Source organism: Balaenoptera acutorostrata, chromosome 6 (genome assembly GCF_949987535.1).
Source record: "Balaenoptera acutorostrata chromosome 6, mBalAcu1.1, whole genome shotgun sequence".
Classification (NCBI taxonomy): domain Eukaryota; kingdom Metazoa; phylum Chordata; class Mammalia; order Artiodactyla; family Balaenopteridae; genus Balaenoptera; species Balaenoptera acutorostrata.
This window is the reverse complement of record NC_080069.1, coordinates 26,852,963-27,429,678: the sequence shown is the minus strand read 5'-3', so window position 1 is coordinate 27,429,678 and position 576,716 is coordinate 26,852,963. Positions and strand designations below refer to the sequence as shown.

At 39.4% G+C, this 576,716-nt stretch overlaps 2 protein-coding genes, 3 long non-coding RNA genes and 2 pseudogenes across 5 annotated transcripts; 1 reads left to right on the top strand and 6 right to left on the bottom strand.

The window, feature by feature from the left end:
- Positions 1-115,892: 115,892 nt before the first annotated feature.
- LOC130708372 (serine palmitoyltransferase 1-like) lies at positions 115,893-171,070 on the bottom strand (annotated as a pseudogene).
- Positions 171,071-175,463: 4,393 nt separating this feature from the next.
- Positions 175,464-200,674, bottom strand: LOC130708370 (serine palmitoyltransferase 1-like). The gene is made up of 7 exons (XM_057548201.1): positions 199,514-200,674; positions 195,892-195,981; positions 190,157-190,264; positions 187,903-187,998; positions 187,449-187,545; positions 186,293-186,347; positions 175,464-175,625 (listed from the first exon to the last, which is right to left on the bottom strand). Exons 1-7 carry the CDS (start codon positions 199,562-199,564, stop codon positions 175,568-175,570), a joined length of 555 nt encoding a protein of 184 aa, XP_057404184.1. The 5' UTR covers positions 199,565-200,674; the 3' UTR covers positions 175,464-175,567.
- A 27,819-nt stretch (positions 200,675-228,493) lies between these two features.
- On the top strand, positions 228,494-283,256 carry LOC130708369 (serine palmitoyltransferase 1-like; annotated as a pseudogene).
- Positions 283,257-283,620: 364 nt separating this feature from the next.
- LOC130708373 (uncharacterized) lies at positions 283,621-292,698 on the bottom strand. The gene is made up of 2 exons (XR_009008590.1): positions 292,266-292,698; positions 283,621-290,154 (listed from the first exon to the last, which is right to left on the bottom strand). It is a non-coding gene; the product is annotated as an uncharacterized LOC130708373 (long non-coding RNA).
- A 6,908-nt stretch (positions 292,699-299,606) lies between these two features.
- Positions 299,607-543,130, bottom strand: LOC130708403 (serine palmitoyltransferase 1-like). The gene is made up of 7 exons (XM_057548370.1): positions 543,118-543,130; positions 542,637-542,769; positions 529,069-529,198; positions 525,430-525,519; positions 342,267-342,330; positions 338,504-338,577; positions 299,607-299,991 (listed from the first exon to the last, which is right to left on the bottom strand). The coding sequence occupies exons 1-7, from the start codon at positions 543,128-543,130 to the stop codon at positions 299,905-299,907; spliced, it is 591 nt and encodes a 196-aa protein (XP_057404353.1). The 3' UTR covers positions 299,607-299,904.
- On the bottom strand, positions 346,356-465,186 carry LOC130708374 (uncharacterized). Its single transcript, XR_009008591.1, has 3 exons — positions 462,476-465,186; positions 461,252-461,308; positions 346,356-347,001 (listed from the first exon to the last, which is right to left on the bottom strand). It is a non-coding gene; the product is annotated as an uncharacterized LOC130708374 (long non-coding RNA).
- On the bottom strand, positions 420,523-422,921 carry LOC130708376 (uncharacterized). The gene is made up of 3 exons (XR_009008593.1): positions 422,822-422,921; positions 421,750-422,123; positions 420,523-421,631 (listed from the first exon to the last, which is right to left on the bottom strand). It is a non-coding gene; the product is annotated as an uncharacterized LOC130708376 (long non-coding RNA).
- Positions 543,131-576,716: the final 33,586 nt, after the last annotated feature.

Below are 576,716 nucleotides of genomic sequence, written 5' to 3'. Positions count from 1 at the left end.
GGGGATCTTTCTCACATAAAGAGAATTGATTAGTGACAATGACACCACCAGCTCAAAAACAGGAACACTGATGCTGTGAACTAGACACCTAGGTTATTTTGTGAGAAATGCTTCATAGATAATTCTGAATGAATGTTGGCTGTTGTTCTTTGTTGGTTTAAATATAGGTCTTGGCCACTTGTATGCTTATATTGTTTTGGATGTTTTCTTGTATTCAGTTCAATTCAAAATGGGGTTATTTGCGATTGAACAAAATGGGGGATAATTTCACTGTGGGTCTAACATTTGGCTAGGACACAGGTAAGATGAATGTTATGAGAAAGATAGAGTGGAGGCATTGGCTAGGTCCACACTAACTAAGTCTCTAACAGGAAAACTTCTGTGTTTAGTTTGGAGTTTTGTAATGTAGACTCTAATTCCATTGTCCGTCTTGTTTAGGCTGCTTTGGGGGGATGGTGACTGTCTTCTTCCCTGTACTCTGTGTGCTCTCACTACCTGCTGCCTCTGTACACAGACAGGCAGCTGCAATAATGAGGTGTAATAAATCAGGTGCTGAGCTCATGGCAGGAGTTACAAATTATTCAAGACTTTTCACAGGGGAGCTTGGACTAAGACTATCCAGGTAATGCTGCAATCAATCACAGAGTAGAAAAACTGCCTCAGTCTGCCAAGCGAAATCAGAGAAGGCTGTCTCAGAACATTGCCAAGCGACCTTGTGGTGGGTGAAAGCAGCATGAAAATCATAAGGTGATAGGATACTCTTTGGGCTGCCTCTCCTAATGGAAATTTTGAGTGTATTACCTGGACTTTCCCTCTTTTCTAGCAGAAACAATTGTGATAAAATTACCTTGGAAGAACATTGGAAGTTTATTTTTGAGACTAGTCATCTCTTGTTCAATAGTAAGTGAATTTCACTGTGCTTGAAGTATTATAGTCAGTTTGAGTTATAAACAAACGCAAAACACATTGTCTTTAATTAGGAGATTGAAAAACGCCAGTATTTTCTTATTTCTATCCCTCTTGTCAAGGAAACAGAAACTGCACATGGTAATATAAAAATCAGAATTACTCATTTGTTCATGGTCACTTACCTTCAAGTGTCTGAAGGAGGAGGGGAAGTATTGACAGGTGGGTCTCCATGAAAAGTTACATGTTTAAATAAGTTGTTTCAACCTAATTATATAGGATTTGTACTTTTCACTGATGCCTTTAAAATTAATGTCAAATACAAAAAAGTGTTATGTTAATCAGAAGTCCTCAGATGCTGGCCCTAGTAGCAGGGAATAATTTTGGAACAAGGAACATGCTTATTATTATCCTTATTACCTACTTTAGTAATTCACATGGCAAGAGTGCTGTACTTAGCCTGTGTGGTAAAAATGTTATCAATACAGGTGCTGTATAAACATGTTTATTGATAAAGCTAGTATGTTTAGAGTTTAGAGATTTCTATATGAAATTAGGAATATTTACACTGTGAATAGTGAGAAGTGAGAAGAAAGGATCTTTCAGTTGTGAAAATTAGATATTTGGAGTCCTAAATGTTAAGACATTGTTAAATTGATGACTACAACAAGTCTCCATTTCCTGTAGACACACCTCTTTGAAATACATGGCTTTACTGTCCATCTTTTTAAGAGGTAGAGTCTTTTATCCTGCTTATTTACCTAGAATGGCCTTGTGACTGGCTTTGACCAAAAGAATGTGGAGTGAGTAATATTTGTGACAATCTGATCTAGGACTCAAGGGGACTTTTGACTTCCTCTTACCCCATAGAATGTAGTGTGTCTGTGTGAGGAAGCTTGGTAGAGCCTCATAAAGGGTGAGACCACGTGGAGCTGAGATGGGATCTTCCAGCTGAGGTCCCTCTGGATGAATCAGTCCCCAGTTGAACAGCCACATGAATAATCTCAGATGAGACAAGCAAAAGAACTTTTCAAAAGTTCTTTTCAAAAGTTGAGCCTGGCCCAAATAGAATTGTGAGCAAATATAATCCTGTTTTAGCCCCTTCTGGGGTACTTTGTTATGCAGTGATAGATACCTAACACAGTTATTCTAAATGCCAGCATGCAGGGTTAAGTCTAGTAAAAGGACTAAGAATTCATGATCTTGCTCTTTGTTTCTCTTAAATGCTCCATTTAACTAGTTTTCTGTTTTTGATCAACTGTTGTAAGGTACTACATGGTTAGGAAAGCTCAGCATTATCAACTTACAATCAGCTGTTCTTAAGGCATTTTATGTATTAGGCAGTCCCACTCTATGACTCCCATTACCTCCCTGTGTTTAATAATACCTCTCCTTCCAGTCTGGCGTCCTCTCTTTGTAGACAAAAAGACTACAGGGTCTATCGTTTGTTGATCTTTCAGTCTCCGGTTCTCAGTAGAGTGCCTTCCACATGTACTGTTCAGTGGGCGATTATTGATTGATTGGGTACATCTTTGTTGTGCTTCTGCCAGAGTCTGTGGTCTTTGCTGGCAGGTAACTCATTCTCTGACTCCAGGATCCAGATAACTGCCTGGCCCATGGCAGATAATCAATGCATTCTTGGGATTGATGGATGCCTTTTGCTTATTTCTCTAATCTCTGTCAAGGAAAAGTAGAGGAAAGTTATATACAAAAATAAATGATTTTACTTTTGTGAGAGCCAAAAAAGTACAGTGTGAATCCATCACCTTCAATGAATTCCTGGCTCAGACCACTGCATGTTAAATGGTAAAGTAACTGCAAGTACTCTAAGACTTCTGCAGTGAGAAGGGGAGCACCATTTCAGGAACAGATAATTGTAAGTTACCTTTTTTTTTTTTTTTAAATTTATTTTTAATTTATTTATTTAATTTATTTATTCTTGGCTGCACTTGGTCTTCACCGCTGTGTGCAGGCTCTCTCCAGTTGCGGCGAGCGGGGGCCACTCTCCGTTGCGGTGCACGGGCTTCTCATTGCGGTGGCCTGTCCTGTTGCGGAGCATGGGCTCTAGGCGCGTGGGCCCCAGCAGTTGTGGCACTTGGGCTCAGCATTTGTGGCTCGTGGGCTCTAGAGCGCAGGCTCAGTAGTTGTGGTGCACGGGCCCAATTGTGCCGTGGCATGTGGGATCCTCCCGGACCAGGGCCTGAACCCATGTCCCCTGCACTGGCAGGCGGACTCCCAACCACTGTGCCACCAGGGAAGCCCTGTAAGTTACCTTTTAAAATCTCCAGTTGGTGCATATATTTAAAAGTGAAATATGTATTGCTAGTGGGCTCCATCTCACAAAAGTGAGAGCTTCCTGCTCTTCCTGTCAGTGCCTGACAGTTGATGTTTTTCTTAATACTCATCAGTATGCCTTCTGTCCCCTACTAGAATAGGTGACTTTAAGAAGAGGACCTCCACTGTAATGATGATGGACTGGAAGGGTTCTGAAGGAGATGTGAGAACAAGTTGCCTCACTTCCGTTCTGAAAGTGAGCAGAAGCACAGCCAAGTAGTCGGGAAGAGCCAGCAGGGCTCTTGGGTTGTAGGCATTGTCCCATTGTGTTCAGAAAATCCCCTCTGGCTTTGTTGGATATTCCCTGTTAGATTCTTTAAAGTAACAAAACAACCCTCTGTTTTGAGGAAGAGAGGAAAGTGACTGATGTGTGACATATGGACTGCCCACATACTCATTAAGGGTCATATAATGTATGCAGTCAAAACTTTGGAATTAATGAAAAGAATGTTGGTGGTAGAGATTTAGGAAGGATCTAGAAGCAGGTACTCTCTTCAGGGGGTTGCACGTTCTAGTGACCACCTAAAGAGCTAGAACTCATGCACGTGAATCATTAGCATCAGGCCAGTGAAAGAGGATTCTGGGAACAAGCCAGCTCTGAAGATGGAAAAGCATTCCTTTTACCAGATAAGTATGACCCTAGGCCTAAATGAAATACATTTAGATCTCACTTAGATTGTGACATCCAGATGTCTGAATTAGGAAAATTACAAGTTTGCTGGATGTTCCTATTTCAATATGGATTGAGGGGATAAACATCACATGCAAAGATTTTTGGAAAGTACAATTTGATGACCTCAGCATGCAAGGCATAGACCAGAATTCCAAATCTCACAGATGTTTTCTTTTGGCTGATATTAAAAATAGTCCTTCCAAACTTTGTTTTGGTTTGTTCTCACCTTTTGGCTATTGTGAATAGTGTTGCTATTAATATTTATATAGAAGTTTTTACTTACACACCTGTTTGGAATACATACCTACGAGTAGAATTGCAGTAATTCTAAGTTTAATTTTTTTAGGAAATGTCAGACTGTTTTCCATACTGATTGTACCATTTTCTATTCCCACTAGCATTGGACAAGGGTTGTGATTTTTCCGCATCCTTGCCAACAGTTGATATATTCCACTGTTTTGATTATAGCCATCCTAGTGGGTGTAAAGTGGTATCTCATTATGGTTTTGATTTGCATTTCCCTAATGAATAATGATGTGGAGCATCTTTTCATGTGCTTGCTGGCCATTTGTATATCTTCTTTGGAACAGTATCTATTCAAGTGCTTTGCTTATATTATAACTGAATTGTTTGTCTTTTTGTCATTGAGCTGCACGTAGCTTGATATTTCCTGTTCTTGTCCTTTATATGAGTGAGGTGGTGCAGCATGTACTCTCTTGTCATGGGTTCCTTTTGCATAATATTGTGTTTTTGTATTCATCTGTATTATTACACATAGTGGTAGAGCATTTATGCTCGTTGCTGTGTTATTTTCCACTTTACATTTGTAATTTATTCTCCTTTATGTTTTTGATGGACATTTTATAGTTTCCAGTTTTTGGCTACTCCAAATCACACTGCAATAACAATTCTAACGGCTCATAGTGAGCATTTCTGTACATGCCTGTTGGTGCTGGCAGCTGTGGAAGGATTGACTGACAGCAGTTTATACCACAAAGCAATTAGTCTGAGTGATCTGGAGCCTTGGACACAGATGTTATCATGGGTTATTATTTCTAACGGAGTTGTTTCCTTAAAGGAGGACTCATGACACTTAGCAACCACCTCTCTCTCCAGTTGAAAGCATGTTGATGCGTAGGTGTCTGCACCTCCAGGTTATAAGGTTTCTTTTTTTCTTTTTCTTTTTTTTATTGAAGTATTCTTGATTTTCAATATTATATTATCAATAGTTTCAGGTGCACAACATAGTGATTCACTATTTTTATAGATTATACTCCATTTAAAGTTATTATTATAAAATATTGGCTATATTCCCTGTGCTGTACAATAGATACTTGTAGCTTACTTATTTTATACATAGCAGTTTGTGCCTCTTAATCCCCTACCCCATTTTACCCCTCTCTCCTTCTGTCTCCCTATTGGTAACCAGTAGTTTGTTCTCTATAACTGTGAGTCTATTTCTGTTTTGTTGTATTCATCTGTTTGCTTTATTTTTTAGATTCCGTATACAAGTGAGAACATACAGTATTTGTCTTTCTCTGTCTGACTTATTTCACTAAGCACAATACCCTCCAGGTTCATCCATGTTGTTGCAAATGGCAAAATGTCCTTTTTTTAGTGGTTGAGTAATATTCCATTGTATATATATATACCACATATTCTTCATCCTTTCATCTGTTGATGGACACTTAGGTTGCTTCTATATCTTGGCTAATGTAAACAGTGCTGCTATGAACTTTGCGGTGCATGTATCTTTTTGAATTAGTGTTTTTCTTTTCTTTGGATATATACCCAGAAATGGAATAACCGAATCATATAGTAGCTCTATTTTTAGTTTTTTGACGACTCCATTCTGTTTTCCACAGTGGCTCACCAATTTACCCACCACCGTGTATTAAGATTCCCTTTTCTCCACATCCTCACCAACCTCACCAACCAGGTAATAGGGTTTCTCAAGGTCAGAAATAGCCTTATTTTTGTTAGTTCCTCTGTCACAAACAGGATTGTGCCTTCTGTAGATTTAATAGATGCAATGGAGGCGTATGGACTAGATACTTATGGAATATTAATAAAAATGAAAGATCCACATACAAGAAACATCTTAAGACTTGCTAAGACATGGTGTTTTCTTTCTTTTCTGCTTGTCCCTAGAACTTTTGAGTCTGTAATTTCTTGGACTCCTGTATGGAATGCTCTTATATGCAGCTAATCAGCATCTTTAACTCCTGCTCCATGTGGATCCAGAGTGTAGACTTTCTGCAGCAGCCCTCTATGGACATCTTTACACTAGTACTAGACAGCTATTTCTTAACACTTTAGCACTTTAAAAATACTTTAGATTAACAGTGATGAGAGTGGACATCCTTGTCTTGTTCCTGATCTTAGAGGAAATGCTTTCAGTTTTTCACCATTGAAGATGATGTTTGCTGTGGGTTTGTTATATATGGCCTTTATTATGTTGAGGTAGGTTCCCTCTATGCCCACTTTCTGGACAGTTTTTTATCATAAATGGGTGTTGAATTTTGTCCAAAGCTTTTTCTGCATCTATTGAGATGATCATATGAGGTTTTTTTCCTTCAATTTGTTAATAAGGTGTATCACATGGATTGATTTACGTATATTGAAGAACCCATGTATCCCTGGGATAAATACCACTTGATTATGGTGTATGATTCTTTTAATGTGTTGTTGGATTCTCTCTGCTAGGATTTTGTTGAGGATTTTTGCGTCTATATTCATCAGTGACATTGGTCTGTGATTTTCTTTTTATGTGATATCTTTGTCTGGTTTTGGTATCAGGGTGATGGTGGCCTCATAGAATGAGCTTAGGAATGTTCCTTCCTCTGCAATTTTTTGGAAGAGTTTGAGAAGGATAAATGTTAGCTCTTCGCTAAATGTTTGATAGAATTCGCCTGTGAAGCCATCTGGTCCTGGACTTTTGTTTGTTGGAAGATTTTTAATCACAGTTTCAATTTCATTACATGTGATTGGTCTGTTTATATTATCTATTTCTTCCTGGTTCAGTCTTGGAATGTTATACCTTTCTAAGACTTTGTCTATTTCTTCCAGGTTGTCCATTTTATTGGCATACAGTTGCTTGTAGTAGTCTCTTATGATGCTTCGTATTTCTGTGGTGTCTGTTGTAACTTCTCCCTTTTCATTTCTAATTTTATTGATTTGCATCCTCTCCCTCTTTTTCTTGAGGAGTCTGGCTAAAGGTTTATCAATTTTGTTTATCTTCTCAAAGAACTAGCTTTTTAAAACATTGATCTTTGCTATTGTTTTCTTTGTTTCTATTTCATTTATTTCTGCTCTGATCTTTATGATTTCTTTCCTTCTACTAACTTCCATGCTAGCACTGGAAGTCCTATCCACGGCAATCAGAGAAGAAAAAGAAGTTAAAGGAATCCAAGTCAGAAAAGAAGAAGTAAAACTGTCACTGTTTGCAGATGACATGATACTGTACATAGAAAATCCTAAAGATGCCACCAGAAAACTACTAGAACTAATCAATGAATTTGGTAAAGTTGCAGGATACAAAATTAATGCACAGAAATCTCTTGCATTCCTATACAGTAACAACAAAAGATCAGAAAGAGAGATTAAGGAAACACTCCCATTCACCATTGCAACAAAAAGAATAAAATACCTAGGAATAAACCTACCTAAGGAGGTAAAAGACCTGTACTCAGAAAACTATAAGACGCTGATGAAAGAAATCAAAGATGACACAAACAGATGGAGACATATACATGTTCTTGGATTGGAAGAATCAATATTGTGAAGATGACTATACTACCCAAAGCAATCTACAGATTTAGTCCAATCCCTATCAAATTACCAATGGCATTTTTCACAGAACTAGAACAAAAAACCTTAAAATTTGTATGGAGACACAAAAGACCCTAAATAGAAGATGTGGTACATATGTACAATAGAATATTACTCAGCCATAAAAAGGAACAAAATTGGGTCATTTGTAGAGACGTGGATGGACCTAGAGACTGTCATACAGAGTGAAGTCAGAAAGAGAAAAACAAATATCATATAGTAACACATACATGTGGAATCTAGAAAAATGGTACAGATGAACCAATTTACAAGGCAGAAATAGAGACACAGATGTAGAGAACAAATGTATGGATACCAAGGGGGGAAAGTGAGGAGGGGTAATGAATTGGGAGATTGGGATTGACCTATATACACTAATATGTATAAAATAGGTAACTACTGAGAACCTGCTGTATAGCACAGGGAACTCTACTCAATGCTGCGTGGTGACCTAAATGGGACGGAAATCCAAAAAAGAGGGGATATACTTATACGTATAGCTGATTCACTTTTCTGTACAGAAGAAACTAACACAACATTGTAAAGCAACTATACCCTAATAAAAAATACTCTACATTATTTTGTTAGTTATTTCGTAATGACTCTGAAGCAGATAAAATTCTTAAGCGATGAATTTGCCTTTATTTCCTTCAAAGTAAGAAAAAACATCAACATGACTCCTCTTTTCTTATTAGGTTGGAGGATAAAAAATACTTCTTGATTTATAGTTTGAAGGGACAGGGTGTATAATATATATGTCCTTATCATTATCTTTTTATCTTGTATGCCACTAATAAAGAGACCAAACAAGATTTCTTTAGAAGAAAAATATCCGAATGGGAAAATAACATATTTTTGCAAGAAAACTTTTCTTAAAACTCTCACTTGGCCATATGAGTTTGTTTTTTCGGAAGTTCTATTCCTATGACTTTGAAAACATTTCTCTATTCATTATGAACATATGATACATATGAGATATTTAGTCCATTTATGAACTATTCTCTGTCCTGGCTTAATTGTGGTATGTTATAGATAATTTAGTAGATTTATTTGTTAAATGTATGTGCCTCCTGTTCTCAGACACTGCTTAGCACAGTGAAAAAAATGGGGATTTTAGAATTGGACAGACCTAGATCTCTTTATTTGTGGAGTGTCCACTGACAACTTACTTAATCTCCCTGAGTCTTAGCTTCTGCATATTTAAAATAGGAATGATAACATTTGCCATGGAGGGTTGATATGAATTAAATTCCATTAGCAAAAACAGTACAAAGAGCCTACAACATACTAATCAAGGAAGAATTACCTTTCCTTGCAAAAGTGTTCCATGCACACAGGAAAGAAACATGGTACCTAAAAACAAGAAATGCTAAACCCTTAAGGATTTGAAGGAAGCGTTCACAAAGAGAAAGATGAAACATTGCCAGAAATCAAGGGCTGGCTCAGTCAGGATTAATGTGAACATGGGCATTGTTCTTTCTCTGACTGGGTGGTGGTGTGTGTGCAGGTAGGGTCAGTCTGGGCCGGACCTGCAGAGCTGTGTGCACGGTGGGGTTGGCTCTCCTCACTTCGCCCTCAGGAATGGATGCTCCTGGGAGTGGACAGTGGGAGGGGTTCTTAGAAGAAAGAAACCTAGAAGGGTTATATTTCTTTAGAGTGTTTTTAATTGATAAACCCTGCAATGTGCCTTTGGTGACTAGGTTCTCCCATTCTTGGAGGATGAGAGCAGGCAGGAGGAATAGCTGTCCCTCAGGAGACAGAAGGATCCTATTCTCCTTCCTTTTCATCTCACTTGTACAGAGAATCTGTCTTTCTTAGGGGTATACAGAGTAAGAAGACCTTCTAAAAACCAGTCAAGCCAGAGCGACTCCAAGTTTTGGAGAAGTGGCTGACAACTGTGGCAGTTGTAATCAGAGCCTCTCCTGGGAGCCCTGAGACCCACCACTGTCCTGTAACTTCCAATGCAGCTCCTCAGGCTCTTTTCCCAGGAACCAGAGTTCTTGCTCTGCTCACTGACTTGGTGGCCCTGCCTGTGTCATCATACTTTTTTTCTGGGTCCTTCTTCCTTGGTTTTATAAATATAATGCATCCTGAACAACATGTAAATAGTAAAATATGCATCATCAGAAGTTAATTCCAAGCTGTCTTCATTATTTATCCCTTATGTAGTTTGGGAAGGTATTTTAGACTTTTCAAGGTGCTGCTACCTGCTGCCTTGTCCTCTGATGATGAGTTAGGGCCATGGTTTCTGTTTATTACTGGGTCCATTGCATATTCTGAGCCACTGCTCTCCATGTGAGCTATAGCATTGGGAGGAGGTTTCAAGGTGTGTAACATCTGCTGCAGTAGATGCTGGGCAAATCTTGTCGAAGGGGCACAATATGTTTACCTAGTAACTCTCAGACACAGTGAGCCCCGCCTAGAGGTGAGTTCTTTTTCTTTTCTGAGGATGTCTCTGGGATCTCTTCTTTCCATTTTTTTTTTTTTCAAGATTTTTAAATTTTTTTATTTTTTTATTTTTTTATTTTTTTTAATGCTATTCTTGTCTGCTTACATTCTTTTTATGTATGTATGTATGTATGTATGTATGTATGGCTGTGTTGGGTCCTCGTTTCCGTGCGAGGGCTCTCTCCAGCTGTGGCAAGCGGGGGCCACTCTTCACCGCGGTGCGCGGGCCTCTCACCATCGCGGCCTCTCGCTGCCGAGCACAGGCTCCAGATGCGCAGGCTCAGCAGCCGTGGCTCACGGGCCAAGCCGCTCCGCGGCATGTGGGATCCTCGCAGACCAGGGCTCGAACCCGCGTCCCCTGCACTGGCAGGCAGACTCTCAACCACTGCGCCACCAGGGAAGCCCCCTTTCCATTTTTACAAGTAATTCTGCTCTGAAATTGGGAAGGCAATTCAGTTATGTTTCTGGCCATATATTGGGTGTCTTGGGCATTGCTTCAGGCCCTGTGTCCTAACCACTTTACTAGAACGGACCTGGGTGTATTTCTCTAAAAAGTGGCACTTTGTTATGTGACAACCGGAAAAGGTTGGCATGTAAAATTCTTACTTTCTTAGCATAGAATTTCATGTGGTCTATCATGATCCATTTTTTAGTACCCTTACCTTACAGAAAGAAAAGAAAAGATAAGGCAATCAGTGCTGATGTTTCCATTTGCTTCAGTTAAGATTGATGTCAGGAGTAAATCACAGATCCCAGGTCTAAGATCCCTGGAAATCATTCCCTCTAAAGTCTCTGATGGTGAAATCATCACTTACTTTGCTCTCTTCCTGGTAGAACACTTTTGTATGTAATGGAAGTTAAACAGTATTGTTTATCCACTGGCTTCGTGCAGCAAATTGTGTGAAGGTGGTTATGTTATTATAATTGCTGTTTTTGTTTTATACGTTCAGTCATTATTTATTTAGTGCCTCCCATATGTCAGGCACAATTCTTGGCATCAGCTATATAATAATGAACAAAATGGCCCAGGATACCTGCCCTCAGGGAGTTCTGTGATTGGAGGTACTCCAGCTTCATGGAGAAATAAACACAATGCAGAGAGATTATGTAACTTGCACAATCACCACCATTAGCTGGTCAACAAGGTTGGGATTTAAATCTGAGACTTATCTTAAAGCTAAGATTCTATTGATTTGTCTTGAAAGCTGTAAACGATCCAAATAGTGGGCATAAAAAAACACATTCCATGGGGAAAAAGTAGTATAAATATTATTTTAAGTGTAAAAAAAAAGGGAAGAACAAATCCCCACTAAAACGTTTATGATTTATTCCTGACTTCAACCTTAACTGAAACCAGTGAAAACATTGGCACTGATTATGTTTTCTTTTCTTTTAGTAAGGTAAGAGTACCAGGAAAATGGAGGCAGACCTATTTTAGGGAATATGCCAGATAATAGAAGTGGTGGGGACAGGTAAGTGTATGTCAACCACTGAGTGTAATTCACTCATAGAAGAACATTACCCCTCACGGATGAACTGCGAAACCTCACAGGGGGACGGTGAAGCAGAAAGAGCCTGCAGAGGAATTCAAAATACAATCATACCTGCTTAATATGATAGAATTTCCTGAGGGCCAGAAAAAGAAAATCAGTGGGGAAAAAAGTTGTTTTTTCAGGCCCTTGGTAGAAACCAGAGAGTAATTCTCTGGACTTGGGGTATCAGTAGAGAAGTTGAAATAGATCACGAGTTACTTAGTAGGGACATAATGTTATGAATAGGCATATTCTCTGCCCTTCACAGCACTCTGTTTTTCTAGAATAGAGGTGCACTTGGATTAATGACAATTAGGCCATGGTTTTTCTTGTCTCAGTGGTTAATGTCCTGTCGCTTGGGAGGCTGCTTGATACAGTACTCCATTCCCATATCTGTGGGTCTGGAATAGCAGGGGATGGCTTTCTGAGGAGCAAAAAAGTTTTAACAATCAAAGGCTTATAATATTAAAAGGGATGAGATATTTTTTACATTGCCTGCTTTGGTCAGTAAAATGTTTCAGTATTAAGAGGGGAGGGGAATCCTGTTTTCAAAGTGAAAACATAATACATTTCAGTAGAAAAACAAAGGGATAAAAAGAAGATCGTACACTTTCCTTTGGCATTTGGCAAAAATCAGTGAATTGATTTTAATATTCTTAGAAGGTACCTGTTTTGCAGTTTGGCAGTTTCTTAAAAAGCCAAGCAGAAATCCATCATATAAAGCCATCATATAATCCAGCCATTCTGTGCCTAGATATTACCCACGACAAATAAATCATATATCCACACAAAGACTTGTGTATGGATGTCCATAGCAGGTTTATTTGTAACAGCCCAAACCAGTAAATATCCCATATATCCGTCAACAAGTGAATGGAGAAAGAGAGTATGATATATCCCTACAGTAGAATAATACATGACAATAAAAGGAAGTAAACTATTGGTACACACAACAGCATGATTAATCTCAATTATGCTGAGAGAAAGAAGCTAGAAAAAAATACTGTATGAGTCTATGTGTATGAAGTCCTAGAAAATGCAAATAAATCTGTCATTACAAAAAGTAGTTAAATGTTTGCCTGGGGATGGAAGGAATGAGGGGAGTAGGAAGGGGTTGCAGAAGGGCATGAGGAAACTTTTGGGGGTGATGGATGTGTTCACTATCTTAATTAGGCTGATGGCTTCATGGGCACACATATATCAAACCTATGAAACTGTACACTGTAAGTGCAGTTTATTTTATGTTACTTCGACTTCATTAAAGGTTTTAAAACATTTCTGTTTTGAAAATAAGTCTAAAACCATGCTTAAGTTTCATAGTTGCAGTCCAAAAATCCAGTAAAGGAGGCAAAATTGTAATTTAAAAAATATCTCATTTTTCATCATAACATTTCATTTCTCCTTGACAGTAGAAAATAATCTAGTCAATTTCAGATTTCTCAGTTCATTGCAGAAATTTCTCAGTCAACGTAAGGTTTTGCTGTGGGAATCCAAGTTCTTTGTGTATCTGTTTTTATGCAAGGGGCTTACATGCATTATGGAATGGGGAGTTGGTAAGGGGTGGAAAGGAGCCCCTGACCCATGCCTTGCTGGCCTCTGCCATCGATGCCATTTCTATACATTGTTCCTTGGCATAAAGATGTCTAGGTCACCTTGGGCAGTGATACTGGTCAGTCTGAGCACTTGCTCAGTTCCCTCTGAGTCTTCTGGAATTGGCATACGCCTCAACTTTTTGTAATGCCAAGAATGTTGCATTTTGGAGCCTGCCTGCCCTATGCCCTTGCCAAATAGCAGTTACATGTCTCATATTTCATTTGAGGGATGAGCATAAATGGAGAAGGAAATACACACTGATTTGGAGCTCAGTTGTTCTCCCAAGATCCACAAGGCAGAGTACCTCGGGCCATTTTCTTTCTTTTTTTTCTTAATATGATTTGGTTAATTTATTGTTTTCTTTTCTTTATTTTTATTGAAATATAGTTGATTTACATTTTTGTGTTAGTTTCAGGTGTACAGTAAAGTTATTCAGTTATACATATATATAAATATATGTATTCTTTTTTATATTCTCTTCCATTATAGGTTATTACAAGATATTAAGTATAGTTCCCGATGCTATACAGTAGGCCCTTGTTGTTTAACTGTTTTATATATAGTACTGTGTATAAGTTAGTCCCAAACTCCTAATTTGTCCCTCTCCTCCCCTCCCCTTTGGTAACCATAAGTTTGTTTTCTATGTCTGTGAGTCTATTTCTGTTTTATAAATAAGTTCATTTGTATCATTTTTTGTAGATTCCACATATAAGTGATATCATACAATATTTGTCTTTGTCTGGCCTACTTCACTTAGTATGATAATCTCTAGATCCATCCATGTTGCCACAAATAGCGTTATTTCATTCTTTTTTATGGCTGAATAATATTCCATTGTCTGTGTGGGTGTGTGGGGGTGTGGGTGTGTGTGTATATATATATATATATATATATATATACACACACACCCACACCCCCACACACACATCACTTGGGGCCATTTTCTTGATTCTTGGGAACCTCTGTAAAATGCCGGTAACAGCTGCCTCACAGGGTAGAGGTTAGCAGTGAAGATGCTGGAGAAAATACTTGGACTTCAGAGGCGCTCAGCACATGGCTGTTACTTCTCTCCTTCTCACGTAATTATCTGTCAAAGGAACTGTAGCAAAGGTCATGCAGAATCGTGGTGTTAGGATAATCCTGATGTCTTTTTTTCTTAATAATCTGCATCTCATGGCTTTCCTACAGCAACAGTTCATGAAATACTTCAAGATTATTAGAAAAAGAAAAGCTGCTAGAAAAATGCAAGAACATTAATATACTAACAATGCTACTTTAGTTTTATTTTTCCCACACCTACAAGTCTTTTCTTCCTTCTCCTCTTCTCTTCTTCAATGCTTGGTTTGCTCTAGGTTCTGCATGACAATTAAATTATAGCCAAAATTATTATCCCAGTGAGGCTAGAGATGATTTCATTTGTACAGAGCACATTCAAAGAATAAAATAGCTCATAAATGTTCTTTGTGAAAATATTTATACTGAAACTATTAAAACATTGGAGGAGAAAACTATAATCTTGAAGAAATTATACTTCTGTTGGCTGGTGCTAAAGTCACTGTCCTTCTCCACATCACATAATTCAGCTTTCAGAAGTGCTCCACAAAGAAATGGCTGAATGAAGTGTAGAAGTGGTTAATTGTGGGAGATCAAAATTCAGTCTGCCTGTCCTGGCCCTCAGGCTCTGGGGGAGCTGCCTAAAGGCCCCCTACAAGGAACTGCTAGGAAGGCTGGCCATGCACATCCTGGAGAGGTGAAGGATTCGTCTTCACTTGAGCATGTTTTAGGGAGTGACTCTAATCCTGAAACCTCATGGAAACTGCTTCACAATCTATATTTTTTGTTTAATGAATTGATGCCGTATTGACATTTTATCTATAAGACAATGAGAGTCATTTTAGAATAAATTCTTTCACTTCAGGAGATTTCCCACTCCAAAAGGGCTTCTGCTTAATGAGAAACAGAGGAACAAGGTATGTAATAGCTAATATGCTTCATGTAACCACCACTGAACCTGTTAGGTCAGGAAGAGGACTACTTTAAGAATCAGTAGAAGCAAATGTCCATCAACAAAGAAATGGATAAAGAAGATTTGGTGTATATATATATATATATATATATATATATATATATATATACACACACACACACACACACACACACACACACACACACACACACACACACACATGGAATATTACTCAGCCATAAAAAAGAATAATGCCATTTGCAGCAACATGGATGGACCTAGAGATTGTTATACTGAGTGAAGTAAGTCAGAGGAAGACAAGTATCATATGATATCATATGTGGAATTTAAAAAAATGGTACAAATGAACTTATTTACAAAACAGAAATAGAGTCACAGATGTAGAAAACAAACTTATGGTTACCAGGGGGGAAAAAGGGGGGGGAGGGATAAATTGAGAGACTGGGATTGACATATACACACTACTATATATAAAATAGATAACTAATAAGAACTTACTGTATTGCACAGAGAATTCTACTCAATAGTCTGTAATGGCCTATATGGGAAAAGAATCTAAGAAAGAGTGGATATATGTATATATATAACTTATTTCCTTTGCTGTACACCTGAAACTAACGCAACATTGTAACTCAACTAGACTCCAATAAAAATTTAAAAAAAAAGAATAGGTAGAATATTCCATGCAAGGGCCAGGCCGAGCCTCTTCCTTTTTAGTCCACATGCAGGATTTACTTTAAGCATCCCACCTGTGTGTGATCAGCATTTTCTACTGCCCTTTTAAAAAATAATGGCAGGCGTAAATCCCCTCGTGTTTTTTCAGATGCAGACACTGACTTAAGGAGATTGTTGCTCTCTCCATTCCCTGGTGCTTCTACCTTAACTGCATACATACAATGCAGGGATAATGTTTTTGGATTACCTTAAGTTCCACAAAGGCAAGGGTGTGGAGAAAAGAAAAGCCTTGTACACTGTTGGTGGGAATGTAATTTGGTACAGCCATAATGGGAAACAGTATGGAGGTTCCTCGAAAATTTAAAAATAAAACTACCATATGATCCAGCAAAAAAGTGAAGGAAATAGGACTGTCACTGGGAAGCTGAATCAGGATAATTTAGCAGTGATTGGAAATGCTAATATTTTCCAATATTAGCATGTTTAATGTTTTGAGCTATTTCTTTTATGCCCCAAATGTGTATTGTTATTGTTGTAAAACATTTAATCCAGTCCTTAAAAAACTTACTCAATGAACACTTCTTTCTGACCACTCACTACCAATCCTGAGCTGTCAGAGGAAGGGGTGCTCAACAGCCTTAAGGCCTCTCTGAAAAGCCGTGATCCTGTCTCTCCCTGGATGATGGCACGTAGACATAGGAGACCTGTGACTCCCACAAAGCAGACAGCTGGGTAACATATGTGTCTGTGCTTATGCACGGTCCTTAATGGACACAGCCAGACACTAACAAAGGATTAAGGCGTTGATTCTATTTTTTCCAGTATGTACAAAGTTTATAGAAATTATGTTTAAAAAACAACTTGAACTATGAATCATCCCTCCTACATCTTTTTTTTACTTCCTACTAGAATTTGGGCAGTTACTGAATTCCATGTTTATTCAGAGTTTTTAATAAAACAGATTTGCACTGAGGACTGCCGAAAATACAAAAAGGTTACATAAAGCAGAGCGTATCCACTACTTTGTTGTACATGAAAGCAATGGAACAAAACATCAGCTAAGGAGGCAGCTGTGGGATCCATGAGTCATTTGGGTGAAAGATGGTAGTACCCGAGCCAGGAACATTGGAGTAGAAGTAGAGGGGGAGGGTGAAACAGGTGTCGACTTTTCCTCCTCTGCACTCCCAGTATTTATGCCTCCCTTCCACCTTTCCCTACACCACACGCCTGCTGCTCCTGGTCTGTCTTAATTCAATGTCCAAAAATAAGGCCCCAAAGTTAAGCTTTTCATCTGTACTTAGTCCTGGATTTAGAGTAGACTGTTATTTCAACTTAAGCTGATAATCAATTCTTTGTCAATTTCCATAACATAACATATTTTTAAATGGTTTTGAGTCTATCATCTATTTAAAATTCCAGAGAGGAAAGAGTTTTGATTTTTCAAATTATTATAGAGGATTGCACTGCTTTAAAGTTAGATTTGTTTTCCCAATTTATTAGCCACGCTGCACTGGTAGAATTTAAGAATCTTTAAGTGAAAAATAAGATTAGTTGTATCTTTTAACTATTCAGCCTTCTGCTGTGAGCTCTGTGGATAAATGTAAAATGACCCAAGACAGTGCACATGTGTCCAGGCCCGAGGAAGTTTCTCTCAAGGAATCTAATATTGTGCATTTCCTGGCAGTGTTTCAGTTCTTATGGTGGAGCAAGCCTAGAACACAAATGACTAGGAATTGCTGCATATTAGAGAAATAAGCTTTTTCTTCTGATCACTGCTTGCCCGGTGGTCCATCCTCGTGCTCCTCTGCATCTCCTCTCCATGCTGCCCCTGTTTCTTCCACTGAGTGGTTGAGAATCACAGCAAGTCAGTGATGGTCTTTGTGTAAGTCAAGATGGGGCTGTGAGGCAGCTCATTTCCTTATACAGAGCCTTCTCCCTCAAAAGGAAACTGGATGAAGTAGTCAAAATAGTTTCCCATGGTTTCTTGAGCTTGCTTCTAGCTGCAGTGTCTGCTCATTTCCAAGCATGATTTAATACACAGTAGTTTGTTTTAATATCATTACAATGAAGACAGAGAATTCTTTCTTTCTCTCTACACCTGGAATGACATTAACTAGAGTGGAATGCTAGAGTTTATTAAGCCATTTTTATTTCTACTAATAGCCCAGCAATGGCAATCAGCCTGTAAAATGCTGGTTACTTTCAGCATTAAACTTCTGCTGCTTTCAAGTCAGGGATGAAACATCGTGGGGGGAGAAGAGAGAACTGGGGCAGAGACAGAATAAGAAAAGATGATAGGATGAAATGGAACAGCTCTACAAATGAGAATATTTGAGCTTTATATTATAGGGTACATTTGTACTCACGGCTCATAATAATCACAATATTTTCAAGGACATTTCTTTTGCTAAAGGTTCTGTTGTCCAAATGAGCATTTACATATTTTACTTGGTTTTAATGCAGCATTTATTGGGATGTTTCCATATTTTCAAAACCCCAATCTTAAAAATTATTTTTTGGACATCTATACACACACCCTGTAGTGTGTGTGTATGTGTGGTAGGGTATGTGTGTGTAGTATGTGTATGCATGCATGGGTGTATGTGTGTGTAAGTAGGTGTGCATATGTATAAATATGTTCTTGTGTATAAGTAGGTGTTTATGCGTGTAAGTGGAAATGTATGTGTGTATATATCTATGTGTACGTTTCTGTTTGTTTTTGTGTTTACATGTGTATATACATGTGTACATATGTATTTGTGTGTAAGTGGGTGTGTATGTGTGTGGATGTGTGTGTGTGTAATTCTTTTGTGGCATATACATTCAAATGTCACAAATGTGACGCATGTGACAGCGACCACAGGATCAAAGTTTTCATGTTTGTTATATTTTCTGAACACTATAACCTCAACTTTCTGCACCATGTTGCTTGGAAGACATAAAGTGACAAAACGAATGATCTAGTTTGTACATTTGACTAATCCATTTGTTGACAGCTCCTGTTAACGTGGATGTCATTTTTTTCTTGTTCTTATATCAGTCAAGTGGCTTCAGAAAGGTAATTTTTTATTCTAAACACATAGTAACTTGAACAGTATTACAGTTATCAGGTTTGGAAGATATATATCTTCATACCTATGATCACTATTAGTATGCTGAATTCATGTTTTCTTTTACTTCTTTTTGTTGTTATTGTTGGAGGCTTTATGTTAAGTGACACAATCCCTGGAGATAAAAGAGTTTTTACTCCATAGCTGCTGAAGTCAGAACCAAGAAAAAATGTCCTGGACATAGGTTTTGAGCTATGAGAATGTCTTCAGTCTTGTGATGTCTGCTGAAAAGCATTAAATGAATGAATTAGGTTTTTAATCTCACAACTGGCTATTTGGAATGGATGAAACATTCTAACTCACATTTTTATAAACCCAGAAATAATTAGTTGCATCTTCATTTTTTCCATTATTAACTGCATTCTAAAATAAATGCTCTGGAATGGAAAAAACGTGAAATGAGGGACAGCACAGAGTTTTGTGAGCCCTATATATGACGGGGTATGGAGGGTGGGAAGATCTTCTTTCAGATCCAGATTCAAAATGTCCCTTGATAGAAGGTTTCCAGATTATAAGAAAAATTTACCAAATGCCACTGGGTTTATTAATTTTATAGTCTTTCTAAGGACTAGTTTTAGCAATGTTAAAACTATGTATGTTTCTTCTTCATTGATTTCTGCTCTCATCTTTATTTTTTCCTTCTTTCTTTTGCTTTAGCTGTTCTTTTTCTTGCTTACACAGATGGATGCTTAGATTATTGTTTTTAAGAAATTCTTTTCAGATATGCACATTTAAAGCTATTATAAATGTCCCTCTAAGCCATCCCACAAGTCTTTTCTTAAAAAATTATTTATTTATTTATGGCTGTGTTGGGTCTTCGTTTCTGTGCGAGGGCTTTCTCTAGTTGCGGCAAGCGGGGGCCACTCTTCATCGCGGTGCGCGGGCTTCTCACTATCGCAGCCTCTCTTGTTGCGGAGCACAGGCTCCAGACGCGCAGGCTCAGTAGCTGTGGCTCATGGGCCTAGTTGCTCCGTGGCATGTGGGATCTTCCCAGACCAGGGCTCGAACCCGTGTCCCCTGCATTGGAAGGCAGATCCTCAACCACTGCGCCACCAGGGAAGCCCCATCCCACAAGTCTTGATTTTCCATTATTTCATTAGCATTCAGCTCATAATATTTAAAAATATCTCTTGCATTTTATTCTTTGACCATTGGATTATTTAGATTGCTGTTTCACAATTTTCTAACATAAAAATGTTTTTAGTTCCCACTTTGATTATTATTTATTGATTATTATTGATTATTAACTTAATTCCACTGTGGTCATAGAAAGTACTCCATGATTTCATTCCTTTGAAATTGTGGAGGCTTGATTTATGGAACAGCATTTGGCAATTTTCACATATGTTCTATGTACATATATGAAAAGAATATGTATTCTGAAGAATTGGACACAGTTTTCTTCCTAGATGTGTCCATTAGATTCAAATTCTGTCTGATCTATTCATTTAACCTATCCACTAAGCTCCTAATTTCAATTATTACATTTGTAAGTCCTAAAATTCCTACTTAGTTATTTTATGTAGGTTTAGTTCTTGGCTAAATTTCTTAACCATTTCTTCAGCAGACCTGCTTCAGTTATTTTAATTTTATTCTCTGAATGTCAATTGAGTTTTTCATTTTATTGACTATAAATTTTATTTATTTATTTTTTTTTTTAATTTTTTTTTTTTTTTAATTGTATAGCTACTTTATTTATTTATTTATCTATTTTTGGCTGTGTTGGGTCTTCGGTTCGTGCGAGGGCTTTCTCTAGTTGCGGCAAGCGGGGGCCACTCTTCATCGCGGTGCGGGGACCGCTCTTCATCGCGGTGCGCGGGCCTTTCACTATCGCGGCCCCTCCCGTTGCGGGGCACAGGCTCCAGACGCGCAGACTCAGTAGTTGTGGCTCACGGGCCCAGCTGCTCCGTGGCATGTGGGATCTTCCCAGACCAGGGCTCGAACCCGTGTCCCCTGCATTAGCAGGCAGACTCTCAACCACTGCGCCACCAGGGAAGCCCGACTATAAATTTTATTTTGAATTTACTTGTTCTTTTTAATTTGATTTTATTTCTTTGTGATTATCTCTAGACCTTCATTTCTTATTCTGACATATTTAGTCCATTGTCTCATTCATGTTTTACATTTTCACAAATTCTTATTGTTTCAGTTTTCTTGTGGCAGAATTTTATTTTATTTATTTTTTTTAACTATTTGTTCAGATTCTTTTAATTTTTAATTTTTTTAACATCTTTATTGGAGTATAATTGCTTTACAATGGTGTGTTAGTTTCTGCTTTATAACAAAGTGAATCAGCTATACATATACATATATCCCCATATCTCCTCCCTCTTGTGTCTTCCTCCCACCCTCCCTATCCCACCCCTCTAGGTGGTCACAAAGCATCGAGCTGATCTCCCTGTGCTATGCAGCTGCTTCCCACTAGCTATCTATTTCACATTTGGTAGTATATATAAGTCCATGCCACTCTCTCACTTCGTCCCAGCTTACCCTTCCGCCTCCCTGTGTCCTCAAGTCCATTCTCTACGTCTGCGTCTTTATTCCTGTCCTGCCGCTAGGTTCTTCGGAATATTTTTTTTTTTTTTTTAGATTCCATACATATGTGTTAGCATATGGTATTTGTTTTTCTCTTTCTGACTTACTTCACTGTGTATGACAGACTCTAGGTCCATCCACCTCACTACAAATAACTCCATTTCTTTTTTTGGCTGAGTAATATTCCGTTGTATATATGTGCCACATCTTCTTTATCCATTCATCTGTCGATGGACACTTAGGTTGCTTCCATGTCCTGGCTATTGTAAATAGAGCTGCAATGAACATTGTGGTACATGACTCTTTTTGACTTATGGTTCTCTCAGTGTATATGCCAGTAGTGGGATTGCTGGATCATATGGTAGTTCTATTTTTAGTTTTCTAAGGAACCTCCATACTGTTCTCCATAGTGGCTGTATCAATTTACATTCCCACCAACAGTGCAAGAGGGTTCCCTTTTCTCCACACCCTTTCCAGCATTTCTTGTTTGTAGATTTTTTGATGATGGCCATTCTGACTGCTGTGAGGTGATACCTCATTGTAGTTTTGATTTGCATTTCTCTAATGATTAGCAATGTTGAGCATTCTTTCATGTGTTTGTTGGCAATCTGTACATCTTCTTTGGGGAAATGTCTATTTAGGTCTTCTGCCCATTTTTGGATTGGGTTGTTTGGTTTTTTGATATTGAGCTGCATGAACTGCTTGTATATTTTGGAGATTAATCCTTTGTCAGTTGCTTCGTTTGCAAATATTTTCTCCCATTCTGAGCGTTGTCTTTTTGTCTTGTTTATGGTTTCCGTTGCTGTGCAAAAGCTTTGAAGTTCCATTGGGTCCCATTTGCTTATTTTGGTTTTTATTTCCATTTCTCTAGGAGGTGGGTCAAAAAGGATCTTGCTGTGATTTATGTCATAGAGTGTTCCGCCTGTGTTTTCCTCTAAGAGTTTTATAGTGTCTGGCCTTACATTTAGGTCTTTAATCCATTTTGAGTTTAGTTTTGTATATGGTGTTAGGGAGTGTTCTAATTTATTCTTTTACATGTAGCTGTCCAGTTTTCCCAGCTCCACTTACTGAAGAGGCTGTCTTTTCTCTATTGTATATTCTTGCCTCCTTTATCAAAAATAAGGTGGCCATATGGGAGTGGGTTTATCTTTGGCCTTTCTATCCTGTTCCATTGATCTATATTTCTGTTTTTGTGCCAGTACCATACGTTCTTGATTACTGTAGCTTTGTAGTATAGTCTGAAGTCTGGGAGCCTGATTGGAGCCTGATTCCTCCAGCTCCGTTTTTCATTCTCAAGATTGCTTTGGCTATTCAGGGTCTTTTGTGTTTCCATACAAATTGTGAAATTTTTTGTTCTAGTTCTGTGAAAAATGCTATTGGTAGTTTGATAGGGATTACATTGAATCTCTAGATTGCTTTGGGTAATATAGTCATTTTCACAATGTTGATTCTCTCAATCCAAGAACATGGTATATCTCTCCATCTGTTTGTATCATCTTTAATTTTCTGTCATCAGTGTCTTATAGTTTTCTGCATACAGGTCTTTTGTCTCCTTAGGTAGGTTTATTCCTAGGTATTTTATTCTTTTTGTTGCAGCGGTAAACGGGAGTGTTTCCTTAATTTCTCTTTCAGATTTTTCATCATTAGTGTATAGGAATGCAAGAGATTTCTGTGCATTAATTTTCTATCCTGCTACTTTACCAAATTCATTGATTAGCTCTAGTAGTTTTTGGTAGCATCTTTAGGATCCTCTATGTATAGTATCATGACATCTGCCAACAGTGACAGCTTTACTTCTTCTTTTCCTATTTGGATACCTTTTATTACTTTTTCTTCTCTGATTGCTGTCGCTAAAATTTCCAAAACTATGTTGAATAATAGTGGTGAGAGTGGACAACCTTGTCTTGTTCCTGATCTTGGGGAAATGGTTTCAGTTTTTCACCATTGAGAATGCAGTTGGCTGTGGGTTTGTTATATATGGCCTTTATTATGTTGCGGTAAGTTCCCTCTATGCCTACTTTCTGGAGGGTTTTTATCATAAATGGGTGTTGAATTTTGTTGAAAGCTTTTTCTGCATCTATTGAGATGATCATATGTTTTTTCTCCTTCAATTTGTTAATATGGTTTATCACATTGATTGATTTGCATATATTGAAGAATCCTTGCATTCCCGGGATAAACTCCACTTGATCATGGTGTATGATCCTTTTAATGTGCTGTTGGATTCTGTTTGCTAGTTATTTTGTTGAGGATTTTTGCATCTATGTTCATCAGTAATATTGGCCTGTAGTTTTCTTTCTTTGTGACATCTTTGTCTGGTTTTATATCAGGGTGATTGTGGCCTCATAGAATGAGTTTGGGAGTGTTCCTGCCTCTGCTATATTTTGGAAGAGTTTGAGAAGGATAGGGTTTAGCTCTTCTCTAAATGTTTGATAGAATTCGCCTGTGAAGCCATCTGGTCCTGGGCGTTTGTTTGTTGGAAGATTTTTAATCACAGTCTCAATTTCAGTGCTTGTGATTGGTCTGTTTATATTTTCTATTTCTTCCTGGTTCAGTCTCGGAAAGTTGTGCTTTTCTAAGAATTTGCCCATTTCTTCCTGGTTGTCCATTTTACTGCCGTATAGTTGCTTGTAGTAATCTCTCATGATCCTTTGTATTTCTGTAGTCTCAGTTGTTACTTCTCCTTTTTCATTTCTAATTCTATTGATTTGAGTCTTCTCCCTTTTTTTCTTGATGAGTCTGGCTAATGGTTTATCAATTTGTTTGTCTTCTCAAAGAAACAGCTTTTACTTTTATTGATCTTTGCTCTGTTTCCTTCATTTCTTTTTCTTTTATTTCTGATCTGATGTTTACGATTTCTTTCCTTCTGCTAACTTTGGGTTTTTTTGTTCTTTCTCTAATTGCTTTAGGTGTAAGGTTAGGTTGTTTATTTGAGGTGTTTCTTGTTTCTTGAGGTAGGATTGTATTGCTATAAACTTCCCTCTTAGAACTGCTTTTGCTGCATCCCATACGTTTGGGTCATCGTGTTTTCATTGTCATTTGTTTCTAGGTATTTTTTGATTTCTTCAGTGATCTCTTGGTTATTTAGTAGTGTATTGTTTAGCCTCCATGTGTTTGTATTTTTTGCAGATCTTTTCTTGTAATTGATATCTAGTCTCATAGCACTGTGGTCGGAAAAGATACTTGATGATTTCAATTTTCTTAAATTTACCAAGCCTTAATTTGTGACCCAAGATATGATCTATCCTGGAGAATGTTCCATGAGCACTTGAGAAGAAGGTGCATTGTGTTGTTTTTGATGAAATGTCCTATAAATATCAATTAAGTCCATCTTGTTTAATGTATCATTTAAAGCTTGTTTTTCCTTATTTATTTTCATTTTGGATGATCTGTCCATTGGTGAAAGTGGGGTGTTAAAGTCCCCTACTATGATTGTGCTACTGTTGATTTTCCCTTTTATGGCTATTAGCATTTGCCTTATGTATTGTGGTGCTCCTATGTTGGGTGCATAAATATTTACAATTGTTATATCTTCTTCTTGGGTTGATCCCTTGATCATTATGTAGTGTTCTTCTTTGTCTCTTGTAATCATCTTTATTTTAAAGTCTATTTTGTCTGATATGAGACTTGCTACTCCAGCTTTCTTTTGATTTCCATTTGTATGGAATATCTTTTCCCATCCCCCCACTTTCAGTCCATATGTGTCCCTAGGTCTGAAGTGGATCGCTTCAGACAGCATACAAACAGGTCTTGTTTTTGTATCCATTCAGCCAGTCTATGTCTTTTGGTTCGAGCATTTAATCCATTTACATTTAAGGTAGTTATCGATATGTATGTTCTTATTACCATTTTCTTAATTCTTTTGGGTTTGTTATTGTAGTTCTTTTCCTTCTCTTGTGTTTCCTGCCTAGAGAAGTCCCTTTAGCATTTGTTGTAAAGCTGGTATGGTGGTGCTGACTTCTCTTAGCTTTTGCTTGTCTGTAAAGGTTTTAATTTCTCTGTCGAATCTGAATGAGATCCTTGCTGTGTAGAGTAATCTTGGTTGTAGGTTTTTCCCTTTTATCACTTTAAATATCTCCTGCCACTGCCTTCTTGCTTGCAGAGTTTCTGCTGAAAGAGCAGCTGTTAACCTTATGGGGATTCCCTTGTATGTTATTTTTTGTTTTTCTCTTGCTGCTTTTAATATTTTTTCTTTGTATTTAATTTTTGATAGTTTGATTAATATGTGTCTTGGCCTGTTTCTCCTTGTATTTATCCTGTATGGGACTCTCTGCACTTCCTGGACTTGATTAACTATTTCCTTTCCCATATTAGGGAAGTTTTCAACTATAATCTCTTCAAATATTTTCTCAGCCCCTTTCTTTTTCTCTTCTTCTTCTGGGACCCTTATAATTCGAATGTTGGTGCGTTTAATGTTGTCCCAGAGGTCTCTAAGAGTGTCCTCAATTCTTTCCATTCTTTTTATGTTATTCTTCTCTGTGGTAGTTATTTCTGCTATTTCATCTTCCAGGTCACTTATCTGTTCTTCTGCCATTGATTCCTTCTAGGGAATTTTTCATTTCATTTATTGTGTTGTTCATCATTGTTTGTTTGCTCTTTAGTTCTTTTAGGTCCTTGTTAAACATTTCCTGTATTTTCTCCATTCTGTTTCCCAGAGTTTGGATCATCTTTACTATCATTACTCTGAATTATTTTTCAGGTAGACTGCCTATTTCCTCTTCATTTGTTTGGTCGGGTGGGTTTTTACTTTGCTTCTTCAACTTCTATGTGTTTCTCTGTCTTCTCATTTTGCTTAACTTACTGTGTTTGGGCTCTCCTTTTTGCAGGCTGTAGGTTCATAGTTCCCCTTGTTGTTGGTGTCTGCCCCCGTTGGCTAAGGTTGGTTCAGTGGGTTGTGTAGGATTCCTGGTGGAGGGGACTAGTGCCTGTGTTCTGGTGGATGAGGCTGGATCTTGTCTTTCTGGTGGGCAGGACCACGTCCAATGGTGTGTTTTGGCATGTCTATGTCCTTATTATGATTTTAGGCAGCCTCTCTGCTAATGGGTGGGGTTGTGTTCCTGTCTTGCTAGTTGTTTGGCATAGGGTATCAAGCCCTGTAGCTTGCTGGTCATTGAGTGGAGCTGGGTCTTAGCGTTGAGACGGAGATCTCTGGGAGACCTTTCGCTGTTTGATGTTATGTGGAGCTGGGAGGTCTTTGGTGGACCAATGTCCTGAACTCGGCTCTCCCACCCCAGAGGCACTACCCTGACAGCCGGTTGGAGCACCAAGACCCTGTCAGCCACATGGCTGCTGAGCCCCTTTGAGCTGCTGCCTGCTCGCTGCCTCTGGAGGTGTGGGGACATCCCCCTAGATCCTGGTCCTTGTTTAGCAGCTTTGCTTCATGAGCTTTCAGACTCTGAGCATTTTTTTTCCCAAACTGTGTCCCAAAACCACCTGGATTTGGCCTAGGTCCGACTCAGAAACCCCAGAATTTTAATTCTCCTTCCTTCATAGAATCCTTGTGCTGTTTGCATTGTTTTTTTTTTTTTTATTTCAAATTCTTCTTCAGTGCTTTTGATTTGTCTTTATAGAATCTTCTATGATTTATGTCAGTTCTGGGATTTAACTTGACCCTATTAAGTCTAATAAGTTAGTTTTATTCCAGTAATGCAAAGCTAGTTTCGTATTTAAAAATCAGTCAGTATAATCTACTATGGAAACAGTACAAAGAAGAAAGACAGTATGATCCTATCAATTATGCAGAACAATCATTGGAGAATAATCAATACCCAGTCTCTTAGAAAACTAACATCCTCAACCTGATAAAGAACATCTATAAAAATCTCTACAGATAGCATCATACTTAATGACTGATTATTTTCCCTGTAAGATCAGGAATAAGTCTCACTACTGTTTGGGGGGACTTCACAGTGAGGCTATGAATTAAACTATTATGTGCTTCAGCACACAATTAAATTTTGTGTTTAATTTTCAGCAGTATCAGTCTTGTGGCTACAAGAAATAGGAGATGTTTCTTTAGGGATGACGTGGAAGCCATCTGGTTCTCAGACCATCTGAGCTGAGAATTAAAACACCTGAACTTGTTCTTTTTAATATATAAATAATTATACTCGAATTAATTCATCCCACACCACAGTCATCATCATTGCTGTAATGGTCAAGGGCAACAGTCACTTGGGCTCCCAAAGCACATGTTTCAGTTGGTGCATCATCACAATTAACCATGGGTGGTTAGTGTGGATTAATTAAATTTTATGTCATTGCATGCCATGGATTACTAGCATCTCATCTTCCATTAAGCAGGAGCTCAGCACCATGCCAAGCCCAAAAGCATGAGCAAACTAACTCCCAAACCCATCTTTATGGTTTATCTTCTAACACCACTCTCACTATCAAGTTGGACCCAATCAGGAGACAGAAACTACACAGGTGTAAACAGGGGAAATATAAGGAATTATTATACTATGATAGGACAATAACTCTAGAAATGGAAGGAGAACTCTAAAGGGTACCTTAGGGCTTAGGAAGAGGACCCAAGGCAGGCCAAACTTGGAAGGGGAATTTGGACTTTGTTGAATAAGATGTGGTTACAGACCACCACTGGAGAGAAGTTTACTGAATTGCCCAAGCTAGAGCTGGTCCATAGTCACTGAAAAAGCAAGAATAACACTCTGGGTGGGACACACATGAGCAGAAGCTTGTAGGCAGGCATGCAGAGGGAGTTGGGGCACTACCGTAGACACTTTTGGAACTTGGAGTTGGATTGGCCTTGGTCTGCAGAAACCAAGCATACTTACATGTATGGCCCAGGCCAGGGTGGTTCTGGTCCACTGTGTGGAATGAAGATCAAGCTTACACCAGCTTGGTGTGGCTTACCTAGTCGAGAAGTGGGTGCTAGGGAGCCATGGCCTGGGCTGGGGCAGTCCTTTGCTTGCTGGGGCTCCCTGCTCTTCTGCTGTTGCCTGAATCAAGAGTTGGAGAAAAAGTGCCGTGTAAGCCACACCCTGAGGCATGGAGCACTGGAGAAAACTGTATAGTCAGTAGTAAAGAAAAAATCATACTCTCCAAGAGGCTGGTGAATGAGCATAAGGACCCATGAAGGAAAACTTCATATTCCTGCAGTGTCTCTCCAGAGCCCTCTCCTGACAAAACTTAACATCAAGCCAGCTGGCAAGGGGAACATTTAAAATGTCCAACTACCTTGTCTCGGATTAGGCAATTAAATAAGAATTTATAGTAGAGAATCATTAAATTGATAACTGGCACACCACACCTTTTTTACCTTTTACCATTTCTCTCTCTGTCTCTCTGTCTCTCTCTCTCTCTCTCTCTCTCTCTCTCTTTCTCACACACACACACACACACCCCTCATATATGTATTTATGTAAGTATTTGTAGTGTCTAAATGAAAAATTAAAATATATAATTTTCAATAAAATATGCTCAGCCATAAGTATGTTAAAGACATCATGCAGTGGTCAGATGCATTCATCTGTACGGGGAATAACTATGAATGTGGTGTTGAGTGCAGAATGATGCAGGGGTCTTGGCTTAAATATCTCAGGGTCACCGGTGAAGTAATTTTTCCAAAATGCAAACAACCGTTGATAAATTTCAAACAAATAAAGAATTATCATTTGATATAAGTGGCAGTTGCATTCCTGGAAATTTCTACATACATTATACACATGTAAAAATCATCTATAAATACACAAAACAGAGTTGGTACTAGATTCTTGCTGTAGTGTAAGGGCCTGACATTAAGCTTTTGATTGCCGAGGCATCCATTTCAAAAGACATCCTTCTTGAATAAACATATTGCCAGCTATATGACACAGCTACCAGCAAAACAACCAGATAAGGAATTAGGCTGCCCTCACTCATGAATTTCCCCTTTCAGATAGCCCTGCATAACCTAGATAACTGACCACTTGAGTGATCCCATCTCTTCCTCCCTGTGCCCTAATTCCCACTCTTATGCTTTAAATTAGCTAATAAGGAGTGAAGCTGCAAAATTCTAGATATCCCACCCTCTGACCCTAATAAATGCAGAGCCCCAGGTCCCCACTCTCTCCTTCTCAACCCACTACCTTGCTGTGTGGCCCTCAGGCATGCTGTGTATCCTTCAGGACCTGTGAGTAATAAATATTATTTCTCAAAGTTCCCTGATGGTTTTTGCTAAGATGTGTCCTGCAATCATAACAAGAACTACAAGGGCCAGTCTAGCCACAGCAGTGGCCTGAGTGGGGGAACTGTCTTTGGGGCTTGTTATGAGCAGTATGGACCCAGGTGAGTGCCTCAGGTATTTCTAGACAAGAGGATCATTATCAAAAGGCTGGGACAGTCACAACATATGTAAACACAGTGTTTTCACCCATATGAATGTATATTTGGACAATCAGAAGTTGACTGTGATAATTCCATGTGTGACAGGATGTGCAGTATCCCTGACCCTTTCCCACTCAGTGCCTATCACTGGGCCAAACACACATAATTTCATTACTTTTCCAAATGACCCATGGGGTTCAGTCCTCCACAACCCTTGGGAACCACTGCTCTACCTTCTTCATGCCTCTTTGCATTGCACTCCTGCTTTCTTTCAGGTTCCCTTTTGGCACTGAGTGTCTGTCTTCTGACCTATGATGTTTGTACTTCAGAAAGAAGCTTGGTGGTAAAGAGGACGGCTCCCCATTACCACAAATTTTGCTGATAGCACAGGGAAGCATATGTGGATCAGTCTGGCAGCCCTCCTTTCTCTGCATGTCATGACTGAGGAAGATCAGGGCCGTGTTCTGATCCTCACCATTCCTCTATCGCAACCCATTTTTTTCTTCAAAGATGCTGTTAAATCTTTCATTAATGTTGTTTTGCCTGCATACTGTGATTTTGTTTTTTCTTGGCTTTGGAATCAAACTGAACTGAGTTGAAATATGGATGTATGGTTTTCATCAAAAGAAACAGCCAATCCACAATATTGTTTGAGACAAGACTATACCAACACCAATTATTTTCACTACATTGAGAGGGAGAGAGGTTGCTTTCATCTTACAAAGGGTAAACTTTATTTTAGTTTTTATTTTATATTGGAATATAGTTGATTAACAATATTGTGTTAGTTTCAGGTGTACCACAAAGTGATTCAGTTATACATATACATGTATCTATTCTTTTTCAAATTCTTTTCCCATTTAGGTTATTACAGAATATTGAGCAGAATTCCCTGTGCTGTACAGTAGGTCCTTGTTGGTTATCTGTTTTAAATATAGTAGTGTGTACATGTCAATCCCAAATTCCCAGTCTGCCCCCCCCCCCACCACACTTCCCCCACTGGTAACCATAGTTTGCTCTCTAAGTCTGTGAGTCTGTTTCTATTTGGTAAATAAGTTCATTTGTATCATTTTTTTTTTAGATTCTGCATATAAGCGATATCATATGATATTTGTCTTTTTGTCTGACTTACTTCACTTAGGATGATAATCTCCAGGCCCATCCATATTGCTGCAAATGACACTATTTTGTTCCTTTTAATGCCTGAGTAATATTCCATTGTATATATGTACCACATCTTCTTTATCCATTCATCTGTTGTTGGACATATAGGTTACTTCCATGTTTTGGCTATTGTAAACAGTGCTGCAGTGAACATTTTGGGGCATGTATCCTTTCAAACCATGTTTTCCTCTGGATATACGCCCAGGAGTGGGATTGCTGGATCATATGGTAGCTCTATTTTTAGTTTCTTAAGGAACCTCCATACTGTTCTCCATAGTGGCTGTACCAAGTTACATTCCTACCAACAGTGTAGGAGGGCTCCACAAAGGATAGACTTTAACGAGAAGGGACATTTGATTTGGTTACCAAAAATAAGTATGTACATACACACATATATACATTTACCACAGGCTTCCAGTCTGAGTAACATGACTCTCCTAAAAACTGTTTTTTGCTGATGATACTCCAATTTATAATTATGTTTATGCAAATGGTTCCAATGAACTCTAAGACTTTTGTTGACCAAAGAGAGAAAAGAAACACATGTATACTGTACCCAAAGATTAGAACTTCCTGCTTTTTAATTCCTCATGCAGTTTTTAATATTCTTTATGGCTTTCATTCCCAAAGGTAATCAATGATTATGCAGACATGCACATTACACTCCATGGGAGCTGCCCTTTCAGGAACTTGGTTTTGAGCTGTAAAGACTCCCACTATGTCTCCTGAAGGTCATGGTAAGATGTTTAAATCACAAATACAGCCGTGTGATCACTGAATTCTCCTAAGAAGCATCTTTCTTTTGACTTTTACTTATATATGTTTTCTTTTAAGTGTCTCAAAGAAGCCTGAGGCATTGTAGGCCCTTTGGGTACTTTGACTTTTTTGTAAAGTGTTAATGATACTTTATAATAATGACATCAAATGAATTGACATTTGATCACACACACAAAATTTTAACTTAACACTTTTTTATTCATTTACTGGCTTTCAATGGACTTCCAAAACTTCTAGGGACCTATACAGAAAATGACCCTTTAAAATGAAAATATACCACTCTGTGTTTGTCATAAATATGTTATCAAAATATAAGAAAATCTATTAGTGGGGAAAGACAAGTAGAAGAATGTCAAAAAGTTGTGTAGAAAGAGATCATATCTACTACTTTGCTCAGTCATCCACTCTGCATTTTAAGAGAGACATTGAATATTTCTAAAATAAAGTGACCCACATGGTAGACTATCTAGAAACCAAGTCAAGTGATTATTAATTTAAGGAAGTGCATGTGTTTAAAATACAGAATAGAAAATAAAATTAGGGCCAATTTTGAAAATTGCATAATTTTTGGAAGCAAATTTCATCACAATAGTTCTTGTTTTGTAACAATTAGATCAGTCCAAAAGGGAGATAGTGTATTCCTTATTGTATGAATTTAAGAAAAGGCTTTTTCTTTTCCTCCAGGAGTCATAGATGTTGTATTGAATATAAGCTTTAGATGGAACATCAAGCCAATGCCTTTCACGTTTCCTTTTAATGTTTGTGTTCGGTGTTTTTAATCGGGATCAGTACGGAGACTCACTCATGGTAGATCTGCAGTATTTGTTTACTTCTGCTGTGAATTCATGTCATTTATGTTTATTGATGGTTCTTGATTCATGGGATGCTTATTATTTTCATGCAATAAAAAATAGATATTAGGCACTTTATGTATGTTGCATCTGGGTAATTCCCAACTGCATTGTTTATCATCAATGCAAGTGTCACATTGCCTGAGATACCTTCTCCAGCTCTCTCAGTCAGAGCAACTGGATGCCTTCTCTGTTGCCTTTAGAACTTTGGAAAATTCATACATACACAGAGATCTAAAATGCACACACACATCTATACATATAAACATGTATATGTACATGTATATGTATATATATCCACCCACATAAATATTTTACTTTTTCTTTCAATAAGTTTTTTCATATTTGTGTGATTTTTAACAACAGTAACAGAACCCTATGGGGTCAAGTATACCATAGGCAGACTTTAAAGCAGAGTGTGAATATCTTAAAATTAACATATTATAAAGATAGAAAATATAATATGAAAATTGAACAAAGCAACTTGATAATTCCAGAATAAATGCTTAAGAATTATGTGACTTTGATAATACAACTAAATAACACTTTCATATATGTACAATACAGTTTTCTGTTTCTCTAGAACAAAAAAAGGATTACATGGCTTCCAATAAATGTGTCCCTTGGCTCTTTTTTTTTTCGAGTTAAGTTTTATTTGGGGCAAAATGAGGACTGCAGACCGAGAGACAGCAGTTCAGATAGCTCTGAGAAGCTGCTCCGAGGAGGCAAGGCGGGGAGCCAGGTTATATAGAAGTTTTGTAACAAAGGGCAGGTAGTCTGAACATCAAAAGATTATTGTTAATTAAGGAAAACCAGATATCTCAAGTTAAGGAATTGAGGGCTTTTCTATCTGTATCACGTGACTATACGATGCACACCACAACTTTTTGCCAAGCTATCAAATCCGTATTAGGGCTTTGTTTGCTTGCTTGATTGTTTATATATCCATAGCTATTTCCGTGTTCTCGCCAAGTTCCAGCTTGTGTTACACTTACATTTCTTTAAGACTTTAGAATAGTATTACCGTGTCGTCAACAATAACTCAATTTCAGCTTTTCTACTAAAAGCTGAAATTGAGTTATTGTTGACGACACGGTAATACTTTAGAATAATATTTCTGATGGAATCAGGAAAGCTGAAATTGAATTATTGTTGATGACAAGGTAATACCATGCTAAGAAAAGACTAAAGGCACCCTGCATCCTTGATACAAATTAAAAGATAGATCAAATGCCTTCGAAGAGGAAAGTCCACCCTCTTTCTCTGAAATAGACAAGAAGAAATACTATCTACTAAGGAATGTGAAAGAGAGATTTTGATTTGTAATGAATATATCATTTTGGAAGTGTGCTTTGGTATCATTAAGTATTCATTTATTTTCTTACTGATTTACTCAGCCCCCATTATTGTCTGCCATATGCATTACCCCATGTTACGTGCTGAAGTGGAGAGGGGTGATAGCAAAGACGAATTGGGGAAAATGGACATTAACAGTGTACCAAAGAAAACTTAAAGGTCTGCAGAAAATCGTAAGGACATCTGGAAGAGGTGGTCACTTGCTCTGACTTGAGGGAGCTGGAGAAAGCATTTCAGGTGAGGCCATGCACGTCTTGGTCCAAACATTGCAGTGTGACTTCACCAGGTGAAAAGGATAGGTATTCCTAGAAGACACACTAGAAATCACAGAGTGGGGAGAGGAAATCAACAGCAACAAAAATATAACAGTGCATTAGGCAATAATAAAAGTTTTCAAAATGACTAGTCATAGGGTTTGGGAAGAATTGCAAGACAAGGTGACTAACAAAAGAGATAGGACCACACTGTATAAGTTTTTGTTGTTGTTTGCTTCATAATTCCTAAAGAAAATGGCAGAGTCAGCCAGTACAGTAAAATGTAATGTTTACAGCCAAAGAGGTCTCAAGGTAGGGTAAGAAGCAACAGTAGAGCTCTGGTCTGCAGTGTCATGCATTCCAGCTGCCTCTTCTGTGCTTTTTTTCCTTTTGTGCTCTCTGCAAGTCACTTAGTGTTCTTATGTTATCTTCTGTGTTTCCTCTTCTTAAAAACATCCGGCAAAACCAATTCAACCTAAGGTGTAGAGCCCCAGAGTGAGGACCATGCTAAGCCATAAGAAATGACACACAGATTATGGAATCAGGATTATTAAAGAAATACCACTGGGGAGAATTAAGGTCGTGTCTATGCTAATTACCGACATCCAAAGGGATTATGAACTCCTACGTTTTTACTCAGTGGCATTACTTAACACACATTTCTACAGTGAGGCAGGAGGAGAGGTAATCATCCTCAGAGATGTAGTTGTGAACATATTCTTAGTTCTAACACACCACTCCTACTTGTCCTGCTCTCCCAATTCACTTGGCCACATGACTTGTTTTGACACTACAGGCCATTGGGTACCAACCATCACAGATTAGTCTGTAAATATGTTTTCTACTTTAGGTGCCTAATTTCTCATTCATTATTTGCTTTGTTCCCTTCTATGTCCAATCATTCTCCTATCTATTTTCTCTAGTCTCTAAAAACCTTGACAGCAAATTTATGGTAATTATTTGATTTTTATTCATAAATTTAACTTACATATCACAACAAAGTACCTTGCGAGCAGAGTGGAAGGTCATTGCCATAAGGAAGTGGAGGGGCACTAAAAAGAGATTTTGTGGAAACTGTAATGTTTAACCTGGATATACCTATAGGTAAGATTATAAGGTGGCAGAAGAGGGAGTGTCAGGCAAGAAGTTTGGAAACCAGTAGCATTAGGGGTATTTAAGAAAGTCATAACCAGGTGGCTTGAAACTGTCATAAAATGCAATAATCAACCATTGTCACTGGTTGGGTTCTCTGGAAGTAGATGTTGAGGATGGGGTGTGGTGTGCAGAATATTCAAGAAGAATCAACACCCAATGAAAGACAAAAACAAGGATTGCCTCAGGAATAAAAATGATAAAACTTTTAGAAATTATTAGTGTAAGCCACTGTTAATAGATTAAAAGAGACATGATACTTTTGATTATCTCAGTATTTACAGAAAACGACACATGACACCATTTAACATCCTTTCATAGTAACCAGAACAACAATAAACCTCAGCAGACTAGAAATGAAAAGATACTTATTTCAACTTGATAAAGACAAAAATCAAAAAACAAAACAAAATAAACATCATACTGGAAGGTGAAGGGTTTAAACCATTTCTTTTAAAATTGGGAACATGAAAAGAATGCCCACTGTCACTGCTCTATTCAACGTTGTGCTAGGAAGCCTAGCTAAGGTAGTAAGACAAGAAACGAAACTATCATGTATAAGAAATATAAAGGAGGAAACAAAATCATTATTAGCAGTAGATAAAATAGTTGTCAACATGGAAACAAAACTCTAAACAAATTTTTGAATTTCAAAGACAGTTTAGCATGTTTGCAGGATATAAGAATATTACCCTAAAAATCGATTGCAGTTAGATATCACAGCAACAAATTATTAGGAAACATGAAGACATCATTTACAGAAATATATAATGCCCAAGAATAAATCTAAAAGAATATGTGTTTATGTCCTTTATGGAAGAACATTTTCAAATTTTATTGAAAAACATTGGATAAGTCCCAAGACATTATTAAAGGAATATCAATTTTCCTCAAATGTGTCTAAATACAATTCTAATAAAAATCCCAAAGGTGGTACTTACCTAGCTGGCAAGAATATTCCAAAATGTATATGGCAGAAATAGGGCCAAAATAGCCAAGAAAACAATATTTTTAAGATGTTAGTTCAAAACAATTGTGATAAATAAGAACAGAGTTGGGAATGTTACCCCAACTGATTTTGACTTACTATAATCATGTCAGTATGAGACGTGTAAAGATGGATATGTAAATCACTGAAAGAGAATAGAGTCCAGAATTAAATCCACACATAAAGGGATGGTCTGTTGATTTTCAACAAATGTGCCAAAGTGATTCAAAGGGGAAAGACATATTTTCAATAAATGGTGCTAGAGCAATTAGATATACATATTCAATAAAACGATCTTTGACTCTTACCTCAAAGCATATATGAAGATTAACTCAGAATGGATCATAGACCTAAATGGAAGAGCTAAAACTATAAAACTTGTAGAAAAAATATGAGAAGATATTTGTAGTTCTGAGTTTCTATATAGACTCATAAAAATTTTTATTGATATATGGGACACAACATACTAATAAACTAGATTTTGTTACATTTAAAAGCTGTTGCTCTTCAAAATACTCTGTTAAGGAATTAAAAAGACAAGTCACAGACTGAAAGCAAATACTTGTAAAACATATATTGGACATAGGATTTATATTCAGGATATGTAAAGAAGACTTGCAGCTCAGCAATAGAAGAAAAAAATCCAGTAAGGAAATTGGCAAAATATTTGTATAGAAACTTCACCATAGAGGAAATATATAAATAAATGGTAAAATAAGCCTGTTTTTTTTGAGCCTGTAAAATACCAATGGTAATTTTTTTTAATGTCCTGTTTTTTTAATTTTTGAAGTGTGAGTGTGGTGCGAAGGTGTGTCTGGGTGTGAATCTGCACCTGTGCCCTGCAGTGTGAAATGTGAGGAGAGACATGGAGGGGGCGAATGAAGCCCAGGGACTAAGGTCCACTGGAAAGACCAGCAGCCTGGTAGAGGCCATGCAATTTAAGATAAACAATAAGGGAGGGGAAATGGTTGATGACAGAAATAAGGAGGGACTGGGAGAAGTATGAGAATCTATATAACCTGATCACTCAGAAATAGGAACTACGAAATGTCAGTTATGCAAAAAGGGGAACTCTGAATTACCAACTTCAGCCTTGACCAAGGTCTTATTCCTCCTCCCAGAATTAAAATACAGATTTTCTTTCCCTTTAGAGATACCTGAGTAATGGTGGCATAGTGATTGTAAATATATTAAAATATTTTCTAATTTCCCAAAAGTCATTGACAAACTATAGTGACTTCAATAAAAACTAAAAATATCTAAAATAAAAATGGTATAGACAACAATATTTTGCTTCAAAAATTTACTATATTCTTAGTTTTATCATATTTAATTTCCTTATAAAATTGATTAGCCATTTTCAATTTAAAATTTTCTATTATGCATATGTATAAATATATTTTTAATACCATTTCCATGCTTAACTTATTTACATAAATCATGAAAAAATAACTTTTAGTTTGTATAAAGATATAATTTAATATCTGGTGGGAAGAATAGGTATGTAGCTGAAGATCTTTCTTGTGGGTTACATTATGTATGGTCTCTGGATATGAATGTGATCTCCAGAACTTTTTCTGCATTGGATGAATACACCTAAGGACTTGCTTGACCACCTTACATATATGAGTATTTGTAGATACCTAAATGTTTTCTGTTTGAATCAGAATAAATAGAGCTGAATTTGTTTTAGGTTGTAGAATTTCTCCAGCATAAAATGGGGCTAAACTCCTTCAAATCACTTGTTTTTCAACTTGGACATACATGAATAGGCAGGATTATCTATGTATTTCATTTGAAATACACTAAATGCTTCAATCCGATATCAGTGCTTAATTTTCTCTCTGAACATCTGTCTAATTTTATAGTGAACTAGGCTAAAAAAAAGCACAAAAAGGGACTTCCCTGGTGGCGCAGTGGTTAAGAATCTGCCTGCCAATTCAGGGGACGCGGGTTTGAGCCCTGGTCTGGGAAGATCCCACATGCCACGGAGCAACTAAGCCCGTGTGCCACGACTGCTGAGCCCACATGCCACAACTACTGAAGCCCACGCACCTAGAGCCCATGCTCTGCAACAAGAGGAGACACTGCAATGAGAAGCCCGCACACAGCAACGAAGAGTAGCCCCCGCTCGCCGCAACTAGAGAAAGCCTGCACGCAGCAATGAAGACCCAACACAGCCAAAAATAAATAAGTAAATAAGTAAATAAATAAACAAAACAGAAAAATATAAAGAAAAGCCCAAAAGAAGTAATATTTATGAGCGGAAATCCTAATGGGTCATGATTTTCCACCAAAGAGACTAAAATATGTCGTCAGTTTAATACACCACTCAGTAGGAGCACTGTACAATAATTCCACCTCTTCTTCATCTGGGTACAATTTCTGATAACATTATTCACTTGTTCTTTGGATGTAGTAAACTTTTACCTCTTGAAAATTTGCTTCACATTCTCCAGGTCGGAGGATGCATGATGATGAAGAAACGAGTAAGTATTCCTTTACCCAGCTCTGTCCAGGGCTGCTGCAATATTCGATGCACAGACTGTACAATGAAAAGCATGCACAGCCATACACAGCAGCCCGTGCGCACTATCACCCCTGTTTTCTTCCTTCATCTGTGGAAATCTGCAGGAAGCCAAGTGTTGCCATAACTGTAGGCTGTTGCCTCAGCTTCTTTGCTAATCAGAGACCAGAGCACCACCACCAAGCTATAAAGTGGGTGGGGCTGGGCTGTTTCTTTCTGCTCTGTACCCGAGCTGTGGAATTTGGTTCCAAGAAAGGAGCTCTATCATGAAAATAAGCTATTCTTCCAATCATTCAAATGGGAATTTCAAAACTTGGACTTGAAAGGACTTCCAACATATTCTAATCAAGATCTCTTCTCTGTCCAGATCCTCTCTTTTCCTATTTTCAAAGGCAGCAAATAAACATCCTGACCCAAATGTTCCAAATTGCTAAAGAATTCATATGATGGTACTGGATTGACCTCCAAATGAATGTAAGGTGGTGTATTTTCACCACTTGCCATGCTTACACAATAGAATATGTACCCAATGAGATTTTTAGTTGCATATGTCTTGGCCTCTACTGGACTAGTTTGAGCCTTAGAATCTTTTAAAATTCAATAAAGTCTAGAATAAGGACACTCAGAGCATCTCTGCTGTTTTTGCTTTTGCCCACCACCACTTTCTTTGGTGACAACAAGCACTAATAAAGTGTATCTCTCTTTAATATTCATGTGTGTTAGACATGAAAAAAAGAGAAGTGTGTGTAATGTGTGTGATCCTTGTATCTTAAGTAAAAACTCAAATTTATCAGCTAAATATGCATTTTCCTAGCGCCATTTTGCCCATTGAGATGGTATGGATACATTTCTTTAAGCGCACCAATGATAAATGATGAGCAGTGACAATGACTTGAGATCAACTTGTTAGTTGAAGATCTGCCTAGAATGCCTGGGTCAGAGGGCTCTCACACTTTCTCTCAGATCTTTCACCTGCTCTCTGGTGCAGTTCAGGGGCCTTTTCTCCAGCTTGTCCAGCCCTCTGAGCCTGCATCGACTCTCTGCAGGGTGCCATAGACAGAGAGGTAAACCCAGTCCAATCCATGATTTCAAGAGAATTTTAAGAGAAGTAAGCATGCCATGTAATGCGCGCCTTGAAAGAAGTATGTCTCCAATGCCAGAGAAGTTAAAAACAAGAATCTCATTTTCAGGTAGGGCAATAAGAGGAAAGCTGCCTGGAAGAAGTGACATTTAGGCCAACTTTGAAATGTGGGTATTATTTTAATGGGCAGAGAAGCACAGGGGCTCTTGTGACAGAGAGCATGGCATTAACTAATGTGTGGAGGAATGTTTGGGACTAATGTGAGTAGTCCAGTTTGCCAGATGAGTGGAGCAAAATATAAGGCAGGAACCAAGAAAGTTGAGATCTGGAGAACCAAGAAAGTTTAGATCTGAATACAACTTATTGAGGAACAGGGATGTGATGTAACTGGGTTTTAGCAAACTCATCAGAAGGTGGTTTTCATATGGGATGAGTAGTAAGAGGCTAGAGGCGAGAAGGCCTGGTAGGAGGTGAAAGGTGAGAAGGGGATTTATAGGAAGGATGATGCATAGACAGATGGCTCTAAGAGTCTTAACTAATTAATTAATTACTGCTGAGCACTGGGGATATGTGCTGAGCAAAAATTCAGTCTAATACAGTGGGAGAAATTAAATAATCACACATCTGAGCAGAATCACATCTGTGCTGAATACTTGACAGAAGCAATTTGACTCTAGGAGGATTTCAGAACTTGGGGGAGTGATTGGCAATATTATATTTTGAGCCCCAGATAATGTCGCATTAAGGAATTTGGGTTTGTCTTTTAGACTGTGAAAAACCACTGAAAATTTTGGATCAGAAACTAAGATTAAGAAAGCAGCCTTTCTCTTGGTCCATGTGGTCTTCTTTCTAGAGTTGGGATATTACATTATATACACCATGAAATTCTGGAAACAATCAGAGATGGTAAATCCTATATATGCCTCTTCTACCTTGAGTTGATGTCCAGTGGTCATTCAGTCAAATGCTTTTTAAAAGAATACTTCTGTTAAAACTTCAGTAATTCATTCAGAACAGTATAGCAACTCTACTTATGTTATAGTGCCTTGGATAATTAACGGATTCTACCTTTCCAGCATTGTGTTGTTTAATTTTCTGGAGTTACTGTTGGACATATCTGGTTATTTTTTCTCAGGTTGACATAAAGTCAAAATGAAAATAAGTAAGGAGAAGCATAGTGACCTTAAAAACTGTAACTTTAACAAGTACTTCTGTGACTTATGAAACTTCTATCAAGGATTTTTATCTATTATGTTTATCATTTTTTACTGTATAGGTCCAATTTAAACACTTCCTTTAAAATTTATTGCCAAAAAAACTTTCTCTCAATTAACATATATTTGTAGTTTTTTTCCTAAAACTCAGTATTCTCACCTGTTTATCTTAACTTCAAAGAAATTGAGGATCTTTTCTTTATAGTGGTAAAATATGCATAACGTAATATTTATCGTTTTAACTGTTCTGAAGTGTGTAATTCAGTAGCATCAAATAACATTTACAATGTTGTGTAATCATCACCACTATATCTAAAACTTTTTGGTCATCCCCAACAAAAACTTTGTATCAATTAAACAATAATTCCTCTTTCCCCTTTAACTCTATTCTACTTTCTGTCTCTATGAATCACCAAATGATTGTTGTTTTGTATCTGGACAATTTCACTTAGCATAATGTTTTCAAGATACATCCATGTTGCAGCATATATAAAAATTTCACTTCTTTTTATGGCTGAATAATATTCCTTTGTATGTATATATCACAATTTGTTTAGACATTCCTTTGCTCAAGGACACATGTTATTTACACCTTTTGGCTATTGAGAATAACTTGGCTATGAACATTGGTGTACATATATATGTTCAAGTCCCTGCTTTTAATTCTTTTGAATGTATACCTAGGAATGAAACTGTGGGTCATACAGTAGTTTCATGTTTAGTCTTTTGAAAAAACAACAAACTGTTTTCAACAGCAGCTGTACCATTTTACAGTCCCACCAGCAATGAACAAGAGTTCCAATTTCTCTACATCCTTGTCATCACTTGTTTTCTTTTTTTTTTTTTAACCCATCCTAGTAGGTATAAAATGCTATCTCATTGTAGCTGTGATTTGCATTTCCCTAATGACTAATGATATTGAGCACATTTTCATGTGCTTATTAGCCATTTGCATATCTCCTTTGAGAAATGTCTATTCAAGTCCTTTGCCCATTTTTGAATTGGGTTATTTGGTGTTATGGAGTTGTGGGAGCTCTTTATATATTCCGGATATTAATCCCCTATCAGATGTTATTTGCAAATATTTTACCCCATTATTTATTTATATATTTTGATAGTATCCTTTGATGCACAAACATTAATTTGATCAAGTCCAATTTATCATTTGTTTCTTTTGTTACCTGTGCTTTGGTGTCATAGTCATTAAGTCGTTGCCAAATCCAATGTAATGAAGACTTTAAAATTTTTTTCCCTGAGTTTTACAGTTTGAGCTCTTAAATTTAGATCTAAAATTTAGATCTTTGATCCATTTTGAATTGACTTTTGCATTTAATATGAGGTAAGGGTCCAACTTCTTTTGCATGTGGATATCCAGTTTTCCCAGCACCATTTGTTGAAAAGACTTTCTTTTTCCCATTGAATGATCTTGGCACCTTTGTCAAAAATCAATTTACCATATATGTGAGAGTTTATTTCTGAGCTCTCTATTCTATGCCAGTGGTCTATATGTCTGTCCTTATGCCAATACCATTCTGTATTAGTTACTACAGCTTTGCAGTAAGTTTCAAAGTCAGGAAGTATGAGTCTTCCAGTTTTCTTTCTTTTTTTTAGGACTGTTTTAGCTATTTAAGGCCCCCTAAAATTCCATTTTTGTGAAAAGAACTATTGGTATTTTGATAGGGATTACATTGAACCTGTAGCTTGCTTTGGGTGGTATTAACATCATAAAAATATTAAGTCTTCCTAGCCATGAATATAAATATCTTTCCGTTTATTTTTGTCTTCTTTAGTTTCTTATTTAGTTATTCATTTATTTTTTGTCTGCGTTGGGTCTTCGTTGCTGCGAGCGGGCTTTCTCTAGTTGCAGTGAGTGGGGGCTACTCTTTGTTGCAGTGCGCGGGCTTCTCATTGCGGTGGTTTCTCTTGTTGCAGAGCAGGGGCTTGAGGCACGTGGGCTCAGTAGTTGTGGCACGTGGGCTCTAGAATGCAGACTCAGTAGTTGTGGCGCATGGGCTTAGTTGCTCTGCAGCATGTGGGATCTTCCCGGACCAGGGATCAAACCCCTGTCCCCTGCATTGGCAGGCGGATTCTTAATCACTGCGCCACCAGGGAAGTCCCTTCTTCAGTTTCTTTCAGCAATATTTTGTAGTTTTGAGTGTACAACTCTTTCACCTGCTTGGTTAGATTTACTACAAAGTATTTAATTCTTTTAGGTGCTATTATCAGTAGGATTGCTTTCCTAAATTTTTTTTGGCCTTTTTTATTGCTGGTATTTAGAAACACATCTGATTTTTGTGTGTTGATCTTGTACTCTGCAACTTTGCTGAATTTATTAGTTTCTACTTGGTGTATTCTATATACTGGATGGTGTCATCTGCAATAGTTTTAGCTCTTTCTAGTTTGGATGCCTTTTATTCACTTTTCTTTTCTGATAGCTCTGGTTAGAACTTCCAGTAGAATGTTGAATAGCAGCAGTGAAAGTGGGTATTCTTGTTTTTGTTCCTTATCTTAGGTGGACAGTTTTCAGTCCCTTACCATTGATTATAATGTTAGCTGTGGGTTTTTGTAAATATTTTTTAATATGTTGAGGGATTTTCCATTTCCAGACTTCTGGAAGTTTTTTATCATGAAAGTGTTTGATTTTGTCAAATGCCTTTTCTGCATCAATTGGGATAATCATGTGGTTTTTTTCCCTTGTTCTATTAATGTGACACATTACATTGATTAATATTCTTATGTTGAACGACTCTTACATTTCAGGAATAAATGCTGCTTGGTCATGGTAAGTAATGATTTTAAAATGCTATTGGATTCAATTTACTAATATTTTGTTGAGGATTTTTGCATCTATCTTCATAAGGGCTATTGATCTGTGATTTACTTTTCTTGTGGTATTTTTTTTTCTGGCTTTGATATAAATTAATGCTGGACTCATAAAATGAGGTAGGAAGTGTTCCCTCCTTGTCAATGATTTGGAAGAGCTTGAGAAGGATTGATATTAATTCTTCTTTAAATGTTTGGTAGAATTCTTTTGTGAAGCCACCTGGTCCAGGACTTCTCTTTGCTGGTAAGTTTTAGATTAATAATTCAATCTCTTTACCTGTTATAGGTCTGTTGAGATTTTCTATTTCTTTGTGAGTTGGTTTAGGGCATTTGTGTGTTTCAAGAAGTTTGCCCATTTCTCTAATGGTTATCTAATTTGTTGGCTTACAGTTGTTCATAGTATTCTTCTATAATTCCTTTTTGCCTCTATAAGGTTTGTAGTAATACTTCCATTGTTATTCTGATTTTAGTTATTTGTGTCTTCTCTTTTTTATTTTGTCAGTCTAGGTAAAGGTTTGTCAATTTTGCTTATTTTTTCAAAGAACCAATTTTTGGTTTCATTAATATTTTTCTATTGTTTTATTTCTCTATTTTGTTAACTTTGCTCTAAACTTTATTGTTTCTTTCCATCTGCTAGCTTTGAGTTTGGCTTTATTTTCCTTTTCTAGTTCCTTATGGTATGAAGCTGTTGATTTGAGATCTTACATTTTTTTACAATGTAAACATTTACACCTATAGATTTCCCTCTGAGCACTACTTCCACTGCATCCCATAAATTTAGTATGTCGTGTTTTTATTTGTTTCTAAGTATTTTCTAATTTATCTTGTGATGGCTTCTTTAAGAGTATGTTGTTGAGTTTCCACAAATCTGTGAATTTTCCTGTTTTCTTTGTTACTGATTTTTAACTTCGTCCTGTTGTGATTGGAGAAGGCACTTAGTATGATATCTGTCTTTTAATCTATTCAGACTTATTTTGTGGTTTAACATGTGATCTGTCCTGTAGAATGTCCCATGTGCACTTGAAAAAAACCTGTATTCTGCTGTTTTGGGGTAGTGTTCTATATATCTTTTATATCTAGTTGGTTTATTGCATTTTTCAAGTCCTCTATTTTCTTACATCTCTTATGTCTGACTGATCGATCCATTACTGAAAGCAGGGCATTGAAATCACCACTATTATTATAGAGCTCTCTATTTCTCACCTTCTGTTCTATCAATATTTTGCTTCATATATTTTGAGGTATTTTATTAGGTGCATAAATGTTTATAATTTCTATTTTCATTGTGATATCGAACCTTTTTTAATTTAATTTTTTATTGAAGTATAGTTGATTTACAACATTTTATTAGTTTCAGGTGTACACATAGTGATTCAATATTTTTATAGGTTATACTCCATGTAAAGTTATTACAAAATAATGGCTATATTCCCTATGCTGTACAATATATCCTTGTTGCTTGTCTATTTTGTATATAGTAGTTTGTATCTCTTAATCCCATACCCCTATTTTGCCTTTCTCCCCTTCCGTCTCCCCACTGGTAACCACTAGTTTGTTTTCCATATCTGTGAGTCTGTTTCTAATTTGTTATATACCTTTGTTTTATTTTTTCAGATACCACATATGTGATAACATAGAGTATTTGTCTTTTTCTGTCTGACTTATTTCACTAAGCATAGTACTCTGTAGCTAGGTCCATTCACTTTGTTGCAAATGGCAGAATTTTATTCTTTTTTATGGCTGAGTAATATTCAGAGTATATATATACCACATCTTTATCCATTTATCTGTTGATGAATACTTAGATTATTTCTTGAGACTTTTATTAAGATACATCTTCTTTGTCTCTTGTAAACTTTTTAGCGTTAAAGTCTATTTTGTTTGATATTAGTGTAGCCACTCCAGCCCTATTTTCATCATCATTTGTATGAAATATTTTTTCTATCATTTTACGTTCAACCTATTTGTCTTTAGAAGTAATGTGAGTCTCTGATAGAGACCACATAGTTGAATTATAAATACTTATTCATTTTGCCAATCTCTGTATTTTTATTGGAGAGTTTAATCCATTTACACCTAAGGTAGTTACTGATAAGGAGGGATTTACTTCTGCCATTTTTCAGAAAACAAATATGTTTTCTATATGCCTTTAGGTTTTTATGTCCCTCATTTTCTCCATTACTGCTTTATTTTTAGCTAACTTTTTATAGTGAAATATTTCAATTCTCTTCTTAATTCTTTATACGTATATCCTATAGATATTTTCTTGGTGGTTACCATGGGTATTATATTTAATATCCCAAAGTTATAATAATCTAATTTGAATTGATGCCAACTTAACTGCAATAACATAAAAAAGCTCTACTACTATACCACACCACCCTCAGTTTCTGTTATTAATGTCATAGATTACATCATTACACATTTTGTATACAATAAAATAGATTAATAATTTTTATGCATTTGTATTTTAAACCCTTTAGAAAATAAAAGTCAGGCTCAACCAAAATTATAGTAATAGTAGCTTTTACAGTTGCCCATGCATTTACCTTTACCCTAATTTCTTTATATGGCTTCAAGTTACTATCTTCCTTTCATTTCAACCTGAAGCACTCCCTTTAACATTTCTTGGAGGGAAGGTCTGGTGGTAATGACCTCCCTCAGCTTTTTAAAATCTAGGGGGGTCATTTCTCCCTCATTTTTGAAGAGTAGCTTTATTGGATATAAAGTTGCCCATCGACAGTTTTTTTTCCTTTAAGCATATTGAGTATATCAACCCACTGACTTCTGGCCTTCAAGCTTTCCGATGAGAAATTGACAGATAACCTCATTGCGGATCACTTGTATGTGATGAGTCACTTCTCTCTTGCTGCTTTCAAGATTGTCTCTTTGTCTCTGTCTTTCAACATTTTGATTATAATGTATCTCAGTGTGAGTATTTTTGAGTTTATTCTATTTGGAGTTTTTGAGCTTCTTGGATTTGTAGATGCATTTATTGCAATTTCAATCCTTTAAATTTGGGGAGTTTTCAGGCGTTATTCATTTCGTTCCTTTCTCTCTCTCTTCTCCTGATGGCATTCCCACAACGCCTATGTTGGTTCACTTGATGGTGTTTCACAGGTCTCTTAGGCTCTGTTCAATTTTCTTCATTCTTTTTTCTTTCTGTTCCTTAGACTTGATAATTTCAGTTGTTCTTTCTTTATGTTCACTTATTCTTCCACTTGCACAAATCTGCTTTTTAACCCTTTTGAGGTATTTTTCATTTCAGTTATTGTACTTTTCAGCATCAAAATTTCTTTTTGGTTCTATTTGAAAATAATTTAATCTCTTCATTGATATTTTTTAATATATTGTTTTCCTTTGTCCATGTCTTCCTTTAGCTCTTTGAGTGTCTTTAAAAGAGTTGTTTTAAAATCTTTGTCTAGTAATTTTGACATCTATGCTTCCTCAGGTACATTTTCTGTTGCTTTATTTTGCTTCTTTGAATCAGCTATACATTCTTGTTTCTTTGTATGCCTTGTTGTTTTTTTATTGAAAATTGGACTTTTGAATTTGATAACATGGAAACTGGGGAAATCAGATTTTCCCTTTTCCTCAGAGTTTGGTACTTTAAAAAGTTGCTATAAGGTGTCTCTGTATTGGAGTAAAAGCTTAAGATCTTCTGCATGTCTTTTCTGAGCTCCATATTTCCCTAGGTATGCATGGTGGCTTTCTAAATTCCCCCATATACATAGTTGCTTTTGAATATCAAAAACAAACAAACGAACAAAAAGCAAGCAAACAAAAAAACAGGTGGCTCTTTTAAATCTCCTGGAAATTACTTCAGCTGGTGGAAGTTGGAACATTGGTGGCCAGCCTCCATATCCACACTTCAGCAGTGAGAGCAGTAATTCACAGTTAGAACCAAGAACCTACATGTGGATGACAAGGATCTTATTGGCCACCCTAGCTCCAGAGGAAGCTGCTCCAGAAATTTGGGTTACGTTCTTCACAGCTGTCTGGTATGGGGCTGGGGTAGGGGGCTGAGTAGCTGCAACCACCCTAATGGCTGAAATAAACCAAAATTAATGAAAACGTCCTAGCCAAGCTATCCCCTTGAAGTTACAAGTGTTCAAATAAACTCCAAAGTTCCAAAATATCCACCTCTGATAGTTTCTCCTAGTACAGTTGCTGTCCAGGTAGAGAGGTGAATTCTTGGTGCTTCCAACTTCACTATCTTCCCGGACTTCATTCCCTTGAGGTTTAATCTTAATAGTAATGCATGATAACTTTTTAAACTATTTTGGTTTCCCTGTATTGGAGATCCTGATTTTCTCCTCCTTTATTAAATTTAATGTCTATCACCCGTTTATTGGCTACATTAAATATATAACTTTAAGAAACCTAGATATTTTAATTAATCAGAAAATTACAGTGCACTAACATCCTAGTCAATCAAGTGTCTTCACGGCACTATAGTACCACTTTGTGGGGTAACTGAAATCACTTTTCTTTGCTATTACTAACTGTCATGCAGTATGAAATAATTTAAAAAGTATAAAGGTTCTTGAGGAGAGAAATTTACCTATGTTCTTTTTAAAAATCTTTTATTGGAATATAGTTGATTTACAATGTTGTGTTAGTTTCAGGTGTACAGCAAAGGGAATCAGTTATATATATACATGTATCCACTTTTTTTTTTTTTTTAAGATCCTTTTCCCATATAGGCCATTACAGAGTATTGAGTAGCATTCCATGTGCTATACAGCAGGTTCTTATTAGTTATCTCTTTTATATATAATAGTGTGTATATGTCAATACCAGTCTCCCAATTTATTCCTCCCCCCCCCCTTATCCCCTGGTAACCACAAGTTTGTTTTCTACATCTGTGACTCTACTTATATTTTGTAAATAAGCTCATTTGTATCATTTATTTAGATTCCACATGTAAGTGATATCATATGATATTTGTCTTTCTGTGTCTGGCTTACTTCACTCAGTATGACAATCTCTAGGTCCATCCATGTTGTTGCAAATGACATTATTTTGTTCTTTTTTATGGCTGAGTAATATTCCATTGTATATATATATATATCACATCTTCTTTATCCATTCCTTTGTTGATGGACATTTAGGTTGCTTCCATGTCCTGGCTATTGTAAATAATGCTGCAAAAAACATTGGGGTGCACATATCTTTTCAAATTATGGTTTTCTCTGGGTATATGCCCAGGAGGGGGATTGATGGATTATATTGTAGCTCTATTTTTAGTTTTTTAAGGAACGTCCATACTGTTTTCTATAGTGGCTGAACCAGTTTACATTCCTACCAACAGTGTAGGAGGGTTCTGTTTTCTCCACACCCTCTCCAGCATTTATTGTTTGTAGGTTTTTGATGACAGCCATTCTGGCCAGTGCGAGGTGATACCTCATTGTAGTGTGATTTGCATTTCTCTAATAATTAGTGATGTTGAGCATCTTTTTATGTGCTTTTTGGCCATCTGTATGTCTTATTTGGAGAAATGTCTGTTTAGGTCTTCTGCCCATTTTTTGATTGAGTTATTTGTTTTTTTGATATTGAGCTGCATGAGCTGTTTGTATATTTTGGAGATTAATCCCTTGTCAGTTGCTTCATTTGCAAATATTTTCGCCCATTCTGAGGGTTGTCCTTTTGTTTTGTTTATGGTTTCCTTTTCTGTGCAAAAGCTTTTAAGTTTCATTAGGTTCCATTTGTTTATTTTTGTTTTTATTTTCATAACTCTAGGAGGTGAATCGAAAAAGATCTTGCTGCGATTTATGTCAAAAAGTGTTCTGCTTATGTTTTCCTCTAAGGGTTTTATAGTGTCTGGTTTTACATTTAGGTCTTTAATCCATTTTGAGTTTATTTTTGTGTATGGTGTTAGGAAGTGTTGTAATTTCATTCTTTTACATGTAGCTGTCCAGTTTTCCCGACACCACTTATTGAAGAGGCTGTCTTTTCTCCACTGTATATCCTTGCCTTGGATTAGTTGGATTAGACCAAGCCCAGCTACTTATCAACTGCATTATTATTCTCTTCCTTGGGCCTTGGTTAACTCATCCATGGAATTGTGGAGTCACACTAGATATCCTTAAAGTCCCTCTTAAATGCATGTCCTCTGGTCACACACATGTCAGTCCTCTAGTTAAACTTTCTGTGCCACAGATGTTGTTTTGTATAGCATCCTGCAAGTGTTGCCCAACTCTGCTGAGAGGGCTCCAGGCAGACCAGGAGAGTCTGGGTTCATTACAGACATCCCTCTTTGAAAACCAATGTCCGTGGTATTCACCTATCTTTTCTTAGCTAGTTGGATCTTACTTCCATATGTTACTCCTCCTCCTTTAGGTCTTATACTTTCAGCCAATCTTAGACATGGCCATTGAGTTCTAAGGAAAAATTTTCAGAATCCTCATCTCCTGTTTGTTTTCCTCTAGAGCTACATTTGTTCATTAATGTGCCTTTTGTAATGTGGTATTCACCCTGACTGAAGCTACTAAAATAGTCTAATTACTAATCAGTATGTTGAGACTGTTGCTGTGATCCTTCAGTGGTTAGACATGTTCTTCATACTTACTATTTCATACTTACTAGTCAGTATGAATTTTAAAATTAAAGTGCATATTTAATCTAGTATTTATTTTTCCTCTTTTAGTCCTCTTAAAGTATTAATGGTGTCTCTTATAATCAATAATTCTTGTGCTGGAAAAGTAATAAGGTGCTCTGATGTTTGCACAAGTTTCTAATAATGTACCAAAAGATAAAGTATATAAAGTACAACTATCTTGCCATAATCAGTCCTAAGGAATTGGTTTTCATTCTGGAATTATACTTGAATTTCAATTTATTAAACCCACGCCCATTTTTCTCCCCTGTGATACTTATATTTATAATCATATGAGTATTATTTTAGCTATTACAGATCCAGGTAGCTGCTATTTGATGTTGACTCTCCACTTCTGTTCAACTGCTACTGATAGTAGGAGCTCTGTGGTCCCATAGGCCTCATATTTTATTATATTGCTATGGCTGCCTTGCTTGTTATTTCCTCAGCCTCTTCTGCAGAATGAATTCTGTAGGAATTTTTACGTACTTTCAATTTTGAATTTTGTTTAACATAACAGCATGCTTACTTTTAAAAATAAAGGAAGGAGACTGATTGATTTCTACTCTTTGCCATCCTATTTATTTATTTATTTATTTATTTGTGGTCTAGTTGATGTACAATGTTGTGCCAATCTCTGTTGTACAGCAAAGTGACTCAGTTATACACATAGAGACATTTTAAAAAATATTATTTTCCATTATGGTTTATCCCAGGAAATTGGATATAGTTCCCTGTGCTTGGGTATAGTTCCCTGTGCTATACAGTAGGACCTTGTTGTTTATCCATCCTGTATATAATCGTTTGCATCTGCTATAAAATAAAATTCATTTAAAATAAAATTTATTTTCAGCTATAAAATAATTAAGTCATAGGGATGTAATGTACAGCATGGTGACTACAGTTAATAATACTGTACTGCGTATTTGAAAGTTGCTAAGAGAGTAGATCTTAAAAGTTCTCATCAGGACTTCCCTGGTGGTGCAGTGGTTAAGAATCCGCCTGTCAATGCAGGGGACATGGGTTCAAACCCTGGTCCGGGAAGATCCCACATGCCTTGGAGCAACTAAGCCAGTGAGCCACAACTACTGAGCCCGTGTGCCCTAGAGCCCACGTGCTGCAACTACTGAAGCCTGCGCGCTCTAGGGCCCATGTGCCACAACCACTGAGCCCACATGCTGTAACTACTGAAGCCCGCGTGCCTAGAGCCCGTGCTCCACAACAAGGGAAGCCACTGCAATGAGAAGCCCCCGCCTGCCGCAACTAGAGAAAGCCCACATGCAGCAACAAAGACCCAGCACAGCCAAAAGAAAATAAATTTAAAAAAAAAAAGTTCTCATCACAAGAAAAAAATTCTTGTGTATGGTGATGGATGCTAACTAGATCTGTTGTGGTGATCATTTTGCAATATATGTAAATATTGAATCATTATGTTGTATACTTGAAACTAATATAATGTTCTATGTCAATTGTACCTCAATTTAAAAAAAGAAAATTTCAAGTATATATGTAAGTTGGAGAAGAGAAATGGAGGAGTATTTAGAGGTGGATATGGAGGTCAAAAGAGGTATTATGTATTTATTTTTTAAGATGCAAAAAGTATGGTACCATTGTATGCTGATTGTAATGATTAAATAAAATTTTTATTGTTTATCCATGAGGTGGTGTCGTTGAATATCTGGGGCAGTATACTGCCTTGTATCTTTTTGTTGGAGAGAGTAGATAGATTCTGGTGCAAAGTGGAAGGTTTGGTCTCTGAACGGGGCATGGACAGTGAATCCACTGTGTCAGGAGGGAAGGCAGGGTGCATGGACACAATGGCCTGTAGGTGGGCAGATGTGGGGAAAATAGGGAAGTTGCCTTCCAATTGCTTCTGTCTTCTCAGGCCTATGGAAATGTCACATACAAATTGACACTTGCCATCTACCTCTACAAAAATTAAATTATGAGCCGCTGCATCTGCTGACCTTCAACACCCCCTGAAAGGAATTCAGGGTAGAGATCAGAAATGAGGCACTCTGTGCTCTGGAAGAAACTGGCAGAACAGGTCCTTAGACAGTTAGATATTTTCAGGAGATGATTTTATGAGCCCAATTCTTGCATCTCCTCATATTTAGAAAAGCACTAAAAAATTCTTCATGGTGATGTCTGCTCCTCATGACTAGCAGTAACCTTCACGAAACTAGCAGAACCTTCTGCAAAAAATACCTGCTTGATTGCATGTACTCCCCCTTCACCAAAATCACATATATACTGACCTTCCCCACTTCCTCTTTGGAGCACTTTCTCAGAGCTATTTGATATGCTGTTTCCCAGGCTATAGTCCTCATTTTGCCCCAGATAAAACTTAACTCACAACTCTCACGCTGTGCAATTGTTTTTAGTCAGCAGAAGCAAGTCATCAGCTGAGGGTGGTCACTGAGGAGGAGACTTGGAAAGTTTTCAGAAAGAGAAGATGTGAAGTATGAAATAATTTAGGAGCATGAGAGAGTGAACAGACAAAGGAATATGTTAGAATTGTTGGGCAACAATGAGGGCCCTTGTGAAGTTATTGGTCGTGAGTTAAAGTGAGACCAAAACTTAGACATCTTAGAGGAGGTCTGGTCCGGGTCAAACCCTGGTTGTTCCTGTTAGTTAGATTCATCACCTGGACCAGGTCCATTCATTGATGCCTGAGCCCCATGGAGGAGAGGACAAAGAGTTAGACGTGAAAACAAAAAAACTGTCAACAAAAGCTCTGAAATTTTGATACGTCTTTAAATTTTGTAAACCAAAGCAGAAAAGAAGACCATGTCCTCTCTCCTGCCCCTCATCAAGGGGCACCTCAAGGAATCTCCTGCTTTGCCACTGGTGGAATTTTCGGCCACACCAGGTGAGGATGGTAGTGCCTTTGAGGAACTTTATGGAACCTGATGAATGTGGAAGAGCTGGAGGACATCGCAGGTCCCAGGAAGATGTAGAGGATTAATGTGTAAATATCACATGGTAACTAACTAGAATGTTTCATCATCAACTACAAGACCCCTCTGGGAAATCCCAGAAGGGCTTAAATGCACTTAACTCATTACAGGCTTATAGTAGGAAGATTTCTAAACCTGGTCTTCCAAGATTCCTGTTCTCTGATTCTTCATTCAAACACTAATCTGGATACTGCTGTGAAGAGAATTTGCAGTTGTAGTTAAAACTGAATGGATTGATCTTAATACATAGAGTTTATCCAGGTGGACTGGACCCAATGAGGTAAGCACTTTGCGTACAGAGTTTGCTCCATCTGGCAGCAGAAGAGAAGGTCAGAGAGATTTGATGTACAAGGTGACTTGATAGATCATTGCTGGCTTGAAGGCAGAGGAAAACACATGAAAAGGAATGTGGGTGGTCTTAAGATGCTGAGAAAGGACTCTGGGTGACAGCCAGAAAATAAGGGACCTAGCACTTCCAACAGCAAGGAACCGTACTCTAACAACCTAAATGAGCCTAGAGGCAGATGTCTTCCTAGAGCCTCCAGACAAGGAATCTGCCTTGCTAACACCTTCCTCTCAGCCTTATGATACTCTGACCATTGAATCCAGCCTGCTGTAAACTATACGTTAATAAATGGGTGTTATTTGAAGCCACTTAGCTTGTGGTAATCTGTTATGCATCAACAGGAAACGAATACATAGTCCTTTACATTTCGTTTGCTCAGGAGCCAGATGAGTTTCAGAACTGGGTCATTTGTGCCTATGCAGGTGGCACTCAGCCAAGTAAACTGCGGCCATGTGCTATCAAGTTCTCTCTCAAATTCACCAATATACCTGGGAGTTGTGCTGGTCTCCATAGCGGTTCAGTTAACGAGGTCTTTTTCTCAAACTTGGTGGGTTGATTTTGAGCATGATTCAATTGCAAAATTATTGTTTAACATAACTCTATCCATAAATTGTTATTTGTTTATTAACGGAGAGATATTAAAACTTTTTTACAAAGAATAAAAATCTTCACTTTCAGTTTTATGTTTCATTTTTTTGTTCACTTTACTAATTTCGTTCTGAGAGAGGAAGCCTAGTCTTTTTAACAAATGATGCTGGAGAAAACGGATGTCCACAGGCTAAAAAAACTCAACCCAAACTTCACCCCTTTCACACTAATTAACTCAAAAATGGATCACAAAATTAAATATAAAATATAATACTATAAAACTTTTAGAAAAAATCCTGGGAGAAAACCTCTGGGATCTAGGGCTAGGCAAGGAGTTCTTTTTTAAGTACATTTTAATGATATTTTATTTTCCATTGTAGATTGATGTGTACCTTCACTTATTCTGAGAAAAAATAAAATCTATTCAATTTGCCCTTCCAGGTTTATAGACAAATCACATGAATTGATCATATTATAAACCCATAGTTGGTCAACAGTAGAACCATGCAGTGTTTTCCTGAGGAGAAACCTTTCTTTATGTTCATGAAATTTTTGGAGGATTAGGGCTGTAACTAGAGGGTCGGGGTAAGCTGGGGATTCTGCCAGTGGAGGTGAGAGCAGGGAGGGAATTCACCAAACCCAAGGACAGGCAAACCTGTCAGAAACTGCTGGAGAGAGAGGACAGTTACTTGGGATTCAAATCTGCTGATCAACCTTGGTGTGCTATGTTTTGTGGAGCAATAAAAATAGTATTTTCCAGCAAAAACTGGAATAGGTAATGCAAATTTAAGGATGCTAAAACGCACACATATGTATGTGCATATATACATACACAAAACATATATATGTATACATGTATATATCTGTATATATACGTCTGTGTATTTTTTCCAGCTTTATTGAAGTATGATTGACAAATAAAAATTGTATATTTTTAGGTTGTACAATATCATGTTTTGATCTACATACACATTGTGAAAATGATTCCACAATCATTTCACAAAGTGAAATCAGGAAATCATACCATAATCAAGCTAATTTACATATTCATTATTTCCCATAGTTATCTTTTGTGTGCGTGTGTGCCTGTGTGTCTGTGTGTGTGGTGAGAACACTTGAGATCTATTCTTCTAGAAAACTTCAAGTATACAGTACATTATTACTAACTATAGTCACCATGCTGTACATGAAATTTCTAGAACTACTCATCTTATAACTGAAAGTTTGTACTCTCCATATTTGTAATTTAAATTGTTAGGCAATAAATATGCAGGCATATTTTCCTATCCTCTCTCTTACACATCTTTCAAATAATGTTGTGAAACATTTTCAGTTTTTTCAATAATTCAAATATAATTTTCAAACAGTCAAAAAAGCACACGGAGTTGTTTTTCACTACCCTATTTTACATATATTTGTTAGTAAATAAATGGTTCTCCAGACTGTTCAGCATATTAAATGTTAAAGTAAACAAGGGATAATTGCTCCTTATTTTTAGAACAGTAGATTTACAATATATGTAGCTGTTACAAGTCACATATTTAAATTATTTTAAACATCTTCTTTGGTAATAGTTTTTTTTTTTATGACTTTGTGTCAAAATAGAAACAATACCTCGAAGTAAATCTGCTTTTTAATCCATGTTCTGTGAACACCTAAATTTTACAATGAAAAATTTCAAAAGCTGCAAGGATATCCATATTTGAAATATAAAATAAATGATAAATTCAGTAATTGGGAATTTTCTTTGCCCTATTAAACATCAATTTTTAATGCTGTTTTATTCTTACAGATTCTTCTCAAAATATATTGGCTACTTGAGAGATGTCATTACACTCCTGTGATTTATACAGAAGGTAAGTTAGAAAACTTTAATTCTTGTGTCCATTAATTAACAAACTTTTAATAAACACTTTTCATCAGGGACTAGAGTAAGTACTGGCAATGTGGTCAGACATGCTTCACTCCTCTCTCTTGCCTGCAAGGAGCTTTCAGTGTAGTGAGGTGGATGGACCTAGAGTCTGTCATACAGAGTGAAGTAAGTCAGAAAGAGAAAAACAAATACCGTATGCTAACACGTATATATGGAATCTAAGAAAAAAAAAAAAAAAAAGGTCATGAAGAACCTAGGGGCAGGACGGGAATAAAGACACAGACCTACTAGAGAATGGACTTGAGGATATGGGGAGGGGGAAGGGTAAGCTGTGACAAAGTGAGAGAGTGTCATGGACATATATACAATACCAAATGTAAAATAGATAGCTAGTGGGAAGCAGCCACATAGCACAGGGAGATCAGCTCAGTGCTTTGTGACCACATAGAGGGGTGGGATAGGGAGGGTGGGAGGGAGGGAGACACAAGAGGGAAGAGATATGGGAACATATGTATATGTATAACTGATACACTTTGTTATAAAGCAGAAACTAACACACCATTGTAAAGCAATTATACTCCAATAAAGATGTTAAAAAAAAAAAAAAGATATGCAGTGGTTGTCACAGGGGAGAAGTGCAAAGTGGTCTAGGCAACACAGCACAGGGGACCAGTCCTCATTGGGGCAGTAGAGAAGGCTTTCTGCAGTAAGCAGTGTTTAGTGAAAGGGCTGAAGAATGGGGGTGTTCTCCACGGGGTGCCAGAGTTAGCTGGTTAGGATGAGATCATTCCAACGTCTATGTTCTCCAGCCAAACAACCAGGAACATACCTGGGAACCAGTTTAGTCTAGAACAAGTTGGATTTATTACTCATGGCAGTGAGGGAAGACACACACCATGGGGAATCCTGGGGTGTCTCAGTAAGAGGGTGTTAGAAAAGAGCTACTACAAGATTTGGGCTTTAGTTGGGTGACTTGGGAGAGGGTCTAAAAGTGATGGGCCACTTTAAATTGGATGCTGAAAGCCAAGGCAATTCTATAATTCATCTCAATAAATTTTAGCTACAAGAGGGAAGACTATAGTCAAAATAAAGCCATTACTGGAAACAAAGTAGATGTCACTCATTTTAACCAAGAGAATGGAGTGTTTGGTATTTTGGGGGGATGGCACAGTGACTTCTTTTTCTGTACTTAGAAAACAGTTGTGAATTGCCTTCACTTTATCTCACTTCATCATTATCTCAGAGTAATCTTGCTTGGCATTGGTATTCTGTGATACCTTTTGGTATTTATGTCCAGGCTTACCTCTGGATATCATCAGGGCTGTTGTTGTTTTTGCTTTTTTTTTTTTTTTCCTCTCACAAGACAAATGAAGCATGGGGGAAGCATTTAGCTTCAATTGGAAGGCATCATTCTAGAATTTTAGAAATCAATGGAAAAGTACAGGTCTTCTAGCCAAACACATACATCTGTTTGTATGAAGGACAGATTAACAGAGTAAGTGCATTGGTAGCTTGAATTTGTTTTCTAAGATTTGCTTAGCTCCCCTACTCCCATATTTTATACTTGTTATATTTTGATACAGTAAACATTCATAAATGTGAAAACCACCAGTAAGATTTCAGTTCATCCATCTTCCCTTAAATACTTTCTCAGCCTGGGCACGTTGATTCCCTTTGCTTAGGATTTAAATCTCTTATCAGTCCACCTCCCCAACTCTATTCAGTAGGAAACTGGTGAAATGATATCAGAGTGGGATGACATAAAACAAAGAAGACATCCACATGCACAAATAAACTGTATATAAAGTCTGCTCATAATTTGAATACAAAGTGTTTTAATAAAAAAGAATTTAACCACTGCTAAATTATCCATATACTGAGTAAAAGCAAAAATGTTACCCTAATAAAAAGAGTGTAGACATGATAGCCCATGAAGCCATGTGGGATGAAATTAAAAATAGAGTATGTCTCCAGAGATTATCAGGCAACACTTTTTTCAAGTTTGTAATGTATAGTATTTTTTTTACCATTCCTTTTTGTATTGATAAATCAAGCATGTCATATCATATCATATAGTTTGTATTATATGTCATATCATATCATATCAATCAGTATTTTTTACCATTCCTTTGTGTATTGATACATTAATCATGTCATGTCATATTATATATCATTTATTATATATCATATCATGAAATGTTTCATTTGATGGTCATCTATCTGAGAGCAAGTTGCAAGATTTTCACACTTTCACTGAGTGCTTCACTGACATCCAGCTTGACCTTGACAAGTATATCTGACCTTCCCGCTGTGTTAGAGATCAGAGTGTGTGAAATATTGACAACTACTGAAGATTACTGGGTAATGTAGACAGTGTGCAGTGGATCGACCAGTATAGACTCTTAAGTCCATTTTCTACATCTAGTCATGTGTTCAAGTGATTGGTTTTGGCATCAAAACTGAAATACTTCTCTTTCTCAACTTGCTGTTCACACATTATCTTCCAATGGCAAGTGCTGACAACTACAGATGCTGCTTTCACTAAAACTTCATTATTGACTCAACTCCCCTCATCTTAGCTTAAAACCCCTGAATTGGGAGAAAGTGTATCCGATCTGCCTGTGCTTAAGCTGGATCACAGCAGTTGCTTGGCCTAATAGCTGAGACCCTTTCTCAATATGCCAGCTTGTGAGTGTGATCAGTGGTTGTGCACCCTAGGTATATTGATCTGATGTTTAATTTTGTCTAATATTTTTACTCTCCTGCTTACTAGTCAAGTCACTATATCCATAAATTTGACTTAATGAGTCCATTTTTCTTTTCTTTCTTCAGAACTGTTTACCTGATCCAAAACACCTTCCAGTGGATTTTCTATATGTAAAACCTGTTTTTTAAATTAGTAAATAAAACTACTGCCTTCAGAATTTTGCCTCGAAAGCAACAGGATGCTTTCAACAATCTAATGTAAATGCAAACCACTGCATTCTTAACTAAAAGCCATTCTCCTGGGTATGGTGTGTGCTGCTGTTCACCAATCTCTGCTAGATGCTGCCTGAGGTCCCCCTTGCTTCTACACCCTCACACATTCCCCCTGCAGCTCTGATGCTGCTGGAAGGTCCGGAAGTTCCTGCACTGTATTCTAACTGGATCTGTGCTCTTACTACAGACTTGGGGTCCCTACCAATCCACAGCTGCATGGTGTTTGCAGGCCAGTGGGGGGAGAATGGTCCCCTTACGTGTGTTACCTGCCCTCTGCCTACAAGGTGAAACTCAGGGCTGACGGGGTCCCTCTGAGTTTCAGAGTTTGGTGAAACAGATATTCTAGAGTTTCTTCATGGTTCTCCTTCTCCCTGGACAGGCCACACACATGTGCTTTGCCTGACAGAGCCCAGAGCCCATGGCTGTTTTGGATTCTGGTTTGATTCCTTAGAAAAGGCCAGGAATCTGGTTCATGTCAGTGTTCTCCAACATTTCTATCCTTCTCCTACTCAGTAAAAAGTTTTCTGAGCATGAAGATCCAGTGTGTAGATTTATGCATTTGCAAATTAAATGCATGTACTATGGTTCCGTAATTTATATGCAAGACAAAGATTATACAGATATAGGAATTTTAAAAGAATGAGATGAGGAGGAATGCAAATGGAAGTTCTAACATTTTCTTCCTGCATTCTAGCATACTGTCTTGTCCACTCTGACTGGCGGGCTTCCCCATCAAGAAGTCTCTTAGTGAAACTCCATGCCGCTCAGGTGAGGGGGTGTGTGGGGACATGGGGGCAAAGCAGGGATGGTATTTCCAGGAACTGGATTTTGTGTACTTTTGCCTTCAACTCTCGAAATCTGCATGGATGACCTTGAATTGCAGGTGGATTCAAGATTCAGAGAGTTAATGTTTTTCATGATGGAGTTCTATCCAGAGAGGTGGATGTGGATCACACTACATTGCATTGTTTTTCCTGGAAGTTTCTTTCTCTTGTTATTCTTTTCCTTTTAAGCCATGCTATGATGAAAAATAACAGACTGTTATCAAAGAAGGGTAGTATACTCTTAAATACTTTAAGTGGCAAAACGATTTTTTTTTTTTTTTTTTTTTTTTTTTTGCTAAAACAGTAATACGTGCCATAACCTCGTGGTGGTGGAAATAATTTACACTAGGTTTATCATCTGGATGATCTATGAAAAGGATTCTTTCACACAGGTTATATGATGTAGCAGAGGAAGCATTTGGTCTGCGTCAGTTGTGGAAAGCGAGTATCTGTATGGTTTGGGGAATCCCTCTCTGTCTCAGGGTCCCCATTTGTTCATTAGGTGACCAGACTACAGAAGAGGCCACAGTCATTTTTTGGTAATGACTTTCCTTCATCATCCTCCTTCTCCTGTTCCCTCCCCACTCCTGCTCTCCTCCTTCTCCTCTTCTTCTTCCTCACCTAATCTCCTTCATCTAAAGTCCGCAGTTAAGTCCCCAGACAGACAATGAAGGAGGGCTCTAGGGTGTAGGGTGGTGAAAGGCAGGGTCATCTAGGAGTAAATAGAGGGAAGGAGCAGCACCCATCACTTTGGCCAAGTTGTAGTTCCTCCTTCAATTATGGACAAATCTTTTAGGTGGTATCCTGGCCATGGCCAGCAGACCCGAGACCTGCCTGTCCTTCTTGATCTACTCTTTGCAAATCCTTTCATCAGATAGCTTTGGGGGAGTCCTTCCAGTTTTAATAGACTAAAATTTATGTACTTATTTGTGGGGCAAATGTATCTCAGCTGCCTACCTGAAGTCCCCACCTTTTTTCTTCTACTGGGAAAGTTCAAGGAAATGTAATGGTTTTTCCAGAAACTGTTTGTGCCGGTTGTTCTGTTTACCCTCATGTTCCATTCCATGAGGGATGAGAATGGCCATAGAGCCTAATTTATAAACCGCATATCCTATGCATCCCTTATGTAAAATTATTCTAGCCCACAAATCTTAAAAAAAGAATGTTAATGCATCCCATCCAGAGGACCAGCTGAAGCACACACACACACACAAATGCTTAGACCAAAGAGCTGTGTCACTCAAATTTCTTGTTATCAGGATGAGATGAGGCAACTGTGTTTTCCTATGAAAGATGCCAGTATTTCCTAAATCCTCATATATTTTGTTGGGAATTACATTATTTTATAATGCCTCTTACTAGAATTTAGTTTTATCTCAAACACATGGTTCAGAAATATTGGCTTAAACTTCCAAGAAGAGAGTGTCATTTTCATGAATGTGAGATGTTGTAGTTGTGGGTATCTATAGGAAAACAACGAGCTAGTCTAGTTAGTAAATACTATTGATTGGCTATTAGAGGACATCTGTGGCTACTTTCCCAAGTTCTGTGATTCAGTAACATAAGAAAATGTCACAAAGGGAGCACATTTCAAAAAATTAATAGCTATGATTTTGTAAAATATTTTACAGCCTGAATGTTTGTTTTTCTTAATTAAAGAAAATACACAGGGCCCTCACATCAGCTCACTCCTCTCTTTTGAGAGAAAGGACCATGACACTGTTACCCCACAGAGTGACCTGAGAGACTTAACCAGACATAATACTTGACATCTGTACATTATCCAGTTTTTACCATGTAAAGGGCAACAGAATTTATGACCAATGAGAAATTTGTAGTCTCAACTGAGTGCAAAATTTGGAAAGTATTAGGCAGACAGTGAGACCTCTATTATTATTATAATAGAAATGCTGATTAAAGATATACTTTCTTTAACAGATGTTAAAATGCCAATTCCCAAGCGATATGAGGTAATATATATTTCAAGCACCAATTAAGTGACATATTTTCTAAGATTTCAAAATTCTTTTAAGCAATGTATCCTTTTTGTAGCCCTATAATAAATAAATAAAATATAAATTTCCTGAGTCTTGGAAAATGCACATTTCTTATTAATTATATAAAATATGAATTCTTCTAAATGGTTCAGAAGTTTAAGTTATCACAGGTGAACATTAGGATTTTTTCACGTTCTAGAGACATGCATACCATACAACCATCTTGACTGTACTACTGTATTTTAAAAGGAGTAAAATAAACAATATCATTTAATATTAGGCAGTTAAGTACAAATATGCCAGATAATGTAGTAGAGATATTGCCAAAAATCTGTCACATTTGTGAATAAGCTTCTTGTGTCTGATAAGGTGGCTCACTTCATTGAAAAATAAAGCAAACCTCACAAACCTGACACAAGCTATTCTGTGCGAAATCCCACGCCATTTGCACAGCTAGGAAGTAGGGGTTAGATGCCTCTTTGCTGGTTCATTTCACCATGGATCCCACTTGCTGTAGGCCTCTCTACATCATGTTTCCAAAGGAGAGAAGTCACTTTGAGTGCAGGAACTTGTCCCCAGCAAAACAAAGCATGTGACCCCCTGATGCCATTTGACTGAACGATATTTAAAATTGGACAAAGATTTTTCCCTCATTAGATGCTGGCAGAGTTTTACTTCTTTTCAAAGTCTGTCATTCTTTCAACTGTGAGTCAGAGCTCAAGCTAACTAAAACCTGTGAAGGAAAGGATTTTGCGGGTTTTCATGGGGAATCTGTAATTCTTCTTTTTCAGAAGTGGGTGAGTGGGTGTCAGGGTGTCATTTGAGTGGGTGTCAGGCCGCTGTTTGAAGGGTCTCTGTGGTCTCGCTGGGGCGCTGGGCGCCTGTGTGTGGACTGCATGGAACTGTGTGCAGGTCCCTTGCGATTTCTCTTCTCAGCGAGGGCTCTGTATAAGGCTCCTGTGAGAGGTCTCTGTGAAGTCTATGTATTATCTCTGAGAGGTCCCTGTGTGGGGTGAGTGTGGGTCCCCGTGTAGGGTGAGTGTGGGTCCCCGTGCGGAACCAGTGTGGGTCGCCATGTGGAATCAGTGTGGGTTCCCATGTGGGGTGAGTGTGGGTCCCCGTGTGGGGTGAGTGTGGGTCCCCGTGTGGGATGAGTGCAGGTCCCCGTGTGGAACCAGTGTGGGTCGCCATGTGGAATCAGTGTGGGTTCCCATGTGGGGTGAGTGTGGGTCCCCGTGTGGGGTGAGTGTGGGTCCCCGTGTGGGATGAGTGCAGGTCCCTGTGCGGAACCAGTGTGGGTCCCCATGTGGAATCAGTGTGTGTCCCCATGTGGGGTGAGTGTGGGTCCCCGTGTGGGGTGAGTGTGGGTCCCCGTGTGGAGTCAGTGTGGGTCCCCGTGTGGGGTCAGTGTGGGTCCCCCTGTGGGGACTCTTAGTGGGGGGCCCTCCATTGCTGGCCTTTCTGCACCTCACAGAAGGAGAAGGGCAAAGGGACTTGCAGCTTCTTGTTTCTTGCTGCTCTGTCAGTGTCCCTCTGTGTCACTTCTCCCGACAGGTGCCTTGGGCGTCCAGCACCCTCAAACCCAGCACTCACCTCTTGGTGCCCCTGAGAGGACCCGGCAGCAGTCAGGCTCAGGGGCCCCGCTCTGTGCCAGCCTCTGCTGAGCTCTGGAGGTTGTGCTGTGCTCTGGGTCCCAGCCCCTCCCAGGGCCCCTGGCTGTGCCCCCAGTGCGGTGTCGGCCCCGGAGGAGGGGCCCAGAGGTGAGACCTGGCTCCAGGGAGAAAGCACAGCACAAGCAGGCCTGTGGCCGCTCCCCCTCAGCAGGTCCTGGTCCCGCATGTTGGGGTCCTGACAGGCGTAGGGCAGGGCCATTCAAGCTGTCACCTGGATCAGGGGACCCTCCTGGAGCAGGACTCTGCAGCACGGGAGTGACTGTGACACAGAGCCCCGGGTTGCTCTGTGGAATTGCTCCTGTCTCCCTGGTTTCCCGTGTGGACGGGCCGGGGAGGAAAGCTGACGGCACCCTTGTTCTCCGCAGGTCACTTCCAGCCCGCTGGGTGACACATCCTGTCTGCTGGCCTCTTCCCCCTCCAGGCTCTGGGGTGAGCAAGGCTGACAGCAGGTGAGACTTGCTACGACCCCAGCACAATCCCTGAGCCTGTGAAGTCCCACTTGTCCCCTGGGGGCCTCCTTGGGCCACGCGTGTAGGTAAAGGTCACAGACCGCGAGTCTGTCGTGAGCTCCCAGTCCTGTGAAAGTTGATTAAATACATTGTGGGGAAGTGAACCTTCCCTGCTTGGGGGCTCCACGGCCTCTGGGAGCCTGGCCCTCCGTGGAGGAGCTCCAGGGGCCTTCCCTCTGTCTGGGCTCTGGGAGCTGGAGTAGGGGGAGAGTCTGGGCTGGGGCCACCATAAGCCACTGGCCCCTGACTTCTTTTCTCTGGGCCTGTACACGGTGGTGGGACGCCAGGGGCTCCTTGGTCACTGCGCCATTTATGGGCGCCTCTGCCACTTGCCTCCTTCCCCTGCATCCCACCCTAGGGGCACATGACAGACAGTGAGGTGACTGCACACACAGTCACACCCCTGCTCGTTCCCCAGGGGGCGGTGAGCACTGTGAGTAGGGCTGTCCTCTCCTCCGGGGCAGGGGTGGATGGCCCTCGGCGGCCTCCATGCTCGTCACCTCACACCCTCAGACCTGGGAGTGCGCGGTCCTCCTCCTCACCGCTGCTCCAGAGTGTGAGAAGGACAGAGGACGGGTGACGCTCCCGGCCCACCTCAATCCCAGCTCCATCGGGGAGAGAAGGAGCTTCCAGGGCAGGCATCATCTATCCCCACCAAGACATGGGGGCAAGCTTTCTGCCACGTCTGGACTCTGGGCTCCCTCCTTATTCTGACATGTGAACTTGTCTCTGACACTTGCTGGAGCCTGAGGGGAATTTCAGCCTCTGCAGACCCCTCCCCTACAGTCCCACAAGTTCAGGGTAGAGAGAGAGCAGGAGAGGACTGAGCCGGTTCCTGAGAAGGGGGAGGTCTTTAGGTTTAGTTCACCTTGACACGTCCTGAATGCTGTTGCTTGTTTCTGTAATGCTGCTATTATGGAAACTTAAATGCAGTGAGGGAATTGAGGTGAGGATGGGTATTCCATGCTGGGATCAACCTCCCTCCATGGCCCCATCCCATCTGGAAGCCAAAGCAGGCACCTGGGAAGAGTGGACCCTGATCCCTTCCCTTCCCCCCAGCAGGGCACAGACAGAGGCCACCACCTCTCATGAGAAGAAACATTTATTTTGGGAAACAAAAATTGTGGTAGGAAGAAGCCATTAACACATAGACAATGTGTTAACATGAGAAGAAACAGGTTTTCTTTTTATGAACTGCACTTGTTCTTGCACTGCTTTCCTACCGGGAGAGGCATGAGAAGCACGCTCTGGTTGACCAGAGGGAACACAGATGGCGCAGGTGGCCTGAGTCACCTGCCACCCTTGGTCTGTGCTGGCAGGGTCTGACTGGGGACTCCAGTTCCCTGGGTGGGAAGGCCAACTTGTCGCCCCTGCCTCTGGTATGCCTGCTGTTGTTAAGGTAGCTGTGGTCCTTGCGGGTGGCTTGGTGACTGTAGGCTGTATCTTTCAACACTCTTCTCTGTTCTGAAGAGGAGAGAACCCTGTGGTAGTGGGAATGCCCCTCTGCTGGGGCCTGGAGCTGTTCTGGGTGCTGATTTAACTCTGAGGCACAGAGTCCTTGGTGAAGCCCCAGTTTGTCTACTAGGGCCTGTCCAACAGCTGTTCCAATCGCCCGAGGATCAATAGCCCTGCTCTCTACAACAGATTTGCCTTTGATTGGCTCCTGGTGGTGAGCAGTGGCTGATACAGGCTTGCCTTTTTGAAGGGATTCTTCTGTTCTTTTGCCTTTTTTATTGCGGCTAAGATACTGCAGAAAGCGCCTTGTCCATTTTTTGCTTTCTGGTGAAAGCTCTCTCTTCTCTGGCGAGAGCTGGGGGTGTTTGCTCCCAAGGGACTCTCCTCTTTCCCTGACCTGAGAAGCGTGGCTCATCCCACTTGCTTGAGAAGCCTTTAGTGCTGAAGACCTTTCTTCATACTCTCCCGGTTTGGGCCTCCAATCGTCCTCCCTCTCATCAGTTGGGGCAAACATCTTGCTCTGGCTGTTCATTTCTTCATCCTCTTCTGGTTTGAGCCCCTCACAGACCTCCCCATCATCAGTTGAGGCAAACTGGCCCTTACACGGGTCCCTAACCTTTGCTTTCCTGGGTTCCTGTTGTCCCTGGTTGCTTCTCGTTTCTTCGTGTTCTCCTGGTTGCAGTCTCCTAACGCTCCTGCACTCCTCAGCTGGGGCAAGCGTCTCGCTCTGGCTTCTTGTTTCTTCATGCTGTCCTGGTTGGGGCTTCGTGAAACCCCTCCACTCCTCAGCTGATGCGAGCACCTCCGTCTGGCCCTTCATTTCTTCATGCTCTTTCGGTTGGGGCCCCTTAAAGTCCCTCCGCTCCTCAGTTGGGGCAGACATCTTGCTCTGGCTGTTCATTTCTTCATCCTCTTCTGGTTTGAGCCTCTCACAGACCACCCCCTCATCAGCTGAGGCAAACTGGCCCTTACACGGGTCCCTAATTTTTGGTTCCCTGGGTTCCTCTTGTCCCTGGCTGCTCCTCATTTCTTCATGCTTTCCAGGTTGGAGCCTCTTAGAGCCCCTCCGCTCCTCGGTTGGGGCAGACATCTCGCTCTGGCTCTTGAATGAGTCCGTACGTGTTGGGTTTCTGAACTCCCGCGGCCCCCGGCTGCTCCGTTCACTCGCGTTGAGGTCACATGGCACCGCCTGGAACGCGGGCGCGTCCTCACTGGCACGTTCCCTCTGGGAACTGGAAAGAGACCTATGAGAAGCCAAGGTGTCTGCAGGAAGGAGCACATCAGCGTGAGAGTCTTGAAGGAGCTCCCCAGTGGCACGGCCTTGAGCCACCTGTGTTTTAAGGCATGGCTCCTTTGGATGTTGGGCAACTGACTTTGTTGTTAGTGACAGGGTTTTCCTAGCGGCTGGAAACCCCAAGACAGTCCCATTCTCCCAGCTTCTGCCCATGAGGTTGACTGTGGGCATCTGATAAGGCAGTCTGCCCTCCTGTCCAGTCAGAGGGGCCTCTGAGGGCCCATAGCTGTCACCAGGTGAAGTCTTTCCCAGGGCCCTCTGGATTTCTGTATGCTCAGGTGAGGGAACAGGGAGGGGACTCACCAGGGTGGGAACTGTTGCTTTTGTTATCACTTTCATTCCCTGATGGGGCTGAGGTTTTCCCAAGAACTTATTAGCAAAGTTGGCTTTTGAGTGTGCCCCAGATTGCCAGGTGGCAGAGGGGGAAAAGGTGGACCTTGGAGAGGACAAGGGTTGAGCCCCACATGGCTTGAGATTTATGGGCTCAAAGGCCTGTTTGGGTAGGCCCCACCTGTGCCTTACCCACCACCTTAGAATATGTGTTTCCAGCATCTGCCGAATGCTTGGACTGAGGAAGGAAAGCATACGGGAGGAGTTTACACAGGGTTTCCAAGACTTCAAGGGTGCTAGATTTCTGATTCCCTCGTGAGGGTGGGGCTTAGGAAAAACACAGTTGGCAGCAAGGCAGGATTCACGCACAATCACAGGGATCAAACCTTGATTAATCTGCGTCGACTTTGTGCTCAAATGGGCTTTCAAGATTTCTTCTAGATGTTTCTTCTCTGGGCTACTGGGTAAACAGTTTCCAGAGTCACTCATCAAGGGCCTCATCAGGTATCTTTCAGACTCCTTTTCAGAGTTTCTTTGCAGAAACTTCCCTGGGAGCCTGGCCCTGGAGGAAGCTTTGGAGATCCTCCTCAGACATGGCCTTAGACCCTTGCCGAAATCCTTCCCTGGTTGAAATTGCATTTGACCCTTCCTATGGGATCTCCTAGGGCGCCTGGACCTTATCTTCTGTGGGTCCAGTCTCCTTTTGCCTGTAAAAGCAGAGGGCTGCCAGGGTCCCTGCTTGCCCTGTGCCTGATAAGTCCTTAAAACTTGGCACTGAGAGGAACTCAATTCCAGAGACAGAGACAGGTGGATACTGAGGCACAGGCCCCTCTTGGTTTGATCTTTGATGAGCCTCTTTTGAAGATGTTGCTTCTGGAGATCAGGGCCAATTAAGTCCTCATGATGAATAGAAACTGACCTTTGGGCCTGAGAGCGCCCCCTCTCTTGGGGAAGGTTGAGACTGAGTTGGCTAAAGCCTTTCTGAGATCTTTTGACCACAGAGGATGAAGGCTTCCCACTTTTCAGTTGCTTCTGCAACAAGGGGCATTTCAGCCATTGAGTTTCAGTTGGGATAAAATATGGTGTCTTGTTCTGAAATGTAGGACAGTCTAGTCCACAGGTACTCATCTGGGGTGGAGAATAAGGTGGTCTGAATGGGAGAGAAGATGGGAGGTAGGGCTGGGCCTGGATCTGAGCCAGAGGTGGGGACTGGCACGGAGGCAAGGTTTGAGTGAAAGGCTGGGGTGGGACCCCCGGGCAGGGCAAGACTGCGGCCTGGGAAGGGCCTAAAGGTATTCTAGGTTGAATTGAAACTGGAAAGCCTTTAGAAACTCCACTGAATAAAACAAAGGGTGCCTGCTGTTGAGTAGAGCTCCTAGTAGCCACCAGGGGCTCGCTGTGCAGAGAGAGGTGACCCCAGTAGAGCTGGGTGTATGTCAGTTCCAAGTGGTCCCTCAAGACCTCGGAGTGTAAGAGCTGCCGAGGACCGGGTAGCTGCTCTGTTTTGTCTTTCCTGTTCCAGAAAGATTGAGGGGTTGTGTTGTCCTGCTCAGCACCCAGTGATTTCCACACATTCCCTAAAGTGTTCAGGTGGTAGTCTGAGCTCATTTGTTCCGAGAATGACCCATCCTTTTCTTTCCCCTTATGAATCTTTAGTTCTTCTTTCATGGTGATTAGAATCTCCAGCACCTTCTGGACTTCAGGGTTGACAAGTGAGGGGCTACCAGTCTCTACCTGCTTGTCTGTGGGCTCTTCCTGGAAGGGGGCCCCTGGTGGCTGGTGGGACAGGTGTTCTTGCCGGGACTCACTCTGTGATGAGGTGGGGAAGAACAAGGCCTTGGTAGTCTTCCACCAGAAGGACAGGAACAAAATGGGATAGCATGCGAGGCCAAGACTCAAGATGGCTGCGATGGTAGATGCCAAAAAAGAGTTACCTGGAGGTGAGCTCTTGGCAACAGTGCCAAGGGTGATTTTCTTCAAGTTGGATTGGTCTTGAGGTTCTTTTGACAGGGTGGAGGCCACAGGTAAAGAACCCTGGGTCAGAGGAGCCAGGGCAGCTGATGGGCACGTGGCAGGAACAGCCTCTTCTGCAGGTTCCCTGCAGGGCGGGTGGGCTCCAGCAGACGCTGCTCTGCACACCTCACCAGGGGGGTCTTGATAGGAGAGCTGATGAGAGCTGCCCTTGTCAGGGAGCCTGCCCAGGTGGCTTGAGGAGACATGAGGCACAAGCTGCAGCCAGGAGCGCCCAGGGCCAGGAGGGCTGGGCAGGCCAGGCAGGGGTGGGCACCTGTGGCCCACGGCCCTCCATGGCCCCCATGCTGACTTCACAGTGCTCCTGCTGTCCCTTACCCCACGGCTTTGGCCGTACCCCACCCTCAGCGCTCCCCCTCCCAGCTCAGCCCCAGGCTGCCTGCAGCCCAGGTGTCACACCATAGGCTTTGGGTGGAAGAAGAACCCAGGAGAGAAGGGGAAAATTCTTTACCTTTGTAGACGTGAAGTCAGGGCCCGAACCTCTTCCAGGCAATCTCTGAAAACTGGAAAAGAGCAGACTGGGTCATGGTGGTGAAGGCAAGGGCTTAGGGGGTCTTACAGGAGGCTAAGTGCTGTGTCCCTTTAAGGGGACACCATTGGGAGATTGGAGCCCGAGCACCAGCGTCCAGGGCCACATGATCCCTGACAGTGATGGCGAAGCTCATGAAAGGGTTTATCATTTACAAAGTACTTCCATATCCATTACCCCTTGCTGCCCTCCCATCCTCCCTGTGGGGGACAATGGGCAGGGGTCACATCACACAGGAATCTGAGCAAAGTTAAACAACTTGTCCACGGTCGGACCTGGAGGTCCCACCTCCCAATCCAGGCGCTATTGGTCCACTGTAGCCCACACACCCCTGCTGGGCCACACCCTTTTCCGGGCCCCTTACTGCTTCATTGTGCACATGGACTCTGGGAAGTATCTGGGTTCTGCTCTCCTTCCCAGGAACCTCCCTGAGGGTTCTGTTTCTTGAGGCACAGGCCCTGCCCCTGGCCTCCTCGGAGCCTGTGGAGTGGGCCCTCAGGGCTGGGAGAGATGGGGCCCAACCCTCGGGCCACACAGGGCTGGATGGCACAACTTACCTTTCAAAGCTCTGTTTTTCATCTTAACCTTGTGTTTCCCCCTCCACTCCGTCTGATGCTGAGAGACAGAAAAAACGAGGACCTGGGACCCAATTCTCACTCTCCCCTCTCTAGACAAGCATCAGACACTCAGTGTCCATACATAATAGGACTTTTTACATTTAACTAACAGAGCTCTGTGGTTTTTCTTTCCTTTCACTCATTTTTAAAGAGGATAAAAATATTTTCTGTTTTCCTTCTCTGTGAAGGACATAAAGAAGGATTTTCAATGTGAGATTCACCCTGGATTTCTTTTGTCACTGTTCCTCTGCTCAAGAAACACACACGTTCTCTGAACTACGGGTTCATCTGAGCTCCAGCAGGTGGGTCTCTGCTTCCCGAGGCCAGGGCCACTCCAACCCCCGCTCTGAGGCTCTCAGGGCCTCAGCACTGCCAGCAGATCAGCCCTCATCCGAGACACGTGTTCACAGCTGGTGATCCATTGCTCATGGGCCTGTCCTCTGGCTGAGATTGAACTCAGTATCCAGTCCTCGACCTCTGGTCACTGTGTGTGAGACTTGCCCTGGAGCCCTCTACCACACCTGGACAACTGGTCTGAGATCTTTGGATACAAATCCTAGTGTTCACTCTATCCCCTGCCCAGGCTGGCTTGCCCTTAGAGGGATGACGTCCTATTCTTAGGAGTAGATGTCCTATTCTTTCCCATTTCAGGAGTCTCTGAAGTTGATTCAGAAAAGTGGAAATAATAATAGAAAAGAAGGGAGAAGCATGTGCTTGTGGGTCTGGCCCAAGGGTTCCTTACCTTCGTGATGTTTCCATGTTTCCTAGGAGGTGGTGAAGATAGATTATTCTGGAGGTAGGAGACTAACAGGAAATAGAGCCCCAGTCCACACAGAAAGCCAAGGATGGTGGCACTCGCCCAGGAAGTGCGACTGGAGTACAGCCAAGTATCAAAAGTGCTTTTCAGAGAAAAGAGAGGATTCTCCATCATCTGAATCACATTGCTGGCTTCAGGCAACTGAGCACAGGATGTGTACTTGGGGACTGATGTCCTAGGCATACATCATAGAGCTGTGGTCTAGTCACAAAGGGCTCTTGAGGGTGGAGGAGGGAGTAATAGAGGAGGAGGCTGGACCACGGCCCCTTCCCACCATCCGCCCCACAGCTCTATCCCTCCACCCTCATGGGTCTTCTAGACCTTAGTCAATTTTCTATTCATTCCACCTGGAAATCACATTTTTCCTGGTTCCTCAGATCTCTTGCGGATTTCGAAAGATTCCCTTTCTCTCCTATTGAATCATTACTTATTTCAGCAGAAGCTGAAGATACAATAGGAAGGCCATTAATATGCATTACACTTTTTGCTTCCCTTTCCAATTTTAGTGATTCTGGAATCATCATTTAATGTTGTGATAATATTCAATTGAGAAAATTAAGTTTTCTGTTTTTTGACAAATAATTTGAGCCCTCAACAAACAAAAGTTTTTTGTTTTTTTTTTTATTAAATCAAGTGGTCTGCGGATTATCCAGTTCATTTGGATAATACCCGCCATAGGTATGGATCTCTTTCTAATTAATGTTGTCTGGAGAGAAAGATGAAAACAGCTTTTTACAATTTAAATGTCATCGGTCTCCTGTCAGAATACGTTTTTATTGTGCTTTATCTTACAAGATGGTACATTTCCCTACTACTTCCTCAGCATCTGTCAGGTATATTAGGAAATGGGTTTTTTCCTCAGGTAATTGCTCAAATCTATAAGATGGTTTTAGGTCTACCCTCTCTGACCTGTTTTGACCTTTAAACCTCTTCGAGTCCTAGATGCACGTTGCATCTCTTTCTAAGATCCTGGGAGGTGTGGCCATTTGAAAAGCCTTCCCTTTTTATCGCCATTGATATTTACTGTTATACCTCTCTGCGAGGGCTGCTTGATGGGGGTGTCACATGAACATTCCCCCTGCTTGTTTTCTGTGCTTTATGGGAGTAATGTGAGCTTTCTGTTTTAGATAATTTACTATGTTCTCCACTGTGGACAAAGCAGGGAGTGAGCATATTGCTGTAAGGCAAAACAGCATGATTGATAAGGTGGGTGTAAAACAAGCCAAGAGTCGTGGTCCTCATGTGTGTAATAGGTTCCATCAAGTGAGGGACAAGTGGAAGTGATGCAAAGAGAGAGAATGGAAATGAAACTAAGAAATAATCTGTCCATTTTTATTTTCTTTAATGTCACCAGCCTGGATGAAAAGACTTCAAAGCACATAGAACCAATGAGTCAAAAATTATATTGTAATTATACATCCATTATTTTCATGTGAGTTCTTAGATCATGTTTTACCAGGTATTTTTCTGAAACATTTTTCTGAATAAATGGAAAGGTGTTCCTGATAGGCAGGAAAGGCAGATATCAACATTTTACAATTGACTTCAGAGATGTAGAGAGCTGGAAAGAGTGTTGTTGGAAATTAATGACTTTTTTCAAACCCTTCCTAAAACTGAGGTTGCAGGACAAGCAACCAACAGGAACTCTAGAGAGTGACAGGCACCTGTAGGGAGAAACAGCAACTTGACATTCATTTACTTAAAACAGACACAGACTGAATGAATTATAAGCCCAGAGATTAAACTAGACAATTTTAACAAATTGAGCAACAAAACAAACAACCAAATACCGGATTATAAACCAAAGAATAAAATAAAGGTCCATGAGTCCATACTTATATAAATAAATCATTGACCAGAAAAATAAATTACAGAAAAATTACAAATAATATATAAAGATATTTAGATATTCCTGCCTCCAAGAAGTGGAGTTTTATTTTGACCATGTATTGGGTTTAGTGTTGGGTTTCTAGCTAACAGAGATTTGAGAGAGAAAAAGAATAACTTTACAGTGAATAAACCTGGCAGGTACCACCTAAGTCTAGTGGTCCTGATAACATCCTCAATTATGTCGTCTTGAAATCATGTACCCTCTGATATGATGCATAAGAAAAGCATTCACCTCTGTACTATGCTTCCCCCAAACCCATAACCCAAGTCTAATCATGAGAAAATATCAGAAAAAAGCAAAATGAGAGATATTCAAACTTGAAAAAGTCATGAAAGTCAAGAAAAGACTGAGAAGCTCTCACAGATTGAGGATGACTAGGCAGATAGATAACTAAATGCAACATGTTCTTATTTGGATCTGGATCAGACAAAGGACATTAATGGAAAGACTTGGTGAAAGTAGAATGAAGTCTGCAGTTTACTTAATAGTGTAGTACCAATGTTAATTTCTTAGTATTAACAACTGTAGTATGGTTATATAAGATGTTAACATTAAGAGAAGCAGTTTCCAGAAGTCATCACTCCTATCCTTACGATAAGGAAAATCTGGAAAAACTGGAAATCAACAATTCTTTCCCATTTCAGGAGTCTCTGTAGGTGATTCAGAAAAGTGGAAATAATAATAGAAAAGAAGGGAGAAGCATGTGCTTGTGGGTCTGGCCCAAGGGTTCCTTACCTTCGTGATGTTTCCATGTTTCCTAGGAGGTGGTGAAGATAGATTATTCTGGAGGTAGGAGACTAACAGGAAATAGAGCCCCAGTCCACACAGAAAGCCAAGGATGGTGGCACTCGCCCAGGAAGTGCGACTGGAGTACAGCCAAGTATCAAAAGTGCTTTTCAGAGAAAAGAGAGGATTCTCCATCATCTGAATCACATTGCTGGCTTCAGGCAACTGAGCACAGGATGTGTACTTGGGGACTGATGTCCTAGGCCTACATCATAGAGCTGTGGTCTGGTCACAAAGGGCTCCTGAGGGTGGGGGAGGGAGTAATAGAGGAGGAGGCTGGACCACGGCCCCTCCCCACCATCCGCCCCACAGCTCTATCCCTTCACCCTCATGGGTCTTCTAGACCTTAGTCAATTTTCTATCCATTCCACCTGGAAATCACATTTTTCCTGGTTCCTCAGATCTCTTGGGGATCTCGGCTTGAACCCACCATTTTCATAGCCTTTGAAACTCTGAAATTCTGCCAGGATTTTGGCTGTTTCCCAATGATTTTAACTCTCAGAATCTCCTTTGTTCACAATTCCATCGTTTTTTCATCTCGCATATTTACATTTAAGTTGTATCAATACTTTCTCAGCAAATTTCAGTTATACAATACAGTATTATCAGCTCTGGTCACCACGTTGTACATTAGATCCTAAGACTTTCATCTCATACAAAGTTTGTACCCTGTTGCCACCCTCTCCTTATTTCCCCCAACCCTAGCCCTTGGCAAACACTCCTCTGTTTCTATGAGTTTGACTGTTTTCTGTGTGGATTCTGTATATAATTGATAATAGGCAGTATTTGCCTTTCTCTGTCTGGCTTTCACTTAGCATGATGTCCTCTAGATTCATCCACATTGTTGCAAATATGAACACCACTTTTCCCATATAATAAGTTTTTTACTTTCATCAACCCAGAAATAGAACTTTTTTTAGACTTATTTAATTTTGAATATTTAATTTGTTATAGTTTCCATCCACCTTTGCCGACTTCACTCAGAATAATTAACACAAAAATTCAAACTAATGATGATTATTTCAAATTTACAAAACCAAGTATAACAAAAAGATAAGTAATTTAACCTCTAAATGATATGTTTTGTGTTAGTAACATTATATACTTCTGAAGTTAGAAAAGCTTCACAAAAACTGTACACACACACACACACACACACATTTTGACAGACGAATGCAGTATATTCAAATCCAAAAATTAAGCATGTCCTCATTTTCTCTAAATCTTTTGTATATTGTCTTGACCACATTTCTTCTCACTCTGCCCAAAATAGACAGTCTCCATTCTCCAGAGTTTAGAAACATGTGTGGATCACCCAGAAGTCAGAAATGGGTTAGGTGAGCTTAGGTTCTCATCTTTAGAGTAGACACTGGGACTGGAGGACCAAGGCCTGGGTTAAAGTCATCTACAGTAGCCTTTTCTGATATCCCTAGTGTGTTCTACACATATTCTCTTTTTCATAATACACCTTGCCTTCCCCCTCCTACCCTACCCTCTCCAGACCCTGGAGCTTCGAGTCTTGCCTGTACCTTATAGAGAGGGCACTTTGAGTCTTATAGGAAATCCCCTATGACATCATTGGACATCCCTTTTGGCAGGTGGAATTGGGTATTCACTTAGGGATTGTACTTTTTAATCACTAGCTGGTTAATTTTTCTTAATATGTGAAATATTTATTTGGCTATACTGTCATGAATGTACATGTTCAAGAACATGTCTCTAGCATCTACTGTTGCTTTTATTACAGTCTCTTCACCCTTTATGATATTGTCACTGGGGCATGACAGTCCTCAGTGTGAACAACTAGGGCACCTGAGGAGCATGGAGGTCCCTAATTTAGACAACTAGAATCAATGGAGATCATGGTGGGTCCTGATTTCTGCTTCATTTGCAGGGGGACTTATGACTGAAATGTGAGTCTCATCTTGACCTAGAAAATCAGGCTTGGGCATGCAAGGAATCACCTTCCAATATGATTCTGTGAGATAATGGAAAATATATATTGGTCTCTGCCACCAGTGCCTGGCACAGAGCTCCTGAAGCTCTTGTGATTTCCTGGGTGATAGGAGAGTCTTTTTTTTTTTAATTAATTTTTATTGGGTTATAGTTGATTTGCAATGTTGTATTAGCTTCTGCTGTACAGTAAGGTGAATCAGTTATACATAGACATATACACACTCTTTTTTCGATTCTTTTCCCATATAGGTCATTACAGAGTATCGAGTAGAGTTCCCTGTGCTATACAGTAGGTCGTTATTAGTTATCTATTTTATATAAAAGTGTCTTTTTGTGATAGGGATGGGGCAGGCACGTGGCTATGAGCGAGCAACCATCAGCAGTCCCACTCAGCCACTGGTTGGCTTTGCAGTGGGCCCCTCCCCCTCCCCTTCCTCTGTTTAAAAGGAGCCTGAATTCAGACTGGAGGAAGATGGTTCTTTGAGACACTAGTCTACCATCTTCTCAATCTGCTGGCTTTCTGAACAAAGTCATTATTCCTTACCCCAACACCTCGTCTCCTGATGTACTGGCCTGTCGTGCAGCGAGCAGAGTGAGCTTGGGCTTGGTTTCATTTTGCTCTCGTGAGGTGACTCTGGGTGGGCTCCTGGATGGCTCCTGGGTGAGGGCTGGTCACCAGAAAGACCAAGCCATGATGCAGGCTTGACCTTTTTAGCCCCACCCCACTATTCTCTTGAGAAGGGAGAAGGGCTAAAAAGAGAGTTAATGACTGATCACATGCCTACATGAGGAAGTTTCCGTAAAAATCCCTAAAGCACAGGATTTGGAGAGTTTCCAGGTGGGTGAATACATCCACATTCTGGGAGGGTGACACACCCCAACACTGCGGGGACAGAAGCCCCTGAGTTTGCGACCTTCTCAGATATCATCCTATGTATCTCTTCATCTGAATGTTCATCTATATCTTTTCTCATATCCTTCGATAAACTGGTAAATATAAGTATTTCCCTGAATTCTGTGAGCCACTTTGGCCAATTAATGGAACCCGAGGAGGGGGTCTTGGGCATCATTTCCTGAGTACAAATTATTGATTCTCTGAACCCTTTTGTACACATGAGTGCTTAGATATTCACCTTTGTAGGTATTAGACAGTTACACATACAAACACTTACAGATTATGGAAAGATGATTTTTTACTTGATAAAAAGATAATCTTGGTTATACCAAAAGAGGTCTTGTATAAGTTGTTCTTATTACCCTAAGCTAGTATATTTATTTCCAATTTATGCATATTTTGATCAGAGAATAATTTGTTGCATAGTTAACTCTCTTAGTAGTCACCAAAATCATGTTTAATGTCTTCCTCAAGAGATAAGACAACTTTATACTTAACAAGTCAAACAAAGGTCTCTTTCTGGAGCTGGGACTGAAATTCAAGTCTGCTACTTTATTGCCTCTTATCATCAAATGATGTAGGAACAAATTAAGAAAAATATAGAAGAATGTCAAGTAAGATAGTGGGTATACTGTGAGTTATTTTATTTACTTCGTATTTAAAAACACATAACACTTGTGAAGCGTCAGGTATGGTTCCATTTCAAATACTGACCATTTAATAGTTTAATAGTTTATGTGTGACATAAATAATGTATATCTGTGGGATCTAACACAAAAAAAGAGCATCACAAGCATGTCTGAAAATAGAATTGCTCTTAGCAATGTCAGACCATAACTGTGCAGTTTGTCAAGGTGTTCTTACTATGAAATTCCCAGTGTATCACTTTTCACTGAAACTTCTGATGATATGCATTTCAACCCTACTTTGCTGTTTTGATCAAGGTTTTCCTTCTTTCTACACTTTTACAACAGTACTGTAACATCGTAAGCATGATTCAAAGTGTAGTTCTTTAAAAACTTCCTTTAAGAGAATTTTAGAGAATCCTGCAAAGTACATGTCTCCACATGTATCATCCTACTTCTGTCAAACCACTTAGCATTTGCTTGATAGCGGAATCATCTATGGATATGTCTGACTTTTCTCCTAGATAGCAAATTTCTGGAGAGCAGGGACAGTTTTGGGCAGATTCAAGCAACATGGAGAAACCCTGAGATTCTGTGGGCCCAGGCGTCCCTCTTGCATGCAAGGCCTAGGTAGGGTTTGAGCCGGGTGACTTGCCCAAGATCATATGTCTAGTTTGTGGCAGAAATAGGCCTATCACACAGTCCCTTGACTCTTAGTCCTGTATTTTTATACCACACAGCTCAAGCCAACTGTGACCTGATTGTCCTTGTATAATGAAGATGGCCTTCCAATAAGCCAATAAGTAGATATTGGGCACTAAAATATGCCTAACATAGCAGCATGGGACTAAGGAGGAAATAAAAGAAAACTAATAAGAACCATCATGTATTTATTATTATGCCACCAAATAGAATTTTTTAGCCTTCATCCTTATAGTAAAGTACCAGTTTGGGGAAATAGCCCACTACCTTTGCTCATTTATGCACCGCAGATGATATGAATTGTCATTGGATCTGAAGACAATGTATGTGTTGACTTTAGTATCACAGATCTTATCTTCACTGTGCTATATTTTGCTTATGATCTGTTTATGAATTATGCATCTATGTTTATGAGGGAGATTGTGGTTCTTCCTGAAATGAAAGGTTCCTGGTCTTATTAACAGCTATGCCACGACCTCCACCATAGTCTTCCAGTTTGCCTGTTTCTTTGGTCTCAGCATTCTCTGCTACGACACACAATGCTAATGTCTGGATTGCGACGCATGTAAATTCCAGCAAGGTGGAAGGAATGAAAGAGGATGAGAGAAATCTAGCACTGCCAGAAATTAAGAAGTGAAAAATCTTGGGGAAATGGGAATGGACACAAAAACCATTAAAGAGAGTTTATTTCATGAAGACAAGGTTGTTTTCACATTCAAAAAAATCAATCATTATTACACATCATATTTATAGGATAAAGGAGGAAAGTCCAATGATCACCTTAGTAGATGCAGAAAAAGAATTTGGTGTAACCCAGTATGTTAAATGACTTATTTTTCTATTGCATCATATTCTTGACAATCCTAATGTTGTTTCTTGTATTTCACAAACTCTAAAACCTAATCCTGCTCAGTACTTTTCTAGGCTTACATGTATATTTCTTATGAAACCTTTAGGGCATGTGTTTAGAATGTAAATCAATAAGGAAACTCTTCCAGAAAACCTAATCCAACTAGGATAGTGTGTATAGTAGAGAGGAACCCTCGTGTTAAATAAAGACCCCTCCCCTAAAAAATTAAGCAGTATTATATTGGATTATTTCCCTGACCTATGTGATGATTTTTATCTCTGTAATAAAAGAAGCCATAAGTATAGGAAGTGCCTGCTGCTCAGTTATTAAGGTGAATTTCAAAAAGATTCCCTTTCTCTCCTATTGAATCATTACTTATTTCAGCAGAAGCTGAAGATACAATAGGAAGGCCATTAATATGCATTACACTTTTTGCTTCCCTTTCCAATTTTAGTGTTTCTGGAGTCATCCTTTAATGTTGTGATAATATTCAATTGAGAAACTTAAGTTTTCTGTTTTTTGACAAATAATTTGAGCCCTCAACAATCAAAAGTTTTGTTTTTTTTTTTTATTAAATCAAGTGGTCTGCGGATTATCCAGTTCATTTGGATAATACCCGCCATAGGTATGGATCTCTTTCTAATTAATGTTGTCTGGAGAGAAAGATGAAAACAGCTTTTTACAATTTAAATGTCATCGGTCTCCTGTCAGAATACGTTTTTATTGTGCTTTATCTTACAAGATGGTACATTTCCCTACTACTTCCTCAGCATCTGTCAGGTATATTAGGAAATGGGTTTTTCCCTCAGGTAATTGCTCAAATCTATAAGATGGTTTTAGGTCTACTCTCTCTGACCTGTTTTGACCTTTAAACCTCTTCGAGTCCTAGATGCACGTTGCATCTCTTTCTAAGATCCTGGGAGGTGTGGCCATTTGAAAAGCCTTCCCTTTTTATCGCCATTGATATTTACTGTTATACCTCTCTGCGAGGGCTGCTTGATGGGGGTGTCACATGAACATTCCCCCTGCTTGTTTTCTGTGCTTTATGGGAGTAATGTGAGCTTTCTGTTTTAGATAATTTACTATGTTCTCCACTGTGGACAAAGCAGGGAGTGAGCATATTGCTGTAAGGCAAAACAGCATGATTGATAAGGTGGGTGTAAAACAAGCCAAGAGTCGTGGTCCTCATGTGTGTAATAGGTTCCATCAAGTGAGGGACAAGTGGAAGTGATGCAAAGAGAGAGAATGGAAATGAAACTAAGAAATAATCTGTCCATTTTTATTTTCTTTAATGTCACCAGCCTGGATGAAAAGACTTCAAAGCACATAGAACCAATGAGTCAAAAATTATATTGTAATTATACATCCATTATTTTCATGTGAGTTCTTAGATCATGTTTTACCAGGTATTTTTCTGAAACATTTTTCTGAATAAATGGAAAGGTGTTCCTGATAGGCAGGAAAGGCAGATATCAACATTTTACAATTGACTTCAGAGATGTAGAGAGCTGGAAAGAGTGTTGTTGGAAATTAATGACTTTTTTCAAACCCTTCCTAAAACTGAGGTTGCAGGACAAGCAACCAACAGGAACTCTAGAGAGTGACAGGCACCTGCAGGGAGAAACAGCAACTTGACATTCATTTACTTAAAACAGACACAGACTGAATGAATTATAAGCCCAGAGATTAAACTAGACAATTTTAACAAATTGAGCAACAAAACAAACAACCAAATACCGGATTATAAACCAAAGAATAAAATAAATGTCCATGAGTCCATACTTATATAAATAAATCATTGACCAGAAAAATAAATTACAGAAAAATTACAAATAATATATAAAGATATTTAGATATTCCTGCCTCCAAGAAGTGGAGTTTTATTTTGACCATGTATTGGGTTTAGTGTTGGGTTTCTAGCTAACAGAGATTTGAGAGAGAAAAAGAATAACTTTACAGTGAATAAACCTGGCAGGTACCACCTAAGTCTAGTGGTCCTGATAACATCCTCAATTATAAGTCATCTTGAAATCATGTACCCTCTGATATGATGCATAAGAAAAGCATTCACCTCTGTACTATGCTCCCCCCAAACCCATAACCCAAGTCTAATCATGAGAAAATATCAGAAAAAAGCAAAATGAGAGATATTCAAACTTGAAAAAGTCATGAAAATCAAGAAAAGACTGAGAAGCTCTCACAGATTGAGGATGACTAGGCAGATAGATAACTAAATGCAACATGTTCTTATTTGGATCCGGAACAGACAAAGGACATTAATGGAAAGACTTGGTGAAAGTAGAATGAAGTCTGCAGTTTACTTAATAGTGTAGTACCAATGTTAATTTCTTAGTATTAACAACTGTACTATGGTTATATAAGATGTTAACATTAAGAGAAGCAGTTTCCAGAAGTCATCACTCCTATCCTTACGATAAGGAAAATCTGGAAAAACTGGAAATCAGCAAGTTTTCATAGACTCATCAAAGAACTAAAGTTGCAAGGCTAATTGTCACCCCAAAATTTGGAGAGACAGGCACATCCAGAGAGATATAGGAGCCAAGATCTGCTTACCTGCAGCAGGAGCCATAGACTAGCAGGATGACTTAAAAGGTAATTTTGACAAACTGCTGGAAGCCAAGGATGACTAGTTGAGAGGGAGAGAATCCTGGGAGCCAGACTCTTGGAGGGCATTACCTTCAGGAACCCCTGCAGGCTCTCATGGTGAGGATGGAGAGAGGTACCCTGGTGGCTCTGGAGGGGGTGGGGACGAAGGGGTGGCAATGGAGCTTTCTGTGTAGCAGAATCTTACTCTCCAGAGAAAGGACTTGGCCAGAGTGCAATTCTGAAATCTTATCCCAGCTAGAGGAAATAAATTCTCCCCCAATTCAGCCTTCTACATCCTTCCTTTCTCATGTGATGCGGTGTGTTGGGGGAACATGTCAGCAGGGGATAGGGCTTCAAGGAAATGCTGCAGCCAAGGGAAGGCGTAGGGGCAGGGGAAAGAGCCATATCCTTGGGGAGAGTCAGAAACAGTTGTGAAGGCCACACCCTCAAACAGAGTCCCACTAGAGACTGGGATTTACTGCAAGATTATAGAATGTTTTCCCTCCCGCACAGTTCACCATCACACCCGCAGGCCTCCAGGATAGTTAAGAGTAGATCACAGCCAAGAGAACTGCAAGACACAGACTCAAGCTGAGCAACAGTACTTAGGGAAACCCCAAATCAAGATGAGAGACAAGGGACTTCCCTGGTGGTCCAGTGGTTAAGACTGTGTGCTCCCAATTCAGGCGGCCCAGGTTTGATCCCTGGTCAGGGAACCAGATCCTGAATGCCGCAACTAAAACCCGGCTCAGCCAAATAAATAAGTATTAAAAAAAAAAAAAAAAAAAAAAGAGGAGAGACAAAAACAAGGACATTAGAGGAATTTGAAGCCTTTGGCACCTATGTTACCACAAACATTAAAAACAGAGCAACTGACAAAGATCAGAAAATTATATCTACATAAAGGAGGAACTTCCAAGGAGAAATGAATGCTGGTAAAATGAAATCCTTGAGTTTTCTGCTTCTTAATCAATCTAAAAAATAACTTTTATCAGCCCTGGTGGCCTAAAGGATAACATATAACTGTTTTAAGGGACAATAGTAACAATGTGTTAAGGAATTATGGCACATGGATAAGTGAAATTAATGACAGCCACGTCACAAGGATGGGAGAAAAGAATTGGGAATACTATGTTATAAAGTTCCTGCACCCATCAAGTGGTGTAGTGTTATTTCAAGGTGGGATTAGATTATTTTAAAAATGCATATTGTAAACTCTAAGGAAACCATAAAAAATTTAAGGAGTATAACTTACACTCTTAAGTGAGGAGATAAAATGGAAACATTAGGGGAAACTGGGTACAAGGAACAGTCTGTACTATTTTTGCAACTTTGCTGTTATTCTAAAATTATTCCCAAAGTAGTAGTTTAATATGTTCCTTAAGTGTACTTGCTTAATTATGAAACTGTCTCAAATAAATTAATGGTGCATCTCTTGCCCTCAGTTCCTAATTTTTGAAAAGTAAAAAATCCTGGAAAAATTAGCACATTTAAGTCAGTTTCTCCACTCAGTAAGTGTTCCTTATAGCTACTAACATAATTAGGATTTTTACACAAGATCCCTTGCTTTTAAACAGCTGATTTCTCAGGCAACCAAAATTCCTCAGCCAAACTGTGTAACATGATGTGCTCCGGATTTGTACATGAGCCTATTTTCTCTGAGTCCATTCTTTCTTTAAATACCAAACTCATCCAGTATAAATTCCTATTAAAGCAAAGGCCAGCTTGTAAAAATAACGGTTCAATCAACCCACAGATCCCTCTCTGCCTCTGAGCACAGGACTATCTGAACAACTAACCCGAGATTTATAGCCTTCCAAATATTATTCCTCCCCCTCCACCCCTCCACCTCACTTCCAGTATTAATGTCACTCAAAAATCTCAGAGGATCATTTCACATGTTTAACGGCCTCATTTAATTTTTTTTCTTCTTACCAAACATGAACCTGGGTTCCTACAATACCAATTTAGCCAAGTCTCCAGACAAACTTGTTCCCTTTGACAGCTGGCGATACAAATTCTCATTCCAGCTGCTTCCACCAGCGTGCTCAGGTCTTTAAGCCCACCAGGTGGAGGTGGGAAGGTGGAAGGGGTGGACCCAGGCCCCCCACCCAGTCTTAGATTCTGCTTCCTCTGACCTCACTGGAAAGGTTCCTCTGCACCCCTTACAGTGTCTGTTGTGCACTACCGGGTGGAATTGAGGGAGAGAAGGACCGACTGTCAGCTCCCACATTTACTGAACGTGCCTTTTTCTGCAACATGTTTGACGAGCTGGTTGGGACCGCTCTGAGCAGCCAAGCCCCCCCCCCCCCGCTGCCCCGCATCTGCCCCACTGAGGCCACCTACCCCGAATGTCTGCAAGTAACCAAAGGCCCTCCCCAGCGCCCAGAAATCCACAACCCCTAAGAAGACACTCTGTGTTAAATGAAAGTTTGAAGAGATATTTCTTTCCCCTTTGGAGTAACTCATAAAATGTTAGAAAAGAATCTAATCCTTAGTGAATTACATATGAGATTTTATTAGGACCCAAATATTGATATCGAGCATACTGTCTGATTCGAAAATTCTGGGACTACGATGTACATTTTTATTCTGTAACTTTAGGCCTTTGTATGTATTTGAGAATAAGCACTGTGCTTTACCCTCCCGCATGAGAATGCAGAGAGGGGAGAAGGGGCAGAGTCCAGTGGAGGAAGCTGACATCTTCACTCAGCAGGCATGTCCTGAACACCCACTATGCTTCAGATGCCCTTCCAGGAGCCTGGGGGATACATCAACAAAGGGAAGGAGGATCTCTGCCCTCGGGCTGGGAAGCAGACAAAAAACGAACACATCATCAATAGATCAAGTAGATGGTATGTTCAAAGGGAACATACCAAAGACAAAGTGTACAAAATGGGAAGTGGAACCCAGTAAGGGCACCAAGGAGAGATGTGAAGTGAACATAATTCAATTACTGTGGCCGCAATCAGGTATAAGCCAAGGGATGTGCCTCATTGGTCTGTAACAAAATAGAAGTTACGCACAACTAGAGAAAGCCTGCGCGCAGCAATGAAGACCCAATGCAGCCAAAAAAAAAAAGTAAAAAAATAAAATAAAATAACACCAACAGGAAACAATCTGAAAAAATCCTTAAAGTGAGCCACTTTTCATGACAACTGGCCTGGTCTCTCCAACAAGCCAATATCATGCAGATATAAGGGGTTGGGAGGGCTAGTTTAGATAAAAACAGAATGCAATGCTTGGATCGTGGTTCTAAAAACCAACTAGAGCAGAGGTCCCCAACCCCTGGGCCGCAGACGGGTAGTGGTCCACAGCAGGAACCAGTTAGGAACCAGGCTGCACAGCAGGAGGTGAGCGGTTGGCAAGCGAGAGAAGCTTCATCTGCTTCTCCCCATCACTCGCGTTACCGCCTGAACCCCACCCACTGTCCATGGAAAAATTGTCTTCCACGGAACCCATCCCTGGGGCCTAAAAGGTTGGGGACGGCTGAACTATAGGACATGTTTGGGGTGGACAACTGGGGAAATTTGAATATGGACTGAGCATTAGATTATATCTGGAAATGATTCCTTATGAAGTATTCAGGGGTAAAGTGTCATGAAAGCTACAACCTATTTTATAATTGTTCAGAAAAAATACATACATAGCCTTATACTGGGGAGTCATAGCAGAAAAAACAAAATATTATAAGACTTGGGAACATGACAGTACTCTCAAATAGGCTTTGCTATAAATTCCAAAAAGCCTCTTCCTTGATGCTTTGTCTTAGTCAAACTATGTCTTTCCTCTCAAACTAGCACAGTGCTCTGCTCGGAGCAATTGCTCCACTATTTTTTGTTGAATTGAAAATGTTCAAAGACATTAGGCCACCTTTGGGCTAAATATGGCTTCAAAAAAAGAAGGGCTTCTTTTTCTTATAGAACAGGAAGTCTGGAGATAACAGTTGCCGATGTAGGTTCAGCTGCTCTGTGATGTACCCCGAGATCCCGGATCTTTCTGTCTCCCTGCTCCTCCATCCTTGGTGTGATGGATTTCAGATTCACATTTGCTGCCCCCTGTTTGGAGGTGGCTGCGGTGACCTTCAGTGCAAGAAGAAGGGGACACCTCCCATGGGACCTTCACTGACATATCTTTGGCCATAACTGCTCCCATGGCACACTGAGCTGCAAGGGAGTCTGGGAAACAAGTATTAAGCCATTCTTTTTAAATTTTTTATTGAACTATAGTTGAATTACAGTGTTGTGTTAACTACTGCTGTACAGCAAAGTGACTCCGTTTTATAGATATATACATTCTTTTTCATATTCTTTTCTGTTATGGTTTATCACAGGATATTGCATATAGTTCCCTATGTTATATAGTAGGACCTTGTTGTTTATCCAAGTATTAAGCCATTCTAAACTCTCTTAGGGGCAAGCAAAGGAGTTGACTTTATGAATTGGGTTCTGGAGGAGCTAACAAACAAGTTTGCCCTCCAACTCTTTCCTACCCTATCGAAATGTATCTTCTAAGTAGATTTCTTTAGTAGGTATCCATACAGAAATTAAAGGAAAACAAAAATGGAAAAAAACCTAACTTGGAAAAATTACTGCATTTAGTATGGATGGAGCATTAATCCATTCCATAAACATTTCACAAGGCCCTGACTACGTACCAAGCACTGGGCTGAAATCCCTGGAGACAAGGATGACTGAAGGATGTCCCATATCCTTCGGAAGTTTACAGTACAACTGTGGAAACAGGCCTATAAATAGATAGTTACAATATAATGTGGGAAAGGTCCTGTAAAAGAAACACTAAACAGACAGTGACAAACTAGCACGGGGACTCAGAAACGTTTCAGAGAAAATACGGCACAAATGAAGGCCTGGTGGTGAGGATAGCTTGGCACCCCGAGGAGCTGTGAGCGGCTTTATGGACCAGTCTTGTGAGGGCTTGTGTGTGTTCTTCTAAGAACTTTCATTTCTTAGCTTTGCAGAAGATGTGCAAGACGTGGAGTCAAGAGTCTCCTTCTGGTTCTGCTGCTGACTAGCTGTGGGAGATCAAGTTTGAAATTTAACTCAGGGAGTCCCTTTATTTAGCACTGCAATCTTAGAACGGTTCCCATCCTGTAAGAACACTCGTGCTTTGTGTGCTGGTTCTTAACTGCGGAGCTGCCAATGGTGGTTGCAATTGTAGCCATCTGCTAGCACTTGGTAAATTTTTTTTGCAGAACAAGCCAGACATAACTCACTATGGCAAGTTTGTACCTGGAAATCACGGAGATGTGATGGCAGACAAGCGCTGTGGTCTTGGAGGAGTCTCGCCAAACTGTGAAGTGAAACCTGCAGAATTTCCTGTGACAGCACTGACTTCCCAATGCCTAGCAGCACCAAAACCAACAACACCAGGAGGAAAACACTTTAAATCAGGAGATACTGAAATGACTTTGTATCTGCCAAATTAGGAGAGAGAGATTGCACGCTGCCATGGGTGCTCTAATTTCATTTCATTTTTTTTTTTAATAGAAAGCCTTCACCTCTCCTTTTTTGGTCACTTAAGCTTTTCTTGCTGGTGGTTTAAAAATGTCTTTTATTCCATGACATTATAGGAAAGGCTCTTTTGGAGCCATAGTTTAGTTATAAATGACTCTTGCACAACTGTTTTTTATTTCCATTTTGTTTCACTGATTGAGAATGTAAATTGAACTTTAGTGCTATTGTGCTTTGTTCTGCCTCTCTTTGTGGAAATGTGTTCTGAATTAAAGCCCACGAATAAACCAGAGCCGTCCCAAATATTGCCCTTCAGCTTTTGACTAGCCTGAGAGCCAAGAAAAGATAGAGAATGTGGTTTTATGAGCCCCAGATGGCGTAGTGGGTGTCATGATGTCTTTATGCGGAGAGGTCATGGGTTCAGTCTCCATCTGGAGCCGTCTCAGAGCCACTTTGTATCCAGAGGAGTCAAGATGGGATCTTGGGAAGGGGACGCAGTGCCCCCTCTACCTCCCCATGCGACCTTGATCAGGGTCCATCATCTGTGCCTTTGATGTAGAACAAAACGCTATCCTGAATGACTTCCCCACAATCACTGTCTCCACTGACTTTATCTTTGCTAGGACCCCATGTTAGCTTCTTCCCTGTTCATCACTGGGAAACTCACGGCATCCTCTCACTCACTCACTCCTGAAGCAAGTACAAAGGCTTAGAGAACTATTTTTCTGGTCATCCCTATGCTGTGGTCCTTGGAGAAAGAATAATTAAAAGAAAGTTTCTGAGACCATTTTCTGCTTCTCTCCAGAGCAGGCATAAATCCAGACATAGTGATGGCATTTCATTTTGCTTTTGAATAGTACTGGTACAGTAAAGTCATAATTGATTTGTGGCCATGTTATTAATTCATGTACCTTTTTTTTTCATTTTCAATTTAAAATTTTAAAAATTGTGGTAAAGTACACATAACCTAAAATTTACTATCTTAACCATTTTTTAAGTATATGGTTCTGTGGCATTAAGTACATTCACGTTGTTATGCCACTACCATCCCTCCACAGAACTCTTTTTATCTTGTAAAACTGCAACTCTGTCCCCATCAAACACTAACTCTGCATTCATCCCTCTCCCCAAGCCCCTGGCAACCTTAATTCATGTAGTTTTGCTAGACTTTTAGATATAAGCCGTAGGGAAATCATCCTCCCTTTTTCTCCCCCCAGCGTTCTGAGCTTAGCCCAGGAGCAAGGAATCTCTTCTCCTTCACTCCAGTCAGCACAAGGGAAGAGGGGAATTTCTCTGATGGGTGTTTGGGGGAAGCCGAGGGTTTCTGGATCATCCACGACTTTTGGAGGTAACAGGCTCTCCAGATCTGGTCATTGGGCTCTTCTGCCTTCTCAGGGGCTGTGGTGGCTCAGATCTGCCTGTGACTGGATGGGGCTGGGGGAGGATATTAAGAAAAAAAGCCCTTAGAAAGTAAAGGAAAAACTCTTTTCTCCAATCCACTTTAACACTTGTAAAACTGGTATCCTGGTCACTGACTGTCTTATTTGTCAATTAGTTCAGAATTCAGGAGAAGCAAAGAGGGGTATTATTTGCTGCCCCCCAGCAATCTCAACACAAGCTTGAGAACATCATGCATGCCTTCCATTTTAAATTATGAACACATTTTAGTCAATTTGTTGGCATATCTTTGAAGATTCCTTAATTCGACTTTCTGTTCAAGTCATACGCCAGTCTTGGTGATCAAGAGCCAGTTCTCTTATTACTAATAACTGGCACCTTTCCATTTTTCATGAGACTAAATAAATCTTGCCCTTGATTCTCCTGGGGCTGTTCCAGTTGCCCATGAGAGATTCAGCCAGATCACTGATCACAGATCCACGCCAGCGACGGAGAGCGGCCACCCGTGGGACTCGTGATTTGGTGCTCAAGTGGGAGGAAACCATTCTCTCTGTTGCCATTGCTTCTTTTCTTTATATTTTTTTTTATTTTGACCTTATTTTAGTCTTGCAGAAAAGTTGTATAATAGGGCTGAGAGTTCCTGCATACCATCACCCAGGTTCCTGTAACATCTTCCAAACCATGGTGATCAAATCCAGGAAATTAGCGTTGAAAGGTTGCTACTACACAAATTACAGACCTTATTCAAGTCTCACCAGTTTTCCCACTACGTCCCTTCTTTGTTCCAGGATCCCACCTTGCATCTAGTTATCATGGCTCCTTAGTCTCCACGGTTCTGGGACAGTTCCTCAGTCATCTTTGTCCTTCATGGCCTTAACATAGTCTTGAAGAGCACTGGTCAGTTATTTCTATAGAATGCCTCTTGATTTGGGTCTGATGCTTTTTCATGATTAGGTTGAGGTTACACATTTTCAGCAGGAAAACCACCCAAGCGGTGTTGCACCTTTCTTAGTGCAAGGTGCCCTCTCCGGGTTCCTCATGTGGGTCTGTCCGATCCTTGGTGAGGTCACCCTCAGTCCCCTGGGGAAGGTTGTCTGTTGGGGTCCCCACTATGCAGTGTCATTATTGGAGGGGGGGGGATATTTTGAGACAATGCAACTATCCTATTTCTTCTCAAACGTTTCCTCACTAATTTTCACACCCATCGGCGGATCTTGCCTACAACGATTATTATGTCTGTATCCACCTAATGTTGATTTTCTATTTCCCTCGTTCCTTATACCATTGTTAACTGGAATTCACCTGTAAGAAAGAGCTGTTGCTACTTCCCCATTTATCTACTTATTCAAGTTTTTATTTGCACCAGTATGGACTTGCAGATACTTATTTATTCAAAGGGTTAGACTCCATTCTGTACGTGGCTGCTGCATTCGTCATCCCTTGGGTCCAAAATCCGGTGCCTCCCTCCTGGTGTGTGTAACTGATGCAAAACAGTTCTAAAGTCAGAGGTAGCCTTTGTTTTATGCTAGTTACCATTTCAACGGGTGCTCCATGCCAAAGGCACTGGATTTTTTCTAATATCTTAATACAATATCCTGCTAATTAATCTTGACCTAACGATTAAATTTTTAGTCATAAAAAGTTTGTTATTCGTGAGAGGTTTTGCCTGGTTTTTGAGGCAAAATCAAAATAAGTGCTTGACAAAAAAATCAAAAAATCAAATAAGTGCTTGACAAAGTGTAGGGCTCATTAAATGCTAATCATTAATTATGGTTATTGCTCCAATCACTCAGGAACAGTGTCATTATAAATAGGACAATTCATAAAGATGCCAGCAGAAATTCATTCAGAAAAACATTTCTCATTTATACAATGGGGTGAATACCTACTCCACGGAATTAAAATATATTATATATATATATATATATATATATATATAACTATTATTATTATTATTTTGATTTTAAGTGTTATGTGGACCATCTTCAAGCATTTCTTCTTTAAATGTTACTCCCCTACCCCCTAAACTAACTCTATCACTAATCAAGTTACTCGTTGCAAGTATTAATAATAATTGGTTTGTTACCTTTGTGGGGAAGGATCAAGGGTGATTTTTGTCCTTGATGCTTTCCTGAACAATTTAAAGTTTTTATACAATGAACATATATTTATTTCTATCATAATAAAATGTTATTTAAAAGATTTTGTAGTGTAACCCTTAAACCATGCTCAAAATGAACTAGAAATCTCCCTTTGTTGAAGAGACAGGATGTCTTTTCCGTTTTGCTCCTCATATTGAAATGCACAGTTGTTTCCCCCTTGGGCACCCACACTTGTTTGTTTATACATCAGAACGGTGTTAGGGAGATTATTATGTTAGCTTGTAAAATACACACAATTGGATTCATCGTTCTCCTTTTGAAAACAGTACCACCAGGAAAATGTGATCTGTTCAAATTTCCCCAATACAGTAAAGAATTTTAATTTACTTATGTTTCGGCTTTGAGAAATAGGATTGCTTAAACAAACTCCCTCCAGACCTTGGAGTGCTGTGGGCCAAGTATTGGATTAAATTCAACAAGCCCAGGAGTTTCCTTACCTAAGTGTAACCGTATAGGCGAATTAGCATTTGTTCACCAAGCTCTGCTAAAACCTTGAATGGATTTTAACCTAGATGGGTTTAATTCAGAAAACTCTTTCTATAGCAATAAACCTCGAAAGCATTGAAGAAAGCACTTGGAATATAGCTGCCCAGCCTGAATTCCAGTTGAGATGGAATGAACTAAGTGGCTGTAAACAGTGCCCCTGATGGTTCAGGGAAAGGGGGGGGTGGGCAGCGGAGGCCTTGACACTGGGAAGGTCCCCCCAGGGGCCCAAATCCCAGGGCCTCACAACGTCTGGTCATTGAGCAGAGCTCATCCAAGTCCCCAGAGCATTTGTTTGCATAGAGTATCCATTCTGGTTAAAAATCTCCAGGCTGTTTACCTGCTTAATGAAAGTGAATGACCCTGTCCTGGGAGAAGGCTGGTGGGATGGGGCAGGTGGGGAGGGGAGTGATGGAGATACCCCTCACTGAAAAATCAGAATACGCCACTGCAAAAATGCCACTTTGGCATATTGATTATTTTGAGCTTCAAACACTTGAGAAACAGCAGGTGCAGAAAGGGCTCTGGCCTCCTCCTTCTCACCTAAAAGCAGGCCATCAATTTCCAGTGATAAAGTGCTCTCTCCATACTAAGCAGAGAACATTCTTATCACAGAGTCAATACCGAGATGGATCCCCACCAACAAACCTTACTAAAACAACCCTTATCTTCCATTAGTTTCCCCCATATATTTATCTTCCCTCAATTTACTGCCCCTAGAAACATAAACCCCCTTTCCTTTGTCCTGTTTCCACAATCTTTCACTCATTTTTTCATTTCATTTCTGTGAGGCTCCCTCATTTGTATATGACATAAACTTTTTCTCACCTTAATCTGTTTTGTTTTTTTTTTTTTTTGTCAGTTTAATTTGCAGGATCCCAGGAACTGAACATAAGAGTGTGAAAAAATGGATTTTTTTCCCCCTCTCATTACACCACCACTTGACTCTCTTTTATCCACATGAGTAAATCTTGCTCAAGGAGCCCCTGCAGCTCAGGGAAACTGGAGCTCTTTTCATTGTAAAAGTAAAAAGAAGAAAGTTCTGTCTCTTAGGTTTTTGCGGGGAGCTTAAGTTTTAGACTGGTAGCTTGTTTAGTAAATTAACCTTGTTTGGGATGATAAGCCCCTTTGAGAATCTGATGGAAGCTACAGACTCTCTTCCCAGAAGAGCACAGTTGTGTATAATGAGGGTGGGTGGTCCCTCCTTACAGCATCCAAAGGCATTTCTTGCAAACTTATGGGAAATGATCAGGGAACACTGCCTGGGGCGCTGTGGGCTTGGGAGGAGGACTGTAGCTGACACTTCAGGTCTGGGTTCATGGCTCCTTGCACCCTGGTGTAGGTCCCAACCTATAGTTCTTTAGAAACTTGAGATGTCTTTGCAATAGCTAAGGAGTGGTTATCAGTCCTTTTCAAATGATCTCCTGTTTAAACAACATTCTTTTTTTTTTCTTAACTGAATTGTTGCGAGCACTCCTCCCAGTTGATAAAAGAGCAGAAATTGTATCAATAGCTTTATCTTGCTTACCCACTCCAAGATGTCTTGGGCAAGTGTCCTAGTCTCTTTGTTTCTCAGTTTTCTCATACTAAAATTGGGGTAATAATAGTATCTATTGAATAGCATGGTTGTGAGGATTAGACAGGCTAATATGTGTAAAACTCTCAAAACTGCCCCTGGTAGCTGGTAAGTGTTGTCTAAATAGCATTGATTTGATGATCAATGGACTCAATGATTTCTAAGGTTCTTTCTTGCTCTAAAAATCACAAAAGCTACTTCCATATATTAATCTACTACCCTGTTGACATACTTTATTTCACTTAATGCCCCAAACAGTCCTGTGAGTTGGGTTATATCACCTGGTTAGAAAAGAGGAGGCTGAAGTTGAGTAATTTGCCTAAGATCACAAAGGAGTTGGTTCAGTCTCAAAGATGACACAACCAATCTATAAGGGAAAAGAATCTGAAAGGGAATATATATATATATATATATATATACATATATATATGTGTGTATGTATATATGACATATATATATAACTGAATCATTGTGCTATATACCTGAAACTAACACAATATTGTAAATCAACTATACTTCAATTTAAAAAAGGAAGAAATAACTCAGTCTAGAAATGCCTACATACTGGATGATTCTGACTATACCACATTCTGTAAAAGGCAAAACAATGGAGACATTAAAAACATTAGTGGTTGTCATTGAAGGGGGAGAGAGCAAGGGATGAAGAGGCAGAGCTTAGAAGATTTTTAGGGCAGTGAAACTATTCTGTATAATACTATCATGATGAAGATATATCATAATACATTTATCCAAACCCATAAAATGTACAGTTATCAAGAGTGTACTCTCTATCTATCTATCTATCTATATAAAGTGGAATACTACTCAGCCATAAAAAAGGACGAAAAATGCCATTTGCAGCAACATGGATGCAACTAGAGATTATCATATTAAGTGAAGTAAGTCAGAAACAGAAAGACAAATATTATATGATATTACTTATATGTGGAATCTAAAATGTGGCACAAATGAACCTATCTATGAAACAGAAACAGACTCACAGACATAGAGAACAGACTTGTGGTTGCTAAGAGGGAGGGGGCGTGGGGGAGGGATGGATTGGGAGTTTGGGGTTAGTAGATGCAAACTATTATATATAGAATGGATAAACAACAAGGTCCTACTGTATAGCACAGGGAACTATATTTAATAGCCTGGGAAGAGAATATAAAAAAGAATGTATATATGGGTATAACTGAGTCACTTTCCTGTACAGCAGAAATTAACACAATGTTGTAAATCAACTATACTTCGATAAAAAAGATAAATGAAATAAATGAAAAAAAGAATGTACCTTAAGGTAAACTATGGATTTGGGGGTGATTATAATGTGTCAATGTCGGTTCATCCTCAGTAACAAATGTACCATTATGGTGAGTGATGTTGATAAGGGGAAAGGCTATGCATGTGAGGAGGTAGAGGATATATGGGAAATCTCTGTACCTTCTCAATTATGTTATGAACCTAAAACTGCTTTAAAAAACAAAGTCTTTAAAAAAAAAAAGATGACACAGCCAGAATGCAAGCCCTAATCTCCCCAAATTACAGACTGAGAAGTTATTTTCAACATAGAGAATAAGGGATTAGTACCAGAAGACAAAAGGAAATTTACACATCAGTAAGGAAAGAGCAAGGAATTCAAAGTGTATAAAATGAGTGGACAGTTCCTAGAAGAAGAAATCTACATGGCCAATAAATCTGGGATAAATGCTCAGTCTCACTGGCTATCAGCAAATATAAATTAAAATGACAATGAGAAACCATGGGGTACCCACTGGAAGTGCTGGTGAGGACAGAGGGAAATGCGCACTCTCTACTAATCTCTTACTCTTTTAACTTCTCATATTGCTGCTGAAAAGTTCCATGCTACTATTGTTTCTGATTTCTTTGTATGTGTATTAATTAAGCTGCCTTGGGTAGCAAGGAGCTGTAGGGGAGGCAAAACTTTTCCTCTACCCTCTTAGTTTCTGTAGCTGCATTTGCAAATGAAACTGGCAAAAGACAGATTAACAGGAGAAAACGCACACAAATTTTATTTGATGTTCATTTTAATTTTTATGTGTACATGGAGACCTCTACAGAAAAAAAGTAAAGGCCCCAAGGAGTGGTTAGACCTGGGGACTTCTATGTCATTTTAACAAAGTGATAAATTGTGGAGATGCAATTAGATAAAGGAGAGGGGTTTAGGCTTCTAGAGGCAGTAAATTCTGGGGAGGTAAATATACGGGAGAAAGTAGTGAAAGATAAGGATTATTTAGTAAGGTTTTTTAATGCAGACTTAGCACCTCCATCTCCAGCGATAAAGGTGGTTCTTCCCTTCCTGGTAGGGGAGAGGGGTACAGCTTCACGAAGGGAAACTTATGCCCTGTTTTTAGGCAGATAGGGGGAGGCTAGAGAGCCTTTCCTATATCTGCTGCTTCTCAACTGCTTTCAGCTCAAAATAATCCTTATGCCAAAGTGGCATATTTTGGGGTGCATGGTTCTGATTCTCCCCAGAACATAACATCTGTCTAAAAGTAGCATGAGTACACTGATTGCTCCCTTAAAGAGAGGTCTAGAAGGAAGCAATCCCAAGGTTGGATTGGCACCTTCCCATGCTCTTCAAGGCTCCAGGTTCATTCCAGCTCTGTTCCTCCCTCCTCAGTGTGTCAGCAATGGTGCTCCTCATTGGGATAAGACGGCTGCACCAGCTCCACACATCACAGCCCGAGCAACAAGGAGAGTAGCAGTAAGAGTAAACAGTCCCAGTAGATGTCTCCCTGCATTTCCTTGGTTAGGGCTGTGCCACAACACACCCTGTCCAGTAACTGGCCAAGGGGCCCTGGCTGACCATGATTATCCCCCCAGGAGGGTCCATACTGCAGGCTTCTGATCTGGGGACATCCACAGTGTCTGTCACAATAGAAGATCTGTATTTTTTTTCTCTATGGAAGTTTAAGATTATCGATTCTCCCTGGTGTTTTGGGCGGAAGTAGATAACTCTAAGCCCCATATTCTTTAATTCAGCTTCGGCTAGAATATTTGACTGAAGCGGAAGCATTTAATTAAAAAAACCCAAGTGAATGTGAATCCGCTAACATTTAACATTTTATTTTCCTGTTCGTTCTTTCTATACCTTTGGTAATTCGATATTGTTCCTCCTAGAATGATTCTCTAATTTTCTTATATTTTCTATTTTTTCCATCCTTCTTACCCTGATATTCCCTTAACTTTATCTTCCATGCCACCTACTGAACTTAAAAAAAAATTAATTTCGGCTGTTTTTTTGGGGTCTCTGATAATTCTTCTCAATTCACAAATGCAGAATTTTCTCTTCTATTTCTGATGATATCCAACCACGGGAATGTGTGTGTAAATAATTCTTCACCTGATTATGTTTGATTTGTCCATTTGTTTTGGTCCCGCCCACGACGGTGACCCTCATCCATCTGCTTGTATTGAAGAGTCAGGTGCTGAGAAGCCGGCTGAGGGAGTTTGGGGCTAGTGGCCTCCTAGGAGTGAGCCAGTTCTTTCACTCCACATGTCAGTGCTTGGAGGTTTTTTCTCCAAAGAAGGACCCTCAGAGGGGGTGGCCCTGGGCAGCTGAGAGCCTGCCTACCGGAATTCTAGAACGTACTGGACAGACACGCCATCAAGTTACTCCTTGAAGGAAGGGCTTGTTGCCCCTAGCTGTCAGCTCCTTCAGGGTCTGTCTCAGTTGTAGCGAGCTCCTTTCCTTGGGAGCGCAACTCGCCCAGTGACTGATTGGGGTGAAGGCCTGCTGTCGGTGCCTGGAGTTGAACTTGAGCATCAGGCCAGGCCTGCTCACCGTGCAGAGAACAGGGAGAGGCGGCACACCAGGCAGGGCGCTTCCAGGTCCTCCGAAGTCCTAGGTTTAACCCTCTGCTGAAAGTGACCACTGTCCCCTTGGAGACTCGCTAAATGCTGAGTCCTCTTTTGCAAAACCTGTAACAGCAGTCGTAGCAGACGCTGTGGATGCCACATTCTCTCAGAGCTCATGTCTGCCCATCTGTGACACCTACAGCCAGCGCCTGTGGCTGCGGGAGCTTGTGCAGAGTGGGCAAGAATGTGCTGAGCAGCCCTCAGCCAGAGGGGCAGGAGTAGGGCCACTAACCAGCCCTCTGACTCTCCAAGCAGTCAACTGAGAGGTTCCCAGCAGGACTGAGCCCCTGATGTCCACAGCGTGACCCTCTCACTGACATCCGTCCCTGGAGAGATGTCAGTGCCTCCCGCTCCCCTGCAGGTGCTTCCCGGGATCACCTCCCAGATACACTGCTGTCACTTTCATCTTCATTTCAGGGTCTGCTTCTGAGGGAGCCCAAGCTCAGCCACAGTCAGTCAGTAAGACATTCCATCAGCACCAGGCTGGATGCCCTGCGTGACCCGCTTAGTCAGAGCTGAGTTTGAGGCTGGCTGTGGGCGCCCATTCTGATTGGCCGTCAGTTTTGTGCTTCCATTCTGATTGGCCATCGCTGGAATCAGGGCTCTGCCCTAAGTGGGTCGGGTATCTGATTACCTCTGCCTTGTGGAATTGCCCCACACCTCTGGGAAGCAGCTTGTCCCACCTCATTTCATAGAAGGGGAAACTGAGGCTCAAAACGTTGCCTGAGGGCTTCCCTGGTGGCGCAGTGGTTGAGAATCTGCCTGCTAATGCAGGAAACACGGGTTCGAGCCCTGGTCTGGGAAGATCCCACATGCCGCGGAGCAACTAGGCCCGTGAGCCACAACTACTGAGCCTGCGCGTCTGGAGCCTGTGCTCCGCAACAAGAGAGGCCACAATAGTGAGAGGCCCGCGCACCGCGATGAAGAGTGGCCCCCACTTGCCACAACTGGAGAAAGCCATAGCACAAAAACGAAGACCCAACATAGCAATCAATCAGTCAATAAAGAAATCTTAAAAAAAAAAAAAAAAAAAAAAAAAAAAAACGTTGCCTGAGGTCATAGAGCTAAGAAACTGGGAGACCCTTATTGAAATTCTATCTTCCTGAAAAACTCCAGAGTCCTCTGTTCTTAACGTGGAAGAGTCTGCCCTGCCTGTCCAGAAACAGATGAAAAGGGATTCGGAAACAATAGCCCAGGAATATCAATAATGTTCCCAAGACTCTAAACAGCTATTCTCTAACAAATAAATGCGTTTCTCTCACTTTGTGATTTATAAGTTATTTTTTGATACACACACACAAAAAAAAAACCCACAAAAAAACCCCAAACACCATCATTTGAAGGGAAAAAAAATCCCAAATTTAAAAGTAAGTGAGTGGGACACAAAGACTGTTACAGTTCAGTGGAACAAAGGAAAGTCACGTTGGTTAGAAATTAAGGGAGATTCGAGGGCCCTTTGGGAAATTATTGTTTTCCCAGCATTTTATCTTCCAGGGCTATTTTTAGCCCATTTTGGATTGCTGTGTGATAGAGAAAAGTAAAGCAAATGGAGTGAATAGGAGTCAAGAACAGGTCTTGGTGACATCCTGGCTGTAGGACGAGAGGCAAGTTAGTTTCCCTGTCTCTTTTCTCATCTGTAAGTGGGTTTTGGGTGGGTTTAAATGAGTTCAGTTTCTTGGAGAGCTTTGAGATATAATATGACAGATGCTAATAGTCTACACCCTTGGGTGCTTTTAAGCTAAGTCTTGGGGAGAAGAATAAGTGGGATCCAATTGTGTCACCCTGACGTGTGGGTACAAATGAAGATCCGCATTCCATATCTTCTTGGTGCACAATCTCTTCCCAAAATATTTGTTATAAAGCCCTTTCAAATTTGAAAGCTCATCAAAATAACCCATTCATCTTTGAAACATAAACACACTTGGAATTTGGTTTCTATGAAATTATTTAAGAAATGTCTGTGTGACTATTTCTGAAACAACATAAAAGAGGAAGTACAGTTGGTAAACTCTTTAGATGTTAAAGTGTATTTTTTTTATTTTTATTTATTTATTTATTTATTTTAAATTTATTTATTTAATTTATTTATTTATTTATTTTTGGCTGTGCTGGGTCTTCGGTTCGTGCGAGGGCTTTCTCTAGTTGCGGCAAGTGGGGGCCACTCTTCATCGCGGTGCGGGGACCGCTCTTCATCGCGGTGCGCGGGCCTTTCACTATCGCGGCCCCTCCCGTTGCGGGGCACAGGCTCCAGACGCGCAGGCTCAGCAGCTGTGGCTCACGGGCCCAGCCGCTCCGCGGCATGTGGGATCTTCCCAGACCAGGGCTCGAACCCGTGTCTCCTGCATTAGCAGGCAGATTCTCAACCACTGCGCCACCAGGGAAGCCCTAAAGTGTATTTTTTTTCTTTCTTTTTTAACCAGACTCTGATTCTGAAAAATCAACTTTCAAATATAAACATTCCTGAAATCAGAAAACTGTACATATTAGCTGCCGAAAACTGGGTTTAAACCCAATTTTACACCCTCTTGTTTGACTGCAGTCAGGGTGGAGTGAAGGAGACAGTTGGGTTTTGAATTCCTGAACACTGGAGATGGAAAGGGAGTGAAGCCCGTGGGACAAAGTGTGCAGGTAGCCACAAAGCTGCCCACGGACCTCCTGGAGCACAACTGCGTGTTCTTAATGGTAGATTACCTTGGGGTAATTTTCCATTCGTTTAATAAATATTTGCTGAAGAACCTATTTAGTGTCACTTATCCTTCTGAAGGAAGAAGTTAAATATTAATAAAATGCTCCAGGTTTAATTTATCTTTGGCATGAAAGCCATCATTACTAATGAAAGATAATAGGTGACATTCTAAAAGCTTATAAAAACGAGGTACTGAAACAACAAAGTTGAGAATTAATATAAAAGTTTATTTCTAAGTATTCAGAACTCATCTAATCTGTCATATCATCTCGGGGAACAAGGGCTGTCTGCAGTAGCAGTTTTGCAGAGGGGTGGATGCCAGCACCCCACAACCTAATTTAAAATAATCGAGTCCAGATGCCGTTGCCAAAAAAGAGGTTTGCACCATTCACCACTGTGACCTAGATCATATTTCAAAAGTGTCAAATCAAAGTTGTCCCACCAAAGCCTGATTTCTTAATGAATTCCTTATGTATTTCATCTCTTGAATACAAAAAGTGGGGTATCCACTGGGGAGTAAAATTCAGATTGACAAAAATAAAACCTGCGAGTGTGATCCTTTGTGAAACACACCCCACACAGCTGATCCCCTCACTGTAGAATTATTTACTGCTTCATTAAGATGTTTTTATTTAAAAAGCCACATCTGAGAGGCAGCATAATATTCACAGAGAAAAGGAAATATGAGCTGAAGGCAATCTCATTGAAATCTCAACATTAACATCTTTAAAAAACGCTGACATTCTGTCATGTTCATCTGGTGTTACTAAGAGTAAAATTTCAAAAATTTTATCATTTCTGTATCTTAAATACTGGCCTTTTTCTTGAAGAAAGTTTCTAGCTAAGGGGGTGTTTTCGAGTCCTGACTTATTATGCTAAGTATGTCTGAATACTTAAGAGCAAGTTTTCTTCTTTTTGGAAAAGAGAAAAGAATAATGATCCTCGAGGTGATTATATATATACAGAGAGATGGATGGATGGATGGATGGACAGACGGATGGATGGATAGACAGAAATAAGGACATAGTAGTGTCATCCGCTTTTGAACAATAGCAATCTCCTACCTTCAGGCCACCAGTTCATTGTGGTCTTTTCTCAGAAAGATGAAGCCTAAAAGCCCTGAGAAGTACTTGTCCAAGAATTCAGGAAAACAGGGCTCTGTCTTACACATGCCTCCAGGACACTGAAATTAAAGTATGAAAACTCCATTTTTTTCATTCATTCAACCAATAATGATTACAGAGTGCCCACTCTGTACCAAAGCCCAGAAATGGCTCTTGCAGCCATGCAATTTAAATGGTTCATTCCTCTTTCCATATGCAAAATCTTTAATAGCATTTCCAGTTCCAGAACAAGAAAGTGTAGGCTCATTTATCCCTCCTCCACCACCCCCCCCCAAAAAAGCAACTAAATAGCCTGGAAATAATCCAACAGACAAGAATAAAGGATTCTGAAAGCTGGAAAGAAGAGGTGGACTAGTTAGAGACCTCAGGACTTCAGGACTGATGATGTGGTGAGTTCTTTTATCTCCTATATGCCTCATATGGGTGCCAGAGAGGCCTGAAACCTGGAATCACCAATGTGCATAGACAAGCAAACAAACAAACAAACAGACAGACAAGAAAGGCATTGGCCAAAGAACCCAGAAAGGAGAAACCCAACAGAGCCAAAATGGTGGGGGGTGGGGTGGAATGCTAACTCCCACTTCACAAGGGGGCACAGCAGAGGGTGCCACTTGCCTTCAAAGTCACACTGGGCTGACCCAACCCCTTCTCCACCCCTTCTGGGCACTGGTGGGTAGACTGATCCACCGCGGGGCAGCATCAGCACAGCCTGGCATGGCTCCACTCTCCACCCAATGGCATGAGAAGATCCAGGCCCTGTGGTTTCAGTCCCTCCACCTCCCTTGGCTGAACATGGCCTTGCACTCTAGGTGACCCAGGAAAGCAACTTCCACCCCTTCAGGCAACACCTGCAGGGACTGAGCAAGAGCCCCAGAAATGCCAAAGAATGAAGCAGACCAGAATAGAATGTCAAGAGCTCTGAGAACTAAACTGTCACTGGAACTACAGCTCACAAAAATAGGCCAGAACCTAGACATTAAACTTAAAAAGGGTGAGTGTCTAATAAAATAGATTTAAATAGCATTTAAAAGTCTCTTAATAACCAAAATGTGTAGGATACAATAAAAGTTCACTCATCTCCTAATATAATAACCAAAATGTGTAGGATACAATAAAATTTCACTCATTATACCAATAACCAGGAAAACCACACTTTTAATGAGGAAAAAAAAAATCCAATACTAAAATTTAAAAAATGCCAGTACTGAAATGACTATGATGCTGAATTTATTTGATAAGGATTTAAAAATCCTTGTATTTAATAAGAATGCTTCAACAAGCAATTATAAATTCTCTTGAAAAAAATGAAAAAATAGAAAATCTCAGCAAAAAATAGAAATTATCAATACAAAAGACAGCCATATGGAAATTATAGAACTGAAAAATATAATGAATATTAAAAAAAAAAACCTCACGTGGTAGACTCAATAGTAGAGTAAAGATGACAGTGGATAGAATCCATGAACCTGAAGACAGATCAACTGAGTCTATACAGTATGAAAAAAACAAAAATATAGACTGAAAAAAAATGAACGGAGCCTCAGGGATCTATGAAACAGATATGTAACTAAATATTTAAAATATATAACATTCTATCATCAGGGTCCCAGAAGGGAATGAGAAAGAGAGTGTGGCTGAAAAAATACTCAAATAGTTCTTTCATTATATCAAAGAAATAATGCTTAATTACTTCATAAATTTGGCAAGAGACATAAAACTCCAGAGTCAAGAAGCTAAGTGAAACCCAAATAGGATAAACCCAAACAAGTCCAAACTAAGACACATCATCATTAAACTCCTGAAAAACTAAAGACAAAAAACAAACATCTTAAAAACAATCAGAGAGGAATGATGCATTAACTATACAGGAAGACCAAATTAATGACACCGTATTTCTCATCTGAAACCATCAAGCCAGAACTTAGCAGCACAACACCTTTCAAGTGATAAAAGAACTGTCAACCTTGAATTCTATATCTCGCAAAATTATCCTTCAGAAATGAATGGAAAATAAGACTTCTCAGATGAAAGAAAATTAGGAGAATCTGTTGCTATCTGATCTACATCTAAAGATTGGTTAAAGGAAGCTCTCCAAACATAAAAAAAAAATGTTATGGATTGAATTGTGTCCCCCAAAATTCATGTGTTGAAACCCCAATCCTCAATGAGACTGTATTTGGAGATAAGATATTTAAAGATATAATTAAGGTTAAGTGAGGTCATAAGGGTGGGGCGCTAATTCGATAGGGCTAATGTCTTTACCGGAAGAAGAGACACAGGGGCACATGAACATAGAAAAGTCTATGTGAGGACACAGCATAAAGATAGCCATCTATGAGTCAAGGAGAGAGGCTTCAGGAGAAACTAAACCTGACAACACCTTGATCTTGAACTTCCAGGCTCCAGAACTGTGAGAAATAAATTTCTGTTGTTTAAGCTGCCCCACTCTGTGGTATTTGTTACGGCAGCCTGAGCAGACTAAGACAGAAAATGACAGCAGACAAATGATGGGACCTTCAGAGAGGGAAAGAACCCTGGAATGAAGAAATATAGAGGTGAACCCAACAGACTATTCTACACCTCTGAGTTTCTTTCATTATACTTTAAGTTTGAAGCTAAAATCATAGTACCATTTGATATGGTGCTCAATGTATATAGTGGAAAACACTTAAGACAATTATATTTAACAAGTGGGTAGGGTAAAGGGATCTAAATGGAAATAGGGTTTTTATACTTCACTCAAAAGGGTAAAAACCCTGACACCATAGGTGGTGATAAATTACATAGGTAATTTACCTAAAGCAACCACCAATAAAGTTATACAAAGTGGTATATGAAAAAATATTACAAATAAAGAAGAATCTAATGTTAAAAAACGTTCAAGTAACTCACAAGAAAGCAAGAAAAAAATAGAGGAGTGAGAAACAAAGGGACAAATAGAAAACAAATACCAAATGGCAGAACTTAAGCTCTAACACATCAATGATTAATTTAAATAAACCAGTTAAAAGAGATCAATTATTCTTCAGAAGTTGGAAAAAAATTAAAAATAGATAGAGTGAATAATACACATTTATCAATTATATACAGACTAAGAAAATGACTTCACAGATAGCATAGATAAGTAGGAAGTAAAAGGATAGAAAAAGATGTATCATGTAAATAGGAATTAGAAAATAGTAAGAGTGACCATAATAATATCAAATAAAGTAAATTTCAGAGCAAGGAAAATTATTTGGAACAAAAGTGGGCATTGCATAATGATAAAGGATTAATCAACCCACCAGGATGTAGCAATCCTGAGTATGTATGCAGCACCTAGCAGCATTTCAAAATACATGAAGCAAAAACTGATAGAGATGAAAAGAGAAATAGACAAATTCACAATTGTAGTTGGGTATTTCAGTACCCAACTTGCAGTATTTGGTAGCACTACCAGAGATAAAATCATGAAGAATACAGATGAGTGAACAATACCATCAGCCTAGTAGATCTAACTGACATTTATAGAACACTCCACCCAACAATAGCAGAATACTCATTCTATTTAAGTGTTCATGGAACATTCACCATGATGACTATGTCCTAGGTCATATAACAAACCTTAATGAATTTAAAAGAATTGAAATCATAGAGAGTATGTTTTCTGTCCATAACAAAATCAAATCAAGAAGTCAGTAGCTGAACAGGGGAGATCAGCTCAATGCTTTGTGACGACCTAGAGGGGTGGGATAGGGAGGGTGGGAGGGAGGCTCAAGAGGGAGGGGATATGGGGATATATGTATACATATAGCCAATTCACTTTGTTGTACAGCAGAAACTAACAAAACACTGTAAAGCAATTATACTCCACTAAAGATATTTAAAAAAAAAAAAGGCAGTAGATGAAAGACAACAGAAAACTTTCCAAATTCTTGGAAATTAAACAATACACTTCTAAATAATCCATGGGTCAAAGAGGAAGTCTCAAAAGAAATTTAAAAATAAAAATAAAAAAATTGCATAAATGAAATAAAAAATACAACATATCAAAGTTGGTGGGATTCATCTAAAGCTGGGCTGAGAGGGGAGATTTATAGCACTAAATCCTTACATTAGAAAGGAGAAAATATATCAGTAGTCTAAATTCCTAACTCAAAAGACTGGAAATAGAAAAGAAAGGAGAAAACAACAACAAAAAGCAAACAGAAGGAACAAAACAAACAGCAACAACAAAAAAGCAGAAGTCAATGAAAATAAAAACAAGAGAGAAAATTAATGAAACCAAAAACTCATTTGTCAAAAAAAAATCAATAAAATCGGCAAACCTCTTGACAAAAAGAGAGATGACACAAATCACCAATGTCACAAAGGATCCTGCAGCCATTAAAATAATAAGAAACAAATACTACAAGAAACTCAATGCTCATAAATTTGATAACGTAGAAGAAATGGACCAATTCCTTAAAAACCACAAACTACCAAAATTCAGCAATATAAAATAGATACATGAATAGTTCTATAATCATTAAAGAAATAGAATTTGTAATAAAAGCTCCTGAAAAAGAAACCCCCAGGTTTCAGATGTTTTCAAATAGACAATTTCTCCAAACATTTAAAGAATTAATACCAATTTTTACAAATTGCTCCTCTTCCAGTAAAGAGAAGAGGAGAGAACACTTCCCAACTTATTTTATGGTTAATTACAAGATAAACGTGCCCACTACCACTGCCACCATTTAATCTTGTTCTGGAGATCCTGGACAATGCTACAACGAAAGAAAAAGAAATAAGAGGTATAATGAACATCTAACTAGAAAAAAACAAGAGTCAGCAAATGATTCAGTAAGTTTTCAAAATCAACTTATAAAAATCAGTGCTGGAGTCATGCTGGTCATCGTGTGGTTCAGAGTGTGCTTGGAACTTTGAATTATAATGCCAAGACAGTTTCTGAATGTTTCTGCTCTCAACTGCTCATAACTTCTTAATTATTTACTGAACGCATAAAGGAATAAGCCAGAGATAAATTAAAGGGAAGCCCAGAGCCTCAAGCTTCTCCAACATCCATCAAGGAAGCTCAAGAATGTCAACTGAAAAAAAAATTTCATCTTTCTTCTCTTCAAATGTCCAGCTGCAGTCTTAACCAGTGGTATCTAATACAAATATGATGTGTATATCATATATATAATGAATTGTTTTCAGTACCTACAAGAAATGAAAATGGAAAAAAGTGTCCTTTCTAAGGACCGTTTCTGCCTTCCTGAGGAAAACACAGAGGCAGAAAGGATGATGACTGAGTGTCTGAGAAATTGTTCTTGGGACTCAGTGACCTTCGCTGATGTGGCTGTGGACTTCACCCAGGAAGAGTGGACTTTACTGGACTCTTTTCAGAGATGTAATGCTAGAGAACTATAAGAACCTGACCACAGCAGGGTATCAATCATTGAAACCCACTCTGATCTCTTGGTTAGAACAAGAAGAAGATTTGAGGACAGTGGAGAGAAGAGGAGTCCCCCAAGACCCAGCAATTCAGCAGGATAATCCTGGGGGAAAAACATCTGTTGGAATTGAAGCAGTAACATCGAATTGAAAAATGCAGCGAGGAACTTGGAAAGACGAGCTCATCTCTCCCATTGAGACAACAAGCAGGCTTGGTTCCTACTTCAAAGAAACTGAAATAAATCCCACAGCCTCAGCATTCCTCTCCTGTGAGACAACCAAGTGTATGTGCAGACTTCACGTGGGCCCTCTGTGTCACCCCGGAGAGACTCAGAGACAAAGGGAACCAAGACAAACAGGCTAACTTTCCTTGGAAGAAGGGAATAATCAAGTCACAAGTCCAACAGTTTTGGTGATGGAGACGTGGCTTCCTGGAAGAGGCAGAACTGTAGTGGCCAGTCTGGGTGGAAAGACAGAAAAGCATCTGGAATCCAGTTATGAAAACTCTTCCCCTAGACATCTGCCCGTGTTTGGGGCAAGAAGAGGGAACAAGGATCCCTGCTGTCCTACTTCTTAATGACGCTCATCAGTAAGTATATCAGTAGTTATATCAGTTTGCTTTTCCTTAATTGCTCAATCTTATACTACCTTACTTTTTTTTTTTTAATTATTAGCACCTTTAATTATTATTTATTTATTTATTTATTTTTGGTTGTGTTGGGTCTTCGTTTCTGTGCGAGGGCTTCCTCCATCTGCGGCAAGCGGGGGCCACTCCTCATCGCGGTGCGCGGGCCTCTCACCGTCGTGGCCTCCCTTACTGCGGAGCACAGGCTCCAGACGCGCAGGCTCAGCAGTTGTGGCTCACGGGCCCAGTTGCCCCGCGGCATGTGGGATCCCCCCAGACCAGGGCTCGAACCCGCGTCCCCTGCATTAGCAGGCAGATTCTCAACCACTGCGCCACCAGGGAAGCCCTACCATACTTTTTTAATGTCACTTTACACACAGTGGACATTATGTGGAGTTTTAATATACCTAAGTTTTTGCTATCCAATCTTAAAATTCTTTTCTTTTACTTGGAGCATTTACTCTATAATAAATTCCTAATAAATTTGAAAAAAAAGTCAATGCTTTCCTACACCAGCAAAACTGGCCAGTACATACTATAAAAGTAAAATACAAATTACAATAACTAAAAGTATAAAATATCTAGAAATTATCCAAGAATCCAAAAATCCCTCTATGGGAAAACTTAACTCTAATAAAGGAGATTGAAGATCTGAATAAATATTTACAAAGATACCCCATTCTCTTAGATTGGACAATTTAATATTATAAGATGTTGATTCTTCCTAAATTAATCTATGAATGAAATGCAATATCAGAAAATTCCACTTGGATATTTTTTGAGGAACTCAACTAAATTTATTTTAAAACATATATGAAGGAAGAAAAATCTATGAATAGTGAAGTCAATTTTAGAGAAAACAAAGGGTGAGTGTGCCCTGCCAAATATTAAGAAATGTTGAAAGATGATAATTTAATAAAGACAGTGAAATTGGCACAAGAACAGATGAACAGACCAAGGGAACATAATAACTTAAAGACTGATCCTTGTTTGTATGAGACTTAATATAAGATAAACTATAAGAATAAATTAATGGAGAAACAACAGTTTGCTTAGTGAATGATTTGGGAAAACAATCTCACCATGTGAAGAAGAATAAAAATGAAATTTGACCCTTACCTAATCCTGATACAGGGATAGACTTTAGCTGGATTAAAGACCTAAATGTGAAAATAAAGATCTGAAATCAGTGGAGAGCTAAGAGTGTTGAAAAGTCCTTAAACTAAACTTCAAAAGCAAAAACTGTAAGGAAAAAATGTTGATAGCTTTCGTTACATCAAAATGCACGCTTCTGCTCAATGAGACAGCTAAGATATAGAGGACAGATAGAAATGCAATTGCATGAAACTATAAGGGGTTATTACCTGGCATAAACCAGGAACTCCTAGAAGAATGAACAGATGAAAGGTAGTAATTCAAATAGAGAAATGGGGAAAAGATATGTACAAAATATTTTCGAAATAGGAGATCCTAATTAAGGCTGATAAATTAGGAAATAGAGACATAACATTATTTAGATAAATGTTTGGTTCTCCAGAAGAAATAAAGAGAAAAAGGTTTAAGTGGTTGCCTCGTGAGAGTGTGGCTGAAGGTGGGAACATTTGGAGTAGAAATCCTTCAATATAATTTGATTTTTAAATTTAAAAGAAAAAGAACTAATGTCAAATAGCCTCATCCATATCTTTCAAAAAATTAAAGGAAATATCTCACTTAGAGTCATCTAGTCAGTAGTAATTACACTGAAAATGTTGCATAAGAATAAAAATTTTAAGATATAATTTCAAAAATGATGGCAACATACTATTTACAAAATAGAAGGATTCAAATAGGTACACACAAGTGACAAATAAAAAACAGATCTAATAAATCTTATACAGGAATTAAATATATCATATTTTATAAGACTTTTTAGCAGATTACAAGAACACAAAAATACATTGAACAGAAAAAATTATATTGAAAATGAAATAGATATGAAATACAAATGCGAGAGTGCATAAAAATATAAACCAAGAAATCATTTTTGGGGGGGGGGGGATAGGTAATAAAACAACAGTAATTTATTCTCTCACAGTTCTGAAGGCCAGAGTCCAAAATCAAGATGTTGGCAGGTCTGCACTCCCTCCAGAGGCTCTGGGGTAAGATGACCAGCTTGTGACGGCTGTTGGTAATCCTTGGCTTTCCTTGGCTTGTAGCTACATCTCTCTGATCTCTACCTCTGTCTTCACGTCTTCTCATCTCCCCTGTGTCTCTCTTCTGAAGATACTTATCATTGGACTTAGGTACCCCCCCCCCCGCGCCAATTCTCAATACTCCAGAATGATCTCTTCATTTCAAGAACCTTAAATTAGTTACATCTGCAAAGACCCTTTTTCTAAATAAGGTAGCATTCACAGATTCCCGGAATTAGGATGCAGAAGTCTTTTTTTTTTTTAACTAATGAATTTTTAAAATTGAAATTTAGTTGATTTACAATACTGTATTTGTTTCAGGTATACAGCACAGTGATTCGTAAACCAAATAAATCTTCTATGTTTAAAGTACGCTATAGTTTCCAAAGCATTTTCATTTTGAATATGAATTAACATTAACATTAGCTGAACATCACTCCAAACACCTTACTTTGGAGGTAAGTATCAATATATACCTCTTAGATGGATATCTAAGATTCTTAGGATCCTCAGATACATGTAACCAACAGAGAGAGAAGGCACATTGAAAATGTGATTTTGCATAAGAAGCAGTGTGATTTGGTGGATGGGCACATAGTCGCTGGAGCCCAACTACCTGGGTTCTATGTAGATCCTACCTCTTATTGGTTGTGTGATGATGGGCAAGTCACTCCACCTCTCTGTGCCTCAATTTCCTCAACCATAAAATGTGGATGTCAATAATCCCCACCTCACAGGGTTTCCTTGAGGATGAAAAAGTGCTTAGAACACCATCTGGTACATTGTAAGCTTTCAGTTAAGGACCATCGTTTTCCTTGGTCTGATTTCCAACAGACAGAAGGCCAAGGAGGAGCAGAGACAGGTAAGGATAAGGAGAGAAGGAGTCATTGCTGGGTCTGGGCTCTGTACGCTCTTCTGCAATTCTGTCAGATGTTTTAAGCAGAAGTTCATCCATCATTTTTGGAGGTGCTTTACTCCCCCAGGTCCCAGGCAGCTCCCTAAGACTTCCAGGGATCCTGAGAACAGGATGTCTTTTGTCTCTTCTAGAGCCTTCTGTGGGTGGTTGGGGGATGGGTAGCAAACAGTCTAAGGAGAACATTTGCTTTCTTGTCGAGCTTTTACCTGTCTTTCCACCTCGTCCCCTTTTCATTTCATTAGACAGGGAGTTTCACCTTAGCTCATTCTCTTCGTGCTCTGACACCGCACGGCACACATTTGGTTTGAGAATCACCGAGAGGTAGGCAGGACTTGTAAGACTGTGACCATATTACTGATGAGAAAGCCAACTGTCATAAAGTAAAGCTATTTACTCAGGGTTGTACAAGGCTGTAAGGAAGAGCCAACGCCGTGAGTCTGTAACAAGAGCTCATTGCTCTTGTCCTAGAATCTATTCACTCAATGTTTACCGGGTCAATGAGGGTCAGGTTGCACTGATGCAGGGGGCAGAGGGGACAAAGATTAATAAATATAGATCTTCTTTTTAAAAAAAATTTTGTTCTTTGGCTGCACTGTGGAGCATGTGGGATCTTAGTTCCCCGACCAGGGATTGAACCTGTGCCCCCTGCATTGGGAGCGTGGAGTCTTAACCACTGGACCGCCAGGGAAGTCCCTCCCTGTGGATCTTCTAGCATGTTCAGAAGAGGTTTCCATCAGCACAGCTGGTTGGAGCATTTGATCTCATCGGGTAGTTTGTGCCTGAGAGAATTAAGGTCTCCATCAACATGTTTGAAGGCTGTATGGTGCAGATACAACTGTGCCGATTTTAAAATATGATAAGTTGATTCTAACATTCTTCCAGAAGAGAAAAAGTGTGAGAATGTCAAAGAATATTTCGAACAAGAGAAAGATAGGAGACTTGTCCTACCAGATACAAAAACATATTAGAAATCAACAATAGTTGGAAAGTTCTGACATTAGCCAAGGCAAGACAAACGGCTCACCAAGCGGCTATGGATCCATACGAAGAAGTGTTTGAGGGAGAAAGGATGGCCTTTTTATAATTGTGGAGTGGGGACACCTTTTTAGCAAGGCAAAATTTCCAGGCCATAATGGAAGAGACTGGCGGACTTGATAGCATAAAAATTTGAAATAGTTGTAGAGAGAAAGATAACAAAGTCAAGAAAAGAAATTTAAAAAAACTTGTCATATAGATACCTGATAAAACTATTTGTTGGTACCTATCCAAAGAAAGACTTTGCAAACTCTTGGACTCAAGATTCCAATTCTAAAACCCACATCGTAGAAGTCCCCACAGAGGCACATATAGTTACATGTTCCAGGATGTTCATTTCAGCATTGTTTGTCGTAGGAAAAAAATAAGAAACTTAAATGTCTACGAAAAGAAAATTAGTCAAATAAATTGTAACACATCCAAACTACAGAATACTCTTCATAAAGTAAAAGGAATGAAGGCCTGGTATAGAAAAATTCCTAGGTTAAGTCAGAACAAGGAACAAGAACAAGGCTGTTGTTCTGCATTTAAAAAAATCTATTTGAATATAGGTATATATGTAAATAGAAACTGGTCCTGGAGGATCTCCAATGAACTGTGAATAAGAGTTACCCCTGGGAAGGGGAGTGGAATGGGTGGAAATAGGATTTTCAAGTTTTATTCTTCATGCCTCCTTATTGTTCGGATGTTTAATTTGAACATGTAATCACTGTGTAATTTTAAAAATGTAAACAACGAGGAAGCAAGGCTCCTCATCCCCAGGGACGAAGAATAAGGACTTTGCACATCCATCTAAGCTGGGGAGTCAGACGAGCCGGGAGGCCACCCAGCCACTAAGGGACAGAAAACAGATGTGGAGGAACCGTGAGCCACGTGCACTCACCAATCCCCTGGTGCTCAGCTCCAAGCAGAGACTGTGGGTCGACTGCACAGGGCAAATGAGGGTTTTCTCTTCACTTGAGCAAAAGAAATCAAGAATGTGGAAGAGGCAGATGTGACAGCCATAAAATGATGTATCACCCACAGATCTGAAGCCGTGGAAATGGCAACTCAGCCCTGTTCTAACTCAACTCAGCTCAGCAGCAGCAGTGTTAGGATGCGTAGGTAGAGAGACATCTCTGCTATCCCGGTAGGGCACTCAGGCCTGCCTGCATGGAGGCAGCCTGTTGGGAGGTCTGGCCTCCAGACCTCTACTAGTTCTGAGCTTGTGAGCTGAGAAAGGGCCAAGCTGCAAATACAAGTCTTTCTTACCTGCAAGGAGCTGGGAAACCCGACAACACACACTTTCCCTGCCTCTTTCACTTTCACTGGCATCAGAGCCTAAACACGCTGGGAATTTGAACAGAGGTCTCTCTCTTCAGCTCCAGCCCCCAGGGTGGGTGGGACACTCCGTTTCTCAGCTATCAGCCCCCGTGTGGGAGATGGAGGGGTGGGCTTGGAATTAACCGCCAGGAGATCTGGATTGTCAACAGAACATGCAGGAAGCTGGTTCTAAGCCGTGCATGTGAATTAAGGGGACAGAAATACTCCTTCAGTCTTCAGTATTTGGGGTGGCTTCCATAAAGCAGTTGCAGGAAAAATCACGGACCTGGATGCCATGTAAGTCCTAAGCCCTCCTGGAGTGATTTCCTACTGGATCATGTAAGAGGTAAGAGATCTGCACTCCTGTATCGAGTTCTTTTTGCCAATTTGTCTCAATCACATTATTATCATTAATAATAATAATAACACATATTTTGTACTTACTACACATCAGGTGCAATTTAAAGTATTTCCATGTATCGTCTCACCTACCTAATTCTCACAACGGCTCTGTGGGCTGGGGCACGATTACTCTCATTTCACAGATGGAGAAACTGAGGCACAGTCAGTTTAAGCCACTCTCCAGGTTCACACGGATGGCAGGTGGTGATGCTGGTTCTCCTCTAGATGACCTGACTCCAGGGCTTCCTCTGCCCTGTGCATGGAACCCTCGGCAGCCTCCTCAGATGTCACGGGGTCTGTGGACTAAATGAGGGTGAGAGGACAAAGGGGCCCATGGTGACGAGCAGCATGGAGGGTGCCTCCAAGGAAGTTCTTGGAAGCCATTAAGCAGGGGAGGGATGGCGTGGGGCTCAGGGGACAGTCACTCTGAGGATAAGTACCAACAATCGGGGGAATGGAACCCAAGATTTGAAGTTTTCTGGCTTGTGCATTGTCATCAAAATAGGACATTGGTTGGTGTGAGGCCGAACAAAGGGGCCTCCACATCCCCTGCGGGAAAGGTGTGTATGGGTAGTTCTTTCTCAGTGACAGGTCTGTCTGGAGACAAGGAGAATTTTCCAACTTGGCCTGGGAAACACTAAGACAGCAGGAGGATTTAAGATAATTCAAATATAGTCCTTCAGCCCAACTCTCTATTTCACAGAAAGAACTTGTTCAGTGAGGAGTAGGGTCTTGTCCAAGGACTCATGGCTATTGAGTAAATGAGCTACGACCAGACCCTGTTCTGTTTTCGAATTTGCCTTGGGCTGCCTCCTGTTCTGTTCTGGCATACTGTCCTCTGTGCTGACGCCTGCCACCCCCTCCAAGTCATAGACTTCCAAATGTTCATCATGGACAACACAGATAAGAAAGTATTTGATGTAATGACTGGAAGAAAGTCAGTTCATTAGTAGCTATGTTCATTATCAGAGATTCGTACTTGATTCAACGGTTTCTAGTATATTCAGAGAGTTGTGCACTCATCACCACAATCCGGTTTTAGAACACCTCCTGGAAAGGTCCCTGGTGCTGACAGTCTTCATCAGTCAATCTCATTCTCACCCCCAGCCGCAGGCAACCACTAACTTATCTTCTTTTTAGATTGGCTTTCTCTGGACATTGAATATACATGGAATCACATAATTTCATGGTTGTTTTCATCTGGTTTCTTCACTTACCAAAATTCCATTGTATGAATATACCACTTTTTGTTTACTCATTCATCAGTTGGCAGACATTTGACTATCATGAATAATCCTGCTATGACTAGGGCTTCCCTGGTTGCACAGTGGTTAAGAATCTGCCTGCCAATGCAGGGGACACGGGTTCGAGCCCTGGTCGGGGAAGATCACACATGCCGCGGAGCAACTAAGACCATGCGCCACAACTGCTGAACCTGTGCTCTAGAGCCCGCGAGCCACAACTACTGAGCCCACGTGTTACAACTACTGAAGCCCGTGCGCCTAGAGCCCGTGCTCCACAAGAGAAGCCACTGCAATGAGAAGCCTGTGCACTGCAATGAAGAGTAGCCCCCGCTCGCCGCAACTGGAGAAAGCCCGCGCGCAGCAACAAAGACCCAATGCAGCCAAAAATAAATAAATAAAATAAATTTTAAAAAAAATCCTGCTATGAATACTTGTGTACAATTTTTTGCACAAACGTTTGTTATTATTTCTCTTGGAAGTGGATTTGCTGGCCCACATGACAAATTTGTATTAACTTAAGAAACTGCCAAACTTTTCCAAAGTAGTTGTACCATTTTACCTTTCCACCAACAATGTAGTTTCCAATTTTTTCCATATCTTGCCAATATTTGGTGTTATCTTTTTGATTATAGTCATTCTAGTGTGTAATAGTATCTCTTTGTAGTTTTAACTTGCATTTCTCTGATGACTAATGAGGTCGAATACGTTTTCATGAGTTTAGATATTTGAATGTCTCTCTTGATGCAATGTCAAGTCTTTCACCATTTTAAAATTATGCTTTTGGATTTCTTATTTTGGGGTTGTGTTCTTTATACTTATGGATACACATCTTTTATTATATATGATTGGCAAATATTTTCTCACAGTCTGTGACTTGTCTTCATTTCTTTCAAGCTGTCTTTTGAAGAACAAATTAAACAATGAGTTAATGAAGCTTAATTTACCAATTTTTCCTTTTATGGCTTACGCTTTTGGTATTGTATCTATGTTTGCCTAACCAGAGATTTAAAATATCTCCTCCTGTGCTTTCTCTTAGACGTTTTGTAGTTTTAAGCTTTATATTTAGGCCTGTGGTCCACGTGTCCTAACCTGACTCAAAGCCCCACTTTTCCTGAGCTAGAGCCTCCTGTGGACAACAGAAAGGGAGCCATTGTGGGTGGCTTCTTTCTCCCCTGGGGGCAACTGTTGAGTGGAAACCAGCTCAAAAGGTTTCCATGCTGCTCACCCAGCCACTGCCTTTCTAAACAGAGGTCCGTTGATAGAGCACTTCAGAACCCTCTCTCTCTGTTTCTAAAACAGCAATTTGTAACCTGCTTGAGGTTTGAGATGACTGTTGTTTCTCAACATCTTGCTTGCTTCATACAAATTTACTGCTTCCAGTAGATATTTTCTGTGGTGTATATTACCAGATTGTGGTCACTGTATAGCTTTAATATAAAGACTCTATTTTTGGTTCGTGTTGATGTGTTTCAAGGATTGAAGTTAAATAATGTGTGAGCATTAAATAATGTTAATAAAGTTAAATAATGTCCACCATCTTTTCCAGGAACGTCCAATCATTTTTTAAATGTAGCAATAAACAACTAGATTATTGCAATTTTGACTTACAGAGTATTATAAAAGTAGCTGAAAAGTTACAATCCTAATCTGTTTATAAAAATAATAGGTCTGGTATTTTTGTAGTCATAAGCGGCCAAGGGTTAAATCAGTAGGAACCAAGGAAATTTCAGATACTGTACATTGAAGAAAGGCACTAAGAAATTAAATTAATATTTTCCAAAAACCCCCAAGACACAAACACACACACACACACACACACAGAGAATACTACCCTAGGTCTGCAGAATTTAAAATCAAAAGACTATTCTGTTGAATAGATTACATATGCAAAAGACTGATTATCAGGAATGTAGGTTTATTTCATTAAAAAACAAAACAAAACAAAACAGATTCATCCCCCAAAGAGTACTGTATCCTTTAAAGAAGCAGCAATCACAAGGCACATATGTACAAAATACCTCAAGCAAAATAGAAACTAAACATTAAAAAAATATGTTATTTAAAAAGATGTTGAAGACCATTTGTTAATATGAACATATATTATAAAATGACATTTTTAATATAATTTTATTCCTTTCCCTTTAATAAGAGATGGAGTAATAGTGTAATATTTATGTACTACCTTGTGGCACATATCACAAACATTTACACCACCCAACTTGGTTTGCTAAAGAAAAAACAGATAGCTAAAGCACAGCTTAAAAATTTTAATTTTAGTGCTTTCACATCTTTTTTAGATATTTGGAATTCATAAGCTGAAAAGAAATAAAGGTCTCATTTTCTTTAGCTTAGAAAAAAAGCTTGTAGTTATACGTCCCTATACAAAAAAGAATACATTCTAGATATTCTAAAGTATCAAGGACATGATTTCTATTTTGGGATCATCACAATAATCCTCTTCTGAAAAGATTAGAAGTCAACGCATAACGAATGTAAAGGTCAATTATACTAAAATAAAATAGTATTTGATTTAAAATATTGCTCACTTAGGAAGTATAATGACTATTCTCTGGTTAGGGATGCTAAGATTCACTGTTAGAAATGGTGCAACATCAGTATTTAGCGTATATAAAAATTCTAGGATTCAAATATATTATAATGAAAAATTTGTAATAATCACACATAAAGTATTCCTTTATATATTAGCCAATATATACATTGAGCTTCACATGACGAAGACTGAAAAAGATGTGTTTGAATTAGATCTTCAATACATTTTGTATCATATATGCTGAAGTGCCTCTAAGCCTTAACGTTGCAGACAATTTTCTATGAGATATTAAGGAGTGCTCACAATCTTTATCATTAGAAGGGAAAGAAGATACACTGAAGCTCCATTTTTAAACAATGACAACAAAAAAAAGAATATAAAATACTAGTATTAATAAAACGTTTAAATAGTACTAAATAGCACAATTTAAATATCAGTTATATGCTGTCATTAGTTTTTCTCTTAAGAAAATCAGTTCTTGGGCTTTTGGATTTGTTTTCTTTTAAGTACCCAGCATCCTTCTCGTGGTCATACACTGAGTCGATACCCACACCATCTAGTGACGCCCCATCTGGTACCCGCAGGCCCCCTGTGGCTCACTGTGCAGTGACTCAGGCCTGTCTGCGTGTTGCGTGGTGAGAGGACACCAGGCCCCAGACTAAAGCAGCACGGTCTGGGCCACCTTGCTGATTGTGGTCGCAGCTTTCTCCAGTTCCTCTTCTGTTTGTTCCACTGTGACCACAATCCTAATGCTGAGAAATAATAAGGGACACAAAAGATAGTCAAATGAGAGTCTATACCAAGGGTCAGCCTGCCACCTGTTTTCGTGAATGAAGCTCTTCTACTGGAACATGGCCTACTGTCCCTAGCCACTTTCTCACTGCCCCGGTAGGGCTGCGTAGTTGTGGCAGGGACCTGTGTCCTGCAAGCTGGAAGCACTTTACTACCTGCTATTGACAGGAGTTTGCCGTTCCCTGCCTGCACTAGTAGCGATCTAGTCCAGGTAACCTTGCAGTAGGGCTCTGCCCAGGCCGGCAGGGAACTCTGTCCTTTAAATCTACCACTGCAAGCAGTATCAGGCCCAAAGCAGGAAGTCAACGTTTCCCATATTAATGAGCGTGTGGTTGTTCACAAGCGTAATTCAGTAAGTCATACAGAAGTCCTACAATACTTTGATGCGGGGCAGAAATTTTCAAGTTTTCAGGAAACTGAAGACAAGAAATATCAGCCTGACAGGGCACTTCTACCCGGGTCCCTCTCACTCCCCTCTGCAAACATCTGCATCAGCCACTGGACACATACACACTGAGTTGGGCTGTGCCCAGAGTCCTGAGGGCACGAGGGTGGCCCCCGTCCTCATGAAACACAGGATCACAACTTTGGATGGTGTAATTGGAACGGAGAGAGCAGGATCTTTAGGGTGCTTTCGAGCTGCTGCCAGAACAGCCTTCCCGAACCCAGCCCAGGGCCCCACGCCTGCACAGCGCTGACTCTGAGTGCTCTCTGGGTCTCTCCCAGACTCCTCCAGGCTCCCTCTCCATCAAACCCGTGCTCTGGGCTCCCCAGATGCACCTGTAGGTCTCCACACCACTGCAGACCCTGCTGGAAGGCCCGATGCCCACCCCAGCTTGTTTGATACGCTTGATTCTGCAGGCTCGGCTTAAGCGTCTCCTGCTCTAGGAAGCCTCAGTCCCTCCCAGGCCAGAACTAACCATCTAACCATGCCCTCCTCCTCTGTGACCTCCCTGACCTGTGTCATGACCCTGAAACCCTCAAGCTCTGGGTGTCTACCTTCTTGGACTACACTGTTTAAGTGCTTAGGGGACAGAATCAGGTGTTGAATGAACGCCAATTTTAAATCATGAGTCGAGGTGCCTCCCCACTGAGGGCCGCTTGAACCTCTGTAGAGGTTTTCCCCACTGTCACTTTGCTTTTCCTTGGGTGCTTAATACGTGTTTGTCAGATGAAGTACCACACAGCACTTGGGCCAGAGGTGGGATGAGCAGCGCCCCCCAGACTGTGCCACCCCCGCCCCCCGTAAGGACTATCCTGGTGGTGGAAACAGCTGGCCCAGCACACGCTACCGCAGCACAGTGGCAGGTCGTCGCCAATGCGAACCTGGGCTGTCCCAGGTCGTTCTTGGGATCGCAGATGTTTCATTAAGTTAATTACAGAGTCCTGAGGGGATTTTCAATTAAAATGGGAAAACATCTCGTTTAAGAACAGAAACAGGTGATGTTCTATCTTTTAACAATACACATTCTTCCTTATCCTGTGACAGTCTTTCAAAAAATTTCAAAACATAATACATTTCATACAAAGTTTAAAGTAGAAAACAATGACTCAGGTCATAATTTTAAGTCTACCAACCTCGGAGGAGGGAGATACTTCTCTTCTTTCTCCAGGTAGCGTGCCAGAGTTAACGCGATGCCTCTGTCCATGCACTGTATGAGGAAAAGGAATACATTTGCAGCCTGGACTGCAGACACTGGTCATTAAAACAGGAAGGTGCACTGAAATGCTCCTCTCAAGAGTAGTTTTAATTCACCTTTCCAACTATAACTGCTAAAAGACAAAACAAAACACCACAGAATCATCTTATCATCTTGAGAGCACTGCTCTACAGGACTTCCTGCAATGATGGAGGTGTCCATCCTGTGCTGTCCACGACGGCAGCCAGGGGCCCACGTGGCTCTCGGGCACTTGGAGATATGGCTAGTGCAACTGTAACACTGAACTTTGAATCTGACTTAATTTAAACAGCCATAGGTAACTAGTGATTACCACTTTAGGCAAAGCAGAGTTAGGACAAGGGGAAACAGGACCAACAAAGCCCCGGAGGCTAACCAAGAGCTGGACTTAATAACGCCAGCAGAATCATTTCAGAGAGGAATTGCTCACACGTCAAATATCAACAACACCTCTGATTCCCATGTGCTACACTTGGACACAGTGCTACCAAGCACAGAAGAGTCTGGTGTCACATTCTGCACAGCTTTCCAATACATCAGCTACCTGCCAACATTTTTTTTTAAATTAAATAATTACTATCAAAATAAAGCATAAAGTCAGACGAGGGTAATGGTTTATAAGGGTTTCTTCCTTGGGGTGATGAAATGTTTTGAAATCAGATAGTGATGGCTGCACAACCCTGTGAGGATACTAAAAACCACTCAACAGTATACTTTAAAGAGTGAATTTTATGGAACGTGAATCGTATTTTTAAACAAACAAACAAACGAACAACCAGCTAGAGCAAGGGGTGCTGTAAAGGAAAGAACAATCACTGCCAGCGTGTGGCAGTGCAGGTATTTGCCTGAAGAGGGGCCATTCTGTAAGCTGTGAGGCAAGGTTTTCCTCTGCTAGGAAAAGATGGAAAACAACGGCAGGCAATGTCTTTTGCTGATTCTACATTCTGGAAGTGTACTTGGAAAAGTTAACTCCTTCTGCAAACATCTGGACTGGCTCCGTTTCTAGTCCTGTCTAATTAAGAAACAGTATAAACCATAGCTCAGTTTGTAAAAACTGTTTTATCAAGCAAGTCAACAAAAATTTGGCAGAACTGCTCAGTTCTGCAAACCTTAAACAAGAACTACGGTGTCACGATCCTTTTTTCTCTTTCAAATATTGAAAAGAAAAAGCAAAGAGGAACAGGACAAAAGACTTATTAAGATGGAAGCTGCAATGATGCAAAGAAACTCTAAGAGTTTTCCTCCTCCTTCCTACAAATGCAGTTTCCAGATAGTATTCTGTTCCCTTCCCCAGAGCCTGTTCTCTCCTCATTCAACTCTCAAGGTGATTTCCTGAAGACAGCCAATATCCAGTGGGAGCCCACAGATGTAATTTTGGGATCTGTGAATTGTCCAGACTCACTTTTTCTTTTTGTTATGAGGATAACCTATGTAAGAGAAGTATCGAGTCACTTGATTCACATGCCCTTTCTGAGTCTCCCTCTGGAACAGAGCAGCAGTAAGACCTTAGCTGTTGCTACCCAGTGAGAAAAGAACTGAGGTGGATCTGACTGGAACTGACACCCTGGCACCTAGAGAAGGCCCACGTCCCGTGACACAAAGTGTGTAGAGAAGCACCCTGAGGGGGTTCGAGGGGAGGCTCTGGGATAATAACGGCGTCACCACAGACTCCAACACAGGACATGCAGCTTCACAAGGCTGCTCTGGCGGCGGTCAGCATCAGTCACACCACCCGGCAACTCAGTTAGAAAACAAACTCAGCTGTCACATGAAGGTAATGTCATAATTTGACTCTTAACTAGGCTTGTCTGTTCTGCTTATGTTTAATTTCTAAATTTGTTTTGGTATTACATTTGTACAGGAGCTCTAATTAAAAGGATGCTGTACTTCCTTTTATAGCTTATACATTTAAGTAATATGACAATAAAAACACCGAGGCAGTAAAAAAGGTCTGTGGGATGCTTTTCCCCTTTAAAGAGTTTTTTTTCAAGTCTGCAGAGCTGCACCTGAGGAGACATCTGTGACCTTTCCTCACTCAGCAAGGCAAGAGCCACTCCAGCCTGTTCATTCACAATCTGACACGTTTCCTTAATTAGGAATCTCATATTCTGGGTTTGGTTTTATTTTGTTTTTTTAGGACAACTGATTCTGGAAGGCCACAAGTTGCAAGAAGCTCTCCACGAATCAATGATCCACAAGTTGCAAGAAGCTCTCCATGAATCAATGACTGCAGGTACTGTGGTTCACACATCGTCGGGTACAGGTCAGCTGAAGCCAGCGGTGAAGCCAGAGGCTGGCTTAGCACCACAGTCTCCACACTGAGCAGCCACGTGACTGCCTGCTGTGCCACAGCCGGGCAGGGGCACACGGCAGACTTGACCAGCACCACTACCCTGACGCCTGGCAGCACGGACTCGGGGAAGGAGCCTCTGAAAGGAACCGTCAGGACAAGCAGGACAGGGAAGCAGGGTGAAGCCTGTCTTCATTCTCAAATACGTACGCCATGTATTTCAGATTCAAGTACAAGGCAGCACCACCCTCGGTGCTCAGTGCTGCAGGGCCACTTGACCGTTCTTCAGAAGGAGGAAAGTGAGGAGAGAGGACTTGGGTGAACGCAGCTCTACTGAACAGTAAAGGCCAAGGGATCTTCCCTAGTGATGCGTTTCTTAGTTAATAACTAAGGTACACTTAGTAGTAAGACTTTCAGAAGTCAGACATTTAAATCAAGCTCCCAAGTTAGGCATGGTAAAGAAGTGGCTCGTCTTCCTTCCTTTTTGCTTACAAGATTATTTCGACCTGTTTCTGAGCTATGCTGGGTGTTCAGCCCCAGACAGTCAGCTGTCCGGTGTTGTGCGCCATCACCATACAGAATGCCATCCCCACCTACATGTGCGAAAGCCTGGCTTTGTAAATAGGAAGCAACTGGGTTTTCTGGAAGACTAATTATTCAGAGTGGAAGCAAAGCGTATTTTAATACAATGTGGCAAAGAACACAACTTCAATGTGAGCTGAAAATTGACCCAATGGAATAACCTGCAGCCTGTCAGTAGAGACGTGCTACAGACTCCACTGGGCAGGGACAGACGTCAGGAAGGCTGGGCATCAGAACAAGTCCATGTCACCAGAGGGATAACCACAACTTCTGTTGTACCCAATCTCTTAGGGCAAAGAGAGCATTCTTAAAAATGACCTTAAAAATTCCTTGGGTTCAGGGTAGAAGGGTATGAAGAGATTCGCCCGAATAACTGGATACTCACTTGAGTTACTATTTCCTGAAGTAGTTTAACGTCTCTTTCTCGACACCCAGTGCTCTCTTCCAGCTGGAGGTGAAATGCTGGAGAAATGGACTCACCCACCACTTTTAATCCAGAAATGCTGAGGAAGGGAAACACACACACAAGCATAAATCCTCTTCCGAGCTCAGATTTCTCACATATAAATAATTTTACAAAGTCTGCATTAATGAATGTGACAGAAACTTGGGACTTCCATGGGAAACATCATGTGGTGGGATTCCAGATCTGACAAAGGGAGGTAAAAACGCACGCTCTGGGCAGTGCTTCCTAGTCTAGGACACCCTGCAGCACGGCGGGGAAGAGGATTCCCGGTCCCGCAGGACCCTCCGGCTCACATTTCACAGAGAACACGTGCGTCATCCCCAGCCTCCCACCAGACGGTCTACATGCCTCACCCACCTTGGCTGGGGCCACCCCCTCCTCAAGGGGCCCCTTGCAGGCCCACTCAGCCCTGGGCCTCTGCCCTGTCGCTTCCTCTCCTCACCTGCTCTCTCCTGTTCTTGCACGGCTAGCGCCAGACACGCCCGGTCCCAGGTCCAGGGTCACTCCTCTGAGGGCCTCCCTCATCACCCACTTTAGGGAAGTGTCTGCACCATCATTTTCTATTACTTCTGTTTCCTCCATGGATAACATATTATAATTGTTAATGCTGCTTCCTTATTTGCTAAATCTTTAGTTTGTATCTTGTCTTTTATAAACTTCAGGGATGATTTCTGACACTAAAATTTTATATTTTGGTCACCAACAATATATTTAGGTTGTAAAGCTGTCTTCTTGTGTACATGTTTAATTTTAAATTTTTCTTGAATTACGATGATTTTCTTCTCTCTTAGGATTAACAGCACAGAAATCTGCTGTTTCTCAGGAAGGAAGAGAGATTTCTTTAGGGGTGAAAGCCTGTATTTTCAAATGATTATTGCAGTGTTATGAGAACTGTAGGCCATATAATTTAGCCAGGTATGGTTTGATTTCTGACCTATCTCCTAGGACAAAAATAGTGATACATGTCTATTTGAAATTGGGCTAAACATTTTAAATGGCTTTCATTTAGTCTGCTTTACCTGGAAAGATCTGCTTTTCCCTTAGAATGAAATGAGCACAAAAAGCACTTGTTAGCATACTCAATTCTTCAAATATGTTTAGGACTCAACAAGCTTTTACTGAATGACTACCTGTGCCGAGTATCACATGAAGTGAGGAAGCTAAGCTCACCTGCCTTTCACACCACCCTTGAACATCATTAATTTGTGTCTACTTTCTTTAAATATAATGCATCACACTAGGATCTCTCAATAAATCAGATTTGAATCATGGAATCTCAGACTCTAGGGCTTCTGGAATATGGGGAAACCTTATAGATCAGTTGTTTTACTACTGTAGAAACTAAGAAATATGCTTTCAAAACCCATTTCCTAGGTGAATTCTGAATGTGTTAAACTTGTACACAAAGAAGTATTAATTGTTTTAGGTCATGTACTCTCAGGGAGAACTTAAAAAATTACTTTTCAAATTGCATTTCACATGAATTAAATGGCCTGGATTTTCCCTGATACAAACAAGGCACCTACAAACCCAACTGAGCTTACTATTCGATCAAATGGGCTCATCTCACATGTTAGGTGGAGCAAGTTGGTGAGAGAAGGAATGAAACAAAATGCTCTCTTTCTGGCTGCCTGGATGCTGAATGTCGCATTAAAGTTTAACTAAAACCAAACAGACAGAGAATTATAACTTGAGTTCAGAAAGTTAGAAGCTGTATTTCAGAGCCTGTTATACTTAAAAAAATTTTTCTGGAGAGCACATTATTTACCATATTACTTTACCCATTTTACCAAATGGAAATACTAAACACTAGTCTAGGTCCTAGGGATAGAACAATCAACAATTCAGACATGGTCTCCATCATGTGCTTAGTGTGGGGAAAGCGCTGGACATGAATAATTATCTGTTAGAATTTAGGGGCTTTTCAAGATTCCAGCAAGGACCCAAAGTAGCATAGGCCGCTGACTTCCTCTCCCAAATGCAACCTCAGAGATGAGAGAAGCAAATCACTGATTAGAGGAGACCAAAAAAAATTACTTAGAACTGAACACTGAAAATACTTACTGCTTTGAAATGTTTATCTTTAAGCTATTTATTGGAAAATAATAACACCAATAACCTAAATGTAAAAAGCTAAAAAAGAGTAAAAAAACACAATTCAATGAAACAAGGAAGCAGAAAAATAAGGGAAAAAAATCAATCAAAGAAAACAAAATATGAGTAAAAAACAAAACCAAACTTAAAAAAACGTGCTGGGCAAAATCCTGGAAAGATTATCGTAAGAATGAAAACGACAGAAACAGAAAATAAAAAGGGGAAATAATACAGACACAAGAGAGAGAATCACAGACTACACCCAGCCCAAAGGCCCCAAGTCTAGAGAGTCTTACAGAGGAGTCCTGCTCAACTTTGAAGAAACAAATAATCAAGCCTGGTCTTATACAATGGCTTCATAATGCAGGGAAGTGGAAAAACTGCTCAATACTTTATTGAGGCTACCACAACATTGATTTCTAGGTTATGTTAGGTTGTTGTAACAAAAGATTATAGGCTCATTTAAATTATAAATATGGATATAAAAATTCAAAATCCTAACTAACAGTGCAGAAAAATATACTGTAATCAAGGAGGGGTTTACTCAGGAATGCAAGGATGTTTTAACATCAGAAAATACAGTCATCCCTCGGTAGTCACAGGAACACTCTGAGTAAAGTGCAGGAGCAGAGGTGGGTTTCAGTAGTTTCAAGTGTACATGAGAGGTGAGGATGTGGAGAGGGCATAAACAACTCTGGAAAAAGACTGGCTACAAAGAGAAGCAGAGCAATGGGCTAGTTGCTAGAGGGGAGTATGGGGTCACGGGAAAGAAGAATTTAAGACAAGATAGGGCAGAGTGTACTTGAATGCTAATCAAATGACTCAGGAAAGGGGAGAGACTGAAGAGAAAGGAGAGGACACAACCAAAGGCACTCGGTCCTTAAGAAAGGAGAGCTGTGATGGATGGAGGAACGTTTCTTTGGCTATAACACGAGGGAAGACTGGTTCGGATACCCGCAGGTGTACAGGTTTGTGAGGGAAAATGAGGGAGTTCCCAAGTGACAGCATGAGGCAAGGCTGTCAGCTAAAAGCGGGTGGAGTGAGACAGAGGGTTAGGGATTTTGGAGAGAAGAAAAAGTGAGAGAGAGCTGGGAAAAGTAGAGGACTGGACTTAAAAAATAAACACATTAACACTCATAGAATAAAGGGCACCTGAGGTAGGTGTTCATGAATTGACAGTGACTCCAATGTGCTAGGCTGAGCTGGTTTATTAAGATTTCATAAGCTAATGTAACTGGAAACAATAATATCTCTCTACCACAAATCATGCAAGAACTTTTGTTAGGATCATAAGTCAGACCCAGACTTCAATTATTTCTCCCCCTACTTTATCTGGAACATCTGTGACCCGCTTATTTATTAACTGTCCTTTTTAGAAAAGTTTCTAGTTTCCATATCTGGCAATAGGGATAGGACTTCCACGACTGAGAAGGCAGGTTTCAACTTGGAAAGGCAAAAAGAAACCACAGGCAAGGTGAGATCATTTTCTGTAAGATAAGAAATCTGCCTGAAGATGTCACTAGCCTCAATGTTTTTCTCAATTCTAGAGGAATCTTAAAGAACTACTCTTGTGTAGTTAAGACAAAAGTAGACAGAACACTCGTAAGGTTCACTTTGATTTCACTTGTTTCTTTTTCTTGAAGTAACTTAAAAAAATGAGTAATTTTCTAAAAAGCAGCATGGACAGTATGAACCCACTGTCATCTAATTACATCCTTTTACCCGTACAGATGTGTGGGAATTCTCCAGTGTTTATGCTGGTTATTTCTGGTGGCAGCATGTTGTTATTTCTTTTCATCTTTGTTATCTTCTGTACTACTGTAATATTTTGCCAATGAGCTTGTATCATTTTTAGAAAAACAAAGTTATGATTTTTTAAAACAATGACAAAATGGATGCTCTGGTTTCACACACAGAGACAAATTTGAATGAATTGTGTTTTTGGTTTCTTAGTTGCGATTTAGACAAACTGACTCAAGCCTATTAAATGCACTGAAAACCAAAGAGGTGACACTCAAAATTTTTCACAAGTTGTTTAAATGTTGTGCAGATAAACTTTTGAGTTGGTTGAAAATATATAAAACTCACCCTTGTAAAGCTTTATGAATTCGTTTGCACTTTTCCTTCAACACTGCAAAAATACCTGAAGGAAACAAATACATTTGATAGTACACTTGGAAGACTGGATATACTAATCTAAAAATGTTTTTCAAGATCCAGTTCATCAATTTAAAATGCAGCAAATCCTTCTGCCCACTAATAACACACAAATAGACAGCCAGTAACTCCTCTGAAGGGCCCCAACTTTCATCTGTGGCATATACTAGCTGGCACCTGCTCACCCAACTTTCAGCACAATCTGGGATGAAGTTTTCCACAACAAAACAATGGCTCTGTTCTTATTAAGATACTATAAATTATCTGGCCAAGAACAAAAGGGTACAAATATATTAAATGTTTCTGGACCCTAAACAATTTGGGAAAAAAATAGACACTGCAGTCATGTTTATGATCTCTTCTTGATATTTTCACTTTCTTTTAAGGAAAATCCACAAACTGAAAGATCTGAGGAGACAGGAGTGGCAGGGTATCTGACAAGTATATGAATGTGCACACAGAAACACTCACTTTTACTGATTCTCTGAATTAAAACCAATGCTGAATCTTTAGAAATTTATAAAATTTAAAATTACAAATACCAGGCCTGCTTTTCCATTTTCCTTTTAGTCTTTGGTGAGGAGGCACTATCACAGCCCAGAACCACATTTTAAATTGAGTCGACTGCCCATTAAGCAAGCTTTAATAGTTGGTAAACCTGTATGGCCTCAGCACCAACTCATGAATCAAAGGCTGATGGGGAAAACTAGACAACAGTTATAAAATTATAAGTACCAAAAATTAGCATACTTCAGCTAATTTCTCAAAAAAACCCGATAAACTAAATGATGACTGGCCCAGAGCTAGTCCCTCCTTTTTCTGGCATCTCTGCCCACCAAGGGAGCGAGCTTTGCTTTGGCTCTGGCTTCATCTCCAGAAACATGAGAGAAGCTCTAACCCGGAAACCCTGAGGCAGGGACAACTTCTTCACCATCATTTTTCCCATAAATTGCCAGATAATGTAATTCAGAGCCAGAGCTTTGTCTGGGAAATCATTTCCTCCAGCTAATTTCTCCAAAAAGGCAAACCAGCAGCATGGCTAACATGACTTGAAATAGCTTTGATTTCCTGGGTTTAAAGGTTATACCTGGATTTTCTTCCATGATGTTGAGGGCCTCAACTGCAGCAGCAGCTAAGAGGGGAGGTAATGAAGCTGAAAAGCAGTATCCCTGGCCGGAAAGTCGCTGAGAAGAAACAAACAAGTTATAAAACATAAACACTATTTTTGGCTCTGTTTTTCTTTGGCTAAAAAATCTAAAGGCACCAAATCTCTGCACTCCCTACCAAATAGCACGTACAAATGGTGAGGTGCTAAGACCCAGGCATGTACAGAAGTTATGTAACAAAACCAAAACTTTTTTAGAAAGGGAGATAATTTCTAAATGTAAATATTTTGAATGATTCTTTAACAAATCTACTTCTAAATAAAAATTGTGTGAAAAACTAAGTTAGAATGAAATTTTGTAATAGCGGTTACATTTTTAGTTGACCAGTGGAGCAACGGGTTTCAGTTTTTGCTTTTGTTTTTAAAAAGAACCCACCTGATGGTCAATTACGAAAGACCTGCCACAGCAGAAACCCCCAATAGAAGCAAGTGAATTCTCCATGTTGGCACTGATAAGATCAATATCATCAATCTGTCAGAAAAGAGGGACAGTGGGAGTTATTTCTCAATTTAAAGAAAAGGAGGGGGAAAAAAAAAGGCCAATGTCAATCCTAGAGACAAAATTTCAGCACTAATGTCAACATCTGGATTCAAACTACCTCCTTGAAAATAAAGGGTAAGTCATACAAAATCAATTGTTAAAAGGACCGATGTTTCATAGCCCACCTCTGAAGATGTCTCACTTTATACGTTTTTGCCATTCCATCATTCATCGACAATTTATTCACAGTGGAAGAGCTAGATAAAAGATGAAATCTAAAGTTGTTTGATACTAAACATATTCAGAGGTACAAGATAAGATCATTTCCTTGCTAAAACAGTGGTCTCAGCTGTCCTTCTCCATAGAAGGTACTTGAGAGAAATAAAAAGAAATCTATCAGGGTTTTGAGCACTTTGGAACAAGTACTACATTCCATTTACCTTTTCCACCTTTTCAAAAATGAAATCAATTTATCCAAACATGATGGCAATGGGCCATCATGGGCTCTGACCAAAGTGGACCAACTGGGCAGTGGATGAACCTAATGTGCCCACTGGGCTCCTGAGTACCCACGACCTTCTCAACGGCTCAGCACTCCTTTGGTCCTCACCGTCTGCTCCAGCCCCCAGCACCAAGTTCCATCCTGCATACAGTAGCCATTCTGTAATTACTCACTGATGGCCATAATAATGACTGGTCAGATCACATCTGGTGTTTTTCCAAGTGTTCCACAGATCCAACAAGGAAACCTGCGCACTCTTCTTCTTTTTTTTTAACCTTTCATTATGAAAAATTTCAAACATATACAAAAGTATAAAGAATCCCCATCACCAGATTCAATAATTATCAACTTACGGACAATCCTGTTCCACGTATAAGCCCCCTACTGCCCTCTTCATCTCTTTGGAGCAAATCTCAGACCTTACATGTTTTCATCTATAAATATTTCAGTGTGCATTTCTAAAAGATATGCCCTCTTTCAAAAACATTACCACACTTAAAAAATGAAAAATTTCTTAATATCAAATACTGAGTGTTCAAGTATCTCTGTCTCACAAAGCCTGTTTTTCACAGTATTTGTTTGAATTAGGGTCCAAATAAGGTCCATACATTCTGCACTCTTACTCAAGCCATTATAAATACTACCTCTGAGACAACTGCTGGAAGCAGTGAGAAAACGAGAACAGTGAAATTAGATAGTGCTTTTTCCTTCTTTAAAATTTTCATGCCTTAAAAATTGCTCTGGTGTAAATTTTACTTGAATTAATTTCCATTTATCTTAAATTCTTCAGTGCATTTCATTGCCAAATGTCAGTTTGTCTTTGAAGAGTATGCTTCAGTCAACTTGGTGTGATAGTCATTCTGCTCTACATTTTTCTCTAGGTCTGTATGGGTAGAGGGATGCAAATAATCTAAGGTGAGTTTATATTTTATAGTTCAACATTTTAACACAAGCTGCAAAACTTTTATGCACAAGATTTGGAGAAAACCTTCCTTCACATCAACCACACAGCGGTGGGTAAGGGCAGGTTACACAGTGGTCGGTGAGGACAGGTTCTGCAGATGGGCCCACACTGTTCCTCTCCGAGGCTCTAGGAGCAAAACCCACTAAGAGTAGGGCTAGTTGAGGCTCATTTCCTTTCAGCAAGAGAAAACATAAAAAACTCACTCCAGTTGTCTGGGACCTTGAGCGGCTTTGTGAATCCATGCTGGTGGTATTTCTAATATATATATATATATAAATCACCCCCATACACACAAATAACAATACAGAATTTTAAATATTAGAAAGAACATCTTTTCACTGCTATGATACTTTCTAAAGGACAACTTAGAGAATTCTTACTGATTTTAAAGAAAAAATGGAAGGCAAATTTAACTGTTTCTAGAGAAAAAACACTGAAAGCTGGGATCAAATGTTACCGTGTAAACAGAACACAAATTCTATGATTAGCCACTGAGTTCCAAGGGAAGATGGGGACCCTGGTCTGGCTGACCCAATCCTCTGTGGGCTCAGTGAAGTGACAGACACCAAAGCTGCACCCTGCACATCGATGAGGAACACTGTCTTGTGCCCATGAAACCTGCCCAGCAGGATGGAACTGCATGGTTACTATATGAAGGAATGTTCCAAAAAAGCAGAGCTTACATCGATTCCAAAATGTTCAGTGACTCCTCGGCCGTGCTCCCCCAGGACTCCAAACGAAAGGCTTTCCTCCAGAAAGATCCTTGCTTTATATCTGTATTTTAACTTAACCTAAGTGGTAAATAAACACAACTTTAAAATACTGAAAATTCATAAAATTCGTATTTGTGAATCTGCCTACTTGCTAAAATTTATTTGTAACCTCCAAATCAATACTTAGGGCATATGTGCAGGGTGGTGAAAAACTTTGAGTCACCTGAAATGCACCTTCCCAGCTGAGGTAACAGGCTACTGCTTCAGCTTATTTATACTGCAAACAAGTGTCCTTCTCACATTCTGTTTACTGCCACATTTTTCGCATTTTGTGCTTTTCGTTGTGATTCTGTTGTTCACAACGGCCCCCAAGCACAGCGCTGAAGTTCGGCCCAGAGGGCCTCAGCGCAAGAAGGCTGTGATGCGCCTTACGGAAAACATGCGTGTGTCACATAAACTGCACTCAGGCCGGAGTTAGAGCACTGCCGGCTGTGAGTTCAATATGGCTACGTCAACGATGTACACTAAATAAGGTGTCTTTACCCAGAAACACATATAAAACACGGTTATGTATTGAGTAACTGATGAAAACGTGGTGACTAGAGGGTTGCAGAAAACTAACTCTGTATTTGCCCTAGGAGCAAAAGTTCAGTATTTGGTAATTCAGTATTTGCAGCAGGTTTATAGAACATAAATATATATACACACACACACACACACACACACACACACACACACACATACACACATATACACACACACTTTATAGAACTACAATGAATAATGAAAATTAACTGTACTTTAGATGCTCTAAAATGATTCAATTTAACTCAGTAATATAGCCAGCACAATGCCGATTTTTAAAGAAAGAACTGTTAAGACACTATGAGTATAGACATGTAATCTATCTGTTAAATACTGGTCTGATTATACATAAAAACTCCTAGGGAAATGTTGTAAATATTCTTCCCTCAGAGGCACTATTCCAATTTAGATTCATTTTTTTAATCCACAAAAAGTTTTCATTAATATGTTTTTTAATCTTTTTTTTCCCCTTTGTTTTCCGGCTTATAAGAAAGTCCTTTCCCATCTAAGGTTTAGATGCATATTTATCTATATGTTCTTCTAATTATTTCATAATTTTTTTGGTTTATACATTGGGAGGCTGAACATATGTACAGATTTTTCCCCCTAGTGTTTAATTGATTTACCCTTTTATGATATGTATGTGATAAGTTTCACAGTTGAATTAAAATACAGTGATTATCAACCACTAAATTTTTATATATATAACATGAGAAGTTGGGCTCTTAAATCTTTCCATGGCTCATGTAATCTTCTCTTGTGCCAGAATCATAATTTTTTTTTAAAGTTTAATTTATTTATTTATTTATTTATTTATTTATTTATTTATTTATAGCTGTGTTGGGTCTTCGTTTCTGTGCGAGGGCTTTCTCTAGTTGTGGCAAGTGGGGGCCACTCTTCATCGCGGTGCACGGGCCTCTCATTATTGCGGCCTCTCTTGTTGCGGAGCACAGGCTCCAGACGCGCAGGCTCAGTAATTGTGGCTCACAGGCCTAGTTGCTCCGCGGCATGTGGGATCCTCCCAGACCAGGGCTCGAACCCGTGTCCCCTGCATTGGCAGGCAGATTCCCAACCACTGCGCCACCAGGGAAGCCCCAGAACCATAATTTTAATTATTAAATGTTTAATTACTATGATTTTTTCCACTGAAACTATAGAAATAATGCACAGAAATATATAAGATGGGTTGATGTCTCATATCATGCGTCTGATAATTTATTTTTTAACCATCAAGATTTTACAGGCTAGGGCTTCCCTGGTGGCGCAGTGGTTGACAATCTGCCTGCCAATGCAGGGGACACGGGTTTGAGCCCTGGTTTGGGAAGATCCCAAATACCGCGGAGCAACTGGGCCCGTGAGCCACAACTACTGAGCCTGCGCGTCTGGAGCCTGTGCTCCGCAGCAAGAGAGGCCGCAACAGTGAGAGGCCCGCGCACCGCGATGAAGAGTGGTCCCCGCTTGCCACAACTAGAGAAAGCCCTCGCACAGAAATGAAGACCCAACACAGCCAAAAATAAATAAATAAAGAAAGAAAGAAGCTTTCATTTAAAAAAAAAAAGATTTTACAGGCTAATCTTGTGAATCAACATCAAATTGGGAGAGGGGTCCTCACTGGGCTTTTACCTGAATTTTCATTAACAATGAACAAACTAATTTGGGGAGAATTACATCTTTTCAATACTAATTCTTTCCCATCCATTAATAAGAGGTATTATATGACTGAGATAGTTTCTAAAAACCATGTTTTAGAAAATATTTAATAATATTATCCCAGTACTGGAACACAAACAGACAGGTAAAACAAAACAGGAATCCTTTTGTCAAACCCTAATTTGTATACTGTAATTTTACATACTCAGTACTTTAGGTACTTGATCTGTTCCTACACTTTACATTTTGTTTCACTGGCTGTATATTTGCCCATCAGTACTGATTTATTATTGTACTCCTGTAACATACAGTTCTAACATCTTGTGGCCGACTATCTCTCCTACATTATTCTATCAGTCTTTGACACTCACAAAAGGAAGGACAGGAAAACAAATCTCTTTTATTGACATTTAGGATGTATCTAGATTTCCTCAAGAAATAGTGAAAAACTTAAAAAATAAGATATGAAACCTTTATTTTGAATCCCTATTCAATTGATGGACTCAGAGATTCAGATTTTAATGGTCAAATGCAATGGTGGTTTATTACAGGAAAATCAGTGTAATACACCATACTAATAGAATGAAGGATAACCACATGATTAACTCAACTGATGCAGAAAAAGCATCTGACAAACCCCAAACCTCTCATGAGAGAAGCATTCAACAAATAAGAAATAGGAGGGAACTTCCTCAACTTGATAAAGGGCATTTACGGAAAACCCACAGCTAAAATCACACTCAATGGTGATGGCCTGAAAGCTTTCCCTTTAAAGAGCAGGAAGGACACTCACTCTTGTCACTTCTAGTCAACACTGTACTGGAAGTTCTAGCCAGAGCAATCAGGCAAGAAAAAAAAAAGAAAAGCATCCATCCTTGGAAACGAAGAAGCAAAACTAGCTCTATTCACAGATGACATGATCTTACATACAGAATAAGATCCACAAAAATACTGTTTCAGCTAATAAGCAAGTTCAGCAAAAGTTGAATGATGCAAGATCAATACACAAAAGTCATCTGTATTTCTATAATTAGTAGTGAACAATCCAAAAAGGAAATTAAGAAAACAATTCCATCTATAATAGCATCAAAAAGAATAAAATACTTAGCATCAAAAAGAATACAATACTTAGGAATAAATTTAACCAAAGAGGTACCAGACTTTACAGTAAAAGCCACAAACAATACTGAAAGAAATTGAAGAAAACTGAAATAAATGGAAATACATTCCATGTTCATCAATGAGAAGACTCAGTATCATTAAGATGGCAATACTTCCCAGAGCAATCTAAATATTCACTACAATCCCTATAAAAAATCTCAATGCCATTTTTTACAGAAATGGAAAAGCTGATCCTAACATTCAAATGGAATTTCAAGGGACGCCAAATAACCAAAACAATCTTGAAAAAGAACAAAAATGGAGAACTCACGTCTTGATTTCAAAGTTTACCACAAAGCTACATGAATTAAGTAATTAAGCATGGTACTGGCATAAGGCTAGACATATAGACAAATGGAATAGAACTGAGAGTCCAGAAATAAACCCATATACCTACAGTCAACTGATTTCAACAAGGGTGCCAAGACCATTCAATGGGAAAACAATAGTTTCTTCAACAAATGGTACAGGGACAAATGGATAACCACATGCAAAAGAATGAAGTTGAATCCCTCTCTCACAGAATATACAAAAATTAAGTCAAAATGGATCAAGGACCTAAAATAAGAGCTAAAACTATAAAAACCTCAGAAGAAAACATAGGGGTGTATCTTCATACCCTGGATTTGGCAATGTATTTCTTAGATATGACACTAAAAGCACAAGCAACAACAAAAAACTAGATAAATTGGACTTTGCCAAAATTAAAAACTTTTGTGCATCAAAGGACACTATCAAAGAAATGAAAAGACAACCTATAGAATGAGAGAAAATATTTGCAAATCACATACCTGATTAAGGGTCTAGTACCCAGAATACATAAAGAACTTTACAAAAAGACACCCCAGTTTAAAAATGGGCAAAGGACTTCTAGAGGCATTTCTCCAAAGATATACAAATGGCCAACACAAGAAAAGTGGCTCAACATCATTAGTCATTCAAGAAATGCAAATCAGAAATGCAAATATACTTCACACCTACTAGAATGGCAAAAATTAAAAAAAAAAAAAAAGTATACATTGGTAAGGATGTGGAGAAACTGAAACCCTCCTCCATTGCTGGTGGGAATGTAAAATGGTACAAGCCACTGTGGAAAACAGTATGGCAGTTCCCCAATAAGTTAAAAATAGAATTACCACATGATCCAGCAATTACATTGCTAGGCACATACATGAAAGAGTTGAAAACAGGGATTCAAACAAATACTTGTACATGAATGTTCACAGCAGCACTATTCACAAATGCCAAAAGGTGAAGCAATCCAAATATCTGTTAACAAAAAAACCAAAATGTGATATACCCACACAATGGAATATTACTTAGCTTTAAAAAGGAATGAAGCGAAGAGTAGCCCCTGCTTGCCAAAACTAGAGAAAGCCCGCGCACAGCAACGAAGACCCAACGCAGCCAAAAATAAATAAATTTTAAAAAAAAGAAGAAAAAAGGAATGAAGTACTGATAAATGATGCCACAAATTGGATAAACAATGAAAACATTCTAAGTGAGTGAAGCCATAGTCATATATTATATGATTCCATTTATCAGAAATATCCAGAATAGGTAAATCCATATAGACAGAAAGCAGACTGGTGGGGGCTAGGGGCAAGGAAAAATGCGGAGTGATTGCTTAATGGGTACTGGGTCTTCTTTGGGAGTGACAAAAAGGTTTTACAACTAGCTAGTTGATGAGTGCACAACACTGTGCACGTACTAAATGCCACTGAACTCTACACTCTAAAATGGCTAGCTTTATGTTATGTGAATTTCACCTAAAAAAAAAAAAATCTCAATAGTCATGGTTTCTAAAGACAGTGTATTGTATCCCCTTTTAAAAAGCTGAGTTTTACAAAATACATATTATATGATTTCACTTATATGAAATTCTACAAAAAGCAAAACTACAGGAACAGAAAGCAGATCAACGGTGGCTTGCGGCCAGGAATGGGGTACTGATTACAAAGGGGCATGAGGGACTTCTGGAGTGACAGAAATGTTCTATATCTTGACTGTGGTGATGGTGATAGGGGAGTATACATCTGTCAAAACTTATCAAACTGTACTCTTAAAGTGAGTATATTTTATTACGTGTCAACTATACCTCAATAAAGTTGGTTTTATAAAACTCAGTCTTGATTACTCTTTAAAGGTCAGGGTTGGCATTTAATGTTAATCTACTTCTCTAGTATGATCAGAATGTGCTTATGATACATATTAAGCAAAGCAATGAAGACATTATACATTAAAAATGGTCATAAACAAAAGGCCTAACTGCCAAATAGTCTGAATACTAAAATAATAAATAAACATAGTTGCTCACCAATTCTGGAAGAGGGCAAATAGTTCCAGTATTCATATATAACCCCTCGACTACAATGAAACGTCGAGTTACACGAGCCTTGCGAGGATTCTTTAAAAGAAAAAAAAATAGATGTTTTAAATTTCAGTAACTCCAAATACAAAATCTGTTATGTGCTCTCTAGCACTTTCACCCTACAAGATTTATTCACCAAGATAAATCAACAAATAAATAGACTATATTAATTTCAAGCTCAAGGTTTGCGATCCTGTTATTTTGAGATGAAAAACAGTGCTTTCTTCTCTCAGACATGTTTTCAGGTCACACAGTCAACTAGGAGGCCTCACACACAAACACAAACTGTTTAGACACTGAGAATACTAAAACACAAACAAAACCCTCCAAGCCCAGAATGACTGGGAAGGGACCCAAGGGAACTTTCTGGGGGAGATGGGGGCATTTTATGTCATGATGGGGGCCATGATACCTGGGCTACACGGGTATAACCACTGGTCAAAACTGTATAACTAGGACTAATGTATTTCAATGTAAATTTTACCTAAAATAAAAAGAACTCTAATGATGATGATGATAATCATCATCATCACAGAGACTGAGTGGGGAGTTAGGTGACGGTTCAGATGATACAAGAGTGGCAGAATATTGAAAACAAAGCCGGGAGAAGGGTACAGGGGGCTTCACTATACTACTGTTTCCTTTGAATGTGCCAGAAATGTTCCTAATAAAAAGTTTAAAAACAGACAAACCCTGACCTCCCTTACTTACCAAAAAACAGATGAAACCCTTCTCCTTCCTTCCTCCTCACTACTGGTTCAAGTAAAACTGGACTATGACCTCACCCAGTCATGTTCGGAGGTGGTGCAGTGGAGGGACTCTTTCAAGTAACACACACCTTCCCACACCCCACTGACGTCAAATCACTAATAAACCACTCCCACTGCTGAATCTGTAGATGTTTCAGGTACGCTGCACTGAAAAAATTCCACAGAGTTTGCCGCCACCTTTCTACTCAAAGGTTTCTTGCCTCTAAGCTTCTAATGAACAACTAGAAACTCAAATATCAGAGCTATTCTTTAAGGGGTATTTTAGAACCCGCAGCTGTATGTAATACTGAAAAAAGTGTCGGCTGAAGCATGCGAAAGTTTACACCATTCTTGGTCATCTTCACTCCGTCCCTAAGTCAAACCTGAGGCTGCGGGTCTGCTGGGAGGTCACAGCTGAGGACCTGGGGGCATCCCGCCTCTCCCTGCCTTTAAAACACAAAGTATCTTTCTTATGATCTTAAAATACTCAATGAAGGAATATTTTATTTTTGGAATATTCTTGGGAAATGGAAAAGTACAAAAAAGAATTTAACAAATGAGCTCGTTACACCACACACTGGTAACTTTTTCTTGTAAATACATATCTTTGTAAATTACCTTGTTCAAATCAGGATTTTACTGCAATCGTTCTAGGACCTGAGTTTTTAAAATATTATGTTGTGAACATTCTCACATTATTTAATATTATTTAAACCATGATTTTAATGGAGATTTAATATTCCACCTTGTAGATATACCGTAAATTATTTAACTGTTCCCACAGTGCTGGATTTAGGTTGTTTCCTTCATTTTGTTTTTTTACATCACGTGAATACCCTTCGATCTCTGACACCATTTCTGATTCTCTTCTAAAGATAGCACTCCAGAGGGTATAGATATTTAAGAATCCCAGAATATACCTGCCCATTTACCCTCTAGAAAGGCTGTGCCAACTGAAGCTCTCCTCAGAGTTTTTGGAAGGCCCCCTGTACATCAGTGTGGCACTGATTATTACCATAAAAAGTTTTCCCTAATTGGACAGGCAAAAACTCTTACCCTAATTTCTGTAACTGTTAGTGAGGTCAGACTATTTTCTATTTGCTCAGTTATCTGCATTTCCTCTATGAACTGCTGTTTTTACTTATTATCTTTTTTTTTTAAAGAAGGATTAATATGGGATAAGAGAACTCTATAAGAAAAGGAATGAAAAAACATATGAACTCCATTAGTTGGGAAACTGACAAAAAGAGTTTGATCCAAACTCAGATTATTTAACTTACTTTCAAAGGAAATATAAGCATCTAAGTACAAAATATTTAAAAATTTAACATTTATTATTTTTGTGAAAACAAAATTAAAAAAGAATTATTTCTAAAAACCAAAATGTAAAGTAATTTAGAAAGCCTACTCTTGGCAGGAATATGTGGTATAAATTAATTAGTAAAAAGGTAAAAACTATAAAATGGAAATAAATTTTAAGATAACTTTATTTCTTGTTATTCATTAAAAAAAAAGTTCCACAGATTATAAATCTTATACAACACACACACAGAACTTGAATATGTTGTCTTCCAAATTTGTACAATGCTAACTTGGCGAAATAACCCTACAGCAGACTGGTTCATTGGTCACACTTTCTAAGGCAGTGTTTTTCAATACGGTAGCATTCTATTACTGAATCAGAAAAGGGACATCTTTTTACAATCTGTAGAAAGAATTCATTGGTGGAACGGTCTCAATTTTAAGATTTTCCCTATACATTCTTCTAAATTGTATACTTATAAAACACTGTCTGTAGCACACCTAGCATAAAATAGCAGAAGTCTATGCGTATTCACCACACGAATGTGTATAATCATGAAGTGCTGCTCTTAGGCTATCACCTAAACAAAGATGACAGAATCCAAAAGGAATAATTCAAATATCTGGGAAAATGGAAATTAACACAAAATTAAGGATGTGATGAGCATTTTTATCAGTTACTCTAGTAACGGATGAGTTACACTGGGAAAGTCCACTTGAAAGTGGTGTTTGAGACAAAGGATGTGGTGACCAGGTTCCCAGTACACTTCACACACAGTGGTTCCTGCTGCAGAACCACAGACCACAGAACTACCTTCTCTGTTCATCTTGTCAGGGGCAAATAAATGCTAATTCTAACAGTGATGCTTTGAACACGTTTCCTCTGTTCCACTCTCTATCAGAACAACAAGGAGCAAGTTCCACCTGCCTAATTCCCTCCCTGTCCCAAGGGACTACACAGGTGCTTGAGAAGAAGTGTAAATAGGTTGCAACGTAGAAGGAAACCATGCGTGAGGCAGCTGCTTCCCACAGGGAGCAGCTGCTCAGAGATCTGGGATGAGGTTGGGGTAGGGAGAAAGAGTCTTCACTTTGTTCATAAATTCATTAATTAAGATCTGCCGCCATGGTTTCTTCTGGTGAATCGATACATGATTTATTCTGATATGAATAAGCCTATTTTGAATTCACTAGATACATCTTGTTAATGCCCTAATGAGTTCTGTTGTTACTTCTGTAGAGTTGAGTGTACATCCCTCCACCCCCAAAATGCATGCTGTTTTTCTCTCTCTCTTTTAGAAAGCTGCCTAGATAACCTTCCCCCACATTTGCCATATATAATTATGGCAATGATGAGGCAATTACTATCAGGCTTGACTCTCTAATCTGAGGTACATTTAATAAGCAGAAACACCCTTATTTAATGTCCACATGTGATCCACAGGCAAGTTTTCATGACAAATTACCATTTCATTTATAATTTAGCTGGTTAGAAAGTACAAAAGAACTGTGTAATTTTCTTCAAAAGAATCATACCTTTTGATCTTCAATCTCTTGTTCTTTCAATAGTCTCTGCAGGTCATCCATATCATTATGGTTAAATAGCTTAATGTCACTACGTGATGCCTGTAATCCCTTCTGAATAGCAAAGCAGGCAGCTTTATCTCTGCAAGGAAGAAAGACCCACCAAATTGGGGTTTAAAGGGTCTTGTCAACATTCTCAGAAAAGGAATGCTTGCTTTTGTAAGTTGACCAACATCCACTTGTTAAACTGAACATGGCAAATAAATAAAACATGTTTGAACATTAATATATTATTGTTTGCACTTCACTCTGCAAACCTTTCCACATAACTACCATACTGATTCTGTTCTACGAAGCAAACTCTTGCCATATTTTGACCTCTGAGAAATCAGCATGCATCTTACTATATAGATGGCATATTAGTTTATTCAAAGTACTTTTCTCTTTCTGAAAAATAAATGAAATATTGGTGCATCTCACCATCAGTGGCATCTCTGATTTGACAGGCCACCACTCTGCCATTACTTTGCCATCAAAAGGAATACTGGGTTACTGACTCTACATAACCCAGGGGAGAACTCTGAGTCATGCAGATTAATCTTCAGTAAGATCTCCTAAATTGAGTTAATGGGGGGCAGGATATATTTCTTAAATTAAGTGTATTATTTAAAAGTACATGCAACACTTCTACTTCTGAGAAAATAGACATATTTTCCCTATTTTTCTCACTGGGTATAACCAAAAATCCTGGACATCATGTATAAGACAAACATAAGATGATGCTGAAAAATGGAGAGAAAAGGCAGACCAGCGAGGGATCTGAGAAATGACATGAAACAAGTTCCTGGAATTTCCTAACTTGGAACTGATGCAGCTGGCAAACTGGAAATGCCAACAGGCGAGACAGAAAAGCTCTGACAAAAGTCTGCTCTCTGTAGCCAAAGGGACAGGAAAGGGGGCAGCCCAGCAAAGGTCTCTACTGCAGCCAAACCACAGAAAAACCTGGGCCTGTCCCCTCCACACTAGCAAAGGCTGAGAGGGGGACCCAGACTCTAGCCTTCACGACGCCATAACAAGGCTCCCCAATACCCCTGTGGGAGCTGTCAGAGAAGGGAGCCAGAACTTGTATCTCTGTTGGGTAGTAACAAGTGGCTCCCACTGTGGTGTTAGTGAAGACCATGTGGAGAGACCTAACTTCCAATCTCCTGCAGGGAGAGACACTCTCCCCTGCCTATGCTTAGGCTGTGTTAGGGGAGGCTCAGACAAGAGTAGGACTCTCACCAACAACCAGAAGAAATGAAAATAACCCCACCTCAGTGTCAGTGGAGGCCCCGTGGGGACCCTGGACTTGTACTTCCACCTGACAGTAATGAGGCAGCAGTGCCCCCCTGCCCTTGTTGGAAGACTGTCAGAGAAAGCCAATTCAAACAGAAAGTTTAAATAAAGCATAAACTATAACAGCATAATATGAAACTGTTCATGTTTCACTTGTCATACCAATAACCAGAAAATATCAAACAATGAAAAAAAAAGAAAAAAAACAATTAACAAATGCCAGTACTAAGATGACAGAGTTGTCAGGATGATCTGATAATGACTTTAAAACCATCATGATAAAAATGTTTCATGAGTAATTATGAACATGCTTGAAACAAATGAAAAAACAGGAAGCTGCAGCAGAGAAAAGGAAGATACAAAGAAGAATCCTGTGGGGATATTAGAACTAAAAAGCAAAATAGTCAAAAGAAAAAGCATAGTGGATGAATTCAGCAGCAGAATGGAGAGAGGAAAGAATCAGTGAGCTGAAAGATGTAACAGTAGAAATCAAGTCAATGTAAATCGCAGAGAGAAAGTAGACTAGAAAGGAAAGAACAGTCTCAGGGACCTGTGAGACTACAGTAAAATATGCAACATTCAAGTCTGTAGAGTTCTAAAGAACAGAATGAGGGTGGGACTAAAAAGGTACTTAAAGAAATAATGGCTGAAAACCTATAGATTAAAGAAGAGGCGTAAAACTATAGATTAAAGAAGCTGAGCAAAATTCTTGCAGGTAAACCCAAACAAATAAATGCCAATTCAATTATAGTCAAACTTCTGAAAACTAATGACAAAGAAAAAAATCTTGAAATCAGCACAAGAAAAATGACACCTTACATGTAAGAGAAAAGCAATTTGAGTGACAGTAGATTTCTCATCAGAAACCATGAACACCAGAAAAAAGTGTCCCAATGTATTTCAAATGCTGAAAAAAAAAGACCTGGCAACCAAGAATCCAAAACTAGCAAAAATATCCTTTAGGAATGAGGGGGAGAAGACATTCTCAGTTGAAAAAAAAACTAAGAGACTCTGTCCCAAGCTGACTTCCCCTAGAGGAATGGCTAGAGAAAGCTCTCCACATAGAAAAAATAAATAAATAAAAGAATCTTAGATTATCAGGAAGGAAGAAAGAATACTGTAAAAAGTATGAACAAACACACTAGGCTTTTCTTCCCCTCTTGAGTTTTCTAAGTCATTGTGGATGGTTAAAGTAAAAATTATAACACTATCTGATGTGGTTCTCAAAGTGTTTACAGGAAATACTTAAAACAACTGTATTATAAATAAGGAGAGTAAGGGGATGTAAAAGAAGATAAAGGATTCTATAACTGAACTGGTAAAATAACACCAGTAGAATGTGATAACTTATGCGTACATACAACATCATACTTACAGCAATGACTAAAAAACTATACAAAGGGAAACACTTGAAAACAAATAAATAAAATAAATAAGATAAATAAAAATGGAACTCCAAAACTCATTCAATTAACCCTGAGAAAGGCAGGAAAAAGAAAAAAGAAAACAAAAAACAGAGAGAACAAATAAGAAACAAAAAATAAAAATTGGGAGGTTAAGATCCCATATATCAATAATTACATTAAATGTAAATGGCTAAAATATACAATTTAAAGACAGAGTGGCAGAGTGGATTAAACATGCTGCCTATAAGAAATTCACTTCAAATGTAATGAGATGGGTAGTAAGGGAAAGTGTGTGTGTAGGGCGCACTGAGGGCGCACATGTAGTTATATATATATATATATATATATATATATATATATATATATATATATATATATAGTTATATGCTATATATATGTATGTATGTTATATACAATAATATAGGTAGTAAGGGTATACATATATATTACATACAATAAACACATGCAAACATTCAAAAGGGAAAGCAGAGTGCCTATGTTAATATCTGATAAAGTAGACTTTGGAACAAAGAAAATTACCAGAGACAGAGAAGGATGTTATATAATGATAAAAAGACTCAATTAACCAGGAAAACTTATCCTAAATATGCACCAAATAACAGAGCTACAAAAGATAAGACACAAAAACTGATAAAAGTGAAAGAAGAAACTGACAAATTACAACAACTGACAGAACTACCAAACAGAAAATCAGCAAGGATATAGAACTCAATAACACCATCAACTAGGAAGATCTAATTGTCGTTTATAGAACACTCCATTCAGCAGAATATTTTTTTTCTATTTAATGATAATGACAAAAAAAAAATTTCTCTCAAAAGGTAAATAAAGTTTCATATGTAAATTGCTTTTTGTCTCACTAAAACTTTTATATAAGTATACCTTAGGAAGTTGACATGCAAAACTAGCACTCTCTCTTACTGGATTAAAGGATAGAAGTGGCAAATGAACAATTTGTATGTTTTTTCTGGTTTTTAATTTGCATATCAGTGACTTTTAAAAAATAATGATCAGTGTAACATTTGATCATTGAATACTATTATATGAAAAACAGAAATGTATAAAGAAGGAAATTAATCACATGTGTCCTATCATGGAGTGATACCTTCTCACTGGTGTCCTCACGTGGCCTTTTCTCTGTATTTGCCAGAATATTCTTTCTTAAGTGACTATGGAACATATTCCAAGATAGACCACATCATGAGCCATAAAACAAACTGTAACAAATTAAAAATTTCCAAATGCTTGGAAACTAAACAACACACTTCTACATAACTCATGGGTCAAAGAGAAATAAAACACAAAAATGAACTAAACGAAAATGAAAATAAACGTATCAAAATTTGTGGAACACAACTATAGCAGTGATGACAGGGAAATTCATAGCACTAATACATTAGAAATGAGGAAAAGTCTCAAATCAGTAATTGAAGTTCTCACCTCAAGAACCTAGAAAGAGCAAACTAAACTGCAAATGAGCAGAAGGCAGGAAATAATACCAGAAATCAGTAGAAATGAAAACAAAAATACAACGTAGAAAAATCTATGAAACAAGGAGCTGATTCTTTGAAAAGATCAATAAAATTGACAAATCTCTAGCAAAAATGACAAAAAAGAGAGCAGATAGAAATTACCAGTTAGGAAGGAAACAGGGATCTGCAGACATTAGAAGGATAGTACGGGAATATCACAAACAATGCTACACATACAAATTTGACGATTTAGAAGAAATGGACCAACTCCTTGAAAAACACAAACTACTTCAACTCACTCAATATTTGAATAGCCTTACAAGTACTAAGGAAATTAAATTCATAGTAAAAATACTTCCAAAAAAAAAAAAAATCTCGAGGTCCAGCTGTTTTTACTGGAGAACTCTACCAAACATTTAAAGAATTAACAACAGTTTTATACAGTTTCTCCAGAAAATAAAAGAGGGAACACTTTCAAATTGACTTTATGAAGTATTACCCTGATGCCAAGACCAAAGCCTAAAAACAGTAAGTATGGCAGCATCAGGGAAATATAGACTAAAACTACAATGAGATATCTGTACACACCTATGAGTATGGCTAAAAAAAAAAAAAAAAAGCAACAACACCAAATGCTCCTGAGGATGTTGGAGAAACTAGATCACTTATACACTGTTCATGGAAATGTAAAATAATACAGCCACTCTGGAAAAGTTTGGCAATTTCTTAAAAAACTTAACGCACAATACTTTATGACCAGCAACTGCATTCCTTGGCATATACCTCAAAGAAATGAAAACTTATGTTCACAGAAAAAGCTATACATGAATATTTACAGCACCTTTATTTGTAATAGCCCCAAACTAGAAACAACTCTGATATCCTTAATAGGTGAATGGTTCAACAAACTGTGGTGTATCCATACCATGGAATATGACTCAGCAATCAAAAGGCACAAACTCTTGATTCACATAACAACCCTGGAGAATCTCCAAATAATTAATGCTGAATGAGAAAAGCCAATCCTCAAATGTTTTACCTACTGTACGACTCACATGTGTACATTTTTTTTTTTAATCTATTTATTTATTTTTGGCTGTGTTGGGTCTTTGTTGCTGTGCACGGGCTTTCTCTAGTTGGCGGCGAGCGGGGGCTACTCTTCATTGCGGTGCGCAGGCTTCTCATTGCGGTGGCTTCTCTTGTTGCAGAGCACAGGCTCTAGGCATGCGGGCTTCAGTAGTTGTGGCTCGCGGGCTATAGAGCGCAGGCTCAGTAGTTGTGGCGCACGGGCTTAGTTGCTCCGTGGCATGTGGGATCTTCCCGGACCAGGGCTCGAACCCGTGTCCCCCGCATTGGCAGGCGGATTCACAACCACTGCGCCAACAGGGAAGTCCCTGTACAACAATCTTGAAATCATGAAATTACAGAAATGGAGAACAGATTAGTGGTTGCCAGGGGCTAAAGAGTGGGTAGGAAATTTCATGTAATGTCTGAAACATTTATATTAACATATTTCCATACATATTTCCATACAAATACAAATATAAGATTTTTAGAAATTTCATGTAATGTCTGAAACATTTATATTAACATATTTCCATACATATTTCCATACAAATACAAATATAAGATTTTTAGAAATTTCATGTAATGTCTGAAACATTTATATTAACATATTTCCATACATATTTCCATACAAATACAAATATAAGATTTTTAGAAATTTCATGTAATGTCTGAAACATTTATATTAACATATTTCCATACATATTTCCATACAAATACAAATATAAGATTTTTAGAAATTTCATGTAATGTCTGAAACATTTATATTAACATATTTCCATACATATTTCCATACAAATACAAATATAAGATTTTTAGAAATTTCATGTAATGTCTGAAACATTTATATTAACATATTTCCATACATATTTCCATACAATTACAAATATAAGATTTTTAGAAATTTCATGTAATGTCTGAAACATTTATATTAACATATTTCCATACAAATAACCCAATGAAAGTTTAGTATTAGTTGTTTTGTTTGTTTTTTTATACTGCAGGTTCTTATTAGGCATCAGTTTTATACACATCAGTGTACACATGTCAATCCCAATCGCCCAATTCAGCACATCACCATCCCCACCTCATCGCAGTTTTCCCCCCTTGGTGTCCATATGTCCATTCTCTACATCTGTGTCTCAACTTCTGCCCTGCAAACTGGCATACAATAAATGTTTCAAGAATTTTACCTCTTTAAAAAAAAAAAAAAAAAAAAAGAGATATACTTAAAAAAAAAAAAAAAAAAAAAAAAAAAAGAGTGGGTAGGGTAGAAGGGATATGGGTGTGGCAACAAGAGGGATTATCTTGACTTTATCAATGTCAACATCCCACTTTTCAAACTGTATTACAGTTTTGCAAGAGGTGACCATTGGGGAAGACTGGGTAAAGGGCACATAAAATCTCTGTATTATTTCTTCCAAGTGTATGTGAATCCACAATTATCTCAATATAAAACATTTCATTAGAAAAGGGTACACAAAGTAATATACAGACAGAGTGACAAGGAAAGACTTAGGTATATAAACAACCATTGTTCTGAGACCTACTGGCAAAGCATTATCACTGTTTACTAGAAAAGAAAGAAAATAAAACATCGAACATATTGTCTATGCCTAATGAATTTATCAAAAACAATTTGTCAAATAATTTACTAAACACCATTTTTACCTCTAGTGTTCCTACTTTCAAATGAATTTCAGGTGGAATATTTAAAATTATGTATAAGGGAATAATTAAGTTGTCTAATGACTCATTAGAAACTGAAGTTCTAAGACACCAGGCATAAGATTTGAAAGTGAGTTTAGACTAGGTTTCCTAGCAGTGAAAACCAAAAGGACAATATAGTATTTATTATCTGACAAAGGAAGCATACAAGTTCAACTGTAACTGTAAACTTCTTCTGGACTTTAAACTCAAAAAGGAATTTATGGTGGGGGCTTGTATAAAGCGATATTGGCTGACACTGTATTGTAGTTGTCTGCAACTATGCTTTATTAAAAACCTAGAATCACTGTTTAAATCACTGGCTCTCAAATTTGTGATGAGTCTTTATTATTACTGATTTTTTAAACTATGTGCAAGAAATTAATAGAAACATTCATTTTCATGGTCACATTGGGAAACAATTCTACTCAGGCCCAGGCCATGTGCTGGAGTGCTCCCAGGTAACTGTCACAGGGCTGTGGGGAAGAATGGGACACAAGCGTGCTGAAAACCCCCAGGAAGAGCCAGCCCTGCAGCGTGTGCTTGAGCTTGTTGCACTACAGGTGCTCCGACAGTGAGTGAGAAGCAGCAGGATGGTACAGGGACTGAGGTGAGCCGGGCTCTGAAGTCCAGTCACTTGGACCCCTCTTTTGCGCTCCAGCCTCCATTCATTCTCTTACTGAAGGTATTTACTGAGCACCACTAAATGGCACATGCTATCCTAGGCAACAGGCTGGTATGAACTGTTGAAAGTGGTGTAAAAGAGTACAGTGAGCGTGAGGCAAGCTGAGCCAAGAGCAGACGGTGCGGGCGCCCATGAGCACACACGCACACACCTGCATATGTAAGTTAAGGGAGGCTTGAGAAACAGTGATTCTGACAGGCACGTAAATGCCTGCGTGGTCATGGATTCACAAGGATACCAAACTCCTCTGGCTGTAAAATTTTCTCCACATGCAGCAAGGGGTCTTGACCTGGTCTGAGAGCTTGGGGAAGGCTTTCCTGCAGAGGTGGTACATGTGCAGGATGAGCAGGAATTAAGTAGGAGATGAGAGGAGGAACAACGTTCTAGGCGTAGGGACTTAGGGTCTTAGCACGTGCAAAGGCCTTGAGGGGAAACTAGCATATAAGGCTGGTAAGGCTACACAGCATGACCACCTAAGGGGAAATGGTAGAAAATGGGCCTAAAACAGTAGTCTAGAATGTACAAGATCATAATAAGAACTTGGATATTTATTTTAGGAACAATGGAAGCTCTTAAATGGAGTGTCTGGCTATGGTGTCAAAAAGGAAAAGAGGAAACAAAAGTCACTCTGAGACCTAAATGAAGAGAGTCATTTAATTGTCCACTCAAAAGATAACAGAGGCTCGGGCTAGTGGCAGGTGCTCCTGACGGGTATAACCAGCTGCCTGGGCTATGCCAGCCCTCACTCTACTCCTCTCTGCTCTTCCCCTCCACAGTAAAAAGCAACACCATACATTTAGTGCACATGTATGCAAGTGTGTAATTTGTTCCTGGAAAGTTAAGGAAGTCTGCAACTCATGACTTCTATATTCTTAACAAGCCATGAAGCAAGATCAGCAGAGACCAAGAGTTGCAGCGAGGGTACTGAGAAGTGGAGTGACTTTATCAGGTAGTATGAGTGGCTATGTGGGCTACGACCATGGACTCACAAGGACACCACACTGTCGCAGAGCTGCACAGGGAAAACAGAGGGCTGGTCCGCTCCTACATAAGTTTGGTCTTCTCAACATCAATAAATAAAATCATAATGGCAGATAACAAAGTACCGACACCTTAAGGCATCCTTCCAGTGGAGGTCTCACTAGTTCTGCAGAACTACTTGGCTGGGTGACTATATATTTCTTTAAAAATGAAAAAAAAAAAAAATCAATATTATTTTAGGCAGATGACCTCTAACAAAGGAATTCTCTAGGAGGGCCAATATTATTTCCAAAGGAATTCTGTTAAGAAATGTCAGTAAAGATTACTTACACAAACACAATGTCCCCTCTCTTAGAGTAAGCAGGAATAGCACTGGCTATGGTGGCAAATCCATATGAGTATATAATGGCTTCTTCTGTCTTCATAAATTTTGCCAGGCGGTCTTCCAAATCCAAGTGCACATCTAGTTCAAGAGTACAAAGTTAAATGGTTAAACTGTCTCATAATTCTTTTTCTTTGACTAAAGAATAAATAAAATAACATAAGCAGTTTAGCTATTAATACTGTCACCTTGTGGTCAAAATGTAATTGTTCTGAAGTTACAAGTCATACAATATCTACTAAGATAATTCTGGGCCAAAACTGTTTCTATACTCTGTGAGCTGAATCAGCTACTCATTTGTCTATAAATATGTGACTGGGACAGCTCTGACTCTAGGTTTTGCTTTTATATCACTCTAGCAATAAGAATTCAAGGTCCAGTGACCTTGCCTGCTTTAACTTCCCTCAACCAACAATGCCAAGACTTTACCAATGTACGACATTAACTTATTAACGCCGTTTTGCATTTTAGGAGAAGTGACCAAACCAGGCATGAAGACAACTGTCAACCAGCTTTTAAAAGGAAAAGAAAGAAAAAAGAAAAGTAGTTAAGTTAAAAAGAACCCCACATACTCTGCATCAAGAGACAGGAACTTTTTCAGTTGTGGTGGTCACTCCTCTAACAGTTTGTGTCAGCACTTAGTGGTGGCACCTGCCATCACTCTGCAGTACTGAGTTTCTGTCTAAATTTCTTTTGAAGTGTACTGGTGAATTCAAACGTATAGTACAAAGAGAAATATGGTCCTTTTATGGAAGCAGCTTAAGAAGAATGTTGATGTAATTATAGGGATAAACTGTAATTATTAAACTGGTATTTTTTTTTCTCTCTTACATCATCGTTCCATATAGCCTTTCACCTTCCCAGGCTAAGCCATGAGGCTTCACACCCTGGGATGGAGGGACCAGCGATGTCTAAAATAAATAGTGTACCAGCTGGCTGTGAACTAGAAAACTTCCAAGTGTCTTAAAATGAGGCAGAGAAAATTTTTTTAAACTTTCTTTAGCTCTTTTAACTACAGCAGGACCCAAGTCTGGAGAACGAGATCAGAGTTTTACCACATGCTCTGCGCAAAGAGAACTCAGAAGTTGATACAGGAAGGATGCAGCCAGGCCCCTCCAGCCTTGGAGCTTCATGGGAGAAACGAGGAACTCTGAGGAGTAAAGGCAGACTTTCAGAGCCACGGCATGTCCACTGAGGGGAACTCAGAAGTGTAGGCAGTGGCAGGGGGACCCAGACGTTCCCCAGGGAGGGGCGGTGGAGAGGGCTGATGGCCCGGCAGAGCCCTCCGGCTCAGATGTCGAGGACCTGTGGCTGGGAGCCTCGCTCCAGGAGACCCCTTCAGCATCAGCCTTCCCTCCAAGTATGCCCCTCCCTACCAGAGACATTCCTGGTGAGAAGGGGGAGAGGGAAAAGACCTGCAGGACTGAGATATACAAAAGAAACAACTTCACCCAGCCGGATACAAGGCTGGACACTGAGTGGACTAAATATTTCCAACAGAGACCTGGTTAGCTGTTAAGTGTGAGATTTCCACCAACTTCCAGGGAGGAACAAGTGAGTAAGGTCAGCTCAGCAACAGGAATAAACAACTTTTTAGAACATTTGAATAAAGTGTCTAAAATCTGTAAACCCACTCACTGATTTATCAGAGGCAAGTTAATCTTACTGTGATGCTTTTTAACTAGTAAAAGACAAAATTAAGAATTATAAAAGATACAACTTCACAAAGGACTAAATTTTAATAAGTAGTTAAATGAGGGCTGTCCAACAATCTCATTCAATTGTTAATCAAACATTTAGTAAGTATCACATAAAAATACTCTGATAAGCACTGGATCAAAGAGAAATATAGGGTTTCTGCCACTTGACAAAGTGAGACAGCTAAGAGAAGCATCTGGCAGCTGTCAATGGAGAACTCGGAGCCCAGAGGGCAGATACAAGGCTAAGCTGTGCCTTCTCTCCCCTGGTCTGAAGCACTTGGGTCCCTTCTACACTCAGAACTACAACACATTCACAGTGACTTCTGACTAAAGGCGCAGAGGTCCCTCGATTGTGAACCAAAGGCTGCTGGGGTGGGCGCCAGCTACTGAGTGAGAGATGAGACGACACAGAGGGTCCGAACTACACCTCAGTTTGATGGCAAGAGAGGTATAGTGAGGAATTAGAAAATTTAGCAGCAATATCCAAATAATAAAATAAATTGAAGACCACTTCATTTGTAGACTTCTTAAAGGATGATATAGAATTGTGAAAATGAACTATTTATCCCATTCCAATTTATCCCATCAAGTAATGATAAACAACTAGGCATGCTTCTTCCCATTTATAAGTTAAAATGTATACCAACATAGCTTATTGCATAAAAAACACATGAAATACCATTTGATTTCCATTACCAATCAGGTAGTCGTTTTTATAGAAGTGACACTTTCATTAGAGCAACACTAAATAAATATGAGATTTCACAGTAACGTGTAGAAGAATGCATCCCGGTTGATCAAAATGGCACCAAAAGAGTGCTTAGCTCTTCAAGCATCAAATCTGTGACATCAACACCACCAAGTCTGAAGACTTGATCCTGCTCCTGACTGCCCGCCCTTCCACGAGATATGCTGCCAGGGAAGTGTTGCAGGCAAAGTCTGGCAAGAACGAGGAAAGCAGCAAAGCACCAGAGAACCAGCTACATCCATGCAGCTGAGCACGGGCGTGTCTCAGGCATGTCTTCCTTTCCTCTTTGTTAGCGCTCTCTGAGCACCCTGCCCACAGATAGGTCCCCACCACTCTGCTGCCTCTCACTTCTGATGAGACAGGAGGCCAGGTCCCCCATAGGAGGCCTCCTTCAAATTACAATGCTGCCTCTGAACTGGGAATTATCTATCCCAAATCTCAACAATTTAGCTAGCAGATGGACAACCCAAGCCACAGTGAATTGCTCTCATTCAGTATCTCCATTTTAAAAAGGAAAAAACATGCTATGGATACAGACAAACTGTTTTTGCCAACTACAAAAAAGGATTTTAAATCATTCTGTAGCTCTAAATGACTCTCCTCATTGATTAGCAATAAAACAGTAAAACAATCTTGGCTTTGTTTTAGGGCTTTAGAGTTAGCTACCCAGTTGATAAAAATTATGTTAGTATTCTCATTATACATACTCATAGCCATTTTTATGTCATTGCCATAAAGTGGTAAGAAGAATCCCTCTACAATAAATCAATGACTTACTGGTTCTTGCCTAGTCCCAAAAGTTTAAAAAAGATGGGCCTTTCCTCCTCCTATCTAAAGACACTGGGTTTTAGCTGATGTCAGCCTTGCAAAGCAGGTTTTGTGACAGGTAAACACGGACAGTTGCATAACTTCTTTTGATGTCTGATAGCTACTCTGCAAGGAAGAAACTCTTAACCCAAGGGCGGGGGAGGCAGCAAACAGAAAAACTACCAGGGCATGTTCTTTAACTTTGGATGCCTATCTTCTGTGTGTATGATCCATTTCAACAATTAGTGCCACAGATTTGCATGCGTCATTCTCTCATTCACTGTTAGGAACCAATATGGTAGGCAAGAGGCCACGGAGGAAGGTGACCAGAAAGCCTCTGTGTCTTCTCAGCACTTGCTGCCCTTTCTGGCACCTGCTCCCTCACCAGAACGTAACAGATGGGAGGCAAGGCCAGGGCAGGATGCCCCACACCAAACACAAGGCCTGGCCATGGCAGTCATCACAGGGGGTTCAGATCTGGGCTCCCTCATTGCCAGGTGTGAACCAGGGACAGGCCCAAAACTGCTCTGTGCCTCTCAGGTCCTTCCCCTGTCAAATGGTTAACAGTTCTACCTGCCTCAAAGGATTGTTAGGAGAACCGCAAGAGAATGCTTATAAAACACTCAGAACGATGTCTGGCATCAAAAAAGCAACATGCTGGTGTTTGTTCAATTAACTCAATATTTGTAGAATAAAAAAAAGTAATCTTTTAGAAGGAAAAAAGGTACGCTATCTGCTAATTAAGTTATCCAAATCCTGGATATTTAAGGACTATCTTATATTAAAGCCACTTGTTCAAGTTCCTATTTATCAGAATAAAAGGAGGTATTATGGCCTTCTTGATTGTTTTTCAGAGGAAAGACTATGAAATACCCAACTTTAGAACAGTTTAAAAACAACCAACTATATTTTCTCTTAAAATCTCCATATTTTTGTGTTACATACTTTTTTTAAATCCCTTGAGACTTGGACAATTTTCTTAAAAGTACAAATATCACCTATGTATTCATTAGAACATTAAAAACAGTGCTGAATGTTTTCCAGAATGTTTTCACATACGGTATCTTATGTGATTCTTACCAAAATGTTCTAAGTTGTGCAACTAAGATCATTCCCTGACTACACTGCGAAAACTACAATTCCATGACTGGTAGGAAGAAATGGCAGATCTAGGAATTTTATGACCAAATGCCCTTCCTACTAAAACATGCAGTCATGGTCCTACAACAGAGAGAAAATATTTTTTAAAATAAACAAATGAACAATTGTTTACTATTGGCTCTAGAACACAATTACATGCCACTATCTCTCACCATGAAACTATGCCACTAATTGTCTTTTGATTTGGTGTAAGACCAAAGAGTCAAGAAGGCATCATGTATGCAAAGCAGATCCTAGGCACAGGGATAAACCACATGTAAATGAGATCTGAATGCATTACAAACAAAACAATCAGAGAGGTTCAACAAGAGAAACCATCAAAGTGCACAGGGGCCCCATTAGCCTTAGAGGAAAGGAAGGCTCTACAACCTGATAAAATCACTTGACTGATTCTAAACTACACATTAAAACAATAAGATGAGAAGGTGGAAAACTTCGGATCCACACAGTCCTCACAAGACTATTTTAAGAACCTGCTGGGCCTTCAGGAGGCAGGAGAACATTTAGCCTCAGAAACTAGAAGAATTTTAATTCAACTGTCAATTTTCTTTTTCTGTGTTAATCATCTAGTATCATCTAATATGTTACTATGAAATAATAAACAGAAAATGTTTTAATAAGGAAATTTACTTTTCCAATAAGTGATTTTCATTCACTATCTGAAAAGTTGAGAAAAGAGCTAAAAGAGGGAGCATTTTCATCACTGAAAATAGATGCCTGAGTGATATTAGTACTTCCAGGAAAAGAAAAAGCCAAAATCAAAAGCAACCTTTTGGTGGGCCTGGGAAAGAGACCCTAGCCTCACATGTAAGCTACTAAAATGAGAGGAAAGGGAAGTTCACTTCTGCTTTAATGCTCAGTACAAAGGGCAAATGTACCCTAAATATTCAGAATACTTTAATTATAGAGGGTATTTTATTTTTTTTTATTTTTAAAATAAATTTATTTATTTATTTTTGGCTGCGTTGGGTCTTCGTTGTTGTGCGCAGGCTTTCTCTAGTTGTGGCGAGTGGGGGCTACTCTTTGTTGCAGAGCACAGGCTCTAGGCACGCGGGCTTCAGTAGTTGTGGTGCACGGGCTTCAGTAGTCATGGCACACAGGCTTAGTTGCTCCGTGGCATGTGGGATCTTCCTGGACCAGGGCTCGAACCTGTGTCCCCTGCATTAGCAGGCAGATTCTTAACCACTGCGCCACCAGGGAAGTCCCAAGGGTATTTTAGAGATTTAAAATATAGCCTTAGCTGACCTCAAGTAGCTTCTTGAACTTATCTAACACTGAAATTTCAAGGTAATTTAACACAACTACAGTAATTTAAGTGATTAGTTCCAGAATAAGGAAAAACACAGAAAATACCCTGTTGGAAAACCAAGTAAAAATACATACGATATACACATAAAGAAAGGAAAAAAGATGATAAGCAAGCATGGGCAACTGCTGAAAAGGAACAAAACAAGTTTACAGGAAGGACAATGTACTCAAAAAACAATACACATTACTCCAAGCTGTAGGTCTGGTGTCTTATTACAAAACCATCACACTGCCAATTAACCTTCAACCTTTGTCCAGATACCACAGTCTGTTTGAACCTTCAACTACATTAGGATAAGGATGACACAGTGACCAATAATGTAGTTCAGAGTAGCTAATACACAATTACGTGTTCATTATATTGACTCTGGTGGCCCATTCAGACGCTTGAACGATGAAATCCAATTTAAATTTAAAACGCACTTGAACAGCACACCACATGTATGTGGTATGCTACCATTTTTGTAAAACGGGGGGGAAAATGTATGGAAGTGGTTTGCACACACTAAAAAAAGCCTGGAAGAATGAACAAGAAACTACTGATAGCAGCTGGCTTTTTTGGGGGCGGAATGGCAGTGGGGAGAAGACTTCACTATCTCTTTAAATCTTTGAGGTTTATATCATGCATTGAATTATTCCATCAAGAAAATTAATTTAGGATGGATCAAGAGGGTTTTATGAAAAGTGAAATAAGTTGGAGAAAGATAAATAGCATATGATCTCACTAATATGTAGAATCTAAAAAACAAAACAAACAAAATAAAACAAAATGAAAACAGACTCATAGATACACAGAACAAAGGGGTGGTTGCCAGAGGGAAAGGGGATCAGGGGTGGGGAAAATTAGGTGTAGGGGATTAAGAGGTACAAAGCTCCAGTTATAAAATAAATAAGCAATGGTGATGTAACATACAGCATAAGGAATATGGCCAAAAATATTGTAATAACTTTGGGGACAGACAGTTACTAGACTTACCATGGTGATCATTTCATAATGCATGCATGTCAAATCACTATACAGTATACCTGAAACTAACGTAATATTGTATGTCAACTATATTTAAATTAAAAAATTTTTAAATCATTAATTTAACGACCCCCCCAAGTTTAGAGGCACACAGCATCCTATTACACATATTTCAGGTGATCCAAATGAAAAATTGACTGGGCAATTAAAACAACATATTTCCATAGCTCTGGGAAAACTGGTCTTGAAGATTTGAAACTTTTTTTCCACTAAATTTAGCAATAAATCTCTTATCGGTCTTCTCAGATTTAACTCCCGAGCAAGAGCCAAGGCCACACATGCAAATAAAATCTACTAGAAAGAGAGGCTTTCAAGAAAAAATTTCTTTACCCCGCAAGCAGATCATGGAAAGAAAGCCTTGTTGATCAGATTACAACAAACAACCCTGTAAAAAAAATGCCTTTTCTGGTTTTCTAATTCTTATGAAGGAAATAATACCCTACCAATAAAAAGCAGGCAAACAAATCATGTTTGCACTAGGCTAGAGGAAAGAGGGAGCCTCTGATCTGAGCTCTTTTAAGTCTTTGAGCTTGCCATTAATATTGCAAATCAGAATACTTATTTTCTAGTTTTAGGGCTGAAATTAATTAGCTATGTGACCATGAGGAAGTCACTTAACCTCTCTGAGCTTTCTATTCTTCTGACTAGCTGGGATGCTGGAATACAAGATTTTAAAGATCCTTTCCAGCTGTAGGATTCTTGGACACCAACTCCCATCATCTGTTTCCAATAAAAATAATTTAACCACTAAATTAGCTAAGGGATAAAGAAAGGTGCTCCCTTAAATAAAAACATCTTAACTGTTAAAGTGAAAACAACAAAGACCCAGAAATGAAAATAAGTAGAGAAGACAAAAGAGACTTCCCTGGCCCCATTGTCCCTACCCTCTGACATTTTGTAAACCAGAATGTTATTTCCAGTAATACACTCATTTGGAAAATTATTTAACAACATTTTTGAAATTTTCAGAAGCAAAGAACAATATACGTTTAATAAAAAACCACCATAAAAATTCCAGGGTCTTCTTTGATGACTCTGATTTAGGGAGTTCATAGTGTTTGAAATCACACTCTCATCCTAATATGTAGTTAGCCCATCTCCAGGTCATTCACACACAAGGAAATCAATGATCCTTTGTCTTCATTCCAGAAAGAAAAGGGCTACACAGTGTATGACCTGCCCCATCCCCCAAATCCGTTCTCACTTTCCTCCCGGCACGTGGTGGCCGCCCAGCTAGAGCAACTTTCCAGCCCCTCTGCTGGGAGACGTGACCTGGGTTATGTTCTCACCAACAGAATGTGGGCAGAATGATGAGCAACCCCACCCGCCCACCTGAACAGGTACCCATGCCCTGCACGCCTGCTCCCCCATACTCATCACCTGGCTTCGGCCACACAGACAAAGATGGTGCCCTCAGGCCTAGAGCAACGAGACAGGGAGAATCTGGGCTCCTGCACGACTACCAAGAGCAGAGCCACTCACAGCCGGACGCCTCCCCTTACAACTGTCATGCCCGGCAGAAACAGTTTCCTCACACCACTGTCTCCTGGGGCAAATGCAGCAAGAGCTCGGGCTTCGCCCTACTGAGACAGTGTGCCTTAGGTACCTATGGCTCTTCTCCACAGGGACAGTCAGCCCCAGACCAGTGCAGCTCCTACCAATGATCTCAAACACAAAATCTAGAAAGTTCGCCAGCTTATTACCACAACTCATTAAGGATACCTTTTCCAAGGAGTTCTGAAATCAAACTGAATCTTAATTCTTGAAAGCAGGAGTCTGAAAAATATGACAGAAAACATACCAAATGTGCCCTAAAATCCTCTAGGTCCACAAGTTCCCACACCACACTTCTTTAGAGATGCCAAAGCTGCCGCCTTCGTGAAAGTAAAAAAAAAAAAATTAGACTGTAATAATATATCTTCGACAGTTTAAAAATGACATTTCCTATTCTTTAACCCACATAGCTCCCCAGTACCCTGGCTTTCCCTTTCTTAGTACTAAGACCATTCTAACAGGATATAAAGAAAAGAGGGGTGGGAAGACTTAGGTATACGACTTAAAACATGGAAAAGTTATATTAGCTTGATCATTAAAACCTGGTTAACTCAATGCATTCGCACTTTCTGGCATTTGTGGGCATAGGTCTTTCCTCAAAAAATGTTTACTGGCCCACAATCCCAACCGGAGATGAAGCAATTTCCTAGATACATCTCCAACTATTACCTGGGTCTGGTTCATATAGTTCTCTGGTTGTCACCCAACACTAAGCCACATTAGGACACCCTTGCCTCCCTTTGTTGAAAACTAGGTTACAGCTCTGTCACTAAAGAATAAAGAGTAAGTACTTACACAGCCCTTTCTGATATTCTGCATTTGTCTCTTATTTTATGTCCAGATGCTTATGTCAGTCATGTTATCTGTCCACTTCAGCATATGTGCTACTTATCTTGAGCCTAGGGTTATCCAACAGTCCAAGAAAATTGAATGAGGCAAAGTTTATACATTCTTTTCCATTCACCACAATGTTATGGCTTGGAGGGCTGGGGAAAGAGACAAGAGTGGTATACTTCAGCAGTCATTCTTGTTACAGGACACACATTATCAGCTGTCCAGAAGAGGGAAGGCGACAGGACACCCAAGTGTTGCCATTCTACTCTGTTTGCACTCTAGCCTCCTCTCTCTCTTTTTATTCTTAAGAAGTAGAATTAGACAGTAGCATATTAAAAGTCAGACACTCGGTCATCAGCTCTACTCTTAATAGGTCGCCCCGCACTACTCAGATAAAGAAGTGAGCTAGAAGTCCACGGCGCCTAGATTACTGGCACACCGCTGCTTTAGCTCTAAAACTCACTTAAGAAAGAAGCTGCTAAATAAAGTACCTGGAATGAGACACACAGGGAGGAAACATAAAAAGATCAAGATCAAAGGTATGAAGAGGCAGAGCAAGCAACAATCTTACAGTTAAGTGGTTTAAAAATACATGTTACTAGGACGTCCCCGGTGGTCCAGTGGGTAAGACTCTGCGTTCGCGATGCAGCGGGCCTGGGTTTGATCCCTGGTGGGGAACTAGATCACGCATGCACGCTGCAACTAAGAAGTCTGCATGCAGCAACTAAGAAGTCCGCATGCAGCAACTAAGACCCGGCGTAGCCAAAATAAATAAATAAATAAAAATAAATAAATATTAAAAAAAATTACATGTTACCTACAGGAAGCCACCAAAATAAGAAGTAAGCGCTGTTCCCAATTTCTAAAGTTAATGCTGGAATACCATTTAAAAGGAATCCCCCTCATCCAAAAAGGGGGGAAAATAGAGTGGCCAGTTGCATAGGAGAAGCATGGATTGAGTTCAGCTGAGACAAGAGATGGGCTCTTGAGGAGACAACCTATTATGTCCTCTGCTGACAAATACTCTAGCTTTAAGTCATGCTTCAAAAACACTGGCCAAACTATGGGACATGAGCTATTAAAGGGTTGTGAGATCAATTCACTTAGTCACAGCCAGCCTATTTCACCTAAAGTAAACCATAAGAATAGGACGGAATGGAAATGCACCAACAGGGCCAGGGAAAGGACGGTGGCACGGAACTGTTCTACACACGCATTGCTCTGTGCACTGGGCTGCTCTGTAAAATGCACTGTGGTCAGAAAAGACGGGGGAACACCACTCTCACTGGTATGTTTTAACAGAACTGGTTTTCTATGAGAAAAACAACGAAAGATGCTGGGAAACCAGGGAAGGAAAAGAATGACTACTTGAAGTAAATTCACAAAAGCAGATGAACTCACACAAGACTCGGTGAAAAGAACATGGTTGTGGAGTCAGGCAGATCCCATCAGTATTATGGCTACTGACCACTTCAGAAACTCAGGGATGTTACCTGGCCTGCATAAGCCTCAATTACTTCATCTCTCAACTTGTCATTATAAGAGGTGTTCATTACATATTTTCTTCCTTTTTCCTATTGCTTCAAGAGCTTCTTCTCTTTCAAATAATCCACTGTTATTTAGTTTCCCACTTCCCAGGACTTCTTCAGTTTTGTAAGTCCTCCCTGATGTGGAGGTGTTGGCACCCACAAAAAGATGAAAAAACAAAATATCCACATAGACAAGTCTGTACTAACAGTTGCTGCTGTGAAAGTTGAAGCCATTCTACAAAAACTGTGACACACAGAGAAATCAAACTATCAGGAATAAGTACACCCAAAGCCCCTGACCAGAGTCGATAAGCTGCCAGCATGACGTAGGGATGCAGACACCTTGTTTCTGCCTAGCACATGGGGCAGGAAAGGAGAACAGTTTCCATGAGAAGTGGAAGGCTAACACCTGTGCCCCATGCAGGCTTGCAGCAGCAAGCCAGACAGGGCACTTAACACAGGAATACTGGAGCTGAAGACACTTCAAAGTTGCTCACAGAGGCAAATAAAACCGATACAGAAAGACGTCTCCACAGCAAGGCTTCAGAAGAGTCAAAGGAGGGAAAATAAAACCCTTCCCAGCCAAAACCCACAACCACACTATTAGTGAGAGTCAGTAATTACATAAGTGAACTTAGAAATAGGACAATGGTGCTTTACCAGAAAGAAACAAATACTACAGACCCCCATTAACAACAGGTTTGGCACTTGAGGGAGAACAGACAACCGGACGAATGAAAGAATCCAGAACTCAAGAAAACTGTGTATACAGGAACACCTCAGAGATACTGCGGGGTCAGTTCCAGACCACCGCAATGAAGCAAGTATAGCAATCAAGAGAACCACATGAATTTTTTGGTTTCCCAGTGCATGTAAAAGTTATGTTTACTCCATACTGTAGTCTATTAAGTGTACAGCAGCATTATGTCTAAAAAACAATGTACACACCTATGTTTACTCCATACTGTAGTCTATTAAGTGTACAGCAGCATTATGTCTCAAAAACAATGTACACACCTTAATTAAAAAATAATGTATTGGGACTTCCCTGGTGGTGTAGTGGTTAAGAATGCACCTGCCAATGAAGAGGACACAGGTTTGATCCCTGGTCGGGGAAGATCCCACATGCCACAGAACAACTAAGCCCGTGCTCCACAATTACTGAGCCTGCGCTCTAGAGGCTTCGAGCCACAACTACTGAGCCCACGCACCGCAACTACTGAAGCTGCACGCTCTAGGGCCCGTGTGCTGCAACTACTGAGCCCACATGCTGCAACTACTGAAGCCTGTGCGCCTAGAGCCCTCAACAAGAGCAGCCACCACAGCAAGAAGCTTGTGCACCACAACGAAGAGTAGTCCCTGCTTGCCACAACTAGAGAAAGCCCGCGTGCACCATCGAAGGCCCAACGCAGCCAAAAATAAATAAATAAATAATAATTTATTGCATTGGGAGTGGCCAAGATGGCAGACTAGGAAGACCCTGAGCTCACCTCCTCCCATGGGCACACCAAAATTACAATTATTTACAGAGCAGCTATCAATGAGAATGACCTGAAGACTAGCAGACAAGATCTTCCACAACTAAAGATATAAAGAAGGAATCACAATGAGATGGGTAGGCGAGGTGCAGACATGGTATAGTCAAGACCGACACCCGCAGGTAGGTGATCCACAAACGGGAGAATAATTACACTTGCAGAAGCCCTTCCCAAGGAGTGAGGGGTCTGAGCCCGACAAGAGCTTCCCCAGCCTGGATGTCCTGCACCAGGAAGATGAACCCCCAGAACATTTGCGTTTTTTAAAAAAATTTATTATTTATTTACTTATTTTATTTATTTTTTGGCTGCACCGGGTCTTAGTTGAGGCATGCAGGATCTTCATTGAGGCATGCGGGATTTTTCGTTGTGGCACGTGGGCTTCTCTCTAGTTGTGGTGTGCAGGTTTTCTCTTCTCTAGTTGTGGCGTGCAGGCTCTGGGGTGTGTGGGCTCTGTAGTTGTGGCGCAGGGGTTCCAGAGCGCGTGGGCTCTGTAGTTGGCAGCACGTGGGCTCTCTGGTTGAGGCACATGGGCTCGGTGTAGTTGTGGTGCATGGGCTTAGTTGCAACACTGCATGGGGGATCTTAGTTCCCTGACCAGAGATTGAACCCGGGTCCCCTGCACTGTAAGGTGGATTCGTACTGGACCACCAGGGAAGTCCCAAACATTTGGTTTTGAAGGTCAGTGGAGCTTCCTCTAGGGAGAGCCAGAGTGCTGTGGGAAACAGAGACTGCACACAAAATCTCAAACACTCCAGGACCCAGGGCAGAAGAAGTAATATGAAAGGAGCTACTATGAACTACTTCTATGAACTACTTCATGCACTACTTCTATGAACTACTTCATGCCAATGCATTTGAAAACAAAAGAAGAAATGAACAATTACTAAATGGCAGTAACAAAAACTTACTCAAAAAGGAAATATGAACAGCTTTAAAAACTCACTGAAGACATTAAATTCATGATTAAAAATCTATGCTCAACAGAACAAACACAAATAATGTTGCCCGGAAAACTGTAAGACTAATATACGTCTGATACCAAAGCTGGGCCAGCACAGTAAGGGAAAAGAAAAAGACTAAACTCATTTTTCAATACTGATGCTAAAAATACCAAATATTAGCCAAAAAAAAAAAAAATCCAACAATTAATAAAAATTAACCAAATAGTCACGCTTAAATAGGGTTTATCACTGAGTTGTAAGAGTTCTTTTTATATATTTAATATTTTGGATACTAGCCCCTTAACAAATATATGACTTGAAAATATTTTCTTCCATTTTGTGGGGTTTTGTATCATTTCTCTAGTAGTGGACTTTGAAGCACAAATGTTTTTAATTTTAATGAAGTCCAGTTTGTCTATTTCTTCTTTTGCTGCTTGTGCTTTTGTGTCATATCTAAAAATCTCTGGCCAATCCAAGATTATGAAGATTTACTCTTTTGTTTTCTTTCTTCTAAACTAAGAACTTATAGTTTTTGCTCTTAAATTTAAGCCCATGATTAATTTTGAGCTAATTTTTACACATGGTGTGAGGTCAGGGTCCATCATCATTCTTTTACATGTGTATATCCCGTTGTCCCATCACAATCTGTTAAAAAGAGTATTCTTTCCCTACTGAATTGTCTCAGCATTCTGTTGAAAATCAATGGACCATAATTTAAGGTTGTCCACACATTTTTAAGAGTAAGACACTGAAATGCTAATTGCAAGCACTGTGTAAATGGGCTTGGCTTCTTTGTAAATGGTGGGCTTCACTCTATGATAATGAGACACAGACTTGTTTATTCATCTGTGGAGACCCCAAACTCAAAATTTTCTATTTTTATTCTCTTGACTTGGAGTTTCACCAGAGAGGAATCCTCCAGTGAGGTGTATATGAGGAGATAAATCTGGTTGCCAACGTTCTGAAAGCTGAGTTGGAGGAAACGGGATTAGCATCCCATTATTCACTATATACTTGCTTTCTGTTCTAGAATGGCACCCGCCTCCTCACACATTCTTAGGACTTTCAATTGATATTTAGCCTTTCCGGAGAGTAAATCTCCCATCTTTCTGCAAGTCTACAGAGCTGAGATCTGGGGTGAGGATGAGTGGCATGGTTGCTTGCAATTTTTCTCATAAAAATTTATGTATATGCTTAATTAATGTAAAAATCATCGATCAGTACAATTTAATATAGCAATGGATTAGAGGAGAAAAGTCACAACCATCTCAATAAATAAAAAAAAAAAATTAATAAAATTTAACACTGACTTTAAAACTAACAAAAAGTTCCCTTAGCAAACTAGGAAGAGAAAGGAAGGCCTATAACACCATACAGGTTATCCCTTAAAAGCCATCCGGAACAAGATACAGAGGCCCTTGTTACCACTCCTATTCAACACTGCATGGTAGGTATCCTAGCCAATGCAATAACACAGAAACAAGAAGAAAATGATGCCTCATGACAGAAGTGAAAACTCTTTGGAACCCAGAGACGAAGCTATTAAAAGATATGCAATGTTAATTTCCTGGTTGTGATACTGTACTATAGTTAAGCAAGATGTTACCATTGGGGGAAACTGATGAAGGGTATATGAAATCTCTCTGTATTATTTCTTACAACTGCATGTGAATCTACTATTATTTCCAAATAAAAAGTAGGAAAAAAAAAGGTAAGCAAAATCTTTATGAAGAACGTTATGTAACTTCTCTCAGAGACATAAAAGACCTAAGTATACAAGTGACACACAAGGTACGTGGTGAAGAGATTCAGTATTAGCAATATACCAATTCTCTCCAAATTAATCCATAAATTCAATGCATTACTAGTCACAAACCCAAACCCATTTTCTGGTCAAATCTGAGCAGCTAAACCTAAACTCATAGTGAAGAGTCAAGGATAGCCTAGACAATTGTGAAGAACAAGGAGGTGAAGGACTCACTCTAGTCAAGGCCTATTATTAAGCTGTGGTATAAGCGAGGTTCTGGCACAGGGAGAGATAAATATACCAAAAGAATAGAAATAAAGCCAGAAACAGATCCTTTATAAGGGAACTTGACATATGAAAGAAGGGAAATTTCCAATCAGTAGGTAAAAAATGGACTATTCAACTAATAATGTTGGGACAACTACCTGTCATATGGAAAACAGGCAAATTAGACCTTTGTGGTAGGAAGGATTTTATAACCATAACATTAATGATTGGTTAAGTCTGATTTCAGGACAAGTAAAACTTTCATGAGACCAAAGAAATTCGCGAAAGTGAAGAATACAAGCCTCTCTCACATCAGACCAGAAGTAGAAGGACATACTCAGGAGACTATCCTACATCATATTTTTAAATAGAATACTAAACACTTTCATGGCAACAGGCATGCTGTGGCAAAAGTATAAATATAAGCAAAGGAAAAACATCTACCAACTTCAAGATGGTGGTTATCTTGCCTGGGAGGCAAGAGTAAGTGATAGATGGGAAGGGATTTCTTTAGTGATACACTTGACCCCTGAACAACATGGGTTTGAACTGTGCAGGTCCACTTATACACAGATTTTTTCAACAGTAGATACTACTGTACTACATGATCCACAGTTGCTTGAATCCATGGATGTAGAACCACATATCTGGAGGAACTGGGTATCTGGAGGGCTGACTCTAATTTATATGCAGGTTTTTGACTGCCCAGAGGGTCAGGGCCCCTAACCCCCATACTGTTCAAGGGTCAACTGCATTTCTAATGTTTTATTTCTTTTAAAAAATAGATTTAAAGTAAAGAGAGCAAAATGTTAATACCTATTACTTCTGGGTGGTAGATACATATGTGCCTGATATTTTCTGTATACTTAAATTTAAGAAATAAAAATAAAAATAAATAAAACATTGGAAGCCAGGAGGTAGGTAGCATAAGTGAGCTGAAGTTTCATAATTCATATAGTGAAAGTCAACAGGCACTGCCTATCATTAATCAATCAAGAAACAGTAGTGTAAGCATACTGTTAATATCTAGCTATGAAGGTAACCTTCAACAGATCTAAAATCAGAAACAATCCAGGTGGGAAAAAGTAGGAATGCTGTTTTTCATTTTAACTGTCTTCCCATTTGAAATATTACATGTGTGTATTACTTTAAAAAAATATATATATATATTTTTTTAAAAAGGGACAAACTCAGAAACCCAAATTGGAGACTATTAAAAAGCAGTTTCTGATCTCCAGAAATTTCTAAAAATCTTATTTCAGTTAAAAAAGGAATACTATATAAACCACTGTATACTTTGTTGAGTTTACCTACAGGAAACCAAATATAAGCCCTTGACTAGCAAAAACAATTTACCCTGAAACGATGTTGTAGTTGAGAGCAGGATGGTCTTTTGAGACAGGAGGAACAAGAGGTTCTGGTTGCCACTCTTCAATCAATTCTTCCTTTTCCTACAGGAGAAAAGCAGTTAAAATACAGTGCAGTGCTAATTACTGGACAGCAATTCTAGCGGTATCTAAGCTGTTTGTTGTAATGGAACCATCATAATGAACACACTGCTAGACACACACGTCCAGCTGCTGTGCCTGGAAATGACACAGAATCACTATTGAGTTTTGTGCTCTTAACCCCTCACCTCTTTCCTTATCTCAGGCTAAAGGCTCTTTTTCCATGAAGCTTTGTGGCTGACTGGAAATTTCTTAAAAACTGTATTTCTATGTTCAGGATTCTTCACTGTGGGAAGTAGGAAGTATAACTGCTACTGATGATAAAACAAAAAGTCTGTAACACAAAGGTGAGAGGCATGACTGCAGGTAAGGGAGCTCAGCCTCTACTGCAAGATATGACAGACAGCCATGCCTTAAGTTCTTACAGGCATGACTGTCACAGGAAGGGATCAACTAGACTACAAAGCACTGTTTCTACAAGCCATTGGCAAGGATTCAGAAGTAACTGAAATATACCAAAAGACTCTCTTATAATTATTGTAATAGGATTTAGTTGTTTGGAAATTTCTCATAAAAAACCACTTTATTCTTTTTACCTGTTATTTCATGCATTCCAAGTATTTTGACTATTTTGAGTTTCTTGTCCTTCCTTGAACTAGAAAAAATGTAATTTTGAAAATGTAGTCTGGATGTACAGGATGAGATGAGGCACCTGATGAACATGACAGCCACAGTAATTCTTGCCTTACATAGGCCCACTCTCAATACTTCTATTTTCACACTCCTGTTAAATGCTTCTGTGCACTTTTCTCCTAATAGGCAATTCTAGGGCATGGCTAGGAGCATATTCACCTGATGCTCAGGCACTCAAAAATGCTGGCTGAATAAATCAGCCAATAAATTCCTCATCTATTTCTGCCAATGACTGCACAGAACAGCAGCCTGAACAAGCCTGAAGTATGTATCATGCATACTGTCCACTTGCTACCACAGAGACAGATTTGAGAATCAACTCAAGATTGCCTGGTATTCAAGAGTCTCTGCAGGGGACTTCCTTGGTGGTGCAGTGGTTAAGAATCTGCTTGCCAATGCAGGGGATATGGGTTCAAGCCCTGGTCCGGGAAGATTCCACATGCTGCAGAGCAACTAAGCCCGTGCACCACAACTACTGAGGCTGTACCCTATAGCGCGTGAGCCACAGCTACTGAGCCTGCCTGCCACAACTACTGAAGCCCGCACACCTAGAGCCCGTGCTCCGCAACAACGGAAGCCACCATAATGAGAAGCCTGCGCACCTCAACGAAGAGTAGCCCCCGCTCGCTGCAACTAGAGCAAGCCCACGCACAGCAACGAAGACCCAACGCAGCCAAAAATAAAATAAATAAATTAATTAATAATAAAAAAAGAGACTCTGCAGACCTATAAAACTGAGAAGGGCATTTCTTCTTTGCTGCCATAAGTTAAGCTTTAGAAACACTCATATAGTTTTTTTTTTCTTCCACAGCTTTTAGGGTAAGATGTCAGTGATTACTGAATCTTGCTCTAGGTAAGTTCTGCTTTTAGAGGGTTATCCTAAAATTATGTTTCAGTATCCTTCTTTTAAAATGCATATTTGTGTGGACTGACTTGTTTAAACTTAAACTAAGAATATTAGCAATGATCAACCCCTTAAAAAGCTGGGCTAGAAATCTATTCCATGGCCTCACGGTCATTCACGTGGAGTTCCTGAATACCAAGGGAAAAGAGCAGCGACAGGGCTTCTGGCCCGGAGAGCCCGATCCTGCTGCGACACCATCAGAGGTGTGTCCTATGGCACACTCGCCTCACACGGTATTCATAAAACACAGGCGGGGCTGCGGATCTACGGTCAAGTTTAGGGCAGTTCTCCAAACAGCAGTTCAGATAGCCACTGTCATATTAAAGGTTACAAGAAATCATGCAATGAGACACCTCTTTAGTCTTCTTTACCCAGGTTTCCAAAACTTATTTGCCCTAAGAACCATCTGCTGCATATCCCTTATCCCCTAGGGGGGATACTGCCTGACCATCTCATGACAAATATGAATGATCAGGACAGCAGGGGCAGCCAGTGAAACCAGGGAAACAACTGCCACATTGCTGTAATTCCATTCCACTTGCACTTCCTTCTGTGAATGCTCCAGAAAAGAGCTGTGCTCCATCATTGTGCCGCACTCAATGCTGCCTTGTGAACCAAAGTTTCAGGCATTTTTGTGGGAAAACATCTCTCACCGTCTCTGTATCCCTAAGTAGTATTCTGGCACACTGCTACAGAGGCTGGATAAGGAAACAATCCAAGCTACAGAAACCACACTGCAGTCAAAACTGCTCTTCCTCTCACACCTGGGGCACAGTTACTAAGCGTTCCTACCTGCGTGAGAAGGTAGGGGATGCCACAAACCCCTTGGTCCCTCATACTAACAGACTCGAAGTGGGCAGGACTGCAAGTCCTCTCGACACTTCTGCTTCCTAAGGTTTGCCTAGCTTGGGCTGGAGCTGGGTCCCTTACCATACAGAACACATCAAAATTTGATTTGGGGTGGGAAGGTGGAGAGCAGTGGGATGGGGAGGATTCTTTCTAACTCTGAATTTCCTTTATAAAGACTACAGGGAAAACTTTCATTCAGGCTTCAGGAATAGTGGTGCTTTTCCCGAGCAACTCATGTAATCTTTCTTGTATACGGACATTTGAAATGCAGCATGCATCCATGCTTCCCATCCAGCATCTAGTATGTTCCCAGGCTGCTGTTTACTCCTAGCAAAGTATAAAGGCCTGTAACATGGTACTCCTTTGTGTATTCACTTTATCCCTGGCTTCCCCGTATTTTGCTTACCCTGATTTCCTTACATTCCAGAAAATCTTTTAACATTTATAGTTGAGCCACCACAAGTCCTTTTTCGAAAGATGTAGCAACTATAATCATACACCAAATAATAAAATAGAGATTTAACTTCTTACCTTGACTGTAAGATCAGATCGTTCTTGTAACTTGTAAGTTTTAGAGAAAAGAAGTCTGATTATCCAGAGTATTAAAATTCCTTCCAAAATAAGATAATAAGCAGGAGCCTAGGAGTCAGTCAAAAACAGAAGCAAAACAAGAAGTGAAATAAACATTTCCAAAACCTGCACATAAAATTTAATTCACTTGCACATACTGCTCCCATGACCTTTAACCTATTTATTACTTCTTAAAATTTACTTTCAAAGCGCACTTCATTTCTACTCATTCCTTTTCCCATTTCTAACAGAAGGCAATTTCTCCTACATGAAAAATCTCTAAAACTGCAGCGTTAGGAATAAAAACATCTTTAGGAATAAAATTAAGTTTTAAAATTAAATCTGACACAGAATTCCAATAGTCAAACAATATCAACTATCAGATCCTTCAGGTAATTTATATTTTTACTGGTGGGAAATGACTGTAACAAACATTTCACAGCTTCACAAGCCTTCTACAACCCCCACATACCATGGATAAATTGAGAATTATTTGGACACCAGTTTCCATAATTCTCAAAGACTTTTGCACAACTTACTATATTTCCTGTATCCCCAATAGGCCTCTTTAAATTCTCCTTGGAACGTGGCAGAGAAAAAAAGACTTTATAAGTGCTTAAAGAAATAGCAGGTCTCTTTTCTACCACAGTTCCCCGAAAGTATGTAGTGTGTTCCATGTCAACATCCACAAAGGTACTTTAATGACATTATCCACATCAGGTCTTCTTTTCAACTGAACATTTCCAGGATAAAAGCCAGGCTGACTTCTATGTCTTACACAACTAGATACAGTAAGTGCATATAAAAGATTCCAGGTATCAACTAAACCTCCATAAGTCAGTTATCGGGTGCTACATTCCAATAGGTTGTCATTGAAAAGTCATTTAAAAGAGGTATTTATGCAAGAGGGAAGAGATATGTACATGTACAGCTGATTCACTTTGTTATAAAGCAGAAACTAACACACCATTGTAAAGCAATTATACTCCAATAAAGATGTTAAAAAAAAAGAGGTATTTAGAAACGTAACTACAAATTATTTTCAAACATTAGACAAAAAAAAAGCAATGATGATTCACAATAGTTAAAAAAGTTCAGAAGCGGGGACCAGGGAAACTGCTGACTATTTCATAAATAAACTTTCAGGTCATTGGACAAATAACTTTAAAACTACATACATGTTACATATGTATGGGTACACAGCAAGACTCCTCAAATTCTGCATACACTGTGCACAGAAATTAGAAGCAAAACCAGAAATCTAAGACTATTTTTAAAATTTGCTGATCCCTCCTGACTATAATTCATTTAAGAATGAGGACTCGACTAAAAAAATCCTTTTGGTTTTATCAATAATTGGATTATAGTTGACAAACATAAGTCCAAGTCACTAAACATTCCACTCCACAAAGAAATCCTAAGAAAAGTTGAAATGTCTACTGAATTAATAAAAATCACAAATGTGGCTTCTTTTCTTCCCTAGGAAATGTTACATCAAGGAGACCTTCTCTCAAGTCTCACTCATGGTCAATATCAGGGTGTGAGAAGTTACATAGTCAAAGGGCAGTCTTCAAAAAGGCAGCAACAACATATAGTAGAAATTATTCATTTCTAAGAAAGAAATCTTAGATTTTAGTGGTTCTTCTTAGTCACTATAATCTACCTAAGGTTGGACATCACCTAAGCTCTATTTGCTCTCCTAACTGTTTTTTTTCAAAAAGTCCTGATGGGTTTTGCAATAATACATCTTGCATCATCACCCTTACCAGTAAACGCTATATTAAGTTTTAAGAAAATTATCAAAAGAAAACAGATTCACTTTAAGTGAATGTAAGCTCTGTAAGCACAGGGACTTCTACCTGTTCCCTCATTGCACTATTCCTAGCATCTAGATCTCTGCTGTCCAATACTGTAGTCACTAGCATCATTCAACTATTTCAATACACATCTAAATTAAATTAAATGAAAAATTCAGCCCCTCAGTTGCACTAGCCACGTTTCAAGTGCTTAACAGCCATATGTGGTTAGTGGGCTACTGTACTGAACAGCTCAGAGAACACGCAGAAAGTTCCATTGCACAGTGCATGGAAACTCACTAAATGTCAAATGAATGAACATTCTCCAAGACTGACATTTAAATTTCATATTATTTTACCTACTTGAAACAGCTGGCCTTTCAAAAAAGCTCCGAACTGGTCTTTCTTTAAATTTTTACTAAAATAATTTTATCTTTACGAGACAGAAGATGGGACGTAGGCGGGAAGAATGACAAACTATTTCACATACCTAAATCATTCGGCTTCCTTTCTAACCCCACGTCCCAACAAAAACAAAGTCCAACTTATTACAATTCTTTCCTCTATTCCCTGCTCCACAGTTCCGAGAACCTGTCTTCCCTGGGACCTCTCCAGACTGAGATTTTCCACTCTACTTTCATCACTCCGTTTTACCATCAGTCCCAACTCTTGTTTTTGACTAGCCTCTCTCCTGTATCCGGGCAGGACCTGGAGAGGGCTCCGGGCTCGCAGCAGCGCAATACGAGACCCCCGGCTCCGGCTCCCGCCCGTGCCTCCCTACATTCCGCCACTGGGAAATGGGTGCGCCTATGAGCCTTTCCAGCGAGGGACGCCGGGGGTCCGGGCGTAACCGGGCCAGGCCTGCCCAGGCCTCAGACCAAAAATCCACACAAAACGTCCCACCTCCCCAGGGCTGGGTGTGGTCGTGGACCCCTGGGGCCGCCAAGCTCACCTCGTAGAGCGCCTGGACCATCTCCACCAGCACCCACTGCTCCGCCACCGTCGCCATAGTTAGCCGCCAGGGTTTCCTTCCGGAAGGCGGGCCGCAGGCACGTCAGATATTGCGCGGCGCGGTCCAGTGACGTCTACACGCCCGGAAGGCGGGGCTGCCGTGAGTTGGGCCCCGCCTTCTCGCGCCTGCGTACTGGGCGGCCGGTGGCTGCGCTGGCTGAGGAAAGTTTCGGGGTGGAAGGTCAACTTGAGGTCTCGCTTGGGTGCGGGGAGGGGTGGGAAGCGGCAGGCTGGTCCCCGCAGCAGGTGTTCACAACGTGGCCCTTATGTGCCAGACCCCGTGCTAGGCTCTCAGGATGGAGAGATTTTAATGAATGGTCCTCGCGCTTGTTAGGCAGTTGGGTGCAGGGAGTTATTAATGCAATCGCAAACATATTCTTTACTTTTAAATTACATAAGTAATGCAGGAATGCATTATCGTAAAAAAAAATAGACAACTCTTATATAGCACTTACTGTGTATAAAGCCTAGCCTAAGGATTTGCAGGTGTTAAGCCATATAGGAGTTTGGTGTGGAACCTTCAAGAGCCTCTGTATCCCAACGTGGTGTGCACACACACTTCGGTTGGAATTCTTCAATATAACCGGGAGCATAGGGACAATACTGTTCTACAATTGCTTTTCTTCCATTCTTTTTTTGGCTATAAATCTTGTGTTTTTAATCAACGAAGAAGCCTATTGATTGGAATAATTTGTTATGTGTATTTCTCTTTCCGTTTTATTTAAACATTTTCCTATTGGTGAACACTTAGGTTTTTTCTACTTTTTCACCTGTTACAAACAATGCTACAGTAAACATTGATGTGCCCTATTGTCTTTCTGTGCGTGTTGGGGTATATCTGACAAGTTTCCTCAGAGTCGAATTTTACTCAATATGCACGCTAATGTCGATAAATACTGCCATACTGCTCTCCAGAATGGCTCAACCAATTTTAAATGTTTGAAAGTGTATTCACACTCTATCTCATGATGGATATTATCAATCTTTTAAAATTTTTGGCCAATTTAATTTAATGGAGATAAAATGTCTCCACTGAATTTTACTTTCCATGCTGCTGGAAAGTAAAATTATTCATGGTTATTCTTATATGTTTATTGACATTTGTAGTCCGTTTGTGAATCATCAATTCATATTCTTTGCCCAGTTTTCTATTAGTTATTTTTCACTTTCTAATGGATGTATGGAAGTTCTTTATGCATTCTGAATATCTTATATTTTCCTATTTCATATGTGACAATTATTTTTGCCCAATTTCTGTCTAGTTGTTTACATTGTCTTTTGTCATACCTATATTTTAATTTTTATGTAATGTGTCAGTCTGTTCCTTTATTGCCTGTGGGTTTGTATCTTGCTTAGAAAGACCATCTTCACCACACTTAGGTTTTCCTCCCATGCTTCAGTTTGTTGTTCATAGTTAGCTCTTTAATTATTCTGGAAATTATATTTTTGTATGATGAGAGGTATGGGCCTTTATTTTTTCCTAAAGGAATAACCATTTTTCTCAGTGCCATTTATCTGAGTAATCCTGATTTTCCCAAATTCTGTGAAATGGCACCAGCACTATGCACTGCACATGAAGTTGCCACTATGTACCCGATGATGTTGTTGCCCTGGGATCCAGTACCACGCTTGCGCACGCTGCCTCGCCCAGGTGCATTCACTCCCAACAGCCAGCTCCTGCAATTTTCAGAGGCCTACCTTCAGGCTGCCAGAACCCATGTTTCCTACTCTCATGGAGAACTGGAAGGATCTGAGAACATGTTTTCTCAGGCAGCCCTTTACTGGGTGGGTGACTGATGGTTGCTGGGGTGTAAAATATTGGAGCTTCCTGGCCGCACAGAGCAAGACGATTCGAAGGGGTGAACCTCACCATCTCCTCTAGATTGAGTCAAGGGTACTGTGTGCAAATTCTTTGACACACCCATCAAGAGGTAGAGTCTATGTTCTCTTTGCTTGAATCTGGGTGTACCTTGTGACAACTTCTACAGTAGATTGCTGCTGCCATGTGGAGAGATCATGTGGGTACCTCATACACAGGAAAAGAGATGGCGAAGTGACCCCACCTGCTCCAGCCCCCTGCTGTTTGAGTCTTACCAGTCCAGGTGCCAGACACGTAAGGGAAGTTGCCTTCAAGATGACCCTGGCTCTAATCACCCTCTGGTTCAACCACCTGAGAGACTTTGAGTGAAAAATGTCTAGCTAAGCTCAGACAACCCCAAAATTTGTGAGCAAGACAAATGATTGTTATTGTCCTAAGCCACTGCTTTGGGATTGGTTGCTATGTAGAAGTTATCTGCTACAATAGATCACTGGAATGGGTACCCTGTGGAACCTTGCAGGCTTTTGCACTCTTGCATGGTCCCTGTATTATTTTCCTAAGGTTGCCATAACAAATTATCAGAAACTGGGTGGCTTGAAACAACAAAAATTTATTCTCTCACAGTTCTGGAGGCCAGAAGTCCAAAATCAAGTTGTCGACAGGGCTGCACTCCCCCCAAAGACTCTGGGGAATAATCCTTCCTTGTCTCTTCCAGCTTCTGGTGGCTCCTGGCATTCTTTCGCTTGTGACTGCACAACTACAATCTCTGCCTCTGTATTCACATGATCTTCTCTGTCCTATATGTGTCTCTTTACACACACTTGTCATTGGATTTAGGACCCATCCTGATAATCCAGGCTGATGTCATCTCAAGAGCCTTAATTTAATTATATCTGCAAAGAAACTTTTTCCAAATAAGACCATATTCACAGGTTCCAGAGATTATGACATGGACATGTACTTTGGGGGCCCACCATTCATCTCAGCTACAGTCCAATCTCTGGCCCACAATTCACATCTGTCCCACATGCAAAATACATTTGCTCCGTTCCAACATTTCCACAAGTTTCAACCCTCATCTAAATCAGTTCAAAAAGTCCAAAATCTCATCATCTAAGTCATCTAAATCAGATATGAATGAATCTCTAGGTATAACCCATCCAACGACAAAATTCTCCATCTATTGACCTGTAAAGCCAGAAGATCACATACAAAATACAAGGGTGGGACAGGAATAGGATAGACATTTCCATTCCAAAAGGGAGAAAATGCAAGGAATAAAGGAGTCTTCAGTCCCAAGAAAGTTAGCAATCCAGCAGGGCCAGTTTCATTTTGTTTCAAGACCAGAGAATAATTCTCTGTGTTATGAAGCTACATCATCTGGGCACACAGCTCCATAGGCCTCTGCACCTATGGTAGATTGGTAGGTCTCTGCTCCTACACCTCCAGCTTCTACCTCTTGAGTCCATGGCTCTGCCCTTATAGTCATTCTTCGTTTTTCTTGAAGGGGAGCATATGCTTATAGCTAAGAAGCTTTAACAGTCCTTTAGAACTCTGGAAATTCAACAGAATTCTGGAAATTCAACAGCACTCTTTCACTTTGTCCTGTCTCTGTCCCTTCAGGCCAAGCTGACCGTGTTTCTGCTGATACAACATTCTCAGAAACCTTGTGGGTCTCCCATGTACGTCATGAGACTGTGCCATAAACAGAGAGTCCTCCAGAGATCTTGTCTGAATAACCCCGTCTCTACTTCTGGCTCTGCTGAGATGATTGAGTGGATCCATGAGTCACATAGTTAATCTCTTTACAAAAAGTTTGTCCAGCTGCATCCTTGGCCCTCTCTCCAGAGCATACTTTCCCAACAGTGACTCTACTAATTTTTTCATCCTTTGCAATATGGATAACCCAAGAACCTCCCAAGTCATCAAGTGCTGTGTTCTTTTTTGCCTGACAGTTCCTTCCTCAATTTACCTCTTTCCTCTCATACTTTTTGAAGAAACAGCATGAAGGAACCAGACCACACTTTCAACACTTTGCTTAGAAATTTCCTCAGCTAATTATCCAAGTTCATTACTTAAAAGTTCTGCTTTCCACCGTAGCTACAGGACACAATTCAGTTAGGTTCTTTGCCACTGTATCACCACCATTGCCTTTCCTCTAGTTTCTAATAACATGTTCCACATTTCCTTCTGAGCCCTCAACAGAAAGGACTTTAACATCCATATTTACTAACATTCTGGTCATGATGGGATCCCCATTCTCTAAGATGATAGACATTTTCTCTACCATGCTCTTCACTTTCTTCTGAGATCTCACCAGGATTATCCTTAAAGCCCATATTTCTACTTGTAGACTCTTCAAATCTTTTTCTCTCATGCACCTCAAGATTCTTCCAACCTCTATCCATTACCTAATTCCAAAGCCACTTTCATAGTTTTAGGTATTTGTTACAGCAACACTTCACTTCCTAGTACCAAAATCTGTATTAGTTTCCTAGGGCTGTCATAACAAATTACCACGAATGGGGTGGGAGAAAAAAAAGAGAAATTTATTTTCTTATATTCTGAGAGGCCAAAAATCCAAATTCAAGCTGTTTGCAGGGCTGTACTCACTTTGAAGGCTTTAGGGGAGAATGTGTCCTTTCTTCTTCCAGGTTCTGGTGGCTCTATTCATTCCCTGGCTTGTGGCTGCATCACTCTAATTTCTATCTCCATCTTCACATGGTCTTCTCCTCTTTCTCTGTGTATGTCTCCTCTGTGTTTCTTATAAAGATACTGTCACTGGATTTAGGACCCATCTGGATAATCTAGGATGATCTCATCTTAGAATCCTTAATTACAACTGTTACAGCCCTTTTTCCAAATGAGGTGACATTTACAATGCAGGATTAGGATTGGGATAAGACCATGTCTTTGGGGGCCACTATTCAACTTACTACAGCCTCCTTTCTTTTCTGATCCTACCACCAATCTCTCCCACCAGTTTTTCCCGAGAATGCTTCTTAACAAATCATTTTCACACATATCCTTGCCTCGTAGTCTGCTTCTGGAAAACCAAACTTGATAGAGTTTGTATCTGGAGCATCTACTTGATTCCATTAATCTATTTTATTTGTGCCCATTCTGATACAATATTACTTAAAAAAATAAATTACTTATTTTGAAATATTTTCAGGTCCATATGGCGTTGTAAGAAATAAATCAGTGAGATCTCATGTCCCCTTTACCCAGTTTTCTTCAATCAATCATAACATCTTGCAAAACTATGGTACAATATTAAAACCAGAATACTGACATTGATACAGTCAGGATACAGAAGCATTCCCTTGCCACAAGGATCCCTCATTTTGCCTTTTTATGGCTACACCCACTTCCCCTTCTCCCTCCTCAGTCTCTGTCCCCTGACACCCCCTAATCTGTTCTCCATTTCTATAATTTTGCATTTTTAGAATTTTATATAAATGGAATCATACCATAGGGGAAATTTTAAGATTGGCATTGAAATTTCAGCGTAATTCCCTCAGATTCATCCAGGAAGTTGCATGTATCAATCGTGTTTCCCTTTTCATTACTGAGTGGTATTCTGTGATATGGATGTTAGGTCATTGTTAGGCCATTGTTAGCTCTGCTCATTGTTAGGCCATTCACATGTTGAAGGACACTTGAGTAGTTTCCAGTTTTAGAGCTCCTATTAAGATTTGTGTACAGATTTTTGTGTGGACATCAACTTTCATTTCTCTGGGATTCATACCCAGGAGTGAAGTTGGTGGGTCATATGGTAATTTTATGTTTAGTTTTACAAAACCTGCCAAACTATTTTGCAGAGTGCCTGTACCATTTTGCTTTCCCCTCAGCAACATATCAGTGATCTAGTTTCTCTACATCCTCACCAGGTGTTGTCACAATTTTTTACTTTGGCCTTTCTGATAGGTATGTAATTATATCTCACTGTAGTTTTAATTTGCATTTTCCAATTTTCATATGTTTATTTGTTATTAAATAAGGATGAGAGAGGTCTGTATATCAACCTTGGTAAAATGTCTATTTCTGTCTTTTGCCCATTTTCCAACTGGATTTTATGTTAACTGTTCAGTTTTAAGAGTTCTTTGTGTAATCTAGATACTATTCCTTTGCCATTAAGTGGTTTGCACCATGTTTTTTTTTAATTCACTGTAGTTTTGTGGTATTTTGTTCTGGTGAATGTAGCAATTCAGTTGGCTCATTATTTCTTATTCATAACAGTCAGTTCTTCTTTCATGAGGTTACATTTTCTTTTCATTTACTCTTTCAACTGATATTTAACCAGTACCCACTATAAGCCTAAGGAGATAGGGACAAAGAAGTGAACAAAATCTTCAAAGATCTTTTTCTTCCTGGAGCTTATATCCTACTAAGGGAACCAGAAAGAAACAAGACAGACAAGGAAAATATATAGTGTCTTAGATAGTGATAAATGCTAGAGAGAAAGTAATAAAGCAGGGAAGGGGATTATAAATTGTTTGCGAGGTTGATATTTTAGATCAGATGACCAGGGAAGGCTTACTGAGAAGTTAACTTTTGACTTAAATCCTAGTTGCAAATGAAAGAGCTAGCCATGCAGATACCTAGTCAATACTATTGTCTTTTGTGCTACACAGTAAAAAAATTTCTCGGCTCCTATGAACTTTGCAGGTAGTGAGACTAACAGGTGCAAGGCCCTAAGGTTGGAGCATTCTCAGAATGCTCAAGGCAGAATGAGGGGCCAATCTGGCTGGATTGGATTGAGCCAGAGGACAGAAGAGTAGGAGGTGAGGTTAGGAGTGAGGAAGAAGCCTGGTCTTATGGGGATTGTAGGTCGCTCTCAGGACTCTGCCATTTCCCAGATGACATGGGGGCTGTTGGAGGGTTCTGAACAGAAGAGAGACATGCTCTGGCTTGCATTTGCCAGGATTTCTCTGCCAGCTCTTTGAAAATTGATTGATGGGATCATTTTAGAAGCAATGTATCAGCTAGGGTCTAACAAGGAAAAATAAGCCACTTGAGTGGTGAGAAAGCAAACCTGACACTTTGCTCTGAGTCAAGTTTGCCCTGCCTGAATTTCTTTAGCACTTTTAATGGCAGCTGCCACCTAAGTAAATAGCTCTGCTCAGGGGCAACCTCACAACAACCTACGTCTAACAAATATTGCTAGAGGCAGAATAAAGAGGAATCAAAAAAGGAAGAATCATGGGATTCATCACAGAGGAATGAAAATCTTTTGATAATTATTAAGAAGTGTGATATATAAAACAAACACTGATGTGGGTACTTACTCCCCTACTCATCCCCCCAACATTAAAGGGCCCCAAACAAGTCTGCTCTATTTACCTCAGTTTGGAGAAAATGGGATTATTTGAATGGGCTTTATGTAAAATGGTTGTGTCTCTTTTGCCTGATTGTTTTGTGGGAGTGAACTTTGTGTCTCACTGTGGAATGCTTCCCCTGCCTGGTATTGTAAGACAGGCCATATAAATCCACCTTTTGGGCAACGTCGTACGTGAATTGAAGATACTAAAAGAAGTCAATAGGGTTGCCTGATCCCACGTAGTGTAAGGTGGAAACTGGGGGTTGACAGGAGTAGTAGCGGAGGATTTTTATCCCTAGGGTGAACTGGTTTAGGGTTGACTTATGCACTCAGATAGAGGGCCTTTGTTGAATGCCTTGTGCAGATTTTTTAAAGATGTGGTACATAAACCCCGAAATTCTAGAACATAGAAATATTTTGATTTCCATTTTAGTTGTTGGAAATCTCCTTGATATAAAGAAGCAAGTGAAAGAAAATGTAATGGGACCAGCAAGTCAGCCTTTTCATATCATTTAGGCAGCAACCCAGTTCTTTGGGGAAATTGAAAACATTGTCTTGTAATCTCTACCTAATCAGAAATGTAAACACAGCTCATTACTGCCTAAGACTGGGCCCTGTGACCTCAGTCAGGTAGTACCTGAAACCAAAGGGGGGAAAAAGAGGGAAAGAGAGCTTTAAAAAAGTACAACCTGCTGGAAAGACTTCCTTGCCCCAAAATCTAATTCATACTCTCTGTAAAGATTTTTCAAGGACAAATGCAAATCTTAAAAGTCTCTTCCACAAATAGTAAAAAACCTTAGTCTTCTGAGCAGATAAACAGCTTATTCCAACTGTTATTTAGAAACTAGTGAGTTTTATATTGTACTACCTGATTCATGACTAAAGTTTTAAAATGAAGCTATGAGATCACTGGTTGTGTCTGTATGTCTGTGGTGTATGTTGGAGATACGGTATTTTTTTCTACCTCTGATAGTATTATTGAAATTAATTTGTAAAAGAGCTCTGTTTACTTTGCTTAAAAGTGCTTACAAATTAAATATTTTTAAATGTAATAGAAACCAACCCAAATATTTTTCAAGTTCATGTGATCCAGGATTAATCTTTAACAAATAAAAGTAAATTTAAGGTTATCAGTTCAATTAAAATAGGCATGTGTTTAGAGTTGTCAGCATTAAATGTAAAACTTTTATTTAACCTAGGTTTATTAAAAGTCAAGGGGGCTTCCCTGGTGGCGCAGTGGTTGAGAGTCTGCCTGCCAATGCAGGGGACACGGGTTCGAGCCCTGGTCTGGGAAGATCCCACATGCCGCGGAGCAGCTGGGCCCGTGAGCCACAACTACTGAGCCTGCGCGTCTGCAGCCTGTGCTCCGCAACAAGAGAGGCCGCGATAGTGAGAGGCCCGCGCACCGCGATGAAGAGTGGCCCCCGCTTGCCGCAACTAGAGAAAGCCCTCGCACAGAAACGAAGACCCAACACAGCCATAAATAAATAAATAATTCCCAAAAAAATGTATTAAAAGTCAAATAAGTTTATGTTATCTCTGATACAAAATTTGCCAGCAAGAAAAATAGCTTGGGATGTTGATCGACTTTGTCTAATGTGTCCTGAAGTTTTCAAGGGTGATCTAAACATAATTTTGGGGAACAAGTGATGTAGATAAATGTAAGTAAGCTAAATCTTAAAAACAGCTTCCAAAATAATTTGGTAACAAAACTGTACAGTTTTGCTAAGTTAAATTAAATGATGAAAATTCATCGAATGTCTAGATCATTTCCAAATATGATAAATTGCTGAAATATTAATTGCTAAACAAGTATAAATGTACCTACTTTTTGTCTTCTTATTACAGAAAAACTGAATATGTTTAGATTTATTAGAAACACGTCATGTACCACATTGAAAAAAAATTATTATGTTATGAGGAAATGTATGTTTCTAGAAATTATGAAATGTATTCACATGTTTGCCAACCAAAAAATACTGGTATAACAAACAGGTCACAATTGCTCACTCCTTAGTTTTCACTAGAAATTAAGGTTTCTATGGGTTAAGAACTCTAATTAATATAAATAATTAAAATTATTAAAATTAATAAGGAAAACATCTTTATATGTAAGGCGAAAAAAGTATAAGGAATGGAAATGCATTTTCTTAAGGGGAAAACAAGTAATTTTGTCCTAAAAAGAAGTTAAAAAAAAAAGGAGAGAGAGAGAGAAAGGGAAAGCATAAGACAAAATTTGAATATACAAAAGAAAGGTGTTATAGAGGTTTACGGAAAAGAAACCCTGAGAAAAATTTTTGTGCGTGGTTAGGACTGGCTAAGAATAAAATAGAATAAATCTAGAATAAATATAATAAATTTAATTGAGTGAATGAATTTTAATATTAAAACTAAGCTGTTGCAAAACTAGAATTTGAATTTTTCTCTCTGTTAAGTGGACAAAGTTATCTTGCAATATTGATCTGTTTTTGATAGCAGATTGTAAAATTTCTTTACCTTTTAAATAATCTGTTGTAAGTTTCTGTATTTGCCTTTGAAATAGCTTATTGTCACTTCGGTTAAGTGAATAAGTATTCTTTCACAGTGACCTATGATCCTATTTGACCAAGTGTTTTAAACCTTTTGATATCTTTGACAAATTTCCCCAAATCAAATTCTAGATGAAGTCTTTTTGACCTCTAGCTAACTTTGAGGTTTTCAGAGGGCCCCTGAAAAACCTCAAAGAGAGATATTAAACTTATTAGGCTTATTTGGTATGTTAAATTACATGGAAAGCATTGTCAAATGAGTGATAATTTGAGATAAACCTTAGGTTATATTGTATGAATGAATGTTACTAATATAAATGTTATAGAAATTATATAAAATTCTTAAAACTCAGATATGTCCTGGTATAATATCCATCACAATTCTAGTTATTATTTTATAATGTTGTATGTCACAGAAATAACCAAATTTCCTTGTCAATTGCATTATAATAAGATCTTTAACCATACCATTTTAAGTATTTTGTCATTTATAGACAGTTACTGTTTTACTCTCATGCTTTTACAAAAATGCTTCATGTTCAAGAAGATTTATAGAAAGAATTTTTTGACATATATACCTTTCTGATAACTTTCAAATCATATACTTAACTGAGTAAGAAATTACAGAACTCTAATGAAAACCCTGATGGTTTCATAAAACTGCTAACAAAGATCAAGATCAATAAGAATTAATTATACCAAACTGAATGAACTGATGAACATGATCATAAGTTTTATGATTTTTCATCTGAACTATTACAGGCTTTTTAATCTTTGCTTTCCAGATATAAGGAAATCTTTCCTCTTAAGCTGACAATATTATAGCTACTTGGTAAATTATACATTTGTAAGTAGCATTGAAACATTTATCTGTTTTTCTCCCTACCTGATTGCTCCAGAATTTGGAGACTCTTCGTGAGTATTCTTATTTTCATGGCAATATAGTTATTTGTATAAGTTCACTAAGAATATGTTCCCCTTATAACAGGACCCAATTGGAAACTTTGGCTATGGCTTTGGCTGGAAAGTCATATTTGAGAATGTGCATAGAATCAGATACAACCAGACAGCCTTAAGGAACTGAGGCTGACTTTAGGGAGCCATAAAATCCCTTGGAAAGTTAGCCTGGTACCCTGCTAACAGGTTCTCAGTGGCCTTACCAGGTGAGTAAGGAAGGTCACTTCCTGGCAGGCACAAGAATCTCAGAATATTTGGGGGACCTCAAGAAGAGAGGAATTCACCCAAATATATAGGTATTACAGGCAAGTCAGATGGCAAGTCCTTGGTGTGGCTTCATGGCTTCCTGGCCTCCATAGGCTAATAAAAATTTAATCTGGGATTCCTTGTGAAAAGTTCCAGTGAAGCAAATTTAAAATAGTCTTTATGGTCAATCACTATTCTTTCTGGATTTAAGTAATCAGGCTAGGTTTAATGAAACTAAATTTATTTGGCAAACAAATTAAATGTTAATTCAGCTATCTTTGTTAGAAATGAGGATGACTTTAGAGAAAAAAGTTGTTTTTCAGTAGAACTTTAATACACAGTCATGGGTATTAGATTCTAGTTCTGTTAATTGTCTTCAAGGTTTTGCTTTTCTACTCGTTAGCTGGTCTGGATCCTGAATTCTTCTAGTTTGCTCAAATCTTTTACTACAACTTTTCAAACTAATGTTTCCAATTTTTCTCCCACTTTGGACTTGGAATCGTTGAGAACTAAAACTGCCCTTTTCCTGAAGCCCTGTGAACTGAAACTGAACAACTTGAATAAACTTAAGAGAGGTTACCTCAATAGCCCATGTTTAGACCATCTCTGTGCTTATTGCTGTGTAAGGCACTCAGAAAGTTTACCTGAACACCTGATGACATCCTCAGAGACATTTCAAACTGCAAAAGATGCTTCAATCCTGACATCAAGAAACCTTCTGCACTGGCAGCAATCAGAACTCACTCAGACAGTGAGTTTATAACTTGCTCCAATCATTAACCATTGTTTTTCCTTTGTCTCTGTAGAAATGCCTCTTATTAAATACCCAACTTCTCACACCCTATAGGCCTAGCTTTGGGAGCCCACCTGCATCTCTGCTTCCTGAAATGAGTAACTGAACTGATCAGGACTAAGATACTGGTTCAGTGAGATATAAAGCAATCTATCAACTTAACTTCTGGACTGTGAAACTTAAGTTTCAAAAGTGGGACTACAGAGGAGCAAAATTTCTCACCCCAAAATGTTTCTTTGGCATGCAGATTATTTTGAGCTGAAAAAAATCAAAGCCCAAAAGACTCAGGAAGAACCTTTGACCTTCCTCCTAACTGCCTAAAGAATGTAGATAGAGGACCTGTTTCAGGAAGGGAGCTATCACCATAGATAACTATGGTATGAACTGGGTGTGTACACAGGGAGGAACCTAGCAGTGTGTTTTTTAAAATTCCTCTCTGTCTCACTGTCTCTGCAAGGCCAGCAAACATCTGTTTACCAAACAGTTGCTTTTCCATCTCCATGTAAATTGCCTTCCCCCTCTTTGAAGTCCCAAACTGCTACCCCAACATCCTATTTTGTCTTTAGCTGAAGATGATATGTAAGGTGAGGGTTCCTGCCATTTTGGTGAGTTATGCGGTTTTCCTGGGTCTCTCCAATGTATACATGTTATTAAAATTTTCTGTGATTTTCTCCTGTTAATCTGTTTCATGTCAATTTAATTCTTAGACCAGCCAGAAGAACCTAGAAGGGTAGAGAAAAATTTCTTCCTCCTGACAGAGTGAACCTGCAAAACCCTACACACCCCAACCTGGGACCCTAACAAAGGCAGAGCCCCTGATTCTTGCTAGGTTCTCTCTCTCTCTCTCTCTCTCTCTCTCTCTCTCTCCCCCCCGCCCCGCCATCCCTCCCTCCTTCCCTCCCTCCCTCTCCATGACCTCACAGTGTGGCCCTGGAGCTTGCCGTGTACCCTCCAAGACTATTCGATCAAATGGGCTCATCTCACATGTTAGGTGGAGCAAGTTGGTGAGAGAAGGAATGAAACAAAATGCTCTCTTTCTGGCTGCCTGGATGCTGAATGTCGCATTAAAGTTTAACTAAAACCAAACGGACAGAGAATTATAACTTGAGTTCAGAAAGTTAGAAGCTGTGTTTCAGAGCCTGTTATACTTAAAAAAACTCTTCTGGAGAGCACATTATTTACCATATTACTTTACCCATTTTACCAAATGGAAATACTAAACACTGGTCTAGGTCCTAGGGATAGAACAATCAACAATTCAGACGTGGTCTCCATCACGTGCTTAGTGTGGGGAAAGTGCTGGACATGAATAATTATCTGTTATAATTTAGGGGCTCTTCAAGATTCCAGCAAGGACCCAAAGTAGCATAGGCCGCTGACTTCCTCTCCCAAATGCAACCTCAGAGATGAGAGAAGCAAATCACTGATTAGAGGAGACTAAAAAAAATTACTTAGAACTGAACACTGAAAATACTTACTGCCTTTGAAATGTTTATCTTTAAGCTATTTATTGGAAAATAATAACACCAATAACCTAAATGTAAAAAGCTAAAAAAGAGTAAAAAAACACAATTCAATGAAACAAGAAAGCAGAAAAATAAGGGAAAAAAATCAATCAAAGAAAACAAAATATGAGTAACAAACAAAATCAAACTTAAAAAAACGTGCTGGGCAAAATCCTGGAAAGATTATCATAAGAATGAAAACGACAGAAACAGAAAATAAAAAGGGGAAATAATACAGACACAAGAGAGAGAATCACAGACTACACCCAGCCCAAAGGCCCCAAGTCTAGAGAGTCTTACAGAGGAGTCCTGCTCAACTTTGAAGAAACAAATAATCAAGCCTGGTCTTATACAATGGCTTCATAATGCAGGGAAGTGGAAAAATTGCTCAATACTTTATTGAGGCTACCACAACATTGATTCCTAGGTTATATTAGGTTGTTGTAACAAAAGATTATAGGCTCATTTAAATTATAAATATGGATATAAAAATTCAAAATCCTAACTAACAGTGCAGAAAAATATACTGTAATCAAGGAGGGGTTTACTCAGGAAAGCAAGGATGTTTTAACATCAGAAAATACAGTCATCCCTCGGTAGTCACAGGAACACTGGGTAGGGTGCAGGAGTAGAGGTGGGTTTCAGTAGTTTCAAGTGTACATGAGAGGTGAGGATGTGGAGAGGGCATAAACAACTCTGGAAAAAGACTGGCTACAAAGAGAAGCAGAGCAATGGGCTAGTTGCTAGAGGGGAGTATGGGGTCACGGGAAAGAAGAATTTAAGACAAGATAGGGCAGAGTGTACTTGAATGCTAATCAAATGACTCAGGAAAGGGGAGAGACTGAAGAGAAAGGAGAGGAGACAACCAAAGGCACTCGGTCCTTAAGAAAGGAGAGCTGTGATGGATGGAGGAACGTTTCTTTGGCTATAACACGAGGGAAGACTGGTTCGGATACCCGCAGGTGTACAGGTTTGTGAGGGAAAATGAGGGAGTTCCCAAGTGACAGCATGAGGCAAGGCTGTCAGCTAAAAGCGGGTGGAGTGAGACAGAGGGTTAGGGATTTTGGAGAGAAGAAAAAGTGAGAGAGAGCTGGGAAAAGTAGAGGACTGGACTTAAAAAATAAACACATTAACACTCATAGAATAAAGGGCACCTGAGGTAGGTGTTCATGAATTGACAGTGACTCCAATGTGCTAGGCTGAGCTGGTTTATTAAGATTTCATAAGCTAATGTAACTGGAAACAATAATATCTCTCTACCACAAATCATGCAAGAACTTTTGTTAGGATCATAAGTCAGACCCAGACTTCAATTATTTCTCCCCCTACTTTATCTGGAACATCTGTGACCCGCTTATTTATTAACTGTCCTTTTTAGAAAAGTTTCTAGTTTCCATATCTGGCAATAGGGATAGGACTTCCACGACTGAGAAGGCAGGTTTCAACTTGGAAAGGCAAAAAGAAACCACAGGCAAGGTGAGATCATTTTCTGTAAGATAAGAAATCTGCCTGAAGATGTCACTAGCCTCAATGTTTTTCTCAATTCTAGAGGAATCTTAAAGAACTACTCTTGTGTAGTTAAGACAAAAGTAGACAGAACACTCGTAAGGTTCACTTTGATTTCACTTGTTTCTTTTTCTTGAAGTAACTTAAAAAAATGAGTAATCTTCTACAAAGCAGCATGGACAGTATGAACCCACTGTCATCTAATTACATCCTTTTACCCGTACAGATGTGTGGGAATTCTCCAGTGTTTATGCTGGTTATTTCTGGTGGCAGCATGTTGTTATTTCTTTTCATCTTTGTTATCTTCTGTACTACTGTAATATTTTACCAATGAGCTTGTATCATTTTTAGAAAAACAAAGTTATGATTTTTTAAAACAATGACAAAATGGATGCTCTGGCTTCACACACAGAGACAAATTTGAATGAACTGTGTTTTTGGTTTCTTAGTTGCAATTTAGACACACTGACTCAAGCCTATTAAATGCACTGAAAACCAAAGAGGTGACACTCAAAATTTTTCACAAGTTGTTTAAATGTTGTGCAGATAAACTTTTGAGTTGGTTGAAAATATATAAAACTCACCCTTGTAAAGCTTTATGAATTCGTTTGCACTTTTCCTTCAACACTGCAAAAATACCTGAAGGAAACAAATACATTTGATAGTACACTTGGAAGATTGGATATACTAATCTAAAAATGTTTTTCAAGATCCAGTTCATCAATTTAAAATGCAGCAAATCCTTCTGCCCACTAATAACACATAAATAGACAGCCAGTAACTCCTCTGAAGGTCCCCAACTTTCATCTGTGGCATATACTAGCTGGCACCTGCTCACCCAACTTTCAGCAAAATCTGGGATGAAGTTTTCCACAACAAAACAATGGCTCTGTTCTTATTAAGATACTATAAATTATCTGGCCAAGAACAAAAGGGTACAAATATATTAAATATTTCTGGACCCTAAACAATTTGGGAAAAAAATAGACACTGCAGTCATGTTTATGATCTCTTCTTGATATTTTCACTTTCTTTTAAGGAAAATCCACAAACTGAAAGATCTGAGGAGACAGGAGTGGCAGGGTATCTGACAAGTATATGAATGTGCACACAGAAACACTCACTTTTACTGATTCTCTGAATTAAAACCAATGCTGAATCTTTAGAAATTTATAAAATTTAAAATTACAAATACCAGGCCTGCTTTTCCATTTTCCTTTTAGTCTTTGGTGAGGAGGCGCTATCACAGCCCAGAACCACATTTTAAATTGAGTCGACTGCCCATTAAGCAAGCTTTAATAGTTGGTAAACCTGTATGGCCTCAGCACCAACTCATGAATCAAAGGCTGATGGGGAAAACTAGACAACAGTTATAAAATTATAAGTACCAAAAATTAGCATACTTCAGCTAATTTCTCAAAAAAACCCGATAAACTAAATGATGACTGGCCCAGAGCTAGTCCCTCCTTTTTCTGGCATCTCTGCCCACCAAGGGAGCGAGCTTTGCTTTGGCTCTGGCTTCATCTCCAGAAACATGAGAGAAACTCTAACCCGGAAACCCTGAGGCAGGGACAACTTCTTCACCATCATTTTTCCCATAAATTGCCAGATAATGTAATTCAGAGCCAGAGCTTTGTCTGGGAAATCATTTCCTCCAGCTAATTTCTCCAAAAAGGCAAACCAGCAGCATGGCTAACATGACTTGAAATAGCTTTGATTTCCTGGGTTTAAAGGTTATACCTGGATTTTCTTCCATGATGTTGAGGGCCTCAATTGCAGCAGCAGCTAAGAGGGGAGGTAATGAAGCTGAAAAGCAGTATCCCTGGCCGGAAAGTCGCTGAGAAGAAACAAACAAGTTATAAAACATAAACACTATTTTTGGCTCTGTTTTTCTTTGGCTAAAAAATCTAAAGGCACCAAATCTCTGCACTCCCTACCAAATAGCACGTACAAATGGTGAGGTGCTAAGACCCAGGCATGTACAGAAGTTATGTAACAAAACCAAAACTTTTTTAGAAAGGGAGATAATTTCTAAATGTAAATATTTTGAATGATTCTTTAACAAATCTACTTCTAAATAAAAATTGTGTGAAAAACTAAGTTAGAATGAAATTTTGTAATAGCGGTTACATTTTTAGTTGACCAGTGGAGCAACGGGTTTCAGTTTTTGCTTTTGTTTTTAAAAAGAACCCACCTGATGGTCAATTACGAAAGACCTGCCACAGCAGAAACCCCCAATAGAAGCAAGTGAATTCTCCATGTTGGCACTGATAAGATCAATATCATCAATCTGTCAGAAAAGAGGGACAGTGGGAGTTATTTCTCAATTTAAAGAAAAGGAGGGGGAAAAAAAAAGGCCAATGTCAATCCTAGAGACAAAATTTCAGCACTAATGTCAACATCTGGATTCAAACTACCTCCTTGAAAATAAAGGGTAAGTCATACAAAATCAATTGTTAAAAGGACCGATGTTTCATAGCCCACCTCTGAAGATGTCTCACTTTATACGTTTTTGCCATTCCATCATTCATCGACAATTTATTCACAGTGGAAGAGCTAGATAAAAGATGAAATCTAAAGTTGTTTGATACTAAACATATTCAGAGGTACAAGATAAGATCATTTCCTTGCTAAAACAGTGGTCTCAGCTGTCCTTCTCCATAGAAGGTACTTGAGATAAATAAAAAGAAATCTATCAGGGTTTTGAGCACTTTGGAACAACTACTACATTCCATTTACCTTTTCCACCTTTTCAAAAATGAAATCAATTTATCCAAACATGATGGCAATAGGCCATCATGGGCTCTGACCAAAGTGGACCAACTGGGCAGTGGATGAACCTAATGTGCCCTCTGGGCTCCTGAGTAGCCACGACCTTCTCAACGGCTCAGCACTCCTTTGGTCCTCACCGTCTGCTCCAGCCCCCAGCACCAAGTTCCATCCTGCATACAGTAGCCATTCTGTAATTACTCAATGATGGCCATAATAATGACTGGTCAGATCACATCTGGTGTTTTTCCAAGTGTTCCACAGATCCAACAAGGAAACCTGCGCACTCTTCTTCTTTTTTTTTAACCTTTCATTATGAAAAATTTCAAACATATACAAAAGTATAAAGAATCCCCATCACCAGATTCAATAATTATCAACTTACGGACAATCCTGTTCCACGTATAAGCCCCCTACTGCCCTCTTCATTTCTTTGGAGCAAATCTCAGACTTTACATGTTTTCATCTATAAATATTTCAGTGTGCATTTCTAAAAGATATGCCCTCTTTCAAAAACATTACCACACTTAAAAAATGAAAAATTTCTTAATATCAAATACTGAGTGTTCAAGTATCTCTGTCTCACAAAGCCTGTTTTTCACAGTATTTGTTTGAATTAGGGTCCAAATAAAGTCCATACATTCTGCACTCTTACTCAAGCCATTATAAATACTACCTCTGAGACAACTGCTGGAAGCAGTGAGAAAACGAGAACAGTGAAATTAGATAGTGCTTTTTCCTTCTTTAAAATTTTCATGCCTTAAAAATTGCTCTGGTGTAAATTTTACTTGAATTAATTTCCATTTATCTTAAATTCTTCAGTGCATTTCATTGCCAAATGTCAGTTTGTCTTTGAAGAGTATGCTTCAGTCAACTTGGTGTGATAGTCATTCTGCTCTACATTTTTCTCTAGGTCTGTATGGGTAGAGGGATGCAAATAATCTAAGGTGAGTTTATATTTTATAGTTCAACATTTTAACACAAGCTGCAAAACTTTTATGCACAAGATTTGGAGAAAAGCTTCCTTCACATCAACCACACAGCAGTGGGTAAGGGCAGGTTACACAGTGGTCGGTGAGGACAGGTTCTGCAGATGGGCCCACACTGTTCCTCTCCGAGGCTCTAGGAGCAAAACCCACTAAGAGTAGGGCTAGTTGAGGCTCATTTCCTTTCAGCAAGAGAAAACATAAAAAACTCACTCCAGTTGTCTGGGACCTTGAGCGGCTTTGTGAATCCATGCTGGTGGTATTTCTAATATATATATATATATAAATCACCCCCATACACACAAATAACAATACAGAATTTTAAATATTAGAAAGAACATCTTTTCACTGCTATGATACTTTCTAAAGGACAACTTAGAGAATTCTTACTGGTTTTAAAGAAAAAATGGAAGGCAAATTTAACTGTTTCTAGAGAAGAAACACGGAAAGCTGGGATCAAATGTTACCGTGCAAACAGAACACAAATTCTATGATTAGCCACTGAGTTCCAAGGGAAGATGGGGACCCTGGTCTGGCTGACCCAATCCTCTGTGGGCTCAGTGAAGTGACAGACACCAAAGCTGCACCCTGCACATCGATGAGGAACACTGTCTTGTGCCCATGAAACCTGCCCAGCAGGATGGAACTGCATGGTTACTATATGAAGGAATGTTCCAAAAAAGGAGAGCTTACATCGATTCCAAAATGTTCAGTGACTCCTCGGCCATGCTCCCCCAGGACTCCAAACGAAAGGCTTTCCTCCAGAAAGATCCTTGCTTTATATCTGTATTTTAACTTAACCTAAGTGGTAAATAAACACAACTTTAAAATACTGAAAATTCATAAAATTCATATTTGTGAATCTGCCTACTTGCTAAAATTTATTTGTAACCTCCAAATCAATACTTAGGGCATATGTGCAGGGTGGTGAAAAACTTTGAGTCACCTGAAATGCACCTTCCCAGCTGAGTTAACGGGCTACTGCTTCAGCTTATACTGCAAACAAGTGTCCTTCTCACATTCTGTTTACTGCCACATTTTTCGCATTTTGTGCTTTTCCTTGTGATTCTGTTGTTCACAATGGCCCCCAAGCACAGCGCTGAAGTTCGGCCCAGAGGGCCTCAGCGCAAGAAGGCTGTGATGTGCCTTACGGAAAACATGCGTGTGTCACATAAACTGCACTCAGGCCGGAGTTAGAGCACTGCCGGCTGTGAGTTCAATATGGCTACATCAACGGTGTACACTAAATAAGGTGTCTTTACCCAGAAACACATATAAAACACGGTTATGTACTGAGTAACTGATGAAAACGTGGTGACTAGAGGGTTGCAGAAAACTAACTCTGTATTTGCCCTAGGAGCAAAAGTTCAGTATTTGGTAATTCAGTATTTGCAGCAGGTTTATAGAACATAAATATATATACACACACACACACACACACACACACACACACACACACACATACACACATATACACACACACTTTATAGAACTACAATGAATAATGAAAATTAACTGTACTTTAGATGCTCTAAAATGATTCAATTTAACTCAGTAATATAGCCAGCACAATGCCGATTTTTAAAGAAAGAACTGTTAAGACACTATGAGTATAGACATGTAATCTATCTGTTAAATACTGGTCTGATTATACATAAAAACTCCTAGGGAAATGTTGTAAATATTCTTCCCTCAGAGGCACTATTCCAATTTAGATTCATTTTTTTAATCCACAAAAAGTTTTCATTAATATGTTTTTTAATCTTTTTTTTCCCCTTTGTTTTCCGGCTTATAAGAAAGTCCTTTCCCATCTAAGGTTTAGATGCATATTTATCTATATGTTCTTCTAATTATTTCATAATTTTTTTGGTTTATACATTGGGAGGCTGAACATATGTACAGATTTTTCCCCCTAGTGTTTAATTGATTTACCCTTTTATGATATGTATGTGATAAGTTTCACAGTTGAATTAAAATACAGTGATTATCAACCACTAAATTTTTATATATATAACATGAGAAGTTGGGCTCTTAAATCTTTCCATGGCTCATGTAATCTTCTCTTGTGCCAGAATCATAATTTTTTTTTAAAGTTTAATTTATTTATTTATTTATTTATTTATTTATTTATTTATTTATAGCTGTGTTGGGTCTTCGTTTCTGTGCGAGGGCTTTCTCTAGTTGTGGCAAGTGGGGGCCACTCTTCATCGCGGTGCACGGGCCTCTCATTATTGCGGCCTCTCTTGTTGCGGAGCACAGGCTCCAGACGCGCAGGCTCAGTAATTGTGGCTCACAGGCCTAGTTGCTCCGCGGCATGTGGGATCCTCCCAGACCAGGGCTCGAACCCGTGTCCCCTGCATTGGCAGGCAGATTCCCAACCACTGCGCCACCAGGGAAGCCCCAGAACCATAATTTTAATTATTAAATGTTTAATTACTATGATTTTTTCCACTGAAACTATAGAAATAATGCACAGAAATATATAAGATGGGTTGATGTCTCATATCATGCGTCTGATAATTTATTTTTTAACCATCAAGATTTTACAGGCTAGGGCTTCCCTGGTGGCGCAGTGGTTGACAATCTGCCTGCCAATGCAGGGGACACGGGTTTGAGCCCTGGTTTGGGAAGATCCCAAATACCGCGGAGCAACTGGGCCCGTGAGCCACAACTACTGAGCCTGCGCGTCTGGAGCCTGTGCTCCGCAGCAAGAGAGGCCGCAACAGTGAGAGGCCCGCGCACCGCGATGAAGAGTGGTCCCCGCTTGCCACAACTAGAGAAAGCCCTCGCACAGAAATGAAGACCCAACACAGCCAAAAATAAATAAATAAAGAAAGAAAGAAGCTTTCATTTAAAAAAAAAAAGATTTTACAGGCTAATCTTGTGAATCAACATCAAATTGGGAGAGGGGTCCTCACTGGGCTTTTACCTGAATTTTCATTAACAATGAACAAACTAATTTGGGGAGAATTACATCTTTTCAATACTAATTCTTTCCCATCCATTAATAAGAGGTATTATATGACTGAGATAGTTTCTAAAAACCATGTTTTAGAAAATATTTAATAATATTATCCCAGTACTGGAACACAAACAGACAGGTAAAACAAAACAGGAATCCTTTTGTCAAACCCTAATTTGTATACTGTAATTTTACATACTCAGTACTTTAGGTACTTGATCTGTTCCTACACTTTACATTTTGTTTCACTGGCTGTATATTTGCCCATCAGTACTGATTTATTATTGTACTCCTGTAACATACAGTTCTAACATCTTGTGGCCGACTATCTCTCCTACATTATTCTATCAGTCTTTGACACTCACAAAAGGAAGGACAGGAAAACAAATCTCTTTTATTGACATTTAGGATGTATCTAGATTTCCTCAAGAAATAGTGAAAAACTTAAAAAATAAGATATGAAACCTTTATTTTGAATCCCTATTCAATTGATGGACTCAGAGATTCAGATTTTAATGGTCAAATGCAATGGTGGTTTATTACAGGAAAATCAGTGTAATACACCATACTAATAGAATGAAGGATAACCACATGATTAACTCAACTGATGCAGAAAAAGCATCTGACAAACCCCAAACCTCTCATGAGAGAAGCATTCAACAAATAAGAAATAGGAGGGAACTTCCTCAACTTGATAAAGGGCATTTACGGAAAACCCACAGCTAAAATCACACTCAATGGTGATGGCCTGAAAGCTTTCCCTTTAAAGAGCAGGAAGGACACTCACTCTTGTCACTTCTAGTCAACACTGTACTGGAAGTTCTAGCCAGAGCAATCAGGCAAGAAAAAAAAAAGAAAAGCATCCATCCTTGGAAACGAAGAAGCAAAACTAGCTCTATTCACAGATGACATGATCTTACATACAGAATAAGATCCACAAAAATACTGTTTCAGCTAATAAGCAAGTTCAGCAAAAGTTGAATGATGCAAGATCAATACACAAAAGTCATCTGTATTTCTATAATTAGTAGTGAACAATCCAAAAAGGAAATTAAGAAAACAATTCCATCTATAATAGCATCAAAAAGAATAAAATACTTAGCATCAAAAAGAATACAATACTTAGGAATAAATTTAACCAAAGAGGTACCAGACTTTACAGTAAAAGCCACAAACAATACTGAAAGAAATTGAAGAAAACTGAAATAAATGGAAATACATTCCATGTTCATCAATGAGAAGACTCAGTATCATTAAGATGGCAATACTTCCCAGAGCAATCTAAATATTCACTACAATCCCTATAAAAAATCTCAATGCCATTTTTTACAGAAATGGAAAAGCTGATCCTAACATTCAAATGGAATTTCAAGGGACGCCAAATAACCAAAACAATCTTGAAAAAGAACAAAAATGGAGAACTCACGTCTTGATTTCAAAGTTTACCACAAAGCTACATGAATTAAGTAATTAAGCATGGTACTGGCATAAGGCTAGACATATAGACAAATGGAATAGAACTGAGAGTCCAGAAATAAACCCATATACCTACAGTCAACTGATTTCAACAAGGGTGCCAAGACCATTCAATGGGAAAACAATAGTTTCTTCAACAAATGGTACAGGGACAAATGGATAACCACATGCAAAAGAATGAAGTTGAATCCCTCTCTCACAGAATATACAAAAATTAAGTCAAAATGGATCAAGGGCCTAAAATAAGAGCTAAAACTATAAAAACCTCAGAAGAAAACATAGGGGTGTATCTTCATACCCTGGATTTGGCAATGTATTTCTTAGATATGACACTAAAAGCACAAGCAACAACAAAAAACTAGATAAATTGGACTTTGCCAAAATTAAAAACTTTTGTGCATCAAAGGACACTATCAAAGAAATGAAAAGACAACCTATAGAATGAGAGAAAATATTTGCAAATCACATACCTGATTAAGGGTCTAGTACCCAGAATACATAAAGAACTTTACAAAAAGACACCCCAGTTTAAAAATGGGCAAAGGACTTCTAGAGGCATTTCTCCAAAGATATACAAATGGCCAACACAAGAAAAGTGGCTCAACATCATTAGTCATTCAAGAAATGCAAATCAGAAATGCAAATATACTTCACACCTACTAGAATGGCAAAAATTAAAAAAAAAAAAAAGTATACATTGGTAAGGATGTGGAGAAACTGAAACCCTCCTCCATTGCTGGTGGGAATGTAAAATGGTACAAGCCACTGTGGAAAACAGTATGGCAGTTCCTCAGTAAGTTAAAAATAGAATTACCACATGATCCAACAATTACATTGCTAGGCACATACATAAAAGAGTTGAAAACAGGGATTCAAACAAATACTTGTACATGAATGTTCACAGCAGCACTATTCACAAATGCCAAAAGGTGAAGCAATCCAAATATCTGTTAACAAAAAAACCAAAATGTGATACACCCACACAATGGAATATTACTTAGCTTTAAAAAGGAATGAAGCGAAGAGTAGCCCCTGCTTGCCAAAACTAGAGAAAGCCCGCGCACAGCAACGAAGACCCAACGCAGTCAAAAATAAATAAATTTTAAAAAAAAGAAGAAAAAAGGAATGAAGTACTGATAAATGATGCCACAAATTGGATAAACAATGAAAACATTATAAGTGAGTGAAGCCATAGTCATATATTATATGATTCCATTTATCAGAAATATCCAGAATAGGTAAATCCATATAGACAGAAAGCAGACTGGTGGGGGCTAGGGGCAAGGAAAAATGCGAAGTGATTGCTTAATGGGTACTGGGTCTTCTTTGGGAGTGACAAAAAGGTTTTACAACTAGCTAGTTGATGAGTGCACAACGCTGTGCACGTACTAAATGCCACTGAACTCTACACTCTAAAATGGCTAGTTTTATGTTATGTGAATTTCACCTAAAAAAAAAAATCTCAATAGTCATGGTTTCTAAAGACAGTGTATTGTATCCCCTTTTAAAAAGCTGAGTTTTACAAAATACATATTATATGATTTCATTTATATGAAATTCTACAAAAAGCAAAACTACAGGAACAGAAAGCAGATCAACTTGGCTTGCGGCCAGGAATGGGGTACTGATTACAAAGGGGCATGAGGGACTTCTGGTGACAGAAATGTTTTATATCTTGACTATGGTGATGGTGATAGGGGAGTATACATCTGTCAAAACTTATCAAACTGTACTCTTAAAGTGAGTATATTTTATTATGTGTCAATTATACCTCAATAAAGTTGGTTTTATAAAACTCAGTCTTGATTACTCTTTAAAGGTCAGGGTTGGCATTTAATGTTAATCTACTTCCCTAGTATGATCAGAATGTGTTTATGATACCTATTAAGCAAAGCAATGCAGACATTATACATTGAAAATGGTCACAAACAAAAGGCATAACTGCCAAATAGTCTGAATACTGAAATAATAAATAAACATGGTTGCTCACCAATTCTGGAAGAGGGCAAATAGTTCCAGTATTCATATATAACCCCTCGACTACAATGAAACGTCGAGTTACACGAGCCTTGCGAGGATTCTTTAAAAGAAAAAAAAAATAGATGTTTTAAATTTCAGTAACTCCAAATACAAAATCTGTTATATGCTCTCTAGCACTTTCACCCTACAAGATTTATTCACCAAGATAAATCAACAAATAGATAGACTAAATCAATTTCAAGCTCAAGGTTTGAGATCCTGTTATTTTGAGATGAAAAACAGTGCTTTCTTCTCTCAGACATGTTTTCAGGTCACACAGTCAACTAGGAGGCCTCACACACAAACACAAACTGTTTAGACACCGAGAATACTAAAACACAAACAAAACCCTCCAAGCCCAGAATGACTAGGAAGGGACCCAAGGGAACTTTCTGGGGGAGATGGGGACGTTTTATGTCATGATGGGGGCCATGATACCTGGGCTACACAGGTATAACCACTGGTCAAAACTGTATAACTAGGACTAATGTATTTCAATGTAAATTTTACCTAAAATAAAAAGAACTCTAATGATGATGATGATAATCATCATCATCACAGAGACTGAGTGGGGAGTTAGGTGAAGGTTCAGATGATACAAGAGTGGCAGAATATTGAAAACAAAGCCGAGAGAAGGGTACAGGGGGCTTCACTATACTACTGTTTCCTTTGAATGTGCCAGAATTTTTCCTAATAAAAAGTTAAAAAACAGACAAACCCTGACCTCCCTTACTTACCAAAAAACAGATGAAACCCTTCTCCTTCCTGCCTCCTCACTACTGGTTCAAGTAAAACTGGACTATGCCCTCACCCAGTCATGTTCGGGGGTGGTGCAGTGGAGGGACTCTTTCAAGTAACACACACCTTCCCACACCCCACTGACGTCAAATCACTAATAAACCACTCCCACTGCTGAATCTGTAGATGTTTCAGGTATGCTGCACTGAAAAAATTCCACAGAGTTTGCCGCCACCTTTCTACTCAAAGGTTTCTTGCCTCTAAGCTTCTAATGAACAACTAGAAACTCAAATATCAGAGCTATTCTTTAAGGGGTATTTTAGAACCCGCAGCTGTATGTAATACTGAAAAAAGTGTCGGCTGAAGCATGCGAAAGTTTACACCATTCTTGGTCATCTTCACTCCGTCCCTAAGTCAAACCTGAGGCTGCGGGTCTGCTGGGAGGTCACAGCTGAGGACCTGGGGGCATCCCGCCTCTCCCTGCCTTTAAAACACAAAGTATCTTTCTTATGATCTTAAAATACTCAATGAAGGAATATTTTATTTTTGGAATATTCTTGGGAAATGGAAAAGTACAAAAAAGAATTTAACAAATGAGCTCGTTACACCACACACTGGTAACTTTTTCTTGTAAGTACAATTGTTCAAATCAGGATTTTACCGCAATCGTTCTAGGACCTGAGTTTTTAAAATATTATGTTGTGAACATTCTCACATTATTTAATATTATTTAAACCATAATTTTAATGGAGATTTAATATTCCACCTTGCAGATACACCGTAAATTATTTAACTATTCCCACAGTGCTGGATTTAGGTTGTTTCCTTCATTTTTTTTTTTTACATCACGTGAATACCCTTCGATCTCTGACACCATTTCTGATTCTCTTCTAAAGATAGCACTCCGGAGGGTATAGATATTTAAGAATCCCAGAATATACCTGCCCATTTACCCTCTAGAAAGGCTGTGCCAACTGAAGCTCTCCTCAGAGTTTTTGGAAGGCCCTTTGTACATCAGTGTGAAACTGATTATTACCATAAAAAGTTTTCCCTAATTGGACAGACAAAAACTCTTACCCTAATTTCTGTAACTGTTAGTGAGGTCAGACTATTTTCTATTTGCTCAGTTATCTGCATTTCTTCTATGAACTGCTGTTTTTACCTATTATCTTTTTTTTTTAAGAAGGATTAATACGGGATAAGAGAACTCTATAAGAAAAGGAATGAAAAAACATATGAACTCCATTAGTTGGGAAACTGACAAAAAGAGTTTGATCCAAACTCAGATTATTTAACCTACTTTCAAAGGAAATATAAGCATCTAAGTACAAAATATTTAAAAATTTAACATTTATTATTTCTGTGAAAACAAAATTAAAAAAGAATTATTTCTAAAAACCAAAATGTAAAGTAATTTAGAAAGCCTACTCTTGGCAGGAATATGTGGTATAAATTAATTAGTAAAAAGGTAAAAACTATAAAATGGAAATAAATTTTAAGATAACTTTATTTCTTGTTATTCATTAAAATAAAAGTTCCACAGATTATAAATCTTATACAACACACACACAGAACTTGAATATGTTGTCTTCCAAATTTGTACAATGCTAACTTGGCAAAATAACTCTACAGCAGACTGGTTCATTGGTCACACTTTCTAAGGCAGTGTTTTTCAATACGGTAGCATTCTATTACTGAATCAGAAAAGGGACATCTTTTTACAATCTGTAGAAAGAATTCATTGGTGGAACGGTCTCAATTTTAAGATTTTCCCTATACATTCTTCTACATTGTATACTTATAAAACACTGTCTGTAGCACACCTAGCATAAAATAGCAGAAGTCTATGCATATTCATCACAAGAATGTGTATAATCATGAAGTGCTGCTCTTAGGCTATCACCTAAACAAAGATGACAGAATCCAAAAGGAATAATTCAAATATCTGGAAAAATGGAAATTAACACAAAATTAAGGATGTGATGAGCATTTTTATCAGTTACTCTAGTAACGGATGAGTTACACTGGGAAAGTCCACTTGAAAGTGGTGTTTGAGACAAAGGATGTGGTGACCAGGTTCCCAGTACACTTCACACACAGTGGTTCCTGCTGCAGAACCACAGACCACAGAACTACCTTCTCTGTTCATGTTGTCAGGGGCAAATAAATGCTAATTCTAACAGTGATGCTTTGAACACGTTTCCTCTGTTCCACTCTCTATCAGAACAACAAGGAGCAAGTTCCACCTGCCTAATTCCCTCCCTGTCCCAAGGGACTACACAGGTGCTTGAGAAGAAGTGTAAATAGGTTGCAACGTAGAAGGAAACCATGCTTGAGGCAGCTGCTTCCCACAGGGAGCAGCTGCTCAGAGATCTGGGATGAGGTTGGGGTAGGGAGAAAGAGTCTTCACTTTGTTCATAAATTCATTAATTAAGATCTGCCGCCATGGTTTCTTCTGGTGAATTGATACATGATTTATTCTGATATGAATAAGCCTATTTTGAATTCACTAGATACATCTTGTTAATGCCCTAATGAGTTCTGTTGTTACTTCTGTAGAGTTGAGTGTACATCCCTCCACCCCCAAAATGCATGCTGTTTTTCTCTCTCCCTTTTAGAAAGCTGCCTAGATAACCTTCCCCCACATTTGCCATATATAATTATGGCAATGATGAGGCAATTACTATCAGGCTTGACTCTCTAATCTGAGGTACATTTAATAAGCAGAAACACCCTTATTTAATGTCCACATGTGATCCACAGGCAAGTTTTCATGACAAATTACCATTTCATTTATAATTTAGCTGGTTAGAAAGTACAAAAGAACTGTGTAATTTTCTTCAAAAGAATCATACCTTTTGATCTTCAATCTCTTGTTCTTTCAATAGTCGCTGCAGGTCATCCATATCATTATGGTTAAATAGCTTAATGTCACTACGTGATGCCTGTAATCCCTTCTGAATAGCAAAGCAGGCAGCTTTATCTCTGCAAGGAAGAAAGACCCACCAAATTGGGGTTTAAAGGGTCTTGTCAACATTCTCAGAAAAGGAATGCTTGCTTTTGTAAGCTGACCAACATCCACTTGTTAAACTGAACATGGCAAATAAATAAAACATGTTTGAACATTAATATATTATCGTTTGCACTTCACTCTGCAAACCTTTCCACATAACTACCATACTGATTCTGTTCCACGAAGCAAACTCTTGCCATATTTTGACCTCTGAGAAATCAGCATGCATCTTACTATACAGATGGCATATTAGTTTATTCAAAGTACTTTTCTCTTTCTGAAAAATAAATGAAATATTGGTGCATCTCACCATCAGTGGCATCTCTGATTTGACTGGCCACCACTCTGCCATTACTTTGCCATCAAAAGGAATACTGGGTTACTGACTCCACATAACCCAGGGGAGAACTCTGAGTCATGCAGATTAATCTTCAGTAAGATCTCCTAAATTGAGTTAATGGGGGGCAGGATATATTTCTTAAATTAAGTGTATTATTTAAAAGTACATGCAACACTTCTGCTTCTGAGAAAATAGACATATTTTCCCTATTTTTCTCACTGGGTATAACCAAAAATCCTGGACATCATGTATAAGACAAACATAAGATGATGCTGAAAAATGGAGAGAAAAGGCAGACCAGCGAGGGATCTGAGAAATGACATGAAACAAGTTCCTGGAATTTCCTAACTTGGAACTGATGCAGCTGGCAAACTGGAAATGCCAACAGGCGAGACAGAAAAGCTCTGACAAAAGTCTGCTCTCTGTAGCCAAAGGGACAGGAAAGGGGGCAGCCCAGCAAAGGTCTCTACTGCAGCCAAACCACAGAAAAACCTGGGCCTGTCCCCTCCACACTAGCAAAGGCTGAGAGGGGGACCCAGACTCTAGCCTTCACGACGCCATAACAAGGCTCCCCAATACCCCTGTGGGAGCTGTCAGAGAAGGGAGCCAGAACTTGTATCTCTGTTGGGTAGTAACAAGTGGCTCCCACTGTGGTGTTAGTGAAGACCATGTGGAGAGACCTAACTTCCAATCTCCTGCAGGGAGAGACACTCTCCCCTGCCTATGGTTAGGCTGTGTTAGGGGAGGCTCAGACAAGAGTAGGACTCTCACCAACAACCAGAAGAAATGAAAATAACCCCACCTCAGTGTCAGTGGAGGCCCCGTGGGGACCCTGGACTTGTACTTCCACCTGACAGTAATGAGGCAGCAGTGCCCCCCTGCCCTTGTTGGAAGACTGTCAGAGAAAGCCAATTCAAACAGAAAGTTTAAATAAAGCATAAACTATAACAGCATAATATGAAACTGTTCATGTTTCACTTGTCATACCAATAACCAGAAAATATCAAACAATGGAAAAAAAAAAGAAAAAAAACAATTAACAAATGCCAGTACTAAGATGACAGAGTTGTCAGGATGATCTGATAATGACTTTAAAACAGTCATGATAAAAATGTTTCATGAGGGTGAACCAAGATGGCGGAGTAGAAGGACGTGCTCTCACTCCCTCTTGCGAGAGCACCAGAATCACAACTGGCTGCTGGACAATCATTGACAGGAAGACCCTGGACTTCACCAAGGAGGATACCCCACGTCCAAGGACAGAGGAGAAGCCACAGTGAGACGGTAGGAGGGGCGCAATCAGAGTAAAATCAAATCCCATAACTGCTGGGTGGGTGACTCACAGACTGGCGAACACTTATACCACAGAAGTCCACCCACTGGAGTGAAGGTTCTGAGCCCCACGTCAGGCTTCCCAACCTGGGGGTCCGGCAACGGGAGGAGGAATTCCTAGAGAATCAGACTTTGAAGTCTAGTGGGAATTGATTGCAGGACTGTGACAGGACTGGGGGAAACAGAGACCCCACTCTTGGAGGGCACACACAAAGTAATGTGTGCATCGGGACCCAGGGGAAGGAGCAGTGACCCTGGGGGAGACTGAACCAGACGTACCTGCTGGTGTTGGGGGGGTCTCCTGCAGGGGCCAGTGGTGGCTCTGTTTCACCGTGGGGATAAGGACACTGGCAGCAGAGGTCCTGGGAAGTTCTCCTTGGCGTGAGCCCTCCCAGAGTCTGCCATTAACCCCACCAAAGAGCACGGGTAGGCTCCAGTGTTGGGTTGCCTCAGGCAAAACAACCAACAGGGAGGGAACCCAGCCCCACCCATCAACAGTCAAGTGGATTAAGGTTTTACTGAGCTCTGACTGCCACACCAACAGGGAGGGAACCCAGCCCCACCCATCAACAGTCAAGTGGATTAAGGTTTTACTGAGCTCTGACCGCCACAGCAACAGTCAGCTCTACCCACCACCATAGCCTCCCATCAAGCCTCTTAGATAGCCTCAACCACCAGAGGGCAGACAACAGAAGCAAGAAAAACTACAATCCTGCAGCCTGTGGACCAAAAACCACAGTTACAGAAAGACAGAGAAGATGAAAAGGCAGAGGGCTATGTACCAGATGAAGGAACAAGAAAAAACCCCAGAAAAACAACTAAATGAAGTGGAGATAGGCAACCTTCCAGAAAAAGAATTCAGAATAATGATAGTGAAGATGATCCAGGACCTCGGAATAAGAATGGAGGCAAAGATTGAGAAGATGCAAGAAATGATTAACAAAGACCTAGAAGAATTAAAGAACAAACAAACACAGATGACCAATACAATAACTGAAATGAAAAATACACTAGAAGGAATCAATAGCAGAATAACTGAGGCAGAAGAACGGATAAGTGACCTGGAAGACAGAATGGTGGAATTCACTGCTGTGGAACAGACTAAAGAAAAAAGAATGAAAAGAAATGAAGACAGCCTAAGAGACCTCTGCGACAACATTAAACGCAACAACATTCGCATTATAGGGGTCCCAGAAGGAGAAGAGAGAGAGAAAGGACCAGAGAAAATATTTGAAGAGATTATAGTCAAAAACTTCCCTAACATGGGAAAGGAAATAGCCACCCAAGTCCAGGAAGCGCAGAGAGTCCCATACAGAATAAACCCAAGGAGAAACACGCCGAGACACATAGTAATCAAAGTGGCAAAAATTAAAGACAAAGAAAAAGTACTGAAAGCAGCAAGGGAAAAACGACAAATAACATACAAGGGAACTCCCATAAGGTTAACAGCTGATTTCTCAGCAGAAACTCTGCAAGCCAGAAGGGAGTGGCATGATATACTTAAAGTGATGAAAGGGAAGAACCTACAACCAAGATTACTCTACCCAGCAAGGATCTCATTTAGATTTGATGGAGAAATCAAAAGCTTTACAGACAAGCAAAAGCTAAGAGAATTCAGCACCACCAAACCAGCTCTACAACAAATGCTAAAGGAACTTCTCTAAGTGGGAAACACAAGAGAAGAAAAGGACCTACAAAAACAAACCCAAAACAATTAAGAAAATGGTCACAGGAACATACATATCGATAATTACCTTAAACGTGAATGGATTAAATGCCCCAACCAAAAGACATAGACTGGCTGAATGGATACAAAAACAAGACCCATATATATGCTGTCTACAAGAGACCCACTTCAGACCTAGGGACACATACAGACTGAAAGTGAGGGGATGGAAAAAGATATTCCATGCAAATGGAAATCAAAAGAAAGCTGGAGTAGCTATACTCATATCAGATAAAATAGACTTTAAAATAAAGAATGTTACAAGAGACAAGGAAGGACACTACATAATGATCCAGGGATCAATCCAAGAGGAAGATATAACAATTATAAATATATATGCACCCAACATAGGAGCACCTCAATACATAAGGCAACTGCTAACAGCTATAAAAGAGGAAATCGACAGTAACACAATAATAGTGGGGGACTTTAACACCTCACTTACACCAATGGACAGATCATCCAAAATGAAAATAAATAAGGAAACACAAGCTTTAAATGACACAATAGACCAGATAGATTTAATTGATATATATAGGATATTCCATCCAAAAACGGCAGATTACACGTTCTTCTCAAGTGCACACGGAACATTCTCCAGGATAGATCACTCTTGGGTCACAAATCAAGCCTAAGTAAATTTAAGAAAATTGAAATCATATCAAGCATCTTTTCTGACCACAACGCTATGAGATTAGAAATGAATTACAGGGAAAAAAACATAAAAAAGACAAACACATGGAGGCTAAACAATACGTTACTAAATAACCAAGAGATCACTGAAGAAATCAAACAGGAAATAAAAAAATACCTAGAGACAAATGACAATGAAAACACGATGACCCAAAACCTATGGGATGCAGCAAAAGCGGTTCTAAGAGGGAAGTTTATAGCTATACAAGCCTACCTAAAGAAACAAGAAAAATCTCAAGTAAACAATCTAACCTTACACCTAAAGAAACTAGAGAAAGAAGAACAAACAAAACCAAAAGTTAGCAGAAGGAAAGAAATCATAAAGATCAGAGCAGAAATAAATGAAATAGAAACAAAGAAAACAATAGCAAAGATCAATAAAACTAAAAGTTGGTTCTTTGAGAAGATAAACAAAATTGATAAGCCATTAGCCAGACTCATCAAGAAAAAGAGGGAGAGGACTCAAATCAATAAAATCAGAAACGAAAAAGGAGAAGTTACAACAGACACCGCAGAAATACAAAACATCCTAAGAGACTACTACAAGCAACTTTATGCCAATAAAATGGACAACCTGGAAGAAATGGACAAATTCTTAGAAAGGTATAACCTTCCAAGACTGAACCAGGAAGAAACAGAAAATATGAACAGACCAATCACAAGTAATGAAATTGAAACTGTGATTAAAAATCTTCCAACAAACAAAAGTCCAGGACCAGATGGCTTCACAGGTGAATTCTATCAAACATTTAGAGAAGAGCTAACACCCATCCTTCTCAAACTCTTCCAAAAAATTGCAGAAGAAGGAACACTCCCAAACTCATTCTATGAGGCCACCATCACCCTGATACCAAAACCAGACAAAGACACTACAAAAAAAGAAAAATTACAGACCAATATCACTGATGAATATAGATGCAAAAATCCTCAACAAAATACTAGCAAACAGAATCCAACAACACATTAAAAGGATCATACACCACGATCAAGTGGGATTTATCCCAGGGATGCAAGGATTCTTCAATATACGCAAATCAATCAATGTGATACACCATATTAACAAATTGAAGAATAAAAACCATATGATCATCTCAATAGATGCAGAAAAAGCTTTTGACAAAATTCAACACCCATAAAAAAAAAAAAAAAAAGCATTTCCTTTTTAAAAAAATTTTTTTTAATTTTATTGAAGTATAGTTGATTTACAATGTTGTGTTAGTTTCTGCTGCACAGAAAAGTGACTCAGTTATATATATATATATATCCTTTTTCATATTCTTTTCCATTATGGTTTATCACAGGATATTAAATATAGTTCCCTGTGCTATACAGTAGGACCTTATTGCTTATCCTATATATAATAGTTTGCATCTAAAATAGCATTTCCTTTTGTCAAAGCCCAAAGCCCAAAGCCCCTGGTGACTTTAAGTTCACGGTTCTGTTTGTATGACCAGCAGAGTTGAGAATTGCAGTGTGCCTGGGACTTCCCTTTAAACAGCATGCTTCCCACTGCCTAGTACAAAAGCACAACACAGGAGAACAACAAACATTATCAACAGCATTTTTTCTCTTGAGTGTATTCATTTTAGCAGTTCAAATTCATTTTTCAAGTTTCCTATAAGCAGTTTCTCTATTAAATTGGATTCCTCAGAACTCATGTGAACTCTACACTCTTTTTTCCTTCCCTAGTAAATTAGATTTGTTTTGTTTTGTTTTCTTTTGGAAATAGGATTTTGATTAAATTTTGTTTCCTTTGAAAGAATAAAGCAGTGAAAAGAATAAAACACTTTTAAGCAGGTAAAATTCGATTCTTCTCAGGAAGTGGAAAAAAGTTCACCGGCAGAACCCAGGGAAGATCTGGGCTGATTCCAGGCTGGCGTTGGGTTAAGCTGCAGTGCCTGATTCAGGGGCAACCGCACTGGGCAACCGTCCATCTGAGAGATGAAAATCCCTCAACTGCTGCTGGGGTGAGTCTCCTTGGTGGCCCAGATGCATTTCAGGGCCCAGCGCTCACTCCTGGCAGAAGCACTGCCCTGCAGTGGGCCCTGGAGCTGCCTCCAGTTCAGACACGGCCAGCTCACTCAGGGATCACTCAGGGGCCATTCAGGGCTCCCCCATTTGGCTCGATGAACCTTCAAGAGAAGGTAGGCCACTAGAATCATTTTCTACATTCCAAATATTTATCTGATATGATCTTTGAACCCTTTATAAAGATATTCTCTACAGGTGCATAGTAGTAGTATTAAAGATCATCAATTAAGAGAAGACATTTTAATTAAAAACTAATATAGTCATTGGAAAGAATGTTTATATTTTGCTCATTATAGGGAACAGAGATAGAGTTTGCTAAGGACCAAGGACTCCTGGCCCTGGGTCCTCTCAGTGGCTTCAGAACCAGGATGGCCTCTGCCACAGTGTTTCCCAGAGCTGCTCCCATCCATCGACTCCTCCTATTCAGAGAAGCGGAGAAAACCTGTCTATAACAGGTCTCCTAAAAGACAGTGAGGGGTTACGGGGTCCCAGCTCATGCAACTAACTTATTCCTGCCTCTCTGTACCTTGATGGGTAATGGCCGGACCACAGGAAGTATCTGCAACTCCTAGAAAAGAAGGGGATTACAAATTAACACAATGTAAATATAATAAAGTAAAATGTTATCCTAAAACAGAGAGGTGCACAACTGTTTTTCTTTTACAACGTGTCTCTGTCTCTAACTAGCTAGGTGACTTTGAACAAGTCACTTTATCCCCTGTCCTTCCGCCCCTGAGTTGTTCCCTCTGAAAAATGACTGAATTTGAACTTGATGGCTCCTGCATGCCCTTCATGCCCCGCAGTCCCGGGCACTCTGGGCTGCCATGCGGGGATGATGGCTTCTTGGCAGCTGAGGCATCAAGTGAGAGCAGCATGGTGTACCAGGTACTTGCAGCCACAACTTGATTTAATTTAAACTGTATTTCATGAGGTAGATATTAATATCCCCATTACAGATGGGAATACAGAGGTTTAGAGAGAATAAATGATATACCAAGGTTCCTAGAGCTGGTTAAGTGGTAGAGCCTGGATTCAAACCTTGAAAACCCATGCTTTTGGTGGCTCTGCGTTGAGATCCTGCCACTATGCTAGACATTGGAGTAACAACCCCAGGTACACAGCACTTACCAGGAGCCAGACACAGTTCTAAGCACTTTGCATATACTAATTCGCCTAATCCTCACAACGGTCTCATGCCATTTCACAATTGAGGAAACTGGGGCACAGAGAGATTAAACAACTTGCCCAAGGTCACAGAGCTGGTATGTATAGGAGGGATATTCATAAACACAAACGATAACTTAGAACTGGGTTTCTCCTTTAAAATAAAGTATGGAAATACTATTTTTTTACATCTATCTGTAGAATATTGGCACAGAAATTTTTCCAATACCAAATCATCTACCTTTCAAAACTTCCTCCAATACTAAGATTCTGTTCCCCAAGAAACCTAGTCTCAGCGTCACGCCAGGACCCTCAGGTTGGGTATACTATAAAATACATTCGTTTCTAGAACAATTAATTTATCCTTCTTTAAGAGGGCTCTCCTAATTATGTTAATCTGCACTTTAAAAAAAAAATGTGTAACGTAGTTATCCAAAACTTGAAAGATGAATAGGATTCTATAACATTATAAATTGTTTATTTGTAGTATCCTGAACTGCAACTTAATAATTTCACCAAGCATAAAATAAGCTCTTGTTTAAGTAAAATGCTGGACAATCATTGCTTGGACAATCTAAGATCACCCTTTTGAAGTTTTTCAGGATTTAGGATTCAAAATAACATTTTTAAATGACTCAGTGTTTATACAACACCAGCACAGGGAGATGTGGGTGAAGGTGAGAGAGCAAAACACAGTGCTCATATATTTTATAATTATTTATTGAGTATGCACTAGATACTTGTGAATACAGTGATGGAAATATTGTCACAGCTCCTATCTTTGGTCAATGGAGAAGGCAGACATTAATTCATACATACACAACTACATACTTAGGTTTTATTACGTGAACCCAAGAAGTGCAGAGTCCTGAAAAATAAAGAAGTGCAGAGTCCTAAGAGAGCTTATAACTCAGGGAGGGGAGAGCTCCCTGAGAAAGTAATGTTTGAGCTGAGATCTGAAGGATATATATCTCAGATCGTGGTTGAGAGATGAGAGCATCCTAGGTACAGAGTGTGCATTCCAGGTACATGTGCCAAGATGCACAGCAGAGGAAAGGAAGGGCTAGTGGGGATGGGACACAGGAGGAAGGGCGCTTAAGGATGGGGCTTCAGGTAACGGCGTGGCTGGCACAGTGGCACATCCAACTCTACTCCCTCTTTCCCGAAAACAGAACCCCACTTTATTCAGGCAGTGGGCAGAGACCCCTTGATCTCAGGGAAGGCAGGCCCAGCCCCCAGACTCAAAAGATACGTCATAACCGGTTGGCTAATTCTTTGCCTCCTTTCCCGGTGACCGGAGAGGGGTTGGCAAGTGGCCAGTTCTGACCAATAAAGGAAAAATGCAAGAATGCTGGAGGGTTCTTGGGAAAAATTAGATTTCCAAATAAAACCTAAGAGATCAAGAGAAGACATCGTTTTTGCCTTGCCCCTCTTGTCCTGACTGTATGTGACAGTGCGGCACTGTGGTCATCTGGAGTGCATGACAATCTTAACAACACAAAGCCACCGGGTGGAGGATGGCAGAGTGGAAAAGTAGCATCTGGGTCCTTGACATTTCCAAGCCTCTGAGCAAACCCTGGAACTGCCTCCCCCAGGCTCCTTGATATGTAGGATCATTGAAGGCCTTTGTTTAAGTCATTATTGCTCAGGTCCTCTTATTCACAGCCAGATGCAACCAAAACTGATATGTGGGGGAAGACATTTGTTTCAGTGGTCTATTGTTAAGTCATGAACCACCTCAGAACTTGATGGCATAAAGCACCCATTTATTATTATCTCTCACAGTTCTGTAGGTTGACTGTGCCCAGCTGGGCAGTTCTCACTTGAAGTCTTACAGGTGGTTGCCGTCATACAAAAGCTGCAGTCATGTGAAAACTCGACCAGGTTGGATGCCCAAGGTGGCTCACTGACGTGTATGTTGGCTGGGTGCTCAGCTGGGGCTGTCAACCATTGTGCCTATTCATGGCTTTTTCACGCAGCTTTAGCAGCTCACAGTATGGTGGCTGGTTTCCTAGAGGGAGTATTCTAAAAAACAGTGTTCTAGCAGAAACAGTAAAGTTTTTTATGACCCACTTTCAGAAGCCACATGGCATCACTGGTCAAAAGCAAATTGCAGAGCCAACCCAGATTCAAGATGTGAATACCAGGAGGTGTAATTCAGTGGGAGGGTCGTCTTTGAAGACTAGGTGCCATACAGTTGAAGGATTTTAAGTGATGAGTGATGTAGTCAGATGGTTGCTGTATCGAATGGATCGGTGGAAAGGAAGATAAAATCGGGAGACCAGTGAAGTGGCTTTCGAGGATTGTGATTGACTCCAATATCCATTCTGTTCCTCCCATTGTGTATCAGCAAATCATCCCTTCTCTCCTTTACACTGACTGATTCAGGTGTGGACAGATCCAAGTCATGCAGACCAGGGAGACTTGAGCAGAACTCTCAGGGTCTCTTAGAAAATTCGTTCCTTGCCCTTAAGAAAAAACCTCTTGAAACCAGTCTCTCTCTTTGCCTGGACGTGAACATGGAATCATGCAGAACTGATTACCATCAGCTGCTGTCTTATAGCCAGTGAGGAGTACTGGTCTTAAAATTATCTTGATATTGGTCTTACAAAGAAGTTGATACTGTGGGTAGTGGAACAAAGATCTCAGAAGAACCAGAGGCTTCAATAGCTTTGTTGAGCCACAGGACTGGAGTTATCCAGGGATGACCTGAACCTCACTTTTTAAACTTTTCACAAATTATTTGATTGATTGATTATCACTGCATATTTTGCAAGGCTACGGGTATAATTAAAGACATTAGAGCAGGTGTCCAGAAGGACAAGGGATGAGAATGGGAGTGGGGACTGGAGACAAAGTGGGGGGAAATGAATGGATGGATGAATAAAGAGACTACAAGTGATTTATAAACTTAGCAGTCTGAATAACTCAACTTTATACCCCTACAATAATAAAAATAATACTAATGAATTGAGAGCCCTTAAGAAATATTATCGAAGAAAGGGTTGCAGGAATGGATTCAAGGGTGTGTATACAAAACTACCTGTTTGATATACTGCAGGGTAATGGGAGATTTAAGGGATTTTCAGTTAATTTTAATAATATGCCAACAAATCTATATGATTTTAGATCCAAACAGAAATTTTTCTACATCCCACAATAAGATATTTTTCCACTGTTCAATACACATAAATCACTGATAACAGTGACTGACACATAATGCTAAATACGTTAGGTAAAATATTATAAAGAACAATTAAAGATACAACTTGGCTTAATTTTGATTTTTTTCCCATTTAGTACATATACTATATACACATATACATATATACTTACGTATATTATAGCTTAAGAATTCAGATAAAAGCACGAGGTTTATAAAAATAAAAATCTGTCCTGGCCCACCCTTCCCCAGCCCAGATTCCCATTTCCAAAAGGCAACTACTTCTTTGAGTTCCTTCTAAAAATTTCTTTATATTTTTAAGCAGCTTGCTCTTCTTGTATTTATGATGTTTTCATTTTGCTGTTATTCATTAACAACATGTTATAGAAGATGAAGATTCAGGTGTCTTAACATTATCCCTCACACACATTTCAACATTTCACCAACTCCCATCTTCTCAATATAGTTGAACCCATTTTTCAGTTAAGTCCATTCACAGTGTTTCTATTATTAAATGACTTTAAACGTTGTTCACTGTCAAGCCAAATAGTGATTCCTCTCTGTAACATTTTTCTTCTGGGTTTAATTGCCTCTTTTTGTTAATTTTCTTGATGTTGGACCCACTTAGATCCATTCCTTCTGTTCTCCATCCCGTTAATCCAATTTGGCCTAGTCACACTTAGGTCTGCCCACAGCTGTCATCCTGGAATCTCCTTCCCTTCTTTTCTGTGTGAGGTGTCCCATGCCATCTTCTTTCTTGTTTTGCTACTCATTTGGGAGTGGCATATCACCCAGGAGTTTCTTGAGAAAGAGTACCAAGGTGGATCGGTTATTAAGAACTTGTGTGCAGGCATCAGTGCTGTTCTGTTTTCCAGACATGGAGTAACATCACACCTCCTCGCCACATGAGTAGAAGTGGCATGTCACCTTCATGCCACAGCACTAATTGCTAGTGTGAAACTGGCAGTAACACAATGATAGGTGATGTCCAGGATGGTGGCTGTTGTGTTGGCCTGGATCATGAAAAAGGGCAGTGTTGCAGAAACTCCCCTACTCTCAGGTTTACAAAGGGGTGTAGCATAAGCTAGAAATAAACTTGTTATAATAAGCCACAAAGATTTGGGGGATGGCTGTTACTGTAGCATCACCTAACTGATGCTAATTGATATACACTGTATGTCTTCATTCTACTTTTATTATTGAGTAATAGTTAATGATAGACTCCTTTGTTGGAAATCATTTCCTTCAGAAGTTTGAAGGCACTGAGGACTTCCCTGGTGGTGTATTGGTTAAGAATCTGCCTGCCAATGCAGGGGACAGGGGTCCGATCCCTGGTGCGGGAGGATCCCACATGCTGCGGAGCAACTAAGCACATGTGCCCAACTATTGAGCCTGAGCTCTAGAGCCCACGAGCCACAGCTACTGAGACCGCGTGCCACCACTACTGAAGCCTGCATGCCTGGAGCTGGTGCTCCGCAACAAGGGAAGCCACTGAAATAAGAAGCCTGCGCACCGCAAGGAAGAGTAGCCCCTGCTCGCAGCAGTGAAGACCCAACACAGCCAAAAATAAATAAAATTAATTAATTAAAAAAAAAAAGTTTGGGGCTTCCCTGGTGGCGCATTGGTTAAGAATCTGCCTGCCAATGCAGGGAACACGGGTTCGAGCCCTGGTCTGGGAGGATCCCACATGCCTCGGAGCGACTAAGCCCATGAGCCACAACTACTGAGCCTGCGCGTCTGGAGCCTGTGCTCCGCAACAAGAGAGGCCGCGATAGTGAGAGGCCCGCGCACCGCGATGAAGAGTGGCACCCACTTGCCGCAACTGGAGAAAGCCCTCGCACAGAAACGAAGACCCAACACAGCCAAAAATAAGGATAAATAAATAAATTAATTAAAAAAAACAAAAACAAAAAAACAAACAAACAAAAACAGTTTGAAGACATTGGTCTATGCTGTCTGGCTTCTAATATTGCTAATGAGAAGTCTGACCCTATATTTACACTTGATCCTTTTTATATGACCTGTCCTCCTATCCCCCCTTTTAGAAGATTTAGGAGCTTTCTTTATTTTCATTTTTCTTTAACTTTACAATGGTATAAGTAGTTGTGGGACTTCTTATAATCAGTATGTTGGGCACTTGAGGGAGCCTTTCAATCTGGAAACTCATGTCCTTTGGGGAATTTTCTTCTATTATGTCTTAGATTGTTTCCTCTCCATCTTTTCCTATGTGCTGTCTTTCTGGAACTCAAGTATATGAATCTTGCAATTCCTAAACTGTTTCTCTCATCTGTATGTCTTTTGTCCCTAATTTCTATCTCTTTGTTTTTTGGTTATATTTTCTGGGACATTTCTTTAACTTTATCTTTCAATACTTTTAACACATTCTTTCATTTCTGCTTCCATGTTTTTTGTGTGTGTTTTTTTTTAATTTATTTTATTTTTATTTTTATTTTTGGCTGCATTGGGTCTTTGCTCTCTCTAGTTGCAGAGAGCGGGGGCCACTCTTCGTTGTGCGGGCTTCTCATTGCGGTGGCCTCTCCTGCTGCAGAGCACGGGCTCTAGGGGCGCGGGCTCCAGGGGCGCGGGCTTCAGCAGCCACGGCCCGCGGGCTCCAGAGCGCAGGCTCAGCAGTTGTGGCACACGGGCCTAGCTGCTCCGCGGCACGTGGGATCCTCCCGGACCAGGGCTCGAACACATGCACCCCGCATTGGCAGGCGGACTCCCAACCACTGCGCCACCAGGGAAGCCCTGCTTCCATGTTTTTAATTCCCAAGAGCTCTTCCTTATTACCTAGATGTTCCTTTTTATGACATATGGCTCTTGCCTCATGGTTGCATTATATTCTTCTTCTTTCCATGAAACTATATTTTTTCCTTCTTCATTTCACATTAACCCTGTTTCCCCAAGTTCCTTTTTTGTAAAATAAGCTTTTTATTTTACAGTAGTTTTAGATTTACAGAAAAAATTGTGACGATAGTAGAGTTCCTATATAACTCACAACTAGTTCCCCTATAATTAAACAGCTTATACTAGTATGGTGCATTTGTCACAACTGCAAAGCCAGTTGTGCCAAGCTCTTTTTATTCTTTGTTTTGGTGTTTTTCTTTCATGTTAAATTATTTTTTCAACTCTGCGGTGACTCTTGGATGACCATTAATATTTAAGAGTTAGGAAAATCCTGATATATAAAGTAAATGGGATTTTACTGGGCTTTAATAAAACAGTCTTTTCAGTGACTATGGTAAAGTCTGTCACTATATTAACATTCACTTTATTCAGTGTCTGAGTGGGCAGCAGTCCAAGGTAGGAAAAAATTAAAATTTTAGAAAATTTTTTTAAATTTTAGAAATTTTTTCAAATGTGCTGGAAACTAATACCTAATATGACCAAATAGAAGTAATATCTGAGGAAATATGGTTAATAGGGAAAACAGGAGGCCATCTTAAAGTAAATGTAGTTAATATACCCAGAAAGTGGTGCTTTAAGGCAGAGCCTTTATACCTCTTTTCTCCTGTATCTACACTCATTTCCATTTCTATTCCTTACCTCTCTTCTGAACTTCAGATCCAAACATCCACCTGCCTATGGGACATCTCCATGTAGATGTCTAACATTTGCTTTCAAACTTGCTCACCTTCAGTCTTCCCCATCTCAAAAAATGGTAATGCCATTCACTCAGTGATTCAGGCTAAAGACCTTGGAGAATCCTTGATCTACCTTTCTCTCCCATCCCACAGTGGCAAATCTTATCAGTTCTATCTTGAAACTGTCTCTGGTATGATGACTTCTCACCTCATCCAACTCTACCACCAGCGTCTAACTAAGTCAGGGCCTTTGCAGTAGCTCCCCTCATCCTACACCAGCCACACTCTCGTCTTTGGTATTTCTTGAACTCCCAAAATATTTTCTCATCCCTTGGTCTTTCCCCTACCTATAACACTCTTTCACCAAACATTCATAAATTTCATTCCTTTATTAAAAGTTCTGCCCAGGGCTTCCCTGGTGGCGCAGTGGTTGAGAATCTGCCTGCCAATGCAGGAGACACGGGTTCGAGCCCTGGTCTGGGAAGATCCCACATGCCGCGGAGCAACTAGGCCCGTGAGCCACAACTACTGAGCCTGCGCGTCTGGAGCCTGTGCTCCGCAACGAGAGAGGCCGCAAGAATGAAAGGCCCGCGCACCGCGATGAAGAGTGGCCCCCACTTGCCGCAACTAGAGAAAGTCCTCACACAGAAACGAAGACCCAATGCAGTCATAAATAAATAAATAAACCCAAAGTTTAAAAAAAAAAGAAAAAGTTCTGCCCAAACAACAACTCTTTAGAGAGCCTTCCCTGTCCACTTTCTGTAATTCTTTATCTCTATACATACTTTCCCTTTCTTCATAGCATTTCATGACATTAAGCCGTATATTTTGTTGTTTATCTGTTTATTACCTGTCTACCCACTAGAGTGTAAGCACCAAGAGGGCAGGGATGTGACATTTTTTGTGCATTTCTATGCTCCAGTGCCTTAGGAAGTAAATGCTCAATAAATAAATGTTGATGAATTCCACATCTAGAATTTTAAATAATTTACTTCTCTAGAAATTAAAAATGATCACTGAAATTAGATTTTAAATCAATGACCTGATGGGCTGAATAGGCACAACTAAAGACAAAATGGTGGACTAGAATATTGACACCAGGAATTTTACCAAAATGAAGCTTAAGAGGACAAAAATTGGAAATGTTGGAAAAAAAGTTAATCTATACAAAATTTAAATACATACATATAAAGAAAAAGGAGTTCTTTATTGTGGTAAAACATACATACATAACAAAATTTACCATTTTAACCACTTTTAAGTGTATAATTCAGCACCATTAAGCATCCTTTTATGTGCTTAGTGACTATTTGTATACCTTCTTCGGTGAAATATCTGTTCAAATCCTTCGCCCATTTTTTAACTTGGTTGTTTGTTTTGTTGTTTTTGTTCAGTTGCAGGAGTTCTTTATACATTCTGGATATTAATCTCTTATCACTTACGTAGTTTGCAAATATTTTCTCCCATAAATAAAAAACTGTTTTAAAGGTAACATAAATAATGAGGTAGAAATAGTCAAAAAAATTGTTCTAGAACTGAAGAAAGACATAATGCTTCAGCTTGAAAGAAACCACCTAGTACCCAGCAAAATAAATGAAAAATGTTTAACATTACTACATATAATACTTGTGTGTGTTGTGTTAGTCTCAGACTCTTGATAGTGATGCTTATGGTTAGGAATGCCTGAGACACTTGCCCAGGGCCTATATTACAAGCAGCCAGTCCCCACAGACATTTCCCTGACCTGAGCCAATGTTGTGGCTGGTCTGGTCCTTGCAGTACTTATTATGATTGCAGGATGCACTTCAGCAAAAACCATCAGGGAACTTTAAGGAACAAGGTTTATTACTCACAGGTCTTGGAGGGTACACGGCAAGCTCCAGGGCCACACTGTGAGGTCATGGAGAGGGAGGGAGGGAGGGAGGGAGGGAGGGATGGCGGGGCGGGGGGGGGGGGGGGAGAGAGAGAGAGAGAGAGAGAGAGAGAGAGAACGAACCTAGCAAGAATCAGGGGCTCTGCCTTTGTTAGGGTCCCACGTTGGGGTGTGTAGGGTTTTGCAGGTTCACTCTGTCAGGAGGAAGAAATTTTTCTCTACCCTTCTAGGTTCTTCTGGCTGGTCTAAGAATTAAATTGACATGAAACAGATTAACAGGAGAAAATCACACAAAATTTTAATAACATGTATACATTGGAGAGACCCAGGAAAACCGCATAACTCACCAAAATGGCAGGAACCCTCACCTTACATATCATCTTCAGCTAAAGACAAAATAGGATGTTGGGGATAGCAGTTTGGGACTTCAAAGAGGGGGAAGGCAATTTACATGGAGATGGAAAAGCAACTGTTTGGTAAACAGATGTTTGCTGGCCATGCAGAGACAGTGAGACAGAGAGGAATTTTAAAAAACACACTGCTAGGTTCCTCCCTGTGTACACACCCAGTTCATACCATAGTTATCTATGGTGATAGCTCCCTTCCTGAAACAGGTCCTCTATCTACATTCTTTAGGCAGTTAGGAGGAAGGTCAAAGGTTCTTCCTGAGTCTTTTGGGCTTTGATTTTTTTCAGCTCAAAATAATCTGCATGCCAAAGAAACATTTTGGGGTGAGAAATTTTGCTCCTCTGTAGTCCCACTTTTGAAACTTAAGTTTCACAGTCCAGAAGTTAAGTTGATAGATTGCTTTATATCTCACTGAACCAGTATCTCAGTCCTGATCAGTTCAGTTACTCATTTCAGGAAGCAGAGATGCAGGTGGGCTCCCAAAGCTAGGCCTATAGGGTGTGAGAAGTTGGGTATTTAATAAGAGGCATTTCTACAGAGACAAAGGAAAAACAATGGTTAATGATTGGAGCAAGTTATAAACTCACTGTCTGAGTGAGTTCTGATTGCTGCCAGTGCAGAAGGTTTCTTGATGTCAGGATTGAAGCATCTTTTGCAGTTTGAAATGTCTCTGAGGATGTCATCAGGTGTTCAGGTAAACTTTCTGAGTGCCTTACACAGCAATAAGCACAGAGATGGTCTAAACATGGGCTATTGAGGTAACCTCTCTTAAGTTTATTCAAGTTGTTCAGTTTCAGTTCACAGGGCTTCAGGAAAAGGGCAGTTTTAGTTCTCAACGATTCCAAGTCCAAAGTGGGAGAAAAATTGGAAACATTAGTTTGAAAAGTTGTAGTAAAAGATTTGAGTAAACTAGAAGAATTCAGGATCCAGACCAGCTAACGAGTGGAAAAGCAAAACCTTGAAGACAATTAACAGAACTAGAATCTAATACCCATGACTGTGTATTAAAGTTCTACTGAAAAACAACTTTTTTCTCTAAAGTCATCCTCATTTCTAACAAAGATAGCTGAATTAACATTTAATTTGTTTGCCAAATAAATTTAGTTTCATTAAACCTAGCCTGATTACTTAAATCCAGAAAGAATAGTGATTGACCATAAAGACTATTTTAAATTTGCTTCACTGGAACTTTTCACAAGGAATCCCAGATTAAATTTTTATTAGCCTATGGAGGCCAGGAAGCCATGAAGCCACACCAAGGACTTGCCATCTGACTTGCCTGTAATACCTATATATTTGGGTGAATTCCTCTCTTCTTGAGGTCCCCCAAATATTCTGAGATTCTTGTGCCTGCCAGGAAGTGACCTTCCTTACTCACCTGGTAAGGCCACTGAGAACCTGTTAGCAGGGTACCAGGCTAACTTTCCAAGGGATTTTATGGCTCCCTAAAGTCAGCCTCAGTTCCTTAAGGCTGTCTGGTTGTATCTGATTCTATGCACATTCTCAAATATGACTTTCCAGCCAAAGCCATAGCCAAAGTTTCCAATTGGGTCCTGTTATAAGGGGAACAGATTCTTAGTGAACTTATACAAATAACTATATTGCCATGAAAATAAGAATACTCACGAAGAGTCTCCAAATTCTGGAGCAATCAGGTAGGGAGAAAAAAAGATAAATGTTTCAATGCTACTTACAAATGTATAATTTACCAAGTAGCTATAATATTGTCAGCTTAAGAGGAAAGATTTCCTTATATCTGGAAAGCAAAGATTAAAAAGCCTGTAATAGTTCAGATGAAAAATCATAAAACTTATGATCATGTTCATCAGTTCATTCAGTTTGGTATAATTAATTCTTATTGATCTTGATCTTTGTTAGCAGTTTTATGAAACCATCAGGGTTTTCATTAGAGTTCTGTAATTTCTTACTCAGTTAAGTATATGATTTGAAAGTTATCAGACAGGTATATATGTCAAAAAATTCTTTCTATAAATCTTCTTGAACATGAAGCATTTTTGTAAAAGCATGAGAGTAAAACAGTAACTGTCTATAAATGACAAAATACTTAAAATGGTATGGTTAAAGATCTTATTATAATGCAATTGACAAGGAAATTTGGTTATTTCTGTGACATACAACATTATAAAATAATAACTAGAATTGTGATGGATATTATACCAGGACATATCTGAGTTTTAAGAATTTTATATAATTTCTATAACATTTATATTAGTAACATTCATTCATACAATATAACCTAAGGTTTATCTCAAATTATCACTCATTTGACAATGCTTTCCATGTAATTTAACATACCAAATAAGCCTAATAAGTTTAATATCTCTCTTTGAGGTTTTTCAGGGGCGCTCTGAAAACCTCAAAGTTAGCTAGAGGTCAAAAAGACTTCATCTAGAATTTGATTTGGGGAAATTTGTCAAAGATATCAAAAGGTTTAAAACACTTGGTCAAATAGGATCATAGGTCACTGTGAAAGAATACTTATTCACTTAACCGAAGTGACAATAAGATATTTCAGGGGCTTCCCTGGTGGCGCAGTGGTTGAGAATCTGCCTGCTAATGCAGGAGACACGGGTTCGAGCCCTGGTCTGGGAAGATCCCACATGCCACGGAGCAGCTGGGCCCGTGAGCCACAGCTGCTGAGCCTGCGCGTCTGGAGCCTGTGCGCCGCAACGGGAGGGGCCGCGATAGTGAAAGGCCCGCGCACCGCGATGAAGAGTGGCCCCCACTTGCCGCAACTAGAGAAAGCCCTCGCACGAACCGAAGACCCAGCACAGCCAAAAATAAATAAATAAATAAATTAATTAATTAATTAAAAAAAAAAAAAAAGAATTGTTTAAAAAAAAAAAAAAGATATTTCAAAGGCAAATACAGAAACTTACAACAGATTATTTAAAAGGTAAAGAAATTTTACAATCTGCTATCAAAAACAGATCAATATTGCAAGATAACTTTGTCCACTTAACAGAGAGAAAAATTCAAATTCTAGTTTTGAAACAGCTTAGTTTTAATATTAAAATTCATTCACTCAATTAAATTTATTATATTTATTCTAGATTTATTCTATTTTATTCTTAGCCAGTCCTAACCACGCAGAAAAATTTTTCTCAGGGTTTCTTTTCCGTAAACCTCTATAACACCTTTCTTTTGTATATTCAAATTTTGTCTTATGCTTTCCCTTTCTCTCTCTCTCTCCTTTTTTTTTTAACTTCTTTTTAGGACAAAATTACTTGTTTTCCCCTTAAGAAAATGCATTTCCATTCCTTATACTTTTTTCGCCTTACATATAAAGATGTTTTCCTTATTAATTTTAATAATTTTAATTATTTATATTAATTAGAGTTCTTAACCCATAGAAACCTTAATTTCTAGTGAAAACTAAGGAGTGAGCAATTGTGACCTGTTTGTTATACCAGTATTTTTTGGTTGGCAAACATGTGAATACATTTCATAATTTCTAGAAACATACATTTCCTCATAACATAATAATTTTTTTTCAATGTGGTACATGACGTGTTTCTAATAAATCTAAACATATTCAGTTTTTCTGTAATAAGAAGACAAAAAGTAGGTACATTTATACTTGTTTAGCAATTAATATTTCAGCAATTTATCATATTTGGAAATGATCTAGACATTCGATGAATTTTCATCATTTAATTTAACTTAGCAAAACTGTACAGTTTTGTTACCAAATTATTTTGGAAGCTGTTTTTAAGATTTAGCTTACTTACATTTATCTACATCACTTGTTCCCCAAAATTATGTTTAGATCACCCTTGAAAACTTCAGGACACATTAGACAAAGTCGATCAACATCCCAAGCTATTTTTCTTGCTGGCAAATTTTGTATCAGAGATAACATAAACTTATTTGACTTTTAATACATTTTTTTGGGAATTATTTATTTATTTATGGCTGTGTTGGGTCTTCGTTTCTGTGCGAGGGCTTTCTCTAGTTGCGGCAAGCGGGGGCCACTCTTCATCGCGGTGCGCGGGCCTCTCACTATCGCGGCCTCTCTTGTTGCGGAGCACAGGCTGCAGACGCGCAGGCTCAGTAGTTGTGGCTCACGGGCCCAGCTGCTCCGCGGCATGTGGGATCTTCCCAGACCAGGGCTCGAACCCGTGTCCCCTGCATTGGCAGGCAGACTCTCAACCACTGCGCCACCAGGGAAGCCCCCTTGACTTTTAATAAACCTAGGTTGAATAAAAGTTTTACATTTAATGCTGACAACTCTAAACACATGCCTATTTTAATTGAACTGATAACCTTAAATTTACTTTTATTTGTTAAAGATTAATCCTGGATCACATGAACTTGAAAAATATTTGGGTTTGTTTCTATTACATTTAAAAATATTTAATTTGTAAGCACTTTTAAGCAAAGTAAACAGAGCTCTTTTACAAATTAATTTCAATAATACTATCAGAGGTAGAAAAAAATACCGTATCTCCAACATACACCACAGACATACAGACACAACCAGTGATCTCATAGCTTCATTTTAAAACTTCAGTCATGAATCAGGTATTACAATATAAAACTCACTAGTTTATAAATAACAGTTGGAATAAGCTGTTTATCTGCTCAGAAGACTAAGGTTTTTTACTATTTGTGGAAGAGACTTTTAAGATTTGCATTTGTCCTTGAAAAATCTTTACAGAGAGTATGAATTAGATTTTGGGGCAAGGAAGTCTTTCCAGCAGGTTGTACTTTTTTAAAGCTCTCTTTCCCTCTTTTTTCCCCCTTTGGTTTCAGATACTACCTGACTGAGGTCACAGGGCCCAGTCTTAGGCAATAATGAGCTGTGTTTACATTTCTGATTAGGTAGAGATTACAAGACAATGTTTTCAATTTCCCCAAAGAACTGGGTTGCTGCCTAAATGATATGAAAAGGCTGACTTGCTGGTCCCATTACATTTTCTTTCACTTGCTTCTTTATATCAAGGAGATTTCCAACAACTAAAATGGAAATCAAAATATTTCTATGTTCTAGAATTTCGGGGTTTATGTACCACATCTTTAAAAAATCTGCACAAGGCATTCAACAAAGGCCCTCTATCTGAGTGCATAAGTCAACCCTAAACCAGTTCACCCTAGGGATAAAAATCCTCCGCTACTACTCCTGTCAACCCCCAGTTTCCACCTTACACTACGTGGGATCAGGCAACCCTATTGACTTCTTTTATATGTTCAATTCACGTACGACGTTGCCCAAAAGGTGGATTTATATGGCCTGTCTTACAATACCAGGCAGGGGAAGCATTCCACAGTGAGACACAAAGTTCACTCCCACAAAACAATCAGGCAAAAGAGACACAATCATTTTACATAAAGCCCATTCAAATATTCCCATTTTCTCCAAACTGAGGTAAATAGAGCAGACTTGTTTGGGGCCCTTTAATGTTGGGGGGATGAGTAGGGGAGTAAGTACCCACATCAGTGTTTGTTTTATATATCACACTTCTTAATAATTATCAAAAGATTTTCATTCCTCTGTGATGAATCCCATGATTCTTCCTTTTTTGATTCCTCTTTATTCTGCCTCTAGCAATATTTGTTAGACGTAGGTTGTTGTGAGGTTGCCCCTGAGCAGAGCTATTTACTTAGGTGGCAGCTGCCATTAAAAGTGCTAAAGAAATTCAGGCAGGGCAAACTTGACTCAGAGCAAAGTGTCAGGTTTGCTTTCTCACCACTCAAGTGGCTTATTTTTCCTTGTTAGACCCTAGCTGATACATTGCTTCTAAAATGATCCCATCAATCAATTTTCAAAGAGCTGGCAGAGAAATCCTGGCAAATGCAAGCCAGAGCATGTCTCTCTTCTGTTCAGAACCCTCCAACAGCCCCCATGTCATCTGGGAAATGGCAGAGTCCTGAGAGCGACCTACAATCCCCATAAGACCAGGCTTCTTCCTCACTCCTAACCTCACCTCCTACTCTTCTGTCCTCTGGCTCAATCCAATCCAGCCAGATTGGCCCCTCATTCTGCCTTGAGCATTCTGAGAATGCTCCAACCTTAGGGCCTTGCACCTGTTAGTCTCTCTACCTGCAAAGTTCATAGGAGCTGAGAAATTTTTGTAGTGTGTAGCACAAAAGACAATAGTATTGACTAGGTATCTGCATGGCTAGCTCTTTCATTTGCAGCTAGGATTTAAGTCAAAAGTTAACTTCTCAGTAAGCCTTCCCTGGTCATCCGATCTAAAATATCAACCTCGCAAACAATTTATAATCCCCTTCCCTGCTTTATTACTTTCTCTCTAGCATTTATCACTATCTAAGACACTATATATTTTCCTTGTCTGTCTTGTTTCTTTCTGGTTCCCTTAGTAGGATATAAGCTCCAGGAAGAAAAAGATCTTTGAAGATTTTGTTCACTTCTTTGTCCCTATCTCCTTAGGCTTATAGTGGGTACTGGTTAAATATCAGTTGAAAGAGTAAATGAAAAGAAAATGTAACCTCATGAAAGAAGAACTGACTGTTATGAATAAGAAATAATGAGCCAACTGAATTGCTACATTCACCAGAACAAAATACCACAAAACTACAGTGAATTAAAAAAAACATGGTGCAAACCACTTAATGGCAAAGGAATAGTATCTAGATTACACAAAGAACTCTTAAAACTGAACAGTTAACATAAAATCCAGTTGGAAAATGGGCAAAAGACAGAAATAGACATTTTACCAAGGTTGATATACAGACCTCTCTCATCCTTATTTAATAACAAATAAACATATGAAAATTGGAAAATGCAAATTAAAACTACAGTGAGATATAATTACATACCTATCAGAAAGGCCAAAGTAAAAAATTGTGACAACACCTGGTGAGGATGTAGAGAAACTAGATCACTGATATGTTGCTGAGGGGAAAGCAAAATGGTACAGGCACTCTGCAAAATAGTTTGGCAGGTTTTGTAAAACTAAACATAAAATTACCATATGACCCACCAACTTCACTCCTGGGTATGAATCCCAGGGAAATGAAAGTTGATGTCCACACAAAAATCTGTACACAAATCTTAATAGGAGCTCTAAAACTGGAAACTACTCAAGTGTCCTTCAACATGTGAATGGCCTAACAATGAGCAGAGCTAACAATGGCCTAACAATGACCTAACATCCATATCACAGAATACCACTCAGTAATGAAAAGGGAAACACGATTGATACATGCAACTTCCTGGATGAATCTTAGGGAATTACGCTGAAATTTCAATGCCAATCTTAAAATTTCCCCTATGGTATGATTCCATTTATATAAAATTCTAAAAATGCAAAATTATAGAAATGGAGAACAGATTAGGGGGTGTCAGGGGACAGAGACTGAGGAGGGAGAAGGGGAAGTGGGTGTAGCCATAAAAAGGCAAAATGAGGGATCCTTGTGGCAAGGGAATGCTTCTGTATCCTGACTGTATCAATGTCAGTATTCTGGTTTTAATATTGTACCATAGATTTGCAAGATGTTATGATTGAAGAAAACTGGGTAAAGGGGACATGAGATCTCTCTGAGTTATTTCTTACAACGCCATATGGACCTGAAAATATTTCAAAATAAGTAATTTATTTTTTTTAAGTAATATTGTATCAGAATGGGCACAAATAAAATAGATTAATGGAATCAAATAGATGCTCCAGAAACAAACTCTATCAAGTTTGGTTTTCCAGAAGCAGACTACGAGGCAAGGATATGTGTGAAAATGATTTGTTAAGAAGCATTCTCGGGAAAAACTGGTGGGAGAGATTGGTGGTAGGATCAGAAAAGAAAGGAGGCTGTAGTAAGTTGAATAGTGGCCCCCAAAGACATGGTTTTATCCCAATCCTAATCCTACATTGTAAATGTCACCTTATTTGGAAAAAGGGCTGTAACAGTTGTAATTAAGGATTCTAAGATGAGATCATCCTAGATTATCCAGATGGGTCCTAAATCCTGTGACAGTATCTTTATAAGAAACACAGAGGAGACATACACAGAGAAAGAGGAGAAGACCATGTGAAGATGGAGATAGAAATAAGAGTGATGCAGCCACAAGCCAGGGAATGAATAGAGCCACCAGAACCTGGAAGAAGAAAGGACACATTCTCCCCTAAAGCCTTCAAAGTGAGTACAGCCCTGCAAACAGCTTGATTTTGGATTTTTGACCTCTCAGAATATAAGAAAATAAATTTCTCTTTTTTTTTCTCCCACCCCATTCGTGGTAATTTCTTATGACAGCCCTAGGAAACTAATACAGATTTTGGTACTAGGAAGTGAAGTGCTGCTGTAACAAATACCTAAAACCATGGAAGTGGCTTTGGAATTAGGTAATGGATAGAGGTTGGAAGAATTTTGAGGTGCATGAGAGAAAAAGATTTGAAGAGTCTGCAAGTAGAAATATGGGCTTTAAGGATAATCCTGGTGAGATCTCAGAAGAAAGTGAAGAGCATGGTAGAGAAAATGTCTGTCATCTTAGAGAATGGGGATCCCATCATGACCAGAATGTTAGTAAATATGGATGTTAAAGTCCTTTCTGTTGAGGGCTCAGAAGGAAATGTGGAACATGTTATTAGAAACTAGAGGAAAGGCAATGGTGGTGATACAGTGGCAAAGAACCTAACTGAATTGTGTCCTGTAGCTACGGTGGAAAGCAGAACTTTTAAGTAATGAACTTGGATAATTAGCTGAGGAAATTTCTAAGCAAAGTGTTGAAAGTGTGGTCTGGTTCCTTCATGCCGTTTCTTCAAAAATATGAGAGGAAAGAGGTAAATTGAGGAAGGAACTGTCAGGCAAAAAAGAACACAGCACTTGATGACTTGGGAGGTTCTTGGGTTATCCATATTGCAAAGGATGAAAAAATTAGTAGAGTCACTGTTGGGAAAGTATGCTCTGGAGAGAGGGCCAAGGATGCAGCTGGACAAACTTTTTGTAAAGAGATTAACTATGTGACTCATGGATCCACTCAATCATCTCAGCAGAGCCAGAAGTAGAGACGGGGTTATTCAGACAAGATCTCTGGAGGACTCTCTGTTTATGGCACAGTCTCATGACGTACATGGGAGACCCACAAGGTTTCTGAGAATGTTGTATCAGCAGAAACATGGTCAGCTTGGCCTGAAGGGACAGAGACAGGACAAAGTGAAAGAGTGCTGTTGAATTTCCAGAATTCTGTTGAATTTCCAGAGTTCTACAGGGCTGTTAAAGCTTCTTAGCTATAAGCATATGCTCCCCTTCAAGAAAAATGAAGAATGACTATAAGGGCAGAGCCATGGACTCAAGAGGTAGAAGCTGGAGGTGTAGGAGCAGAGACCTACCAATCTACCATAGGTGCAGAGGCCTATGGAGCTGTGTGCCCAGATGATGTAGCTTCATAACACAGAATTATTCTCAGGTCTTGAAACAAAATGAAACTGGCCCTGCTGGATTGCTAACTTTCTTGGGACTGATGACTCCTTTACTCCTTGCATTTTCTCCCTTTTGGAATGGAAATGTCTATCCTATTCCTGTCCCACCCTTGTATTTTGTATGTGACCTTCTGGCTTTACAGGTCAATAGATGGAGGATTTTGCCGTTGGATGGGTTATACCTAGAGATTCATTCATATCTGATTTAGATGACTTAGATGATGAGATTTTGGACTTTTTGAACTGATTTAGATGAGGGTTGAAACTTGTGGAAATGTTGGAACGGAGCAAATGTATTTTGCATGTGGGACAGATGTGAATTGTGGGCCAGAGATTGGACTGTAGCTGAGATGAATGGTGGGCCCCCAAAGTACATGTCCATGTCATAATCTCTGGAACCTGTGAATATGGTCTTATTTGGAAAAAAGTTTCTTTGCAGATATAATTAAATTAAGGCTCTTGAGATGACATCAGCCTGGATTATCAGGATGGGTCCTAAATCCAATGACAAGTGTGTGTAAAGAGACACATATAGGACAGAGAAGATCATGTGAATACAGAGGCAGAGATTGTAGTTGTGCAGTCACAAGCGAAAGAATGCCAGGAGCCACCAGAAGCTGGAAGAGACAAGGAAGGATTATTCCCCAGAGTCTTTGGGGGGAGTGCAGCCCTGTCGACAACTTGATTTTGGACTTCTGGCCTCCAGAACTGTGAGAGAATAAATTTTTGTTGTTTCAAGCCACCCAGTTTCTGATAATTTGTTATGGCAACCTTAGGAAAATAATACAGGGACCATGCAAGAGTGCAAAAGCCTGCAAGGTTCCACAGGGTACCCATTCCAGTGATCTATTGTAGCAGATAACTTCTACATAGCAACCAATCCCAAAGCAGTGGCTTAGGACAATAACAATCATTTGTTTTGCTCACAAATTTTGGGGTTGTCTGAGCTTAGCTAGACATTTTTCACTCAAAGTCTCTCAGGTGGTTGAACCAGAGGGTGATTAGAGCCAGGGGCATCTTGAAGGCAACTTCCCTTACATGTCTGGCACCTGGACTGGTAAGACTCAAACAGCAGGGGGCTGGAGCAGGTGGGGTCACTTCGCCATCTCTTTTCCTGTGTATGAGGTACCCACATGATCTCTCCACATGGCAGCAGCAATCTACTGTAGAAGTTGTCACAAGGTACACCCAGATTCAAGCAAAGAGAACATAGACTCTACCTCTTGATGGGTGTGTCAAAGAATTTGCACACAGTACCCTTGACTCAATCTAGAGGAGATGGTGAGGTTCACCCCTTCGAATTGTCTTGCTCTGTGCGGCCAGGAAGCTCCAATATTTTACACCCCAGCAACCATCAGTCACCCACCCAGTAAAGGGCTGCCTGAGAAAACATGTTCTCAGATCCTTCCAGTTCTCCATGAGAGTAGGAAACATGGGTTCTGGCAGCCTGAAGGTAGGCCTCTGAAAATTGCAGGAGCTGGCTGTTGGGAGTGAATGCACCTGGGCGAGGCAGCGTGCGCAAGCGTGGTACTGGATCCCAGGGCACCAACATCATCGGGTACATAGTGGCAACTTCATGTGCAGTGCATAGTGCTGGTGCCATTTCACAGAATTTGGGAAAATCAGGATTACTCAGATAAATGGCACTGAGAAAAATGGTTATTCCTTTAGGAAAAAATAAAGGCCCATACCTCTCATCATACAAAAATATAATTTCCAGAATAATTAAAGAGCTAACTATGAACAACAAACTGAAGCATGGGAGGAAAACCTAAGTGTGGTGAAGATGGTCTTTCTAAGCAAGATACAAACCCACAGGCAATAAAGGAACAGACTGACACATTACATAAAAATTAAAATATAGGTATGACAAAAGACAATGTAAACAACTAGACAGAAATTGGGCAAAAATAATTGTCACATATGAAATAGGAAAATATAAGATATTCAGAATGCATAAAGAACTTCCATACATCCATTAGAAAGTGAAAAATAACTAATAGAAAACTGGGCAAAGAATATGAATTGATGATTCACAAACGGACTACAAATGTCAATAAACATATAAGAATAACCATGAATAATTTTACTTTCCAGCAGCAGGGAAAGTAAAATTCAGTGGAGACATTTTATCTCCATTAAATTAAATTGGCCAAAAATTTTAAAAGATTGATAATATCCATCATGAGATAGAGTGTGAATACACTTTCAAACATTTAAAATTGGTTGAGCCATTCTGGAGAGCAGTATGGCAGTATTTATCGACATTAGCGTGCATATTGAGTAAAATTCGACTTCGAGGAAACTTGTCAGATATACCCCAACACGCACAGAAAGACAATAGGGCACATCAATGTTTACTGTAGCATTGTTTGTAACAGGTGAAAAAGTAGAAAAAACCTAAGTGTTCACCAATAGGAAAATGTTTAAATAAAACGGAAAGAGAAATACACATAACAAATTATTCCAATCAATAGGCTTCTTCGTTGATTAAAAACACAAGATTTATAGCCAAAAAAAGAATGGAAGAAAAGCAATTGTAGAACAATATTGTCCCTATGCTCCCGGTTATATTGAAGAATTCCAACCGAAGTGTGTGTGCACACCACGTTGGGATACAGAGGCTCTTGAAGGTTCCACACCAAACTCCTATATGGCTTAACACCTGCAAATCCTTAGGCTAGGCTTTATACACAGTAAGTGCTATATAAGAGTTGTCTATTTTTTTTTACGATAATGCATTCCTGCATTACTTATGTAATTTAAAAGTAAAGAATATGTTTGCGATTGCATTAATAGCTCCCTGCACCAAACTGCCTAACAAGCGCGAGGACCATTCATTAAAATCTCTCCATCCTGAGAGCCTAGCACGGGGTCTGGCACATAAGGGCCACGTTGTGAACACCTGCTGCGGGGACCAGCCTGCCGCTTCCCACCCCTCCCCGCACCCAAGCGAGACCTCAAGTTGACCTTCCACCCCGAAACTTTCCTCAGCCAGCGCAGCCACCGGCCGCCCAGTACGCAGGCGCGAGAAGGCGGGGCCCAACTCACGGCAGCCCCGCCTTCCGGGCGTGTAGACATCACTGGACCGCGCCGCGCAATATCTGACGTGCCTGCGGCCCGCCTTCCGGAAGGAAACCCTGGCGGCTAACTATGGCGACGGTGGCGGAGCAGTGGGTGCTGGTGGAGATGGTCCAGGCGCTCTACGAGGTGAGCTTGGCGGCCCCAGGGGTCCACGACCACACCCAGCCCTGGGGAGGTGGGACGTTTTGTGTGGATTTTTGGTCTGAGGCCTGGGCAGGCCTGGCCCGGTTACGCCCGGACCCCCGGCGTCCCTCGCTGGAAAGGCTCATAGGCGCACCCATTTCCCAGTGGCGGAATGTAGGGAGGCACGGGCGGGAGCCGGAGCCGGGGGTCTCGTATTGCGCTGCTGCGAGCGCGGAGCCCTCTCCAGGTCCTGCCCGGATACAGGAGAGAGGCTAGTCAAAAACAAGAGCTGGGACTGATGGTAAAACGGAGTGATGAAAGTAGAGTGGAAAATCTCAGTCTGGAGAGGTCCCAGGGAAGACAAGTTCTCGGAACTGTGGAGCAGGGAATAGAGGAAAGAATTGTAATAAGTTGGACTTTGTTTTTGTTGGGACGTGGGGTTAGAAAGGAAGCCGAATGATTTAGGTATGTGAAATAGTTTGTCATTCTTCCCGCCTACGTCCCATCTTCTGTCTCGTAAAGATAAAATTATTTTAGTAAAAATTTAAAGAAAGACCAGTTCGGAGCTTTTTTGAAAGGCCAGCTGTTTCAAGTAGGTAAAATAATATGAAATTTAAATGTCAGTCTTGGAGAATGTTCATTCATTTGACATTTAGTGAGTTTCCATGCACTGTGCAATGGAACTTTCTGCGTGTTCTCTGAGCTGTTCAGTACAGTAGCCCACTAACCACATATGGCTGTTAAGCACTTGAAACGTGGCTAGTGCAACTGAGGGGCTGAATTTTTCATTTAATTTAATTTAGATGTGTATTGAAATAGTTGAATGATGCTAGTGACTACAGTATTGGACAGCAGAGATCTAGATGCTAGGAATAGTGCAATGAGGGAACCGGTAGAAGTCCCTGTGCTTACAGAGCTTACATTCACTTAAAGTGAATCTGTTTTCTTTTGATAATTTTCTTAAAACTTAATATAGCGTTTACTGGTAAGGGTGATGATGCAAGATGTATTATTGCAAAACCCATCAGGACTTTTTGAAAAAAAACAGTTAGGAGAGCAAATAGAGCTTAGGTGATGTCCAACCTTAGGTAGATTATAGTGACTAAGAAGAACCACTAAAATCTAAGATTTCTTTCTTAGAAATGAATAATTTCTACTATATGTTGTTGCTGCCTTTTTGAAGACTGCCCTTTGACTATGTAACTTCTCATACCCTGATATTGACCATGAGTGAGACTTGAGAGAAGGTCTCCTTGATGTAACATTTCCTAGGGAAGAAAAGAAGCCACATTTGTGATTTTTATTAATTCAGTAGACATTTCAACTTTTCTTAGGATTTCTTTGTGGAGTGGAATGTTTAGTGACTTGGACTTATGTTTGTCAACTATAATCCAATTATTGATAAAACCAAAAGGATTTTTTTAGTCGAGTCCTCATTCTTAAATGAATTATAGTCAGGAGGGATCAGCAAATTTTAAAAATAGTCTTAGATTTCTGGTTTTGCTTCTAATTTCTGTGCACAGTGTATGCAGAATTTGAGGAGTCTTGCTGTGTACCCATACATATGTAACATGTATGTAGTTTTAAAGTTATTTGTCCAATGACCTGAAAGTTTATTTATGAAATAGTCAGCAGTTTCCCTGGTCCCCGCTTCTGAACTTTTTTAACTATTGTGAATCATCATTGCTTTTTTTTTGTCTAATGTTTGAAAATAATTTGTAGTTACGTTTCTAAATACCTCTTTTTTTTTAACATCTTTATTGGAGTATAATTGCTTTACAATGGTGTGTTAGTTTCTGCTTTATAACAAAGTGAATCAGCTGTACATGTACATATCTCTTCCCTCTTGCATAAATACCTCTTTTAAATGACTTTTCAATGACAACCTATTGGAATGTAGCACCCGATAACTGACTTATGGAGGTTTAGTTGATACCTGGAATCTTTTATATGCACTTACTGTATCTAGTTGTGTAAGACATAGAAGTCAGCCTGGCTTTTATCCTGGAAATGTTCAGTTGAAAAGAAGACCTGATGTGGATAATTTCATTAAAGTACCTTTGTGGATGTTGACATGGAACACACTACATACTTTCGGGGAACTGTGGTAGAAAAGAGACCTGCTATTTCTTTAAGCACTTATAAAGTCTTTTTTTCTCTGCCACGTTCCAAGGAGAATTTAAAGAGGCCTATTGGGGATACAGGAAATATAGTAAGTTGTGCAAAAGTCTTTGAGAATTATGGAAACTGGTGTCCAAATAATTCTCAATTTATCCATGGTATGTGGGGGTTGTAGAAGGCTTGTGAAGCTGTGAAATGATTGTTACAGTCATTTCCCACCAGTAAAAATATAAATTACCTGAAGGATCTGATAGTTGATATTGTTTGACTATTGGAATTCTGTGTCAGATTTAATTTTAAAACTTAATTTTATTCCTAAAGATGTTTTTATTCCTAACGCTGCAGTTTTAGAGATTTTTCATGTAGGAGAAATTGCCTTCTGTTAGAAATGGGAAAAGGAATGAGTAGAAATGAAGTGCGCTTTGAAAGTAAATTTTAAGAAGTAATAAATAGGTTAAAGGTCATGGGAGCAGTATGTGCAAGTGAATTAAATTTTATGTGCAGGTTTTGGAAATGTTTATTTCACTTCTTGTTTTGCTTCTGTTTTTGACTGACTCCTAGGCTCCTGCTTATCATCTTATTTTGGAAGGAATTTTAATACTCTGGATAATCAGACTTCTTTTCTCTAAAACTTACAAGTTACAAGAACGATCTGATCTTACAGTCAAGGTAAGAAGTTAAATCTCTATTTTATTATTTGGTGTATGATTATAGTTGCTACATCTTTCGAAAAAGGACTTGTGGTGGCTCAACTATAAATGTTAAAAGATTTTCTGGAATGTAAGGAAATCAGGGTAAGCAAAATACGCGGAAGCCAGAGATAAAGTGAATACACAAAGGAGTACCATGTTACAGGCCTTTATACTTTGCTAGGAGTAAACAGCAGCCTGGGAACGTACTAGATGCTGGACGGGAAGCATGGATGCATGCTGCATTTCAAATGTCCGTATACAAGAAAGATTACATGAGTTGCTCGGGAAAAGCACCACTATTCCTGAAGCCTGAATGAAAGTTTTCCCTGTAGTCTTTATAAAGGAAATTCAGAGTTAGAAAGAATCCTCCCCATCCCACTGCTCTCCACCTTCCCACCCCAAATCAAATTTTGATGTGTTCTGTATGGTAAGGGACCCAGCTCCAGCCCAAGCTAGGCAAACCTTAGGAAGCAGAAGTGTCGAGAGGACTTGCAGTCCTGCCCACTTCGAGTCTGTTAGTATGAGGGACCAAGGGGTTTGTGGCATCCCCTACCTTCTCACGCAGGTAGGAACGCTTAGTAACTGTGCCCCAGGTGTGAGAGGAAGAGCAGTTTTGACTGCAGTGTGGTTTCTGTAGCTTGGATTGTTTCCTTATCCGGCCTCTGTAGCAGTGTGCCAGAATACTACTTAGGGATACAGAGACGGTGAGAGATGTTTTCCCACAAAAATGCCTGAAACTTTGGTTCACAAGGCAGCATTGAGTGCGGCACAATGATGGAGCACAGCTCTCTTCTGGAGCATTCACAGAAGGAAGTGCAAGTGGAATGGAATTACAGCAATGTGGCGATTGTTTCCCTGGTTTCACTGGCTGCCCCTGCTGTCCTGATCATTCATATTTGTCATGAGATGGTCAGGCAGTATCCCCCCTAGGGGACAAGGGATATGCAGCAGATGGTTCTTAGGGCAAATAAGTTTTGGAAACCTGGGTAAAGAAGACTAAAGAGGTGTCTCATTGCATGATTTCTTGTAACCTTTAATATGACAGTGGCTATCTGAACTGCTGTTTGGAGAACTGCCCTAAACTTGACCGTAGATCCGCAGCCCCGCCTGTGTTTTATGAATACCGTGTGAGGCGAGTGTGCCATAGAACACACCTCTGATGGTGTCGCAGCAGGATCGGGCTCTCCGGGCCAGAAGCCCTGTCACTGCTCTTTTCCCTTGGTATTCAGGAACTCCACGTGAATGACCGTGAGGCCATGGAATAGATTTCTAGCCCAGCTTTTTAAGGGGTTGATCATTGCTAATATTCTTAGTTTCAGTTTAAACAAGTCAGTCCACACAAATATGCATTTTAAAAGAAGGATACTGAAACATAATTTTAGGATAACCCTCTAAAAGCAGAACTTACCTAGAGCAAGATTCAGTAATCACTGACATCTTACCCTAAAAGCTGTGGAAGAAAAAAAAACGATATGAGTGTTTCTAAAGCTTAACTTATGGCAGCAAAGAAGAAATGCCCTTCTCAGTTTTATAGGTCTGCAGAGTCTCTTTTTTTATTATTAATTAATTTATTTATTTTATTTTTGGCTGCGTTGGGTCTTCGTTGCTGTGCGTGGGCTTGCTCTAGTTGCAGCGAGCGGGGGCTACTCTTCGTTGAGGTGCGCAGGCTTCTCATTATGGTGGCTTCCGTTGTTGCGGAGCACGGGCTCTAGGTGTGCGGGCTTCAGTAGTTGTGGCAGGCAGGCTCAGTAGCTGTGGCTCACGCGCTATAGGGTACAGCCTCAATAGTTGTGGTGCACGGGCTTAGTTGCTCTGCAGCATGTGGAATCTTCCCGGACCAGGGCTTGAACCCACATCCCCTGCATTGGCAAGCGGATTCTTAACCACGGCACCGCCAAGGAAGTCCCCTGCAGAGACTCTTGAATACCAGGCAATCTTGAGTTGATTCTCAAATCTGTCTCTGTGGTAGCAAGTGGACAGTATGCATGATACATACTTCAGGCTTGTTCAGGCTGCTGTTCTGTGCAGTCATTGGCAGAAATAGATGAGGAATTTATTGGCTGATTTACTCAGCCAGCATTTTTGAGTGCCTGAGCATCAGGTGAATATGCTCCTAGCCATGCCCTAGAATTGCCTATTAGGAGAAAAGTGCACAGAAGCATTTAACAGGAGTGTGAAAATAGAAGTATTGAGAGTGGGCCTATGTAAGGCAAGAATTGCTGTGGCTGTCATGTTCATCAGGTGCCTCATCTCATCCTGTACATCCAGACTACATTTTCAAAATTACATTGTTTTCTAGTTCAAGGAAGGATAAGAAACTCAAAATAGTCAAAATACTTGGAATGCATGAAATAACAGGTAAAAAGAATAAAGTGGTTTTTTATGAGAAATTTCCAAACAACTAAATCCTATTACAATAATTATTATAAGAGAGTCTTTTGGTATATTTCAGTTACTTCTGAATCCTTGCCAATGGCTTGTAGAAACAGTGCTTTGTAGTCTAGTTGATCCCTTCCTGTGACAGTCATGCCTGTAAGAACTTAAGGCATGGCTGTCTGTCATATCTTGCAGTAGAGGCTGAGCTCCCTTACCTGCAGTCATGCCTCTCACCTTTGTGTTATAGAGTTTTTGTTTTATCATCAGTAGCAGTTATACTTCCTGCTTCCCACAGTGAAAAATCCTGAACATAGAAATACAGTTTTTAAGAAATTTCCAGTCAGCCACAAAGCTTCATGGAAAAAGAGTCTTTAGCCTGAGATAAGGAAAGAGGTGAGGGGTTAAGTGCACAAAACTCAATAGTGATTCTGTGTCATTTCCAGGCACAGCAGCTGGACGTGTGTGTCTAGCAGTGTGTTCATTATGATGGTTCCATTACAACGAACAGCTTAGATACCGCTAGAGTTGCTGTCCAGTAATTAGCACTGCACTGTATTTTAACTGCTTTTCTCCTGTAGGAAAAGGAAGAATTGATTGAAGAGTGGCAACCAGAACCTCTTGTTCCTCCTGTCTGAAAAGACCATCCTGCTCTCAACTACAACATCGTTTCAGGGTAAATTGTTTTTGCTAGTCAAGGGCTTATATTTGGTTTCCTGTAGGTAAACTCAACAAAGTATACAGTGGTTTATATAGTATTCCTTTTTTAACTGAAATAAGATTTTTAGAAATTTCTGGAGATCAGAAACTGCTTTTTAATAGTCTCCAATTTGGGTTTCTGAGTTTGTCCCTTTTTAAAAATACATATATATATATTTTAAAGTAATACACACATGTAATATTTCAAATGGGAAGACAGTTAAAATGAAAAACAGCATTCCTACTTTTTCCCACCTGGATTGTTTCTGATTTTAGATCTGTTGAAGGTTAGATTCATAACTAGATATTAGCAGTATGCTTACACTACTGTTTCTTGATTGATTAATGATAGGCAGTGCCTGTTGACTTTCACAGTATGAATTATGAAACTTCAGCTCACTTATGCTACCTACCTCCTGGCTTCCAGTGTTTTATTTATTTTTTTTTTTATTTCTTAAATTTAAGTATACAGAAAATATCAGGCACATATGTATCTACCACCCAGAAGTAATAGGTATTAACATTTTGCTCTCTTTACTTTAAATCTATTTTTTAAAAGAAATAAAACATTAGAAATGCAGTTGACCCTTGAACAGTATGGGGGTTAGGGGCCCTGACCCTCTGGGCAGTCAAAAACCTGCATATAAATCAGAGTCAGCCCTCCAGATACCCAGTTCCTCCAGATATGTGGTTCTACATCCATGGATTCAAGCAACTGTGGATCATGTAGTACAGTAGTATCTACTGTTGAAAAAATCTGTGTATAAGTGGACCTGCACAGTTCAAACCCATGTTGTTCAGGGGTCAAGTGTATCGCTAAAGAAATCCCTTCCCATCTATCACTTACTCTTCCCTCCCAGGCAAGATAACCACCATCTTGAAGTTGATAGATGTTTTTCCTTTGCTTATATTCATACTTTTGCCACAGCATGCCTGTTGCCATGAAAGTGTTTAGTATTCTATTTAAAAATATGTTGTAGGATATTCTCCTGAGTATGTCCTTCTACTTCTGGTCTGATCTGAGAGAGGCTTGTATTCTTCACTTTCGTGAATTTCTTTGGTCTCATGAAAGTTTTACTTGTCCTGAAATCAGACTTACCAATCATTAATGTTATGGTTATAAAATCCTTCCTACCACAAAGGTCTAATTTGCCTGTTTTCCGTATGACAGTTAGTTGTCCCAACATTATTAGTTGAATAGTCCATTTTTTACCTACTGATTGGAAATTTCCCTTCTTTCATATGTCAAGTTCCCTTATAAAGGATCTGTTTCTGGCTTTATTTCTATTCTTTTGGTATATTTATCTCTCCCTGTGCCAAAACCTCGCTTATACCACAGCTTAATAATAGGCCTTGACTAGAGTGAGTCCTTCACCTCCTTGTTCTTCACAATTGTCTAGGCTATCCTTGACTCTTCACTATGAGTTTAGGTTTAGCTGCTCAGATTTGACCAGAAAATGGGTTTGGGTTTGTGACTAGTAATGCATTGAATTTATGGATTAATTTGGAGAGAATTGGTATATTGCTAATACTGAATCTCTTCACCACGTACCTTGTGTGTCACTTGCATACTTAGGTCTTTTATGTCTCTGAGAGAAGTTACATAACGTTCTTCATAAAGATTTTGCTTAACTTTTTTTCCCCTACTTTTTATTTGGAAATAATAGTAGATTCACATGCAGTTGTAAGAAATAATACAGAGAGATTTCATATACCCTTCATCAGTTTCCCCCAATGGTAACATCTTGCTTAACTATAGTACAGTATCACAACCAGGAAATTAACATTGCATATCTTTTAATAGCTTCGTCTCTGGGTTCCAGAGAGTTTTCACTTCTGTCATGAGGCATCATTTTCTTCTTGTTTCTGTGTTATTGCATTTGCTAGGATACCTACCATGCAGTGTTGAATAGGAGTGGTAACAAGGGCCTCTGTATCCTGTTCCGGATGGCTTTTAAGGGATAACCTGTATGGTGTTATAGGCCTTCCTTTCTCTTGCTAGTTTGCTAAGGGAACTTTTTGTTGGTTTTAAAGTCAGTGTTAAATTTTATTAAATTTTTTTTTTATCTATTGAGATGGTTGTGACTTTTCTCCTCTAATTCATTGCTATATTAAATTGTACTGATCGATTTTTTTTACATTAATTAAGCATATACATAAATTTTTATGAGAAAAATTGCAAGCAACCATGCCACTCATCCTCACCCCAGATTTCAGCTCTGTAGACTTGCAGGAAGATGGGAGATTTACTCTCCGGAAAGGCTAAATATCAATTGAAAGTCCTAAGAATGTGTGAGGAGGCGGGTGCCATTCTAGAACAGAAAGCAAGTATATAGTGAATAATGGGATGCTAATCCCGTTTCCTCCAACTCAGCTTTCAGAACGTTGGCAACCAGATTTATCTCCTCATATACACCTCACTGGAGGATTCCTCTCTGGTGAAACTCAAAGTCAAGAGAATAAAAACAGAAAATTTTGAGTTTGGGGTCTCCACAGATGAATAAACAAGTCTGTGTCTCATTATCATAGAGTGAAGCCCACCATTTACAAAGAAGCCAAGCCCACTTACACAGTGCTTGCAATTAGCATTTCAGTGTCTTACTCTTAAAAATGTGTGGACAACCTTAAATTATGGTCCATTGATTTTCAACAGAATGCTGAGACAATTCAGTAGGGAAAGAATACTCTTTTTAACAGATTGTGATGGGACAACGGGATATACACATGTAAAAGAATGATGATGGACCCTGACCTCACACCATGTGTAAAAATTAGCTCAAAATTAATCATGGGCTTAAATTTAAGAGCAAAAACTATAAGTTCTTAGTTTAGAAGAAAGAAAACAAAAGAGTAAATCTTCATAATCTTGGATTGGCCAGAGATTTTTAGATATGACACAAAAGCACAAGCAGCAAAAGAAAAAATAGACAAACTGGACTTCATTAAAATTAAAAACATTTGTGCTTCAAAGTCCACTACTAGAGAAATGATACAAAACCCCACAAAATGGAAGAAAATATTTTCAAGTCATATATTTGTTAAGGGGCTAGTATCCAAAATATTAAATATATAAAAAGAACTCTTACAACTCAGTGATAAACCCTATTTAAGCGTGACTATTTGGTTAATTTTTATTAATTGTTGGATTTTTTTTTTTTTGCTAATATTTGGTATTTTTAGCATCAGTATTGAAAAATGAGTTTAGTCTTTTTCTTTTCCCTTACTGTGCTGGCCCAGCTTTGGTATCAGAGGTATATTAGTCTTATAGTTTTCGTGGCAACACTATTTGTGTTTGTTCTGTTGAGCATAGATTTTTAATCATGAATTTAATGTCTTCAGTGAGTTTTTAAAGCTGTTCATATTTCCTTTTTGAGTAAGTTTTTGTTACTGCCATTTAGTAATTGTTCATTTCTTCTTTTGTTTTCAAATGCATTGGCATGAAGTAGTTCATAGAAGTAGTTCATGAAGTAGTTCATAGTAGCTCCTTTCATATTACTTCTTCTGCCCTGGGTCCTGGAGTGTTTGAGATTTTGTGTGCAGTCTCTGTTTCCCACAGCACTCTGGCTCTCCCTAGAGGAAGCGCCACTGACCTTCAAAACCAAATGTTTGGGACTTCCCTGGTGGTCCAGTACGAATCCACCTTACAGTGCAGGGGACCCGGGTTCAATCTCTGGTCAGGGAACTAAGATCCCCCATGCAGTGTTGCAACTAAGCCCACGCACCACAACTACACTGAGCCCACGCGCCTCAACCAGAGAGCCCACGTGCTGCCAACTACAGAGCCCACGCGCTCTGGAACCCCTGCGCCACAACTACAGAGCCCACACACCCCAGAGCCTGCGCGCCACAACTAGAGAAGAGAAAATCTGCACACCACAACTTGAGAGAAGCCCACGTGCCACAACGAAAAATCCCGCATGCCTCAATGAAGATCCCGCATGCCTCAACTAAGACCTGGTGCAGCCAAAAATAAATAAAATAAGTAAATAAATAATAAATTAAAAAAAAAAACGCAAATGTTCTGGGGGTTCATCTTCCTGGTGCACGACATCCAGGCTGGGGAACCTCTTGTCGGGCTCAGACCCCTCACTCCTTGCGAAGGGCTTCTGCAATTGTAATTATTCTCCCATTTGTGGATCACCTACCTGCGGGTATCGGTCTTGACTATACCATGTCTGCACCTCGCCTACCCATCTCATTGTGATTCCTTCTTTATATCTTTAGTTGTGGAAGATTTTGTCTGCTAGTCTTCAGGTCATTCTTATTTATAGCTGCTCTGTAAATAGTTGTAATTTTGGTGTGCCCATGGGAGGAGGTGAGCTCAGGGTCTTCCTAGTCTGCCATCTTGGCCACTCCCAATGCAATAAATTATTATTTATTTATTTATTTTTGGCTCCGTTGGGCCTTCATTGGCGCATGTGGGCTTTCTCTAGTTGTGGCAAGTAGGGACTACTCTTCGTTGTGGTGCACAGGCTTCTTGCTGTGGTGGCTTCTCTTGTTGAGGGCTCTAGGCGCACAGTCTTCAGTAGTTGCAGCATGTGGGCTCAGTAGTTGCAGCACACGGGCCCTAGAGCGTGCAGCTTCAGTAGTTGCGGTGCGTGGGCTCAGTAGTTGTGGCTCGAAGGCTCTAGAGTGCAGGCTCAGTAGTTGTGGAGCACGGGCTTAGTTGTTCTGTGGCATGCGGGATCTTCCCCGACCAGGGATCAAACCTGTGTCCTCTGCATTGGCAGGTGCATTCTTAACCACTGCGCTACCAGAGAAGTCCCAATAAACTATTTTTTAATTAAGGTGTGTACATTGTGTTTTAGACATAATGCTGCTGTACACTTAATAGACTACAGTATGGAGTAAACATAACTTACATGCACTGGGAAACCAAAAAATTCATGTGGTTCTCTTGATTGCTATACTTGCTTCATTGCGGTGGTCTGGAACCGACCCCGCAGTATCTGTGAGGTGTTCCTGTATACACAATTTTCTTGAGTTCTGGATTCTTTTAGTCGTCCGGTTGTCTGTTCTCCCTCAAGTGCCAAACCTGTTGTTAATGGGGGTCTGTAGTATTAGTTTATTTCTGGTAAAGCACCATTGTCCTATTTCTAAGTTCACTTATGTGATTACTGACTCTCACTAATAGTGTGGTTGTGGGTTTTGGCTGGGAAGGGTTTTATTTTCCCTCCTTTGACTCTTCTGAAGCCTTGTTGTGGAGATGTCTTTCTGTATCGGTTTTATTTGCCTCTGTGAGCAACTTTGAAGTGTCTTCAGCTCCAGTATTCCTGTGTTAAGTGCCCTGTCTGGCTTACTGCTGCAAGCCTGCGTGGGGCACAGGTGCTAGCCTTCCACTTCTCATGGAAACTGTTCTCCTTTCCTGCCCCATGTGCTAGGCAGAAACAAGGTGTCTGCATCCCTACGTCATGCTGGCAGCTTATCGACTCTGGTCAGGGGCTTTGGGTGTACTTATTCCTGATAGTTTGATTTCTCTGTGTGTCACAGTTTTTGTAGAATGGCCTCAACTTTCACAGCAGCAACCGTTAGTACAGACTTGTCTACGTGGATATTTTGTTTTTTCATCTTTTTGTGGGTGCCAACACCTCCACATCAGGGAGGACTTACGAAACTAAAGAAGTCCTGGGAAGTGGGAAACTCAATAACAGTGGATTATTTGAAAGAGAAGAAGCTCTTGAAGCAATAGGAAAAAAGAAGAAAATGTGTAATGAACACCTCTTATAATGACAAGTTGAGAGAGGAAGAAATTGAGGCTTATGCAGGCCAGGTAACATCCCTGAGTTTCTGAAGTGGTCAGTAGCCATAATACTGACGGGACCTGCCTGACTCCACAACCATGTTCTTTTCACCGAGTCTTGTGTGAGTTCATCTGCTTTTGTGAATTTACTTCAAGTAGTCATTCTTTTCCTTCCCTGGTTTCCCAGCATCTTTCGTTATTTTTTTCATAGAAAACCAGTTCTGTTAAAACATACCAGTGAGAGTGGTGTTCCCCCGTCTTTTCTGACCACAGTGCATTTTACAGAGCAGCCCAGTGCACAGAGCAACGCATGTGTAGAACAGTTCCGTGCCACCGTCCTTTCCCTGGCCCTGTTGGTGCATTTCCATTCCATCCTATTCTTATGGTTTACTTTAGGTGAAATAGGCTGGCTGTGACTAAGTGAATTGATCTCACAACCCTTTAATAGCTCATGTCCCATAGTTTGGCCAGTGTTTTTGAAGCATGACTTAAAGCTAGAGTATTTGTCAGCAGAGGACATAATAGGTTGTCTCCTCAAGAGCCCATCTCTTGTCTCAGCTGAACTCAATCCATGCTTCTCCTATGCAACTGGCCACTCTATTTTCCCCCCTTTTTGGATGAGGGGGATTCCTTTTAAATGGTATTCCAGCATTAACTTTAGAAATTGGGAACAGCGCTTACTTATTTTGGTGGCTTCCTGTAGGTAACATGTAATTTTTTTTTAATATTTATTTATTTTTATTTATTTATTTATTTTGGCTACGCCGGGTCTTAGTTGCTGCATGCGGACTTCTTAGTTGCTGCATGCAGACTTCTTAGTTGCAGCGTGCATGCGTGATCTAGTTCCCCACCAGGGATCAAACCCAGGCCCCCTGCATCGCGAACGCAGAGTCTTACCCACTGGACCACCGGGGACGTCCTAGTAACATGTATTTTTAAACCACTTAACTGTAAGATTGTTGCTTGCTCTGCCTCTTCATACCTTTGATCTTGATCTTCTTATGTTTCCTCCCTGTGTGTCTCATTCCAGGTACTTTATTTAGCAGCTTCTTTCTTAAGTGAGTTTTAGAGCTAAAGCAGCGGTGTGCCAGTAATCTAGGCGCCGTGGACTTCTAGCTCACTTCTTTATCTGAGTAGTGCGGGCGACCTATTCAGAGTAGAGCTGATGACCGAGTGTCTGACTTTTAATATGCTACTGTCTAATTCTACTTCTTAAGAATAAAAAGAGAGAGAGGAGGCTAGAGTGCAAACAGAGTAGAATGGCAACACTTGGGTGTCCTGTCGCCTTCCCTCTTCTGGACAGCTGATAATGTGTGTCCTGTAACAAGAATGACTGCTGAAGTATACCACTCTTGTCTCTTTCCCCAGCCCTCCAAGCCATAACATTGTGGTGAATGGAAAAGAATGTATAAACTTTGCCTCATTCAATTTTCTTGGACTGTTGGATAACCCTAGGCTCAAGGTAAGTAGCACATATGCTGAAGTGGACAGATAACATGACTGACATAAGCATCTGGACATAAAATAAGAGACAAATGCAGAATATCAGAAAGGGCTGTGTAAGTACTTACTCTTTACTCTTTAGTGACAGAGCTGTAACCTAGTTTTCAACAAAGGGAGGCAAGGGTGTCCTAATGTGGCTTAGTGTTGGGTGACAACCAGAGAACTATATGAACCAGACCCAGGTAATAGTTGGAGATGTATCTAGGAAATTGCTTCATCTCCGGTTGGGATTGTGGGCCAGTAAACATTTTTTGAGGAAAGACCTATGCCCACAAATGCCAGAAAGTGCGAATGCATTGAGTTAACCAGGTTTTAATGATCAAGCTAATATAACTTTTCCATGTTTTAAGTCGTATACCTAAGTCTTCCCATCCCTCTTTTCTTTATATCCTGTTAGAATGGTCTTAGTACTAAGAAAGGGAAAGCCAGGGTACTGGGGAGCTATGTGGGTTAAAGAATAGGAAATGTCATTTTTAAACTGTCGAAGATATATTATTACAGTCTAATTTTTTTTTTTTTACTTTCACGAAGGCGGCAGCTTTGGCATCTCTAAAGAAGTGTGGTGTGGGAACTTGTGGACCTAGAGGATTTTAGGGCACATTTGGTATGTTTTCTGTCATATTTTTCAGACTCCTGCTTTCAAGAATTAAGATTCAGTTTGATTTCAGAACTCCTTGGAAAAGGTATCCTTAATGAGTTGTGGTAATAAGCTGGCGAACTTTCTAGATTTTGTGTTTGAGATCATTGGTAGGAGCTGCACTGGTCTGGGGCTGACTGTCCCTGTGGAGAAGAGCCATAGGTACCTAAGGCACACTGTCTCAGTAGGGCGAAGCCCGAGCTCTTGCTGCATTTGCCCCAGGAGACAGTGGTGTGAGGAAACTGTTTCTGCCGGGCATGACAGTTGTAAGGGGAGGCGTCCGGCTGTGAGTGGCTCTGCTCTTGGTAGTCGTGCAGGAGCCCAGATTCTCCCTGTCTCGTTGCTCTAGGCCTGAGGGCACCATCTTTGTCTGTGTGGCCGAAGCCAGGTGATGAGTATGGGGGAGCAGGCGTGCAGGGCATGGGTACCTGTTCAGGTGGGCGGGTGGGGTTGCTCATCATTCTGCCCACATTCTGTTGGTGAGAACATAACCCAGGTCACGTCTCCCAGCAGAGGGGCTGGAAAGTTGCTCTAGCTGGGCGGCCACCACGTGCCGGGAGGAAAGTGAGAACGGATTTGGGGGATGGGGCAGGTCATACACTGTGTAGCCCTTTTCTTTCTGGAATGAAGACAAAGGATCATTGATTTCCTTGTGTGTGAATGACCTGGAGATGGGCTAACTACATATTAGGATGAGAGTGTGATTTCAAACACTATGAACTCCCTAAATCAGAGTCATCAAAGAAGACCCTGGAATTTTATGGTGGTTTTTTATTAAACGTATATTGTTCTTTGCTTCTGAAAATTTCAAAAATGTTGTTAAATAATTTTCCAAATGAGTGTATTACTGGAAATAACATTCTGGTTTACAAAATGTCAGAGGGTAGGGACAATGGAGCCAGGGAAGTCTCTTTTGTCTTCTCTACTTATTTTCATTTCTGGGTCTTTGTTGTTTTCACTTTAACAGTTAAGATGTTTTTATTTAAGGGAGCACCTTTCTTTATCCCTTAGCTAATTTAGTGGTTAAATTATTTTTATTGGAAACAGATGATGGGAGTTGGTGTCCAAGAATCCTACAGCTGGAAAGGATCTTTAAAATCTTGTATTCCATCTGCCTGCTAATGCAGGGGACACGGGTTCGAGCCCTGGTCTGGGAAGATCCCACATGCCACGGAGCAGCTGGGCCCGTGAGCCACAACTACTGAGCCTGCGCGTCTGGAGCCTGTGCCCCGCAACGGGAGGGGCTGCGATAGTGAAAGGCCTGCGCACTGCGATGAAGAGCGGTCCCCGCACCGCGATGAAGAGTGGCCCCCACTTGCCGTAACCAGAGAAAGCCCTCGCACGAACCGAAGACCCAACACAGCCAAAAATAAATAAATAAATAAATAAAGTAGCTATAAAATTAATTAAAAAAAAAAAAAAAAAATCTTGTATTCCAGCATCCCAGCTAGTCAGAAGAATAGAAAGCTCAGAGAGGTTAAGTGACTTCCTCATGGTCACATAGCTAATCAATTTCAGCCCTAAAACTAGAAAATAAGTATTCTGATTTGCAATATTAATGGCAAGCTCAAAGACTTAAAAGAGCTCAGATCAGAGGCTCCCTCTTTCCTCTAGCCTAGTGCAAACATGATTTGTTTGCCTGCTTTTTATTGGTAGGGTATTATTTCCTTCATAAGAATTAGAAAACCAGAAAAGGCATTTTTTTTACAGGGTTGTTTGTTGTAATCTGATCAACAAGGCTTTCTTTCCATGATCTGCTTGCGGGGTAAAGAAATTTTTTCTTGAAAGCCTCTCTTTCTAGTAGATTTTATTTGCATGTGTGGCCTTGGCTCTTGCTCGGGAGTTAAATCTGAGAAGACCGATAAGAGATTTATTGCTAAATTTAGTGGAAAAAAAGTTTCAAATCTTCAAGACCAGTTTTCCCAGAGCTATGGAAATATGTTGTTTTAATTGCCCAGTCAATTTTTCATTTGGGTCACCTGAAATACGTGTAATAGGATGCTGTGTGCCTCTAAACTTGGGGAGGGGGGTCGTTAAATTAATGATTTAAAAATTTTTTAAGTTAAATATAGTTGACATACAATATTATGTTAGTTTCAGGTATACTATATAGTGATTTGACATGCATGCATTATGAAATGATCACCATGGTAAGTCTAGTAACTGTCTGTCCCCAAAGTTATTACAATATTTTTGGCCATATTCCTTATGCTGTATGTTACATCACCATTGCTTATTTATTTTATAACTGGAGCTTTGTACCTCTTAATCCCCTACACCTAATTTTCCCCACCCCTGATCCCCTTTCCCTCTGGCAACCACCCCTTTGTTCTGTGTTTCTATGAGTCTGTTTTCATTTTGTTTTATTTTGTTTGTTTTGTTGTTTAGATTCCACATATTAGTGAGATCATATGCTATTTGTCTTTCTCTGTCCAACGTATTTCACTTTTCATAAAACCCTCTTGATCCATCCTAAATTAATTTTCTTGATTGAATAATTCAATCCATGATATAAACCTCAAAGATTTAAAGAGATAGTGAAGTCTTCTCCCCACTGCCATTCCACCCCCAAAAAAGCCAGCTGCTATCAGTAGTTTCTTGTTCATTCTTCCAGGCTTTTTTCAGTGTGTGCAAACCACTTCCATACATTTTCCCCCCCGTTTTACAAAAATGGTAGCATACCACATACGTGTGGTGTGCTGTTCAAGTGCGTTTTAAATTTAAATTGGATTTCATCTTTCAAGTGTCTGAATAGGCCACCAGAGTCAATATAATGAACACATAATTGTGTATTAGGTACTCTGAACTACTTATTGGTCACTGTGTCATCCTTATCCTAATGTAGTAGAAGGTTCAAACAGACTGTGGTATCTGGACAAAGGTTGAAGGTTAATTGGCAGTGTGATGGTTTTGTAATAAGACACCAAACCTACAGCTTGGAGTAATGTGTATTGTTTTTTGAGTACATTGTCCTTCCTGTAAACTTGTTTTGTTCCTTTTCAGCAGTTGCCCATGCTTGCTTATCATCTTTTTTCCTTTCTTTATGTGTATATCGTATGTATTTTTACTTGGTTTTCCAACAGGGTATTTTCTGTGTTTTTCCTTATTCTGGAACTAATCACTTAAATTACTGTAGTTGTGTTAAATTACCTTGAAATTTCAGTGTTAGATAAGTTCAAGAAGCTACTTGAGGTCAGCTAAGGCTATATTTTAAATCTCTAAAATACCCTTGGGACTTCCCTGGTGGCACAGTGGTTAAGAATCCGCCTGCCAATGCAGGGGACACAGGTTCGAGCCCTGGTCCAGGAAGATCCCACATGCCACGGAGCAACCAAGCCTGTGTGCCATGACTACTGAAGCCCGTGCACCACAACTACTGAAGCCCGCGTGCCTAGAGCCTGTGCTCTGCAACAAAGAGTAGCCCCCACTCGCCACAACTAGAGAAAGCCTGCGCACAGCAACGAAGACCCAACACAGCCAAAAATAAATAAATAAATTTATTTTAAAAATAAAAAAAATAAAATACCCTCTATAATTCAATTATTCTGAATATTTAGGGTACGTTTGCCCTTTGTACTGAGCATTAAAGCAGAAGTGAACTTCCCTTTCCTCTCATTTTAGTAGCTTACATGTGAGGCTAGGGTCTCTTTCCCAGGCCCAACCAAAAGGTTGCTTTTGATTTTGGCTTTTTCTTTTCCTGGAAGTACTAATATCACTCAGGCATCTGTTTTCAGTGATGAAAATGCTCCCTCTTTTAGCTCTTTTCTCAACTTTTCAGATAGTGAATGAAAATCACTTATTGGAAAAGTAAATTTCCTTATTAAAACATTTTCTGTTTATTATTTCATAGTAACATAATAGATGATACTAGATGATTAACACAGAAAAAGAAAATTGACAGTTGAATTAAAATTCTTCTAGTTTCTGAGGCTAAATGTTCTCCTGCCTCCTGAAGGCCCAGCAGGTTCTTAAAATAGTCTTGTGAGGACCGTGTGGATCCGAAGTTTTCCACCTTCTCATCTTATTGTTTTAATGTGTAGTTTAGAATCAGTCAAGTGATTTTATCAGGTTGTGGAGCCTTCCTTTCCTCTAAGGCTAATGGGGCCCCTATGCACTTTGATAGTTTCTCTTGTTGAACCTCTCTGATTGTTTTGTTTGTAATGCATTCAGATCTCATTTACATGTGGTTTATCCCTGTGCCTGGGATCTGCTTTGCATACATGATGCCTACTTGACTCTTTGGTCTTAAACTAAATCAAAAGACAATTAGTGGCAGAGTTTCATGGTGAGAGATAGTGGCATGTAATTGTGTTCTAGAGCCAATAGTAAACAATTGTTCATTTGTTTATTTTAAAAAATATTTTCTCTCTGTTGTAGGACCATGACTACATGTTTTAGTAGGAAGGGCATTTGGTCATAAAATTCCTAGATCTGCCACTTCTTCCTACCAGTCATGGAATTGTAGTTTTCGCAGTGTAGGCAGGGAATGATCTTAGTTGCACAACTTAGAACATTTTGGTAAGAATCACATAAGATACCGTATGTGAAAACATTCTGGAAAACATTCAGCACTGTTTTTAATGTTCTAATGAGTACATAGGTGATATTTGTACTTTTAAGAAAATTGTCCAAGTCTCAAGGGATTTAAAAAAAGTATGTAACACAAAAATATGGAGATTTTAAGAGAAAATATAGTTGGTTGTTTTTAAACTGTTCTAAAGTTGGGTATTTCATAGTCTTTCCTCTGAAAAACAATCAAGAAGGCCATAACACCTCCTTTTATTCTGATAAATAGGAACTTGAACAAGTGGCTTTAATATAAGATAGTCCTTAAATATCCAGGATTTGGATAACTTAATTAGCAGATAGCGTACCTTTTTTCCTTCTAAAAGATTACTTTTTTTTATTCTACAAATATTGAGTTAATTGAACAAACACCAGCATGTTGCTTTTTCGATGCCAGACATCGTTCTGAGTGTTTTATAAGCATTCTCTTGCGGTTCTCCTAACAATCCTTTGAGGCAGGTAGAACTGTTAACCATTTGACAGGGGAAGGACCTGAGAGGCACAGAGCAGTTTTGGGCCTGTCCCTGGTTCACACCTGGCAATGAGGGAGCCCAGATCTGAACCCCCTGTGATGACTGCCATGGCCAGGCCTTGTGTTTGGTGTGGGGCATCCTGCCCTGGCCTTGCCTCCCATCTGTTACGTTCTGGTGAGGGAGCAGGTGCCAGAAAGGGCAGCAAGTGCTGAGAAGACACAGAGGCTTTCTGGTCACCTTCCTCCGTGGCCTCTTGCCTACCATATTGGTTCCTAACAGTGAATGAGAGAATGACGCATGCAAATCTGTGGCACTAATTGTTGAAATGGATCATACACACAGAAGATAGGCATCCAAAGTTAAAGAACATGCCCTGGTAGTTTTTCTGTTTGCTGCCTCCCCCGCCCTTGGGTTAAGAGTTTCTTCCTTGCAGAGTAGCTATCAGACATCAAAAGAAGTTATGCAACTGTCCGTGTTTACCTGTCACAAAACCTGCTTTGCAAGGCTGACATCAGCTAAAACCCAGTGTCTTTAGATAGGAGGAGGAAAGGCCCATCTTTTTTAAACTTTTGGGACTAGGCAAGAACCAGTAAGTCATTGATTTATTGTAGAGGGATTCTTCTTACCACTTTATGGCAATGACATAAAAATGGCTATGAGTATGTATAATGAGAATACTAACATAATTTTTATCAACTGGGTAGCTAACTCTAAAGCCCTAAAACAAAGCCAAGATTGTTTTACTGTTTTATTGCTAATCAATGAGGAGAGTCATTTAGAGCTACAGAATGATTTAAAATCCTTTTTTGTAGTTGGCAAAAACAGTTTGTCTGTATCCATAGCATGTTTTTTTCTTTTTAAAATGGAGATACTGAATGAGAGCAATTCACTGTGGCTTGGGTTGTCCATCTGCTAGCTAAATTGTTGAGATTTGGGATAGATAATTCCCAGTTCAGAGGCAGCATTGTAATTTGAAGGAGGCCTCCTATGGGGGACCTGGCCTCCTGTCTCATCAGAAGTGAGAGGCAGCAGAGTGGTGGGGACCTATCTGTGGGCAGGGTGCTCAGAGAGCACTAACAAAGAGGAAAGGAAGACATGCCTGAGACACGCCCGTGCTCAGCTGCATGGACGTAGCTGGTTCTCTGGTGCTTTGCTGCTTTCCTCGTTCTTGCCAGACTTTGCCTGCAACACTTCCCTGGCAGCATATCTCGTGGAAGGGCGGGCAGTCAGGAGCAGGATCAAGTCTTCAGACTTGGTGGTGTTGATGTCACAGATTTGATGCTTGAAGAGCTAAGCACTCTTTTGGTGCCATTTTGATCAACCGGGATGCATTCTTCTACACGTTACTGTGAAATCTCATATTTATTTAGTGTTGCTCTAATGAAAGTGTCACTTCTATAAAAATGACTACCTGATTGGTAATGGAAATCAAATGGTATTTCATGTGTTTTTTATGCAATAAGCTATGTTGGTATACATTTTAACTTATAAATGGGAAGAAGCATGCCTAGTTGTTTATCATTACTTGATGGGATAAATTGGAATGGGATAAATAGTTCATTTTCACAATTCTATATCATCCTTTAAGAAGTCTACAAGTGAAGTGGTCTTCAGTTTATTTTATTATTTGGATATTGCTGCTAAATTTTCTAATTCCTCACTATACCTCTCTTGCCATCAAACTGAGGTGTCGTTCGGACCCTCTGTGTCGTCTCATCTCTCACTCAGTAGCTGGCGCCCACCCCAGCAGCCTTTGGTTCACAATCGAGGGACCTCTGCGCCTTTAGTCGGAAGTCACTGTGAATGTGTTGTAGTTCTGAGTGTAGAAGGGACCCAAGTGCTTCAGACCAGGGGAGTGAAGGCACAGCTTAGCCTTGTATCTGCCCTCTGGGCTCCGAGTTCTCCATTGACAGCTGCCAGATGCTTCTCTTAGCTGTCTCACTTTGTCAAGTGGCAGAAACCCTATATTTCTCTTTGATCCAGTGCTTATCAGAGTATTTTTATGTGATACTTACTAAATGTTTGATTAACAATTGAATGAGATTGTTGGACAGCCCTCATTTAACTACTTATTAAAATTTAGTCCTTTGTGAAGTTGTATCTTTTATAATTCTTAATTTTGTCTTTTACTAGTTAAAAAGCATCACAGTAAGATTAACTTGCCTCTGATAAATCAGTGAGTGGGTTTACAGATTTTAGACACTTTATTCAAATGTTCTAAAAAGTTGTTTATTCCTGTTGCTGAGCTGACCTTACTCACTTGTTCCTCCCTGGAAGTTGGTGGAAATCTCACACTTAACAGCTAACCAGGTCTCTGTTGGAAATATTTAGTCCACTCAGTGTCCAGCCTTGTATCCAGCTGGGTGAAGTTGTTTCTTTTGTATATCTCAGTCCTGCAGGTCTTTTCCCTCTCCCCCTTCTCACCAGGAATGTCTCTGGTAGGGAGGGGCATACTTGGAGGGAAGGCTGATGCTGAAGGGGTCTCCTGGAGCGAGGCTCCCAGCCACAGGTCCTCGACATCTGAGCCGGAGGGCTCTGCCGGGCCATCAGCCCTCTCCACCGCCCCTCACTGGGGAACGTCTGGGTCCCCCTGCCACTGCCTACACTTCTGAGTTCCCCTCAGTGGACATGCCGTGGCTCTGAAAGTCTGCCTTTACTCCTCAGAGTTCCTCGTTTCTCCCATGAAGCTCCAAGGCTGGAGGGGCCTGGCTGCATCCTTCCTGTATCAACTTCTGAGTTCTCTTTGCGCAGAGCATGTGGTAAAACTCTGATCTCGTTCTCCAGACTTGGGTCCTGCTGTAGTTAAAAGAGCTAAAGAAAGTTTAAAAAAATTTTCTCTGCCTCATTTTAAGACACTTGGAAGTTTTCTAGTTCACAGCCAGCTGGTACACTATTTATTTTAGACATCGCTGGTCCCTCCATCCCAGGGTGTGAAGCCTCATGGCTTAGCCTGGGAAGGTGAAAGGCTATATGGAACGATGATGTAAGAGAGAAAAAAAAATACCAGTTTAATAATTACAGTTTATCCCTATAATTACATCAACATTCTTCTTAAGCTGCTTCCATAAAAGGACCATATTTCTCTTTGTACTATACGTTTGAATTCACCAGTACACTTCAAAAGAAATTTAGACAGAAACTCAGTACTGCAGAGTGATGGCAGGTGCCACCACTAAGTGCTGACACAAACTGTTAGAGGAGTGACCACCACAACTGAAAAAGTTCCTGTCTCTTGATGCAGAGTATGTGGGGTTCTTTTTAACTTAACTACTTTTCTTTTTTCTTTCTTTTCCTTTTAAAAGCTGGTTGACAGTTGTCTTCATGCCTGGTTTGGTCACTTCTCCTAAAATGCAAAACGGCGTTAATAAGTTAATGTCGTACATTGGTAAAGTCTTGGCATTGTTGGTTGAGGGAAGTTAAAGCAGGCAAGGTCACTGGACCTTGAATTCTTATTGCTAGAGTGATATAAAAGCAAAACCTAGAGTCAGAGCTGTCCCAGTCACATATTTATAGACAAATGAGTAGCTGATTCAGCTCACAGAGTATAGAAACAGTTTTGGCCCAGAATTATCTTAGTAGATATTGTATGACTTGTAACTTAAGAACAATTACATTTTGACCACAAGGTGACAGTATTAATAGCTAAACTGCTTATGTTATTTTATTTATTCTTTAGTCAAAGAAAAAGAATTATGAGACAGTTTAACCATTTAACTTTGTACTCTTGAACTAGATGTGCACTTGGATTTGGAAGACCGCCTGGCAAAATTTATGAAGACAGAAGAAGCCATTATATACTCATATGGATTTGCCACCATAGCCAGTGCTATTCCTGCTTACTCTAAGAGAGGGGACATTGTGTTTGTGTAAGTAATCTTTACTGACATTTCTTATCAGAATTCCTTTGGAAATAATATTGGCCCTCCTAGAGAATTCCTTTGTTAGAGGTCATCTGCCTAAAATAATATTGATTTTTTTTTTTTTTCATTTTTAAAGAAATATATAGTCACCCGGCCAAGTAGTTCTGCAGAACTAGTGAGACCTCCACTGGAAGGATGCCTTAAGGTGTCGGTACTTTGTTATCTGCCATTATGATTTTATTTATTGATGTTGAGAAGACCAAACTTATGTAGGAGCGGACCAGCCCTCTGTTTTCCCTGTGCAGCTCTGTGACAGTGTGGTGTCCTTGTGAGTCCATGGTCGTAGCCCACATAGCCACTCATACTACCTGATAAAGTCACTCCACTTCTCAGTACCCTCGCTGCAACTCTTGGTCTCTGCTGATCTTGCTTCATGGCTTGTTAAGAATATGGAAGTCATGAGTTGCAGACTTCCTTAACTTTCCAGGAACAAATGACACACTTGCATACATGTGCACTAAATGTATGGTGTTGCTTTTTACTGTGGAGGGGAAGAGCAGAGAGGAGTAGAGTGAGGGCTGGCATAGCCCAGGCAGCTGGTTATACCCGTCAGGAGCACCTGCCACTAGCCCGAGCCTCTGTTATCTTTTGAGTGGACAATTAAATGACTCTCTTCATTTAGGTCTCAGAGTGACTTTTGTTTCCTCTTTTCCTTTTTGACACCATAGCCAGACACTCCATTTAAGAGCTTCCATTGTTCCTAAAATAAATATCCAAGTTCTTATTATGATCTTGTACATTCTAGACTACTGTTTTAGGCCCATTTTCTACCATTTCCCCTTAGGTGGTCATGCTGTGTAGCCTTACCAGCCTTATATGCTAGTTTCCCCTCAAGGCCTTTGCACGTGCTAAGACCCTAAGTCCCTACGCCTAGAACGTTGTTCCTCCTCTCATCTCCTACTTAATTCCTGCTCATCCTGCACATGTACCACCTCTGCAGGAAAGCCTTCCCCAAGCTCTCAGACCAGGTCAAGACCCCTTGCTGCATGTGGAGAAAATTTTACAGCCAGAGGAGTTTGGTATCCTTGTGAATCCATGACCACGCAGGCATTTACGTGCCTGTCAGAATCACTGTTTCTCAAGCCTCCCTTAACTTACATATGCAGGTGTGTGCGTGTGTGCTCATGGGCGCCCGCACCGTCTGCTCTTGGCTCAGCTTGCCTCACGCTCACTGTACTCTTTTACACCACTTTCAACGGTTCATACCAGCCCGTTGCCTAGGATAGCATGTGCCATTTAGTGGTGCTCAGTAAATACCTTCAGTAAGAGAATGAATGGAGGCTGGAGCGCAAAAGAGGGGTCCAAGTGACTGGACTTCAGAGCCCGGCTCACCTCAGTCCCTGTACCATCCTGCTGCTTCTCACTCACTGTCGGAGCACCTGTAGTGCAACAAGCTCAAGCACACGCTGCAGGGCTGGCTCTTCCTGGGGGTTTTCAGCACGCTTGTGTCCCATTCTTCCCCACAGCCCTGTGACAGTTACCTGGGAGCACTCCAGCACATGGCCTGGGCCTGAGTAGAATTGTTTCCCAATGTGACCATGAAAATGAATGTTTCTATTAATTTCTTGCACATAGTTTAAAAAATCAGTAATAATAAAGACTCATCACAAATTTGAGAGCCAGTGATTTAAACAGTGATTCTAGGTTTTTAATAAAGCATAGTTGCAGACAACTACAATACAGTGTCAGCCAATATCGCTTTATACAAGCCCCCACCATAAATTCCTTTTTGAGTTTAAAGTCCAGAAGAAGTTTACAGTTACAGTTGAACTTGTATGCTTCCTTTGTCAGATAATAAATACTATATTGTCCTTTTGGTTTTCACTGCTAGGAAACCTAGTCTAAACTCACTTTCAAATCTTATGCCTGGTGTCTTAGAACTTCAGTTTCTAATGAGTCATTAGACAACTTAATTATTCCCTTATACATAATTTTAAATATTCCACCTGAAATTCATTTGAAAGTAGGAACACTAGAGGTAAAAATGGTGTTTAGTAAATTATTTGACAAATTGTTTTTGATAAATTCATTAGGCATAGACAATATGTTCGATGTTTTATTTTCTTTCTTTTCTAGTAAACAGTGATAATGCTTTGCCAGTAGGTCTCAGAACAATGGTTGTTTATATACCTAAGTCTTTCCTTGTCACTCTGTCTGTATATTACTTTGTGTACCCTTTTCTAATGAAATGTTTTATATTGAGATAATTGTGGATTCACATACACTTGGAAGAAATAATACAGAGATTTTATGTGCCCTTTACCCAGTCTTCCCCAATGGTCACCTCTTGCAAAACTGTAATACAGTTTGAAAAGTGGGATGTTGACATTGATAAAGTCAAGATAATCCCTCTTGTTGCCACACCCATATCCCTTCTACCCTACCCACTCTTTAGCCCCTGGCAACCACTAATCTGTTCTCCATTTCTGTAATTTCATGATTTCAAGATTGTTGTACAGGGACTTCCCTGTTGGCGCAGTGGTTGTGAATCCGCCTGCCAATGCAGGGGACACGGGTTCGAGCCCTGGTCCGGGAAGATCCCACATGCCACGGAGCAACTAAGCCCGTGCGCCACAACTACTGAGCCTGCGCTCTATAGCCCGCGAGCCACAACTACTGAAGCCCGCATGCCTAGAGCCTGTGCTCTGCAACAAGAGAAGCCACCGCAATGAGAAGCCTGCGCACCGCAATGAAGAGTAGCCCCCGCTCGCCGCCAACTAGAGAAAGCCCGTGCACAGCAACAAAGACCCAACACAGCCAAAAATAAATAAATAGATTAAAAAAAAAAATGTACAAATGTGAGTCATACAGTAGGTAAAACATTTGAGGATTGGCTTTTCTCATTCAGCATTAATTATTTGGAGATTCTCCAGGGTTGTTATGTGAATCAAGAGTTTGTGCCTTTTGATTGCTGAGTCATATTCCATGGTATGGATACACCACAGTTTGTTGAACCATTCACCTATTAAGGATATCAGAGTTGTTTCTAGTTTGGGGCTATTACAAATAAAGGTGCTGTAAATATTCATGTATAGCTTTTTCTGTGAACATAAGTTTTCATTTCTTTGAGGTATATGCCAAGGAATGCAGTTGCTGGTCATAAAGTATTGTGCGTTAAGTTTTTTAAGAAATTGCCAAACTTTTCCAGAGTGGCTGTATTATTTTACATTTCCATGAACAGTGTATAAGTGATCTAGTTTCTCCAACATCCTCAGGAGCATTTGGTGTTGTCGCCTTTTTTTTTTTTTTTTTTTTTTTTAGCCATTCTCATAGGTGTGTACAGATATCTCATTGTAGTTTTAGTCTATATTTCCCTGATGCTACCATACTTACTGTTTTTAGGCTTTGGTCTTGGCATCAGGGTAATACTTCATAAAGTCAATTTGAAAGTGTTCCCTCTTTTATTTTCTGGAGAAACTGTATAAAACTGTTGTTAATTCTTTAAATGTTTGGTAGAGTTCTCCAGTAAAAACAGCTGGACCTCGAGATTTTTTTTTTTTTTGGAAGTATTTTTACTATGAATTTAATTTCCTTAGTACTTGTAAGGCTATTCAAATATTGAGTGAGTTGAAGTAGTTTGTGTTTTTCAAGGAGTTGGTCCATTTCTTCTAAATCGTCAAATTTGTATGTGTAGCATTGTTTGTGATATTCCCGTACTATCCTTCTAATGTCTGCAGATCCCTGTTTCCTTCCTAACTGGTAATTTCTGTCTGCTCTCTTTTTTGTCATTTTTGCTAGAGATTTGTCAATTTTATTGATCTTTTCAAAGAATCAGCTCCTTGTTTCATAGATTTTTCTACGTTGTATTTTTGTTTTCATTTCTACTGATTTCTGGTATTATTTCCTGCCTTCTGCTCATTTGCAGTTTAGTTTGCTCTTTCTAGGTTCTTGAGGTGAGAACTTCAATTACTGATTTGAGACTTTTCCTCATTTCTAATGTATTAGTGCTATGAATTTCCCTGTCATCACTGCTATAGTTGTGTTCCACAAATTTTGATGCGTTTATTTTCATTTTCGTTTAGTTCATTTTTGTGTTTTATTTCTCTTTGACCCATGAGTTATGTAGAAGTGTGTTGTTTAGTTTCCAAGCATTTGGAAATTTTTAATTTGTTACAGTTTGTTTTATGGCTCATGATGTGGTCTATCTTGGAATATGTTCCATAGTCACTTAAGAAAGAATATTCTGGCAAATACAGAGAAAAGGCCACGTGAGGACACCAGTGAGAAGGTATCACTCCATGATAGGACACATGTGATTAATTTCCTTCTTTATACATTTCTGTTTTTCATATAATAGTATTCAATGATCAAATGTTACACTGATCATTATTTTTTAAAAGTCACTGATATGCAAATTAAAAACCAGAAAAAACATACAAATTGTTCATTTGCCACTTCTATCCTTTAATCCAGTAAGAGAGAGTGCTAGTTTTGCATGTCAACTTCCTAAGGTATACTTATATAAAAGTTTTAGTGAGACAAAAAGCAATTTACATATGAAACTTTATTTACCTTTTGAGAGAAATTTTTTTTTTGTCATTATCATTAAATAGAAAAAAAATATTCTGCTGAATGGAGTGTTCTATAAACGACAATTAGATCTTCCTAGTTGATGGTGTTATTGAGTTCTATATCCTTGCTGATTTTCTGTTTGGTAGTTCTGTCAGTTGTTGTAATTTGTCAGTTTCTTCTTTCACTTTTATCAGTTTTTGTGTCTTATCTTTTGTAGCTCTGTTATTTGGTGCATATTTAGGATAAGTTTTCCTGGTTCATTGAGTCTTTTTATCATTATATAACATCCTTCTCTGTCTCTGGTAATTTTCTTTGTTCCAAAGTCTACTTTATCAGATATTAACATAGGCACTCTGCTTTCCCTTTTGAATGTTTGCATGTGTTTATTGTATGTAATATATATGTATACCCTTACTACCTATGTTATTGTATATAACATACATACATATATATAGCATATAACTATATATATATATATATATATATATATATAACTACATGTGCGCCCTCAGTGCGCCCTACACACACACTTTCCCTTACTACCCATCTCATTACATTTGAAGTGAATTTCTTATAGGCAGCATGTTTAATCCACTCTGCCACTCTGTCTTTAAATTGTATATTTTAGCCATTTACATTTAATGTAATTATTGATATATGGGATCTTAACCTCCCAATTTTTATTTTTTGTTTCTTATTTGTTCTCTCTGTTTTTGGTTTTCTTTTTTCTTTTTCCTGCCTTTCTCAGGGTTAATTGAATGAGTTTTGGAGTTCCATTTTTATTTATCTTATTTATTTTATTTATTTGTTTTCAAGTGTTTCCCTTTGTATAGTTTTTTAGTCATTGCTGTAAGTATGATGTTGTATGTACGCATAAGTTATCACATTCTACTGGTGTTATTTTACCAGTTCAGTTATAGAATCCTTTATCTTCTTTTACATCCCCTTACTCTCCTTATTTATAATACAGTCGTTTTAAGTATTTCCTGTAAACACTTTGAGAACCACATCAGATAGTGTTATAATTTTTACTTTAACCATCCACAATGACTTAGAAAACTCAAGAGGGGAAGAAAAGCCTAGTGTGTTTGTTCATACTTTTTACAGTATTCTTTCTTCCTTCCTGATAATCTAAGATTCTTTTATTTATTTATTTTTTCTATGTGGAGAGCTTTCTCTAGCCATTCCTCTAGGGGAAGTCAGCTTGGGACAGAGTCTCTTAGTTTTTTTTTCAACTGAGAATGTCTTCTCCCCCTCATTCCTAAAGGATATTTTTGCTAGTTTTGGATTCTTGGTTGCCAGGTCTTTTTTTTTCAGCATTTGAAATACATTGGGACACTTTTTTCTGGTGTTCATGGTTTCTGATGAGAAATCTACTGTCACTCAAATTGCTTTTCTCTTACATGTAAGGTGTCATTTTTCTTGTGCTGATTTCAAGATTTTTTTCTTTGTCATTAGTTTTCAGAAGTTTGACTATAATTGAATTGGCATTTATTTGTTTGGGTTTACCTGCAAGAATTTTGCTCAGCTTCTTTAATCTATAGTTTTACGCCTCTTCTTTAATCTATAGGTTTTCAGCCATTATTTCTTTAAGTACCTTTTTAGTCCCACCCTCATTCTGTTCTTTAGAACTCTACAGACTTGAATGTTGCATATTTTACTGTAGTCTCACAGGTCCCTGAGACTGTTCTTTCCTTTCTAGTCTACTTTCTCTCTGCGATTTACATTGACTTGATTTCTACTGTTACATCTTTCAGCTCACTGATTCTTTCCTCTCTCCATTCTGCTGCTGAATTCATCCACTATGCTTTTTCTTTTGACTATTTTGCTTTTTAGTTCTAATATCCCCACAGGATTCTTCTTTGTATCTTCCTTTTCTCTGCTGCAGCTTCCTGTTTTTTCATTTGTTTCAAGCATGTTCATAATTACTCATGAAACATTTTTATCATGATGGTTTTAAAGTCATTATCAGATCATCCTGACAACTCTGTCATCTTAGTACTGGCATTTGTTAATTGTTTTTTTTCTTTTTTTTTCATTGTTTGATATTTTCTGGTTATTGGTATGACAAGTGAAACATGAACAGTTTCATATTATGCTGTTATAGTTTATGCTTTATTTAAACTTTCTGTTTGAATTGGCTTTCTCTGACAGTCTTCCAACAAGGGCAGGGGGGCACTGCTGCCTCATTACTGTCAGGTGGAAGTACAAGTCCAGGGTCCCCACGGGGACTCCACTGACACTGAGGTGGGGTTATTTTCATTTCTTCTGGTTGTTGGTGAGAGTCCTACTCTTGTCTGAGCCTCCCCTAACACAGCCTAAGCATAGGCAGGGGAGAGTGTCTCTCCCTGCAGGAGGTTGGAAGTTAGGTCTCTCCACATGGTCTTCACTAACACCACAGTGGGAGCCACTTGTTACTACCCAACAGAGATACAAGTTCTGGCTCCCTTCTCTGACAGCTCCCACAGGGGTATTGGGGAGCCTTGTTATGGCCTCGTGAAGGCTAGAGTCTGGGTCCCCCTCTCAGCCTTTGCTAGTGTGGAGGGGACAGGCCCAGGTTTTTCTGTGGTTTGGCTGCAGTAGAGACCTTTGCTGGGCTGCCCCCTTTCCTGTCCCTTTGGCTACAGAGAGCAGACTTTTGTCAGAGCTTTTCTGTCTCGCCTGTTGGCATTTCCAGTTTGCCAGCTGCATCAGTTCCAAGTTAGGAAATTCCAGGAACTTGTTTCATGTCATTTCTCAGATCCCTCGCTGGTCTGCCTTTTCTCTCCATTTTTCAGCATCATCTTATGTTTGTCTTATACATGATGTCCAGGATTTTTGGTTATACCCAGTGAGAAAAATAGGGAAAATATGTCTATTTTCTCAGAAGTAGAAGTGTTGCATGTACTTTTAAATAATACACTTAATTTAAGAAATATATCCTGCCCCCCATTAACTCAATTTAGGAGATCTTACTGAAGATTAATCTGCATGACTCAGAGTTCTCCCCTGGGTTATGTAGAGTCAGTAACCCAGTATTCCTTTTGATGGCAAAGTAATGACAGAGTGGTGGCCTGTCAAATCAGAGATGCCACTGATGGTGAGATGCACCAATATTTCATTTATTTTTCAGAAAGAGAAAAGTACTTTGAATAAACTAATATGCCATCTATATAGTAAGATGCATGCTGATTTCTCAGAGGTCAAAATATGGCAAGAGTTTGCTTCGTAGAACAGAATCAGTATGGTAGTTACGTGGAAAGGTTTGCAGAGTGAAGTGCAAACAATAATATATTAATGTTCAAACATGTTTTATTTATTTGCCATGTTCAGTTTAACAAGTGGATGTTGGTCAGCTTACAAAAGCAAGCATTCCTTTTCTGAGAATGTTGACAAGACCCTTTAAACCCCAATTTGGTGGGTCTTTCTTCCTTGCAGAGATAAAGCTGCCTGCTTTGCTATTCAGAAGGGATTACAGGCATCACGTAGTGACATTAAGCTATTTAACCATAATGATATGGATGACCTGCAGCGACTATTGAAAGAACAAGAGATTGAAGATCAAAAGGTATGATTCTTTTGAAGAAAATTACACAGTTCTTTTGTACTTTCTAACCAGCTAAATTATAAATGAAATGGTAATTTGTCATGAAAACTTGCCTGTGGATCACATGTGGACATTAAATAAGGGTGTTTCTGCTTATTAAATGTACCTCAGATTAGAGAGTCAAGCCTGATAGTAATTGCCTCATCATTGCCATAATTATATATGGCAAATTTGGGGGAAGGTTATCTAGGCAGCTTTCTAAAAGGGAGAGAGAAAAACAGCATGCATTTTGGGGGTGGAGGGATGTACACTCAACTCTACAGAAGTAACAACAGAACTCATTAGGGCATTAACAAGATGTATCTAGTGAATTCAAAATAGGCTTATTCATATCAGAATAAATCATGTATCGATTCACCAGAAGAAACCATGGCGGCAGATCTTAATTAATGAATTTATGAACAAAGTGAAGACTCTTTCTCCCTACCCCAACCTCATCCCAGATCTCTGAGCAGCTGCTCCCTGTGGGAAGCAGCTGCCTCACGCATGGTTTCCTTCTACGTTGCAACCTATTTACACTTCTTCTCAAGCACCTGTGTAGTCCCTTGGGACAGGGAGGGAATTAGGCAGGTGGAACTTGCTCCTTGTTGTTCTGATAGAGAGTGGAACAGAGGAAACGTGTTCAAAGCATCACTGTTAGAATTAGCATTTATTTGCCCCTGACAACATGAACAGAGAAGGTAGTTCTGTGGTCTGTGGTTCTGCAGCAGGAACCACTGTGTGTGAAGTGTACTGGGAACCTGGTCACCACATCCTTTGTCTCAAACACCACTTTCAAGTGGACTTTCCCAGTGTAACTCATCCGTTACTAGAGTAACTGATAAAAATGCTCATCACATCCTTAATTTTGTGTTAATTTCCATCTTCCCAGATATTTGAATTATTCCTTTTGGATTCTGTCATCTTTGTTTAGGTGATAGCCTAAGAGCAGCACTTCATGATTATACACATTCGTGTGGTGAATACGCATAGACTTCTGCTATTTTATGCTAGGTGTGCTACAGACAGTGTTTTATAAGTATACAATTTAGAAGAATGTATAGGGAAAATCTTAAAATTGAGACCGTTCCACCAATGAATTCTTTCTACAGATTGTAAAAAGATGTCCCTTTTCTGATTCAGTAATAGAATGCTACCGTATTGAAAAACACTGCCTTAGAAAGTGTGACCAATGAACCAGTCTGCTGTAGAGTTATTTCGCCAAGTTAGCATTGTACAAATTTGGAAGACAACATATTCAAGTTCTGTGTGTGTGTTGTATAAGATTTATAATCTGTGGAACTTTTATTTTAATGAATAACAAGAAATAAAGTTATCTTAAAATTTATTTCCATTTTATAGTTTTTACCTTTTTACTAATTAATTTATACCACATATTCCTGCCAAGAGTAGGCTTTCTAAATTACTTTACATTTTGGTTTTTAGAAATAATTCTTTTTTAATTTTGTTTTCACAAAAATAATAAATGTTAAATTTTTAAATATTTTGTACTTAGATGCTTATATTTCCTTTGAAAGTAAGTTAAATAATCTGAGTTTGGATCAAACTCTTTTTGTCAGTTTCCCAACTAATGGAGTTCATATGTTTTTTCATTCCTTTTCTTATAGAGTTCTCTTATCCCATATTAATCCTTCTTAAAAAAAAAAAGATAATAAGTAAAAACAGCAGTTCATAGAGGAAATGCAGATAACTGAGCAAATAGAAAATAGTCTGACCTCACTAACAGTTACAGAAATTAGGGTAAGAGTTTTTGCCTGTCCAATTAGGGAAAACTTTTTATGGTAATAATCAGTGCCACACTGATGTACAGGGGGCCTTCCAAAAACTCTGAGGAGAGCTTCAGTTGGCACAGCCTTTCTAGAGGGTAAATGGGCAGGTATATTCTGGGATTCTTAAATATCTATACCCTCTGGAGTGCTATCTTTAGAAGAGAATCAGAAATGGTGTCAGAGATCGAAGGGTATTCACGTGATGTAAAAAAACAAAATGAAGGAAACAACCTAAATCCAGCACTGTGGGAACAGTTAAATAATTTACGGTGTATCTACAAGGTGGAATATTAAATCTCCATTAAAATCATGGTTTAAATAATATTAAATAATGTGAGAATGTTCACAACATAATATTTTAAAAACTCAGGTCCTAGAACGATTGCAGTAAAATCCTGATTTGAACAAGGTAATTTACAAAGATATGTATTTACAAGAAAAAGTTACCAGTGTGTGGTGTAACGAGCTCATTTGTTAAATTCTTTTTTGTACTTTTCCATTTCCCAAGAATATTCCAAAAATAAAATATTCCTTCATTGAGTATTTTAAGATCATAAGAAAGATACTTTGTGTTTTAAAGGCAGGGAGAGGCGGGATGCCCCCAGGTCCTCAGCTGTGACCTCCCAGCAGACCCGCAGCCTCAGGTTTGACTTAGGGACGGAGTGAAGATGACCAAGAATGGTGTAAACTTTCGCATGCTTCAGCCGACACTTTTTTCAGTATTACATACAGCTGCGGGTTCTAAAATACCCCTTAAAGAATAGCTCTGATATTTGAGTTTCTAGTTGTTCATTAGAAGCTTAGAGGCAAGAAACCTTTGAGTAGAAAGGTGGCGGCAAACTCTGTGGAATTTTTTCAGTGCAGCATACCTGAAACATCTACAGATTCAGCAGTGGGAGTGGTTTATTAGTGATTTGACGTCAGTGGGGTGTGGGAAGGTGTGTGTTACTTGAAAGAGTCCCTCCACTGCACCACCTCCGAACATGACTGGGTGAGGTCATAGTCCAGTTTTACTTGAACCAGTAGTGAGGAGGAAGGAAGGAGAAGGGTTTCATCTGTTTTTTGGTAAGTAAGGGAGGTCAGGGTTTGTCTGTTTTTAAACTTTTTATTAGGAACATTTCTGGCACATTCAAAGGAAACAGTAGTATAGTGAAGCCCCCTGTACCCTTCTCCCGGCTTTGTTTTCAATATTCTGCCACTCTTGTATCATCTGAACCGTCACCTAACTCCCCACTCAGTCTCTGTGATGATGATGATTATCATCATCATCATTAGAGTTCTTTTTATTTTAGGTAAAATTTACATTGAAATACATTAGTCCTAGTTATACAGTTTTGACCAGTGGTTATACCCGTGTAGCCCAGGTATCATGGCCCCCATCATGACATAAAATGCCCCCATCTCCCCCAGAAAGTTCCCTTGGGTCCCTTCCCAGTCATTCTGGGCTTGGAGGGTTTTGTTTGTGTTTTAGTATTCTCAGTGTCTAAACAGTTTGTGTTTGTGTGTGAGGCCTCCTAGTTGACTGTGTGACCTGAAAACATGTCTGAGAGAAGAAAGCACTGTTTTTCATCTCAAAATAACAGGATCGCAAACCTTGAGCTTGAAATTAATATAGTCTATCTATTTGTTGATTTATCTTGGTGAATAAATCTTGTAGGGTGAAAGTGCTAGAGAGCACATAACAGATTTTGTATTTGGAGTTACTGAAATTTAAAACATCTATTTTTTTTTCTTTTAAAGAATCCTCGCAAGGCTCGTGTAACTCGACGTTTCATTGTAGTCGAGGGGTTATATATGAATACTGGAACTATTTGCCCTCTTCCAGAATTGGTGAGCAACTATGTTTATTTATTATTTTAGTATTCAGACTATTTGGCAGTTAGGCCTTTTGTTTATGACCATTTTTAATGTATAATGTCTTCATTGCTTTGCTTAATATGTATCATAAGCACATTCTGATCATACTAGAGAAGTAGATTAACATTAAATGCCAACCCTGACCTTTAAAGAGTAATCAAGACTGAGTTTTATAAAACCAACTTTATTGAGGTATAGTTGACACGTAATAAAATATACTCACTTTAAGAGTACAGTTTGATAAGTTTTGACAGATGTATACTCCCCTATCACCATCACCACAGTCAAGATATAGAACATTTCTGTCACTCCAGAAGTCCCTCATGCCCCTTTGTAATCAGTACCCCATTCCTGGCCGCAAGCCACCGTTGATCTGCTTTCTGTTCCTGTAGTTTTGCTTTTTGTAGAATTTCATATAAATGAAATCATATAATATGTATTTTGTAAAACTCAGCTTTTTAAAAGGGGATACAATACACTGTCTTTAGAAACCATGACTATTGAGATTTTTTTTTTTTTAGGTGAAATTCACATAACATAAAACTAGCCATTTTAGAGTGTAGAGTTCAGTGGCATTTAGTACGTGCACAGTGTTGTGCACTCATCAACTAGCTAGTTGTAAAACCTTTTTGTCACTCCCAAAGAAGACCCAGTACCCATTAAGCAATCACTCCGCATTTTTCCTTGCCCCTAGCCCCCACCAGTCTGCTTTCTGTCTATATGGATTTACCTATTCTGGATATTTCTGATAAATGGAATCATATAATATACGACTATGGCTTCACTCACTTAGAATGTTTTCATTGTTTATCCAATTTGTGGCATCATTTATCAGTACTTCATTCCTTTTTTCTTCTTTTTTTAAAAATTTATTTATTTTTGGCTGCGTTGGGTCTTCGTTGCTGTGCGCGGGCTTTCTCTAGTTTTGGCAAGCAGGGGCTACTCTTCGCTTCATTCCTTTTTAAAGCTAAGTAATATTCCATTGTGTGGGTATATCACATTTTGGTTTTTTTGTTAACAGATATTTGGATTGCTTCACCTTTTGGCATTTGTGAATAGTGCTGCTGTGAACATTCATGTACAAGTATTTGTTTGAATCCCTGTTTTCAACTCTTTCATGTATGTGCCTAGCAATGTAATTGCTGGATCATGTGGTAATTCTATTTTTAACTTATTGAGGAACTGCCATACTGTTTTCCACAGTGGCTTGTACCATTTTACATTCCCACCAGCAATGGAGGAGGGTTTCAGTTTCTCCACATCCTTACCAATGTATACTTTTTTTTTTTTTTTAATTTTTGCCATTCTAGTAGGTGTGAAGTATATTTGCATTTCTGATTTGCATTTCTTGAATGACTAATGATGTTGAGCCACTTTTCTTGTGTTGGCCATTTGTATATCTTTGGAGAAATGCCTCTAGAAGTCCTTTGCCCATTTTTAAACTGGGGTGTCTTTTTGTAAAGTTCTTTATGTATTCTGGGTACTAGACCCTTAATCAGGTATGTGATTTGCAAATATTTTCTCTCATTCTATAGGTTGTCTTTTCATTTCTTTGATAGTGTCCTTTGATGCACAAAAGTTTTTAATTTTGGCAAAGTCCAATTTATCTAGTTTTTTGTTGTTGCTTGTGCTTTTAGTGTCATATCTAAGAAATACATTGCCAAATCCAGGGTATGAAGATACACCCCTATGTTTTCTTCTGAGGTTTTTATAGTTTTAGCTCTTATTTTAGGTCCTTGATCCATTTTGACTTAATTTTTGTATATTCTGTGAGAGAGGGATTCAACTTCATTCTTTTGCATGTGGTTATCCATTTGTCCCTTTACCATTTGTTGAAGAAACTATTGTTTTCCCATTGAATGGTCTTGGCACCCTTGTTGAAATCAGTTGACTGTAGGTATATGGGTTTATTTCTGGACTCTCAGTTCTATTCCATTTGTCTATATGTCTAGCCTTATGCCAGTACCATGCTTAATTACTTAATTCATGTAGCTTTGTGGTAAACTTTGAAATCAAGACGTGAGTTCTCCATTTTTGTTCTTTTTCAAGATTGTTTTGGTTATTTGGCGTCCCTTGAAATTCCATTTGAATGTTAGGATCAGCTTTTCCATTTCTGTAAAAAATGGCATTGAGATTTTTTATAGGGATTGTAGTGAATATTTAGATTGCTCTGGGAAGTATTGCCATCTTAATGATACTGAGTCTTCTCATTGATGAACATGGAATGTATTTCCATTTATTTCAGTTTTCTTCAATTTCTTTCAGTATTGTTTGTGGCTTTTACTGTAAAGTCTGGTACCTCTTTGGTTAAATTTATTCCTAAGTATTGTATTCTTTTTGATGCTAAGTATTTTATTCTTTTTGATGCTATTATAGATGGAATTGTTTTCTTAATTTCCTTTTTGGATTGTTCACTACTAATTATAGAAATACAGATGACTTTTGTGTATTGATCTTGCATCATTCAACTTTTGCTGAACTTGTTTATTAGCTGAAACAGTATTTTTGTGGATCTTATTCTGTATATAAGATCATGTCATCTGTGAATAGAGCTAGTTTTGCTTCTTCCTTTCCAAGGATGGATGCTTTTCTTTTTTTTTTCTTGCCTGATTGCTCTGGCTAGAACTTCCAGTACAGTGTTGACTAGAAGTGACAAGAGTGAGTGTCCTTCCTGCTCTTTAAAGGGAAAGCTTTCAGGCCATCACCATTGAGTGTGATTTTAGCTGTGGGTTTTCCATAAATGCCCTTTATCAAGTTGAAGAAGTTCCCTCCTATTTCTTATTTGTTGAATGCTTCTCTCATGAGAGGTTTGGGGTTTGTCAGATGCTTTTTCTGCATCAGTTGAGTTAATCATGTGGTTATCCTTCATTCTATTAGTATGGTGTATTACACTGATTTTCCTGTAATAAACCACCATTGCATTTGACCATTAAAATCTGAATCTCTGAGTCCATCAATTGAATAGGGATTCAAAATAAAGGTTTCATATCTTATTTTTTAAGTTTTTCACTATTTCTTGAGGAAATCTAGATACATCCTAAATGTCAATAAAAGAGATTTGTTTTCCTCTCCTTCCTCTTGTGAGTGTCAAAGACTGATAGAATAATGTAGGGGAGAGATAGTCGGCCACAAGATGTTAGAACTGTATGTTACAGGGGTACAATAATAAATCAGTACTGATGGGCAAATATACAGCCAGTGAAACAAAATGTAAAGTGTAGGAACAGATCAAGTACCTAAAGTACTGAGTATGTAAAATTACAGTATACAAATTAGGGTTTGACAAAAGGATTCCTGTTTTGTTTTACCTGTCTGTTTGTGTTCCAGTACTGTGATAATATTATTAAATATTTTCTAAAACATGGTTTTTAGAGACTATCTCACTCATATAATACCTCTTATTAATGGATGGGAAAGAATTAGTATTGAAAAGATGTAATTCTCCCCAAATTAGTTTGTTCATTGTTAATGAAAATTCAGGTAAAAGCCCAGTGAGGACCCCTCTCCCAATTTGATATTGATTCACAAGATTAGCCTGTAAAATCTTTTTTTTTTTTTTTTTAATGAAAGCTTCTTTATTTATTTATTTATTTATTTTTGGCTGTGTTGGTTCTTCGTTTCTGTGCGAGGGCTTTCTCTAGTTGTGGCAAGCGGGGACCACTCTTCATCGCGGTGTGCGGGCCTCTCAGTGTCGCGGCCTCTCTTGTTGCGGAGCACAGGCTCCAGACGCGCAGGCTCAGTAGTTGTGGCTCACGGGCCCAGTTGCTCCACGGTATTTGGGATCTTCCCAACTCAGGGCTCAAACCCGTGTCCCCTGCATTGGCAGGCAGATTGTCAACCACTGCGCCACCAGGGAAGCCCTAGCCTGTAAAATCTTGATGGTTAAAAAATAAATTATCAGACGCATGATATGAGACATCAACCCATCTTATATATTTCTGTGCATTATTTCTATAGTTTCAGTGGAAAAAATCATAGTAATTAAACATTTAATAATTAAAATTATGATTCTGGCACAAGAGAAGATTACATGAGTCATGGAAAGATTTAAGAGCCCAACTTCTCATGTTATATATATAAAAATTTAGTGGTTGAGGGACATCCCTGGTGGCACAGTGGTTGGGAATCCGCCTGCCAATGCAGGGGACATGGGTTCGAGCCCTGGTCCGGGAAGATCCCACATGCTGCAGAGCAGCTAGGCCAGGGTGCCACAACTACAGCAGCCTGGGCGCCTAGAGCACGTGCTCTGCAGCAAGAGAGGCCACTGCAGTGAGGGGCCTGCACACCGCAATGAGGAATGGCCCCCACTCGCCGCAGCTAGGGAGAGCCCGTGTGCAGCAACGAACACCCAACGCAGCCAAAAGTGATAAATGAATAAATAAATAAATAAATTAATTAATTAAAAAAAATTTAGTGGTTGATAATCACTGTATTTTAATTCAGCTGTGAAACTTATTACATACATATCATAAAGGGGTAAATCAATTAAACACTAGGGGGAAAAAAATCTGTACATATGTTCAGCCTCCCAATGTATAAACCAAAAAATTTATGAAATAATTAGAAGAACATATAGATAAATATGCATCTAAACCTTAGATGGGAAAGGACTTTCTTATAAGCTGGAAAACAAAGGGGAAAAAAAAAGATTAAAAAACATATTAATGAAAACTTTTTCTGGATTAAAAAAATGAATCTAAATTGGAATAGTGCCTCTGAGGGAAGAATATTTACAATATTTCCCTAGGAGTTTTTATGTATAATCAGACCAGTATTTAACAGATAGATTACATGTCTATACTCATAGTGTCTTAACAGTTCCTTCTTTAAAAATTGGCATTGTGCTGTCTATATTACTGAGTTAAATTGAATCATTTTAGAGCATCTAAAGTACAGTTAATTTTCATTATTCATGGTAGTTATGTTCTATAAAGTGTGTGTGTATATGTGTGTATGTGTGTGTGTGTGTGTGTGTGTGTGTATATATATATATATATTTATGTTCTATAAACCTGCTGCAAATACTGAATTACCAAATACTGAACTTTTGCTCCTAGGGCAAATACAGAGTTAGTTTTCTGCAACCCTCTAGTCACCACGTTTTCATCAGTTACTCAATACATAACCTTGTTTTATATGTGTTTCTGGGTAAAGACACCTTATTTAGTGTACACCGTTGACGTAGCCATATTGAACTCCCAGCCGGCAGTGCTCTAACTCCGGCCTGAGTTCAGTTTATGTAACACACGCATGTTTTCCGTAAGGCACATCACAGCCTTCTTGCGCTGAGGCCCTCTGGGCCGAACTTCAGCGCTGTGCTTGGGGGCCGTTGTGAACAACAGAATCACAAGGAAAAGCACAAAATGCGAAAAATGTGGCAGTAAACAGAATGTGAGAAGGACACTTGTTTGCAGTATAAGCTGAAGCAGTAGCCTGTTACCTCAGCTGGGAAGGTGCATTTCAGGTGACTCAAAGTTTTTCACCACCCTGCACATATGCCCTAAGTATTGATTTGGAGGTTACAAATAAATTTTAGCAAGTAGGCAGATTCACAAATACGAATTTTATGAATTTTCAGTATTTTAAAGTTGTGTTTATTTACCACTTAGGTTAAGTTAAAATACAGATATAAAGCAAGGATCTTTCTGGAGGAAAGCCTTTCGTTTGGAGTCCTGGGGGAGCACGGCCGAGGAGTCACTGAACATTTTGGAATCGATGTAAGCTCTGCTTTTTTGGAACATTCCTTCATATAGTAACCATGCAGTTCCATCCTGCTGGGCAGGTTTCATGGGCACAAGACAGTGTTCCTCATCGATGTGCAGGGTGCAGCTTTGGTGTCTGTCACTTCACTGAGCCCACAGAGGATTGGGTCAGCCAGACCAGGGTCCCCATCTTCCCTTGGAACTCAGTGGCTAATCATAGAATTTGTGTTCTGTTTACACGGTAACATTTGATCCGAGCTTTCAGTGTTTCTTCTCTAGAAACAGTTAAATTTGCCTTCCATTTTTTCTTTAAAATCAGTAAGAATTCTCTAAGTTGTCCTTTAGAAAGTATCATAGCAGTGAAAAGATGTTCTTTCTAATATTTAAAATTCTGTATTGTTATTTGTGTGTATGGGGGTGATTTATATATATATATATATATTAGAAATACCACCAGCATGGATTCACAAAGCCGCTCAAGGTCCCAGACAACTGGAGTGAGTTTTTTATGTTTTCTCTTGCTGAAAGGAAATGAGCCTCAACTAGCCCTACTCTTAGTGGGTTTTGCTCCTAGAGCCTCGGAGAGGAACAGTGTGGGCCCATCTGCAGAACCTGTCCTCACCGACCACTGTGTAACCTGCCCTTACCCACCGCTGTGTGGTTGATGTGAAGGAAGCTTTTCTCCAAATCTTGTGCATAAAAGTTTTGCAGCTTGTGTTAAAATGTTGAACTATAAAATATAAACTCACCTTAGATTATTTGCATCCCTCTACCCATACAGACCTAGAGAAAAATGTAGAGCAGAATGACTATCACACCAAGTTGACTGAAGCATACTCTTCAAAGACAAACTGACATTTGGCAATGAAATGCACTGAAGAATTTAAGATAAATGGAAATTAATTCAAGTAAAATTTACACCAGAGCAATTTTTAAGGCATGAAAATTTTAAAGAAGGAAAAAGCACTATCTAATTTCACTGTTCTCGTTTTCTCACTGCTTCCAGCAGTTGTCTCAGAGGTAGTATTTATAATGGCTTGAGTAAGAGTGCAGAATGTATGGACCTTATTTGGACCCTAATTCAAACAAATACTGTGAAAAACAGGCTTTGTGAGACAGAGATACTTGAACACTCAGTATTTGATATTAAGAAATTTTTCATTTTTTAAGTGTGGTAATGTTTTTGAAAGAGGGCATATCTTTTAGAAATGCACACTGAAATATTTATAGATGAAAACATGTAAGGTCTGAGATTTGCTCCAAAGAGATGAAGAGGGCAGTAGGGGGCTTATACGTGGAACAGGATTGTCCGTAAGTTGATAATTATTGAATCTGGTGATGGGGATTCTTTATACTTTTGTATATGTTTGAAATTTTTCATAATGAAAGGTTAAAAAAAAAGAAGAAGAGTGCGCAGGTTTCCTTGTTGGATCTGTGGAACACTTGGAAAAACACCAGATGTGATCTGACCAGTCATTATTATGGCCATCAGTGAGTAATTACAGAATGGCTACTGTATGCAGGATGGAACTTGGTGCTGGGGGCTGGAGCAGACGGTGAGGACCAAAGGAGTGCTGAGCCGTTGAGAAGGTCGTGGGTACTCAGGAGCCCAGTGGGCACATTAGGTTCATCCACTGCCCAGTTGGTCCACTTTGGTCAGAGCCCATGATGGCCCATTGCCATCATGTTTGGATAAATTGATTTCATTTTTGAAAAGGTGGAAAAGGTAAATGGAATGTAGTACTTGTTCCAAAGTGCTCAAAACCCTGATAGATTTCTTTTTATTTCTCTCAAGTACCTTCTATGGAGAAGGACAGCTGAGACCACTGTTTTAGCAAGGAAGTGATCTTATCTTTTACCTCTGAATATGTTTAGTATCAAACAACTTTAGATTTCATCTTTTATCTAGCTCTTCCACTGTGAATAAATTGTCGATGAATGATGGAATGGCAAAAAAGTATAAAGTGAGACATCTTCAGAGGTGGGCTATGAAACATCGGTCCTTTTAACAATTGATTTTGTATGACTTACCCTTTATTTTCAAGGAGGTAGTTTGAATCCAGATGTTGACATTAGTGCTGAAATTTTGTCTCTAGGATTGACATTGGCCTTTTTTTTTCCCCCTCCTTTTCTTTAAATTGAGAAATAACTCCCACTGTCCCTCTTTTCTGACAGATTGATGATATTGATCTTATCAGTGCCAACATGGAGAATTCACTTGCTTCTATTGGGGGTTTCTGCTGTGGCAGGTCTTTCGTAATTGACCATCAGGTGGGTTCTTTTTAAAAACAAAAGCAAAAACTGAAACCCGTTGCTCCACTGGTCAACTAAAAATGTAACCGCTATTACAAAATTTCATTCTAACTTAGTTTTTCACACAATTTTTATTTAGAAGTAGATTTGTTAAAGAATCATTCAAAATATTTACATTTAGAAATTATCTCCCTTTCTAAAAAAGTTTTGGTTTTGTTACATAACTTCTGTACATGCCTGGGTCTTAGCACCTCACCATTTATACGTGCTATTTGGTAGGGAGTGCAGAGATTTGGTGCCTTTAGATTTTTTAGCCAAAGAAAAACAGAGCCAAAAATAGTGTTTATGTTTTATAACTTGTTTGTTTCTTCTCAGCGACTTTCCGGCCAGGGATACTGCTTTTCAGCTTCATTACCTCCCCTCTTAGCTGCTGCTGCAGTTGAGGCCCTCAACATCATGGAAGAAAATCCAGGTATAACCTTTAAACCCAGGAAATCAAAGCTATTTCAAGTCATGTTAGCCATGCTGCTGGTTTGCCTTTTTGGAGAAATTAGCTGGAGGAAATGATTTCCCAGACAAAGCTCTGGCTCTGAATTACATTATCTGGCAATTTATGGGAAAAATGATGGTGAAGAAGTTGTCCCTGCCTCAGGGTTTCCGGGTTAGAGCTTCTCTCATGTTTCTGGAGATGAAGCCAGAGCCAAAGCAAAGCTCGCTCCCTTGGTGGGCAGAGATGCCAGAAAAAGGAGGGACTAGCTCTGGGCCAGTCATCATTTAGTTTATCGGGTTTTTTTGAGAAATTAGCTGAAGTATGCTAATTTTTGGTACTTATAATTTTATAACTGTTGTCTAGTTTTCCCCATCAGCCTTTGATTCATGAGTTGGTGCTGAGGCCATACAGGTTTACCAACTATTAAAGCTTGCTTAATGGGCAGTCGACTCAATTTAAAATGTGGTTCTGGGCTGTGATAGCGCCTCCTCACCAAAGACTAAAAGGAAAATGGAAAAGCAGGCCTGGTATTTGTAATTTTAAATTTTATAAATTTCTAAAGATTCAGCATTGGTTTTAATTCAGAGAATCAGTAAAAGTGAGTGTTTCTGTGTGCACATTCATATACTTGTCAGATACCCTGCCACTCCTGTCTCCTCAGATCTTTCAGTTTGTGGATTTTCCTTAAAAGAAAGTGAAAATATCAAGAAGAGATCATAAACATGACTGCAGTGTCTATTTTTTTCCCAAATTGTTTAGGGTCCAGAAATATTTAATATATTTGTACCCTTTTGTTCTTGGCCAGATAATTTATAGTATCTTAATAAGAACAGAGCCATTGTTTTGTTGTGGAAAACTTCATCCCAGATTTTGCTGAAAGTTGGGTGAGCAGGTGCCAGCTAGTATATGCCACAGATGAAAGTTGGGGACCTTCAGAGGAGTTACTGGCTGTCTATTTGTGTGTTATTAGTGGGCAGAAGGATTTGCTGCATTTTAAATTGATGAACTGGATCTTGAAAAACATTTTTAGATTAGTATATCCAGTCTTCCAAGTGTACTATCAAATGTATTTGTTTCCTTCAGGTATTTTTGCAGTGTTGAAGGAAAAGTGCAAACGAATTCATAAAGCTTTACAAGGGTGAGTTTTATATATTTTCAACCAACTCAAAAGTTTATCTGCACAACATTTAAACAACTTGTGAAAAATTTTGAGTGTCACCTCTTTGGTTTTCAGTGCATTTAATAGGCTTGAGTCAGTTTGTCTAAATCGCAACTAAGAAACCAAAAACACAATTCATTCAAATTTGTCTCTGTGTGTGAAACCAGAGCATCCATTTTGTCATTGTTTTAAAAAATCATAACTTTGTTTTTCTAAAAATGATACAAGCTCATTGGCAAAATATTACAGTAGTACAGAAGATAACAAAGATGAAAAGAAATAACAACATGCTGCCACCAGAAATAACCAGCATAAACACTGGAGAATTCCCACACATCTGTACGGGTAAAAGGATGTAATTAGATGACAGTGGGTTCATACTGTCCATGCTGCTTTTTAGAAAATTACTCATTTTTTTAAGTTACTTCAAGAAAAAGAAACAAGTGAAATCAAAGTGAACCTTACGAGTGTTCTGTCTACTTTTGTCTTAACTACACAAGAGTAGTTCTTTAAGATTCCTCTAGAATTGAGAAAAACATTGAGGCTAGTGACATCTTCAGGCAGATTTCTTATCTTACAGAAAATGATCTCACCTTGCCTGTGGTTTCTTTTTGCCTTTCCAAGTTGAAACCTGCCTTCTCAGTCGTGGAAGTCCTATCCCTATTGCCAGATATGGAAACTAGAAACTTTTCTAAAAAGGACAGTTAATAAATAAGCGGGTCACAGATGTTCCAGATAAAGTAGGGGGAGAAATAATTGAAGTCTGGGTCTGACTTATGATCCTAACAAAAGTTCTTGCATGATTTGTGGTAGAGAGATATTATTGTTTCCAGTTACATTAGCTTATGAAATCTTAATAAACCAGCTCAGCCTAGCACATTGGAGTCACTGTCAATTCATGAACACCTACCTCAGGTGCCCTTTATTCTATGAGTGTTAATGTGTTTATTTTTTAAGTCCAGTCCTCTACTTTTCCCAGCTCTCTCTCACTTTTTCTTCTCTCCAAAATCCCTAACCCTCTGTCTCACTCCACCCGCTTTTAGCTGACAGCCTTGCCTCATGCTGTCACTTGGGAACTCCCTCATTTTCCCTCACAAACCTGTACACCTGCGGGTATCCGAACCAGTCTTCCCTCGTGTTATAGCCAAAGAAACGTTCCTCCATCCATCACAGCTCTCCTTTCTTAAGGACCGAGTGCCTTTGGTTGTGTCCTCTCCTTTCTCTTCAGTCTCTCCCCTTTCCTGAGTCATTTGATTAGCATTCAAGTACACTCTGCCCTATCTTGTCTTAAATTCTTCTTTCCCGTGACCCCATACTCCCCTCTAGCAACTAGCCCATTGCTCTGCTTCTCTTTGTAGCCAGTCTTTTTCCAGAGTTGTTTATGCCCTCTCCACATCCTCACCTCTCATGTACACTTGAAACTACTGAAACCCACCTCTGCTCCTGCACTTTACTCAGAGTGTTCCTGTGACTACCGAGGGATGACTGTATTTTCTGATGTTAAAACATCCTTGCATTCCTGAGTAAACCCCTCCTTGATTACAGTATATTTTTCTGCACTGTTAGTTAGGATTTTGAATTTTTATATCCATATTTATAATTTAAATGAGCCTATAATCTTTTGTTACAACAACCTAACATAACCTAGAAATCAATGTTGTGGTAGCCTCAATAAAGTATTGAGCAGTTTTTCCACTTCCCTGCATTATGAAGCCATTGTATAAGACCAGGCTTGATTATTTGTTTCTTCAAAGTTGAGCAGGACTCCTCTGTAAGACTCTCTAGACTTGGGGCCTTTGGGCTGGGTGTAGTCTGTGATTCTCTCTCTTGTGTCTGTATTATTTCCCCTTTTTATTTTCTGTTTCTGTCGTTTTCATTCTTACGATAATCTTTCCAGGATTTTGCCCAGCACGTTTTTTTAAGTTTGGTTTTGTTTTTTACTCATATTTTGTTTTCTTTGATTGATTTTTTTCCCTTATTTTTCTGCTTCCTTGTTTCATTGAATTGTGTTTTTTTACTCTTTTTTAGCTTTTTACATTTAGGTTATTGGTGTTATTATTTTCCAATAAATAGCTTAAAGATAAACATTTCAAAGCAGTAAGTATTTTCAGTGTTCAGTTCTAAGTAATTTTTTTTGGTCTCCTCTAGTCAGTGATTTGCTTCTCTCATCTCTGAGGTTGCATTTGGGAGAGGAAGTCAGCGGCCTATGCTACTTTGGGTCCTTGCTGGAATCTTGAAAAGCCCCTAAATTCTAACAGATAATTATTCATGTCCAGCGCTTTCCCCACACTAAGCACATGATGGAGACCATGTCTGAATTGTTGATTGTTCTATCCCTAGGACCTAGACTAGTGTTTAGTATTTCCATTTGGTAAAATGGGTAAAGTAATATGGTAAATAATGTGCTCTCCAGAAAAGTTTTTTTAAGTATAACAGGCTCTGAAATACAGCTTCTAACTTTCTGAACTCAAGTTATAATTCTCTGTCCGTTTGGTTTTAGTTAAACTTTAATGCGACATTCAGCATCCAGGCAGCCAGAAAGAGAGCATTTTGTTTCATTCCTTCTCTCACCAACTTGCTCCACCTAACATGTGAGATGAGCCCATTTGATCGAATAGTAAGCTCAGTTGGGCTTGTAGGTGCCTTGTTTATATCAGGGAAAATCCAGGCCATTTAATTCATGTGAAATGCAATTTGAAAAGTAATTTTTTAAGTTCTCCCTGAGAGTACATGACCTAAAACAATTAATACTTCTTTGTGTACAAGTTTAACACATTCAGAATTCACCTAGGAAATGGGTTTTGAAAGCATATTTCTTAGTTTCTACAGTAGTAAAACAACTGATCTATAAGGTTTCCCCATATTCCAGAAGCCCTAGAGTCTGAGATTCCATGATTCAAATCTGATTTATTGAGAGATCCTAGTGTGATGCATTACATTTAAAGAAAGTAGACACAAATTAATGATGTTCAAGGGTGGTGTGAAAGGCAGGTGAGCTTAGCTTCCTCACTTCATGTGATACTCGGCACAGGTAGTCATTCAGTAAAAGCTTGTTGAGTCCTAAACATATTTGAAGAATTGAATATGCTAACAAGTGCTTTTTGTGCTCATTTCATTCTAAGGGAAAAGCAGATCTTTCCAGGTAAAGCAGACTAAATGAAAGCCATTTAAAATGTTTAGCCCAATTTCAAATAGACATGTATCACTATTTTTGTCCTAGGAGATAGGTCAGAAATCAAACCATACCTGGCTAAATTATATGGCCTACAGTTCTCATAACACTGCAATAATCATTTGAAAATACAGGCTTTCACCCCTAAAGAAATCTCTCTTCCTTCCTGAGAAACAGCAGATTTCTGTGCTGTTAATCCTAAGAGAGAAGAAAATCATCGTAATTCAAGAAAAATTTAAAATTAAACATGTACACAAGAAGACAGCTTTACAACCTAAATATATTGTTGGTGACCAAAATATAAAATTTTAGTGTCAGAAATCATCCCTGTAGTTTATAAAAGACAAGATACAAACTAAAGATTTAGCAAATAAGGAAGCAGCATTAACAATTATAATATGTTATCCATGGAGGAAACAGAAGTAATAGAAAATGATGGTGCAGACACTTCCCTAAAGTGGGTGATGAGGGAGGCCCTCAGAGGAGTGACCCTGGACCTGGGACCGGGCGTGTCTGGCGCTAGCCGTGCAAGAACAGGAGAGAGCAGGTGAGGAGAGGAAGCGACAGGGCAGAGGCCCAGGGCTGAGTGGGCCTGCAAGGGGCCCCTTGAGGAGGGGGTGGCCCCAGCCAAGGTGGGTGAGGCATGTAGACCGTCTGGTGGGAGGCTGGGGATGACGCACGTGTTCTCTGTGAAATGTGAGCCGGAGGGTCCTGCGGGACCGGGAATCCTCTTCCCAGCCGTGCTGCAGGGTGTCCTAGACTAGGAAGCACTGCCCAGAGCGTGCGTTTTTACCTCCCTTTGTCAGATCTGGAATCCCACCACATGATGTTTCCCATGGAAGTCCCAAGTTTCTGTCACATTCATTAATGCAGACTTTGTAAAATTATTTATATGTGAGAAATCTGAGCTCGGAAGAGGATTTATGCTTGTGTGTGTGTTTCCCTTCCTCAGCATTTCTGGATTAAAAGTGGTGGGTGAGTCCATTTCTCCAGCATTTCACCTCCAGCTGGAAGAGAGCACTGGGTGTCGAGAAAGAGACGTTAAACTACTTCAGGAAATAGTAACTCAAGTGAGTATCCAGTTATTCGGGCGAATCTCTTCATACCCTTCTACCCTGAACCCAAGGAATTTTTAAGGTCATTTTTAAGAATGCTCTCTTTGCCCTAAGAGATTGGGTACAACAGAAGTTGTGGTTATCCCTCTGGTGACATGGAATTGTTCTGATGCCCAGCCTTCCTGACGTCTGTCCCTGCCCAGTGGAGTCTGTAGCACGTCTCTACTGACAGGCTGCAGGTTATTCCATTGGGTCAATTTTCAGCTCACATTGAAGTTGTGTTCTTTGCCACATTGTATTAAAATACGCTTTGCTTCCACTCTGAATAATTAGTCTTCCAGAAAACCCAGTTGCTTCCTATTTACAAAGCCAGGCTTTCGCACATGTAGGTGGGGATGGCATTCTGTATGGTGATGGCGCACAACACCGGACAGCTGACTGTCTGGGGCTGAACACCCAGCATAGCTCAGAAACAGGTCGAAATAATCTTGTAAGCAAAAAGGAAGGAAGACGAGCCACTTCTTTACCATGCCTAACTTGGGAGCTTGATTTAAATGTCTGACTTCTGAAAGTCTTACTACTAAGTGTACCTTAGTTATTAACTAAGAAACGCATCACTAGGGAAGATCCCTTGGCCTTTACTGTTCAGTAGAGCTGCGATCACCCAAGTCCTCTCTCCTCACTTTCCTCCTTCTGAAGAACGGTCAAGTGGCCCTGCAGCACTGAGCACCGAGGGTGGTGCTGCCTTGTACTTGAATCTGAAATACATGGCGTACGTATTTGAGAATGAAGACAGGCTTCACCCTGCTTCCCTGTCCTGCTTGTCCTGACGGTTCCTTTCAGAGGCTCCTTCCCCGAGTCCGTGCTGCCAGGTGTCAGGGTAGTGGTGCTGGTCAAGTCTGCCGTGTGCCCCTGCCCGGCTGTGGCACAGCAGGCAGTCACGTGGCTGCTCAGTGTGGAGACTGTGGTGCTAAGCCAGCCTCTGGCTTCACCGCTGGCTTCAGCTGACCTGTACCCGACGATGTGTGAACCACAGTACCTGCAGTCATTGATTCATGGAGAGCTTCTTGCAACTTGTGGATCATTGATTCGTGGAGAGCTTCTTGCAACTTGTGGCCTTCCAGAATCAGTTGTCCTAAAAAAACAAAATAAAACCAAACCCAGAATATGAGATTCCTAATTAAGGAAACGTGTCAGATTGTGAATGAACAGGCTGGAGTGGCTCTTGCCTTGCTGAGTGAGGAAAGGTCACAGATGTCTCCTCAGGTGCAGCTCTGCAGACTTGAAAAAAAACTCTTTAAAGGGGAAAAGCATCCCACAGACCTTTTTTACTGCCTCGGTGTTTTTATTGTCATATTACTTAAATGTATAAGCTATAAAAGGAAGTACAGCATCCTTTTAATTAGAGCTCCTGTACAAATGTAATACCAAAACAAATTTAGAAATTAAACATAAGCAGAACAGACAAGCCTAGTTAAGAGTCAAATTATGACATTACCTTCATGTGACAGCTGAGTTTGTTTTCTAACTGAGTTGCCGGGTGGTGTGACTGATGCTGACCGCCGCCAGAGCAGCCTTGTGAAGCTGCATGTCCTGTGTTGGAGTCTGTGGTGACGCCGTTATTATCCCAGAGCCTCCCCTCGAACCCCCTCAGGGTGCTTCTCTACACACTTTGTGTCACGGGACGTGGGCCTTCTCTAGGTGCCAGGGTGTCAGTTCCAGTCAGATCCACCTCAGTTCTTTTCTCACTGGGTAGCAACAGCTAAGGTCTTACTGCTGCTCTGTTCCAGAGGGAGACTCAGAAAGGGCATGTGAATCAAGTGACTCGATACTTCTCTTACATAGGTTATCCTCATAACAAAAAGAAAAAGTGAGTCTGGACAATTCACAGATCCCAAAATTACATCTGTGGGCTCCCACTGGATATTGGCTGTCTTCAGGAAATCACCTTGAGAGTTGAATGAGGAGAGAACAGGCTCTGGGGAAGGGAACAGAATACTATCTGGAAACTGCATTTGTAGGAAGGAGGAGGAAAACTCTTAGAGTTTCTTTGCATCATTGCAGCTTCCATCTTAATAAGTCTTTTGTCCTGTTCCTCTTTGCTTTTTCTTTTCAATATTTGAAAGAGAAAAAAGGATCGTGACACCGTAGTTCTTGTTTAAGGTTTGCAGAACTGAGCAGTTCTGCCAAATTTTTGTTGACTTGCTTGATAAAACAGTTTTTACAAACTGAGCTATGGTTTATACTGTTTCTTAATTAGACAGGACTAGAAACGGAGCCAGTCCAGATGTTTGCAGAAGGAGTTAACTTTTCCAAGTACACTTCCAGAATGTAGAATCAGCAAAAGACATTGCCTGCCGTTGTTTTCCATCTTTTCCTAGCAGAGGAAAACCTTGCCTCACAGCTTACAGAATGGCCCCTCTTCAGGCAAATACCTGCACTGCCACACGCTGGCAGTGATTGTTCTTTCCTTTACAGCACCCCTTGCTCTAGCTGGTTGTTCGTTTGTTTGTTTGTTTAAAAATACGATTCACGTTCCATAAAATTCACTCTTTAAAGTATACTGTTGAGTGGTTTTTAGTATCCTCACAGGGTTGTGCAGCCATCACTATCTGATTTCAAAACATTTCATCACCCCAAGGAAGAAACCCTTATAAACCATTACCCTCGTCTGACTTTATGCTTTATTTTGATAGTAATTATTTAATTAAAAAAAAAATGTTGGCAGGTAGCTGATGTATTGGAAAGCTGTGCAGAATGTGACACCAGACTCTTCTGTGCTTGGTAGCACTGTGTCCAAGTGTAGCACATGGGAATCAGAGGTGTTGTTGATATTTGACGTGTGAGCAATTCCTCTCTGAAATGATTCTGCTGGCGTTATTAAGTCCAGCTCTTGGTTAGCCTCCGGGGCTTTGTTGGTCCTGTTTCCCCTTGTCCTAACTCTGCTTTGCCTAAAGTGGTAATCACTAGTTACCTATGGCTGTTTAAATTAAGTCAGATTCAAAGTTCAGTGTTACAGTTGCACTAGCCATATCTCCAAGTGCCCGAGAGCCATGTGGGCCCCTGGCTGCCGTCGTGGACAGCACAGGATGGACACCTCCATCATTGCAGGAAGTCCTGTAGAGCAGTGCTCTCAAGATGATAAGATGATTCTGTGGTGTTTTGTTTTGTCTTTTAGCAGTTATAGTTGGAAAGGTGAATTAAAACTACTCTTGAGAGGAGCATTTCAGTGCACCTTCCTGTTTTAATGACCAGTGTCTGCAGTCCAGGCTGCAAATGTATTCCTTTTCCTCATACAGTGCATGGACAGAGGCATCGCGTTAACTCTGGCACGCTACCTGGAGAAAGAAGAGAAGTATCTCCCTCCTCCGAGGTTGGTAGACTTAAAATTATGACCTGAGTCATTGTTTTCTACTTTAAACTTTGTATGAAATGTATTATGTTTTGAAATTTTTTGAAAGACTGTCACAGGATAAGGAAGAATGTGTCTTGTTAAAAGATAGAACATCACCTGTTTCTGTTCTTAAACGAGATGTTTTCCCATTTTAATTGAAAATCCCCTCAGGACTCTGTAATTAACTTAATGAAACATCTGCGATCCCAAGAACGACCTGGGACAGCCCAGGTTCGCATTGGCGACGACCGGCCACTGTGCTGCGGTAGCGTGTGCTGGGCCAGCTGTTTCCACCACCAGGATAGTCCTTACGGGGGGGGGGGTGGCACAGTCTGGGGGGCGCTGCTCATCCCACCTCTGGCCCAAGTGCTGTGTGGTACTTCATCTGACAAACACGTATTAAGCACCCAAGGAAAAGCAAAGTGACAGTGGGGAAAACCTCTACAGAGGTTCAAGCGGCCCTCAGTGGGGAGGCACCTCGACTCATGATTTAAAATTGGCGTTCATTCAACACCTGATTCTGTCCCCTAAGCACTTAAACAGTGTAGTCCAAGAAGGTAGACACCCAGAGCTTGAGGGTTTCAGGGTCATGACACAGGTCAGGGAGGTCACAGAGGAGGAGGGCATGGTTAGTTCTGGCCTGGGAGGGACTGAGGCTTCCTAGAGCAGGAGACGCTTAAGCCGAGCCTGCAGAATCAAGCGTATCAAACAAGCTGGGGTGGGCATCGGGCCTTCCAGCAGGGTCTGCAGTGGTGTGGAGACCTACAGGTGCATCTGGGGAGCCCAGAGCACGGGTTTGATGGAGAGGGAGCCTGGAGGAGTCTGGGAGAGACCCAGAGAGCACTCAGAGTCAGCGCTGTGCAGGCGTGGGGCCCTGGGCTGGGTTCTGGAAGGCTGTTCTGGCAGCAGCTCGAAAGCACCCTAAAGATCCTGCTCTCTCCGTTCCAATTACACCATCCAAAGTTGTGATCCTGTGTTTCATGAGGACGGGGGCCACCCTCGTGCCCTCAGGACTCTGGGCACAGCCCAACTCAGTGTGTATGTGTCCAGTGGCTGATGCAGATGTTTGCAGAGGGGAGTGAGAGGGACCCGGGTAGAAGTGCCCTGTCAGGCTGATATTTCTTGTCTTCAGTTTCCTGAAAACTTGAAAATTTCTGCCCCGCATCAAAGTATTGTAGGACTTCTGTATGACTTACTGAATTACGCTTGTGAACAACCACACGCTCATTAATATGGGAAACGTTGACTTCCTGCTTTGGGCCTGATACTGCTTGCAGTGGTAGATTTAAAGGACAGAGTTCCCTGCCGGCCTGGGCAGAGCCCTACTGCAAGGTTACCTGGACTAGATCGCTACTAGTGCAGGCAGGGAACGGCAAACTCCTGTCAATAGCAGGTAGTAAAGTGCTTCCAGCTTGCAGGACACAGGTCCCTGCCACAACTACGCAGCCCTACCGGGGCAGTGAGAAAGTGGCTAGGGACAGTAGGCCATGTTCCAGTAGAAGAGCTTCATTCACGAAAACAGGTGGCAGGCTGACCCTTGGTATAGACTCTCATTTGACTATCTTTTGTGTCCCTTATTATTTCTCAGCATTAGGATTGTGGTCACAGTGGAACAAACAGAAGAGGAACTGGAGAAAGCTGCGACCACAATCAGCAAGGTGGCCCAGACCGTGCTGCTTTAGTCTGGGGCCTGGTGTCCTCTCACCACGCAACACGCAGACAGGCCTGAGTCACTGCACAGTGAGCCACAGGGGGCCTGCGGGTACCAGATGGGGCGTCACTAGATGGTGTGGGTATCGACTCAGTGTATGACCACGAGAAGGATGCTGGGTACTTAAAAGAAAACAAATCCAAAAGCCCAAGAACTGATTTTCTTAAGAGAAAAACTAATGACAGCATATAACTGATATTTAAATTGTGCTATTTAGTACTATTTAAACGTTTTATTAATACTAGTATTTTATATTCTTTTTTTTGTTGTCATTGTTTAAAAATGGAGCTTCAGTGTATCTTCTTTCCCTTCTAATGATAAAGATTGTGAGCACTCCTTAATATCTCATAGAAAATTGTCTGCAACGTTAAGGCTTAGAGGCACTTCAGCATATATGATACAAAATGTATTGAAGATCTAATTCAAACACATCTTTTTCAGTCTTCGTCATGTGAAGCTCAATGTATATATTGGCTAATATATAAAGGAATACTTTATGTGTGATTATTACAAATTTTTCATTATAATATATTTGAATCCTAGAATTTTTATATACGCTAAATACTGATGTTGCACCATTTCTAACAGTGAATCTTAGCATCCCTAACCAGAGAATAGTCATTATACTTCCTAAGTGAGCAATATTTTAAATCAAATACTATTTTATTTTAGTATAATTGACCTTTACATTCGTTATGCGTTGACTTCTAATCTTTTCAGAAGAGGATTATTGTGATGATCCCAAAATAGAAATCATGTCCTTGATACTTTAGAATATCTAGAATGTATTCTTTTTTGTATAGGGACGTATAACTACAAGCTTTTTTTCTAAGCTAAAGAAAATGAGACCTTTATTTCTTTTCAGCTTATGAATTCCAAATATCTAAAAAAGATGTGAAAGCACTAAAATTAAAATTTTTAAGCTGTGCTTTAGCTATCTGTTTTTTCTTTAGCAAACCAAGTTGGGTGGTGTAAATGTTTGTGATATGTGCCACAAGGTAGTACATAAATATTACACTATTACTCCATCTCTTATTAAAGGGAAAGGAATAAAATTATATTAAAAATGTCATTTTATAATATATGTTCATATTAACAAATGGTCTTCAACATCTTTTTAAATAACATATTTTTTTAATGTTTAGTTTCTATTTTGCTTGAGGTATTTTGTACATATGTGCCTTGTGATTGCTGCTGCTTTAAAGGATACAGTACTCTTTGGGGGATGAATCTGTTTTGTTTTGTTTTGTTTTTTAATGAAATAAACCTACATTCCTGATAATCAGTCTTTTGCATATGTAATCTATTCAACAGAATAGTCTTTTGATTTTAAATTCTGCAGACCTAGGGTAGTATTCTCTGTGTGTGTGTGTGTGTGTGTGTGTGTTTGTGTCTTGGGGGTTTTTGGAAAATATTAATTTAATTTCTTAGTGCCTTTCTTCAATGTACAGTATCTGAAATTTCCTTGGTTCCTACTGATTTAACCCTTGGCCGCTTATGACTACAAAAATACCAGACCTATTATTTTTATAAACAGATTAGGATTGTAACTTTTCAGCTACTTTTATAATACTCTGTAAGTCAAAATTGCAATAATCTAGTTGTTTATTGCTACATTTAAAAAATGATTGGACGTTCCTGGAAAAGATGGTGGACATTATTTAACTTTATTAACATTATTTAATGCTCACACATTATTTAACTTCAATCCTTGAAACACATCAACACGAACCAAAAATAGAGTCTTTATATTAAAGCTATACAGTGACCACAATCTGGTAATATACACCACAGAAAATATCTACTGGAAGCAGTAAATTTGTATGAAGCAAGCAAGATGTTGAGAAACAACAGTCATCTCAAACCTCAAGCAGGTTACAAATTGCTGTTTTAGAAACAGAGAGAGAGGGTTCTGAAGTGCTCTATCAACGGACCTCTGTTTAGAAAGGCAGTGGCTGGGTGAGCAGCATGGAAACCTTTTGAGCTGGTTTCCACTCAACAGTTGCCCCCAGGGGAGAAAGAAGCCACCCACAATGGCTCCCTTTCTGTTGTCCACAGGAGGCTCTAGCTCAGGAAAAGTGGGGCTTTGAGTCAGGTTAGGACACGTGGACCACAGGCCTAAATATAAAGCTTAAAACTACAAAACGTCTAAGAGAAAGCACAGGAGGAGATATTTTAAATCTCTGGTTAGGCAAACATAGATACAATACCAAAAGCGTAAGCCATAAAAGGAAAAATTGGTAAATTAAGCTTCATTAACTCATTGTTTAATTTGTTCTTCAAAAGACAGCTTGAAAGAAATGAAGACAAGTCACAGACTGTGAGAAAATATTTGCCAATCATATATAATAAAAGATGTGTATCCATAAGTATAAAGAACACAACCCCAAAATAAGAAATCCAAAAGCATAATTTTAAAATGGTGAAAGACTTGACATTGCATCAAGAGAGACATTCAAATATCTAAACTCATGAAAACGTATTCGACCTCATTAGTCATCAGAGAAATGCAAGTTAAAACTACAAAGAGATACTATTACACACTAGAATGACTATAATCAAAAAGATAACACCAAATATTGGCAAGATATGGAAAAAATTGGAAACTACATTGTTGGTGGAAAGGTAAAATGGTACAACTACTTTGGAAAAGTTTGGCAGTTTCTTAAGTTAATACAAATTTGTCATGTGGGCCAGCAAATCCACTTCCAAGAGAAATAATAACAAACGTTTGTGCAAAAAATTGTACACAAGTATTCATAGCAGGATTTTTTTTTAAATTTATTTTATTTATTTATTTTTGGCTGCATTGGGTCTTTGTTGCTGCGCGCGGGCTTTCTCCAGTTGCGGCGAGTGGGGGCTACTCTTCATTGCAGTGCACAGGCTTCTCATTGCAGTGGCTTCTCTTGTGGAGCACGGGCTCTAGGCGCACGGGCTTCAGTAGTTGTAACACGTGGGCTCAGTAGTTGTGGCTCGCGGGCTCTAGAGCACAGGTTCAGCAGTTGTGGCGCATGGTCTTAGTTGCTCCGCGGCATGTGTGATCTTCCCCGACCAGGGCTCGAACCCGTGTCCCCTGCATTGGCAGGCAGATTCTTAACCACTGTGCAACCAGGGAAGCCCTAGTCATAGCAGGATTATTCATGATAGTCAAATGTCTGCCAACTGATGAATGAGTAAACAAAAAGTGGTATATTCATACAATGGAATTTTGGTAAGTGAAGAAACCAGATGAAAACAACCACGAAATTATGTGATTCCATGTATATTCAATGTCCAGAGAAAGCCAATCTAAAAAGAAGATAAGTTAGTGGTTGCCTGCGGCTGGGGGTGAGAATGAGATTGACTGATGAAGACTGTCAGCACCAGGGACCTTTCCAGGAGGTGTTCTAAAACCGGATTGTGGTGATGAGTGCACAACTCTCTGAATATACTAGAAACCGTTGAATCAAGTACGAATCTCTGATAATGAACATAGCTACTAATGAACTGACTTTCTTCCAGTCATTACATCAAATACTTTCTTATCTGTGTTGTCCATGATGAACATTTGGAAGTCTATGACTTGGAGGGGGTGGCAGGCGTCAGCACAGAGGACAGTATGCCAGAACAGAACAGGAGGCAGCCCAAGGCAAATTCGAAAACAGAACAGGGTCTGGTCGTAGCTCATTTACTCAATAGCCATGAGTCCTTGGACAAGACCCTACTCCTCACTGAACAAGTTCTTTCTGTGAAATAGAGAGTTGGGCTGAAGGACTATATTTGAATTATCTTAAATCCTCCTGCTGTCTTAGTGTTTCCCAGGCCAAGTTGGAAAATTCTCCTTGTCTCCAGACAGACCTGTCACTGAGAAAGAACTACCCATACACACCTTTCCCGCAGGGGATGTGGAGGCCCCTTTGTTCGGCCTCACACCAACCAATGTCCTATTTTGATGACAATGCACAAGCCAGAAAACTTCAAATCTTGGGTTCCATTCCCCCGATTGTTGGTACTTATCCTCAGAGTGACTGTCCCCTGAGCCCCACGCCATCCCTCCCCTGCTTAATGGCTTCCAAGAACTTCCTTGGAGGCACCCTCCATGCTGCTCGTCACCATGGGCCCCTTTGTCCTCTCACCCTCATTTAGTCCACAGACCCCGTGACATCTGAGGAGGCTGCCGAGGGTTCCATGCACAGGGCAGAGGAAGCCCTGGAGTCAGGTCATCTAGAGGAGAACCAGCATCACCACCTGCCATCCGTGTGAACCTGGAGAGTGGCTTAAACTGACTGTGCCTCAGTTTCTCCATCTGTGAAATGAGAGTAATCGTGCCCCAGCCCACAGAGCCGTTGTGAGAATTAGGTAGGTGAGACGATACATGGAAATACTTTAAATTGCACCTGATGTGTAGTAAGTACAAAATATGTGTTATTATTATTATTAATGATAATAATGTGATTGAGACAAATTGGCAAAAAGAACTCGATACAGGAGTGCAGATCTCTTACCTCTTACATGATCCAGTAGGAAATCACTCCAGGAGGGCTTAGGACTTACATGGCATCCAGGTCCGTGATTTTTCCTGCAACTGCTTTATGGAAGCCACCCCAAATACTGAAGACTGAAGGAGTATTTCTGTCCCCTTAATTCACATGCACGGCTTAGAACCAGCTTCCTGCATGTTCTGTTGACAATCCAGATCTCCTGGCGGTTAATTCCAAGCCCACCCCTCCATCTCCCACACGGGGGCTGATAGCTGAGAAACGGAGTGTCCCACCCACCCTGGGGGCTGGAGCTGAAGAGAGAGACCTCTGTTCAAATTCCCAGCGTGTTTAGGCTCTGATGCCAGTGAAAGTGAAAGAGGCAGGGAAAGTGTGTGTTGTCGGGTTTCCCAGCTCCTTGCAGGTAAGAAAGACTTGTATTTGCAGCTTGGCCCTTTCTCAGCTCACAAGCTCAGAACTAGTAGAGGTCTGGAGGCCAGACCTCCCAACAGGCTGCCTCCATGCAGGCAGGCCTGAGTGCCCTACCGGGATAGCAGAGATGTCTCTCTACCTACGCATCCTAACACTGCTGCTGCTGAGCTGAGTTGAGTTAGAACAGGGCTGAGTTGCCATTTCCACGGCTTCAGATCTGTGGGTGATACATCATTTTATGGCTGTCACATCTGCCTCTTCCACATTCTTGATTTCTTTTGTTCAAGTGAAGAGAAAACCCTCATTTGCCCTGTGCAGTCGACCCACAGTCTCTGCTTGGAGCTGAGCACCAGGGGATTGGTGAGTGCACGTGGCTCACGGTTCCTCCACATCTGTTTTCTGTCCCTTAGTGGCTGGGTGGCCTCCCGGCTCGTCTGACTCCCCAGCTTAGATGGATGTGCAAAGTCCTTATTCTTCGTCCCTGGGGATGAGGAGCCTTGCTTCCTCGTTGTTTACATTTTTAAAATTACACAGTGATTACATGTTCAAATTAAACATCCGAACAATAAGGAGGCATGAAGAATAAAACTTGAAAATCCTATTTCCACCCATTCCACTCCCCTTCCCAGGGGTAACTCTTATTCACAGTTCATTGGAGATCCTCCAGGACCAGTTTCTATTTACATATATACCTATATTCAAATAGATTTTTTTAAATGCAGAACAACAGCCTTGTTCTTGTTCCTTGTTCTGACTTAACCTAGGAATTTTTCTATACCAGGCCTTCATTCCTTTTACTTTATGAAGAGTATTCTGTAGTTTGGATGTGTTACAATTTATTTGACTAATTTTCTTTTCGTAGACATTTAAGTTTCTTATTTTTTTCCTACGACAAACAATGCTGAAATGAACATCCTGGAACATGTAACTATATGTGCCTCTGTGGGGACTTCTACGATGTGGGTTTTAGAATTGGAATCTTGAGTCCAAGAGTTTGCAAAGTCTTTCTTTGGATAGGTACCAACAAATAGTTTTATCAGGTATCTATATGACAAGTTTTTTTAAATTTCTTTTCTTGACTTTGTTATCTTTCTCTCTACAACTATTTCAAATTTTTATGCTATCAAGTCCGCCAGTCTCTTCCATTATGGCCTGGAAATTTTGCCTTGCTAAAAAGGTGTCCCCACTCCACAATTATAAAAAGGCCATCCTTTCTCCCTCAAACACTTCTTCGTATGGATCCATAGCCGCTTGGTGAGCCGTTTGTCTTGCCTTGGCTAATGTCAGAACTTTCCAACTATTGTTGATTTCTAATATGTTTTTGTATCTGGTAGGACAAGTCTCCTATCTTTCTCTTGTTCGAAATATTCTTTGACATTCTCACACTTTTTCTCTTCTGGAAGAATGTTAGAATCAACTTATCATATTTTAAAATCGGCACAGTTGTATCTGCACCATACAGCCTTCAAACATGTTGATGGAGACCTTAATTCTCTCAGGCACAAACTACCCGATGAGATCAAATGCTCCAACCAGCTGTGCTGATGGAAACCTCTTCTGAACATGCTAGAAGATCCACAGGGAGGGACTTCCCTGGCGGTCCAGTGGTTAAGACTCCACGCTCCCAATGCAGGGGGCACAGGTTCAATCCCTGGTCGGGGAACTAAGATCCCACATGCTCCACAGTGCAGCCAAAGAACAAAATTTTTTTTAAAAAGAAGATCTATATTTATTAATCTTTGTCCCCTCTGCCCCCTGCATCAGTGCAACCTGACCCTCATTGACCCGGTAAACATTGAGTGAATAGATTCTAGGACAAGAGCAATGAGCTCTTGTTACAGACTCACGGCGTTGGCTCTTCCTTACAGCCTTGTACAACCCTGAGTAAATAGCTTTACTTTATGACAGTTGGCTTTCTCATCAGTAATATGGTCACAGTCTTACAAGTCCTGCCTACCTCTCGGTGATTCTCAAACCAAATGTGTGCCGTGCGGTGTCAGAGCACGAAGAGAATGAGCTAAGGTGAAACTCCCTGTCTAATGAAATGAAAAGGGGACGAGGTGGAAAGACAGGTAAAAGCTCGACAAGAAAGCAAATGTTCTCCTTAGACTGTTTGCTACCCATCCCCCAACCACCCACAGAAGGCTCTAGAAGAGACAAAAGACATCCTGTTCTCAGGATCCCTGGAAGTCTTAGGGAGCTGCCTGGGACCTGGGGGAGTAAAGCACCTCCAAAAATGATGGATGAACTTCTGCTTAAAACATCTGACAGAATTGCAGAAGAGCGTACAGAGCCCAGACCCAGCAATGACTCCTTCTCTCCTTATCCTTACCTGTCTCTGCTCCTCCTTGGCCTTCTGTCTGTTGGAAATCAGACCAAGGAAAACGATGGTCCTTAACTGAAAGCTTACAATGTACCAGATGGTGTTCTAAGCACTTTTTCATCCTCAAGGAAACCCTGTGAGGTGGGGATTATTGACATCCACATTTTATGGTTGAGGAAATTGAGGCACAGAGAGGTGGAGTGACTTGCCCATCATCACACAACCAATAAGAGGTAGGATCTACATAGAACCCAGGTAGTTGGGCTCCAGCGACTATGTGCCCATCCACCAAATCACACTGCTTCTTATGCAAAATCACATTTTCAATGTGCCTTCTCTCTCTGTTGGTTACATGTATCTGAGGATCCTAAGAATCTTAGATATCCATCTAAGAGGTATATATTGATACTTACCTCCAAAGTAAGGTGTTTGGAGTGATGTTCAGCTAATGTTAATGTTAATTCATATTCAAAATGAAAATGCTTTGGAAACTATAGCGTACTTTAAACATAGAAGATTTATTTGGTTTACGAATCACTGTGCTGTATACCTGAAACAAATACAGTATTGTAAATCAACTAAATTTCAATTTTAAAAATTCATTAGTTAAAAAAAAAAAAGACTTCTGCATCCTAATTCCGGGAATCTGTGAATGCTACCTTATTTAGAAAAAGGGTCTTTGCAGATGTAACTAATTTAAGGTTCTTGAAATGAAGAGATCATTCTGGAGTATTGAGAATTGGCGCGGGGGGGGGGGTACCTAAGTCCAATGATAAGTATCTTCAGAAGAGAGACACAGGGGAGATGAGAAGACGTGAAGACAGAGGTAGAGATCAGAGAGATGTAGCTACAAGCCAAGGAAAGCCAAGGATTACCAACAGCCGTCACAAGCTGGTCATCTTACCCCAGAGCCTCTGGAGGGAGTGCAGACCTGCCAACATCTTGATTTTGGACTCTGGCCTTCAGAACTGTGAGAGAATAAATTACTGTTGTTTTATTACCTATCCCCCCCCCCCCAAAAATGATTTCTTGGTTTATATTTTTATGCACTCTCGCATTTGTATTTCATATCTATTTCATTTTCAATATAATTTTTTCTGTTCAATGTATTTTTGTGTTCTTGTAATCTGCTAAAAAGTCTTATAAAATATGATATATTTAATTCCTGTATAAGATTTATTAGATCTGTTTTTTATTTGTCACTTGTGTGTACCTATTTGAATCCTTCTATTTTGTAAATAGTATGTTGCCATCATTTTTGAAATTATATCTTAAAATTTTTATTCTTATGCAACATTTTCAGTGTAATTACTACTGACTAGATGACTCTAAGTGAGATATTTCCTTTAATTTTTTGAAAGATATGGATGAGGCTATTTGACATTAGTTCTTTTTCTTTTAAATTTAAAAATCAAATTATATTGAAGGATTTCTACTCCAAATGTTCCCACCTTCAGCCACACTCTCACGAGGCAACCACTTAAACCTTTTTCTCTTTATTTCTTCTGGAGAACCAAACATTTATCTAAATAATGTTATGTCTCTATTTCCTAATTTATCAGCCTTAATTAGGATCTCCTATTTCGAAAATATTTTGTACATATCTTTTCCCCATTTCTCTATTTGAATTACTACCTTTCATCTGTTCATTCTTCTAGGAGTTCCTGGTTTATGCCAGGTAATAACCCCTTATAGTTTCATGCAATTGCATTTCTATCTGTCCTCTATATCTTAGCTGTCTCATTGAGCAGAAGCGTGCATTTTGATGTAACGAAAGCTATCAACATTTTTTCCTTACAGTTTTTGCTTTTGAAGTTTAGTTTAAGGACTTTTCAACACTCTTAGCTCTCCACTGATTTCAGATCTTTATTTTCACATTTAGGTCTTTAATCCAGCTAAAGTCTATCCCTGTATCAGGATTAGGTAAGGGTCAAATTTCATTTTTATTCTTCTTCACATGGTGAGATTGTTTTCCCAAATCATTCACTAAGCAAACTGTTGTTTCTCCATTAATTTATTCTTATAGTTTATCTTATATTAAGTCTCATACAAACAAGGATCAGTCTTTAAGTTATTATGTTCCCTTGGTCTGTTCATCTGTTCTTGTGCCAATTTCACTGTCTTTATTAAATTATCATCTTTCAACATTTCTTAATATTTGGCAGGGCACACTCACCCTTTGTTTTCTCTAAAATTGACTTCACTATTCATAGATTTTTCTTCCTTCATATATGTTTTAAAATAAATTTAGTTGAGTTCCTCAAAAAATATCCAAGTGGAATTTTCTGATATTGCATTTCATTCATAGATTAATTTAGGAAGAATCAACATCTTATAATATTAAATTGTCCAATCTAAGAGAATGGGGTATCTTTGTAAATATTTATTCAGATCTTCAATCTCCTTTATTAGAGTTAAGTTTTCCCATAGAGGGATTTTTGGATTCTTGGATAATTTCTAGATATTTTATACTTTTAGTTATTGTAATTTGTATTTTACTTTTATAGTATGTACTGGCCAGTTTTGCTGGTGTAGGAAAGCATTGACTTTTTTTTCAAATTTATTAGGAATTTATTATAGAGTAAATGCTCCAAGTAAAAGAAAAGAATTTTAAGATTGGATAGCAAAAACTTAGGTATATTAAAACTCCACATAATGTCCACTGTGTGTAAAGTGACATTAAAAAAGTATGGTAGGGCTTCCCTGGTGGCGCAGTGGTTGAGAATCTGCCTGCTAATGCAGGGGACGCGGGTTCGAGCCCTGGTCTGGGGGGATCCCACATACCGCGGGGCAACTGGGCCCGTGAGCCACAACTGCTGAGCCTGCGCGTCTGGAGCCTGTGCTCCGCAGTAAGGGAGGCCACGACGGTGAGAGGCCCGCGCACCGCGATGAGGAGTGGCCCCCGCTTGCCGCAGATGGAGGAAGCCCTCGCACAGAAACGAAGACCCAACACAACCAAAAATAAATAAATAAATAAATAATAATTAAAGGTGCTAATAATTAAAAAAAAAAAAAGTAAGGTAGTATAAGATTGAGCAATTAAGGAAAAGCAAACTGATATAACTACTGATATACTTACTGATGAGCGTCATTAAGAAGTAGGACAGCAGGGATCCTTGTTCCCTCTTCTTGCCCCAAACACGGGCAGATGTCTAGGGGAAGAGTTTTCATAACTGGATTCCAGATGCTTTTCTGTCTTTCCACCCAGACTGGCCACTACAGTTCTGCCTCTTCCAGGAAGCCACGTCTCCATCACCAAAACTGTTGGACTTGTGACTTGATTATTCCCTTCTTCCAAGGAAAGTTAGCCTGTTTGTCTTGGTTCCCTTTGTCTCTGAGTCTCTCCGGGGTGACACAGAGGGCCCACGTGAAGTCTGCACATACACTTGGTTGTCTCACAGGAGAGGAATGCTGAGGCTGTGGGATTTATTTCAGTTTCTTTGAAGTAGGAACCAAGCCTGCTTGTTGTCTCAATGGGAGAGATGAGCTCGTCTTTCCAAGTTCCTCGCTGCATTTTTCAATTCGATGTTACTGCTTCAATTCCAACAGATGTTTTTCCCCCAGGATTATCCTGCTGAATTGCTGGGTCTTGGGGGACTCCTCTTCTCTCCACTGTCCTCAAATCTTCTTCTTGTTCTAACCAAGAGATCAGAGTGGGTTTCAATGATTGATACCCTGCTGTGGTCAGGTTCTTGTAGTTCTCTAGCATTACATCTCTGAAAAGAGTCCAGTAAAGTCCACTCTTCCTGGGTGAAGTCCACAGCCACATCAGCGAAGGTCACTGAGTCCCAAGAACAATTTCTCAGACACTCAGTCATCATCCTTTCTGCCTCTGTGTTTTCCTCAGGAAGGCAGAAACGGTCCTTAGAAAGGACACTTTTTTCCATTTTCATTTCTTGTAGGTACTGAAAACAATTCATTATATATATGATATACACATCATATTTGTATTAGACACCACTGGTTAAGACTGCAGCTGGACATTTGAAGAGAAGAAAGATGAAATTTTTTTTTCAGTTGACATTCTTGAGCTTCCTTGATGGATGTTGGAGAAGCTTGAGGCTCTGGGCTTCCCTTTAATTTATCTCTGGCTTATTCCTTTATGCGTTCAGTAAATAATTAAGAAGTTATGAGCAGTTGAGAGCAGAAACATTCAGAAACTGTCTTGGCATTATAATTCAAAGTTCCAAGCACACTCTGAACCACACGATGACCAGCATGACTCCAGCACTGATTTTTTTATTTTTATTTTTATTTTTTTTTATTGATTAATTGATTGATTGATTGATTGCTATGTTGGGTCTTCGTTTCTGTGCCAGGGCTTTCTCTAGTTGTGGCAAGCGGGGGCCACTCCTCATCATGGTGCGCGGGCCTCCCACCATCGCGGCCCCTCCCGCTGCGGAGCGCAGGCTCCAGACACGCAGGCCCAGTAATTGTGGCTCACGGGCCCAGCCGCTCCGCGGCATGTGGGATCTTCCCAGACCAGGGCCCGAACCCGTGTCCCCTGCATTAGCAGGCAGATTCTCAACCACTGCGCCACCAGGGAAGCCCCCAGCACTGATTTTTATAAGTTGATTTTGAAAACTTACTGAATCATTTGCTGACTCTTGTTTTTTTCTAGTTAGATGTTCATTATACCTCTTATTTCTTTTTCTTTCGTTGTAGCATTGTCCAGGATCTCCAGAACAAGATTAAATGGTGGCAGTGGTAGTGGGCACGTTTATCTTGTAATTAACCATAAAATAAGTTGGGAAGTGTTCTCTCCTCTTCTCTTTACTGGAAGAGGAGCAATTTGTAAAAATTGGTATTAATTCTTTAAATGTTTGGAGAAATTGTCTATTTGAAAACATCTGAAACCTGGGGGTTTCTTTTTCAGGAGCTTTTATTACAAATTCTATTTCTTTAATGATTATAGAACTATTCATGTATCTATTTTATATTGCTGAATTTTGGTAGTTTGTGGTTTTTAAGGAATTGGTCCATTTCTTCTACGTTATCAAATTTATGAGCATTGAGTTTCTTGTAGTATTTGTTTCTTATTATTTTAATGGCTGCAGGATCCTTTGTGACATTGGTGATTTGTGTCATCTCTCTTTTTGTCAAGAGGTTTGCCGATTTTATTGATTTTTTTTTGACAAATGAGTTTTTGGTTTCATTAATCTTCTCTCTTGTTTTTATTTTCATTGACTTCTGCTTTTTTGTTGTTGCTGTTTGTTTTGTTCCTTCTGTTTGCTTTTTGTTGTTGTTTTCTCCTTTCTTTTCTATTTCCAGTCTTTTGAGTTAGGAATTTAGACTACTGATATATTTTCTCTTTTCTAATGTAAGGATTTAGTGCTATAAATCTCCCCTCTCAGCCCAGCTTTAGATGAATCCCACCAACTTTGATATGTTGTATTTTTTATTTCATTTATGCAATTTTTTTATTTTTATTTTTAAATTTCTTTTGAGACTTCCTCTTTGACCCATGGATTATTTAGAAGTGTATTGTTTAATTTCCAAGAATTTGGAAAGTTTTCTGTTGTCTTTCATCTACTGCCTTTTTTTTTTTTTTTAATATCTTTAGTGGAGTATAATTGCTTTACAGTGTTTTGTTAGTTTCTGCTGTACAACAAAGTGAATTGGCTATATGTATACATATATCCCCATATCCCCTCCCTCTTGAGCCTCCCTCCCACCCTCCCTATCCCACCCCTCTAGGTCGTCACAAAGCATTGAGCTGATCTCCCCTGTTCAGCTACTGACTTCTTGATTTGATTTTGTTATGGACAGAAAACATACTCTCTATGATTTCAATTCTTTTAAATTCATTAAGGTTTGTTATATGACCTAGGACATAGTCATCATGGTGAATGTTCCATGAACACTTAAATAGAATGAGTATTCTGCTATTGTTGGGTGGAGTGTTCTATAAATGTCAGTTAGATCTACTAGGCTGATGGTATTGTTCACTCATCTGTATTCTTCATGATTTTATCTCTGGTAGTGCTACCAAATACTACAAGTTGGGTACTGAAATACCCAACTACAATTGTGAATTTGTCTATTTCTCTTTTCATCTCTATCAGTTTTTGCTTCATGTATTTTGAAATGCTGCTAGGTGCTGCATACATACTCAGGATTGCTACATCCTGGTGGGTTGATTAATCCTTTATCATTATGCAATGCCCACTTTTGTTCCAAATAATTTTCCTTGCTCTGAAATTTACTTTATTTGATATTATTATGGTCACTCTTACTATTTTCTAATTCCTATTTACATGATACATCTTTTTCTATCCTTTTACTTCCTACTTATCTATGCTATCTGTGAAGTCATTTTCTTAGTCTGTATATAATTGATAAATGTGTATTATTCACTCTATCTATTTTTAATTTTTTTCCAACTTCTGAAGAATAATTGATCTCTTTTAACTGGTTTATTTAAATTAATCATTGATGTGTTAGAGCTTAAGTTCTGCCATTTGGTATTTGTTTTCTATTTGTCCCTTTGTTTCTCACTCCTCTATTTTTTTCTTGCTTTCTTGTGAGTTACTTGAACGTTTTTTAACATTAGATTCTTCTTTATTTGTAATATTTTTTCATATACCACTTTGTATAACTTTATTGGTGGTTGCTTTAGGTAAATTACCTATGTAATTTATCACCACCTATGGTGTCAGGGTTTTTACCCTTTTGAGTGAAGTATAAAAACCCTATTTCCATTTAGATCCCTTTACCCTACCCACTTGTTAAATATAATTGTCTTAAGTGTTTTCCACTATATACATTGAGCACCATATCAAATGGTACTATGATTTTAGCTTCAAACTTAAAGTATAATGAAAGAAACTCAGAGGTGTAGAATAGTCTGTTGGGTTCACCTCTATATTTCTTCATTCCAGGGTTCTTTCCCTCTCTGAAGGTCCCATCATTTGTCTGCTGTCATTTTCTGTCTTAGTCTGCTCAGGCTGCCGTAACAAATACCACAGAGTGGGGCGGCTTAAACAACAGAAATTTATTTCTCACAGTTCTGGAGCCTGGAAGTTCAAGATCAAGGTGTTGTCAGGTTTAGTTTCTCCTGAAGCCTCTCTCCTTGACTCATAGATGGCTATCTTTATGCTGTGTCCTCACATAGACTTTTCTATGTTCATGTGCCCCTGTGTCTCTTCTTCCGGTAAAGACATTAGCCCTATCGAATTAGCGCCCCACCCTTATGACCTCACTTAACCTTAATTATATCTTTAAATATCTTATCTCCAAATACAGTCTCATTGAGGATTGGGGTTTCAACACATGAATTTTGGGGGACACAATTCAATCCATAACATTTTTTTTTTATGTTTGGAGAGCTTCCTTTAACCAATCTTTAGATGTAGATCAGATAGCAACAGATTCTCCTAATTTTCTTTCATCTGAGAAGTCTTATTTTCCATTCATTTCTGAAGGATAATTTTGCGAGATATAGAATTCAAGGTTGACAGTTCTTTTATCACTTGAAAGGTGTTGTGCTGCTAAGTTCTGGCTTGATGGTTTCAGATGAGAAATACGGTGTCATTAATTTGGTCTTCCTGTATAGTTAATGCATCATTCCTCTCTGATTGTTTTTAAGATGTTTGTTTTTTGTCTTTAGTTTTTCAGGAGTTTAATGATGATGTGTCTTAGTTTGGACTTGTTTGGGTTTATCCTATTTGGGTTTCACTTAGCTTCTTGACTCTGGAGTTTTATGTCTCTTGCCAAATTTATGAAGTAATTAAGCATTATTTCTTTGATATAATGAAAGAACTATTTGAGTATTTTTTCAGCCACACTCTCTTTCTCATTCCCTTCTGGGACCCTGATGATAGAATGTTATATATTTTAAATATTTAGTTACATATCTGTTTCATAGATCCCTGAGGCTCCGTTCATTTTTTTTCAGTCTATATTTTTGTTTTTTTCATACTGTATAGACTCAGTTGATCTGTCTTCAGGTTCATGGATTCTATCCACTGTCATCTTTACTCTACTATTGAGTCTACCACGTGAGGTTTTTTTTTTTTAATATTCATTATATTTTTCAGTTCTATAATTTCCATATGGCTGTCTTTTGTATTGATAATTTCTATTTTTTGCTGAGATTTTCTATTTTTTCATTTTTTTCAAGAGAATTTATAATTGCTTGTTGAAGCATTCTTATTAAATACAAGGATTTTTAAATCCTTATCAAATAAATTCAGCATCATAGTCATTTCAGTACTGGCATTTTTTAAATTTTAGTATTGGATTTTTTTTTCCTCATTAAAAGTGTGGTTTTCCTGGTTATTGGTATAATGAGTGAAATTTTATTGTATCCTACACATTTTGGTTATTATATTAGGAGATGAGTGAACTTTTATTGTATCCTACACATTTTGGTTATTAAGAGACTTTTAAATGCTATTTAAATCTATTTTATTAGACACTCACCCTTTTTAAGTTTAATGTCTAGGTTCTGGCCTATTTTTGTGAGCTGTAGTTCCAGTGACAGTTTAGTTCTCAGAGCTCTTGACATTCTATTCTGGTCTGCTTCATTCTTTGGCATTTCTGGGGCTCTTGCTCAGTCCCTGCAGGTGTTGCCTGAAGGGGTGGAAGTTGCTTTCCTGGGTCACCTAGAGTGCAAGGCCATGTTCAGCCAAGGGAGGTGGAGGGACTGAAACCACAGGGCCTGGATCTTCTCATGCCATTGGGTGGAGAGTGGAGCCATGCCAGGCTGTGCTGATGCTGCCCCGCGGTGGATCAGTCTACCCACCAGTGCCCAGAAGGGGTGGAGAAGGGGTTGGGTCAGCCCAGTGTGACTTTGAAGGCAAGTGGCACCCTCTGCTGTGCCCCCTTGTGAAGTGGGAGTTAGCATTCCACCCCACCCCCCACCATTTTGGCTCTGTTGGGTTTCTCCTTTCTGGGTTCTTTGGCCAATGCCTTTCTTGTCTGTCTGTTTGTTTGTTTGTTTGCTTGTCTATGCACATTGGTGATTCCAGGTTTCAGGCCTCTCTGGCACCCATATGAGGCATATAGGAGATAAAAGAACTCACCACATCATCAGTCCTGAAGTCCTGAGGTCTCTAACTAGTCCACCTCTTCTTTCCAGCTTTCAGAATCCTTTATTCTTGTCTGTTGGATTATTTCCAGGCTATTTAGTTGCTTTTTTGGGGGGGGGTGGTGGAGGAGGGATAAATGAGCCTACACTTTCTTGTTCTGGAACTGGAAATGCTATTAAAGATTTTGCATATGGAAAGAGGAATGAACCATTTAAATTGCATGGCTGCAAGAGCCATTTCTGGGCTTTGGTACAGAGTGGGCACTCTGTAATCATTATTGGTTGAATGAATGAAAAAAATGGAGTTTTCATACTTTAATTTCAGTGTCCTGGAGGCATGTGTAAGACAGAGCCCTGTTTTCCTGAATTCTTGGACAAGTACTTCTCAGGGCTTTTAGGCTTCATCTTTCTGAGAAAAGACCACAATGAACTGGTGGCCTGAAGGTAGGAGATTGCTATTGTTCAAAAGCGGATGACACTACTATGTCCTTATTTCTGTCTATCCATCCATCCGTCTGTCCAACCATCCATCCATCCATCTCTCTGTATATATATAATCACCTCGAGGATCATTATTCTTTTCTCTTTTCCAAAAAGAAGAAAACTTGCTCTTAAGTATTCAGACATACTTAGCATAATAAGTCAGGACTCGAAAACACCCCCTTAGCTAGAAACTTTCTTCAAGAAAAAGGCCAGTATTTAAGATACAGAAATGATAAAATTTTTGAAATTTTACTCTTAGTAACACCAGATGAACATGACAGAATGTCAGCGTTTTTTAAAGATGTTAATGTTGAGATTTCAATGAGATTGCCTTCAGCTCATATTTCCTTTTCTCTGTGAATATTATGCTGCCTCTCAGATGTGGCTTTTTAAATAAAAACATCTTAATGAAGCAGTAAATAATTCTACAGTGAGGGGATCAGCTGTGTGGGGTGTGTTTCACAAAGGATCACACTCGCAGGTTTTATTTTTGTCAATCTGAATTTTACTCCCCAGTGGATACCCCACTTTTTGTATTCAAGAGATGAAATACATAAGGAATTCATTAAGAAATCAGGCTTTGGTGGGACAACTTTGATTTGACACTTTTGAAATATGATCTAGGTCACAGTGGTGAATGGTGCAAACCTCTTTTTTGGCAACGGCATCTGGACTCGATTATTTTAAATTAGGTTGTGGGGTGCTGGCATCCACCCCTCTGCAAAACTGCTACTGCAGACAGCCCTTGTTCCCCGAGATGATATGACAGATTAGATGAGTTCTGAATACTTAGAAATAAACTTTTATATTAATTCTCAACTTTGTTGTTTCAGTACCCCGTTTTTATAAGCTTTTAGAATGTCACCTATTATCTTTCATTAGTAATGATGGCTTTCATGCCAAAGATAAATTAAACCTGGAGCATTTTATTAATATTTAACTTCTTCCTTCAGAAGGATAAGTGACACTAAATAGGTTCTTCAGCAAATATTTATTAAACGAATGGAAAATTACCCCAAGGTAATCTACCATTAAGAACACGCAGTTGTGCTCCAGGAGGTCCGTGGGCAGCTTTGTGGCTACCTGCACACTTTGTCCCACGGGCTTCACTCCCTTTCCATCTCCAGTGTTCAGGAATTCAAAACCCAACTGTCTCCTTCACTCCACCCTGACTGCAGTCAAACAAGAGGGTGTAAAATTGGGTTTAAACCCAGTTTTCGGCAGCTAATATGTACAGTTTTCTGATTTCAGGAATGTTTATATTTGAAAGTTGATTTTTCAGAATCAGAGTCTGGTTAAAAAAGAAAGAAAAAAATACACTTTAACATCTAAAGAGTTTACCAACTGTACTTCCTCTTTTATGTTGTTTCAGAAATAGTCACACAGACATTTCTTAAATAATTTCATAGAAACCAAATTCCAAGTGTGTTTATGTTTCAAAGATGAATGGGTTATTTTGATGAGCTTTCAAATTTGAAAGGGCTTTATAACAAATATTTTGGGAAGAGATTGTGCACCAAGAAGATATGGAATGCGGATCTTCATTTGTACCCACACGTCAGGGTGACACAATTGGATCCCACTTATTCTTCTCCCCAAGACTTAGCTTAAAAGCACCCAAGGGTGTAGACTATTAGCATCTGTCATATTATATCTCAAAGCTCTCCAAGAAACTGAACTCATTTAAACCCACCCAAAACCCACTTACAGATGAGAAAAGAGACAGGGAAACTAACTTGCCTCTCGTCCTACAGCCAGGATGTCACCAAGACCTGTTCTTGACTCCTATTCACTCCATTTGCTTTACTTTTCTCTATCACACAGCAATCCAAAATGGGCTAAAAATAGCCCTGGAAGATAAAATGCTGGGAAAACAATAATTTCCAAAAGGGCCCTCGAATCTCCCTTAATTTCTAACCAACGTGACTTTCCTTTGTTCCACTGAACTGTAACAGTCTTTGTGTCCCACTCACTTACTTTTAAATTTGGGATTTTTTTTCCCTTCAAATGATGGTGTTTGGGGTTTTTTTGTGGGTTTTTTTTGTGTGTATGTGTATCAAAAAATAACTTATAAATCACAAAGTGAGAGAAACGCATTTATTTGTTAGAGAATAGCTGTTTAGAGTCTTGGGAACATTATTGATATTCCTGGGCTATTGTTTCCGAATCCCTTTTCATCTGTTTCTGGACAGGCAGGGCAGACTCTTCCACGTTAAGAACAGAGGACTCTGGAGTTTTTCAGGAAGATAGAATTTCAATAAGGGTCTCCCAGTTTCTTAGCTCTATGACCTCAGGCAACGTTTTGAGCCTCAGTTTCCCCTTCTATGAAATGAGGTGGGACAAGCTGCTTCCCAGAGGTGTGGGGCAATTCCACAAGGCAGAGGTAATCAGATACCCGACCCACTTAGGGCAGAGCCCTGATTCCAGCGATGGCCAATCAGAATGGAAGCACAAAACTGACGGCCAATCAGAATGGGCGCCCACAGCCAGCCTCAAACTCAGCTCTGACTAAGCGGGTCACGCAGGGCATCCAGCCTGGTGCTGATTGAATGTCTTACTGACTGACTGTGGCTGAGCTTGGGCTCCCTCAGAAGCAGACCCTGAAATGAAGATGAAAGTGACAGCAGTGTATCTGGGAGGTGATCCCGGGAAGCACCTGCAGGGGAGCGGGAGGCACTGACATCTCTCCAGGGACGGATGTCAGTGAGAGGGTCACGCTGTGGACATCAGGGGCTCAGTCCTGCTGGGAACCTCTCAGTTGACTGCTTGGAGAGTCAGAGGGCTGGTTAGTGGCCCTACTCCTGCCCCTCTGGCTGAGGGCTGCTCAGCACATTCTTGCCCACTCTGCACAAGCTCCCGTAGCCACAGGCGCTGGCTGTAGGTGTCACAGATGGGCAGACATGAGCTCTGAGAGAATGTGGCATCCACAGCGTCTGCTACGACTGCTGTTACAGGTTTTGCAAAAGAGGACTCAGCATTTAGCGAGTCTCCAAGGGGACAGTGGTCACTTTCAGCAGAGGGTTAAACCTAGGACTTCGGAGGACCTGGAAGCGCCCTGCCTGGTGTGCCGCCTCTCCCTGTTCTCTGCACGGTGAGCAGGCCTGGCCTGATGCTCAAGTTCAACTCCAGGCACCGACAGCAGGCCTTCACCCCAATCAGTCATTGGGCGAGTTGCGCTCCCAAGGAAAGGAGCTCGCTACAACTGAGACAGACCCTGAAGGAGCTGACAGCTAGGGGCAACAAGCCCTTCCTTCAAGGAGTAACTGGATGGCGTGTCTGTCCAGTACGTTCTAGAATTCTGGCAGGCAGGCTCTCAGCTGCCCAGGGCCACCCCCTCTGAGGGTCCTTCTTTGGAGAAAAAACCTCCAAGCACTGACATGTGGAGTGAAAGAACTGGCTCACTCCTAGGAGGCCACTAGCCCCAAACTCCCTCAGCCGGCTTCTCAGCACCTGACTCTTCAATACAAGCAGATGGATGAGGGTCACCGTCGTGGGCGGGACCAAAACAAATGGACAAATCAAACATAATCAGGTGAAGAATTATTTACACACACATTCCCGTGGTTGGATATCATCAGAAATAGAAGAGAAAATTCTGCATTTGTGAATTGAGAAGAATTATCAGAGACCCCAAAAAAACAGCCGAAATTAATTTTTTTTTAAGTTCAGTAGGTGGCATGGAAGATAAAGTTAAGGGAATATCAGGGTAAGAAGGATGGAAAAAATAGAAAATATAAGAAAATTAGAGAATCATTCTAGGAGGAACAATATCGAATTACCAAAGGTATAGAAAGAACGAACAGGAAAATAAAATGTTAAATGTTAGCGGATTCACATTCCCTTGGGTTTTTTTAATTAAATGCTTCCGCTTCAGTCAAATATTCTAGCCGAAGCTGAATTAAAGAATATTGGGCTTAGAGTTATCTACTTCCGCCCAAAACACCAGGGAGAATCGATAATCTTAAACTTCCATAGAGAAAAAAATACAGATCTTCTATTGTGACAGACACTGTGGATGTCCCCAGATCAGAAGCCTGCAGTATGGACCCTCCTGGGGGGATAATCATGGTCAGCCAGGGCCCCTTGGCCAGTTACTGGACAGGGTGTGTTGTGGCACAGCCCTAACCAAGGAAATGCAGGGAGACATCTACTGGGACTGTTTACTCTTACTGCTACTCTCCTTGTTGCTCGGGCTGTGATGTGTGGAGCTGGTGCAGCCGTCTTATCCCAATGAGGAGCACCATTGCTGACACACTGAGGAGGGAGGAACAGAGCTGGAATGAACCTGGAGCCTTGAAGAGCATGGGAAGGTGCCAATCCAACCTTGGGATTGCTTCCTTCTAGACCTCTCTTTAAGGGAGCAATCAGTGTACTCATGCTACTTTTAGACAGATGTTATGTTCTGGGGAGAATCAGAACCATGCACCCCAAAATATGCCACTTTGGCATAAGGATTATTTTGAGCTGAAAGCAGTTGAGAAGCAGCAGATATAGGAAAGGCTCTCTAGCCTCCCCCTATCTGCCTAAAAACAGGGCATAAGTTTCCCTTCGTGAAGCTGTACCCCTCTCCCCTACCAGGAAGGGAAGAACCACCTTTATCGCTGGAGATGGAGGTGCTAAGTCTGCATTAAAAAACCTTACTAAATAATCCTTATCTTTCACTACTTTCTCCCGTATATTTACCTCCCCAGAATTTACTGCCTCTAGAAGCCTAAACCCCTCTCCTTTATCTAATTGCATCTCCACAATTTATCACTTTGTTAAAATGACATAGAAGTCCCCAGGTCTAACCACTCCTTGGGGCCTTTACTTTTTTTCTGTAGAGGTCTCCATGTACACATAAAAATTAAAATGAACATCAAATAAAATTTGTGTGCGTTTTCTCCTGTTAATCTGTCTTTTGCCAGTTTCATTTGCAAATGCAGCTACAGAAACTAAGAGGGTAGAGGAAAAGTTTTGCCTCCCCTACAGCTCCTTGCTACCCAAGGCAGCTTAATTAATACACATACAAAGAAATCAGAAACAATAGTAGCATGGAACTTTTCAGCAGCAATATGAGAAGTTAAAAGAGTAAGAGATTAGTAGAGAGTGCGCATTTCCCTCTGTCCTCACCAGCACTTCCAGTGGGTACCCCATGGTTTCTCATTGTCATTTTAATTTATATTTGCTGATAGCCAGTGAGACTGAGCATTTATCCCAGATTTATTGGCCATGTAGATTTCTTCTTCTAGGAACTGTCCACTCATTTTATACACTTTGAATTCCTTGCTCTTTCCTTACTGATGTGTAAATTTCCTTTTGTCTTCTGGTACTAATCCCTTATTCTCTATGTTGAAAATAACTTCTCAGTCTGTAATTTGGGGAGATTAGGGCTTGCATTCTGGCTGTGTCATCTTTTTTTTTTTAAAGACTTTGTTTTTTAAAGCAGTTTTAGGTTCATAACATAATTGAGAAGGTACAGAGATTTCCCATATATCCTCTACCTCCTCACATGCATAGCCTTTCCCCTTATCAACATCACTCACCATAATGGTACATTTGTTACTGAGGATGAACCGACATTGACACATTATAATCACCCCCAAATCCATAGTTTACCTTAAGGTACATTCTTTTTTTCATTTATTTCATTTATCTTTTTTATCGAAGTATAGTTGATTTACAACATTGTGTTAATTTCTGCTGTACAGGAAAGTGACTCAGTTATACCCATATATACATTCTTTTTTATATTCTCTTCCCAGGCTATTAAATATAGTTCCCTGTGCTATACAGTAGGACCTTGTTGTTTATCCATTCTATATATAATAGTTTGCATCTACTAACCCCAAACTCCCAATCCATCCCTCCCCCACGCCCCCTCCCTCTTAGCAACCACAAGTCTGTTCTCTATGTCTGTGAGTCTGTTTCTGTTTCATAGATAGGTTCATTTGTGCCACATTTTAGATTCCACATATAAGTAATATCATATAATATTTGTCTTTCTGTTTCTGACTTACTTCACTTAATATGATAATCTCTAGTTGCATCCATGTTGCTGCAAATGGCATTTTTCGTCCTTTTTTATGGCTGAGTAGTATTCCACTTTATATAGATAGATAGATAGATAGAGAGTACACTCTTGATAATTGTACATTTTATGGGTTTGGATAAATGTATTATGATATATCTTCATCATGATAGTATTATACAGAATAGTTTCACTGCCCTAAAAATCTTCTAAGCTCTGCCTCTTCATCCCTTGCTCTCTCCCCCTTCAATGACAACCACTAATGTTTTTAATGTCTCCATTGTTTTGCCTTTTACAGAATGTGGTATAGTCAGAATCATCCAGTATGTAGGCATTTCTAGACTGAGTTATTTCTTCCTTTTTTAAATTGAAGTATAGTTGATTTACAATATTGTGTTAGTTTCAGGTATATAGCACAATGATTCAGTTATATATATATGTCATATATACATACACACATATATATATGTATATATATATATATATATATATATTCCCTTTCAGATTCTTTTCCCTTATAGATTGGTTGTGTCATCTTTGAGACTGAACCAACTCCTTTGTGATCTTAGGCAAATTACTCAACTTCAGCCTCCTCTTTTCTAACCAGGTGATATAACCCAACTCACAGGACTGTTTGGGGCATTAAGTGAAATAAAGTATGTCAACAGGGTAGTAGATTAATATATGGAAGTACCTTTTGTGATTTTTAGAGCAAGAAAGAACCTTAGAAATCATTGAGTCCATTGATCATCAAATCAATGCTATTTAGACAACACTTACCAGCTACCAGGGGCAGTTTTGAGAGTTTTACACATATTAGCCTGTCTAATCCTCACAACCATGCTATTCAATAGATACTATTATTACCCCAATTTTAGTATGAGAAAACTGAGAAACAAAGAGACTAGGACACTTGCCCAAGACATCTTGGAGTGGGTAAGCAAGATAAAGCTATTGATACAATTTCTGCTCTTTTATCAACTGGGAGGAGTGCTCGCAACAATTCAGTTAAGAAAAAAAAAAGAATGTTGTTTAAACAGGAGATCATTTGAAAAGGACTGATAACCACTCCTTAGCTATTGCAAAGACATCTCAAGTTTCTAAAGAACTATAGGTTGGGACCTACACCAGGGTGCAAGGAGCCATGAACCCAGACCTGAAGTGTCAGCTACAGTCCTCCTCCCAAGCCCACAGCGCCCCAGGCAGTGTTCCCTGATCATTTCCCATAAGTTTGCAAGAAATGCCTTTGGATGCTGTAAGGAGGGACCACCCACCCTCATTATACACAACTGTGCTCTTCTGGGAAGAGAGTCTGTAGCTTCCATCAGATTCTCAAAGGGGCTTATCATCCCAAACAAGGTTAATTTACTAAACAAGCTACCAGTCTAAAACTTAAGTTCCCCGCAAAAACCTAAGAGACAGAACTTTCTTCTTTTTACTTTTACAATGAAAAGAGCTCCAGTTTCCCTGAGCTGCAGGGGCTCCTTGAGCAAGATTTACTCATGTGGATAAAAGAGAGTCAAGTGGTGGTGTAATGAGAGGGGGAAAAAAATCCATTTTTTCACACTCTTATGTTCAGTTCCTGGGATCCTGCAAATTAAACTGACAAAAAAAAAAAAACAAAACAGATTAAGGTGAGAAAAAGTTTATGTCATATACAAATGAGGGAGCCTCACAGAAATGAAATGAAAAAATGAGTGAGGGCTTCCCTGGTGGCGCAGTGGTTGAGAATCTGCCTGCTAATGCAGGGGACACGGGTTCGAGCCCTGGCCTGGGAAGATCCCACATGCCGCAGAGCGGCTGGGCCCGTGAGCCACAACTGCTGAGCCTGCGCGTCTGGAGCCTGTGCTCCGCAACGAGAGAGGCCCGCGCATCGCGATGAAGAGTGGCCCCCGCTTGCCACAACTGGAGAAAGCCCTCGCACAGAAACGAAGACCCAACACAGCCAAAATCAATCAATCAATCAAACATACGCATCTGATTCAAGATCCTCATTAAAAAAAAAAAAAAAAAAAAAAAATGAGTGAAAGATTGTGGAAACAGGACAAAGGAAAGGGGGTTTATGTTTCTAGGGGCAGTAAATTGAGGGAAGATAAATATATGGGGGAAACTAATGGAAGATAAGGGTTGTTTTAGTAAGGTTTGTTGGTGGGGATCCATCTCGGTATTGACTCTGTGATAAGAATGTTCTCTGCTTAGTATGGAGAGAGCACTTTATCACTGGAAATTGATGGCCTGCTTTTAGGTGAGAAGGAGGAGGCCAGAGCCCTTTCTGCACCTGCTGTTTCTCAAGTGTTTGAAGCTCAAAATAATCAATATGCCAAAGTGGCATTTTTGCAGTGGCGTATTCTGATTTTTCAGTGAGGGGTATCTCCATCACTCCCCTCCCCACCTGCCCCATCCCACCAGCCTTCTCCCAGGACAGGGTCATTCACTTTCATTAAGCAGGTAAACAGCCTGGAGATTTTTAACCAGAATGGATACTCTATGCAAACAAATGCTCTGGGGACTTGGATGAGCTCTGCTCAATGACCAGACGTTGTGAGGCCCTGGGATTTGGGCCCCTGGGGGGACCTTCCCAGTGTCAAGGCCTCCGCTGCCCACCCCCCCCTTTCCCTGAACCATCAGGGGCACTGTTTACAGCCACTTAGTTCATTCCATCTCAACTGGAATTCAGGCTGGGCAGCTATATTCCAAGTGCTTTCTTCAATGCTTTCGAGGTTTATTGCTATAGAAAGAGTTTTCTGAATTAAACCCATCTAGGTTAAAATCCATTCAAGGTTTTAGCAGAGCTTGGTGAACAAATGCTAATTCGCCTATACGGTTACACTTAGGTAAGGAAACTCCTGGGCTTGTTGAATTTAATCCAATACTTGGCCCACAGCACTCCAAGGTCTGGAGGGAGTTTGTTTAAGCAATCCTATTTCTCAAAGCCTGAAACATAAGTAAATTAAAATTCTTTACTGTATTGGGGAAATTTGAACAGATCACATTTTCCTGGTGGTACTATTTTCAAAAGGAGAACGATGAATCCAATTGTGTGTATTTTACAAGCTAACATAATAATCTCCCTAACACCGTTCTGATGTATAAACAAACAAGTGTGGGTGCCCAAGGGGGAAACAACTGTGCATTTCAATATGAGGAGCAAAACGGAAAAGACATCCTGTCTCTTCAACAAAGGGAGATTTCTAGTTCATTTTGAGCATGGTTTAAGGGTTACACTACAAAATCTTTTAAATAACATTTTATTATGATAGAAATAAATATATGTTCATTGTATAAAAACTTTAAATTGTTCAGGAAAGCATCAAGGACAAAAATCACCCTTGATCCTTCCCCACAAAGGTAACAAACCAATTATTATTAATACTTGCAACGAGTAACTTGATTAGTGATAGAGTTAGTTTAGGGGGTAGGGGAGTAACATTTAAAGAAGAAATGCTTGAAGATGGTCCACATAACACTTAAAATCAAAATAATAATAATAATAGTTATATATATATATATATATATATATATATATATATATATATATATATAATATATTTTAATTCCGTGGAGTAGGTATTCACCCCATTGTATAAATGAGAAATGTTTTTCTGAATGAATTTCTGCTGGCATCTTTATGAATTGTCCTATTTATAATGACACTGTTCCTGAGTGATTGGAGCAATAACCATAATTAATGATTAGCATTTAATGAGCCCTACACTTTGTCAAGCACTTATTTGATTTTTTGATTTTTTGATTTTTTTGTCAAGCACTTATTTTGATTTTGCCTCAAAAACCAGGCAAAACCTCTCACGAATAACAAACTTTTTATGACTAAAAATTTAATCGTTAGGTCAAGATTAATTAGCAGGATATTGTATTAAGATATTAGAAAAAATCCAGTGCCTTTGGCATGGAGCACCCGTTGAAATGGTAACTAGCATAAAACAAAGGCTACCTCTGACTTTAGAACTGTTTTGCATCAGTTACACACACCAGGAGGGAGGCACCGGATTTTGGACCCAAGGGATGACGAATGCAGCAGCCACGTACAGAATGGAGTCTAACCCTTTGAATAAATAAGTATCTGCAAGTCCATACTGGTGCAAATAAAAACTTGAATAAGTAGATAAATGGGGAAGTAGCAACAGCTCTTTCTTACAGGTGAATTCCAGTTAACAATGGTATAAGGAACAAGGGAAATAGAAAATCAACATTAGGTGGATACAGACATAATAATCGTTGTAGGCAAGATCCGCCGATGGGTGTGAAAATTAGTGAGGAAACGTTTGAGAAGAAATAGGATAGTTGCATTGTCTCAAAATATCCCCCCCCCCTCCAATAATGACACTGCATAGTGGGGACCCCAACAGACAACCTTCCCCAGGGGACTGAGGGTGACCTCACCAAGGATCGGACAGACCCACATGAGGAACCCGGAGAGGGCACCTTGCACTAAGAAAGGTGCAACACCGCTTGGGTGGTTTTCCTGCTGAAAATGTGTAACCTCAACCTAATCATGAAAAAGCATCAGACCCAAATCAAGAGGCATTCTATAGAAATAACTGACCAGTGCTCTTCAAGACTATGTTAAGGCCATGAAGGACAAAGATGACTGAGGAACTGTCCCAGAACCGTGGAGACTAAGGAGCCATGATAACTAGATGCAAGGTGGGATCCTGGAACAAAGAAGGGACGTAGTGGGAAAACTGGTGAGACTTGAATAAGGTCTGTAATTTGTGTAGTAGCAACCTTTCAACGCTAATTTCCTGGATTTGATCACCATGGTTTGGAAGATGTTACAGGAACCTGGGTGATGGTATGCAGGAACTCTCAGCCCTATTATACAACTTTTCTGCAAGACTAAAATAAGGTCAAAATAAAAAAAAATATAAAGAAAAGAAGCAATGGCAACAGAGAGAATGGTTTCCTCCCACTTGAGCACCAAATCACGAGTCCCACGGGTGGCCGCTCTCCGTCGCTGGCGTGGATCTGTGATCAGTGATCTGGCTGAATCTCTCATGGGCAACTGGAACAGCCCCAGGAGAATCAAGGGTAAGATTTATTTAGTCTCATGAAAAATGGAAAGGTGCCAGTTATTAGTAATAAGAGAACTGGCTCTTGATCACCAAGACTGGCGTATGACTTGAACAGAAAGTCGAATTAAGGAATCTTCAAAGATATGCCAACAAATTGACTAAAATGTGTTCATAATTTAAAATGGAAGGCATGCATGATGTTCTCAAGCTTGTGTTGAGATTGCTGGGGGGCAGCAAATAATACCCCTCTTTGCTTCTCCTGAATTCTGAACTAATTGACAAATAAGACAGTCAGTGACCAGGATACCAGTTTTACAAGTGTTAAAGTGGATTGGAGAAAAGAGTTTTTCCTTTACTTTCTAAGGGCTTTTTTTCTTAATATCCTCCCCCAGCCCCATCCAGTCACAGGCAGATCTGAGCCACCACAGCCCCTGAGAAGGCAGAAGAGCCCAATGACCAGATCTGGAGAGCCTGTTACCTCCAAAAGTCGTGGATGATCCAGAAACCCTCGGCTTCCCCCAAACACCCATCAGAGAAATTCCCCTCTTCCCTTGTGCTGACTGGAGTGAAGGAGAAGAGATTCCTTGCTCCTGGGCTAAGCTCAGAACGCTGGGGGGAGAAAAAGGGAGGATGATTTCCCTACGGCTTATATCTAAAAGTCTAGCAAAACTACATGAATTAAGGTTGCCAGGGGCTTGGGGAGAGGGATGAATGCAGAGTTAGTGTTTGATGGGGACAGAGTTGCAGTTTTACAAGATAAAAAGAGTTCTGTGGAGGGATGGTAGTGGCATAACAACGTGAATGTACTTAATGCCACAGAACCATATACTTAAAAAATGGTTAAGATAGTAAATTTTAGGTTATGTGTACTTTACCACAATTTTTAAAATTTTAAATTGAAAATGAAAAAAAAAGGTACATGAATTAATAACATGGCCACAAATCAATTATGACTTTACTGTACCAGTACTATTCAAAAGCAAAATGAAATGCCATCACTATGTCTGGATTTATGCCTGCTCTGGAGAGAAGCAGAAAATGGTCTCAGAAACTTTCTTTTAATTATTCTTTCTCCAAGGACCACAGCATAGGGATGACCAGAAAAATAGTTCTCTAAGCCTTTGTACTTGCTTCAGGAGTGAGTGAGTGAGAGGATGCCGTGAGTTTCCCAGTGATGAACAGGGAAGAAGCTAACATGGGGTCCTAGCAAAGATAAAGTCAGTGGAGACAGTGATTGTGGGGAAGTCATTCAGGATAGCGTTTTGTTCTACATCAAAGGCACAGATGATGGACCCTGATCAAGGTCGCATGGGGAGGTAGAGGGGGCACTGCGTCCCCTTCCCAAGATCCCATCTTGACTCCTCTGGATACAAAGTGGCTCTGAGACGGCTCCAGATGGAGACTGAACCCATGACCTCTCCGCATAAAGACATCATGACACCCACTACGCCATCTGGGGCTCATAAAACCACATTCTCTATCTTTTCTTGGCTCTCAGGCTAGTCAAAAGCTGAAGGGCAATATTTGGGACGGCTCTGGTTTATTCGTGGGCTTTAATTCAGAACACATTTCCACAAAGAGAGGCAGAACAAAGCACAATAGCACTAAAGTTCAATTTACATTCTCAATCAGTGAAACAAAATGGAAATAAAAAACAGTTGTGCAAGAGTCATTTATAACTAAACTATGGCTCCAAAAGAGCCTTTCCTATAATGTCATGGAATAAAAGACATTTTTAAACCACCAGCAAGAAAAGCTTAAGTGACCAAAAAAGGAGAGCTGAAGGCTTTCTATTAAAAAAAAAAATTAAATGAAATTAGAGCACCCATGGCAGCGTGCAATCTCTCTCTCCTAATTTGGCAGATACAAAGTCATTTCAGTATCTCCTGATTTAAAGTGTTTTCCTCCTGGTGTTGTTGGTTTTGGTGCTGCTAGGCATTGGGAAGTCAGTGCTGTCACAGGAAATTCTGCAGGTTTCACTTCACAGTTTGGCGAGACTCCTCCAAGACCACAGCGCTTGTCTGCCATCACATCTCCGTGATTTCCAGGTACAAATTTGCCATAGTGAGTTATGTCTGGCTTGTTCTGCAAAAAAAATTTACCAAGTGCTAGCAGATGGCTACAATTGCAACCACCATTGGCAGCTCCGCAGTTAAGAACCAGCACACAAAGCACGAGTGTTCTTACAGGATGGGAACCGTTCTAAGATTGCAGTGCTAAATAAAGGGACTCCCTGAGTTAAATTTCAAACTTGATCTCCCACAGCTAGTCAGCAGCAGAACCAGAAGGAGACTCTTGACTCCACGTCTTGCACATCTTCTGCAAAGCTAAGAAATGAAAGTTCTTAGAAGAACACACACAAGCCCTCACAAGACTGGTCCATAAAGCCGCTCACAGCTCCTCGGGGTGCCAAGCTATCCTCACCACCAGGCCTTCATTTGTGCCGTATTTTCTCTGAAACGTTTCTGAGTCCCCGTGCTAGTTTGTCACTGTCTGTTTAGTGTTTCTTTTACAGGACCTTTCCCACATTATATTGTAACTATCTATTTATAGGCCTGTTTCCACAGTTGTACTGTAAACTTCCGAAGGATATGGGACATCCTTCAGTCATCCTTGTCTCCAGGGATTTCAGCCCAGTGCTTGGTACGTAGTCAGGGCCTTGTGAAATGTTTATGGAATGGATTAATGCTCCATCCATACTAAATGCAGTAATTTTTCCAAGCTAGGTTTTTTTCCATTTTTGTTTTCCTTTAATTTCTGTATGGATACCTACTAAAGAAATCTACTTAGAAGATACATTTCGATAGGGTAGGAAAGAGTTGGAGGGCAAACTTGTTTGTTAGCTCCTCCAGAACCCAATTCATAAAGTCAACTCCTTTGCTTGCCCCTAAGAGAGTTTAGAATGGCTTAATACTTGGATAAACAACAAGGTCCTACTATATAACATAGGGAACTATATGCAATATCCTGTGATAAACCATAACAGAAAAGAATATGAAAAAGAATGTATATATCTATAAAACGGAGTCACTTTGCTGTACAGCAGTAGTTAACACAACACTGTAATTCAACTATACTTCAATAAAAAATTTAAAAAGAATGGCTTAATACTTGTTTCCCAGACTCCCTTGCAGCTCAGTGTGCCATGGGAGCAGTTATGGCCAAAGATATGTCAGTGAAGGTCCCATGGGAGGTGTCCCCTTCTTCTTGCACTGAAGGTCACCGCAGCCACCTCCAAACAGGGGGCAGCAAATGTGAATCTGAAATCCATCACACCAAGGATGGAGGAGCAGGGAGACAGAAAGATCCGGGATCTCGGGGTACATCACAGAGCAGCTGAACCTACATCGGCAACTGTTATCTCCAGACTTCCTGTTCTATAAGAAAAAGAAGCCCTTCTTTTTTTGAAGCCATATTTAGCCCAAAGGTGGCCTAATGTCTTTGAACATTTTCAATTCAACAAAAAATAGTGGAGCAATTGCTCCGAGCAGAGCACTGTGCTAGTTTGAGGGGAAAGACATAGTTTGACTAAGACAAAGCATCAAGGAAGAGGCTTTTTGGAATTTATAGCAAAGCCTATTTGAGAGTACTGTCATGTTCCCAAGTCTTATAATATTTTGTTTTTTCTGCTATGACTCCCCAGTATAAGGCTATGTATGTATTTTTTCTGAACAATTATAAAATAGGTTGTAGCTTTCATGACACTTTACCCCTGAATACTTCATAAGGAATCATTTCCAGATATAATCTAATGCTCAGTCCATATTCAAATTTCCCCAGTTGTCCACCCCAAACATGTCCTATAGTTCAGCCGTCCCCAACCTTTTAGGCCCCAGGGATGGGTTCCGTGGAAGACAATTTTTCCATGGACAGTGGGTGGGGTTCAGGCGGTAACGCGAGTGATGGGGAGAAGCAGATGAAGCTTCTCTCGCTTGCCAACCGCTCACCTCCTGCTGTGCAGCCTGGTTCCTAACTGGTTCCTGCTGTGGACCACTACCCGTCTGCGGCCCAGGGGTTGGGGACCTCTGCTCTAGTTGGTTTTTAGAACCACGATCCAAGCATTGCATTCTGTTTTTATCTAAACTAGCCCTCCCAACCCCTTATATCTGCATGATATTGGCTTGTTGGAGAGACCAGGCCAGTTGTCATGAAAAGTGGCTCACTTTAAGGATTTTTTCAGATTGTTTCCTGTTGGTGTTATTTTATTTTATTTTTTTACTTTTTTTTTTTGGCTGCATTGGGTCTTCACTGCTGCGCGCAGGCTTTCTCTAGTTGTGCGTAACTTCTATTTTGTTACAGACCAATGAGGCACATCCCTTGGCTTATACCTGATTGCGGCCACAGTAATTGAATTATGTTCACTTCACATCTCTCCTTGGTGCCCTTACTGGGTTCCACTTCCCATTTTGTACACTTTGTCTTTGGTATGTTCCCTTTGAACATACCATCTACTTGATCTATTGATGATGTGTTCGTTTTTTGTCTGCTTCCCAGCCCGAGGGCAGAGATCCTCCTTCCCTTTGTTGATGTATCCCCCAGGCTCCTGGAAGGGCATCTGAAGCATAGTGGGTGTTCAGGACATGCCTGCTGAGTGAAGATGTCAGCTTCCTCCACTGGACTCTGCCCCTTCTCCCCTCTCTGCATTCTCATGCGGGAGGGTAAAGCACAGTGCTTATTCTCAAATACATACAAAGGCCTAAAGTTACAGAATAAAAATGTACATCGTAGTCCCAGAATTTTCGAATCAGACAGTATGCTCGATATCAATATTTGGGTCCTAATAAAATCTCATATGTAATTCACTAAGGATTAGATTCTTTTCTAACATTTTATGAGTTACTCCAAAGGGGAAAGAAATATCTCTTCAAACTTTCATTTAACACAGAGTGTCTTCTTAGGGGTTGTGGATTTCTGGGCGCTGGGGAGGGCCTTTGGTTACTTGCAGACATTCGGGGTAGGTGGCCTCAGTGGGGCAGATGCGGGGCAGCGGTGGGGGGGGGGGGGCTTGGCTGCTCAGAGCGGTCCCAACCAGCTCGTCAAACATGTTGCAGAAAAAGGCACGTTCAGTAAATGTGGGAGCTGACAGTCGGTCCTTCTCTCCCTCAATTCCACCCGGTAGTGCACAACAGACACTGTAAGGGGTGCAGAGGAACCTTTCCAGTGAGGTCAGAGGAAGCAGAATCTAAGACTGGGTGGGGGGGCCTGGGTCCACCCCTTCCACCTTCCCACCTCCACCTGGTGGGCTTAAAGACCTGAGCACGCTGGTGGAAGCAGCTGGAATGAGAATTTGTATCGCCAGCTGTCAAAGGGAACAAGTTTGTCTGGAGACTTGGCTAAATTGGTATTGTAGGAACCCAGGTTCATGTTTGGTAAGAAGAAAAAAAATTAAATGAGGCCGTTAAACATGTGAAATGATCCTCTGAGATTTTTGAGTGACATTAATACTGGAAGTGAGGTGGAGGGGTGGAGGGGGAGGAATAATATTTGGAAGGCTATAAATCTCGGGTTAGTTGTTCAGATAGTCCTGTGCTCAGAGGCAGAGAGGGATCTGTGGGTTGATTGAACCGTTATTTTTACAAGCTGGCCTTTGCTTTAATAGGAATTTATACTGGATGAGTTTGGTATTTAAAGAAAGAATGGACTCAGAGAAAATAGGCTCATGTACAAATCCGGAGCACATCATGTTACACAGTTTGGCTGAGGAATTTTGGTTGCCTGAGAAATCAGCTGTTTAAAAGCAAGGGATCTTGTGTAAAAATCCTAATTATGTTAGTAGCTATAAGGAACACTTACTGAATGGAGAAACTGACTTAAATGTGCTAATTTTTCCAGGATTTTTTACTTTTCAAAAATTAGGAACTGAGGGCAAGAGATGCACCATTAATTTATTTGAGACAGTTTCATAATTAAGCAAGTACACTTAAGGAACATATTAAACTACTACTTTGGGAATAATTTTAGAATAACAGCAAAGTTGCAAAAATAGTACAGACTGTTCCTTGTACCCAGTTTCCCCTAATGTTTCCATTTTATCTCCTCACTTAAGAGTGTAAGTTATACTCCTTAAATTTTTTATGGTTTCCTTAGAGTTTACAATATGCATTTTTAAAATAATCTAATCCCACCTTGAAATAACACTACACCACTTGATGGGTGCAGGAACTTTATAACATAGTATTCCCAATTCTTTTCTCCCATCCTTGTGACGTGGCTGTCATTAATTTCACTTATCCATGTGCCATAATTCCTTAACACATTGTTACTATTGTCCCTTAAAACAGTTATATGTTATCCATTAGGCCACCAGGGCTGATAAAAGTTATTTTTTAGATTGATTAAGAAGCAGAAAACTCAAGGATTTCATTTTACCAGCATTCATTTCTCCTTGGAAGTTCCTCCTTTATGTAGATATAATTTTCTGATCTTTGTCAGTTGCTCTGTTTTTAATGTTTGTGGTAACATAGGTGCCAAAGGCTTCAAATTCCTCTAATGTCCTTGTTTTTGTCTCTCCTCTTTTTTTTTTTTTTTTTTTTTTAATACTTATTTATTTGGCTGAGCCGGGTTTTAGTTGCGGCATTCAGGATCTGGTTCCCTGACCAGGGATCAAACCTGGGCCGCCTGAATTGGGAGCACAGAGTCTTAACCACTGGACCACCAGGGAAGTCCCTTGTCTCTCATCTTGATTTGGGGTTTCCCTAAGTACTGTTGCTCAGCTTGAGTCTGTGTCTTGCAGTTCTCTTGGCTGTGATCTACTCTTAACTATCCTGGAGGCCTGCGGGTGTGATGGTGAACTGTGCGGGAGGGAAAACATTCTATAATCTTGCAGTAAATCCCAGTCTCTAGTGGGACTCTGTTTGAGGGTGTGGCCTTCACAACTGTTTCTGACTCTCCGCAAGGATATGGCTCTTTCCCCTGCCCCTACGCCTTCCCTTGGCTGCAGCATTTCCTTGAAGCCCTATCCCCTGCTGACATGTTCCCCCAACACACCGCATCACATGAGAAAGGAAGGATGTAGAAGGCTGAATTGGGGGAGAATTTATTTCCTCTAGCTGGGATAAGATTTCAGAATTGCACTCTGGCCAAGTCCTTTCTCTGGAGAGTAAGATTCTGCTACATAGAAAGCTCCATTGCCACCCCTTCGTCCCCACCCCCTCCAGAGCCACCAGGGTACCTCTCTCCATCCTCACCATGAGAGCCTGCAGGGGTTCCTGAAGGTAATGCCCTCCAAGAGTCTGGCTCCCAGGATTTTCTCCCTCTCAACTAGTCATCCTTGGCTTCCAGCAGTTTGTCAAAATTACCTTTTAAGTCATCCTGCTAGTCTATGGCTCCTGCTGCAGGTAAGCAGATCTTGGCTCCTATATCTCTCTGGATGTGCCTGTCTCTCCAAATTTTGGGGTGACAATTAGCCTTGCAACTTTAGTTCTTTGATGAGTCTATGAAAACTTGCTGATTTCCAGTTTTTCCAGATTTTCCTTATCGTAAGGATAGGAGTGATGACTTCTGGAAACTGCTTCTCTTAATGTTAACATCTTATATAACCATAGTACAGTTGTTAATACTAAGAAATTAACATTGGTACTACACTATTAAGTAAACTGCAGACTTCATTCTACTTTCACCAAGTCTTTCCATTAATGTCCTTTGTCTGTTCCGGATCCAAATAAGAACATGTTGCATTTAGTTATCTATCTGCCTAGTCAACCTCAATCTGTGAGAGCTTCTCAGTCTTTTCTTGATTTTCATGACTTTTTCAAGTTTGAATATCTCTCATTTTGCTTTTTTCTGATATTTTCTCATGATTAGACTTGGGTTATGGGTTTGGGGGAAGCATAGTACAGAGGTGAATGCTTTTCTTATGCATCATATCAGAGGGTACATGATTTCAAGATGACTTATAATTGAGGATGTTATCAGGACCACTAGACTTAGGTGGTACCTGCCAGGTTTATTCACTGTAAAGTTATTCTTTTTCTCTCTCAAATCTCTGTTAGCTAGAAACCCAACACTAAACCCAATACATGGTCAAAATAAAACTCCACTTCTTGGAGGCAGGAATATCTAAATATCTTTATATATTATTTGTAATTTTTCTGTAATTTATTTTTCTGGTCAATGATTTATTTATATAAGTATGGACTCATGGACATTTATTTTATTCTTTGGTTTATAATCCGGTATTTGGTTGTTTGTTTTGTTGCTCAATTTGTTAAAATTGTCTAGTTTAATCTCTGGGCTTATAATTCATTCAGTCTGTGTCTGTTTTAAGTAAATGAATGTCAAGTTGCTGTTTCTCCCTGCAGGTGCCTGTCACTCTCTAGAGTTCCTGTTGGTTGCTTGTCCTGCAACCTCAGTTTTAGGAAGGGTTTGAAAAAAGTCATTAATTTCCAACAACACTCTTTCCAGCTCTCTACATCTCTGAAGTCAATTGTAAAATGTTGATATCTGCCTTTCCTGCCTATCAGGAACACCTTTCCATTTATTCAGAAAAATGTTTCAGAAAAATACCTGGTAAAACATGATCTAAGAACTCACATGAAAATAATGGATGTATAATTACAATATAATTTTTGACTCATTGGTTCTATGTGCTTTGAAGTCTTTTCATCCAGGCTGGTGACATTAAAGAAAATAAAAATGGACAGATTATTTCTTAGTTTCATTTCCATTCTCTCTCTTTGCATCACTTCCACTTGTCCCTCACTTCATGGAACCTATTACACACATGAGGACCACGACTCTTGGCTTGTTTTACACCCACCTTATCAATCATGCTGTTTTGCCTTACAGCAATATGCTCACTCCCTGCTTTGTCCACAGTGGAGAACATAGTAAATTATCTAAAACAGAAAGCTCACATTACTCCCATAAAGCACAGAAAACAAGCAGGGGGAATGTTCATGTGACACCCCCATCAAGCAGCCCTCGCAGAGAGGTATAACAGTAAATATCAATGGCGATAAAAAGGGAAGGCTTTTCAAATGGCCACACCTCCCAGGATCTTAGAAAGAGATGCAACGTGCATCTAGGACTCGAAGAGGTTTAAAGGTCAAAACAGGTCAGAGAGAGTAGACCTAAAACCATCTTATAGATTTGAGCAATTACCTGAGGAAAAAACCCATTTCCTAATATACCCGACAGATGCTGAGGAAGTAGTAGGGAAATGTACCATCTTGTAAGATAAAGCACAATAAAAACGTATTCTGACAGGAGACCGATGACATTTAAATTGTAAAAAGCTGTTTTCATCTTTCTCTCCAGACAACATTAATTAGAAAGAGATCCATACCTATGGCGGGTATTATCCAAATGAACTGGATAATCCGCAGACCACTTGATTTAATAAAAAAAAAACAAAAACAACTTTTGATTGTTGAGGGCTCAAATTATTTGTCAAAAAACAGAAAACTTAAGTTTCTCAATTGAATATTATCACAACATTAAAGGATGACTCCAGAAACACTAAAATTGGAAAGGGAAGCAAAAAGTGTAATGCATATTAATGGCCTTCCTATTGTATCTTCAGCTTCTGCTGAAATAAGTAATGATTCAATAGGAGAGAAAGGGAATCTTTCTGAAATTCACCTTAATAACTGAGCAGCAGGCACTTCCTATACTTATGGCTTCTTTTATTACAGAGATAAAAATCATCACATAGGTCAGGGAAATAATCCAATATAATACTGCTTAATTTTTTAGGGGAGGGGTCTTTATTTAACACGAGGGTTCCTCTCTACTATACACACTATCCTAGTTGGATTAGGTTTTCTGGAAGAGTTTCCTTATTGATTTACATTCTAAACACATGCCCTAAAGGTTTCATAAGAAATATACATGTAAGCCTAGAAAAGTACTGAGCAGGATTAGGTTTTAGAGTTTGTGAAATACAAGAAACAACATTAGGATTGTCAAGAATATGATGCAATAGAAAAATAAGTCATTTAACATACTGGGTTACACCAAATTCTTTTTCTGCATCTACTAAGGTGATCATTGGACTTTCCTCCTTTATCCTATAAATATGATGTGTAATAATGATTGATTTTTTTGAATGTGAAAACAACCTTGTCTTCATGAAATAAACTCTCTTTAATGGTTTTTGTGTCCATTCCCATTTCCCCAAGATTTTTCACTTCTTAATTTCTGGCAGTGCTAGATTTCTCTCATCCTCTTTCATTCCTTCCACCTTGCTGGAATTTACATGCGTCGCAATCCAGACATTAGCATTGTGTGTCGTAGCAGAGAATGCTGAGACCAAAGAAACAGGCAAACTGGAAGACTACGGTGGAGGTCGTGGCATAGCTGTTAATAAGACCAGGAACCTTTCATTTCAGGAAGAACCACAATCTCCCTCATAAACATAGATGCATAATTCATAAACAGATCATAAGCAAAATATAGCACAGTGAAGATAAGATCTGTGATACTAAAGTCAACACATACATTGTCTTCAGATCCAATGACAATTCATATCATCTGCGGTGCATAAATGAGCAAAGGTAGTGGGCTATTTCCCCAAACTGGTACTTTACTATAAGGATGAAGGCTAAAAAATTCTATTTGGTGGCATAATAATAAATACATGATGGTTCTTATTAGTTTTCTTTTATTTCCTCCTTAGTCCCATGCTGCTATGTTAGGCATATTTTAGTGCCCAATATCTACTTATTGGCTTATTGGAAGGCCATCTTCATTATACAAGGACAATCAGGTCACAGTTGGCTTGAGCTGTGTGGTATAAAAATACAGGACTAAGAGTCAAGGGACTGTGTGATAGGCCTATTTCTGCCACAAACTAGACATATGATCTTGGGCAAGTCACCCGGCTCAAACCCTACCTAGGCCTTGCATGCAAGAGGGACGCCTGGGCCCACAGAATCTCAGGGTTTCTCCATGTTGCTTGAATCTGCCCAAAACTGTCCCTGCTCTCCAGAAATTTGCTATCTAGGAGAAAAGTCAGACATATCCATAGATGATTCCGCTATCAAGCAAATGCTAAGTGGTTTGACAGAAGTAGGATGATACATGTGGAGACATGTACTTTGCAGGATTCTCTAAAATTCTCTTAAAGGAAGTTTTTAAAGAACTACACTTTGAATCATGCTTACGATGTTACAGTACTGTTGTAAAAGTGTAGAAAGAAGGAAAACCTTGATCAAAACAGCAAAGTAGGGTTGAAATGCATATCATCAGAAGTTTCAGTGAAAAGTGATACACTGGGAATTTCATAGTAAGAACACCTTGACAAACTGCACAGTTATGGTCTGACATTGCTAAGAGCAATTCTATTTTCAGACATGCTTGTGATGCTCTTTTTTTGTGTTAGATCCCACAGATATACATTATTTATGTCACACATAAACTATTAAACTATTAAATGGTCAGTATTTGAAATGGAACCATACCTGACGCTTCACAAGTGTTATGTGTTTTTAAATACGAAGTAAATAAAATAACTCACAGTATACCCACTATCTTACTTGACATTCTTCTATATTTTTCTTAATTTGTTCCTACATCATTTGATGATAAGAGGCAATAAAGTAGCAGACTTGAATTTCAGTCCCAGCTCCAGAAAGAGACCTTTGTTTGACTTGTTAAGTATAAAGTTGTCTTATCTCTTGAGGAAGACATTAAACATGATTTTGGTGACTACTAAGAGAGTTAACTATGCAACAAATTATTCTCTGATCAAAATATGCATAAATTGGAAATAAATATACTAGCTTAGGGTAATAAGAACAACTTATACAAGACCTCTTTTGGTATAACCAAGATTATCTTTTTATCAAGTAAAAAATCATCTTTCCATAATCTGTAAGTGTTTGTATGTGTAACTGTCTAATACCTACAAAGGTGAATATCTAAGCACTCATGTGTACAAAAGGGTTCAGAGAATCAATAATTTGTACTCAGGAAATGATGCCCAAGACCCCCTCCTCGGGTTCCATTAATTGGCCAAAGTGGCTCACAGAATTCAGGGAAATACTTATATTTACCAGTTTATCGAAGGATATGAGAAAAGATATAGATGAACATTCAGATGAAGAGATACATAGGATGATATCTGAGAAGGTCGCAAACTCAGGGGCTTCTGTCCCCGCAGTGTTGGGGTGTGTCACCCTCCCAGAATGTGGATGTATTCACCCACCTGGAAACTCTCCAAATCCTGTGCTTTAGGGATTTTTACGGAAACTTCCTCATGTAGGCATGTGATCAGTCATTAACTCCCTTTTTAGCCCTTCTCCCTTCTCAAGAGAATAGTGGGGTGGGGCTAAAAAGGTCAAGCCTGCATCATGGCTTGGTCTTTCTGGTGACCAGCCCTCACCCAGGAGCCATCCAGGAGCCCACCCAGAGTCACCTCACGAGAGCAAAATGAAACCAAGCCCAAGCTCACTCTGCTCGCTGCACGACAGGCCAGTACATCAGGAGACGAGGTGTTGGGGTAAGGAATAATGACTTTGTTCAGAAAGCCAGCAGATTGAGAAGATGGTAGACTAGTGTCTCAAAGAACCATCTTCCTCCAGTCTGAATTCAGGCTCCTTTTAAACAGAGGAAGGGGAGGGGGAGGGGCCCACTGCAAAGCCAACCAGTGGCTGAGTGGGACTGCTGATGGTTGCTCGCTCATAGCCACGTGCCTGCCCCATCCCTATCACAAAAAGACACTTTTATATAAAATAGATAACTAATAACGACCTACTGTATAGCACAGGGAACTCTACTCGATACTCTGTAATGACCTATATGGGAAAAGAATCGAAAAAAGAGTGTGTATATGTCTATGTATAACTGATTCACCTTACTGTACAGCAGAAGCTAATACAACATTGCAAATCAACTATAACCCAATAAAAATTAATTAAAAAAAAAAAGACACTCCTATCACCCAGGAAATCACAAGAGCTTCAGGAGCTCTGTGCCAGGCACTGGTGGCAGAGACCAATATATATTTTCCATTATCTCACAGAATCATATTGGAAGGTGATTCCTTGCATGCCCAAGCCTGATTTTCTAGGTCAAGATGAGACTCACATTTCAGTCATAAGTCCCCCTGCAAATGAAGCAGAAATCAGGACCCACCATGATCTCCATTGATTCTAGTTGTCTAAATTAGGGACCTCCATGCTCCTCAGGTGCCCTAGTTGTTCACACTGAGGACTGTCATGCCCCAGTGACAATATCATAAAGGGTGAAGAGACTGTAATAAAAGCAACAGTAGATGCTAGAGACATGTTCTTGAACATGTACATTCATGACAGTATAGCCAAATAAATATTTCACATATTAAGAAAAATTAACCAGCTAGTGATTAAAAAGTACAATCCCTAAGTGAATACCCAATTCCACCTGCCAAAAGGGATGTCCAATGATGTCATAGGGGATTTCCTATAAGACTCAACGTGCCCTCTCTATAAGGTACAGGCAAGACTCGAAGCTCCAGGGTCTGGAGAGGGTAGGGTAGGAGGGGGAAGGCAAGGTGTATTATGAAAAAGAGAATATGTGTAGAACACACTAGGGATATCAGAAAAGGCTACTGTAGATGACTTTAACCCAGGCCTTGGTCCTCCAGTCCCAGTGTCTACTCTAAAGATGAGAACCTAAGCTCACCTAACCCATTTCTGACTTCTGGGTGATCCACACATGTTTCTAAACTCTGGAGAATGGAGACTGTCTATTTTGGGCAGAGTGAGAAGAAATGTGGTCAAGACAATATACAAAAGATTTAGAGAAAATGAGGACATGCTTAATTTTTGGATTTGAATATACTGCATTCGTCTGTCAAAATGTGTGTGTGTGTGTGTGTGTGTGTGTGTACAGTTCTTGTGAAGCTTTTCTAACTTCAGAAGTATATAATGTTACTAACACAAAACATATCATTTAGAGGTTAAATTACTTATCTTTTTGTTATACTTGGTTTTGTAAATTTGAAATAATCATCATTAGTTTGAATTTTTGTGTTAATTATTCTGAGTGAAGTCGGCAAAGGTGGATGGAAACTATAACAAATTAAATATTCAAAATTAAATAAGTCTAAAAAAAGTTCTATTTCTGGGTTGATGAAAGTAAAAAACTTATTATATGGGAAAAGTGGTGTTCATATTTGCAACAATGTGGATGAATCTAGAGGACATCATGCTAAGTGAAAGCCAGACAGAGAAAGGCAAATACTGCCTATTATCAATTATATACAGAATCCACACAGAAAACAGTCAAACTCATAGAAACAGAGGAGTGTTTGCCAAGGGCTAGGGTTGGGGGAAATAAGGAGAGGGTGGCAACAGGGTACAAACTTTGTATGAGATGAAAGTCTTAGGATCTAATGTACAACGTGGTGACCAGAGCTGATAATACTGTATTGTATAACTGAAATTTGCTGAGAAAGTATTGATACAACTTAAATGTAAATATGCGAGATGAAAAAACGATGGAATTGTGAACAAAGGAGATTCTGAGAGTTAAAATCATTGGGAAACAGCCAAAATCCTGGCAGAATTTCAGAGTTTCAAAGGCTATGAAAATGGTGGGTTCAAGCCGAGATCCCCAAGAGATCTGAGGAACCAGGAAAAATGTGATTTCCAGGTGGAATGGATAGAAAATTGACTAAGGTCTAGAAGACCCATGAGGGTGAAGGGATAGAGCTGTGGGGCGGATGGTGGGGAGGGGCCGTGGTCCAGCCTCCTCCTCTATTACTCCCTCCCCCACCCTCAGGAGCCCTTTGTGACCAGACCACAGCTCTATGATGTAGGCCTAGGACATCAGTCCCCAAGTACACATCCTGTGCTCAGTTGCCTGAAGCCAGCAATGTGATTCAGATGATGGAGAATCCTCTCTTTTCTCTGAAAAGCACTTTTGATACTTGGCTGTACTCCAGTCGCACTTCCTGGGCGAGTGCCACCATCCTTGGCTTTCTGTGTGGACTGGGGCTCTATTTCCTGTTAGTCTCCTACCTCCAGAATAATCTATCTTCACCACCTCCTAGGAAACATGGAAACATCACGAAGGTAAGGAACCCTTGGGCCAGACCCACAAGCACATGCTTCTCCCTTCTTTTCTATTATTATTTCCACTTTTCTGAATCACCTACAGAGACTCCTGAAATGGGAAAGAATTGTTGATTTCCAGTTTTTCCAGATTTTCCTTATCGTAAGGATAGGAGTGATGACTTCTGGAAACTGCTTCTCTTAATGTTAACATCTTATATAACCATACTACAGTTGTTAATACTAAGAAATTAACATTGGTACTACACTATTAAGTAAACTGCAGACTTCATTCTACTTTCACCAAGTCTTTCCATTAATGTCCTTTGTCTGATCCAGATCCAAATAAGAACATGTTGCATTTAGTTATCTATCTGCCTAGTCATCCTCAGTCTGTGAGAGCTTCTCAGTCTTTTCTTGACTTTCATGACTTTTTCAAGTTTGAATATCTCTCATTTTGCTTTTTTCTGATATTTTCTCATGATTAGACTTGGGTTATGGGTTTGGGGGAAGCATAGTACAGAGGTGAATGCTTTTCTTATGCATCATATCAGAGGGTACATGATTTCAAGACGACATAATTGAGGATGTTATCAGGACCACTAGACTTAGGTGGTACCTGCCAGGTTTATTCACTGTAAAGTTATTCTTTTTCTCTCTCAAATCTCTGTTAGCTAGAAACCCAACACTAAACCCAATACATGGTCAAAATAAAACTCCACTTCTTGGAGGCAGGAATATCTAAATATCTTTATATATTATTTGTAATTTTTCTGTAATTTATTTTTCTGGTCAATGATTTATTTATATAAGTATGGACTCATGGACCTTTATTTTATTCTTTGGTTTATAATCCGGTATTTGGTTGTTTGTTTTGTTGCTCAATTTGTTAAAATTGTCTAGTTTAATCTCTGGGCTTATAATTCATTCAGTCTGTGTCTGTTTTAAGTAAATGAATGTCAAGTTGCTGTTTCTCCCTGCAGGTGCCTGTCACTCTCTAGAGTTCCTGTTGGTTGCTTGTCCTGCAACCTCAGTTTTAGGAAGGGTTTGAAAAAAGTCATTAATTTCCAACAACACTCTTTCCAGCTCTCTACATCTCTGAAGTCAATTGTAAAATGTTGATATCTGCCTTTCCTGCCTATCAGGAACACCTTTCCATTTATTCAGAAAAATGTTTCAGAAAAATACCTGGTAAAACATGATCTAAGAACTCACATGAAAATAATGGATGTATAATTACAATATAATTTTTGACTCATTGGTTCTATGTGCTTTGAAGTCTTTTCATCCAGGCTGGTGACATTAAAGAAAATAAAAATGGACAGATTATTTCTTAGTTTCATTTCCATTCTCTCTCTTTGCATCACTTCCACTTGTCCCTCACTTCATGGAACCTATTACACACATGAGGACCACGACTCTTGGCTTGTTTTACACCCACCTTATCAATCATGCTGTTTTGCCTTACAGCAATAGGCTCACTCCCTGCTTTGTCCACAGTGGAGAACATAGTAAATTATCTAAAACAGAAAGCTCACATTACTCCCATAAAGCACAGAAAACAAGCAGGGGGAATGTTCATGTGACACCCCCATCAAGCAGCCCTCGCAGAGAGGTATAACAGTAAATATCAATGGCGATAAAAAGGGAAGGCTTTTCAAATGGCCACACCTCCCAGGATCTTAGAAAGAGATGCAACGTGCATCTAGGACTCGAAGAGGTTTAAAGGTCAAAACAGGTCAGAGAGAGTAGACCTAAAACCATCTTATAGATTTGAGCAATTACCTGAGGAAAAAACCCATTTCCTAATATACCCGACAGATGCTGAGGAAGTAGTAGGGAAATGTACCATCTTGTAAGATAAAGCACAATAAAAACGTATTCTGACAGGAGACCGATGACATTTAAATTGTAAAAAGCTGTTTTCATCTTTCTCTCCAGACAACATTAATTAGAAAGAGATCCATACCTATGGCGGGTATTATCCAAATGAACTGGATAATCCGCAGACCACTTGATTTAATAAAAAAAAAACAAAAAACTTTTGTTTGTTGAGGGCTCAAATTATTTGTCAAAAAACAGAAAACTTAAGTTTCTCAATTGAATATTATCACAACATTAAATGATGATTCCAGAATCACTAAAATTGGAAAGGGAAGCAAAAAGTGTACTGTATATTAATGGCCTTCCTATTGTATCTTCAGCTTCTGCTGAAATAAGTAATGATTCAATAGGAGAGAAAGGGAATCTTTCGAAATCCCCAAGAGATCTGAGGAACCAGGAAAAATGTGATTTCCAGGTGGAATGAATAGAAAATTGACTAAGGTCTAGAAGACCCATGAGGGTGGAGGGATAGAGCTGTGGGGCGGATGGTGGGAAGGGGCCGTGGTCCAGCCTCCTCCTCTATTACTCCCTCCCCCACCCTCAGGAGCCCTTTGTGACCAGACCACAGCTCTATGATGTAGGCCTAGGACATCAGTCCCCAAGTACACATCCTGTGCTCAGTTGCCTGAAGCCAGCAATGTGATTCAGATGATGGAGAATCCTCTCTTTTCTCTGAAAAGCACTTTTGATACTTGGCTGTACTCCAGTCGCACTTCCTGGGCGAGTGCCACCATCCTTGGCTTTCTGTGTGGACTGGGGCTCTATTTCCTGTTAGTCTCCTACCTCCAGAATAATCTATCTTCACCACCTCCTAGGAAACATGGAAACATCACGAAGGTAAGGAACCCTTGGGCCAGACCCACAAGCACATGCTTCTCCCTTCTTTTCTATTATTATTTCCACTTTTCTGAATCAACTTCAGAGACTCCTGAAATGGGAAAGAATAGGACATCTACTCCTAAGAATAGGACGTCATCCCTCTAAGGGCAAGCCAGCCTGGGCAGGGGATAGAGTGAACACTAGGATTTGTATCCAAAGATCTCAGACCAGTTGTCCAGGTGTGGTAGAGGGCTCCAGGGCAAGTCTCACACACAGTGACCAGAGGTCGAGGACTGGGTACTGAGTTCAATCTCAGCCAGAGGACAGGCCCATGAGCAATGGATCACCAGCTGTGAACACGTGTCTCGGATGAGGGCTGATCTGCTGGCAGTGCTGAGGCCCTGAGAGCTTCAGAGCGGGGGTTGGAGTGGCCCTGGCCTCGGGAAGCAGAGACCCACCTGCTGGAGCTCAGATGAACCCGTAGTTCAGAGAACGTGTGTGTTTCTTGAGCAGAGGAACAGTGACAAAAGAAATCCAGGGTGAATCTCACATTGAAAATCCTTCTTTATGTCCTTCACAGAGAAGGAAAACAGAAAATATTTTTATCCTCTTTAAAAATGAGTGAAAGGAAAGAAAAACCACAGAGCTCTGTTAGTTAAATGTAAAAAGTCCTATTATGTATGGACACTGAGTGTCTGATGCTTGTCTAGAGAGGGGAGAGTGAGAATTGGGTCCCAGGTCCTCGTTTTTTCTGTCTCTCAGCATCAGACGGAGTGGAGGGGGAAACACAAGGTTAAGATGAAAAACAGAGCTTTGAAAGGTAAGTTGTGCCATCAGCCCTGTGTGGCCCGAGGGTTGGGCCCCATCTCTCCCAGCCCTGAGGGCCCACTCCACAGGCTCCGAGGAGGCCAGGGGCAGGGCCTGTGCCTCAAGAAACAGAACCCTCAGGGAGGTTCCTGGGAAGGAGAGCAGAACCCAGATACTTCCCAGAGTCCATGTGCACAATGAAGCAGTAAGGGGCCCGGAAAAGGGTGTGGCCCAGCAGGGGTGTGTGGGCTACAGTGGACCAATAGCGCCTGGATTGGGAGGTGGGACCTCCAGGTCCGACCGTGGACAAGTTGTTTAACTTTGCTCAGATTCCTCTGTGATGTGACCCCTGCCCATTGTCCCCCACAGGGAGGATGGGAGGGCAGCAAGGGGTAATGGATATGGAAGTACTTTATAAATGATAAACCCTTTCATGAGCTTCGCCATCACTGTCAGGGATCATGTGGCCCTGGACGCTGGTGCTCGGGCTCCAATCTCCCAATGGTGTCCCCTTAAAGGGACACAGCACTTAGCCTCCTGTAAGACCCCCTAAGCCCTTGCCTTCACCACCATGACCCAGTCTGCTCTTTTCCAGTTTTCAGAGATTGCCTGGAAGAGGTTCGGGCCCTGACTTCACGTCTACAAAGGTAAAGAATTTTCCCCTTCTCTCCTGGGTTCTTCTTCCACCCAAAGCCTATGGTGTGACACCTGGGCTGCAGGCAGCCTGGGGCTGAGCTGGGAGGGGGAGCGCTGAGGGTGGGGTACGGCCAAAGCCGTGGGGTAAGGGACAGCAGGAGCACTGTGAAGTCAGCATGGGGGCCATGGAGGGCCGTGGGCCACAGGTGCCCACCCCTGCCTGGCCTGCCCAGCCCTCCTGGCCCTGGGCGCTCCTGGCTGCAGCTTGTGCCTCATGTCTCCTCAAGCCACCTGGGCAGGCTCCCTGACAAGGGCAGCTCTCATCAGCTCTCCTATCAAGACCCCCCTGGTGAGGTGTGCAGAGCAGCGTCTGCTGGAGCCCACCCGCCCTGCAGGGAACCTGCAGAAGAGGCTGTTCCTGCCACGTGCCCATCAGCTGCCCTGGCTCCTCTGACCCAGGGTTCTTTACCTGTGGCCTCCACCCTGTCAAAAGAACCTCAAGACCAATCCAACTTGAAGAAAATCACCCTTGGCACTGTTGCCAAGAGCTCACCTCCAGGTAACTCTTTTTTGGCATCTACCATCGCAGCCATCTTGAGTCTTGGCCTCGCATGCTATCCCATTTTGTTCCTGTCCTTCTGGTGGAAGACTACCAAGGCCTTGTTCTTCCCCACCTCATCACAGAGTGAGTCCCGGCAAGAACACCTGTCCCACCAGCCACCAGGGGCCCCCTTCCAGGAAGAGCCCGCAGACAAGCAGGTAGAGACTGGTAGCCCCTCACTTGTCAACCCTGAAGTCCAGAAGCTGCTGGAGATTCTAATCACCATGAAAGTAGAACTAAAGATTCATAAGGGGAAAGAAAAGGATGGGTCATTCTCGGAACAAATGAGCTCAGACTACCACCTGAATACTTTAGGGAATGTGTGGAAATCACTGGGTGCTGAGCAGGACAACACAACCCCTCAATCTTTCTGGAACAGGAAAGACAAAACAGAGCAGCTACCCGGTCCTCGGCAGCTCTTACACTCCGAGGTCTTGAGGGACCACTTGGAACTGACATACACCCAGCTCTACTGGGGTCACCTCTCTCTGCACAGCGAGCCCCTGGTGGCTACTAGGAGCTCTACTCAACAGCAGGCACCCTTTGTTTTATTCAGTGGAGTTTCTAATGGCTTTCCAGTTTCAATTCAACCTAGAATACCTTTAGGCCCTTCCCAGGCCGCAGTCTTGCCCTGCCCGGGGGTCCCACCCCAGCCTTTCACTCAAACCTTGCCTCCGTGCCAGTCCCCACCTCTGGCTCAGATCCAGGCCCAGCCCTACCTCCCATCTTCTCTCCCATTCAGACCACCTTATTCTCCACCCCAGATGAGTACCTGTGGACTAGACTGTCCTACATTTCAGAACAAGACACCATATTTTATCCCAACTGAAACTCAATGGCTGAAATGCCCCTTGTTGCAGAAGCAACTGAAAAGTGGGAAGCCTTCATCCTCTGTGGTCAAAAGATCTCAGAAAGGCTTTAGCCAACTCAGTCTCAACCTTCCCCAAGAGAGGGGGCGCTCTCAGGCCCAAAGGTCAGTTTCTATTCATCATGAGGACTTAATTGGCCCTGATCTCCAGAAGCAACATCTTCAAAAGAGGCTCATCAAAGCTCAAACCAAGAGGGGCCTGTGCCTCAGTATCCACCTGTCTCTGTCTCTGGAATTGAGTTCCTCTCAGTGCCAAGTTTTAAGGACTTATCAGGCACAGGGCAAGCAGGGACCCTGGCAGCCCTCTGCTTTTACAGGCAAAAGGAGACTGGACCCACAGAAGATAAGGTCCAGGCGCCCTAGGAGATCCCATAGGAAGGGTCAAATGCAATTTCAACCAGGGAAGGATTTCGGCAAGGGTCTAAGGCCATGTCTGAGGAGGATCTCCAAAGCTTCCTCCAGGGCCAGGCTCCCAGGGAAGTTTCTGCAAAGAAACTCTGAAAAGGAGTCTGAAAGATACCTGATGAGGCCCTTGATGAGTGACTCTGGAAACTGTTTACCCAGTAGCCCAGAGAAGAAACATCTAGAAGAAATCTTGAAAGCCCATTTGAGCACAAAGTCGACGCAGATTAATCAAGGTTTGATCCCTGTGATTGTGCGTGAATCCTGCCTTGCTGCCAACTGTGTTTTTCCTAAGCCCCACCCTCACGAGGGAATCAGAAATCTAGCACCCTTGAAGTCTTGGAAACCCTGTGTAAACTCCTCCCGTATGCTTTCCTTCCTCAGTCCAAGCATTCGGCAGATGCTGGAAACACATATTCTAAGGTGGTGGGTAAGGCACAGGTGGGGCCTACCCAAACAGGCCTTTGAGCCCATAAATCTCAAGCCATGTGGGGCTCAACCCTTGTCCTCTCCAAGGTCCACCTTTTCCCCCTCTGCCACCTGGCAATCTGGGGCACACTCAAAAGCCAACTTTGCTAATAAGTTCTTGGGAAAACCTCAGCCCCATCAGGGAATGAAAGTGATAACAAAAGCAACAGTTCCCACCCTGGTGAGTCCCCTCCCTGTTCCCTCACCTGAGCATACAGAAATCCAGAGGGCCCTGGGAAAGACTTCACCTGGTGACAGCTATGGGCCCTCAGAGGCCCCTCTGACTGGACAGGAGGGCAGACTGCCTTATCAGATGCCCACAGTCAACCTCATGGGCAGAAGCTGGGAGAATGGGACTGTCTTGGGGTTTCCAGCCGCTAGGAAAACCCTGTCACTAACAACAAAGTCAGTTGCCCAACATCCAAAGGAGCCATGCCTTAAAACACAGGTGGCTCAAGGCCGTGCCACTGGGGAGCTCCTTCAAGACTCTCACGCGGATGTGCTCCTTCCTGCAGACACCTTGGCTTCTCATAGGTCTCTTTCCGGTTCCCAGAGGGAACGTGCCAGTGAGGACGCGCCCGCGTTCCAGGCGGTGCCATGTGACCTCAACGCGAGTGAACGGAGCAGCCGGGGGCCGCGGGAGTTCAGAAACCCAACACGTACGGACTCATTCAAGAGCCAGAGCGAGATGTCTGCCCCAACCGAGGAGCGGAGGGGCTCTAAGAGGCTCCAACCTGGAAAGCATGAAGAAATGAGGAGCAGCCAGGGACAAGAGGAACCCAGGGAACCAAAAATTAGGGACCCGTGTAAGGGCCAGTTTGCCTCAGCTGATGAGGGGGTGGTCTGTGAGAGGCTCAAACCAGAAGAGGATGAAGAAATGAACAGCCAGAGCAAGATGTCTGCCCCAACTGAGGAGCGGAGGGACTTTAAGGGGCCCCAACCGAAAGAGCATGAAGAAATGAAGGGCCAGACGGAGGTGCTCGCATCAGCTGAGGAGTGGAGGGGTTTCACGAAGCCCCAACCAGGACAGCATGAAGAAACAAGAAGCCAGAGCGAGACGCTTGCCCCAGCTGAGGAGTGCAGGAGCGTTAGGAGACTGCAACCAGGAGAACACGAAGAAACGAGAAGCAACCAGGGACAACAGGAACCCAGGAAAGCAAAGGTTAGGGACCCGTGTAAGGGCCAGTTTGCCTCAACTGATGATGGGGAGGTCTGTGAGAGGCTCAAACCAGAAGAGGATGAAGAAATGAACAGCCAGAGCAAGATGTTTGCCCCAACTGATGTGAGGGAGGACGATTGGAGGCCCAAACCGGGAGAGTATGAAGAAAGGTCTTCAGCACTAAAGGCTTCTCAAGCAAGTGGGATGAGCCACGCTTCTCAGGTCAGGGAAAGAGGAGAGTCCCTTGGGAGCAAACACCCCCAGCTCTCGCCAGAGAAGAGAGAGCTTTCACCAGAAAGCAAAAAATGGACAAGGCGCTTTCTGCAGTATCTTAGCCGCAATAAAAAAGGCAAAAGAACAGAAGAATCCCTTCAAAAAGGCAAGCCTGTATCAGCCACTGCTCACCACCAGGAGCCAATCAAAGGCAAATCTGTTGTAGAGAGCAGGGCTATTGATCCTCGGGCGATTGGAACAGCTGTTGGACAGGCCCTAGTAGACAAACTGGGGCTTCACCAAGGACTCTGTGCCTCAGAGTTAAATCAGCACCCAGAACAGCTCCAGGCCCCAGCAGAGGGGCATTCCCACTACCACAGGGTTCTCTCCTCTTCAGAACAGAGAAGAGTGTTGAAAGATACAGCCTACAGTCACCAAGCCACCCGCAAGGACCACAGCTACCTTAACAACAGCAGGCATACCAGAGGCAGGGGCGACAAGTTGGCCTTCCCACCCAGGGAACTGGAGTCCCCAGTCAGACCCTGCCAGCACAGACCAAGGGTGGCAGGTGACTCAGGCCACCTGCGCCATCTGTGTTCCCTCTGGTCAACCAGAGCGTGCTTCTCATGCCTCTCCCGGTAGGAAAGCAGTGCAAGAACAAGTGCAGTTCATAAAAAGAAAACCTGTTTCTTCTCATGTTAACACATTGTCTATGTGTTAATGGCTTCTTCCTACCACAATTTTTGTTTCCCAAAATAAATGTTTCTTCTCATGAGAGGTGGTGGCCTCTGTCTGTGCCCTGCTGGGGGGAAGGGAAGGGATCAGGGTCCACTCTTCCCAGGTGCCTGCTTTGGCTTCCAGATGGGATGGGGCCATGGAGGGAGGTTGATCCCAGCATGGAATACCCATCCTCACCTCAATTCCCTCACTGCATTTAAGTTTCCATAATAGCAGCATTACAGAAACAAGCAACAGCATTCAGGACGTGTCAAGGTGAACTAAACCTAAAGACCTCCCCCTTCTCAGGAACCGGCTCAGTCCTCTCCTGCTCTCTCTCTACCCTGAACTTGTGGGACTGTAGGGGAGGGGTCTGCAGAGGCTGAAATTCCCCTCAGGCTCCAGCAAGTGTCAGAGACAAGTTCACATGTCAGAATAAGGAGGGAGCCCAGAGTCCAGACGTGGCAGAAACCTTGCCCCCATGTCTTGGTGGGGATAGATGATGCCTGCCCTGGAAGCTCCTTCTCTCCCCGATGGAGCTGGGATTGAGGTGGGCCGGGAGCGTCACCCGTCCTCTGTCCTTCTCACACTCTGGAGCAGCGGTGAGGAGGAGGACCGCGCACTCCCAGGTCTGAGGGTGTGAGGTGACGAGCATGGAGGCCGCCGAGGGCCATCCACCCCTGCCCCGGAGGAGAGGACAGCCCTACTCACAGTGCTCACCGCCCCCTGGGGAACGAGCAGGGGTGTGACTGTGTGTGCAGTCACCTCACTGTCTGTCATGTGCCCCTAGGGTGGGATGCAGGGCAAGGAGGCAAGTGGCAGAGGCGCCCATAAATGGCGCAGTGACCAAGGAGCCCCTGGCGTCCCACCACCGTGTACAGGCCCAGAGAAAAGAAGTCAGGGGCCAGTGGCTTATGGTGGCCCCAGCCCAGACTCTCCCCCTACTCCAGCTCCCAGAGCCCAGACAGAGGGAAGGCCCCTGGAGCTCCTCCACGGAGGGCCAGGCTCCCAGAGGCCGTGGAGCCCCCAAGCAGGGAAGGTTCACTTCCCCACAATGTATTTAATCAACTTTCACAGGACTGGGAGCTCACGACAGACTCGCGGTCTGTGACCTTTACCTACACGCGTGGCCCAAGGAGGCCCCCAGGGGACAAGTGGGACTTCACAGGCTCAGGGATTGTGCTGGGGTCGTAGCAAGTCTCACCTGCTGTCAGCCTTGCTCACCCCAGAGCCTGGAGGGGGAAGAGGCCAGCAGACAGGATGTGTCACCCAGCGGGCTGGAAGTGACCTGCGGAGAACAAGGGTGCCGTCAGCTTTCCTCCCCGGCCCGTCCACACGGGAAACCAGGGAGACAGGAGCAATTCCACAGAGCAACCCGGGGCTCTGTGTCACAGTCACTCCCGTGCTGCAGAGTCCTGCTCCAGGAGGGTCCCCTGATCCAGGTGACAGCTTGAATGGCCCTGCCCTACGCCTGTCAGGACCCCAACATGCGGGACCAGGACCTGCTGAGGGGGAGCGGCCACAGGCCTGCTTGTGCTGTGCTTTCTCCCTGGAGCCAGGTCTCACCTCTGGGCCCCTCCTCCGGGGCCGACACCGCACTGGGGGCACAGCCAGGGGCCCTGGGAGGGGCTGGGACCCAGAGCACAGCACAACCTCCAGAGCTCAGCAGAGGCTGGCACAGAGCGGGGCCCCTGAGCCTGACTGCTGCCGGGTCCTCTCAGGGGCACCAAGAGGTGAGTGCTGGGTTTGAGGGTGCTGGACGCCCAAGGCACCTGTCGGGAGAAGTGACACAGAGGGACACTGACAGAGCAGCAAGAAACAAGAAGCTGCAAGTCCCTTTGCCCTTCTCCTTCTGTGAGGTGCAGAAAGGCCAGCAATGGAGGGCCCCCCACTAAGAGTCCCCACAGGGGGACCCACACTGACCCCACACGGGGACCCACACTGACTCCACACGGGGACCCACACTCACCCCACACGGGGACCCACACTCACCCCACATGGGGACCCACACTGGTTCCGCACGGGGACCCACACTCACCCCACACGGGGACCCACACTCACCCCACATGGGAACCCACACTGATTCCACATGGCGACCCACACTGGTTCCGCACGGGGACCCACACTCACCCTACACGGGGACCCACACTCACCCCACACAGGGACCTCTCAGAGATAATACATAGACTTCACAGAGACCTCTCACAGGAGCCTTATACAGAGCCCTCGCTGAGAAGAGAAATCGCAAGGGACCTGCACACAGTTCCATGCAGTCCACACACAGGCGCCCAGCGCCCCAGCGAGACCACAGAGACCCTTCAAACAGCGGCCTGACACCCACTCAAATGACACCCTGACACCCACTCACCCACTTCTGAAAAAGAAGAATTACAGATTCCCCATGAAAACCCGCAAAATCCTTTCCTTCACAGGTTTTAGTTAGCTTGAGCTCTGACTCACAGTTGAAAGAATGACAGACTTTGAAAAGAAGTAAAACTCTGCCAGCATCTAATGAGGGAAAAATCTTTGTCCAATTTTAAATATCGTTCAGTCAAATGGCATCAGGGGGTCACATGCTTTGTTTTGCTGGGGACAAGTTCCTGCACTCAAAGTGACTTCTCTCCTTTGGAAACATGATGTAGAGAGGCCTACAGCAAGTGGGATCCATGGTGAAATGAACCAGCAAAGAGGCATCTAACCCCTACTTCCTAGCTGTGCAAATGGCGTGGGATTTCGCACAGAATAGCTTGTGTCAGGTTTGTGAGGTTTGCTTTATTTTTCAATGAAGTGAGCCACCTTATCAGACACAAGAAGCTTATTCACAAATGTGACAGATTTTTGGCAATATCTCTACTACATTATCTGGCATATTTGTACTTAACTGCCTAATATTAAATGATATTGTTTATTTTACTCCTTTTAAAATACAGTAGTACAGTCAAGATGGTTGTATGGTATGCATGTCTCTAGAACGTGAAAAAATCCTAATGTTCACCTGTGATAACTTAAACTTCTGAACCATTTAGAAGAATTCATATTTTATATAATTAATAAGAAATGTGCATTTTCCAAGACTCAGGAAATTTATATTTTATTTATTTATTATAGGGCTACAAAAAGGATACATTGCTTAAAAGAATTTTGAAATCTTAGAAAATATGTCACTTAATTGGTGCTTGAAATATATATTACCTCATATCGCTTGGGAATTGGCATTTTAACATCTGTTAAAGAAAGTATATCTTTAATCAGCATTTCTATTATAATAATAATAGAGGTCTCACTGTCTGCCTAATACTTTCCAAATTTTGCACTCAGTTGAGACTACATATTTCTCATTGGTCATAAATTCTGTTGCCCTTTACATGGTAAAAACTGGATAATGTACAGATGTCAAGTATTATGTCTGGTTAAGTCTCTCAGGTCACTCTGTGGGGTAACAGTGTCATGGTCCTTTCTCTCAAAAGAGAGGAGTGAGCTGATGTGAGGGCCCTGTGTATTTTCTTTAATTAAGAAAAACAAATATTCAGGCTGTAAAATATTTTACAAAATCATAGCTATTAATTTTTTGAAATGTGCTCCCTTTGTGACATTTTCTTATGTTACTGAATCACAGAACTTGGGAAAGTAGCCACAGATGTCCTCTAATAGCCAATCAATAGTATTTACTAACTAGACTAGCTCGTTGTTTTCCTATAGATACCCACAACTACAACATCTCACATTCATGAAAATGACACTCTCTTCTTGGAAGTTTAAGCCAATATTTCTGAACCATGTGTTTGAGATAAAACTAAATTCTAGTAAGAGGCATTATAAAATAATGTAATTCCCAACAAAATATATGAGGATTTAGGAAATACTGGCATCTTTCATAGGAAAACACAGTTGCCTCATCTCATCCTGATAACAAGAAATTTGAGTGACACAGCTCTTTGGTCTAAGCATTTGTGTGTGTGTGTGTGCTTCAGCTGGTCCTCTGGATGGGATGCATTAACATTCTTTTTTTAAGATTTGTGGGCTAGAATAATTTTACATAAGGGATGCATAGGATATGCGGTTTATAAATTAGGCTCTATGGCCATTCTCATCCCTCATGGAATGGAACATGAGGGTAAACAGAACAACCGGCACAAACAGTTTCTGGAAAAACCATTACATTTCCTTGAACTTTCCCAGTAGAAGAAAAAAGGTGGGGACTTCAGGTAGGCAGCTGAGATACATTTGCCCCACAAATAAGTACATAAATTTTAGTCTATTAAAACTGGAAGGACTCCCCCAAAGCTATCTGATGAAAGGATTTGCAAAGAGTAGATCAAGAAGGACAGGCAGGTCTCGGGTCTGCTGGCCATGGCCAGGATACCACCTAAAAGATTTGTCCATAATTGAAGGAGGAACTACAACTTGGCCAAAGTGATGGGTGCTGCTCCTTCCCTCTATTTACTCCTAGATGACCCTGCCTTTCACCACCCTACACCCTAGAGCCCTCCTTCATTGTCTGTCTGGGGACTTAACTGCGGACTTTAGATGAAGGAGATTAGGTGAGGAAGAAGAAGAGGAGAAGGAGGAGAGCAGGAGTGGGGAGGGAACAGGAGAAGGAGGATGATGAAGGAAAGTCATTACCAAAAAATGACTGTGGCCTCTTCTGTAGTCTGGTCACCTAATGAACAAATGGGGACCCTGAGACAGAGAGGGATTCCCCAAACCATACAGATATTCGCTTTCCACAACTGACGCAGACCAAATGCTTCCTCTGCTACATCATATAACCTGTGTGAAAGAATCCTTTTCATAGATCATCCAGATGATAAACCTAGTGTAAATTATTTCCACCACCACGAGGTTATGGCACCTATTACTGTTTTAGCAAAAAAAAAAAAAAAAAATCGTTTTGCCACTTAAAGTATTTAAGAGTATACTACCCTTCTTTGATAACAGTCTGTTATTTTTCATCATAGCATGGCTTAAAAGGAAAAGAATAACAAGAGAAAGAAACTTCCAGGAAAAACAATGCAATGTAGTGTGATCCACATCCACCTCTCTGGATAGAACTCCATCATGAAAAACATTAACTCTCTGAATCTTGAATCCACCTGCAATTCAAGGTCATCCATGCAGATTTCGAGAGTTGAAGGCAAAAGTACACAAAATCCAGTTCCTGGAAATACCATCCCTGCTTTGCCCCCATGTCCCCACACACCCCCTCACCTGAGCGGCATGGAGTTTCACTAAGAGACTTCTTGATGGGGAAGCCCGCCAGTCAGAGTGGACAAGACAGTACGCTAGAATGCAGGAAGAAAATGTTAGAACTTCCATTTGCATTCCTCCTCATCTCATTCTTTTAAAATTCCTATATCTGTATAATCTTTGTCTTGCATATAAATTACGGAACCATAGTACATGCATTTAATTTGCAAATGCATAAATCTACACACTGGATCTTCATGCTCAGAAAACTTTTTACTGAGTAGGAGAAGGATAGAAATGTTGGAGAACACTGACATGAACCAGATTCCTGGCCTTTTCTAAGGAATCAAACCAGAATCCAAAACAGCCATGGGCTCTGGGCTCTGTCAGGCAAAGCACATGTGTGTGGCCTGTCCAGGGAGAAGGAGAACCATGAAGAAACTCTAGAATATCTGTTTCACCAAACTCTGAAACTCAGAGGGACCCCGTCAGCCCTGAGTTTCACCTTGTAGGCAGAGGGCAGGTAACACACGTAAGGGGACCATTCTCCCCCCACTGGCCTGCAAACACCATGCAGCTGTGGATTGGTAGGGACCCCAAGTCTGTAGTAAGAGCACAGATCCAGTTAGAATACAGTGCAGGAACTTCCGGACCTTCCAGCAGCATCAGAGCTGCAGGGGGAATGTGTGAGGGTGTAGAAGCAAGGGGGACCTCAGGCAGCATCTAGCAGAGATTGGTGAACAGCAGCACACACCATACCCAGGAGAATGGCTTTTAGTTAAGAATGCAGTGGTTTGCATTTACATTAGATTGTTGAAAGCATCCTGTTGCTTTCGAGGCAAAATTCTGAAGGCAGTAGTTTTATTTACTAATTTAAAAAACAGGTTTTACATATAGAAAATCCACTGGAAGGTGTTTTGGATCAGGTAAACAGTTCTGAAGAAAGAAAAGAAAAATGGACTCATTAAGTCAAATTTATGGATATAGTGACTTGACTAGTAAGCAGGAGAGTAAAAATATTAGACAAAATTAAACATCAGATCAATATACCTAGGGTGCACAACCACTGATCACACTCACAAGCTGGCATATTGAGAAAGGGTCTCAGCTATTAGGCCAAGCAACTGCTGTGATCCAGCTTAAGCACAGGCAGATCGGATACACTTTCTCCCAATTCAGGGGTTTTAAGCTAAGATGAGGGGAGTTGAGTCAATAATGAAGTTTTAGTGAAAGCAGCATCTGTAGTTGTCAGCACTTGCCATTGGAAGATAATGTGTGAACAGCAAGTTGAGAAAGAGAAGTATTTCAGTTTTGATGCCAAAACCAATCACTTGAACACATGACTAGATGTAGAAAATGGACTTAAGAGTCCATACTGGTCGATCCACTGCACACTGTCTACATTACCCAGTAATCTTCAGTAGTTGTCAATATTTCACACACTCTGATCTCTAACACAGCGGGAAGGTCAGATATACTTGTCAAGGTCAAGCTGGATGTCAGTGAAGCACTCAGTGAAAGTGTGAAAATCTTGCAACTTGCTCTCAGATAGATGACCATCAAATGAAACATTTCATGATATGATATATAATAAATGATATATAATATGACATGACATGATTAATGTATCAATACACAAAGGAATGGTAAAAAATACTGATTGATATGATATGATATGACATATAATACAAACTATATGATATGATATGACATGCTTGATTTATCAATACAAAAAGGAATGGTAAAAAAAATACTATACATTACAAACTTGAAAAAAGTGTTGCCTGATAATCTCTGGAGACATACTCTATTTTTAATTTCATCCCACATGGCTTCATGGGCTATCATGTCTACACTCTTTTTATTAGGGTAACATTTTTGCTTTTACTCAGTATATGGATAATTTAGCAGTGGTTAAATTCTTTTTTATTAAAACACTTTGTATTCAAATTATGAGCAGACTTTATATACAGTTTATTTGTGCATGTGGATGTCTTCTTTGTTTTATGTCATCCCACTCTGATATCATTTCACCAGTTTCCTACTGAATAGAGTTGGGGAGGTGGACTGATAAGAGATTTAAATCCTAAGCAAAGGGAATCAACGTGCCCAGGCTGAGAAAGTATTTAAGGGAAGATGGATGAACTGAAATCTTACTGGTGGTTTTCACATTTATGAATGTTTACTGTATCAAAATATAACAAGTATAAAATATGGGAGTAGGGGAGCTAAGCAAATCTTAGAAAACAAATTCAAGCTACCAATGCACTTACTCTGTTAATCTGTCCTTCATACAAACAGATGTATGGGTTTGGCTAGAAGACCTGTACTTTTCCATTGATTTCTAAAATTCTAGAATGATGCCTTCCAATTGAAGCTAAATGCTTCCCCCATGCTTCATTTGTCTTGTGAGAGGAAAAAAAAAAAAAAGCAAAAACAACAACAGCCCTGATGATATCCAGAGGTAAGCCTGGACATAAATACCAAAAGGTATCACAGAATACCAATGCCAAGCAAGATTACTCTGAGATAATGATGAAGTGAGATAAAGTGAAGGCAATTCACAACTGTTTTCTAAGTACAGAAAAAGAAGTCACTGTGCCATCCCCCCAAAATACCAAACACTCCATTCTCTTGGTTAAAATGAGTGACATCTACTTTGTTTCCAGTAATGGCTTTATTTTGACTATAGTCTTCCCTCTTGTAGCTAAAATTTATTGAGATGAATTATAGAATTGCCTTGGCTTTCAGCATCCAATTTAAAGTGGCCCATCACTTTTAGACCCTCTCCCAAGTCACCCAACTAAAGCCCAAATCTTGTAGTAGCTCTTTTCTAACACCCTCTTACTGAGACACCCCAGGATTCCCCATGGTGTGTGTCTTCCCTCACTGCCATGAGTAATCAATCCAACTTGTTCTAGACTAAACTGGTTCCCAGGTATGTTCCTGGTTGTTTGGCTGGAGAACATAGACGTTGGAATGATCTCATCCTAACCAGCTAACTCTGGCACCCCGTGGAGAACACCCCCATTCTTCAGCCCTTTCACTAAACACTGCTTACTGCAGAAAGCCTTCTCTACTGCCCCAATGAGGACTGGTCCCCTGTGCTGTGTTGCCTAGACCACTTTGCACTTCTCCCCTGTGACAACCACTGCATATCTTTTTTTTTTTTTTAACATCTTTATTGGAGTATAATTGCTTTACAATGGTGTGTTAGTTTCTGCTTTATAACAAAGTGTATCAGTTATACATATACATATGTTCCCATATCTCTTCCCTCTTGTGTCTCCCTCCCTCCCACCCTCCCTATCCCACCCCTCTATGTGGTCACAAAGCACTGAGCTGATCTCCCTGTGCTATGTGGCTGCTTCCCACTAGCTATCTATTTTACATTTGGTATTGTATATATGTCCATGACACTCTCTCACTTTGTCACAGCTTACCCTTCCCCCTCCCCATATCCTCAAGTCCATTCTCTAGTAGGTCTGTGTCTTTATTCCCGTCCTGCCCCTAGGTTCTTCATGACCTTTTTTTTTTTTTTTTTCTTAGATTCCATATATACGTGTTAGCATACGGTATTTGTTTTTCTCTTTCTGACTTACTTCACTCTGTATGACAGACTCTAGGTCCATCCACCTCACTACACTGAAAGCTCCTTGCAGGCAAGAGAGAGGAGTGAAGCATGTCTGACCACATTGCCAGTACTTACTCTAGTCCCTGATGAAAAGTGTTTATTAAAAGTTTGTTAATTAATGGACACAAGAATTAAAGTTTTCTAACTTACCTTCTGTATAAATCACAGGAGTGTAATGACATCTCTCAAGTAGCCAATATATTTTGAGAAGAATCTGTAAGAATAAAACAGCATTAAAAATTGATGTTTAATAGGGCAAAGAAAATTCCCAATTACTGAATTTATCATTTATTTTATATTTCAAATATGGATATCCTTGCAGCTTTTGAAATTTTTCATTGTAAAATTTAGGTGTTCACAGAACATGGATTAAAAAGCAGATTTACTTCGAGGTATTGTTTCTATTTTGACACAAAGTCATAAAAAAAAACCTATTACCAAAGAAGATGTTTAAAATAATTTAAATATGTGACTTGTAACAGCTACATATATTGTAAATCTACTGTTCTAAAAATAAGGAGCAATTATCCCTTGTTTACTTTAACATTTAATATGCTGAACAGTCTGGAGAACCATTTATTTACTAACAAATATATGTAAAATAGGGTAGTGAAAAACAACTCCGTGTGCTTTTTTGACTGTTTGAAAATTATATTTGAATTATTGAAAAAACTGAAAATGTTTCACAACATTATTTGAAAGATGTGTAAGAGAGAGGATAGGAAAATATGCCTGCATATTTATTGCCTAACAATTTAAATTACAAATATGGAGAGTACAAACTTTCAGTTATAAGATGAGTAGTTCTAGAAATTTCATGTACAGCATGGTGACTATAGTTAGTAATAATGTACTGTATACTTGAAGTTTTCTAGAAGAATAGATCTCAAGTGTTCTCACCACACACACAGACACACAGGCACACACGCACACAAAAGATAACTATGGGAAATAATGAATATGTAAATTAGCTTGATTATGGTATGATTTCCTGATTTCACTTTGTGAAATGATTGTGGAATCATTTTCACAATGTGTATGTAGATCAAAACATGATATTGTACAACCTAAAAATATACAATTTTTATTTGTCAATCATACTTCAATAAAGCTGGAAAAAATACACAGACGTATATATACAGATATATACATGTATACATATATATGTTTTGTGTATGTATATATGCACATACATATGTGTGCGTTTTAGCATCCTTAAATTTGCATTACCTATTCCAGTTTTTGCTGGTAAATACTATTTTTATTGCTCCACAAAACATAGCACACCAAGGTTGATCAGCAGATTTGAATCCCAAGTAACTGTCCTCTCTCTCCAGCAGTTTCTGACAGGTTTGCCTGTCCTTGGGTTTGGTGAATTCCCTCCCTGCTCTCACCTCCACTGGCAGAATCCCCAGCTTACCCCGACCCTCTAGTTACAGCCCTAATCCTCCAAAAATTTCATGAACATAAAGAAAGGTTTCTCCTCAGGAAAACACTGCATGGTTCTACTGTTGACCAACTATGGGTTTATAATATGATCAATTCATGTGATTTGTCTATAAACCTGGAAGGGCAAATTGAATAGATTTTATTTTTTCTCAGAATAAGTGAAGGTACACGTCAATCTACAATGGAAAATAAAATATCATTAAAATGTACTTAAAAAAGAACTCCTTGCCTAGCCCTAGATCCCAGAGGTTTTCTCCCAGGATTTTTTCTAAAAGTTTTATAGTATTATATTTTATATTTAATTTTGTGATCCATTTTTGAGTTAATTAGTGTGAAAGGGGTGAAGTTTGGGTTGAGTTTTTTTAGCCTGTGGACATCCGTTTTCTCCAGCATCATTTGTTAAAAAGACTAGGCTTCCTCTCTCAGAACGAAATTAGTAAAGTGAACAAAAAAATGAAACATAAAACTGAAAGTGAAGATTTTTATTCTTTGTAAAAAAGTTTTAATATCTCTCCGTTAATAAACAAATAACAATTTATGGATAGAGTTATGTTAAACAATAATTTTGCAATTGAATCATGCTCAAAATCAACCCACCAAGTTTGAGAAAAAGACCTCGTTAACTGAACCGCTATGGAGACCAGCACAACTCCCAGGTATATTGGTGAATTTGAGAGAGAACTTGATAGCACATGGCCGCAGTTTACTTGGCTGAGTGCCACCTGCATAGGCACAAATGACCCAGTTCTGAAACTCATCTGGCTCCTGAGCAAACGAAATGTAAAGGACTATGTATTCGTTTCCTGTTGATGCATAACAGATTACCACAAGCTAAGTGGCTTCAAATAACACCCATTTATTAACGTATAGCTTACAGCAGGCTGGATTCAATGGTCAGAGTATCATAAGGCTGAGAGGAAGGTGTTAGCAAGGCAGATTCCTTGTCTGGAGGCTCTAGGAAGACATCTGCCTCTAGGCTCATTTAGGTTGTTAGAGTACGGTTCCTTGCTGTTGGAAGTGCTAGGTCCCTTATTTTCTGGCTGTCACCCAGAGTCCTTTCTCAGCATCTTAAGACCACCCACATTCCTTTTCATGTGTTTTCCTCTGCCTTCAAGCCAGCAATGATCTATCAAGTCACCTTGTACATCAAATCTCTCTGACCTTCTCTTCTGCTGCCAGATGGAGCAAACTCTGTACGCAAAGTGCTTACCTCATTGGGTCCAGTCCACCTGGATAAACTCTATGTATTAAGATCAATCCATTCAGTTTTAACTACAACTGCAAATTCTCTTCACAGCAGTATCCAGATTAGTGTTTGAATGAAGAATCAGAGAACAGGAATCTTGGAAGACCAGGTTTAGAAATCTTCCTACTATAAGCCTGTAATGAGTTAAGTGCATTTAAGCCCTTCTGGGATTTCCCAGAGGGGTCTTGTAGTTGATGATGAAACATTCTAGTTAGTTACCATGTGATATTTACACATTAATCCTCTACATCTTCCTGGGACCTGCGATGTCCTCCAGCTCTTCCACATTCATCAGGTTCCATAAAGTTCCTCAAAGGCACTACCATCCTCACCTGGTGTGGCCGAAAATTCCACCAGTGGCAAAGCAGGAGATTCCTTGAGGTGCCCCTTGATGAGGGGCAGGAGAGAGGACATGGTCTTCTTTTCTGCTTTGGTTTACAAAATTTAAAGACGTATCAAAATTTCAGAGCTTTTGTTGACAGTTTTTTTGTTTTCACGTCTAACTCTTTGTCCTCTCCTCCATGGGGCTCAGGCATCAATGAATGGACCTGGTCCAGGTGATGAATCTAACTAACAGGAACAACCAGGGTTTGACCCGGACCAGACCTCCTCTAAGATGTCTAAGTTTTGGTCTCACTTTAACTCACGACCAATAACTTCACAAGGGCCCTCATTGTTGCCCAACAATTCTAACATATTCCTTTGTCTGTTCACTCTCTCATGCTCCTAAATTATTTCATACTTCACATCTTCTCTTTCTGAAAACTTTCCAAGTCTCCTCCTCAGTGACCACCCTCAGCTGATGACTTGCTTCTGCTGACTAAAAACAATTGCACAGCGTGAGAGTTGTGAGTTAAGTTTTATCTGGGGCAAAATGAGGACTATAGCCTGGGAAACAGCATATCAAATAGCTCTGAGAAAGTGCTCCAAAGAGGAAGTGGGGAAGGTCAGTATATATGTGATTTTGGTGAAGGGGGAGTACATGCAATCAAGCAGGTATTTTTTGCAGAAGGTTCTGCTAGTTTCGTGAAGGTTACTGCTAGTCATGAGGAGCAGACATCACCATGAAGAATTTTTTAGTGCTTTTCTAAATATGAGGAGATGCAAGAATTGGGCTCATAAAATCATCTCCTGAAAATATCTAACTGTCTAAGGACCTGTTCTGCCAGTTTCTTCCAGAGCACAGAGTGCCTCATTTCTGATCTCTACCCTGAATTCCTTTCAGGGGGTGTTGAAGGTCAGCAGATGCAGCGGCTCATAATTTAATTTTTGTAGAGGTAGATGGCAAGTGCCAATTTGTATGTGACATTTCCATAGGCCTGAGAAGACAGAAGCAATCGGAAGGCAACTTCCCTATTTTCCCCACATCTGCCCACCTACAGGCCATTGTGTCCATGCACCCTGCCTTCCCTCCTGACACAGTGGATTCACTGTCCATGCCCCGTTCAGAGACCAAACCTTCCACTTTGCACCAGAATCTATCTACTCTCTCCAACAAAAAGATACAAGGCAGTATACTGCCCCAGATATTCAACGACACCACCTCATGGATAAACAATAAAAATTTTATTTAATCATTACAATCAGCATACAATGGTACCATACTTTTTGCATCTTAAAAAATAAATACATAATACCTCTTTTGACCTCCATATCCACCTCTAAATACTCCTCCATTTCTCTTCTCCAACTTACATATATACTTGAAATTTTCTTTTTTTAAATTGAGGTACAATTGACATAGAACATTATATTAGTTTCAAGTATACAACATAATGATTCAATATTTACATATATTGCAAAATGATCACCACAACAGATCTAGTTAGCATCCATCACCATACACAAGAATTTTTTTCTTGTGATGAGAACTTTTTTTTTTTTAATTTATTTTCTTTTGGCTGTGCTGGGTCTTTGTTGCTGCATGTGGGCTTTCTCTAGTTGCGGCAGGCGGGGGCTTCTCATTGCAGTGGCTTCCCTTGTTGTGGAGCACGGGCTCTAGGCACGCGGGCTTCAGTAGTTACAGCATGTGGGCTCAGTGGTTGTGGCACATGGGCCCTAGAGCGCGCAGGCTTCAGTAGTTGCAGCACGTGGGCTCTAGGGCACACGGGCTCAGTAGTTGTGGCTCACTGGCTTAGTTGCTCCAAGGCATGTGGGATCTTCCCGGACCAGGGTTTGAACCCATGTCCCCTGCATTGACAGGCGGATTCTTAACCACTGCACCACCAGGGAAGTCCTGATGAGAACTTTTAAGATCTACTCTCTTAGCAACTTTCAAATATGCAGTACAGTATTATTAACTGTAGTCACCATGCTGTACATTACATCCCTATGACTTAATTATTTTATAGCTGAAAATAAATTTTATTTTAAATGAATTTTATTTTATAGCAGATGCAAACTATTATATACAGGATGGATAAACAACAAGGTCCTACTGTATAGCACAGGGAACTATACCCAAGCACAGGGAACTATATCCAATTTCCTGGGATACACCATAATGGAAAATAATATTTTTTAAAATGTCTCTATGTGTATAACTGAGTCACTTTGCTGTACAACAGAGATTGGCACAACATTGTACATCAACTAGACCACAAATAAATAAATAAATAAATAAATAGGATGGCAAAGAGTAGAAATCAATCAGTCTCCTTCCTTTATTTTTAAAAGTAAGCATGCTGTTATGTTAAACAAAATTCAAAATTGAAAGTACGTAAAAATTCCTACAGAATTCATTCTGCAGAAGAGGCTGAGGAAATAACAAGCAAGGCAGCCATAGCAATATAATAAAATATGAGGCCTATGGGACCACAGAGCTCCTACTATCAGTAGCAGTTGAACAGAAGTGGAGAGTCAACATCAAATAGCAGCTACCTGGATCTGTAATAGCTAAAATAATACTCATATGATTATAAATATAAGTATCACAGGGGAGAAAAATGGGCGTGGGTTTAATAAATTGAAATTCAAGTATAATTCCAGAATGAAAACCAATTCCTTAGGACTGATTATGGCAAGATAGTTGTACTTTATATACTTTATCTTTTGGTACATTATTAGAAACTTGTGCAAACATCAGAGCACCTTATTACTTTTCCAGCACAAGAATTATTGATTATAAGAGACACCATTAATACTTTAAGAGGACTAAAAGAGGAAAAATAAATACTAGATTAAATATGCACTTTAATTTTAAAATTCATACTGACTAGTAAGTATGAAATAGTAAGTATGAAGAACATGTCTAACCACTGAAGGATCACAGCAACAGTCTCAACATACTGATTAGTAATTAGACTATTTTAGTAGCTTCAGTCAGGGTGAATACCACATTACAAAAGGCACATTAATGAACAAATGTAGCTCTAGAGGAAAACAAACAGGAGATGAGGATTCTGAAAATTTTTCCTTAGAACTCAATGGCCATGTCTAAGATTGGCTGAAAGTATAAGACCTAAAGGAGGAGGAGTAACATATGGAAGTAAGATCCAACTAGCTAAGAAAAGATAGGTGAATACCACGGACATTGGTTTTCAAAGAGGGATGTCTGTAATGAACCCAGACTCTCCTGGTCTGCCTGGAGCCCTCTCAGCAGAGTTGGGCAACACTTGCAGGATGCTATACAAAACAACATCTGTGGCACAGAAAGTTTAACTAGAGGACTGACATGTGTGTGACCAGAGGACATGCATTTAAGAGGGACTTTAAGGATATCTAGTGTGACTCCACAATTCCATGGATGAGTTAACCAAGGCCCAAGGAAGAGAATAATAATGCAGTTGATAAGTAGCTGGGCTTGGTCTAATCCAACTAATCCAAGGCAAGGATATACAGTGGAGAAAAGACAGCCTCTTCAATAAGTGGTGTCGGGAAAACTGGACAGCTACATGTAAAAGAATGAAATTACAACACTTCCTAACACCATACACAAAAATAAACTCAAAATGGATTAAAGACCTAAATGTAAAACCAGACACTATAAAACCCTTAGAGGAAAACATAAGCAGAACACTTTTTGACATAAATCGCAGCAAGATCTTTTTCGATTCACCTCCTAGAGTTATGAAAATAAAAACAAAAATAAACAAATGGAACCTAATGAAACTTAAAAGCTTTTGCACAGAAAAGGAAACCATAAACAAAACAAAAGGACAACCCTCAGAATGGGCGAAAATATTTGCAAATGAAGCAACTGGCAAGGGATTAATCTCCAAAATATACAAACAGCTCATGCAGCTCAATATCAAAAAAACAAATAACTCAATCAAAAAATGGGCAGAAGACCTAAACAGACATTTCTCCAAATAAGACATACAGATGGCCAAAAAGCACATAAAAAGATGCTCAACATCACTAATTATTAGAGAAATGCAAATCACACTACAATGAGGTATCACCTCGCACTGGCCAGAATAGCTGTCATCAAAAACCTACAAACAATAAATGCTGGAGAGGGTGTGGAGAAAACAGAACCCTCCTACACTGTTGGTAGGAATGTAAACTGGTTCAGCCACTATAGAAAACAGTATGGACGTTCCTTAAAAAACTAAAAATAGAGCTACAATATAATCCATCAATCCCCCTCCTGGGCATATACCCAGAGAAAACCATAATTTGAAAAGATATGTGCACCCCAATGTTTTTTGCAGCACTATTTACAATAGCCAGGACATGGAAGCAACCTAAATGTCCATCAACAAAGGAATGGATAAAGAAGATGTGATATATATATATATATATATATATATATATATATATATATACACAATGGAATATTACTCAGCCATAAAAAAGAACAAAATAATGTCATTTGCAACAACATGGATGGACCTAGAGATTGTCATACTGAGTGAAGTAAGCCAGACACAGAAAGACAAATATCATATGATATCACTTACATGTGGAATCTAAATAAATGATACAAATGAGCTTATTTACAAAATATAAGTAGAGTCACAGATGTAGAAAACAAACTTGTGGTTACCAGGGGATAAGGGGCGGGGGGGAGGAATAAATTGGGAGACTGGTATTGACATATACACACTATTATATATAAAAGAGATAACTAATAAGAACCTGCTGTATAGCACATGGAATGCTACTCAATACTCTGTAATGGCCTATATGGGAAAAGGATCTTAAAAAAAAAAAAAAAAGTGGATACATGTATATATATAACTGATTCCCTTTGCTGTACACCTGAAACTAACACAACATTGTAAATCAACTATATTCCAATAAAAGATTTTTAAAAAGAACATAGGTAAATTTCTCTCCTCAAGAACCTTTATACTTTTTAAATTATTTCATACTGCATGACAGTTAGTAATAGCAAAGAAAAGTGATTTCAGTTACCCCACAAAGTGGTACTATAGTGCCGTGAAGACACTTGATTGACTAGGATGTTAGTGCACTGTAATTTTCTGATTAATTAAAATATCTAGGTTTCTTAAAGTTATATATTTAATGTAGCCAATAAACGGGTGATAGACATTAAATTTAATAAAGGAGGAGAAAATCAGGATCTCCAATACAGGGAAACCAAAATAGTTTAAAAAGTTATCATGCATTACTATTAAGATTAAACCTCAAGGGAATGAAGTCAGGGAAGATAGTGAAGTTGGAAGCACCAAGAATTCACCTCTCTACCTGGACAGCAACTGTACTAGGAGAAACTATCAGAGGTGGATATTTTGGAACTTTGGAGTTTATTTGAACACTTGTAACTTCAAGGGGATAGCTTGGCTAGGACGTTTTCATTAATTTTGGTTTATTTCAGCCATTAGGGTGGTTGCAGCTACTCAGCCCCCTACCCCAGCCCCATACCAGACAGCTGTGAAGAACGTAACCCAAATTTCTGGAGCAGCTTCCTCTGGAGCTAGGGTGGCCAATAAGATCCTTGTCATCCACATGTAGGTTCTTGGTTCTCACTGTGAATTACTGCTCTCACTGCTGAAGTGTGGATATGGAGGCTGGCCACCAATGTTCCAACTTCCACCAGCTGAAGTAATTTCCAGGAGATTTAAAAGAGCCACCTGTTTTTTTGTTTGCTTGCTTTTTGTTTGTTTGTTTGTTTTTGATATTCAAAAGCAACTATGTATATGGGGGAATTTAGAAAGCCACCATGCATACCTAGGGAAATATGGAGCTCAGAAAAGACATGCAGAAGATCTTAAGCTTTTACTCCAATACAGAGACACCTTATAGCAACTTTTTAAAGTACCAAACTCTGAGGAAAAGGGAAAATCTGATTTCCCCAGTTTCCATGTTATCAAATTCAAAAGTCCAATTTTCAATAAAAAAACAACAAGGCATACAAAGAAACAAGAATGTATAGCTGATTCAAAGAAGCAAAATAAAGCAACAGAAAATGTACCTGAGGAAGCATAGATGTCAAAATTACTAGACAAAGATTTTAAAACAACTCTTTTAAAGACACTCAAAGAGCTAAAGGAAGACATGGACAAAGGAAAACAATATATTAAAAAATATCAATGAAGAGATTAAATTATTTTCAAATAGAACCAAAAAGAAATTTTGATGCTGAAAAGTACAATAACTAAAATGAAAAATACCTCAAAAGGGTTAAAAAGCAGATTTGTGCAAGTGGAAGAATAAGTGAACATAAAGAAAGAACAACTGAAATTATCAAGTCTAAGGAACAGAAAGAAAAAAGAATGAAGAAAATTGAACAGAGCCTAAGAGACCTGTGAAACACCATCAAGTGGACCAACATAGGCGTTGTGGGAATGCCATCAGGAGAAGAGAGAGAGAAAGGAACGAAATGAATAACGCCTGAAAACTCCCCAAATTTAAAGGATTGAAATTGCAATAAATGCATCTACAAATCCAAGAAGCTCAAAAACTCCAAATAGAATAAACTCAAAAATACTCACACTGAGATACATTATAATCAAAATGTTGAAAGACAGAGACAAAGAGACAATCTTGAAAGCAGCAAGAGAGAAGTGACTCATCACATACAAGTGATCCGCAATGAGGTTATCTGTCAATTTCTCATCGGAAAGCTTGAAGGCCAGAAGTCAGTGGGTTGATATACTCAATATGCTTAAAGGAAAAAAAACTGTCGATGGGCAACTTTATATCCAATAAAGCTACTCTTCAAAAATGAGGGAGAAATGACCCCCCTAGATTTTAAAAAGCTGAGGGAGGTCATTACCACCAGACCTTCCCTCCAAGAAATGTTAAAGGGAGTGCTTCAGGTTGAAATGAAAGGAAGATAGTAACTTGAAGCCATATAAAGAAATTAGGGTAAAGGTAAATGCATGGGCAACTGTAAAAGCTACTATTACTATAATTTTGGTTGAGCCTGACTTTTATTTTCTAAAGGGTTTAAAATACAAATGCATAAAAATTATTAATCTATTTTATTGTATACAAAATGTGTAATGATGTAATCTATGACATTAATAACAGAAACTGAGGGTGGTGTGGTATAGTAGTAGAGCTTTTTTATGTTATTGAAGTTAAGTTGGCATCAATTCAAATTAGATTATTATAACTTTGGGATATTAAATATAATACCCATGGTAACCACCAAGAAAATATCTATAGGATATACGTATAAAGAATTAAGAAGAGAATTGAAATATTTCACTATAAAAAGTTAACTAAAAATAAAGCAGTAATGGAGAAAATGAGGGACATAAAAACCTAAAGGCATATAGAAAACATATTTGTTTTCTGAAAAATGGCAGAAGTAAATCCCTCCTTATCAGTAACTACCTTAAGTGTAAATGGATTAAACTCTCCAATAAAAATACAGAGATTGGCAAAATGAATAAGTATTTATAATTCAACTATGTGGTCTCTATCAGAGACTCACATTATTTCTAAAGACAAATAGGTTGAACGTAAAATGATAGAAAAAATATTTCATACAAATGATGATGAAAATAGGGCTGGAGTGGCTACACTAATATCAAACAAAATAGACTTTAACTCTAAAAAGTTTACAAGAGACAAAGAAGATGTATCTTAATAAAAGTCTCAAGAAATAATCTAAGTATTCATCAACAGATAAATGGATAAAGATGTGGTATATATATACTCTGAATATTACTCAGCCATAAAAAAGAATAAAATTCTGCCATTTGCAACAAAGTGAATGGACCTAGCTACAGAGTACTATGCTTAGTGAAATAAGTCAGACAGAAAAAGACAAATACTCTATGTTATCACATATGTGGTATCTGAAAAAATAAAACAAAGGTATATAACAAATTAGAAACAGACTCACAGATATGGAAAACAAACTAGTGGTTACCAGTGGGGAGACGGAAGGGGAGAAAGGCAAAATAGGGGTATGGGATTAAGAGATACAAACTACTATATACAAAATAGACAAGCAACAAGGATATATTGTACAGCATAGGGAATATAGCCATTATTTTGTAATAACTTTACATGGAGTATAACCTATAAAAATATTGAATCACTATGTGTACACCTGAAACTAATAAAATGTTGTAAATCAACTATACTTCAATAAAAAATTAAATTAAAAAAGGTTCGATATCACAATGAAAATAGAAATTATAAACATTTATGCACCTAATAAAATACCTCAAAATATATGAAGCAAAATATTGATAGAACAGAAGGTGAGAAATAGAGAGCTCTATAATAATAGTGGTGATTTCAATGCCCTGCTTTCAGTAATGGATCGATCAGTCAGACATAAGAGATGTAAGAAAATAGAGGACTTGAAAAATGCAATAAACCAACTAGATATAAAAGATATATAGAACACTACCCCAAAACAGCAGAATACAGTTTTTTTTCAAGTGCACATGGGACATTCTACAGGACAGATCACATGTTAAACCACAAAATAAGTCTGAATAGATTAAAAGACAGATATCATACTAAGTGCCTTCTCCAATCACAACAGGACGAAGTTAAAAATCAGTAACAAAGAAAACAGGAAAATTCACAGATTTGTGGAAACTCAACAACATACTCTTAAAGAAGCCATCACAAGATAAATTAGAAAATACTTAGAAACAAATAAAAACACAACATACTAAATTTATGGGATGCAGTGGAAGTAGTGCTCAGAGGGAAATCTATAGGTGTAAATGTTTACATTGTAAAAAAATGTAAGATCTCAAATCAACAGCTTCATACCATAAGGAACTAGAAAAGGAAAATAAAGCCAAACTCAAAGCTAGCAGATGGAAAGAAACAATAAAGTTTAGAGCAAAGTTAACAAAATAGAGAAATAAAACAATAGAAAAATATTAATGAAACCAAAAATTGGTTCTTTGAAAAAATAAGCAAAATTGACAAACCTTTACCTAGACTGACAAAATAAAAAAGAGAAGACACAAATAACTAAAATCAGAATCACAATGGAAGTATTACTACAAACCTTATAGAGGCAAAAAGGAATTATAGAAGAATACTATGAACAACTGTAAGCCAACAAATTAGATAACCATTAGAGAAATGGGCAAACTTCTTGAAACACACAAATGCCCTAAACCAACTCATAAAGAAATAGAAAATCTCAACAGACCTATAACAGGTAAAGAGATTGAATTATTAATCTAAAACTTACCAGCAAAGAGAAGTCCTGGACCAGGTGGCTTCACAAAAGAATTCTACCAAACATTTAAAGAAGAATTAATATCAATCCTTCTCAAGCTCTTCCAAATCATTGACAAGGAGGGAACACTTCCTACCTCATTTTATGAGTCCAGCATTAATTTATATCAAAGCCAGAAAAAAAAATACCACAAGAAAAGTAAATCACAGATCAATAGCCCTTATGAAGATAGATGCAAAAATCCTCAACAAAATATTAGTAAATTGAATCCAATAGCATTTTAAAATCATTACTTACCATGACCAAGCAGCATTTATTCCTGAAATGTAAGAGTCGTTCAACATAAGAATATTAATCAATGTAATGTGTCACATTAATAGAACAAGGGAAAAAAACCACATGATTATCCCAATTGATGCAGAAAAGGCATTTGACAAAATCAAACACTTTCATGATAAAAAACTTCCAGAAGTCTGGAAATGGAAAATCCCTCAACATATTAAAAAATATTTACAAAAACCCACAGCTAACATTATAATCAATGGTAAGGGACTGAAAACTGTCCACCTAAGATAAGGAACAAAAACAAGAATACCCACTTTCACTGCTGCTATTCAACATTCTACTGGAAGTTCTAACCAGAGCTATCAGAAAAGAAAAGTGAATAAAAGGCATCCAAACTAGAAAGAGCTAAAACTATTGCAGATGACACCATCCAGTATATAGAATACACCAAGTAGAAACTAATAAATTCAGCGAAGTTGCAGAGTACAAGATCAACACGCAAAAATCAGATGTGTTTCTAAATACCAGCAATAAAAAAAGGCCAAAAAAAATTTAGGAAAGCAATCCTACTGATAATAGCACCTAAAAGAATTAAATACTTTGTAGTAAATCTAACCAAGCAGGTGAAAGAGTTGTACACTCAAAACTACAAAATATTGCTGAAAGAAACTGAAGAAGGGACTTCCCTGGTGGCGCAGTGATTAAGAATCCGCCTGCCAATGCAGGGGACAGGGGTTTGATCCCTGGTCCGGGAAGATCCCACATGCTGCAGAGCAACTAAGCCCATGCGCCACAACTACTGAGTCTGCATTCTAGAGCCCACGTGCCACAACTACTGAGCCCACGTGCCTCGAGCCCCTGCTCTGCAACAAGAGAAACCACCGCAATGAGAAGCCCGCGCACTGCAACAAAGAGTAGCCCCCACTCACTGCAACTAGAGAAAGCCCGCTCGCAGCAACGAAGACCCAACGCAGCCAAAAAATAAATGAATAACTAAATAAGAAACTAAAGAAGACAAAAATAAACGGAAAGATATTTATATTCATGGCTAGGAAGACTTAATATTTTTATGATGTTAATACCACCCAAAGCAAGCTACAGGTTCAATGTAATCCCTATCAAAATACCAATAGTTCTTTTCACAAAAATGGAATTTTAGGGGGCCTTAAATAGCTAAAACAGTCCTAAAAAAAAGAAAGAAAACTGGAAGACTCATACTTCCTGACTTTGAAACTTACTGCAAAGCTGTAGTAACTAATACAGAATGGTATTGGCATAAGGACAGACATATAGACCACTGGCATAGAATAGAGAGCTCAGAAATAAACTCTCACATATATGGTAAATTGATTTTTGACAAAGGTGCCAAGATCATTCAATGGGAAAAAGAAAGTCTTTTCAACAAATGGTGCTGGGAAAACTGGATATCCACATGCAAAAGAAGTTGGACCCTTACCTCATATTAAATGCAAAAGTCAATTCAAAATGGATCAAAGATCTAAATTTTAGATCTAAATTTAAGAGCTCAAACTGTAAAACTCAGGGAAAAAAATTTTAAAGTCTTCATTACATTGGATTTGGCAACGACTTAATGACTATGACACCAAAGCACAGGTAACAAAAGAAACAAATGATAAATTGGACTTGATCAAATTATTGTTTGTGCATCAAAGGATACTATCAAAATATATAAATAAATAATGGGGTAAAATATTTGCAAATAACATCTGATAGGGGATTAATATCCGGAATATATAAAGAGCTCCCACAACTCCATAACACCAAATAACCCAATTCAAAAATGGGCAAAGGACTTGAATAGACATTTCTCAAAGGAGATATGCAAATGGCTAATAAGCACATGAAAATGTGCTCAATATCATTAGTCATTAGGGAAATGCAAATCACAGCTACAATGAGATAGCATTTTATACCTACTAGGATGGGTTAAAAAAAAAAAAAGAAAACAAGTGATGACAAGGATGTAGAGAAATTGGAACTCTTGTTCATTGCTGGTGGGACTGTAAAATGGTACAGCTGCTGTTGAAAACAGTTTGTTGTTTTTTCAAAAGACTAAACATGAAACTACCGTATGACCCACAGTTTCATTCCTAGGTATACATTCAAAAGAATTAAAAGCAGGGACTTGAACATATATATGTACACCAATGTTCATAGCCAAGTTATTCTCAATAGCCAAAAGGTGTAAATAACATGTGTCCTTGAGCAAAGGAATGTCTAAACAAATTGTGATATATACATACAAAGGAATATTATTCAGCCATAAAAAGAAGTGAAATTTTTATATATGCTGCAACATGGATGTATCTTGAAAACATTATGCTAAGTGAAATTGTCCAGATACAAAACAACAATCATTTGGTGATTCATAGAGACAGAAAGTAGAATAGAGTTAAAGGGGAAAGAGGAATTATTGTTTAATTGATACAAAGTTTTTGTTGGGGATGACCAAAAAGTTTTAGATATAGTGGTGATGATTACACAACATTGTAAATGTTATTTGATGCTACTGAATTACATACTTCAGAACAGTTAAAACGATAAATATTACGTTATGCATATTTTACCACTATAAAGAAAAGATCCTCAATTTCTTTGAAGTTAAGATAAACAGGTGAGAATACTGAGTTTTAGGAAAAAAACTACAAATATATGTTAATTGAGAGAAAGTTTTTTTGGCAATAAATTTTAAAGGAAGTGTTTAAATTGGACCTATACAGTAAAAAATGATAAACATAATAGATAAAAATCCTTGATAGAAGTTTCATAAGTCACAGAAGTACTTGTTAAAGTTACAGTTTTTAAGGTCACTATGCTTCTCCTTACTTATTTTCATTTTGACTTTATGTCAACCTGAGAAAAAATAACCAGATATGTCCAACAGTAACTCCAGAAAATTAAACAACACAATGCTGGAAAGGTAGAATCCGTTAATTATCCAAGGCACTATAACATAAGTAGAGTTGCTATACTGTTCTGAATGAATTACTGAAGTTTTAACAGAAGTATTCTTTTAAAAAGCATTTGACTGAATGACCACTGGACATCAACTCAAGGTAGAAGAGGCATATATAGGATTTACCATCTCTGATTGTTTCCAGAATTTCATGGTGTATATAATGTAATATCCCAACTCTAGAAAGAAGACCACATGGACCAAGAGAAAGGCTGCTTTCTTAATCTTAGTTTCTGATCCAAAATTTTCAGTGGTTTTTCACAGTCTAAAAGACAAACCCAAATTCCTTAATGCGACATTATCTGGGGCTCAAAATATAATATTGCCAATCACTCCCCCAAGTTCTGAAATCCTCCTAGAGTCAAATTGCTTCTGTCAAGTATTCAGCACAGATGTGATTCTGCTCAGATGTGTGATTATTTAATTTCTCCCACTGTATTAGACTGAATTTTTGCTCAGCACATATCCCCAGTGCTCAGCAGTAATTAATTAATTAGTTAAGACTCTTAGAGCCATCTGTCTATGCATCATCCTTCCTATAAATCCCCTTCTCACCTTTCACCTCCTACCAGGCCTTCTCGCCTCTAGCCTCTTACTACTCATCCCATATGAAAACCACCTTCTGATGAGTTTGCTAAAACCCAGTTACATCACATCCCTGTTCCTCAATAAGTTGTATTCAGATCTAAACTTTCTTGGTTCTCCAGATCTCAACTTTCTTGGTTCCTGCCTTATATTTTGCTCCACTCATCTGGCAAACTGGACTACTCACATTAGTCCCAAACATCCCTCCACACATTAGTTAATGCCATGCTCTCTGTCACAAGAGCCCCTGTGCTTCTCTGCCCATTAAAATAATACCCACATTTCAAAGTTGGCCTAAATGTCACTTCTTCCAGGCAGCTTTCCTCTTATTGCCCTACCTGAAAATGAGATTCTTGTTTTTAACTTCTCTGGCATTGGAGACATACCTCTTTCAAGGCGCGCATTACATGGCATGCTTACTTCTCTTAAAATTCTCTTGAAATCATGGATTGGACTGGGTTTACCTCTCTGTCTATGGCACCCTGCAGAGAGTCGATGCAGGCTCAGAGGGCTGGACAAGCTGGAGAAAAGGCCCCTGAACTGCACCAGAGAGCAGGTGAAAGATCTGAGAGAAAGTGTGAGAGCCCTCTGACCCAGGCATTCTAGGCAGATCTTCAACTAACAAGTTGATCTCAAGTCATTGTCACTGCTCATCATTTATCATTGGTGCGCTTAAAGAAATGTATCCATACCATCTCAATGGGCAAAATGGCGCTAGGAAAATGCATATTTAGCTGATAAATTTGAGTTTTTACTTAAGATACAAGGATCACACACATTACACACACTTCTCTTTTTTTCATGTCTAACACACATGAATATTAAAGAGAGATACACTTTATTAGTGCTTGTTGTCACCAAAGAAAGTGGTGGTGGGCAAAAGCAAAAACAGCAGAGATGCTCTGAGTGTCCTTATTCTAGACTTTATTGAATTTTAAAAGATTCTAAGGCTCAAACTAGTCCAGTAGAGGCCAAGACATATGCAACTAAAAATCTCATTGGGTACATATTCTATTGTGTAAGCATGGCAAGTGGTGAAAATACACCACCTTACATTCATTTGGAGGTCAATCCAGTACCATCATATGAATTCTTTAGCAATTTGGAACATTTGGGTCAGGATGTTTATTTGCTGCCTTTGAAAATAGGAAAAGAGAGGATCTGGACAGAGAAGAGATCTTGATTAGAATATGTTGGAAGTCCTTTCAAGTCCAAGTTTTGAAATTCCCATTTGAATGATTGGAAGAATAGCTTATTTTCATGATAGAGCTCCTTTCTTGGAACCAAATTCCACAGCTCGGGTACAGAGCAGAAAGAAACAGCCCAGCCCCACCCACTTTATAGCTTGGTGGTGGTGCTCTGGTCTCTGATTAGCAAAGAAGCTGAGGCAACAGGCTACAGTTATGGCAACACTTGGCTTCCTGCAGATTTCCACAGATGAAGGAAGAAAACAGGGGTGATAGTGCGCACGGGCTGCTGTGTATGGCTGTGCATGCTTTTCATTGTACAGTCTGTGCATCGAATATTGCAGCAGCCCTGGACAGAGCTGGGTAAAGGAATACTTACTCGTTTCTTCATCATCATGCATCCTCCGACCTGGAGAATGTGAAGCAAATTTTCAAGAGGTAAAAGTTTACTACATCCAAAGAACAAGTGAATAATGTTATCAGAAATTGTACCCAGATGAAGAAGAGGTGGAATTATTGTACAGTGCTCCTACTGAGTGGTGTATTAAACTGACGACATTTTAGTCTCTTTGGTGGAAAATCATGACCCATTAGGATTTCTGCTCATAAATATTACTTCTTTTGGGCTTTTCTTTATATTTTTCTGTTTTGTTTATTTATTTACTTATTTACTTATTTATTTTTGGCTGTGTTGGGTCTTCCTTGCTGCGTGCAGGCTTTCTCTAGTTGCGGCGAGCGGGGGCTACTCTTCGTTGCTGTGTGCGGGCTTCTCATTGCAGTGTCTCCTCTTGTTGCAGAGCATGGGCTCTAGGTGCGTGGGCTTCAGTAGTTGTGGCATGTGGGCTCAGCAGTCGTGGCACACGGGCTTAGTTGCTCCGTGGCATGTGGGATCTTCCCAGACCAGGGCTCAAACCCGCGTCCCCTGAATTGGCAGGCAGATTCTTAACCACTGCGCCACCAGGGAAGTCCCTTTTTGTGCTTTTTTTTAGCCTAGTTCACTATAAAATTAGACAGATGTTCAGAGAGAAAATTAAGCACTGATATCGGATTGAAGCATTTAGTGTATTTCAAATGAAATACATAGATAATCCTGCCTATTCATGTATGTCCAAGTTGAAAAACAAGTGATTTGAAGGAGTTTAGCCCCATTTTATGCTGGAGAAATTCTACAACCTAAAACAAATTCAGCTCTATTTATTCTGATTCAAACAGAAAACATTTAGGTATCTACAAATACTCATATATGTAAGGTGGTCAAGCAAATCCTTAGGTGTATTCATCCAATGCAGAAAAAGTTCTGGAGATCACATTCATATCCAGAGACCATACATAATGTAACCCACAAGAAAGATCTTCAGCTACATACCTATTCTTCCCACCAGATATTAAATTATATCTTTATACAAACTAAAAGTTATTTTTTCATGATTTATGTAAATAAGTTAAGCATGGAAATGGTATTAAAAATATATTTATACATATGCATAATAGAAAATTTTAAATTGAAAATGGCTAATCAATTTTATAAGGAAATTAAATATGATAAAACTAAGAATATAGTAAATTTTTGAAGCAAAATATTGTTGTCTATACCATTTTTATTTTAGATATTTTTAGTTTTTATTGAAGTCACTATAGTTTGTCAATGACTTTTGGGAAATTAGAAAATATTTTAATATATTTACAATCACTATGCCACCATTACTCAGGTATCTCTAAAGGGAAAGAAAATCTGTATTTTAATTCTGGGAGGAGGAATAAGACCTTGGTCAAGGCTGAAGTTGGTAATTCAGAGTTCCCCTTTTTGCATAACTGACATTTCGTAGTTCCTATTTCTGAGTGATCAGGTTATATAGATTCTCATACTTCTCCCAGTCCCTCCTTATTTCTGTCATCAACCATTTCCCCTCCCTTATTGTTTATCTTAAATTGCATGGCCTCTACCAGGCTGCTGGTCTTTCCAGTGGACCTTAGTCCCTGGGCTTCATTCGCCCCCTCCATGTCTCTCCTCACATTTCACACTGCAGGGCACAGGTGCAGATTCACACCCAGACACACCTTCGCACCACACTCACACTTCAAAAATTAAAAAAACAGGACATTAAAAAAAATTACCATTGGTATTTTACAGGCTCAAAAAAAACAGGCTTATTTTACCATTTATTTATATATTTCCTCTATGGTGAAGTTTCTATACAAATATTTTGCCAATTTCCTTACTGGATTTTTTTCTTCTATTGCTGAGCTGCAAGTCTTCTTTACATATCCTGAATATAAATCCTATGTCCAATATATGTTTTACAAGTATTTGCTTTCAGTCTGTGACTTGTCTTTTTAATTCCTTAACAGAGTATTTTGAAGAGCAAAAGCTTTTAAATGTAACAAAATCTAGTTTATTAGTATGTTGTGTCCCATATATCAATAAAAATTTTTATGAGTCTATATAGAAACTCAGAACTACAAATATCTTCTCATATTTTTTCTACAAGTTTTATAGTTTTAGCTCTTCCATTTAGGTCTATGATCCATTCTGAGTTAATCTTCATATATGCTTTGAGGTAAGAGTCAAAGATCGTTTTATTGAATATGTATATCTAATTGCTCTAGCATCATTTATTGAAAATATGTCTTTCCCCTTTGAATCACTTTGGCACATTTGTTGAAAATCAACAGACCATCCCTTTATGTGTGGATTTAATTCTGGACTCTATTCTCTTTCAGTGATTTACATATCCATCTTTACACGTCTCATACTGACATGATTATAGTAAGTCAAAATCAGTTGGGGTAACATTCCCAACTCTGTTCTTATTTATCACAATTGTTTTGAACTAACATCTTAAAAATATTGTTTTCTTGGCTATTTTGGCCCTATTTCTGCCATATACATTTTGGAATATTCTTGCCAGCTAGGTAAGTACCACCTTTGGGATTTTTATTAGAATTGTATTTAGACACATTTGAGGAAAATTGATATTCCTTTAATAATGTCTTGGGACTTATCCAATGTTTTTCAATAAAATTTGAAAATGTTCTTCCATAAAGGACATAAACACATATTCTTTTAGATTTATTCTTGGGCATTATATATTTCTGTAAATGATGTCTTCATGTTTCCTAATAATTTGTTGCTGTGATATCTAACTGCAATCGATTTTTAGGGTAATATTCTTATATCCTGCAAACATGCTAAACTGTCTTTGAAATTCAAAAATTTGTTTAGAGTTTTGTTTCCATGTTGACAACTATTTTATCTACTGCTAATAATGATTTTGTTTCCTCCTTTATATTTCTTATACATGATAGTTTCGTTTCTTGTCTTACTACCTTAGCTAGGCTTCCTAGCACAACGTTGAATAGAGCAGTGACAGTGGGCATTCTTTTCATGTTCCCAATTTTAAAAGAAATGGTTTAAACCCTTCACCTTCCAGTATGATGTTTATTTTGTTTTGTTTTTTGATTTTTGTCTTTATCAAGTTGAAATAAGTATCTTTTCATTTCTAGTCTGCTGAGGTTTATTGTTGTTGTTCTGGTTACTATGAAAGGATGTTAAATGGTGTCATGTGTCGTTTTCTGTAAATACTGAGATAATCAAAAGTATCATGTCTCTTTTAATCTATTAACAGTGGCTTACACTAATAATTTCTAAAAGTTTTATCATTTTTATTCCTGAGGCAATCCTTGTTTTTGTCTTTCATTGGGTGTTGATTCTTCTTGAATATTCTGCACACCACACCCCATCCTCAACATCTACTTCCAGAGAACCCAACCAATGACAATGGTTGATTATTGCATTTTATGACAGTTTCAAGCCACCTGGTTATGACTTTCTTAAATACCCCTAATGCTACTGGTTTCCAAACTTCTTGCCTGACACTCCCTCTTCTGCCACCTTATAATCTTACCTATAGGTATATCCAGGTTAAACATTACAGTTTCCACAAAATCTCTTTTTAGTGCCCCTCCACTTCCTTATGGCAATGACCTTCCACTCTGCTCGCAAGGTACTTTGTTGTGATATGTAAGTTAAATTTATGAATAAAAATCAAATAATTACCATAAATTTGCTGTCAAGGTTTTTAGAGACTAGAGAAAATAGATAGGAGAATGATTGGACATAGAAGGGAACAAAGCAAATAATGAATGAGAAATTAGGCACCTAAAGTAGAAAACATATTTACAGACTAATCTGTGATGGTTGGTACCCAATGGCCTGTAGTGTCAAAACAAGTCATGTGGCCAAGTGAATTGGGAGAGCAGGACAAGTAGGAGTGGTGTGTTAGAACTAAGAATATGTTCACAACTACATCTCTGAGGATGATTACCTCTCCTCCTGCCTCACTGTAGAAATGTGTGTTAAGTAATGCCACTGAGTAAAAACGTAGGAGTTCATAATCCCTTTGGATGTCGGTAATTAGCATAGACACGACCTTAATTCTCCCCAGTGGTATTTCTTTAATAATCCTGATTCCATAATCTGTGTGTCATTTCTTATGGCTTAGCATGGTCCTCACTCTGGGGCTCTACACCTTAGGTTGAATTGGTTTTGCCGGATGTTTTTAAGAAGAGGAAACACAGAAGATAACATAAGAACACTAAGTGACTTGCAGAGAGCACAAAAGGAAAAAAAGCACAGAAGAGGCAGCTGGAATGCATGACACTGCAGACCAGAGCTCTACTGTTGCTTCTTACCCTACCTTGAGACCTCTTTGGCTGTAAACATTACATTTTACTGTACTGGCTGACTCTGCCATTTTCTTTAGGAATTATGAAGCAAACAACAACAAAAACTTATACAGTGTGGTCCTATCTCTTTTGTTAGTCACCTTGTCTTGCAATTCTTCCCAAACCCTATGACTAGTCATTTTGAAAACTTTTATTATTGCCTAATGCACTGTTATATTTTTGTTGCTGTTGATTTCCTCTCCCCACTCTGTGATTTCTAGTGTGTCTTCTAGGAATACCTATCCTTTTCACCTGGTGAAGTCACACTGCAATGTTTGGACCAAGACGTGCATGGCCTCACCTGAAATGCTTTCTCCAGCTCCCTCAAGTCAGAGCAAGTGACCACCTCTTCCAGATGTCCTTACGATTTTCTGCAGACCTTTAAGTTTTCTTTGGTACACTGTTAATGTCCATTTTCCCCAATTCGTCTTTGCTATCACCCCTCTCCACTTCAGCATGTAACATGGGGTAATGCATATGGCAGACAATAATGGGGGCTGAGTAAATCAGTAAGAAAATAAATGAATACTTAATGATACCAAAGCACACTTCCAAAATGATATATTCATTACAAATCAAAATCTCTCTTTCACATTCCTTAGTAGATAGTATTTCTTCTTGTCTATTTCAGAGAAAGAGGGTGGACTTTCCTCTTCGAAGGCATTTGATCTATCTTTTAATTTGTATCAAGGATGCAGGGTGCCTTTAGTCTTTTCTTAGCATGGTATTACCTTGTCATCAACAATAATTCAATTTCAGCTTTCCTGATTCCATCAGAAATATTATTCTAAAGTATTACCGTGTCGTCAACAATAACTCAATTTCAGCTTTTAGTAGAAAAGCTGAAATTGAGTTATTGTTGACGACACGGTAATACTATTCTAAAGTCTTAAAGAAATATAAGTGTAACACAAGCTGGAACTTGGCGAGAACACGGAAATAGCTATGGATATATAAACAATCAAGCAAGCAAACAAAGCCCTAATACGGATTTGATAGCTTGGCAAAAAGTTGTGGTGTGCATCGTATAGTCACGTGATACAGATAGAAAAGCCCTCAATTCCTTAACTTGAGATATCTGGTTTTCCTTAATTAACAATAATCTTTTGATGTTCAGACTACCTGCCCTTTGTTACAAAACTTCTATATAACCTGGCTCCCCGCCTTGCCTCCTCGGAGCAGCTTCTCAGAGCTATCTGAACTGCTGTCTCTCGGTCTGCAGTCCTCATTTTGCCCCAAATAAAACTTAACTCGAAAAAAAAAAGAGCCAAGGGACACATTTATTGGAAGCCATGTAATCCTTTTTTTGTTCTAGAGAAACAGAAAACTGTATTGTACATATATGAAAGTGTTATTTAGTTGTATTATCAAAGTCACATAATTCTTAAGCATTTATTCTGGAATTATCAAGTTGCTTTGTTCAATTTTCATATTATATTTTCTATCTTTATAATATGTTAATTTTAAGATATTCACACTCTGCTTTAAAGTCTGCCTATGGTATACTTGACCCCATAGGGTTCTGTTACTGTTGTTAAAAATCACACAAATATGAAAAAACTTATTGAAAGAAAAAGTAAAATATTTATGTGGGTGGATATATATACATATACATGTACATATACATGTTTATATGTATAGATGTGTGTGTGCATTTTAGATCTCTGTGTATGTATGAATTTTCCAAAGTTCTAAAGGCAACAGAGAAGGCATCCAGTTGCTCTGACTGAGAGAGCTGGAGAAGGTATCTCAGGCAATGTGACACTTGCATTGATGATAAACAATGCAGTTGGGAATTACCCAGATGCAACATACATAAAGTGCCTAATATCTATTTTTTATTGCATGAAAATAATAAGCATCCCATGAATCAAGAACCATCAATAAACATAAATGACATGAATTCACAGCAGAAGTAAACAAATACTGCAGATCTACCATGAGTGAGTCTCCGTACTGATCCCGATTAAAAACACCGAACACAAACATTAAAAGGAAACGTGAAAGGCATTGGCTTGATGTTCCATCTAAAGCTTATATTCAATACAACATCTATGACTCCTGGAGGAAAAGAAAAAGCCTTTTCTTAAATTCATACAATAAGGAATACACTATCTCCCTTTTGGACTGATCTAATTGTTACAAAACAAGAACTATTGTGATGAAATTTGCTTCCAAAAATTATGCAATTTTCAAAATTGGCCCTAATTTTATTTTCTATTCTGTATTTTAAACACATGCACTTCCTTAAATTAATAATCACTTGACTTGGTTTCTAGATAGTCTACCATGTGGGTCACTTTATTTTAGAAATATTCAATGTCTCTCTTAAAATGCAGAGTGGATGACTGAGCAAAGTAGTAGATATGATCTCTTTCTACACAACTTTTTGACATTCTTCTACTTGTCTTTCCCCACTAATAGATTTTCTTATATTTTGATAACATATTTATGACAAACACAGAGTGGTATATTTTCATTTTAAAGGGTCATTTTCTGTATAGGTCCCTAGAAGTTTTGGAAGTCCATTGAAAGCCAGTAAATGAATAAAAAAGTGTGAAGTTAAAATTTTGTGTGTGTGATCAAATGTCAATTCATTTGATGTCATTATTATAAAGTATCATTAACACTTTACAAAAAAGTCAAAGTACCCAAAGGGCCTACAATGCCTCAGGCTTCTTTGAGACACTTAAAAGAAAACATATATAAGTAAAAGTCAAAAGAAAGATGCTTCTTAGGAGAATTCAGTGATCACACGGCTGTATTTGTGATTTAAACATCTTACCATGACCTTCAGGAGACATAGTGGGAGTCTTTACAGCTCAAAACCAAGTTCCTGAAAGGGCAGCTCCCATGGAGTGTAATGTGCATGTCTGCATAATCATTGATTACCTTTGGGAATGAAAGCCATAAAGAATATTTAAAACTGCATGAGGAATTAAAAAGCAGGAAGTTCTAATCTTTGGGTACAGTATACATGTGTTTCTTTTCTCTCTTTGGTCAACAAAAGTCTTAGAGTTCATTGGAACCATTTGCATAAACATAATTATAAATTGGAGTATCATCAGCAAAAAACAGTTTTTAGGAGAGTCATGTTACTCAGACTGGAAGCCTGTGGTAAATGTATATATGTGTGTATGTACATACTTATTTTTGGTAACCAAATCAAATGTCCCTTCTCGTTAAAGTCTATCCTTTGTGGAGCCCTCCTACACTGTTGGTAGGAATGTAACTTGGTACAGCCACTATGGAGAACAGTATGGAGGTTCCTTAAGAAACTAAAAATAGAGCTACCATATGATCCAGCAATCCCACTCCTGGGCGTATATCCAGAGGAAAACATGGTTTGAAAGGATACATGCCCCAAAATGTTCACTGCAGCACTGTTTACAATAGCCAAAACATGGAAGTAACCTATATGTCCAACAACAGATGAATGGATAAAGAAGATGTGGTACATATATACAATGGAATATTACTCAGGCATTAAAAGGAACAAAATAGTGTCATTTGCAGCAATATGGATGGGCCTGGAGATTATCATCCTAAGTGAAGTAAGTCAGACAAAAAGACAAATATCATATGATATCGCTTATATGCAGAATCTAAAAAAAAAAATGATACAAATGAACTTATTTACCAAATAGAAACAGACTCACAGACTTAGAGAGCAAACTATGGTTACCAGTGGGGGAAGTGTGGTGGGGGGGGGGCAGACTGGGAATTTGGGATTGACATGTACACACTACTATATTTAAAATAGATAACCAACAAGGACCTACTGTACAGCACAGGGAATTCTGCTCAATATTCTGTAATAACCTAAATGGGAAAAGAATTTGAAAAAGAATAGATACATGTATATGTATAACTGAATCACTTTGTGGTACACCTGAAACTAACACAATATTGTTAATCAACTATACTCCAATATAAAATAAAAACTAAAATAAAGTTTACCCTTTGTAAGATGAAAGCAACCTCTCTCCCTCTCAATGTAGTGAAAATAATTGGTGTTGGTATAGTCTTGTCTCAAACAATATTGTGGATTGGCTGTTTCTTTTGATGAAAACCATACATCCATATTTCAACTCAGTTCAGTTTGATTCCAAAGCCAAGAAAAAAAAAAAAAATCACAGTATGCAGGCAAAACAACATTAATGAAAGATTTAACAGCATCTTTGAAGAAAAAAATGGGTTGCGATAGAGGAATGGTGAGGATCAGAACACGGCCCTGATCTTCCTGAGTCATGACATGCAGAGAAAGGAGGGCTGCCAGACTGATCCACATATGCTTCCCTGTGGTATCAGCAAAATTTGTGGTAATGGGGAGCCGTCCTCTTTACCACCAAGCTTCTTTCTGAAGTACAAACATCATAGGTCAGAAGACAGACACTCAGTGCCAAAAGGGAACCTGAAAGAAAGCAGGAGTGCAATGCAAAGAGGCATGAAGAAGGTAGAGCAGTGGTTCCCAAGGGTTGTGGAGGACTGAACCCCATGGGTCATTTGGAAAAGTAATGAAATTATGTGTGTTTGGCCCAGTGATAGGCACTGAGTGGGAAAGGGTCAGGGATACTGCACATCCTGTCACACATGGAATTATCACAGTCAACTTCTGATTGTCCAAATATACATTCATATGGGTGAAAACACTGTGTTTACATATGTTGTGACTGTCCCAGCCTTTTGATAATGATCCTCTTGTCTAGAAATACCTGAGGCACTCACCTGGGTCCATACTGCTCATAACAAGCCCCAAAGACAGTTCCCCCACTCAGGCCACTGCTGTGGCTAGACTGGCCCTTGTAGTTCTTGTTATGATTGCAGGACACATCTTAGCAAAAACCATCAGGGAACTTTGAGAAATAATATTTATTACTCACAGGTCCTGAAGGATACACAGCATGCCTGAGGGCCACACAGCAAGGTAGTGGGTTGAGAAGGAGAGAGTGGGGACCTGGGGCTCTGCATTTATTAGGGTCAGAGGGTGGGATATCTAGAATTTTGCAGCTTCACTCCTTATTAGCTAATTTAAAGCATAAGAGTGGGAATTAGGGCACAGGGAGGAAGAGATGGGATCACTCAAGTGGTCAGTTATCTAGGTTATGCAGGGCTATCTGAAAGGGGAAATTCATGAGTGAGGGCAGCCTAATTCCTTATCTGGTTGTTTTGCTGGTAGCTGTGTCATATAGCTGGCAATATGTTTATTCAAGAAGGATGTCTTTTGAAATGGATGCCTCGGCAATCAAAAGCTTAATGTCAGGCCCTTACACTACAGCAAGAATCTAGTACCAACTCTGTTTTGTGTATTTATAGATGATTTTTACATGTGTATAATGTATGTAGAAATTTCCAGGAATGCAACTGCCACTTATATCAAATGATAATTCTTTATTTGTTTGAAATTTATCAACGGTTGTTTGCATTTTGGAAAAATTACTTCACCGGTGACCCTGAGATATTTAAGCCAAGACCCCTGCATCATTCTGCACTCAACACCACATTCATAGTTATTCCCCGTATAGATGAATGCATCTGACCACTGCATGATGTCTTTAACATACTTATGGCTGAGCATATTTTACTGAAAATTATATATTTTAATTTTTCATTTAGACACTACAAATACTTACATAAATACATATATGAGGGGGGTGTGTGTGTGTGTGTGAGAGAGAGAAAGAGAGAGACAGAGAGACAGAGAGACAGAGAGACAGAGAGAGAAATGGTAAAAGGTAAAAAAGGTGTGGTGTGCCAGTTATCAATTTAATGATTCTCTACTATAAATTCTTATTTAATTGCCTAATCCGAGACAAGGTAGTTGGACATTTTAAATGTTCCCCTTGCCAGCTGGCTTGATGTTAAGTTTTGTCAGGAGAGGGCTCTGGAGAGACACTGCAGGAATATGAAGTTTTCCTTCATGGGTCCTTATGCTCATTCACCAGCCTCTTGGAGAGTATGATTTTTTCTTTACTACTGACTATACAGTTTTCTCCAGTGCTCCATGCCTCAGGGTGTGGCTTACACGGCACTTTTTCTCCAACTCTTGATTCAGGCAACAGCAGAAGAGCAGGGAGCCCCAGCAAGCAAAGGACTGCCCCAGCCCAGGCCATGGCTCCCTAGCACCCACTTCTCGACTAGGTAAGCCACACCAAGCTGGTGTAAGCTTGATCTTCATTCCACACAGTGGACCAGAACCACCCTGGCCTGGGCCATACATGTAAGTATGCTTGGTTTCTGCAGACCAAGGCCAATCCAACTCCAAGTTCCAAAAGTGTCTACGGTAGTGCCCCAACTCCCTCTGCATGCCTGCCTACAAGCTTCTGCTCATGTGTGTCCCACCCAGAGTGTTATTCTTGCTTTTTCAGTGACTATGGACCAGCTCTAGCTTGGGCAATTCAGTAAACTTCTCTCCAGTGGTGGTCTGTAACCACATCTTATTCAACAAAGTCCAAATTCCCCTTCCAAGTTTGGCCTGCCTTGGGTCCTCTTCCTAAGCCCTAAGGTACCCTTTAGAGTTCTCCTTCCATTTCTAGAGTTATTGTCCTATCATAGTATAATAATTCCTTATATTTCCCCTGTTTACACCTGTGTAGTTTCTGTCTCCTGATTGGGTCCAACTTGATAGTGAGAGTGGTGTTAGAAGATAAACCATAAAGATGGGTTTGGGAGTTAGTTTGCTCATGCTTTTGGGCTTGGCATGGTGCTGAGCTCCTGCCTAATGGAAGATGAGATGCTAGTAATCCATGGCATGCAATGACATAAAATTTAATTAATCCACACTAACCACCCATGGTTAATTGTGATGATGCACCAACTGAAACATGTGCTTTGGGAGCCCAAGTGACTGTTGCCCTTGACCATTACAGCAATGATGATGACTGTGGTGTGGGATGAATTAATTCGAGTATAATTATTTATATATTAAAAAGAACAAGCTCAGGTGTTTTAATTCTCAGCTCAGATGGTCTGAGAACCAGATGGCTTCCACGTCATCCCTAAAGAAACATCTCCTATTTCTTGTAGCCAGAAGACTGATACTGCTGAAAATTAAACACAAAATTTAATTGTGTGCTGAAGCACATAATAGTTTAATTCATAGCCTCACTGTGAAGTCCCCCCAAACAGTAGTGAGACTTATTCCTGATCTTACAGGGAAAATAATCAGTCATTAAGTATGATGCTATCTGTAGAGATTTTTATAGATGTTCTTTATCAGGTTGAGGATGTTAGTTTTCTAAGAGACTGGGTATTGATTATTCTCCAATGATTGTTCTGCATAACTGATAGGATCATACTGTCTTTCTTCTTTGTACTGTTTCCATAGTAGATTATACTGACTGATTTTTAAATACGAAACTAGCTTTGCATTACTGGAATAAAACTAACTTATTAGACTTAATAGGGTCAAGTTAAATCCCAGAACTGACATAAATCATAGAAGATTCTATAAAGACAAATCAAAAGCACTGAAGAAGAATTTGAAATAAAAAAAAAAAAAACAATGCAAACAGCACAAGGATTCTATGAAGGAAGGAGAATTAAAATTCTGGGGTTTCTGAGTCGGACCTAGGCCAAATCCAGGTGGTTTTGGGACACAGTTTGGGAAAAAAAATGCTCAGAGTCTGAAAGCTCATGAAGCAAAGCTGCTAAACAAGGACCAGGATCCAGGGGGATGTCCCCACACCTCCAGAGGCAGCGAGCAGGCAGCAGCTCAAAGGGGCTCAGCAGCCATGTGGCTGACAGGGTCTTGGTGCTCCAACCGGCTGTCAGGGTAGTGCCTCTGGGGTGGGAGAGCCGAGTTCAGGACATTGGTCCACCAAAGACCTCCCAGCTCCACATAACATCAAACAGCGAAAGGTCTCCCAGAGATCTCCGTCTCAACGCTAAGACCCAGCTCCACTCAATGACCAGCAAGCTACAGGGCTTGATACCCTATGCCAAACAACTAGCAAGACAGGAACACAACCCCACCCATTAGCAGAGAGGCTGCCTAAAATCATAATAAGGACATAGACATGCCAAAATACACCATTGGACGTGGTCCTGCCCACCAGAAAGACAAGATCCAGCCTCATCCACCAGAACACAGGCACTAGTCCCCTCCACCAGGAATCCTACACAACCCACTGAACCAACCTTAGCCAACGGGGGCAGACACCAACAACAAGGGGAACTATGAACCTACAGCCTGCAAAAAGGAGAGCCCAAACACAGTAAGTTAAGCAAAATGAGAAGACAGAGAAACACATAGAAGTTGAAGAAGCAAAGTAAAAACCCACCCGACCAAACAAATGAAGAGGAAATAGGCAGTCTACCTGAAAAATAATTCAGAGTAATGATAGTAAAGATGATCCAAACTCTGGGAAACAGAATGGAGAAAATACAGGAAATGTTTAACAAGGACCTAAAAGAACTAAAGAGCAAACAAACAATGATGAACAACACAATAAATGAAATGAAAAATTCCCTAGAAGGAATCAATGGCAGAAGAACAGATAAGTGACCTGGAAGATGAAATAGCAGAAATAACTACCACAGAGAAGAATAACATAAAAAGAATGGAAAGAATTGAGGACACTCTTAGAGACCTCTGGGACAACATTAAACGCACCAACATTCGAATTATAAGGGTCCCAGAAGAAGAAGAGAAAAAGAAAGGGGCTGAGAAAATATTTGAAGAGATTATAGTTGAAAACTTCCCTAATATGGGAAAGGAAATAGTTAATCAAGTCCAGGAAGTGCAGAGAGTCCCATACAGGATAAATACAAGGAGAAACAGGCCAAGACACATATTAATCAAACTATCAAAAATTAAATACAAAGAAAAAATATTAAAAGCAGCAAGAGAAAAACAAAAAATAACATACAAGGGAATCCCCATAAGGTTAACAGCTGCTCTTTCAGCAGAAACTCTGCAAGCAAGAAGGCAGTGGCAGGAGATATTTAAAGTGATAAAAGGGAAAAACCTACAACCAAGATTACTCTACACAGCAAGGATCTCATTCAGATTCGACAGAGAAATTAAAACCTTTACAGACAAGCAAAAGCTAAGAGAAGTCAGCACCACCATACCAGCTTTACAACAAATGCTAAAGGGACTTCTCTAGGCAGGAAACACAAGAGAAGGAAAAGAACTATAATAACAAACCCAAAAGAATTAAGAAAATGGTAATAAGAACATACATATCGATAACTACCTTAAATGTAAATGGATTAAATGCTCGAACCAAAAGACATAGACTGGCTGAATGGATACAAAAACAAGACCTGTTTGTATGCTGTCTGAAGCGATCCACTTCAGACCTAGGGACACATATGGACTGAAAGTGGGGGGATGGGAAAAGATATTCCATACAAATGGAAATCAAAAGAAAGCTGGAGTAGCAAGTCTCATATCAGACAAAATAGACTTTAAAATAAAGATGATTACAAGAGACAAAGAAGAACACTACATAATGATCAAGGGATCAACCCAAGAAGAAGATATAACAATTGTAAATATTTATGCACCCAACATAGGAGAACCACAATACATAAGGCAAATGCTAATAGCCATACAAGGGAAAATCAACAGTAGCACAATCATAGTAGGGGACTTTAACACCCCACTTTCACCAATGGACAGATCATCCAAAATGAAAATAAATAAGGAAAAACAAGCTTTAAATGATACATTAAACAAGATGGACTTAATTGATATTTATAGGACATTTCATCAAAAACAACACAATGCACCTTCTTCTCAAGTGCTCATGGAACATTCTCCAGGATAGATCATATCTTGGGTCACAAATTAAGGCTTGGTAAATTTAAGAAAATTGAAATCATCAAGTATCTTTTCCGACCACAGTGCTATGAGACTAGATATCAATTACAAGAAAAGATCTGCAAAAAATACAAACACATGGAGGCTAAACAATACACTACTAAATAACCAAGAGATCACTGAAGAAATCAAAAAATACCTAGAAACAAATGACAATGAAAACACGATGACCCAAACGTATGGGATGCAGCAAAAGCAGTTCTAAGAGGGAAGTTTATAGCAATACAATCCTACCTCAAGAAACAAGAAACACCTCAAATAAACAACCTAACCTTACACCTAAAGCAATTAGAGAAAGAACAAAAAAACCCAAAGTTAGCAGAAGGAAAGAAATCGTAAACATCAGATCAGAAATAAAAGAAAAAGAAATGAAGGAAACAGAGCAAAGATCAATAAAAGTAAAAGCTGTTTCTTTGAGAAGACAAACAAATTGATAAACCATTAGCCAGACTCATCAAGAAAAAAAGGGAGAAGACTCAAATCAATAGAATTAGAAATGAAAAAGGAGAAGTAACAACTGAGACTACAGAAATACAAAGGATCATGAGAGATTACTACAAGCAACTATACGGCAGTAAAATGGACAACCAGGAAGAAATGGGCAAATTCTTAGAAAAGCACAACTTTCCGAGACTGAACCAGGAAGAAATAGAAAATATAAACAGACCAATCACAAGCACTGAAATTGAGACTGTGATTAAAAATCTTCCAACAAACAAACGCCCAGGACCAGATGGCTTCACAGGCGAATTCTATCAAACATTTAGAGAAGAGCTAAACCCTATCCTTCTCAAACTCTTCCAAAATATAGCAGAGGCAGGAACACTCCCAAACTCATTCTATGAGGCCACAATCACCCTGATATAAAACCAGACAAAGATGTCACAAAGAAAGAAAACTACAGGCCAATATTACTGATGAACATAGATGCAAAAATCCTCAACAAAATAACTAGCAAACAGAATCCAACAGCACATTAAAAGGATCATACACCATGATCAAGTGGAGTTTATCCCGGGAATGCAAGGATTCTTCAATATATGCAAATCAATCAATGTGATAAACCATATTAACAAATTGAAGGAGAAAAAACATATGATCATCTCAATAGATGCAGAAAAAGCTTTCAACAAAATTCAACACCCATTTATGATAAAAACCCTCCAGAAAGTAGGCATAGAGGGAACTTACCGCAACATAATAAAGGCCATATATAACAAACCCACAGCCAACTGCATTCTCAATGGTGAAAAACTGAAACCATTTCCCCAAGATCAGGAACAAGACAAGGTTGTCCACTCTCACCACTATTATTCAACATAGTTTTGGAAATTTTAGCGACAGTAATCAGAGAAGAAAAAGTAATAAAAGGTATCCAAATAGGAAAAGAAGAAGTAAAGCTGTCACTGTTGGCAGATGTCATGATACTATACATAGAGGATCCTAAAGATGCTACCAAAAACTACTAGAGCTAATCAATGAATTTGGTAAAGTAGCAGGATAGAAAATTAATGCACAGAAATCTCTTGCATTCCTATACACTAATGATGAAAAATCTGAAAGAGAAATTAAGGAAACACTCCCGTTTACCGCTGCAACAAAAAGAATAAAATACCTAGGAACAAACCTACCTAAGGAGACAAAAGACCTGTATGCAGAAAACTATAAGACACTGATGACAGAAAATTAAAGATGATACAAACAGATGGAGAGATATACCATGTTCTTGGATTGAGAGAATCAACATTGTGAAAATGACTATATTACCCAAAGCAATCTAGAGATTCAATGTAATCCCTATCAAACTACCAATAGCATTTTTCACAGAACTAGAACAAAAAATTTCACAATTTGTATGGAAACACAAAAGACCCTGAATAGCCAAAGCAATCTTGAGAATGAAAAACGGAGCTGGAGGAATCAGGCTCCAATCAGGCTCCCAGACTTCAGACTATACTACAAAGCTACAGTAATCAAGAACGTATGGTACTGGCACAAAAACAGAAATATAGATCAATGGAACAGGATAGAAAGGCCAAAGATAAACCCACTCCCATATGGCCACCTTATTTTTGATAAAGGAGGCAAGAATATACAATAGAGAAAAGACAGCCTCTTCAGTAAGTGGAGCTGGGAAAACTGGACAGCTACATGTAAAAGAATAAATTAGAACACTCCCTAACACCATATACAAAACTAAACTCAAAATGGATTAAAGACCTAAATGTAAGGCCAGACACTATAAAACTCTTAGAGGAAAACACAGGCGGAACACTCTATGACATAAATCACAGCAAGATCCTTTTTGACCCACCTCCTAGAGAAATGGAAATAAAAACCAAAATAAGCAAATGGGACCCAATGGAACTTCAAAGCTTTTGCACAGCAACGGAAACCATAAACAAGACAAAAAGACAACGCTCAGAATGGGAGAAAATATTTGCAAACGAAGCAACTGACAAAGGATTAATCTCCAAAATATACAAGCAGTTCATGCAGCTCAATATCAAAAAACCAAACAACCCAATCCAAAAATGGGCAGAAGACCTAAATAGACATTTCCCCAAAGAAGATGTACAGATTGCCAACAAACACATGAAAGAATGCTCAACATTGCTAATCATTAGAGAAATGCAAATCAAAACTACAATGAGGTATCACCTCACAGCAGTCAGAATGGCCATCATCAAAAAATCTACAAACAAGAAATGCTGGAAAGGGTGTGGAGAAAAGGGAACCCTCTTGCACTGTTGGTGGGAATGTAAATTGATACAGCCGCTATGGAGAACAGTATGGAGGTTCCTTAGAAAACTAAAAATAGAACTACCATATGATCCAGCAATCCCACTACTGGCATATACACTGAGAGAACCATAAGTCAAAAAGAGTCATGTACCACAATGTTCATTGCAGCTCTATTTACAATAGCCAGGACATGGAAGCAACCTAAGTGTCCATCGACAGATGAATGGATAAAGAAGATGTGGCACATATATACAACGGAATATTACTCAGCCAAAAAAAGAAATGGAGTTATTTGTAGTGAGGTGGATGGACCTAGAGTCTGTCATACACAGTGAAGTAAGTCAGAAAGAGAAAAACAAATACCATATGCTAACACATATGTATGGAATCTAAAAAAAAAAAAAAAATATTCCGAAGAACCTAGCGGCAGGACAGGAATAAAGACGCAGACGTAGAGAATGGACTTGAGGACACAGGGAGGCGGAAGGGTAAGCTGGGACGAAGTGAGAGAGTGGCATGGACTTATATATACTACCAAATGTGAAATAGATAGCTAGTGGGAAGCAGCTGCATAGCACAGGGAGATCAGCTCGATGCTTTGTGACCACCTAGAGGGGTGGGATAGGGAGGGTGGGAGGAAGACACAAGAGGGAGGAGATATGCGGATATATGTATATGTATAGCTGATTCACTTTGTTATAAAGCAGAAACTAACACACCATTGTAAAGCAATTATACTCCAATAAAGATGTTAAAAAAATTAAAAATTAAAAGAATCTGAACAAATAGTTAAAAAAAATAAATAAAATAAAATTCTGCCACAAGAAAACTGAAACAATAAGAATTTGTGAAAATGTAAAACATGAATGAGACAATGCACTAAATATGTCAGAATAAGAAATGAAGGTCTAGAGATAATCACAAAGAAATAAAATCAAATTAAAAAGAACAAGTAAATTCAAAATAAAATTTATAGTCAATAAAATGAAAAACTCAATTGACATTCAGAGAATAAAATTAAAATAACTGAAGCAGGTCTGCTGAAGAAATGGTTAAGAAATTTAGCCAAGAACTAAACCTACATAAAATAACTAAGTAGGAATTTTAGGACTTACAAATGTAATAATTGAAATTAGGAGCTTAGTGGATAGGTTAAATGAATAGATCAGACAGAATTTGAATCTAATGGACACATCTAGGAAGAAAACTGTGTCCAATTCTTCAGAATACATATTCTTTTCATATATGTACATAGAACATATGTGAAAATTGCCAAATGCTGTTCCATAAATCAAGCCTCCACAATTTCAAAGGAATGAAATCATGGAGTACTTTCTATGACCACAGTGGAATTAAGTTAATAATCAATAATAATCAATAAATAATAATCAAAGTGGGAACTAAAAACATTTTTATGTTAGAAAATTGTGAAACAGCAATCTAAATAATCCAATGGTCAAAGAATAAAATGCAAGAGATATCTTTAAATATTATGAGCTGAATGCTAATGAAATAATGGAAAATCAAGACTTGTGGGATGGGGCTTCCCTGGTGGCGCAGTGGTTGAGGATCTGCCTTCCAATGCAGGGGACACGGGTTCGAGCCCTGGTCTGGGAAGATCCCACATGCCACGGAGCAACTAGGCCCATGAGCCACAGCTACTGAGCCTGCGCGTCTGGAGCCTGTGCTCCGCAACAAGAGAGGCCGCGATAGTGAGAAGCCCGCGCACCGCGATGAAGAGTGGCCCCCGCTTGCCGCAACTAGAGAAAGCCCTCGCACAGAAACGAAGACCCAACACAGCCATAAATAAATAAATAATTTTTTAAGAAAAGACTTGTGGGATGGCTTAGAGGGACATTTATAATAGCTTTAAATGTGCATATCTGAAAAGAATTTCTTAAAAACAATAATCTAAGCATCCATCTGTGTAAGCAAGAAAAAGAACAGCTAAAGCAAAAGAAAGAAGGAAAAAATAAAGATGAGAGCAGAAATCAATGAAGAAGAAACATACATAGTTTTAACATTGCTAAAACTAGTCCTTAGAAAGACTATAAAATTAATAAACCCAGTGGCATTTGGTAAATTTTTCTTATAATCTGGAAACCTTCTATCAAGGGACATTTTGAATCTGGATCTGAAAGAAGATCTTCCCACCCTCCATACCCCGTCATATATAGGGCTCACAAAACTCTGTGCTGTCCCTCATTTCACGTTTTTTCCATTCCAGAGCATTTATTTTAGAATGCAGTTAATAATGGAAAAAATGAAGATGCAACTAATTATTTCTGGGTTTATAAAAATGTGAGTTAGAATGTTTCATCCATTCCAAATAGCCAGTTGTGAGATTAAAAACCTAATTCATTCATTTAATGCTTTTCAGCAGACATCACAAGACTGAAGACATTCTCATAGCTCAAAACCTATGTCCAGGACATTTTTTCTTGGTTCTGACTTCAGCAGCTATGGAGTAAAAACTCTTTTATCTCCAGGGATTGTGTCACTTAACATAAAGCCTCCAACAATAACAACAAAAAGAAGTAAAAGAAAACATGAATTCAGCATACTAATAGTGATCATAGGTATGAAGATATATATTTTCCAAACCTGATAACTGTAATACTGTTCAAGTTACTATGTTTTTAGAATAAAAAATTACCTTTCTGAAGCCACTTGACTGATATAAGAACAAGAAAAAAATGACACCCACGTTAACAGGAGCTGTCAACAAATGGATTAGTCAAATGTACAAACTAGATCATTCGTTTTGTCACTTTATGTCTTCCAAGCAACATGGTGCAGAAAGTTGAGGTTATAGTGTTCAGAAAATATAACAAACATGAAAACTTTGATCCTGTGGTCGCTGTCACATGCGTCACATTTGTGACATTTGAATGTATATGCCACAAAAGAATTACACACACACACATCCACACACATACACACCCACTTACACACAAATACATATGTACACATGTATATACACATGTAAACACAAAAACAAACAGAAACGTACACATAGATATATACACACATACATTTCCACTTACACGCATAAACACCTACTTATACACAAGAACATATTTATACATATGCACACCTACTTACACACACATACACCCATGCATGCATACACATACTACACACACATACCCTACCACACATACACACACACTACAGGGTGTGTGTATAGATGTCCAAAAAATAATTTTTAAGATTGGGGTTTTGAAAATATGGAAACATCCCAATAAATGCTGCATTAAAACCAAGTAAAATATGTAAATGCTCATTTGGACAACAGAACCTTTAGCAAAAGAAATGTCCTTGAAAATATTGTGATTATTATGAGCCGTGAGTACAAATGTACCCTATAATACAAAGCTCAAATATTCTCATTTGTAGAGCTGTTCCATTTCATCCTATCATCTTTTCTTATTCTGTCTCTGCCCCAGTTCTCTCTTCTCCCCCCACGACGTTTCATCCCTGACTTGAAAGCAGCAGAAGTTTAATGCTGAAAGTAACCAGCATTTTACAGGCTGATTGCCATTGCTGGGCTATTAGTAGAAATAAAAATGGCTTAATAAACTCTAGCATTCCACTCTAGTTAATGTCATTCCAGGTGTAGAGAGAAAGAAAGAATTCTCTGTCTTCATTGTAATGATATTAAAACAAACTACTGTGTATTAAATCATGCTTGGAAATGAGCAGACACTGCAGCTAGAAGCAAGCTCAAGAAACCATGGGAAACTATTTTGACTACTTCATCCAGTTTCCTTTTGAGGGAGAAGGCTCTGTATAAGGAAATGAGCTGCCTCACAGCCCCATCTTGACTTACACAAAGACCATCACTGACTTGCTGTGATTCTCAACCACTCAGTGGAAGAAACAGGGGCAGCATGGAGAGGAGATGCAGAGGAGCACGAGGATGGACCACCGGGCAAGCAGTGATCAGAAGAAAAAGCTTATTTCTCTAATATGCAGCAATTCCTAGTCATTTGTGTTCTAGGCTTGCTCCACCATAAGAACTGAAACACTGCCAGGAAATGCACAATATTAGATTCCTTGAGAGAAACTTCCTCGGGCCTGGACACATGTGCACTGTCTTGGGTCATTTTACATTTATCCACAGAGCTCACAGCAGAAGGCTGAATAGTTAAAAGATACAACTAATCTTATTTTTCACTTAAAGATTCTTAAATTCTACCAGTGCAGCGTGGCTAATAAATTGGGAAAACAAATCTAACTTTAAAGCAGTGCAATCCTCTATAATAATTTGAAAAATCAAAACTCTTTCCTCTCTGGAATTTTAAATAGATGATAGACTCAAAACCATTTAAAAATATGTTATGTTATGGAAATTGACAAAGAATTGATTATCAGCTTAAGTTGAAATAACAGTCTACTCTAAATCCAGGACTAAGTACAGATGAAAAGCTTAACTTTGGGGCCTTATTTTTGGACATTGAATTAAGACAGACCAGGAGCAGCAGGCGTGTGGTGTAGGGAAAGGTGGAAGGGAGGCATAAATACTGGGAGTGCAGAGGAGGAAAAGTCGACACCTGTTTCACCCTCCCCCTCTATTTCTACTCCAATGTTCCTGGCTCGGGTACTACCATCTTTCACCCAAATGACTCATGGATCCCACAGCTGCCTCCTTAGCTGATGTTTTGTTCCATTGCTTTCATGTACAACAAAGTAGTGGATACGCTCTGCTTTATGTAACCTTTTTGTATTTTCGGCAGTCCTCAGTGCAAATCTGTTTTATTAAAAACTCTGAATAAACATGGAATTCAGTAACTGCCCAAATTCTAGTAGGAAGTAAAAAAAAGATGTAGGAGGAATGATTCATAGTTCAAGTTGTTTTTTAAACATAATTTCTATAAACTTTGTACATACTGGAAAAAATAGAATCAACGCCTTAATCCTTTGTTAGTGTCTGGCTGTGTCCATTAAGGACCGTGCATAAGCACAGACACATATGTTACCCAGCTGTCTGCTTTGTGGGAGTCACAGGTCTCCTATGTCTACGTGCCATCATCCAGGGAGAGACAGGATCACGGCTTTTCAGAGAGGCCTTAAGGCTGTTGAGCACCCCTTCCTCTGACAGCTCAGGATTGGTAGTGAGTGGTCAGAAAGAAGTGTTCATTGAGTAAGTTTTTTAAGGACTGGATTAAATGTTTTACAACAACAACAATACACATTTGGGGCATAAAAGAAATAGCTCAAAACATTAAACATGCTAATATTGGAAAATATTAGCATTTCCAATCACTGCTAAATTATCCTGATTCAGCTTCCCAGTGACAGTCCTATTTCCTTCACTTTTTTGCTGGATCATATGGTAGTTTTATTTTTAAATTTTCCAGGAACCTCCATACTGTTTCCCATTATGGCTGTACCAAATTACATTCCCACCAACAGTGTACAAGGCTTTTCTTTTCTCCACACCCTTGCCTTTGTGGAACTTTAAGGTAATCCAAAAACATTATCCCTGCATTGTATGTATGCAGTTAAGGTAGAAGCACCAGGGAATGGAGAGAGCAACAATCTCCTTAAGTCAGTGTCTGCATCTGAAAAAACACGAGGGGATTTACGCCTGCCATTATTTTTTAAAAGGGCAGTAGAATGCTGATCACACACAGGTGGGATGCTTAAAGTAAATCCTGCATGTGGACTAAAAAGGAAGAGGCTTGGCCTGGCCCTTGCATGGAATATTCTACCTATTCTTTTTTTTAAAATTTTTATTGGAGTCTAGTTGAGTTACAATGTTGTGTTAGTTTCAGGTGTACAGCAAAGGAAATAAGTTATATATATACATATATCCACTCTTTCTTAGATTCTTTTCCCATATAGGCCATTACAGACTATTGAGTAGAGTTCTCTGTGCAATACAGTAAGTTCTTATTAGTTATCTATTTTATATATAGTAGTGTGTATATGTCAATCCCAGTCTCTCAATTTATCCCTCTCCCCCCTTTTTCCCCCCTGGTAACCATAAGTTTGTTTTCTACATCTGTGACTCTATTTCTGTTTTGTAAATAAGTTCATTTGTACCATTTTTTTAAATTCCACATATGATATCATATGATATTTGTCTTCCTCTGACTTACTTCACTCAGTATAACAATCTCTAGGTCCATCCATGTTGCTGCAAATGGCATTATTCTTTTTTATGGCTGAGTAATATTCCATTCTGTGTGTGTGTGTGTGTGTGTGTGTGTGTGTGTGTATATATATATATATATATATATACACCAAATCTTCTTTATCCATTTCTTTGTTGATGGACATTTGCTTCTACTGATTCTTAAAGTAGTCCTCTTCCTGACCTAACAGGTTCAGTGGTGGTTACATGAAGCATATTAGCTATTACATACCTTGTTCCTCTCTTTCTCATTAAGCAGAAGCCCTTTTGGAGTGGGAAATGTCCTGAAGTGAAAGAATTTATTCTAAGATGACTCTCATTGTCTTATAGATAAAATGTCAATACGGCATCAATTCATTAAACAAAAAATATAGATTGTGAAGCAGTTTCCATGAGGTTTCAGGATTAGAGTCACTCCCTAAAACATGCTCAAGTGAAGACGAATCCTTCACCTCTCCAGGATGTGCATGGCCAGCCTTCCTAGCAGTCCCTTGTAGGGGGCCTTTAGGCAGCTCCCCCAGAGCCTGAGGGCCAGGACAGGCAGACTGAATTTTGATCTCCCACAACTAACCACTTCTACACTTCATTCAGCCATTTCTTTGTGGAGCACTTCTGAAAGCTGAATTATGTGATGTGGAGAAGGACAGTGACTTTAGCACCAGCCAACAGAAGTATAATTTCTTCAAGATTACAGTTTTCTCCTCCAATGTTTTAATAGTTTGAGTATAAATATTTTCACAAAGAACATTTATGAGCTATTTTATTCTTTGAATGTGCTCTGTACAAATGAAATCGTCTCTAGCCTCACTGGGATAATAATTTTGGCTATAATTTAATTGTCATGCAGAACCTAGAGCAAACCAAGCATTGAAGAAGAGAAGAGGAGAAGGAAGAAAAGACTTGTAGGTGTGGGAAAAATAAAACTAAAGTAGCATTGTTAGTATATTAATGTTCTTGCATTTTTCTAGCAGCTTTTCTTTTTCTAATAATCTTGAAGTATTTCATGAACTGTTGCTGTAGGAAAGCCATGAGATGCAGATTATTAAGAAAAAAAGACATCAGGATTATCCTAACACCACGATTCTGCATGACCTTTGCTACAGTTCCTTTGACAGATAATTACGTGAGAAGGAGAGAAGTAACAGCCATGTGCTGAGCGCCTCTGAAGTCCAAGTATTTTCTCCAGCATCTTCACTGCTAACCTCTACCCTGTGAGGCAGCTGTTACCGGCATTTTACAGAGGTTCCCAAGAATCAAGAAAATGGCCCCAAGTGATGTGTGTGTGGGTGTGTGGGTGTGTGGGTGTGTGGATGTGTGTATATATATATATATATATATATATATATATATATATATATATACACACACCCACACACCCACACACCCACACAGACAATGGAATATTATTCAGCCATAAAAAAGAATGAAATAACGCTATTTGTGGCAACATGGATGGATCTAGAGATTATCATACTAAGTGAAGTAGGCCAGACAAAGACAAATATTGTATGATATCACTTATATGTGGAATCTACAAAAAATGATACAAATGAACTTATTTATAAAACAGAAATAGACTCACAGACATAGAAAACAAACTTATGGTTACCAAAGGGGAGGGGAGGAGAGGGACAAATTAGGAGTTTGGGACTAACTTATACACAGCACTATATATAAAACAGTTAAACAACAAGGGCCTACTGTATAGCATCGGGAACTATACTTAATATCTTGTAATAACCTATAATGGAAGAGAATATAAAAAAGAATACATATATTTATATATATGTATAACTGAATAACTTTACTGTACACCTGAAACTAACACAAAAATGTAAATCAACTATATTTCAATAAAAATAAAGAAAAGAAAACAATAAATTAACCAAATCATATTAAGAAAAAAAAGAAAGAAAATGGCCCGAGGTACTCTGCCTTGTGGATCTTGGGAGAACAACTGAGCTCCAAATCAGTGCGTATTTCCTTCTCCATTTATGCTCATCCCTCAAATGAAATATGAGACATGTAACTGCTATTTGGCAAGGGCACAGGGCAGGCAGGCTCCAAAATGCAACATTCTTGGCATTACAAAAAGTTGAGGCGTATGCCAATTCCAGAAGACTCAGAGGGAACTGAGCAAGTGCTCAGACTGACCAGTATCACTGCCCAAGGTGACCTGGACATCTTTATGCCAAGGAACAATGTATAGAAATGGCATCGATGGCAGAGGCCAGCAAGGCATGGGTCAGGGGCTCCTTTCCACCCCTTACCAACTCCCCATTCCATAATGCATGTAAGCCCCTCGCATAAAAACAGATACACAAAGAACTTGGATTCCCACAGCAAAACCTTACATTGACTGAGAAATTTCTGCAATGAACTGAGAAATCTGAAATTGACTAGATTATTTTCTACTGTCAAGGAGAAATGAAATGTTATGATGAAAAATGAGATATTTTTTAAATTACAATTTTGCCTCCTTTACTGGATTTTTGGACTGCAACTATGAAACTTAAGCATGGTTTTAGACTTATTTTCAAAACAGAAATGTTTTAAAACCTTTAATGAAGTCGAAGTAACATAAAATAAACTGCACTTACAGTGTACAGTTTCATAGGTTTGATATATGTGTGCCCATGAAGCCAACAGCCTAATTAAGATAGTGAACACATCCATCACCCCCAAAAGTTTCCTCATGCCCTTCTGCAACCCCTTCCTACTCCCCTCATTCCTTCCATCCCCAGGCAAACATTTAACTACTTTTTGTAATGACAGATTTATTTGCATTTTCTAGGACTTCATACACATAGACTCATACAGTATTTTTTTCTAGCTTCTTTCTCTCAGCATAATTGAGATTAATCATGCTGTTGTGTGTACCAATAGTTTACTTCCTTTTATTGTCATGTATTATTCTACTGTAGGGATATATCATACTCTCTTTCTCCATTCACTTGTTGACGGATATATGGGATATTTACTGGTTTGGGCTGTTACAAATAAACCTGCTATGGACATCCATACACAAGTCTTTGTGTGGATATATGATTTATTTGTCGTGGGTAATATCTAGGCGCAGAATGGCTGGATTATATGATGGCTTTATATGATGGATTTCTGCTTGGCTTTTTAAGAAACTGCCAAACTGCAAAACAGGTACCTTCTAAGAATATTAAAATCAACTCACTGATTTTTGCCAAATGCCAAAGGAAAGTGTATGATCTTCTTTTTATCCCTTTGTTTTTCTACTGAAATGTATTATGTTTTCACTTTGAAAACAGGATTCCCCTCCCCTCTTAATACTGAAACATTTTACTGACCAAAGCAGGCAATGTAAAAAATATCTCATCCCTTTTAATATTATAAGCCTTTGATTGTTACAACTTTTTTGCTCCTCAGAAAGCCATCCCCTGCTATTCCAGACCCACAGATATGGGAATGGAGTACTGTATCAAGCAGCCTCCCAAGCGACAGGACATTAACCACTGAGACAAGAAAAACCATGGCCTAATTATCATTAATCCAAGTGCACCTCTATTCTAGAAAAACAGAGTGCTGTGAAGGGCAGAGAATATGCCTATTCATAACATTATGTCCCTACTAAGTAACTCATGATCTATTTCAACTTCTCTACTGATACCCCAAGTCCAGAGAATTACTCTCTGGTTTCTACCAAGGGCCTGAAAAAACAACTTTTTTCCCCACTGATTTTCTTTTTCTGGCCCTCAGGAAATTCTATCATATTAAGCAGGTATGATTGTATTTTGAATTCCTCTGCAGGCTCTTTCTGCTTCACCGTCCCCCTGTGAGGTTTCGCAGTTCATCCGTGAGGGGTAATGTTCTTCTATGAGTGAATTACACTCAGTGGTTGACATACACTTACCTGTCCCCACCACTTCTATTATCTGGCATATTCCCTAAAATAGGTCTGCCTCCATTTTCCTGGTACTCTTACCTTACTAAAAGAAAAGAAAACATAATCAGTGCCAATGTTTTCACTGGTTTCAGTTAAGGTTGAAGTCAGGAATAAATCATAAACGTTTTAGTGGGGATTTGTTCTTCCCTTTTTTTTTACACTTAAAATAATATTTATACTACTTTTTCCCCATGGAATGTGTTTTTTTATGCCCACTATTTGGATCGTTTACAGCTTTCAAGACAAATCAATAGAATCTTAGCTTTAAGATAAGTCTCAGATTTAAATCCCAACCTTGTTGACCAGCTAATGGTGGTGATTGTGCAAGTTACATAATCTCTCTGCATTGTGTTTATTTCTCCATGAAGCTGGAGTACCTCCAATCACAGAACTCCCTGAGGGCAGGTATCCTGGGCCATTTTGTTCATTATTATATAGCTGATGCCAAGAATTGTGCCTGACATATGGGAGGCACTAAATAAATAATGACTGAACGTATAAAACAAAAACAGCAATTATAATAACATAACCACCTTCACACAATTTGCTGCACGAAGCCAGTGGATAAACAATACTGTTTAACTTCCATTACATACAAAAGTGTTCTACCAGGAAGAGAGCAAAGTAAGTGATGATTTCAGCATCAGAGACTTTAGAGGGAATGATTTCCAGGGATCTTAGACCTGGGATCTGTGATTTACTCCTGACATCAATCTTAACTGAAGCAAATGGAAACATCAGCACTGATTGCCTTATCTTTTCTTTTCTTTCTGTAAGGTAAGGGTACTAAAAAATGGATCATGATAGACCACATGAAATTCTATGCTAAGAAAGTAAGAATTTTACATGCCAACCTTTTCCGGTTGTCACATAACAAAGTGCCACTTTTTAGAGAAATACACCCAGGTCCGTTCTAGTAAAGTGGTTAGGACACAGGGCCTGAAGCAATGCCCAAGACACCCAATATATGGCCAGAAACATAACTGAATTGCCTTCCCAATTTCAGAGCAGAATTACTTGTAAAAATGGAAAGGGGGCTTCCCTGGTGGCGCAGTGGTTGAGAGTCTGCCTGCCAGTGCAGGGGACGCGGGTTCGAGCCCTGGTCTGGGAGGATCCCACATGCCGCGGAGCGGCTCGGCCCGTGAGCCACGGCTGCTGAGCCTGCGCATCTGGAGCCTGTGCTCGGCAGCGAGAGGCCGCGATGGTGAGAGGCCCGCGCACCGCGGTGAAGAGTGGCCCCCGCTTGCCACAGCTGGAGAGAGCCCTCGCACGGAAACGAGGACCCAACACAGCCATACATACATACATACATACATACATACATACATACATAAAAAGAATGTAAGCAGACAAGAATAGCATTAAAAAAAATAAAAAAATAAAAAAATTTAAAAATCTTGAAAAAAAAAAAAAATGGAAAGAAGAGATCCCAGAGACATCCTCAGAAAAGAAAAAGAACTCACCTCTAGGCGGGGCTCACTGTGTCTGAGAGTTACTAGGTAAACATATTGTGCCCCTTCGACAAGATTTGTCCAGCATCTACTGCAGCAGATGCTACACACCTTGAAACCTCCTCCCAATGCTATAGCTCACATGGAGAGCAGTGGCTCAGAATATGCAATGGACCCAGTAATAAACAGAAACCATGGCCCTAACTCATCATCAGAGGACAAGGCAGCAGGTAGCAGCACCTTGAAAAGTCTAAAATACCTTCCCAAACTACATAAGGGATAAATAATGAAGACAGCTTGGAATTAACTTCTGATGATGCATATTTTACTATTTACATGTTGTTCAGGATGCATTATATTTATAAAACCAAGGAAGAAGGACCCGGAAAAAAAGTATGATGACACAGGCAGGGCCACCAAGTCAGTGAGCAGAGCAAGAACTCTGGTTCCTGGGAAAAGAGCCTGAGGAGCTGCATTGGAAGTTACAGGACAGTGGTGGGTCTCAGGGCTCCCAGGAGAGGCTCTGATTACAACTGCCACAGTTGTCAGCCACTTCTCCAAAACTTGGAGTCGCTCTGGCTTGACTGGTTTTTAGAAGGTCTTCTTACTCTGTATACCCCTGAGAAAGACAGATTCTCTGTACAAGTGAGATGAAAAGGAAGGAGAATAGGATCCTTCTGTCTCCTGAGGGACAGCTATTCCTCCTGCCTGCTCTCATCCTCCAAGAATGGGAGAACCTAGTCACCAAAGGCACATTGCAGGGTTTATCAATTAAAAACACTCTAAAGAAATATAACCCTTCTAGGTTTCTTTCTTCTAAGAACCCCTCCCACTGTCCACTCCCAGGAGCATCCATTCCTGAGGGCGAAGTGAGGAGAGCCAACCCCACCGTGCACACAGCTCTGCAGGTCCGGCCCAGACTGACCCTACCTGCACACACACCACCACCCAGTCAGAGAAAGAACAATGCCCATGTTCACATTAATCCTGACTGAGCCAGCCCTTGATTTCTGGCAATGTTTCATCTTTCTCTTTGTGAACGCTTCCTTCAAATCCTTAAGGGTTTAGCATTTCTTGTTTTTAGGTACCATGTTTCTTTCCTGTGTGCATGGAACACTTTTGCAAGGAAAGGTAATTCTTCCTTGATTAGTATGTTGTAGGCTCTTTGTACTGTTTTTGCTAATGGAATTTAATTCATATCAACCCTCCATGGCAAATGTTATCATTCCTATTTTAAATATGCAGAAGCTAAGACTCAGGGAGATTAAGTAAGTTGTCAGTGGACACTCCACAAATAAAGAGATCTAGGTCTGTCCAATTCTAAAATCCCCATTTTTTTCACTGTGCTAAGCAGTGTCTGAGAACAGGAGGCACATACATTTAACAAATAAATCTACTAAATTATCTATAACATACCACAATTAAGCCAGGACAGAGAATAGTTCATAAATGGAATAAATATCTCATATGTATCATATGTTCATAATGAATAGAGAAATGTTTTCAAAGTCATAGGAATAGAACTTCCGAAAAAACAAACTCATATGGCCAAGTGAGAGTTTTAAGAAAAGTTTTCTTGCAAAAATATGTTATTTTCCCATTCGGATATTTTTCTTCTAAAGAAATCTTGTTTGGTCTCTTTATTAGTGGCATACAAGATAAAAAGATAATGATAAGGACATATATATTATACACCCTGTCCCTTCAAACTATAAATCAAGAAGTATTTTTTATCCTCCAACCTAATACGAAAAGAGGAGTCATGTTGATGTTTTTTCTTACTTTGAAGGAAATAAAGGCAAATTCATCGCTTAAGAATTTTATCTGCTTCAGAGTCATTACGAAATAACTAACAAAATAATGTAGAGTATTTTTTATTAGGGTATAGTTGCTTTACAATGTTGTGTTAGTTTCTTCTGTACAGAAAAGTGAATCAGCTATACGTATAAGTATATCCCCTCTTTTTTGGATTTCCGTCCCATTTAGGTCACCACACAGCATTGAGTAGAGTTCCCTGTGCTATACAGCAGGTTCTCATTAGTTACCTATTTTATACATATTAGTGTATATATGTCAATCCCAATCTCCCAATTCATTACCCCTCCTCACTTTCCCCCCTTGGTATCCATACATTTGTTCTCTACATCTGTGTCTCTATTTCTGCCTTGTAATTGGTTCATCTGTACCATTTTTCTAGATTCCACATGTATGTGTTACTATATGATATTTGTTTTTCTCTTTCTGACTTCACTCTGTATGACAGTCTCTAGGTCCATCCACATCTCTACAAATGACCCAATTTTGTTCCTTTTTATGGCTGAGTAATATTCTATCGTACATATGTACCACATCTTCTATTTAGGGTCTTTTGTGTCTCCATGCAAATTTTAAGGTTTTTTGTTCTAGTTCTGTGAAAAATGCCATTGGTAATTTGATAGGGATTGGACTAAATCTGTAGATTGCTTTGGGTAGTATAGTCATTTTCACAATATTGATTCTTCCAATCCAAGAACATGTATATGTCTCCATCTGTTTGTGTCATCTTTGATTTCTTTCATCAGCGTCTTATAGTTTTCTGAGTACAGGTCTTTTACCTCCTTAGGTAGGTTTATTCCTAGGTATTTTATTCTTTTTGTTGCAATGGTGAATGGGAGTGTTTCCTTAATCTCTCTTTCTGATCTTTTGTTGTTACTGTATAGGAATGCAAGAGATTTCTGTGCATTAATTTTGTATCCTGCAACTTTACCAAATTCATTGATTAGTTCTAGTAGTTTTCTGGTGGCATCTTTAGGATTTTCTATGTACAGTATCATGTCATCTGCAAACAGTGACAGTTTTACTTCTTCTTTTCTGACTTGGATTCCTTTAACTTCTTTTTCTTCTCTGATTGCCGTGGATAGGACTTCCAGTGCTAGCATGGAAGTTAGTAGAAGGAAAGAAATCATAAAGATCAGAGCAGAAATAAATGAAATAGAAACAAAGAAAACAATAGCAAAGATCAATGTTTTAAAAAGCTAGTTCTTTGAGAAGATAAACAAAATTGATAAACCTTTAGCCAGACTCCTCAAGAAAAAGAGGGAGAGGATGCAAATCAATAAAATTAGAAATGAAAAGGGAGAAGTTACAACAGACACCACAGAAATACGAAGCATCATAAGAGACTACTACAAGCAACTGTATGCCAATAAAATGGACAACCTGGAAGAAATAGACAAAGTCTTAGAAAGGTATAACATTCCAAGACTGAACCAGGAAGAAATAGATAATATAAACAGACCAATCACATGTAATGAAATTGAAACTGTGATTAAAAATCTTCCAACAAACAAAAGTCCAGGACCAGATGGCTTCACAGGCGAATTCTATCAAACATTTAGCGAAGAGCTAACATTTATCCTTCTCAAACTCTTCCAAAAAATTGCAGAGGAAGGAACATTCCTAAGCTCATTCTATGAGGCCACCATCACCCTGATACCAAAACCAGACAAAGATATCACATAAAAAGAAAATCACAGACCAATGTCACTGATGAATATAGACGCAAAAATCCTCAACAAAATCCTAGCAGAGAGAATCCAACAACACATTAAAAGAATCATACACCATAATCAAGTGGTATTTATCCCAGGGATACATGGGTTCTTCAATATACGTAAATCAATCCATGTGATACACCTTATTAACAAATTGAAGGAAAAAAACCTCATATGATCATCTCAATAGATGCAGAAAAAGCTTTGGACAAAATTCAACACCCATTTATGATAAAAAACTGTCCAGAAAGTGGGCATAGAGGGAACCTACCTCAACATAATAAAGGCCATATATAACAAACCCACAGCAAACATCATCTTCAATGGTGAAAAACTGAAAGCATTTCCTCTAAGATCAGGAACAAGACAAGGATGTCCACTCTCATCACTGTTAATCTAAAGTATTTTTAAAGTGCTAAAGTGTTAAGAAATAGCTGTCTAGTACTAGTGTAAAGATGTCCATAGAGGGCTGCTGCAGAAAGTCTACACTCTGGATCCACATGGAGCAGGAGTTAAAGATGCTGATTAGCTGCATATAAGAGCATTCCATACAGGAGTCCAAGAAATTACAGACTCAAAAGTTCTAGGGACAAGCAGAAAAGAAAGAAAACACCATGTCTTAGCAAGTCTTAAGATGTTTCTTGTATGTGGATCTTTCATTTTTATTAATATTCCATAAGTATCTAGTCCATACGCCTCCATTGCATCTATTAAATCTACAGAAGGCACAATCCTGTTTGTGACAGAGGAACTAACAAAAATAAGGCTATTTCTGACCTTGAGAAACCCTATTACCTGGTTGGTGAGGTTGGTGAGGATGTGGAGAAAAGGGAATCTTAATACACGGTGGTGGGTAAATTGGTGAGCCACTGTGGAAAACAGAATGGAGTCGTCAAAAAACTAAAAATAGAGCTACTATATGATTCGGTTATTCCATTTCTGGGTATATATCCAAAGAAAAGAAAAACACTAATTCAAAAAGATACATGCACCGCAAAGTTCATAGCAGCACTGTTTACATTAGCCAAGATATAGAAGCAACCTAAGTGTCCATCAACAGATGAAAGGATGAAGAATATGTGGTATATATATATACAATGGAATATTACTCAACCACTAAAAAAAGGACATTTTGCCATTTGCAACAACATGGATGAACCTGGAGGGTATTGTGCTTAGTGAAATAAGTCAGACAGAGAAAGACAAATACTGTATGTTCTCACTTGTATACGGAATCTAAAAAATAAAGCAAACAGATGAATACAACAAAACAGAAATAGACTCACAGTTATAGAGAACAAACTACTGGTTACCAATAGGGAGACAGAAGGAGAGAGGGGTAAAATGGGGTAGGGGAATTAAGAGGCACAAACTGCTATGTATAAAATAAGTAAGCTACAAGTATCTATTGTACAGCACAGGGAATATAGCCAATATTTTATAATAATAACTTTAAATGGAGTATAATCTATAAAAATAGTGAATCACTATGTTGTGCACCTGAAACTATTGATAATATAATATTGAAAATCAAGAATACTTCAATAAAAAAAAGAAAAAGAAAAAAAGAAACCTTATAACCTGGAGGTGCAGACACCTACGCATCAACATGCTTTCAACTGGAGAGAGAGGTGGTTGCTAAGTGTCATGAGTCCTCCTTTAAGGAAACAACTCCGTTAGAAATAATAACCCATGATAACATCTGTGTCCAAGGCTCCAGATCACTCAGACTAATTGCTTTGTGGTATAAACTGCTGTCAGTCAATCCTTCCACAGCTGCCAGCACCAACAGGCATGTACAGAAATGCTCACTATGAGCCGTTAGAATTGTTATTGCAGTGTGATTTGGAGTAGCCAAAAACTGGAAACTATAAAATGTCCATCAAAAACATAAAGGAGAATAAATTACAAATGTAAAGTGGAAAATAACACAGCAACGAGCATAAATGCTCTACCACTATGTGTAATAATACAGATGAATACAAAAACACAATATTATGCAAAAGGAACCCATGACAAGAGAGTACATGCTGCACCACCTCACTCATATAAAGGACAAGAACAGGAAATATCAAGCTACGTGCAGCTCAATGACAAAAAGACAAACAATTCAGTTATAATATAAGCAAAGCACTTGAATAGATACTGTTCCAAAGAAGATATACAAATGGCCAGCAAGCACATGAAAAGATGCTCCACATCATTATTCATTAGGGAAATGCAAATCAAAACCATAATGAGATACCACTTTACACCCACTAGGATGGCTATAATCAAAACAGTGGAATATATCAACTGTTGGCAAGGATGCGGAAAAATCACAACCCTTGTCCAATGCTAGTGGGAATAGAAAATGGTACAATCAGTATGGAAAACAGTCTGACATTTCCTAAAAAAATTAAACTTAGAATTACTGCAATTCTACTCGTAGGTATGTATTCCAAACAGGTGTGTAAGTAAAAACTTCTATATAAATATTAATAGCAACATTATTCACAATAGCCAAAAGGTGAGAACAAACCAAAACAAAGTTTGGAAGGACTATTTTTAATATCAGCCAAAAGAAAACATCTGTGAGATTTGGAATTCTGGTCTATGCCTTGCATGCTGAGGTCATCAAATTGTACTTTCCAAAAATCTTTGCATGTGATGTTTATCCCCTCAATCCATATTGAAATAGGAACATCCAGCAAACTTGTAATTTTCCTAATTCAGACATCTGGATGTCACAATCTAAGTGAGATCTAAATGTATTTCATTTAGGCCTAGGGTCATACTTATCTGGTAAAAGGAATGCTTTTCCATCTTCAGAGCTGGCTTGTTCCCAGAATCCTCTTTCACTGGCCTGATGCTAATGATTCACGTGCATGAGTTCTAGCTCTTTAGGTGGTCACTAGAACGTGCAACCCCCTGAAGAGAGTACCTGCTTCTAGATCCTTCCTAAATCTCTACCACCAACATTCTTTTCATTAATTCCAAAGTTTTGACTGCATACATTATATGACCCTTAATGAGTATGTGGGCAGTCCATATGTCACACATCAGTCACTTTCCTCTCTTCCTCAAAACAGAGGGTTGTTTTGTTACTTTAAAGAATCTAACAGGGAATATCCAACAAAGCCAGAGGGGATTTTCTGAACACAATGGGACAATGCCTACAACCCAAGAGCCCTGCTGGCTCTTCCCGACTACTTGGCTGTGCTTCTGCTCACTTTCAGAACGGAAGTGAGGCAACTTGTTCTCACATCTCCTTCAGAACCCTTCCAGTCCATCATCATTACAGTGGAGGTCCTCTTCTTAAAGTCACCTATTCTAGTAGGGGACAGAAGGCATACTGATGAGTATTAAGAAAAACATCAACTGTCAGGCACTGACAGGAAGAGCAGGAAGCTCTCACTTTTGTGAGATGGAGCCCACTAGCAATACATATTTCACTTTTAAATATATGCACCAACTGGAGATTTTAAAAGGTAACTTACAGGGCTTCCCTGGTGGCACAGTGGTTGGGAGTCCGCCTGCCAGTGCAGGGGACATGGGTTCAGGCCCTGGTCCGGGAGGATCCCACATGCCACGGCACAATTGGGCCCGTGCGCCACAACTACTGAGCCTGCGCTCTAGAGCCCACGAGCCACTAATGCTGAGCCCAAGTGCCACAACTGCTGGGGCCCACGCGCCTAGAGCCCATGCTCCGCAACAGGACAGGCCACCGCAATGAGAAGCCCGTGCACCGCAACGGAGAGTGGCCCCCGCTCGCCGCAACTGGAGAAAGCCTGCACACAGCGGTGAAGACCAAGTGCAGCCAAGAATAAATAAATTAAATAAATAAATTAAAAATAAATTAAAAAAAAAAAAAAGGTAACTTACAATTATCTGTTCCTGAAATGGTGCTCCCCTTCTCACTGCAGAAGTCTTAGAGTACTTGCAGTTACTTTACCATTTAACATGCAGTGGTCTGAGCCAGGAATTCATTGAAGGTGATGGATTCACACTGTACTTTTTTGGCTCTCACAAAAGTAAAATCATTTATATTTGTATATAACTTTCCTCTACTTTTCCTTGACAGAGATTAGAGAAATAAGCAAAAGGCATCCATCAATCCCAAGAATGCACTGATTATCTGCCATGGGCCAGGCAGTTATCTGGATCCTGGAGTCAGAGAATGAGTTACCTGCCAGCAAAGACCATAGACTCTGGCAGAAGCACAACAAAGATGTACCCAATCAATCAATAATCGCCCACTGAACAGTACATGTGGAAGGCACTCTACTGAGAACCGGAGACTGAAAGATCAACAAACGATAGACCCTGTAGTCTTTTTGTCTACAAAGAGAGGACGCCAGACTGGAAGGAGAGGTATTATTAAACACAGGGAGGTAATGGGAGTCATATAGTGGGACTGCCTAATACATAAAATGCCTTAAGAACAGCTGATTGTAAGTTGATAATGCTGAGCTTTCCTAACCATGTAGTACCTTACAACAGTTGATCAAAAACAGAAAACTAGTTAAATGGAGCATTTAAGAGAAACAAAGAGCAAGATCATGAATTCTTAGTCCTTTTACTAGACTTAACCCTGCATGCTGGCATTTAGAATAACTGTGTTAGGTATCTATCACTGCATAACAAAGTACCCCAGAAGGGGCTAAAACAGGATTATATTTGCTCACAATTCTATTTGGGCCAGGCTCAACTTTTGAAAAGAACTTTTGAAAAGTTCTTTTGCTTGTCTCATCTGAGATTATTCATGTGGCTGTTCAACTGGGGACTGATTCATCCAGAGGGACCTCAGCTGGAAGATCCCATCTCAGCTCCACGTGGTCTCACCCTTTATGAGGCTCTACCAAGCTTCCTCACACAGACACACTACATTCTATGGGGTAAGAGGAAGTCAAAAGTCCCCTTGAGTCCTAGATCAGATTGTCACAAATATTACTCACTCCACATTCTTTTGGTCAAAGCCAGTCACAAGGCCATTCTAGGTAAATAAACAGGATAAAAGACTCTACCTCTTAAAAAGATGGACAGTAAAGCCATGTATTTCAAAGAGGTGTGTCTACAGGAAATGGAGACTTGTTGTAGTCATCAATTTAACAATGTCTTAACATTTAGGACTCCAAATATCTAATTTTCACAACTGAAAGATCCTTTCTTCTCACTTCTCACTATTCACAGTGTAAATATTCCTAATTTCATATAGAAATCTCTAAACTCTAAACATACTAGCTTTATCAATAAACATGTTTATACAGCACCTGTATTGATAACATTTTTACCACACAGGCTAAGTACAGCACTCTTGCCATGTGAATTACTAAAGTAGGTAATAAGGATAATAATAAGCATGTTCCTTGTTCCAAAATTATTCCCTGCTACTAGGGCCAGCATCTGAGGACTTCTGATTAACATAACACTTTTTTGTATTTGACATTAATTTTAAAGGCATCAGTGAAAAGTACAAATCCTATATAATTAGGTTGAAACAACTTATTTAAACATGTAACTTTTCATGGAGACCCACCTGTCAATACTTCCCCTCCTCCTTCAGACACTTGAAGGTAAGTGACCATGAACAAATGAGTAATTCTGATTTTTATATTACCATGTGCAGTTTCTGTTTCCTTGACAAGAGGGATAGAAATAAGAAAATACTGGCGTTTTTCAATCTCCTAATTAAAGACAATGTGTTTTGCGTTTGTTTATAACTCAAACTGACTATAATACTTCAAGCACAGTGAAATTCACTTACTATTGAACAAGAGATGACTAGTCTCAAAAATAAACTTCCAATGTTCTTCCAAGGTAATTTTATCACAATTGTTTCTGCTAGAAAAGAGGGAAAGTCCAGGTAATACACTCAAAATTTCCATTAGGAGAGGCAGCCCAAAGAGTATCCTATCACCTTATGATTTTCATGCTGCTTTCACCCACCACAAGGTCGCTTGGCAATGTTCTGAGACAGCCTTCTCTGATTTCGCTTGGCAGACTGAGGCAGTTTTTCTACTCTGTGATTGATTGCAGCATTACCTGGATAGTCTTAGTCCAAGCTCCCCTGTGAAAGTCTTGAATAATTTGTAACTCCTGCCATGAGCTCAGCACCTGATTTATTACACCTCATTATTGCAGCTGCCTGTCTGTGTACAGAGGCAGCAGGTAGTGAGAGCACACAGAGTACAGGGAAGAAGACAGTCACCATCCCCCCAAAGCAGCCTAAACAAGACGGACAATGGAATTAGAGTCTACATTACAAAACTCCAAACTAAACACAGAAGTTTTCCTGTTAGAGACTTAGTTAGTGTGGACCTAGCCAATGCCTCCACTCTATCTTTCTCATAACATTCATCTTACCTGTGTCCTAGCCAAATGTTAGACCCACAGTGAAATTATCCCCCATTTTGTTCAATCGCAAATAACCCCATTTTGAATTGAACTGAATACAAGAAAACATCCAAAACAATATAAGCATACAAGTGGCCAAGACCTATATTTAAACCAACAAAGAACAACAGCCAACATTCATTCAGAATTATCTATGAAGCATTTCTCACAAAATAACCTAGGTGTCTAGTTCACAGCATCAGTGTTCCTGTTTTTGAGCTGGTGGTGTCATTGTCACTAATCAATTCTCTTTATGTGAGAAAGATCCCCAAACATTCTCTCTTATCACATTTTTGTTTCATTTAAGAATAGCCTTCCCGCAACACTTACAAAGGGACTCCTCTGTTGAATTGCACACTTGAAATGGATTAATTGCATGGTATGTTGATTATATCCCAAAAGAGGCCTGAGAGGAAAGAGAGAGAGAAAGAGAGAGAGTTTCCTGCCTGCCAAGTTTTCTCTCAGGACTATTGAACTCTGATTCTCAGAGAGGAGTTGTTAACCCTCTCCCAGTGTACAGGTGCACACATCCTACATTAGCTGGGGATGTGGACTCTATGATTATCTTAAAATCCAATGATAAATGTGGGGGCGATCACCTGTTATGTACTGAATGTTTATGTACTCCCCAAATTCATATGTTGAAGCCCGCAAGTAATGCTATTTGGTGGCAGGCCTTTAGGAGGAAATTAAGTTTAGATGAGGTCATAAGGGTGGGGCCCCCATGATGGGATTAGTGTCCTTATAAGAAGAGATACAGCTTGCGCACTCTCTCTCCACTGTGTAAGGACACAGCAGGAAGGTGGCCACCTGCAAGCCAGGAAGAGGGTCCTCACCAGGAACTGAATCTGCCAGCACCTTGATGCTAGATTTTAAGCCTCCAGAATTATGAGAAATAAATATCTATTCTTTAAGCTACCCAGTCGGTAGTGTTTTGTTAAAGCAGCCCAAGCAGATTAATATGTCATCTCTGGGCATCTTTACAGTGCGTTACCCTCTTTACGCTTAAGTGCCTTTACCTAAGGCATTGGGCATCAGATTGTTAGCAAAGTTTGTAGTGCTTAAAAACCTTCCACCCAAAGAGCAAACAGAAGACATCTCTGTCTTGATAGTCTGTACTATTTTGGGATCCTTTTAGGCATATTTTGTAGGGAGAAAATGGCATAGGCTTTTAAGATGTCCTGGGTAGAGTCAGAGAAAAAGTCGTTTAAGGTCAAGTTAATAAAGAAAAACGTTCCGGGCGAGAATTTATCTCAATTTCACTAAACATGGCAGTAACAAAGTATTTAATTAGTTCCTTCTTCTTGATACACCTGCCCTCTCCACCAACATCACAAGCATACTTGAAAAATAGCCTATGAGGTGATCCTGAAGGAGGCAGGCTTGTAGCCTGACTCAAATTTTGATCTGTAAGCTACTGGGTCACAATTCTATGCATAGTTATTTAATGAATACAGAGTTACCTGTTAATATCTGTGTCTCTAAAGTTTTTTTCTCCTTTTGTCTACAGGATAAAACTGTTTTTAGATTTCATAAAAAGAAGCTGCCACATCTACACCCAAAACAGTCAGGTCTCACGGTGTCCTGCTTCTTGCTATTCTTTGAAGGGGACACTCGCTGCTTGAAACCCCATACCACCCCCACATTGTTTTTATTTTTGAAAAAACTACATAATTGCCAGTAACAACCAAGGTCTTTTATGAAGAATAAAACATTCCATGTGTTTTAATTAATGAAAAACAAGGATGTTATGCTTGAAAAGCCACAATGATTGCCCTAGGAAGAAAATTAATGTAGGTCCATTTCTCTACACTGTTATTCTAATGGTGTAAAAGGTATGCCAGCACTTCCAAAGCGAGGTGCTAGGCACAGAGGAGGTCTTTAACAAATAAAAAGGAGGAAGGAAATAGGAGAGAATGACCAGACACCTAAAGTAATTACTAAATGACTACAGTCATCTAAAGTGATAATTTTGACTGAGCATAAATCTCCCTAGAAAATACTCATCACAAAGACCGACTACAGTATAGGAGAGAAAGAAGAGTTTTTGCCTGGAAGCCCCAGGAAAATGTCTGTAGCAGTAATTCTCTAACAGTAACAGAAGGGAGATAAGAATTTATGGTAACATAATGCAAAACCACAGCACAGAGGCAAGAATATTTGGGGTAACGCAAGGGAGGGCAAGTGCCCATACAGGTAGAAAATGAAGGATTCATTAGTGAGAAAGGTTAAAGAAGTTGCTGGGGTAGTATGTGAAGGTCTTAAGCGCCAAGATAAGGCTGCAGAACTGCATCCTGCACTCAGGACCAGCACCTTGGAAGTGAGTAGCTTGAGCCATATGTCACCATAGCCAGTAGCCTTGCTTATATACAACAGAACCCTGGTAAAGATCAATATCTTTGCTTTAGACTGACAACTCTGCTAACAGAGCATAGGATCACAGAGCAAGAAGACAGAAAACTGTAACAGCAAGAATGGTTAAGGGCCTCCCTAGAGAATTGGTTGTACCAACAGAGTAAAATGGCAGAGCAGCCATTAAAATCATGATCTTAAAAAAAAACACAAAATGCTATTTTTAAAAAGGAACATGTTTAGGATAGGAAAAGAGAAAATCAGAATACTAAACGCTGCTATTTCCAATTTTTTTAATTATTCAAGATAAACACAAGAAAAATCTTAGTAGTAGACAAAACACATAAAGTCCATTTCCAGGTTGACAATGTGAGAAGCTCCATGAACCCATTCATGGACCCTCTGAGGTTTCACACTGCATCACACTGTGGAAGAAATAGACTTCACAAAAATAATCTTAGCCAAGTCACAAAACAAATAAAAAAGCAAATAACAACAACCCAGGAGAGCAGGGAGGGGAATCAGTATCCAGAGTTGCTATAATACATTACCCAAAATGTTCAGCTTTCAACAACAACAAAAACAACCATATGAGAAGTGCAAAGGAAGAGGAATGTTTGACACATACTCAGGCAAAAAAGCAAGCAACAGAAACTGACTTTGAGAAGGACCAGATTTAACAGACAAAGACTTCAAAACAACCATTGAAAAATATATCAACAACTAAAGTAAATCATGCTTAAAGAAGTAAAGCCTGATATGAAGACACAGTTTCATCAGAGATACCAATAAAGAGGCAGAAATTATTTTTTAAAAAATGGAAATTTTAGTATTGAAAAGTAGTATAAATATTAATAAAAATTAAAATTCATTGGAAGGACTCACCAGTAGATTTGAACTGAGAGAAGGAACACTCAACAATCTTGAAGACACATAAATGGATAGAGATTATACAATTTGAAAAACAGAAAAAAATAGAATGAAGAAAAATATCTGAGGCAGAAGAACGGAGGAGTGACCTGGAAGACAGAATGGTGGATATCACTGCTGCAGAAGAGAATAAAGAAAAAAGAATGAAAAGAAATGAAGACATCCTAAGAGACCTCTGGGACAACATTAAACACACCAACATTCGCATGATAGGGGTCCCAGAAGGAGAAGAGAGAGAGAAAGAACCTGAGAAAATACTTGAAGAGATCATAGTCAAAAAATTCCCTAACATGGGAGAGGAAATAGCCACCCAAGTGCAGGAAGTGCAGAGAGTCCCAGGCAGGATAAAGCCAAGGAGAAATACACCGAGACACACAGTAATCAAACTGACAAAAAATAAAGACAAAGAAAAATTATTAAAAGCAACAAGGGAAAAATGACAAATAACATACAAGGGAACTCCCATAAGGTTAACAGCTGATTTCTCAGCAGAAACTCTGCAAGCCAGAAGGGAATGGCACAATATATTTAAAGTGATGAAAGGGAAGAACCTACAACCCAGAATACCCTACCCAGCAAGGATCTCATTCAGATTCGACAAAGAAATCAAAAGCTTTACAGACAAGCAAAAGCTAAGAGAATTCAGCACCACCAAACGAGGCTCTACAACAAATGCTAAAGGAACTTCTCTAAGTGGGAAACACAAGAAAAGAAAAAAACCTGCAAAAACAAACCTAAAACAATGAAGAAAATGGTAATAGGAACACATATACCAATAATTACCTTAAATGTGAATGGATTAAACACTCCAACCCAAAGACACAGACTGGGTCTTCCCTGGTAGCGCAGTGGTTAAGAATCCACCTGCCGATGCAGGGGACGTGGGTTCAAGCCCTGGTATGGGAAGATCCCACATGCCGTGGAGCAACTAAGCCCGTGCACCACGACTACTGAGCCTGCGCTCTAGAGCCCGTGACCCACAACTACTGAGCACATGTGCCACAACTGCTGAAGCCCACGCGCCTAGAGCCTGTGCTCTGCAACAAGAGAAGCCACCACAATGAGAAGCCCATGTACTGCAATGAAGAGTAGCCCCAACTCACCACAACTAGAGAGGGCCCACATGCAGCCACAAAGACCCAACACAGCCAAAAATAAATTTTAAAAAATAAAATAAAAATCAGTAAATTTTACAAAAAGACACAGACTGGCTGAATGAATACGTAGTGGTCTGGATAGAAGATCAGGCCAGCCACAACATTCCCTTAAGCCAAAGCCTAATCCAGAGGATGGCCCTAACTCTCTTCACTTCTACGAAGGGTGAAAAAGGTAAGGGAACTGCAGAAAAAAAATTAAGCCTAGCAGAAGTTGGCAAATAAAGTTTAAGGAAAGAAGCCTTCTTTATAACATAAAAGTGCAAGAGGAAGCAGCAAGTGCTGATGTGGAAGCTATAGCAAGTTATCCAGAAGATCTAGCTCAGAAGACTAATGAAGGTGTCTCCACTACACAACAAGTTTTAATGTAGATGAAATGCTCTTCTATTGCAAGAAGATGCCATCTAGGACTTTCATAGATACAGAGGAGAAGTCAGTGCCTGGTTTCAAAGCATCAAAGGACAGACTGACTCTCTTGTTAGGGGTTAATGCAGCTGGTGACTTTAAGTTGAAGCCGATGCTCATTTACCATTCCAAAAATCCTAGGGCCCTTAAGAATTACACGAAATTGACTCTGCCTGAGCTCTTTAAATGGACCAACAAAGCCTGGATGACAACACACCTGTATAAAAATATGGTTTACTGAATATAAGTCCACTGTGGAGACCTACTTCTCAGAAAAAAAAATTCCTTTCAAAATATGAATGCTTATTGACAATGCACCTGATCACCCAAAAATTCTGATGGAGATGTACAGTGAAATTAATGATGTTTTCATGCTTGCTAACACAACATCCATTCTGCAGCCATGGGTCAAGGAGTAATGTTGACTTTCAAGTCTTATTATTTAAGAAAGGCATTTTGTAAGGCTATGGCTTCCATAGATAGTGATTCCTCTGATGGATCTGAGTAAAATCAATTGAAAACCTTCTGGAAAGGATTCACCATTCCAGATGCCATTAAAGACATCCATGATCCATAAGAAGAGGCCAAAATATCAACATACACAGGATTTTGGAATAAGTTGATTCCAACCCTCATGGATGATTTGAGGGGTTCAAGACTTCATTGAAAGAAGTAACTGCAGATGTGGTGGACGTAGCAAGAGAACCAGAATTAGAACTGGAGCCTGAAAATGTGACTGAATTGCTGCAACCCCTTGATAAAAATTTAATAGATGAGGAGTTGTTTCTTAAACGAGCAAAGAAAGTGGTTTATTGAGATGGAATCTACTCCTGGTAAAGACACTGCAAAGATTGTTGAAATGGCAAGAAAGGATTTAGGATATTACATAAACTTAGTTGATAACACAGTGGCAAGGTTTGAGAGGACTGACTCCAATTTTGAAAGAAGTCCTACTGTGGGTGAAATACAATCAAACAGCATTGCATGCCACAGAGAAAATGGTGATGAAAGGAAGAGTGAATCGATGTAGCAAACTTCATTGTTGTCTTAATTTCAGGAAATTGTCACAGCCACACCAACCTTCAGCAACCACCACCCTGATCAGTCAGCAGCCATCCATGCATGCAAACCCCTCCACCAGCAAAAAGATTGTGACTGGCTGAAAGTTCAGATGCTGGTTACCATTTTTTAGCAATAAAGTATTTTAAATTAAGGTATGTACATTTTTGAGACATAATGCACACTTAATAGACTACAGTATAGTGTAAACATAACTTTTACATGCACTGGGAAAGCAAAAAACTTGTGTGGCTTGCTTTGTTGTGATATTCTCTTTATTGCAGTGGTCTGGAACCAAACCCACAATATCGCCAAAGTGTGCTGGTAATCCCATTCATGAGGGCTCCATCCTCAAGATTAAATCATCTCTGAAAGCACTTACGTCCAAATATCATCACATTGGGGATTAGGTTTCAACGTATGAATTTGGGGAGGGAGGAACACAAACATTCAGTCTATAGCACTCACCAAGGAGAAGAGAGGGACACAGTAGGAAGAGACAGTTAAATGTTCCTTACTTTCTCAGCATGCCTAAGACTAATCCTGGTCTCCATGACTATCCTCTACGTCCTTCACTTTTCTCCTCAGATTGATTTACTCGTATTCATAAACACATCATATTATTTAGAAATACACAATGGATGATTTCTTTTTAAGAAAAATCCAGACTGGTGGTTGCCAAGGGGGAGGAGGCTGGGGGAGGGATGGAGTGGGAGGCTGGGGTTAGCAGATGTAGGCTTTTATATATAGAGTGGATAAACAACAAGGTCCTACTGTATAGCACAGGGAAATATATTCAATATCCTATGATAAACCATACTGGAAAAGACTGTTTTTAAAAAAGAATGTGTGTGTATATATATATCTGAATCACTTTGCTGTAGAGCAGTAATTAACATAGCATTGTAAATCAACTAGCCTTCAATTTAAAAAATGAAAAAAGAAAAAATCCTAAAATCAATTTGACTCTCCTGTTAGTTTTATGGGAAGATTAATTTTCTTTGTTGGATGTTCAAATGTCAAGCATAAAGTTTTTTCCACCAACACTTCAAGGACCTGAGGGTATGCAGGTAGTGAGAGGTTTCCTACCTGGAGAGCAATAGAGGCCCATAAGGGTAGTCTCAGTTCTCCAGGAACAACTAATACCAAACCATCAGAAGGACAGCTTCATGCTTTATAGCCACATGAATACTTTAATTTCTTCTCTAATGCTTCAGAAATGGTACTTTGAGGACAGTGAATGACTGTCTTTGTGTGTTACGACATTTCCTCCTCCCTTGATTTGCTCATTATGAACTTGGTTTTATTTTTGGTCTTTGCAGATGTCTTATTTCTCTCCATTTTTCCTGATCATTTGTCCTAAGTTTAAGCCATTCTATTTTTCTCTTGGTACATCTGTCACCTGTGATTCTTCTTTTTCTCATTTTCAAGTCTCATTTCCCCAATCAGTGTCTCTCCTGCCTTGGCCATGAGCTTTGGTACTCACAAGAAAATTCTGGCATTTTCTCTTTTGTTCTTTGTGAAAGTGGGCAAACTCTTATATTTTACCAAAACACACAGTCACAGAATGAGAGAGACTAGGCGCCTATGAAACTCTGTACCTGTTTTGTTCTTTTAAGGATTATCCTTTCTGGTGTTTTGTGAGGTTTTATTTTTTCCAACTTGAAAATATCCAGACATCCCTGGCAGGCCAGTGGTTAAGACTGAACACTTCAACTGCAGGGGGCAAGGGTTCGATCTCTAGTCGGGGAACTAAGATACTGCCAATCACGTGGCACGGACAAAAAATAAAGATTGAAAATATCCAAAGAAGTGTCCATGCTCCCTAACATTCCTGCAAAGTTGGAGCTCAATAAGTACCTGTTGACTAGCTCACTGAGTCTTTAAAATCACCCACCATAAGAGAAATTTTATCTTATCTAACTCAAAATTGTTTCTACTTCAACACTCAATTGTTTTCCCTTTAATTACCTTTAGTAGTTTTCTTCACAATAATCTAGTACTTGGAGCTTTATTCCCCATTGTCTTATTATTCTCCTTAGTTTTTGTTCAGTTAAGTATTTGTGTCTCATAATCTCATCATATAATTTATGTGCTTTTACTTTTTATTTTTATGCTGTTCTGTGTTCTAAAGACCTATCTTTATATACTGTGATACTTCTGGTTCCCTGAAAATCAACCTATATGCTAACATTGCACAGGGTGGGGAGTGCAATCTTAGAGAAGCAGGAGATGGGGGGGAAAAAAAGCAGGGAAGAAGGGAGAGCAAATAGGAAGGGAAGTATTACTCAACAGACCAACATTTGGCAGCAAGTTCAGCCAAATGCTCAATCACAAAGGATAATTTTAGAGATGCCAATAATACCAGAACTTCTCAGGACAGTATGGAAAAGAAGAGTTTATCTGCTGACTCCTTACTATTTTCTTTCTCCCATTGGTGTTGACTCACCCAAACTTTCAGGTTACATCATTCATCCAGATGCTAAAGGCCGCCACAGGAGCCCCCAGCCCCTATACCTATTGAATCAGTCCTCCCAGCACTCAGCAAAGTGATCTTTCTTGCCCGGCTGGCACCACATCTCTGGTGGGTGATGATGGTGGCAGCATCAGCAACCTGGAAAATCACCCTGGGGAATGAACGAGCTACTTGAAGCCAATTTTCTCAGCAAGCAGGGCTAGTGCTCATTAACTGGGTCCCACATAATACCCTTTATAGAGAAAAATAGCTTAGTAGATCCTTGCACATTGCCTTTATCATTTTCCATGTGGAGCCAACTTGTTCTTCAATGTCATTTTTACGCATTTTTCTTTCCTCACCCATGCAGCTCTGTCCAGTGGAGGCTCCTCCTCCCTCTCATGACCCTGATTCTGTCACTAACTCTCAAAGGCATCTCCTTTGAAGTCCACTGGCTTAACTTACACTTTCCTTTCTCCATTTAATTTGTTCTGACTTCCTTTGACAAAACTCCGAAATGTTTTCCTGCATTTCTGTCTTTCACCAACTGATTCAGTTACTCTGTTCCCTGCTATGATCCTGAGGGATCAGAATATTGACCTTGATTACCTGTCCAACACTCCGTAAATCAGTCTGCAATTGCTGGACATTGAGGTCAATTACCAGATTTCACTATTATAAATAATACCTAATATTTGCACATATCTATGGTGTTTCCTTAGAATATGTTCCTAAAAGTAAAAGCACTATGCCACTGGAAAAGTTGCCTGATACTGAATTTTCTCCCAAAGGCAGTGAAGTGCATGTTTATTCACATTCTTGACAATATGAAGCATTTAAAATGATCTTGTCCAAAGTATTTAATAAAATAGAAAATGGAAAGAAAATACATAATATATTATATATATTTACAAAAAGATAATATGTATTCATTGCTATGTAGTACAAAAGTATGAGAGATCTTATTTATTCATTTATTCATACATTTATTAGCTAGCCTTTTTTTTTGGTTTTTTCAATAATAAACATAATTAAGAGGACACCTATTTTGTAAATGACTTTTAGGTAACACTCACAGCAACCAACCTACATGTCTAAAATTTTATGTCATATTTGCACTTCCCAGAAGCACTGGATGTTTGCTTCATAAACAAGTGAAACAGTAAATTTCACATTACTGAATGGGATTCAGAGCATTACCAACTGTGTATTATTAGAGAAAAGTTTTATAACCTGATTTTCCTCTTTGGTGCTCAAACAAGTCCATAAAGATTTCCTTCATAAAAATTTACTCTTTTAGGGTCATGAAACTACCCTCTGTGCCGTTTCAGAGTTCTCTTGATATACTAGGTTTACTGTATCTATCATCCAACAGATGTGCCAGTACTGAAGAGCCAGCAGTGCATATGTACCCTGTGGTTTTAAAGTCTTTAATTTTTAATATAGGCGTTTTAGTTTATGTTTACCTTTCAGCACAGAGGTATATACCAGATGTCTACCGTAATTCCACTTCAGTTTGCTTTCTTTTATCTCTACCAATATTTTAGCATTAAATTGCATCTAACTAATTTGAAATTATTTTAATCACATTAGACCTATTTGTTTAAAAAGAAATCTATGTCATAAAAACAAAACCATTCTCTAATATATAGTAATGAATACATAGGTTTAACTATGTCAAATATGAAGTCTTCTATACCAAATGGGTCATAATGCAATCAGATACATTCTCGGACAATTGTTGGAAGGCATTCTATCATAAATGATATTTTTTAATTACTAACAATTTCCCATTTTACCCAAAACTTTAATGTTTGATTGTAAACTGTTCATCCTTTCTTCTTTTTTGAGCTCACATTATCTCAGACTTGCCTTTGTTCCATATTTTCTCAGTAAATGTAAAAGGCAAAGCTTTTACCAAAGGTAAAGTTTATTTTTCTTTTCATACTTTAATAACAAAAAACAAAGAATATATAGTAAATTATTCTGGCAGTAAACTGTTGAGCCTAATCGTCAGCAGACTCTTTCTCCTTCCTAATAATAGGAATTATATTAATGTTTCTACACAATGGACTAAGTAAGTATGAACCAAAAGAATGCTAAGACTTCTGGTTTTAAAGTGGTAGGATACGATGACTCTGCCTCTTCTCCCCCAAATATATCCCATATAAAAGGGCATAGAAAGAAGAAATATAAATCTATGTTCAATAAAAATGGGAGCCATCTACCAAACTGAAGCACAGAATATGAGGACTAGCCACTAAAGGTAGTGAAAATCAAGCAAGAAAAAAGAAAGAGCATCCCCGCGGCTACAACTCTCAAAGCTTGCACAATTCAGGTCTCCAAAAAAGGTGATTCAGCATGAGTGGAAAAACCATGAAGCTCTGATTTTGAACAAAAGGAATAGGGTTAAAAGGCTGGCAGCATACACTTCCTTAGGATTGGTCCGATGATGCAAAGTAGCACAACAGAAAAGGCTGAATGAATACCTACAGATATGCCATATTTGCAGGAAGCAGTCTGTCCTTGAGGCAACGCAAAAAGACACCTTGAAATGTGAGCAGCCTGACAGTGTCAATCTCTGTTGGCTTGGGAGAGGGACAGGCTATGATGACTCATAAAGAAATACAAGCCTGTGTCATATGGAGCTCCCAGGAAGAAGTGAGAATGCTTGCTAAGGTGAAATAGTGCTTAGTGGAAACTACCTAGTCCAGGAAGTACTGATCTCCTTCACAAATAAATAAAACTCGAAAGATCAAGCTTCTGTATAACTATATAAGAATTTTTAAGATGAAAATAGAAAAAACAAGGGACAACTGAATCACACTGACAGGAAAAATAAAGTAGATGCAAATAATGAATAAAATATGACCGTGAAATCAGAGGAATGGGTGAAACCAAGAATTTAAAGCAGAGATACAAGAAAGAAATACCCACCAAATAACTAACAAGATGGAAACATGAAGTGACCAGTTCAAGATACTAGTAAAGTGAAACATTAAACTATCACAGTCCCACTGAAGGCAGCACAAAGAAAAGTAGACACTGGTGAAAACACAGTAACAGATCTGGATTTATCAGTAAGAAATGACAAGTGAGAACAAAATGAAATAAGAAATAATCGAGTTGAATGTACTAGAGCATTCCAGTTCCAGAAATGGAAGAAACAGCATAGCCTAAAAACCCACGTGCTATAAAAGATCTGGATACTGAATACACTGTCCTATCTCAGAAGAGACGTGAAAACTACACACACACACAACAGTACATCTGGAACTGAAACTACAAAATCTCAAATTGAATTATCTTGTACAGCTTTAACAAGCCTCTTGATGTTCCTTGCTTCCTGGTATTCAGACCCTGGTGTAGTCCTCTTTCATATTCTACCAGTGTTGGTCTATGTAAAAAATAGCATATGGTATAAGTGATGGTATGTCACTTCTGAGATTAGTGTATAAATGATACCCATTTCCATTTCCATTATTCTCTCTCTCTCCCTTTCTCTCCCTCTCTCTCCCTCCCTCTCTCATCACTCACTGTGAGGAAAGCAAACTGACATATTATAATCAGCCCTGTGGAGAGGCACACATGTTAAGGAACCTAAATCTCTGGCGACAGCCAATGGGGAACTGAGGGCTGATAACAATCATGTGAGTGGAACTGAAGTGGATTCACCAGCCCCAGTCAAGCCTGGAGATGACTGCATTCCCAGATGAAAGGTTGACTGCAATCTCAGGAGAGATTGTGAGCCTGAACCACGCAACTAAGCCATATGATACATGTTTCTATTTTAAGCTGTTAGATTTTGGAATAATTTGTCATATAGTTGTATGTACCTAATACAACTTCAAATGGAACACAGAAAAAGAAAACGTCAACAAACATATCCAAAAATGTTATCCAAAATAAATCACGGGGGAAGGTGGAGCAAAAAATCCCCCCAAATCCTCAAAGTATTAGTGACATATGGAAAAACATCAAGTACTCTAACTTATGTGCAGGTCAGGTTGGAGGCCCAGAAAAAACTGGGGCTGGGAAGTGACAAAAAATTTCAATAAATGGCTGAATATATTCAAAATTTTAGGAAAAAACATATCCTCAATTTCAAGAAGGTCAGCAAGTACTGCATACATTTCTAAATCTGTAATTAATTCATGGCCAAATTGATAAAAAAGCAAATTCTAAAAAAAAAAAAAAAAAAAAAAGCAAATTCTAAGCCAAAATTCTAAAAGCAAATATAGAGGGAAAAAACTTAAAATACAGGGAAACAATTACGAACAATGGTAGCTGAACATCTCATTAGAAACAATGCAAGTCAAGGCAAAAGAATGACATTTCTAAAATATTAAAAGAAAAAAGTCAACTTAGAATTGAATATTCAGTGCAAATATTCTTCAAAGTTGAATTAAAATCAACATTTTCAAATACATGAATGCTGAGAGAATTCTGTTGGAAAATCTGCATTTTAAGAAATTATAAAGTCTTCAGGCTGAAGTGAAAATATATCAGTTGGAAACAGATCTAGAAATGGCAAATAAGTAGATAATTTTATGAATTGTTTTCATTTTCTTTTCAAAAAAAATTTTGAATGATATTCTATTGTTTAAAGTGAAAACAATAAAATTTTGTTTGGGGGTTTCTATCAAAGGTAGAAGTAAAATATATAGCCCAATGACACACAGGACCAGAGTGTGGGCAAATGGAATTATTTTATTGTAAGTTTACTATCTTAAACATAAAGTTATATAATATTATTTAAAGATAGGCTGAAGTGAGTTAAAGATGGATGGATAAAGAATATGTTGCACATATGTACAATGAAATTTTACTCTTTTGAGCTCTACTATAAAAGAAGTAAAGAAGGAAGTATAGGTAAAAATCTCATAGTTTAGGTAAAGTGCAATACTAAAATAATGTTCAAATAATTTACTAGAAAAAAGGATAGAAGTAACAATAAAATGGAGGAAAGAGAAAGCAATTAATGAGATAAGAGACAACACAACCATATGAATAATTACACTAAATGTAAATGGAGTCAACATTCAAAATACTATAATTTTTTAAAAAAGATGAGCGATAGATATAGATAGATTTGATTAGATTACATTTTTTAAACATCTTTATTGGAGTATAATTGCTTTACAATGTTGTGTTACTTTCTGCTGTATAACAAAGTGAATCAGCAATATGTACACATATATCTCCATATCCATTCCCTCTTGTGTCTCCCTCCCACCCTCCCTATCCCACCCTTCTCGGTGGTCACAAAGCACCGAGCTGATCTCCCTGTGCTGTGCAGCTGCTTCCCACTAGCTATCTATTTTATATTTGGTAGTGTATATATGTCCATGTCACTCTCTCACTTCATTACAGCTTACCCTACCCCCTTCCCGTGTCCTCAAGTCCATTCTCTACATCTGCGTCTTTATTCCTGTCCTGCCCCTAGGTTCATCAGAACGATTTATTTTAGATTCCATATACATGTGTTAGCATATGGTATTTGTTTTTCTCTTTCTGACTTACTTCACTCTGTATGACAGACTCTAGGTCCATCCACCTCTGTAGAAATAACTCAATTTAGTTTCTTTTTATGGCTGAGTAATATTTCTTTGTGCATATGTGCCACATCTTCTTTATCCATTCATCTGTCGATGGACACTTAGGTTGCTTCCATGTCCTGGCTAATGTAAATAGTGCTGCAATGAACATTGTGGTACATGACTCTTTTTGAATTATGGTTTTCTCAAGGTATATGCCCAGTAGTGGGACTGCTGGGTCATATGGTAGTTCTAGTTTTAGTTTTTTAAGGAACCTTCATACTGTTCTCCATAGAGGCTGTATCAATTTACATTCCCACCAACAGTGCAAGATGGTTCCCTTTTCTCCACACCCTCACCAGCATTTACTCTTTACAGATTTTTTGATGATGACCATTCTGACTGGTGTGAGATAATACCTCATTGTGTTTTTGATATGCATTCCTCTAATGATTAGTGATGCTGAGCATCCTTTTGTGTGTTTGCCGGCAATCTGTACATCTTCTTTGGAGAAATGGCTACTTAGGTCTTCTGCCCATTTTTGGATTGGGTTGTTTGGTTTTGTGATATTGAGCTGCATGAGCTGCTTGTATAGTTTGGAGATTAATCCTTTATCTGTTGTTTCAATTGTAAATATTTTCTCCCATTCTGAGGGTTGTCTTTTTGTCTTGTTTATGGTTTCCTTTGCTGTGCAAAAGCTTTTAAGTTTCATTAGGTCCCAATTGTTTATTTTTGTTTTTATTTCCATTTCTCTAGGAGGTGGGTCAAAAGGGATATTGCTGTGATTTATGTCATACAGTGTTCTGCCTATGTTTTCCTCTAAGAGTTTTATAGTGTCTGGCCTCACATTTAGGTCTTTAATCCATTTTGAGTTTATTTTTGTGTATGGTGTTAGGGAGTGTTCTAATTTCATTCTTTTACATGTAGCTGTCCATTATTCCCAGCACTTATTGAAGAGGCTGTCTTTTCTCCATTGCATATTGTTGCCTCCTTTATCAAAGATAAGGTGACGATATGTGCATGAGTTTATCTCTGGGCTCTCTATCCTGTTCCATTGATCTATATTTCTGTTTTTGTTCCAGTACCATACTGTCTCGATTACTGTAGCTTTGTAGTATAGTCCGAAGTCAGGGAGCCTGATTCCTCCAGCTCTGTTTTTCTTTCTCAAGACTGCTTTGGCTATTCAGGGTCTTTTGTGTTTCCATACAAATTGTGAAATTTTTTGTTCTAGTTCTGTGAAAAATGCCATTGGTAGTTTGATAGGGATTGCACTGAATCTGCAGATTGCTTTGGGTAATACAGTCATTTTCACAATGCTGATTCTTCCAATCCAAGAACATGGTATATCTCTCCATCTGTTTGTATCATCTTTAATTTCTTTCATCAGTTTCTTATAGTTTTCTGCATACAGGTCTTTTGTCTCCTTAGGTAGGTTTATTCCTAGGTATTTTATTCTTTTTGTTGCCATATGATAATCTCAATAGATGCAGAAAAAGGTTTCAACACCCATTTATGATAAAAACCTTCCAGAAAGTAGGCATAGAGGGAACCTACCTCAACATGATAAAGGCCATATATGACAAACCCACAGCCAACATTGTTCTCAGTGGTGAAAAACTGAAACCATTTCCTCTAAGATCAGGAATATGACAGGGTTGCCTACTCTCACCACTATTATTCAACATAGTTTTGGAAGTTTTAGCCACGACAATCAGAGAAGAAAAAGAAATAAAATGAATCCAAATTAGAAAAGAAGAAGTAAAACTGTCACTGTTTGTACATGACATGATACTACACGTAGAGAATCCTAAAGATGCTACCCAAAAACTACTAGAGCTAATCAATGAATCTGGTAAAGTAGCAGGATACAAAATTAATGCACAGAAATCTCTTGCATTCCTATACACTAACGACAAAAAATCTGTAAGAGAAATTATGGAAACACTCTCATTACCATTGCAACAAAAAGATTAGTTTTTTTTAAATCCCAACTACATGTTGTTTACCAGAAATGTACTTTGAACACAAAAACACAGTTTCAAATTAAAAGAATGGAAAAATATGTACCATGCACACACTAGCTATGAGAAAGATACTGTTAATACTTAAAAACCAGACAAATAATTAAAAATGGAATATTGCCAGGGATAAAGAGAAAGATTTCATATTGATAAAAGGATTCATTTTTGTAAAAAACTGTGTATGTATCTTATAATAGAATTTTATAGTAACTGAAGCAAACATTGATAGGACTAAAGACAGAAATAGAAATGTGGAGATGTGTAAATTTCAGAAGAAATTGATGAGAGGGTCAAAAATGGTTGCCTCTGAAGAGAAGGCTGAGAAAAATGAAGGGAGTGTTCTAACTATCTCTCTTCTATACAAAAATATCTATATATGATAATGAGACAATAAGAGTTTTATTTTAGTATTTATATGCAATATATAATGGTTCTTGTATTAAGGTAATTTTTTTAAAAAACTAATTTGAGAAAAATATTCAAGGACCAGTCATGGTGACAACAAACATCATTTCTGTTCCAACTAGCATACTGTTTCTGCTCAATGGAAAAACACAAAATGAAGAAATATGTGGTTTGGACAAACTACTTCATTCACAGATTTTAATATTATATAGTTAACTCCATAGAAACTAACAACAAATTATTAAATTTAAAAAGAGATACTATCAAGATTGAGGTTAATAAATAATACAATTGCATTTTAACAAGGAAAAATGAGAATATTATCTAATATGATACAAATAATAAGATGCTCAGGAATAAATATAATTTTAAGAGTACAATAAGTTTATGAAGTAAATTATAAAACTTTCTTTGGAAAACACTAAATAAAACCTAAACTACTGAAAACAGATATTATGTCTATGGATAAGAAGACTCAGTATTGAGTATATGTATATATATATATATTTAGTAGGTAGATAGATAGATATTTATCCTTCCAATTTCTTGGTATGTTCAATGCAATTTCAATACAAGTCTCAATAACATTTTCCAAATACTTCAACAAACATATTTTAAATTTTAGTTGGAAGGATAAAGAAAAGACATTTCTGAAAAAAATAAAAATTTGGGGCTCCCTGCCTTACAATACAAGAAGATCATTTCAATTTTATGGACATGGAGATTAAGTTAATGAAAGAGGTAGAGAACTCAGACACATACCCACAGGTCAAAGAAGCTCAGAGAAAACCAAGCAGCATAAATACAAGAACAAACAAACAGACCTATGCATATCATACTTAAACTACTGAAAAACAAAGGCAAAGAGAAAAGGGTAGACAGAGAGGGCAAAAACACATCGCCTACAAAGGAACAAAGAAATAATTACAGCAGACTTCTCGTCAGAAATCAGTGAGGGAAGAAAATAAAGTGGCATCTTTAGGATAATGAAAGAAAAAAAAAATGTCAACCTATAAATCTATATATAAATCTCTCCATAATTTGAAGAGAATATCCTCCAAAAATGAAGAAGAAAAAAATAATCATACATTCTCAAACAAACAAAAACTGAAGGATTTAATTCCCAGTGTATCTAACCTACAAGTAATGTTAGTGGAAGTTCTTTAGATAGCATATTATTTGTTTTAAAAAAAAAGAATTTGGATCTAGAGAAAAAAAATAAAGACCATTGCAAATGGAATAAATGGAGAGAATATATAATTTTTTTATTTTTAATTGTTCTACTTGATAGTTGCTTGTATAAAATAATAATTATAAGAATGTATTAGATTTTTATAGTATATGTAAAAGTGAAATATATGACACAAAGGATAGGAGGCATGAATTTAGAGTATACTGTTATAAGGTCTTTACACAACATGAAAAGTCATATGACATTAGGTGAAGGTGGATGTAGAATACTTTAAAACGCGTATTTAAAATCCTAAGGCAAGAATACAAAATATTTTTCAAAGAAGTTATAAATTATGAGAATAATGGAAATATTTTAAAATGCCCAATTAAAGTCAGAGCAAGCATAAAAGGAGAAAGTAATGGGGAAATAGAACAAATAGAAAACAGCTAGCAAGAGGGTAAATTTTAATTCCACTATGTTAATAATAACTTTAAATGTGATCCACACCCACATGTTAAAGATAATCAGATAAAATAAAAAAGCAACTTAGGAAGGTTAAAAAGTAAAAGGAGTGAGAAATATATACCATGAGAACACTGATAAAAAGAAAGCTGGTGTAGACATATTAGTTTGAAACAAAGTAGAGTCCAGAACAAAGATAATCAGGGATAAAGAGGTCAGTTTTCCAAGAAGACACAAAATAATCCTAAATCTGTATGCACATAATAGCAGAGGAACAAAACACATGAGGATATCTGTGAAAATGGTGGAGTTAGCTTTAAGGGCCCATCCCTCCACAGAAACATAAAACAACCAAGAAAAACTGTCAGAATCAACTTTGTCAGAACCCTGGAGAGCAGCCAAAGGTTTACAGTAACCAACCACATAATGAATCAAAAATTACAATGAACTGAAAGGAAATGAAATGAAAATTTAATGTAATTTAAAGGGGCAACTTAAAAAGGTGGTAGCAAGAGTAGTAGTAGAAAGGAAGAGCTAAGTGATAGAATGAATGTGTATGTCTCCCAGGAAGATACTCCCTGGTCTTTGATTGGACTTGGCAGCATTCTGAAAAGTCCTGGGCAGATACTAGGGAAACTACTCAACAACTCATCTATAAAACCTCTCTTGGGTCCTTTCTTTTTAGAGATGGTCTATTGCTGATTTCAGATCATTCCAATTCTGACTTTATCCCCCAATGTTGGGACTGTCCTCTGAGAGCCTTGTCAACCAAAAACGCTATATCTGACAAAACTGTCCTTCAAAAATGAAGAAGAAATTAAAACATTCCTACACAAACAAATGCTGGGGGCATTGCTGTTTGCTCACCTCCCTACAAGAAATGCTAAAGGGAGTTCTTCAGGCTGAAATGAAAAGACACTGGACAGTAACTTAAGACCATACAAAGAAATAAAGAACTCTGGTGAAGTAATGACATAGGTAAATAGAAATGTCAATTTTATTATATTTTTGGTTTATAACTCTTCATTTTATTTCCTATATGATTTTTAAATGCATAAAACAATAATTATACATCTGTCTTAATCAGTACACAATGTATAAAAATGTAATTTTAGACAATAACTTCATAAAGGAGGAGACACAACTATTTATATAGGTTCAGAGATTTTGTATCGTATTGAAGCTAAATTGACATCACTTCAAATTAGATTGTTATAAGTATAGTATGTTAATTGTAACATAAATATGTATGTTAATGGTAACCACTAAGAAATCATCGAAAACTATACAGGAATGAAATGAGAAGAACAGAACAATATTACAAAGTATGCATTCTACCTCCTCTGGGAGGTGATGCTTAATTCCTCCCACCACCACCTCCCCCCTCCTTGAGTATAAGCTGATTTAGCAACTTGCTCCCAAAGAACAGAATGGAACAAAACAGAAGGAGGAAAAAAAAAAAAACTTTACCATGGATAAACCTGGAAAACACTACTCTGGCCAGGTGATCAAGGAAAACATCACCAGTGACATCTTATTATCATGTACCCCCTAAGATGATGCAATATACAGGGTCCTTTACATGTGTAGTAGTCTTCCCCAAAATGTATAACCTCGGTCCAATCACGAGAAAACATAAAACAAACCCGAATTAAGGGAATCTCTATAGCATACCTGACCAGTACTTCTCAAGGTCATCAGCAGTGAGAAACTGCCACAGATCAGAGGAAACAAAGGAGTTATATGACAACTAAATGCGATGTTCTATGCTGGATTGCAAACGAGAACAGAAAAGTGCACTAGTGGAAAAACTGATGGAATTCGAATAAAGTCCACATTTTAGTTAACAGTGTTGTATTATTATTGTCTTAATTTTGGCAAAAATGGACTCTGGTCACTAACATTAGGAGAAACTGAATGAAGGGTATATGGCTATACTTGGTACTATCTTTGTAACTTTTCTGTAAATATAAATGTATTCTAAACTTCAGAAGTCTTTAAAAAATGGTTTGCCATCGGAGAAAAGGATTGACTTCCTGTGAAAAGGAACAACATATGCAAAGACCTGGAGGAAAGCGAAAATATATCTTGTTCATGTAATAGTGAGGAAAATGGCCTGGTTGGAATAGAGGATGCATGAGAAGTAGGCATGGTAGTTGAGATGAAAGAGAGTTTTGAAGGCTAGGCTGAGGAGAATGTGGCTGAGAGAATCAAACACCACACCCTGGGGAAGGCACAAAGCAAGTCTGAGCCTGGCCAAGGAGTGAGATTTCTCTGGGTACCAGAAATCTCTCAAGACCTCCTCTCCATCACTCAGCCCACTCGTTCCAAGACAACGGTTCTCTATTGTGTGCTGGGCCCTGGACTGGGCAGGAGGACAGAAGGACAAAGCTTTGTCCCCTGGGGCCACATCACCTGGAGAGAGCCACAGAGTCAGGCCTGGGTCAAAGTGACTGGGACGATGGGATGTGTGCCAGAGTGAGAGACAGAGGGGTGAGAAGGAGCCAAGCACTGGGTGGAGGCAGGGAGGGCTTCCCAGGGGAGGTGATGCCTGTGCTGAGACATGAAAGGGGGAGCAGGAGCCGGCCAGGTGTACGAGAAGGAGAAGGTTCCTGAGAAGGAAATGCTGTGATTTCCAAAGAATGGGGTCTGAGGCTAACTTGTGGAACGACAAGCAATTGCCAGAATAGAAGACTCTCACTCTGGTTCCGTGACAGAAACTGACCCAGTCTCACTTTATAAAGAAAATGATTCAGAATGTATTGAACAGTGTGCGCAGGCTAAGAACAAAACTTCACACTTACCACCTGAAACAGTATGTTTTAAATATGAAGTAAGCATTAGGGAAATAATTCGAATTTCACTGACCAAAAGAAAAAAAAAACTCACACAATTTAAAAACATAAAAGAATTTAAAGCAAAACACTTTGGACATGGAAACTGACTCCCACAGGGTAAGAAGAAAAGAGGAGGAAAGTAAACAGTATTCTAGGCAAGTTCTCAACTTTTCTTAAATATAAGCGCTGCACTGGGCAGTGCTTTTTTTGCTAAGCGACTTCTACCTAAATACAAATTGATAAAAATTGGAGAAGCTACCTAAGGTAAGAGTCCTGGAGCAGCTTGGATTTAAAAATAATAATAATAAATGCAAAATGCGAAACTTGTTTTTAGGCAAAGACACCGGAAAAAAAAAATAGTTACTAACTGTGATTCTCTATAATTACTGACCAGAAAACCATGCCCGTGCCACTTTGGAGCCCTTCCCCTGACAGCCCTCTAGCCTCCCTGGCTCTGCTCTGAATCAGGCTCAAGTATACAGTAGCCACAGTGAGGACCACTCAGATTCGCCAGGCAGCACACATGCCTACACACACCCCAGAACACAGACAAATCCAAAACAACCCAGTAATTAAATCTGGAGAGTCAGGCAACCATCATCTGAGACTCATAAGTATCTGGCAAGCAGATCGGCCAGTGACAGTGCATCAGACAACAGCTGTCACCTGCTATAATTATTTTGGAACTATCATTAAATCTCTAAGAACTAACATTGAGTGACCAATGCAATCTTCTGTGACAGAATGCAAAAGACAAGCCCATTTTGAGGAGAAGGAATACCACACTTTACGCTGAAGAGCAGTGGCCATTGGCACCCAACAAATCTCATTCATCCTTCAGCTTGAGGAAGAGACACTGGACAAAGAAAAGGCTGTCCCCAAACTGTCAATTCTACACATTTTGCCCATCACAAGCCCAGCCCTATTGGAGGAGTTAATTTGTTCATTCTATTCTCCACAGTGACAGGACAGATGACTTTCCAGGATCACTATAACATGGGTGATGACCACTCACTACCACTGTTTTACCAGAACTTTCTGTCCCCTGTGTCTGAAGCTATGTTAGATGGTGCACACAATATACACAGCAAACCACTTTTAGCATATGGGGATGTCTACTTGAGTGAGATATGCTAACTAGCTCAGTCCCAGTGTTAGAGCATGACTCCCCTAGGGATGTTGACGATGGCTATTCCAAACTCTCAGATCCTCTGGAATCACACCATGCTTCCTATCCTAGTGTCTTCCTGGTCCTAGTCCAAAACATGCTGCCCAGTCCTCCCAGGTACCAGTCCCTAAATGCCTGTTGATCTTCATACCCTATCAAATCCCCCAATACTTCCTTTGTGGCACTTCTGTCAGCCCTTACAGGTGTCAACTGTTCTTCAGAACACAAATGCATTGCAAAAAGGAAGGTTAGCGTGGAGTAAACATCACACATTAGAGAACACTTTCAACATCAGAAACAGCCATGGGGGGCTCAGGAGCAGAGAACAATCGCAATGAGCTACATTTATACTCAGGCCAAGTTTGCAATGGCTTGCACACTGGTTTTCATTGGCTGAGACTGTAAGACAGCAGTCAGAAAGAGGGGAAATTATATGTATTATTTTTCTTTACATAAAGAGCCCAGATCCATGAGTGACCCTTTGGAAAAGAAGTACCAGGAATGTCAAGTAACTTGGCCACTTCAATGGTTACAGTCTGAAATAGGTGCAAGAAATACACTTGTGTTACCTCCATAGATTTGGTTACTTGTTAGAAAATACCAATACCAGTGACCATGTGTGTGACGTTCAGAGCCTGGCACGTGCGAGGGCACACGGCAACAGTCTCATGTCTCTACTTATTAAATCTAGAGGGAAAACTGCTGACACAAGGTAGGGTATCAATTTATCCAATTTAAAGCTTCTGTGCCAAGAACTGTGGTTTCCTGTGAAATGGGAGTGGGTGTCAGATATACTCCTCCTCTGGAATATCTAAACAATTGAAAGGTAAATCAATAGAAAATGTTTAAATTATAATTTGTTTTAAATTATCTGAAGATTTATAACCACAGCTTTCTCAAATAATTTAAACATGCACATGGTGGTTACAGGCATGGGCTTTGGGGTTCATCAGTAGACATTACTTACATTCAGGTTATACGTGTATGAGGTGGGTAAATGGGGAAAATGAGGTTAATGGGTTAATAAGGCTGTCTTAGACTTGTTCTGAAGATTAGAGACCACAGATTGTGTCTGGAACATAGAGAGCACTAAATAAATACTGGTAATTCTTATTCTAGAAAACATTTTCTTAATTAAAATGCATTCAACCTGTCTCTGGTCTAAAATGGATAGATTAAAATAAAATGTAAAAGCCTGAGGAATCTGTAAAAATAAGTTCCTCAAAGTTTGATTTTACAAGGTAAAGAGAAACCCAAGAACTGTTTTCCATTTTGCAGAGTAATCATTTGAAGCTGTGGCTATACAAACATAGACAGAAAATCAATAAATTTATTTATAAGGAATAAATGTGCTATAATTCGGAAATTCTCAGAGAATACACCAAAATTAAAGTTAGTTAAATCGTGAGATTCTTATTTCCCCTAAAAATAGATTCTTTTTTGACAATCTAGTCACCATGGGTTATCTTTTAAATTGTTATGATGTCAGTGCATCTTTATGTGGGCACAGATACAAGCTCCTTGCTTGAGAGTCCTAGGAGCAGAAAAAGTACATAATTAAAATGTTAGAAGCTGCTGTCAATACAAATTCTAACCAAAATTAATGTAAAAATTTCTCTAAAGCTATAATCTGTCAGTGAACATAATCCTACCTCCAAAATTCCACTTAAGGGTAAGCTGTACAAAATTACATCTACTGTTGTTCTTAGTGTGAGGTTCACGGGCAAGTGCACTTGTTCAGCTGCCAGCAGGTCTCTTTCCAAAACAACTCTGCACTCTTTTTGGAGGCCAGCACACCATTCAGCCCCCTCAGTGGAACTGTAGTTTCTTTCACCACAAGGAAGCTGCACAGGGCAGATGAAAGAGCTCTGGGCTTCACAAAGGACCCTTCTATTCTTTTAAATATTGTTTCAATGAATCTTTTTGCATCTTTTGAGTTTTTGGCCCCCTCTTCTGGACAATCTGTTTCACAACTGCAAATTGCTTCCATAAAAGCTGAGCTGAGTACATGGATGACTGAAATGTTCTAGGCAAAATGAAATCAAAAACATAATTTCCAACAGTTAAGGGTAATTCTATTTCTAATGCCTTCGGAAAACTTGCTTGTCTTTCCAAGTAAATAACTATGCAAAACAGGAGTCAGTTATGTCCTAAGCTTGAGCCTACTTTTCACAGAGGTCCAGAAAGTTTGAGTTCCATCTGCAATTAGAGAAGGTCTTGTGCATTTTAAAAATAATGGCATCTGACATTATAGGATGTTGCTAACTTTCAGCCCAGAACTCTGACTACCAACTATTAGCCTGGGGCTCTGTAGATAAGCATTCTGCTGTAGAGAACACAGAGAGGCAGCAAAAGGGCTGTAAAATCAGTGTGTCCACACAACCCCAAATACTGCTCATTAGGGACATGAGGTCTGATGATGTAAATCAGGCCATGGTCAGAGCCAATTTCATCAGAACCCTTAGGCCAATGCAGGGCCCACATACATGTACTCCATCAATCTTACACAGGAGCTTCCCAGAATGCCCAAGAAAAGAGAGGCATCATGTATGGAATGCTAGGGTAATGAGGCTTTGAGGAAATGGCTGAGGGTAGGGGTGCATGTGGTACGCAGGTCAGGGGGCTAGACTCTCCTTCAGGCTCTCCCACCACCTGGGTGCTAGACCTTGGGTACATCTAAGCTTCCTCATGTGTCACATAAGAGAATTGGGGCATAAGTGGTACCTGAGGTTGCTGCTGGCTCCTGCTGTCTACAGGATGCTCAAGCAGATGATTGAGATGAAATGAGCTGTGAAGCTGCACAATAACAAAAGTTTGTCCAGTCTTCACATGGCTCCTAGCAACTGGACACATCTGTAAGAACAAACCAAAGACAATACAGGCCAACACAGGACATCCCACTGCATGATGAAATGTGCTCATCACCAAACTCTTAGAATGATTCTAAAAGTCTGGCCTAGTGTTGTGGAGAAAACAGCAAGCCTTGCTAACAGGGTGAGAAACAGCCCAGTGCTGCGCTTTGGCTCTTCTGATTTGGGCAGATTCTCAGACATCAGAAGCACAGTGGTGGGGAGGGGGTGTTAACATCTTCATTAAAAGCCTCATTATAAGCAGACTCATTGTTCTTGTCAATGCTGTTTGCTAAAAAGTTACTTTTTTTTTAACATCTTTATTGGAGTATAACTGCTTTACAATGTTGTGTTAGTTTCTGCTGTATAACAAAGTGAATCAGCTATATGTATACATATATCCCCATATCCTCTCCCTCTTGCATCTCCCTTCCACCATCCCTATCGCACTCCCATATGTGGTCACAAAACACCGAGCTGATCTCCCTGTGTTATGTGGCTGCTTCCCACCAGCTATCTATTTTACATTTGGCAGTGTATATATGTCCATGCCACTCTCTCACTTCGTCCCACCTTACCCTTCCCCCTCCCCGTGTCCTCAATTCCATTCTCTACGGCTACACTTTTATTCCTGTCCTGGTCCTAGATTCCTCAGAACAATTTTTTGTTTTGTGTTTTTTTTAGATTCCGTATATGTGTGCTAGCATACAGTATTTGCTCTTCTCTTTCTGACTTGCTTCACTCTGTATGACAGACTATAGGTCCAACCACCTCACTACAAATAATTCAATTTCATTTCTTTTTATGGCTGAGTAATATTCCATTGTATATATGTGCCACATCTTCTTTATCCATTCATTTGTTGATGGACACTTAGGTTGCTTCCATGTCCTGGTTATTGTAAATAGAGCTGCAATGAACATTGTGGTACATGACTATTTTTGAATTATGGTTTTCTCAGGGTATATGCACCGTAGTGGGATTGCTAGGTCATATGGTAGTTCTATTATTAGTTTTTTAAGGAACCTTCATACTGTTCTCCATAGTGGCTGTATCAATTTACATTCCCACCAACAGTGCAAGAGAGTTCCCTTTTCTCCACACCCTCTCCAGCATTTATTGTTTACAGATTTTTTGATGATGGCCATTCTCACTGGTGTGAGGTGATACCTCATTGTAGTGTTGATTTGCATCTCTCCAATGATTAGTGATGTTCAGCATTCTTTCATGTGTCTGTGGGCAATCTGTATATCTTCTTTGGAGAAATGTCTATTTAGGTCTTCTGCCCATTTTTGGATTGGGTTGTTGGTTTTTCTGATACTGAGCTGCGTGAGCTGCTTGTATATTTTGGAGATTAATCCTTTGCCAGTTGCTTCATTTGCAAATATTTTCTTCTGTTCTGAGGGTTGTCTTTTTGTCTTGTTTACGGTTTCCTTTGCTGTGCAAAAGCTTTTAGTTTAATAAGGTCCCATTTGTTTATTTTTGTTTTTATTTCCATTACTCAAGGAGATGGGTCAAAAAGGATCTTGCTGGGATTCATGTCAAAGAGTGTTCTGCCTATGTTTTCCTCTAAGACTTTTATACTTTCTGGCCTTACATTTAGGTCTTTAATCCATTTTGAGTTTATTTTTGTATATGGTTAGGGAGTGTTCTAATTTCATTCTTTTACCTGTAGCTGTCCAGTCTTCCCAGCACCACTTATTGAAGAGGCTGTCTTTTCCCTATTGTATATTCTTGCCTCCTTTATCAAAAATAAGGTGACCCTATTGTGAGGAGAAAGATATCTTTTTCCACCCCCTCACTTTCAGTCTGTATGTGTCCCTAGGTCTGAAGTGGGTCTCTTGTAGACATCATATGTATGGGTCTTGTGTTTGTATCCATGCAGCCAGTCTATGTCTTTTGGTGGGAGCATTTAATCCATTTACATTTAAGGTAATTATCAATATGTATGTCCCTCTTACCACTTTCTTAATTGTTTTGGGTTTGTTATCATAGGTCTTTTCCTTCTCTTGTGTTTCCTGCCTAGAGAAGTTCCTTTACCATTGGTTGTAAAGCTGGTTTGGTGGTGCTGAATTAGCTTAGCTTTTGCTTGCCTGTAAAGGTTTTAATTTCTCCGTCGAACTTGAATGAGATCCTTGCTGGGTAGGGTAATCTTGGCTGTAGGTTTTCCCTTTCATCACTTTAAATATGTCCTGCCACTCCCTTCTGGCTTGCAGAGTTTCTGCTGAAAGATCAGCTGTTAACCTTAGGGGATTCCCTTGTATGTTATTTGTTGTTTTTCCCTTTCTGCTTTTAATTTTTTTTCTTTGTATTTAATTTTTGATAGTTTGATTAATATGTGTCTTGCTGCGTTTCTCCTTGGATTTATCCTGTATGGGACTCTCTGTGCTTCCTGGACTTGATTGACTATTTCCTTTCCCATATGAGGGAAGTTTTCAACTATAATCTCTTCAAATATTTTCTCAGTCCCTTTCTTTTTCTCTTCTTCTTCTGGGACCCCCATAATTCAAATGTTGGTGCATTTAATGTTGTCCCAGAGGTCTCTAAGACTGTCTTCAATTCTTTTCATTCTTTTTTCTTTATTCTGCTCTGCGGTAGTTATTTCCACTATTTTAACTTCCAGGTCACTTATCCGTTCTTCTGCCTCAGTTACTCTGCTATTGATTCCTTCTAGAGAATATTTAATTTCATTTATTGTGTTGTTCATCATTGTTTGTTTGCTCTTCAGTTCTTCTAGGTCCTTGTTAAACGTTTCTTGTAATTTCAACATTCTATTTCCAAGATTTTGGATCATCCTTACTATCATTACTCTGAAATCTTTTTCAGGTAGACTGCCTATTTCCTCATTTGTTTGGTCTGGTGGGTTTTTACCTTGCTCCTTCATCTGCTGTGTGCTTCTCTGTGTTCTCATTTTGCTTAACTTTCTGTGTTTGGTGTCTCCTTTTCGCAGGCTGCAGGTTCGTAGTTCCCATTGTTTTTGGTGTCTGCCCGCAATGGCTAAGGTTGTTTCAGTGGGTTGTGTAGGATTCCTGGTGGAGGGGACTAGTGCCTGTGTTCTTTCTGGTGGGCAGGACCACGTCCAGTGGTCTGTTTTGGCATGTCTATGTCCTTATTATGATTTTAGGCAGCCTCTCTCCTAATGGGTGGGGTTGTGTTCCTGTCTTGCTAGTTGTTTGGCATACGGTGTCCAGCACTGTAGCTTGCTGGTCTTTGAGTGGAGCTGAGTCTTAGCGTCGAGATGGAGATCTCTGGGAGAGCTTTCACTGTTTGATATTATGTGGAGCCAGGAGGTCTCTGGTGGACCAATGTCCTGAACTCGGCTCTCCCACCTCAGAGGCACAGGCCTGACACCCGGCCGGAGCACCAAGACCCTGTGAGTTACATGGCTCAGAAGAAAAGGGACAAAAAAAGAAAGAAAGAAAAATAAAATAAAAATTTTTAAAGTTATTAAAATAAAAAATAAATATTATTAAAAATAAAAAAATTAAAACGTAATAAAAAAAAGAAAGAAAGAAATGAGCAACCAAACCAAAAATCAAATCTACCAATCATAACAAGCGCTGAAAACTATACTAAAAAACCAAAAAAACAAAAAAAAAACGGACAGATGGGACCCTAGGACATATGATAAAAGCAAAGCTATACAGACAAAATCACACAAAGAAGCATACACATACACACTCACCAAAAGAGAAAAAGAAAAAATATATATATCTATACATTAAAAAAAAGGAGGAAAAGAGCAACCAAATCAGTAAACAAATCTACCAATGATAATAAACTCTAAATACTAAACTAAGATAAACATAAAGCCAGGAACAAATTAGATGCAGAAAGCAAACCCCAAGTCTACAGTTGCTCCCAAAGTCCACCGCCTCAATTTGGGGATGATTTGTTGTGTATTCAGGTATTCCACAGATGTCGTTTACATCAACTTGATTGTGGAGATACAATCCGCTGCTCCTGAGGCTGCTGGGAGAAATTTTCCTTTCTCTTCTTTGTTCGCACAGCTCCTGGGGTTCAGCTTTGGATTTGGCCCTGACTCTGCATGTAGGTCACCTGAGGGCATCTGTTCCCCACCCAGACAGGACAGGGTTAAAGTAGCAGCTGATTAGGGGGCTCTGGCTCACTCAGGCCAGGGGGCAGAGGGGTATGGAATGTGGGGCGAGCCTGTGGCAGCAGAGACCAGTATGACATTGCAACAGCCTGAGGCGTACTGTGTGTTCTCCCGGGGAAGTTGTCCCTGGATCACGGGCCCCTGGTAGTGGCAGGCTGCTCAGGCTCCTAGGAGGGGAGGTGTGGATAGTGACCTGTAGCTGCACACAGGCATCTTGGTGGCTGCAGGAGCAGCCTCAGTGTTTCATGCCCGTCTTGGTGTCCACGCTGATAGCCGCTGCTCGCGCCCAACTCTGGAGCTCGTTTGGCAGTGTTCTCAATCTCCTCTCCTCACACACCCTGAAACAATGGTCTCTTGCCTCTTAGGCAGTTCCAGACTTTTTCCTGGGCTCCCTCCCGGCTAGCTGTGGCACACTAGCCCCCTTCAGGCTGTGTTCACGCAGCCAACCCCAGTCCTCTCCCTGGGGTCTGACCTCTGAAGCCCGAGTCTCAGCTCCCAGCCCCCACCCACCCTGGCGGGTGAGGAGACCAGCCTCTCAGGCTGGTGAGTGCAGGTCGGCACCGATCCTCTGTGCAGGAATCTCTCTGCTTTGCCCTCTGCACCCCTGTTGCTGTGCTCTCCTCCGTGGCTATGAAACTTCCCTTCCCCCGCCGCCCAGCCCCTATCTCCACCAGTGAAGGGGCTTCCTAGTGCGTGGAAACTTTTCCTCCTTCACAGCTCCCTCCCAGAGGTGCAGGTCCTGTCCCTATTCTTTTGTCTCTGTTTTTTCTTTTTTCTTTTGCCCTACCCAGGTATGTAGGGAGTTTCTTGTCTTTTGGGAGGTCTGAAGTCTTCTGCCAGCATTCAGTAGGTGTTCTGTAGGAGTTGTTCTACATGTAGATGTATTTCTGATGTATTTGTGGGGAGGAAGGTGATCTTCACGTCTCACTCCTCCACCATCTTGAAAGTCTCCCAGTCTCTCTTCTTTTAATAGATCCATTCAGATATTCTACTTCTTCTACAGTCCTTTTTGGTAGTTTGTGTTTTTCTGGAAGTCTATTTCATTTGGATTTTCCAGTTTGTTGGCATATTGTTGGTTATAGTTTTCCCCTAACATTCCTTTGGTCATAATGGTCATAATGTCCCCTCTTTCATGTCTGATTTTTTAATATGAGATTTCCTTTTTCATGTTCAATTTAGGTAATACCTTGTCAGTTTGTTTATCTTTTCAAGGAACCAACTGTTGGTGTTGTTTTTAACGTGTTATATTTTTATACGTTATTTCATTAATTTTACTCTAATCTTTATTTCCTTAATTTCAGTTGCCTTGAATTTAGTTACATTTGTTTCTAGCTTCCTAAGATGGAATAGGATATTGATTTGAGATCTTCTTTTTAAATGTAGGTGTTTAGAGTTATAAATTTCCCACTGAGCACTGCTTTTGCTGTATCCCATAAGTTTTGTTTTTTAAATTGTTGTTGTTCTCTTTTACCTCAAAGTATTGTTTAATTTCTCTTGTGATTTCTTCTTTGTTTTATTTCCACATATTTGTGAATTTCCCAATTATCATCCTGTTATTGATTTTTAATTTTTTACAGTTGTGATTGCAAACATGCTTGGTATTATGGCTACTCTTGTTTTTGAACTATAGTTATTTAAATACATAAAATATTATTATTACAATATTATTTGTTACAAGTGTGCAACATAGTGATTCAAAATTTTTAAAGATTATATTCCACTTATAGTTAATATAAAATATTGGCTATATTCCCCATGTTGTACAATATATCTTTGTAGCTTATTTTATACCTAACAGTTTGTACATCTTAATCCCCTTCCCCTATGTTGTCCCTCCCACTTCTCCCCACAGGTAACTACTAGTTTGTTCTCTATATCTGTGAGTCTGTTTATTTTTATATTCACTAGTTTATTTTTTTTAATTCCACATATAAGTGATATCATATAGTATTTGTTTTTCTCTGACTTATTTCACTTAGCATAATGCCCTCCAAATCCATCCATGTTGCTTTAAGGGAACATACCTCAGCATAATAAAGACCATATATGACATACCCACAGCTAACATCATACTTCATGGTGAAAAGCTGAAAGCATTTCCTCTAAGATCAGGAACAAGACAAGGATGCCCACTCTTGCCACTTTTAGTCAACATAGTTTTGGAAGTCCTAGTCACAGAAATTAGAGAAGAAAAAGAAATAAAAGGAATACAAATTGGAAAGGAAGAAGTACAACCATCACTGTTTGCATATGACATGATACTATACATAGAAAATCCTAAAGACGCCACCAGAAAACTGCTAGAGCTCACCAATGAACTTAGTAAAGTTGCAGGATACAAAATCAATATAAAGAAATCTGTTGCATTTCTATACAATAACAACAAACTATCAGAAATATAAATTAAGGAAACATTTACCTTTGCAATAAAAAGAGTGAAATACCTAGGACTAAACCTACCTAAAGAAGTAAAAGACCTGTACTCAGAAAACTATAAGACACTAATGAAAGTAACTGAAGACGACACAAACAGATGGAAAGATATATCATGTTCTTGGATTGGAAAAATCAGTATTGTTAAAATGACCATACTACCCAAGGCAATCTGCAGAGTCAATGCAATGCCTATCAAAATACCAATGGCATTTTTCACAGGTTAGAAAAAATAATTTTTAATATTTGTATGGAAATAGAAAAGACTCCAAATAAGCCAAACAATCTTGAGAACGAAGAACAGAGCTGGAAGAATCACCTTCCCTGACTTCAGACTATTCTACAAAGCTACAGTAAAAGCTACGGTAATCAAAACAGTTTGGCACTGGCAAAAAAGAAACACATAGATCAATGGAACAGAATATAGAGCCCAGAAATAAACCCATGCACTTATGGTCAATTAATCTATGGCAAAGGAGGCAAGAATATACAGTGGAGAAAAGTCTCTTCAATAAGTGGTGCTAGGGCTTCCCTGGTGGCGCAGTGGTTGAGAATCTGCCTGCTAATGCAGGGGACACGGGTTCAAGCCCTGGTCTGGGAAGATCCCACATGCCGCGGAGCAACTGGGCCCGTGAGCCACAGCTACTGAGCCTGCGCGTCTGGAGCCTGTGCCCCGCAACGGGAGGGGCCGCGATGGTGAAAGGCCCGTGCACCGCGATGAAGAGCGGTCCCCGCACCGCGATGAAGAGTGGCCCCCACTTGCCGCAACTAGAGAAAGCCCTCGCACGAACCGAAGACCCAACACAGTCAAAAAAATAAAATAAAATAAATAAATAAAATAAAAGTAGCTATAAAATTCTAAAAAAAAAAAAAAAAAGCTTTAAAAAAAAATAAAAAAAAAATAAGTGGTGCTAGGAAAACTGGACAGCTAGTTATAAAAGAATGAAATTAGAACATTCTCTAACACCATATACAAAAATAATTCAAAATGGATTAAAGTCCTAAATGTAAGACTGGACACTCTAAAACTCTTAGAGGAAAACACAGGCACAACACTCTTTGACATAAATCATAGCAACATCTTTTTGGATCTGCCTCCTAAAGCAACGTAAATAAAACCAAAAGTAAACAAATGGGATCTAATTAAATGTAAAAGATTTTGCACAGCAAAAGAAACCATCCACCAAATGAAAAGACAACCTACTGAATAGGAGAAAATATTTGTAAATGATATGACCAATAAGGGATTAATATCCAACATATATAAAGAGCTCATACAACTCAGTATCAAAACAAACAAACAGCTCAATTATGGCTATTCTTTTAAATTGATTGAGACTTGTTCTGTGATCTGTCCTCAAGAATGTCTCATAGGTACCTGAGAAAGATGTGTATTCTGTAGTTTTGAGTGAGTGTGCTATAGAAATCTGTTAAGTTTAATTGGTTTATAGTATTCACATCTTCTGTTTCCTTGTTAATCTCCTGTCTAGTTGTGCCATACAGTATTGAAAGTGAGCTATGATTATTGAATTACCTAGTTTTTCCTTAAATTCTATTGGTTTCACTTAATGTATTTTGGGGCTCTGTTTTTAGGTGCAAATATATTTATAATTGTTACATCTTCCTGATGAATTGATTCTGTTATCCTTTAAAATGTTCTTTTTTGTAGTGACAATTTTTGTCTTAAGGCCTATTTGATAGGATTAATATAAACACTCTAGCTCTCTTTTGCCTACCGTTTGCATAATATAGTTTTTTCCATCCTTTTACATTCAGTCTTTGTGTTTTTCGAAGTGAGCATGTAGTTAGATCATGTTTTATTTTAAATGTATTCTGTCAATCTTTGGCTTTTAACTGAAGAGTTTTAATCCATTTGCATTGAATGTAACTACTAATAAGGTAGGATCTACCTATGCTATTTTGGTAGTTTTGTATATGTATTTTGCCTTTTTTATTCCTCAATTTTCTCACATCTGCCTTTTCCCATGTTAAATAGATATGCTGTGTACATGTTCTAATATACCATTCCAATTTCCTTATTGTTTCCTTTGGAAAATGATTATTAATGCCCTTCCTCATTTCCCATGCTTCCTCAGGTGCTGGGATGTTGGGTTTTTATGGTCATCATTGTTACAAAATTAGTGTTGATGTGGTTCAGCATACACTACCCCAAAATATATCACCTTGGCATATTGAAAATTTTAAGCTCAAGGAGTCTGAGGAAACAGCACAAGCAGGAACATTACTTCTATCTTCCACTGCCCTTCTCATCATGAAACAGTTCAAAAAAACCCTCAGGTGATAGGTACCCTCCCTATACCTGGAAGAAAGGAACATCTTTTGAACCATTCAAACATATGCACATCAGGTCAGGAAATCATTAAGCTCTGATTTTACTAGAGCTTATTAGCAACTAAAATCTCTTTTTTCAGAATTCAAAATTGTTTTATCATGTGGAGATTCCCCCTCTTTTTATGTTGTCTCCCTTTTCCTAGAGGCTCCAAGAGGGAAAAACCTTAGCAAAAATTATTACTTACCATATTAGTTTGCTTGGGCTGAAAGCAAAATATCACAGACTAGGTGGCTTAAACAGCAGAATTATATTTTCTCATGATTCTGGTGGCAAGAGGACCAGATCATGCCACCCAAAGCTATACTACTTTGGCATAAAGATTACTTTGAGCTTGTTATTTTGAAAAACTGCAGAATTAGGAAAAACTTTAAAACAGGGCATAAGTTTCCCTTTTGCAAAGGAAACTTACATTTGTAAAGGTATCCTCTCCTTTTCTCCCCTCCCTACCCTCAGCCCTGTCTCTGACCTTGCTCCTGCCATGGATTTGATGAACCAACTGTCTTATAGTTGGGTCTCTCATTTTAAAATTTTATAAATAATTTTTACCTCTGACAACAGAAAGCAGCAAAACCTATGCACCAAAGGTTTGTCATATGCCACCACTTCATTTTGTTCTTTTTCCAATTAGTGATTTTGCCACATTTTACTGAATCAGGGTCATTTTAGTGGCTGTGACTTTTCACACCAACTGTGTTGAGGGTCCCTGAGGCCACCATCAAATTGGATTATTTGCTAGCAGGCCTTAGAAGACGCATTTAACACCCATACTCATGGCTATGACTTATTACAGCAAAAGGATACAAACCAAAATTAGCAAAGAAAAAGGGGTACATTGGGCACAGTTTAGAGCAAATCAGATGCAAGCGTCCAAGAGCCTTTTCCCATTTAATTCCCCCAGCAAGGAGCTGTGATATAAAATGCTGTCTATCAGAGAAGCTCACTAGAGCTTCAGCACCCAGGGTTTTTACTGGGGTTTAGTCATGTAGGCATCCTCTGCCTAGTGGATACCAAAATTCCAGACTCCCAGGAATAAAGCAAGTGTTTGCTATAAACCACATTGTTTGCACAGTTTGGCACAATTAAACCGTTCTTATCAGTTCCGAGAATGGCAAGAAACTTTCTGAAATCCAAGTTCCTAGATATCCGCCTTGTAAGCAAGTCTTGTAAAGGACAGCAGTCAGGCCTGTTATATTACCCGTTAAAAGATAAACTGAGGCATACTGTCAGTTTTAAGAGTTTGAGCAAAAATCAATTTGAATCAGGCAGCATCCAATGTAGCATACAGAAAGGAGCTCTGAGGATCTGTACACAATGAAAGACTTTTATAGCCAGCAGAGGGTGGGAACAAGGAAGTTATACTAGACAAAAAAGCATGTTGGTTATTGCAAGGTATTTTCCTTTAGGAGATGGCAGGGGTCTATCAGGCAGCTTACTTAACTAGTGCTGATAAGGCAATTCCTGATTGACTGGTTTAAGATTTCATTTCTGGCAGACCCAAAACTGTAATTAAGTATTGGTTTGGTGACATGGGGCTTAGTATAAGCAACTCCATTTTCATCCTATTGTCTTGTTTTTAACACTTCCACCTTTTGACCAGACTCTCAACCTGAGAGATGTAATAAAAAACACAGGCATAAGCACTACTCCCAGCTACTGCTCTGTAGTTCTCACAGTTTTTGCTCAGTCTCTGTGTGGCATTCAGCAGGTTACAACATCAGGTTCACATTCTTTAAATTGATCATTCTCTTTGTTTCTTTTCCAACATTCTATTTTTAGAGAGGTTATTTGCTTGGCAGTTAGTGGCTACAAACATGCTTTTAAAGCTTTTGAGAGAATACAGTGCACCAGGGAGACTGCTGTTACTATAAGCAAGATAATTCCCAATGTCTGCAGTGCACTTTGGAGCCATGGTCTCTAAGACTCAAACCAATCAGAATCAAATAAGTCAAAGAAAGACCCCATTGAAGGAGTCACTTTCTTAAGGTAACTGGCTTGTTTGTAGCTAATTCGCAGCTTCCTCAGAAGCATCAATCCAAGTGCAGCAAGTGGTGTTGGCCATAGCACAAACAGGTACTTACTCAGCTAAAAGATAATCAAGGGCTAACCTATTATTAAGAACAACTTTGGCCAGGGAGCCTAGGGGGTTTTGTTGTGCAGCTATTGCTTTAGTAGCAGATTCTGCAATATCTTTAAGAGTTAGGGAGAGGTTCCTGATCATAGCATAACCAAAAATTCGGTCCTTGTCCCCGATGCCTAATGAGAATAACAAGGACAAGGTTTTGAGTATAAAGGAAAGAGACATTTATTAATTTGTCAGCAAATGAGGAGGGTAGCAGAATGACATTTTGAAAACTACCATCCTTCTCTCTGAAAAAGGGCAGGTCTATTTAAGGAGAATTTTCAGGGTGGGGATCTACATGACCAAGGCCTTGATGAGCTGGCACTGCTGTTCTTGACATTTCCATGATTCATGGCCATTGTGGTGGTCTGTCTCCGGTCAAGATGTTCTGACTCTTTTTCTGCTGACTGCTTGATCCTACACACCTGTGACTCAAGATAAGCAGGACCAGCAAAACAGAAAAGAACTTATCAGCATAGAAAGCAGAGAGAAACAGCATGTGTACATTACTGGATTTAATGCATGAGTTAAAAGAGGTTAGTTGTTAAATTTTTAACTCTATATTTGACTACAATAGATTTTGTCATCTATGTTCATCAGTGATATTGGCCTGTAATTTTCTTTCTTGTGTGATATCTTTTCTGGTTTTGGTATCAGGGTGATGCTGGCTGGCTTCATAGAATTAGCTCAGAAAAGTTCCTTCATCTACAAATTCTGCAATAGTTTGAAGAGGATAAGTTTTAACTCTTCTGTAAATACTTGGTGGAATTCACCTGTAAAGCCATGTGGTCCTGGACTTTAGTTTGTTGGGAGTTTTTTTATTATTATTATTGCTTCAGTTTCATTACAGATAATTGGTCTGTTCATATTTTCGATATCCTCTTGACTTATGTGCACTTGAAAAGTATGTGTATCCTCCTGCTTTTGCATAGACTGTTCTGTATTTATCTACTAAGGCCATCTGGTCTAATGTGTCATTTAAGGCCAGTGCTTCCTTATTGATCTTCTGTCTGGATGATATGTCTATTGATAGATGTGGGATGTCAAAATGCCCTACTGTTATTGTGTTACTGTAAATTTCTTTATGCCTCCTAATATTTGCTTTATATAATTGGGTTGCCTGTGTTTGGTTCGTATGTATTCATAATTGTCATGTGTTCTTTGGATTGACTCCTTGATCGTTATGTAATGTTCTTTGTCTCTTGTTACAGTCTTTCTTCTAAAGACTTTGTTGTCCAATATAAGTATTGCTACCCTGCCTTTCTTTTCATTTCCATTTGCATGGAATACCTACCTTCTTTCATCCCTCACTTTCAGTCTGTATGTGTCTTTCACTCTGAAGTGAGTCTCTTGTAGGCAGCATGTATGTGGGTTTTGTTTTTGTATCCATTCAGCCACTCTGTGTCTTTTGATTGGAGCATTTAGACCATTCATATTTAAAGTAATTATTGATGTGTATGCACTTATTGACATTTTCTTATTAACTGATTTGGGTTTGTTTTTGTACTTCTTTTTTTGTTCCCTTCCTCTCTTGTTCTCTTCTCTTGTGGTTTGAGGACTATCTTTATTGTTATGTTTGGATTCCTCCCTCTTTTGTGTGTGTGTATCTATTGTAGGTTTTGGTTTACAGCTACCATGAAACATATATAGCAATATACACACGATTAAGTTGGTGATCTCTTAATTTCAAATGCATTTTAACAACCATGCATTTTTACCTTCCTCCCCTCATGATTAATATTTTTGACATATTTTATATCTATTTATTTTGTGTATTCCTTAACTGCATATTATAGATGGTTTTACTACTTTTGTCTTTTAACATTCCTACTAGTGTTTTATTGGTTGATTTACTACCTTTACTGTATATTTGCCTTAACAGATGAGCTTTTTCCTATCATAAATTTCATGTTTCTAGTTGTGACCTTTTCTTCTTCACTTAGAAGAAGTCCCTTTAACATTTCTTGTATAGCTGGTTTGGTGGTGCTGAACTCTTAGCTTTTGCTTTTCTGTAAACCTTCTGATCTCTCCATCAAATCTGAATGAGAGCCTTGCTGGGTAGAGTATTCTTGGTTGTATAATTTTTCCTTCCATCACTTTAAATACATCATGCCACTCCCTTCTAGCCTGTAGAATTTCTGCTGAAAAGTCAGCTGATAGCCTTATGGTAGTTATGGTATGTTATGTGTTGCTTTTCCCTTGCTGATTGTAATATTCTCTCTTTAAGTTTTTCCATGTCCTCTTTCGGTTAATCCTGTATGGGACTTTCTGAGCTTCCTGGACTTGGATGTCTGTTTCCTTTCCCAAGTTAGGGAAGTTTTCTGTTATGCTGTTTTCAGATATGTTCTCAGCCCCTTTCTCTCTTTCTTCTCCTTCTGAGAACCCTATAACGCAAATATTAATGTTTGATGTTGTCACGGTAGTCTCTTAAACTGTTCTCGTTTCTTTTCATTCCTTTTTTTTTTTTTTTCTGTTCAGCCTCAGTGATTTCCACTACTCTCCCTTCCAGCTCACTGATCAGTTCCTCCGTATCATTTACTCTACTGTTGATTCCTTCTAGTGTATTTTTCATTTCAGTTATTGTACTCATCGTCTCTGGTTGTTCTTTAGATTTTTTAACTCCTTATTCTCACAGTTTATCCATTCTTCTCCCAAGTTTTTTGATCATCTTTATGATCATTACCTTGAAGTCTAGGTGGATTACTATCTTCACTTCACTTAGTTCTTGTGGGGTTTCATCTTGTTCCTTAATTTGGAACATGTTCCTCTGTTGCCTCATTTTGCCAAATTTGCTGTTTATATTTCTTTGTATGTGGTAGGTTGTATATATTTCCCAACCTTGGAGAAATGTCTGCATCCCAGCTGCACATTGCCCTCTGGTCACCAGAAATATATACTCTATGGGTGCTCCCCATGTGAGTTGCATGGGTCCTTCTGTTGTAGCAGGCTGATTACTATGGGTAATCAGCCTGCTACAACTATGGGTGGTCTGGTTGGTTGCCAGGCCCAGACTTGTGCAGAGCCTACCATCCACTAGTTGGTGGGGCCGGATCCCAAGGTGGCTGGCTGAGAAACCCTGGAGAGCCATACAGCTAGTTCCAGTTCACTGGTGGGCAGAGTTGGGTTCCAGGAGAGATCCCAAGGCTGCTGCCCACCCACTGGTGGGTATAACCAGGTCTTAGGGCTAGTGCCAGCCCACTATCAGGCAAAGCTATGTCCTAGGGTCTGCCTGCAGGGCCCAGGTGTCCCAGAGCTTATGTTGGCCTGCTGGTGGATGAGGCTAGGACCCAGCCACTTCTAGGACTGATACTGGCCTGGTGGTGAGCGGGCTAGGTCCTGCCATGGCAGGATGCAAAGTGGCAATTGTTCTGCAGCTGGTGTCTGCCTGCTAGTGGGTGAGGTTTGTCCTGAAGCTAGGGCAGACTCACTGGTGGGTAGAATTGGTGCTGGCCTACTGGTGGGCAGAGCTGAGTCCCAGGGACTCTAGCTGCAGGGCCCTGGGTTGAGGGTGGGTGGTCCCAGCTCTAGTGTCTGCACACTGGTGTTTGAGGCCAGATCCTGGGCCCACTAGTGAGCAGGGATGTGTCCACGGGCACTGTGAGCTCAGGGGGCCTTAGGAGAGCCTGTTTGTTTGTGGGTGGGGCTGTGTCCCCCCCCCGCCCAGTTAGTTGCCTGGCCTGAGGTGTCCCAGTACTGGTGCCTACTGGCTGGTGAGCAAAGGCAAGGCTGGGTCCTGAGGCTAATAAGCTAGAGGGAGGATTCCAAAATGGCACTTGCCAGCACCAGTGTCCAGGTGATACAAGTTCCCACAAATGGCTGCCAGCAGTGTCTATGTTCCCAGAGTGAGCTACAGTTGCCTCCTGCCTCTCCAGGAGACTCTTAAATCAGCAAGTAGGTCTGACCCAGCCTCCTTTCAAATTACTGTTTCTATTCTGGGTCCTGGAATATGAGACTTTGTGTGTGCCCTTTAGAAATGAAGTCTGTTTCCCACTGCCCTCTGGGACCCCCAAAAGTAAGCCCTGCTGGCCGTCAAAGCCAAACATTCTGGGGTCTCATCTCCCTGGCATGTGACCCCTGGGCTGGGAGCCCAATATGGGGCTCAGACCCCTCAATCCTTAGAAAGAACCTCTGTAATTGTCATTTCTCTACTGTTTGTGGGTCACCCACCTTCTGGTAGGGGTCTTGAATACATCATGACTCCCCTACCTGTCTCATTGTGGTTCTTACTATATATCTTTAGGTTAGATCTTTTCTGGTAAGTTCCAGTACTTTTCATTAATAGTTTTTGTGTAAGTAGTTGTAATTGTGGTGTGCCCATGAGAGGAAGTGAGCTCAGGGTTGATCCACTTGGCCATCTTGGGAACTCTCCTAATGATACTGAGCCCAAGCTCACTCTGCTCACCGCACATTATTCTTTGCCCCAACCACTGGGAGACAAGTGGTTGGGGCAAAGAATAATGACTTTCATCAGAAAGCTCACAGACCGAGATAGCAGACTAGTGTCTCAAAGAACCAACTTCCCTCATTCTAAATTCCAGCTCCTTTTATACAGAGGAAGAGGAGGGGGAGAGGCCCACTGGGATGCCAACCAATGGCTGAGCATGACTGCTTACAGCCGCTCGCTAACAGCCACGTGCCTGCCTTACCTCTATCACAATCCCCGACTAGCAATGTCCATTCCACAATCCTGTGAGAAAATGGGCAATGATCTTGTTACCCAACACAAGCCCGTATGCCCAACACACAGCGAGGCCAAACAATACCAAAACATTGGAGTTTGGAACAGAGAAAGGTTTATTGCAGGGCCATGCAAGGAGACAGTGGCTCATGCCTTAAAAAGCCCAAACTCCCCGAAAGCTTTCAGCAAATCCCATTTACAGGAAAGATGAGGGAGGGGCGTGATTAGTTGTGGCAAAATTTTTGGTGCCAGATCCTTTGTTCTTGAGGTCAGGTAATGATGTTCCTGTAAATCTCCACCAAAACAAATGTTATTCTTTGTTCTGACAGGGAAGCGCAAGGTCCTAAGGCCCAACTTTCACCCTCCGACGTCCAGGTCCTTCCTCATAAGAAGGGGGCCCCGCTCAGGCCAGTTATCCTGTCCCTGAGCATTCATCCAGCACTCAGTCTGGGTCCTCCCGCCAGTGCCCAGGCCCAGATGAAGAGGCAGATCTCAGCTGGTAGTGCCTTCAGGGTCAGGTTCCCAGACCCTACCCAGAAGTCATCACTGAGGGAGCAAGGCACCCAGGATCCAGCTGGCCCTCAGCTCTTCAGGCCACCCAAACATGGGGGTGGGGGGGTATGCCGGGTCCTGCAGACTACAATCCATGCAGACTGCTACTGCCACTAGGTCGCAGAGGCAGGGACAGGGGAGAGGTTAGCATTGCCCCAAGGCCTGGGCCCGGTCAGTGGGTGGCCGTGGCAAGGGCTCTGAAACTCTGCAGGACACAGCCCCCAGCCTTCTCCCCAGGCCCCCCAGCTCACCCACAAGCCAGAGGCTGGGGGGCCTACAGCAGCGGTCCCCAATCTTTTTGGCACCAGGGACTACTTTCGTAGAAGACACTTTTACCACGGACCGGGTTGGGGGAGAGTTCAGACAGTAATGCAAGCAATGGGGAGCGGCAGATGAAGCTTCAATCGCTCGCCTTCTGCTAACCTCCTGCTGAGAGGCCCAGGGCGTGGTAACCCCTGGCCTGGAGGACCCTGGGGAGAAGGCTGCGATCCACCTCTTACCACGCTCTCTGCCACAACAACCACCACCTGGCCGACCGTTGGCCCAGCGGGGCCTCTAACCACCGCGCTAGTAGTCTTGCGCTAACAGTTGACTGGTAACGGTCGTTCAGGTGCATCTGCTAACAGCTGCATGCCACCTTGCTTCTATTACAATTTCTCCCTTTTCTTTGATATTCCTCAATGTTGAGGAGAAAACGTGGGTATGTTTTGGACAGAGCGGTTAATCATAAACTCAGTAGAGGAACTGGGTTTTAGGGGGGCTCGGTTTCAACCTCCAATCATGTTTCATCCTTCACAAATTCTTTCAGGGAATGGGGAGATAATCACTCTAGCTATTTCCTGATGAAAAAGGGGTAGTCCTCCCTTGATTTGGGGAATGGTACCGAGCTGGAAATATTCCCAAGTTCCAAGTACTGGATCCAACTCTTGTGTAAGAAAGATCTCATTCCCAGAGGAATTCAGGAGAATAAGCCTGAAAACCAGTCTAGACCTGGAACTTTGGGGGAGACTTGTTGCCACGTAGCCAGTTGTCCACTTTTATCAAAGTAGGCTTTAACGTCTGACATGGTATTAACATATACATAACAGGAGCTATTGGCCACTACACGTCTCCTTTCTCAGCTAACATCTGATCTAAAACAATTTCATTCTCTAATAATTTAATAGTTATAAGAGAAGACCCAAAGGTCATAAGGTTGCAGCCACCATCGGCCAGCAGACACTGCTTTGAGAATGGCTAGTGGCATCCCAAGGATGACACAGCTCAGAAAATGCAAGTTCTCAGAAATACAGGAATGTGTCTGAAATCACAACCAATATGGCCACCTAGTTTTTACCTTGGATGTCTGAACCACTGTTATTAAATTTTTGAATGTCAAATGTATTCCCCTCCTCAGTGGCTAAGGCTGATGTACAATGCATGTCCAAAAGGCCACAAAACAGGCCGCTCTGGTCAGTAAAGTTTCACACATTATTCACCAGAGACGTATTAATACATCTTTTGTTACCCAAACGTGATTGACTGGAGATGTATCAGTACGTTTTTAGAGAGCGAAACAATTGACATCACTGTGCGAAGTTGTCAGAGCTTAAAATTGATCAAGGGTGGGTTTCTATTGGAGTAAATGCGGTTTATTCAATGTGTTTAAAATTTCTCGTACCCTTAATGCACAGAATAAAATGACTTAAAAGCAATTTTTGTTAGCAGTAGCTAGAGAATGGGTAACTGGCCATTCTCGTGAATGTAGTGGTAGTCTAGGACCTGGTCCTTCTTGTGGCATTTCTAAAAAAGCCCCCCATGAAGACACACTTAGACGAATATAAGGTAAAATAAAAGAACATATTCTAGAAGAAATAATACCCATGGGACTAAAAACAAAAAAACAAAAAAAAACCTGCCTCCAGAAAGTGTAGAGTCTGCTCTTCCAGGGGAAAGCTCAGTGAAACACAGTATATTTGTAATAGATATTCTGTTTCCATGCACAGAGGTGCCTGCTATACTGCCTATCACACTCTAACGAAATAAAAGAATGCTTTAGTAAGACATGTACAAAGTTTCCAATAACTACATTAAATGCAAAACAAGCTGTTGATATTTACTCAAATGCCAATGTTTCAATATTCACTTACATAACAAATTGCCAGCCACAGGTGTTAGTTTCTGCAAAAAACCCACAGTATATAATGTGTTAAGTTAAATCATTTTTCAGCTGAGGTGAAGTGAAGATGGCAGAGTGAGAGGACGTGGAGTTCACATCTCCCCACAACTAGGGCACCTACCAGATGCTTTTGGGGGACCTTGACACTCAGGGGTACTGGAGGAACCCCTGAGCAACTGGGTGGGATGTGGTGAGGGGAGTGAGGGGGGAGAAGTGGAGGCCGGATGGAATTGGCGTCCCTGAGGGGTGGTATGGGGAAGGTAGGGGTTCCCACGCCTGGAGGGACCCCCCCGGGACTGGAGAATGAGAGAAGAATGTGCCTAGCATTTCCACTACCCACTCGGGCCCCAGGGACCTGCTGGGCTCCCGGGCCAGGGCCTCTGCCCTCCAGGATTCCCTCCAGCCGCACTGGTCCTAGGGGCGTAGGAGTGACGGGGGGGGGGGGAAGAAGAGGAGAGGCAGACAGGGAGGGGCCCTCCGGGACCGGAGGATCAGGGGAGAATGCACCTAATGTTTCTCCTGCCCACTCGGGCCCCAGTGAGCCTGCTGGGCTTCTAGGCCGGGTTCTCTGCCCTCCAGGGGCCCCTCTGGCCACATTGGTCCTAGGGGCATAGGAGGACGGGAGGAGGGGGGAAGAAGAGGAGAGGCGGATGGGGAGGGGAACCACCGAGACCAGAGGATCAGGGGAGAATGTGCCTAGCATTTCTCCTGCCCACTTAGGACCCAGGAAGCCTGCTGGGCTCCCGGGTCTGGTCCTCCACCCTCCAGAGCCCTCTCTGGCCACGTTGCTCCAAGGGAGGTAGGAAGATGGGAGGGGGGGGGGAAGAGAAGGAGAGGTGGACGGTGGGGTGAAACCTCTGGGATTGGAGGCTCAGGAGAGAATGTGCCTAGCGTTCCCCCCACCCACTTGTGCCCCAGGAAGCCTCCAGGGCTCCTGGGTAAGGTCCTCTGCACTCTGGGGCCCCCTCTGCCATGTGGTTCCTAGGGGTGTAGGAGGAAGGGAGGAGGAAGGGGGGAAGAAGGAAGAGGGAGAGAGGCTGATGGGGCGGGTTCACTCAGGAACCAGAGGATCAGGGGAAGCATAGCTGGTGTTTCCCTCACCCTCTCCCTATGCCCTCTGGGGCCCCCTCTGGCCACGTGGGTCCTAGGGGCGTGAGAGGGAGGGAGGCAGGGAAGCAGAGGAGAGGCGAATGAGGAGGGACCCTCTGGGATCAGAGGATTGGGGGAACACGCCTAGCATTTCCCTCACCCACTCAGGCCCAGGGAACCTCCTGGGGTCCCGGGCCTGGTCCTCTGCCCTCCTAGGCCAGGGGAACTCCGGGGGCCTCCAGCCTCCCTGAGTCTAAGCCCCAACCCCTACCCCCAGGGCCTTTTCTGGCCACATGGGACCTAGCCTAAACCCCGCCTGCTGCCTAAACACCACCCCCCCATAGCCAAGGCCTTTTACGGGTTTTTTTTTTTTCCATTTTTTGCTACTGTGGTTCTGTTTTACCTCCTGGTTGTTGTTTCATCTTTATTTTTATCTTTTTCTAACATATCTGTTTGTTTTCTAATCTTATTTTTTACTCTTTCTTATTGTTGTGCTCCTTTTTTGTTTTTATTTTTCATGGCCACCCCACACGGCTTGCAGGATCTTGGTTCTTGGACCTGGGGTCAGGCAAGCTCCTGTGGTCGGAGGTCCGAGTCTGAACCACAGGATGAACAGAGAACCTCAGACCACAGAGAATATTCATCAGAGTGAGGTCTCCCAGAGGTCCTCATCTCGGTATCAAGACCTGGCTCTACCCAACAGCCTACAAACTCCAGTGCTGGAGGCCTCAGGCCAAACAACCCATAAGACAGGAAAACAATCCCACGCATCAAAAAACAAAAAAAATGAAACGACAAAAAAAAAATCTTACAGTTGAAGAAACAAGGTAAAAACCAACAAGAACAAATAAATGAAGAGTAAATAGGCAACCTACCTGAAAAATAATTCAGAGTAATGATAGTAAAGATGATTCAGAACATTGGAAATATAATGGAGGCACGGATCGAGAAAATACAAGAAATGTTTAGCAAAGATCTAAAACAACTAAAGAACAAACAAACAGAGATAAACAACACAATAACTGAAATGAAAAATATACTAGAAGAAATCAGTAATAGAATAATGAAGCAAAAGAACGAATAAGTCAGCTGAAAGACAGGATGGTGGAAATAACTGCCAAGGAGCAGAATAAAGACAAAAGAACAAAAAGAACACAAGACAATCTCAGAGACCTCTGGGACAACACTGAACACACCAACATTCGAATTTTAGGGGTCCCAGAAGAAGAAGAGAAAAAGAAAGGGTCGAAAAAATATTTGAAGAGATTATAGTTGAAAACTTCCCTAATGTGGGAAAGGAAATAGCCACCCAAGTCCAGGAAGCAAAGACAGTCCCATACAGGATAAACCCTAGGAGAAACACACCAAGACACATATTAATCAAACTAACAATAAATTAAATTCAAAGAAAAAATATTAAAAGCAGCAAGGGAAAGGCAAAAAAACACTTATAAGGGAATCCCCATAAGGTTATCAGCTGATTTTTCAGCAGAAACTCCGCAGGCCAGAAAGGAGTGGCAGGACATACTTAAAGTGATGAAAGAGAAAAACCTACAACCAAGATTACTCGACCCAGCAAGGATCTCATTCAGATTCGCTGGAGAAATCAAAAGTTTTACAGACAAGCAAAAGCTAAGAGAATTCAGCACCACCAAACCAGCTTTAAAACAAATGCTAAAGAAACTTCGCTAGGCGGGAAACATAAGAGAAGAAAAAGACCCACAGAAACAAACCTAAAATGATTAAGAAAATGGTAATAGGAACATACATATTGACAATTACCTTAAATGTAAATGGATTAAATGCCCTACCAAAACACAAAGACGGGCTGAATGGATACAGAATCGAGACCCATATATATGCTGTCTACGAGAGACCCACTTCAGACTTAGGGACACATACAGACTGAATGCGAGGGATGGAAAAAGATATTCCATGCAAGTGGAAAACACAAGAAAGCTGGAGTAGCAATACTCATATCAGATAAAATAGGCTTTAAAATAAAGACTGTTACAAGAGATAAGGAAGGACACTACATAATGATCAAGGGATCAATCCAAGAAGAAGATTTAACAATTATAAATATTTATGCACCCAACACAGGAGCACCTCAATACGTAAGGCAACTGTTAACAACCATAAAAGGGGAAATCGACAGTAACACAATAATAGTAGAGGACTTTAACACCCCACATAAACCAATGGACAGATCATCCAAACAGAAAATAAATAAGGAATCATAAACTTTAAATGACACAGTAGAACAGATATTTAATTGATAGTTATAGGACATTCCACCCGAAAGTGGCAGAATACACTTTCTTCTCAAGTGCACATGGAACATTCTCCAGCTTATATCACATCTTGGGTCACAAATCAAGCCTTGGAAAATTTAAGAAAACTGAAATCATATGAAGCATCTGTTCCAACCACAACACTATGAGATTAGAAATCAATTACAGGGAAAAAAACTGTAAAAAACCCACAAATATATGGAGGTTAAACAGTGCACTGCTAAATAACCATGAGATCACTGAAGAAACCAAAGAGGAAATTTTAAAAATACATAAAAACAAATGACAATAAAAACACGAAAACTGAAAATGTACAGGACACAGTAAAAGCAGTTCTAAGAGGGACGCTTATAAGCAATTCAATCTCACCTCAAGAAACAAGAAATATCTCAAATAAAGAATTTAACCTTACACCTAAAGCAACTAGAGAAAGAAGAACAACAAAAAACAAACAAAAAAAACAAACTTAGCAAAAGGAAAGAAATCATAAAGATCAGATCAGAAGTAAATGAAAAAGAAATGAAGGAAACATTACCAAAGATCAATAAATCTAAAAGCTGGTTCATTGAGAAGATAAACAAAATTGATGAACCATTAGACATACTAATCAAGAAAAAAAAGAAGACTCAAATAAATAGAATTAGAAATGAAATAGGACAATTAACAGCTGACACCACAGAAATACAAAGGATCATGAGAGATTACTACAGGCAACTATATGCCAATAAAATGGACAACCTGGAAGAAATGGACAAATTCTGAGAAAAGTACAACCTTCCAAGACTGAACCAGGAAGGAACAGAAAATATGAACACACCAATCACAAGCACTGAAATTGAAACTGTGATTAAAAATCTTCCAACAAACAAAAGCCCAGGACCAGATGGTTTCACAGGCAAACTCTATCAAACATTTAGAGAAGAGCTAACACCTATCCTTCTCACACTCTTCTAAAATAAGGGAGGAACACTCCCAAACTCATTTTCCGAGGCCACCATCACCTTGATACCACAACCAGACAAAGATGTCACAAAAAAAGAAAACTACAGGCCAATATCACTGATAAACATACATGCAAAAGTCCTCAGCAAAATACTACCAAACAGAATTCAACCACACATTAAAAGGTCCATACACCAAGATCAAGTGGGGTTTATCCCAGGAATGCAAGGATTCTTCAATATATGCAAATCAATCAATGTGATACACCATATTAACAAATTGAAAGATAAAAACCATATGATCATCTCAATAGATGCAGAAAATGCTTTTGACAAAATTCAACACCGATTTATAATAAAAACTCTCCAGAAAGTAGGCAGAGGGAACCTACCTCAACATAATAAAGGTCATATATGACAAACCCACAGCCAACATCATTCTCAATGGTGAAAAACTGAAACCATTTCCTCTAAGATCAGGAACAAGACAAGTCTGCCCACTCTCACCACTATTATTCAACATAGTTTTGCAAGTCCTACCCATGGCAATCAGAGAAGAAAAAGAAATAAAAAGAATCCAAATCGGAAAAGAAGAAGTAAAACTGTCACTGTTTGCAGATGACATGACACTATACATAGAGAATCCTAAAGATGCTACCAGAAAACTACTAGAGCTAATCAATGAATTTGGTAAAGTTGCAGGACAGAAAATTAATGCACAGAAACCTCTCACATTCCTTTACACGAACAATGAAAGATCAGAAAGAGAATGTAAAGAAACAATCCCATTTACCTTTGCACCAAAAAGAGTAAAATACCTAGGAATAAACCTATCTAAGGAGGCAAAAGACCTGTACTCCAAAAACTATAAAACACTGATGAAAGACATCAAAGATGACACAAACAGATGGAGAGACATACGACATTCTTGGACTGGAAGAATCAATATTGTGAAAATGACTCTACTACCCAAAGCAATCTACAGATACAGTGCAATCCCTATCAAATTACCAATGGCATTTTTCACAGAATTAGAACAAAAACTTGTACAGTTTGTATGGAAACACAAAAGACCCCGAATAGCCTAAGCAATCTTGAGAAAAAAAAAACGGAGCTGGAGGAATCAAGCTCCCCAACTTCAGAATATATTACAAAGCTACAGTAATCAAGACAGTATGGTGCTGGCACAAAAACAGAAATATAGATTAGTGGAACAGGATAGAAAGCCCAGAGACATAAACCCACACACCTATGGTCACCTAATCTACAACAAAGAAATCAAGAATATACAATGGAAAAAATACAGCCTCTTCAATAAGTGGTGCTGGGAAAACTGGACAGCTACACGTGAAAGAATGAAATTAGAACACTTCCTAACACGATACACAAAAGTAAACTCAAAATGGATTAAAGACCTAAATGTTAAGGCCAGATACTATAAAACTGTTAGAGGTAAACATAGGCAGAATACTCTCTCACATAAATCACAGCAATATCTTTTTTGACCCCCCTCTGAGAGTAATGAAAATAAAAACAAAAATAAGCTAATGGGACCTAATGAAACTTAAAAGTTTTTGCACAGCAAAGGAAACCTAAACATGAAGAAAAGACAACCCTCAGTATGGGAGAAAATATTTGCAAACGAAGCAACAGACAAAGGATTCATCTCCAAAATATACAAACAGCTCATGCAGCTCAATATCAAATAAACAAACAACCCAATCAAAAAATGACCAGCAGACCTAAATAGACACTTCTCCAAAGAAGACATACAGAGGGCCAAGAGGCACATGAAAAGATGCTCAAAACTGCTAATTATTAGAGAAATGCAAATTAAAACTACAATGAGGTATCACCTCACTCTGGTCAGAATGGCCATCATCATAAAATCTACAAACAATAAATGCTGGAGAGTGGAAGTTCCTATGCAGAGCCTTTTTTAAAACTTCCACTTATGGCCAAGATGGTATAAAAGGAATAATGTAATAGGTCAAACAACTGGAAACTACACAAAATCAATGAAAAAAATGACCTTTAGACATTACACACTGGACAATGGCACTGGAAAACAAGGACCTCTGAGAGAAAGGAAAGAAATAGAATTTCTAGGTTATGGTACAGAAGGAAGACATCAATCACAGCCTGCTGATCTCAGTAACTACAGAAGGCAATGTTGGGAATTCAGGAAAGCCAAAACAATTAGAATTTCTGGCATAAAAAATTTCAGAGGAAAAGGTACAGTGAGAGAAACCCAGAAAGGTCACCTTTCTGTAAAAAATTTTTACATTCAAAGGAAAAATTCCAACAATGGAGGAAAAAGAACCCAAATGCAATAGGTTGAAAATTACCCAAGCATACACAGAGACATGAAGTTTAGAAAGAGTGGAAAGATCTTCTAATGCATGAGTTATTAGACGTTCTGTTTCCAAAAAGGTATATTGTCCTACTAGTGTGACAAAATTAGCCCTACAGAATGCTCTAGACCTGAAATTATGACAAGTAAACACTGAAGTATTAATTGATTTACTCAAATTAAGTTAAATTACAAGCAAGCACTGAATGGATTGAAATTACAGCCAAGTCATTTACTGAACTCCATAAAAATGCCCCAAAGTATCTAAACAAATATAACAAAGTCTAGCAACCAACAATGTCAAATTCACTATATTCAACAGACTATCAAAAATAACCAAGTATAGAAAGGAGGAAAATATGATTCATGACCAGCAGACAAGTCAATAAATGGAAAAGAACAAGTAATATCACCTGAGATAAAATTAGCCCCCAAGGATATTAGAACTGCTATAATACACTCCATATGCTAAGGAAGATAGAGAAAAACATGAACATGGTCAGAAAACAAAGTTATTAAGAAATGTCCTAATTTCAAAGTCAAGGCAGGAAAATATACTACCCAGGAAAAAAACACTAAAAGACTCCAAAGCGTTCTGTGATATGGATTAACAATATTTACATTAGAAATTAAAACAGACATAGATCTCTTTAGTAAGACATCTAGGTTCTCATGTGCTTCTGCATTCTATCCATTGTTATCTTCCAGTCATGTATTTACTTGGAAATTTCATTGTTTACATATAAATGGTGAAAAAGGGTAATATCTTAGTGTCTTTGTGAAAAGCTGACCTCCAAGTCACTCTGAAAAGGTCACTGGCCTCCCACGTCAAAGGACTATATGGTCTTAATGCACCTGCCATATTCAGTGCCTCCAGGAATTCCTCATAAATTTCAACAGGCACCTGGCCAACTGAGCACTCTATTACTCTACTAGTTCTTAAGGTGTGCTTCTGGGGTGACACGTGAATTTGCATGTCTAACCAATTCCACGATGATTCACACTCTTTAATACTGGAATATAAGACATTTCTGTTCCCCTTGGATTTATTCTAAACAGCAGCTTTTAAAAAGGAGTCAATGTGCCCAAACACAGGATTTTCAAACTGTTTATGCTTATCTTATAAAATCAGTATGCCATTCACGTTACCAACTTTCTCTGCTAGATAAAGGACCCAAAATTAGTATTAAGTTTCAACTGCCCCCAAATCAAGTGAGGCTCCTCTTCTGTCCCCAAACCAGTTATTTGGAATCCTGAGCAAACTCAAACAGAACTCAGAGCGCTAGTAATAATCCAGAAAAAAATAACATTTTTAGACAAATAAATAAATGAAACCCCTTCCCAGCTGACCTGATCTAAAGAAAAGTTAAAAGAAGTTATGTAGATTTTAAAAAATGATATCAAGTGTAAATTTGAATCTACACAAAGAAATAAAGAGAACTAAAAATAGAAACCATGTAATTAAAACACAAGGTTCTCATTTAAAAAATCAATTAGAGTGTAAATGACATTTTATAAAAAGATAGTAACAGTGTATTATGTAACCACAAGATATGTAAATGACAACACCACAAAGGATGAAACACAAAATGAAAATATTCTGTTGTAATATTCTTACAACAAAGTTGAAGTAACAAGATATTATTTGAAGGTAGACTGTGACAGTTTACACATAGGTATGTAGCAACCACTAGAAAATGAAAACAGATATATGTAACACAAGCCGAAAGTGATTAAAATGGAGTCATTAAAAATAAGCAGTTAATCACAGAGAAGTCAGGGTAAAGGAAAAAAATATAGATAGAAAAAATTAGAAGGTAAATAGCAAGATGGTTTCAAATTCAACCACAAAGATAACCCTAAATATAAATGATATGACCATTTCAACTAAAACACAAAAACTGTCACAGTGAATAAAAAGCAAGACGTAAACATGTTGTTTCATAGAAACTGACTGTGACTATAAAGACACAGATAAGTTACAAATGAAAGAATAGAAAAAAGTATCTATCATACTAAGCACACACTCAGCAAATGAAAGTCTGACTGACTATACAGTACCAAACAAAATTCAGAAAAAGAAATCTCACTAGGAACACATATAAGCACTGCAATATGCTAAAAGGGACAATTCATTAAGAGGATGTAACAATCATAAAAGGTTTAACGCTTGAAAACAGAGCTTCAAAATGCATAAAGCAAATTCTATTAAAAAGGACAGAAGTTAACAGACAAATGAATTATACTTGGATACACTCCTTTCAATATTTAATAGAACAAGTAGATAAGATATTAAAAGGATACAGGGGACTTCCCTGGTGCAGTGGTTAAGAATCCACCTGCCAATGCACGGTACAAGGGTTTGATCCTTGGTCTGGGAAGATCGCACATGCTGCAGAGCAATGAAGCCCGTGAGCCACAACTACTAAGCCTGTGCTCTAGAGCCAGTGAGCCACAACTACTGAAGCTGGCATGCTTAGAGCCCGTGCTCTGCAGCAAGAGAAGCCACTGTGATGAGAAGCCCACACATCACAACAGAGTAGCCCCCACTCTCCACAACTAACAAAGAAAGCCCACACAGCAAAGAAGACCCAATGCAGCCAAATAAGTAAATAAATAAATAAACAAATCTTTAAAAAAAAAAAAGATACAGAAGCCTTGAACAATACGATCAGCCCACTGGAACTAATTCCGATCTAGAAAATGTATTCTTTTCAGTCACATATGGAACATTCCCCAGGATCATATGCGAGACCCTAACACAAGTTACAATACATAAGACTGAACCATGCATGAAATATTGTCCAAAGTAACACACAAAGAAAGAAGTAAATAAAAAATTATAAGAGTAAGAAATTATAAAATGCACAAATATTTGGAAAGTAAACAAATTCTATGAAACCAATGAATCAAGAAGTCACAGACACAAACAGGCCCTGAACCAAGATGGCAGAGTAGAAGGACATGCTCTCACTCTCTCGTGAGAACACCAGAATCACACCTAGCTGCTGGACAGTCATCGACAGGAAGACACTGGAATTCACCAAAAAAGATACCCCACATCCAAAGACAAAGGAGAGGCCACAATGAGGTGGTAGGAGGGGCGCAATCACAGTAAAATCAAATCCCATAACTGGTGGGTGGGTGATTCACAGACTGGAGAACGCTTATACCAAAAAGTCCACCCACTGGAGTGAAGGTTCTGAGCTCCAAGTCAGGCTTTGCAACCTGGGAGTCCGGCAATGGGAGGAGGAATTCCTAGAGAATCAGACTTTGAAGGCTAGTGAGATTTGATTGCAGGACTTCGACAGGACTGCGAGAAACAGAGACTCCACTCTTGGAGGGCACACACAAAGCAGTGTGCTCATCAGGACCCAGGGGAACGAGCAGTAACCCCAGGGGAGACTGAACCAGACCTACCTGCTAGTGTTGGAGGGTGTCCTGCAGAGGCAGGGGGTGGCTGTGGCTCACCGTGGGGACAAGGGCACTGGCAGCAGAAGTTCTGGGAAGTACTCCTTGGCGTGAGCCCTCCCAGAGTCTGTCATTAGCCCCACCAAAGAGCCCAGGTAGGCTCCAGTGTTGGGTTGCCTCAGGCCAAACAACCAACAGGGAGGGAACCCAGCCCCACTCATCAGCACTCAAGCGGATTAAAGTTTTACTGAGCTCTGCCCACCAGAGCAAGAGTCAGCTCTACCCACCACCAGTCCCTCCCATCAGGAAACTTGCACAAGCCTCTTAGATAGCCTCATCCACCAGAGGACACACAGGAGAAGCAAGAAGAACTACAATCCTGCAGCCTGTGGAACAAAAACCACAATCATAGAAAGACAGACAAGATGAAAAGACAGAGGGCTATATATTAGATGAAGGAACAAGATAAAACCCCAGAAAAACAACTAAATGAAGTGGAGATAGGCAACCTTCCAGAAAGAGAATTCAGAATAATGATAGTGAAGATGATCCAGGACCTCGGAAAAACAATGGCAGCAAAGATAGAGAAGATGCAAGAAATGTTTAACAAAGACCTAGAAGAAATAAACAAACAAACAGACATGAACAATGCAATAACTGAAATGAAAACTGCACTAGAAGGAATCAGTAGCAGAATAAGTGAGGCTGAAGAACGGATAAGTGACCTGGAAGACAGAATGGTGGAATTCACTGCTGCGGCACAGAATAAAGAAGAAAGAAAGAAAAGAAATGAAGACAGCCGAAGAGACCTCTGGGACAAGGTTAAACGCAACAACATTCGCATTATAGGGGTCCCAGAAGGAGAAGAGAGAGAGAAAGGACCAGAGAAAAATATTTGAAGAGATTATAGTCGAAAACTTCCCTAACATGGGAAAGGAACTAGCCATCCAAGTCCAGGAAGCGCAGAGTCCCATACAAAATAAACTTAAGGAGAAAACGCCGAGACACATGGTAAGCAAAGTGGCAAAAATTAAAGACAAAGAAAAATTATTGAAAGAAGCAAGGGAAAAACGACAAATAACATACAAGGGAACTCGCATAAGGTGAACAGCTGATTTCTCAGCAGAAACTCTACAAGCCAGAAGGGAGTGGCATGATATACTTAAAGTGATGAAAGGGAAGAACCTACAACCAAGATTACTCTACCCAGCAAGGATCTCATTCAGATTCAATGGAGAAATCAAAAGCTTTACAAACAAGCAAAAGCTAAGAGAATTCAGTACTACCAAACCAGCTCTACAATAAATGCTAAAGGAACTTCTGCAAGTGGGAAACACAAGAGAAGAAAAGGACCTACAAAACCAAACTCAAAACAATTAGGAAAATGGTCATAGGAACATACATATCGATAATTACCTTAAACGTGAATCGGTTAAATGCTCCAACCAAAAGATACAGGCTTGCTGAATGGATACAAAAACAAGACCTATATATATGCTGTCTACAAGAGACCCACTTCAGACCTAGGGACACATACAGACTGAAAGTGAGGGGATGGAAAAAGATATTCCATGCAAATGGAAATCAAAAGAAAGCTGGAGTAGCAATACTCATATAACATAAAATAGACTTTAAAGAATGTTACAAGAGACAAGGAAGGACACTGCATAATGATCAAGGGATCAATCCAAGAAGAAGATATAACAATTATAAATATATATGCACCCAAGATAGGAGCACCTCAATACATAAGGCAACTGCTAACAGCTATAAAAGGGGAAATCACCAGTAACACAATAACAGTGGGGGACTTTAACAGCTCACTTACACCAATGGACAGATGATCCAAAGTGAAAAAAAAATAAGGAAACAGAAGTTCTAAATGACACAATAGACCAGACAGATTTAATTGATATTTATAGGACATTCCATCCCAAAACAGAATATTACACTTTCTTCTCAAGTGTGCACAGAACATTCTCCAGGATAGATCACATCTTGGGTCACAAATCAAGCCTCAGTGAATTTAAGAAAATTGAAATCATATCAAGCATCTTTTCTGACCACAACACTATGAAATTAGAAATGAATTACAGGGAAAAAATGTAAAAAACACAAACGCATGGAGGCTAAACAATACGATACTAAATAACCAAGAGATTACTGAAGAAATCAAAGAGGAAATTAAAAAATACCAAGAGACAAATGACAATGAAAACATGACGATCCAAAGCCTATGGGATGAAGCAAAAGCAGTTCTAAGAGGGAAGTTTATAGCTATACAAGCCTACCTCAAGAAACAAGAAAAATCTCAAATAAAAAAACAAACCTTACACCTAAAGGAACTAGATAAAGAAGAACAAACAAAACCCAAAGTTAGCAGAAGGAAAGAAATCATAAAGATCAGAGCAGAAATAAATGAAATAGAAACAAAGAAAACAATAGCAAAGATCAATAAAACTAAAAGCTGGTTCTTTGAGAAGATAAACAAAATTGATAAACCATTAGCCAGATTCACCAAGAAAAAGAGGGAGAGGACACAAATCAATAAAATTAGAAATGAAAAAGGAGAAGTTACAACAGACACTGCAGAAATACAAAGCATCCTGAGAGACTACTACAAGCAACTCTATACCAATAAAATGGACAACCTGGAAGAAATGGACAAATTCTTAGAAAGGTATAACCTTCCAAGACTGAACCAGGAAGAAATAGAAAATATGAACAGACCAATCAAAAGTAACAAAATTGGAACTGTGATTAAAAATCTTACAACAAACAAAAGTCCAGGACCAGGTGGCTTCACAGGTGAATTCTATCAAATATTTAGAGAAGAGCTAACACCTATCCTTCTCAAACTCTTCCAAAAAATTGCAAGGAAGGAACACTCCCGAGCTCATTCTATGAGGCCACTATCACCCTGATACCAAAACCAGACAAAGATACTGCAAAAAAAGAAAATTACAGACCAATAACACTGACGAATATAGATGCAAAAATCCTCAACAAAATACTAGCAAACAGAATCCAACAACACATTAAAAGGATCATACACCGTGAGCGAGTGGGATTTATCCCAGGAATGCAAGAATTCTTCAATATACGCAAAACAATCAATGTGATACACCATATTGACAAATTGAAGAATAAAAACCATATGATCATCTCAATAGATGCAGAAAAAGCTTTTGACAAAAGTCAACACCCATTTATGATAAAAACTCTCCAGCAAGTGGGCATAGAGGGAACCTACCTCAACATAATAAAGGCCATATATGACAAACCCACAGCAAACATCATTCTCAATGGTAAAAAACTGAAAGCATTTCCTTTAAGATCAGGAACGAGACAAGGATGTCCACTCTCACCACTATTATTCAACATAGTCTTGGAAGTCCTAGCCATGGCAATCAGAGAAGAAAAAGAAATAAAAGAATCCAAATTTGAAAAGAAGAAGTAAAACTGTCACTGTTTGCAGATGACATGATACTATACATAGAGAAACCTAAAGATGCCACCAGAAAACTCCTAGAGGTAATCAATGAATTTGGTAAGGTTGCAGGATACAAAATTAATGCACAGAAACCTCTAGCATTCCTATACACTAATGATGAAAAACCTAAAAGAGAAATTAAGGAAACACTCCCATTTACCACTGCAACATAAAGAATAAAATACCTAGGTATAAAACTACCGAGGGAGACAAAAGACCTGTATGCAGAAAACTGTAAGACACGGATGAAACAAATTAAAGATGATACCAACAGATGGAGAGACATACCATGTTCTTGGATTGGAAGAAGCAATATTGTGAAAATGACTATACTACCCAAAGCAATCTACAGATACAGTGCAATCCCTATCAAATTACCAATGGCATTTTTTACAGAACTAGAACAAAAAATCTTAAAATTTGTATGGAGACACAAAAGACCCTGAATAGCCAAAGCAGTCTTGAAGGAAAGAAATGGAGCTGGAGGAATCAGACTCCCTGACATCAGACTATACTACAAAGCTACAGTAATCAAGACAATATGGTACTGGCATTAAAAAAGAAACGCAGATCAATGGAACAAGATAGAAAGCCCAGAGATAAACCCACACACCTATGGTCAACTAATCTATGACAAAGGAGGCAAGGATATACAATGGAGCAAAGACAATCTCTTCAATAAGTGGTGCTGGGAAGACTGGACAGCTACATGTAAAAGAATGAAATTAGAACACTCCCTAACACCATACACAAAAAGAAACTCAAAATGGATTAGAGACCTATATGTAAAACCGGACACTATAAAACTCTTAGAGAAAAACACAGGAAGAACACTCTTTGACATAAATCACAGCAAGATCTTTTTTGATCCATCTCCTAGAGTAATGGAAATAAAAACAAAATTAAACAAATGGGACCTAATGAAACTTCAAAGCTTTTGCACAGCAAAGGAAACCATAAACAAGATGAAAAGACAACCCTCAGAATGGGAGAAAATATTTGCAAAGGAATCAACAGACAAAGGATTAATCTCCAAAATATATAAACAGCTCATGCAGCTCAATATTAAGAAAACAAACAACCCAATCCAAAAATAGGCAGAAGACCTAATTAGACATTTCTCCAAAGAAGACATACAGATGGCCAATAAGCACATGAAAAGCTGCTCAACATCATTCATTATTAGAGAAATGCAAATCAAAACTACAATGAGGTATCACCTCACACCAGCTGGAATGGGCATCATCAGAAAATCTACAAACAACAAATGCTGGAGAGGGTGTGGAGAAAAGGGAACCCTCTTGCACTGTTGGTGGGAATGTAAATTGATACAGCCACTATGGAGAACAGTATGGAGGTTCCTTAAAAACTAAAAATAGAATTACCATATGATCCAGCAATCCCACTCCTGGGCATATACCCAGAGAAAACCATAATCCAAAAAGACACATGCACCCGAATGTTCATTGCAGCACTATTTACAATAGCCAGGTCATGGAAGCAACCTAAATGTCCATCGACAGACAAATGCATAAAGAAGATATGGTACATATATACAATGGAATATTACTCAGCCAGAAAAAGGAACGAAATTGGGTCATTTGTTGAGACGTGTATGGATCTAGAGACTGTCATACAGAGTGAAGTAAGTCAGAAAGAGAAAAACAAATAACGTATATTAATGCATATATGTGGAACCTAGAAAAGTGCTACAGATGAACTGGTTTGCAGGGCAGAAATTGAGACACAGATGTAGAGAACAAACGTATGGACACCAAGGGGGGAAAGCAGCGGGGGTGTTGGGGCGGTGGTGTGATGAATTGGGTGATTGGGATTGACATGTATACACTGATGTGTATAAAATTGATTGACTATTAAGAATCTGCTGTATGAAAAAATAAATAAAATAAAATTTTTCTTAAAAATGACACACACACACACACCAAAGGAAGTCACAGGATGGGAGTTCCTTGGCAGTCCAGTGGTTAAGAACCCGCCTTACAATGCAGGGGATGCGAGTTTGATCCCTGGTCGGGGAACTAAGATACCAGATGCCATGGGACAACTATGCCCACACACCTCAACTACTGAGCCCACGCACCACAACTAGAGAGAAGCCCACACACCACACGAAAGATTCTGCATGCCGCAACTAAGACCTGAGGCAGCCAAAAATAATCAATAAATAAATATTAAAAAAAAAAAAGTCACAGGACACTTAAAAAAGTATCTTGGACTAAATGAAAATAGAAACACAACATCAAAATCTGTGTGTGCAGGGACATCCCTGGCTGTCCAGTGATTAAGACTCCGAGCTTCCACTGCAGGGGGTGCAGGTTCAATCCCTGGTCAGGAAAGTAAGATCCCACATGCTGCATGGTACGGCCAAAAAAAAAAAAAAAAATTGTGTGATGCAGCTAAAGCAGTTTTCAAAGGAAAATACAGAGCCTTACGCCTACATTGAAAAAGAAAAACAAAGCCTCAATTCATGAGCTTAAATTTTATCATAAAAAAGCAAGAAAAGGAAGGGCAAGTTAAACCAGAGTACAGAAAATCCTAAGGAATCCAAAAACTAAATAAATAAAGCTAATAACCATGTTAACCAAGGTTGCAGAATACAAGATAAATATGTAAAAATCAGTCGTATTTCTATACACTAGCAATGAACAAGCCGAAAATGAAATAAAGAAAACAATTCCACTTACAATAGCATCAAACAGAATAAAATACTTAGAATCAATCCAACAAAAGTATAAAACTTACCCACTTAAAGCAACAAAGTGTCATTGAAGTAAATTTTCAAAGACCTAAATATGTCAGTCCCAAACTCCCTATACACACTGCTATATTAAAAATGGATAACCAACAAGGACCTATTCTACAGCACAGAACTCTGCTCAATATTATGTAACAACCTAAATGGGAAAAGATTTTGAAAAAGAATAGATACATGTATAAGTATAACTGAATCACTTTGCTGTACACCTGACACTAACACAACATTGTTAATCAACGGTACTCCAGTATAAAATAAAAAGTTCAAATAAAAACAAATATAAAGTTCACATTTTCATATGTTTATAGAAATACACAACAATAAAGTGGCAGTTATGATAGTAAAATATAAAAAAATTTAAAATAAAAGACCTAAATAAATGGAAAGACACATACCTCATATTCAAGGATCAGAAAAGTTAGTATTGTCAAGATGGCAATACTCCAGAAATCGAGCTACAGATTCAACCCAACCCCTATCAAAATCACGGCTCTATTCTTTTACAGAAATTGACAAACTAATCTTAAAATTCATATGGAAATGTGAGTTACCCAGGATAGCTAAAATAATCTTGATAAAGAAAAGTTAGAGGGCTCTCACCTTTCAATTTCGATTACTCTATGTTTACAGAAAACACTCCTGTTTTTCCCCTGTATTACTGTAACACTCTAGTCACAGAATACTTCTGTATCTCAATACTACTTCACTGCTGGTCACTGAATGTGTAGAGGTTTTTCACATTACCAAACAATTCTGCAACACCAGCAGGGTGTCCTACAATTCAATTCAGGCCTGACTCTACCTACCTGGACTCCACAACAGATCTTACCAGTTAGAAGTTCAGCTCAACAGGACCGCCCCTCCTTACACTTCAGATGCCAATTACAGGTCCAGATTGCCACCTGTGCTTTTGACCAACTTGCTATAAATGGGACAGCCTCATCCTCAGGTTCAGTTAATTTGCTAGAATGGCTCACAGAACTCAGGAAAATAGTTTACTTACTAGATTGCCAGGTTTATTACAAAGTATACAACTCAGAAATAGCCAGAGGAAAAAGCTGCAAAGAGCAGTCTTCTATGCCCTCTCCAGGAGCATAACCCTCCCAGCACCTCCACGTGTTCACCAACATCAAATCTGTCCAAAGCTCTCCATAGTTCAGAGATTTTTATGGAGGCTTCATTATGTAGGAATAATTGCTATTAGTGATTAAGTGAACCTCCAGCTCCCCCCCACCTCCCTAGAGGTCAAGGGGTGTGCCTTCAAGTCACAACCCTCTAATGACTTAATTGGTATCCCTGGCAACAAGCCTACATCCTCAGGGGGGGTTCCAAAGGTCTCCTCATTAACATGAATTCAAGCATGGTTGAAGTGGCTTGTTATGAATAACAAAAGACAACTTAATCTCTCTTATTACTTAGGAATTTGCAAGGGTTTTAGGAACTCTGTGCCAGGAACAGGGATGAAGACCAAATATGTCTTTCTTATAAATCACAATATCATACTATGCTACTAAGGTATAAGAACAGACATCATAAGAATAAAAAAACCTTAAAAGTACAATGGAATACAATTGAGAGGCCAGAAATAAACCCTTACATTTATGGACAATTGAATTTCAACAAGGGTGCCACAATTCAATCAGAAAAATAATACTCTTTTCAATAAATGGTTTTGGAACACCTGAATATTCACATGCAAAAGAATGAAGTTGTACCTCTGCCTCACACCATCTATAAAAATTAACTCAAAATGAGTAACAGACCTAAATGGAAAGACTAAAATTGTAAAAAATGTAGGGAAAAAAGAGGAATAAATATTTTTGATTTCCGGTTAGGCAAAGTTTTCTTAGATTTGACAAAAACAAACAAAAGAAAAATAGACCAACTGGATATTATCAAAATAAAAAATTTCTGTGCTTCAAAGAACTCCATGAAGAAAGTGAAAGCAACCCACAAAATGGGAGAAAATATTTACAAAAATTTAACTGATAAAGAGGCTTGTACCCAAATCATATAAGAAATCTTACAAGTCAACAACGAAATGACAAATAACCCAATTTATTAACGGAGAATGAATGTGAACAGACATTTCTCCAAGGAATATATACAAACAGCCAATAAAAAATTAGAACACGAAAAGATGCTCAACATTAGGGAGATGCAAATCATGACCATAATAAAATCCCACTTCACATTCACCAGGAGGGCTTTTAAAAAAAAAGACAGACAATAACAATGACTAATGGTAGTTGTGGGAAAACTGTAACCCTCATTCATTGCTGATGGGGTGGTAAAATAGTTCCACTGCCTTGGAAAATTGTTCTGGCAGTTTCTAAATTTGTTGAACAGTTACCTTATCGCCCAGTAATTCCATTCTAAGTATATACAAAGTAGATTGGAAAACTGGGTACACACAAAAATGTTTACACAACTGCTCATAACAGTCAAAACAGTCATAACAGTCAAAACAGAAACAACAAATGTCTATCAACTGATAAACTGATAAACAAAATGTGATATATCCATACAACTAAATATTAGCTTGGCCAGAAACTGAACTGGATTACTGATGCGTATTACAACAGTGATGAACCTTAAAAAGGTCATGCTAAATGAAAGAAGCCATTCACCAAAGGGTACATATTTTGTGATTCCATTTATAGGAAACCTCCACAATAAGCAAATCTCTAAAGACACGGAGTAGATTAGTAGTTCCTAGGAGCTTGGGAGCAGGAATGGAGAGTGACTACTAAAGAGTACAGGGTTTCTTTTGAGGGTGATGAAATTATTCTAAAATTAAATAGTGGTGATAATTCCACATCTCTGTGAACATAGTTTAAAAAAAGCACTGCACTGCACAAATTAAAAGGGTGAATTTTTGGTACAAGAATTGTACCTCAATAAAATTGTTATTTAAAAAAAAAAATTCTGACAAAGTAAACTTCAGGTCCACATTGTTTCTGTAGTGAATTCTAGAGTGAATTTTTAAGGAAGAAATGACACTAATTTTATAGCACTAGGAATAGGAGGAAAAGAAAAGATCTGACAATGAGAAGCTATTTAAGGCATATGACTAACATCATACTTAGCAGTGAATAAATGAATTCTTTCACATTAAATCCCAGCCTGACTGAAAAAGAAATTAAAGTGCACAGAGATAGAAAGAGATAAAAAAATATGCTTATTTACAAATCACACTATTTAGTATGTAAAATCAAAACCAAAAAACTAGAACCCATTAGCAAGTAGCATCCATACAAGAATTCAAGAGTAAGTTACCATTCTAAAATCCATTTCAGCTACCTCGAAAATTTGCAGATTAAAGAAAATAAGCTATACCTTTACTACAATACATACAAAAAGGTATTCAATATAACTCAAGAGTGTACATTCCTGACTCAAGTAAAATCTTAGCAAACTAATCATAAAAGGAAAATAACTTACATTGATAAAGAATGTATAAAACAGGCTGAGAGCAATCTGAAATCAAGAGTTAAATCCATCACACCACAAAGTGGGAAATGAATAGAGAGCTGACCTCAGATATGTTCATCTTCTGTAGCGTTTAGGAAGGTGCAGAGGACTGAAGATTCAGCTGGGGGGACAGAAAAAGGACACTGTCAGGACACCTGGCCTGCTTTACAGTTCCTACATTCATTCACCTCCCAATCACATCAGCAGCCCAGCTGAGAAGCAGCCTCCCTACAGCATCCCTTCAGCCCTTGAAATGGCAAGGGAAAGATCCTGTGGAAACACCATCTGTCCATCTACCAGTTTGAAATGATCACGGGGCTTAAACCTACCACTCTCATTTGGTAAAAATAATTTTGTCTATTGATTTAAATTGATTTAATTAAATACAAACAAAAATGGAAAAACAGATGATTGAAGTACAGCAAAGGATGACACTACTTCATTAAAATTAACAGTAAAAAAAAGAGACACAGGCTGCATCCTTTATCTATTTTCCTAGCAAAACTGTTTACCCCTTGAGTTAGAGAATCCACAGACTGCCCAATAAAAAGGATGCGGTGCTTTATGGCAAAGTGTTAAAACTTACTACTTTCTAGTGGGCTGAAGTTTCTCAAAAGGGACTCTTGATAAGTTTCTTTTGATTGACTGAACAGTATGAACGACTGTTCGACTCCTGGCTCTGTCACAATCCGGTTAAGCCTGGAGAAGTCACCGGCCCTCTCAAACTCAGGACCACCTCACCAACCTGAGACTCAGATTTGCTTTTTGCTTAACGTGTGTCTAATGCAGATGCTCATACCGTTATCACGAGATAATTGGGAGGCTTATGTAAACCACCCAATGAAAAGAACAAAGTGCCTTCTAAATAACAACATTATCACTTTTTCGACGGTTAGTACCTGGCACTTGGCTCTTTTTCCAAACGACCCATACAGATTTCTCAGAACAACGCCATGAAGCAGGCATTATTCATAGCCTCCTTTGCAGACCTGACTCGCCCCCAGGTTACTTCTCCCGCCCACAGTACAGGTGACACGGCTGTAACTGACCGGGTCTCTCCCGCTCCAGAGCAGGGCTGCCCAGCACACCCTCCGCCCGCGCTTTCTGGCCCGCTCACGGCCAGCGTGACCACCGCGCTTTCCCTCCCACTGTCCGCCCCGGCGTCCCCCCGTCAGATGCGGGCGGGGCCGGGCATTCCGTCCCCACACGCACCGTCCCCTCTCCTAACGGGTCTCAGCTCCACCGGCCCCCGAGACCACAAGGCCCGAACCGGGATCGCCCCACCCACCTTCCCAGGGCGGAGGTCCAGGCCAGACCCGGGCACTGCAGTCCCGCCTGGGCCAGAGGACGGCCCGAGACGTCCCGCGACGTCCCGCTTCTGCCCCCGCCACAAGAACGCCGCTCTCAGCGAAGCTTCAGGCCACGCAAGTCCTGCACCTGCCACGACCAAAGCTCCAGGTTCTTCTCACCTCGAGGCGCATGAAAGCGGAAGGGGTGAGGCGGGCCCTACGTTGCACATGCGCAGAGGAAGCCGCGAAAGACCAGGAAGACAGTAAGAGGGAGAAAGACTACATTTCCCTTGGCCCCCTGCACCCTGGGTTGACTGTGAGCCAAGCAATCAATTTAGTACTTCAGAGTAGAAATACGGGGGGAAATGCTTATCCCAGGGTCCTGGGTGCCCTGAGACCCCTGATTGGGTGTGTGTCTGAGGCAGGAGATAGAGGGGCCCCAAGCCAGGCATTCACAACTAACCTCCCGTTTACATTTCATGGGGCAGGAAAAAGTGGGCTTCCGACACTTACAACTTAGTCTCCTGTTTACATTTGCTGAGACAGGAGATAGATGGGCTTCAGTTTAGACATTTAAAATCAGCCTCCTGTTTGCTCTCTGAAATGGAAGTAACTGCAGAAACAGGGTAAATACCCAGGCTTTGTCTCCCGTGAACACCTTAAGATAACAGTCATGGCAGGAATAGAGAGGGGCTAACCCTTGTTTGAGTCAAGGATCAAGAGGTCATATATTTCCCATCCTTGGGGCAAGGGAGACACTGCACATGTGCAGAAAGGTTCCTTGGGGGTCAAAAAGGAGGGCACACCACCCCAGAATGTGTGATGCTAAGGCCGTCGCATAGGCCTCTGGGCTGAAATCCATCTTGGAAAAAAGTTGCCCAGGCATATTGGGGAGGGTCCTAGGGCAGGTCAGGTGTAGAAGAAGAAACCAGATAATTGGCCAAAGGTACACAAAGACCCAGAAGAACTGCCCTGTATAAATGATTTAACCACCTTTTTACTGCGCTTCTCCTCATTAGGGGGGACGCCCACACCCTCTCTATCCAGATGTGCATCTCTGCCTTGCTTCTGTCTTAACTAAACAAACTGTTTCTCTGTGTGCTATGTCTCTAATAATAAACTTTGTACCTGTTTTTACAGTTTTTGCCTCCGTGAGCAATGCATTTTTCACTGGGGGCAAGAGCCGGGGGTGTGGTGGCTAGGATTCCTGGTTTTCATCCAGGCTGCCCAGGTTCAATTCCTGGGCAGGGAATTAAGATCTCACTTCATGCCACCACTCACTGCTGCCTCTCCAAGATCATGTCCACACTGTGGCTCTTAGGCCATCTGTATACCTGGGTCCCAGGGCAAAACTAGGAAAGCTCGTAGCTGAAATCATATTCTCCAAATTGCTAGATCCTGATAGTCCCGAGAAAATATCCTCCTAATGGAATAGAATTTTCCGTCTCTGCATTAATTAACCTACTTGGCATCAAGGGGGCATCCTTTGTGAAGGACAAATAGCATATTTTCTCAAGAGTGAGTTCACTGGTTTAGTCATAATGGAACAGACTTCTTTTTTCATTTATTGCAATTTTCAAACCAAGCAGGATGCTGCAGGGCCTTTCTGGATACAAAAGCCTTTCCCTGTCCTCTGCTTCTTTGGAGGAAAAAGGTTTCAGCTCCTAGACTGTTGTCGCTGAGTTGCAAAGGACAGATTCAGACAGTTACTAATAAGGAAGAAGAGAAAATACAGAAACAAAGGAGGGGCAGTCAAAAACAATAGGGTAGCTATAAAACGGGGACCTGTTTCCTCCTCAAGGGATATACATAGCAATATCTATGTATGTGTCTTGTTATGCATAACAATATGTGCAGGATCTAAAACTCCCACTCTGCTGGAGGATGGTAACTTCAGATTGAGTACAATATTCCTAAACACCACCCAGTCACCTCATTACCAACAAAAGTCACACATCCTATAGGCTTCGCCCCAAATTTTTACTATAAAAACTCTTCCACAAAAATCATCCAGGAGTTCAGGTCTTTTGAGCACGAGCCACCAGTTCTCCTTGCTTGGTCTTTGCAATAAATCTTTACCTGCTCCAAACTTCGACGATTTTGTTTGTTTGGCCTCACTGTGCATCAGGTACATAAACTGGCATTTGGCAATCATTTCCTATGCAAAAATCCATGAACTCCTAACGTTAAAGGTAAATATGAAAGTATAATGAACTGACAGCCATACCATGTTTGTTTTATGCAAACCAGATGGCCCTCCTCATGACATAGGCCTAGCAAAATACTCAATATTGTTTGCAAATTTTTTGTTCATACACCTCCAATTCTGACCTGAGCAAGGCTGTTGAAAAATCATTATTCCTTCAACACTTGATGGAATATTTTCTGTGTTCTTTATTGTATATAAATATATTTCAACATTTTGTTTTAAATTATACAAAAACACAGGGTCAGTTTAATCAAAAGCATAGTGCTTGATGGGATTATTGGAGGAAATTTCCACTCTGCATCTCCTTCCCAAATGGAACCAATGTTCATTAGCCTCAACTTTATTCAGTGCAGTCCACTACACAAATACATTTTTCAAATAGGAGCTTTTCTTTTTTCCACTTATTTACAACTCATTTTGACTCAATTAAAGTGTAGTCATATTATCAAGTCAAATTATTTAAAACTACATAGTTGGGCTGCAACACAGAGGCTTGAAAGAATGAAAAAAGAGCCCCAAATCAGCGACAGAGACATCAACGATTTAATGGATGGAGGATCTTACATGTCTGAAGTGTGGTCCTTGAGTGACATCCCACCCTGTGCAGCAGACCACAGGAAGGACGTGGCAGTAGTCTTCCCTAGCAGGGGTTGGGGGGAAGATACCAGTTATAGGGGGAATTGACCTCAGATTGGTTCATCAGTTACCAGGGAAACCAACAGAGCTACATGATTCTCACCGTCCCTTTGATCAGCTATCAGCGTGGCGATGTTCTGCTCTAAAGCTAGAACAGTCATTGGCTGGGGCATGGGGCAAGTATGCAGGAAGGTTACTCTTCTGAGTAGGGTGTAGGTGAAGCAAGCACTGGTCAAGCAGGAGATGTACAAAGAGCAAGAGAACAGGCATTTTGAGTGGCCTGACCATACATACATCATACTTTTTCTTGGCTGCATGATATTTTATTGGAGGGGTATATGATTTACTTAATAAAAACCTTTTACATGGATGTTTAGTTTGTTTCCAAATTTCATTATTGTAAATATGCAGTAAATATTTGTGTCTATACTTCTTTGCATATTTGCATTATTTCTGCAATACAAATTCCAAAATATACAATTGCTAAATTAAAATAGATACGTAAAAGTTGGTAGATGTTAACAATAGGCCATCAAAGAAGCTATGCTAATTTATACTCCCACTAGGATTTGTGAAAGAAAAAGCCTTTCTGACACTTAGTAAAACAGTAAGACTTTTTTCAAGAAAATTACAACAGGGCAGAGAGATCAGACTTAACTCCAAATACAGCAAAGAAAGCTGGGGACTTATAGCTGATGAGCAAAGTGAGGGAATATGTGGATGGAAAATGACTAGAAGGAGACTTCAAAAGTAAAGGGATTCTTACTAACCTGACCTAACGAGATTCTTGCTAAAGAGAGGCCAAGTGCTTAGATGTCAAAGGTGAGGGATGAGGCTCAAGGATGAAGATTCTATCTAAACTGACTTAGCAGGATTCTTGCTAAAACTGGACTGTGTACCCCTGTCAAGGATGGGATGGATATGGAATGCTAAGGTCAAGGCTTAGTCTAAAAGAGGGTTTAGAGGAACCTGACTGAAGTTTGGTCAAGAAGGGCATTTGGGTCACATTACATGAGAGTTCCACTCCCCTCATCCCTATTCCAATACAGGATTTCACTGTTCTTTGATAAATAGTTATTACAGAGGCTAATCGAATAGATGATTTACATCTACATATTTCCACTGGGCATTTTCTTACTGTATGTGTGAGAGTTACAAGTTCCAAATTTTTTATACAAATAGGTTCTGAGACCAGAGTCCTTTGTATTATTCTGAAAACCAACTTATATTACATATAAAATTCCATTATATATTTGGATCTATTGATAGAGTTTTGTTGTTGTTGTTCCCTTGGTCTATCTATCAATGCACCATTTACACAATGTGTTCATTACTTTAGCTTTCTTATAGATTTAACTATGATAATCATATCTTTTGACTCAATTTTCAGAATTTCCCTAGCTATTCTCACAAGCTCGTCATCAAGAGAAACAGTATAACTTTCTAGGGCCAAATCTCTAAAAATAATCATGCTGAGGTTCTGATTAGCATCATACTTATGAATTGAAGTGAGACATAATATTGTTACAATGGTAAAATAATGACATTATCCAGTCTGCCAATAATATACTTCTGGCCACTGTATATCTCACTCTCCTTTAGATCCCTTATGTAGTTTAATAGTTTTCTATATATAGATATACATATAGGCAAACATTGATTCAGTTCTTTCAACTGGATTCTTATAGTAAATGAAACATTTTCACATATGGTATAATATGTATTTATTTGCACATGGGAAAGTTGTTGGTTTTGATATAGTAACAATGTTTTTTGCTTTATTCTCTGATTTATTTTTTCAACTAGTTTTAATGTTAATGATCTTGGATATTCATGCACATAATGACAAGCCACTGATTTTCAACATTTATCATTATTTGTACTTCTATTATGGGCTGAATTGTGCCCAACCCCTCAAATCAATATGTTGAAGCCCTAACCCTGAGTACCTTAGAATGTAACTATATTCAGAGTTAGAGCCTTCCAAGAAGTAATTACATTAAAATGAGGCTGTGAAGGTAAGCTCTAATCCATTCTACCTGGTGTTCTTATAAGAAGCTTTGGCTACACAAGGAGACACAAGGAATGCATACATACAGAAGAAAGACCATATGAAGACACAATAAGAGGGCAACACTAAAAAAGTCCCAGAGATCTAAAGCACGATATAGTGAATATAAACAACAGTATTGTATTATAGTCATCAAACTTGCTAAAAGACTAGATCTTAATTATCACAATCACCAAAAAGAAATGATAATTACATGACATGATCAAGGTGCTAATTGTCACTACAATGGCAATCATATTACGATACCTAAATCTACCAAATCAACATGTTTTACACCTTAAATTTACACAATATTATATGTCATATATTTCAATTAAAATTGAAATATATTTCAATTAAAATATGTCAAATATATTTCAATGTTATATGTCAAATATATTTCATCTCTCCTTGGCTTGAGACCATCTGCAAGCCAAGCAGAGATGCCACAGAAGAAACCAATTTACTGACACCTTGATTATGAACTTCTAGCCTCTCAAACTGTAAGAAAATACATTTCTCTTGCTTAAACACCCAGTCTACACTTTGTTGTTATGGCAGACCTAGCAAACCTATACACCTTATAATGAATTAAACATAATGAGCACAAAAAGTCTGGTGGAGCTATATTAAATAAGTCATAATAGACTTTAACATAAAGATTAATAATAGAGATAAAGTATATATAATCATATACTATATACATAATATATATAAAATATCTTTTCTGTGTATTTATTATTTATTCTTTGTAATTCTTATAACCTGTCGTGTGACACCTGGTCTTCCAGATGCCGGATTGACAGCAGGGAAAAAGAAATAAAAATCCCTCTACTCTGCTCTTGGGTTTGTGTTCAGGGTTGGTGTGGGGAGCCTATTAGATGGAGTCACAGCAAGAGAGCAAGGGAGTATGTCCCTACCTGGCAGAAAGTCCTGACGAAATGGGTGCTGCTCCCTTAGGTGGAGGTGCTTGGTCATGGCTGGCCCTTGGTTCAGTATAAGATAGACCAAAGATGAGCCTTCCTCTCATCTCACTTAACGAATCTTAATGGCAAAACACAAAAAGATCAAACAGGTTACAAATGACAGAAATACATCTCAGAACCAAGCTCAAGAATATTTATATGTCTACAAAATATCCACCACCCAGCAAGTCTGGAATCCAGTTAAAAATGACCAGATTTAACAAGAAAATGGGACCCATGAGGAACAAAATAAATCAGTTAAAACTGTTGCTAATCTGGGAATTCCCTGGTAGACCAGTTGTTGGGACTCCATGCTCTCCCTGCGGAGGACCTGGGTTCGATCCCTGGTCAGGAACTAAAATCCCACAAGCCACATGGCATGTCTGGAAAAAAATTTTTTTTTAAATTGTTGCTAATCTGACACAGGTGTTAGAAGGGTATTAATACAGTCATTAGCACTGTATTCCATACAGTCATTATCCCTGTATTCCATAGATTCAAAAAGTTAAGTACAAGCATGAGAGATAAAACAAAAGATTCAAATTGAACTTCTAGATGTAGATAAAAACTACAATGCTTGATATAAAAAATAAAATGGATGGGATTAAACAGCACATTATACATTTCTACAGAAAAGACAGGAAAAAAACAGAGGAAAAATTAGCAATGAACAGCAAATGGTACAACAATTTCAAGTGGTCAGATAAATATGTAATTGGAGTTCTTACAGGAGTGTGAGGGAGTAGGGGAGAAAATTGAAAGAAATAATGAGTGAAAGTTTTTCAAACTGTAAATCCATACATCCATGAAGCTTAGTGATCTCAAGTATAAGAAACATAAAGCTACACTAAGGCACATCACAAACAAATTGATCAAAACCAGTGATAAATATAAAATATTAAAAGCAGCTGGAGGAAAAAAAATTGTTTGTACAAAGAAGCCAAGATCGGGGGGGACCTTCAAGATGGCGGAGGAGTAAGAGGTGGAGATCAACTTCCTACCCACAAATATATCAAAACTACATCTACACGTGGAACAACTCCTACAGAACATCTACTGAACGCTGGCAGAAGACCTCAGATTTCCCAAAAGGCAAGAAAATCCCCAGATACCTGGGTAGAGCAAAAGAAAAAAGAAAAAACAGAGACAAAAGAATAGGGACGGGACCTGCACCTCTGGGAGAGAGCTGTGAAGGAGGAAAAGTTTCCACGCACTAGGAAGCCCCTTCACTGGCAGAGACAGGGGATGGGCGGGGGAAACTTCGGAGCCACGGAGGAGAGCACAGCAACAGAGGTGCTGAGGGCAAAGCGGAGAGATTCCCGCACAGTGGATCAGTGCTGACCAGCACTCACCAGCCTGAGAGGCTTGTCTGCTCACCCACCAGGGCAGGTGGGGGCTGGGAGCTGAGGCTCCAGCTTCAGAGGTCAGATCCCAGGGAGAGGACTGGGGTTGGCTGTGTGAACACAGCCTGAAGGGGGCTGGTGCACCACCGCTAGCTGGGAGGGAGACAGGAAAAAAAGTCTGGACCTGCCGAAGAGGCAAGAGACCATTGTTTCGGGGTGCACGAGGAGAGAGGTTCCTTCCCTGTGTGCCCACAGAAGGCAGAGCACTGCCTAAGCAAGTTCCAGAGACGGGAGCGAGCTGTGGCTATCAGCTCGAACCCCAGAGACAGGCATGAAATGCTAACACTGATGCTGCTGCCACCAAGAATCCTATGTGCAAGCACAGGTCACTATCAACACACGCCCCCAACCCTGAGAGCCTGTGGAGCCCACCACTGCCAAAGTCCCTTGATCCAGGGACAACTTCCCTGGGAGAACACACGGCATGCCTCAGGTTAGTACAATGTCATGCCAGCCTCTGCTACCAGAGGCTCACCCCACATTCCAGTTATGACTACCATACCCCTCCTTCCCACCAGCCTGAGTGAGCAAGAGTGGCCTAATCAGCCGCTGCTTTAACCCCTCCTGTCTGGGTGGGGAACAGATGCCTGAGGGTGATCTACATGCGGAGATGGGACCAAAACCAAAGCTGAACCCCAGGAGCTGTGCAAACAAAGAAGAGAAAGGGAAATTTCTCCATGCAGCCTCAGGAGCACCAGATTAAATGCCCACAATCAACTTGATGTACCCTGCATTTGTGGTATACCTGAATAGACAACAAATTGTCCCAAATTGATGAGGTGGACTTTGGAAGCAACTGTACACTTGGGTTTTGCTGTCTGCGACTGATTTGTTTCTGATTTTTATATTTATCTTAGTTTAGTTTTTAGCGCTTGTTATCATTGGTGGATTTGTTTATTGATTCAGGTGCTCTCTTATTCTTTTTATATATTTTTTATTTTAATTACTTAATTTTATTTATTTTTTCTTTCTTTTTTTCTCCCTTTCCTTCTGAGCCATGTGGCTGACAGGGTCTTGGTGCTCCTGCCTGGTGTCAGGCCTAAGCCTCCGAGGTGGGAGAGCCGATTTCAGGACATTGCTCCACCCGAGGCCTCCCAGACCCACGTAATATAAATCAGCGAGAGCTCTCCCAGAGCTTCTGTCTCAATTCTAAGACCCAGCTCCACCCAATGGCCGGCAAGCTCAAGTGCTGGACGCCCCATGCCAAACAACTAGCAAGACAGGAACACAACCCCACCCATTAGGAGAGAGGCTGCCTAAAATCATACTGAGTTCACAGACACCCCAAAACACCACCAGACGTGGCCCTGCCCACCAGAAAGACAAGATCCAGCCTTATCCACCAGAACACAGGCACCAGTCCCCTCCACCAGGAAACCTACACAACCCACTGAACCAACCTTAGCCACTAGGGGCAGACATCAAAAACAATGGGAACTACGAATCTACAGCCCGTGAAAAGGAGACCCTAAACACAGTAAGTTAAAACAAAATGAGAAGACAGAGAAATATGCAGGAGATGAAAGAGTAAAGTACAAAATGAAGAGGATATAGGCAGTGTAACTGAAAAACAATTCAGAGTAATGATAGTAAAGATATCCAAAATCTTGGAAATAGAATAGAGAAAATACAAGAAACGTTTAACAAGAACCTAGAAGAACTCAGGAGCAAACAATGATGAACAACACAATAAATGAAATTAAAAATTCTCTAGAAGGAATCAATACCAGAATAACTGAGGCAGAAGAACGGATAAGTGACCTGGAAGATAAAATAGTAGAAATATCTGTCACAGAGCAGAATAAAAAAAAAAGAATAAAAAGAATTGCGGATAGTCTCAGAGAGCTCTGGGACAACATTAAACGCACCAACATTCGAATTATAAAGGTCCCAGAAAAAGAAGAGAAAAAGAAAAAGAAATATTTTCAGAAGAAAATATTTGAAGAGATGATAGTTGAAAACTTCCCTAACATGGGAAAGGAAAGAGTCAATCAAGGCAAGGAAGTGCAGAGAGTCCCATACAGGATAAACCCAAGGAGAAACATGCTGAGACACGTATTAATCAAACTAACAAAAACTAAATACAAAGAAAAAATATTAAAAGCAGCAAGGGAAAAGCAACAAATAACATACAAGGGAATCCCCATAAGGTTAACAGCTGATCTTTCAGCAGAAACTCTGCAAGCCAGAAGAGAGTGGCAGGACATATTTAAAGTAATGAAAGGGAAGAAATTACAACTAAGATTACTGAAAATCTGAAAAGTAAATTAAGAAAACAAACCCATTATCAACTTCAGTACAAAGAATACAATACTTAGAAGTAAACTTAACTAGAGGTGAAAGACCTGTACACTGAAAAGTGTAAAAAATGATGAGGAAAATTAAAGAAGACACTGATAATATGGAAAGACATCCCATGTTCATGGTTACTATTTTTAGAATGTACATACTACCATAGTGGTCCACAGATTCAATGAAGTCCCTATTAAAATCCCAATGGTGTTCAATACAGAAATAGAAAAAGCAATCCAAAAATTCATAGGGAACCACAAAAGAGCCCAAATAGCCAAAACAATCTTTCGAAGAATAAAGCTCAAGGGATCACACTTCCTGCTTTCAAAACATATTACCAAGCTACAGTAATTAAAACAGAATAGTACTGGGTTAAATACAAACATATAGACCAACGGAACAAAATAGAGAGCCCAGAAAGAGACCCATGTATATACAAGAAACAAAATATCACCACTGAATACTCTCAATCAAATACTTATGAAAAGTCCTAAATACACTTTTGTCAAATGTTTGAATCCTAAACGTTAGTAGCATGGAACATAAAAGTACATCCAAAAAAAACCAACACCATTTTATATTAATTTAAAATAAAGTCACAAAAAAATGGTATAGGCTTCTCATATCATAAAGCTTCCTTCCAACCTGTAACAACCATTACATCTTCCCAAATGCAATCTAGATTTCAACAAACAGGAGCAATACCACCACCACCACCATCACCACCACCAACAGCAACAAACAGCTGTAACAGAAAATCCTGATGGGAAGGGAGAATCTGATTTCCGGAATTTCTACTTTATGTTATTTAACATATAAATTTTCAACAAAGAGTTATGAGGTATGAAAATAAACAACAAAGTATGATCCATGAATGAGGAAAAAAATGTATATATACATATATATATATATATATTTATATATATGTGTCTGTGTGTGTGTGTATATATACATACACATTGTCCACACAATGTGGACATACACATATACACATTGTCCAGGCATAAAAAGACTTTAAATCACTCTCTTAAATATTCCCATAGAACTAAATGAAATTTTGGACAAAGAACTAAAGGAAATCAGGAAAATGGTGCCTCACCAAGCGATGAATACTAATAAAGAGAAAGAAATTACAAAAAGGAATCAAATATATATTCTAGAGTTGAAAAGTGCCACAACTGAAATAAGAAAGTCATTAGGGGGATTCATTAGCAGATTTAAGCAGGCAGAATAAAGAATTGGCACATTTGAAGAAGAACTGATTGAGACTATCCACTCTGAGGGGTGGAAAGAGGAAAGAGTGAAGAATAACGAGCAGAACGTAAAAGACCTACAAGACATCATCAAGTATGACAACATATCCATAATAGGAATCCCACATGGAGAGAAAGGGATAGAAAGTCAGGGAAAATATTTGAAGAGATAATTGTCCCAAACTCCTCAAATATGATAAAATACATGAAAGTACATATCCAAGAAACTCAGTGAACTCCAACAGGAGATCTACACAAAAACACTATATTAAAATTGCAAAAACTAACAACAAAGAGAATTTTGAAAGCGTCAAGGGAGAAGGCTGGTGGATTTCATATTCACGTGTTGAAAGAAAAACACTGTTAACCAAGAATTCTATATCTGGTAAAACCATCTTCCAAAAATGAAGGACAGCAGTGATATAGGTAAGATGGCAGAATAGGAAGCTCCAGGTATGTAACCCCATGAAAACTCTGAACTAAACAATAGAATACAAATAGCTTTGTGGGAGCTCTAGAAACCAGCCAGTAATCTGAAGCAACAAAGTGAATGCCCAGTAAAGAAAGAGTCACTCTCAAAATGAGAGCAAATTTCGTGACATTTTTGCTCACTCTTATCCTAACCCATTCCTGGCTCAATATGGTGCAGTAGAGTGAAAGCTGCCCAATTACTGGTCCTCCATTGGGAGAAAAGTAAAAGAGTGCAACTTGATTGCAATGTGTGGCATGCCAGGCAATGTCTGAGAGTCTGATTTCTGTCTCACATGACTCAGAGCTGAGATAGGAATAGTGGAATATTTTGTATATCAGATTGGTGGCTGTGAAAGCAATGATGGATTCAATGGCCCATGAAAACTTCATGGCAACTGTAGACCTGCACACACCTGGAGGGCAGAGATTATTGACAGAGGAATACAACAGAACATTTAAGGGCCAAGAAGCCAGGGGTGAGGCTCTTGGAGAAATGAAACAATTAAAAACAGCTGTGTGTGTGGCAGAATTAGGGGCTTGAAGCTGGGCTTTACACACAGGCCCAGTGAAGGCACATCCTCATAAAAGATCGGAGACGACCTGAAGTCTTTACACCAGGCTGATTAGTGAAGGTTTTCCTCTGCAAGTATCCAGTCTACAAGGCTGGGAGAGGTGGCTGTGTTTTTCAATATGCAATTTTTGACAAAAACTCACAAAATACAGAAAAAACAGGGAAATGTGGCCCATTCAAAGGAACATAATAAATCTCTAGAAAGTGACACTAAAGAAACACAGGCTTCAGGGGCTTCCCTGGTGGCGCAGTGGTTGAGAATCTGCCTGCTAATGCAGGGGACACGGGTTCGAGCCCTGGTCTGGGAAGATCCCACATGCCGCAGAACAGCTGGGCCCGTGAGCCACAATTACTGAGCCTGCGCGTCTGGAGCCTGTGCTCCGCGACAGGAGAGGCCGCGACAGTGAGAGGCCCGCGCACCGCGATGAAGAGTGGTCCCCACTTGCCACAACTAGAGAAAGCCCTCGCACAGAAACGAAGACCCACCACAACCATAAATAAATAAATTAATTAAAAAAAAAAAAAAAGAAACACAGGCTTCAGAGTTGCTAGATGAACTCTTGAAAACAACTGCCTAGGAAGTCAGGAAGGTGATGTATCAACAAAGTGAGAATATCAACAAAGAGACAATTTATTTTAAAAAAGCAAATGTGGAGCTAAAAGTGTAAATTGAATATTTCACAAGAGGGGTTCAAAAGCAGACTGCAACAGGCAGAGGAAGGCATCAGCAAAGTTGAAGACAAATCACTTGAAATTATTAGTTCTCAGAGCAAAAAGGAAAATGAATGAAGAGACGTGAACAGACCCTAATGGAATTATGGGAATCCAAAAAAGAAGACATTATGGGAATCCAGGAAGAAAAAAGAGTGAGAAAACAGCGGAAACCTCGTCTGAAGGAATAATGGACAAAAACTTCCCAAGCTGTGAAATACTTGGATATAAAAATACAAGTTAAACGAACTGTAGGGTGAAATCAAATAGACCCACGCTAAAACACAGAGCTCCTTAACAGATGAAACAAACATTGATGGAAGGGAGAAACAGTAAGAGTTGGAGACTTTGATAGCCTTCATTCAGAAATGGGAGAGAACAACCACACAGAAGATCAGGAAGGAAACAGAAGACTTAAACCACAGTATCAACCAAATGGACCTAACACACACATATATACACAGCTCTCTACCCAAAGACAGTAAATTATAGATTTTTCTCAAGTGTACATGTAACATTTCCAGAATAGGCCATATGTTAGGCCACAAAACAATTCTTAATAAAAATTAAAACTATTGCAATCACACAATGAATCTTTTTCTATCACAACGGAATAAAAGTGGAAATCAGTAACACAAGGGAAACGAAAATTCACAAACATGTGGAAATTAAACAGCACGCTTTTAAACAACCAATGGGTCGAGGAAGAAATTACAAGAGAAACTACAAAATACCTTGAGACCAAAGAAAAAAAATACAAAATACCAAAACTTACGGGATGGAGCACAAGCAGTGATGAGAGGGAAATTTATACCTGTAAAGGCTTACATTTAAAAAAGAATAAAGATCTCATATCCACAATCGAACATCTTCCTTAAGGAAGTAGAAAAAACTTAACCCAAGGCCAGCAGGTGGGAAAAATAATAAATATTACAGCATACATAAACAAAACAGAAAAACAATATGGAAAGTCAATGAAACCAGGAGTCGGTTATTAGAAAAGATCAACAGGTACCTCAAGATGGACACAGAAGAGACTCCTGAATTTCCCTCCTTCCATGGATGCACTGAATATACAGCTACACACAGATCAATTCCCTCTGAAAGATATCAAGAAACTAACTTTAGTGACTCCTACACATTGGGAAACTGAGAAAATACCCACAAGGAAATGTGTAGGAAAGGATGAGACACACTCTTACTATAAACCCCACCCAAGAACAGCGCCTTATAATCTTTCTGAAACCACCAACTCCTAGCCTCTTCCCAATTAGCGCACTGTTTGCACCACATTTCTAATGTCCCAAATTTTAAGGCTGCCGCCTGAGGGATGGGCCCCCAAATCATCTAGCTCTGAGAGCCAAACGGGCTTCCCTTCACAAGTCCCATGGTATTAGAGCAAACAAATAAGCAGTTTTTACAAGGTGCTTGAGCACTCCCTCTGGCTATCTCCCCAAGCTCAGAGCAGAGGGAACACACACAAATGCTTATCTCCCAATTTCTTCCTGGAGGGTGTTGGACTACATACTTTGCCAGCTACTGTCTGAGGGCCCAGCTTCTAATCAGCTTGCATTTCAGCTGACTGGAATCCTGCCTAGAGCCCCAAAGAGCCAGTGGGTACTTACCCTGCTCTCTCCCCCCAGCTTCCTTCAACAATAAAGCCAAATCTCCTGCATGTCCCTGGAGGGAGCTTGTCTACACATTTAGAACCCTGACTTTTAAAACTGCCACCTGAGGGATGGACCCCAAAATAACCTGCCTCTGAAAGTCAACTGGGCTTGCATTCCTGAGCACCACAGTACTATAGCAAACAAAGAAGCAGTTTTTAAATGGATGCATGAGGATTCCCTGTAGCTATACACCCAGACCCAGCATGGAGGGAGATGACAAAATAATGCCCATCTCCCAGTTTCTCCCTGGAAGGAAGCTGTATATTTTCCTAGCTGCTGCCTGTGGTTCTGGCTTCCAGTTAGTCAGCATGTGGAAGCTCACTGGGATCCTTTTGTGAGCCTGGTAAACCTGGTGGACATGTCCCCTGCTATCTCTCCCAGCTCCAAGTAAGACCAAATTTTTATCTTCTCTCCTGAAAGGAGCTTGTCCACACCTCTAGCACACCAGTTTTCAACTGCCACCTAAGGGACTAGCCCCCAATTCACCTAGCTCTGGGAGCTGAAAGGGCTCAGCCTTCATGAGTCCCTGGGACCACTAAAAACAAAGGCTGTTTTACTTGGACAGAGAAGCATTCAGAGCAACTATTTCCCTTGGCTCAGCACAGAGTGAGGAAGAAAAAACTCTTCCAGCTCTGGATTCTTCTTCATAGGGGCTACCCGGCATATGTCATATTCTGACTTTTCCAACTCCTGCCTGATAATTGGGCTTCCAATTCACCTGCATCAGGGAGTTAAAGCAGCAGGCAACTGGCAGTTGTCCAGAAGCCTACACAGGCATATGAGCATTAACCACATCTTTGAGGACACTGATGGGTCTTGGAACACCCTCAACTACTGGAAGTCACTAAGAACAAAGACAATGATTTCAACAACCAGGCCAGGCTGATTAAGGAGGTTCATATCCTACACAAGGCCAATCTGTCAAAACTGGGAAAAGTGGCTGTTTTATACAAAAACCAACACAGAGAGTCAAAGAAAGTAAAGAAACGGGGATGTTTCAAACAAATAAACAGATCTCTAGGAGCTGACCTTAACGAAGTGGATATAAGTGAATTACCCAACAGGGAGTTCAAAATAATCGTAATAAAGATGCTTACTGACGTCAGGAGAATAAAGCATGAACAAAGTGTGAGTTTCAACAAAGAGACAGAAAATATTAAGAAGTACGAAACAGAAATCATAGATTTCAAGAATAAATGAACCGAAAAATTCAATACAGGGCTTCACAAGCAGACTAGGCCAAATGGAAGAAAGAATCAGACAAGGCAGTGGAAGTCATCTAATCAAAAGAGCAAAAAGAAAGAAGAACAGAAAAATGTGAAGATCACATAAGGGACACCAGTAAGTGGATCAATATATGCGTTACAGGTCTTCAAGAAAGAGAAGGAAAGAAAGGGCAGAAAGCATATTCAAAGAAATAGTGCTAAAAACTTCCCTAATGTGGGGAAAGAAAGAGATACCCAGATCGAGGAAGCCCAAAAACTTCCAAAGAAGATTAATCCAAAGAGATCTACACATAGACACACTATAATGAAATTTTCAGCAGATAAAGACAGAATCGTAAAAGCAAGAACAGAAAAGCCACTTGTTTAATACATGGGAATCCTCATAAGATTAACAGATTTTTCAGCAAAAAATATTGCAGCCCATAAGGGATAGGAATGATATATTCAAAGTGTGCAAAGAAAAAAAAACTGCCAAGAATACTGTATCCAGCAAACTTGTCCTTTAGAATTGGAGAGACAGAATTTTCACAGACAAACAAAAGCTGAAGGAGTTTATAAAAAAGTTGTTAAAAGTTCTTCAATCTGAAACTTGAGGAGACAAGAATATACAATGGAGAAAAGATGGCCTCTTCAATAAGTGGTGCTGGGAAAACTGGACAGCTACATGTAAAAGAATGAAATTAGAATACTCCCTAACACCATACACAAAAGTAAACTCAAAATGGATTAAAGACCTAAATGTAAGGCCAGACACTATAAAACTCTTAGAGGAAAACATAGGCGGAACACTCTTTGACATAAATCACAGCAAGATCCTTTTTGACCCATCTACTAGAGAAATGGAAATAAAGACAAAAAAAACCCAAATGGGACCTAATGAAACTTCAAAGCTTTTGCACAGCAAAGGAAAACATAAACAAGACGAAAAGACAACACTCAGAATGAGAGAAAATATTTGCAAATGAAGCAACTGACAAAAGATTAATCTCCACAATTTACAAGCAGCTCATGCAGCTCAATATCAAAAAAACCGAACAACTGAATCCAAAAATGGGCAGAAGACCTAAATAGGCATTTCTCCAAAGAAGATATACAAATTGCGAACAAACACATGAAAGGATACTCAACATCACTAATCATTAGAGAAATGCAAATCAAAACTTCAGTGAGGTATCACCTCACACCGGTCAGAATGGCCATCATCAAAAAAATCTACAAACAATAAATGCTAGAGAGGGTGTGGAGAAAAGGGTGCCCTGTTGCACTGTTCGTGGAAATGTAAATTGATACAGCCACTGTGGAGAACAGTATGGAGGTTCCTTAAAAAACTAAAAACAGAACTACCATATGACCCAGCAATCCCACTACTGGGCATATACCCTGAGAAAACCATAATTCAACAAGAGTCATGTACCACAATGTTCATTGCAGCTCTATTTACAATAGCCAGGACATGGAAGCAACCTAAGTGTCCATCAACAGATGAATGGATAAAGAAGATGTGGCACATACATACAATGGAATATTACTCAGCCATAAAAAGAAACGGCATTGAGTTTTTTGTATTGAGGTGGATAGACCTAGATCTGTCATACAGAGTGAAGTAAGTCAGAAAGAGAAAAAGAAATACCGTATGCTAACACATATATATGGAATCTAAAAAAGAAAAAAAAATGGTTCTGAAGAACCTAGGGGCAGGACAGGAATAAAGACACAGAGGTAGAGACTGGAATGAGGACACGGGGAGGGGGAAGGATAAGCTGGGACGAAGTGAGAGAGTGGCATGGAAATATATACACTACCAAATGTAAAATAGATAGCTAGTGGGAAGCATGCACATAGCACAGGGAGATCAGCTCAGTGCTTTTTGACCTCCTAAAGGGGTGGGATAGGGAGGGTGGAAGGGAGAAGCAAGAGAGAGGAGATATGGGGATATATGTATATGTATAGCTGATTCACTTTGTTATAAAGCAGAAACTAACACACCATTGTAAAGCAATTATACTCCAATAAAGATGTTAAATAAATGGAATCATATGGTATTCATGATTAATTATATCTGCTACGCCCAAATACATTATAAAAACACCTTCAGAGTGGAATCCAAAGAGAATCCCATAATAATATTGTAATTATCAAAATCTTTTTTTTGACACACAGGGTTAACATAAATTAAAATGGCACATAAATGATGCACATGGGTCCAATTATATAGTACAACACGTATGTAAAATCTGACAAAAATCTTTCTAACACCTACATCTAACAGCAGCTCTTTAAAGAAATTCCATAACATTTCAAAATCTGTGGCTCCTAAACCAGGTCAACTCCCAAAAAGAATATGGTGTAAGATTAGAAAAGTATATCTGGGGAGTGAAATTAATGAACAAAGCAGAAAGAACTTCCAGCCAGTAACATTTTTGGAACTTTCCACTTTATTAATAATAACCTCTTATGGCTCCTAAGTACTCACCTCAACATGAATATGTCTCCCCATTAAAGCAACAGCAATATAATTAACAACACTTCCTACACTCATGTTGTGCCTCTCTTTCCTTTTTCCTGTGGCCAACTCTTGAAAGTGTCATTTACGTTTCACATCCTCCACTTCCCAGCCCTACTGACACCCAGTCCATGGCAATCTGACTTGCGTCTTAACCCATCCATTAAAACTGCTCTCACTACAAGTCATTAACCGTCAATTATTCCTAAAACCAACAGACACGTTTCAGTCTCTGTCTTACTTGAAAGCTCAGCGATACTTGCCTCCTACAATTCTCCCTCTCAGTTTCCTTTGTGGGCTTCTTGCCCTCTGACCACCTCTCTAATATTTATGTTTCTTGGTCCTCTGGCCTATGTCCTATTCTCTCTCACTCTGTTTACTCTCGCACTGGAAGTACAAGCTCAGCATGTCCAAGGAACCAGGCTGATAATGCCAGAAGCTAGTCATTGATTTTAGCTTTGCCACAAATGGGATGGCCAGACATTGTGTGCTCTGATGTGTTCAGTGTGACATACAAAACTAGTAAGAAATTACTCTTATTAGAAGCCGTTAATGCTCATTTTCAGTTGTAGGAAATTCAGGACATAGAGGAAGAAGTTAGAAAGCACCACGAGGAAACAGACAGATCTAGATTGTAGAACATCCTACAGGAGAGCAAATCAATGGTGTGGAAAACCACTCAGGATTAGAAGATATTTAAGAGTTAACCACAACATGCCATGTGTGGACCATTTTTGGATTCTGATTCCAAGAAATACACTGTCAAAGAGATGTCTTTATGATAATCAGCAATATTTTAATATGGACTATTGGATGGTAAAAAAGAATCATTGGTAATTTCTTCAGAGGTGGTAATAGTTTTATGAGAAAATGACCATATTTTTAGAGATGTATGTTAAGGTGTGTAGAGGTGGAATGAAAATAATGTTTGGGATTTTATTTCAAATACTTCAACAACTCAACAAAAAAGAAAAAAATTAAGTTATCATATTCCTTCCTCCTCTGCCCATCTGAATCTGTCCCACCTCGTGTTTTATTATCTCAGTAATATCAGTGGCATCACTCATTTGCTCAACTAGGAAATCCTGATTCTCTGGTCCCTGAGCTTCCACTTCTAATCAAAGCTTTGTAAAGCAAAGTTTTGTCAATTATATCTCCTCAATATCCCTCAACTTGTCTCCTCTCTATCCCAACTGTCTCTACCGTACATAATTTTAATCCACAATTTCTACAATGACCTCCTAGTTGGTCTCTTGGGCTCCAGTCTGATCTCTCGTTTATCGTTTACCTCACCACTAGAGCCTAGGGATTTTTCTGAAGTGCATCTCTAACCATGTCAGTGCGTCTGTGATCTGGCTCATGAGAACTCCTCCAGTCCCAATTCTTGAACTCTTATCTTGAACTCCATGTCTGAAACAGTGACCTTATTATAGTTCCTCACAAAATGCAGTATCAATGGCCTTTTCCAGGTATGACAGAGTTGTCTGCTATTGGAATTACCCTCCCACCATCAATAATTATAAAATGGACATAAAAATATAAAAATGGACAAGTCATATGAAATAACTGTTTTTAGGCATTAGTTAGTAGACAGCACAGGACTGCCATTCCTAAAAGAAGATAAATATATAAGGTGGGTCCCACATTCCGCTGTTTCTCTGCCTAACGGAAATCTCCAAAACTGCTATGTAGGAAAATGGAACCCAAGCAGAGAGTTGAAGTTTTGCCAGGCAGAGGAAACAGATTCTAATGTGTCTGGAATTTGCAAGGCAGAGTACACAGAGGAAAGAGCCACAAAGAAAGGTGTCCCAGAAATCTGCACAGCTGTTCCCTCGAAGTTCCTGGCCAAATCCAAAACTGCACACAGACAGAGCAAGATTCCACAAGACTCACGCAGAGCATTGAGAGTGAACAGAAATTTCATAGGTAGTACAGTGCTGGAAAGACATTAGATTTCTGAACCAGACAGAGTAGAGAGACATTGGTGAAAACCCTAGGCATTCAGTTGAGACCCAGAAAGGCCATTCTTTGGGCATGAGGACTAGAAGAAAAACCAAAATAGGCCCGCCCTAACAAAGTCTAATTCCAAGCCTCAGTAAAACTAAAGTGATCCATCAGTAGGTTAATTGTCTGTCAGAACAAAGCACACAACACTCTCTAGAGAAATACATAATATAACCCAGAGTCCCTGTATCATAGCATTCATAATGTCCAGCAAAGATAAAAAAAATAATAAGACTTGTAAAAAAGCAGGAAAATAACAGCTTTAATCAAAAAAAAAACATTCAGTAGAAGCAGACCCATAGAGGCCATATGTTGGAATAATTATAAATAATTGTATAAATAGTTTAAGACTGTGAAAAAATATAAACAAATTGGCAGAGAGGAGAAATCCAGCAAAGAAATGGAAATTTCAAAAAAATACTTGAAATTATAGAACAGAGGAATATAATACCTGAAATGCCTAAAAATCCCTGGACAAACCAGGGGTAAAAGATCGGTGAAACTGAAGATACAATCAATATAAATTATCTAAACTGAAGTAGAGAAGGAAAAAAAGATTTTTAAAAAACAGAGCCTCAACGATTTGTGGAACAAAGTCAAGAGGTCTAATATACATGTAATTGGATCTCCAGAAAAGAGAAAATAGGTTAAAAAAATTTTTAGAAAATATAATGCCTAAAAATTTTCCAAAATTAATGAAAGATAGCAATCTTCAGATCCAAAAAGTCCTGAAAATCCCCAGCAGAATATATACAAAGAAAATCACATGTAAGCACATCACAGTCAAATTGCTGAAAACCAAAGATAATGAGAAAATCTTAATGTCTGCCAAATAGAAAAGACAGAGGGAACAACAATAAAAATGGTTGATTTCTCACTGGAAACAATGGATACCAGAAGAAACTAGAATGACACTTTTTAAGTGCTGAAAGAAAAAAACGCTTCTCGCTTTTTTAGCTGGCCTTTCCAGACTCACCAGTTTAGATTGTGTCCCTCCTACGTGCTCCTGTAGAATACTGTACTCCCCTATCACAGCACTTGCTTAATTATTTATTTATTTTTAAAAAGGATTTTCTTATTTATTTATTTATTTATTTATTTTTGGCTGTGTTGGGTCTTCGGTTCGTGCGAGGGCTTTCTCCAGTTGCGGCAAGCGGGGGCCACTCTTCATCGCGGTGCGGGGACCGCTCTTCATCGCGGTGCGCGGGCCTTTCTCTATCGCGGCCCCTCCCGTCGCGGGGCACAGGCTCCAGACGCGCAGGCTCAGCAATTGTGGCTCACGGGCCCAGCTGCTCCGCGGCATGTGGGATCTTCCCAGACCAGGGCTCGAACCCGTGTCCCCTGCATTAGCAGGCAGATTCTCAACCACTGCGCCACCAGGGAAGCCCACACACTCTTCTAAAATAAGGGAGGAACACTCCCAAACTCATTTTCTGAGGCCACCATCACCTTGATACCAAAACCAGACAAAGATGTCACAAAAAAAGAAAACTGCAGGCCAATATCACTGATAAACATAGATGCAAAAGTCCTCAGCAAAATACTACCAAACAGAATTCAACCACACATTAAAAGGTCCATACACCAAGATCAAGTGGGGTTTATCCCAGGAATGCAAGGATTCTTCAATATATGCAAATCAATCAATGTGATACACCATATTAACAAATTGAAAGATAAAAACCATATGATCATCTCAATAGATGCAGAAAATGCTTTTGACAAAATTCAACACCGATTTATAATAAAAACTCTCCAGAAAGTAGGCACAGAGGGAACCTACCTCAACATAATAAAGGTCATATATGACAAACCCACAGCCAACATCATTCTCAATGGTGAAAAACTGAAACCATTTCCTCTAAGATCAGGAACAAGACAAGTCTGCCCACTCTCACCACTATTATTCAACATAGTTTTGCAAGTCCTACCCATGGCAATCAGAGAAGAAAAAGAAATAAAAAGAATCCAAATCGGAAAAGAAGAAGTAAAACTGTCACTGTTTGCAGATGACATGACACTATACATAGAGAATCCTAAAGATGCTACCAGAAAACTACTAGAGCTAATCAATGAATTTGCTAAAGTTGCAGGACAGAAAATTAATGCACAGAAACCTCTCACATTCCTTTACACGAACAATGAAAGATCAGAAAGAGAATGTAAAGAAACAATCCCATTTACCTTTGCACCAAAAAGAGTAAAATACCTAGGAATAAACCTATCTAAGGAGGCAAAAGACCTGTACTCCAAAAACTATAAAACACTGATGAAAGACATCAAAGATGACACAAACAGATGGAGAGACATACGACATTCTTGGACTGGAAGAATCAATATTGTGAAAATGACTCTACTACCCAAAGCAATCTACAGATACAGTGCAATCCCTATCAAATTACCAATGGCATTTTTCACAGAATTAGAACAAAAACTTGTACAGTTTGTATGGAAACACAAAAGACCCCGAATAGCCTAAGCAATCTTGAGAAAAAAAAAACGGAGCTGGAGGAATCAAGCTCCCCAACTTCAGAATATATTACAAAGCTACAGTAATCAAGACAGTATGGTGCTGGCACAAAAACAGAAATATAGATTAGTGGAACAGGATAGAAAGCCCAGAGACATAAACCCACACACCTATGGTCACCTAATCTACAACAAAGAAATCAAGAATATACAATGGAAAAAATACAGCCTCTTCAATAAGTGGTGCTGGGAAAACTGGACAGCTACACGTGAAAGAATGAAATTAGAACACTTCCTAACACGATACACAAAAGTAAACTCAAAATGGATTAAAGACCTAAATGTTAAGGCCAGATACTATAAAACTGTTAGAGGTAAACATAGGCAGAATACTCTCTCACATAAATCACAGCAATATCTTTTTTGACCCCCCTCTGAGAGTAATGAAAATAAAAACAAAAATAAGCTAATGGGACCTAATGAAACTTAAAAGTTTTTGCACAGCAAAGGAAACCTAAACATGAAGAAAAGACAACCCTCAGTATGGGAGAAAATATTTGCAAACGAAGCAACAGACAAAGGATTCATCTCCAAAATATACAAACAGCTCATGCAGCTCAATATCAAATAAACAAACAACCCAATCAAAAAATGACCAGCAGACCTAAATAGACACTTCTCCAAAGAAGACATACAGAGGGCCAAGAGGCACATGAAAAGATGCTCAAAACTGCTAATTATTAGAGAAATGCAAATTAAAACTACAATGAGGTATCACCTCACTCTGGTCAGAATGGCCATCATCATAAAATCTACAAACAATAAATGCTGGAGAGTGGAAGTTCCTATGCAGAGCCTTTTTTAAAACTTCCACTTATGGCCAAGATGGTATAAAAGGAATAATGTAATAGGTCAAACAACTGGAAACTACACAAAATCAATGAAAAAAATGACCTTTAGACATTACACACTGGACAATGGCACTGGAAAACAAGGACCTCTGAGAGAAAGGAAAGAAATAGAATTTCTAGGTTATGGTACAGAAGGAAGACATCAATCACAGCCTGCTGATCTCAGTAACTACAGAAGGCAATGTTGGGAATTCAGGAAAGCCAAAACAATTAGAATTTCTGGCATAAAAAATTTCAGAGGAAAAGGTACAGTGAGAGAAACCCAGAAAGGTCACCTTTCTGTAAAAAATTTTTACATTCAAAGGAAAAATTCCAACAATGGAGGAAAAAGAACCCAAATGCAATAGGTTGAAAATTACCCAAGCATACACAGAGACATGAAGTTTAGAAAGAGTGGAAAGATCTTCTAATGCATGAGTTATTAGACGTTCTGTTTCCAAAAAGGTATATTGTCCTACTAGTGTGACAAAATTAGCCCTACAGAATGCTCTAGACCTGAAATTATGACAAGTAAACACTGAAGTATTAATTGATTTACTCAAATTAAGTTAAATTACAAGCAAGCACTGAATGGATTGAAATTACAGCCAAGTCATTTACTGAACTCCATAAAAATGCCCCAAAGTATCTAAACAAATATAACAAAGTCTAGCAACCAACAATGTCAAATTCACTATATTCAACAGACTATCAAAAATAACCAAGTATAGAAAGGAGGAAAATATGATTCATGACCAGCAGACAAGTCAATAAATGGAAAAGAACAAGTAATATCACCTGAGATAAAATTAGCCCCCAAGGATATTAGAACTGCTATAATACACTCCATATGCTAAGGAAGATAGAGAAAAACATGAACATGGTCAGAAAACAAAGTTATTAAGAAATGTCCTAATTTCAAAGTCAAGGCAGGAAAATATACTACCCAGGAAAAAAACACTAAAAGACTCCAAAGCGTTCTGTGATATGGATTAACAATATTTACATTAGAAATTAAAACAGACATAGATCTCTTTAGTAAGACATCTAGGTTCTCATGTGCTTCTGCATTCTATCCATTGTTATCTTCCAGTCATGTATTTACTTGGAAATTTCATTGTTTACATATAAATGGTGAAAAAGGGTAATATCTTAGTGTCTTTGTGAAAAGCTGACCTCCAAGTCACTCTGAAAAGGTCACTGGCCTCCCACGTCAAAGGACTATATGGTCTTAATGCACCTGCCATATTCAGTGCCTCCAGGAATTCCTCATAAATTTCAACAGGCACCTGGCCAACTGAGCACTCTATTACTCTACTAGTTCTTAAGGTGTGCTTCTGGGGTGACACGTGAATTTGCATGTCTAACCAATTCCACGATGATTCACACTCTTTAATACTGGAATATAAGACATTTCTGTTCCCCTTTGATTTATTCTAAACAGCAGCTTTTAAAAAGGAGTCAATGTGCCCAAACACAGGATTTTCAAACTGTTTATGCTTATCTTATAAAATCAGTATGCCATTCACGTTACCAACTTTCTCTGCTAGATAAAGGACCCAAAATTAGTATTAAGTTTCAACTGCCCCCAAATCAAGTGAGGCTCCTCTTCTGTCCCCAAACCAGTTATTTGGAATCCTGAGCAAACTCAAACAGAACTCAGAGCGCTAGTAATAATCCAGAAAAAAATAACATTTTTAGACAAATAAATAAATGAAACCCCTTCCCAGCTGACCTGATCTAAAGAAAAGTTAAAAGAAGTTATGTAGATTTTAAAAAATGATATCAAGTGTAAATTTGAATCTACACAAAGAAATAAAGAGAACTAAAAATAGAAACCATGTAATTAAAACACAAGGTTCTCATTTAAAAAATCAATTAGAGTGTAAATGACATTTTATAAAAAGATAGTAACAGTGTATTATGTAACCACAAGATATGTAAATGACAACACCACAAAGGATGAAACACAAAATGAAAATATTCTGTTGTAATATTCTTACAACAAAGTTGAAGTAACAAGATATTATTTGAAGGTAGACTGTGACAGTTTACACATAGGTATGTAGCAACCACTAGAAAATGAAAACAGATATATGTAACACAAGCCGAAAGTGATTAAAATGGAGTCATTAAAAATAAGCAGTTAATCACAGAGAAGTCAGGGTAAAGGAAAAAAATATAGATAGAAAAAATTAGAAGGTAAATAGCAAGATGGTTTCAAATTCAACCACAAAGATAACCCTAAATATAAATGATATGACCATTTCAACTAAAACACAAAAACTGTCACAGTGAATAAAAAGCAAGACGTAAACATGTTGTTTCATAGAAACTGACTGTGACTATAAAGACACAGATAAGTTACAAATGAAAGAATAGAAAAAAGTATCTATCATACTAAGCACACACTCAGCAAATGAAAGTCTGACTGACTATACAGTACCAAACAAAATTCAGAAAAAGAAATCTCACTAGGAACACATATAAGCACTGCAATATGCTAAAAGGGACAATTCATTAAGAGGATGTAACAATCATAAAAGGTTTAACGCTTGAAAACAGAGCTTCAAAATGCATAAAGCAAATTCTATTAAAAAGGACAGAAGTTAACAGACAAATGAATTATACTTGGATACACTCCTTTCAATATTTAATAGAACAAGTAGATAAGATATTAAAAGGATACAGGGGACTTCCCTGGTGCAGTGGTTAAGAATCCACCTGCCAATGCACGGTACAAGGGTTTGATCCTTGGTCTGGGAAGATCGCACATGCTGCAGAGCAATGAAGCCCGTGAGCCACAACTACTAAGCCTGTGCTCTAGAGCCAGTGAGCCACAACTACTGAAGCTGGCATGCTTAGAGCCCGTGCTCTGCAGCAAGAGAAGCCACTGTGATGAGAAGCCCACACATCACAACAGAGTAGCCCCCACTCTCCACAACTAACAAAGAAAGCCCACACAGCAAAGAAGACCCAATGCAGCCAAATAAGTAAATAAATAAATAAACAAATCTTTAAAAAAAAAAAAGATACAGAAGCCTTGAACAATACGATCAGCCCACTGGAACTAATTCCGATCTAGAAAATGTATTCTTTTCAGTCACATATGGAACATTCCCCAGGATCATATGCGAGACCCTAACACAAGTTACAATACATAAGACTGAACCATGCATGAAATATTGTCCAAAGTAACACACAAAGAAAGAAGTAAATAAAAAATTATAAGAGTAAGAAATTATAAAATGCACAAATATTTGGAAAGTAAACAAATTCTATGAAACCAATGAATCAAGAAGTCACAGACACAAACAGGCCCTGAACCAAGATGGCAGAGTAGAAGGACATGCTCTCACTCTCTCGTGAGAACACCAGAATCACACCTAGCTGCTGGACAGTCATCGACAGGAAGACACTGGAATTCACCAAAAAAGATACCCCACATCCAAAGACAAAGGAGAGGCCACAATGAGGTGGTAGGAGGGGCGCAATCACAGTAAAATCAAATCCCATAACTGGTGGGTGGGTGATTCACAGACTGGAGAACGCTTATACCAAAAAGTCCACCCACTGGAGTGAAGGTTCTGAGCTCCAAGTCAGGCTTTGCAACCTGGGAGTCCGGCAATGGGAGGAGGAATTCCTAGAGAATCAGACTTTGAAGGCTAGTGAGATTTGATTGCAGGACTTCGACAGGACTGCGAGAAACAGAGACTCCACTCTTGGAGGGCACACACAAAGCAGTGTGCTCATCAGGACCCAGGGGAACGAGCAGTAACCCCAGGGGAGACTGAACCAGACCTACCTGCTAGTGTTGGAGGGTGTCCTGCAGAGGCAGGGGGTGGCTGTGGCTCACCGTGGGGACAAGGGCACTGGCAGCAGAAGTTCTGGGAAGTACTCCTTGGCGTGAGCCCTCCCAGAGTCTGTCATTAGCCCCACCAAAGAGCCCAGGTAGGCTCCAGTGTTGGGTTGCCTCAGGCCAAACAACCAACAGGGAGGGAACCCAGCCCCACTCATCAGCACTCAAGCGGATTAAAGTTTTACTGAGCTCTGCCCACCAGAGCAAGAGTCAGCTCTACCCACCACCAGTCCCTCCCATCAGGAAACTTGCACAAGCCTCTTAGATAGCCTCATCCACCAGAGGACACACAGGAGAAGCAAGAAGAACTACAATCCTGCAGCCTGTGGAACAAAAACCACAATCATAGAAAGACAGACAAGATGAAAAGACAGAGGGCTATATATTAGATGAAGGAACAAGATAAAACCCCAGAAAAACAACTAAATGAAGTGGAGATAGGCAACCTTCCAGAAAGAGAATTCAGAATAATGATAGTGAAGATGATCCAGGACCTCGGAAAAACAATGGCAGCAAAGATAGAGAAGATGCAAGAAATGTTTAACAAAGACCTAGAAGAAATAAACAAACAAACAGACATGAACAATGCAATAACTGAAATGAAAACTGCACTAGAAGGAATCAGTAGCAGAATAAGTGAGGCTGAAGAACGGATAAGTGACCTGGAAGACAGAATGGTGGAATTCACTGCTGCGGCACAGAATAAAGAAGAAAGAAAGAAAAGAAATGAAGACAGCCGAAGAGACCTCTGGGACAAGGTTAAACGCAACAACATTCGCATTATAGGGGTCCCAGAAGGAGAAGAGAGAGAGAAAGGACCAGAGAAAAATATTTGAAGAGATTATAGTCGAAAACTTCCCTAACATGGGAAAGGAACTAGCCATCCAAGTCCAGGAAGCGCAGAGTCCCATACAAAATAAACTTAAGGAGAAAACGCCGAGACACATGGTAAGCAAAGTGGCAAAAATTAAAGACAAAGAAAAATTATTGAAAGAAGCAAGGGAAAAACGACAAATAACATACAAGGGAACTCGCATAAGGTGAACAGCTGATTTCTCAGCAGAAACTCTACAAGCCAGAAGGGAGTGGCATGATATACTTAAAGTGATGAAAGGGAAGAACCTACAACCAAGATTACTCTACCCAGCAAGGATCTCATTCAGATTCAATGGAGAAATCAAAAGCTTTACAAACAAGCAAAAGCTAAGAGAATTCAGTACTACCAAACCAGCTCTACAATAAATGCTAAAGGAACTTCTGCAAGTGGGAAACACAAGAGAAGAAAAGGACCTACAAAACCAAACTCAAAACAATTAGGAAAATGGTCATAGGAACATACATATCGATAATTACCTTAAACGTGAATCGGTTAAATGCTCCAACCAAAAGATACAGGCTTGCTGAATGGATACAAAAACAAGACCTATATATATGCTGTCTACAAGAGACCCACTTCAGACCTAGGGACACATACAGACTGAAAGTGAGGGGATGGAAAAAGATATTCCATGCAAATGGAAATCAAAAGAAAGCTGGAGTAGCAATACTCATATAACATAAAATAGACTTTAAAGAATGTTACAAGAGACAAGGAAGGACACTGCATAATGATCAAGGGATCAATCCAAGAAGAAGATATAACAATTATAAATATATATGCACCCAAGATAGGAGCACCTCAATACATAAGGCAACTGCTAACAGCTATAAAAGGGGAAATCACCAGTAACACAATAACAGTGGGGGACTTTAACAGCTCACTTACACCAATGGACAGATGATCCAAAGTGAAAAAAAAATAAGGAAACAGAAGTTCTAAATGACACAATAGACCAGACAGATTTAATTGATATTTATAGGACATTCCATCCCAAAACAGAATATTACACTTTCTTCTCAAGTGTGCACAGAACATTCTCCAGGATAGATCACATCTTGGGTCACAAATCAAGCCTCAGTGAATTTAAGAAAATTGAAATCATATCAAGCATCTTTTCTGACCACAACACTATGAAATTAGAAATGAATTACAGGGAAAAAATGTAAAAAACACAAACGCATGGAGGCTAAACAATACGATACTAAATAACCAAGAGATTACTGAAGAAATCAAAGAGGAAATTAAAAAATACCAAGAGACAAATGACAATGAAAACATGACGATCCAAAGCCTATGGGATGAAGCAAAAGCAGTTCTAAGAGGGAAGTTTATAGCTATACAAGCCTACCTCAAGAAACAAGAAAAATCTCAAATAAAAAAACAAACCTTACACCTAAAGGAACTAGATAAAGAAGAACAAACAAAACCCAAAGTTAGCAGAAGGAAAGAAATCATAAAGATCAGAGCAGAAATAAATGAAATAGAAACAAAGAAAACAATAGCAAAGATCAATAAAACTAAAAGCTGGTTCTTTGAGAAGATAAACAAAATTGATAAACCATTAGCCAGATTCACCAAGAAAAAGAGGGAGAGGACACAAATCAATAAAATTAGAAATGAAAAAGGAGAAGTTACAACAGACACTGCAGAAATACAAAGCATCCTGAGAGACTACTACAAGCAACTCTATACCAATAAAATGGACAACCTGGAAGAAATGGACAAATTCTTAGAAAGGTATAACCTTCCAAGACTGAACCAGGAAGAAATAGAAAATATGAACAGACCAATCAAAAGTAACAAAATTGGAACTGTGATTAAAAATCTTACAACAAACAAAAGTCCAGGACCAGGTGGCTTCACAGGTGAATTCTATCAAATATTTAGAGAAGAGCTAACACCTATCCTTCTCAAACTCTTCCAAAAAATTGCAAGGAAGGAACACTCCCGAGCTCATTCTATGAGGCCACTATCACCCTGATACCAAAACCAGACAAAGATACTGCAAAAAAAGAAAATTACAGACCAATAACACTGACGAATATAGATGCAAAAATCCTCAACAAAATACTAGCAAACAGAATCCAACAACACATTAAAAGGATCATACACCGTGAGCGAGTGGGATTTATCCCAGGAATGCAAGAATTCTTCAATATACGCAAAACAATCAATGTGATACACCATATTGACAAATTGAAGAATAAAAACCATATGATCATCTCAATAGATGCAGAAAAAGCTTTTGACAAAAGTCAACACCCATTTATGATAAAAACTCTCCAGCAAGTGGGCATAGAGGGAACCTACCTCAACATAATAAAGGCCATATATGACAAACCCACAGCAAACATCATTCTCAATGGTAAAAAACTGAAAGCATTTCCTTTAAGATCAGGAACGAGACAAGGATGTCCACTCTCACCACTATTATTCAACATAGTCTTGGAAGTCCTAGCCATGGCAATCAGAGAAGAAAAAGAAATAAAAGAATCCAAATTTGAAAAGAAGAAGTAAAACTGTCACTGTTTGCAGATGACATGATACTATACATAGAGAAACCTAAAGATGCCACCAGAAAACTCCTAGAGGTAATCAATGAATTTGGTAAGGTTGCAGGATACAAAATTAATGCACAGAAACCTCTAGCATTCCTATACACTAATGATGAAAAACCTAAAAGAGAAATTAAGGAAACACTCCCATTTACCACTGCAACATAAAGAATAAAATACCTAGGTATAAAACTACCGAGGGAGACAAAAGACCTGTATGCAGAAAACTGTAAGACACGGATGAAACAAATTAAAGATGATACCAACAGATGGAGAGACATACCATGTTCTTGGATTGGAAGAAGCAATATTGTGAAAATGACTATACTACCCAAAGCAATCTACAGATACAGTGCAATCCCTATCAAATTACCAATGGCATTTTTTACAGAACTAGAACAAAAAATCTTAAAATTTGTATGGAGACACAAAAGACCCTGAATAGCCAAAGCAGTCTTGAAGGAAAGAAATGGAGCTGGAGGAATCAGACTCCCTGACATCAGACTATACTACAAAGCTACAGTAATCAAGACAATATGGTACTGGCATTAAAAAAGAAACGCAGATCAATGGAACAAGATAGAAAGCCCAGAGATAAACCCACACACCTATGGTCAACTAATCTATGACAAAGGAGGCAAGGATATACAATGGAGCAAAGACAATCTCTTCAATAAGTGGTGCTGGGAAGACTGGACAGCTACATGTAAAAGAATGAAATTAGAACACTCCCTAACACCATACACAAAAAGAAACTCAAAATGGATTAGAGACCTATATGTAAAACCGGACACTATAAAACTCTTAGAGAAAAACACAGGAAGAACACTCTTTGACATAAATCACAGCAAGATCTTTTTTGATCCATCTCCTAGAGTAATGGAAATAAAAACAAAATTAAACAAATGGGACCTAATGAAACTTCAAAGCTTTTGCACAGCAAAGGAAACCATAAACAAGATGAAAAGACAACCCTCAGAATGGGAGAAAATATTTGCAAAGGAATCAACAGACAAAGGATTAATCTCCAAAATATATAAACAGCTCATGCAGCTCAATATTAAGAAAACAAACAACCCAATCCAAAAATAGGCAGAAGACCTAATTAGACATTTCTCCAAAGAAGACATACAGATGGCCAATAAGCACATGAAAAGCTGCTCAACATCATTCATTATTAGAGAAATGCAAATCAAAACTACAATGAGGTATCACCTCACACCAGCTGGAATGGGCATCATCAGAAAATCTACAAACAACAAATGCTGGAGAGGGTGTGGAGAAAAGGGAACCCTCTTGCACTGTTGGTGGGAATGTAAATTGATACAGCCACTATGGAGAACAGTATGGAGGTTCCTTAAAAACTAAAAATAGAATTACCATATGATCCAGCAATCCCACTCCTGGGCATATACCCAGAGAAAACCATAATCCAAAAAGACACATGCACCCGAATGTTCATTGCAGCACTATTTACAATAGCCAGGTCATGGAAGCAACCTAAATGTCCATCGACAGACAAATGCATAAAGAAGATATGGTACATATATACAATGGAATATTACTCAGCCAGAAAAAGGAACGAAATTGGGTCATTTGTTGAGACGTGTATGGATCTAGAGACTGTCATACAGAGTGAAGTAAGTCAGAAAGAGAAAAACAAATAACGTATATTAATGCATATATGTGGAACCTAGAAAAGTGCTACAGATGAACTGGTTTGCAGGGCAGAAATTGAGACACAGATGTAGAGAACAAACGTATGGACACCAAGGGGGGAAAGCAGCGGGGGTGTTGGGGCGGTGGTGTGATGAATTGGGTGATTGGGATTGACATGTATACACTGATGTGTATAAAATTGATTGACTATTAAGAATCTGCTGTATGAAAAAATAAATAAAATAAAATTTTTCTTAAAAATGACACACACACACACACCAAAGGAAGTCACAGGATGGGAGTTCCTTGGCAGTCCAGTGGTTAAGAACCCGCCTTACAATGCAGGGGATGCGAGTTTGATCCCTGGTCGGGGAACTAAGATACCAGATGCCATGGGACAACTATGCCCACACACCTCAACTACTGAGCCCACGCACCACAACTAGAGAGAAGCCCACACACCACACGAAAGATTCTGCATGCCGCAACTAAGACCTGAGGCAGCCAAAAATAATCAATAAATAAATATTAAAAAAAAAAAAGTCACAGGACACTTAAAAAAGTATCTTGGACTAAATGAAAATAGAAACACAACATCAAAATCTGTGTGTGCAGGGACATCCCTGGCTGTCCAGTGATTAAGACTCCGAGCTTCCACTGCAGGGGGTGCAGGTTCAATCCCTGGTCAGGAAAGTAAGATCCCACATGCTGCATGGTACGGCCAAAAAAAAAAAAAAAAATTGTGTGATGCAGCTAAAGCAGTTTTCAAAGGAAAATACAGAGCCTTACGCCTACATTGAAAAAGAAAAACAAAGCCTCAATTCATGAGCTTAAATTTTATCATAAAAAAGCAAGAAAAGGAAGGGCAAGTTAAACCAGAGTACAGAAAATCCTAAGGAATCCAAAAACTAAATAAATAAAGCTAATAACCATGTTAACCAAGGTTGCAGAATACAAGATAAATATGTAAAAATCAGTCGTATTTCTATACACTAGCAATGAACAAGCCGAAAATGAAATAAAGAAAACAATTCCACTTACAATAGCATCAAACAGAATAAAATACTTAGAATCAATCCAACAAAAGTATAAAACTTACCCACTTAAAGCAACAAAGTGTCATTGAAGTAAATTTTCAAAGACCTAAATATGTCAGTCCCAAACTCCCTATACACACTGCTATATTAAAAATGGATAACCAACAAGGACCTATTCTACAGCACAGAACTCTGCTCAATATTATGTAACAACCTAAATGGGAAAAGATTTTGAAAAAGAATAGATACATGTATAAGTATAACTGAATCACTTTGCTGTACACCTGACACTAACACAACATTGTTAATCAACGGTACTCCAGTATAAAATAAAAAGTTCAAATAAAAACAAATATAAAGTTCACATTTTCATATGTTTATAGAAATACACAACAATAAAGTGGCAGTTATGATAGTAAAATATAAAAAAATTTAAAATAAAAGACCTAAATAAATGGAAAGACACATACCTCATATTCAAGGATCAGAAAAGTTAGTATTGTCAAGATGGCAATACTCCAGAAATCGAGCTACAGATTCAACCCAACCCCTATCAAAATCACGGCTCTATTCTTTTACAGAAATTGACAAACTAATCTTAAAATTCATATGGAAATGTGAGTTACCCAGGATAGCTAAAATAATCTTGATAAAGAAAAGTTAGAGGGCTCTCACCTTTCAATTTCGATTACTCTATGTTTACAGAAAACACTCCTGTTTTTCCCCTGTATTACTGTAACACTCTAGTCACAGAATACTTCTGTATCTCAATACTACTTCACTGCTGGTCACTGAATGTGTAGAGGTTTTTCACATTACCAAACAATTCTGCAACACCAGCAGGGTGTCCTACAATTCAATTCAGGCCTGACTCTACCTACCTGGACTCCACAACAGATCTTACCAGTTAGAAGTTCAGCTCAACAGGACCGCCCCTCCTTACACTTCAGATGCCAATTACAGGTCCAGATTGCCACCTGTGCTTTTGACCAACTTGCTATAAATGGGACAGCCTCATCCTCAGGTTCAGTTAATTTGCTAGAATGGCTCACAGAACTCAGGAAAATAGTTTACTTACTAGATTGCCAGGTTTATTACAAAGTATACAACTCAGAAATAGCCAGAGGAAAAAGCTGCAAAGAGCAGTCTTCTATGCCCTCTCCAGGAGCATAACCCTCCCAGCACCTCCACGTGTTCACCAACATCAAATCTGTCCAAAGCTCTCCATAGTTCAGAGATTTTTATGGAGGCTTCATTATGTAGGAATAATTGCTATTAGTGATTAAGTGAACCTCCAGCTCCCCCCCACCTCCCTAGAGGTCAAGGGGTGTGCCTTCAAGTCACAACCCTCTAATGACTTAATTGGTATCCCTGGCAACAAGCCTACATCCTCAGGGGGGGTTCCAAAGGTCTCCTCATTAACATGAATTCAAGCATGGTTGAAGTGGCTTGTTATGAATAACAAAAGACAACTTAATCTCTCTTATTACTTAGGAATTTGCAAGGGTTTTAGGAACTCTGTGCCAGGAACAGGGATGAAGACCAAATATGTCTTTCTTATAAATCACAATATCATACTATGCTACTAAGGTATAAGAACAGACATCATAAGAATAAAAAAACCTTAAAAGTACAATGGAATACAATTGAGAGGCCAGAAATAAACCCTTACATTTATGGACAATTGAATTTCAACAAGGGTGCCACAATTCAATCAGAAAAATAATACTCTTTTCAATAAATGGTTTTGGAACACCTGAATATTCACATGCAAAAGAATGAAGTTGTACCTCTGCCTCACACCATCTATAAAAATTAACTCAAAATGAGTAACAGACCTAAATGGAAAGACTAAAATTGTAAAAAATGTAGGGAAAAAAGAGGAATAAATATTTTTGATTTCCGGTTAGGCAAAGTTTTCTTAGATTTGACAAAAACAAACAAAAGAAAAATAGACCAACTGGATATTATCAAAATAAAAAATTTCTGTGCTTCAAAGAACTCCATGAAGAAAGTGAAAGCAACCCACAAAATGGGAGAAAATATTTACAAAAATTTAACTGATAAAGAGGCTTGTACCCAAATCATATAAGAAATCTTACAAGTCAACAACGAAATGACAAATAACCCAATTTATTAACGGAGAATGAATGTGAACAGACATTTCTCCAAGGAATATATACAAACAGCCAATAAAAAATTAGAACACGAAAAGATGCTCAACATTAGGGAGATGCAAATCATGACCATAATAAAATCCCACTTCACATTCACCAGGAGGGCTTTTAAAAAAAAAGACAGACAATAACAATGACTAATGGTAGTTGTGGGAAAACTGTAACCCTCATTCATTGCTGATGGGGTGGTAAAATAGTTCCACTGCCTTGGAAAATTGTTCTGGCAGTTTCTAAATTTGTTGAACAGTTACCTTATCGCCCAGTAATTCCATTCTAAGTATATACAAAGTAGATTGGAAAACTGGGTACACACAAAAATGTTTACACAACTGCTCATAACAGTCAAAACAGTCATAACAGTCAAAACAGAAACAACAAATGTCTATCAACTGATAAACTGATAAACAAAATGTGATATATCCATACAACTAAATATTAGCTTGGCCAGAAACTGAACTGGATTACTGATGCGTATTACAACAGTGATGAACCTTAAAAAGGTCATGCTAAATGAAAGAAGCCATTCACCAAAGGGTACATATTTTGTGATTCCATTTATAGGAAACCTCCACAATAAGCAAATCTCTAAAGACACGGAGTAGATTAGTAGTTCCTAGGAGCTTGGGAGCAGGAATGGAGAGTGACTACTAAAGAGTACAGGGTTTCTTTTGAGGGTGATGAAATTATTCTAAAATTAAATAGTGGTGATAATTCCACATCTCTGTGAACATAGTTTAAAAAAAGCACTGCACTGCACAAATTAAAAGGGTGAATTTTTGGTACAAGAATTGTACCTCAATAAAATTGTTATTTAAAAAAAAAAATTCTGACAAAGTAAACTTCAGGTCCACATTGTTTCTGTAGTGAATTCTAGAGTGAATTTTTAAGGAAGAAATGACACTAATTTTATAGCACTAGGAATAGGAGGAAAAGAAAAGATCTGACAATGAGAAGCTATTTAAGGCATATGACTAACATCATACTTAGCAGTGAATAAATGAATTCTTTCACATTAAATCCCAGCCTGACTGAAAAAGAAATTAAAGTGCACAGAGATAGAAAGAGATAAAAAAATATGCTTATTTACAAATCACACTATTTAGTATGTAAAATCAAAACCAAAAAACTAGAACCCATTAGCAAGTAGCATCCATACAAGAATTCAAGAGTAAGTTACCATTCTAAAATCCATTTCAGCTACCTCGAAAATTTGCAGATTAAAGAAAATAAGCTATACCTTTACTACAATACATACAAAAAGGTATTCAATATAACTCAAGAGTGTACATTCCTGACTCAAGTAAAATCTTAGCAAACTAATCATAAAAGGAAAATAACTTACATTGATAAAGAATGTATAAAACAGGCTGAGAGCAATCTGAAATCAAGAGTTAAATCCATCACACCACAAAGTGGGAAATGAATAGAGAGCTGACCTCAGATATGTTCATCTTCTGTAGCGTTTAGGAAGGTGCAGAGGACTGAAGATTCAGCTGGGGGGACAGAAAAAGGACACTGTCAGGACACCTGGCCTGCTTTACAGTTCCTACATTCATTCACCTCCCAATCACATCAGCAGCCCAGCTGAGAAGCAGCCTCCCTACAGCATCCCTTCAGCCCTTGAAATGGCAAGGGAAAGATCCTGTGGAAACACCATCTGTCCATCTACCAGTTTGAAATGATCACGGGGCTTAAACCTACCACTCTCATTTGGTAAAAATAATTTTGTCTATTGATTTAAATTGATTTAATTAAATACAAACAAAAATGGAAAAACAGATGATTGAAGTACAGCAAAGGATGACACTACTTCATTAAAATTAACAGTAAAAAAAAGAGACACAGGCTGCATCCTTTATCTATTTTCCTAGCAAAACTGTTTACCCCTTGAGTTAGAGAATCCACAGACTGCCCAATAAAAAGGATGCGGTGCTTTATGGCAAAGTGTTAAAACTTACTACTTTCTAGTGGGCTGAAGTTTCTCAAAAGGGACTCTTGATAAGTTTCTTTTGATTGACTGAACAGTATGAACGACTGTTCGACTCCTGGCTCTGTCACAATCCGGTTAAGCCTGGAGAAGTCACCGGCCCTCTCAAACTCAGGACCACCTCACCAACCTGAGACTCAGATTTGCTTTTTGCTTAACGTGTGTCTAATGCAGATGCTCATACCGTTATCACGAGATAATTGGGAGGCTTATGTAAACCACCCAATGAAAAGAACAAAGTGCCTTCTAAATAACAACATTATCACTTTTTCGACGGTTAGTACCTGGCACTTGGCTCTTTTTCCAAACGACCCATACAGATTTCTCAGAACAACGCCATGAAGCAGGCATTATTCATAGCCTCCTTTGCAGACCTGACTCGCCCCCAGGTTACTTCTCCCGCCCACAGTACAGGTGACACGGCTGTAACTGACCGGGTCTCTCCCGCTCCAGAGCAGGGCTGCCCAGCACACCCTCCGCCCGCGCTTTCTGGCCCGCTCACGGCCAGCGTGACCACCGCGCTTTCCCTCCCACTGTCCGCCCCGGCGTCCCCCCGTCAGATGCGGGCGGGGCCGGGCATTCCGTCCCCACACGCACCGTCCCCTCTCCTAACGGGTCTCAGCTCCACCGGCCCCCGAGACCACAAGGCCCGAACCGGGATCGCCCCACCCACCTTCCCAGGGCGGAGGTCCAGGCCAGACCCGGGCACTGCAGTCCCGCCTGGGCCAGAGGACGGCCCGAGACGTCCCGCGACGTCCCGCTTCTGCCCCCGCCACAAGAACGCCGCTCTCAGCGAAGCTTCAGGCCACGCAAGTCCTGCACCTGCCACGACCAAAGCTCCAGGTTCTTCTCACCTCGAGGCGCATGAAAGCGGAAGGGGTGAGGCGGGCCCTACGTTGCACATGCGCAGAGGAAGCCGCGAAAGACCAGGAAGACAGTAAGAGGGAGAAAGACTACATTTCCCTTGGCCCCCTGCACCCTGGGTTGACTGTGAGCCAAGCAATCAATTTAGTACTTCAGAGTAGAAATACGGGGGGAAATGCTTATCCCAGGGTCCTGGGTGCCCTGAGACCCCTGATTGGGTGTGTGTCTGAGGCAGGAGATAGAGGGGCCCCAAGCCAGGCATTCACAACTAACCTCCCGTTTACATTTCATGGGGCAGGAAAAAGTGGGCTTCCGACACTTACAACTTAGTCTCCTGTTTACATTTGCTGAGACAGGAGATAGATGGGCTTCAGTTTAGACATTTAAAATCAGCCTCCTGTTTGCTCTCTGAAATGGAAGTAACTGCAGAAACAGGGTAAATACCCAGGCTTTGTCTCCCGTGAACACCTTAAGATAACAGTCATGGCAGGAATAGAGAGGGGCTAACCCTTGTTTGAGTCAAGGATCAAGAGGTCATATATTTCCCATCCTTGGGGCAAGGGAGACACTGCACATGTGCAGAAAGGTTCCTTGGGGGTCAAAAAGGAGGGCACACCACCCCAGAATGTGTGATGCTAAGGCCGTCGCATAGGCCTCTGGGCTGAAATCCATCTTGGAAAAAAGTTGCCCAGGCATATTGGGGAGGGTCCTAGGGCAGGGCAGGTGTAGAAGAAGAAACCAGATAATTGGCCAAAGGTACACAAAGACCCAGAAGAACTGCCCTGTATAAATGATTTAACCACCTTTTTACTGCGCTTCTCCTCATTAGGGGGGACGCCCACACCCTCTCTATCCAGATGTGCATCTCTGCCTTGCTTCTGTCTTAACTAAACAAACTGTTTCTCTGTGTGCTATGTCTCTAATAATAAACTTTGTACCTGTTTTTACAGTTTTTGCCTCCGTGAGCAATGCATTTTTCACTGGGGGCAAGAGCCGGGGGTGTGGTGGCTAGGATTCCTGGTTTTCATCCAGGCTGCCCAGGTTCAATTCCTGGGCAGGGAATTAAGATCTCACTTCATGCCACCACTCACTGCTGCCTCTCCAAGATCATGTCCACACTGTGGCTCTTAGGCCATCTGTATACCTGGGTCCCAGGGCAAAACTAGGAAAGCTCGTAGCTGAAATCATATTCTCCAAATTGCTAGATCCTGATAGTCCCGAGAAAATATCCTCCTAATGGAATAGAATTTTCCGTCTCTGCATTAATTAACCTACTTGGCATCAAGGGGGCATCCTTTGTGAAGGACAAATAGCATATTTTCTCAAGAGTGAGTTCACTGGTTTAGTCATAATGGAACAGACTTCTTTTTTCATTTATTGCAATTTTCAAACCAAGCAGGATGCTGCAGGGCCTTTCTGGATACAAAAGCCTTTCCCTGTCCTCTGCTTCTTTGGAGGAAAAAGGTTTCAGCTCCTAGACTGTTGTCGCTGAGTTGCAAAGGACAGATTCAGACAGTTACTAATAAGGAAGAAGAGAAAATACAGAAACAAAGGAGGGGCAGTCAAAAACAATAGGGTAGCTATAAAACGGGGACCTGTTTCCTCCTCAAGGGATATACATAGCAATATCTATGTATGTGTCTTGTTATGCATAACAATATGTGCAGGATCTAAAACTCCCACTCTGCTGGAGGATGGTAACTTCAGATTGAGTACAATATTCCTAAACACCACCCAGTCACCTCATTACCAACAAAAGTCACACATCCTATAGGCTTCGCCCCAAATTTTTACTATAAAAACTCTTCCACAAAAATCATCCAGGAGTTCAGGTCTTTTGAGCACGAGCCACCAGTTCTCCTTGCTTGGTCTTTGCAATAAATCTTTACCTGCTCCAAACTTCGACGATTTTGTTTGTTTGGCCTCACTGTGCATCAGGTACATAAACTGGCATTTGGCAATCATTTCCTATGCAAAAATCCATGAACTCCTAACGTTAAAGGTAAATATGAAAGTATAATGAACTGACAGCCATACCATGTTTGTTTTATGCAAACCAGATGGCCCTCCTCATGACATAGGCCTAGCAAAATACTCAATATTGTTTGCAAATTTTTTGTTCATACACCTCCAATTCTGACCTGAGCAAGGCTGTTGAAAAATCATTATTCCTTCAACACTTGATGGAATATTTTCTGTGTTCTTTATTGTATATAAATATATTTCAACATTTTGTTTTAAATTATACAAAAACACAGGGTCAGTTTAATCAAAAGCATAGTGCTTGATGGGATTATTGGAGGAAATTTCCACTCTGCATCTCCTTCCCAAATGGAACCAATGTTCATTAGCCTCAACTTTATTCAGTGCAGTCCACTACACAAATACATTTTTCAAATAGGAGCTTTTCTTTTTTCCACTTATTTACAACTCATTTTGACTCAATTAAAGTGTAGTCATATTATCAAGTCAAATTATTTAAAACTACATAGTTGGGCTGCAACACAGAGGCTTGAAAGAATGAAAAAAGAGCCCCAAATCAGCGACAGAGACATCAACGATTTAATGGATGGAGGATCTTACATGTCTGAAGTGTGGTCCTTGAGTGACATCCCACCCTGTGCAGCAGACCACAGGAAGGACGTGGCAGTAGTCTTCCCTAGCAGGGGTTGGGGGGAAGATACCAGTTATAGGGGGAATTGACCTCAGATTGGTTCATCAGTTACCAGGGAAACCAACAGAGCTACATGATTCTCACCGTCCCTTTGATCAGCTATCAGCGTGGCGATGTTCTGCTCTAAAGCTAGAACAGTCATTGGCTGGGGCATGGGGCAAGTATGCAGGAAGGTTACTCTTCTGAGTAGGGTGTAGGTGAAGCAAGCACTGGTCAAGCAGGAGATGTACAAAGAGCAAGAGAACAGGCATTTTGAGTGGCCTGACCATACATACATCATACTTTTTCTTGGCTGCATGATATTTTATTGGAGGGGTATATGATTTACTTAATAAAAACCTTTTACATGGATGTTTAGTTTGTTTCCAAATTTCATTATTGTAAATATGCAGTAAATATTTGTGTCTATACTTCTTTGCATATTTGCATTATTTCTGCAATACAAATTCCAAAATATACAATTGCTAAATTAAAATAGATACGTAAAAGTTGGTAGATGTTAACAATAGGCCATCAAAGAAGCTATGCTAATTTATACTCCCACTAGGATTTGTGAAAGAAAAAGCCTTTCTGACACTTAGTAAAACAGTAAGACTTTTTTCAAGAAAATTACAACAGGGCAGAGAGATCAGACTTAACTCCAAATACAGCAAAGAAAGCTGGGGACTTATAGCTGATGAGCAAAGTGAGGGAATATGTGGATGGAAAATGACTAGAAGGAGACTTCAAAAGTAAAGGGATTCTTACTAACCTGACCTAACGAGATTCTTGCTAAAGAGAGGCCAAGTGCTTAGATGTCAAAGGTGAGGGATGAGGCTCAAGGATGAAGATTCTATCTAAACTGACTTAGCAGGATTCTTGCTAAAACTGGACTGTGTACCCCTGTCAAGGATGGGATGGATATGGAATGCTAAGGTCAAGGCTTAGTCTAAAAGAGGGTTTAGAGGAACCTGACTGAAGTTTGGTCAAGAAGGGCATTTGGGTCACATTACATGAGAGTTCCACTCCCCTCATCCCTATTCCAATACAGGATTTCACTGTTCTTTGATAAATAGTTATTACAGAGGCTAATCGAATAGATGATTTACATCTACATATTTCCACTGGGCATTTTCTTACTGTATGTGTGAGAGTTACAAGTTCCAAATTTTTTATACAAATAGGTTCTGAGACCAGAGTCCTTTGTATTATTCTGAAAACCAACTTATATTACATATAAAATTCCATTATATATTTGGATCTATTGATAGAGTTTTGTTGTTGTTGTTCCCTTGGTCTATCTATCAATGCACCATTTACACAATGTGTTCATTACTTTAGCTTTCTTATAGATTTAACTATGATAATCATATCTTTTGACTCAATTTTCAGAATTTCCCTAGCTATTCTCACAAGCTCGTCATCAAGAGAAACAGTATAACTTTCTAGGGCCAAATCTCTAAAAATAATCATGCTGAGGTTCTGATTAGCATCATACTTATGAATTGAAGTGAGACATAATATTGTTACAATGGTAAAATAATGACATTATCCAGTCTGCCAATAATATACTTCTGGCCACTGTATATCTCACTCTCCTTTAGATCCCTTATGTAGTTTAATAGTTTTCTATATATAGATATACATATAGGCAAACATTGATTCAGTTCTTTCAACTGGATTCTTATAGTAAATGAAACATTTTCACATATGGTATAATATGTATTTATTTGCACATGGGAAAGTTGTTGGTTTTGATATAGTAACAATGTTTTTTGCTTTATTCTCTGATTTATTTTTTCAACTAGTTTTAATGTTAATGATCTTGGATATTCATGCACATAATGACAAGCCACTGATTTTCAACATTTATCATTATTTGTACTTCTATTATGGGCTGAATTGTGCCCAACCCCTCAAATCAATATGTTGAAGCCCTAACCCTGAGTACCTTAGAATGTAACTATATTCAGAGTTAGAGCCTTCCAAGAAGTAATTACATTAAAATGAGGCTGTGAAGGTAAGCTCTAATCCATTCTACCTGGTGTTCTTATAAGAAGCTTTGGCTACACAAGGAGACACAAGGAATGCATACATACAGAAGAAAGACCATATGAAGACACAATAAGAGGGCAACACTAAAAAAGTCCCAGAGATCTAAAGCACGATATAGTGAATATAAACAACAGTATTGTATTATAGTCATCAAACTTGCTAAAAGACTAGATCTTAATTATCACAATCACCAAAAAGAAATGATAATTACATGACATGATCAAGGTGCTAATTGTCACTACAATGGCAATCATATTACGATACCTAAATCTACCAAATCAACATGTTTTACACCTTAAATTTACACAATATTATATGTCATATATTTCAATTAAAATTGAAATATATTTCAATTAAAATATGTCAAATATATTTCAATGTTATATGTCAAATATATTTCATCTCTCCTTGGCTTGAGACCATCTGCAAGCCAAGCAGAGATGCCACAGAAGAAACCAATTTACTGACACCTTGATTATGAACTTCTAGCCTCTCAAACTGTAAGAAAATACATTTCTCTTGCTTAAACACCCAGTCTACACTTTGTTGTTATGGCAGACCTAGCAAACCTATACACCTTATAATGAATTAAACATAATGAGCACAAAAAGTCTGGTGGAGCTATATTAAATAAGTCATAATAGACTTTAACATAAAGATTAATAATAGAGATAAAGTATATATAATCATATACTATATACATAATATATATAAAATATCTTTTCTGTGTATTTATTATTTATTCTTTGTAATTCTTATAACCTGTCGTGTGACACCTGGTCTTCCAGATGCCGGATTGACAGCAGGGAAAAAGAAATAAAAATCCCTCTACTCTGCTCTTGGGTTTGTGTTCAGGGTTGGTGTGGGGAGCCTATTAGATGGAGTCACAGCAAGAGAGCAAGGGAGTATGTCCCTACCTGGCAGAAAGTCCTGACGAAATGGGTGCTGCTCCCTTAGGTGGAGGTGCTTGGTCATGGCTGGCCCTTGGTTCAGTATAAGATAGACCAAAGATGAGCCTTCCTCTCATCTCACTTAACGAATCTTAATGGCAAAACACAAAAAGATCAAACAGGTTACAAATGACAGAAATACATCTCAGAACCAAGCTCAAGAATATTTATATGTCTACAAAATATCCACCACCCAGCAAGTCTGGAATCCAGTTAAAAATGACCAGATTTAACAAGAAAATGGGACCCATGAGGAACAAAATAAATCAGTTAAAACTGTTGCTAATCTGGGAATTCCCTGGTAGACCAGTTGTTGGGACTCCATGCTCTCCCTGCGGAGGACCTGGGTTCGATCCCTGGTCAGGAACTAAAATCCCACAAGCCACATGGCATGTCTGGAAAAAAATTTTTTTTTAAATTGTTGCTAATCTGACACAGGTGTTAGAAGGGTATTAATACAGTCATTAGCACTGTATTCCATACAGTCATTATCCCTGTATTCCATAGATTCAAAAAGTTAAGTACAAGCATGAGAGATAAAACAAAAGATTCAAATTGAACTTCTAGATGTAGATAAAAACTACAATGCTTGATATAAAAAATAAAATGGATGGGATTAAACAGCACATTATACATTTCTACAGAAAAGACAGGAAAAAAACAGAGGAAAAATTAGCAATGAACAGCAAATGGTACAACAATTTCAAGTGGTCAGATAAATATGTAATTGGAGTTCTTACAGGAGTGTGAGGGAGTAGGGGAGAAAATTGAAAGAAATAATGAGTGAAAGTTTTTCAAACTGTAAATCCATACATCCATGAAGCTTAGTGATCTCAAGTATAAGAAACATAAAGCTACACTAAGGCACATCACAAACAAATTGATCAAAACCAGTGATAAATATAAAATATTAAAAGCAGCTGGAGGAAAAAAAATTGTTTGTACAAAGAAGCCAAGATCGGGGGGGACCTTCAAGATGGCGGAGGAGTAAGAGGTGGAGATCAACTTCCTACCCACAAATATATCAAAACTACATCTACACGTGGAACAACTCCTACAGAACATCTACTGAACGCTGGCAGAAGACCTCAGATTTCCCAAAAGGCAAGAAAATCCCCAGATACCTGGGTAGAGCAAAAGAAAAAAGAAAAAACAGAGACAAAAGAATAGGGACGGGACCTGCACCTCTGGGAGAGAGCTGTGAAGGAGGAAAAGTTTCCACGCACTAGGAAGCCCCTTCACTGGCAGAGACAGGGGATGGGCGGGGGAAACTTCGGAGCCACGGAGGAGAGCACAGCAACAGAGGTGCTGAGGGCAAAGCGGAGAGATTCCCGCACAGTGGATCAGTGCTGACCAGCACTCACCAGCCTGAGAGGCTTGTCTGCTCACCCACCAGGGCAGGTGGGGGCTGGGAGCTGAGGCTCCAGCTTCAGAGGTCAGATCCCAGGGAGAGGACTGGGGTTGGCTGTGTGAACACAGCCTGAAGGGGGCTGGTGCACCACCGCTAGCTGGGAGGGAGACAGGAAAAAAAGTCTGGACCTGCCGAAGAGGCAAGAGACCATTGTTTCGGGGTGCACGAGGAGAGAGGTTCCTTCCCTGTGTGCCCACAGAAGGCAGAGCACTGCCTAAGCAAGTTCCAGAGACGGGAGCGAGCTGTGGCTATCAGCTCGAACCCCAGAGACAGGCATGAAATGCTAACACTGATGCTGCTGCCACCAAGAATCCTATGTGCAAGCACAGGTCACTATCAACACACGCCCCCAACCCTGAGAGCCTGTGGAGCCCACCACTGCCAAAGTCCCTTGATCCAGGGACAACTTCCCTGGGAGAACACACGGCATGCCTCAGGTTAGTACAATGTCATGCCAGCCTCTGCTACCAGAGGCTCACCCCACATTCCAGTTATGACTACCATACCCCTCCTTCCCACCAGCCTGAGTGAGCAAGAGTGGCCTAATCAGCCGCTGCTTTAACCCCTCCTGTCTGGGTGGGGAACAGATGCCTGAGGGTGATCTACATGCGGAGATGGGACCAAAACCAAAGCTGAACCCCAGGAGCTGTGCAAACAAAGAAGAGAAAGGGAAATTTCTCCATGCAGCCTCAGGAGCACCAGATTAAATGCCCACAATCAACTTGATGTACCCTGCATTTGTGGTATACCTGAATAGACAACAAATTGTCCCAAATTGATGAGGTGGACTTTGGAAGCAACTGTACACTTGGGTTTTGCTGTCTGCGACTGATTTGTTTCTGATTTTTATATTTATCTTAGTTTAGTTTTTAGCGCTTGTTATCATTGGTGGATTTGTTTATTGATTCAGGTGCTCTCTTATTCTTTTTATATATTTTTTATTTTAATTACTTAATTTTATTTATTTTTTCTTTCTTTTTTTCTCCCTTTCCTTCTGAGCCATGTGGCTGACAGGGTCTTGGTGCTCCTGCCTGGTGTCAGGCCTAAGCCTCCGAGGTGGGAGAGCCGATTTCAGGACATTGCTCCACCCGAGGCCTCCCAGACCCACGTAATATAAATCAGCGAGAGCTCTCCCAGAGCTTCTGTCTCAATTCTAAGACCCAGCTCCACCCAATGGCCGGCAAGCTCAAGTGCTGGACGCCCCATGCCAAACAACTAGCAAGACAGGAACACAACCCCACCCATTAGGAGAGAGGCTGCCTAAAATCATACTGAGTTCACAGACACCCCAAAACACCACCAGACGTGGCCCTGCCCACCAGAAAGACAAGATCCAGCCTTATCCACCAGAACACAGGCACCAGTCCCCTCCACCAGGAAACCTACACAACCCACTGAACCAACCTTAGCCACTAGGGGCAGACATCAAAAACAATGGGAACTACGAATCTACAGCCCGTGAAAAGGAGACCCTAAACACAGTAAGTTAAAACAAAATGAGAAGACAGAGAAATATGCAGGAGATGAAAGAGTAAAGTACAAAATGAAGAGGATATAGGCAGTGTAACTGAAAAACAATTCAGAGTAATGATAGTAAAGATATCCAAAATCTTGGAAATAGAATAGAGAAAATACAAGAAACGTTTAACAAGAACCTAGAAGAACTCAGGAGCAAACAATGATGAACAACACAATAAATGAAATTAAAAATTCTCTAGAAGGAATCAATACCAGAATAACTGAGGCAGAAGAACGGATAAGTGACCTGGAAGATAAAATAGTAGAAATATCTGTCACAGAGCAGAATAAAAAAAAAAGAATAAAAAGAATTGCGGATAGTCTCAGAGAGCTCTGGGACAACATTAAACGCACCAACATTCGAATTATAAAGGTCCCAGAAAAAGAAGAGAAAAAGAAAAAGAAATATTTTCAGAAGAAAATATTTGAAGAGATGATAGTTGAAAACTTCCCTAACATGGGAAAGGAAAGAGTCAATCAAGGCAAGGAAGTGCAGAGAGTCCCATACAGGATAAACCCAAGGAGAAACATGCTGAGACACGTATTAATCAAACTAACAAAAACTAAATACAAAGAAAAAATATTAAAAGCAGCAAGGGAAAAGCAACAAATAACATACAAGGGAATCCCCATAAGGTTAACAGCTGATCTTTCAGCAGAAACTCTGCAAGCCAGAAGAGAGTGGCAGGACATATTTAAAGTAATGAAAGGGAAGAAATTACAACTAAGATTACTGAAAATCTGAAAAGTAAATTAAGAAAACAAACCCATTATCAACTTCAGTACAAAGAATACAATACTTAGAAGTAAACTTAACTAGAGGTGAAAGACCTGTACACTGAAAAGTGTAAAAAATGATGAGGAAAATTAAAGAAGACACTGATAATATGGAAAGACATCCCATGTTCATGGTTACTATTTTTAGAATGTACATACTACCATAGTGGTCCACAGATTCAATGAAGTCCCTATTAAAATCCCAATGGTGTTCAATACAGAAATAGAAAAAGCAATCCAAAAATTCATAGGGAACCACAAAAGAGCCCAAATAGCCAAAACAATCTTTCGAAGAATAAAGCTCAAGGGATCACACTTCCTGCTTTCAAAACATATTACCAAGCTACAGTAATTAAAACAGAATAGTACTGGGTTAAATACAAACATATAGACCAACGGAACAAAATAGAGAGCCCAGAAAGAGACCCATGTATATACAAGAAACAAAATATCACCACTGAATACTCTCAATCAAATACTTATGAAAAGTCCTAAATACACTTTTGTCAAATGTTTGAATCCTAAACGTTAGTAGCATGGAACATAAAAGTACATCCAAAAAAAACCAACACCATTTTATATTAATTTAAAATAAAGTCACAAAAAAATGGTATAGGCTTCTCATATCATAAAGCTTCCTTCCAACCTGTAACAACCATTACATCTTCCCAAATGCAATCTAGATTTCAACAAACAGGAGCAATACCACCACCACCACCATCACCACCACCAACAGCAACAAACAGCTGTAACAGAAAATCCTGATGGGAAGGGAGAATCTGATTTCCGGAATTTCTACTTTATGTTATTTAACATATAAATTTTCAACAAAGAGTTATGAGGTATGAAAATAAACAACAAAGTATGATCCATGAATGAGGAAAAAAATGTATATATACATATATATATATATATATTTATATATATGTGTCTGTGTGTGTGTGTATATATACATACACATTGTCCACACAATGTGGACATACACATATACACATTGTCCAGGCATAAAAAGACTTTAAATCACTCTCTTAAATATTCCCATAGAACTAAATGAAATTTTGGACAAAGAACTAAAGGAAATCAGGAAAATGGTGCCTCACCAAGCGATGAATACTAATAAAGAGAAAGAAATTACAAAAAGGAATCAAATATATATTCTAGAGTTGAAAAGTGCCACAACTGAAATAAGAAAGTCATTAGGGGGATTCATTAGCAGATTTAAGCAGGCAGAATAAAGAATTGGCACATTTGAAGAAGAACTGATTGAGACTATCCACTCTGAGGGGTGGAAAGAGGAAAGAGTGAAGAATAACGAGCAGAACGTAAAAGACCTACAAGACATCATCAAGTATGACAACATATCCATAATAGGAATCCCACATGGAGAGAAAGGGATAGAAAGTCAGGGAAAATATTTGAAGAGATAATTGTCCCAAACTCCTCAAATATGATAAAATACATGAAAGTACATATCCAAGAAACTCAGTGAACTCCAACAGGAGATCTACACAAAAACACTATATTAAAATTGCAAAAACTAACAACAAAGAGAATTTTGAAAGCGTCAAGGGAGAAGGCTGGTGGATTTCATATTCACGTGTTGAAAGAAAAACACTGTTAACCAAGAATTCTATATCTGGTAAAACCATCTTCCAAAAATGAAGGACAGCAGTGATATAGGTAAGATGGCAGAATAGGAAGCTCCAGGTATGTAACCCCATGAAAACTCTGAACTAAACAATAGAATACAAATAGCTTTGTGGGAGCTCTAGAAACCAGCCAGTAATCTGAAGCAACAAAGTGAATGCCCAGTAAAGAAAGAGTCACTCTCAAAATGAGAGCAAATTTCGTGACATTTTTGCTCACTCTTATCCTAACCCATTCCTGGCTCAATATGGTGCAGTAGAGTGAAAGCTGCCCAATTACTGGTCCTCCATTGGGAGAAAAGTAAAAGAGTGCAACTTGATTGCAATGTGTGGCATGCCAGGCAATGTCTGAGAGTCTGATTTCTGTCTCACATGACTCAGAGCTGAGATAGGAATAGTGGAATATTTTGTATATCAGATTGGTGGCTGTGAAAGCAATGATGGATTCAATGGCCCATGAAAACTTCATGGCAACTGTAGACCTGCACACACCTGGAGGGCAGAGATTATTGACAGAGGAATACAACAGAACATTTAAGGGCCAAGAAGCCAGGGGTGAGGCTCTTGGAGAAATGAAACAATTAAAAACAGCTGTGTGTGTGGCAGAATTAGGGGCTTGAAGCTGGGCTTTACACACAGGCCCAGTGAAGGCACATCCTCATAAAAGATCGGAGACGACCTGAAGTCTTTACACCAGGCTGATTAGTGAAGGTTTTCCTCTGCAAGTATCCAGTCTACAAGGCTGGGAGAGGTGGCTGTGTTTTTCAATATGCAATTTTTGACAAAAACTCACAAAATACAGAAAAAACAGGGAAATGTGGCCCATTCAAAGGAACATAATAAATCTCTAGAAAGTGACACTAAAGAAACACAGGCTTCAGGGGCTTCCCTGGTGGCGCAGTGGTTGAGAATCTGCCTGCTAATGCAGGGGACACGGGTTCGAGCCCTGGTCTGGGAAGATCCCACATGCCGCAGAACAGCTGGGCCCGTGAGCCACAATTACTGAGCCTGCGCGTCTGGAGCCTGTGCTCCGCGACAGGAGAGGCCGCGACAGTGAGAGGCCCGCGCACCGCGATGAAGAGTGGTCCCCACTTGCCACAACTAGAGAAAGCCCTCGCACAGAAACGAAGACCCACCACAACCATAAATAAATAAATTAATTAAAAAAAAAAAAAAAGAAACACAGGCTTCAGAGTTGCTAGATGAACTCTTGAAAACAACTGCCTAGGAAGTCAGGAAGGTGATGTATCAACAAAGTGAGAATATCAACAAAGAGACAATTTATTTTAAAAAAGCAAATGTGGAGCTAAAAGTGTAAATTGAATATTTCACAAGAGGGGTTCAAAAGCAGACTGCAACAGGCAGAGGAAGGCATCAGCAAAGTTGAAGACAAATCACTTGAAATTATTAGTTCTCAGAGCAAAAAGGAAAATGAATGAAGAGACGTGAACAGACCCTAATGGAATTATGGGAATCCAAAAAAGAAGACATTATGGGAATCCAGGAAGAAAAAAGAGTGAGAAAACAGCGGAAACCTCGTCTGAAGGAATAATGGACAAAAACTTCCCAAGCTGTGAAATACTTGGATATAAAAATACAAGTTAAACGAACTGTAGGGTGAAATCAAATAGACCCACGCTAAAACACAGAGCTCCTTAACAGATGAAACAAACATTGATGGAAGGGAGAAACAGTAAGAGTTGGAGACTTTGATAGCCTTCATTCAGAAATGGGAGAGAACAACCACACAGAAGATCAGGAAGGAAACAGAAGACTTAAACCACAGTATCAACCAAATGGACCTAACACACACATATATACACAGCTCTCTACCCAAAGACAGTAAATTATAGATTTTTCTCAAGTGTACATGTAACATTTCCAGAATAGGCCATATGTTAGGCCACAAAACAATTCTTAATAAAAATTAAAACTATTGCAATCACACAATGAATCTTTTTCTATCACAACGGAATAAAAGTGGAAATCAGTAACACAAGGGAAACGAAAATTCACAAACATGTGGAAATTAAACAGCACGCTTTTAAACAACCAATGGGTCGAGGAAGAAATTACAAGAGAAACTACAAAATACCTTGAGACCAAAGAAAAAAAATACAAAATACCAAAACTTACGGGATGGAGCACAAGCAGTGATGAGAGGGAAATTTATACCTGTAAAGGCTTACATTTAAAAAAGAATAAAGATCTCATATCCACAATCGAACATCTTCCTTAAGGAAGTAGAAAAAACTTAACCCAAGGCCAGCAGGTGGGAAAAATAATAAATATTACAGCATACATAAACAAAACAGAAAAACAATATGGAAAGTCAATGAAACCAGGAGTCGGTTATTAGAAAAGATCAACAGGTACCTCAAGATGGACACAGAAGAGACTCCTGAATTTCCCTCCTTCCATGGATGCACTGAATATACAGCTACACACAGATCAATTCCCTCTGAAAGATATCAAGAAACTAACTTTAGTGACTCCTACACATTGGGAAACTGAGAAAATACCCACAAGGAAATGTGTAGGAAAGGATGAGACACACTCTTACTATAAACCCCACCCAAGAACAGCGCCTTATAATCTTTCTGAAACCACCAACTCCTAGCCTCTTCCCAATTAGCGCACTGTTTGCACCACATTTCTAATGTCCCAAATTTTAAGGCTGCCGCCTGAGGGATGGGCCCCCAAATCATCTAGCTCTGAGAGCCAAACGGGCTTCCCTTCACAAGTCCCATGGTATTAGAGCAAACAAATAAGCAGTTTTTACAAGGTGCTTGAGCACTCCCTCTGGCTATCTCCCCAAGCTCAGAGCAGAGGGAACACACACAAATGCTTATCTCCCAATTTCTTCCTGGAGGGTGTTGGACTACATACTTTGCCAGCTACTGTCTGAGGGCCCAGCTTCTAATCAGCTTGCATTTCAGCTGACTGGAATCCTGCCTAGAGCCCCAAAGAGCCAGTGGGTACTTACCCTGCTCTCTCCCCCCAGCTTCCTTCAACAATAAAGCCAAATCTCCTGCATGTCCCTGGAGGGAGCTTGTCTACACATTTAGAACCCTGACTTTTAAAACTGCCACCTGAGGGATGGACCCCAAAATAACCTGCCTCTGAAAGTCAACTGGGCTTGCATTCCTGAGCACCACAGTACTATAGCAAACAAAGAAGCAGTTTTTAAATGGATGCATGAGGATTCCCTGTAGCTATACACCCAGACCCAGCATGGAGGGAGATGACAAAATAATGCCCATCTCCCAGTTTCTCCCTGGAAGGAAGTTGTATATTTTCCTAGCTGCTGCCTGTGGTTCTGGCTTCCAGTTAGTCAGCATGTGGAAGCTCACTGGGATCCTTTTGTGAGCCTGGTAAACCTGGTGGACATGTCCCCTGCTATCTCTCCCAGCTCCAAGTAAGACCAAATTTTTATCTTCTCTCCTGAAAGGAGCTTGTCCACACCTCTAGCACACCAGTTTTCAACTGCCACCTAAGGGACTAGCCCCCAATTCACCTAGCTCTGGGAGCTGAAAGGGCTCAGCCTTCATGAGTCCCTGGGACCACTAAAAACAAAGGCTGTTTTACTTGGACAGAGAAGCATTCAGAGCAACTATTTCCCTTGGCTCAGCACAGAGTGAGGAAGAAAAAACTCTTCCAGCTCTGGATTCTTCTTCATAGGGGCTACCCGGCATATGTCATATTCTGACTTTTCCAACTCCTGCCTGATAATTGGGCTTCCAATTCACCTGCATCAGGGAGTTAAAGCAGCAGGCAACTGGCAGTTGTCCAGAAGCCTACACAGGCATATGAGCATTAACCACATCTTTGAGGACACTGATGGGTCTTGGAACACCCTCAACTACTGGAAGTCACTAAGAACAAAGACAATGATTTCAACAACCAGGCCAGGCTGATTAAGGAGGTTCATATCCTACACAAGGCCAATCTGTCAAAACTGGGAAAAGTGGCTGTTTTATACAAAAACCAACACAGAGAGTCAAAGAAAGTAAAGAAACGGGGATGTTTCAAACAAATAAACAGATCTCTAGGAGCTGACCTTAACGAAGTGGATATAAGTGAATTACCCAACAGGGAGTTCAAAATAATCGTAATAAAGATGCTTACTGACGTCAGGAGAATAAAGCATGAACAAAGTGTGAGTTTCAACAAAGAGACAGAAAATATTAAGAAGTACGAAACAGAAATCATAGATTTCAAGAATAAATGAACCGAAAAATTCAATACAGGGCTTCACAAGCAGACTAGGCCAAATGGAAGAAAGAATCAGACAAGGCAGTGGAAGTCATCTAATCAAAAGAGCAAAAAGAAAGAAGAACAGAAAAATGTGAAGATCACATAAGGGACACCAGTAAGTGGATCAATATATGCGTTACAGGTCTTCAAGAAAGAGAAGGAAAGAAAGGGCAGAAAGCATATTCAAAGAAATAGTGCTAAAAACTTCCCTAATGTGGGGAAAGAAAGAGATACCCAGATCGAGGAAGCCCAAAAACTTCCAAAGAAGATTAATCCAAAGAGATCTACACATAGACACACTATAATGAAATTTTCAGAAGATAAAGACAGAATCGTAAAAGCAAGAACAGAAAAGCCACTTGTTTAATACATGGGAATCCTCATAAGATTAACAGATTTTTCAGCAAAAAATATTGCAGCCCATAAGGGATAGGAATGATATATTCAAAGTGTGCAAAGAAAAAAAAACTGCCAAGAATACTGTATCCAGCAAACTTGTCCTTTAGAATTGGAGAGACAGAATTTTCACAGACAAACAAAAGCTGAAGGAGTTTATAAAAAAGTTGTTAAAAGTTCTTCAATCTGAAACTTGAGGAGACAAGAATATACAATGGAGAAAAGATGGCCTCTTCAATAAGTGGTGCTGGGAAAACTGGACAGCTACATGTAAAAGAATGAAATTAGAATACTCCCTAACACCATACACAAAAGTAAACTCAAAATGGATTAAAGACCTAAATGTAAGGCCAGACACTATAAAACTCTTAGAGGAAAACATAGGCGGAACACTCTTTGACATAAATCACAGCAAGATCCTTTTTGACCCATCTACTAGAGAAATGGAAATAAAGACAAAAAAAACCCAAATGGGACCTAATGAAACTTCAAAGCTTTTGCACAGCAAAGGAAAACATAAACAAGACGAAAAGACAACACTCAGAATGAGAGAAAATATTTGCAAATGAAGCAACTGACAAAAGATTAATCTCCACAATTTACAAGCAGCTCATGCAGCTCAATATCAAAAAAACCGAACAACTGAATCCAAAAATGGGCAGAAGACCTAAATAGGCATTTCTCCAAAGAAGATATACAAATTGCGAACAAACACATGAAAGGATACTCAACATCACTAATCATTAGAGAAATGCAAATCAAAACTTCAGTGAGGTATCACCTCACACCGGTCAGAATGGCCATCATCAAAAAAATCTACAAACAATAAATGCTAGAGAGGGTGTGGAGAAAAGGGTGCCCTGTTGCACTGTTCGTGGAAATGTAAATTGATACAGCCACTGTGGAGAACAGTATGGAGGTTCCTTAAAAAACTAAAAACAGAACTACCATATGACCCAGCAATCCCACTACTGGGCATATACCCTGAGAAAACCATAATTCAACAAGAGTCATGTACCACAATGTTCATTGCAGCTCTATTTACAATAGCCAGGACATGGAAGCAACCTAAGTGTCCATCAACAGATGAATGGCTAAAGAAGATGTGGCACATACATACAATGGAATATTACTCAGCCATAAAAAGAAACGGCATTGAGTTTTTTGTATTGAGGTGGATAGACCTAGATCTGTCATACAGAGTGAAGTAAGTCAGAAAGAGAAAAAGAAATACCGTATGCTAACACATATATATGGAATCTAAAAAAGAAAAAAAAATGGTTCTGAAGAACCTAGGGGCAGGACAGGAATAAAGACACAGAGGTAGAGACTGGACTTGAGGACACGGGGAGGGGGAAGGATAAGCTGGGACGAAGTGAGAGAGTGGCATGGAAATATATACACTACCAAATGTAAAATAGATAGCTAGTGGGAAGCATGCACATAGCACAGGGAGATCAGCTCAGTGCTTTTTGACCTCCTAAAGGGGTGGGATAGGGAGGGTGGAAGGGAGAAGCAAGAGAGAGGAGACATGGGGATATATGTATATGTATAGCTGATTCACTTTGTTATAAAGCAGAAACTAACACACCATTGTAAAGCAATTATACTCCAATAAAGATGTTAAATAAATAAATAAATGGAATCATATGGTATTCATGATTAATTATATCTGCTACGCCCAAATACATTATAAAAACACCTTCAGAGTGGAATCCAAAGAGAATCCCATAATAATATTGTAATTATCAAAATCTTTTTTTTGACACACAGGGTTAACATAAATTAAAATGGCACATAAATGATGCACATGGGTCCAATTATATAGTACAACACGTATGTAAAATCTGACAAAAATCTTTCTAACACCTACATCTAACAGCAGCTCTTTAAAGAAATTCCATAACATTTCAAAATCTGTGGCTCCTAAACCAGGTCAACTCCCAAAAAGAATATGGTGTAAGATTAGAAAAGTATATCTGGGGAGTGAAATTAATGAACAAAGCAGAAAGAACTTCCAGCCAGTAACATTTTTGGAACTTTCCACTTTATTAATAATAACCTCTTATGGCTCCTAAGTACTCACCTCAACATGAATATGTCTCCCCATTAAAGCAACAGCAATATAATTAACAACACTTCCTACACTCATGTTGTGCCTCTCTTTCCTTTTTCCTGTGGCCAACTCTTGAAAGTGTCATTTACGTTTCACATCCTCCACTTCCCAGCCCTACTGACACCCAGTCCATGGCAATCTGACTTGCGTCTTAACCCATCCATTAAAACTGCTCTCACTACAAGTCATTAACCGTCAATTATTCCTAAAACCAACAGACACGTTTCAGTCTCTGTCTTACTTGAAAGCTCAGCGATACTTGCCTCCTACAATTCTCCCTCTCAGTTTCCTTTGTGGGCTTCTTGCCCTCTGACCACCTCTCTAATATTTATGTTCCTTGGTCCTCTGGCCTATGTCCTATTCTCTCTCACTCTGTTTACTCTCGCACTGGAAGTACAAGCTCAGCATGTCCAAGGAACCAGGCTGATAATGCCAGAAGCTAGTCATTGATTTTAGCTTTACCACAAATGGGATGGCCAGACATTGTGTGCTCTGATGTGTTCAGTGTGACATACAAAACTAGTAAGAAATTACTCTTATTAGAAGCCGTTAATGCTCATTTTCAGTTGTAGGAAATTCAGGACATAGAGGAAGAAGTTAGAAAGCACCACGAGGAAACAGACAGATCTAGATTGTAGAACATCCTACAGGAGAGCAAATCAATGGTGTGGAAAACCACTCAGGATTAGAAGATATTTAAGAGTTAACCACAACATGCCATGTGTGGACCATTTTTGGATTCTGATTCCAAGAAATACACTGTCAAAGAGATGTCTTTATGATAATCAGCAATATTTTAATATGGACTATTGGATGGTAAAAAAGAATCATTGGTAATTTCTTCAGAGGTGGTAATAGTTTTATGAGAAAATGACCATATTTTTAGAGATGTATGTTAAGGTGTGTAGAGGTGGAATGAAAATAATGTTTGGGATTTTATTTCAAATACTTCAACAACTCAACAAAAAAGAAAAAAATTAAGTTATCATATTCCTTCCTCCTCTGCCCATCTGAATCTGTCCCACCTCGTGTTTTATTATCTCAGTAATATCAGTGGCATCACTCATTTGCTCAACTAGGAAATCCTGATTCTCTGGTCCCTGAGCTTCCACTTCTAATCAAAGCTTTGTAAAGCAAAGTTTTGTCAATTATATCTCCTCAATATCCCTCAACTTGTCTCCTCTCTATCCCAACTGTCTCTACCGTACATAATTTTAATCCACAATTTCTACAATGACCTCCTAGTTGGTCTCTTGGGCTCCAGTCTGATCTCTCGTTTATCGTTTACCTCACCACTAGAGCCTAGGGATTTTTCTGAGGTGCATCTCTAACCATGTCAGTGCGTCTGTGATCTGGCTCATGAGAACTCCTCCAGTCCCAATTCTTGAACTCTTATCTTGAACTCCATGTCTGAAACAGTGACCTTATTATAGTTCCTCACAAAATGCAGTATCAATGGCCTTTTCCAGTTATGACAGAGTTGTCTGCTATTGGAATTACCCTCCCACCATCAATAATTATAAAATGGACATAAAAATATAAAAATGGACAAGTCATATGAAATAACTGTTTTTAGGCATTAGTTAGTAGACAGCACAGGACTGCCATTCCTAAAAGAAGATAAATATATAAGGTGGGTCCCACATTCCGCTGTTTCTCTGCCTAACGGAAATCTCCAAAACTGCTATGTAGGAAAATGGAACCCAAGCAGAGAGTTGAAGTTTTGCCAGGCAGAGGAAACAGATTCTAATGTGTCTGGAATTTGCAAGGCAGAGTACACAGAGGAAAGAGCCACAAAGAAAGGTGTCCCAGAAATCTGCACAGCTGTTCCCTCGAAGTTCCTGGCCAAATCCAAAACTGCACACAGACAGAGCAAGATTCCACAAGACTCACGCAGAGCATTGAGAGTGAACAGAAATTTCATAGGTAGTACAGTGCTGGAAAGACATTAGATTTCTGAACCAGACAGAGTAGAGAGACATTGTTGAAAACCCTAGGCATTCAGTTGAGACCCAGAAAGGCCATTCTTTGGGCATGAGGACTAGAAGAAAAACCAAAATAGGCCCGCCCTAACAAATTCTAATTCCAAGCCTCAGTAAAACTAAAGTGATCCATCAGTAGGTTAATTGTCTGTCAGAACAAAGCACACAACACTCTCTAGAGAAATACATAATATAACCCAGAGTCCCTGTATCATAGCATTCATAATGTCCAGCAAAGATAAAAAAATAATAAGACTTGTAAAAAAGCAGGAAAATAACAGCTTTAATCAAAAAAAAAAAAACATTCAGTAGAATCAGACCCATAGAGGCCATATGTTGGAATAATTATAAATAATTGTATAAATAGTTTAAGACTGTGAAAAAATATAAACAAATTGGCAGAGAGGAGAAATCCAGCAAAGAAATGGAAATTTCAAAAAAATACTTTAAATTATAGAACAGAGGAATATAATACCTGAAATGCCTAAAAATCCCTGGACAAACCAGGGGTAAAAGATCGGTGAAACTGAAGATACAATCAATATAAATTATCTAAACTGAAGTAGAGAAGGAAAAAAAGATTTTTAAAAAACAGAGCCTCAACGATTTGTGGAACAAAGTCAAGAGGTCTAATATACATGTAATTGGATCTCCAGAAAAGAGAAAATAGGTTAAAAAAACTTTTAGAAAATATAATGCCTAAAAATTTTCCAAAATTAATGAAAGATAGCAATCTTCAGATCCAAAAAGTCCTGAAAATCCCCAGCAGAATATATACAAAGAAAATCACATGTAAGCACATCACAGTCAAATTGCTGAAAACCAAAGATAATGAGAAAATCTTAATGTCTGCCAAATAGAAAAGACAGAGGGAACAACAATAAAAATGGTTGATTTCTCACTGGAAACAATGGATACCAGAAGAAACTAGAATGACACTTTTTAAGTGCTGAAAGAAAAAAACGCTTCTCGCTTTTTTAGCTGGCCTTTCCAGACTCACCAGTTTAGATTGTGTCCCTCCTACGTGCTCCTGTAGAATACTGTACTCCCCTATCACAGCACTTGCTTAATTTCTTTTTTTTTTTAAAGGATTTTCTTATTTATTTATTTATTTATTTATTTTTGGCTGTGTTGGGTCTTCGGTTCGTGCGAGGGCTTTCTCCAGTTGCGGCAAGCGGGGGCCACTCTTCATCGCGGTGCGGGGACCGCTCTTCATCGCGGTGCGCGGGCCTTTCTCTATCGCGGCCCCTCCCATCACGGGGCACAGGCTCCAGACGCGCAGGCTCAGCAATTGTGGCTCACGGGCCCAGCTGCTCCGCGGCATGTGGGATCTTCCCAGACCAGGGCTCGAACCCGTGTCCCCTGCATTAGCAGGCAGATTCTCAACCACTGCGCCACCAGGGAAGCCCACACACTCTTCTAAAATAAGGGAGGAACACTCCCAAACTCATTTTCCGAGGCCACCATCACCTTGATACCAAAACCAGACAAAGATGTCACAAAAAAAGAAAACTACAGGCCAATATCACTGATAAACATAGATGCAAAAGTCCTCAGCAAAATACTACCAAACAGAATTCAACCACACATTAAAAGGTCCATACACCAAGATCAAGTGGGGTTTATCCCAGGAATGCAAGGATTCTTCAATATATGCAAATCAATCAATGTGATACACCATATTAACAAATTGAAAGATAAAAACCATATGATCATCTCAATAGATGCAGAAAATGCTTTTGACAAAATTCAACACCGATTTATAATAAAAACTCTCCAGAAAGTGGGCACAGAGGGAACCTACCTCAACATAATAAAGGTCATATATGACAAACCCACAGCCAACATCATTCTCAATGGTGAAAAACTGAAACCATTTCCTCTAAGATCAGGAACAAGACAAGTCTGCCCACTCTCACCACTATTATTCAACACAGTTTTGCAAGTCCTACCCATGGCAATCAGAGAAGAAAAAGAAATAAAAAGAATCCAAATCGGAAAAGAAGAAGTAAAACTGTCACTGTTTGCAGATGACATGACACTATACATAGAGAATCCTAAAGATGCTACCAGAAAACTACTAGAGCTAATCAATGAATTTGCTAAAGTTGCAGGACAGAAAATTAATGCACAGAAACCTCTCACATTCCTTTACACTAACAATGAAAGATCAGAAAGAGAATGTAAAGAAACAATCCCATTTACCTTTGCACCAAAAAGAGTAAAATACCTAGGAATAAACCTATCTAAGGAGGCAAAAGACCTGTACTCCAAGAACTATAAAACACTGATGAAAGACATCAAAGATGACACAAACAGATGGAGAGACATACGACATTCTTGGACTGGAAGAATCAATATTGTGAAAATGACTCTACTACCCAAAGCAATCTACAGATACAGTGCAATCCCTATCAAATTACCAATGGCATTTTTCACAGAATTAGAACAAAAAATTGTACAGTTTGTATGGAAACACAAAAGACCCCGAATAGCCTAAGCAATCTTGAGAAAAAAAAAACGGAGCTGGAGGAAACAAGCTCCCCAACTTCAGAATATATTACAAAGCTACAGTAATCAAGACAGTATGGTGCTGGCACAAAAACAGAAATATAGATTAGTGGAACAGGATAGAAAGCCCAGAGACATAAACCCACACACCTATGGTCACCTAATCTACAATCCCTATAAAAAATCTCAATGCCATTTTTTACAGAAATGGAAAAGCTGATCCTAACATTCAAATGGAATTTCAAGGGACGCCAAATAACCAAAACAATCTTGAAAAATAACAAAAATGGAGAACTCACGTCTTGATTTCAAAGTTTACCACAAAGCTACATGAATTAAGTAATTAAGCATGGTACTGGCATAAGGCTAGACATATAGACAAATGGAATAGAACTGAGAGTCCAGAAATAAACCCATATACCTACAGTCAACTGATTTCAACAAGGGTGCCAAGACCATTCAATGGGAAAACAATAGTTTCTTCAACAAATGGTACAGGGACAAATGGATAACCACATGCAAAAGAATGAAGTTGAATCCCTCTCTCACAGAATATACAAAAATTAAGTCAAAATGGATCAAGGGCCTAAAATAAGAGCTAAAACTATAAAAACCTCAGAAGAAAACATAGGGGTGTATCTTCATACCCTGGATTTGGCAATGTATTTCTTAGATATGACACTAAAAGCACAAGCAACAACAAAAAACTAGATAAATTGGACTTTGCCAAAATTAAAAACTTTTGTGCATCAAAGGACACTATCAAAGAAATGAAAAGACAACCTATAGAATGAGAGAAAATATTTGCAAATCACATACCTGATTAAGGGTCTAGTACCCAGAATACATAAAGAACTTTACAAAAAGACACCCCAGTTTAAAAATGGGCAAAGGACTTCTAGAGGCATTTCTCCAAAGATATACAAATGGCCAACACAAGAAAAGTGGCTCAACATCATTAGTCATTCAAGAAATGCAAATCAGAAATGCAAATATACTTCACACCTACTAGAATGGCAAAAATTAAAAAAAAAAAAAAGTATACATTGGTAAGGATGTGGAGAAACTGAAACCCTCCTCCATTGCTGGTGGGAATGTAAAATGGTACAAGCCACTGTGGAAAACAGTATGGCAGTTCCTCAGTAAGTTAAAAATAGAATTACCACATGATCCAACAATTACATTGCTAGGCACATACATAAAAGAGTTGAAAACAGGGATTCAAACAAATACTTGTACATGAATGTTCACAGCAGCACTATTCACAAATGCCAAAAGGTGAAGCAATCCAAATATCTGTTAACAAAAAAACCAAAATGTGATACACCCACACAATGGAATATTACTTAGCTTTAAAAAGGAATGAAGCGAAGAGTAGCCCCTGCTTGCCAAAACTAGAGAAAGCCCGCGCACAGCAACGAAGACCCAACGCAGTCAAAAATAAATAAATTTTAAAAAAAAGAAGAAAAAAGGAATGAAGTACTGATAAATGATGCCACAAATTGGATAAACAATGAAAACATTATAAGTGAGTGAAGCCATAGTCATATATTATATGATTCCATTTATCAGAAATATCCAGAATAGGTAAATCCATATAGACAGAAAGCAGACTGGTGGGGGCTAGGGGCAAGGAAAAATGCGAAGTGATTGCTTAATGGGTACTGGGTCTTCTTTGGGAGTGACAAAAAGGTTTTACAACTAGCTAGTTGATGAGTGCACAACGCTGTGCACGTACTAAATGCCACTGAACTCTACACTCTAAAATGGCTAGTTTTATGTTATGTGAATTTCACCTAAAAAAAAAAAATCTCAATAGTCATGGTTTCTAAAGACAGTGTATTGTATCCCCTTTTAAAAAGCTGAGTTTTACAAAATACATATTATATGATTTCATTTATATGAAATTCTACAAAAAGCAAAACTACAGGAACAGAAAGCAGATCAACTTGGCTTGCGGCCAGGAATGGGGTACTGATTACAAAGGGGCATGAGGGACTTCTGGTGACAGAAATGTTTTATATCTTGACTATGGTGATGGTGATAGGGGAGTATACATCTGTCAAAACTTATGAAACTGTACTCTTAAGGTGAGTATATTTTATTATGTGTCAATTATACCTCAATAAAGTTGGTTTTATAAAACTCAGTCTTGATTACTCTTTAAAGGTCAGGGTTGGCATTTAATGTTAATCTACTTCCCTAGTATGATCAGAATGTGTTTATGATACCTATTAAGCAAAGCAATGCAGACATTATACATTGAAAATGGTCACAAACAAAAGGCATAACTGCCAAATAGTCTGAATACTGAAATAATAAATAAACATGGTTGCTCACCAATTCTGGAAGAGGGCAAATAGTTCCAGTATTCATATATAACCCCTCGACTACAATGAAACGTCGAGTTACACGAGCCTTGCGAGGATTCTTTAAAAGAAAAAAAAAATAGATGTTTTAAATTTCAGTAACTCCAAATACAAAATCTGTTATATGCTCTCTAGCACTTTCACCCTACAAGATTTATTCACCAAGATAAATCAACAAATAGATAGACTAAATCAATTTCAAGCTCAAGGTTTGAGATCCTGTTATTTTGAGATGAAAAACAGTGCTTTCTTCTCTCAGACATGTTTTCAGGTCACACAGTCAACTAGGAGGCCTCACACACAAACACAAACTGTTTAGACACCGAGAATACTAAAACACAAACAAAACCCTCCAAGCCCAGAATGACTAGGAAGGGACCCAAGGGAACTTTCTGGGGGAGATGGGGACGTTTTATGTCATGATGGGGGCCATGATACCTGGGCTACACAGGTATAACCACTGGTCAAAACTGTATAACTAGGACTAATGTATTTCAATGTAAATTTTACCTAAAATAAAAAGAACTCTAATGATGATGATGATAATCATCATCATCACAGAGACTGAGTGGGGAGTTAGGTGAAGGTTCAGATGATACAAGAGTGGCAGAATATTGAAAACAAAGCCGAGAGAAGGGTACAGGGGGCTTCTCTATACTACTGTTTCCTTTGAATGTGCCAGAATTTTTCCTAATAAAAAGTTAAAAAACAGACAAACCCTGACCTCCCTTACTTACCAAAAAACAGATGAAACCCTTCTCCTTCCTGCCTCCTCACTACTGGTTCAAGTAAAACTGGACTATGCCCTCACCCAGTCATGTTCGGGGGTGGTGCAGTGGAGGGACTCTTTCAAGTAACACACACCTTCCCACACCCCACTGACGTCAAATCACTAATAAACCACTCCCACTGCTGAATCTGTAGATGTTTCAGGTACACTGCACTGAAAAAATTCCACAGAGTTTGCCGCCACCTTTCTACTCAAAGGTTTCTTGCCTCTAAGCTTCTAATGAACAACTAGAAACTCAAATATCAGAGCTATTCTTTAAGGGGTATTTTAGAACCCACAGCTGTATGTAATACTGAAAAAAGTGTCGGCTGAAGCATGCGAAAGTTTACATCATTCTTGGTCATCTTCACTCCGTCCCTAAGTCAAACCTGAGGCTGCGGGTCTGCTGGGAGGTCACAGCTGAGGACCTGGGGGCATCCCGCCTCTCCCTGCCTTTAAAACACAAAGTATCTTTCTTATGATCTTAAAATACTCAATGAAGGAATATTTTATTTTTGGAATATTCTTGGGAAATGGAAAAGTACAAAAAAGAATTTAACAAATGAGCTCGTTACACCACACACTGGTAACTTTTTCTTGTAAGTACAATATCTTTGTAAATTACCTTGTTCAAATCAGGATTTTACCGCAATCGTTCTAGGACCGGAGTTTTTAAAATATTATGTTGTGAACATTCTCACATTATTTAATATTATTTAAACCATAATTTTAATGGAGATTTAATATTCCACCTTGCAGATACACCGTAAATTATTTAACTATTCCCACAGTGCTGGATTTAGGTTGTTTCCTTCATTTTTTTTTTTTACATCACGTGAATACCCTTCGATCTCTGACACCATTTCTGATTCTCTTCTAAAGATAGCACTCCGGAGGGTATAGATATTTAAGAATCCCAGAATATACCTGCCCATTTACCCTCTAGAAAGGCTGTGCCAACTGAAGCTCTCCTCAGAGTTTTTGGAAGGCCCTTTGTACATCAGTGTGAAACTGATTATTACCATAAAAAGTTTTCCCTAATTGGACAGACAAAAACTCTTACCCTAATTTCTGTAACTGTTAGTGAGGTCAGACTATTTTCTATTTGCTCAGTTATCTGCATTTCTTCTATGAACTGCTGTTTTTACCTATTATCTTTTTTTTTTAAGAAGGATTAATACGGGATAAGAGAACTCTATAAGAAAAGGAATGAAAAAACATATGAACTCCATTAGTTGGGAAACTGACAAAAAGAGTTTGATCCAAACTCAGATTATTTAACCTACTTTCAAAGGAAATATAAGCATCTAAGTACAAAATATTTAAAAATTTAACATTTATTATTTCTGTGAAAACAAAATTAAAAAAGAATTATTTCTAAAAACCAAAATGTAAAGTAATTTAGAAAGCCTACTCTTGGCAGGAATATGTGGTATAAATTAATTAGTAAAAAGGTAAAAACTATAAAATGGAAATAAATTTTAAGATAACTTTATTTCTTGTTATTCATTAAAATAAAAGTTCCACAGATTATAAATCTTATACAACACACACACAGAACTTGAATATGTTGTCTTCCAAATTTGTACAATGCTAACTTGGCAAAATAACTCTACAGCAGACTGGTTCATTGGTCACACTTTCTAAGGCAGTGTTTTTCAATACGGTAGCATTCTATTACTGAATCAGAAAAGGGACATCTTTTTACAATCTGTAGAAAGAATTCATTGGTGGAACGGTCTCAATTTTAAGATTTTCCCTATACATTCTTCTACATTGTATACTTATAAAACACTGTCTGTAGCACACCTAGCATAAAATAGCAGAAGTCTATGCATATTCATCACAAGAATGTGTATAATCATGAAGTGCTGCTCTTAGGCTATCACCTAAACAAAGATGACAGAATCCAAAAGGAATAATTCAAATATCTGGAAAAATGGAAATTAACACAAAATTAAGGATGTGATGAGCATTTTTATCAGTTACTCTAGTAACGGATGAGTTACACTGGGAAAGTCCACTTGAAAGTGGTGTTTGAGACAAAGGATGTGGTGACCAGGTTCCCAGTACACTTCACACACAGTGGTTCCTGCTGCAGAACCACAGACCACAGAACTACCTTCTCTGTTCATGTTGTCAGGGGCAAATAAATGCTAATTCTAACAGTGATGCTTTGAACACGTTTCCTCTGTTCCACTCTCTATCAGAACAACAAGGAGCAAGTTCCACCTGCCTAATTCCCTCCCTGTCCCAAGGGACTACACAGGTGCTTGAGAAGAAGTGTAAATAGGTTGCAACGTAGAAGGAAACCATGCGTGAGGCAGCTGCTTCCCACAGGGAGCAGCTGCTCAGAGATCTGGGATGAGGTTGGGGTAGGGAGAAAGAGTCTTCACTTTGTTCATAAATTCATTAATTAAGATCTGCCGCCATGGTTTCTTCTGGTGAATCGATACATGATTTATTCTGATATGAATAAGCCTATTTTGAATTCACTAGATACATCTTGTTAATGCCCTAATGAGTTCTGTTGTTACTTCTGTAGAGTTGAGTGTACATCCCTCCACCCCCAAAATGCATGCTGTTTTTCTCTCTCCCTTTTAGAAAGCTGCCTAGATAACCTTCCCCCACATTTGCCATATATAATTATGGCAATGATGAGGCAATTACTATCAGGCTTGACTCTCTAATCTGAGGTACATTTAATAAGCAGAAACACCCTTATTTAATGTCCACATGTGATCCACAGGCAAGTTTTCATGACAAATTACCATTTCATTTATAATTTAGCTGGTTAGAAAGTACAAAAGAACTGTGTAATTTTCTTCAAAAGAATCATACCTTTTGATCTTCAATCTCTTGTTCTTTCAATAGTCGCTGCAGGTCATCCATATCATTATGGTTAAATAGCTTAATGTCACTACGTGATGCCTGTAATCCCTTCTGAATAGCAAAGCAGGCAGCTTTATCGCTGCAAGGAAGAAAGACCCACCAAATTGGGGTTTAAAGGGTCTTGTCAACATTCTCAGAAAAGGAATGCTTGCTTTTGTAAGCTGACCAACATCCACTTGTTAAACTGAACATGGCAAATAAATAAAACATGTTTGAACATTAATATATTATCGTTTGCACTTCACTCTGCAAACCTTTCCACATAACTACCATACTGATTCTGTTCCACGAAGCAAACTCTTGCCATATTTTGACCTCTGAGAAATCAGCATGCATCTTACTATACAGATGGCATATTAGTTTATTCAAAGTACTTTTCTCTTTCTGAAAAATAAATGAAATATTGGTGCATCTCACCATCAGTGGCATCTCTGATTTGACTGGCCACCACTCTGCCATTACTTTGCCATCAAAAGGAATACTGGGTTACTGACTCTACATAACCCAGGGGAGAACTCTGAGTCATGCAGATTAATCTTCAGTAAGATCTCCTAAATTGAGTTAATGGGGGGCAGGATATATTTCTTAAATTAAGTGTATTATTTAAAAGTACATGCAACACTTCTGCTTCTGAGAAAATAGACATATTTTCCCTATTTTTCTCACTGGGTATAACCAAAAATCCTGGACATCATGTATAAGACAAACATAAGATGATGCTGAAAAATGGAGAGAAAAGGCAGACCAGCGAGGGATCTGAGAAATGACATGAAACAAGTTCCTGGATTTTCCTAACTTGGAACTGATGCAGCTGGCAAACTGGAAATGCCAACAGGTGAGACAGAAAAGCTCTGACAAAAGTCTGCTCTCTGTAGCCAAAGGGACAGGAAAGGGGGCAGCCCAGCAAAGGTCTCTACTGCAGCCAAACCACAGAAAAACCTGGGCCTGTCCCCTCCACACTAGCAAAGGCTGAGAGGGGGACCCAGACTCTAGCCTTCACGACGCCATAACAAGGCTCCCCAATACCCCTGTGGGAGCTGTCAGAGAAGGGAGCCAGAACTTGTATCTCCGTTGGGTAGTAACAAGTGGCTCCCACTGTGGTGTTAGTGAAGACCATGTGGAGAGACCTAACTTCCAATCTCCTGCAGGGAGAGACACTCTCCCCTGCCTATGGTTAGGCTGTGTTAGGGGAGGCTCAGACAAGAGTAGGACTCTCACCAACAACAAGAAGAAATGAAAATAACCCCACCTCAGTGTCAGTGGAGGCCCCGTGGGGACCCTGGACTTGTACTTCCACCTGACAGTAATGAGGCAGCAGTGCCCCCCTGCCCTTGTTGGAAGACTGTCAGAGAAAGCCAATTCAAACAGAAAGTTTAAATAAAGCATAAACTATAACAGCATAATATGAAACTGTTCATGTTTCACTTGTCATACCAATAACCAGAAAATATCAAACAATGAAAAAAAAAAAGAAAAAAAACAATTAACAAATGCCAGTACTAAGATGACAGAGTTGTCAGGATGATCTGATAATGACTTTAAAACAGTCATGATAAAAATGTTTCATGAGGGTGAACCAAGATGGCGGAGTAGAAGGACGTGCTCTCACTCCCTCTTGCGAGAGCACCAGAATCACAACTGGCTGCTGGACAATCATTGACAGGAAGACCCTGGACTTCACCAAGGAGGATACCCCACGTCCAAGGACAGAGGAGAAGCCACAGTGAGACGGTAGGAGGGGCGCAATCAGAGTAAAATCAAATCCCATAACTGCTGGGTGGGTGACTCACAGACTGGCGAACACTTATACCACAGAAGTCCACCCACTGGAGTGAAGGTTCTGAGCCCCACGTCAGGCTTCCCAACCTGGGGGTCCGGCAACGGGAGGAGGAATTCCTAGAGAATCAGACTTTGAAGTCTAGTGGGAATTGATTGCAGGACTGTGACAGGACTGGGGGAAACAGAGACCCCACTCTTGGAGGGCACACACAAAGTAATGTGTGCATCGGGACCCAGGGGAAGGAGCAGTGACCCTGGGGGAGACTGAACCAGACGTACCTGCTGGTGTTGGGGGGGTCTCCTGCAGGGGCAAGTGGTGGCTCTGTTTCACCGTGGGGATAAGGACACTGGCAGCAGAGGTCCTGGGAAGTTCTCCTTGGCGTGAGCCCTCCCAGAGTCTGCCATTAACCCCACCAAAGAGCACGGGTAGGCTCCAGTGTTGGGTTGCCTCAGGCAAAACAACCAACAGGGAGGGAACCCAGCCCCACCCATCAACAGTCAAGTGGATTAAGGTTTTACTGAGCTCTGACTGCCACACCAACAGGGAGGGAACCCAGCCCCACCCATCAACAGTCAAGTGGATTAAGGTTTTACTGAGCTCTGACCGCCACAGCAACAGTCAGCTCTACCCACCACCATAGCCTCCCATCAAGCCTCTTAGATAGCCTCAACCACCAGAGGGCAGACAACAGAAGCAAGAAAAACTACAATCCTGCAGCCTGTGGACCAAAAACCACAGTTACAGAAAGACAGAGAAGATGAAAAGTCAGAGGGCTATGTACCAGATGAAGGAACAAGAAAAAACCCCAGAAAAACAACTAAATGAAGTGGAGATAGGCAACCTTCCAGAAAAAGAATTCAGAATAATGATAGTGAAGATGATCCAGGACCTCGGAATAAGAATGGAGGCAAAGATTGAGAAGATGCAAGAAATGATTAACAAAGACCTAGAAGAATTAAAGAACAAACAAACACAGATGACCAATACAATAACTGAAATGAAAAATACACTAGAAGGAATCAATAGCAGAATAACTGAGGCAGAAGAACGGATAAGTGACCTGGAAGACAGAATGGTGGAATTCACTGCTGTGGAACAGACTAAAGAAAAAAGAATGAAAAGAAATGAAGACAGCCTAAGAGACCTCTGCGACAACATTAAACGCAACAACATTCGCATTATAGGGGTCCCAGAAGGAGAAGAGAGAGAGAAAGGACCAGAGAAAATATTTGAAGAGATTATAGTCAAAAACTTCCCTAACATGGGAAAGGAAATAGCCACCCAAGTCCAGGAAGCGCAGAGAGTCCCATACAGAATAAACCCAAGGAGAAACACGCCGAGACACATAGTAATCAAAGTGGCAAAAATTAAAGACAAAGAAAAAGTACTGAAAGCAGCAAGGGAAAAACGACAAATAACATACAAGGGAACTCCCATAAGGTTAACAGCTGATTTCTCAGCAGAAACTCTGCAAGCCAGAAGGGAGTGGCATGATATACTTAAAGTGATGAAAGGGAAGAACCTACAACCAAGATTACTCTACCCAGCAAGGATCTCATTTAGATTTGATGGAGAAATCAAAAGCTTTACAGACAAGCAAAAGCTAAGAGAATTCAGCACCACCAAACCAGCTCTACAACAAATGCTAAAGGAACTTCTCTAAGTGGGAAACACAAGAGAAGAAAAGGACCTACAAAAACAAACCCAAAACAATTAAGAAAATGGTCACAGGAACATACATATCGATAATTACCTTAAACGTGAATGGATTAAATGCCCCAACCAAAAGACATAGACTGGCTGAATGGATACAAAAACAAGACCCATATATATGCTGTCTACAAGAGACCCACTTCAGACCTAGGGACACATACAGACTGAAAGTGAGGGGATGGAAAAAGATATTCCATGCAAATGGAAATCAAAAGAAAGCTGGAGTAGCTATACTCATATCAGATAAAATAGACTTTAAAATAAAGAATGTTACAAGAGACAAGGAAGGACACTACATAATGATCCAGGGATCAATCCAAGAGGAAGATATAACAATTATAAATATATATGCACCCAACATAGGAGCACCTCAATACATAAGGCAACTGCTAACAGCTATAAAAGAGGAAATCGACAGTAACACAATAATAGTGGGGGACTTTAACACCTCACTTACACCAATGGACAGATCATCCAAAATGAAAATAAATAAGGAAACACAAGCTTTAAATGACACAATAGACCAGATAGATTTAATTGATATATATAGGATATTCCATCCAAAAACGGCAGATTACACGTTCTTCTCAAGTGCACACGGAACATTCTCCAGGATAGATCACTCTTGGGTCACAAATCAAGCCTAAGTAAATTTAAGAAAATTGAAATCATATCAAGCATCTTTTCTGACCACAACGCTATGAGATTAGAAATGAATTACAGGGAAAAAAACATAAAAAAGACAAACACATGGAGGCTAAACAATACGTTACTAAATAACCAAGAGATCACTGAAGAAATCAAACAGGAAATAAAAAAATACCTAGAGACAAATGACAATGAAAACACGACGACCCAAAACCTATGGGATGCAGCAAAAGCGGTTCTAAGAGGGAAGTTTATAGCTATACAAGCCTACCTAAAGAAACAAGAAAAATCTCAAGTAAACAATCTAACCTTACACCTAAAGAAACTAGAGAAAGAAGAACAAACAAAACCAAAAGTTAGCAGAAGGAAAGAAATCATAAAGATCAGAGCAGAAATAAATGAAATAGAAACAAAGAAAACAATAGCAAAGATCAATAAAACTAAAAGTTGGTTCTTTGAGAAGATAAACAAAATTGATAAGCCATTAGCCAGACTCATCAAGAAAAAGAGGGAGAGGACTCAAATCAATAAAATCAGAAATGAAAAAGGAGAAGTTACAACAGACACCGCAGAAATACAAAACATCCTACGAGACTACTACAAGCAACTTTATGCCAATAAAATGGACAACCTGGAAGAAATGGACAAATTCTTAGAAAGGTATAACCTTCCAAGACTGAACCAGGAAGAAACAGAAAATATGAACAGACCAATCACAAGTAATGAAATTGAAACTGTGATTAAAAATCTTCCAACAAACAAAAGTCCAGGACCAGATGGCTTCACAGGTGAATTCTATCAAACATTTAGAGAAGAGCTAACACCCATCCTTCTCAAACTCTTCCAAAAATTGCAGAGGAAGGAACTCTCCCAAACTCATTCTATGAGGCCACCATCACCCTGATACCAAAACCAGACAAAGACACTACCAAAAAAGAAAATTACAGACCAATATCACTGATGAATATAGATGCAAAAATCCTCAACAAAATACTAGCAAACAGAATCCAACAACACATTAAAAGGATCATACACCACGATCAAGTGGGATTTATCCCAGGGATGCAAGGATTCTTCAATATACGCAAATCAATCAATGTGATACACCATATTAACAAATTGAAGAATAAAAAACATATGATCATCTCAATAGATGCAGAAAAAGCTTTTGACAAAAGTCAACACCCATTTATGATAAAAACTCTCCAGAAAGTGGGCATAGAGGGAACCTACCTCAACATAATAAAGGCCATATATGACAAACCCACAGCAAACATCATTCTCAATGGTGAAAAACTGAAAGCATTTCCTCTAAGATCAGGAAAGAGACAAGGATGTCCACTCTCACCACTATTATTCAACATAGTTCTGGAAGTCCTACCCACGGCAATCAGAGAAGAAAAAGAAATAAAAGGAATACAAATTGGAAAAGAAGAAGTAAAACTGTCACTGTTTGCGGATGACATGATACTATACATAGAGAATCCTAAAACTGCCACCAGAAAACTGCTAGAGCTAATGAATGAATATGGTAAAGTTGCAGGATACAAAATTAATGCACAGAAATCTCTTGCATTCCTATACACTAATGATGAAAAATCTGAAAGAGAAATTATGGAAACACTCCCATTTACCATTGCAACAAAAAGAATAAAATACCTAGGAATAAACCTACCTAAGGAGACAAAAGACCTGTATGCAGAAAACTATAAGACACTGATGAAAGAAATTAAAGATGATACCAACAGATGGAGAGATATACCATGGTCTTGGATTGGAAGAATCAACATTGTGAAAATGAGTATACTACCCAAAGCAATCTACAGATTCAATGCAATCCCTATCAAATTACCAATGGCATTTTTTACAGAGCTAGAACAAATCATCTTAAAATTTGTATGGAGACACAAAAGACCCCAAATAGCCAAAGCAGTCTTGAGGCAAAAAAATGGAGCTGGAGGAATCAGACTCCCTGACTTCAGACTATACTACAAAGCTACAGTAATCAAGACAATATGGTACTGGCACAAAAACAGAAACATAGATCAATGGAACAAGATAGAAAGCCCAGAGATTAACCCACACACCTATGGTCAACTAATCTATGACAAAGGAGGCAAGGATATACAATGGAGCAAAGACAATCTCTTCAATAAGTGGTGCTGGGAAGACTGGACAGCTACATGTAAAAGAATGAAATTAGAACACTCCCTAACACCATACACAAAAAGAAACTCAAAATGGATTAGAGACCTATATGTAAAACCGGACACTATAAAACTCTTAGAGAAAAACACAGGAAGAACACTCTTTGACATAAATCACAGCAAGATCTTTTTTGATCCATCTCCTAGAGTAATGGAAATAAAAACAAAAATAAACAAGTGGGACCTAATGAAACTTCAAAGCTTTTGCACAGCAAAGGAAACCATAAACAAGACGAAAAGACAACCCTCAGAATGGGAGAAAATATTTGCAAATGAATCAACGGACAAAGGATTAATCTCTAAAATATATAAACAGCTCATGCAGCTCAATATCAAAGAAACAAACACCCCAATCCAAAAATGGGCAGAAGACCTAAATAGACATTTCTCCAAAGAAGACATACAGACGGCCACGAAGCACATGAAAAGATGCTCAACATCACTAATTATTAGAGAAATGCAAATCAAAACTACAATGAGGTATCACCTCACTCCTGTTAGAATGGGCATCATCAGAAAATCTACAAACAACAAATGCTGGAGAGGGTGTGGAGAAAAGGGAACCCTCTTGCACTGTTGGTGGGAATGTAAATTGATACAGCCACTATGGAGAACAATAGGGAGGTTCCTTAAAAAACTAAAAATAGAATTACCATATGACCCAGCAATCCCACTACTGGGCATATACCCAGAGAAAACCGTAATTCAAACAGACACATGCACCCGAATGTTCACTGCAGCACTATTTACAATAGCCAGGTCATGGAAGCAACCTAAATGCCCATCAACAGACGAATGGATAAAGAAGTTGTGGTACATATATACAATGGAATATTACTCAGCCATAAAAAGGAACGAAATTGAGTCATTTGTTGAGACGTGGATGGATCTAGAGACTGTCATACAGAGTGAAGTAAGTCAGAAAGAGAAAAACAAATATCGTATATTAATGCATGTATGTGGAACCTAGAAAAATGGTACAGATGAGCCAGTTTGCAGGGCAGAAGTTGAGACACAGATGTAGAGAATGGACATATGGACACCAAGGGGGGAAAACTGCGGTGAGGTGGGATGCTGGTGTGCTGAATTGGGCGATTGGGATTGACATGTATACACTGATGTGTATAAAACTGATGCCTAATAAGAACCTGCAGTATAAAAAAACAAACAAAACAACTAATACTAAACTTTCATTGGGTTATTTGTATGGAAATATGTTAATATAAATGTTTCAGACATTACATGAAATTTCTAAAAATCTTATATTTGTATTTGTATGGAAATATGTATGGAAATATGTTAATATAAATGTTTCAGACATTACATGAAATTTCTAAAAATCTTATATTTGTATTTGTATGGAAATATGTATGGAAATATGTTAATATAAATGTTTCAGACATTACAGGAAACTTCTCAAAATCTTATATGTTCTGGTATAATGTTATAATAATTCTAGTTATTACTTTAAAATGTATATCTCAGAAATAACTAATTTTCTTGTCAACTGCATTATTATGAACTTTCATCAAATCTTTAACCATGGTCATTTTTAAGTCTTTTGTCATTTACAGACAGTTCTGGGTGTACTCTGATGAATTTGCAAATATGTTCCTATAAAAGGGTTTCATCTTCAAGAAATTCATGGAAAAGGCTCTGACAAGTACAGGTTTCTGGTAACTGACTGTACTGCTGAACTGAATGAATAAGCATTTTCAGAACTCTAAGGAAAAACTGATGAACTCATAAAAGTGCTAAAAAAGGAATACAGCAATGACTAAAAAACTATACAAAGGGAAACACTTGAAAACAAATAAATAAAATAAATAAGATAAATAAAAATGGAACTCCAAAACTCATTCAATTAACCCTGAGAAAGGCAGGAAAAAGAAAAAAGAAAACAAAAAACAGAGAGAACAAATAAGAAACAAAAAATAAAAATTGGGAGATTAAGATCCCATATATCAATAATTACATTAAATGTAAATGGCTAAAATATACAATTTAAAGACAGAGTGGCAGAGTGGATTAAACATGCTGCCTATAAGAAATTCACTTCAAATGTAATGAGATGGGTAGTAAGGGAATGTGTGTGTGTAGGGCGCACATGAGCACACACATGTAGTTATATGTATATATATATAGTTATATGCTATATATATGTATGTATGTTATATACAATAATATAGGTAGTAAGGGTATACATATATATTACATACAATAAACATATGCAAACATTCAAAAGGGAAAGCAGAGTGCCTATGTTAATATCTGATAAAGTAAACTTTGGAACAAAGAAAATTACCAGAGACAGAGAAGGATGTTATATAATGATAAAAAGACTCAATTAACCAGGAAAACTTATCCTAAATGTGCACCAAATAACAGAGCTACAAAAGATAAGACACAAAAACTGATAAAAGTGAAAGAAGGAACTGACAAATTACAACAACTGACAGAACTACCAAACAGAAAATCAGCAAGGATATAGAAGAACTCAATAACAGCATCAACTAGGAAGATCTAATTGTCGTTTATAGAACACTCCATTCAGCAGAATATTTTTTTTTCTATTTAATGATAATGACAAAAAAAAATTTCTCTCAAAAGGTAAATAAAGTTTCATATGTAAATTGCTTTTTGTCTCACTAAAACTTTTATATAAGTATACCTTAGGAAGTTGACATGCAAAACTAGCGCTCTCTCTTACTGGATTAAAGGATAGAAGTGGCAAATGAACAATTTGTATGTTTTTTTCTGGTTTTTAATTTGCATATCAGTGACTTTTAAAAAATAATGATCAGTGTAACATTTGATCATTGAATACTATTATATGAAAAACAGAAATGTATAAAGAAGGAAATTAATCACATGTGTCCTATCATGGAGTGATACCTTCTCACTGGTGTCCTCACGTGGCCTTTTCTCTGTATTTGCCAGAATATTCTTTCTTAAGTGACTATGGAACATATTCCAAGATAGACCACATCATGAGCCATAAAACAAACTGTAACAAATTAAAAATTTCCAAATGCTTGGAAACTAAACAACACACTTCTACATAACTCATGGGTCAAAGAGAAATAAAACACAAAAATGAACTAAACGAAAATGAAAATAAACGCATCAAAATTTGTGGAACACAACTATAGCAGTGATGACAGGGAAATTCATAGCACTAATACATTAGAAATGAGGAAAAGTCTCAAATCAGTAATTGAAGTTCTCACCTCAAGAACCTAGAAAGAGCAAACTAAACTGCAAATGAGCAGAAGGCAGGAAATAATACCAGAAATCAGTAGAAATGAAAACAAAAATACAACGTAGAAAAATCTATGAAACAAGGAGCTGATTCTTTGAAAAGATCAATAAAATTGACAAATCTCTAGCAAAAATGACAAAAAAGAGAGCAGACAGAAATTACCAGTTAGGAAGGAAACAGGGATCTGCAGACATTAGAAGGATAGTACGGGAATATCACAAACAATGCTACACATACAAATTTGACGATTTAGAAGAAATGGACCAACTCCTTGAAAAACACAAACTACTTCAACTCACTCAATATTTGAATAGCCTTACAAGTACTAAGGAAATTAAATTCATAGTAAAAATACTTCCAAAAAAAAAAAAAATCTCGAGGTCCAGCTGTTTTTACTGGAGAACTCTACCAAACATTTAAAGAATTAACAACAGTTTTATACAGTTTCTCCAGAAAATAAAAGAGGGAACACTTTCAAATTGACTTTATGAAGTATTACCCTGATGCCAAGACCAAAGCCTAAAAACAGTAAGTATGGTAGCATCAGGGAAATATAGACTAAAACTACAATGAGATATCTGTACACACCTATGAGTATGGCTAAAAAAAAAAAAAAAAAGCAACAACACCAAATGCTCCTGAGGATGTTGGAGAAACTAGATCACTTATACACTGTTCATGGAAATGTAAAATAATACAGCCACTCTGGAAAAGTTTGGCAATTTCTTAAAAAACTTAACGCACAATACTTTATGACCAGCAACTGCATTCCTTGGCATATACCTCAAAGAAATGAAAACTTATGTTCACAGAAAAAGCTATACATGAATATTTACAGCACCTTTATTTGTAATAGCCCCAAACTAGAAACAACTCTGATATCCTTAATAGGTGAATGGTTCAACAAACTGTGGTGTATCCATACCATGGAATATGACTCAGCAATCAAAAGGCACAAACTCTTGATTCACATAACAACCCTGGAGAATCTCCAAATAATTAATGCTGAATGAGAAAAGCCAATCCTCAAATGTTTTACCTACTGTATGACTCACATTTGTACATTTTTTTTTTAAGCTATTTATTTATTTTTGGCTGTGTTGGGTCTTTGTTGCTGTGCACGGTATTTCTCTAGTTGGCGGCGAGCGGGGGCTACTCTTCATTGCGGTGCGCAGGCTTCTCATTGCGGTGGCTTCTCTTGTTGCAGAGCACAGGCTCTAGGCATGCGGGCTTCAGTAGTTGTGGCTCGCGGGCTATAGAGCGCAGGCTCAGTAGTTGTGGCGCACGGGCTTAGTTGCTCCGTGGCATGTGGGATCTTCCCGGACCAGGGCTCGAACCCGTGTCCCCTGCATTGGCAGGCGGATTCACAACCACTGCGCCAACAGGGAAGTCCCTGTACAACAATCTTGAAATCATGAAATTACAGAAATGGAGAACAGATTAGTGGTTGCCAGGGGCTAAAGAGTGGGTAGGGTAGAAGGGATATGGGTGTGGCAACAAGAGGGATTATCTTGACTTTATCAATGTCAACATCCCACTTTTCAAACTGTATTACAGTTTTGCAAGAGGTGACCATTGGGGAAGACTGGGTAAAGGGCACATAAAATCTCTGTATTATTTCTTCCAAGTGTATGTGAATCCACAATTATCTCAATATAAAACATTTCATTAGAAAAGGGTACACAAAGTAATATACAGACAGAGTGACAAGGAAAGACTTAGGTATATAAACAACCATTGTTCTGAGACCTACTGGCAAAGCATTATCACTGTTTACTAGAAAAGAAAGAAAATAAAACATCGAACATATTGTCTATGCCTAATGAATTTATCAAAAACAATTTGTCAAATAATTTACTAAACACCATTTTTACCTCTAGTGTTCCTACTTTCAAATGAATTTCAGGTGGAATATTTAAAATTATGTATAAGGGAATAATTAAGTTGTCTAATGACTCATTAGAAACTGAAGTTCTAAGACACCAGGCATAAGATTTGAAAGTGAGTTTAGACTAGGTTTCCTAGCAGTGAAAACCAAAAGGACAATATAGTATTTATTATCTGACAAAGGAAGCATACAAGTTCAACTGTAACTGTAAACTTCTTCTGGACTTTAAACTCAAAAAGGAATTTATGGTGGGGGCTTGTATAAAGCGATATTGGCTGACACTGTATTGTAGTTGTCTGCAACTATGCTTTATTAAAAACCTAGAATCACTGTTTAAATCACTGGCTCTCAAATTTGTGATGAGTCTTTATTATTACTGATTTTTTAAACTATGTGCAAGAAATTAATAGAAACATTCATTTTCATGGTCACATTGGGAAACAATTCTACTCAGGCCCAGGCCATGTGCTGGAGTGCTCCCAGGTAACTGTCACAGGGCTGTGGGGAAGAATGGGACACAAGCGTGCTGAAAACCCCCAGGAAGAGCCAGCCCTGCAGCGTGTGCTTGAGCTTGTTGCACTACAGGTGCTCCGACAGTGAGTGAGAAGCAGCAGGATGGTACAGGGACTGAGGTGAGCCGGGCTCTGAAGTCCAGTCACTTGGACCCCTCTTTTGCGCTCCAGCCTCCATTCATTCTCTTACTGAAGGTATTTACTGAGCACCACTAAATGGCACATGCTATCCTAGGCAACGGGCTGGTATGAACCGTTGAAAGTGGTGTAAAAGAGTACAGTGAGCGTGAGGCAAGCTGAGCCAAGAGCAGACGGTGCGGGCGCCCATGAGCACACACGCACACACCTGCATATGTAAGTTAAGGGAGGCTTGAGAAACAGTGATTCTGACAGGCACGTAAATGCCTGCGTGGTCATGGATTCACAAGGATACCAAACTCCTCTGGCTGTAAAATTTTCTCCACATGCAGCAAGGGGTCTTGACCTGGTCTGAGAGCTTGGGGAAGGCTTTCCTGCAGAGGTGGTACATGTGCAGGATGAGCAGGAATTAAGTAGGAGATGAGAGGAGGAACAACGTTCTAGGCGTAGGGACTTAGGGTCTTAGCACGTGCAAAGGCCTTGAGGGGAAACTAGCATATAAGGCTGGTAAGGCTACACAGCATGACCACCTAAGGGGAAATGGTAGAAAATGGGCCTAAAACAGTAGTCTAGAATGTACAAGATCATAATAAGAACTTGGATATTTATTTTAGGAACAATGGAAGCTCTTAAATGGAGTGTCTGGCTATGGTGTCAAAAAGGAAAAGAGGAAACAAAAGTCACTCTGAGACCTAAATGAAGAGAGTCATTTAATTGTCCACTCAAAAGATAACAGAGGCTCGGGCTAGTGGCAGGTGCTCCTGACGGGTATAACCAGCTGCCTGGGCTATGCCAGCCCTCACTCTACTCCTCTCTGCTCTTCCCCTCCACAGTAAAAAGCAACACCATACATTTAGTGCACATGTATGCAAGTGTGTCATTTGTTCCTGGAAAGTTAAGGAAGTCTGCAACTCATGACTTCTATATTCTTAACAAGCCATGAAGCAAGATCAGCAGAGACCAAGAGTTGCAGCGAGGGTACTGAGAAGTGGAGTGACTTTATCAGGTAGTATGAGTGGCTATGTGGGCTACGACCATGGACTCACAAGGACACCACACTGTCGCAGAGCTGCACAGGGAAAACAGAGGGCTGGTCCGCTCCTACATAAGTTTGGTCTTCTCAACATCAATAAATAAAATCATAATGGCAGATAACAAAGTACCGACACCTTAAGGCATCCTTCCAGTGGAGGTCTCACTAGTTCTGCAGAACTACTTGGCTGGGTGACTATATATTTCTTTAAAAATGAAAAAAAAAAAAAAATCAATATTATTTTAGGCAGATGACCTCTAACAAAGGAATTCTCTAGGAGGGCCAATATTATTTCCAAAGGAATTCTGATAAGAAATGTCAGTAAAGATTACTTACACAAACACAATGTCCCCTCTCTTAGAGTAAGCAGGAATAGCACTGGCTATGGTGGCAAATCCATATGAGTATATAATGGCTTCTTCTGTCTTCATAAATTTTGCCAGGCGGTCTTCCAAATCCAAGTGCACATCTAGTTCAAGAGTACAAAGTTAAATGGTTAAACTGTCTCATAATTCTTTTTCTTTGACTAAAGAATAAATAAAATAACATAAGCAGTTTAGCTATTAATACTGTCACCTTGTGGTCAAAATGTAATTGTTCTGAAGTTACAAGTCATACAATATCTACTAAGATAATTCTGGGCCAAAACTGTTTCTATACTCTGTGAGCTGAATCAGCTACTCATTTGTCTATAAATATGTGACTGGGACAGCTCTGACTCTAGGTTTTGCTTTTATATCACTCTAGCAATAAGAATTCAAGGTCCAGTGACCTTGCCTGCTTTAACTTCCCTCAACCAACAATGCCAAGACTTTACCAATGTACGACATTAACTTATTAACGCCGTTTTGCATTTTAGGAGAAGTGACCAAACCAGGCATGAAGACAACTGTCAACCAGCTTTTAAAAGGAAAAGAAAGAAAAAAGAAAAGTAGTTAAGTTAAAAAGAACCCCACATACTCTGCATCAAGAGACAGGAACTTTTTCAGTTGTGGTGGTCACTCCTCTAACAGTTTGTGTCAGCACTTAGTGGTGGCACCTGCCATCACTCTGCAGTACTGAGTTTCTGTCTAAATTTCTTTTGAAGTGTACTGGTGAATTCAAACGTATAGTACAAAGAGAAATATGGTCCTTTTATGGAAGCAGCTTAAGAAGAATGTTGATGTAATTATAGGGATAAACTGTAATTATTAAACTGGTATTTTTTTTTCTCTCTTACATCATCGTTCCATATAGCCTTTCACCTTCCCAGGCTAAGCCATGAGGCTTCACACCCTGGGATGGAGGGACCAGCGATGTCTAAAATAAATAGTGTACCAGCTGGCTGTGAACTAGAAAACTTCCAAGTGTCTTAAAATGAGGCAGAGAAAATTTTTTTAAACTTTCTTTAGCTCTTTTAACTACAGCAGGACCCAAGTCTGGAGAACGAGATCAGAGTTTTACCACATGCTCTGCGCAAAGAGAACTCAGAAGTTGATACAGGAAGGATGCAGCCAGGCCCCTCCAGCCTTGGAGCTTCATGGGAGAAACGAGGAACTCTGAGGAGTAAAGGCAGACTTTCAGAGCCACGGCATGTCCACTGAGGGGAACTCAGAAGTGTAGGCAGTGGCAGGGGGACCCAGACGTTCCCCAGTGAGGGGCGGTGGAGAGGGCTGATGGCCCGGCAGAGCCCTCCGGCTCAGATGTCGAGGACCTGTGGCTGGGAGCCTCGCTCCAGGAGACCCCTTCAGCATCAGCCTTCCCTCCAAGTATGCCCCTCCCTACCAGAGACATTCCTGGTGAGAAGGGGGAGAGGGAAAAGACCTGCAGGACTGAGATATACAAAAGAAACAACTTCACCCAGCTGGATACAAGGCTGGACACTGAGTGGACTAAATATTTCCAACAGAGACCTGGTTAGCTGTTAAGTGTGAGATTTCCACCAACTTCCAGGGAGGAACAAGTGAGTAAGGTCAGCTCAGCAACAGGAATAAACAACTTTTTAGAACATTTGAATAAAGTGTCTAAAATCTGTAAACCCACTCACTGATTTATCAGAGGCAAGTTAATCTTACTGTGATGCTTTTTAACTAGTAAAAGACAAAATTAAGAATTATAAAAGATACAACTTCACAAAGGACTAAATTTTAATAAGTAGTTAAATGAGGGCTGTCCAACAATCTCATTCAATTGTTAATCAAACATTTAGTAAGTATCACATAAAAATACTCTGATAAGCACTGGATCAAAGAGAAATATAGGGTTTCTGCCACTTGACAAAGTGAGACAGCTAAGAGAAGCATCTGGCAGCTGTCAATGGAGAACTCGGAGCCCAGAGGGCAGATACAAGGCTAAGCTGTGCCTTCACTCCCCTGGTCTGAAGCACTTGGGTCCCTTCTACACTCAGAACTACAACACATTCACAGTGACTTCTGACTAAAGGCGCAGAGGTCCCTCGATTGTGAACCAAAGGCTGCTGGGGTGGGCGCCAGCTACTGAGTGAGAGATGAGACGACACAGAGGGTCCGAACGACACCTCAGTTTGATGGCAAGAGAGGTATAGTGAGGAATTAGAAAATTTAGCAGCAATATCCAAATAATAAAATAAACTGAAGACCACTTCACTTGTAGACTTCTTAAAGGATGATATAGAATTGTGAAAATGAACTATTTATCCCATTCCAATTTATCCCATCAAGTAATGATAAACAACTAGGCATGCTTCTTCCCATTTATAAGTTAAAATGTATACCAACATAGCTTATTGCATAAAAAACACATGAAATACCATTTGATTTCCATTACCAATCAGGTAGTCATTTTTATAGAAGTGACACTTTCATTAGAGCAACACTAAATAAATATGAGATTTCACAGTAACGTGTAGAAGAATGCATCCCGGTTGATCAAAATGGCACCAAAAGAGTGCTTAGCTCTTCAAGCATCAAATCTGTGACATCAACACCACCAAGTCTGAAGACTTGATCCTGCTCCTGACTGCCCGCCCTTCCACGAGATATGCTGCCAGGGAAGTGTTGCAGGCAAAGTCTGGCAAGAACGAGGAAAGCAGCAAAGCACCAGAGAACCAGCTACGTCCATGCAGCTGAGCACGGGCGTGTCTCAGGCATGTCTTCCTTTCCTCTTTGTTAGTGCTCTCTGAGCACCCTGCCCACAGATAGGTCCCCACCACTCTGCTGCCTCTCACTTCTGATGAGACAGGAGGCCAGGTCCCCCATAGGAGGCCTCCTTCAAATTACAATGCTGCCTCTGAACTGGGAATTATCTATCCCAAATCTCAACAATTTAGCTAGCAGATGGACAACCCAAGCCACAGTGAATTGCTCTCATTCAGTATCTCCATTTTAAAAAGAAAAAAACATGCTATGGATACAGACAAACTGTTTTTGCCAACTACAAAAAAGGATTTTAAATCATTCTGTAGCTCTAAATGACTCTCCTCATTGATTAGCAATAAAACAGTAAAACAATCTTGGCTTTGTTTTAGGGCTTTAGAGTTAGCTACCCAGTTGATAAAAATTATGTTAGTATTCTCATTATACATACTCATAGCCATTTTTATGTCATTGCCATAAAGTGGTAAGAAGAATCCCTCTACAATAAATCAATGACTTACTGGTTCTTGCCTAGTCCCAAAAGTTTAAAAAAGATGGGCCTTTCCTCCTCCTATCTAAAGACACTGGGTTTTAGCTGATGTCAGCCTTGCAAAGCAGGTTTTGTGACAGGTAAACACGGACAGTTGCATAACTTCTTTTGATGTCTGATAGCTACTCTGCAAGGAAGAAACTCTTAACCCAAGGGCGGGGGAGGCAGCAAACAGAAAAACTACCAGGGCATGTTCTTTAACTTTGGATGCCTATCTTCTGTGTGTATGATCCATTTCAACAATTAGTGCCACAGATTTGCATGCGTCATTCTCTCATTCACTGTTAGGAACCAATATGGTAGGCAAGAGGCCACGGAGGAAGGTGACCAGAAAGCCTCTGTGTCTTCTCAGCACTTGCTGCCCTTTCTGGCACCTGCTCCCTCACCAGAACGTAACAGATGGGAGGCAAGGCCAGGGCAGGATGCCCCACACCAAACACAAGGCCTGGCCATGGCAGTCATCACAGGGGGTTCAGATCTGGGCTCCCTCATTGCCAGCTGTGAACCAGGGACAGGCCCAAAACTGCTCTGTGCCTCTCAGGTCCTTCCCCTGTCAAATGGTTAACAGTTCTACCTGCCTCAAAGGATTGTTAGGAGAACCGCAAGAGAATGCTTATAAAACACTCAGAACGATGTCTGGCATCGAAAAAGCAACATGCTGGTGTTTGTTCAATTAACTCAATATTTGTAGAATAAAAAAAAGTAATCTTTTAGAAGGAAAAAAGGTACGCTATCTGCTAATTAAGTTATCCAAATCCTGGATATTTAAGGACTATCTTATATTAAAGCCACTTGTTCAAGTTCCTATTTATCAGAATAAAAGGAGGTGTTATGGCCTTCTTGATTGTTTTTCAGAGGAAAGACTATGAAATACCCAACTTTAGAACAGTTTAAAAACAACCAACTATATTTTCTCTTAAAATCTCCATATTTTTGTGTTACATACTTTTTTTAAATCCCTTGAGACTTGGACAATTTTCTTAAAAGTACAAATATCACCTATGTACTCATTAGAACATTAAAAACAGTGCTGAATGTTTTCCAGAATGTTTTCACATACGGTATCTTATGTGATTCTTACCAAAATGTTCTAAGTTGTGCAACTAAGATCATTCCCTGCCTACACTGCGAAAACTACAATTCCATGACTGGTAGCAAGAAGTGGCAGATCTAGGAATTTTATGACCAAATGCCCTTCCTACTAAAACATGTAGTCATGGTCCTACAACAGAGAGAAAATATTTTTTAAAATAAACAAATGAACAATTGTTTACTATTGGCTCTAGAACACAATTACATGCCACTATCTCTCACCATGAAACTCTGCCACTAATTGTCTTTTGATTTAGTTTAAGACCAAAGAGTCAAGTAGGCATCATGTATGCAAAGCAGATCCCAGGCACAGGGATAAACCACATGTAAATGAGATCTGAATGCATTACAAACAAAACAATCAGAGAGGTTCAACAAGAGAAACTATCAAAGTGCATAGGGGCCCCATTAGCCTTAGAGGAAAGGAAGGCTCCACAACCTGATAAAATCACTTGACTGATTCTAAACTACACATTAAAACAATAAGATGAGAAGGTGGAAAACTTCGGATCCACACAGTCCTCACAAGACTATTTTAAGAACCTGCTGGGCCTTCAGGAGGCAGGAGAACATTTAGCCTCAGAAACTAGAAGAATTTTAATTCAACTGTCAATTTTCTTTTTCTGTGTTAATCATCTAGTATCATCTATTATGTTACTATGAAATAATAAACAGAAAATGTTTTAATAAGGAAATTTACTTTTCCAATAAGTGATTTTCATTCACTATCTGAAAAGTTGAGAAAAGAGCTAAAAGAGGGAGCATTTTCATCACTGAAAACAGATGCCTGAGTGATATTAGTACTTCCAGGAAAAGAAAAAGCCAAAATCAAAAGCAACCTTTTGGTTGGGCCTGGGAAAGAGACCCTAGCCTCACATGTAAGCTACTAAAATGAGAGGAAAGGGAAATTCACTTCTGCTTTAATGCTCAGTACAAAGGGCAAACGTACCCTAAATATTCAGAATAATTGAATTATAGAGGGTATTTTATTTTTTTTATTTTTAAAATAAATTTATTTATTTATTTTTGGCTGTGTTGGGTCTTCGTTGCTGTGCGCAGGCTTTCTCTAGTTGTGGCGAGTGGGGGCTACTCTTTGTTGCAGAGCACAGGCTCTAGGCACGCGGGCTTCAGTAGTTGTGGTGCACGGGCTTCAGTAGTCATGGCACACAGGCTTGGTTGCTCCGTGGCATGTGGGATCTTCCTGGACCAGGGCTCGAACCTGTGTCCCCTGCATTGGCAGGCGGATTCTTAACCACTGTGCCACCAGGGAAGTCCCAAGGGTATTTTAGAGATTTAAAATATAGCCTTAGCTGACCTCAAGTAGCTTCTTGAACTTATCTAACACTGAAATTTCAAGGTAATTTAACACAACTACAGTAATTTAAGTGATTAGTTCCAGAATAAGGAAAAACACAGAAAATACCCTGTTGGAAAACCAAGTAAAAATACATACGATATACACATAAAGAAAGGAAAAAAGATGATAAGCAAGCATGGGCAACTGCTGAAAAGGAACAAAACAAGTTTACAGGAAGGACAATGTACTCAAAAAACAATACACATTACTCCAAGCTGTAGGTTTGGTGTCTTATTACAAAACCATCACACTGCCAATTAACCTTCAACCTTTGTCCAGATACCACAGTCTGTTTGAACCTTCTACTACATTAGGATAAGGATGACACAGTGACCAATAAGTAGTTCAGAGTAGCTAATACACAATTATGTGTTCATTATATTGACTCTGGTGGCCTATTCAGACACTTGAAAGATGAAATCCAATTTAAATTTAAAACGCACTTGAACAGCACACCACACGTATGTGGTATGCTACCATTTTTGTAAAACGGGGGGGAAAATGTATGGAAGTGGTTTGCACACACTGAAAAAAGCCTGGAAGAATGAACAAGAAACTACTGATAGCAGCTGGCTTTTTTGGGGGTGGAATGGCAGTGGGGAGAAGACTTCACTATCTCTTTAAATCTTTGAGGTTTATATCATGGATTGAATTATTCAATCAAGAAAATTAATTTAGGATGGATCAAGAGGGTTTTATGAAAAGTGAAATACGTTGGACAGAGAAAGACAAATAGCATATGATCTCACTAATATGTGGAATCTAAAAAACAAAACAAACAAAATAAAACAAAATGAAAACAGACTCATAGAAACACAGAACAAAGGGGTGGTTGCCAGAAGAAAGGGGATCAGGGGTGGGGAAAATTAGGTGTAGGGGATTAAGAGGTACAAAGCTCCAGTTATAAAATAAATAAGCAATGGTGATGTAACATACAGCATAAGGAATATGGCCAAAAATATTGTAATAACTTTGGGGACAGACAGTTACTAGACTTACCATGGTGATCATTTCATAATGCATGCATGTCAAATCACTATATAGTATACCTGAAACTAACATAATATTGTATGTCAACTATATTTAACTTAAAAAATTTTTAAATCATTAATTTAACGACCCCCCTCCCCAAGTTTAGAGGCACACAGCATCCTATTACACGTATTTCAGGTGACCCAAATGAAAAACTGACTGGGCAATTAAAACAACATATTTCCATAGCTCTGGGAAAACTGGTCTTGAAGATTTGAAACTTTTTTCCCACTAAATTTAGCAATAAATCTCTTATCGGTCTTCTCAGATTTAACTCCCGAGCAAGAGCCAAGGCCACACATGCAAATAAAATCTACTAGAAAGAGAGGCTTTCAAGAAAAAATTTCTTTACCCCGCAAGCAGATCATGGAAAGAAAGCCTTGTTGATCAGATTACAACAAACAACCCTGTAAAAAAAATGCCTTTTCTGGTTTTCTAATTCTTATGAAGGAAATAATACCCTACCAATAAAAAGCAGGCAAACAAATCATGTTTGCACTAGGCTAGAGGAAAGAGGGAGCCTCTGATCTGAGCTCTTTTAAGTCTTTGAGCTTGCCATTAATATTGCAAATCAGAATACTTATTTTCTAGTTTTAGGGCTGAAATTAATTAGCTATGTGACCATGAGGAAGTCACTTAACCTCTCTGAGCTTTCTATTCTTCTGACTAGCTGGGATGCTGGAATACAAGATTTTAAAGATCCTTTCCAGCTGTAGGATTCTTGGACACCAACTCCCATCATCTGTTTCCAATAAAAATAATTTAACCACTAAATTAGCTAAGGGATAAAGAAAGGTGCTCCCTTAAATAAAAACATCTTAACTGTTAAAGTGAAAACAACAAAGACCCAGAAATGAAAATAAGTAGAGAAGACAAAAGAGACTTCCCTGGCCCCATTGTCCCTACCCTCTGACATTTTGTAAACCAGAATGTTATTTCCAGTAATACACTCATTTGGAAAATTATTTAACAACATTTTTGAAATTTTCAGAAGCAAAGAACAATATACGTTTAATAAAAAACCACCATAAAAATTCCAGGGTCTTCTTTGATGACTCTGATTTAGGGAGTTCATAGTGTTTGAAATCACACTCTCATCCTAATATGTAGTTAGCCCATCTCCAGGTCATTCACACACAAGGAAATCAATGATCCTTTGTCTTCATTCCAGAAAGAAAAGGGCTACACAGTGTATGACCTGCCCCATCCCCCAAATCCGTTCTCACTTTCCTCCCGGCACGTGGTGGCCGCCCAGCTAGAGCAACTTTCCAGCCCCTCTGCTGGGAGACGTGACCTGGGTTATGTTCTCACCAACAGAATGTGGGCAGAATGATGAGCAACCCCACCCGCCCACCTGAACAGGTACCCATGCCCTGCACGCCTGCTCCCCCATACTCATCACCTGGCTTCGGCCACACAGACAAAGATGGTGCCCTCAGGCCTAGAGCAACGAGACAGGGAGAATCTGGGCTCCTGCACGACTACCAAGAGCAGAGCCACTCACAGCCGGACGCCTCCCCTTACAACTGTCATGCCCGGCAGAAACAGTTTCCTCACACCACTGTCTCCTGGGGCAAATGCAGCAAGAGCTCGGGCTTCGCCCTACTGAGACAGTGTGCCTTAGGTACCTATGGCTCTTCTCCACAGGGACAGTCAGCCCCAGACCAGTGCAGCTCCTACCAATGATCTCAAACACAAAATCTAGAAAGTTCGCCAGCTTATTACCACAACTCATTAAGGATACCTTTTCCAAGGAGTTCTGAAATCAAACTGAATCTTAATTCTTGAAAGCAGGAGTCTGAAAAATATGACAGAAAACATACCAAATGTGCCCTAAAATCCTCTAGGTCCACAAGTTCCCACACCACACTTCTTTAGAGATGCCAAAGCTGCCGCCTTCGTGAAAGTAAAAAAAAAAAAATTAGACTGTAATAATATATCTTCGACAGTTTAAAAATGACATTTCCTATTCTTTAACCCACATAGCTCCCCAGTACCCTGGCTTTCCCTTTCTTAGTACTAAGACCATTCTAACAGGATATAAAGAAAAGAGGGATGGGAAGACTTAGGTATACGACTTAAAACATGGAAAAGTTATATTAGCTTGATCATTAAAACCTGGTTAACTCAATGCATTCGCACTTTCTGGCATTTGTGGGCATAGGTCTTTCCTCAAAAAATGTTTACTGGCCCACAATCCCAACAGGAGATGAAGCAATTTCCTAGATACGTCTCCAACTATTACCTGGGTCTGGTTCATATAGTTCTCTGGTTGTCACCCAACACTAAGCCACATTAGGACACCCTTGCCTCCCTTTGTTGAAAACTAGGTTACAGCTCTGTCACTAAAGAGTCAAGAGTAAGTACTTACACAGCCCTTTCTGATATTCTGCATTTGTCTCTTATTTTATGTCCAGATGCTTATGTCAGTCATGTTATCTGTCCACTTCAGCATATGTGCTACTTACCTTGAGCCTAGGGTTATCCAACAGTCCAAGAAAATTGAATGAGGCAAAGTTTATACATTCTTTTCCATTCACCACAATGTTATGGCTTGGAGGGCTGGGGAAAGAGACAAGAGTGGTATACTTCAGCAGTCATTCTTGTTACAGGACACACATTATCAGCTGTCCAGAAGAGGGAAGGCGACAGGACACCCAAGTGTTGCCATTCTACTCTGTTTGCACTCTAGCCTCCTCTCTCTCTTTTTATTCTTAAGAAGTAGAATTAGACAGTAGCATATTAAAAGTCAGACACTCGGTCATCAGCTCTACTCTTAATAGGTCGCCCCGCACTACTCAGATAAAGAAGTGAGCTAGAAGTCCACGGCGACTAGATTACTGGCACACCGCTGCTTTAGCTCTAAAACTCACTTAAGAAAGAAGCTGCTAAATAAAGTACCTGGAATGAGACACACAGGGAGGAAACATAAGAAGATCAAGATCAAAGGTATGAAGAGGCAGAGCAAGCAACAATCTTACAGTTAAGTGGTTTAAAAATACATGTTACTAGGACGTCCCCGGTGGTCCAGTGGGTAAGACTCTGCGTTCGCGATGCAGGGGGCCTGGGTTTGATCCCTGGTGGGGAACTAGATCACGCATGCACGCTGCAACTAAGAAGTCTGCATGCAGCAACTAAGAAGTCCGCATGCAGCAACTAAGACCCGGCGTAGCCAAAATAAATAAATAAATAAAAATAAATAAATATTAAAAAAAAAATTACATGTTACCTACAGGAAGCCACCAAAATAAGTAAGCGCTGTTCCCAATTTCTAAAGTTAATGCTGGAATACCATTTAAAAGGAATCCCCCTCATCCAAAAAGGGGGGAAAACAGAGTGGCCAGTTGCATAGGAGAAGCATGGATTGAGTTCAGCTGAGACAAGAGAGATGGGCTCTTGAGGAGACAACCTATTATGTCCTCTGCTGACAAATACTCTAGCTTTAAGTCATGCTTCAAAAACACTGGCCAAACTATGGGACATGAGCTCTTAAAGGGTTGTGAGATCAATTCACTTAGTCACAGCCAGCCTATTTCACCTAAAGTAAACCATAAGAATAGGACGGAATGGAAATGCACCAACAGGGCCAGGGAAAGGACGGTGGCACGGAACTGTTCTACACATGCATTGCTCTGTGCACTGGGCTGCTCTGTAAAATGCACTGTGGTCAGAAAAGACGGGGGAACACCACTCTCACTGGTATGTTTTAACAGAACTGGTTTTCTATGAGAAAAATAACGAAAGATGCTGGGAAACCAGGGAAGGAAAAGAATGACTACTTGAAGTAAATTCACAAAAGCAGATGAACTCACACAAGACTCGGTGAAAAGAACATGGTTGTGGAGTCAGGCAGATCCCATCAGTATTATGGCTACTGACCACTTGAGAAACTCAGGGATGTTACCTGGCCTGCATAAGCCTCAATTACTTCATCTCTCAACTTGTCATTATAAGAGGTGTTCATTACATATTTTCTTCCTTTTTCCTATTGCTTCAAGAGCTTCTTCTCTTTCAAATAATCCACTGTTATTTAGTTTCCCACTTCCCAGGACTTCTTCAGTTTTGTAAGTCCTCCCTGATGTGGAGGTGTTGGCACCCACAAAAAGATGAAAAAACAAAATATCCACATAGACAAGTCTGTACTAACAGTTGCTGCTGTGAAAGTTGAAGCCATTCTACAAAAACTGTGACACACAGAGAAATCAAACTATCAGGAATAAGTACACCCAAAGCCCCTGACCAGAGTCGATAAGCTGCCAGCATGACGTAGGGATGCAGACACCTTGTTTCTGCCTAGCACATGGGGCAGGAAAGGAGAACAGTTTCCATGAGAAGTGGAAGGCTAACACCTGTGCCCCATGCAGGCTTGCAGCAGCAAGCCAGACAGGGCACTTAACACAGGAATACTGGAGCTGAAGACACTTCAAAGTTGCTCACAGAGGCAAATAAAACCGATACAGAAAGACGTCTCCACAGCAAGGCTTCAGAAGAGTCAAAGGAGGGAAAATAAAACCCTTCCCAGCCAAAACCCACAACCACACTATTAGTGAGAGTCAGTAATTACATAAGTGAACTTAGAAATAGGACAATGGTGCTTTACCAGAAAGAAACAAATACTACAGACCCCCATTAACAACAGGTTTGGCACTTGAGGGAGAACAGACAACCGGACGAATGAAAGAATCCAGAACTCAAGAAAACTGTGTATACAGGAACACCTCAGAGATACTGCGGGGTCAGTTCCAGACCACCGCAATGAAGCAAGTATAGCAATCAAGAGAACCACATGAATTTTTTGGTTTCCCAGTGCATGTAAAAGTTATGTTTACTCCATACTGTAGTCTATTAAGTGTACAGCAGCATTATGTCTAAAAAACAATGTACACACCTTAATTAAAAAATAATGTATTGGGACTTCCCTGGTGGTGTAGTGGTTAAGAATGCACCTGCCAATGAAGAGGACACAGGTTTGATCCCTGGTCGGGGAAGATCCCACATGCCACAGAACAACTAAGCCCGTGCTCCACAATTACTGAGCCTGCGCTCTAGAGGCTTCGAGCCACAACTACTGAGCCCACGCACCGCAACTACTGAAGCTGCACGCTCTAGGGCCCGTGTGCTGCAACTACTGAGCCCACATGCTGCAACTACTGAAGCCTGTGCGCCTAGAGCCCTCAACAAGAGCAGCCACCACAGCAAGAAGCTTGTGCACCACAACGAAGAGTAGTCCCTGCTTGCCACAACTAGAGAAAGCCCGCGTGCACCATCGAAGGCCCAACGCAGCCAAAAATAAATAAATAAATAATAATTTATTGCATTGGGAGTGGCCAAGATGGCAGACTAGGAAGACCCTGAGCTCACCTCCTCCCATGGGCACACCAAAATTACAATTATTTACAGAGCAGCTATCAATGAGAATGACCTGAAGACTAGCAGACAAGATCTTCCACAACTAAAGATATAAAGAAGGAATCACAATGAGATGGGTAGGCGAGGTGCAGACATGGTATAGTCAAGACCGATACCCGCAGGTAGGTGATCCACAAACGGGAGAATAATTACACTTGCAGAAGCCCTTCCCAAGGAGTGAGGGGTCTGAGCCCGACAAGAGCTTCCCCAGCCTGGATGTCCTGCACCAGGAAGATGAACCCCCAGAACATTTGCGTTTTTTTAAAAAATTTATTATTTATTTACTTATTTTATTTATTTTTTGGCTGCACCGGGTCTTAGTTGAGGCATGCAGGATCTTCATTGAGGCATGCGGGATTTTTCGTTGTGGCACGTGGGCTTCTCTCTAGTTGTGGTGTGCAGGTTTTCTCTTCTCTAGTTGTGGCGTGCAGGCTCTGGGGTGTGTGGGCTCTGTAGTTGTGGCGCAGGGGTTCCAGAGCGCGTGGGCTCTGTAGTTGGCAGCACGTGGGCTCTCTGGTTGAGGCACGTGGGCTCGGTGTAGTTGTGGTGCGTGGGCTTAGTTGCAACACTGCATGTGGGATCTTAGTTCCCTGACCAGAGATTGAACCCGGGTCCCCTGCACTGTAAGGTGGATTCGTACTGGACCACCAGGGAAGTCCCAAACATTTGGTTTTGAAGGTCAGTGGAGCTTCCTCTAGGGAGAGCCAGAGTGCTGTGGGAAACAGAGACTGCACACAAAATCTCAAACACTCCAGGACCCAGGGCAGAAGAAGTAATATGAAAGGAGCTACTATGAACTACTTCTATGAACTACTTCATGCACTACTTCTATGAACTACTTCATGCCAATGCATTTGAAAACAAAAGAAGAAATGAACAATTACTAAATGGCAGTAACAAAAACTTACTCAAAAAGGAAATATGAACAGCTTTAAAAACTCACTGAAGACATTAAATTCATGATTAAAAATCTATGCTCAACAGAACAAACACAAATAATGTTGCCCGGAAAACTATAAGACTAATATACGTCTGATACCAAAGCTGGGCCAGCACAGTAAGGGAAAAGAAAAAGACTAAACTCATTTTTCAATACTGATGCTAAAAATACCAAATATTAGCCAAAAAAAAAAAAAAAAAATCCAACAATTAATAAAAATTAACCAAATAGTCACGCTTAAATAGGGTTTATCACTGAGTTGTAAGAGTTCTTTTTATATATTTAATATTTTGGATACTAGCCCCTTAACAAATATATGACTTGAAAATATTTTCTTCCATTTTGTGGGGTTTTGTATCATTTCTCTAGTAGTGGACTTTGAAGCACAAATGTTTTTAATTTTAATGAAGTCCAGTTTGTCTATTTTTTCTTTTGCTGCTTGTGCTTCTGTGTGGTATCTAAAAATCTCTGGCCAATCCAAGATTATGAAGATTTACTCTTTTGTTTTCTTTCTTCTAAACTAAGAACTTATAGTTTTTGCTCTTAAATTTAAGCCCATGATTAATTTTGAGCTAATTTTTACACATGGTGTGAGGTCAGGTTCCATCATCATTCTTTTACATGTGTATATCCCGTTGTCCCATCACAATCTGTTAAAAAGAGTATTCTTTCCCTACTGAATTGTCTCAGCATTCTGTTGAAAATCAGTGGACCATAATTTAAGGTTGTCCACACATTTTTAAGAGTAAGACACTGAAATGCTAATTGCAAGCACTGTGTAAATGGGCTTGGCTTCTTTGTAAATGGTGGGCTTCACTCTATGATAATGAGACACAGACTTGTTTATTCATCTGTGGAGACCCCAAACTCAAAATTTTCTGTTTTTATTCTCTTGACTTTGAGTTTCACCAGAGAGGAATCCTCCAGTGAGGTGTATATGAGGATATAAATCTGGTTGCCAACGTTCTGAAAGCTGAGTTGGAGGAAACGGGATTAGCATCCCATTATTCACTATATACTTGCTTTCTGTTCGAGAATGGCACCCGCCTCCTCACACATTCTTAGGACTTTCAATTGATATTTAGCCTTTCCGGAGAGTAAATCTCCCATCTTTCTGCAAGTCTACAGAGCTGAGATCTGGGGTGAGGATGAGTGGCATGGTTGCTTGCAATTTTTCTCATAAAAATTTATGTATATGCTTAATTAATGTAAAAAACATCGATCAGTACAATTTAATATAGCAATGGATTAGAGGAGAAAAGTCACAACCATCTCAATAAAAAAAAAAAAAAAAATTAATAAAATTTAACACTGACTTTAAAACTAACAAAAAGTTCCCTTAGCAAACTAGGAAGAGAAAGGAAGGCCTATAACACCATACAGGTTATCCCTTAAAAGCCATCCGGAACAAGATACAGAGGCCCTTGTTACCACTCCTATTCAACACTGCATGGTAGGTATCCTAGCCAATGCAATAACACAGAAACAAGAAGAAAATGATGCCTCATGACAGAAGTGAAAACTCTTTGGAACCCAGAGACGAAGCTATTAAAAGATATGCAATGTTAATTTCCTGGTTGTGATACTGTACTATAGTTAAGCAAGATGTTACCATTGGGGGAAACTGATGAAGGGTATATGAAATCTCTCTGTATTATTTCTTACAACTGCATGTGAATCTACTATTATTTCCAAATAAAAAGTAGGAAAAAAAAAGGTAAGCAAAATCTTTATGAAGAACGTTATGTAACTTCTCTCAGAGACATAAAAGACCTAAGTATACAAGTGACACACAAGGTACGTGGTGAAGAGATTCAGTATTAGCAATATACCAATTCTCTCCAAATTAATCCATAAATTCAATGCATTACTAGTCACAAACCCAAACCCATTTTCTGGTCAAATCTGAGCAGCTAAACCTAAACTCATAGTGAAGAGTCAAGGATAGCCTAGACAATTGTGAAGAACAAGGAGGTGAAGGACTCACTCTAGTCAAGGCCTATTATTAAGCTGTGGTATAAGCGAGGTTCTGGCACAGGGAGAGATAAATATACCAAAAGAATAGAAATAAAGCCAGAAACAGATCCTTTATAAGGGAACTTGACATATGAAAGAAGGGAAATTTCCAATCAGTAGGTAAAAAATGGACTATTCAACTAATAATGTTGGGACAACTACCTGTCATACGGAAAACAGGCAAATTAGACCTTTGTGGTAGGAAGGATTTTATAACCATAACATTAATGATTGGTTAAGTCTGATTTCAGGACAAGTAAAACTTTCATGAGACCAAAGAAATTCGCGAAAGTGAAGAATACAAGCCTCTCTCACATCAGACCAGAAGTAGAAGGACATACTCAGGAGACTATCCTACATCATATTTTTAAATAGAATACTAAACACTTTCATGGCAACAGGCATGCTGTGGCAAAAGTATAAATATAAGCAAAGGAAAAACATCTACCAACTTCAAGATGGTGGTTATCTTGCCTGGGAGGCAAGAGTAAGTGATAGATGGGAAGGGATTTCTTTAGTGATACACTTGACCCCTGAACAACATGGGTTTGAACTGTGCAGGTCCACTTATACACAGATTTTTTCAACAGTAGATACTACTGTACTACATGATCCACAGTTGCTTGAATCCATGGATGTAGAACCACATATCTGGAGGAACTGGGTATCTGGAGGGCTGACTCTAATTTATATGCAGGTTTTTGACTGCCCAGAGGGTCAGGGCCCCTAACCCCCATACTGTTCAAGGGTCAACTGCATTTCTAATGTTTTATTTCTTTTAAAAAATAGATTTAAAGTAAAGAGAGCAAAATGTTAATACCTATTACTTCTGGGTGGCAGATACATATGTGCCTGATATTTTCTGTATACTTAAATTTAAGAAATAAAAATAAAAATAAATAAAACATTGGAAGCCAGGAGGTAGGTAGCATAAGTGAGCTGAAGTTTCATAATTCATATTGTGAAAGTCAACAGGCACTGCCTATCATTAATCAATCAAGAAACAGTAGTGTAAGCATACTGTTAATATCTAGCTATGAAGGTAACCTTCAACAGATCTAAAATCAGAAACAATCCAGGTGGGAAAAAGTAGGAATGCTGTTTTTCATTTTAACTGTCTTCCCATTTGAAATATTACATGTGTGTATTACTTTAAAATATATATATATATTTTTTTTAAAAAGGGACAAACTCAGAAACCCAAATTGGAGACTATTAAAAAGCAGTTTCTGATCTCCAGAAATTTCTAAAAATCTTATTTCAGTTAAAAAAGGAATACTATATAAACCACTGTATACTTTGGTTTCCTACAGGAAACCAAATATAAGCCCTTGACTAGCAAAAACAATTTACCCTGAAACGATGTTGTAGTTGAGAGCAGGATGGTCTTTTGAGACAGGAGGAACAAGAGGTTCTGGTTGCCACTCTTCAATCAATTCTTCCTTTTCCTACAGGAGAAAAGCAGTTAAAATACAGTGCAGTGCTAATTACTGGACAGCAACTCTAGCGGTATCTAAGCTGTTTGTTGTAATGGAACCATCATAATGAACACACTGCTAGACACACACGTCCAGCTGCTGTGCCTGGAAATGACACAGAATCACTATTGAGTTTTGTGCTCTTAACCCCTCACCTCTTTCCTTATCTCAGGCTAAAGGCTCTTTTTCCATGAAGCTTTGTGGCTGACTGGAAATTTCTTAAAAACTGTATTTCTATGTTCAGGATTTTTCACTGTGGGAAGTAGGAAGTATAACTGCTACTGATGATAAAACAAAAAGTCTATAACACAAAGGTGAGAGGCATGACTGCAGGTAAGGGAGCTCAGCCTCTACTGCAAGATATGACAGACAGCCATGCCTTAAGTTCTTACAGGCATGACTGTCACAGGAAGGGATCAACTAGACTACAAAGCACTGTTTCTACAAGCCATTGGCAAGGATTCAGAAGTAACTGAAATATACCAAAAGACTCTCTTATAATAATTATTGTAATAGGATTTAGTTGTTTGGAAATTTCTCATAAAAAACCACTTTATTCCTTTTACCTGTTATTTCATGCATTCCAAGTATTTTGACTATTTTGAGTTTCTTATCCTTTCTTGAACTAGAGAACAATGTAATTTTGAAAATGTAGTCTGGATGTACAGGATGAGATGAGGCACCTGATGAACATGACAGCCACAGTAATTCTTGCCTTACATAGGCCCACTCTCAATACTTCTATTTTCACACTCCTGTTAAATGCTTCTGTGCACTTTTCTCCTAATAGGCAATTCTAGGGCATGGCTAGGAGCATATTCACCTGATGCTCAGGCACTCAAAAATGCTGGCTGAATAAATCAGCCAATAAATTCCTCATCTATTTCTGCCAATGACTGCACAGAACAGCAGCCTGAACAAGCCTGAAGTATGTATCATGCATACTGTCCACTTGCTACCACAGAGACAGATTTGAGAATCAACTCAAGATTGCCTGGTATTCAAGAGTCTCTGCAGGGGACTTCCTTGGTGGTGCAGTGGTTAAGAATCTGCTTGCCAATGCAGGGGATATGGGTTCAAGCCCTGGTCCGGGAAGATTCCACATGCTGCAGAGCAACTAAGCCCGTGCACCACAACTACTGAGGCTGTACCCTATAGCGCGTGAGCCACAGCTACTGAGCCTGCCTGCCACAACTACTGAAGCCCGCACACCTAGAGCCCGTGCTCCGCAACAACGGAAGCCACCATAATGAGAAGCCTGCGCACCTCAACGAAGAGTAGCCCCCGCTCGCTGCAACTAGAGCAAGCCCACGCACAGCAACGAAGACCCAACGCAGCCAAAAATAAAATAAATAAATTAATTAATAATAAAAAAAGAGACTCTGCAGACCTATAAAACTGAGAAGGGCATTTCTTCTTTGCTGCCATAAGTTAAGCTTTAGAAACACTCATATCGTTTTTTTTTCTTCCACAGCTTTTAGGGTAAGATGTCAGTGATTACTGAATCTTGCTCTAGGTAAGTTCTGCTTTTAGAGGGTTATCCTAAAATTATGTTTCAGTATCCTTCTTTTAAAATGCATATTTGTGTGGACTGACTTGTTTAAACTGAAACTAAGAATATTAGCAATGATCAACCCCTTAAAAAGCTGGGCTAGAAATCTATTCCATGGCCTCACGGTCATTCACGTGGAGTTCCTGAATACCAAGGGAAAAGAGCAGCGACAGGGCTTCTGGCCCGGAGAGCCCGATCCTGCTGCGACACCATCAGAGGTGTGTTCTATGGCACACTCGCCTCACACGGTATTCATAAAACACAGGCGGGGCTGCGGATCTACGGTCAAGTTTAGGGCAGTTCTCCAAACAGCAGTTCAGATAGCCACTGTCATATTAAAGGTTACAAGAAATCATGCAATGAGACACCTCTTTAGTCTTCTTTACCCAGGTTTCCAAAACTTATTTGCCCTAAGAACCATCTGCTGCATATCCCTTGTCCCCTAGGGGGGATACTGCCTGACCATCTCATGACAAATATGAATGATCAGGACAGCAGGGGCAGCCAGTGAAACCAGGGAAACAATCGCCACATTGCTGTAATTCCATTCCACTTGCACTTCCTTCTGTGAATGCTCCAGAAGAGAGCTGTGCTCCATCATTGTGCCGCACTCAATGCTGCCTTGTGAACCAAAGTTTCAGGCATTTTTGTGGGAAAACATCTCTCACCGTCTCTGTATCCCTAAGTAGTATTCTGGCACACTGCTACAGAGGCCGGATAAGGAAACCATCCAAGCTACAGAAACCACACTGCAGTCAAAACTGCTCTTCCTCTCACACCTGGGGCACAGTTACTAAGCGTTCCTACCTGCGTGAGAAGGTAGGGGATGCCACAAACCCCTTGGTCCCTCATACTAACAGACTCGAAGTGGGCAGGACTGCAAGTCCTCTCGACACTTCTGCTTCCTAAGGTTTGCCTAGCTTGGGCTGGAGCTGGGTCCCTTACCATACAGAACACATCAAAATTTGATTTGGGGTGGGAAGGTGGAGAGCAGTGGGATGGGGAGGATTCTTTCTAACTCTGAATTTCCTTTATAAAGACTACAGGGAAAACTTTCATTCAGGCTTCAGGAATAGTGGTGCTTTTCCCGAGCAACTCATGTAATCTTTCTTGTATACGGACATTTGAAATGCAGCATGCATCCATGCTTCCCGTCCAGCATCTAGTACGTTCCCAGGCTGCTGTTTACTCCTAGCAAAGTATAAAGGCCTGTAACATGGTACTCCTTTGTGTATTCACTTTATCTCTGGCTTCCGCGTATTTTGCTTACCCTGATTTCCTTACATTCCAGAAAATCTTTTAACATTTATAGCTGAGCCACCACAAGTCCTTTTTCGAAAGATGTAGCAACTATAATCATACACCAAATAATAAAATAGAGATTTAACTTCTTACCTTGACTGTAACATCAGATCGTTCTTGTAACTTGTAAGTTTTAGAGAAAAGAAGTCTGATTATCCAGAGTATTAAAATTCCTTCCAAAATAAGATGATAAGCAGGAGCCTAGGAGTCAGTCAAAAACAGAAGCAAAACAAGAAGTGAAATAAACATTTCCAAAACCTGCACATAAAATTTAATTCACTTGCACATACTGCTCCCATGACCTTTAACCTATTTATTACTTCTTAAAATTTACTTTCAAAGCGCACTTCATTTCTACTCATTCCTTTTCCCATTTCTAACAGAAGGCAATTTCTCCTACATGAAAAATCTCTAAAACTGCAGCGTTAGGAATAAAAACATCTTTAGGAATAAAATTAAGTTTTAAAATTAAATCTGACACAGAATTCCAATAGTCAAACAATATCAACTATCAGATCCTTCAGGTAATTTATATTTTTACTGGTGGGAAATGACTGTAACAATCATTTCACAGCTTCACAAGCCTTCTACAACCCCCACATACCATGGATAAATTGAGAATTATTTGGACACCAGTTTCCATAATTCTCAAAGACTTTTGCTCAACTTACTATATTTCCTGTATCCCCAATAGGCCTCTTTAAATTCTCCTTGGAACGTGGCAGAGAAAAAAAGACTTTATAAGTGCTTAAAGAAATAGCAGGTCTCTTTTCTACCACAGTTCCCCGAAAGTATGTAGTGTGTTCCATGTCAACATCCACAAAGGTACTTTAATGAAATTATCCACATCAGGTCTTCTTTTCAACTGAACATTTCCAGGATAAAAGCCAGGCTGACTTCTATGTCTTACACAACTAGATACAGTAAGTGCATATAAAAGATTCCAGGTATCAACTAAACCTCCATAAGTCAGTTATCGGGTGCTACATTCCAATAGGTTGTCATTGAAAAGTCATTTAAAAGAGGTATTTGGGCTTCCCTGGTGGCGCAGTGGTTGAGAATCTGCCTGCTGGTGCGGGGGACACGGGTTCGAGCCCTGGTCTGGGGGGATCCCGCATGCCGCGGAGCGGCTGGGCCCGTGAGCCACAACTGCTGAGCCTGCGCGTCTGGAGCCTGTGCCCCGCAGCGGGAGGGGCTGCGATGGTGAGAGGCCCGCGCACCGCGATGAAGAGCGGTCCCTGCACCGCGATGAAGAGTGGCCCCCGCTTGCCGTAACTGGAGAGAGCCCTCGCGCGAACCGAGGACCCAACACAGCCAAAAATAAATAAATAAATAAATAAAAGTAGCTATAAAAACGTTGTCACCCCTTAAAAAAAAAAAAAAAAAAAAAAAAAGAGGTATTTATGCAAGAGGGAAGAGATATGTACATGTACAGCTGATTCACTTTGTTATAAAGCAGAAACTAACACACCATTGTAAAGCAATTATACTCCAATAAAGATGTTAAAAAAAAAGAGGTATTTAGAAACGTAAATACAAATTATTTTCAAACATTAGACAAAAAAAAAGCAATGATGATTCACAATAGTTAAAAAAGTTCAGAAGCGGGGACCAGGGAAACTGCTGACTATTTCATAAATAAACTTTCAGGTCATTGGACAAATAACTTTAAAACTACATACATGTTACATATGTATGGGTACACAGCAAGACTCCTCAAATTCTGCATACACTGTGCACAGAAATTAGAAGCAAAACCAGAAATCTAAGACTATTTTTAAAATTTGCTGATCCCTCCTGACTATAATTCATTTAAGAATGAGGACTCGACTAAAAAAATCCTTTTGGTTTTATCAATAATTGGATTATAGTTGACAAACATATGTCCAAGTCACTAAACATTCCACTCCACAAAGAAATCCTAAGAAAAGTTGAAATGTCTACTGAATTAATAAAAATCACAAATGTGGCTTCTTTTCTTCCCTAGGAAATGTTACATCAAGGAGACCTTCTCTCAAGTCTCACTCATGGTCAATATCAGGGTATGAGAAGTTACATAGTCAAAGGGCAGTCTTCAAAAAGGCAGCAACAACATATAGTAGAAATTATTCATTTCTAAGAAAGAAATCTTAGATTTTAGTGGTTCTTCTTAGTCACTATAATCTACCTAAGGTTGGACATCACCTAAGCTCTATTTGCTCTCCTAACTGTTTTTTTTCAAAAAGTCCTGATGGGTTTTGCAATAATACATCTTGCATCATCACCCTTACCAGTAAACGCTATATTAAGTTTTAAGAAAATTATCAAAAGAAAACAGATTCACTTTAAGTGAATGTAAGCTCTGTAAGCACAGGGACTTCTACCTGTTCCCTCATTGCACTATTCCTAGCATCTAGATCTCTGCTGTCCAATACTGTAGTCACTAGCATCATTCAACTATTTCAATACACATCTAAATTAAATTAAATGAAAAATTCAGCCCCTCAGTTGCACTAGCCACGTTTCAAGTGCTTAACAGCCATATATGGTTAGTGGGCTACTGTACTGAACAGCTCAGAGAACACGCAGAAAGTTCCATTGCACAGTGCATGGAAACTCACTAAATGTCAAATGAATGAACATTCTCCAAGACTGACATTTAAATTTCATATTATTTTACCTACTTGAAACAGCTGGCCTTTCAAAAAAGCTCCGAACTGGTCTTTCTTTAGATTTTTACTAAAATAATTTTATCTTTACGAGACAGAAGATGGGACGTAGGCGGGAAGAATGACAAACTATTTCACATACCTAAATCATTCGGCTTCCTTTCTAACCCCACGTCCCAACAAAAACAAAGTCCAACTTATTACAATTCTTTCCCCTATTCCCTGCTCCACAGTTCCGAGAACTTGTCTTCCCTGGGACCTCTCCAGACTGAGATTTTCCACTCTACTTTCATCACTCCGTTTTACCATCAGTCCCAGCTCTTGTTTTTGACTAGCCTCTCTCCTGTATCCGGGCAGGACCTGGAGAGGGCTCCGCGCTCGCAGCAGCGCAATACGAGACCCCCGGCTCCGGCTCCCGCCCGTGCCTCCCTACATTCCGCCACTGGGAAATGGGTGCGCCTATGAGCCTTTCCAGCGAGGGACGCCGGGGGTCCGGGCGTAACCGGGCCAGGCCTGCCCAGGCCTCAGACCAAAAATCCACACAAAACGTCCCACCTCCCCAGGGCTGGGTGTGGTCGTGGACCCCTGGGGCCGCCAAGCTCACCTCGTAGAGCGCCTGGACCATCTCCACCAGCACCCACTGCTCCGCCACCGTCGCCATAGTTAGCCGCCAGGGTTTCCTTCCGGAAGGCGGGCCGCAGGTACGTCAGATATTGCGCGGCGCGGTCCAGTGACGTCTACACGCCCGGAAGGCGGGGCTGCCGTGAGTTGGGCCCCGCCTTCTCGCGCCTGCGTACTGGGCGGCCGGTGGCTGCGCTGGCTGAGGAAAGTTTCGGGGTGGAAGGTCAACTTGAGGTCTCGCTTGGGTGCGGGGAGGGGTGGGAAGCGGCAGGCTGGTCCCCGCAGCAGGTGTTCACAACGTGGCCCTTATGTGCCAGACCCCGTGCTAGGCTCTCAGGATGGAGAGATTTTAATGAATGGTCCTCGCGCTTGTGAGGCAGTTTGGTGCAGGGAGTTATTAATGCAATCGCAAACATATTCTTTACTTTTAAATTACATAAGTAATGCAGGAATGCATTATCGTAAAAAAAAATAGACAACTCTTATATAGCACTTACTGTGTATAAAGCCTAGCCTAAGGATTTGCAGGTGTTAAGCCATATAGGAGTTTGGTGTGGAACCTTCAAGAGCCTCTGTATCCCAACGTGGTGTGCACACACACTTCGGTTGGAATTCTTCAATATAACCGGGAGCATAGGGACAATATTGTTCTACAATTGCTTTTCTTCCATTCTTTTTTTGGCTATAAATCTTGTGTTTTTAATCAACGAAGAAGCCTATTGATTGGAATAATTTGTTATGTGTATTTCTCTTTCCGTTTTATTTAAACATTTTCCTATTGGTGAACACTTAGGTTTTTTCTACTTTTTCACCTGTTACAAACAATGCTACAGTAAACATTGATGTGCCCTATTGTCTTTCTGTGCGTGTTGGGGTATATCTGACAAGTTTCCTCAGAGTCGAATTTTACTCAATATGCACGCTAATGTCGATAAATACTGCCATACTGCTCTCCAGAATGGCTCAACCAATTTTAAATGTTTGAAAGTGTATTCACACTCTATCTCATGATGGATATTATCAATCTTTTAAAATTTTTGGCCAATTTAATTTAATGGAGATAAAATGTCTCCACTGAATTTTACTTTCCATGCTGCTGGAAAGTAAAATTATTCATGGTTATTCTTATATGTTTATTGACATTTGTAGTCCGTTTGTGAATCATCAATTCATATTCTTTGCCCAGTTTTCTATTAGTTATTTTTCACTTTCTAATGGATGTATGGAAGTTTTTTATGCATTCTGAATATCTTATATTTTCCTATTTCATATGTGACAATTATTTTTGCCCAATTTCTGTCTAGTTGTTTACATTGTCTTTTGTCATACCTATATTTTAATTTTTATGTAATGTGTCAGTCTGTTCCTTTATTGCCTGTGGGTTTGTATCTTGCTTAGAAAGACCATCTTCACCACACTTAGGTTTTCCTCCCATGCTTCAGTTTGTTGTTCATAGTTAGCTCTTTAATTATTCTGGAAATTATATTTTTGTATGATGAGAGGTATGGGCCTTTATTTTTTCCTAAAGGAATAACCATTTTTCTCAGTGCCATTTATCTGAGTAATCCTGATTTTCCCAAATTCTGTGAAATGGCACCAGCACTATGCACTGCACATGAAGTTGCCACTATGTACCCGATGATGTTGGTGCCCTGGGATCCAGTACCACGCTTGCGCACGCTGCCTCGCCCAGGTGCATTCACTCCCAACAGCCAGCTCCTGCAATTTTCAGAGGCCTACCTTCAGGCTGCCAGAACCCATGTTTCCTACTCTCATGGAGAACTGGAAGGATCTGAGAACATGTTTTCTCAGGCAGCCCTTTACTGGGTGGGTGACTGATGGTTGCTGGGGTGTAAAATATTGGAGCTTCCTGGCCGCACAGAGCAAGACAATTCGAAGGGGTGAACCTCACCATCTCCTCTAGATTGAGTCAAGGGTACTGTGTGCAAATTCTTTGACACACCCATCAAGAGGTAGAGTCTATGTTCTCTTTGCTTGAATCTGGGTGTACCTTGTGACAACTTCTACAGTAGATTGCTGCTGCCATGTGGAGAGATCATGTGGGTACCTCATACACAGGAAAAGAGATGGCGAAGTGACCCCACCTGCTCCAGCCCCCTGCTGTTTGAGTCTTACCAGTCCAGGTGCCAGACATGTAAGGGAAGTTGCCTTCAAGATGCCCCTGGCTCTAATCACCCTCTGGTTCAACCACCTGAGAGACTTTGAGTGAAAAATGTCTAGCTAAGCTCAGACAACCCCAAAATTTGTGAGCAAAACAAATGATTGTTATTGTCCTAAGCCACTGCTTTGGGATTGGTTGCTATGTAGAAGTTATCTGCTACAATAGATCACTGGAATGGGTACCCTGTGGAACCTTGCAGGCTTTTGCACTCTTGCATGGTCCCTGTATTATTTTCCTAAGGTTGCCATAACAAATTATCAGAAACTGGGTGGCTTGAAACAACAAAAATTTATTCTCTCACAGTTCTGGAGGCCAGAAGTCCAAAATCAAGTTGTCGACAGGGCTGCACTCCCTCCAAAGACTCTGGGGAATAATCCTTCCTTGTCTCTTCCAGCTTCTGGTGGCTCCTGGCATTCTTTCGCTTGTGACTGCACAACTACAATCTCTGCCTCTGTATTCACATGATCTTCTCTGTCCTATATGTGTCTCTTTACACACACTTGTCATTGGATTTAGGACCCATCCTGATAATCCAGGCTGATGTCATCTCAAGAGCCTTAATTTAATTATATCTGCAAAGAAACTTTTTCCAAATAAGACCATATTCACAGGTTCCAGAGATTATGACATGGACATGTACTTTGGGGGCCCACCATTCATCTCAGCTACAGTCCAATCTCTGGCCCACAATTCACATCTGTCCCACATGCAAAATACATTTGCTCCGTTCCAACATTTCCACAAGTTTCAACCCTCATCTAAATCAGTTCAAAAAGTCCAAAATCTCATCATCTAAGTCATCTAAATCAGATATGAATGAATCTCTAGGTATAACCCATCCAACGGCAAAATCCTCCATCTATTGACCTGTAAAGCCAGAAGGTCACATACAAAATACAAGGGTGGGACAGGAATAGGATAGACATTTCCATTCCAAAAGGGAGAAAATGCAAGGAGTAAAGGAGTCATCAGTCCCAAGAAAGTTAGCAATCCAGCAGGGCCAGTTTCATTTTGTTTCAAGACCTGAGAATAATTCTGTGTTATGAAGCTACATCATCTGGGCACACAGCTCCATAGGCCTCTGCACCTATGGTAGATTGGTAGGTCTCTGCTCCTACACCTCCAGCTTCTACCTCTTGAGTCCATGGCTCTGCCCTTATAGTCATTCTTCATTTTTCTTGAAGGGGAGCATATGCTTATAGCTAAGAAGCTTTAACAGCCCTGTAGAACTCTGGAAATTCAACAGAATTCTGGAAATTCAACAGCACTCTTTCACTTTGTCCTGTCTCTGTCCCTTCAGGCCAAGCTGACCGTGTTTCTGCTGATACAACATTCTCAGAAACCTTGTGGGTCTCCCATGTACGTCATGAGACTGTGCCATAAACAGAGAGTCCTCCAGAGATCTTGTCTGAATAACCCCGTCTCTACTTCTGGCTCTGCTGAGATGATTGAGTGGATCCATGAGTCACATAGTTAATCTCTTTACAAAAAGTTTGTCCAGCTGCATCCTTGGCCCTCTCTCCAGAGCATACTTTCCCAACAGTGACTCTACTAATTTTTTCATCCTTTGCAATATGGATAACCCAAGAACCTCCCAAGTCATCAAGTGCTGTGTTCTTTTTTGCCTGACAGTTCCTTCCTCAATTTACCTCTTTCCTCTCATATTTTTGAAGAAACGGCATGAAGGAACCAGACCACACTTTCAACACTTTGCTTAGAAATTTCCTCAGCTAATTATCCAAGTTCATTACTTAAAAGTTCTGCTTTCCACCGTAGCTACAGGACACAATTCAGTTAGGTTCTTTGCCACTGTATCACCACCATTGCCTTTCCTCTAGTTTCTAATAACATGTTCCACATTTCCTTCTGAGCCCTCAACAGAAAGGACTTTAACATCCATATTTACTAACATTCTGGTCATGATGGGATCCCCATTCTCTAAGATGACAGACATTTTCTCTACCATGCTCTTCACTTTCTTCTGAGATCTCACCAGGATTATCCTTAAAGCCCATATTTCTACTTGCAGACTCTTCAAATCTTTTTCTCTCATGCACCTCAAAATTCTTCCAACCTCTATCCATTACCTAATTCCAAAGCCACTTCCATGGTTTTAGGTATTTGTTACAGCAGCACTTCACTTCCTAGTACCAAAATCTGTATTAGTTTCCTAGGGCTGTCATAAGAAATTACCACGAATGGGGTGGGAGAAAAAAAAAGAGAAATTTATTTTCTTATATTCTGAGAGGTCAAAAATCCAAAATCAAGCTGTTTGCAGGGCTGTACTCACTTTGAAGGCTTTAGGGGAGAATGTGTCCTTTCTTCTTCCAGGTTCTGGTGGCTCTATTCATTCCCTGGCTTGTGGCTGCATCACTCTTATTTCTATCTCCATCTTCACATGGTCTTCTCCTCTTTCTCTGTGTATGTCTCCTCTGTGTTTCTTATAAAGATACTGTCACAGGATTTAGGACCCATCTGGATAATCTAGGATGATCTCATCTTAGAATCCTTAATTACAACTGTTACAGCCCTTTTTCCAAATAAGGTGACATTTACAATGTAGGATTAGGATTGGGATAAAACCATGTCTTTGGGGGCCACTATTCAACTTACTACAGCCTCCTTTCTTTTCTGATCCTACCACCAATCTCTCCCACCAGTTTTTCCCGAGAATGCTTCTTAACAAATCATTTTCACACATATCCTTGCCTCGTAGTCTGCTTCTGGAAAACCAAACTTGATAGAGTTTGTTTCTGGAGCATCTATTTGATTCCATTAATCTATTTTATTTGTGCCCATTCTGATACAATATTACTTAAAAAAAATAAATTACTTATTTTGAAATATTTTCAGGTCCATATGGCGTTGTAAGAAATAAATCAGAGAGATCTCATGTCCCCTTTACCCAGTTTTCTTCAATCATAACATCTTGCAAATCTATGGTACAATATTAAAACCAGAATACTGACATTGATACAGTCAGGATACAGAAGCATTCCCTTGCCACAAGGATCCCTCATTTTGCCTTTTTATGGCTACACCCACTTCCCCTTCTCCCTCCTCAGTCTCTGTCCCCTGACACCCCCTAATCTGTTCTCCATTTCTATAATTTTGCATTTTTAGAATTTTATATAAATGGAATCATACCATAGGGGAAATTTTAAGATTGGCATTGAAATTTCAGCGTAATTCCCTAAGATTCATCCAGGAAGTTGCATGTATCAATCGTGTTTCCCTTTTCATTACTGAGTGGTATTCTGTGATATGGATGTTAGGTCATTGTTAGGCCATTGTTAGCTCTGCTCATTGTTAGGCCATTCACATGTTGAAGGACACTTGAGTAGTTTCCAGTTTTAGAGCTCCTATTAAGATTTGTGTACAGATTTTTGTGTGGACATCAACTTTCATTTCCCTGGGATTCATACCCAGGAGTGAAGTTGGTGGGTCATATGGTAATTTTATGTTTAGTTTTACAAAACCTGCCAAACTATTTTGCAGAGTGCCTGTACCATTTTGCTTTCCCCTCAGCAACATATCAGTGATCTAGTTTCTCTACATCCTCACCAGGTGTTGTCACAATTTTTTACTTTGGCCTTTCTGATAGGTATGTAATTATATCTCACTGTAGTTTTAATTTGCATTTTCCAATTTTCATATGTTTATTTGTTATTAAATAAGGATGAGAGAGGTCTGTATATCAACCTTGGTAAAATGTCTATTTCTGTCTTTTGCCCATTTTCCAACTGGATTTTATGTTAACTGTTCAGTTTTAAGAGTTCTTTGTGTAATCTAGATACTATTCCTTTGCCATTAAGTGGTTTGCACCATGTTTTTTTTAATTCACTGTAGTTTTGTGGTATTTTGTTCTGGTGAATGTAGCAATTCAGTTGGCTCATTATTTCTTATTCATAACAGTCAGTTCTTCTTTCATGAGGTTACATTTTCTTTTCATTTACTTTTTCAACTGATATTTAACCAGTACCCACTATAAGCCTAAGGAGATAGGGACAAAGAAGTGAACAAAATCTTCAAAGATCTTTTTCTTCCTGGAGCTTATATCCTACTAAGGGAACCAGAAAGAAACAAGACAGACAAGGAAAATATATAGTGTCTTAGATAGTGATAAATGCTAGAGAGAAAGTAATAAAGCAGGGAAGGGGATTATAAATTGTTTGCGAGGTTGATATTTTAGATCGGATGACCAGGGAAGGCTTACTGAGAAGTTAACTTTTGACTTAAATCCTAGCTGCAAATGAAAGAGCTAGCCATGCAGATACCTAGTCAATACTATTGTCTTTTGTGCTACACACTACAAAAATTTCTCAGCTCCTATGAACTTTGCAGGTAGAGAGACTAACAGGTGCAAGGCCCTAAGGTTGGAGCATTCTCAGAATGCTCAAGGCAGAATGAGGGGCCAATCTGGCTGGATTGGATTGAGCCAGAGGACAGAAGAGTAGGAGGTGAGGTTAGGAGTGAGGAAGAAGCCTGGTCTTATGGGGATTGTAGGTCGCTCTCAGGACTCTGCCATTTCCCAGATGACATGGGGGCTGTTGGAGGGTTCTGAACAGAAGAGAGACATGCTCTGGCTTGCATTTGCCAGGATTTCTCTGCCAGCTCTTTGAAAATTGATTGATGGGATCATTTTAGAAGCAATGTATCAGCTAGGGTCTAACAAGGAAAAATAAGCCACTTGAGTGGTGAGAAAGCAAACCTGACACTTTGCTCTGAGTCAAGTTTGCCCTGCCTGAATTTCTTTAGCACTTTTAATGGCAGCTGCCACCTAAGTAAATAGCTCTGCTCAGGGGCAACCTCACAACAACCTACGTCTAACAAATATTGCTAGAGGCAGAATAAAGAGGAATCAAAAAAGGAAGAATCATGGGATTCATCACAGAGGAATGAAAATCTTTTGATAATTATTAAGAAGTGTGATATATAAAACAAACACTGATGTGGGTACTTACTCCCCTACTCATCCCCCCAACATTAAAGGGCCCCAAACAAGTCTGCTCTATTTACCTCAGTTTGGAGAAAATGGGAATATTTGAATGGGCTTTATGTAAAATGATTGTGTCTCTTTTGCCTGATTGTTTTGTGGGAGTGAACTTTGTGTCTCACTGTGGAATGCTTCCCCTGCCTGGTATTGTAAGACAGGCCATATAAATCCACCTTTTGGGCAACGTCGTACGTGAATTGAACATATAAAAGAAGTCAATAGGGTTGCCTGATCCCACGTAGTGTAAGGTGGAAACTGGGGGTTGACAGGAGTAGTAGCGGAGGATTTTTATCCCTAGGGTGAACTGGTTTAGGGTTGACTTATGCACTCAGATAGAGGGCCTTTGTTGAATGCCTTGTGCAGATTTTTTAAAGATGTGGTACATAAACCCCGAAATTCTAGAACATAGAAATATTTTGATTTCCATTTTAGTTGTTGGAAATCTCCTTGATATAAAGAAGCAAGTGAAAGAAAATGTAATGGGACCAGCAAGTCAGCCTTTTCATATCATTTAGGCAGCAACCCAGTTCTTTGGGGAAATTGAAAACATTGTCTTGTAATCTCTACCTAATCAGAAATGTAAACACAGCTCATTATTGCCTAAGACTGGGCCCTGTGACCTCAGTCAGGTAGTACCTGAAACCAAAGGGGGAAAAAAGAGGGAAAGAGAGCTTTCAAAAAGTACAACCTGCTGGAAAGACTTCCTTGCCCCAAAATCTAATTCATACTCTCTGTAAAGATTTTTCAAGGACAAATGCAAATCTTAAAAGTCTCTTCCACAAATAGTAAAAAACCTTAGTCTTCTGAGCAGATAAACAGCTTATTCCAACTGTTATTTAGAAACTAGTGAGTTTTATATTGTAATACCTGATTCATGACTGAAGTTTTAAAATGAAGCTATGAGATCACTGGTTGTGTCTGTATGTCTGTGGTGTATGTTGGAGATACGGTATTTTTTTCTACCTCTGATAGTATTATTGAAATTAATTTGTAAAAGAGCTCTGTTTACTTTGCTTAAAAGTGCTTACAAATTAAATATTTTTAAATGTAATAGAAACAAACCCAAATATTTTTCAAGTTCATGTGATCCAGGATTAATCTTTAACAAATAAAAGTAAATTTAAGGTTATCAGTTCAATTAAAATAGGCATGTGTTTAGAGTTGTCAGCATTAAATGTAAAACTTTTATTCAACCTAGGTTTATTAAAAGTCAAGGGGGCTTCCCTGGTGGCGCAGTGGTTGAGAGTCTGCCTGCCAATGCAGGGGACACGGGTTCGAGCCCTGGTCTGGGAAGATCCCACATGCCGCGGAGCAGCTGGGCCCGTGAGCCACAACTACTGAGCCTGCGCGTCTGGAGCCTGTGCTCCGCAACAAGAGAGGCCGCGATAGTGAGAGGCCCGCGCACCGCGATGAAGAGTGGCCCCCGCTTGCCGCAACTAGAGAAAGCCCTCGCACAGAAACGAAGACCCAACACAGCCATAAATAAATAAATAATTCCCCAAAAAATGTATTAAAAGTCAAATAAGTTTATGTTATCTCTGATACAAAATTTGCCAGCAAGAAAAATAGCTTGGGATGTTGATCGACTTTGTCTAATGTGTCCTGAAGTTTTCAAGGGTGATCTAAACATAATTTTGGGGAACAAGTGATGTAGATAAATGTAAGTAAGCTAAATCTTAAAAACAGCTTCCAAAATAATTTGGTAACAAAACTGTACAGTTTTGCTAAGTTAAATTAAATGATGAAAATTCATCGAATGTCTAGATCATTTCCAAATATGATAAATTGCTGAAATATTAATTGCTAAACAAGTATAAATGTACCTACTTTTTGTCTTCTTATTACAGAAAAACTGAATATGTTTAGATTTATTAGAAACACGTCATGTACCACACTGAAAAAAAATTATTATGTTATGAGGAAATGTATGTTTCTAGAAATTATGAAATGTATTCACATGTTTGCCAACCAAAAAATACTGGTATAACAAACAGGTCACAATTGCTCACTCCTTAGTTTTCACTAGAAATTAAGGTTTCTATGGGTTAAGAACTCTAATTAATATAAATAATTAAAATTATTAAAATTAATACGGAAAACATCTTTATATGTAAGGCGAAAAAAGTATAAGGAATGGAAATGCATTTTCTTAAGGGGAAAACAAGTCATTTTGTCCTAAAAAGAAGTTAAAAAAAAAAGGAGAGAGAGAGAGAAAGGGAAAGCATAAGACAAAATTTGAATATACAAAAGAAAGGTGTTATAGAGGTTTACGGAAAAGAAACCCTGAGAAAAATTTTTGTGCGTGGTTAGGACTGGCTAAGAATAAAATAGAATAAATCTAGAATAAATATAATAAATTTAGTTGAGTGAATGAATTTTAATATTAAAACTAAGCTGTTTCAAAACTAGAATTTGAATTTTTCTCTCTGTTAAGTGGACAAAGTTATCTTGCAATATTGATCTGTTTTTGATAGCAGATTGTAAAATTTCTTTACCTTTTAAATAATCTGTTGTAAGTTTCTGTATTTGCCTTTGAAATATCTTTTTTTTTTTAAACAATTCTTTTTTTTTTTTTTTAATTAATTAATTTATTTATTTATTTATTTATTTTTGGCTGTGCTGGGTCTTCGGTTCGTGCGAGGGCTTTCTCTAGTTGCGGCAAGTGGGGGCCACTCTTCATCGCGGTGCGGGGACCGCTCTTCATCGCAGTGCGCGGGCCTTTCACTATCGCGGCCCCTCCCGTTGCGGCGCACAGGCTCCAGACGCGCAGGCTCAGCAGCTGTGGCTCACGGGCCCAGCTGCTCCGTGGCATGTGGGATCTTCCCAGACCAGGGCTCGAACCCGTGTCTCCTGCATTAGCAGGCAGATTCTCAACCACTGCGCCACCAGGGAAGCCCCTGAAATATCTTATTGTCACTTCGGTTAAGTGAATAAGTATTCTTTCACAGTGACCTATGATCCTATTTGACCAAGTGTTTTAAACCTTTTGATATCTTTGACAAATTTCCCCAAATCAAATTCTAGATGAAGTCTTTTTGACCTCTAGCTAACTTTGAGGTTTTCAGAGCGCCCCTGAAAAACCTCAAAGAGAGATATTAAACTTATTAGGCTTATTTGGTATGTTAAATTACATGGAAAGCATTGTCAAATGAGTGATAATTTGAGATAAACCTTAGGTTATATTGTATGAATGAATGTTACTAATATAAATGTTATAGAAATTATATAAAATTCTTAAAACTCAGATATGTCCTGGTATAATATCCATCACAATTCTAGTTATTATTTTATAATGTTGTATGTCACAGAAATAACCAAATTTCCTTGTCAATTGCATTATAATAAGATCTTTAACCATACCATTTTAAGTATTTTGTCATTTATAGACAGTTACTGTTTTACTCTCATGCTTTTACAAAAATGCTTCATGTTCAAGAAGATTTATAGAAAGAATTTTTTGACATATATACCTGTCTGATAACTTTCAAATCATATACTTAACTGAGTAAGAAATTACAGAACTCTAATGAAAACCCTGATGGTTTCATAAAACTGCTAACAAAGATCAAGATCAATAAGAATTAATTATACCAAACTGAATGAACTGATGAACATGATCATAAGTTTTATGATTTTTCATCTGAACTATTACAGGCTTTTTAATCTTTGCTTTCCAGATATAAGGAAATCTTTCCTCTTAAGCTGACAATATTATAGCTACTTGGTAAATTATACATTTGTAAGTAGCATTGAAACATTTATCTTTTTTTCTCCCTACCTGATTGCTCCAGAATTTGGAGACTCTTCGTGAGTATTCTTATTTTCATGGCAATATAGTTATTTGTATAAGTTCACTAAGAATATGTTCCCCTTATAACAGGACCCAATTGGAAACTTTGGCTATGGCTTTGGCTGGAAAGTCATATTTGAGAATGTGCATAGAATCAGATACAACCAGACAGCCTTAAGGAACTGAGGCTGACTTTAGGGAGCCATAAAATCCCTTGGAAAGTTAGCCTGGTACCCTGCTAACAGGTTCTCAGTGGCCTTACCAGGTGAGTAAGGAAGGTCACTTCCTGGCAGGCACAAGAATCTCAGAATATTTGGGGGACCTCAAGAAGAGAGGAATTCACCCAAATATATAGGTAT

Bases quoted from the DNA above. Each gene is read 5' to 3' on its own strand.
- LOC130708370 (XM_057548201.1), bottom strand. From the start codon at position 199,564: ATGGATGACCTGCAGCGACTATTGAAAGAACAAGAGATTGAAGATCAA. The intron at 195,982-199,513 runs GTATGATTCTTT...TTTCTTTTAAAG, and splicing joins AAGAGATTGAAGATCAAAAG to AATCCTCGCAAGGCTCGTGT. The intron at 187,546-187,902 runs GTGGGTTCTTTT...GTTTCTTCTCAG, and splicing joins CTTTCGTAATTGACCATCAG to CGACTTTCCGGCCAGGGATA.
- LOC130708403 (XM_057548370.1), bottom strand. The intron at 342,331-525,429 runs GTGAGCAACCAT...TTATTCTTACAG, and splicing joins TTTGCCCTCTTCCAGAATTG to ATTCTTCTCAAAATATATTG. The intron at 338,578-342,266 runs GTAAGTTAGAAA...CCTGCATTCTAG, and splicing joins TCCTGTGATTTATACAGAAG to CGTACTGTCTTGTCCACTCT.